Source organism: Panthera leo, chromosome B3, assembly GCF_018350215.1.
Source record: "Panthera leo isolate Ple1 chromosome B3, P.leo_Ple1_pat1.1, whole genome shotgun sequence".
NCBI classification, from domain to species: Eukaryota; Metazoa; Chordata; class Mammalia; order Carnivora; family Felidae; genus Panthera; species Panthera leo.
In genome coordinates, this window is record NC_056684.1 from 120430554 (window position 1) to 120988215 (window position 557662).

At 47.2% G+C, this 557662-nt stretch overlaps 3 protein-coding genes and 1 long non-coding RNA gene across 14 annotated transcripts; all 4 read left to right on the forward strand.

The window, feature by feature from the left end:
• The first annotated feature begins 10677 nt into the window (after positions 1–10677).
• Positions 10678–85563, forward strand: GPATCH2L (G-patch domain containing 2 like). 7 transcript variants are annotated; one of them, XM_042943865.1, is made up of 11 exons: positions 10712–10749; positions 10993–12800; positions 12931–13602; positions 29772–29836; positions 34310–34486; positions 36007–36086; positions 38801–38868; positions 42324–42378; positions 44227–44312; positions 55908–56002; positions 85352–85563. In XM_042943865.1, the coding sequence occupies exons 3-11, from the start codon at positions 12941–12943 to the stop codon at positions 85561–85563; spliced, it is 1500 nt and encodes a 499-aa protein (XP_042799799.1). In that variant the 5' UTR covers positions 10712–10749; positions 10993–12800; positions 12931–12940. The 7 variants fall into 7 exon arrangements, with proteins under 7 accessions (XP_042799797.1, XP_042799803.1, XP_042799802.1 ...); XM_042943863.1 differs by lacking the exon at positions 10993–12800 and having other exon boundaries at positions 10678–10749; XM_042943869.1 differs by lacking the exons at positions 10993–12800; positions 42324–42378; positions 85352–85563 and adding exons at positions 42228–42267; positions 62161–67155 and having other exon boundaries at positions 10678–10749.
• Positions 85564–99670: 14107 nt separating this feature from the next.
• On the forward strand, positions 99671–334242 carry ESRRB (estrogen related receptor beta). 2 transcript variants are annotated; one of them, XM_042943870.1, is made up of 7 exons: positions 99671–99775; positions 276533–276942; positions 294849–294965; positions 315567–315677; positions 316166–316327; positions 324968–325237; positions 331174–334242. In XM_042943870.1, the coding sequence occupies exons 1-7, from the start codon at positions 99678–99680 to the stop codon at positions 331416–331418; spliced, it is 1413 nt and encodes a 470-aa protein (XP_042799804.1). In that variant the 5' UTR covers positions 99671–99677; the 3' UTR covers positions 331419–334242. The 2 variants fall into 2 exon arrangements, with proteins under 2 accessions (XP_042799804.1, XP_042799805.1); XM_042943871.1 differs by lacking the exon at positions 99671–99775 and adding an exon at positions 222758–223062.
• A 52315-nt stretch (positions 334243–386557) lies between these two features.
• On the forward strand, positions 386558–396920 carry LOC122222969. Its single transcript, XR_006203965.1, has 5 exons — positions 386558–386617; positions 388955–389199; positions 389336–389459; positions 393528–393693; positions 396838–396920. It is a non-coding gene; the product is annotated as an uncharacterized LOC122222969 (long non-coding RNA).
• Positions 396921–534515: 137595 nt separating this feature from the next.
• Positions 534516–551299, forward strand: VASH1 (vasohibin 1). Of its 4 annotated transcripts, none has more exons than XM_042943884.1 (8): positions 534516–536082; positions 539055–539177; positions 542095–542183; positions 543292–543351; positions 545198–545272; positions 547940–548321; positions 549879–549991; positions 550875–551299. In XM_042943884.1, exons 1-8 carry the CDS (start codon positions 535780–535782, stop codon positions 550945–550947), a joined length of 1218 nt encoding a protein of 405 aa, XP_042799818.1. In that variant the 5' UTR covers positions 534516–535779; the 3' UTR covers positions 550948–551299. The 4 variants fall into 4 exon arrangements, with proteins under 4 accessions (XP_042799818.1, XP_042799819.1, XP_042799820.1 ...); XM_042943885.1 differs by having other exon boundaries at positions 543295–543351; XM_042943886.1 differs by lacking the exon at positions 539055–539177.
• The last annotated feature ends 6363 nt before the right edge of the window (positions 551300–557662 follow it).

The following is a 557662-nucleotide window of genomic DNA, read 5'->3' on the forward strand; positions in this document are numbered from 1 at the left end:
TTCAGATGAGCCCTTATCAGAGAAACCTATCACAAATAGCAGCAAGTCCCACATCCAGCATTTCCTTTCCCCTCCTTCCTCCTTTTTAGTCTGCACAGCCTTTCCACCACCTAATAGTTCATGTGTTTATCCATTTATTGTTTGTCTTCCTCCCCTGGGGGTGGTGTGGAAAGAATCCCGAAGGCAGGGACTTTTGTTGATTTTGTTTCTGGGTGCTTCTTCAGTATCCAGGACGTGGTAGGCGCCTCATTAAATATATCCTGACTGAATGAATGAATGAATGTCCATGAAACCGATACCTGCCAAATACATCCCACAAGGGGGGGAGAGCACCGTTTGGAGTGAGAAGTCTCGTTCCTATGACAGTCATTTCACACACCAGCCGTGTGACCCTGTTTCACCTCTCGGAACTTCAGTGTCCTCATCTGTGGAAGTCAAGACAAGAGCACCTACATTGGAGGTTTATTCTGAGGATTAATTGAATGATTCCATCAGTAAATAATGGAGACACAAACCTTTTCTTGGGAAATCCACATGTCTAACAATTAATATATATCGTGCGTGTGTGTGTGTGTGTGTGTGTGTGTGTGTTGCTATGTGCCATGCAGCATGCTACACACTCACATTAGAACTTAGTGGTTAAGTACATGGCTCCTAGAGTCACTGTGCCTGGTTATATACTTACCAGCTGTACGGCCTTGGGCAAGCTACTTAACCTTACTGTGCCTTAGTTTCCTCATCTGTGAAATGAAGATAATAATAGTACTTATTTCCTAGGATTCCTTTGAGGAATTTTGGTTGATCCATGTTAATATTTAGATACTGTCTGGTACCTACTGAGTGTTCAATAGATGTTAGCTACTGTTATTTTATCATGCAACTTAATCTTCCATGCATTCTGGGGCAGTTCCTGCCACATTGGTGCTCCATAGATTCTAATTTCCCTTTCTGGCCCCTTCGCAAAGTCTATTTGAATTGCCCTTTTGTCACATTTCCCCGTCAGCCCCTTCCCCACCAAGCTGTAGCTTCGACCGCCTTGAGCCAGCCTTCTGAGCAGTCTAGCCTCTTGCTTCTCTTTCCTTCCGAAGGCTTCCACGTAAGAACAAGCTCAGCCAAGCGTAGGCGGTGAGTAATCTGTGCTTGGTTGCTTCAGCCCCTCGTTACCTGCACAGATGGTCGTGGCTCTATCATTTTCTAGCTGTGTGGGTTTAGGTAAAGTCATTAGCCTCTGAAAACTTTAGTTTCCTCATCTATAAAATGGGGATAACATAATGCTGTGGTAGACAGGATAATGGCCCCCCGGAATCTGTGACTATGTTAGCCTACATGGCAAAAGAGACTTTGTAGTTATGATTAAAGTTAAAGACCTTGAGATGGGATGATTGTCCTGGATTATCCACGTGGGTACATTATGTTAAGCTTGTGGCAATTTGTGATAGCAGCGATAGGAAACTAATATACACGCCTATGATGCTTGGCCCATAGTAAGCCTTCAATACATGCTACCTCAACAAAAGCAACTCTAAGTAGTTGAGAAGGGTACGTGTGAGAGTGTGAAAGGCATGGCATAGGAGGAATTTGGCAGACCTCTACCAGCTGCCTCCTAATGCCCTGTGCCTACCTGCTCTGGACACAGAACAGCCTCTCCCAGTGTCCCCTCACCCGGTATGCTCCATAGGAGTTCTGTGTCTGTTGTCCCCACTCTCCCATCCCAGCCTCCAGAGAGGTTTCTTGTAAGGCAAAGCAGAAGGAGTGTTGGGGCCAGAGAGGAGGGCCGGTTGCTGGGAGTCATTCATTTTTCAAGCAAATGCTGACACTTCCTGCTGTCTGTAGTGGACACTTTCTATTAGTAACATCTCTTGAGTGGCTGTTGGAAAACAATTCTGGAAAGATTCTGGAATGTCTTGGATTGGTTTAGGGACGATTAAAGCCAGGAAAGGGGGAAATGGAAAAGCACTGTGGAGACGAGTGAACAAGGAATTCCTGCCTTCATCGAACTGTTCTAGGTGCCCAGGGTTGAGGAAGGCAAAAAGAGAGATAACGTATCTTTTCTTATGATATTACCTTCTAGTGGGAGGTGACAGAAAATAAGCAAGTATACATCAAATCAATAAGGTAATGTTGGATTATGATACAAGCCACAAGGGAATAAAGAGGATGAGATAGAAAATGGCTAGGGGAGTAGAATTCCTCCAGATGGTGTTAGGAAAGCTCTCTATACGAAGGTGATGTTTTACTTTATTTTTTAATTTTTTTAGGTGCCTCAGCGTAGTAGGTAGCACTTCGGTCTCATTTTTTTTAATGTTTATTTATTTTTGAGAGACAGAGAGAGAGAGAGAGAGCAGGGGAGGGAGCAGAGAGGGAGACACAGAACCCGAAGCAGGCTGCAGGCTCTGAGCTGTCAGCACAGAGCCTGATGTGGGGCTCGAACCCACGAACTGTGAGATCATGACCTGAGCTGAAGTCGGTCGCTTACCTGCCTGAGACACCATGGTCTCCTGAAGGTGACATTTTAGCTAAGGCTTCAAAGATGAGGAGATCCTCCAGCCCATGCCCGCAAAGCCCTGAAGACAGGTATTCATGGTTGCAGAACAGCATTTGCCAAGGCCCGGGGTGGGCGGGGGGGGGGGGGAGGGCAGGGGGACAGTGCTTGGTGGGCAGGTACTGTGAGCATGGGGAAAGGGCTCAAGATGAAGCTGAGACATAGGTAGGGGCCAGATCATAGGCTGTTCAGGCCACGGTGAAGACTGTCAGTTTATTATAACTGCAGGGAATCTAATGAACCAGCAGCAGAGGTGCTTTTGTGATGTGTGTGTGCGTGCGTGCGTGCGTGCGTGTGTGTGTGTGTGTGTGTGTTGTGGGAAGGGCAAACCTATTATTTTTCCTGTCTGTACATCCTTTTCAGCTGGTGATTTGCTCATTCAACCAACAGTTTTCCTCTAATAGTCGATTGAAGGAAAATTGTTGACTAGACTCTCTTTGTCTTCTCAGTAACTACTAATTTTTTGGAGCACTTAACTTGTGCTAGGTTCTATGCTAAATGGCTTGTAGTCATTGTTTCATTTAATCTCCACCAAAGAGATGTATACTTTCTATTATTGTCTCCAGTTCACAGAGGAGGAAGCAAGGGCTCAAAGAAGTGAAGCAGTTAGCTCTGGACACAGCTAGTCAGTTAATGGAGCTTCACCCTTGGCTTCCCTCCTGGTTCCACTGTTATCTGCTGGCAGTCTGCCCAAAACTCCACGTCATCAGGGACTTCAGTTACCAAGTGTGATGGCCTCTCCTTAGAGCTATTCCTCCCTGGGTCGCCTGCGCGGCTCAGTTAGTTGAACATCTGACTCTTGATTTGGGCTCAGGTCACGATCCCAGGGTTGTGGGATTGAGTCCCTCACTGGGTTCCACACTGAGCATGGCGTCTGCTTGAGACTCTCTCTCTCTTTCTCTCTGTCTCTCCCTCTGCCTGTCTCCCCCACTTGCGCAATCAAGAAGAAGAAGAAGGTGGAGGAGGAGGAGGAGGAGGAGGAATAGTAGTAGTATTCCTATTCCACCCAGTTTTTCCTTTTGGCTCTCTTTTTCTTAAATTTCTGGCTTCTATACACTGGTTCTCTTCAAATGTTCTCTGTTCCTTTTGAGCTGTCCCCCTTATCCCCATAGTCTTCTGTTGCCACAATCTTTCTTTGAGTGGTCCTGCTCACGACTACCATCATTACTTGAAGGTGGAGCTTTGATTTAAATTTTCTCTTCCAGCATTTAGTAAGCAAATATTTGTTTTCCTGATTGGCAATAGTTCCTGAGCACCTACCATGTGCAAAGCATCGTGCCAGAAACTGGTGAGAATACAATGACTATGACAGGATATCTGGGGCAATAGAATTGGCTTCATTTTTGTTCACATGCTCTATCTCCAGAGCTTAGTGTAGGGCCAGGTATGTCATAAGGTGCCAGTATATATTTTGTTGAATGAGTCATTTACTTGGGGAGGCAGATTTGCTTATAATTGGCTCTAATTCAAGGTTTAATGAAGAAAATGCCATCGTAAAGATACCAGCAAGTGCTGAGAGAGCCCAATAGAGTAGGCAAGCAAGGGGAAGCCTTCATGGAGGTGACATTGGCATTCAACCTTTCAATCACCCTAAATCTTAGGGGTGTTCAAGAAATATCAAGTGATCTGGTGTGCTCAAGTATGCTCCAGGAGGTAGTAAAAGATGGATGAAGTGAAATTGTGTTTCAGGAATCTTACTCTGGTGCGAGTGTAGAGAATGACTTATTTGGGGAGAGCCCATCCAGAAGAGTGGTTGCCTACCCAGGCCAATGGCACAGAGTGAGCAAAAGAGGGAATGTGGATGAAAGAATATCATAAAAGTAGAATCTATGAGGCTTGGCATTTAACTAGGTGAAGGGGTATAAGGAAGAAGCAGGAACTAATAACGGCTTTGAGGCATCTCAGTTGGGTGACTGTATGATGGTGGTAACATTTCCCAAACAGGGAACAGTGGGGAAGGGGAAGATTTGATAGAGACTACAGAAGAAACTAAGCTTTGTTTTGACATCTTAAATTGGAGATGCTGCTGGAGTAAATCAATGGAGAGAGCTAGCAGAAAAATGCAAATAGAAACTGAATTTCACAGGGGAGCTTTCAGAGGTGATGGGGGCAACTGACATCATGGGAGATGCTATGATTCGGGGGCGAGAACTTTTTTTCATAGTTTTATTTATGAAAACATTTTTTATTTTAATATAGTTGACACACAATGTTATTTTAGGTTCAGGTGTACAACATAGTGATTCAACTTCTTTACGTGTCATGCTGTGCTCATCACAAGTGCAGCTATCATCTGTCACCATACAACACTACCACAATATTATCGTACTCAACATATTGACTATGTTCCCTTTGCTGTACCTTTTATTCCCATGACTTATTCATTCCATAACTGGAAGCCTGTATCTCGCACTTTCTTTCACCCATCTTTCCCCTCTTCCTAGGCAACCATCAGTTTGTCCTCTGTATTCATAGGTCTGATTCTGCTTTTTGATTGTTTATTCATTTGGGTTTTTTTTTAGATTCTACATATGAGTGAAATCATATGGTATTTGTCTTTCTCAGTATGACTTACTTCACTTAGCATAATATTCTCTATGTCTATCCATGTTGTTGTAAATGGCATGATCTCATCCTTTTTTTTTAAATTTTTTTTTAACATTTATTCATTTTAGAGACAGAGAGAGACAGAGCATGAATGGGGGAAGGTCAGAGAGAGAGGGAGACACAGAATCTGAAACAGGCTCCAGGCTCTGAGCTGTCAGCACAGAGCCTGATGCGGGGCTCAAACTCACGGACTGCGAGATCATGACCTGAGCCGAAGTCGGTCACCCAACCGACTGAGCCACCCAGATGCGCCTCATCCTTTTTTTTTTTTTTTAAATGTTTATTTAGAGAGAGAGAGAGAAAAAGAGCATGTGTGAGTGTGAGTGGGGGTGGGGGTGGAGCAGAGAGGGAGGAGATAGCGAATCCCAAGCAGGCTCCGCGTTGACAGCCTGCCTGGTGTGGGGCTCAATCTCATGAACTGTGAGATCATGACCTGAGCCAAAATCAAGTTAGATGCCTAACCTACTGAGCCACCCAGGGTACCCCATGATTTCATGCTTTTTTAAAGGCTGCATGATATTCCCTTTGTGTGTGTGTGTGTGTGTGTGTGTGTGTGTGTGTCCTACATCTTTTTTAAAAATATATTTACTAATGGCACTTAGGTTGCTTGTGGGAGAGAATTTCACTTAAGCAGAAAGGAGGCTGATAGCTGTGGACAACTTTTGAACATTTCTTTCTCTCCTATGGGAGTTACAAATTCAGCATGTCCAAAATGGAATTAATCAATTTCTCACCAAATCTGTTTCTTTTCTTCTCTAGTACTGTGCAAATGGTACTGACCACTCTCTTAGTCATGGTGGCTCAAGACCTCAATCATCCTTGTCTCCTCCCTTAAATTCTGGAAGTCCATAAAAATAACAGATAGGAGATATAGTCATTTATAATGGAACTATTTTAGATGGTGTGTAGTGTATCATTCTGCTTATATTCCTAGGCAAGTATAGATTTAATTTCCTATATACATGAATGCAGCCATACTCTACATTTTTAGAATACCTTTTTAAAAAAAATGTTTATTTATTTATTTTGAGAGAGAGAGCTTTTGGAGTGGAGGGGCAGAGAGAGAGAGAGAGAGAGAGAGAGAGAGAGAAAGAATCCCAAGCAGGCTCTGCACTGCCAGCACAGAGCCCGATGTAGGGCTCGAACTCACAAACTGTGAGATAATGACCTGAGCTGAAGTCAAGAGTCAGATGCTTAACTGACTGAGCCACCCAGGCACCCCTAGAATAACCTTTTTATTGGAGTAAAACAGTCAAGCAGAAATGTACACAATCAGAAGCCAATGACTTTTCATTCATTAAATATTCTTCCACATCAATTTTATTTATTTTATTTTTAAATTTAATTTATTTATTTTTCTCTTAATTTAAATCCAAGTTAGTTAACACATAGTTTAATCATAAATTAAGGAATAGAGTTTGGTGATTCATTACTAAATATAACACCCAGTGCTCATCCTCTACAAGTGTCCTCCTTCATGAGCCTTACCCCTTTAGCCCTTCCCTCCACCCAACACCACACCAGCAAACCCCAGTTCTCTATATTTGAGATTCTCTTATATTTTGTCCCCCTCCCTGTTTTTATATTATTTTTGTTTCCCTTCCTTTATGTTCATCTGTTTTCTATCTTAAATTCCACATGAGTGAAGTCATATGATATTTGTCTTTCTCTAATTTCACTTAGCATAATATAGTCTACTTCCATCCATGTTGTTGCAAATGGCAAGATTTCATTCTTTTTGATTGCCATGTAATATTCCTGTGTGTGTGAGAGAGAGAGAGGGGGGTGGATCTCACATCTTCTTTATCCATTCATCAGTTGATGGACATTTGGGCTTTTGCCTATTGTCGATAGTGCTGCTATACACATTGGGGTGCATGTGCCCCTTTCAAATAGCACACCTGTATCCTTTGGAGAACTACCTAGTAGTGCAATTGCTGGGTTGTAGGGTAGTTCTATTTTCAATTTTTTGAGGAAGCTCCATACTGTTTTCTAGAGTGGCTGCACCAGTTTGCATTCCCACCAGCAGTGCAAAAGGGTTCCCCTTTCTCTGCATCCTCGCTAACATCTGTTGTTGTCTGAGTTGTTAATTTTAGCCATTCTGACTGGCGTGAGGTGGTATCTCATCGTGATTTTGATTTGTATTTCCCTGATGAGTGATGTTGAGCATTTTTTCATGTGTCTGTTAGCCACCTGGATGTCTTCTTTGGAAAAGTGTCTATTCATGTCTTTTGCCCATTTCTTCATTGGATTATTTGTTTTTTGGGTGTTCAGTTTGATAAGTTCTTTATAGATTTTGGATACTAACCCTTTATCTGATATGTCATTTGCAAACATCTTCTCCCATTCTGTTGGTTGCCTTTTAGTTTTGCTGATTGTTTCCCTCACCATGCAGAAGCTTTTAATCCTGATGAGGTCCCAGTAGTTCATTGTTGCTTTTGTTTCCCTTGCCCTCTGGAGACATGTCAAGTATGAAGTTGCTGTGGCTGAGATCAAAGAGGCTGTTTCATTTTTTCTCCTCTAGGATTTGATGGCTTCCTGTCCTATGTTTAGGTCTTTCATCCATTTTGGGTTTATTTTTGTGTATGGTATAAGAAAGTGATCCAGGTTCATTCCTCTGCATGTCGCTGTCCAGTTTTTCCAACACCATTTGCTGAAGAGACTGTCTTTTTTCCATCGGATATTCTTTCCTGCTTTGTCAAAGATTAGTTGGCCATACTAATTTGTGGGTATGGATCCATTTGTAGTTTGTGGGTCCATTTCTGGGTTCTCTATATCTGTTTTTATGCCAGTACTGTACTGTCTTGATGATTACAGCTTTGTAATACAGCTTGAAATCCAGAACTGTGATGTCTCCAGCGTTGGGTTTTTTTCAGGATTGCTTTGGCTTTTCGGGGTCTTTTCTGGTTCCATACAATTTTAGGATTGTTTGTTCTAGCTCTGTGAAAAATGCTGGTGGTAACTTGATAGGGACTGCATTTAATGTGTAGATTGCTTTGGGTAGTATAGACATTTTAACTGTTTGTTCTTCCAGCCCATGAGCATGGAATGTTTTTCCATTTTTTTCTTCTTCAATTTCTTTCATAAGCTTTCTATAGTTTTCAGTGTACAGATTTTCACTTCATTGTTTTGGTTTATTCCTAGTATTTTATGGTTTTTGGTGCAATTGTAAATGGGATCGATTCCTTTATTTCTTTTTCTGCTGCTTCATTATTGTTGTATAGAAATGCAACTGATTCCTGCACATTTATTTTATATCCTGTGACTTTGCTGAATTCATGGATCAGTTCTAGCAGTTTTTGGTGGAGTCTTTTGGGTTTTTCATATAGAGTATCATGTCATCTGCAAAAAGTGAAAGTTTGACTTCCTCCTTGCCATTTTGGATGCCTTTTATTTCTTTGTGTTGTCTGATTGCTGAGGCTATGTTGAATAGCAGTGGTGAGAGAGGACATCCTGGTTGTGTTCCTGACCTTAGGGGAAAGCTCTCAGTTTTTCCCCATTGGGGATAATATTAGTGGTGGGTCTTTCATATATGGCCTTTATGATCTTCAGTTACGACCTTTTTATCCCTACTTTCTTGAAAGTTTTTATCAAGAAAGGGTGCTGTATTTTGTCAAACGCTTTTCAGCATCCATTGAGAGGATCAACTAGTTCTAATCCTTTCTTTTATTAATGTGATGTATCACACTGATTGACTTGCAGATATTGAACTGGTCCTGAATCCCAGAAATAAATCACACTTGATCATGGTGAATAATTCTTTCAATGTACTGTTAGATCTGGTTTGCTAGTATCTTGTTGAGAATTTTTGAATCCAGGTTCATCAGGGAAATTGGTCTATAGTTCTTTTTAGTGGGGTCTTTGTCTGGTTTTGGAATCAAGGTAATGCTGACCTCACAGAATGAGTTTGGAAGTTTTCCTTCCATTTCTATTTTTTTGGAACAGCTTCAAGAGAATAGGTGTTAACTCTTCTTTAAATGTTTGGTAGAATTCCCCTGGAAAGCCTTCTGGCCCTGGACTCTTGTTTGTTGGGAGATTTTCTTCCACATCAATTTTAAAAGGCTTCAAAGGCAGTCTATCCCATAGATGTAACATAATTTAGATAAGTAATCCCTGTTGTAGGATTTTTTTCCCTAGTCTTCTCATCCCTCTCTATACATTTAAAATATTTTTGCACCTATTTCCAATTTTTCTTTAGAATAAAATTCCTTAGAGACAGAATTTCTTGTTCAAAAGCCATGTACATTTAAAAAAATAACCTTTTTATTTTAGATTAGTTTTAGGCTTACAGAAAAATTACAAAGGTATTACAGACTGTTCCTATATACCCCATACCCAGTTTTCTCTATTATTAACATCTTACATTCATATAGAACATTTGTCACAATTAATGAACCAACATTGAGACATTATTAGCCAAAGTCCGTAGTTTATCCAGATTTCTTTAGTTTTTACCTAATGTCCTTTTTCTATTCCAGTCTTTCATTTAGTAGATCACATTACATTTAGTTGTCCCATCTCCTTAAGCTCTTCTTTGTGACAATTTCTAGACTTTCCTTGACTTTTTTGACCTTAACAATTTTGAGGAATTCTAGCCAGGCATTTTGTAGAATGCCCCTCAGTTGGGGTTTGTCTGTTTTTTCTCTTCATTAGACTGAGGTTATGGGGTTTGGAAGGAAAGTACCATAGAGATAAAATGACACTTTCATCATATCTAGCCCACAAACGATCAGCATGATTTATACCCTGTTCATGTTAACCTTGATCACCTAAGTGAGGTAGTGCTTGCCTTGTTTCTCCACTATACTCATTTTCCCTCTTTCCATACTGTACTCTCTAGAAGGAAGTCAGTAGCACAGCCCACATTCAAGGGGGTGGGAGTTATACTTCAGGGTAGATTATCTCAATAAATTATTCAGACTTCTTCTGCACCGGAGATTTGTCTCCTCATCCTTGTTTTATTACTTTATTCATGTCAGTATTCACATCATTAGTTTATTTACATCAATATAGACTCATGGGTATCAATTTTATACTTAAAGTTATAATCCAATAGAACTTTACTGGTTTTGTTGCTGAAGGAATGCGTATTTGTAAGACTCTGAGTAATTCACTACAAAGCTATCGCGCTAACCTAATGGTGGTACCAACTCTCACAGTTAACAATGAGGATCCATTTCCCTTTAATTTCACACACCCTTTTTGAAAGCAGGTGAGCAAACAAGGGCGAGGCCCAGGTCCCTCCCTGCCAATTCCCCGACGCCCCCAAAAACAGACAAGGCCAGGCTGAGGAGGCGTGTTCTTCCCCTAACGGGGACCTTATCCCTTACCCAGCCCACCCTTAACCACCAACACAACAGGCCCGTAACCCCTTCTGCGGGTTTCCCCAAGGCCCCTCCCACCGTGGGGCGGAAGTGGGCGCGGCCACGGACAGGAAGCGTCTAGCCGGGGCGGGCCCTCTCAAGCAGCAGCCCCACCCACTCCGCTCCACCACCGCCCCACCCCTCCGGCCCAGACCGGAAATGAGGTCAGAAAGGGAAACCCCGGCGGGGAGACTCGGCCCCAAAAGCGGCGGCCATTGGAGGTGGCTGCTGCAGCTGGTGAGGGGGAGGAGTGGGTTGAGAGGGTCGGGGGCCAGGGGCCGGCGCCAACGGGAATACCGGCTCCCAGCGGAGTCTGAGGGGCCGTGTGCGCCATGGGGCTGCGAAGGTTGGCGGGAGGGGCGAGGGTGGTTGGGCCTTGTTTTTCAGGGCCCATCGCCCCCATCCCGGGGAATAAGGTTCGGGCGTCTCCGGGACGACACTCACCTCTTCTCCTTTCTTCTTTCTGGCGCTTTCGGGCAGGCGACAGCTTGAGGGCTTGCTGTCCCGAGCCGTGTTCGCCCTAGTCCTCGGAGGCGGGCCGGGGGCTTGGAGGGAGAGTCCTTCGAAACCAGCTTTTTCTTACATATGTGGCCATGTTGCGACCCCTGATCACGGAGGGAGCTTAGTCACCAGGACTTGAATTTTGGCAGTTTCTGCCCGAGCGAGAAGGGCTGAACCGCTGCCCCGGTGAGCCCAAATGAGAAGTTGCTTCCTGCCTCCTGCCTTCCTCCCCCCTCCTCCCCCCAGCTCCTCGCAACCCGGTCTTTCGCTCAGACCATACGCCTGCCTCTTTTTACTTCTATCCGTTTCCCGTGCTTTTCTTTGCGTGACTTAACCTTTCCTCTCCTCGAGTGCTTGCTAGACAAGGGGGTTCTCTCGGACTATGCACCCGAGAGTGAAGGTGTGGGAAGCTCAAGGTTCTTCTGTCACCTGCTGTTGGACTTGCAGTCTTTTAGGAAAGGATTCTGCACAAACGACTGCAAGTTGTTCTGTCACTTTGTTTCACGTTTGTACAGTTCTGCCTGAGTTTTTAAAGCAGTAATTCTTTATTAAGGAAGTAGGTTTAGACGTGCTGTCCTCACTTCTGTTTTGGTCTTACAGGCAATTGCCTCCGAAACCCCAGTCATGGCGTTTTAAACTATTTCGTATTGCTTAAAGGGACGTGGGCATTTTATATTGTGTGGCTTTTGACACTTTGAGACGTTTTGTTTGGTTGGTAGTTTTGGAACTAGGTGTCCCCATTGCTCCCATCCATGTGGCAGATAAGCCAGACTACTGTTTTCTTCCCTTTGAAGTCGTTGGCATGGGGACAGCATGAAAATAGGTTTTAGAAAGTCCCTTGCAGAATGTAAACTGCATGAACGAAAATACCGTCTGAGAGTGGCGCCACACAGTTTTAAATTCTAATTACGGACTTGAAATACTTTGGGCTTAACAAGGGCTAGGGAAAAGTGCTAATTTAATATGTACTTAATAAGGTGTTGTACAAATTATATTAGACATTTCCTTTTAAAGGGGCATTCCAAAAATTGCTCCTACTGCTCTCATCCCTTGGAAGGTTTGCTTTTAAAGTGACTCCTGAAGTATGAGGGTTTGACAATAGGAAAGTTTAGAAAGCAGTTGGCTAGAAATCATAGAGACTCCTCCTGTGCGTTTCATTTCAACCTGTTATATCCTGCTCTCGTGCGATGGGTACTAAAGCACATAATTAGGGTGATCACTTAATTTTTTGAAGGATGGGAGAAGAGCTTAAAAGTTGCTAATTGTTATATGTGTGTGTGTGTGTGTGTGACCTACTCAACAAATGGCCTTCCCTGCTAGCTTCCAGGTGGTAGTTGGGACCATAATGGGTGCAGACTTACTCTGTTTTCTCCATTCAGGGGACAAATGTGGGTCACTACAGTTTCTTGGATCACTAAAAGTACAAGCAGACTTCCTTAAAGTGTGTCAGTGTGTTGTCTTCTCCCTTCCACAAGCATTCTTATTAGTGGCCCCAAACCATAGCACAGTTGTTTATCTATGGTTTTGAAGTTGTGTGTTGTTCTGCTCCTGTCTGGTGAGACATTGTCTAATCTTTTTGGATTTTATTATTATATAATTTAGTGACGAGTTTAATTGGGGAAAAAAGGGGAAAGATTTATTTCCCTGGGTTTGCTGGGTTTTGCTAATATCCTGGTTGTGATCTGGTGAGTGTTGACTTCAGGCACTTAAGGGCCAAACACCTATTTTTAGTGGCTGAGAGGAGCATGAATGGTAGGAACAGAGTCTTAAGTGTAGCCAGATGAAAGGTGAGTTTATTTTCTGTAGATGGGGTGGGCTCTGCACTGCCATGATCTGGTTTATAAAATTATTCTAAAATAACAGATCCTGTTAAGGATTTCTTTTTCTTTTTTCTTTTTCTGGGCTTTCTTTTGGCAGATGTGGCCTCATGGATGAGCTGGTACATGACTTAGCCTCAGCCTTGGAGCAGACATCTGAGCAGAATAAGCTTGGTGAGCTGTGGGAGGAGATGGCCCTGAGCCCTCGGCAGCAGAGGCGGCAGCTTCGCAAGAGGAGAGGCCGGAAGCGCCGCTCGGACTTCACTCACCTGGCCGAGCATACCTGCTGCTACAGTGAGGCCTCTGAGTCAAGTCTCGATGAGGCCATTAAGGATTGTCGAGAAATGGCCCCTGTTGCCAATTTTAGTGACTCCGATGACACGATGGTAGCCAAACGGCACCCGGCTCTCAATGCCATTGTTAAGAGTAAGCAGCACTCTTGGCACGAATCTGACTCCTTTACTGAAAATGCGCCCTGTCGACCGCTCCGGCGCCGGCGGAAAGTGAAGCGAGTGACATCGGAGGTGGCTGCCAGCCTCCAGCAGAAGCTCAAGGTGTCAGATTGGAGCTACGAGAGAGGCTGCAGGTTCAAGTCTGCTAAGAAGCAGCGTCTGTCCCGCTGGAAGGAGAATACTCCCTGGACCTCATCAGGTCATGGGTTGTGTGAATCAGCAGAAAATAGGACTTTCCTAAACAAAACAGGAAGGAAAGAAAGGATGGAGTGTGAAGCAGATGAACAAAAACAGGGCTCTGATGAGAACATGTCAGAATGGTGAGATCTCTCTTACTAAGTCAAAGATTTGCCTGCTTATTTTTACCCCGGGTACAAATTTACAGTCGTGATGAGTTCAACTTTCAGAACTAGCCACTGCAGTGTTGCCTTTGTAGCCCTCCTTTAACCAGTCAGCTAGGGTTTATCTCTAGTTTCTTAGAGTACATTCATGATTCTATTTCCCTAGGTCAAGAAAGCTTTCTGTAATGAAACACATTGTTTCTAAAAATTGTTTAAAATGTGTATCTCACATGCATAACCAAGAATTTTATTTTAAAAACAGTTTACTGCTGTTTATACCATGTAGTTCATACATCAATATTGTTAGAACCAGGGTCTCAGCAGAGGCTGGTGTGTGTGTTTGTGTATGTGAGAAAATGCTGGTACTGGGCATGTGGAGTTTGTGTACGTTTCTGGTAAGCTTCCTTTACCCGTTAAGAGTCTTGACTTCAGATACCGGGCTATAATTCTGTTCTCTGCTACTTACGGTTTGACTCTGTTGAGTTTATTTTTTATGGCTGACATCCAAGTCGTCTGAAAGACATGGTGGGGCTTTGAAAATAACAGTATTGAATCCCATTAGTTTTCAACCGAATGTCATTGAGCCATAAAAATTTGTGTCTATTGGATGCATCTTTAAAATGTCAGTGTAGTTTTTTGGTGACTTTGTTTTTCCATCTCAGATAGTCTTAGGAACATTGATAAGCCCCACCTCGATACTTTAATATTAATGTGTGGTATCTCTTTCTCAAGGAGGATGCTCTTGGTGTTTTTTTGTTTGTTTGCTTTTAATGTTTATTTATTTTGAGAGAGAGTGAGAGTTGGGGAGGGGCAGAGAGAGAGGGAGAGGAGAGAGAGATTCCCAACCAGGCTCCACACTGTCAGCTCTGAGCCCATCTTGGGGCTCAGTCTCACGAACTGTGACATCATGACCTGAGCTGAAATCAAGAGTCAGGCTAATTTAACCTACTGAGGCATCGAGGTGGCCCTCTTGGTGTTTTGAATGGGGGCAGTTCTTTGTGGTGAGGGACCGTCCCATGCTTCACAGGCTATTTGGCATCTCTACATTGTTCCCATCCCCTTCATTGTATCAAACCACATGCCTGTGTGGGTGCTGCCTAGTGGGTTGGTGGTCCCAGGGGAATGTTCAGGACTGTGCCGTATGGCAGGCAGTGCTATTCGTACTTTATAGAAGAAGAGATGGAGGTTAATAGCATTTAGATAGTTTGCCCATGGTCACCCAGTGGCAAAACTAGGAATCAAATCTGATTCCAGAGTTCATACTTAACCACCATGTTTTGCTGCCCTTTGGGTTTGCCTTTTCCACTGCTCTTTCCGTCTCTTCTTACCTTTTACAACTGTAGAATATCTGGCCTTTCTTAGGACTTTGCTTCTGAGGTTTGTCTGAAAAACAAAGACACGAATCTTAGGAACTGTGTCGTGAGGCTGTGTCAGTAATCAGAAAGGCTGCCTAGGTCTTTATATAAGCCCATACCTTTTTTGGGGCGGTTTTTAGTCCAGCTTCAACAATTTTTCTCACTAACTTTATATTCGTGGGTTTGCACAACTGGTTAGGCTTATAATACGGCTTCTCTAATTTTCCTCTAATGTATATCCTAAGACCTATTTACCCAATATATATGTGTAATTTTGGGTTACAAAGTTTTTTGTTTTTTTTTTATCATGCTGTTTTTTTATTTAAAAAATATATTTTTAATGTTTATTTATTTTTGAGAGAGAGGGAGACACAGAGTGCAAGTCAGGGAGGGGCAGAGAGAGAGGGAGACACAGAATCCAAAGCAGGCTTCAGGCTCTGAGCTGTCAGCTCAGAGCCCGACATGGGGCTCAAACTCATGAAGCCATGAGATCATGACCTGAGCTGAATGAAGTCAGACACTTAACCAACTGAGGCACCCAGTTGCCCTTATCATGCTGTTTTTAATCAAACAAATGTTTAGTCAATTTACAGCTGTACACAATATCAAAACCCTCAATTGAGGTGTTCAAGTTTGTGTCAATATCGAACATATATTCCAAATAATTTACTGTTGAAAATCACGATTTGTTTTTTAAATTTGAGAGACAGAGTGAGAGCGTGTGTGAGTGGAGGAGAGGAGCACAGGGAAAGAGAATCTCAAGCAGGTTCCATGCCCAGCGTGGAGCCCGACACGGCTTGATCGCTGTGATCATGACCTGAGCCAAAATCGAAAGTTGATGGCTTTACTGACTGAGCCACCCAGGTGCCTTGAGAATAGTGATTTTTAAAAATTGTTTTTTGCAGTGATAGCTTGTGTATATTTCTTCTCATGACATAATTGTTCACTCTGTCTGCTCTTAAGATAACAGTCTAAGTGTGGTTCCAGATGCAGTCTGTAATCTAGTAGCGAGGCACTTTTAGTTCCTTCCTACCTCAGACACAGCTATTGCACGTATAGTCAGGTTGTGATAATAAACATTCTAGTCACCTGAGAGCCTGGATAAGTTGAAATAGGCAGCAATTCATATGAAATTCTTATTCTTTTCAATTTTTTTTTTTAAATGTTTATTTATTTTTGAGAGAGACAGAGACAGAATGCGAGTGGGTTAGGGGCAGAGAGAGAGGGAGACCCAGAATCCGAAGCAGGCTCCAGGCTCCAGGCTCCGAGCTGTCAGCACAGAGCCCGACTCGGGGCTCGAACTCACGAGCTGTGAGACCATGACCTGAGCCGAAGTCGCACGCTCAACCAACTGAGCCACCCAGACGCCCCTATTCTTATTCTTTTCAAATTGAGAAGACCTTGTTACCCTGTTTGGGCTATCTGCCTGGTACATGACTTCAGAGTTCTTTTAACATTCTTTTTTTTTTTTTTTAATGTTTATTTTGAGAGAGAATATGAGTAGGGGAGAGGCAGGGTGAGAGGGAGAGAGAATCCCAAGCAGGCTCCTCGCTATCTGCACATAGCCCAATGTGGGACTCGATCTCATGAACCATGAGGTCATAACCTGAGCCAAAATCAAGAGTCGGATGCTTAACGGACTGAGCCACCCAGGCGTCCCATCACTCTTGAGTTCTTTTAGTAACATGGATGCCCACGTTCTTGTAGCTATGAGGGAAATTAGGGTGGAATAGTAGCAGACTTAAAATGAGAACAATTCTTCTTTAGAATCTAATTATTTAGGGGTCTTAAATATGCCTTGACTTATATTGTTTCATCTGTAGTTACGAACAGAAGTGCCTTGTATTTTTTCCCCCTAAATCTACTCTGTGGAGAAAGAGGGGTGACTGACTTACTCTTTGACCACAAATTATGTTCAGCCTCTTACCAGTAAGATGGAACTAAAATCTTGCCTCGATTATTAAGCGTACCTTATGAATAGGACTAGCATTAGAGTATGTTTAAGTAGATAATAATTTATGATTTGGATATTATACTATTTTGGTGAATTGATTCTCTCAAAATTTTCCTACCTTTGTTCTACATTAACAAATATTTTTAAGAATCTCCTTGGTTGCTCTTTCATAAATCTGCTTGGACGTGCATCTTTGTTCTCATACAGATCAAGTGTAGAACCTTACATTTTATCAGTGATATTGAAGATTGTCAGTGTGTATGATCCAACTTGTAAAATTATTAGGATGAAGGTGATCATTAAATTTAACTTAGCCTCATCAGTGGATGGAATTCTTTTAAAAAATACGTGTCAGGTGTTTTAGGTTTGAAAGTGTCTCAGCCAGGGAGCTGTATTTCTAATTTCCTTAAATTCACTTTACTAATTAACCATGGAATAGTTTTAAGCTTAACCAATAATTCTTTTTCCTTTTATTTTTCTGTTCTTCCTTCAATTCTGCGCCAACCAATCCCTCAAGAGTTTTGAGGAACTGGAAGTGGTTATGATACAATAGTTTTTTATACCTGCAAAAAGATCAGTTATTATTTTAGTAATTTTCCTGTGTATGTGCGTTCCATTCTAGAATGGAGAAATTCTTTTGTAAAATTCCTTTCTACTGTTTTTATTCATATTGTCTATATCGCAGGTATTAGATGATTCATAGCCTAATTTTACTCTGTTCTTCACTAACTCATCCTTTGTTTGTTCCCCTTAAATATAGTTTAGCTTCTTTGGTTTTTCTAAGTGAATTGGTTTGGTGTTGGCCTGAAGTCTCAGTCAGGAGCTTTCCTAAGGTGATGTATTAGAGGCCGATCTCACAGGAAAGAAAATATTCCCTTCTCTTGGAAGGCAAGTGACAGAGATAGAGTGCTAACCCTCCCCCCTCCTTTTCCAGCCCACGCTGACCTTCTGCGGCCCCTTGGTGCCTCTTGTTTTCTTATTTTTATAGAAAATCAATATCCCTTCTGACACAAACAATAGCTCAGAAGCAAGAATAAATGGGAGAAAGCTGAGATCTCTGTCCATCACCTCTCACTTTACCTCCCCAAACTCTTTAATTATGAGCATGCTTTGCTCCAGGTGTTTGTGACAGTGAAATTGCTAAATGAGGACCATTTTAACCAAAGATTGGGTGATCAGTAACACCCTATAGCAGTAGCTTGTTGGATCAATAGTATTCATTATTTCATGGTTAAGGTAAGTAGCCTCCTTTGCAAGTGGAGGTCATTAATCAGGGAATACTGGAAAGAATGTATGTGGTAGGTTGAGGTTGCCCTGTTTCCTATTCCATAACTGGAGATGCTGACCAAGAGTATATTTACCATTGTTGCAAATGGTACTATTGCATTTGAGAGTTCTGAATAGCTAGCATAGCGTGCGTCCATAGATTTATGCAGAGTTCTGCTAGTATATCCTTGGGAACAATGGAGAAAGACACCTTGGGAGATGGATTTGATACTACTGTATTTGAAAATCTGTCTCTTGAAAGAAGTGTGTTAGGATTATTCTGTGTGACTCCAGAGGATGGAGGTAGGGCTCATAAAAATGGAAAGCACAGAGAGTTAAGACGTTGCCTCATTGTCAAATACAACATTCCAAAAATTCGACCTCTGTAAGAATGAAATGAATTGTTTCACCGGGTAATGAGTTCTAGGTCACTGAAGGGGTTCAAGCCTGGGCTTGGTGACCACTTACTGAGTTATTGTAGAGTTGGCAAGACTGCACTGCATGACCTCTAAGGTCCCTTGTAACACTGAGACTCTGGAACTCTTTCCAGTCACAGCCTCCTTCCAGTGCATCAGTGTAACTTCGTAGTGTAAAAAACATTTGATAAGCAATATCAGCTGCCCATTAAAATGCTTAGGAAGACAGAAAACATTGTAAACTCACATCGCCAGGAACCAGGACTTAGAGTTGGCCTCTCGCCAAGATAGCGACAAACCACAAGGCTGATAGATGTGCAGTTGGAAGCCCACATCGGCAGTGCTGAGCCTACGCTGAAGGTATGTAGTGAGACCCTTCATCCTCTGTCTATAGTCAGGCCTTTGTTCAGAAACGCAAGGTCCATTTTAGTCAGAAAATCAGGCAGCCGCAGTGTGAGCCAGAGTGTTGTTCCGTCCTCTACAGTAGTCCCCTCTTGCCCAGTTTCTTTCTGTGGTTTTAGTTAACCCTCAGTCAGATGTGGTCTGGCAGCAGGTGATGCACCTTCTGACATTCCGTCAGGAGGAGGAGGAGCAGCCTAACAGTACGTCACAGTGCCTGCATGGTTCACCTCACTTCATCTCATTTCCTAGGCATTTTATCCTCTCACATGATCATAAGAAGAAGGGTGAGTAGAAGATATTTTGAGAGAGACACCACATTCACATAACTTTTATTATAGTATATTGTTGTATTATTAGTTATTGCCTCTCTTTTACTGTGCCTAATTTATAAAATTAAACTCAATCATGGATACATATGTATAGGAAAAACACATGGTATATATACGGTTAGGTACTATCTACAGTTTCAGGCATCAGTGAGAGTCTTAGAACTTCTCTGCCGTGCGGAGAAGAGGGGATATTGTACTTCCCAATCTGTATCTTTGAGTTTCTGTTTGGAGGCTCTAACTCCCAGAATATACTTGGATAAGGAATTAGTGTTTTCTGTGTGTGTATTTGTGTTTGGAGTAGGAGGCAGTCACTGCAAATTCAGTCCTGGGAAATACATTCTCCAAGAATAAAGTTTACTGTTGGCATGGGGAGAGAAGAAAAAATCACTCTTAGTGGTGCATTCTAGAAATTGCAGTGTTTTATATATCTTTATATATTGTAGACTCTTGGAATGGGGTCAGAATAAGGCAGTGACAGAAGAAGATCCTGGCTTGGTCCCACATAACTATATGAGGTAAAAGCCTACCAGTGACACTGGGTGTTAGGCCAGGAGCTCTACACATTGTCTTGGCCAGTTGTAGATGTGGGAAGCATGTTACCTATATCCAAGAGAATAGAGAATGGGGAGAATGGGACCAGGGGTCATTTACACACCCTTTCTGTTGGCAAGTAACGAGATCCTAGGTAAACCAGTTTTCAGCAAGAGGCCTTTCAACAAGTTCTGTGGAATAAGGGAAAAGGATCATTATCCTGAAAGTTCAGAGGAAAAACACATATCCAAAAATGATTGCCAGTGGAAACCAGAACATTTTAGAAAGTCTTCTTTAGGATGCGAAAAAGACATAGTCACTTTGGAATAGGAACAGTTAACTCATAAGGAAAGAAAGATGGCTATTTGAAAACCCAGTAGTATGGGAGGAAAAATGTAAGGAAATTGATGTAATTGCAGTGTTAAAACAAGACAATTCATTCTGTGGAAAATTGAGTTGATTTGGAAAACTTTGGAAGCCCTCCCAAGATGCAATGAGAGGAGGTGATAATGAGAGAGAAGTTGATAGATCTGGAGAACAGAAGATAGAGGCCCTGTCTATGAGTATGTAAATATTTCAAAGGAAGAAACTGAAGCATTGGAATAGAATAATGATTTAAAAAATAGAACCGAAGAGAAAAGGCATTCTTGGGTTGAAAAATTATAAAGATTAAAAGGGAAAATGAATGAACAGACACATACTACCTAGACCTATCCTGGCAGAAGTTTGCATTCTGCCTTGGTGCAGGGGTGGAACAGGTATAAAGAACAATTTTTGTTTTTTAATGTTTATTTTGGAGAGAGAGAGAGCGCGCATGAGCATGTGCAGGGGAGGGGCAGAGAGAGAGAGGGAGACAGAGGATCTGAATTGGGTTCTGTGCTGACAGGAGAGAGCCAGACGTGGGGCTTGAACTCATGAACTGTGAGATCATGACCTGAGCTGAAGTTGGACACTTAACCAACAGCCACCCAGGCTCCCTGGGTATAAAGAACAATTTTAAAAGGGATGAAAACAAGGCTGGCATTTATTCCTACAGTACTAAGTGTGAAGGGCTGCAGTTGCCTGTAGAATTTTGGAGCGGGGCGGGGGGGGGGGGGAAGATTGCTCTCCTACTCCCCCCCTGAATTTTATATATAGCCAAGATAGATTTCATATGGAAAAGCAGCAGAAAGTCATTCTTAGACATTCAGGTCTCAGAATATATGTTCTTTAAAAATTTACTCTGCAAAGACATTTCTTCTAACTGAAGATGAATCACTATTAGCTCTAAGAAAAGGTAAGTCGTAAAAGGATGGGTGGGCTTCTGTAAGGCACACCCCCCCAGCTCAGTAGCAGAGTCCTGGGGCAAATCATTAAATCTTTACCCAGTATACCTGATTGCGGGGGCTGCACTAATAAGCCTGTGAAACCAGTGAGGCTGTTTCTTTTGTGGTATCCTCTGAGTGAAACCAGAAAACAAACTCCTTCACTATACATTCTTACAACTTATTAAGTTATTGTGGGAATAACTTTGCAGTTGGTGTGAGATATTTCTCTGAAAAACCTCTCCCTTGGTCATAGTTACTTTTAATCTCTGAAATCTGACTGTATACGGTTATAGATATACCACCTTGACCCAGGAAAAAAATTGAGCAAAGATGTCTTTGGGCTCTGGGTCTAGGAGTGACTTTTCCTTTCTGTTTTTCTGAATTCTAAGACGATTTAAAATTTTTGTTAAGTGCATTATTTAATAAAAAGTTAAAATGAAAACCCCTTATCTTTTAACATGATGGTAGAGGCCATTCTCTCTCTCCTGTTTGTTTCTTTTAAAATTAGATGTAAAAGATCCGTCTTATTCAAGGTACCTGGTTAATAATCCAGGTGTTAACTTATTGATACCGCTGTTTTAATTATAGGTAATAAACGAATTCCTTATTTTAGTTGAGACGGGTATAAACTACTCTTACTCAGTTCTAAATTTATAGTCCTTTGTGGTTAGGAATATGAAAGAACCAGCGAGCTGTTAGGTCAGAGGACAAGGTGTGTTTTTTCTCCCAATTATGAGAATTCAGAGATTTGTCTTATTCAAATTAGGAGCTTGTGTTAGGGCTAGAAAGTAGGGAGTTATTTTCAAAAAAGAATTCACAAAAAATGCTGTATTATTTATTGTGTCAGAAAAAAAAAAAAACAAAACAACTGCCCTGAAACTTAGTAGCTTTAAGTAACATTTACAGTCTCTGAAGTCAAGAATCTGGGAGTAGCTTAGCTGGGTGGGTCTGGTTCCGAGTCTCATATTGTCACAGTCAAATTGTTGACTGGGGCTGTAGTTGTCTCAGGGCATAACTGTGACTGAAGGATCCACTTCCAAGCTCACTCAGGGCTGTTGGCAGATTTCAGTTCCTTGTAGGCTGTTGGACTGTAAGTTCCTTTCCACGGGGGCCCCTCCACAGGGCTGTTCGTATTCTCAAGACATGGCACTTGACTTTCCCTGGGGGTAATGATTTGAGAGAGAGAAAGAGAGAGAGCATACCGGCCCTCACTGAGTGTCCAAGAGGGAAGCCACAGTCTTCTCTAATCTAATCTCAGAAGTGACCTCCCGTTACTTCTTCCTATGCCATTGCTCGTCACACAGACCAACCAGGCTGGGAAATACCAGGATGCTGGGATCATTGGGAGTCATCTGACAGTCTAATTACCACAGATGGCTCTCCATCTTCTGGAATTTTTTCCTGACTTAGTGTGAAGCTAGATTCAGGAATGGTATTTTCAGAGTAATATGTCCCTAGAATTTGGGGGAATGTTTTTACTTTGATTTCAAAGGAAGGGCATTCAGGAACTTTAAGGACAAGCGAAGGTATAGATAACTGAGAGTATATTTTGTTGTAAGTATGTATACTGAAGGTGAATATTTATTTTTAAAATTCAAAATATGGCATTAAGATGGAGAGCTTTTTCCAAAGTGAGTCCCTAGTTTGTTTTCTTGGTGTTCAGCATGTTTGATGCATTTTTAGCTGATATAGAGTCAAAACATAGAGTTTCAGCTGTGTCTGAATGTTTTAACTAGCAAAAAGCAAAGGAACATTCTTTCCCAAGTTCAGTTAATCTGTTAGCATTTTCAGGAGAATGAAAATGAGAAGTGCTGAATTGAAAAGTAGCTCATGAAGAGAGAAACATGGAATTACTTGGTAAATGAATCTGTACACCATCCATGTTTTGGCGGCCATTCAGTAAGCTCATGGACTTTGGAAATACACCGTACTGGCTCTGACGTTTATTTGCTGTGTAATGTCGGGCAACTTGCTTGCCCTCTCGAGGCTTCACTACTTCACTTGTAATGTGAGGTTGACATAGTTACCTCGTAGAGTTTTGCAGTAGAAGAAATGTAATAATGAATGTAAAGCTCTTAGTACTTTGCCCGGCCTGTACTAGAACTCAGTAAATGATATTACTTGAATCAATAATGAATTCTGTATTAATAACTTCTATTAATGATTTGAACTATTATTTTATTATTAATAAACAATTATAAAATTATTGATTAAAATGATTAATATAGAATTGTTCTCTAATTAATACTTTTGTACTATCAATAATTTTCTTATTAATAATTCTTATTAATAATTTTCTGGAACTCCACTCAAGTACCAAACCCCTTCTTGAGACACTTCTAGTTTGGATATCTGCTGAGAGCTGTGTCTCCCTCTCTTGGATGAAGCCCCATATAGAGAACATAGTAGATTTCATAAGCCACATTTATTTTTCCATTCAAAATGAGAACAGATTCGAGTCCCATAGAATGTTGTTTTTTCTTTACTGGAGTATAATTGAGAGTCCTATAGAATTTAGATTACTATTTAATAAAAAGACTGTCAGGGAATTAACACTATCATCTGCTAAAATAATAATATTGGAGACATATGAGAATTAGCACCTTAGAGGTAGCTTCTGAATCTTTCATCCTTTGGCTCTGTATAAGATTCTAGAGTCTACAAAGTGGGTTCACATACCTCATATCATCACATCCTCAGAACAGCCTTGCAGGAAATAGTATTAGAGAAGTGAAGCGATACGGCATGAAGGCCACGGAAGGGGAAGCAGCAGCTGATCTGAAGGAGTTCATTCCATATGTAACATTTGCTGAATGCCTGCTGTGTGCCGGGTGCCGTGCTAGGCATTGGGGAGACTGAAATGAGCAAGATCTTACCCTCTTTCCCAGCCTGGATCTCTCTCTCCTCTCTCTGCCTGGGCTGGGCAGGGAGGAGTGATCTGTACAACTCTTGAGTAGTTTCAGTTCTACCAGTTGGCCTGAAGGTCCAGCTACCTTCTCGTGATTCCTGGGATCCAGAGGCCTCAGGCTCTTTGAGGCCCTGGCAAGAGAATGGCATTGTTGCTACTGTGGGATGTTGACCTCTGTCCTTGAAGGCCGGCTTTATCCAGCAAAAGTGCACAGCCTCCTCTCTGAAGTGGTTTTCCTTAACAAGATGCCCTGCCCGCTTCGTCCTGTGCTTTATCACTACAGACGAGGGTTCTCCCCTTTGGCACTACTGGCATTTTTGAGTCACATAATTACCTGTTGTGAGGGTTGTCCTGTGCATTGTAGGATGCAACGCTCTACCCGGTAGATGCCAGTAGGACACCAACTCCCCCTCCCCTGCTCCAAGTCCTGACAAACAAAAATGTTTCCAGACATTGCCAGATGACCCCGTGGGTGCAAGGTGGGAGTGGGGGTGAGGAGAAGGGGGTAAAATTGCTTTGAGTTGAGAGCTACTGCTGATGTTTCTAGGTGCTGATCTGGGATTTTCACTTGATTGATTTTGCTTTCACCGACAAGCGTAAGTTTCAGATTTAGAGAACTTAGTAAGGCCAAAACATTGATTTCTATAGAATAAAAATACTGTAGTTTTTAAAACTTTGTAACTGAGAGTTTTTGCTAACTTGAAAATATACCCTTTAATTGCTCCTCAAAAGGGCAAACGGTTCATTTTCAGAACTTGGAAGGAAGAGCAATTCAGATGAAAGCATTTTAAAGTTCATACCAAGGTTTACAATATTGAGCTCAGAGTGTTTGCCCTGGAATCAATGATTCAAGTGGATGAGGGGTATCAGTAGTGTTTTATTAGGCTTGATTCCTGTGATAATCTCCTTCTCTGAGAGTGGATGCCAATCACCTGGTCTACCAAGAGTGTCTTGGGTTACCAAGATGCCCAGCAGGGAAGGTTAGAGGGATAGACGTGTGATAAAACAGAAAAAGCAAAATGTTCTTTGCAGTGTGTGACGTGCGGTAGGTGATGTGATGGAGTGTGAGTGGTAACTGGAACTTCTTTCAACCTTTTCATATGTTTCAAAGTGTTCATAATACAGTGTTGGAGGAGGGAAGCCTCTGGAACTGCAGGTTAGTGTGACTTTCTTTACACTTCTGTTTTTTCAGCTCGATGTGGTTTGGTTTCTTTTCTAACATATAATAATAATTAGGTAATACAATTGGTGGTCTAAAACCCAGGCTTTAATTTTATTTGTGTCTTCTTTAAAATGGTGGCTGTGCTGCTGAATTCAGTGTGGGAACATTTTTTAGGGACAACCACTGTAGAGAAGTGTGATGTATTATTACTGTTTTTACTCACATAGAAATACTTTTGAGGTGTTTTCTGATTTCTAAGATGGGGAGATTTCCTCAGTGTTACATGGTTAATTTGTAGGCTTGCACACCCCCTTATTTGCAGAGTATTATTCATTGGAAAGCATTCTTCCTTTTCACATCCTTCTCCCGTGGTTTAGACTAGGTTTCTTATAAAATGTACACCTTTATATTGTTACTGAGACGTTTCTTTGTTAGTTTTAGGACTGGGTAGAGTGGTTTCTGGTGTATGGTAAATAGTCAGTGCTTACTAAGTGAATGAGTAGAAGTTTAGGAGAAATGGGGGAGGGGGCTTTTCCTCCTTTTGCTGTGAGAAACTAATTGCCCTAATTTTTTGAATTTTTTGAATGATGTATAAATTATTTGTAGGGTTAATACATTTTTAGAAATTTTAGAAATATTCTAGGAGGATTTTATTTTTAATGCAAACTATTTATAGGTGAGAACCATGTGAGAACAGGGAGTCCAGAACAGCTCCCAAAGCAAAGACAGGAGGCATTGCTGCCTATAGGAGTTGCTGCCATTTTAGGAAAAGATGAGATTTCACACCTGCTATCTTTGTGGGTTTTGTCTAGTTAGTTTTTCTGAAGATTAACAAAGGCTGAGTTTTTGTCTTCCTGACTAAACTTCAGAGGACCACAAGTAGAGTGGACACTAAAGGTAGGATCACGCTTTTTTCTTATAAAAATCAGGAGCAGAGCTTTTTCTCCTTGCCTAGTAAAAAGGCTCATGGCCAAAAAGTTATAAACACATTTGAAGGTTCTGAGATAGGAAAAACATGTAGGATTCTGTCACCTTTTAACTTTTTGACCTTGTGAACTACAAAGGTGCTAAAAGAAACTTATGTTTATTGAAAGGTAGCTTAGTTTTAATAGACCATTAAACATTCTGTTTAGTTAGCTAAATTAACATTTTCTAAAAGCGTTTATTTTTATTTATTTTGAGAGAGAGAGAGAGAGCAAGTAGGGGAGGGACAGAGAGAGAGGGAGACAGAATCCCAAGCAGGCTCCGCACCATCAGCACAGATGTGGGGCTCGAACTCACGAACTGTGAGATCCTGACCTGAGCCATGAAGAGTCGGATGCTTAACCGGTTGGGCCACCCAGGCACCCCATAAATTAACATTTTATAGTCGACTAAATCGCTATTAAATCTCACTAAGCTGATTTTTTTCGAAGAAGATCTCAGAGCCAGAAGTGAATGAAGTCTTCAGGACTGGACAACTTTGTCTTATAATTTGGAAGGGGAAATATTTGCTTCTACTTTCTAGCTAGCACTACATTTTTGCATGCTGTATCATAGTGTTTATGTGCAGACATGCCACGAAGTTCCCACTTTTGTCTTTTTTCTCATCAAATCATGCTAACAATTTCTTACGTATGATTAGATTTCCACAATGCAAGTTCTTCTGAGGGAATAAATAGAATTAGCAGATGCTATCCAATGTACTGGTTACTTCCAGATACCAGTAGACTGGTGATACTTTTATGTCATAAGCATGCTGTAAGACAAACTTATTTTCTCTGTGAAGAAAATACTTATCTCCCTTGCTCATAGTCTTAAAATCCTGGTGATATTTCTGTAACATCATTGCCATTCCTCGAATTAACTATATACAGAAAGCTTATAGACATGTTTAATCCAGGCTCTTTCAGAAACCGTGAGTCCTCTTAAATGCTGTCGACAAAAATAGAAAAGGTACAGTGACACGAAGGCTTTAGGTTACCAGCACCTTTCTTGATCCAGCAGATTTCTTTGAGCTTACCCCCTTGGTTTAGAATACGGGAGAGAACGGCATCCGTGCAAAAAAGGATCAAGGGAGCACTGTATTTTGTAGTACTTACAGGTGGCTGGAAATGAATGGGGAAAGGAATTGATAGCTTTTGTAATAAAGCAAGCAGTTTAAATTTTATAATGGTAAATACTCAAGAGTAGAACTTGTAGTACATGTAGAGTAGGGATCAGCAAACTTCCTCTGTAAAGAGCCAGATAGTAAATATTTTAGGGATTTGCTTGTGATATGTTCTATGTTGCCACCACTCAGCTTTGAAGTTGTGGTGTGAAAGCAGCCATCGATGATATGTAAATGAATAACTGTGGCTCTGTTCCAATAAAACTTTACTTATGGACACTGAAATTTGAATTTCGTATCATTCCCACGTGTCACAAAATTCTTCTTTTGATTTCTTTTTTTGCTGTAAAAACCATTCTTAGCTCACAGGCTAAAACAGGTGCAGGCTGTCATGTGCTGACCCCTAAATCTCAGTTAGTGATACTGCAAACTAATAAAGTATATATAACGTGCTGATGGGATAGAGTATCTGTTCTATAGCTTAATGTGCTTTTTTTAAGGCCTGCTTACTGCGAAGAGGAGTTAAAATAATATCATATTTGGTCTATCTTTGAGGCCAGATGAGGATAATAAAGTGGTAATATGAGAGACTGTGTAGTAGAACTCAAGGGAGTTAGACCACTGATGTTCTCAGGAATTTGCTAAAAATACAAAAGTAGCACCATTAAGTTCAGCAGGCACAGTTCCTTGAACTCAGAAGTAGGAAGGGTGCAGTGCTCAGGGAGGATGGCCTCTGGTTTTACCCGCAGAGCTCCTTGAAGATTCTAAATCCATCAGAATCCAGTAGTATAGTTTTGTGACACATTTCTTACGACAACACCCGAGAAAGTTCTCACTTATCAGTACAGAAGAAAAGAAAATGAAAGAACGTTTAAATAAATCGAGTTATGTTTTATTGGCTCTTGCTGCAGCAAATTTCTTGGATCTCTTCAGAGATAAACTTAAGCGAGGAAAGAGCACAGCTACTTAATTTAATCAGCAGTTTAAGGATTTCATGTTGGCAAGATATTTGGACATGTTGCAAAAATACAAAATATTTTCACATTTTTGATCCAGAAATGTAGACTGGGATTTTGCCAAGCCTATTGCTTATGCAATATGATAAGAATGTTTCTTCCTTGCTCTGGTTCCTTCCATCTTTTAGAGTAGGTGAAAAAAAATGGCGAGTTTGGAAGGAAACACTCCCAATCAAGGGAATAGCTAAAATTGTAAAGAATAGGGAAATTTTTCCTGAACCAGATCAAATTTAATGGAGATTAGGCCCAAGACATTGCAGCATCGGAAGAGGCAGAATCAATTGTTAGTAATAGCTCAGAAAATGAAGCAAATTGAACAGAATTCTACAGAGCAGAAGTTTTATTTCATTGGCTTCAAATGGAGTTTGTTTATACCTTTTTATTTTACTTTATTTTATTATTTTTTTTTTAATTTTTTTTTAACGTTTATTTATTTTTGAGACAGAGAGAGACAAAGCATGAACGGGGGAGGGTCAGGGAGAGGGAGACACAGAATCTGAAACAGGCTTCAGGCTCTGAGCTGTCAGCACAGAGCCTGACGCGGGGCTCGAACTCACAGACCGCGAGATCATGACCTGAGCCGAAGTCGGCCGCTTAACCGACTGAGCCACCCAGGCGCCCCATATACCTTTTTATTTTTAACCTTCTGTTTTGAGAATGAATTTTGTTGGGTCCACTTCATATTGGGAAGACATTAAATTTAGAAAATGTAACTTTGGTCGTACTGACTCTTTTCCCATTCATGGATTTTTGTTTGCCGCTTTGTAAATGGGAACAAAACTTGAAAGATGCTACATGTCTTAGAGTTGGACAGTTTCATTTGAAACGGAGAGTTAACAGTATTTTAAAAAAAAAAAATCATTGGTAAATTTGTGTTGTTTAATACATCCAAGCAAGTTGAGATTAGTTTTGTGAGCCTTAATAAATAACTTTTTTTTTTAAGTTTGTTTATTTTGAGAGAGTGAGTGGGGGAAGGGCAGAGAAAGAGAGGGGAGAGAGAGTCCCAGGCAGGCTCCGTGCCGTCAGCACTGTCAGCACAAGGCCTGACGTGGGCTCTGTCCCACGAACTGTGAGATCATGATCTGAGCCAAAATCAAGAGTTGGACCTGTAACTGACCGAGCCACCCAGGTGCCCCACTAAATAACTCTCCAGTGCTAACCTAACAAAGTGACTTTTGGTATTTTTTAAGTACTTTGAAATAGAAGTATAAGTTTTGGAGGTTTCCCTAGGTTTTGTTTTACAGGAAAATAAGCTTTCCTCTGTGGCTTAATTATGAAATTTAATTTCTGATTGGCTAATGAGCCAGAGTGAAATTAGGCAAATGGGATGTTTTGATTTGAAAACCTGAAGAATGGATGCTGCTTTGGTTTTGACGGGATCTGATGTGTTCTCTTGTGTTTGTCTCTTTTCAGTGAAACCAGCAGTGTGTGTAGCAGCAGTGACACAGGGCTCTTTACCAATGATGAAGGACGGCAAGGTAATCTTGATCCCAGCTTTGGGATGTTGGTTGAGTATTTCTGGGAAGATTCGAATGATTATAGGAATACGTCACTGAGAATATGGTGGTTGTCTATGGCAGCGGTTCTCAAACTTTAAGGCATATAAGAGCCACCTGGTGAACTGTTAAAACTGCACATTCGGAGGTCCTACAAATCAAATAGATCTAGTTAGATTTGGCTTTTGGAATCTGAATTTTTCACAAGTACCTGCAGTGATTTTCATGCAGGTAGTTTAGACTTTGAGAATCATTGATTAGGGGGATAGCGGATTAGGGGGATAGTGTCAAGGATAGGACTTTTGGAAGTCGCTTTTAATTAGAACCAAAAAATATCCTTCTGTATTAGCTCCTTCATTGGATATTAAGACATTCTTATTTTTACATAGGAAGAGTTTATTTTTATAACCTTGTTTATAAATGATCATAGTGTTCTAGATGAATATATTCTAGAAAACATCTTCTTTCTAATGTTAAGACTTCTGAAATTCAGTATAGAACACTGTGGATAAGACTGGTATAATTTAATTACCAGTTCTTTATTTTTACAACTTAAACAGTCATTTGAGACTTTGTTTTTATCGGGTACACTTGCTTAGGACCATACTAACTATGTTCCAATAAGAGTTTCATATAGCTCCTTTGGACTGTAATTCTCTTCATCTAAATAAGGGATTTGTAGCTCTCTAAAGTCCCTTCTAGCTCTGGGATCCAGTGATTTTTCTTCAAGGGTTAAGTGATCAAAGGACAAAAACACAATGGCTACATGTCTAGGCTGATCCAGAAGAGATCCTGGGACCGTGAGACTCCGGATCCGAGTTCTGATTTTGGAGAGAGATTGCGGGAGGTTATCTCCCCCATACCTCAGAGTTGTGGGCATGGATGGGGTTGCTGAGCTCCTTATTGTAATGGAGGTTATTGTGAATACATTTCTGTCCCTTTCGCATTCTGAGGGAGCTAGGTGTCATTAGAGGCTGTGTGTATATACTCCCAGATTGGGTGCAACTAGGGTCTTGATTCTTTTGTCTTTGCTTGAATGAGCTAGTGTATACAAATTTTGCTCTTTTTCTTTGCTTTTATACTGTTCTGTGAAGTATCATAATGTGTTTCTTAAAGATTATGATATATAATTATACAGAGGTGTAAGAAAGTGTAGACCTGTTATGACAGATTAAGTTTCAGGCCTTCGGAAAACCTTTTTACTAATAAGCATTCCTTGCTTTATCGTGGAAGATTTTAGAATATTCTATAGCCCTAGCTTTCCTCTCTATCTCTGCTTCAACTTCATGCATTCTGGTGATATTTGGATACTTAGAGTTCTCAGCACAAAGCTATGTCATTTCCTGCTTCCATGTCTTTGTTTATGCTGGTGTCTCTGCCAGAAATCTCATCCCCACCTTTTCTTGACCGGTTGGTCATCCACCTAGACAATTTTCGTTTTGCCCCTCCAGGGCATATTTATGGACTGTGTCAGTGCCTTGTTTTTTTTTCCCTCAATTTCTTATTGGATTTGGCCAATAGGAGGCATTAGCAGAAGATTGGAGGGAGGAAGGTGAATGAGACTGAGTGTATTTGTTAAGTTTTTATTACGGTAATACTGTTTAACAGCCCCAGAATTTCAGGGGTTTACCTCATTTATTTCTTGCTATGGGGCTGCGTGTTGGCTCAGGCTCAGCTGATCTAACCTGGACTCAGCTGGTCTCCAGGCTTTAAGTTAGGTTTGTATCTATCTACTCAGTGTATCCTGTCCTGGGACCTCTGTTGGAAGAGCAATGACTGTTCTTGGCAGGGACTTTTCCTGGTGGAAGACGTGAATGCTAAGTGACCAAACCAGAGCTTGGCGACCAAGCCATATTTAAAAAAGCTTTTGCTTGGATCACGTCTGCTAATGTTCTACTACCCCAAGTGAGTTATATGACAAGCCTCATGTCAGTGGGAGGAGGAAGTATGCTCTGCCTGAAGGGGAAGGCTCTGGAATTCTGTGGGTAAAGGCAGAAGGCATGGATGTGTGTTATCACAGGGAGGTAGCGAAGAGTTGGAGACAGTAATACAGTCTGCGACTTTGGATTGTAGCTTTCTCGGGCTCCCTTTCTGTTGGACTGCTGGTTGGCAGTGATGGTGTTCCTCTGCCAAAGGCCACCACCCCTGTTGGCAGTCTTCTGTAACCTAAGCTTTCTCTCTGGTCTCTAGTAACCATTCTCTCTCCTTGCTGCTTCAGGTCTAGGAAAGGTAAAGACTTCCTGCCGGGCTGGCTCCAGGGTGCTTCACCATCCCTTATTGGTTCCTCTTAATACTATCTACTCCTTTGTAAATAGTCACCTTATTGAAGTCTCCATTACTGCATTTAAGTGTGTGCGCATTTCCTGGAGGGAATCTGGCTGGATGTCATAGTCCGTGCAGGCATCATCTCCTAGAACCAACCCTTGCTCTTTCTTTCCCTGTACTTTCTTACCGCTTACCATATGACATTATTCATAGATGTGTGCCTTTTCCATTGAAGCTCTCTCAAGGTACGAATTTTTTTTATTATTTGCAACTATAGTAGGTAACACATTGCCTGGCATATAGTAAGCTCTTAATAAATGGTTATTGTGAAACTCAGAAAAGGGGAAAATTCTCCTCTTTCTCCCTCAAACAGAATTATACATAGAACCTCAGATTATGAAACAGATAACCTGTTTTGGTTAAAGCGTGATTCTAGAGGAGCAGGAATTCTGGAACCTGACCCATCAGCCTCTTCCTTATTCTCCGGCAGTACTCTTCTGGGGAGCTGCTGCATCATGCATCCACAGGAGCCCAGGGTAGGGGACTACTGGTCTAAATGATTTCACAAGGTTTCCTTTGGTTCAGTGAAGCCCTTTTTGTATTGTCAAAAATCTTGAGTGAATGCTTGAGTATCAAAAAAAAAAATGCCATTATGGGATGCCATTTGTCATCAGAAAATATTATCTTAGCTAAATATACTGTTTTAATAAATGGCTTAAGGAGTGTCTATGAATAAGAAAGGAATTAATATATTGACATGCAGAGAAACTAATCATTGTTAATTCTAATGCCTATCTTTAATCCATCTATGCACCTGGTTTAGTAAGATGCTTTTAGAGCAGTAGTTCTCAAAATGTCCTGAAGTCAGCGCAGCATCACTAGGGAACTTGTTAGAAATGCAAATTTTTGATCCTGCTTGGACCAGAATCAGAAACTTTGGGGATAGGACCCAGCAGTCTGTGTTCTAACAACCGTTTTTGGTAGTTCTGATGTACGTTGAAGGTTGAGGGCCACTGTTCTGGAGAAACAGCCATTGATGGTATGTTTTTATAAAGGAACACTTTGAGTAACTTCTTTATGAGCATTTTCATTTTCCCTTTTAGAGATCTCCACAATGAGTTAAGAGTTATCATTACCATGGATATAAGTGGCCTGTGAATCTGATACTTCATGTGCTTAACATGGCCTGAGCAGTTTCCCTGGGATCTGACACACATTAGAGAATGAAGGCATTATGAACACTTTAGATATTCTTGTCATGAATCCCTTCATCCTTGGTATTTTGAAAGGAGTATGGGATGGCAGACATGAAGTTATCAGTCTTACTACTCTTTGTGGGTGGGAACAAGGTCTCTTGCAAACTGAGATGCTGTCATTGTACCCAGTAGAAAGAGGTTTGAACCAAGAGTTTGGCTATATGGGTCTAGTCTTGACTTTGTCACTAATGACGAGTTTGGCCTTGGTTGAATGGTATAACTTCTTGACAGATCTTGGGAGGTTATATTGCTTGTCTCTGTGGTTAGTTTTTTCCTGGTTACTTGGATTGCTAGTGTCAAGATGATTTTCTGTCCCATTAATGTCAGGGTACCAAGGAATAAATGAGGTATGGGCATACATTTTTTGTTAACCTACTATGAGAAATGCAAATGTAATACCTCAGGAGTAGCTAGTTTTGAATTAAGAAACATTTGTGGGCTTTGAACTCCCAAGTTCATTTACACCACAGAATGGTACATAGGAGGCAATTTATTTTTGTGTTAAAGGCTTTGGAGTTAGTCATGCTTTGGGTTCAGATCTTGGCTTCATCATTTACTAACTTGACCTTGCCTTCTCTCGCTTTAGTTGCCTTATTTATAAGTTGGAATTAGTGTAGGGTTTAGAAGAGATAACATGCTTGCAGATTTTTAGCATGGGCCCTCATAGGGTGGTAAGGGTTTAGTAAATGGTAGCTTTATTAGTTTTTTACTATCAAAAGTAGTCCAGTGTAACACAGTGTTTCATTTACGTGAAACTAGTTTGGTACTCTAGTTTCCATCATAATATGGATCAAGAAGAAGGTTCAAAACAGTTTTTTTGTACTTTGACATTATTTAAAAGGTATCATCAAATCTATAGTTCTGAGAAATCATCCTTGCATTTGGTTTTCCATAGAGCATGTTAAAATTCCAACTTATGATCTCTTTACTTTAGGGGATGATGAGCAAAGCGATTGGTTCTATGAGGGAGAATGTGTCCCAGGATTCACTGTCCCTAATCTTCTGCCCAAGTGGGCTCCTGATCGTTGCTCTGAAGTAGAAAGAATGGATTCTGGACTGGATAAACTTTCCGATTCCACATTCCTTTTACCTTCTCGACCAGCTCAAAGAGGTAAGTTCTGAGGAGACCAAACTATACTTCACACTTTTATGGTTCTCTTTGGGGAGAATCGTCCCATGGCAAGCATATTCATGCCTCTAAGCATGTATTAACTATCTGAGTTTTGGAGCTAGTCCAGGGATTTTTCTAGAAGATTCAAGGGTGAGTCTTAAAACTTGAGGTTCTCCATTCATACGTAAATCCAACCCGTGGAGACTCTTGGGATATCTATTAGCAGGGCATTCCTTCAGCTTGCTATTGCCATTTGTGCCAGATTTAGGAAGCCTAGCAGCGTGTCACTGCTGCTTACCTGCTGTGAAACCGATGGGCTATGGAGTGCTCAGTGGGAGCCTGAAGTATTGCATCTTGGAAGAGAACAGATTTCAGTAAGAACATTCACAGACAAGGTATAATGACATTTTTTAATTGGATGATTTAAAAATATTTCCTTAAATTATTTTATTATTGTGGGCTTTCACACAAATACATCCTTTCTCTTTGCTTTTCCTTTACTTCTGATGCAGCAAGATAGAGTGGGAAGAGCCTAGGGAAGGGAGAAGGAACTGTGGTGATAATACTGTCTGGTACTGTCTTCCTAGCTCGGTTACTATGACAGAATCACTTCGTTTCTTTGGGACTTTAGGGTCATTACTTAAAACACTGTGATATTGAACAGACTGTTTCAGAGGTTTCTTTTAGTTCTATAAATTTATGATTCTAAGATTCCCAGGAATCCGTTATCAGGTAATAGTTGGGCATCTGTTGGTGATTAGAATTCTGCTCAGAGCTATAAACTCCTATAGCAATTTGTTAAGATGAATTTGGGTGATTGAAAGTCCTTCTCAAAATAGTGGGCTCTTGGTAAAGATTACTGCCGGGCTTAGGCACACATTGGCTACCTTAACACCTTCCATCAAACATTTCAGTGACCATTGCTGAAAGTTCTTTATGGACCACTTAAAATACACACAAAGAGGAATAAGGAGAACAACTTAAGATGGCCTGTAATTCCATACCCAGAGACGGTGTCAAGATAACATTTTGGTGTGGACTCTTCCAGTTGTGTTTTTTGGGTGTGGAACGCATGCAGTAATTAGAAAAATGAGATTTTACTATACAGGCTATTTTTACTGTTATTTTATGGCATAAAGTGTTTTTGAGATACTAACTGGCATTTAATTTATAATTAGAAATTATGGATAATGTCTTCTATTTGTGTAGTGTTTTTGGTTTATAAAGTACCTTCCGTGTGCCGTTTCATGGAGTCTTCAAATGAGCTCTGTGAGACAGGATTGAGCCAGTGATTATCCCTCCTTTACTGGTGAGGATGCCTAAGTCAGAGGTAAATGACACGCCTAAGATCATACCACAAACACATGGGAATAATAAATCCTTGGAGGATAGCCTAGTGATACGAGCTTTAGGGTCAGTCTAGTAAGATCCTGGGAGGAAGGCCTGTAGTGTGCTAGAAGCACATCATTGCTAATGAATCTTCTGCATTCGGTTTCTGAGGGCTTTCTTCTGTTTTTTAGGATATCATGCTCGCTTGAATCGTCTGCCTGGAGCTGCAGCTCGATGCCTCAGAAAGGGCCGAAGAAGGCTTGTTGGGAAGGTGACAGCTCTCACTGTCTACTGGGCTCACTGGGAGGATAGTATTCCCTACAGGATTTGTGCACCCTGTTGCTAATCAGAGGTGCTGCGGTACTCCCTGGAGTAAATTAAGCCAACTGGAGTCTTCTGCAAGTTCACGAGAGAGAACCTTATGTAGGATGTGAATGGATACACACATAAGAGATGAAGCTTAATTCATACAGAAATTTTGACAGAGCAAACACTGCCATGACAGTTTATCTGTAAATCTATAGGCCTGATCTTGTCTCTTCTCCTCTTTTGATTAATCTTATATTATTATATTATGGAAGTTAAAATAGTCTTGGCTTCTTTATAACTCCTCCTGAATTCATGAATGCTTCTATCCTAACTTTGGTCTTTTATTCTAGAATTCATTAAAAAAAAACCCCAAAAAACCTGAAAGAAAACCTGTTCTCAATTTTTAAAAGCTCCTTGGCCACAAGGAAGGGATATCTACCTTTATTCAGTTCTGCCCTTGCCAGGGACTATACTGGGCACTGGGCACCGAGAAGGTATTGCCTTCTACCTGATACTACCTAGGCAGAAGTGGCAGAATAGAGAATTGAACCCAGCTGTACTTTTGTTTTATCTTTTTAAATTCAAGTTTAAAAAATTTTTTAAATTCATTTTTTACTCTAGCTTTGAGATTGAAAGTAGGTTAAGACTGGGGCTCATACCCTGTTAGAGAAGATGGTGGTGGGCTAAGAGCGAGCAAGTGAGAGGCATTTCAGAGCATTACTGCATTCACTGCATATGCATTTAGAATGCCTACTATGTGTCAGGCTCTGTGCCAGGCCAGGTATATAGTGATCACAGCCATAGCCTGGCTACCCTTAGGGAGCTACTGTTTTGTAGTGGAAATAGGGAGTTGATTTCTGAGATTTTAGCTATGTAAAAGGAATGAAGCTATTTATTTCCAGATGAACTCAGATTTTTTATCTTTAAATTTAATTTCAGATCTCTCATTAGAAAGACATTTGATTATTAGAAGAATTATACCTTCTTCTTTTGGCTCATTTATTTTACAGAAAATAAAACGCTGCTTTTGCTATCCTGGGAGCTTATTCTTACTTAATGGGCCAGCTAACAGGGTAGGAGTACATGAGGTAGAGGGAGGCAGGAGGTTGGGAGTAGGGAACAGAGGGATGGTTTTACTTTTTATTAGTTAGGCTGGAAGGGTAATGTTCTCCTTACTGTCTGCCTTATTTTGTTTCATTTCCTGTAAAATAAGAGCCTTCCTCTTTTGTGGAAGTAAATCATTTCGTCTTGAAGGCTCCCTTTAGTTTGCCTGGAAGGAAACTCCAGGGCCTCTTGGACGTGCCTCCAAGAATTTCAGATGAATAGGATAATATTTACTTGTTTCATTCATCTTCATCACCTTAAAGGGATATTTGTCATTTCTAGCAGAGGTCACTGTTCTGCCCCCCCTCCCCCTCCCCCATCTCTCTTCTCTTTTTCTAAATTATAATCATAAATAATGAGTTTCATTCACCGCTCCCTGCCAGCGAGCTGCTAATTACGCAAAGTACTGCTTGTAATTTACACAGTAATAAACTGTAAATTTAAACATTACGGCACTTTAAGTTAATAATTTTTCTGCAGTAACAAATAGCTCATTTTTCACCCATCTTTTCTGTTGGCCCCACTACTATGGCTGTGTCTGTGACCAGGAGGCACGTGCCTAAGGGAGGAAAAATGTGAAGAATACACTATGTGAAACCTTTTCATTTAGCTCCACTCCCACCCAGAATCTGACCTCAAATTAATTTTTCTAGAGTCAGTTCTGCTAAAATGCGTACCCTAATATTTTAGGCTTAGTCCACACAAATGAACTAGCGATCCACATAAATGAAAAGCGATCATAATGTTTTCCCAGAAACAAATGTGTTTGAATAACAGGCTTCACATTCTTGACAGTCATGCCTGTGACTTATGCGTTCTCATCTTCACACTTACTCATATGTGGGTACCTCTTATTTGTGTATCATTGGTACCCTTCCCCAGGTACTGTGGTGACATTCATTGTAAATATACTCAAGTTAAATGAAGGGTGAGCGCCTTCTGCCATTTTCCAATTTTTTGGAGATGATTAGTTTCTGAATTGCTTTTGGTGTTATGGGTAAGCTTTCATATTACAGTCTTGAGAAACCTAAATTTAAGAACCAATTTATACAAACTATTTTACTTTAAGAGATGATGCTTAACAGACAAAAGGCAGGGTAGCAATTTTTGTAAGTTCTAAAATTCCTTTAACATGTATGCATTAGTCACCAGATTGTAGGTGTTACCAGTGAGGCCTGGGTAGATTTCCCATTATGAAGGCTATTGGGGCTGTAATCATACTTGCCTAGAAGCTTGGTGTGCTAGCCTATTAAAAATTGGCTGCTGTTGGACTTTTTTTTTTAAGTGTTCTATTTCCATATACTTTAATAACTCGCTGTATTAAAACATATAGTAAACATGGTTTATAATGACTTTTTTGGAACACTGGGAAAAATAAGGCTAGGATCACATGTAACACTTTTTAAGATAGATTCCCATAAAAAGAAATAAACTTGCTGTTCGATTTTAAGATTGACATTTGACATGTGCCTTTGAGGTTGCTGGCACAGTTGTGGGAAAGTGTGAGCCTGATGACAGATCATACTTTATTTCTATGGTTAGATGACACTCTTGTCTTCCTTGCCTTTTCAGGAGACCAGCATAAGTACTTTGGGTACTGAGAGGATAGGCCACATTATTAGTGACCCTCGGCAGAAAGAGTAAGTGCTGCTTATATATTTACTTACTATCCCAGCCTGTTCCTTGGAGGAGGTAGAGGGAAGTTTTATGGAGGAACCTAGAAATTGGTCTTTAAAGCTGAACGAGAAGATCTTAAAGATTTGTGCTTTACCACGGTTAACATGGCTAACACTCCAAGCCCATGAGAGTGATTTTTTTCCTTCCGTGACTAGTTTTTCTTTCTTTGCTGTTTGTATGTACAGGTGCTGCATTATAAAAGTAGCTTCCAGTTAGGATGTTGTTTTTTTAAATGAATGAATGAATTAATTTACATTGAGGTAAAGTTGGTATATAGCATTACATAAGTTTCAGGTGTACACCATCATAATTCAGTATTTGTATCTGCTACAAAGTGATCATCACCATAAATCTAGGTACCATTCATCAGCATAAAATAGAGCCCTTTCACCCACCCTGTAACCCCCTTCCCCTTGGTAACTACCAGTCCATTCCCTATATCTATGAATTTGTTTTGTTTCCTTTTTTTCATTCATTTTGTCTTTAGATTCCACATAAAAGTGATATCATACAGTGTTTGTCTTTCTCTGATTTACTCATTTAACCTAATCCCTGAAGGTTCGTCCATGTTGTCACAAATGGCAAGATTTCCTTCCTTTTTATGGCTGAGCAGTACTCCATTGTGTATGTGTGTATTTATGTATACACCACATGTTCTTTATCCGTTCATCCATTGATGAACACTTAGGTTGTTTCCATACCTTGGCCGTTGTAAATAATGCTGCAGTGAACATAGAGGTGTATATATCTTTTCAAGTTAGTGTTCTCATATTCTTTGGATAAATACCCAGAAGGGGAATAGCTGGATCATATGGTAGTTCTATTTTTAGTTTTTGGAGGAATCTCCATACTGTTTTCCACAGTGTCTGTGCCAGTTGACTTCCCACAAACAGTGTACAAGGATTCCCTTTTTTCTACATCCTTTCCAGCACTTGTTATTTGTTTTGTTGATAATAGCCATTCTGACAGGCGAGGTGATACCTCATTGTGGTTTTGATTTTCATTTCTTTGATAGTGAGTGATATTGAGCATCTTTTCATGTGCCTATTGGCCTGTATGTCTTTGGAGAAATGTCTGTTCACCTCCTCTGCCCGTTTTTTTTTTTTTTTTTTCCTTCCTATTTTTATTTTTTATTTAATTTTATTTATTTTGAGAAAAAGAGGGCATGCATGAGTGGGGGAGGGGCAGAGAGAGAGAGGGAGAGAGAGAAAGAGAGTATCCCAAGCAGGCTCCATGCTGTCAGTCCAGAGCCCAATGTGGAGCTTAATCCCGTGAACCGTAAGACCATGACCTGAGCCAAAACCAAGAGTTGGACACTCTCCTCTGCCCATTTTTTAATGGGATTGTTTGCGGTTTTTTTGTTGTTGAGTTATATGAGTTCTTTATATATTTTGGATATTCGTTATTGGATATATGGTTTTCAGTATCTTCTCCCATTCAGTAGGTTGTCTTTTGGTTTTATTGATGGTTTCCTTTGCTGCACAAAAGCTTTTTAGTTTGATGTCGCATGTGTTTATTTTTATTTTTGTTTTCTTTGCCTTTGGACTCAGATCCAAAAAATAAAAAAATAATAATCAGAAGAGACCCATGTCAAGGAGCTTACCACCTATGTTTACTTCTAGGAATTTTATGCTTTCAAGTCCTACATTAAATTCTAAATCCACGTTAAATTAATTTTTCTGTATTGTGTAAGATAGCGGTCTAGTTTTCTTCCTTTGTATGTTGTGGCCAGTTTTCCCAACATCGTTTATTGAGGAGACTGTCTTTTCCCCACTGTATATTTTTGCCTCCTTTGTCATAAATGAATTGACCATCTATATGTGAGTTTATTTCAGTGCTGTTTATTCTGTTCCATTAGTCTATTTGTCTGTTTTTATGCCCCTACCGTACTATTTTGGTCATTATAGCTTTGTAGTATAGTTTGAAATGAAGAAGTGTGATGCCTCCAGTTTCGTTCTTTTTTCTTAAGATTGCTGTGGGTATTCGGGGTCTTTTGTGGTTCCATACAAACTTTAGAATTATTTGTTCTAGTTCAATGAAGTATGCCATTGGAATTTGAATCTGTATGTTGCTGTAGGTAGTATGGACATTTTAAAATGTTAATCCTTCCAGTCCATGAGCACAGAGTATCTTTCCATTTAGTTGTCTTCAGTTTCTTTCCTCAGTGTCTTAGAGTCTTCAGTGTACAGGGCTTTCACCTCCTTGATTAAATTTAGTCCTGGGTATTTTATTCTTTCTGATGTAATTGTAAATGAGACTGTTTTCTCATTTCTCTTTCTGATAGTTCATTATTAGTGTAGAGAAACACAACAGATTTCTGCATATTGATTTTGTATCCTGCAGCTTCTTTGGATTCATTTATTAGTTCTAACAGTTTTTTGGTGGAGTCCTTAGGGTTTTCTGTGTATGGTGTCATGTTATCTGCAAACGGTGGTAGTTCTACTTCTTTCTTTCCAGGATGTTATTTTTTTTTTTAATCTATTTTTTAAATATTTATTTAGTTTTGAGAGGGGGAGAGACAGAGAAAGCAGGGGAGGGGCAGAGAGAGAGGGAGACCGAGAATCCCAGACTCCGTACTATCAGCATAGAGCCTGATGAGGAGCTCAAACTCATGAACCGTGAGATCATGACTTGAGCCGAAACCAAGAGTCAGACGCTCAACTAACTGAGCCACCCAAGCACCCCTCCAAGATGTTACATTTTAACCTCATTTTTCTGTCTCTTAAAATTCTTTTGTTCAAAATGGGTGATTGCCTGTATACTCTCCTATGCTTTTCCCATGTTTAGACCTCTATCTAGAGAAATAGAAATCTCTTTTGTCTTAACTGCTGTGGTAAGTGCAGCTGGAAAGCCTGTGTGCAGCTATAGGAAAATGATTCCTCCCTTTCTTGTGACAACCTGGTCCCCTAACGTGATTGGCTGTTTGTCTCCTACACACTTGAAAGTCAGTGTCTAGTTATGATCCTACACTCATTAGCCTGGTCGAATTCGTAATTAACAAAATAGGCAAGATATGGGTATGGTTTGTGTTCTTGTTGAATTTGGGGATCCTCTTGTCACCACACAGCTGAGATTATGGTGTCACACCATAATCTTGAGTTTGTTTTTAGAGGGTCCAGGATTTCCCATTTGATTACAAGACTTTTTCCTTTGAAGAGTTATTTTTCACAAGAAGTTTGTGCACGTCTGCCATGTCTTTTCTTTTCCCCAGTTCTTTCTGTGTCTTCACTTTGTTATGCCAGAGTCCTTTTTTCTTCTCCTCCTCTATAATTTCCAACCACTTCTTTTATTTTCTTTCCTGTTGTTCTCTCCCTCTCTTTAGTTTCTGGTTACCGTCAGCTGGGAAAAGAGAACGAAACCAGGTAAGATTGCTTTTCTTTGTCATCTTTAGTTTATCATTTGATTTCCTTTTCTTTAGAAAGAATAAAGCATTGGCTTCTGATTTTCCTCACATTTCTGCTTGTGCGCATGAGGTAAGGTTCCCGTTCCCTGCGTTATTCTGATTTCTTATAGAGGACTGTTTTCTAAAATTTTCTGATATTCACTGATAAGAACGATAGCTAATTCCTTTTTAGGTTCAACTGTGCTTTTCAGTTTATTACTTATAATGTATATTTCATAGGAATCCTGTTTTTATTTTAGTTTTGAACTTTGCAGTAAGAAATCAGAATGAACCTCATTTGCGTATGGTTTAGTTCAGCACCAGCATCCTACGCTGAGAAGTACAATGGTGAAGCCTGAACATAGGAGACAGAAGAAGGTAGAGCTGCTGTGAGTGAAGTAGTGGGGTCAAGGCCTTAGAGCCGTGCCCTCGTAGTCGCTTAGTCTTTTCCCCAGCTACCCCTGCGGAGGGCCCTTGGCAAATCTAGGCCTTTGTAAGGGTCATCATTTAAAAATTACTGACAGTGACTATCGATGCGTTCCTTTCACGTTTGAAGCTTTTGATTTTTGGGGGGAAGAGAGGCTGATTTATCTTGATTAGTTATAAAGTAGATAAAGACTGGTAGGTAAAAATCTCAGGCTTACTGTTGCTCAGTGTTTTTTGTTTTGTGTTTTGACCACTTAGGACTTATTAAATTGCTGTGCAGTTTAGACTTGAAACCTTCCTCTTGAGGACACTCTTTCAAAATGAACCAGAGCAGGGGTAGACCTAACTGGTGTGTATTCATGAGATGCTTTTAGATGGTGTGTGGCCATACAATTATTTTAAGTTATCATTTGTAATTGGAAAAAATGTCATCATCATATCAAACTTGTTCCTTAGAAACATAGTAAGGGCAGGCTGAGTAAAAATAATTGATATGAAGAAAATACTAAGTAAATAACAGTGCAGGTTGTGGGCAGAGAAAGAAGTCATTAAGGCGGTGAGAGACTGCAGCTTGGGAGATCCTGAGCCCGAGCTCTGTTTGCAGGGGAGGATCTAAAGGCAGAAGAGGACCTGTGTTGATCACCCAGTCCAGATCTTTTATTTACAAATAAGATTTAAGTGATTTGCCCAAAGTCCTGCTTCTTTCTAAGTTCTTTTGAAATTACCATTCAGAGTTCTTCTGGTCTTAAGATATATTTAGTTTTGAAATTTGGGGGTGGGGGGCATTATTTATTCTGGGGAAAGTCCAAATAAAGCTAGAAAATGGAAAGTAAGGTACTTTTTTTATATATTATATCCAAGTTTGACCCTCACAACCACCTTTTGAGATGATTAGAAGTTTTACAGAAGAGAAACTGGAATTACCGACTGAAAGCAATATTTCATTTATGCCCCCGGTAATCCTGTAAAATAGGTAAGACAGCGGTGCACCCCCTCGTACAAGTGAGGACAGTAAAACTCAAAAGAGATTATGTAATTTTTAATGTATGAAAACTCAGTGATAAACTGAAATTAAGTGTTAGGTATTCTAATTCTTAATCAAGTTCTGTTTCTACTACACTGCAGCTGGTATGTGCTAACCAGTTATTTACTGGAAACATTGGCCATGATAAAGAAAAAGGTAGTTTCATGCTAGTTTTCTTGGGAACAAGGGCCAATAATCAATAGATAAGTTCCTGTTATGTCATATAGAAAGCGCTATCTTCTGCCATTTAAGTAATTACCAGGCATTAGAGGTTTTTGAAAAATTGTTATTTACCAAGGAGTAGCCTTTTTTGGGGTATGTGGGATCAGGTATGCTAGATTTGTGGTTAAAACTTTATTGAGTGGTGTCTGTTATATGGCAAGAGAGTCGAACCGTCAAAGGGGCAAAGTGATCAAACAGAAAGTCACCTTTTAGAATCAGATCTTTTTCATGTGAGCTTTGCTAAAATAATCTCATTTATCCCTGCAGTTTAATCCCCTCTCCCCTCTCTACTCCTTGGATGTTCTGGCTGATGCTTCTCACCGAAGATGTTCACCAGCGCACTGCTCTGCCAGGTAATAGTCTTCTAGTGACGATTTTCTTCCAGACAATACCATTTCCTTTTTTATAATACTTTTCAAATTATAAACTATGTTTGTGTATAGTATCCAATTTGATCTTTACAACAACCTTTAGAGGTCAGTAGATGTTTTACAGATGCAGAAACTGAGGCACAGTATTGAAGTACCTTTCCTGTGATCTCACGGCTAGTATACGATTTATGTCTCAACTGTGACCTAAGTCTTCTGACTTGTATTTCATATTTCTTGTGCTAAAAGCCCCATCTTCAGAGAATGTTATTACCGGTCCTTGCCGTGACCTGCAAAACTCTGCGTAATTTGACTTCTGCCTGCATATCCAGCTTCCTTTCATATACTCCTTTCTCCTCCCTGGGGGAGAGGTCCAGCTGTGCTAGAGAGCTCAGCTCCATTTTGTTCGTCACAAATAGCAACCCTTTTCTGCCTCTGAAGCCTCACGCTTGTCTTGCCTAGACTGCCGTGTTAAGCCTCTTCTTACGGTTGACTACTTCTCATCTCAACTCTGGGAGGACCTCTCAGACCATCCTATGTAAAGGGGCCACCTCCATCACTCTCCACTCATCGATTTCTTTCTGCTAAAGCTTTATCACGGTCTATAATGATTTGCTTGTTGGGTTTCACCCCCCCCCCCAACTTTTTCTCCTGTCTCTTTCACTACAATATAAGCTTCAAAGTGTAGGGACCTTGTTTTATCTTGTTCCCTGATAATATCCTCAGCACCTAACACAGTGTCTGGCACTTACTAGACATTTGGTATGTTTGTCAGAATGAATCCTACGCCTCTCAGTATAAATTCTCTTGAGTTAGGTGACATGGGAAATAAATATGGTTTTAATGGTAGCATCCCCTAGCAGGGTTATTGTGCACAAAAGAGGAGCTAATTGGCTGAACCGTAGAACTTTTATTATTTCTAGTGGCACAAAGAATTCCTTTCCAAGGTTCTGATGTGCTGTTGGTTTGTTTGTTTTTCTTTTTTCTTCCTGATTTGTTCTTAATTGGCTGTGTTCATAAGATTAGGGTACAGGCACAAGAAATTATACTTTCATGGATGCAATGAGAACTTCACTATGGGCTATACTAATAAACTCCGCACCATAACCTACCACCAACTGCGAGACCTTCTACTGGAGAAGTGGCGTTTCAGTGGAAAAAGTCTTTTGAAAAGAGAGACCCTCACAAATGGTGTTACTAGGAATGTGGAAAATTGTGGGACGATTAATAAACTCCTTCCATAAGGCCCTCTCTTCAGTAGCACGCTGTTTGTCCGTCGTCCATTCCTTCGGCACTTGCTGACTGCCTCCTGGGCCCCCGGCCCTTTGTGTAGGCACCACCCTCGGGAGCTTACATTCTCTTGAGAAAGTCAGGTGTGGAGATTGATAGCTACAGCGTGGAACGCCAGGTGTGTAAAGGTGTGTGCCAGAATGCCAGGAAGCACAGAAGAGAGGCTTCTAAGAGGCTGAGGGGGTTTCTTAGAGGTGGTGATCCTCAAGCTTGAAAGACCAAGATTTCAGTCCATAGAAAAGCAGTCCTTCAGCTTTTTGTCTTCATACCAATGGAATCATGGCTGTGTCTACTCTTTGGGAAGACTCTGAGTAGCACCGTATTGTGTCTGATGCAGAAAGCGGATTCTTTGCCGTCCTCCCTCTACGTCTGTTACCTAGACCCCGTGCCGTGCTGTGCTGAGATCGGTATCCATGCATTTATCAGTCAGGTCTCCTGTTGCCTCTGAAGCCTCATCCTGGCTGGAGTGGGTGTCAGTTTTTTGTCTCTTTGTGTATCTCATTATCCACATCGTTGTCTTGGTTCTCTTGCTGGTGGTGCTGGTGGCCAGACTTGGAAACATAAGGCAGTCTGGGCTGTGCTTCCGGTGTAGTCTGCTATAGAGAAATATTGCTTATTGCTTTAGACCATTGCTGAAAACAAGGTGAGAGGGTCTGGACAATGCTAGCTTATCCTTGTCCTTCTAGGTGTCATTCCCAGGACACTGGAAGTAAAGTGAGTTGCATTGTTTGGGGTAGGGGAAGACATTTTTTAAACTTACATTCACTATCTGATCCTTAAAAAAATGGTTTTTTGTTTTAAATTGTACATAGAAGAATCCAGCAGCACATGATTCTGTTTATATGTGTTACATACATAAAGAGTGTTTGTGCAAATCTTTTACTCGTGAGGGTGCCTAGTTCATAAAGTTTGGCAACCATGGCTCTGTGGGAAATGGCTAGCACAAGTGACCTCCAAGCAATTTTTAGAAAATGTGGGTGATGAAATCCTGAGCCCTCAGGGCATCCTCTCACCCCCTTGAAGTTGGGGTGGGGAGGAGTTCCCTGCCCAGCAAGGGGTCAGTTGAGAAGAAGCCATCTAGCTCCAGTGTGGCTGAAGGATGAGATGGGATCCAGAACTGGATGGTCAGCTTTGTACAGCGTGGACACCATTTAATAAAGCCTGGAGTCTAGGAAGGAATGTTAAAAGAGTGTTGGTGGCAGGGAGGAGGCAGGTGAATGACTGTATTAAAAACTGTTTCGAATGGAAATTTTATCTTTTTCTTGTTCCATTTTATTTGTAGTAGGAAAAGATTTCTTTCAAAGCGTCTGGGCAGCCCTGGGAATTTCACACCCATCATTAGAACGATTTGTGTGTGTGTGTGTGGTGACTATGTTATCATTAATGGTATAATTTTATTTTGCGAAGAGAGAAGTGTTTCCTGTTTTATCACAGCTTTCCCCGAGGAGGGCTGGTGTATTAATTTGCTGTATTGCCTCCTGGCTGTTCCCAGGCTGTTTTTCCTCTTCATCATGGAATTTTTAATGGCCCTGGTGCCTCTTGGGAAGCATGTGAGGAAGAGTTCCTCAGGGAGTGCTTCCCTTTTTTCACATGCCTATAATTACTCTCCTTTAAGAGCACAAAGAGTTTGATAATCATGCCTGAACTGTGAAGGTTTCCTCTTGTCGGGTTACTGAGCTGAGGCTGCTTCCTTCCTGGACATTGCCTGTTCCACTCTCCCACACACTCAACTGTGAGAGAGTGAGGACCCCTCAGTCACCCCCTCACTGCTGGCACTATTCAGCTCTGGTTCTCAGAGTGAGGCTTGGGGGCCACTGGGAGGCCATGACCTCAGGTACTCTCTTGTTTAGTATTTCATTGCTATAAACAAGGAAATAATGGGACTGTGATTTTAAGAGAACACTACTGATGTGTCATTTTAATACAGCCCAGATGGCAGGCAGGCACAGTCGTTGGGCAAGGGAGTCTTTGTGGTCTTTGTACCACCTAATAGATCTGTGGGTTATGAGGTTTTCAGAAATACCACCCTAGAAATAATTAAATTTGATGGTTTTCAACCCTGACTGCACTTTTGAATCACCTGAGAAGCTTTAAAAAATATGTCCATGTTGAGCCCCACCCCAGAGATTCTGATTTAACGGATCTGGGGTGAGGTCCAGGCACTGGCATTATTTAAAATTCCCAGGTGACCCTAATCCGTGGCCCGAGTTACAAATTATTGCCCTACCTGCAAATGGTTTTATGACTAGTGCTTTGTAATTTGCGTAACAGGAAATCCCATTTCGTAATTGTGATTTGGTGTTGCGTGCATGATTCCTTAGGGGAGGTAGGACGCTGGACTCGTCTTCCCTTGGAGAACTGCTGAGGTGAAGAACAGGGTGTCAGGGCCTAGCATGGTGCCCAGCACGTTGTGACTCACCGTCGGGGGGGACTTGCTGGGCAGGTGTTCGGCTTGTCGGCAGGGTGCACGGAAGAAATTTGTCAACCCACTTTCTTGGATTGGTTGTTTTGGTCACTGGTACTGGGATGTTGCATTAAAGTAGTGATACTTGTTATCGGTGGTAGGGATTGCTGCAGCTCCAACAGCAGATGGTGTGGTTGGTGTTCTGGTGGAGGCAGCGGTATTGCTGTCAAGGACACGGTTCTAGAATGGTAATAAGGAGCGAGTGCTGGAGGCAGCTTTTCCCAAAATGAGAGATTTATTGATCAGGAAGGATAGCTTTTCTTCCATTATTGCTGTAGAAAACCATAACTAGAACTTATCAGTTGTTAGATCTGTCTGTGTGATGCACAAGTCCTCCGTTGTAGTTTTTGAGTGTCTTGTGACAGTTCTCAGTTTTCTCCAACTGTCCTGACCTTTCCTCTGTTGGGGGTGGCGATTTGGTGATGTATCACCGCTTCCATTTATCCTTCTTTTAAGTTTCTGATCTCGTATTAGTGGGGGTCCTGGCAGTCCCAGGTAAGGGTCTTAGCTTTACCTGGGCAAATGACTTAACCCCCCTCTACCTCAATTTCCTCATCTTTAAAATGGAAATATCAATTTTTATGGGGCTAGTGGGGATCAAAATGAAATAATATATTTGTTTAGCATACTGGTAGCTAATATTATTTTTGTTACATGGTTACTACTCCTCCCCTGTCTTTAGGATAATTGCAGTTTTATAAACTTTGAGTCTGCTTCCAGAGTCATTTGCTAATGAGATGTCGTACAGATTCTTGAGGTGCTTAAATGGCTTAAATGGACTATAAGAGGAGGCATTTGGACACTATTTGGGTAAAAAAGAGACCTTTCTGCCCATTAGAGAGTTGAAATATGATAGGCTCTGCTTATTGTAATTCATTTTATCTGTTTCACAAACGTTACGATCTGCATATCAGAGTTGTGTGCCCAGCTGGCTGTGCCACTTGACAAGGAGTTTCAAAGAGCAAGAAGAAGACTCAATTCACGCTGTTAATTTTGACCTTTGGAGCCACAGTAAACAGCCTCAGGTTTTACCTCAGGGCTTAGGGGAAAGAACCTTTTATTAGCCCTCTATCTGCTAGGGATGCTGTGACGCACAGCGGCCCTTGCCCATCTCTTTAGTGCCTGAGTTGTGGCCAGGTGTGAGGAAATGTTTCTGCTGTGATACTGTCCAGAAAGCTGCCCAGCCCTACTGGAACTTCCCGTCGTAGAGTACACAACTCTTGAATCTTTTGTCCTTCACCAGATGGTCTTGTCGACAGCACCCTCAGCCGGCTGGCATCTTACTGCCTAAGTGGAGTGACGAAAAGCATTTTCCCTCTCTGGCCACTGTAACAGACCCAACTTTCCAATCGATGCACAGCTTTTCTGCTCCTGTGGATGGCATGAAACCACTCCAGGATATGCCAACCTTGGCCCAGGCCGGGGAAGGAGAGTACACGGAATTTTCAGGTGCTAGTGAGCACTTAGTTACGGACTGTCAAGGGTTAGGTTTGAGTGAAAACACTATTGGAAATGCTGGGATCTCATCCTGTTAGAGAAGCCTCTTCTGTGCCCTCTCATTGTGAAGTGGTTTTCTGTCCCTAACTGCTGCTCGTGTCAGGCCCGGACCCTTTCCTGTGCGCAAATCTGAGAAGACGGTTCCTACTGGGTGCTTCGTCAATGTCAGTTCACCCCGAAGATGAAATCACATGTGAGGAAGGGGCTTCTTCATTTCTCTAGATTGGATCCTCTTTTCCTTCCTTTTACCCTAGCACTTTGTTCTTGGATTACAGCTCAGTGTCTGGCATCTGTTCATTCTTTACGCATTGGCCTTCCTCACTGTGTCCTGAGCGCCCGGCGGACGGGCCCTCGGCTCAGTCATCTTGTGTGTACCCTCTCCACATTCAGCAGAGTGCTTTACACAGGGTAGGCCTCCCTCCATAAATTTTTGTTAAAAATAATTGAGGGGAATAGATTAGTAATTAAGGAGAATAATTGGAATATATGATATATATGACCTTTGGTCCTTAGAAATATCAATAATTTTTTTTTCTTGATGTTACTTGTTTGTATGTGTTTAAGAAAAAAATACAGCGAATAAATACCTTTTCACGATAAATCTTATTTTTATTTCCCATATTTAAAAAGTGAACTTTTCAATGATTTTTAAATGAGTGATTTTTGAAGGTGAACTATTTCTTAAATTAACTTGCCATTGGCAGGTAGACTGTTTTCTCTCCTCAGAAGCGACTCTAAACATCTTTGTTCTAAATCTAAAGCAGCCACTTCAGTTATTTTTTGCCAACATTGGTTCTATTAAACATGCATGTATTTCTCAAAGTAATTTTTTTTCCCCTAAAAGTACATTCCTGCCCCAGGGACATAGTGATCTGCCCAGTTTCCTAAGTAACACTGCAGCTTGAACGGCTCACCTGATCTTTCAGTTACCTGCACTAAAAAGTAAAATAGAAATGTTGTGTTTATGTGTGGATATACAGAATGCTCTTTCAATTAATTGCTAATGTTCAGCATTCACCTTCACATTTATGAAATGAATTTAGTTGCTTTTCCTGAAGTAAGGATTTTTAAAGAGTGTGTTTCTTTTCATACTCACCACCCCCCCCTCCCCCATCAGTTCTTTTTGGCAAATGCTGCTGAATGTGATGTTTTTAGGGGAAGTACTCTTGCTGTGGAAGGATCGCGCCCCAAGAATGTGGAGGCCCCGATCAGATGAAACAGAACGGGCATAGCTGGTCTTTTCTTTAGGTTAATTGCTCGTATACTGGGGGACAGCAGTTTTATTTAAATTACTATTCATTTTATCATTCTGTTATTAAGTTAAATTTTTAGATCTCTTTTATTGACTAAGTTGGCTTTGGGAATTTGGCATATATATATATTTTTTTAACTCAGTAATTTTCACAGCAGATAGAAGCTTATCAGAATTACCTGAGGAGAAATTTCAGACTAAGCATATTACGGATTCTTCTCCCACCCCAGCATGGTGGGACATGCATATTTTGTATAAATCTTCTTATGTGATTCTGATAACCATTGCCGTTCCAATGGAGAAGAAGGTTTCAATTTTAACCTGGTAGAAATTTTAGCTTAACTGATACGTATTCTTTTTGCCCCCTGCATAATTGAAAGGTCCCTCCCCTACATACAGTACACGATTTGCAACAAAGAAACACCTGTGTAGTGCTCTTGACAGAGAGTTAAAAAAAATCTAGTTAAATCTCCCACCCTTTCTACCTACAATGGAGGGGGCTCTCTTTCCCTGTCCTTTGAGAGACCTCGATTGTATATGTTGTCTCTTTTCAGTTTCTATCTTGTGAGAGTAGACAGAGAAACTGAGTAACACAAAGAAGCAACACGTTGAAAAGAAAGGGGGCCAGAAAGGAGTTAAATACTCTTAAATGAAAGTGAGTATGGGAGGAAGTCCATTTTTTTTTCTCCCCTTTCCTTGATTCTTTAGGTCTACTGTTTCTGATACGGAATTATTTGGGACGGTTCCAAAATTGGAGCTGCCTCTTCAATAGGAGGCGGTGGCTGCTCATTGCACACCTCCATGCTTGGGTTCCCAAATATAACACAGGGGCCTTCCCAGCCCCCAACGTGGATTGCTCTCCACTCCTGAACAGGGCTGCCCTCGTGTTCGAAATGTGCTAGACAGCGTGGCAGGCTCTGTTTCCTGTCTCTCTTAAATCCTCTTGTGCCGAGCACCCAGCTTCCTCTGTGCTTTCCCCAGGCTCTGGGTTTCCAGGTTCCTGGGTCCTCTTCCCTTTTTGTCCTCCAAGGTTCCTCCCAGGCAGATGGAGCCCTCAAAGGGGAAAATAGAGTTTCCCAAGCTATAAACTCTGCCATTACTAGTGTTCAGTTAAAACTAAAGAGAAGGAAAATGTCTTACTGTCCTTTATAATAATTTGACTGTCTCACTTCTTTCTTTCCCAGACCTTTACCAGGAAGGGACGTAAGGAGAGACATATATCCCTTCTGTACTCAGACCTAAGATGTGATGTTATTCAACTTCTGAAATAGCTCTCCAGCCTGGAAATTGTCTTTAAGAGAAATGTGTTAAGAGGGAGGGAGCATTAAACTGTGTTTTAGGCATGAACATGGCTTCTCTTTATCCCTGCCTCAGTTTCTCTGTTATCTAGTTCTGTAACTAGAAAAGCTGTGTGGCTGGAAGTAGGGCCAGGCTACAAGGTCCTTTAGGGAAGAGACTGCCTCTTTTCACCACCTCAGTAAAAACAGTGAACAATAAAAGAAGCAAAAAAACGCTCCTGAATAGAAAGGAAGTAGTCTGTGTAACAATGCATACTTTTACAACAAAATAAGGTGATTGACTTTATCAACTTTATTACCTGGGTCCCTTAGAAAGCCTTAGGTTCTTTCCTAAGTTACCACAGAGGAATTTACAAAATTTGAAGGATTTAGAATGTTCAAGGTAATAATTAAGAATGGGAATGGGGTGATAGAAGTCGATCATTTACCACAGAGACAAGTAACAGGCTGGAGGCTTAGCAGTAAGGGGGCATTTAATGTAGGGCCAGTTGACCCTAAAGCCCTTACGATCACTGAGCAAGGAAAGAGTGGGGGTCAGAGAACCATGGCCCAGAGGGACAGGGCCTCGTAAGGATCACCTGAGCCTGTGAGGCCACAGCAGCCCCCTAAGGACACTGCAGGATGTAGTGCAATATAATAATCTGTATGCGTAGTAATAGGTAAGTGATATTTATTTTTATTTTACTAAAATAAGCATTTAAAACACCATATTTCTGCTTAAAATGATTAAAAGTATAAATATTTTGGTATATCAGTGATTCCATCTTTTTATTCCCAAATGTGTCAGTTCTTGAAAATGTGAGATAAATGTCACTGACTCGGTCAATAAAGGAGTGATAATATGGGCCCTTACCCATCTTACTGACATATATCAAACATGCAAAGCTGTGAAAATGATGAACGGTGTATATATAAAAGGCAGTACTTATTTAGTTCAGCCCAAGTTGATACTCTGAGAATTAATATCTTTAAACCCTTTTGAGGGGTGCCTGGGTGGCTCAGTCAGTTAAAGCGTCCAACTCTTGATCTCGGCTCAGGTCATGATCTCTTGGTTCATGAGATCGAGCCTGCGTCAGGCTCTGCACTGACAGCGTGGAGCCTGCTTGGGATCTCCTCTCCCCCTCTCCCTGACTCGTGCTCACTCTCTTTCTCTCTCAAAATAAATAAACCTTAAAAAAAAACCAAAAAACCTTTTGAGTACTTACACTTTGCATTTTGCATCTGTCTCATAAAATTCGGCACTTTGTAAACACTGACCTTAAAGAAATAATGTTTTGTGGGTTTTATTTTGTTTGCAAAGGTTTTTAAACTAAGCTTTTTAATGAAGGATAATGAAGTCACATTGAAATAACCTGTATCCGGATCCAGACACGGAACATTACCAAAAAGAACCCCAGAAACTCCTGGTGCTTTGTCTAGTCACTATCCCTCCTTCCCTCCACTCCATAGCTCAGGGGTGACCACTGTCCTGACATCTAACAACATAGCTTAGTTTGAAGAAAGGATGTTAACATCTAATCTAAAAAGTTTTGGAGAGTCTTTAATGAGCTTAAGGTAAAGAAGAAAATATGAATATATACTGTTACTCTTTATTTATGTGACTCGTCTGTCTGAAGTATTTCGGGAGAAGCATGCTTAGATTAGAGCAAAGTGGAAAATTTGAGTCTGGATCTGCATGTACTCAAGTACCTCATCTGTGGAAAAGATGGAAGCCATATTCTGTACATTCCTGTATTTTGATAAAAGACAAAACTTTGTCGGGTCACTCTCTTTTCTGCCTGTGGCTTTGACTTCAAAGGGAATTCCCACCTTTCTCTGTAGATGGAAGGCCAGTCTACCTTTGGTATTCTGCCATCTATGTTTCTTATTATTAATCAACATGCTGATTTATTCCCAGGACTTTGGTGGGGTATGGAAAATGAATTGTTCTCTCTGCTTTACACATTTGTATTCACATTTCACTTTGGGGGCTCTTTAACTCTTCATGGGATACTTAAAAGTTAGCTCTTTTTCCATTTAGAAGAGAGTGATCAATGAAAGGTGACTTAGATGGAGTATTCCAAAATACGGGCTTTATACTATAAATCTCTGCCTGTTGTAGTGTTCTTTGCATTCTGAAAATCTTATGATTTCAGTTAAAGTCTTATCTTTTTTTGTTTATAAATTGAATCGATTCTTAAGCTTTTGCATTTAGAGAAAAGAACGTATATACTTGCATGCTTTTTAAACTGTGGAAGTTGCCAGATTGGGGGCCCTCTGAATAGGAAAATTTGTCCATTCAACAGTTGTCTTGGTACTTTGTTAACTAGGTGCTCTTAGATTTGACAGAGGTTCTAGTCTTAAGACTGATAAAGTATATAAGCCAATTTGACAATAAATTATATTCATAAAAAAAAAAAAAAAAAAAGACTGATAAAGCCGTGAAGGATGCCTGGGTGGCTCAGTCAGTTTAGCGTCTGACCCTTGATTTCTGCTCAGATCATGATCTCCTGGTTCGTGGGATCAGTCTCTGCACTGACAGCATGGGGCTTGCTTGGGATATTCTCTCTCTCTCTCTCTCTCTCTCTCTCTCTCTCTGTCTCTGCCCTTCCCCAGCACATGTGCACACACTCTCAAAATAAATAAACATTAAAAAAAAAAAAAAAAGACTATTAAGCCATGATACTTGATCCCCAGCTGGGACTACCAATTAAGAGTTCATCTGGTATAATTTTACTAGATTCCTTTTTATATGTTATATACTCTGGCTATTTTTTAAAAATTGTGGTAAAACATACATAACAGAATTTGCAGTTTGAACCACTTTTAAGTGTACAATTGACTGGTTTCTAGAACTTTTATTCATTAGTATCAGTTCTAGTCAACATATTTAATGGCCATCAGCTAAGTGCCTTGTGCTGAGGTTAGTAGATCAGTGGAAAATTATGAAAGGAGTATAAATATGGTCCCTGTTCTCAAGGAGATTAAGCCTCATTAGTGAAACAAGATATATGTATACCAGTTAAATAATGATTCATGGTCAGTAAGGCCTCGAATGTTCAAGGAAAGCTTTGTGTAAAGGTGAGAATCAACTTGGTCCTTCATCGGGTAGGGTCTGTCTAGTTTGAGAGGAAGGAGGAAGTGGGCAACTAAAATCTCAGGCCAGCTGTTTCAGCGTTCAATCCATTGTCTTTCATACAATCTTTTGCTTTTTTCCAGCCGTGAAGCACTCACTGTCTTGTTTTTAAGTTAAGCTGACTATTCTGATGAGGGAATATATTATTAGCAAGAAATTAATATTTAAAAAAACCACAGAAATCAAACTTACCTAACTTGTGATACAGACACTTAAAATCCAGAATTATAGTGATAGAAGGGTTAAAATCCCTATTAAAATTCTGTGCAAATATCTGTGTTCATGCAGCATTAAACTTTTCAGTATATTACCACTTGGGAGTAGGTATTTCATTAGTGAGTTTAGAACAATTGCAGTTATAGTTTTTATGAAAAATAATTGTACAAAAATCAGCATGCAATGAAACACATTTATTGAAATTAATCTTGAGTGTCTGCTATTCTGAAATTAGGTAAAAAGTTTAGAATGGGTATAGATTGTGCATAAAAAGTGAGTTATGGTTAATCCTGAATAATCTTGTACTTGACAGTTGATGACACAGGGTGGTACCTGTCTTGTTAGTGTATGTCTGTAATGGGTCAGGGATTTTATCTGGGCCGAACATAATGTTTTACAATAAGAATAACAAAGTGAAAACACTGTTTTTTCTTTCTCACATCTGCAGACAGGCAAACATACACTTGGGACCCCCATGTTCACGTGACATCAAGAGGAAACGGAAACCTGTGGCCACAGCATCTCTGTCTAGCCCAAATGCAGGTAACTGTATGTAGTTATCATTTCTTGAGCACCGGTTGTGTGTCAGGCACTAAATTATGTTTTATATACCTTTTCATCTAACCTTTATAATAAGGTAGGTCCTTTTATTCCCATTTTGTATGGGAAAATGAGAACGCGAGAAAGTAATTTCCCCAAGGTCATGTACATGGTAAGAATTCAAACCCAGCTCTCTCTAACCTAGAAGTCTGTGCTTTTTCGCTGTGTCCTGTGGCTTTCTTGAGTTTGAATCTCAGTATTCCACTGGATCAGCAATCTTTGGTCATCTGTGCTTTTGTTCTAACACAGACAAGGAAGTTAGGTCTGTGTTAATGAAAATCCAGATAGGATGGTGGTTTAGTCAGTAGTCAGGGAGCCACATGGATTTATTTACTTTCTTATTTGGTTCACAGTACAGTGCATTCTCACTGTTCTTATTTGTAGTAGAGTGCTAATACTTTACTATCCGTGGAATTTCTATTTAAAAACTATTTTTAGGGGCACCTGGGTAGGTCAAGTCGGTTGAGCGTCCGGCTCTTGATTTCAGCTCAGGTCATGATCTCACCGTTGTGGAATTGAGCTCCGTGTCCGGTGCAGAGCCTGCTGGGATTCTCTGTCTCCTTCTACCTCTCTCCCCCACTCGAATGCTCTCTCCCGCTCTAAAAAAACAGCTTTCAAGTTAAAACCTGTTCATTTTCGGGGCAAAACCAGTTGATTAGAAACTGAAATACTGGTTCTCTTTGGTGAGCAGTAGTGACCAGGAGAGGACATGAGGAAGTCTTCTAGGAAAGGCTGTATGTCATCAGCTAGGTAGGGTTACATGAATCTATACATATGTAAAACTTCATTGAGCTGTACATTAATGATTTATGTACTTTACGTATGTTGTTCTTAAAAAAGGGGGGATAATTATTATTTATATCAGAGAGAATATCGGATGTTTGTAGGTATTTTTCTTTGGAGTTAAGAGAAAGTAGTTAAACATAGTTGGTAATCAGGAAATTTTTGTGTTATTTCAGTACAGTTTAGGATGAATTGCTCTGGGTAAAAAGGTCATATCTATTTGTAGGATCTGTCAGAAATACCTGCAGTTATTTTCTTGATGATGGTGAATTCACCCTGAGGGAATTGAGTATATCATAGATTATTTTATTTTCTTCAGAAAATACTATATATTATATTAGATCAGAGCAGTTGAAAGCTGAGTAAAGAGTAAGCCTCAGAAAGATGGGGAACTCTGTCCCCCCCCCCCCCCAACTTTGGAAAGTTTCAGTACACATTGAAATTGACTTTCAGCTTCTGTTTGGGGTGGCTACTGGACAATCTTATCACAGATCTGGTAATTATAATAATTTTTTCCAGTGATTTCTACATGGCCATGCCCTGAGCTGATTACTTTCCATACATTATTTCACTTAATCTTTGCAACAGCTTATAAGGTAGATGTGTTTGTATTCCCAATTTACACATGAGCAAATTGAGGCTTACAGGAGTTAAATCACTTCCCCGAGGTCACATGAGTGATAAATTGCAGTGCCAAGGTCAAACTGGTTTCCCTAGGACTCATGAGCTGCCTTCTTACACACTTCAGGTGTTCTGTGTTATATAAGATAGAATTGGTTCCAAACAGTGACTGTATCAAAACCCACCCAGATCCTCATTCACTCTGTGGTATTGAAAACATTAAAACACAATCTCCCCTTTTTATCTTTTTTTCCCTCCTTAATATCTAGCTTCTATTTTTAGGTTTTAATTGTTCATAAGACAAGAACTGTTGAGAAGAGTTTAAAATCCTTGTTCCATACTCAAATCAGGAAAGGTACTGGGAGGTATTAAATAAGACTTGGGGCATTAAACATTTCTCCTACTGAGCTCAACCCCTCCTCTCACTTGTTGACTAAGGTCTGCTTCACTGAACATTTTTTTTTTTTTTTCTATCCACAACCCGAGTGCCCCATGGAGGTGAAGGACATAGCCCGAGCCCGCACCATCAGTCAGTAGAACAAATGGGCTTGCTCTGCCTAACATCGGGCCATCTCGGATTCCACCTCTTTTATAGAAATGAGTGATGAAGAGAGGTGCGTTCCGCTTTGCCGCTGTATTAATACACATCAGGGGCCAGCTCCTGGCACTAAATCACGCTACTGCATACATCTGTTATCGGACTCTTCACCAGTGTGATGAACAAGACTGCAGATAGAGGCTTCCTTGTGTCATTCTTTATAGGATTTTCCTAAAAGAATAAATAGCTCAGATCTCTGCCAACACTCTCCCCTGTCACTGTGATGAATTCAGCTTCTTTCTTAAACATGCAGCCACAAATCTTTTTCTTTTTCCCCTCCCCCACTGGTAGAAAGTTTTGAGTTGAGATTGACTGAATTTAAAGGTATTAATAAGGCTAGAGAGGTGAAGAGCGGAAGGGAGTAGCTTGTCTTGTCTTTATATTAATACTAAGAAAAGCCAGGGGAAAAGGCCTTTTCATTAGGTCGTTAAATAGATCTTGAAAGTGTAGCACCTTTGTTTTCTTCTTTTTATCTCCACTTCCCTTCTGTTTATGACTTTATAACGTACACAGGTGTCTGGCACACAGAGCCACCTTTGGAGTTTAGTGAGAAACTGTGTAAACTGGCTTCTGTTTCGATAGCACCAGAACAGGGAAGACCCAGTAAGTCTGTACCTCATGCTCAAGTGAATTTGCTGGATATGCTCTTAAAGAATGTAACTGGAAAAGAAAAAATGGGTTATTTTCTCTGAGGTTCAAGATCATAAGTAGTTATAAGAAAACGTAAGGAACACAGCTGAAAACCAGGTTTCATTTCTATGAGATGATTTTCTTCATTAGAATGATAGAATGGAGGCTTTGGTGTACAAATCCTATTCCTTCAAAAATTAAACACCTGGCTTCGGGTAAAGGAGAGTTGGGGGGTGGTATGATGCTGTATTCAGAGCCCTGACTGTTTTGGCCGTCCCCAAAGCCTCTTCTGACCTTCCTGTCTCTGGGACCAGATATGTGTCCTTCGAGCATCAGTTGGAAGGGTACTCAGCAGTTCCAAATACCAGGCCATTGATGCTAGAGACACATTTGCAAGGGCAGGAGTTTCTGTCTGGTTTGCTCACTTCTGTACTCCTGGCGTCTAAAATAATACTCTGCCTGGAGAATGATCTCACTAGATAGTTTTCATGTGAATAAGTGAGTACAGTCTTAAAGTTGAAACAGAGTTATTCTGAAAATTACTCTGACCCTGTGACTGGATTCAGTAGTTCCACTGTAAGTTGGCCTTGTCCCAGGAGTCATAGGGCAGATTCTTATTGCCCCTTTTTGTTTGTTTTTTTTCTTACTGCCCCTTTTTAAAGTTTAAATGGTTTTTAAAGTTATAAATGTTTTTTAGTAAATATTGAATGGCTATGAAAGAAGATTTGTAGAAGATCTGTAAGGTGCGAAGGAAAACAATATAGCAAATATCCATGTACCTACCATCCACTTTAAGAAAAAGACCACCACCTTTAAAGTCTTCTTCTCACTGTCCTTGGAGGTCACCATTGTCCTGTTGTGGTTTTTTGTTATATTAATAAGTGTTTTTTAAAAATCATTTGTCATTCTTTGGGGTTTGTTTTCAAATTGCTTTGACAGACATATGCTCTCTAAGCAATATATTGTCTAGTTAGCATGTTTTAGAAGCTTGTGTTAATGGAATGTCCTATTTTATACGTTACAAGTTTCACCCAGTTGTGTTTGAGATTCGCTCACGTTTTGTGCTGCCAAAATCCTTTTATTTTTCTGCCGTATGTATGGTATTCTGTTGTATGAATATGGTGAGTATACTACAATTAAACATTCCTAATGGACATTTAGATTATATCCCATTTTATGCTATTGTGAAAAATACTGCATTGTTCTCTGGGAGAACATGTGCCAAAGTGTTCCCGGGCCACTTCACACTCCTTAGGATGGCTGTGTCAGGGAACAGGGAACAACAAATGTTGGGAAAGATGTAAAGAAATTGGAATATTGTGCATTAACGGAGGGTATGTAAAATAGTGTAGCTACTGTGGAGCCCTGTGGTGGTTCCTCAAAATTGTAAACATAAAACTGCCATGTGATGCAGCAATTCTGCTTCTAAGTGTATACTCAAAGGAATTGAATGCATGGATTCAAACAGATAATTGGACACCCATGTTCATAGCAACATTATGCACAGTAGTCAAAAAGTGGAAACAACCCAAACCGATAAATGTATAAATCGATAAACAACATGTGGTATATACAGACAGTGGAATATTATTTGGCCTTGACAAGGAAGGAAATTCTGACATGCTACCGCATGAATGAAGACATAACGCTAGGAGCGCCTGGGCGGCTCAGTCTGTTAAGCATCCGACTTTGGCTCAGGTCATAACTTCACGGTCTGTGAGTTCGAGCCCCGCACCGAGCTCTGTGCTGACAGCTCGGAGCCTGGAGCCTGCTTCGGATTCTGTGTCTCCCTCTCTCTCTCTGCCCCTCCCCCACTCGCTTGCTCGCTCTCTCAAGAATGAACATTAAAAACAAAAAGACCTAATGCTAAGTGAAATCAGCCAGACATAAAAAGATAAATACTATATGATTTCAGTTATATGAGGTACCTAGCATGGTCGAGTATATAGAAACAAAGTAGAATCATGGTTGCCAAGGACTGGGGAAAGAGGAGAATAGGAGTTACTATGTAATAGGATAGCGTTTCCATTTGGGATAGTGAAGAAGCTCAGGAGTGGGATGGTGGTGATGGTTGTGCAGCATCGTGAACGTACCTGATGCCGCTGAACTGTACACTTGAAATTTGTTAATGTGGGAAATTTTATGTTACGTGTATTTTACCGTAATAAAAAATATGGAGCAAAAAACCAGTTTTCCTAGGATGAGAGGTGTTTTCCCACTGCGGCTGAATACCATATAGTAACATTAGATTAAGTTTCGTGAAATTTATTTTCAGCTAAATATGAGTGAGTGGGCGTGTTTTGTGTGTGCGTGTGCGTGTGCATGTGTGTGTAAGAGAGACAGATTGGGGTTGTGGTGTCAGACGTATTTCTTACTGCTATGGGTGAGGTTCCAAAATGTTTGAAATCGGTGTCATAGAATAATAGCCTGCCGTGAGAAATTCATGTTTGAATATGTATGTGGGTGTGCATGTAAAGCTAAAATAAATTCTTGGGTTCACTCTGATATATGTTACTCCTTTTCGTTAGAAAAAAAAATACCAGTCTTGGCCTACTAAATTGATTTGGTGACCCACAATTTGAAAATTACTGTTCTGGTTACATGCCTAGGCGATGAATTATTGAGTGACAAGGTAAAAACAAACATTTTCTAGATTTGGCTGTATTTTAGTGTATATCCGTTCCCTCTGAACAGAGTGGGTGTGATGGTGGTTTGTACCCCTCTGCTCGGGCATTTGGAAATGTGAGGACACTGTTTGGTCATCACAGTGACTGAGGAGTGCTTTTGGCATTCAGTGGATGAGGTCCAGAGTGGAAGTGCCCTAAAGTATACAGGGCAGCCCTGCACAAGCAACGATTGTCGTGTCCAGAATATCTTCGGTGTCCTTGTCGAAAAACACTGGGCCTGACTGTGTAGTTTTTCTACCATTTTTCTTTTTGTGTGCTATTTATTGGTAACACTGTGTTATTGGAGGCGTGGGCTGTAACAAGCCTAGGGCTTGAAGTCTGGAATCAGAGTTTGAATCTTGCTACTTAACCAGCTCTGTTGTGTCCCTGAACAATGTATCTGCTTGTCTCTCTGCCTCAGTTTTTTGATCCAGAAAATGGAGATGACCATACCTACTTACAAGGGTTTGCCTTAGGAAATAAGATTATGGTTGTAGAGTATTTACAAGCTCATAAGTGCTCAATAAATGATAATTACTACATTATGAATTTGTACTGCTGTATTTATTTGTTCAGTTAAACCCGTTTTCTCAGGTAGAGACCTACTTACCTTACTTAAATCTTGCCTTTATTATTATCATTATTTTTTTTTGGAAAGGAAAAAGAGAAACCTTATGTGGCCACTTGGGTTAATAGAGTATAAAATAAAAGGATTCAGAGAAATTTGCCTTGAAGTGTCTCTTATTCTAATTTGTGTCCCCTTGATCTTTTCTTCCTTATTTTTATTGTAACCACCTTCCCAGTTCACGTGGATGTAGTGGAGCCAACCACACCAGCATCACAGGTCCAGAAATCTCCAAACCCTGAGTGGTTGGTCAGGACCTCTGCCGCAGAGAAAGCTACTGACTCCGCTGCAGCTACGTTTTTTAAAATGCCACCAGAAAAGAGCCCTGGATACAGCTAGAGGGCAGGAGCCCACCCACCGGGAGCCGCTGGGTGTCATGCAACGCATCCTAGACGTGGTGTCGCAGAGCCTTGCATATCGCAGTTGACGTTCCCAGTCCTTTTACCGCCAGGATGACCCCTCTTCAGACAAAGCAGTGGACTCTTTCTCTTAGAAAATCATGTTGTGCAAATCTGGTTTAAAAAAAAAAAAAAATTAGTAAAGTATTGCAGCAGCAGTTTAAAACAGAAAAAAAAAAGTCATCCTCTGCTATTTGTTACATTGCTGTCGTTGTCCCAACAGTTAACCTGCAGCCCCGTTTACAGAGCTGTTGCTTTTTGCAGGTATGTCTCTTTCCTTGAAAAACGAGTAACTGCTTTTGCATACTTTTTGTGTAGAGCTTTTAATATCATTTGAGGAAGTCCCAAATTGGTAGCCAGTTCTAGACAGATTTAAACACTGAGTTAAGACCGGTGTGTGGAATTGCGTTTGCAGAGACAAGGTTTGCCTTTGAGCCTGGTCTTGATTCACTGATGGTGCCAATAAGCTAAATCCATCAAGTTCTCATTTTGGAGCCTCAGAGGAGACCCCAGCGGCCTGGACAGCGGGAACTTCTTCCAGTTTTCTAAATGGCCTAATGGGATCTCCAGCAGATGCATTTGTACTTGGCCTCGTCTCCGAAGTTGGTGTTCTCCTGCGAGAGGATGTCTGTATTCATGATGTAATGAAGAAAATGGTTTAGTTGTTCAACAAACTTCAAATAGTCAGTGGATTGTGTCTTAATACTTCATGTCACAGTGTAAGCCTTTATGTACTAACTGGGAATTTTATTGTTAGTTTATAGGTCAGTAACCTGCAGCAGAAATTCATACTCTGTTATAATAATGGCTTCTTGGGGCCGTACTTTGGGGAGAAAAATGTCTTTTTGACACGCCTTTATACTTGGCGTGTTTATGACGGCTCAGCTGCGTGTGGAGTTATGTATACAGCCATGCCTGGAGTTGGATGCCGCTTTGTCAGAATGAGGAATAAGTGACTGCCTGGAACCGCTGGGGAAAAGCCACCCTTTCTAAAAAAGTATTATCAAGAGTGTCTGTCATTCGGAGGACTGGTTGACAGAGCGTTCTTTTTTGTACGAGTTGAGTACATTTACTCTGAAATGTACAGAAACTGTTTTCAAAGTGCCCACCGCTCTGGAACATTCCAGAGGAACTCCCAGCCCCGCACCTGGATATTTTCCGTGCTTGAATAGGTGCTGAGTGTCAGGACAGAGCCTCCTTTTCGCGAAACGCAGTTGTCCCTTCTCCTCACGCAGAATGTGAGGGTGGACTGCTCTATCACGTTCCCTTTAAAAATGGTAGTCCTCTCCAGTGCCAAGTCCAGGGTTTCCTTGTTGATGGGTGGGTGTGAGTCTAGTTGGAAAGGGGGACTTGAAGGTAATTTACGTAGCACTTCTCTGTAACGGAGAACGGAGAACATGTCAGCTGTAACAAGGGGTATGGTGGAGGGAGGGGCAGGCGGAGATTGTGAGGTGAGGGAGTGGCGTGAATGCCAACCCAGCATCTCTGGGAGCCACCCCTGGTTCTCATGCAGTAGTGAGTGTACTTCCCTTCCCTGGGGCCTATAGCCGTGGCAGTATAAGAGATAAAGTGCCTGTTGAATATGAAATGGCACTACCAAGTTGTTTTAGTGACGAAGGTAGGCTTGATTGTCCTGTGTGCATTCAAACCTAGTGTCCGTCGTGTCCTGAGACAAGTCTCTAATGTAATTAGTTGGATTTAAGGGAGAAATCCATGGACGTAATTTTACTTTCTTGGCACTAAGCTCTGGCTGTTGTAGAGATGGGTCCTGTCATCACAGCCTATTCAGACTTCCACAGTTCAGGGCGAGTCTTATGGCCTAGCAGTTCTCCTTTCTACCTGTGATTACAAATAATTTACATAGACAACTTTATTTACATTTTAAACATCTGTGTGATGTAAGGGCAGGTGACTGCTGCCGTTTTTCAGAGACCAGAAATAAAGTTTAGCACCTTGCCCAGAAATCACATAATCAAGCCAAAACTGAAATCCCAGATTTTTGGACTTCCTCTGCCCTGGGTTATAATCTTTTGTTTTTCATTGATAGACCTGAGTGACTCGGAGACCCATAATTTTGAAACAGTGTGTCATGAACGTTCATCATCTTTCTTGGGCATGCTTTTCTACATATTTTCAGTACATTCAACAGGGATTACCCCCAAATGCCATATCTACCTATAAGTGGGGAAGAAAATTAGTTGCCTAAAAAATAGCCATGAATACTTTGCAACACAGGGTTGTCAGCTGTGCTCCTCATTTTAGGCTGCTGCATGAGCATGCGTACAGAATTATTAACCAACTTACTTTGCTTCTTTTCTGTATGAGTCAATTCCAGAGGAGTAACCTTAGAATGGGGTGTTTTTTGAATCTTAAATTTTAAATTTCTTTTTTATATGGCCAAGTGTATGATGTCATACACCGAGAAAAGTCTGTTACCTTTCAACAAAAGATGTAATTTCAAGATCAGGCTTTGTAGTCTGTTGAAAAAACTCTCATAGCATGACTTCCTTTGGGGATAATCATTGAGCTCACATGCATTTGATCTACTCAAAACTAGTAACTGAAGCTGAGTTGCATAGTTCTTGCTTATTTCAGGGTTCTGATTTATCCTAGCCGGCTATACAGCCTGCCTGTCTGAATCCTAACCTGTATTTTCCACGGTGGGCACAAGTCAAGAGATTATCTACTTGCATGAGCATCATTCATAAAAATTAGTTTTCTTATGAATTTAAGGGAATTGGAGATTATTTTTCATTTTAAGGGAACAGGTTCATTTGCATCAACTCTTGTGTTACTTTTTGGTAAGAACTGTGCAGAATAGGGAATTAGCTGTTTCCGTGGTGCCAAATTTGGGAGGGGCAGGGTGTGGTCTCTATTGAGTGGTGTATGCTTAATAAATAGGGCACATTTAACCTTGAATTCTTTTGAAATCAAATGCAGTTCAAAATATCAGACGACATTGTTTTGCTGGGCTGTGAAACAGGCTGTGAACAAGGCCATTTTGGCAGTAAAGTGACCAAAAGCTGAAATAAAACTTCTTAATCTGTGATGCTTGTGGCATCCTTTGCTAAGTCAAGCTCCACACCGAGGACAGGTAATTAAACTACTTAGGAATCCCACATAGATGGCTCTGATCTGTCCCTGTATTTTGGAATCAGAGACATGGTCTAGACCCACAGCACTGGAGGTTGTCGAGCTGCAGAGGAGCAGAGTCACCACAGAGGTCACTTAAAGTGGAACAGGTTACGGTGTCAGGAGGAAGGAGCTAGGCTGGCAGTGTCATTGCTGGTGTGACGGCTACTCCACTTTGGCTCTAAGGCTCCTGGTGATGTTTGATTTCATTCCTGGTCTTCTCTCTATTTTGACTTCATTCCTCTGGTCAGAGCCACATGCTTTTTGTTTCCTGAGGCGAAGACTATGTAAAAATCTCAGCATTACGAGCCGCATTCAGTGTTCCCTGAGTCTGGTGAAATTCAACAGACTGGCCTACTCCAGCAGCTGTGGATACAGTCTAGCTGGGGGCAGAGTTTACAGGGTGTGTCATGATTCCTGTGGTGGCTGGAAGGATAGTAAAAGCAGTTTGCCCCTGATGTCAGCTGTTACCTTTGTTAATACTTGAGCTGTCTCACTTGTTGGTATTTGCTTATCTCCCGCGCCGGCCACGCCAGCTGGTGGAGTTACTGATGGTGGCGGCAGTCAGGATGGGCTCTTACCCCATCAAGCAACGGTACTGAGGGAGTTGTTGGGTTTTGCCAAAGCACTAAACGCAAGGTGGCCCGGAGAGGCTTTCACCTACATTAAGATCCCAAAAGAGATGAATGTCAAATGCCCGAAAACAGCAATGTGGAATAGACACAAGGAAAATGAATGATGCTGCTGAAGCATATGGATTTGTAAGGTTTTTAGCAAGCCCAGCAAAACAAACTTCTGGCCAAAAGAAATTTTCCCGCCACTGCACATAGGCGTGTTAAGCACTTGGGGAAATTGCCAAGTTTTCGGAACGTAAACTTCTCAAGCACAGTATTGAAGAATGAGGCAGATCCTGAAGATGTTCACCGGGGAAAACAATCTTGGCAAGGTTCAGAAGTAAGAAGGCATGACGAAGAGAAGGAGACATGCTTAGGGCAGAGGTGCTGGGGCCTGTAGACGGACAGCAGCAGCACGTCCTTGCCCCAACCACATATACTGGACCAGAAACGGAGGGTGGGTTGGGCAGTCTTAACAAGCCCTCCGGGGGACTCTGGTGCACGCTGACATTTGTGAACCACAGGCTTTGCATAGTTAAAGGTTTTAAGATGTTGGTGTCCCCCTAAGCTGTAAGGTGCACTTACATTTCTCTCCACAAGTATAGACGTGTTTTGTATATGATTCTTTGCAGAAATTGTTAATGTCTTTATTTCCCATACTTTTTCCCTGAAGCTCCTAAAAGATCTCCTGGAAATATTGGGAAAGGATGATGGGGAGAAAAATGTCATCAAGGCCATATTTAGATGGATGGAAACAACCTTTCACGTGGGTTAAAATATAACAGTGAATTTTCAGTCTGTGCGTGATAGTCATTTTTCACAACAGACAGCAAAACATTTGTGTAACGTACGGCCGCCTATGATTTCATGATACTTGTTCATTGCATCTTAATTTCCTGGGAAAGTGTTATGTCTTTTCCGGCATGATAATGACGAAGTCTTTAGAGTGTGGCTCACAAAAATGAAAATAATTGGCGGAAGAGACCATCCTGAGTACATAGTGTTGTGGAATAAATCCTTGTTGAGCTATTGGTGATCTTTTGCTAGAACTTAATCACACCCTATTGTCTTTGTGTTACATTTCAGTGATTCTGTAGAGGTTGGTGACCAGCAGCAACAGAATGTTGTATATTTTTGTGTTGTCTGACTCAAGGATTCAGCATTTCCGAATACGGTACTCGAGTCCTAAAGCTTTGAAATGAAATTGCGACCATTTCTTTCTTTGGGTTTTATTTGCACGAATAGGGCTAGACTGTAATTTATTACTAAAGCCTGCGAGCCCAAGATTTTTCTGGGAATATGTGTGGCCAACGAGGACTTCTCTGTTATCATGTCCTCAGGTACTCACGTCGTCTTGTGCCCAGGTGTGACTTTATAAAGGTGATTAAGTGAGGGCACAGACAGGCCTGTGTCACCGAAAGAAAAGCTTAATGTTACAGTTCCCCTAGAAACAAGGCATGGCTTGCCCTGCAGGGCCACAGGAGGACAACCGGGTTTGGTCAAGAGGCAGAAGACGGGAGCAAGCAATAGGTTTAGGCCAGAGCCTCTTTTGGGGTTTCCACTATGAAGGCGGGGCAGGGCAGGGGGAACAGTTTGGAAATGGCTAGTTTGAATAATTCTGGGGCCTTTGGACCATAGTATAGACTCTGGTTGCCTGGTACCTGGCCCTGGGGTGATTGCTTCCTGGAGTGGAACAGGCCAGATGGAGGGGGTATGGCTGCATCGTACCTGCTTAGTTTGCACATCAAAAGCGTGCTGCTGGCTGATTCCTTTGCTGTCTTCCTGAGAATCAGCCAGCCCTGGGAGAGGCAGTGTTTCCCTAGCCAGAAAGGGTTTTTAATCTGTTAAAACATTGTAATATACAGAAAATTAAAAAAAAAAAAAAAAAAAACAGGATTAGCACACATGTTTAAGCTGTTAAATTATCCTTTCAATTTTTTCAGTCTTTTAAAACACCATGTGATTTTCCTCTTCGATCTTGAAAACCAGTTAAAAATACCTCTGACCAAAAATGTTGGTGTTACTAGATAGTATCAAGGTATGGGAATATAAAAAGAAGGTTTTCAAGATGTAAATTGTGAGAAGTAATGTTTTCTTTCTCTGGAAGTGAGTTCTGACCCTTGCAGATCCCTCATTCACATGTTTTTAATTGAGAAAGAGGAAACATCAGAGAACTTACAGATGGTCGCGGTGGCTTTGACTTAAATCAACCCCTTTCACTGTGTGTAGACCCTGCATCTTGCCCCTCCCAGTGGGCTGTGTATCCCTTCATGAACAGTTGTCATGATTGTGCGGACTCCTGCTACTCCAAAACCATGGTGACACTTAAAATTGCTCTTGATATTTATCCCACTCCTCTTGTCAGTAGCTATTGCAAAATGCGGCCATTTCAAACTCTGCTTACCCCCACCTTCTCTCAAGTTCAGCGGCCAATCTCCCCCATCCCCTAGCAGGTAACAGGCCATTAGACAGGAGTCCCTGGTCGCACACCCCTTACGTACACCCTTCCTCACCTCCTTCTTGCAAGTGCCTGTCATACCTAAGACAGATTCCTTCTCCTCTGTGCCTTGGTTCCCTCTCCTTTGATCAGACGCCTTGCTCAGTCTAACTATAGCTTCTCACTCCTGGCACGTAGAACTTTGCATTTGAACATGTTTTAAAGATTCCTTCTTCAAACAAAAATACCTTTCTCAGCCCTTTGAACCCCTTGGCTCCCAAAAATACTGCCCTCACTCGCACTTCCTGTTCATTAATTCTCAGTCCACTGAAGCGGTAGATTTTAACCCTGGCTGCACATTAAGACCACCTGGGGAGATTTTTAAAAATCTTAATTCCCCCAACTGAACCACAGAAAAATCACATCAGAATGGGGAGGCGGGACAGGCTTCATTCTTTTTAAAGCAACGGAGCAGGTGGGGCTGAGAGCCACCATACCAAAACCTGGCTGCTACACTCACCGCCATTAAAACTGTTTTTGCTGGGTTCACCAGTGATTTCCAGTTGTCAAAATTCAGTCCTTCAATTGATCATTATGATGTCATACTGTACAGTGACTTCCATTGTGGAATTGTCCCTGTTCTGACCCCGCTTTCTCCTGATTTTTCCCCTACTGCTTTGCTTCCTCAGTCTCCACAGGTGGGAGGATGGGTGGGTGGGTCAGTCCAACACAGACCGGATGTCCCTGTCCTCCCTTCTGATATTTCAGTTAACACCCGTGGGCTCACGCACCCCCTTTGCTATACCACCTAATGCACTGACTTAAAGCACGGACATAGAGTGAAGCATTTCACTAATAATTGGTGTAGACTTACAGGAAAGTGTGCTCAAGGTCTCTGCTCCTTCCTTTGTTTCTCTTTGTCCCTGCTCCAGGCCCACATAGGTAGGAAGGTTGCTAATCACATTTGTCAGGTTCTAAGATTCGTAAGACCCCTATTTACTCTTGGTGTTGCCATTCGTGAAAAGTCAGGCTGGAACTCCGGTCCCTCTTCTGCTTCCTCCTCTCCAGGGTCTTGGACCAGTAAGGAGGCCTGGGCCCACTTCTACATACAAGGAGGCTACCCCCACCTAGTGCTTTCAGTTTTTTTACTTTCTGCTTCTGGTAAGAGTTTAGTTTGGGCATGAGACAGACTCATTTCCTCACCGATGTTTGACTTTCGGTACCACGTTGGATCTTGGGGTTTCAGGCCCTAGCCCTACTCCCAGTAAAGCGGAACTCGATTTTCTACTTTATTGCCATCACTGCATGCTGCCTCGGAAACTATATGTAGGGGTTCCACCCTCACCGGAAGGGATCCTGTGGGTTCCTGGCTTCTTTGAATCACTAGTTTCTGATTCGAAATCTGGGATGAGGGATCTGATTAGTACTCCTGTGCCTATCTGTCCTAGCTGCAGGAAGTGAGAATGAGTTATCTGGAATGTGTAGCTTCTGTTGGGGTTGGATGAATTCCTCAAACAGGAGGGTAGTTCAGATGCTGGACAGCTGATAAGAATAACAAAGGTCTACTCGGGCCATTATCCTATTTACTGATTCAAAAAACATGTATTCAGCGCTCAGTAAGCCAGCCTTCCTCAGGGATCTGGTGGGGAAGATGGCTGCTACAAAGCAGGATAGTCCCAGGTCCTTAGATGTACTCTGCTTGAAACCAGTCTGACCCTTTCCAGAGCCCCTAATAATATGATGATGATGATGGTAATAATGACTATTTACTGAGTGATTATTATATGCCATTTGTCAACAGCATCTCAATCTTTAACAACTCTAAGATAGGTAAATTTATGTCAATTTTAAAGCCATGAAATAATACATGCAGTCATAGATTAACTCGCTCAAAGTCACATAGCTAATATTCAAGCCAGCATTCACACTCCGTCTTTTTGGTGCTAGACTTTCTGTTCCCAGCAACACTCTTTGCTGCCTCTTTTCACAATATAAATGAACTATTGGTGGCCACGTATATGTGAAATAAACTATGTGCCACTGGTCCCAGGGCTGGGTGTCTCATGACACCCTTTTATTCCATTTACCTGTTGCTCCTGGTGAGCTGTTTATCAAAGCAACCGTGAATGGGCTCCTGTGCCTACATCATTGAAAGAAGATAGGCAATTTCTGTGGCATCTTCTTAAAATGACCTATTCTTGTTTTTGGAAGCTACTAGAGCAAAAGTCAATAAAATCTTCCAAACCTATGGCAGGTGTTGTCCTTTGTATGCCAAAGCAAAATGGATCCCTAAGGCGTGAGGACATGTACTTTGAATTGTTAATGGTAGTGACGGACTGTTCTGAACGTTGTGCTAAACGCCTCATAGACCTGCTAGCAATATAGCTGTCTTAACAGTTTGGGCCTTAATAAATGTCCCTTCACTCAGTAGATGTGAATAGAACACATTTTATGCCAAGCACCCTGCTTGCTGCTGAATATACAAAGAGGAAAGGCATTCCTGCTGTCATGATATTCATGGTCTTCTGAGGAAGAGACCAGGAGAGCAAATATTGTGATGTAGAATGATAAATTTTGAGATAAGAATACCAGGGTATCTTGGCAGCAAGGAGGAAGGCACCCGACCTCAAACTGAGTAGAGGGAAGATTTGAAAAATGCTGGACCACGTCCTGAAGGATGAACAGGAAGTTCAGTGAAGACGAGAGAATGAGGCCATCCTGCCTAAAGAGCATGGTTTGTATAGGGCACTGCATGTCTTGTGGTATGGCTGACAGCATAAAGGAGCAGGGAGAGGTAGGCAGGAGGCCAGTGAAGGACCCTGTGTAAACTGGCTTGCTTGTCGATTTGGTGAGCTGAGCTGTTACAGTATTCCTCTGCTGGGCAGTCATGGAAAGCCTACTGCAACTGGCCCATTGTGCAAACAAAGCCGGAACTGAGATGTGACCAGGTTTCCATCTCCTCGATCACCTCCCTGGAAGATATAACCAGATCCATCTATTTGTGGGAGCTACTGACGTGCTTAGGAGTAGAGGAAGCTGAATTGGAAATAACAGTTTGCACCATGGCTGGCTGAATCCTTCGTGTGTTCTATCCTGATGCCAGTCTGAAGTTATTCCTCTTAAACCACCTTATCTTGGTAGAATTTAATGCACACTGCAGTCATCTTAATTCCTAGTACTGTTCTTCAGTAGCAAAGTTGCTATTCTAAACTATGTGTTTGGAGATTTTTTTGTTTCTCAGTGGTGACCATAAATTTGTGTTGATCAACTCACACTCTATATTGGGAAACTCTGCAATCTTTGCAATTTCAAGGCTGCAGAAAGTATCCATAAGATAGAATGAATGCACCTGGCCCATATTAAGCATTGATTTTGGTCTCACTAATTCCATGCTATAAGTAAAGTTAGCTGAACCCTTTGAAATGGTGTAAAATGGAACCAATTAAGTGGTTTTGGCCAACAGTGGTGATGAATGGCCCTTTTTCTGGTGTCCCACAGTAGTTTGACTTAGGGCCTCCTCTCCACATTCTTTGGAGCTCTTGATTCAAACCCTTTTTTTAAACAAAAAATCTTTTAGTTTGAAATAAGTTTAGACCTAGAGGAAAGTTGCAAAAATAGTACAGAAAGTTGCCATCTGCCCTTCTCCCAGCTTCTAGTGTTAACAACTTACATAGCCGTGATACAGTTATTGAAACCAGGAAATTAACATTGACACAATCCAGTTAACTAAACTACCTGCTTAGTTGAATGTCATCAGTTCTCCCTGTTACGTCCTTTCTCTGGTTAAGAATTCAACCCAGGATCCATTTGTATTTGGGTCTGTTTCTGGGCTTTGGGTTCTATTCACTGGTCCGCTTATCTCCTTGTACACAGTAGCACACTGTTTTCAATAATAGACACTTTATAGTATATTTTAATATCTGGTAGAGCTAGTCCCCTGTCATAATTTTTCTTTTCCAGTGTTTTCCTGGCTATTCTTACATGTTTGTTTTTCCACGTAAACTTTAGTATCAACGTGTCTAACTGAGATTGCATTACATTTATTAGTTTACTTAGAGAGAACTGACGTCTTTACAATGTTGAGTTATCCAAATTACCCAAGAACAGGGGATGTATTTCTACTTGTTCAAGTCTATTTTTGTGCCTTTTCAGTACTGTTTTAAAGTTTTACGTATATCTTATTAAGTTTATCCCCTTGTATTCAATTCTTTCTTGCTACTAATGGGGTTTTCTCTGCTATGAGGTCTTCTACTTGGTTATTATTCTTATATATGCCTTTTGATTTTTGTATATTAACTTTATATCCTACTGCCTTCCTGAATTCTTTTGATTTTGGGGTGACTTTTATCACTGGTCCTCAAGGGTCAAAAAAAAATCTTTCTAAATGTATTGAACAGTAGCAAGTAGAAGTCGAGAGTGCTTTGAAAGCTTAACTTTGAGTGGCAAGTGAGATGAAAGCCTCCTTTCACCCTGAAAGTATCTGTGGAGACCTGGTCCCTTGAGTCTCTGTCATGGTGACTGTGATAGGTGCCAGAGGTAAAGCAGGGCCTACTCAAAGCAGAGCGTTTAGCCTGAGATCTCCCACGAAACAGGGACCCTCAAAGTGCTACCCTCACAGTAGAAGCATCAACACTAAGTAAACCCACCAAGCAGAAATAACAGCAAGATAGCATGCCTTTATTGATATTGGCCTTGGGTGGAGGAAAAGTTTGTTTGTTTGTTTGTTTGTACCTTAAAATGTTTAACAAGTTGTCCCTTATAGAGTTTATGGCCTAAGTTCATCCTACTGGTGTGGTCCAAAATACTGCAAATGGGAATTTCATTTACAGTAAACCTAGGTCAGTAGTGACCTCAGAGGACTAGCAAACACAGATTCTCTCAAAAGCAATAAAACTTCAATCAGGGTATCTAAGAACTACCACAGATAAAGTTAGAAAGAATATGAGTAGCTCACAGTTAAAAACCACAAACCAAAGGAGGAATCAAGGTCCCATGAGTGAGAGGCATCAGAAACAACATACAGGAGAGTCAGACTCACAGACATATTAGATATTGTACTTACTGCCACATGATATAAACTAAATGTTTTAAATATATTTCAAGAAATAAAAGAGAGACTTCAAAACACCAGGCAACAGAGGCATGTAATTTTGAAAGGAGGTGATGAGAGAGTTACAGTGTCCTACTGTCTTTCAGTTGTTCAGGAGGAGTTAGAGTCTTACCAATTTGGGGCCTTAGGTATGTAGACATTTTAAAATATTTGGAGTAACCACTCAATAAATATAGAGAATATAGCACTTAAGTTAACATGGGAAGGATGATAAAAAAGAAGCTAGAAAGGTGAGAAAACAAAAAGCATAAAATAAGATGGTAAAAGAATTCAAATATGTCAGTTATAAGTGTTAATGAACTAAACTCTGCAGTTGAAAGATAAAGCCTGTAATACTGGATTTAAATATCTACCTATATGCTATTTATGAGAGGTACTTGGAAAACTTGGTCACAGGGAGATTGAAAATAAAAGGATGAAAAAAATATAAGAGGAAGATATCAGAGAAAGTAATCTGTACGAAATTAGAAACTTCGGCTCCATTACTGATAAATGGTTCAATTTGCCAGACATACTGATTTTCAGCTAAGCTTGATAATAGAGCCTCAGTATATACATAAGCAAAAATTGGCAAAACTAAGTTTAAAATATCTTTTAGTAATTGATACAAGTGGACAGAAATTGTTACCTGCAAAATATACCAAAGCAAAATACAAGTGATAACAGGATAACATATTTGCAGTTTATTTCACACATTAGGGGCTAATATTCCTAATTTATGAACACCTTTTTAAGATAAAGGTTTTGGGGTGCCTGGGTGGCTCAGTCAGTTAATTGTCCAACTTCAGCTCAGGTCATGATCTCATGGTTGAATTTGAGCCCCGTGTCGGGCTCTGTGCTGACAGCTCAGAGCCTGAAGCCTACTTTAGATTCCGTGTGTCTCTCTCTCTGCCTCTCCCCTGCTCATGCTCTGGCTCTGTCTCTCAAAAATAAAATAAAATAAAAAACAATTAAAAATTAAAGTGGTTTGGGGCACCTGGGTGACTCAGTCGGTGGAGCATGTAACTCTTGATCTCATGGTTGTGGGTTCAAGCCCCATGTTGGGTATGGAGATTACTTGAAATCTTAAAAAAAATAAAAATAGAGGAGATCCTATAGAAAAATAGGGAAGAGATATGAACAGTTTATAGGAAAAAAATGCAAATGTCCCTTAAGCTTTTGAAAAGACAACTTAATTATTTGATTTTCACAACAACCTAATGAGGTAGATATTCTTATCTTCCCCATTTTTCAGAGAAGGAAACTGAGTTACAAAGAGGTAAAGCATTCTACCTGAACTCAAATACTAATCAGTTATGGTTCTAGGATTTGAACGCAGTCAGGCTGGCTACATATCAGAGTAATTCACCATGACTAAGTGAGGCTTGTTTCAAGAACACAAGGGTCATTTAATATTAGGACTAGCTGGGTGTTTCCTTAATTTGAGAAAATATATTTATCTCAATCCAAAGCCAGCATCACGCTTAATTGAGAATTAGAGAAACAATTTTTTAAATTAAAGTCAGGAACAAGACAAAGATGTCCACTAATCATCACCATTGTTTAAAACTGTTCTTCAGGACTTAGACAAGACAATTAGGCAAGAGAAAGAAATTAAAGGTAGAGAAATTAGGAAGAGAGGATAAAATTATAATTTGCAGATATGATTGGACTGTCAAGCTAGAAACTAAAAAGGAGTAACCAACTTAGAACAAACTTAGAAATGAAACAAGAATTTAATAAATTAGATGGGTACAAAAGTAATTTTTAGAATCAACAGCCTTTGTATACACAATGTCTGATTACATGCTACAAAAAAAGAAAAGACCTACTTTATAATAGCAGCAGAAAACAAAAGATATAAAATACTTAGGAATAAGCCCAAGAAGTAGAAAAGTTCAAAATGCTAATGAGGGACACAAAACAAGACTTGAACGAATGGGAAGAAATTCCATGTTCTCGCACAAGAACAATGAGCCTTGTAATGACGTCACTCTCCTTAATCTATAACTCTGATATGATATTCAATAAAAGTACCAGGTTTTTAAAAAAAATTTTTAATGTTTACTTTTGAGAGAGACAGAGTGCAAGTGGGAGAGGGGAAGAGAGAGAGGGAGACATAGAATCTGAAGCAGGCCCCAAGCTGTCAGCACAGAGCCCAACATGGAGCTCGAAGCCATGAACCGTTAGATCATGACCTGAGCCCAACGCTTAACTGGCTGAGCCACCCAGATGCCCCCTTTACCAATTAGATTTCTAAAAAAGATTTACACAAACTAATTCTGAAGTTCATATGGAAAACCAAGCAAGGATATGCAAGAAAGAAAGGGATGGTGATAGAAGGAGATTAACTCTATAGATGTTTAAAATTTATAAATCTATAGCAATTAAAACAGTGTGGTAATAATTTGTGAATAGCCAGATCAATAGAAGAGTTCAGAAACAGGTCTAAATACATACGGGAATTGAGTGTATGATAAAGGTGGCTTTTCAATCAGTGAGGAAAAGACTATTGAGAGGGAGATCACTGGGTAGTGTTCTGGAAAAAAATTAAGGTGGATCCACACTTTACTCCTTGTATCAGGACAACTTGCAGGCAGTTCTAAGGCTTTTTTTACACTTAAGTGTAAAAAATAAAACTCTGAATGTACTAGGAAGAAAAAAGAAAATTTTCTTATGACTTGAGAATGGGAAAGGACTTTCTGAGTCTGCCACAAAACCCAACAGCCTTAGAAGAAATGATTGCTAGGTGAGACTTTGTAAAGATAAGAGAGTCTCTTCATGGCAGTAGCATCATAAGCAAATGCAAATGAGAACCTGGGTGAGATATGTGTAACTCCACCAAGATAAGGGCTAATTTGTCTAATTTTATAAAAGGAACCCCTCAAATCAAAAAGAAATAGATCAGCAATCCAATATAAAAATGGTCAAAAGAAATTAACAGATACTTCATAGAAGAGAAAATACAAATGACTCTTAAGCATGTGAAAATATGTGAGCTAAAGCTCACTTGTAATAAAATAGATTTTTCACCTATCAAAAACAATAAAGTTTGATAATACACTATAATGGCAAGCATTGTAAGAAATTACAATGGACATTAGACAGTTATTTTGAACTAAATTACAAAAAAAATTATGACATCAAAACTTGAAGAACAAAGCAAAAGCTGTACTTAAAGGGAAGTACATATAATAAATCTGCATATAATAAAAGGAAAGAAAGGCTAAAAAACAATCTGAAGAGTAGAGTAGGAAATTTAATACTGGAAGAGGCACTTTCACACATTGCATAAATTAGTACAAACTGTGGAGGCTGGCAGTATCTATCAGATGACAGGTACATTACATCTTTTAACCCAACAATCCTAGGAATTTTTCCTACAGATACATTTGTATTATGTGCAAAATGACTTATGGGCATGGCTGATCATTAGAATTCACTACAGGTGAGTTAGTTTCACTGCACACTCAGGGGGAAGACACAGAAATGCTTGAATACAGAAGGTGAGGATCATTTGGGATCGTCTTAAAGAGGCCGCTTACCACATTGATGCATATTTTTAAAAACCGAACTATATGTTGCTTTCAAGGGGCACACTTTTTAAGTGTAAAGACAAAGAAAGATTGAAAGTTAAAGAATGGAAAAAGATACACCAACCAAGAGCTAACCAGAAGGAGGCTGATGTAGCTATACAAATATCAAAGTAAGTCAAGAAGCATTACTAAACATACAGAGGGACAGTTCATAAATAAAAACATAAATCCACCAGGAAGGTATAATAATATAAAAATAACATTATACTTACAAAAAATAAGTATAATATTTGGTGCATGTGTTGATGCACCTAATACTATAGTTTCAAAATATAGAGCAAAATTACAGAACTATAATAAGCTGATAGTAACAGATAGTGGAAAAGTCATTAAGAATATGAAAGATTTCAACATAAGTAATAACTTTAATCTAACTGATGCACATACCATACTACAATCAGTATTGTCAGGATATGTGTTTTTTCCAAGTGTCCATAGAGCATTTACCAAAATTTACCATCTGTTGGTCCTTAAAGCAAATCTCAACAAATTCCAAAGAGTGAAATCATCCAAAATAGGTTCTCTGACCAAAGTGGGATTAAGGTAGAAATTAATAACAAAAAGATAATTAGGGACTCCTCAAATATTTGAAAATTAAGCAATATACTTCTAAATGACCAATAATTCAAAAGAAATTATAATGGACATCAGACAGTTATTTTGAATTGTTACAATAAAAATAATGACATCAAAACTTGAAGAACAAAGCTAAAGCTGTACTTAAAGGGAAGTTTGTTTCTTTAAATCTACATATAATAAAAGGAAAGAAAGGCTAAAAATCAATCTAAAAAGTAGAGTAGGAAATTGAATCTAATTCTAGAAGAGTAAAGAAAATAATAAAGGTAATAAATTAATGAAATAGAAAAAAGTATATAAGAAAGTCAACAAATCTAGAGCTGGGTTTTTTGAAAAGACTAATAAAATTGATAAATTGCTAGCAAGGAAAAAAACCACTGCTAGACTAAGAAAATGAGAAAAAAGGTACAAATTAACAATGCTATTAAGTAGATATTATGAAGAACTTTATACCAATCTGAAAATCTACATGAAATGAAATTTCTATGAAATTACAGTTTACCAACTGAAGAGGAAACAAAGTCTGAATGTTTTATAGCTAAGAAATTGAATCTGTAACTAAAAATTTTCAGGTGTAGATTTCTTTACTAAATTTCTAAGCATTTTAAAGGAATTAAACTGATCTTACACAGACTCTTTCAAATCAGAGAAAGAAAAAAACAATTCCCAGCTCATTTTGAGACCACCATAATTTTAATACCAAAGGGTGACAAGTACATTATAAGAAGTAAAAATTATGGACCAATATCTCTCATGAACATACGTACAAATATCCTAAACAGAATCTTAGTAAGTAGAGTCCAATGATATAATTCTTTTCAGTAATATAATGTTGGCTTAATATTACAAAATCAAGCAGTATTTTCAAGTGGCTCTGGGACAACTGAATATCCACATGCAAGAAGGTAAAGTTGGATTTCTTCATACTCCATATGCAAAAATTAATTCAAAATGGATCAAAAACCTAAATGTAAGAGTTAAAATTTAAAACTATTAGAAGGAAATAAAAGTATAAATCTTCATGATCTTTCATTCGACAGTGATTTCTTACATATGACACCAAAATCACAAGGAACCAAAATAAAAATGGATAAGCTGGACTTCATTAAAAATTTAAACTTTTGTGCTTCAAAAGACAATAACACAAAGAAAATACAACCTACAGAGTAGGAGAAAATATTTGTAGCTCCTATAACTGATAAGTGTCTAGTATCCAGAATAGATGAATTATTCTTACAACTAAACAAAAAGGCCAACAGAACAACTAAAAAAATAGGCAAAAGGATTTGAATAAACATTTTTCCAAAGAAGAGACACAGGTAGCCGATAAGCACATAAAAAAATGTTTAACATCATTACTCATTACAGAAGTGCAAATCAAAATCACAATGAGATACTACCTCACACCTGCAAGGAAGACAATAATAATTTAAAAAAAAAAATGCAGGGATGCTTGGCTGGCTGGGTTGGTGGAGCATGTGACTCTTGATCTCCGGATTGTAAATTTGAGTCCCACACTGGGTGTAGAGATTTCTTTTTTAAAAAATCCTTTAAAAAATACAGATAATAACAAGTGATGATAAGGATGTGGAGAAATTGGAACTTTCATAAATTGCTGGTGGGAATGTAAAATGGTGTAGCCACTTTGGGAAACAGTTTGACAGTTCCTCAAAAAGTTAAGTGCAGTTTACTATATGATCCAGAAATCTTACTCCCTATATTCATAGCAGCATTATTCATAATAGCCAAAAAGTGGAAACAACTCAAATGTCCAACTAATGAATTGGTCAACAAAATGTGTTATATCCATATGACAGTATCATTCAACCGTGAAAAGGAATGAAGTACTGATTCATGCTACATGGATGAACCTTAAGGATATTATGCTAAGTGAAAGAAGTCTGACACTAAAGCATATTGTATGATATGATTCCACTTATATGATTATATGATTCCACTTATAAGTGAAATGTCCAGAATAGGCAAAATTTATGTAGACAGAAAGTGGATTCGTGGCTTCCAGAGACTGGGGAAGAGGGTAATGGGGAGTGACTGCCAATGGATATGGAGTTTCTTTCTGGGAATGATTAAAATGTTCTGGAATTAGATACTGGTGACAGTTGCACAGCTTTATGAATATACTGAAGACCACTGAATTGCACACTTTAAAAGGATGAACATTATGGTATATGAATTATATCTCAATTTAAAATCAGCGTATTTAACCAAATTAGCATCATAAAGGAGAAAAAGAATGAGATCACCTCAATAGAATGATGTAGAAAAAGCATTTAATAAAATCAAATAATTACTCATGATATATACTCAACACACTAGGAATAGAAGGAGATGTTCTTAAACTGGTAAAGATCATCAATAAAATATCATAGTTAGTAGCAAAATGTTGAAAGCTTTCTCCCTGAGATTAGGAATACCTGCTGGGGCACCTCTCTGGCTAAATTGGTGGAGCATGCAACTCTTGATCTCAGGGTCGTAGATTCAAGCCCCATGTTGGATGCAGAGATTACTTAAAAATAATAAAATCTTTAAAAAAAAAAAAGGAATACCTTCTAATAGTACCTGCAATATTGTGCTGGAGATTGTAACTGTTGTAATAAGGCAAGAAAAAAGGTTATAAAGACTGAAAAGGAAGAGATAAACTGTCTATTCACAGATGATATGATTGTTTATGTAGAAAATCCTAAAGAATCTGTGGCTTAGCAGGATTACTACAAATACAGTGGTGCCTAGGTGGCTCAGTCAGTTAAGCATCTATTTTGGCTCAGGTCATGATCTCACGGTTGTGAGATCAAGCCTACATGGGGCATGGAACTTGCTTGGGATTCTCTCTCTCCCTCTCTCTGCTTCTCTCTCTCTCTCTCTCTCTCTCAAATAAATAAATAAACGTAAAAAAATACAAATATATCAAAGTCCCTGGATTCATGGTGTGTGTGTGTGTGTGTGTGTGTGTGTGTATCTCACTATATATGTACTATATTACTATATCCTGTAACTGCTATGAACAGAATATGAGTAAGCAATAAGTAGAAAGTGAAATTTTAAAACACCATTTACAATGACATTAAAGATATAAAATACCTGGGAATATATCCGATGAAAGATGTGCAAGGTCTTTACAGAGAAAACATTATTAAAAGAAAATTTAAAAGACCTACATAAATGGAGAGATTTGCTGTGTTCATGAATTGAAAATCTCAAATGTCGGTTCTTCCCAAATTAGTCTATAGAAGGAATGCAGTCCCGGGGCGCCTGGGTGGCTCAGTCGGTTAAGCGTCCGACTTCAGCTCAGGTCACGATCTCGCGGTCCGTGAGTTCGAGCCCCGCGTCAGGCTCTGGGTTGATGGCTCAGAGCCTGGAGCCTGCTTCCGATTCTGTGTCTCCCTCTCTCTCTGGCCCTCCCCCCGTTCATGCTCTGTCTCTCTCTGTCTCAAAAATAAATAAACGTTAAAAAAAAAATTAAAAAAAAAAAAAAAAAAAAAAGAAGGAATGCAGTCCCAGTAAAAACCACAGCAGTTTGGGTTTTGGGAGGAGGGTAGGGGTTGGAATTAAGTTAATTGTGAAATTTACATGAAAATAGTAAAGACGAGGGTGCCTGGCTGGCTCGGTCTGTAGAGCATGTGACTCTTGATATTGGGGTCATGAGTTCAAGTCCCACGTTGGCCATGGAGATTACTTAAAAAAGAAAAAAGAATATGTTAAAAACCCAAGAATAGAGTAGATGCTCTTGAAGGAGCAAAGCTCCTTCAAAGACTTAACACCACTAGGTATCAAGACTTCTTATAAAGCTATAGTACTATGTGGTATTATTAGTGCACATATTGACAAATACACCAATGGCACAAAATAGACTGGAAGCAGATCCACACACATACAGTCACTTGGCTAAAAACAAAGGTGACTATATTGTGCAGTAAAGAATAGACGACCTTTTCAATAAATAGTGCTTACTCAGTTGGATATTCATTTGTGGTATAAATATGGATCCCTATTTTCACTACTTAAAAACCAATTCCATAAAGATTACATCCTAAAGGTGAAACGGTAAAAACGACAAAACTAACAGGAAAAAAAAAAAAGAAAATATCATATCTCCAATGCCTCGAAGTGGGGTAAGATTTCTTAAAATATAAAAAATATTACCTAGAAAGTTAAAAATTGATGCATTGGATTACATTAAAGTCAAAAGACCCCACTGAGAGTAAAAAAGCCAGCCACAGGGTAGGAGATTATATCTGCAATACAAATATCTGACAAAGGACTTGCATCCAGAACCTTTTTTTAAAAAAAATTATTTAAATTCAAGGTAGTTAACATACAGTGTAGTATTGGTTTTAGGAGTAGAACCCAGTGATTCATCACTTACGTATGACACCTAGCACTCATCCCAACAAGTGCCCTCCTTAATACCCATCACACATCTAGTCCTTTCCCCCACTCCCCTCCCCTCTAGCAACCCTCAGTTTGTTCTCTGTATTTAAGAGTCTCTTATGGTTTGCCTCCCTCTCTGTTTTTATCTTATTTTTCCTTCCCTTCCCCATGGCCATTTATTTCATTTCTTAGATTCCACATATGAATGAAATCACATATTTGTCTTTCTCTGATTGACTTATTTCTCTTAGCATAATATACTCTGGTTCCATCCATGTTGTTACAAGTGGCAAGATTTCATTCTTTTTGATCACGGATAATATTCCACTCATTGTATGTATATAGAATGTAGAATATATTATACACCACATCTTCTTTATCCATTCATCAGTCAGTGGACATTTGGACTCTTTCCATACTTTGGCTATTGATGAGAGTGCTGCTATAAACACTGGGGTGCTTATGTTTCTTTAAATCAGCATTTTTGCATCCTGTGGATAAATAGTAGTGCAATTGCTGGGTCGTAGAGTAATTCTATTTTTAAAAAATTTTTGAGGAATGTCCATACTCTTTTCCAGAGTGGCTGCACCAGTTTGCATTCCCACCAGCTGTGCAAAAGGGTTCCCCTTTCTCTGCATCCTCACCAACATCTGTTGTGTCCTGAGTTACTAATTTTAGCCATTCTGGCAGGTATGAGGTGGTATCTCATTGTGGTTTTGATTTGTATTTCTCTGATGAGTGATGTTGAGCATCTTTTTGTGTGTCTGTTAGCCATGTGGATGTCTTCTTTGGAGAAGTGTCTATTCACGTCTTCTGCCCATTTCTTCACTGGATTATTTGCTTTTTGGGTGTTGAGTTTGATAAGTTCTTTATAGATTTTGGATACTGACCTTTTATCTGATATGTCATCTGCAAATATCTTCTCCCATATGGAGCGTTGCCTGTCAGTTTTGTTGGTTGTTTCCTTCACTGTGCAGAAGCTGTTTGTCTCGATGAGGTCCCAATAGTTCATTTTTGCTTTTGTTTCCCTTGCCGCTGGAGACATGTCTGGTAACAAGTTGCTGCAGCTGAGGTCAAAGAGGTTGTTGTCTGTTTTCTCCTGTAGGATTTTGATGGTTTCCTGTCTCACATTTAGGTCTTTCATCCATTTTGAATTTATTTTTGTGTATGGTGTAAGAAAGCAGCCCAGTTTCATTCTTCTGCATGTCGCTGTCCAGTTTCCCAGCACCATTTGCTGAAGAGACTGTATTTTTTTTCCCATTGGATATCCTTTCCTGCTTTGTTGAAGATTAGTTGGCCATACATTTGTGGGTCTATTTCTGGGTTCTCTATTCTGTTCCATTGATCTAAGTGTCTATTCTTCTGCCAGTATCATACTGTCTTGATGATTACAGCTTTGTAATGCAGCTTGAAGTCTGGAACTGTGATGCCTCCAGCTTTGGTTTTCTTTTTCAACATTACTTCGGCTATATTCAGAGTCTTTTGTGGTTCCATACAAATTTTAGGATTGTTTGTTCTAGCTCTGTGAAGAATGGTGGTGTAATTTTGATGGGGATTGCACTGATTACTTTGGGTTAGTAAAGATTTTTTAACAATATCTGTTTTTCCAATCCATGAGCATGGACTATTTCTCCATTTGTTTGTGTCTTCTTCAATTTCTTTCATAAGCTTTCTACAATTTTTAGCATACAGATCTTTTACCTCTTTGGTTAGATTTATTTCTAGGTATATTATGGTTTTGGGTGCAGTTGTAAATGGGATTGATTCCTTGATTTCTCTTTCTACTGCTTCATTGCTGATGTATAGAAATGCAGCTGATTCTGTACATTGATTTTACATCCTGCAACTTTGCTGAATTCATGGATCAAGTTCTAGCAGGTTTTCGATGGGGTCTTTTGTGTTTTTCAGGTAGCACTTTTAAAAATAGATTCTGTGGTGTTTCATGTTGATTCACATATCACAAATTAACGTGATACACCACAGAATCTATTTTTAAAGCTGCTACAAATCAGTTAAAGCAAACAGATAATCCAACTGAATAATGGGCAAATGACTTGGACAAAGCATCACAAAAGATATCTCAATGGCCAATAAATGTATGAAAATGTACTAAATATCATTAGTCATTCATGAAATGCAAATTAAAACCCCAATGCTATATACCATTACACACTGAACAGAATGGCTGAAATTAAAAAGATTGACAACATTGAGTACTGGTAAGGATGTGGACCAGCAGGCAATCCCCGAAGCCTGGCAAACCGCCTTGGAAAGTTACTTAACAATATCCATTAAAGCTGACCAGATGCAAACCCAACCACTTAGCAATTTAACTTTTAGGTGTATATTCAGTAGACATGTAAACATAAGTGCACCCAAATACATGCACATAGCAGCTGTATTCATAGCAACCCAAACTAAAAATACACAAACGGCCATCAACAGAATGAATTCATAAATTGTGACGTCTTCACACAATGGAATGCTGTATAGAAATGAGGATTAACAAACCACATGCAGCAACATGGATGAATCTCAGAAACATAATGTTGAGCAAATGAGCCAATGCGTGAGAACATATTGTATCATTCCATTTATATGAGGTTAAGAACAAGCAAAATAAAATTCTCTGAGCGACCGACTTCGGCTCGGGTCACGATCTCATGGTTTGTGAGTTTGAGCCCTGCGTCGGGCTCTGTGCTGACAGCTCAGAGCCTGGAGCCTGTTTCGGATTCTGTGTCTCCCTCTCTCTCTGCCCCTCCCCCACTCATGCTCTGCCTCTCTCTGTCTCAGAAATAAATAAACATTAAAAATTTTTTTAAAAATGTATGTGAGCATAGATAGGTAAGTGTTTTTGAGTAGATGAGGGGGATGTATAGAACCCATCTCCCCATCAAGCTCAGGACCTGGGCAGGAAGTACTGGACAGAGGTCCTTGCTCCTGAGCTGTCTGAGGGGTCCTCCCTCCCCGCAGTTTGGAGATCCTTGAGACCTCCGGGCATTTCCTTTCAGAATCAGCCATGGAACCCTATGTATTTTGCCATTGTTTCAAAAGGAACTTCCACAGCCATGCTGGAGTCCTGCCCCTGAGTATTCTGACCAGCATCTGTTCTGATTAGGATAATGTCTCTTCCTACAGGATATCCCTGGTTTGGGACTAAACGACTGCCTGCAGATGTCTTCAGCACCCCTCTCCACAAACTCAAAGGTCCTGAGCACTTGTCCGTATGGACTAGAGCAAACAGCCCAGGCTGCACAGAAGTGATGTCGATGGAGCCCCAGAGTCTAGGGGAAAAGGACTCAGGCACAAGTGACTGTGACCAGCTGAGGGGGGTAGAACCCAAGGCATGAAGCAGATCCCCTGTGGGGAGAAGAATCCAGGGTTGTGTAGAGGAACTGCCTGAAGACTATTCTAGGATGTTCATGTACCACCGTCTGGCTGGTAGCATTGTTTACAGGTCATTTCTGAAATAAGTAACAAAATTAATCATGTCCCTGCTAGGACACAAGCTTTTATTCCAAGGTATTAAAAAAGTAGCTCATGTTTGTAACACATACAATCCTATATATATAGCAATGCATACGAAAAGCATACTGCTGTAACTCTAGTTATCCACATGGTGAAGGTATGCAAAAGATGAGCTGCTCCATTCTTGCTACAAGCAGAAAACAGACCCTCAGTCCTGCCCCTCCAGTCTGCACCACAGGGACCCAACACGGAGTCTGAGAGCTGGAAAGCCCACTGGAGATCAGCCGGTCCGGCCTCTCTCAGGCAGAAGGCTCAGCCCACGATTCTCAGCCCCGGGGAGTAAGGTAGGTGGAAAAAAATCTATTCACTTCTCCTGGGGTAACTCCTACGTGAAGGGGAAAAATAGCAATAGATAATCCTAGAGCTTGCCGGGGGCATCGCTCCTTTGTGGGTCTGTGGGGCTGCATGCAATACTGAGGAGGTTAAATGCTAATCAAATGCCCTTTCTGGAACCAAAAGGTGAATATAGCTCTAGGTACCAGGATATTACTGGTTTGCACCCCCACTTCAAAGACAATAAAGTAGTATTGCTTTAACTTCACCCTGAGACCCCAGAGGGAACCAGAATTCTCCTTTCTGTTAGATCCGAGATCCTCAAGCATTTTGTTTCAAATGTTGGGTTCCTTCTGGGGAGGGAGGAACATAAACACTTTTGGTGTTTGATTTGTGTGTGTGTGTGTGTGTGTGTGTGTGTGTGTGTGTACACAAAGAAAGGTTGCTTCTTGCCTCTCACCTCCCTGCAATACAAGTCTTTGCCTCTTTCTCTGAACTTGTAACTTTCAGCATTGTGCCAGGGGGCATGCAGTTTCTAGGTTGTCGGTTTTCCAAGGTCATCCTTTGAGATTAGCTGACTGCTGGATGCATCAGTAATAAGTCAGACAAGGGTTTCTTAGACTGACTTAGTAGGCTCTTCCCCTCTGATCTGAACCTGCTAAGGAGTCTGTGCATCCTGTAGCCTCTTAGTGACTGTAAATTTCTGAAAGAGAATGAAAGCAGAGTTTAATAATTCCTAGCGCCTGGTCCTTCTCTCCTCTCCTCACCCTCCCTGTCCTTTGGTGAGTGTGAAAGGGTGTGACAATGTCTGGGGGAGTTTGTGGAGAGAGAAACAGTGGCCTGTGGGTTGGCACTCAGAAAAAGAGGTTATCCTAGGATGAAATACAAACCATATCACATTGATTTTCCCTTTGGGGGGCCCGGATATCACATCCTTCCATTTCCCTCTAGTCCCTGCCCGCCATCGACAGGGAAGCATTAACAGGGAATAATCAATGGCGTTCTGTCCTGAAAATAAAAGGCTTGTCATGTCTCTCCATTTGGTGGAATGGATGTGGGACCAGGGGTCATGTGGCCAGCTTCCATCTGTCTCCTGACACAGGCACTGACTCAGACATGCTTTCCATCCAGAGGGCTGCAGCCCACAGCCAGGTGATTGCAAACTCTCCATGGGCATCAAGAAAAACAAGACTTCAGTGTCTTTGAACTCTTGTGTCAGGAGCTTGGCTAACTATCAACATGGCAGCTCAGGGGTGGCTATACTGAACTTTAATTTCTGGGTTACGTCATGGATTGATGTTCCCTAACATGATGGATGCTGTGCTTGCAGGCAAAAAGACTATGTATTTACTCTTTTGCAAAAGAATCCCAGAAATCCAGAATTAACAGGGACTTAAATCTGTGATCCAGTCCCGTTCCCCATCTTATGTGTCAACTTGTCACAATTTTCCTGATAAACTCAAAGGTTGTCTGAATGCTACTGCCTCCCAATATTGTTCATCCGTAGTCGGAAATCTCAACTCTTAGAAAGCATTTTCTTGTGCTAACCAAGATCTGTTTTCTGGTGCTCATGGCCATTACCCCTTGTATCTTTTCCATACGTTCACACTTCTTTCACTTAGACCCGATTTCCACTTGGTTCCCAACTCCTGATTCTTTGCCATTCACAATCCTGTTAAGTCCCTTTAGATTTAACCCTTATATTTGGTTGTTCATCAAAGGCCTTGACTTGGAAGCATGCCAATGGCCTTGCTTTTCAAACTCCTTGGATAGCCTCACTGTCCCTGCCTAATCCCCGACCCTTCACCTCAGAAGTGGGAAATATCCACTTCTATTTTTTATACTTGTGTTCACTTAGCTGAAGACTCAGTTTGCTGGCTTCAGAAGACATCCTTTGGACTTGTTTTAAAATAACACTAATTTAAAATCTCTTTGCATTTTTGATGCCTGCTATAGCTAAAGCCATATTTTTCCATACTGTACGTACACGATTTGGTTTTTTTTTTTTTTTTTTTTTTTTTCAACGTTTTTTATTTATTTTTGGGACAGAGAGAGACAGAGCATGAACGGGGGAGGGGCAGAGAGAGAGGGAGACACAGAACTGGAAACAGGCTCCAGGCTCCGAGCCATCAGCCCAGAGCCTGACGCGGGGCCCGAACTCACAGACCGCGAGATCGTGACCTGGCTGAAGTCGGACGCCCAACCGACTGCGCCACCCAGGCGCCCCATACACGATTTGGTTTTATTTGGACCTACTTGAAGAAAAGTACAAAAACTGCTCTTACATCTAATCTCGTTAGATTAGTTTGTTGTTCCACTTTGCAAAGATCTTTTAAAATCAGATCCTGATGTTACACACATACACCTTCATTCATGGATTTGGTGAATCTGCAGATTTGACAGGCATACCTTTTCTATGTTGGTCTCCATCCCTGGCAAAAATGAGAGGGTGAGATCTAGGACAAAGCCCTTGAATAACCTTTAGAAACTTCTCATTAGATTAATATTCATGAGGCAATCGCATTGGGTATGGTAGTTACTGATCCCCTTAATTAAACTAGCATCTATTTAACTAATTAACTAATTAAACTAGCTGTGTTCTGAATGATGAGGATTATTTATTGAGACTTACTATGTGCCAGACAGTGTTCTGGTGCTTTATGTGCATTGTCTCAATTAATCTGCATAATAACGCAGTGGGGTAGGTACTAACATTATTCCCATTTAACAGATGAGGCACGAAGAGGTTAATTAACTTGCCTGAGACAACAGAGCTATTAAGTGGCAGAGCCCAGATTTGAACCCACGTATTCTGAGTCAGAATCCATACTGTTAACCACTTTGGTATATTTCTATCTCATCCTCCACAGGGTAAAATTCTTTGTCAGGTGCCTGTGTATTCTGGCTCCTTCAAAAGCTGCATGCTTATGAAAACCGACATGAGAACTGGATTAAGCCACTATGAGCAAGAGCGTCCAACCTTGGGGCCTCTTTCCAGCCTGCCTTCCACTGGCCCCGTTTGCCATTGTTAGCTCAGTGCACCCTCTGACTTGACTGTAATTGGATATGGGATAGGTGGATAGATAAGATCATTTTCCTTCCTAGATGGCATCCAACTGAGAGACCCAGTAACCAGAGAGATAGAGACCCAGATGTCAGCTTTCCAACTAAATGGAATGCAGGGCTTTAGAGTTGCCAAGTGGGTTGCATTTCCCTTCTTGAAGGAAGCCGCCTCGAGACAGGGACAGAGTCCACCCCATTAAGTTACTACACATCAGAAAGCAGTGACCCCTGTGAGCAGGCAGCCTTCAAAAGAGAGCCCAGAAGGCACAGGTGGACATGCTCTTTTCCTTCTCAAAATGCACCAGAGAAGTTTTTCCTCCTCCCATCCCATTAATAATAAGAGTAAGCATCTTACCATTACTGAAGCATTTTCCTATTCATTCTGTCGTTCAGTCCTACCCCAACAGTTCTGTGGGAGGAGTGTTTTCTTCCTGAAGTCCCTCCACATGTTAACGTGGGCCCCTGAAACAGATTACCCCTGGGACCCAAACATGGTTCATTCACCTTGTTTCCAGCAACAGGTCTGGTTTGGGGGGTGCAGTGGGGAGGGGGAAATCTCTCCTCCCCTTCCCAAGGGGTGGGCACACTACTAAAGCTCAGCACCAGGACTTACCGTCCCAAACTTCCAATCTCGACTAGATTAATTATCAGGACAGCCTCCAACAACAAGAGACAACACCGCACGTCCACATTCCAGGAGGAGTGCCCTGACAAGACAGTTGTTCTAGCCAGTTAAGTCTTGCCCCTCCTCAGCCTGCCTCTCCACACTCCCGTCAGTTCTGTGAGTTCACCGATAGTTCCCCAGGAAATTCCACTGTTTCCCGTCAATACGTGAAAAGTCTATTGCACATACTAATATAACCGTAAGAGAAATAAGATACAAATTTTGGTAGTTACCAGGCTCTGACCCAGCCTACCCCGACTCAGCTTCCAGCCCCATTAACACAATTTTCCAGGTTTCCTGACTGGCACCTCTTCCAACCTGCTTCTACGATCCTTTAAGGGATAGCCCAAACTTGTGCCCGATAGGAGGTGATTGGGAAATGCTTTGTTGAATTACAGATAGACCTTATCCAAGGATCTAATAATCACAGCAAAGATGGAAATGATGTCAGTTTGTTGCATGTGTGTGTTTTGTGAATGAATCCGTACAACAGCCCAGTGTTTACCACTTTGTTTCCTGAGTGCTTGGAGGTTATTTAGAATTTGAGATTCTTGTTTGGGGGTCAGTGATAAGCCCCTGTATTTTCAAAATGGACCAGAAGTGGGACCTTGGGCAAGCCTATTTGAACCTCAGCGCGTTCGTCTGTAAGATGGATGGAATAATTGTGTCTATCTTATAATTTCAAACCTCTATATGGGACTTTGCAATTTAGCATTTATTCTTTCATTTGATCGAACCATATTATTTATTGGCAAAGAACAAACAAGAATGTGTGTGAAAATGCCTAGTGAAATGTAACGCACTATATCTAGGCTACTAGTTTGTTATAAAAGCTCCAACCTTCATCTTCTAGAATCTTCTACTCGCCTGGTTGCCTGCAAGATCCCTGACAATAATTTAGCAATCCCATTTGCAAGGGTTATCAGCATCCTGGAAAGTAATTCATTGAGGTAAGCGACTTTAATTCATTAGAGTAGCCAGAGAACAGGTGCACTTTTTATAATCTCTTCACTCGGGGATTTAATTCTCTCTTATCAACATTTGTGTTACCCATTTCATGGTAGAAGATGTTATTTGACAGAAAAGATGGAAGCAAATTAAGGGTATAGAAGTTCTGCCTTCTTTCTGATAAAAATCACTGCCATTCATAAACTGTGGCTCGTGTCATCTTTGTTTTTCACCTGGCCCTAAACTTAACTTTAAAAAGCAGAAACGATTTTTGATGCTTTGGGCTCTTTTTGCAAATTTCGACTCATTGCTGGCCTCAGCCTCCTGGCACTCTTTAAACCACAGCCCATCTTGTTTATTCGTTTTTGTTCACATTCCACTCTGCCAAGATTTTGAAGAACAGAAGCCCGTAAGAATAGATTCATTATTTGGGGAAGTGTGTTGAGCACTCGTTCAGGTCAAGTCCCCTTTGTCTCACTCAAAGACTGAAGCCTTAGTGCTAACCTGGAAGTGATCCCAAGGGTTTACCAGGCCATATGAAGTGTCAGAGACTCACATGAACTGTTACCATGAACTTCTGTTTTATAGCACCGCCTGTCACTGTTCTCTGCACTTCCTGCTCCTTGCTCTCTAGGTCCTTGGTTCTGTTTCTTCTTTCCACCCTTTATATTTGTGCTTGTCAGAATGCCGATAGCTGCTTATATTTCCTTTTGTTTCATCTCCCTTTCCTTTCGGTGACATCTTTAGTCACATGGGTTTGAGCTTTTGAGAGGTGCCCAGTCATGAACTACCTTTCTTAAGCTACAGAATCATTGCTAATGTGGCTAAAATTTAGTAACCAAATACACACACATTTCTAATTATCAAAGTAAGTTGTACATAGTGGCATCCTGTACACCATTTGAAAAGTTTAGAGAAGTAGACATTTTTTTTTTAATCTTAGCACCCAAAAGAGCACTCCTTGGCATTTTTGTATAATTCATCTGGACATTATGCTACGTGCCTATAGTAATAATATGCATCAAACATTTTGCATTGGGCATGTTACATAGTCTTTGCCCTATTAATATATAAATTCTTTATAATGCTATATTTAGTGCCTGCATAATACCGTGTACGTGGAATATACAGTGCTGCTATTAATTGAACTATTATTCTGTTGTTCCCAAGAATTTTTTTTCTATTTTGTAAATAACCCATGCAAAATTAGAGGAGGCACAATCCACAAGACTGCCTTCATCTCTGGCACCCAACTGCGAAGTTAGGAGCAGTTTACAAGTTGTAAGTTTGGGAGTTCCCAAGACTGCCCTGAGTTTTGATAACTCACTAGGGGGACTCACAGACCTCACTGGTAGCTATTATATTCATGGCTATAGTCTATTACAACTAAAAGATACAGATGAAAACAGCCATGGGAAGAGATTTCAGGAAAGTTCCAGACATGGATTTGTCCTCTTCCCATGGAGTCATAGACAGCATTACTTTTCCAGCAACCCTGTGTGACAACATGCATGGAATGAGTATTGCCAACCAGGGAAGCTCACCTAAGCCTTGATGTCCAGAGTTTTTTGTTTTGTTTTTTTTTTTAATTTTTTTTTTAACGTTTTTATTTATTTTTGAGACAGAGAGAGACAGAGCATGAATGGGGGAGGGGCAGAGAGAGAGGGAGACACAGAATCAGAAGCAGGCTCCAGGCTCTGAGCCATCAGCCCAGAGCCCAACGCGGGGCTCGAACTCACAGACTGTGAGATCGTGACCTGAGCCGAAGTCGGACGCTTAACCGACTGAGCCACCCAGGCGCCCCAATGTCCAGAGTTTTTATTGGAACTCCATGGTTGACAGCCTGTGTGGCTGATCTTTAGTATCCAGCCCCTCTAGACTGGATGTGTTAGACTGTCCGTTAGCCAAGGCCCCCATGTAAACAAAGACGCTCTTACCAGGCAAAACATTCTAAAGACCTAGGGATCACTTCCCAAAGCCGAGGGCAAAGGCCAGAGTGTTCTTTGGGAAAGGTGAATTCTCTACTATATTCCTGTAGTAAATATCTTTGTGCATAAACTTTGTCCACTTTGTTGTGTTTTTTTTTTAACTTTTTTTTTTTAATTTTTTTTTAACGTTTTATTTTATTTTTGAGACAGAGAGAGACAGAGCATGAACGAGGGAGGGGCAGAGAGAGAGGGAGACACAGAATCGGAAGCAGGCTTCAGGCTCTGAGCCATCAGCCCAGAGGCCGATGCGGGGCTCGAACTCACGGACTGTGAGATCGTGACCTGAGTTGAAGTCAGACGCTTAACCGACTGAGCCACCCAGGCGCCCCAACTTTGTCCACTTTGAAAGCTATTTCTTTCAAGTTTATTTATTTTGAGAGAGAGATTGAATGAGCATGATTGGGGGAGGAGCAGAGACAGGGAGAGAGAATCCCAAGCAAGCTCCATGCTCAGTGCGAAGCTTGACACAGGGCTTGATCCCGGGACCGTGAGATCATGACCTGAGCCAATATCAAGAGTCAGATGCTTAACCAACTGAGCCACCCAGGTGCCCCAATGGCTATTTCTTTAGAGTACATTTCCAGAAATGGAATTATTGGATGAAAGGATATGAACATTTTTAAGACTCTTGATACATATTATCAAAATGCTTTCTGAAGAGTGTACCGATTTATACCCCACCCCTCCCCCATCCTTTCCCAACAATGCATCAGAATATCTGTTTTATCACACCTTTACTTGCAATGGGTAGCATCACCAAAAAAAAAAAAAAAAAAAAATTCTGCCAATTTGATAGACACAAAGTGGTCTCACATGGTTTTCATCTGCATTTCTATGATTACTATTAAGAGTATATACCGATACATTTATTTTTTAAAGCTTTTGTTATGCAGGATTTTGAGCACCCACAAAAGTTGACAGAATAGCTTCATGAGCTCCCATATGCCCATCATCCCAGCCCCGTAACCACCAACCCCTGGAAATTCTGCTTCATCCATATCTCCACCTTCTCTCACACCAGTAGGTTTTTCAAGAAAATCTCTTAGACATACATCATTTTATCTTTACTATTTCAGTAAGAAATTCCAAAAAACTAAGGACTCTATTAAAGAGACAAATACAATCACCATACATTTAAAACTAACAATAATTTCTTAATGTCATCAAATATCCAGTTGAGATTCACATTTCTAATTGTTTCTTAATTATCAGAGATTTTTCTTTTACATTAAAAAAATCAGAATCCAAATGAGGTCCAGAGATTGAAATTTGTAGACACATCTTTTAATCTGGCATATGATCTTTAATTTACAAATAGATCCCGCTCCTTCCTCCTTCCCCCATCCCTCACCACTTCCCTCTTAAGATAGGACTTACTGTTCATTGCTGTAACCCTCCTGGGTGCCTATAACAGAGTCTGGCTCATAATAGATGTAGTGGGCAGTCTCTAAAATGTTCCCATGACCCCTGCCTCCTGGTCTACCCTCTTTGTACAGTCCCCTTCTCTTGACTGTGACTTCCTCCTAACCAATAGAATATGGCAAAGGCAATGAGACATCACATCCATGATTGCATTATCCAAGACTCCCTTGCTAGCAGCCTCTCTCTCCCTCCTCCTCTCCCTCTGCCTCTCTCTTTTGCTGGCTTTGAAGAAGCAGAGTTCCATGAAGTGAGTGACCCTATTGGAGAAGTTCATGTGGCAAGGAACTGTGAGTGAGCGCTCTCTAATTGTTGAGGGTAGACTCCAGCAAGAAACTGAAACCCTCAGTCTGGCAGCTACAGGGAAAATCTGTGGGAGCTTGAAAGCAGATCTTTTCTCAGTTGACCCTCTGAGGAGACTGCAGCCCCAGCCAACACCTAGATTGCAGCCCGATGAGACCCTGAAACAGAGAACTCAGTCAAGCTGTGTGCAGACTTGTAACCGACAGAAACTACAGATTATGAATGTGTGTTGTAAACACACTGCTGAGTTTGTGGTAACTAAGTGGTATAATAACTGAATGCAGCAAGTGTGCGCCATTTCTAGGTTGAACTGATTAAGTGAATACATAAGAAGGCTAGTTAGGCACCGGTCAGAATACTCTGCTTTTAGGTGAGTAGGTCTTCCAGCCATTGACCACACGGTCAAATTCCACCACCACCGCACTGCCTCTTCAGATGGTTTGTGGCCCCCATCTTCATTGCTTGAGTTGATCAGTCCCTCCTTCTAGCCAGGCCAATTATGGTATACTCTAACATCGCCCCATGCCATTCCTGAACCTTCCCTCATCATCTCCTCTCACACTGCTCGCACTGACCTCAGGGTGAGTTTCCAGAGGGTAAACCTCCTCATGAGAGCCCGCCTAAAGGCTTGTATCTTCTCAGTGGACCTCATAGTTCCTTCTGTAATGTGGACGACATTGAGCAGATGGTCTTTGGGTATCCATCTGCATTTTATTTGCCCCACAACTGTTTCTCCCTTTGATAAAATGTCCCTTCTCCTCTAGACACAGCTTCCCCAGTCTGACACCGGATGGTTGAAAATTGCTGCAAACAGCTTTAGAGTGGGACATAACCGTGCGGCCTTTTGCTGTCTCTGTGTGGTCACTATGCCGACAGGCCACCCTGGGAAACTTCCTTGTCCTTCCGCCCAGCAGCGGCCATTCTCCTCTATCTCCACAGCCCAGGGCTCCATAAACCCTCTGTTCTCCTCATGTTATTCCAGCCTGTGTTTTTAAAAGCAATCATTGTCAGAATATGCCATTTAATATGTTTTCACTTTTTACCGTAAAAAGAGAAAGCAAGGGCTGGTGGTAAGATTGCAGCCGAATAATGAAAGAATTTCTCACAGCTGTTCGGGGATATATATTTTTCCTGCAGTGGAGCGAGACGGATTCCCATCACAGCCCAGAGACTTGTTCCATGAAATCCCTCGTCTGTCATGTTCTGAGGGGAAGGGGAAGGTGGAGAAGTGTCATTATGGATGTCACTGGGCTCAGAAGTGACTGGTCAAGGTTGACACTGTAGTCCTGACGGAGCTGTTGATGGGAATTTTCCTGGGAAACCCTGCTGGCTGGTGGGGTGGGCAGCTCCAAACAGCCCCTGCTATGTGGCTGATTCCCGATTCCTTTCCCATCAGCCTGCCTTGAAGCTGACATGAGGTCCTCCAAGGTAGCTACCTAAGAAAAATACCCCTTGATCTGTTCCAAACTAGATAGACAGCAGATCACAACAGTAAGCATTCTCTGAGTTTGGCAATGAGCCTGCACCAGATGCCCGTAATTGTCTCTCCTTTCCTGTCCCCAAACTGCTGGCCTGTCTCCCTGGGACCCTGAGCAGAGTGGAATCAGCGTGGTTTCTATCTGTAGCCTGCGCATTGCACTTAAAGGGAGAGCTGCCTGGCTTCTGGGTGGCCTGCATCAGGTTTGCCAATCCAGTGTGGATGCTGCTTTAATCTTAAAATGAGAAAACTAAGGAAGACAGAAATAGGTCCATCTTGTAAGACAGAGAAGCCAGACCTCAGTATCCTCTCCCCACCCCCTTTCCTAACCTCAGGAAACAACTTGTACAAAGAGCTTTTCTGCCACGAACAGTTCTTCTTCCCCTCTTTTCCCGAAGCTGGTGGTGCCCACCCCGCCGCTGCTGCAGTGGATCAGGGAGGGAAGGCTGTGTTGTGCTGGACCGATGGCTGCGGCTCTGCCTCTCCCCTCAGGTTTTTAGTTTGCTTGGAGAAAGAAACTACGCGCCCCCACCCCGATCCTTTACATGTATTTTCCCATTGCCGGCCTCATTCCTAAAAGGATTTGAAATGTCTGACAAAAATATGAATGGTACAGCAAGGTAGAGAGTAAGAAAGAACACCAGGCAGAGGAAATAAAGGCAGAGAAAATAAGACATCCCAGTGAGGCTCTTATGCTGAAGGCCGATTGATGTCCATTTGCTAAGTTGGCTCCGAGTTTTCTGGAAGAACGAGGCATAGTCAACAACTCCCTTCACAATGTGTACAAGGTAAAAAGCAAACCACAGATATCCCTCAACTTACAGTGGGGTTGCGTCCCAATAAACCCATCCTAAGTTCAAAATATGGTCAATTGAAAATGCATTTAATCCACTCGACCTCCTAAACGTTGTAGTTCAGCCTAGCCTACCTTAAAGGTGCTCCGAACAATTATAGTAGTCTGCAGTTGGGCAAAATCACATAACACAAAGCGTATTTTATAACAAGGTGTTGAATAGGTCACGCGATTTATCAAGCACTGTGGTGCAAGTGAAAAACAGAATGATTGTGTGGTTATAGAATATTGTTAAGTACATTGGTTGTAACGCCGATGCTCCTGTGGCTGATGGGGAGCCATGGCTTGCTGCCACTGTGTTGCTGGCCCAGGAAAAAATCAAAATTCAAAATTTGAAGTAGGGTTTCTATTGAACGCGCATCACTTTCTCACCATTGTCAAAAAATTGTAAGTTGAGCCATCATTAGTTGGGTACCATCTATCTGTAGTTTGGGAGAAAGTTTTGAAGCACCAGACACATCTCTGCTGGATGTTTATTCTTTTAAATATCCGAACAACGCCATTAATAATGCTGAGTTTTATGGGGTATAAAATTATTTAAAATGTTTAACTTTCTGAGGTCGCTGTGAAGAGCACTGGAGTTTGCATTCTGTGATGGTCTGTAGAAAGAATTGATATCTTATGGACTCAAGTTTAAAAATACACATTTTTTCCCCCTCCTTCCCCTCTTCCTCTCCCTTCTCTGTCACCCTTCTTATTCTTCTTGAAAGGACTCTAGACATTTTCTACTTTCTGGAGCCGGGGAGCCCAGGCTCTGTAGCCGACTCAGGAGTTATCTGCATCATTGTGCTGTGTGTGTTCTGATCCCTCTGTGTGTGTTTCTGAGATTGTTTGTTTGTGCATGAACAAGAATAAATGTAAGTATCCAGCCCAGCTACTTTACCAACGTCAACCTTAAATCAAACAAAGAGTAATTTAATTAAACAAAGATGAGTTTATTTGGGAATAGGGGAATTGCAATTCAGGACAAGAAAACTATGGCGAACCATAGACATGTCCAAAGAGGCAAAAGGGAAGCTAGCTTTTCTTTAGGTTCTAGAAGGAGACTGGGGAGGGCTGTTTTGAACATAAGTTCGCTGGAGGAGAATGAGTTTGAGGTGGTGGTGGTTTCTGTCAGCTGCAAGTGATGGGCAGGTGGCTGTTACTGAGGCATGTGGAAACTTCCTCGAGCGGTGTGTGCATGACCCCTCTCCCTTCATGGCCTCCCGACTCCATTTTAAATCAGGTTTCCTTTATTCATTTCTGTACCAAGTTATTATTAAATTAAATGCAGTGAGTTGGGCCTAGGATTTTTCTAAGCGGTTATTTTCAAACTTGAGCAGGCATGAGAATCTCCTAAAAGCCTTGTTAAAACAGCTGGACCCCACCTCCAGGGTTTCTGACTCAGCAGGTTCAGGGTGGGTCTGAGAATCTGTGTTTCTTACAGGTTTCTAGGTGGCGTGCTGCTGTTTGTCCAGGGAGCACATTTTGAAAATCACTGTTTTAAAGAAACTTCCTCTCCTCTCCTCTCCTCTCCTCTCCTCTCCTCTCCTCTCCTCTCCTCTCCTCTCCTCTCCTCTCCTTCCTCTCCTCCCCTCCCCTCTCCTCTCCTCCCCTCCCCTCCCCTCCCCTCTCCTCTCCTCTCCTCTCCTCTCCTCTCCTCTCCTCTCCTCCCCTCCCCTCCCCTCCCCTCCCCTCCCCTCCCCTCCCCTCCCCTCTCCTCTCCTCTCCCCTAAAGAGTCCTAGGTTGAGCAATCAGTGGTGGTCCATGTGGGAGTTCCCAGTCTGATTTTTCATCTCAAGACAGGAAAAAATAGCCTTTGTCTTTTGGCTAGTAATCTGAATAATCTGAACCCAAAGTAGAAATCTGGCTGGGCAAGGTTTACAGCAACTCACTTTGGAGTCAGAACGAAGCAAAAGTTGAGACTGTGAGCATACATATTTTTTCTATTCTGTTCTGTTCTGTTCTGTTCTGTTCTGTTCTGTTCCGTTCCGTTCCATTCCATTCCATTCCATCCTATCCTATTCCATTCCATCCCATCCCATCCCATCCCATCCCATCCCATCCCATTCTGTATCACACTATAACATTCTATACTAAACTATACTATAGTAAATTATACTATACTACACCATACCATACCATATCACTCTATTCTAAACTATACTATACTACACTATACCACACTATTCTATACTGACTACTGACTGTTGAGCTTTTCCACCGTTCTCATTTGGGCAAAGTACCACGTAGTGCCACTCAGATGCTTGAGAATGTCCTGAAAATGAGAGAGAGAACATTATTCGTGTGTGTCAAATATAAGTACTATGTATCAAGACAGGTGGCAGACTAAAAAATCTATTTTGGTGGGTAAAGATTCAGGTTCCTTTCCCAGCACTGTCATCTGAAACTAAAATCACTTGCTAGTCAGAGTCCATTTTGGCCACAGTCTGCCCACTGTCACCAACCAAATAGGGTTTCGGGAGGACAAAGAACAAGCAGGGATAAAATTTCTTAACCTCATAACACCTTGCATTCTTTGGACTACTTGGCCATCTTTGCTGATACATCTTCCAGGGTTCTGCTGCTGGTGCCAGTCAAGTCAAGAGCAAGGAATCAATACCACCCTGTGCCGGTTCTATAATATGTCCACTAAATTCTCTGATACTCCTCCCTTCAGAAAGAGAAGCTTAATTTCCCATTCTTTGGCCGTAGGCTCTAGTTAGTGACTTTCTTATAATGAGCAGAATATGGCAGAAGTAATATTTTACCTGAAACTTGATCACTATTGAAGGTAGGTCATAAAAGCATTGCAGCGTCCTTCCTCCTTCCCCACCTCCTAGGATAGTTCAGTCTGGAGGGAGCCAGCTGCCATGTTGTGAGGACCCTCCAGCAGCCCTGCAGAAAGGCCCATGTGGCAAGGAGCTCAAGCCTCCTGCCAACAGCCCGTGAGTGAGTCACCGTGGAAATGGGCCCTTCAGCCCCAGTCAGACCTTCAAATGACTGCAATTCTGAAAAACGTTTTGACTGCAACCTCATGAGAGACCAGGAGACACCACTGCCCAGGTAAGCCATTCCCAGATTATTGACCCACAGAAACTGTGATATCATAAAAGTTTGTGAATATCTTCCCCCCTTTAGTCGATTGCCTTTCATTTTGTTGATGGTTTCCTTTGCTGTGCAAACGCTTTTTATTTTGGTGTAGTCCCATAGTTTATTTTTGCTTTTGTTTCCCTTGCCCAAAGAGACATACCTAGAAAAATGTTACTAAGGCCAGTGTCTGAGAAATTACTGCCTATGTTTTCTTTTTCTTTTCGTTTTTAAAGTTTTTTTTTAATGTATTTATTTTTGAGAGAGAGAAGTGCACGAGCAAGGGCACATGAGTGGGGAGGGGCAGAGAGAGAGAGAGGGAATTGGAAGCAGGCTCTGCACTGTCAGCATAGAGCCTGACACGGGACTTGAACGCACAAACTCTACGACCATGACCTGAGCCAAAATCAGGAGTCGGACGCTTAACCAACTGAGTCACCCAGGTGCCCCTGCCTATGTTTTCTTCTAGGAGTTTTATGACTTCCTGTCTCAGTTTAGGCCTCTAATCCATTTTGAGTTCATTTTTGTGTGTGGTGTAAGAAAGCGGTCCAGTTTCATTCTTTTTCGCTGTTCAGTTTTCCCAACACTATTTATTGAAGATACTGCCTTTTCCCCATTGTGTATTCTTGCCGCTTTTGTCACAGATTAATTGACCATATAAGCGTGGGTTTGTTTCTGGGCTGTCTGTTCTGTTCCATTGATCTGTGTGTCTATTTTTATGCCGGTACCACACTGTTTTGACCACAACAGCTTTGCAGTAGATATTGAAATCTGGGATTGTGATACTTCCAGTTTGTCCTTCTTTCTCAAGGTTGCTTTGGCTATTTGGAGTCTTTTGTGGTTCCGTACAAATTTTAGCATTATTTGTTCTCGTTCTGTGAAAAATGCTGTTGGTATTTTGATATTGGCATTTTGTATTGAATCTATAGATTGCTCTGGGTAGTATGCAAAAGTTTGTTATTTTAAGGCACTAAGATATGGGATAATTTGTTACACAATAATGTAAAGCTAATACATTACAACAAGACAGACCTTTAAAACACCACTGCTGAAATTCGGATCCTGTCACATTCTTTCAAAGAAACTTTCAGTGACTCTTCATTACCTCACATTACATTCCCACTGCTCAGTTAGGCGAGCAAGACCCTCTACATCGTCTCCCACAACTTTCCTACACAGATTCAACTGAACTATTCGGTGTGCCCCAGATACCCCTCAGACTTTCATACCTTTGCCGACTAGTCTGAAATTATTTCCCAGCTCTCATCTCCACCTTATGTATGTTAACTAACTTGAATTTTAATTAATTAATTAATTGATTGATTTTTAAAAATCCTTGTTATCCTCCAGGTCCTATCCCTAAATCCGCCTTCTTCTTGAAACTATTTCTTAGTCTCTCAACCAGGTATTTCTCTCTTTGTCCAACCCCCCCTTGTATTTTGTGCCTCTGTCTGCTGCCTACCCAGCAGCCTTTCCTCTTGACTCATGCCGGCAGAGCCCTGGTTTGATTTGGGTAATCATTCCTCATTTTGACCAGGGGAAAATTTTGATTAGTTGAAGCCACCCATAGTGGTCCCAGTGCCCTTTGCAGTGATTGGTGCAGGAATGGTCATGTGATACAGTTCTGGCCAATGAATTATGAGGAAATGTCTGCATTCTGGTAAAGGCTTTTTCAAGTAAAGATTAAAATAAATATTTTTAAATAAAAAGATATCATGGGCGAAACAGTTCTGCTGAATATTATCTGCGTGGGGGTGATTTCTAGAATCATGGCAACCATCTTATGAAGGGAGTTAGCCCAAGGATGGATGAACACAAGATAGGAAGAACCTGGGTTCTTTACGATTTTGTCAGACCGTGAATTAGCCAATCATGTTATTGCTCTACCTCTGGGCTTCCTCCTATGTGAAGTCCTTTTTTAGAAATTCTATATTAAGCCAATTAGTTTGGTTTGTTGTTACTTGCAGCTGAAAATGTCCTCAGCACAAAAACCCGATGATGGTACTTTTTAAGACTTAAAATTATCACCATACTCATTTTTCCTTATATTCTGTTATATCTGGAGGGCAGGGATTTTACTTTCATTGAGGTAAGACATACATACAGAAAAAGATAAAAAGGGGCGTCTGGGTCGCTCAGTCGGTTGGGCGACCGACTTCGGCTCAGGTCATGATCTCGCGGTCCGTGAGTTCAAGCCCCGCGTCGGGCTCTGTGCTGACAGCTCAGAGCCTGGAGCCTGTTTCGGATTCTGTGTCTCCCTCTCTCTCTGACCTTCCCCCATTCATGCTCTGCGTCTCTCTGTCTCTAAAATGAATAAACGTTAAAAAAAATTTTTTTTAAATAAAAAAAAAAAAAGAAAAACATAAAAAGCCTCTTGGTAATCCCAGAGAAAATACCTATAGAAGTTACAGAAAAGAAAAAGGGAAAAGAATTGAAAACTATCAACAACAACAATAATAATAATAAAGATTTTGTTTTAAAAGGAAGGCAGCATGAGAGAAAGAGGGACAGAAGAACTATAAGACAAACAAAAAACCTGTTTTAAAAATAGCAATAGTAGGATGTGAGGGAGATCTGGCTACGACATCTGTCACCCCATTGATCACCAGTGTTGATTCAGCTGATCTGGCAGGCTAGGCAGGTGTCTCCTTCCTCCCTTACCGCTCCATGTGCATCCCTCCCAAAGCTGCGAGCTTGGTTGGAGAGGACGACCTTCCCTGATAGAGGAGGACCATTCTTCAGTCAAGAGTGCGTGAGCAGCTGCACTCCCCTGCTAGAACCTCCAAACAAACTATCAAGGTCCATTTGTAGGAGAATATAGGGTAGTCAAGCTTCCAAAGCTCCAGACACATCCAAAGGAGGCCCTGAATGTGGCAGTCTGCCTTTCTTTAAAAAATAAATAAATAAAAATAGCAATAGTAAATCCTTCCCTAATTACTTTAAATGGAAATGGACTAAACTCCTCAATAAAAAGATACAGATGTTTGAATAGATAAAAAACCCAATATCTAACTGTATGCTGTTTATAAGAAACTTCACTTTAGATCTAAAGACCCACATAAACTGAAAGTGAAGGAATATACAGGATATTGCAAGCAATGGTAACCAAAAAAAGCAGGAGTGGCTATATTTATATCAGACAAAGTATAGTTTAAGTCAAAAATTGTCTCTAGAGACAAAGAAAGTCATTACATAATGATAAAGGGATCAATTCAGGAAGATATAAGAATTGTAATATACACACACACACACACACACACACACACACACACACACACACATACGCACACATACACACACACATACACCCGACATCAGAGCACCTAAGTGTATAAAACAAATACTGACAGATCTGGAAAGGGAAATTGACAGCAGTACAATAATACTGAGACTTTAATACCCCCCTTTTAGTAATGCATAGAATATCAAGATAGAAAATAAAGAATGAAACAGTGGACTTGAACAACACTGTAGACCAAATGGACCCAATAGACATATACAGAACTTTTCTCCCAGTAGCAGAATACACATTCCTGCCCCCAACAAAGAAAAGCCCAGGGCCAGATGGCTTCATGGCTGAATTCTACCAAACATTCAAGTAAGAATTAATACTAATCCTTCTTAAACTCTTCCAAAAAATAGGAGTAGAGATAATACTTCCAAACTTATTTTGTGAGGCCAGCATCACTCTAATACCAAAGCCAGACAAAGACACCACAAGAAAAGAGCACAATAGACCACTATCTCTGATGAATAGAGACGCAAAGTCCTCAAGAAAATACTAGCAAATGAAATTTAACAACACATCAAAAATATTATACACATGAACAAATGAGGTTTATCCCTGGGATGCAAGATTTGTTTAACATCAAGCAATGTGATATACCACATTAACAGAATGAAAGATAAATCCACGTGGTCATCTCAATAGATAAAAAGCATTTGACAAAAGTCAACATCCATTTGTGATAAAACTCTCAACAAAATAGATATAGAAGGAAATTTCCTCCACATAAAAAAGGCCACTTATGAAAAGCCCACAGCTAACATTATAAGCAATGGGGAAAACTGAAAGCTTTTCCTCTAAGTTCCAGTATAAGGCAAGGATGCCCACTCTTACCATTTTTACTCAACATAACACTGGAAGTATTACCACGTGCCAATCAAACAAGAAAGAGAAATAAAAGTCATCTAGATCAGAAAGAAAAAAGTAAAGCTGCCTTTATTTGCAGACAACATGACTCTATATATAAAAAACTCTAAAAAGCCCATAAAATACAGCTAGAACTAAAACATAAATTCAGTAAAAATTACAGAATACAACATCAGCATACAAAAATCAGTTGTGTTTATTTACACCAATAATGATCTATCCCAAAGGGAAATCAAGAAAATAATCCCATTTATGATAATATCAAGAGTAAAACAAGAGTAAAATACTTAGCAATAAATTTAACCAAGGTAGTAGAAGATCTGTACACTGAAAACTATAAAACATCGATGAAAGAAATGGAAAGCTATCCTGGGTTCATAGAATGGAAGAATTAATTTTGTTAAAATACCCATGCTACTGAAAGCGATATAAGGATCCAATGCAATCTCTATCAAAATTTTTCATGGAAATAGGAAAACAATTCTAGAATTCGTATAAAATCACAAAAGGCCCTGAATAGCTGAAACAATCTTAAGACAGAAGAACTAAATTGGAGGAATCACACTTCCTGATTTCAAATTATACTACAAGATATAGTAATCCAGACAATATGTTATTGGCATAACACCAGACGTGTAGACTGATGGAACAGACTAGAGAGCCCAGAAATAAACCCAAGTTTTATGGTCAACTAATTTTTGACAAGGACACAACAGGGAAAGGATAGTTTCTTCAACAAATGGTGTTGGGAAGACTGGATACCCACATGCTAAAGGATGAAATTGGACCCTCATCTTACACCATACACAAAAATAAACTCAAAATAGATTAAGGACTTAAATGTAAGACCTGAAACCGTAATACTCCTAGAAGAAAATACAGGGGAAATTTTCCTTGACATTGGCCTTGGTAATGATTTTTGGATATGACACGTAAAGCTCAGGTAACACAGGCAACAATAAACAAGTGGGACTATATCACACTAAAAAGTATCTGCACAGCAAAGGAAACAATCAACAAAATGAAAAGGCAAGCTATAAGTGAAAGAAAATATTTGCAAATCATATATATAATAAGGGTTAATATCTCAAATTTATAAAGAATTCCTACAACTCAATAGCAGAAAAATCAACTTGATTAGAAAATGAGCAAAGGACTTTAATAGACACTTTTCCAAAGAAGACATGCAAATGGTCAGCAGATACATGAAAAGGTTCTCAGCATCACTAATCATCAGGGAAATGCAAATAAAAACCACAATGAAATATCACCTCACATCTGTTAGGAAGGCTGTTAGGGAAAAAAAGATAAAGTACTGGTGAAGATGTGGAGAAAACTAAATGCTTATACACTGTTGGTATGAATGTAAATTGGTAGAGCCATTATGGAAAACAGTATGGAGAGTCCTCAAAAATTAAAAAATAGATCTATGATATGATCAGCAATTCCTCTTCAGAGCATCTACCAAAAGGAAATGAAATCAATACCTTGAAGAGATATCTGCACCCCCGTGTTTATTGCATTATTCACAATAGTCAAGATATGGAAGCAACATAAGTGTCTCTCAACAGATGAGTGGATAAAGAAATTGTGGCATGTATATGTATGTGTATACACACACACACACACACACACACACACACACACACACACACACACAATGGAATATTATTTAGCCTTAAAAAGAAGAGTTTTCTTTTACAACATTTGCAACAACGTGTATGAAACCAGAGGACATTATGCTAATTGAAATAAGCCAGACACAGAAAGACAAATGCCTTATGATCTCACTTCTAAGTGGAATCTTTTGATTCAAATATATTGAAGCAGAGAGTAGAACCATGGTTATTGGGAGTGGGAAGATTGGGGAAATGGGGAGACGTTGATCAAAGGATACAAAGTTTCAGTTATAAAAGATGAATAGGTTTAGAGATCTAAGGTACAGCATGATGACTATACTTAATAATACTGTATTGTATATTGGAGATTTCAGGTACTTTTACTACACATTAAAAAATAGTAACTACGTGAGGAGATGGGTATGTGAATGAGCTTGACTAATAATCATTTCACTGTGTATATGTATATCAAACATCATGTTGTACATCTTAGATGTATACAATATTTATTTTAAGCAGTAAGAAAATAAAGGTTTTAAAAGAGAAAAATACAGGAAATCCAAGTCCTAACTTGATAAATGTTCACAAAGTAACACATCTAAATAACCAGCATCCAGATCAAGAAACAGTATGTTATCAGTGCCCCAGAAGCCATTCTTGTACCTGCTTCAATTTAATCACCCATCCCTTCCTCCCAAGGGTAACCACTGTCATTATTTCTAACAACAATGAACAGTTTTGCCTGTTTTTAAACTTGGCATAAATGGAAACATGTAGCATGTACTCCTTGAGTCTGGTTTCTTTTGCTTATTGTTATGTCCGTGAGATTCATCCAATTTGTTGTATGTATTGGCTCTTCATTCTTACGGAGATACATATTCCATTGAATAAATATCCCACAATGTATGTATTATTATACTGTGATGGACATCTAGGTTGTATTCAGCTTGTGGCTATTACAAATAGTATAGCTATGAATATTCTTGTATATTTCTTTTTTTAGTGAATATATGTACACATATCTAGGGGCTGATTAACGGGTCACAGAGCAGGTGTGTACTCAGTTTTGATGTATATATTGCCAAATGACTTTTCAGCTATTGTCCTTTAAATTCATCTTTGTATCCCCACTCTTTTTTTTTTTTTTTTTTTTTTTTTTTTTGAGAGAGAGGGGCGGGGGCACAAGTGAGCAAGGGGCAGAGAGAGAGAGAGAGAGAGAGAGAGAGAGAGAATCCCATGAGGGGCAGAGAGAGAGGGAGAAGAGAGAAGCAGGGTTCACCTAAAGTGGGGCTCGTGTTTTACCCGAAGCGGGGCTCATGCTCGAGCTCACCCAGAGTGGGCTCGTGTCACCCAATGCGGGGCCCGTGCTCACCCAATGGGGACTTGAACTCACGAACCACAAATCATGACCTGAGCCAAAGTCAGATGCTTAACAACTGAGCCACCCAGGCGCCCCGTATCCCCACTCTTATGCTCACATTCTCTTGTATACTCTCTTGTCCCTGTCCTCTCAGACAACATACTGTGCACATAATGGGTACTTAACAAATAATCATTATATAATTATATGTATATACATACACATATACACTTTTGTGTACGTACATATTTATCTCCATACTTTATATAATAGAATTAAATATAGCAAGCCTACCCTAGCCAGCCAACTGTCAAGCATGCAAGGCTGGGGTCATGAAGGATATGAGGTCAGTTGGAGGTAGCTGGAGATCCCCACTCCCATTTGGAATTTGAATCAGCAATGGATTCATCCATAGGTGTAGTTCAGTTGCCCTTGGTCTGAATTCTGGAAGTTGCTACAACTTCTTTCTTGTGGTAGTTGACAAAATGGAAGTAGGTCTTTGTAAGGAAGAGTCCTTAATAAAGAAAGGTGTTTCTTTTTCCATAGTGCTGGAATGGAAGAAGATGAGCCAGGTTAGGATGCTTGGAGAAGAAAAACAAGATTGTTGGTGTGAGAACAGTCCAGTAAAAGCTGCCAGGCCAAGGCTCTTAGATGTAGTATTGATTTTCTTAGAATCATTTTTGTTGTCAACAAACTACCTTTTCCTCAATGATTTTTCTCATTCAATCTTTAGAAAGAACTTGGTTTGCAAAGTGATATTAATGCTGCTCTTCTGTGAACTGTCTCCCCAAACTAGGAACAAGTTTCAAAATTTCTATAAAGGCAAATATTACACTGTTAGGAAATTTATTTTGTTTGGTTGTTTTTTCAGTATGTATGTATGTATGTATGTATGTATGTATTTATTTATTTATTTATTTATTTATTTATTTATTTTAAGCTAGGTTCCATACCCACTGTGGTACTTGAACTCAAGAGATCAAGAGTCCTGTGTTCCACCAACTGAGGCAGCCAGGTGCCCCAGGGGAGGGTTTTTTTTTTTTAAATCACAGGAGTACACACTAGTGTGTGTATTGCAGTTTGTTTCCATCTTGATTTGTCCTAAGATGGTTACTAGGAGTTACTGAAATTTCATATTCGTAAGGTTCCATTGGCGTATTCCCAGGGTCACTGGGACTTCTAGTCCAGGGTCTGCTAAGCCATCTGGAATCTGCACAGTCCTTGGTCACATTGCAGAGTAACCCTGGACATATATACATAGAGTCAAGATTCCCACAGCTTTTGAAAAGGACAATTTATGATCAGTGTGCCATCAGTCATCAGTGTTATCTTGAGTCGGTCGGCATTTTTAATACTGGTCGTATGAAAAAAATTCTTTGTAGTTACTCATCATTTGCCCTGAAGGACCAAGAAAGGACTCATGCTAGCTAGTTCTTGGCCCATCGATCCCACACAGCCCAACAGTGGGACTATAGTTGCTAAGAAGCAGAGTCCTACACTACTAGAGTAAATAGGAGTGGAAGCCCTAATCCTCTTTGTGCAGATATTTAAATCTTCCTGCAGGCCTTGTGTTACATGGTAAGAGGTAAAGACATGCCCTGAAGGAGCAACCATTGAGCACAGCACTAGCCATGGCCGTGCAGAACTGGGAGTATGAGTAGTGGAGTGAGTTTGGTTGAGACTATCAAGTACCAAGTATGTTGTGGTGGCGGCTAGGTGTGGGTGTTGGAGGTGGCCAAGGTTGGAAAAAGCCCAGGTCAAACCATTGTTTTGTTATTTCTCGTCTTCTCTTTCACTACAGAAAGATTTTCAATCACCTTGTACAGCTTATATATATACACACTTGTCAGATAATTTCCTTAAAAAGTAATCAGTAAGCCAGGAATTGATTTATAGCTGAAGTCAGTTTCTATGAATGTTGCTTGGTTCCAAATATATATTTCAAAGCTCTGTGTGATATTATAGAACCATACAGAGATCAGAAAACATACAAAGATCAGATCTTGTCATTTGTGAATTTGGTGAATTATGCCATTTGAGTCACCACCTGAAAGTATGTTGTCCTACAAATCTTATGCATTTCTCAAAATAAAGGCAGTCTTCAGATAACCCAGGTATCCAGTTGCCTCTTCGTTTTAACTACTTAATATATTTTGTATTAATCTCTACCTTGCCTTTCTTAGTCCTCAATAGCTAAGCATTACTCTAACCAGGGTCCCAGTTGATTATTTTTTAAATAAGTGTGGTTGTGAAGGTTGCTTATAAAGGTAGTTACACATCCTGAACTCCTGCAGGGCATCAAAAGACAGAATTAGACATGAGCCTCCCCTTCTGTGCTCACCATGAAAATATTAAATAGGATAGAGGCATGAGGAAGGCGCAGGAACACACACCTTTGTAGTTGGGTTTTTCCACTGGAACCTGCAGATCAGTCTTCATTTTGTGGAATATTTTTACAAATGTGTTTACTGACTGAGTTTTAGAAAGGTAGGTATACCTGTGGTTTATCCTATGGTAGCTACCAGTAGGTTTAGGATTTCCTGCCTAATGTGTTAACTAGGTGTCATGAACCTGCCATGCCCAGTAAGCAATAAAAGGCCACCAGAACCTGAGGAAATACCTAATGCATAGATCATAATTGACATATCTAGTTTGGTCTTGGATCAAAAGTAGACAAATTTAGAAAGTCCACTTTACTTCTGTGGTTGGTATTCTTTAAACTGCTAAAGAATATTCTACCAAACACAATTTTTAGCATTCCAGCCTGTGGTAGAGGCATTAGAGATTGCCAAATACCACACAAGCATTCTTTCTACTCCTATGAATAGAACTTTTAAACAGAGCCACTTTCCATACTGTCAGGGGGAAATGTGAACTTGACTATAATTACTGCTCTAATATCTTCTACCCTCCTAACTATTTGAGGTCACCCAAAGCTTGACTGAAAGATACACTTGGTGAATGTGAGAGTCTACTGGGAATGACAGGTGGGAATGAGAATGTTTGGAGTTGGAAAAGGAAGACAGAGAATTGAATAGAGGATATAGCTGTCTCAGTGTTGGAGTCAGGTCCTCAGAAAACTGGAGAAAGACTGTAGCTCAGACGAGCAACAATGTACTGAGACATCTTGGGGCAGGGAGGATGCTGGGACTAAAGCCCTTGGTAAAAGCCTTCCCCTTGCATACGTAATTTCACATACCTAATGGCCAGGGTGCCTTTGTGGTGTAAGGAAAGGAGAGATCATCGGGTAAGCAATCAGAGTCATTGTCTCCTCTTCCAAAGGGACATTCATACCAGAAGGAAGATAGCCTTTATGGTTCTTAGAGCTCACTGCTCACAGTTGATTATGGTTGGGAAAGAGGAAGGGAGAGAGTGTCACTGTTTCTATATTCACCCCAAATGTCCTAATACCATCTCTGTTCCCGTCATCGGAGTGACTCCTTTTGTTTTTGTAAAGTGTGTTTGTTTCACGGAAGGTCTTTATCTTCATGCCCCTTGCAGATAGAGCTTTCTACTTGTTTCTAACCACACTTTAGTGGCAAAGAATCCAAGAAAGATGATGAATTAATTAGTGTTATTGACTTCCTAAAAGGATGAGCAGTTCATCTTAGAGTCCAGTAATTTTCTAAAGTGAGAGGAAAGGGTTTATGCACATAGAGATGTGCATATATAATGAACTTTCAGATGTATAGAATGTAACACACACTGGAATCATTCTTAAAAAATTAAACAGATTCTCATTTAGTTTTGTCATATATCCAGTCAAGCCTGGAAAATGGCTGACGTGACTGGTCATTTAGGCAAGCACTCGTCCTGGTTCCAGGGCCAATGTTATGGTGGGCTTCTAGTGTATGTGAGACAAACACACAAACAATCCAGCAACACACATCATTTTAGCTAACACACTGAACCTTTTCTTCTCCCGCCAACCTCCCTAGCCCAGGCAACCTCTCCCAGCTCTTTAATTCAAGGCACTAACAGTAACATTAACACATTTTGGCCTCATTTCCTCTCTCTTTTTCTATCCATTCTTAAATGGATATTCTGGGGAGTAGGCAAACGGTCAAAAACAAAAATATTGTGGGTGATTTTTTGGAGAGAAAAAGATCCTTGGAAGTGTATAAACAGAGTGGGAGTGCCTTTTATATTGGAATTAGTTACATGTACTTAGGAAATATGGGGCCAATCTCTCACCTCCCTCCTTCTCCTTTCTCCCCTAAATCCAATTCCACTCTCTCAACCCCATTCCCAGACTTATTCACTGTTGGTCATCTTAAAGTAGAAATTATGAGTGGGGAGGAGAGAGCGCACCTGCACGCATAACTAGTTTTGACCTTGTTTGCTTATGGTGTATGTGTTAGTGTGTGTGCACCTGTACGTGCGTATTTCTTTATTCTGTTTGCATGTACCTCTAATTGATCTTGAAAAGAAGGGACAGTTAAAGAAGACGTTAAGGTGAAATGAAGCCATAACTGCAGCTGGAGACTTTTATTAAGTGTGGCAAAGTTCCCTGGGCTGCGCTGAAATTGTTTATTGATTTTGGTATGGCTGGGTGCTCGGGAGTAATCGCCCAGAATGCCGCTAGAGAGAGCGTCTTGTTAGCTCACGCTCGGCATCTCCTCAGCACAACGTTCACTCTGGAGCTTGCCTCTTTAACCTGTAAATAAATACCCTGGTTAACTCCTGAGATGCCTCTGCCTGAGACCAGAGCCACTTCTGACCTGAACGTGTGCACCCCCAGCAGCATTTAAAGACCAATGGGGTTTAGTTTTTTCTACTGAAAAGTGTTGTCTTGATGAGCAGGGAAAACAGGATTAGGTTTGATGTTGAAGACACATATCATTTTCCATTTTTATTGTGTATTTGGTTTGTTTCTTCTCATTTGACTTTCAGTATTAAGGTGGGAAATTTGAAGAAACAAAGGAAATTGAGATTTTTCAGCAGTGGCTTCACTGTCCCATCCTCGTGTCTTTCCTTTTGTATTTGTCAGTTTCATGGGCGTTGCCCATGGCTGGGCCTCCCTGTTTTCCCATCAGTAAAACTAAACTTTGCCCAGGGTCTCAATAGGGTAAGCGTGGAAGGACTGTTCTCCAAGCAAGCAGTCCTATGTAGGGCAGCTGTGTGGCAAGAGCAGGGTGTGCACAAGGTCCCATGGTCCATGCCCTCAAGCCAGCGAGGAGGTAGGAAGAGAAGCCTGGTTCCAGGATCATCCAAGGGAGGGATCAAATTGTGGGAGAAGATCAAGGATGTCTGGGAGAGCTGAGAGAGGCCTGGCTTGCCCTGAGGACATCCTGACTCTGAAGATAGGTAAGGTTAGTGTCTCTTGGGGTCCCCAGGTTGACTCTGAACAGAGTCACATTCCCGAAGGTATTTTGCTGCAGAATTAGGGTTGGCGCTGATGGGGAGTTGCATTGGTGGATATTATTCCACATTATCCAATTAAAATACCCCCATAGTTATTCTCTCCTGGCCTTTGCGATCCTTCTGCAATTCCCAGGCACTGTTTTTTACAAGCTCCCATCACATGCTACTTGCAGCATGTACAAATGGCTCCAAAAATAACAGAGCCTACAGAGCACCTGGGACCAGAGACTTATGGTGGAATTCTTTGGAACTAGTAGCTATTCAAAAATTACATGCTGTGCATTGCTCCTTTTCTAGTTATCCTTAAGCACTCTCTCTCAAGATGCTGATGTAATGTCATCTCCTTTGTGATTCCCTCTGTGTTTATCTGCCTCCCCAACCCTGACTTAGTAATTATTTTTTCCTGAAATCAAAGAGTAGCATATTTTCTCATTCTGTTCTGACCACAATGAGTTTTTTCTTCCCTCTGAGTTATCAGTTACCTGTTCTTAGCAATTATCCTATCTATTTCTGTCAGTTATCTGAGAGAACCAGAGGTTCTCTGGAAAGTACCACCTTCTGAATATTTCTAGTTTCCTACCTCCCTCATCCTGAGTATCATGTAATCTGTGCTCTGCTTACAGGGGATGACTCTGCTTATAAGGAAGGGAGTGAGATGAAACACAAAGCATAGAAGACATGGGTTCTACCCTTCAACCACTACTGGTTATGCTTATCACTGCTTTTTCATGCCTCTACCAAGGCCCCTGTAAGAGAGGGTTCGTATTTGTTCCCCATCCACATTGTCAGTGTTGGTCAAGACAAAGGAGGGAGTTGGAGGTTTGAAAATGATATGGACCAAGCACGAACTCAATGACGAGGGCCATCACCCAAAATCTCGGTACAATCCCCAGGTTTCTAAACCTAAGATGATATATCATCCTTAACATCAACAACGACTCCACTGATGACATTCTAGTGATGCAGTGGGGGGTTGAACAATCCTTGGGCCGTATTTGACTTGCATAGATATATGATTTAATTAGATATTTGACTTGCACTGATGGCATTATTCAGAATGAACACAGTATCTTCTTCTCCTAGTACATATCTAGGGGAAGATTTTGTGCATCAAGCAGACTTGTATTTAAATCCCAGAACCATTTTTAAATCTAATCATAAGCAAGTTGTTTAACTCTCAAGAATTAGAATTTACTTATGTAAAATGGAGATGTGAGAATTAACTAAGATCCTAGGCCAGATAGTAAGTATAGCTTTGCAGGCCATATAGTCACTGACTCAACCACTGTAGCAAAACAGTTATAGACAATACCTAAATGAGCAGGTATGACTGTATTCCAGTAAAACTTTATTTACAAAAACAGCCAGTGGTTGGATTTGGTCATAGTTCACTGACCCCTGCTATAGATGAAGCGTTCGGCAGATGATCTGGTATTCACAAATATGAAATGCCTTCCCTTTCACTGATTGTAGAGTATTTGGCTATTACTTAGATTGTAATCAGCAAACGAGTCTGTCCAGTATGAAAAACTAATTTTTAAAAATCTTCTACAAGTTGTACTGAGTGTCCATCATTTGTTGTAATACATTTTATCTTCCTAGTTAATTGTTTCTTTTCTCACTAAGCTTGTATGTCACAGGCCTCATCCGACCCTCCTTCCCCAAAGTCTCCAATTTGGCATTGGGCTACCTTGGTCTTCCGTTACTTCCCTGGCCCACGCCTTTTAGAGAGTTTAGAATTCCTGTTAGAATTCCTCAGTCTGTTGCCTCCATTGGAAAGAGTTATTTTTGACCTACCCTGACCCTGTCTTGAACAACAATAAAATGGGGATTGGGAGAAACGTGACACAAATCAATAGGTTATCCCAACAGACGTGATCTTTGAAGCTGTTTTTTCTCGGACACTTGCAGCAGTAACAAAGATAAATAGCGACTCCCTCACATTGCCATCTGAGCGGTAGGTGGCTCAGCGGATCACGACATGACCTCTAATCTGGGTGAGCAGCAGGTTTGAGCAGGATGAGGGACGGAGAGAACAAAGATGCTGGCCACAAGGAGAGAAGGGGAGACGGCCAAAGGACAGCTGGTACCTCAGTCTCTAGTCACAGTTGTTGGTGCCCATGGTTGCCCCCCCTCTGCTTTTCAGTTTGCTCTACTTACCCATTTCTCATTTATCCTCATTTCCTTATTTTACAGCCATTTGGTACATATTTATTGAGCACCTACTGTGTATAGGACACTGACATGATAACTTGGGTACCATAGTAACTCTAGTGTTTCTTTGCCTGATTCTGAGCAAAGTGAGCTTGAGAATTGATTGCTATGGCTGGTTCCAAGATGTTGTGGGGAAAGAGAGGGGAGAGTAACCCAATGCCTTCCTCTCTCTTTCACCTTCCTGGGTATGCTAGCTGGCTGGAGAGTGGTCATGAGCAGGCAGAAGAGACACAGGAAACTACTGCCTCTTGTGTGGGTTGTGTGCCCCCACTTGAGCTCCTGTGGTACCAGCAGAGGTGCTACTAGCAGCGATGGTAAGAAGTGACAAAAATAGTGACCATTGGCTACATACGAGGTATAGTCTAGCCTTATTACCTCTATTTTCTCATCCAATTCTCACAGCAACCCCACAGGCAAGTATGGTTAGCATTCCCATTTTCTACAAGAGGAAAAGGCTGACAGAGTTGAAGGCACTTGTCATCACATGACTAGGCAGTGGCAGCACTGGGAGGGGAAGCCAGGCAGTCTGGCTTGCCATCACATTTATTTCACTGGCTCATAAGCACCTGTTTGTTTCTGCTTCCCCAATGTGACCATGAGTCTGTTGGTGGTGTGAGCATTAACCTTTAAAAAATTTTTTAAGTTCATTTATTTATTTCAAGATAGCATGAGCAGGGGAGGGGCAGAGAGTAAGGGGGAGAGAGAGAGAGAGAGAGAGAGAGAGAGAGAGAGAGAGAGAGAGAGAGAGAGAATATATCCCAAGCAGGCTCTGCACCATCAGCACAGAAGCCAACGTGGAGCTTGAACCCATAAACTATGAGATCATGACCTGAGCTGAAACCAAGATTCGGACACTTAACCAACTGAGCCACCCAGGTACCCCTAAACTTTTTGTCTCTAATTTATATTGTAAAATGAAGTACATATACAGAAAATTTATGTGTAACATAAAGTGTAAAGCTCAGTAACTATCTGTGAAACACCCATCTGTGTATTCACTGTCCACACATGATCAGCACCCCAAAAACATCCCAGTACCCCTCTTGATCATGACCCCTCCACTTCCCCGCCAAGTAGCAGCTTCCCTGCTCTCTGGCACCACAGTTAATGTCTGTTTCTGAACTAGAGCTGCATGGGACCTTAATGCAGATTCTCTTTTGTGTCTGGCCTCTTTTGCTCAATTTGATGTTGTCATATATAGCTGTAATTTGTTTACATTTTGGTGTAGTACTCCATTGTAGGAACATATCACAGTTGATTTGCGGAGTGCATTGTTGAGGGACATTGGGGTGGTTTCTAGCTTTAGGGTATTATGAAACACCATGTCTTTTGGTGTTCCTGTACACATATTTCTCTTGGATGTTGACCTAAAAGTGAACTTTCTGGGTCAAAGTGTATCCCAATGTTCACTCTGGTTTTTACAAATTTCTCTCCCTCAGGATCCACATAAGAGTGAAAACATATGGTATCTGTCTTTCTCTGTATGACTTATTTCACTTAGTATAACACTCTCCATTTCCATCCATGTTGCTACAAAAGGCCACATTTCATTCTTTCTCACTGCCAAGTAGTATTCCATTGTGTATATAAACCACAATTTCTTTATCCGTTCATCAGTTGATGGACATTTAGGCTCTTTCCATAATTTGGCTGTTGTTGAAAGTGCTGCTATAAACATTGGGGTACAAGACCATGGGGGAGGGGAGGAAAAAAAAAGAGACGGAGGGAGCCAAACCATAGGAGACTCTTAAAAACTGAGAATAAACTGAGGGTTGGTGGGAGGTGGGAGGGAGGGGAAAGTGGATGATGGGCATTGATGAGGGCACCTATTGGGATGAGCACTGGGTGTTGTATGGAAACCAATTTGACAACAAATTTCAGAAGAAAAAAAAACAAATTTCTCTCCCTCAGCAGCACATGAGAGTCCCTATTGCTTCACACCTCGTTAGCACTAAGGATGTCAGGTTTTTAAAGTAGATAGTGGTAACTCATTGTGACCTTAATTCACATCTTCCTGATTTGTAATGAGATGGATATTTCCATATGTTTATTGGCTCTTTTGACTCCTCTTTTTGAATTGCCTGTTCAAGCCTCTTACCCATTTTTCTTTTTCATGTTTGCTTTTTAAAAAAAAAACTGATTTGGGGGTGTTATATATTCTGAATACAAATCTTATGCTGGTTATATGTTTGGCATATAATCTTCTCTTAATCCATTGCTTGCTTTTCACTCTCTTGATGGTGTCTTTTGATGGACTGAGGTTCTTAATTTTAGTGAAGTTAAATATATCGATCTCTTCCTTTGTGGGTAGTGCTTTTTGTCTTGTTATCCTCTACAAGCTTTATTGTCTATTTTCTTTATAGAGCTATAGTCTATTTGGAATTGATTTTTGTGTATGGTATGAGAAAGGGGTTGTCTTTCTTTCTTTTTCTTTTCTTTATTGTTATTGAATTGACCCAGCACCATTTATTCAAATAACCATCTTTCCCCTGCTGCTCTTCGGTGTCACTTTTGTTGTAAATAAAGTGACCCTATATATGTGGGTCTGTTTCTGGGCTCTATTTTGTTCCAAGGGTCCATTTTCCTATCCTTGTACCATACTATCTTAATTACTGTAGCTTCATACCGAGTCTTAATTCAGCAGAGGAACCTCCACTTAGATCTTACCTGAATTATATCTTTGTGTCCCCGGGGCCAGCCACAGTGCTTGGCACATTATAGATGCTCAATAAATCCTCATTGGATGAAAAGGCCTCTGGTGCTAATTTCTGTGGATTTATCATTGTGGAAGGCTGTGGGAGGAGGATGGCTTGACTGTTCTCCCAGGATGGAGGTTGAATTTGGAGGGTCCTTTGGACCCATGGGTGTTTTTTGGGAGTATCAAGACCTCAGTGTCTACATTAGGCATGTTCAAAGAGGCCATGGGGGTTAACAGAACTGGGAATCTCTGACAGAGATTGAGATTAGGGGTGGGGCAGAAATGGTGAGATGGGTTAGCTGGATACCCTTGGTGGTGACAATGGCACCCACCTATGTCCTTGGGGGGAGGCAGAGGCTTATGTGGGAAATGCAGGGAGCATTAGCAAACTGAAACTTCCACCAAATCTAGCCCCAAAGCTTTCTTTCAGCTTCCCTCCCACCCAGTGAGACTGCTCCTTTGACTGGAACTTGACCTTGTCTCAAGCAAATAGATGGGTTGCCTCCTCCTCTCTTCATCTCCCAGTGGGATTCTGGCAGGGATCCATATTTCAGAAATGGTTTTTCTGACTCTGTTCTCTCTCTGTTACCATAGACAGCTAAGCTTCCACAAACACCACCTTCAAGCTGTCACCTCTCTATCCCAAGACCAACAATGAACTGTCATTTGCCACATACATTTCAAACTCCTCAGTTTGGACTTTAAGACCCTCCATAATCTAACCCCAAATACTCAGTCTTCCTTTTCTCTCCCAACCACTCCCTGGTTATTTTACTTGCCTTATTTCCCATAAATAAAATGCTCATTCCCGGCTGAGTCGTTCCTTCTACTTAAATGCCTTTATCTTTTCTTCTATTTTCTTCTAGTGATTCTTTAAAATCCAACCCAGGTTTTATCTTTTCCCTCCTCAAGTTCTTTTCTGACTTTTAGCACCCTATTCTCTCCCATCTCTGAAACTCTTGGTGTATTCATATTCACTATTGAAAGATTGCTGTTTATGGTTCCCTTCATAGATTGCAAGAAAGGAAAGCTGTAGTCAAGATTCTTCTAGTAGCTGTATTAGTTTGGTAGGGCTACTGTATTAATCAGGGTTGTCCAGAGAAACAGAATCAATAGAATAGAATAGAATAGAATAGAATAGAATAGAATAGAATAGAATAGAATAGAATAGAAAGATAGATAAAGAGATCTATTATAGGAATTGGTTCACATTGTAATGGAAGGCAAGAAGTCCCACAGTCTGCCATCTGCAAGCCGTAGAACCAGGAAAGCTGGTGGTAACTCAGTCTAGGTCCACAGGCCTGAGAACCAGGGGAGCTAATGGTGTAACCCCCAGTCCCAAGATACCTAAAGCCCTGGTATCTGAAGTCCTGAAAACCAGGAGCTCTGATGTCTGAGGGCATAAAATGATGGACGTCCCAGCTCAAGAAGACAGAATTTACGTTCTCTTGCCTTTTTGTTTCATTCAGGCCCCCAAAAGATTTGAATGTGCTGCCCACATTGGTGAGGGCAGATCTCTTTACTCAGTCCACTGAATCAAATACTAATCTCTTCCAGAAACACCCTTCCAGACATGCCCAGAAATTATGTTTCACCAACTATCTGAGTGTCCTGTAGGCCAGTCAAGTCAACACATAAAATTAACTATCACAGCTGCCATAACAAAATACCACAGACTGGTGGCTTAAACAACAGAAATTTATTTTCTTATAGTTCTGGCGGCTAGAAGTCTAAGGTCAAGGTGTCGGCAGATTTGGTTCTTCTGAAGCCTTTGTCCTTGACTTGCAGATGATCACCTTTGTTCTCACATGGCCTTTCCTTTGCACATGCCTGTGGCATCTCTCCCTATGGCCAATTTTCTCTTATGAGGATATCAATCATGTTGGATTAGGGCCTATCCTAATGGCTCCATCTTAACTTTATTACCTCTTTAAAAGTCCTTATCTCTAAATCCAGTCATATTCAGAGGAACTGGGGGTTAGGGGTTCAACATATGCATTTAGGAGGGACACATTTCTGTCCATAACAGTGGCCAACTCACAGTGGATAAAGCCAAAGAGAGAATTTATCATCTTCAGTATCTGAAAAGTTGAGGTTGACCAAATCATTAGAGCTGGATCCGGGTACCCCATGTTGTCTAGGACCTTGTGCTCTCTCTCACTCATCTCCATTTTCTTCTGTGTTGAAATCGTTCTCAAACAGGCTTCCTTTCAGTTGTGGCAAGATGGCTGCCATAGCTCTTGGCTGGTTATTATACCAACTCATCAACTCTAGGAAAAAGAAAGCTTCTATTGCAATGATACCAGGAAAAATTCTGGGGCCAATTCTCATTGACCAAGACTCAGTCATGTGCCCATCACTGAACTGATCACTGAAATTCTAATTAGCTGGACCTTGGCCTATAACGCCCCCCACCTCACGGCCCACTCCAGACAAAAGGTAGAGTCAGCTTGATCAACCACATAGACTGAGTGGGGACAATGGTTCCTTATAGAAAAATCAAGGTATTGTTATAGAAGAAGGGGGACAGGATGCAGAGCAAGGAAAATGCCCATTCCAGGTGCTTCCCTATTCATCTTATTTTGGTGCATGTGTTAACCTGTGAGGTAGGTTTTGTTATTTTCATTTCATAATAAAGAAATGGAGGCTCAGAGAGGGTAAATCCATCAAATAGCTAGATTGAGAGCTAAATTTATTTTTAAATTTTTATTTATTTTTGAGAGAGAGAGACAGACAGATGGAACACGAGCAGGGAAGGGGCAGAGAGAGAGGGAGAGAGAGGGAGCCAAAGCAGGCTCCAGGCTCTGAGCTGTCAGCACACAGCCTGATGCGGGCTCAAACTCACAAATGGCAAGGTCATGACCTGAGTAGAAGTCAGACACTCAACCAACTGAGCCACACAGGCGCCCCGAGAGCTGGATTTAAGTACTGATCTATCTATGTGACTCCAAAACCCACATCCTTTCCTCTACTATAGTATCTCCTTCAACTACTTCTAGGCAGGGATTTAACTTCCAGCTTCACCAACGACTGGCTCAGCTGTAAGAAATCATAGGAGCTCAAAAGACGATAGAGGCCAGAGGTTGATTGTAGTTGGTTGCATACTGGACATGCTGCAAAGTATGTTAAGCCTCAGGGGCTGAGGTGGGGGCAGATAGGGCTCGGGGCTTGGTATAGAGGGTGTGTAAACAAGAAACTCTGGAATGAGACAGTAGGAGGAATGGGGAAGAGAGAACTGGGAAGGACATATACATAGCAAGTCGGTAGATGGAGCAGGTACAGTTTACTTCCTACAGTTTTGCCTGTTCTGGGAGACTCCCCTTCTATGTCCCCTTTCTCCCTTCTAAGACTTGAGTTTAGCTGCATCAGTGAGGGTGGGTCTTACTGGGCTCCTTCAGATCTTTCCCTTTGTTCTTTTTCTTTGCAGACACCTTTCCGGAATTCCAAACACAAGAACATTACATTCAGAGATTGCTCAGTTCATTACAGTGGCATGGAGTAAGAGACCAGCCTGGAGGTGGTCTGCCTGACTCTGCCACTTAGGTGTTGTGTGACCTTGAGCAAGTTGTTGAACAAGTTATTTAACTCTCTGGGCTTCAGTTTCTGTATGTGTAAAGATAGGGATAGGAAGAGATTGGCCTTTTAGGGCAGAGGTGATCTACCAAAATTTCTCAGGACCGTGTCCCACTCACTATTGTATGCCCAGAACTAACAGTGTCAGGCATTACTGACTCAAGTCTGAGAAGCCTTGGCAGATGGCGGCTGCTTGGTCCAGAGCAAAGACCCTGAGCAGAGGTGAGCTGGCTCCTTGTTCAGCATGTTACCGCAAACTCAACTCAGAGTTACAGCATCCTTTGGGAGAGAGCTCATAGGCAGGCAGGCAGGCAGGCAGGCAGGGTTACATCTGAGTTTGCTTTCCTTGAAGAAGGCTTAGAATAGACTTCTCAGAAGAAGTGAGTCATAGGAAATGATTTTAAGAAAGGGGAGGTGCTGATGAATGGAGGGGCATGAAACTTCAAAAGCTGACCTCCATAAAAATGTAGCCAGTACAAACAGAGCAATTTTACACCCCCCCATATTAATTGAGGGCCCCTTTGCCATGGAAATCTATATCCACTGATAATCCCAAATGCACCTTGGATTTCAGAATACATTGATATATTTTTTTGGCAGTAGATCTACTTCCTAATCATGTTTATAGCTTGAATTAGTATGGAAATTAACCCTGAAACCCCAGACCATTTCAAAGCAGACCTTGAACTACTTTAAAATAAATGTTGAACATGTGAACTGCATAAAAAATAAAAGCTGATAGTATTAATTTAATTTCGTCTCCATTAAAGATATCACAAATGATTTATTGAGCTTTTAAAAGTAAAAAAGTCACATGCTGTGTTATGGGCATGTGCCACTTGAGATACAGGTTGTTTAAGTGAAAAATAATGCTTTTGCCAGATGCTAGTTTATGGCTGGATCCCAACTAGAAATAAGGTTCTGTAGGTCTCACTGTAATGATAATGTCTAAGAACACATGTCTTTGTGGAGAAACATCTCATATCTTTGGCAATATATAGCTGCATACCAGGTTTTATCATATTCCTGGTTCTGGGGAGAATAAGTTACAAACCATCTTGTGATTATGAATTTTCTCATTCTCAAATACGGATCGAGCACTCACTATGTGCCCTGGACTATGTCATGTGTTTACTGAAAAAAGTGGGTACAGAGAGCAGATGTGGTCTCTGCCTTCATGGAACTAGCAGCCTGGGGACCAGGGAGCCATGAGATAAATGAGCCCAAATGAAAATATGATAATAGTTTGGGATAGGCATGCTTGAGATCAAATATGGGAGGGACATTTTATTTAGTTTGTGAGGTCTGGGAAAGCCTGACATTTAGCCTGAGATGCAAAGGCGAGGACTCTGCCGTTCACACATCACACAGGCCCCATCTACACATGTATGTTGCTAGTTGTCTGTGGAAACACAGCAGGAGGTTTGGAAGGACGCTCAGCATTCCGTGTTAGCTCAGCGTGAGGCTGGGTGGCGACTTCACAGGTAGGAGTCTAAGTGGGCATCATCCCCAGTTCAGAGAGGCTGTCACCTGATCCCAGCCACATTCCTGGGAGGTGGCACAGCTGACATCTGAACTCATGTCTCTGTCTCAAAGCGCGTGTTCTTTTTCTCACAAGACAAGGCCTCTCAGGAGAGAGGAGTCCCTCCCCTTCCCCATAAATTCCAAATGCTTCATCGAGTGTTTCCCTGCGGGCAGGCAGTTGGAATTTCAGCTGCCTTCTTCAGTTTAAATGGAGACAAATGTGTCCTCCCCCCCCCCACCCCCCCCCACCCCCCCCGGAGGGCTGCCGTGGACCAGAAGACCCGAGCTGTGGTTTCACCCTCTGAGGCGGCATCTGTCCTTGAGGTCCGGACGGGCGGGCAGCCTACACGGAAAAATTGTCACCAAAGCCAAGGAGCTCCTTTGGATGTTGAGAGGTTTCCGAGATCAGACGAGATCGGGCGCGTTCAGGGTGGTATAGCTATAGACAGTTGAGAGGTTTCTATAGTCCTGCTCTTCCCAGTTAGAAGCCTGCGGAGATAATTAGACCAGTCAGGGTGATAAGAGTGGAGCCTCAGGAGAACTGGACTTGCCCAAAGGCAGAGAGCAGGCCTGGGGAGCCCCAAGTGTCACCTGTAAGTTGGCCACACCTGTGGGCGAGGGGAAACACGTGACATTCTTAGCCCAAGAGAAGAGCGGCTTTTGGACTTCTTTTTCTTTTCTTTTTAAACTGACATGTACAAAAAAATAACAATCAGTTACAATATATTCATACTACACTGTACAGATCAGGTCAGTTCCAAGATGATAACAATACACATGTGAAATCGCCACCCCAGACAAGGTATAGAATATTTCCATCACCCCAGAAAGGTCCCTTGTCCCCCTTTCCAGTCAGTCTCCTGCTTCTCCCTACCATAGACAACCAGTATTCAGACTTCTATGGTCTGGTCTTGAATCTCACGCAGAATTACACACGGCGTAGTCTTCGGTGGCTGGCTGCTGTTGCTCCCCTGATGGTTCTGGGATTCTGCCACCTGTTGCCCGTATCAGTAGCTTGTCCTTTTTTATTGCCAAGTAAAATTCCATGGTATTGGTGTACCATCATTTGTTTATCCAATTTTGATTGCTGGATATTTGGATTGTTTCTGGTTTGGGGTTGTTATGAGTAAAACTGCCGGGGCACCTGGGTGGCTGACAGCTCGGAGGCTGGAACCTGCTTTGGATCCTGTGTCTCCCTGTCTCTCCACCCCTCCCCTGCTTGTGCTCTCTCTCCCTCTCTCTCTCAAAAATAAACAAACATTTACAAAAATTTAGGGGCACCTGGGTGGCTCAGTCGGTTAAGCGTCCGACTTCAGCTCAGGTCATGATCTCACAGTTTGTGAGTTCAAGCCCCACCTCGGGCTCTGTGCTGACAGCTTACAGCCTGGAGCCTGCTTCGGATTCTGTGTCTCCCTCTCTCTCTGCCCCTCCCCTGCTCGCGCTCTGTCTCCGTCTCTCTCAAAAATAAATAAACATTAAAATTAATTAATTAATTAATTTACAAAAACTGCTATGAACATTTGTGTTGAAATCTTTTTAGAGACATATATTTTTAGTTCTCTTGGGTAATCTAGGAGCGGAGTTGCTGGGTCATAGGGAAGTTGTATTTTATGTGCCTTTACTCTAGCTTACATCGGAAAGAGAAGCAGCAGGAAGATGGGTCTCTTGTGCTCATGGCTTTGCTGTCTTATCTATGGGCACCGCGTATTTATGTCCACCTCCCGCTCGGATGCTGATCAGACAGCCCTGAACAAAAGCCTGTGGACGCTGGTCAGCAGGTGCCGCTGAGCGGAAGGGCTGGCTCTCGCCCTAAACTCGTCTTTCCTTGCCTTAGCTCTCTGTCCACTCTTGGTTCTCTAACCCCAACAGCGAGGCCCACGTCCATGTGCCTGCTCTTCTTGCTCCAGGAAGGCAGTGCTGTATCCCTGGAAAGCTTTGGAGTCAGGTGGATTTGGTCTGTCTCCTGGCTCTGCTACTTGCTGCCTGAGTGAAACGAGTAAGTTACTTAATGTCTCTGGGCCTTGGTTTCCTAGAAATTGTGGAGAACAACTGCTCTGAAGAGTAGTTCTAGGAATTGCATCAAGGCTTCCAGTATGATTATGCAGGTTGCTTTTGCCCAAAGGACCCACCACACGCTCTGCTGCTGAGCCCTGTGCCTGTATACGTGGCTGTGTCAGCATACAGGAAGGGGCATCTTTTATAATTTATCTGCCAGAGGGGGAACCTTTTTCAAATTTTTCCGCCCAGATGGGATGTCTTGTTGCAATTTATACAAAGGCAGCTGTGGTCCTACCACGAGGTGTACAATGTGCCACATTCAGAAAGTACTGAATAAACGGTAGCCATTATAATGCGAATTGTATCAAGCAGGATTCTTAGTTGCAAGCAATAGACATTGGGCTCTGGCTCTCTTACAGATAGAAGAGAATTTTCTAAAGGGATATTGAAAGCTCACAAACTTGTTGGGAGAAAGGAGAGCCAGGCTTGGGAATGTCAGAAACCAGGGGCAGGAGGCTGTTTTGAGAGTTGAGCAGCAGGAACTTCAACCAGAGCCACGTAAGCAGGAGCTGGCTGGTCTGTGCCCTGCAGTGTTTGCTGAGATAAATGTGGCCTCCAACTGTCCTACATCTTTGTCTTACTTGCTGTGGGGAGAGAGTGTCTGATGGGCCAATTCGGACTCCCAGTCTTGCCCAGTGTTGGGGATGGGCTGGAAGAATCAGGATTGAACTCCAGCTTCCTTAATAACAGACAAACCTTCTGTTTCACTACCTTTTGTTTCCCATCACCCCATGGGAAATCCCCATAGGTGCTCCCTACCCCCAAGGTGTCACCCCATGGGTGATTCTCCATAATGGTGTGCAGGCTCTCTCTTTCCCAAGTTGTCACCCCAGGGAGGAGTCTGCCTTGTGGCGGGTGGGAGCTCTCTTTCCCAAGAAGGCACCCCAGGGGGGATTCCCTGTAAATGATAGGAAGATGCTCTGAAGAAGGCACCCAAGGAGGACTTTCCACATTGGGATGGTAATAGGTAGGGGATTATAAGCTGGTCAGCTAACAAAATGATGAATCCACACTTAGGTACGTTTTGAGGAATGGAAGATGTTCTGATTTATTGCCAGGAGTTGTCATCACTCGGTAAACCAAGCCTTAAAAATGCAGGCTCTCGTTAAGCCAAGTCTTCTCCTAAGCTGATGGAAGGACAATGACCCTCAGACAGAACAGGGCACAATGCCTCAGCCTTTCCACTTTCATTTTTGGAAAACATACTCATTCATTGTTATTAAAAAAAAAAAAAAAGGCAGAATCACCTGAAGAGATACCATTTGAGTTCTGGGAGAGATGCCTGCTGACTTCCAGAAGATTTATACCTCACATTAATGACTGTTAGCATAGCAGAGTGAAATGTGCCTGGGAAGCTGTGAAAATAGTAATGATCATGGTGGTGATCAAGGCTGATCAGCGAATGCTCTTGGGGAGAGTTGAAACTTTGATTTATAGCTTCAGCATCAAGGAGTCACAAGTATCACACTGGCACCTGATACTAACCATAGGACAGGGGGGTTCTTGCATCCAGAAGGCTGCAAGATGACTAAGTTTTTGGAAGGGCACAGATGCCAAGGATAATGTATTATACATTCTATGGTGGGGCAACAGTATGGTGGGGTAAGAGGATAAGGGTAGGGTGAGCTTCGTGGTCTCAGTTCCTAGAAAAAGAAAGCCAGCTTTGTGGAGCAGGGGAGGAGAAAGTGCTGGTAATAGTTGGCCATTGTGCCTCACACTTCACCCATGGCAGCTCATTTAATCCTCGCAACAACTGGGTATAGTACGTATTATTATTCCCGTTACACATATGAGGAAACTGAAGCTCGGAGAGGCCATGTAAGTTGCAGAATGGTCTGATTCACATGGAGTAGTATGTGGCTAGAAGTTCTAAAAGAAGTCTTAGAACACTGCCACATGATTTAGATCTGGAATCAGTGGGAGGAAAGGATATTCTAAACTGCCACATCAGCCAGAAGTAAGACACCCTCATCACCTCTGCATTTTGATGACTGTTCATGGTCATTAACATGCCCCAGTGGCCCTGAGCACACAGGTTCTCAGGGCAGATCTCCCTCGATGGCAGGAGAGGGCATAGAGCCTCCTCCCCACCACTGATGGCTGCTTCTACACGGATGGTCCAGCTGCTGCTTGTTAAGGAGAGGCGGAAGACGGAGGAGGGAGGAAAGGTGAGAGCTGATAGGTACTCAAGCCACCGACGCTCTTTTCTCTAAGCAAACAGCCCCAGCAGAGCCACAGAGAGGCTTGGATTTCAGTGGTGCCCCAGGCTGCACTCCTACTCTCATCATAGGTGCTGTGAACTGAAGTGGCTGATCCTTCCACCCCACGCTTCTCATGTCAGAACGTGTGTTCTGAAGAGACACCCCATCCCAATGCTAGGACACCCCCAATAGCTGGAGAGTGGCCGTGATTATTGGGTTAATAACTGCCTCCACTGTTGAACTTCCTGGAACTCGCTTTTGCAGAAACTGTCCAAATAATCATTCATTCCCTCACCCATTCCTTCTTCCCACAAATACTTACTAAGCACCTGCTACATGCCAGATACTGTGCAGCCCCATGAGTATGGCAAGCAGTCCTTGCTCTCAAGAAACTTACAGCCCAGTGGGGAAGACAAACCATTCTCTTCTGGAGCCTCCCCCACCTGTCATCCATGCTGTTCTCTCCCACATACCTCCATGCTTACAGCTCCTGGGTCGCAGGCTAGGCAACAAGATGACAAACTCTGGGCTGCTCATCAAAGACTCTATTGAGAGCTGGTCACCGCATGCAGAAAGCGGCAGTGTTAGTCCTGAACCTGAGCCGGGGAGCACAGCTATTGTCAGTATTGTTTTGACAGCCCTTGACAGCAGGTGTCTGTCAGCCCTCTGTTCCTCCCTCCACCCCCACCCCACCCCGCAGGCTCAAAGTGTCACTTCCATTTGGAAGGCATGGAAGAAGCAAGGTGGAGAGAGGAACTGGTCATCACTCTGCCCACTGACCGGGGACGGAGGGAAGGTGTGGCCAGAGGACAAAGGCAGCTGTGCTGAAACATCCCAGGCGTGTGATACAGCCCTCCACCCTTGAGGATGAAGGCAGCTGGGATCACAGCTGGGGTCAGCCACAGCTCTTTTCTCCGCCTATGCTTTTGAAGAGGGGGTTTTCTTCCATGCGGCTATCATCAGAGTACACCTTCTCTGGGTCTTACCCAGTGGAAATCATATTTCTCTGCATAGAAGGGTGATAAGTGGAAGGGAATGTCCTGGCTAAGGGTTTGAGCTGCCAGAGACTGATTTTAAGGGAAGGGGAACAAAATGAGCATAGGGTAGTAAGTTAAAGCTTTGGGTTCAGACAAACTTAGACTCAAGTCCAAAATATGATCCAGCATTTCCACTCTTAGTTTTCTATCTACCGAAAAGAAATGAAAACATTTGTCCATACAAGAACATGTATGCAAGTATGGATAGCGGCATTATTCACAATAGCCAAAGAGTGGAAATGGTCCAAATGCCCATCAACTGATGAATGGACGCATACAGTTTATACATACATACAGTGGACTATACGATTCAACCACAAACAGTCATGAAGTGCTGACATGCTCTAACACGGGTGAGCCTTTCTGCTAAGCAGAAGAAGCCAGGTGCAAAAGTTCATATGCTGTATGATTTTCTTTCTGTCAAAGGTCCAGAAAAGGCAAATTTCAAGATATAGAAAGTACATGAGTGGCTGCCTGGGGCTGGGGATGGGGGTAGAGGGCAGGCAGGAAGTGACTACAAATGGACACAAAGGTGATCTTTTTGGGGAGGATGGAAGTGTTCTAAAACTAGGTGGGGAGGGTTGCACAACTTGGTAAATTTACTAGAAATCACTGATTTGTATACTTAAAATGGGTAAATCTTCTGGTATGTAAATTATACTTCAAAATCAGCTTTTAAAATCCTAATTATGCCAAGTTACTTAACTACCGAGTGTCCCCACCTGTAAAATGAGGCTAATGATATTTACTTCCCAGGTCCATTGTGAAAGTTAAGGGGCCTGATTCATAGTGCTCAATAAATGATAGCAGCTATTGCTACAACTTCTGTGTTTTTTTTAAAGTGATTTGATTTATAAAAAGAGAAAGAGAGATACCAAGACTCATGGGTAGTAGTGAAATTATATTACAGGGTTTAAGGGCTTGCAAGATGTGACCTCCTCTCCTTGTATGTACTAGGTAGATTTTTTTAAAGGTCTGCCTCCATATGCATTTCTGAATGTTTCTCTGAATGCTGAGGAGTCTGTTTAAAACTGAAGACAAAACCAAACTCATCCCAGCCAGAAGCATAATGGAGATGTAGATCTTATATCAATATTGTCAGCAAGGGAAGTGAATTATGCTGAAGGGACAGAGAAGGCAACCTTTGTGGTTCAAGTGGTATCGGTGCTCCTTTTTATTCCACCTTTTCATTTTTATTTATGAATCCAGCAATGTATTTGGAGTTTACTATAAGCCACAGGTGGGCTGAAAGAACTTTCTGGATCAAGACCCTTCTCACTGGAAATGCAGAAACACAACCCAGACTGGGCATAAATAAATAAATAAATAAATAAATAAATAAATAAATAAATAAATAAGGAGAGAAAGGAAGGAAGGAAAGGGAAGGAAGGGAAGGAAGGAATGGAAGAAAGGAAAGAAGTGAACAAAGGAAGGAAGGGAAGGAAGGAAAGAAGGGATAGAAGGGGAAGGAAAGAAGGAGAGAAAAAGAAAGACAGAAAGAAAGACAGAAAGGAAAGGAAAGAAATAAGGGAAGGAAGGAAAGAAAGAAAGAAAAAGAGGGAGGAAGGAAGGGGGAAGGAAGGAAAGAAGGGAAAGAAAGGAAAGGAAGGAAGGAGGGAAGGATGGAAGGAAGAAATGTAGCCCCTAGATCTAGAAAGAAAGGGCTTTAAGTTTGTTTGAATCTAGGGTCTCAAATGCGGTTGATTCTGGCCCCTCCATCTCTTGGCCCTGCTTTCCTCTGTGTTAAGTTTCATTCCCAGAAAACTGCTCTGCTGGTGGTGACAATAGGGTTTTCAGCAACCCCAGGCTCATGTTCATTCAGCCTAGCAACCCCAGGGAAATGAATTTTTTTCCCAATAGTTTCAGCAAAAATCCCCAGGGTTTACTCATCCTTAAGTGTACCAAGATCTCTCACTTGTTCTGAATCAATCATGGTGGCCTAGAGAACCCGCCATGCCGATTGGCCAGACCTGGGTCACATGTCCATGGGTAGCCGGGGTCAGTCCCACATAACCCACATTGATAGAAAGAGGAGGGGAGGTCCTCAAAGGAAACTTGAGAGTCTTGCCAGAGGAAGAAGGAATAGCCAATGGGCAGATAAAACATAGATGTCCTCCGTGACCATCCAGTGGAGCTTCCACCTCCCTGTGCAGGTTTTGGAGGAATACTAGAACTGTCGTTTGAGGAACACATTGGCTCTGTTTGATGGGTTCCCTTCGTCTGCTGTTTTCCAGAAGCCCCAAAGCTGCCCTTCTGTTCAAGCATGGACTAGTTTAACAACTTTATTTTCATAAAAGAATGTTAATCCCATCTCCCATCTGGCTCATTTTCAAAGCGTGTGTTTCAGTGCTTAACTAGAAACACAATATCTCCATTACACGTTCTTGATAAGGAATATAACATCAAAGATTTTTTTTTGAAGATTTTAAGTAATCTCTGCACCCAACATGGGGCTCGAATTCACAACCCCAAGATCAAGAGTCACATGCTCCACAGACTGAGCCAGCCAGCTTGCCCCTATAACCTCAAAGATTTAACTGGCCAACTGTTATAAAATGTTTGATTTCAAAATGTAAATCTCATGGAGAACTATCTGGAACATCTACAGTCCAGTAGTTTCTCCAAGTATTCCAAACTGTATCTCTGGGTCAAGCCAGAACTTCCTGAGAACTGTGTACTTTGAATGGCCTCGTACTACTCCCTCCCTGCCCCCACCCCCATACAGCCATCTCTTGGGAATGTGCTCTTGTCTTTCACTGCAGAATGCTATAAAAAAACAGCTGTATTAGGATATCCCAGTCCATGATGCAACAACAAATAACCCTAAATTCTTAGGAATTTAACACAGTAAAGCTTAACTTTGTGTTCCCCTCACAGTCTGCTGTGGGTCAGGTGGTTCTCCTCCAAAACAGACTCAGGGATCCAGGCTGCTTCCACCTGGCTCCTCAGCCATCTCTGACTTCTTTTATTCTTGGAGGTGAAGGGGGCTGGGGGGAAGGGAACAAGTGAGCAGAATTCATTGACCTTGCATTCCCATTCCGGAGAACTCAGCTACATGATCCCAAACTACCAGGCAGGCTGCGAAGTCTAGTCTCCTTGTGTGCCCAAGAAGAGAAAACAGGCTGGTGAAGGCACAGCACTGTCTGCCATCTTAGTTTTAGGAAAACACAAGCAAACTTATTATAAGAAGGCTGTCGAGACCCAGGAGTGAGTATAGCAAACTGAAACACATACATTTATTACCAGTCCTTCCCCAAACCTAACTAGATGTGTGGTAAATGGATTTGCAAGAGGCATGGATCCGTAAGGATAAAGAGAATGAGGAGGACATGATAGCAATTAAATATTAGAAGCTGGAAAACAAGTGCACAGTGGATACTGACCACTTCAGGGGAGCCTGAAGCCTAAGTCAAGAGTGATGGTTGAGATAGAGGTTCGAGAGAGGAGCCCAGAGGCAGGTTAGGCAGAGACCCAGAAAAGCTTAAGTATTAGAGGCACCAGGTATTTTGAAAATGAGAAGAGAGGTGATACTAAAAACAGAAGACAGCTTTAAATGTGGAAGAGTAATCTTTAGACCACCCATCTGGATGGGCAGGACAACAGATTACTCTCCCCACACCGGAAAAAGAAGAGAGGACTATTTTCTAGGGAAACTGAGCCAGAAAGGCTCTGAACTCTCTTGTATGGAGCAGGGCCTCCATGTGAACGACAGGAGCGTCACATGCAGATCTGCACACTGAAAGTTAATCCCCATGCCCCCTCCCCATTGGGCTCCCAGGACTCCAGCCGTCAGATCTTATACAAGTCAAGCTGAGAGTAGAAGAGTTCCCTTGGAGGGAACCCATGAAACCAAGGGAAAAGACCCACACGAGCATGATATTTCCTTTACTGCTTGGTGCCCTCGTGGTGGACCTCAGGAGAAATTTCGCTCAAACCCTAGTGGTGCTTCTATTGAACAGTTGAGGAACACCATCTTAGGAACATGGTGAATTTTGTAATGAAGGGGCTTTCCTTCTTCGCTTTGTCTCTAGGACGCTTAACTCCAAATTTTCTACCCAGCTCAAACAGTTGCATATGACATTCTGGTATAGATTTCTGGGCACTAAATTTATTCCAGACTTTACTCTGCCACCAGATCTTAGTTTCATCCTGATTTCCATCCACTGATCCACTGACTCACTCATTCAACAAACATGGGTGAACTGAATGCATTTTGTGTTCCTGACAATAGGCTCGGTGTTGGGGTCTGTGGACTTGCTCTCAAGGACCTTATACACTGGCATTGTATGCATTTGGTAAGTGTTCTCAAATCCATCTTGGAAGTGTGTGTGGGTATATAACCATTATAAATAAGTACATATGTGAAGAATAGAGAATCATTTCTCCATGATTATGTGCCTCCTGGCAGGGGCAAAATTCTGCTGGTGTCTTAATGTATCTGCTGCCATGATGTTTAGGCCTGGAGGGGGCATGGTGTAGAAGGGAAGGTTCTGGGACTAGTATGCCTTCCCATACCTCGAGGAATCTAATAAGAGAGAAACAAAGGAGTGAGCTCTTATTCTTACCTCTTGGGGATACCTGCCAAGAGTCTTCATTCTGGATTTATGCCCCTAGATGCCTGAGTAACCCTGCAAGACCACAACATTGCAGAACATCCCTAGCCAGTTTTAGGAACACCACCTTGGGTCCAGTTACTGCTTCTCTCCATGTTTTGTTTTTTGGGTTTGTTTTGTTTTGTTTTGTTTTGGTTTTTGGTTTTTTTAGAGAGAAAGAGGCTGTAAGAAAGGGAGGGGCAGAGGGAGAGGAAGAGACAGAATTTCAAGCAGGCTCCACACCCAGTGCAGAGCTCGACATGGGGCTTGACCCTATGTCCACGAGAGCATGACCTGAGCTGAAATCAAGACTCAGATGTTTAACTGACTGAGCCACCCAGGCACCCCTCTCCATGTTGATCTCTGCTATGAATGGGGGTCTCACTGCCCAGATCTCCCCCTGCCCCACCACCCTTTTTTGGCTGTGTGAGGCCAGGGTGTGCAGAACCCAGGTGACCTGCCTCCAGGATGCACGTGCTCTGGTCCACACAGGTCTGAAGATCTGTCTCACTTCAGGGCAGTGTTAGGACGGCCCCCCGTGCATGTGCATGCACGCACATGCTCACATGTGTGCACACCCTATAGGGAGGTTAATAGAGATCTACAGCCCTTGTTACCATTTGCTTTCATAAATAAATATATTAAATAGGTAAGCCAAATTTATTTCCGGCAACAGCTTGCTGGCTGCACCTCCCCCTCTTATTCACAGTCCCCGCAGTGACTCCAGCCTCTTCCTCCCCACCCCCAGGCGTGACTTTCTCTCTTAAAATTTTATTTTTAATTTGTTGTGATGAATGAGTGACACCTCTGACAGCCGATTCGCGGAGATTAATAGAAACGACACAATATTTACGTCGGCGCTACGAACAATTATCCCGCCATCTATCTCTGAGATTATCTTCCTGATTGAAAACTACTCATCCGTGTAATCGGAATTATTTGGAATTAGAAGGGAATTTATAGCCCCCCTGGAGCACACTCTCTCCCCTCCTGTCTATACCGAGGTCTCCATCATTCTCTTGTCCCTCCTCTGGGCCTTTGGCCTTCTCTTCCATCTTGGTGATGGGGCAGAGAAAATTCTCTCCTCCAGGAGGGCCGCTTGTCAGGGACCCACCATCCCTTTGGTGTGGTGTGGGGGTTCATGATACGGGGGCTAGACTTAGTGGTCAGTGGGAGGGAGGATCTCAGTGATGTTCGAAGGATGGGGGGTCAGCAGGGCCAGCTCATGAGCTCAAGATAGATGAATATAATCTCAAGAAGGAGGTTTAATGCGAGGGTAGAGAAAAAAGGTGACTTTGGGAAGTGTGTGGAGTCAGATTGTGCCCACTGCGAGAAATCTAAAGGAGCAGAATAAGGTTTTTGGAGCGATGTTGAGATTGCCATTAAGATAGGTGGTGTGAGGGGCTGAGGGGGCTGAGACAGGTCGTACGGATCCGGACCCTAGTAAAGGCCACATTTGGATTGCAGGAGTGGAAGAGGGGAGACGGGTAAGGGCGTGTGCAGATCCAGAGAGGCCACAGAATCTGCTTGTCACACTGAGGAGGCCAGGCCACGGGATTCAAAGCGTGAGGGAATGGAGGTGCTGTGAATGTGTTCTCTGTGCTCTGCTGGCCCCTGCCTATTCACCCAGTGGAAACAAGCATTGAGTCAGACAGACCTCAGTTTGAGCCCTCATTATGCAACTTCAGAGCTGTGCGACCCCGGGCAAGTTTTTTAACCTGTCTGAGCTTCAGTTTGCAATCTCTAAATCCCCAGTTTACGATCCTCCCCCAGAGGAGTTGCACCGTCTGTATACTGAGGGTAGTAAGAGTCCTACTTGACAGGGATGTGGTGAAAATTAAATGAGATAATGCATGCGGGGCACTTTGCACCGTTCTTAGGACCCAGGGATGGCTCAAACTACGTAGATGCCACAGGGGAGGTAAACCTGAACACTGGGCCCATTTAGGAGGCAAAGACCTGGGCTCCAGCAGTAGCCCAGCTTGCCGGGGTCCTCCTCCCCCTCTGCCCCCCATCCTCATCCTGATGACCTATCAACCTGCAGCCCCCCTCCCCTCCCGCTCTGTGCTACCGGAATGCCATCTGCAGCAGCAGCAGAGCAGGTAGGAACCTAGTCTGATGGGTGCACACTAGGATCTCAAGCCCACTCTCTGTTACTTCTCCTGTCCTCTGATACTTGCAGTTGCTGGCAGGTGTTGAGCACATACTCTGCCCAGGCACTGTTCTTCGCTCCTTACCTGCATTCATATACTTAATCCATACACTATCCCTAGAGGCTACGTACTATTAATTCTCAACCTCCCCATTTTACAGCTGGAGAGACTGAGGCACTGAGCAGTTGGATAATTTGCTCAAGTCAAATGACTAGTTGAGTAGGCAGCCTCTGAGATGCCCTCACTGATCTCCACCTCTGGTATTCACGCCTTAGGTGTGGGCTGGGTCTAGTGACTTCTGATGAACAGAATGTGACAAAAGTGATGGGATGTCACTTTAGAAATTAGGTCACAGAAGACTGTAACCTTTGTCATGCTCACTCCTTCCACTTCTCTCTTCCCAGCTCTTCTTGGGTCACTTGCTCTGACAAAGCAAGCTGCCATATTACGAGCTGCCCAATGGAGAAGCCTCAGGGACTTAGGGTGGCCTCTGGCCAACAGCCCACAAGGAACGGAAACCTGCTGACAACCATGTGAGCGAGTTGGGAGGTGAATCACCCCCAGCGGAGACCTGAGATGACCCCTACAGCTGGTTGGACACCTCACCCGCAGGCTTTTGAGTGATGCTGAGCCAGAGGACCCAGCCAGGTGGGTCCCAGATCCATGGAACTAAGAGATAGTGTTGTTTGAAGCTGCTGAGTGTGGGGATAGTCGGTCATGCTGCAACAGATAACCCATGCAGCAAGTAGTAGCTGAGCCAGGATTTGGACCTAGGCGGTTAGACTCCGGAGCCTGTGCCCTTGACCTCTTTGCTAATGGCACCTCAGGGGTCAGCCACTCAAGTTCTTAGTTCATCAAATGAGCTCCCATGGCTTTATCATGTCACCTCAGACAGAGATTCAGACTAAAATTAAAGTTAACATCTTGGTGAAAAGAGATTCGCAAACACCACCTGGAAAATGTCTCTTCCCCCTTAGGAGGAATTTAGCCCTGACCAAGAGAACAATGAGAACTGTATGTTCTTTAGGTCTAGAGGAGCTTTATTCTTTAGGTAGCTGGTACGCAAGGAAAGCAGTGTCATCAAGGGAGTCATGGGTCCTGAGCAGGTGAGAATAGTCTCTGATGGTGTCCTCAGGAAATGCTTCCAAGTCAGGGAAGCCTCACGTGGCCCTGCCTCAAGGACAGGAAAATGATCCAGATTTTACCTCACTAGCACTGGAAATAAGTGGAACCAATCTGGATTTATTAGCATGCTCTTTAAATAGTGGAATTCTTAAGGGGCACCTGGGTGGCTCAGTCGGTTGAATGTTTATCTCTTGATTTCAGCTCGGGTCATGATCCCAGGATTGTGAGGCTGAGCCCTGCACTGGGCTCTGTTCTGAGCATGAAGCCTGCTTAAGATTCTCTCCCTCTCCCTCTGCTCCTCTATCCTGTGCACGCGTGAGTGCACGCTCTCTCTCTCTCTCTCTCTCTCTCTCTCTCAAAAAAAAAAAAAAATAGTGAAATTCTGCCATTTCTCTCCTGGAAGTAGGGATAACATAAATTTGTCGTTAGGAAATTGTTCCTCCCTTTTAATGAATCCTTCCTCCAGCTCTGAAAGAATTGGCAAAATCTCCCAGAGGGAGACCGTGGAACCTTTAGAATTTAGTAGAGTCCAGAGCTCATCCTTGAGAACAATGAAAACCAATGTTAAGGCCAGTGTGGTGCATTTGTTTTATAGGTCGGACCCAGATAGAGTAAAAAAAAGAAGACAAATCCTACATTCAAATACTAGAAAGCACCATTGGAGGGAAGGGCAAGATACCATGATAAATGAGAAGACATTACTATTTTCAAGTTGGGTTTAGATTGTGTTATCCCCCGAATTAATAACTTTTGGGGAGCTATATATGTGTCTACTTTAGTGGGCCAGTAGATGAATCAGCTGCCTTCCCTGCAGCTTATGCTGATTTACCTGCTTAAGAGGGGCTCCATCCAGAAGGACCTGCATCCACCACAGGGCCCAGAGTCCCTTTGTCCTCCCAGTTTGGGTGGATTGCACTTGGGTGGATTCAAGTCCCTCCTGACCATCTTGTCAGTGGTCTACCACTCCAGAATGATAGGCTCAGATGGGGGGGGGGCACTGCACAGGGGCAGGAAGGATGGAGCCAGAGAGAGAGAGGGAACCCCTCCTGTGTGGGCTGTGGTTTCCAAGGGAGGTAGAGAAAATTTCTGAGAAATAGTCTGGGAAGGAAGAGACTCAGGGACATGATAATGGAAGGAGAATGTTAAACTCTAGCCTCCTATTTCATCATTTCCTTCTAAAACTTCTCAATCTCTGAATAAAGAGCATCCCCACCAACCTGGTCTTAGGAGATAAGAGGGGGAGAGGAGGGTTAGACTGTCCAGGCCATCTAATCCTCATGTCCATCATTGTCTGGTTGAAAACAATAGAAACTGAACAAACTCAAGCAAAACTGGAATGTACTGGAAAGATGGGTTGCTCATGGGAAGGGCCAAACCTCAGGCCGAAGGCTAGGGCAGCCAAAGATCTGCATGGTTAGCTGTTTTCAGTCTTTGGGGCACCTGGTCCAAGACTCAGCACCATGGAGAGAGCATCCTGTTGGCTTTAAGTGGCTTAAGTCACGTTACTGACAGTACCAAGGCTGCAACTAATAGGCGTGAGACAGTTCTCCAATGCAACATGGGAGTGCAGTTACCAGAAAAGGGTATGTTGGGCAAGCAAAAACAATAGGTCATTTGCTGCATTACAACACACTCATGTGAAATCTTCATGTTTGTCTAATAAGTTAATACTGGGCAAAGACAGCTTTCTTTCCATTGATCCCAGGCTCATCCAACAGAAAGGAATTCATCACCACTTTGTTGTGGATGACCCTCCTTTCCTTCACAGACACCCATCAACACAAAGTCCCCCTTTCCGCTGCCCTTGTCCAGTGTGCATACTGGGGTCATAAGCAGACAGGGCAGAAGCTACTAGGAAGAAAACACGTGTGAAATAATGTGGATGGTTGCCCCTTTCTTAGGAACCTCTTCGGATGCAAATAGACAATTCTTCAGAGGACCGGGGCAGGGCCTAGGGACAGAAGCTGAACCTTATTTAAAACGACAGTGAGATGTCTGTATTTGTTTGGGAGTGTGGATTGCGGGGGCAGGGGGCACTGCAGTGAGGTGTGTGCTATTCTGATGGGACCTGGGAGCAGAACACACAGGGCCATTGGTGTCTCATCCAGCCTGAGCTGAGGGGCATGAACTTGCCTATCCTTGGGCAGCACCTGGTGCTGGAGGAAAATCAACCCAAAGCAAGTCCTCTGAGAGCAGCCTTTTCATGAGAAGGGCCACCAGGGGCATGTGGAAAAGTCATCAGGGTAACCAGCCTTAATAAAGGTAGAAGATGAGATGCGAGAGGGGTGGGTTGGAGCAGGGGGAGTCAGGGGAAGGAAATGATTGCAGGGAAACAGATGCAATTGAACAAGACTCGTGGAGATGGATTTCCCTGCCTTGGTCCAAACTCAAATCCCTGTGCTCAGATTAATTAGCAAGGAAATATTTTCCTGTCTGCAGAAAAAGGCTGCTGGATTGCCAGTGGGACATGAGGGTGGGCAGTCTATCAAATAACTACTAATTAGGTTACTTCCCACTGCTGTTGACATGCTGGGGACACGTTCCTGGGCCAAAATAAAGCAGGGAGGAGGGGAGAGGAACAGAGATGGAGATAGAGGTACAGGCCAGGATCCTTCCTGCTCATCGCAGAAAATTGTTGGCTGGAATTAGGAAGGAGGCCTGGGTCCAAAGTCCGAGGGGAAAGGACACAAGAGAAGAAACGTGCTGATTAGCAGACAGTCCATGAACAGTGCTCTGAAACATGTATAGTGTGGCCAGTCATGGGTAAGCCCTGGGTGGGACAGAGGTCAGTGGGTAGGAATTTGAGTGGTGGTAATAATGACAAGGAGCACTTTTTGAGTGTTTACCACCTGTCAATAGCACTTCACTCACTCATTCATTCATTCACTCCACAAGTGTGAGACAGGGGCAAGGAGATTAACATACATTTGCCTTATTGATTCTTATAACTTTGGGAAAGGTATTTTAGCCCCCTTTTTTTATGGATAAGGAGATTGGGGCCCAGAGAGGTTTAATCACTTGCCCATAGTCACACAGCAAGTAAAAAGTGGTAAAGCTAAGTTTTGAACCCAAGGTTGGCCTGATTCCAGCTCTGCCTGTCCTTAACCACTGTTAAATGGATAATGCACATTGGACAATATATATTGTCTTCTTGTGTGTTCCTTTGCCTAAGTTCCCTAATTCTGCCCTAAGATTCTCAAGGCATATTCTTCAGTATGTCACATGCAGGAGCTTTAACTATTCTGCAGGAAGGGTACCACCATTTTCCCCGAGATCTGAGACTTTGAGGCTGTCATCTCATTCCCTATCTTAGAGACCCCACAAAGGAAGGTTGGGCAACCCATTCCCCTGGCGGCACCGCTAAGCCATCCACATTGTGCTTGTGTGGCGTTTGCCCACTTCCTTAGGTCTGTCTTCATTAGAGACAGGGCAGTCAATCAGCGGCTGCGTGCAGGGGCTCACGGCCATGCCTCCTCCTGGGCAGACCCACCCACTTCCCTCCACCTTCTCCTGGTAAGCAGAGTTGGACCGCAGGGTGCTCCCTTGCTCTGTGGGAGCCTCCTGCCTGCTGAGGCCTGTTCTTCACTGTTGTTTCTTTCCTCAAAGCTCTTTGTTGTTGCTTTTCCTGCTGTTAAAGTAGTGATTTGTAGCCTGTGTACTAGCTTGTGAGTTTCTTGAGGCCAAGGACCATGTCTTCCTTATCTTTGTGTCCCCTGCCCTTAATAGGGTACCGGGGACCTACTGATGAGTGTTCTATGAATATATGCTGAATGAGGAAATGCATACCCAAACAACTCTCTTTGGCTGGCATCCAGCCTGCCCCTAAATGTTTCTCTAATTTTTAATAGTGCACCAGACACCCCACTAGAGTACTGGGGTATCTAAGTATTCCGTGCTAAGTATGGCAGAAGAATGGCAGTGCCCTCAAGGTGCCATTTTACCCCGCATGTATCCAGGTTCCTTTTTGACATTAAGCAAGTGGAGACTAAAGAAAGTGTTGCTTCTGCTCCAGATGCAGATTGGAGGTCAGGTATTGCTGCTTTCCATCTCACACGCCTTTGAAAGCTGGACAGAGACCTGACGGCCTGGGCGTGGGGATACCAAGGGGTGATATGGGGACATATACCAGAGTGGCTGGGAAGGAAAGAGTGTCCGGGAAGCCTGCTTCCTCCCAGCAAGTCCTGTGCAAGCAGAAGGAATCTATCCACAGAGGGGTGAGATAGCAGAGCAAGTGGGTTACCTAAAAATAGCAGTGCTGATTTCCCACGTTTAGAGATGGGTCCTCTGTGATTCGTCTTGGCTGGTTTGTGCAAGTTTGCTTATTTGTTGAGAGTCAGAGAAAAGGATCAAATCATTTACCCTAAGATGGAAATCTGCAACCCATTCTTCAGTGAGCAAGCAGACAGGTGAGCTGAGTGAGAAGCTCCTGAAACCCCGGAGGCCTGGGGCTGGTTGTGAGGGAGGTAGGTGTGCCTAGCAGCTCGCCCTCAGCTGGTCTCTGCCTTCACGGTACAGTGGATGGTGGACAGAACCTCACCCTGGTCATGGGCGACTTCTGTGGAAAAGGCATGTATTTACATGCAGCTGCACACAGATATTACGAACGTGTATCTCTCTGAGGGAGTAGATGAGGTACATAAATCACCTAGCCCAACACCAGGCACACATAGTAGGTGCTCAATAAATGTTAATTAGGGACTCAATTAGGTGGGAGTTGAAGTAAAGAGATAAGGAGGAGCTTTTGGGGATGACAGAATTGTGGTGGTGGCTGGAGTCCAGCAAACTTTTCTATAAAGGTTCAGAAAAGAAATGTTTTATGATTTGAGGACCTCATAGTCTCTGTTACAACTACTCAATTTTATCACTATAACGTGAAAACAGACATAAATTATATGTATGCAAATGGATGTGGCTGGATTTGGTTCAAGAGCCATAGTTTCCTGACCCCAGTGTAGACTCATCAAACTATACTCTTAAAATGGATGCATTTTATTATACATGAATTTTACCTTAATAATGTTGATAAAAATAACACAAAAATAATATGTAGCTAATTTTGAAGTTGATTTTTTTGAAAGCTATATACAGAAAATGTACAAGGCATATGTATAGAGCTTGATGAATTTTAATTTTAGTCATTCTGGTAGGTGCGGAATAGTATCTCCATTGTGGTTAATTTGTATGTCCTGATGACAACTGATATTAAGCACTTTTTCTACAGTGCCTTTATATATTCTGGATGTAAGTCCCTGTTGGATATGGGTATTGAAAATATGTTCTTCGTTGACTTTACACTCTCTTAATGGTGTCTTTTGATGAACAGAAGCCCTTAACTTTAATGCAGTCTAATTTATCAATATTTTTCTTTATGGTTAGTTCTATGATGTGTTTAAGAAATATTTGCCTACTCCAAGGTTATAAAAATATTCCCCTGTTTTCTTGGAAAATATTTATTATTTTCCCTTTCACATTTAGTTATTCAAGCTGGAAATGCTTTCTGTGAATGGATATCCAATTGACCCAATCCTATATACTGGAAAGGCAACTGTCTCCTACTTCATGGAAGTTACATCATCATAAATCAAGTAACCCCATGTGTGTGGGTCTGTTTCTCTGTACTGTTCCATTGCTCTAGTTTTCTGTCCTTTTACCAATACCATACTGTGCTTGCTTACAATGTCTTTGTCTGATTTTGATATTAGTGTAATGCTGACTTCATAGAATGAATTAGGATGTATTCCCTCTGCTTCTATCTTCTGAAAGAAATTTTAGAGAACTGATGTTATTTCTTCCTTAAATGTTTGGTAAAATTCACCAGTGAACTCATCTGGACCTGGTGTTTTCTGTTTTGGAGAGTTATTAATTATCGATTAGTTTTCCTTAATAGATATAGGCCTATTCGGATTGTCTACTTTTTATTGTGTGAGTTCTGGCAGATTGTGTTTTTTCTAGGAATTGGTGCATGGAGTTAGTTGTTCATAGTATTCCTTGATTATTCTTTTAATGTCCATAGGACCTGTAGTAATGTATCCTTTTTCATTTCTGATATTAGTAATTTGTGTCCTCTCTCTCTCTTTTTTCTTAGTTAGCTTGGCGTATTGATTTTATTGATCTTGTCCAAGAACCAGCTTTTGGTTTTATTGATGTTCTCTTGATATTCTGTTTCCAATGTCATTTATTTCTGCTCTAATTTTTATTATTTCTTTTCTTCTGCTTACTTTGGATTTGATTTGCACTTCTTTGTCTAGCTTCCTAATGTGAAAACTTAGATTATTGATTTTAGATGTTTCTTTTTTTTCTAATATGTGCATTCAATGCTATAAATATCCCTCTGAGCACTGCTTTCATTGCATCCTACAAATTATGATAAGCTGTGTTGTCATTTTCATTTCATTCAACACAGTTTAAAATTTCTTTTGAGATTTCTTCTTTGACCCATGTGTTGTTTTCTTTTTAAAAAAAATTTTTTTTAACGTTTATTCATTTTTGAGACAGAGAGAGACAGAGCATGAATGGGGGAAGGTCAGAGAGAGAGGGAGACACAGAATCTGAAACAGGCTCCAGGCTCTGAGCTGTCAGCACAGAGCCCGACGCGGGGCTCGAACTCACAGACCGTGAGATCATGACCTAAGCTGAAGTCGGACGCCCAACTGACTGAGCCATCCAGGCGCCCCGACCCATGTGTTATTTGGAAGTGTACTTGCTCTCTGGGGCACCTGAGTGACTCAGTCAGTTAAGCGTCCAACTCTTGATTTTGGCTCAGGGCATGATCTCACAGTTTGTGGGACTGAACCCCACTTTGGGCTCTGCACTGATAGCATGGGGCCTGCTTGGGATTCTCTTTCTCCCTCTCTCTCTGCCCCTCCCCCACTCACGTGCATGCACTTTCAAACATTTTTTTAAAAAAGAAGTGTGTGTACAGTCTTAATTACTTGAAATTGATGAAAACTCTTGACACCTGCTTATAAGTCCTCAAGTTTGGTTTTTCTACTTCAGTATTGTTTGGCTTTTATTGAGCCTTTGCATTTCCATATAAATTTTAGAATCAGCTTGTCAATTTCTTTAAAAACCTGCTGGGTATCTGACTGGAATGACACTGAAAATATAGATCACTTCATGAATAATCGACCTCTTTACAATAATGACTCTTTATAATTTATATACATTGTATATCCCTCCATTTATTTGGATTTTATTTTCTCTCAATAACTTTGTGTAATTTTCTATGTAAAGATTTTTTGCACATCTTTTGCTATATTTAGTTTTAGGAATGTAATTTTTTTAACATTTATTAATTTTTTGATAGAGACAGAGCGTGAGTTGGGGAGGGGCAGAGAGAGAGGGAGACACAGAATCCAAAGCAGGCTCCAGGCTCTGAACTGACAGCACAGAGCCCAACAGAGGGCTCGAACTCACAGACTGTGAGATTATGACCTGAGTTGAAGTCAGATGCTCAACCAACTGAGCCACCCAGGTGCCCCAGGAATGTGATTTTTTAAATGCTATTATAAATGATATCTTTTTAAAAAGTACATTTTCTAATTGTTTGGTTCTAATGTAAGAGAGGTACAATTGGTTTATATATTGGCTTTATATCCAGAGATCTTACTAAATTCACTTATTAGTTCTAATAGTTTATTTGTGTGTATGTTTTGTATTTTCTACTTAGAAAGTCATGTTTCCTGCCAGTAGTGGCAATTTTATTTCACTTTTAATTCTTACATTTTCTATTTCTTTTCCATGCCTTACTACTCTGACCAGTACCCCAGTGTAGTTCTGGGTTCGATTGGCTAGTATTTTATTTAAGATTTTGTGTACATGTATTTGTGAGAGATATGGGCCTGTATTTTTATTTTTTATAATTTCCTTATTATATTTTGTATCTGAAATTGTAACTAAAAAGTTGAGCAGTGTTTCCTCTTTTTCTATTCCCTGGGAGAGTTTAGGTAAGATTGGTATTTTATTTCTTCCTTAAATCTTTGATAGCATTCAACAACGAAGCCATTTAGGCCTGGAAATTACAGATTTAAATTCCTTAATACATAAAGAGAATTATTCAGATTTTCCATTTTTGTTGAACTTAAAAATTTTATTTTTAAAGAATTTGTTCATTTCATTTAAATTTTCTACTATATGAGCACAAAGTTATTATAATCTCTCATCTTTTTAAAATCTGTAGGATCTATAACAGTGTTCCTCATTTTATACATGAAATTCATTTTATTCATGAATAAAATAATCTTGTATACAAGATTTATTCATGAATAAAAAATCTTGTATACAAGATTTGTATATATATATATATATATATATATATATATATACACATATATATATATGTTTGTGTGTGTGTGTGTGTGTGTGTGTGTGTGTATCTTGCTAAAATTTATTAGTCTGTTTTGAGAACCAATTTTTAGCTTTGTTGATTTTCTCTTATCCACATTTATTTCCTATTTAAAGAATTTCTACTCTAATCTCCATTATTTCATTCCTCTACTTTCTTAGGACTTAATTTACACTTGATTTTTAAAATCTTGAGATGAATTCTTAGATCATTTGCTTTCAGTCTTTCTTATTTTATAATACATACAATCAAGGATACAAATTTTCCTCTAAACACCTTATAATTTTTCATTTACCACATTTTTATTATCATTTAATTATCAATATTAATATTTTCTAATTTCTATTGCAGATTCTTCTTTCACTTATTGGTTGTTTGTAGTGTTTTACTTAATGTACTTCATTTCTAAACATGTGGGGGTTATCTAGTTATCTTTGTGTTATTGATTTCTGGCTTACAATGTGATCAGAGAAAAGATTCTGATTTATTTTAATCTTATAGAATTTTTTGTGAGTTGCTTTTATAGCTTAGCCTATGGTAATTTTGTAGACACTTCATGGTATTTTAGAAAATGGTATATTCTGAAGTCATTGGATGAAATGTCCAATATATGTCAATTAGTTCAAGTTTGTTCATCATGATGGCAGAGCTTCCATATTCTTATTGATTTTTTTTGTCTGCTTGTTCTATCATAAGTGTTGTTTTTTATATTCAAGTTTTTTAGATTTATCCACCTTTTCCATTTTTAATATTTCTTTCCTTCATTTCTTCTTCCTGAGAAGAGCTGCCTTAAGTATTTTACTGTGGGTCTGATTGCAGTGAAATACTTATTTTCCTAAAAAATCTTTATTTTTCCTTCACCTTGAAGCACATTTTCAAGGAGTATCCTAGGTTGGTTGTTATATTCTTTAAGCACTTTAAAGATGGCATTCCTTGTCTTCTTCCTTCCATCATTTATGTTAAGAAGTCAGCTGTCAGACTTATTGGTGGTCTTTTAAGTATAATGTCTCTTTTTTTACTATGGCTGCTTTTAAGATGTTCTCTTTGTTTTTAACTTTCAGATGTTTGAGTAGAATGTGGTTGGGTGTTATTTCATTTGTATTTATATTGCTTGGGGTTTGTAGTGCTTCTTGAATATTTGGTGTGATATTCACCAATTTTGAAAATTCTAGGCCTTTATTTTTTCAAATAATCCTTCCACTAATTCCCTCTATTCTCAATTTCTGGGACTACAAACCTACACATTTTAGAACTTTTCACCGTGCTCATGACCCTTTGCCTTTTTTTTTTTTTCCTACTTTGCATCTCCACTTTGGCCTATATTCCAGTAAAATAACCCTCTCCTCACTTTCATCCATTATGCTGTTTATTTGACATTATTTTTTCAGTGGTAGAATCTTCAATGTTAGTTATACATTCAAATTCTCTGATGAAATTCTCCATCTTGACAATTATTTTCTTGAACATTTTTATCACGTTTATTTTAAAATCCATGTCTAATAATGCTAATATCTGGCTCATCTGTGGATTTCTTTCTGTTATCTTTGTCCTCTTCCTTTGTGTGCTAGGAAATTTTATTCTGTACCAGATCTGTGTAAGAAAAATTACAGAGGCTCTGGACAAAGTTATCTTCCTGCAGAAAGGTTTTTAGTCTATTCTCTGGAAGGCAGTGAGAGCAGGGCAGATCACCTCAATCCAGTTAGGGACTGAGATGACTCAAAGGTAGCTTGAGACTTTTTAAGTCTTGATCTACCCCTAATGTTCTTACTCTTAGGGTATAGACCCCCAAAAGTTCTAACTAGGAGGTCAAGGTGTTTTCAAGACATCCTCTCAATGTCTGGCTATTTTTGAACCTCTCCAATGCCCTCAACCAGAATATTATATTTTGTCTAGATTTTCTTTTTGGTCTTGTGGGTACACAGATCTGATACAAGCCACTTCATTGAAGGGAGAGGCAGAATGTAGCATATATATATGCATATATATATATATGCATATATATATGCATACATACATATATGCATATGTATGTATATATATATATACGTATATATATATGCATGTATATATATGTATATATATATGCATGTATATATATATATGTATATATATACATATTTTAATAATTTCTAGAACTGTCATTTAGGCTCTGATCTAGAACTATATACATTTTCTGAAAAATATTTATTAAGGATCCACTAATAATTTCAGGCACTTTCTTGGCACTAGAGATATAGCAGTAAACAAAGAGCAAAAATCACTGTATGTGTGGTGCTTATATCTTAGTGGGAAAGATAGAAAATTGGCAAAATGACTAAGTAAAACATATTATGTGTTTAATAATGAAAAGTGTTAGAGAAAATACATGAAGAAAGAGGAATAGAGACTCTTTAGGGGAGAGAGTTATAATTTTGTATAAGATATCCAGCTAAAGTCTCAAAGGGAAAGTGACATATGCATAAAGACGTGAAGGAGGTGAGAGAGCAAGTCGTACAGATATCCAGAGGAAGAGCATTCTAGGTGAATGGAACAGTAAATGCAAAGCCATGAGGCAGAGACACACCCAGTACGTTTAAGGAAGAGGAAGGAGGCCAGTGCAGCTAGAGCAGATGAGTGATGGGAGAATAGTAGAAGATGAGGTCAGAGAGGACATTGGGGGCAGTTTATGAAGGACTTTGGAGGTCATTGTAAGGACTTTAGCTTTTACTCTGAATAAGATGGGTTTAAACAATAAGAGTGACGTGACTGACTTATGATTTACCAGGTTCCCTCTAGTTACTATGTAGTGGATAGATAGAAGAAGGCAATGGAAGAAGCAAAGAGACTTGTTAGAAGACAAGGATCCCAGTAGGAAAGGCTCAGCATGTAAAAGAGGAAGTGCTAAGATGGAGCCCAAAGGATCAGATATGGGGTGAGAAAGAAGGTCAAGGATACTCAAAGGTTTTTGTCCTGAGCAACTGGAAGAATGGGAAACCCATTTACTAAGATGAGAAGAGCAGGTTTGTAGAGGCAGGAAAGGAGGTTGTAGTAGCTCCTTTGAACATGATAATTGGAAATGTTTAGTAGATACTCAAGTGGAATCAGATGGTTGGATACAAAAATATGAAATTCAGGGGAGAAGGCTTGGCTAGAAATGTAAATTTAGGAGGCATGAGCACACTGAAAGTATTTAAAGCTTTGAGGCCTGAGGATCTTCAGGGGAGATACAGGTAGAAAAGAGGTGAGTACTGGGACTGATCCCCAGGATTCTCCAACATTTAGAGGTCCAGGAAATAAAGGAAAACCAGCAAAGGAGACTAGGAAGGAACATCCAAAGATAACAGGAAAATGAGAAGTGAGTGATGTCCAGGAAAGAATGAGTAATTATGTCAGGTGTGCTGCAGAGAGGCCCAATTATACAATGAGGGGCAACTGACCAAGGGATTTAGTGATGTAGAGACCATCAGTGATTCTGCTAAGGGCCTTGGGTGTCATGGTAGGAATGAAAGTCTGTTATATTTGGGTTCAAGAGAGATGGGCAGAAAATAAATTACTTACAGTAAATATGGGCAACTCTTTCAAGGAACATTGCAATAAAGCAGAATAAAAAAGAGGGGCAGAAGCTGCGTTGAGAAGAACAGAGAATATTTTCAAGTTGGAAAAACAATAGCATGTTTGCTGTGATGGTTGAAATAGTCCAGTGGAGGGCAAAAATTGATGATGCAGGACAAAGAGGTATAGAATTACAGGTGCAATGTCTTTGAATGGGTGAGAAGGACTAGGATCCAGTGCACACACTGGGGCTGCCTCATAGTTGCACCAAGAGTTCAACAATAGTTATGTGGTTGGCGTGAGCCAAAGACTGCTTTAAGCCACAGATGTCTAAGAAAAGGCTAAGCTTTCTGACCTGTTCACCCTATGACTTCTATATTTTACATGCACTTCAATACTGGAGAGTTGATTCCTCCAACAAAGATTCAGCAAAAGGGGGAAAGCAGAAGAAGCAGGTTTTTTCCCTCCTACCCATGCCCTTTGGTTCAGGCTATTTCCTAGAAACTGCAGGGCAGCCTGAGCGCAGACCGAAGTCTGTGGTTAGGACCCAGCCCTGAAGGTCAGGCTTTCACTTTGGCCTCACCACAGGAGGGGACACACCATCTCTTCCGTGATTCAGGTTGTCGTCATCCATGAGGGTCCTGGGCCAGAACTTTCACAGCTACCTTGCCTCTTCTCTGTCTCTCACTTCCACCAACTGGTCAATGATTAAATCTTATAGTTGCTATTTTAGCAATGTTTTCCCCAAACCCCCACTCCTCTCCATTTGCTTGGCACTGCCTAAATTGACACCCACATGCTCTTCCTCTTGGCCTGTCTCAAGGCCTTCTACCGGTACCCCAGCCTCTTAGTCCTTCCTCTTCCATCGTTGTATGACCATGAGAGTTATTATCTTACAACACAAAGCTGTATTTGTCACATATGTGTTCAAAAGCCTTTTCTGGCTTGCACATGGCTACAAGCAGGAATTTTGAACCTGTGGTCTATACATTCCCTGAAATCACAGGTATAATTTTATGTGTATCACTATGTGTGCATATTTTCTGGGGAAGGCAGTGGCTCATAGCTTTGTTCAGATTCTCAGACATGTCCATGACCTCAACAGCCTAATTATAGGCTCAAAAGGTAATGTGCAAACTCTCTGCTTGAGAGAGTGCAAGGCTCCCCATTATTTGTCCTCAGCTGTACCTGCTGTCACTCTTCAACATTTAACAGAACATTTGTTGAGCCAGGCATTGTTGTACTAAGTGCTGGGTATTGTTGTGTGTGCTGGAGAAGACAGAGACTAACAAGATATGGAGCTTACCTTTCATTAAGGGATGGGATTAGAGAGGATATGGAGGTAGATAATTAAAAAGAATATTTTTTAATGTTTATTTATTTTTGAGAGAGAGACACACACACAGAATCTGAATCAGGCTCCAGGCTCTGAACTATCCACACAGAGCCCGATGAGGCGCTCAAACCCATGAACCGTGAGATCGTGACCTGAGCCAAAGCCAGACGCTTAACCAACTGAGCCACCCAAGTGCCCCAATAAAAAGAATATAAAAAAAACCAGTAAGTCCCATTTGTAAAATTAAAGTAAGATTATACGAATGCTTTTGGAAGGTCACCCTAAGTGGTGTTGTAAACTGGAGTAGCCAGTTTGGTCAACGACAACTCTTAGGTTCTTTCTAATTGACTACTCCCCATGATTTCACAACAATGTCATAAGAGAGGCAGTTGCAGGCCAAATTACGCCCTCACAGAGATATTCATCAAGTAAACTTCTCCAAGAGGCAAGCACAAAACCAATTCATACACCTATTCTGTAGGCTCAAGGAAATCCCAGCTCTCTGGCCTTTCAAGTGCTCCAACAAACACCAAGATTCCAGGGGTAGGATTCTTACTACCCTGATAGCCCACCAGCAACCAGAATCTTCTAGAATTTACAGCTGGCTGATAGCACCACTTGGGAATTGGCTTAGAGCATCACCCCAATTGGGTAAAGCCTACAGACTCTACTGGTTTCTGCATACAAAGGCAGGTGAATGTTTTCAGTGCATGTTAGGGGGCCAATCTATTGTCTTACCTAGGGGCCCCCCATAAGCAGGCCCCGAGACAAGAGCATGAGTATAACTATGTTATTTCATGGATGAGTTCAGGAAGTATAAGTGAGGGAGTAGGGAAAATGAAACAAGAAAGAAAAAAGACAGCAAAGGGAGACATCAAAAGGTTTGCTAAGGACAGTTATTGCCGTGAGTGGCTGCACCTTAACCCATCTGCAGACCCTCCGAGACACCATGTGAGGCAAACTGCAGAATCTTCCCACCAAAGGATTGGGAGACTGGGGTATTTATCCAATGACTCCCACCTCCTATCAGTTGAAGATCGACCCTGGGGGCGTTAGCTCTCCTCATTGGACCTGCTTTAAGCAGAGCCAGCTACAGTGGTGGCAGAGAAAAGAGACAGAAAAAAGAAAAGACAAGGATGTTTGAGGTGGGAAGTGGCCACACTGTTGGATACTGAGCATCTCAGAAGCAGCTGAACCCCAATGGGCAGAGGGATTTGAGGGTGGGGCAGGCACCGTCTCATGTAGATCTTGAAAATTTCGCAGACCTCATGTCTAATATAACAGTAAAAAGCCACTTCTGACATTTTCTAGGCTACTTAGCCAAGTGTTGCTCACTGATCTAGACACAAATACCGGACGCTCCAGACACAGGCCTCGTGGCTAATTACCAGCCTTCACCCTGCACTGTGCATTCTTGATTGAAATGCTAGCCGCCCCTGGGTTATAGCTTAACCTAAGCCACACACACATAATACCACACTGTTATAGGCTGGGGTCTCTTAAAGTAAGGTACAGACACTCTGACCAATGGGTGGCTACGGAAGGCCTCTCAGAGGAGGTGACCATGGAAGCTCAGGTCTGAACGACGAGAAGGAGCCTGCCAGGCAATGTTGAACATTCTAGGCACAGAAACCAGCCCCTGCCACTCCCTCCCTCTTCCCCCTCCTTCTCCAGGCTTGCCTTTTATGCTTTTTGTTTGTCTACCTGGAACACAACTCTCACCTGCTTCTCTGCCTGCATCCTCCTCTTCAGGCTTCAAAGCCTAGCTCAAATATCTCCTCATAAACTCTCTTCCCACAACTTCACCGGAGTTCTCTGAGCATCCAAGGCACTCAATCCTACCTCTGCTGTGTTGTATTGTATTTTTTCTTTCTGTATTTGCCTTCTTAGGAAGGCTTGTTTATTTCTGTATCCCTGGTCCTTAGCCCAATGCCTGGCTTATAGTAGCTGCTCAATAAACATTTGCTCAACGAATGGTATCGGTGTGCTTGGCAGGGAGAGGCAGTTAGTCAGGATGATGAGCCAGGGTTGGCTCCTCTACCTAAGTCACTTGCTACCAAGTCCTCACATCCCTGCCCAAAGGCTCATCCCCAGTAGTACCAGGAAGGGAAATGTTAATAATGTCTGAAAGGGAGAGGCTTTCTTCTTCCTGCTGAGCACAAAGGCAGGTCTTTGGGGATATGCTGTTCGGCTCTCTCCCATTCTGTGGTTTAATGTGTAACTTGTCACCTTTCCTGAATGTCAATTTCTTTTATTTGCTGGTAACACTTTCACCTTGCCTTGTCTCCTTGGTTACAGTTCCAGTCCCACTGCAGACCTGTCACAACTCAGCCACCTCTGCTCCACACTGACTGACAGGGGCTTTGACACCCTTGTCTCCAGCCCCAGGGGCCTGACCAGGGCTAGACTTCCTAAATCCACCAGACATTCCCCAAACCACCCTCACCCCAGGGCCGGCTATTAGCAGCGTTGGGTTTTCCTTGAGAGTAAGATCCCTGGGGCCAGGACCTGTCACGTGCCTCCCACGGAGCCTTGTCCTTTGGAGATGCTCAGAGAGTATTTGTGGAATTGAACCCAGTTGCTGTACCCTTCCCCTGCTGAGATCCCTTTATTTGAAGACTGTTTTCATTTCCTTAGAAGAGTTCATACTAACGTATAAGCTCTCCCTCCTTCCCCTCCTTCCTCTTCCTTCCCCTCTCTCTTCTACAGATACATATTGGGCACCTAATATATGTCAGGGACAGGGGAGCCCAGGGTAAAAAAGTCTGTTTTACAGAGATGACCTTACAGTGGGGGACAAATCAACAAATCAACAACGTGACTGCAAATTGTGGGAGATATTATAAGGGAAGTAAGCAGAGGCCCCAGAAAGAAAAGGAGAGGGATCTTCTGGGCAAAGGACAGTCAGGGAAAGCACTTCAGAGGAGGTGACAGAGCACGTGATGAGTAGTGTCGATGTCTTGATGTAAAATTTTGTTTCTTGAAAAAAAAATCGGTAGCTAATGATATAAGGTTACCATTTGTTTTGGTGGCAAGAACGTTGGTATTTGTTACCTTTCACACTTCTCTGTATTAAAAATGTTCTCTGGGGCACCTGGGTGGCTCAGTCAGTTAAGTGTCTGACTTATTTTCAGCTCGGGTCATGATCTTGAGGTTCATAGGATCAAGCCCCATGTTGGGCTCTGCACTGATGGTGCAGAGCCTGCTTGGGATTCTCTTTCTCCCACTCTCTCTGCCCCTCCCCTGCTCATGTTCTCTCTCTCTCTCTCTCAAAATAAATAAACATTAAAAATATGTGTATATATAAAATGTTTTCTGCATGAAATCATCTAATTGAAAGCTTCCATTTCAACAATCCATAACTTGTAACGCATGAGCCATAGCTCATATGAATGACGAGTAGCCACCTTGGAGCATCAGTCACTCTCTGGCCCTTGTCTTGTGGCCATCCTTGCCTTTCACCTTGTCTCTTTCTGTCAGACTCTTACTCATCCTTCAAAACCCAGCTTAGATATCACCATCCCGGTGAAGCTTTCCTTTTACTCCTCTTAGGGAGAGTCAGTTATTCCTGATTGTGGTTGCTCAGTACATTGCTGATATATTTCTAGTAAATCTTAGCCTCCTCATAGTTTATTTGTTTGCATATATAGATTCTTCCAAGGCATCCTCTGAATCTTGTTTATCTCTCTATCCTCGGCTTCTAGCACAGAGCGCACAGCAGCACGTTGTAGATTCTCAGTAATGATTCTCCATGATGCTTGTTAGATGAATGAATGAATGTTTAACCTTCAAGCAACAAGCTCTCAAAAGAGTATTAATAGAAGATATTTGTATACAAGGAATATGCTAATTAAAATTAGTTTTATTTATTCATTCACACAAACTCAGCAAGAACTCCATTTGGCTGCTATTAATGTTTAGTGTGATTTACTATAAGTACTAGAAATGTAAAAAATGTGGTTCTTCTAAAAGGAAAGCCACAGTTCCCTCTGGTTTTTCGCTACCCTTCCCCTATTTGTCTGAATTAGTAAGGCTTTACTTTACTTCAGGTCTTTTCCTGGGACTTGCAGGCTGGTTGCACGGTAATTTAATTACTTCTAAATCTACTGAAGGCAAATACCAAGCAATCTATGGGGAAAGATTATGGAGTTGCAGATTATTTATTAAGTAAGCCTCAGGTAGTCCTCATGGCGTTGATGGCCACCCCGCCCTGTCTGTGGATGTTAGTGCTAGGAGGGAAGCCCAATTAGAAAGTTTAGATCTTGGAGTTATCCAGTGGGAGGACCATAGAACCTTATAGAAACAAAAGTCAAGACACAGTGCTGCTTAGCTCCTCCCAAAACTCTGGGGTTCTTCCTGGAGGGACACGGGTTCATAAACATAGAACCACTTTCTTTTCTTTCAGGAAGGAGTTGCCACCATCATTGGGGAATCATTGTTGGGGGAGAAGTGTAGGTCTGGAGTGGGACTGACTTGGGTCATATCCCAGCTCTGCCTCTTTCAAGGTGGGAAGATTCTAGGACCTCCCTCTGCCTCAGTTTCTACATCTGGAAAATGGGGATGAGAAAGACACCTCCACTTCGTGGAGTTGCTGTGAGAATTGGATGACTTAACACACACAGAGTGCTTAGAACAGGGCACATAGTAAGTGCTCAGGTGCACAAGGAGCTCTCCAAGAAAGTCCCTCATGCATCTCAACTGATTTAGAGAAAGAAGGTGATCTTTGCTGTTGCCACATGTCCCTTGGCTGCTTCCTCACCCCTGTCCCATCTGTGTGGGGGCTGCTGTGACTTAACCAATGGAAAATCACTTTGTAAAGTGCTACAAAAATATGGAGGGGGTTTTCTTTTTTTTCTGTCTCAAAGACTTAACTTTTTTGGATGGGGGCGGGGCTTGGATTACAGCTAAAGGGAGACAGTGCCAACTTGTCATATGTAAGAAAGAGAAATGGAATCACCAAAAATACTAAATTGAGTTCACACCATTGACATTTTTCTACCAGTGTTTGCACTTGGACGCAACCTGTGACGTCCCGGGGCTTCCCTACTAATTTACAGAAACTGGCTGGCTCCCAGCTTGTGCTGCCTTCTTTGGCACGACCCCCACCCCCTAATATATCAGTTAGGATGCTTTAGGATGTAAGGAATGGAAACAACTAATAGTGACTTAGGCAATAAAAACACGCATCTTGCATCTTCTCTTACAACAAGAAGCTTATGGCCCTGGCTCCAGGGTCAGTTTCGGTTCAGTAGCTCACCAGTGCCATCGAGGACTCACACCTGTTCCCTGCTTGTGCTCCGCCAGCCTCAGCATACCGGCTTTTCTCCTCCACGCTTCTTTCATCACACTTACCAGGTGGTTTCTGCAGCTCTTTCCCCACCTCTCTCTCTCTCTGTTCATGGAGGACAACATTGCTCAAATGCCCTCTCCCCGCAACAGACTGCCCCCTAAGTCTCACTGTCTGACCGGGACACATGGCAACCTCTAACTGTAAGGAAGGCTGAGAACGAGTGGGGGTTTTCAGCATCTATAGCTTGTGACAGGCCCAGGACACGCAGTGGGGAAAGACTGTAGGATAGACAACCCCGTAATGTCTGCCTAACCTCAAACACCTCTTTTGTACTTCTCATATATGTTCCCTTCTCCCAGGTCCCTTCCAGCTCATAGTAACCTGCTGGAAGAGGCCCTGTGCCTTCGTACACCGACGCATGGTGTCATCCACATGGTTCTAGGGAGTTCCTGGGGAACATGAACCGTTCCTCCTGGCGTTGTGTAGTGCACAACCTTCTTAACCAGCAGCCCTCCGGACCGTTTCTCGCTCACCCTATATGACCACTCTTTACCCTCTCACTTTATATTTCCTAATTTGTTAGCATTCATTAATGAACACTTACTGGTCACCTAAAACATGCCAGGACAGTGACATCCCGGCGATGGAGATCGATATGTGCGCAAATATTGATAATACTGCGTGACATAGCATCCCGCAAGAGTACAGTGGAAATAGGGAAAGGCTTGCAGAGAGGTGACCATGGAATTGGGTCTTGAAGTCCAGATGGTATGTTCCAGGCAGAGGAATGGAAGAGAATGCAATGTTGCCAAGGAAAAGGCTCCGCGTGCCAGGCCATGGGGAGAGGATGTGACCAGGAATATAGGCTAGAGAGGAATTATTAAATATAAGCTAGAGCAAGGCATTGGATTTTATGCCATGGAACATAGGGGGCCGTGCTGGGGGTGTAGCAGAAATGAGCATAGTGAGTAGGAACACAGGCTTTCCATTCAGGCAGACAGATGTGGGTCCAAATCCTGACTCCACCACTTACCCACTACCCAATCTCGGGCAAGTCAGTTTACGTCTCTGACTGCCAGCTTCCTGGCGGACAAATGGGGAAAAATAATCCCTGCCCATAAGGGTAGTGGTAAGGATTAAGTAAAGCAACGTAGATCAGGGCCTTACACGGAGTGTGGCACATGGTAGGTGCTCAGTACAATATGGCCTATTTCCATATTGTTTCCATATGCCATTCCAGTACAGTATGGCCAATGACTGCTCGTTGTAACATGAGGCAAACACCCAGGAGACTTCGGCACGTGACTCAAGACAAAACGGGATGTGTAGGTGACTCACATGAGCTGTTCTGCGGGCAGTGGGGTGAGCTGCAGTCAGGGCCCCTGTGGGCAGGGAGTGCTCAGGTAGGGCATCACACTCAAGTTGGACCGAAGAATGAATAGAAAGTAGGTAAGAGAGAGAGGGCAGGCAGAAGAGCAGGGAATGCACCCAGCAGGGACAGCTGGTTTATGGGATGCTGTGTAGGCTGGTTGGGCAGCATGTGGGGGTCTCTTGGGGTAAAGGGATGAAGACATGAAGCTTGGGCGGCTAGGGCCTTTGATTTGTTGACTTGGCCCCACCTTAGGTCCCCTGTTTTCCCCTGTTCTGGCACCTCCCCTTCCTGTAAGAGAAGTATAGGGGCTCCTGGTTTGGTTGGGGGCGGGGGGAGTTGCAGCATGTGTCACACTGCTGGGTCCGGCAGTTCCTGGCAAACTGAGTTCCTGGTTGGGGGGAGGGTGGTATTTGCTTCAGTGGGAACCCTTGCTTTCAGGCCCAACCACCTAGGATGGGGTTGGACTGCCCCCCCATCTCCTCTTTCACCTGCGAGCTGTGTTACCCCCCTCCCCAATCCCTGTAGAATGCCCTCTGGAGGGAAGAGCCAGTACTATTCCCAGTTCCAGCTGGCCCTTCCATGTAAAGTGGCGCCCATGATGGCCACTCTCAGGTCTCCTGTGTCCTGGCAGATGATTAATGGCCTAGCTGCACTGATGTGTTGTATTTCGGTCTATTCCCAAGCAGATAGATTTTTCTTCCCAGATAAAATGAATGCAGGCCTTTCCTGGGTTGTGTGCGGGTCCCTGCCCACCCCCTCCCAGTTGCAGTCTGTTAGGGAACTCTGAAAGGTGAATGAGTTGATAAGCTGGTGGGGGCAGGGACGGCTGTACCTTCAGTGGCCCTTGTAAACAGTGTAAAGTCACCTTGATGTGCAGGACTAATGACGCCGAAGCAAGCCAAAAGGAGTCCGGTGGCACCAAGCCAACGTAGGAGCCAGTGTCCCTACGGCATGGAAAGGCGTTGTTGGGGCTTCACCTCCCTCTCCCTGTGTCTTTTCCGTGGTGACACTCACTCAGCTGTGTCTCATACTGAGTGTAAGACCTCCTGAACTTTCAGTTGCCTCCTCTATGAAAGGGGATATTATGGATGAATTGTGTCTTCCTCCCCAAATGATGTTGAAATCCTAACCCCCGGTACCTATGAATGTGAACTTATCTGGAAATATGGTCTTTGCAAATGATCAACTTACAAAGCAGTCATTAGGGTAGGTCCTAATCCAATATGACTGTGTTCTTATAAAAAGAAGAAATTTAGACACAAAAGCACACATGTACAGGGAGAATGCCATGTGAAGTTGAAGGGCAGAGAAGTTGAAGGGCTTCTGCAAGCCAAGGGACACCAGTTTTCCTAGAAAATCACCAAAAACTAGGAGAGAGCACGAGAACAGATTCTCCCTCCTTCCCTCAGATGGAAACAGCCCTGACCAACATCTTGAACTTCTAGCTTCCAGAACTGTGAGACAATACATTTCTGTTGTTCTGAGCCACCCAGGTTTTGGTACTTTGTTATGACAGCCCTAGCAAACTAATACAGGGGAATGATGACCCTCCCCAGGGGTTTACAATAAGGATGCAACAAGGAAACCATGTGAAGCAGCTGGCACATCGTGCGTGCTCACAAATTGTCATCAGCTCTTTAGGCTAAGAGGCTCTAGCTCTGGGGGAAGAACCAAAGCCAGTTCCAGTAATGTGGCTAAGGTGGGCGATGGGGGATGGCCCTCAGAATGGGTGCAGGGGCATGCATGGGGCCTGGTATTGCTACCTGGAGTATTTATTAGGACTCTCCATGTCTAGTCTCTGAGCAACCCTTGACATTGAGTCATTTTGTCATCCTGACAGTCTTAGGAGGTAGACCCTTAGAATTTCCACTTTGCAGGTGGGCAAACTGCAGCACAGCGAAGTGAAGGATTTCACTAGTTTCCAAAGAGCCAGTGGAAGAGGCAAGATTCCAGCCCAGGGAGTCCCAGTCCAGAGTGTGTGCTTTAACTGCCAGGGGTGTATGTCTATGTACCTCTGTGCTCCCAGTGGCCCAGGGGGCCTGGCCGTTGAAGATCCTGAAAACAAAGGCCTGTGCTCTTCCAAGATGATGACCAGCATTTCAAGGGAGCCCTGTGTGGTCAGAGGGATGCCCACTGGTTATCAGCTGCCCCCCCTGCGCCACCCCCCCCCGCAGCAGACTCTCAGGGCCATTTAAGAGGGAACAGATACCAAGGCTTAGTTCAGTTGAAAGAACTGTGATTGAAATTCTGGAGTAATTCAGAGATAAGCCTGGAGGTAAAAAGTCAAAGCCAGGGTCCCACCAGGCTCTCTAAGGAGGGTGCCTTCCAGGAGAAGTGGCTTGGGTCAACCCATTCACTGAGCGCTTTCTGCAGATTGGACTCTACACCTCTAGGAGAGGCCGCAGCCATGTGCGATTTCTGTCAGAAATCAGGGAGGGCCAGCTGGAGAATTTGAGGAGAAAGCAAATAATGAAGGGAAGTCCCCAGTGTGCGTCAGAAGTGAAAGGTTTCCCCCCAAAACAGGAGCCTGGTGGTCAATGTGTGCTGAAGTGGCTCTAACTCCAGCCACGACATGGGAATTCTTCAGAGCCCTGCCTCTGGGCAAGGATCTCTGCCTTTTGAGCAGCTAAATGCACCGAGAATCCCATGTGCTGTCAGTCCCCATTGGAGGGAGGCGCTTGGTGGCCACGCTGGCCTGGTACCCAGAGCACAGTGGTTCTCAGATGAAATTATGGGTAAATGAAGTCAGACCACAGCTGGCTGAGGTCCCAGCTCCAATACTTTACCTTCCTAAGGACACTCCCATAAAACAGACATTCTAGAGACAGTGTCCTAGTCCAAAGGAGTAACTTAAGTTGTGGGTATCTTAGGCATCATACATTCATGCACTCATTCATTCATCCATTCAGTCAGTCAATCCATACTCAGGAAGGTCTTATGTCAGGTGTCATGGCAGCACTGGAGAACAGTGGTGACTAAGACAAACACAGGGTCTTACCCCTCTTGGAGCTTATTTTCCGACGGCAGGCTACTCGTGGGAATGATTGAGGTCCTACAATATTAAATGGGCTTTTACTTCAATAGTTTGAGTACTGCCCGTCCTCAGTATCTGTTAACCCGGAGAATAAAGGATCAGATCTCATGTGAAGAGGATATTTAGCTTCATTTTTTTTTTAATGGGGATCAGGAAGTTTCAAGGATTATAAAGTGGGGCACCTGGGTGGCTCAGTCAGTTGGGCGTCCAACTTCGGCTCAGGTCATGATCTCATGGACTGTGAGTTAGAGCCCCGCATCGGGCTCTGTGCTGACAGCTCAGAGCCTGAAGCCTGCTTCAGATTCTGGATTCTGTGTCTCTCTCTCTCTCTCTGCCCCTCCCCTGCTCACACTCTGTCTCTCAAAAATGAATAAACGTTAAAAAAAAAAAAAAGGATTATAAAGTGCCTATTCCTTACCACAACAGCAAGGGGCCTGTCTCATGATCTCTCCAGAAGGGGAATCTCACCTGAAATTTCACCTACATCAGTGTACCCAAGTAAGCAGATCATCCAGGCGGGTGACCCTTGTGTGGCAGGATGGGAGTCCCCAGGTGATCACGAGCTCACCTGGTTAATTGTTGGATGGCTCACACTTCTGTCATTTCTCTGTAACTCTTCTGTCTTCTGGAAACTTTGCTTCAGTGGCCCCGCTCTCCGAGTTGGACTGGCCTGCCCCAGGGAGGCCATCCCATCTTTATGGGACTTTTGCAGAACTTTGTTTCTTAAGAGGTCCTTCTGTATCTCAAAGAGTGGGGTCCATTTCCCCAAGGAGAAACTTTTTCTTTTTCTTTTTTTTTTCATCATTTAATGGTGTTTTATTAATGATGTTTATTTTCAGTGTTTTTAATATGGGTAATTTTTTCACCTCCTCTTTTTTTTTAAAATATAATTTATTGTCAAATTGGCTCACATACAACACCCAGTGCTCATCCCAACAAGAGCCCTCCTCAATGCCCATCAGCCATTTTCCCCTCTCCGCCCCCCCCCATCACCCTCAGTTTGTTCTCTGTATTTAAGAGTCTCTTATGATTTGCCTCCCTCCCTCTCTGTAACTATTTTTTCCCCTTCCCTTCCCCCATGGTCTTCTGTTAAGTTTCTCAAGATCCACATATGAGTGAAACATATGATATCTGTCTTTCGCTGACTGACTTATTTCACTTAGCATAATACCCTCCAGTTCTATCCATGTTGCTGCAAATGGCATGATTTTATTCTTTCTCATTGCCAAGTAGTATTCCATCGTAGGTATAAAACCACATCTTCTTTATCCATTCATCAGTTGATGGACATTTAGGCTCTTTCCATAATTTGGCTATTGTTGAAAGTGCTGCTGTAAACTTTGGGGTCCATGTGCCCCTATGCATCAGCACTCCTGTATCCCTTGGGCAGATTCCTAGCAGTGCTATCGCTGGGTCATAGGGTAGTTCTATTTTTAATTTTTTGAGGAACCTGCATACCGTTTTCCAGAGCGGCTGCACCAGTTTGCATTTCCACCGAGTGCAAGAGGGTTCCCCAAGGGGAAACTTTTTCAAACAAATTTGTTCTTCTAGGAAATCTTTCTGGAAAAAGTAGAGACAACAACATCCCCAAGGCCTTTCAACCTTGGGCAATTCTTCAGTCAGGAATGTGGTCCCCTGGCCTTTTAAAAACCTATTATGTGCTGCAATCTATAATGTGCCAACTAGGCCCAGGTGACTCCTGACTCTGTCCTAACTCCTCTCCAGCACATCTTCCCTCACACTCCAGGAGCCCCCGGGTCCCCCAAGAAGCCAGTCTAGCCCCTGAGCTAGGAAAACTCTGTTCCCTCCTTTCCTCCTGATCTGGCAGCAAGAATGGAAACTTTCGTGGAAAGCACTTGCACTGACGACATCTCCCAAGTCTGGACTTTGACTTGGGCCCTGATAGGGCCCAGGGCTGGGGATGGGGCCTCTCCTTCAGAGGGTCCAGACCTCCCACCGGCTCCTCCCCTTGCTCTCCCTGCCCACCGTCATTCATCAGCTCCCCCCCCCCCACCCCAAGTGACCGCTCCACCCCTAGAGAAGGAACTTTTACACTTGCCCCCTTTGTGTGTCCTCCCCCATTTCCGCCGCCCTTTTACTGTAGATTTTTCTTCGCAGCTTTCCAGCGCCGGTCCGTGTGGCTGTGGAGTCCGCATGGGGCTCGGTGGAGTTGAAAGCCCAGAGCTTTTTGCTGTTTTGTTTAAGACCTGGTTATGGTTGTGGGATTTTTTTTTTTTTTTTTTTTTTTTTTTTTTGTCAGCTGCCTGTTATATCAATCACGGAGTCGGGATCTATTTATAGGTTGGGAGTACTGTGTCCTTAGTCACAAAGAGACACAGACAGGGGACTGTCAGCTGGTGCCGGAGGAGCTGAGCACCGAGTCATCAGCAAGTGGAAACACCTGAGGGGTAGACCGCTCCCCGCCAGCCCCTGTCCTCCGCCCGGCCCCAAGCATGTGAGTACGGGAACTTCTCCCTTCTCTCTGCCCTGCGCTGCCCGGGCGTCCTGTCCTTTCCCCCACACCCCCCTTCTCTCTCTCCTCTCTCCTTCTCTCTCTGTCTCTCTTTTTATGGATAAAAATATCTCCCAGTGCCTGCTCTTTCTTCCTGGTTTTCGGCACTGGAAAGCATCTCTGCCTGGCCGTGGCCGTGGCTTGGCAGGGGCAGGGGGTGGGGGGGGGGGCGGCGGCGGAAAATGTCCCCTCTCGCAGACTGTCACGGGAAGGTCAGAGGGACCGGAACGGCTGGGTGGGCCGGCTCTCCAAACTCATTCGGAATCCGTAGGTTCCCTTTTATTTTTATTTGTTTTCGCTGAGAAAAAGTAAGTAAATCAAAAGGACAAGGGAAAGTTTACATGCGGCTCGGCGGGGTGGTTATGTCTCCCAGCGTGAAAACTTTTATTTGCTGGCAGCTCTGGCGTTGGGTGAGCTGAGAAGGTTACAGAGAAAGAGCCAGTTCACACAGGACAGGTGATGATGGAGGGCTCCGGGGGCTTGGGGGGGGGGGGGACCCAGGGCGGTCCCAGGGACCAGCTTTTCAATAGCACCTGGAAGGAAAATGACTTTTTTTTTCTTTCTTCTTTCTTTCTTTTTTATTTATTTATTTTTGCTCCACGGAGTGAGTTTGCTTTGAGGAGTCGAGATGAGAGCGGATGATTTGTCTTGCCTTACAGGCTTTTGTTGGCTCACACGTTTGGTGGCTTTCCTTCACCCTGAAAGGGGAACTTGGTGGGGGTGGGGAGGAGGAGTCTGGGAAAGGAGGAAGCCAGGTGTGGCTGTGGATGCATTTTGCTCTGCATCCTTCCCGAAAAGGGAGAAACTTAATATCATGACTCTTGTCAGAGCCCTGCTTGCTTTAGACAATCCGGGTGCAAGCTCTGGGAGCACATCAGTGGCTCCCAGGGGTGACAGTCCCCCAGACATTGTCAGGAATCCACAGGGCCCACACACCACAAGCTTCCTGTCGAAAATTGGGGACTTTAGATTTTGGATAATGCAGATTATTAACTAAAAATCCTGCACTTGGGGAAGTTTGCCATATATTATTTACAAAGGAACAGTAGCCCTAAATTTGGTGGGGGGAGGAATGTGATGATGTTTAATGTATATTATATACAACTTTTAAAGTTTCTGGGTTTCTGTTTACTAAAAACAATGGTAACCATACTGTATTGCTAAGGACTACTACTTGATTTGTTTGGGAAAACAGTATCCTAACCAAAAAAATAATAATCCTTTCAACAATTTAAAAACATTAAACAAAACAGATGGGTCTGGGTTATTTTTGATTAAAAATAAAATAGTTTTAACAACAAATCTAAGTTGGCAAAAGTCAAATAATATATACACACGTATGTTTAGAGAGACCACTTGATCTTGTTTTACTTCTGACCTTTCTAAAACTTTTTCTTTGGGTTCTTTACTTTCGACTATTTTATTTAAGGTTATTAATGTCTTTAATCCATTCATTTATTATTTTGGAGGGGAGAGTGGGGATCAGGAAGGAACAAGAAGTTAGAGGGTCAACTTCATGCATTCAGGTAGTAAGAACACACGTATGGGTGGAAAAATTCAGAATAAGGAGTTTGGTATAAAATGGGGGGCTCTGGGGGGGGGGGAGTGTCACTATTTAAAACCTAGTGTGAAAGGTAAAGCCCAAGAAATCAAGAAAACAAGAAAAAAAACAGGAGTTGGATGTACTCTCTATGTGGCAATATTATTTTTTTCTATTCCAAGGACTCCACTTTGCTGAACATACCCTGCTAAGGTCCCCCACGATAATGCTGAAGTGAGAGTCGGTGGGTTATTGTTAAGGAAAGCTCAGATGAGTCCAGTGAGAAAGACACTGTCTTCAGAAATTGCAGCAGTCAGCTGTTTGCAAAAACTGAACTTCTAGCTGAGGACTTTCGGATCTCAAAGGCTTTTTAGAGAAAGTGTGACATTTTTTAATCTTTGAATGCGAGAGCACGCCATTCTCTCCCCGCCTCAACACGCACCCCGAAGCCTGCTGGCCCAGGATTAAATGCAGTAGGAGAGAGCCCCTCATCTCTGAACAAGTGCTATGTTCTCTGAGCATGAAGAGTGGAGAGAAAATGTTTGTTGGAACATTTAGGCAAGAACCACTCCTTCTTTTGGCTACTTGTGGATGCTTTTAGTGGGGGGTGGGGGGGGGGGTGGGAGGAGGATGGGGCTTTGTTTGGCAGTGGGATGGAGGGCCTAGCTTTCACTCTCAAGTTCAGGATGCGGTTTTTCCCTTTGGGCTTATTTCTGGAGAGGCAGTTGGGGGAAACTTCAATGCATTTGCCTAAGGCAGCCTCTGATTACTTAGTTTCTGCTTCAATAACGATTAATTTTATGTGGACCGAGCTCCCGTCAAACTCATTTTTTTTTTCACACTGATTTCTTAAATGCAATTGGTCACGGGGCTGTCTGCGACTTCATGTCTGCAAAATCTAACCCATTCCATCCTTGTCGTTGTTTTATTTCTCTGAATGTGAGCATGCAGTCGCCCGTGTGCATGAACTGTTGTTTTATGAGTGCCCCCTGCCTCCCCTGAGCACATGGAAACCCAGCCGACCTCCTCCTAAATTGGGGACAGTGGGGCCAATGAACAGGTGCTTTGGAATGCAGCAGGCTCAGGTGCAGGACCATCAATCTCCAGGAAGAAGGAATCACAAATACCTGGAAAGCGCTCCCCTAATTCAAACAATTTCACATAGCGGAGGCCTCTCCAAATACCCCGTAAATAAAAGATGGCAGCTGGCAGGATTTTTAAACCAAAGACCATGCACTGCTCTTTCTCCCCATCACTTCATTTCTACAGTGTATCTGTCCATCTTTTTCTTATCTCTATTTTTACATTTCATTACCCTCCTGCTCTCTCTCTCTCTCTCCCTCCCTCCCTCCTCTCTTCCCTCCCCCTTCTCGCCTTCCCTGAAAAACACATTTCTATCTGGCACAGAAAATAAACTCAGATTGTGGGTAGTTATGTTAATCTAATTCAATCCTCAGCGGGTTAAGAGTGAAATTCTAATAGTAGAGCTGTTGAGGGCTTTTTTGTTAATGGCTTGGGGATTACATTGAGTTAAAGGCTCATTTCCTAATCAAACAGAGAGGGAGAGAGTGACTCCGAATATTTATGAGTCTCCCAGTGAGAGTTTAAACATTCAACTCCAAAAGCAGGGTTTCTGCAGGAGGAAAGAGTTAAAACCCCTCAGGGCTGCTGGGGAAAAAAAAATTAAACCAGTTAAGCCATCAGCATTTTTAGGCTGCTGTACAACTTCAGCAAAGTGGAAGATGGGGACAGAGAGAGGAATCGGTCCACAAAGCAAGAATGGAAACTGTGGCAGGGGCTCTCTGAAGCCAGAGTCAGCTGGTGCGTTCAGAAAAAAGTCCCTTGCAGCACAGCAGACGCGAATCCTGCGGATCATGGTGGGTTCACCAAGGGTCTGGAGGGGATGTGTGCCTCCAACTCCCCAAATCAATTCTCCTCCTCTGGTCCAGAGGTGAGAACATGGAGACAGGAGTATGGCTCAATTTCCCAGCAACTGGAGAGTTCCCATGCTGTCTCGTGAAGCAGGTGGAGAGGATTCCCCCCCCCCCCCCCCCCCCCGCCCCACCCGCTTCAGTCCTGTGGCTGAAATGCTGTGGGCTGTCTCCCCTTCTGGAGCCAATTCACATCTCTACCAGCCCCTCTTTTCCCCTTTGCTCTGTGAGTGGGTCCACATCCCTGGTCCCCCTGCCCTGCTGTCTAGATACAAGGACCTCCAAGCCCATCTGGTTCCCTGTGTCCAAGGAGAAAGCAAGTTGAGATCTTTCTGATCTTCGGCCAGAGAAGGCAAAGAGCAACCTGGCCAAGGTCGAGCAATGTCAAGGCAAAGCTGAGGTCAGGAGTCTTAAGTTCTCCACACGCTTTCTGGCCGCTCTCTCCCCTCATTCTCTGGGGTACAGTAGAGGAGAGGGGAAAGTCAGAGCCATATGGCTGCCCAAACATGCCTGACTCTCCTAGAGTGTGGTCTCCTGCTTGGGAAGGAAAGGCAGGAATCCCGATGCAGGAGGATTCTGAATGCTCTGTGACCACTTGCCTTGCTTTTCTGCCACTGACCAAGTGGGCAATTTCTAGTCCTTTCACTTGGGCCTGTTTTCCTGCTTCATGAGATGAACAGAGGCTCCAGACAGCCGACTTGCTATCAGTGGAAACCTCTGGCTTCTTGCCCCCTCTCTGAGCACTATTCTTTCTCTTAATGCTTCATGCTCAGCGGCCCATGAGTCCTCTTGCATTACGTTTATAGCACATCCACATCAGCTTTGCCATGAAGCCTTCCTCGTGTGGGTGGCCTCCCCCACTTTTTGGAGCCCCCAACAGATCTCCCACCAGCGTCGCATTCATCCCTAGGGTGTGATTGTTTTTGGGTCCCCCTCATTGCACCAGACTCTCCCCAAGGGCAGGGACAACATTTCACTCCCCTCTGTACGTCCAGCTCATCATTGATCATTCCTGCCTGTTCTCTACCAGGTGCCTCTCGTGGATGGCGCATGAGCACGCACTCTTAGTAGGCACCCGGGGCTTGAATCCTGGCACCACCTCTTCTCAGCTCTGAGACTTGAGCTAATTAATCCCTGAAGGCCTTTGTTTTCCCCTCTGCTAACTGGGCATAATCATAGAGCCTACCTCACAGGGTTGTTGGGAAGATGAAATGCACGTAAAGTGGAAGCCCTTTCCCCAGTACGTGGTAGCACTTTTGCTCAGCATGGAGCTGTCTCTTCTGTACGCATCATGCCACGCCGCTAAAGACAGGCTCCCATGCCTCCCACTAAGGAGCTATGTCTTAATCAGCTTGGGCTGCTATGACAAACTACCACAGGCCGGGTGACTTTCAACAACAGAAATTTACTTCTCCCGGTTCTGGAGCCTGGAAGTCCAAGATCAAGGTGCTGGGATGGCCTGCTTCGGTGAGGTCCCTCTTCTTCATGTGTTGATGGCCATATTCTCATTGCCTCTTTACATGGAGGAGAGAGCAAGAGCGTTGGCCTCTTCCTCTTTGTAGAAGGGCACTAATCCCATCTTGGGGGCCCCACCCTCATGACTTCATGTAAACCTAATTCCCTCCCAAATGCCCCACCTCCTAATACCATCACACTAGACATTAGAGCTTCAACATACAAATTTTGAGGGAATACAAACATTGCATTTGTAACAGGCTATTTTCCTGAATATTGGCGAGCAGAATCCTGGAGCAGCGAGACTTCTATCCTCATCGTCCAATGAGCTATTCCGTTAGGAAACCAGAGGTCAGGGCCTATCAGGACACCCACCCCCCCAATTTAAAAAGAGCTTAGGGCTTTTAAACTACTGCGGGAGAGCAGAGGTTGGGAACCAGGCTTTGGATAGCAGTCCTAAGTGAGAAGAAGAAGGCCCGATTCTTTTCTGCTCCATACAGAGTTTGGTCAGCTCTCCTGGCCCTTGCTCACATCCCAACAAGCAGTTTTGTTCTTAGGTCCCCAGGCCACTCCTGCCCCACTGCTCTCCACCGTACGTTTGCAGGGGGAAGTTTGGGCTCTACCTACAGAGCAGGCCAAGCCAGGCTGTAAAGCCAGGCTGTGTTCTTAGGGAGGCAGGTGCTGCTCTGTCCTCTCTCTCAATCGCTTGACAAGTGAATCCACAAGCCAAGAGGGCCTCACCACAGTTCCTGAGAGGTGTCGTCTCATGGGATGCCCCTGGTCCCAGCGTCCTCAACACTCCCTCTGTGTCTCTGTGTAGGGCCCTCCTATGCTGCCAGGCAATAAGCCCTACTCCTGTTCTTTCCCCAGGATAAGCCTCTATTTCCTGACTGAAGCAGGGATCTAGAATGTGAATCCTCGTGCCACCCAAACTTACGAAGTGCCCATATTGTCCTCACTGCCCCCTCTCTGCTCTCCCTCCTAGATTTGGGGGGTACCACTACTAAACCCTGGAATCATCCCTGCCTCCCCTTTGCCTCCTCTCTATTCACCTTTGATTTCCACTGTGCCTGGTACAGTGCCTGGCACATAGTGTGTGTTCCATCAACACATGCAAAGTGAGTTGCTTGGAGTCACTTCTCTCAAGGGGGCACCTCTGATCCCTTAATCCTGGGAGGAGTGATTGGAAGTCATGAATGTCCAGCTGCCTTAACTACATCAGCCTGTGACCCATTGATCGTGGTCTTAGCCCTGGGCCCTCTCCCCTCTGTCCCTCCTGCTTTCATGTTCCTCTGTCCGGGAAAAAAAAAAAAGGAGTGTCTTTTATTTAGATGTGCACAAACCTTCCTAGGAATTTTATTCTGTTCTGTAAAGAAGCTTTGTCTAAGCCGATGTCAAATTTAATTGCTAAACTGGTATCTCTCCTGTGACCGTTCCCCTCACTTGTCATGCCCTCTCCTCTCCCCTTTCTGGGCTGTACCTGCCTGCCTCCTCTGACTGCTGACACTCCATGGAGCCCTTGTTCCCTTCCTGCTTTAACCACGCTGGTCCCGGGTGGCACATGTAAGAGGGAGACCTTCCTTCTGAAGCGTTCCAGAGTGTCTGCTTCCATTAGCACAGACAAGGCTTTTGAAAGGTGGCAAGATAGGAACATCGTCTTAGGTACCGGAGTCTCCCCAGAACAGTATTTCTGCTCTCTTTTGGAAGGCAGTGGATAAAAACTCAGGCTGCTGAGGGTTAAGTGATAGCAATGAAAAGTCTAGGCATCTCTGGGGGACTGGTGGCTGGCTGAGACGATTGATTAGCTTGGCTTAGTGATCTTTCCAGCAATGTTCAGGAGTGAAATTATTGCTGATTAGGCCGTGTGTGTGTGTGTGTGTGCTTGTGTGTGTCTGTGTGTGTGTGCGTGTATGTGTGTGCATGCGTGCGTGCGTGTGTGTGTGTGTGTGTGTGTGTGGATTCAGGGAAGTGATGGGGTAGGATAAGATCTGAGAAAGAAATGTCATAGATTGTTTGCTCCTCAGTCGGCCTCAAAACTGACCTGTCACCCCATGTATATCTGCAGTTACATTAGGGCTTTGTGTGTGTACAAGTCAGCCGGGGAGGGGCAACTCCTTGCAAAGCTAGAAGTATTTTGACATAACAAGTTAAAAGACAAAGTCAGTAGTGGGGAGGTCAAACGTTGAAGGCCACTTGCACCTGCAGCATCTATGGACAGAGGGACAGTCAAGTGCCATGGATAGAGGCTGGGGCCAGGTGGCCCAGCCCAATTCCCACCTCAGAGCAGCGAAAATTAAAGTGCACATGCTGTCAGGGCCTCAGTTCCCTGATCATAAAATGGTGGATTGGAGGAGGTCTCTTAGGCCCTCCCATTCTAAAAGTTGACATTTTTTTTTTAAGTTTATTCATTTTGAGAGAGAGCCTGAGTGGGGGAGAGGGAAGGGCAGAGAGAGACGGAGAGGGAGAGAATCCCAAGCATGCTCTAGGCGGTGTGGGGCTCAATGCGGGGCTCGATGCGGGGCTTGAACTCACAGACCGTGAGATCATGACCTGAGCCAAAATTGGGCGCTTAACCCGAATAAGCCACCCAGGCACCCCTCTAGAAGTTGACATTTAGAACTGTTGCTCACAATGGAGAGATACAGTGTGCTCCTAACTTAACTGATAACCACAGGTCAGCCCATCAGTGTCCCTTTACTGCAAGGCCATGGGTCCAAGGCTTTTCTCTGGCTTCATGCCTTTACCGTCCTCACTCAATTCCTATTATCATCGTCCTCAATTTGTTTTTGCTCCTCAGCTCCTCCTCCGTAAGGATGCCTGGGCCGTGAGCAGAAAACTGGCCAGGACTACTTGTTCAAAAACAACCTGTAAATTCTGCATTTTGTTTTTCATTTGTACAGACCATTGTTTCACGCCTCTGCGGTCCTAATATTCTGCCCCCACAATCCTCCGCCGCCGAAGTTGCATCTAGGCTTCCACACGTCTGGAGAAGCCCCGTACCAGGGCACCTGCTCCTCAGGGTTTGCTCAAAGTCCTTTGGCAGCCTCTGAAGAGGGAAGCATGCTTGGGACCTGGAAGAGGGTTCCGAGTCACGGCGGCCTCCGCATGTAGCTCACCCCTCCCTGCCTTTGTTTCTTCACCCGTGGGAAAGGGGGTCGAAACGTGCTCTGAGTGCCTCACAAGATGGGTGTGAAGCTAAAATGTGAGTCAGAGCATCAACATTCCTTTAACATGGGAAGTGCTTACCGGTCTTAGATTAACTTATTCCCCTTTGGGTGATCTCCACAAAGTGGCTTGTGTGGTGACCACACAGGCTTTAGAGCCACACTGGACTCACATCCACCTTGTCCTAGCTGTGACCTTGAGCAAGTTTCCCAGCCCCTCCACTCCACACCCGACTTCCTCATCTGTATAATGGGCATAATGAGAGCATCTCCTCCGTGGAGTTGTGTAGATTAAAGACGACCCACACAGAGGCCCTTGGAGCAGTGGCTCCTAGGTGATAAGCTCTCAGAGCCGTTGTTGGGGATGATGGTGGCATTTCGGCTGTTGTGATCATTTTCTAGGATCCCGTGCCAAAAAGGCCAAGGAGAGGGAAATTTCAAAGTCGCTACGTTCCTCCCCCTGGACGGCTTATAGATACAGCAGAAAGTGCTACTCTAGAGGTGGTTCAGAGACACGCCCTGGTCTCCACAATTCCCCGCACTCTCATATCCCGGGCCCAAGTGAGCGTCTTCCCAGCGCCGGCCTGGGGTCTGGAGAGGTCTGACCAAGCCTTTCAGCCCTCAGGGAAATGTGCTCTCCGTGGCCCAGCACAGTCCAGGCAGGAAAGCTGGAAATGGTGCAGATGGTCTCGTGCGCCTGCAAGTGGTGCAGAGTCACTGGAGTGTATTTTCTGCCCGGGGCTAATTCCTCCTCCTCGTACAGTGTGACTAAGCAGGGATGGCTTATTTGCCCCATAGTTGATGGTGCGTCTTTAGGGAATACTTACCGAGGAGAGAAGAATGGGAGTAGGTAAGGATAATTTCCACCAAGGTGGTCTGATTCGTATATTTCAAGGGACGTGTAGAACCAACATCACTCTTAGGGGGAAATTCCTAATCCAGACTTGTGGCCAGCCTGTGTTTTTGTGCACACGTGTACGTTAAGGGTATCGTGGTCAGCCATCCATGACTCTCTTCCTTCCCCATCTCGGGCTGAGAGTCATCTGGAAGGAACATGTAATTACTGTTTACTCCAGGGCACTCAACTGAGAACACCCTCATGTAATGACTCTTGAGTTAATTCTGTCTTCAGATGCCCATCTGCTATTGCTTCTTTGGAAACCGGTGGGAGCCAAGCACCACTTTTTAGCCCAGGGGAGAAGATCATGAGATGGATATTAGTCCCTGTAAGTTCAGGCTTTACTCTTGGGCAACAGAAATATGGTGGTAGCATCTTTCTCATGCAGAATTTTCACCCAGATTTCTGCGCTTAGTGATAGAAATTTCAAAGCAGAATCAACCGTTAATCTAATGAGCAGTCTTGGTGGATTTGGAACAGTCAGCAACATTGACAAGGGAAGGGAATTCAGAAAGATTCTAGAGGCAGGACGGTAGCATTTATATGAAGTTTTAAAACATGCAGAGATGCTATGTATTGCCTAGGGATCAGACATAGACATGCATGAGAATGAGAGACAGCAACTCCAGGAGAAGAGGGCTACGTGCTTATTCTCGTGTGTTCTCTATACCCGTTTGCCAAGCACACACGTTTGCTTGGGCTTCCTTGGGCTCGTCTTGCTTTCTTTCCCCATTTATTTGGGGGAATGAATTTGTGTGGGGAATGGGAGAGGGAAGGCAAGTGGATGCATTATAATGAAGGCTGTGGACTCTAATTGCTAAAAATATCAGAAATATTACCTTGAAATATGACACTCTACTGATGCAGCTGGACACTGTTGTGGAGGCTACCAAACTGTTTACGGAAACAAAACTGATTTTTATGGCAGCATATTGAGCAAGCCTTTAGATGAACTTCCAGAAGGCCCCCGTTCTAGTCCTAGCTCTGACACTGCCTGATAACTTCATACGAGCCACTTGATGTCTCTCTGCCTCTGTTTCTTTGCTGATAAAAGGAATGGGCATACTAGCTGACCTCTTCCGGATCCTGAACTTCTCCTGTGCCCCACCTGGGCAGTGATCATCTTGCATTGCTACTCTTTGCCTGGTGGTTTCCCCTCCAGAGTTAAGGCTCTCTGGGCAGGGACTGGTGTCCCCATTCCCCAATGCAGCGCCTCGACAGGAGTCACCCAACATGCCTCTGAATGTCCTCAATGCCAGGCCCCCCAACCCAGTATGGACTTGGCTGTTTCAAAACAATGCCACAGGCCTGGCTGGTTATCCTTAATGGCCTCAGTTGCTACCCTCTGTGCCCCCCTCATTGTGTCCCCCTCATGCCTCCATGGTGTGAATTGGAAAACCTTTTCACAATATATAAATTGAGCTGCCTGAAACCAACCCACTGGAAACACCTTTAAGGAGGGACACTATTTCCCAACTGCCACGACTACTGCTTTACTTGACTATTCTACTGTCTGTTTCTGTTCTCTCTTCCCCCCCCCCCATCATATTCTATTAATTTAAAAATATTACATTTGGAGGCTTGCTAAATAAGGAGACCTCGGAGCACTAAGTGTCCTTATCCATTTTCTGGGTCCTCGTGTGCTTCCTTGTAAAGATTTCTTTCTTATTTTTTACTAAATGGCCTTGATTTTTATCATTAATTGCCGCGTGGCCATTCCTTTTACTGCATCTAGCTTATGTCTAAAATATTCTCCCACAAGTCTTTAACTCTGCTTCGATTGATCCTTCAAGCCACTTTTTACTTCTGTCTTTGCCATTTCAGAAACTTAGAAAGTGACTCCTTTGTACGTTGGACCCTTGATCCCGGGCCTTTCCTAGCCCCGCACCAAAATTTCCCAGAAGAATGACTCTTACAGTTGGACTTTCACAGTTCAGGTGGTCCTGGGTCTCTGTTATTTCCATACTGAGCCTGGGGATATGCTTTGTTCTCTACCGCCTAAAACCTCCTGTTCCCTTTAACCAGCACCTTCCACACTGCCGATGAACCACATTATGAATTGAAAGCCTGAAAAATTCTTCAGTACCTCTCTCTTGCGCTCTATTGTGAAAGATTCCACCTTCCTCCCCCCTGACAATAATCTCAACACACATCAAATGCACCATTACCTGGTACCTAAGCATGACATTTCCTCCTCAAGCCATTTCCTCTCTCTTTCTCAGGACTCCATTCCTTTTTATTGTCAAATAATATTCCGTAACATAAACACAAAACATTTTTTGCTTGCAGATTTTAAAAGGTTTGGAAGTATAGTCGACATACGATGTTCTATTCGTTTCAGATGCCCAATGTAGTGATAGGACAATTGTATGCATCGCGCACTGTGTACTGTGACGCACGTTGCTTCCATCTGACACCACGCAGCGTCATTACAATATTATTGACTGTATTCCCTGCGCCGTGCTTTTCGCCTCCTTCGCTTATTTATTTGATAACTGGAAGCTGGTACCTCTTAACCCCCTTCACTGATTTCGCCCATCCCCCACACCCTCCCCTCCGGCAGTCCACCCATTTGCTCTCCGTGTTTAGGAGTCTGCTTCTGTCTTGTTTGTTTGTTCATTTGTTTCGTTTTTTAGATTTGACCTATGAGTGAAATCATTTGGTATTTGCCTTTCTGTCTGACGTATTTCCCCCAGCATAATACCCTCCTCGAGACATTTCTTTACCGTTGCATCTTGCATTGTTATGTAGTGCTTGCCTAGTTTCTTGACGTTTTCCTGCGTCCTACCTCTGCAACTCCTCTTCTGAGTGTGGGAAAAGGAAACAGGCATCTATCGAGGTCGTGTTATGCGCTGGAAACTTGACATAGTTCACCTTCACTGACCCTTTTGATGACCGAAAGATGGGAGTATTCTTCTTCTTCTTCCCATTTTACAGAAAAGGAAACAGAGACACAGAGGTTATGGACCTTGCTGAAGGTCACCCAGGTGGTAGGAAGTATGGTCTGACATCATCTTCCACAGTATATACCACAGAGCAAAATGCAAGAAGGCAGCCAATAAAAACCATACCAGTACCCTTTGGTATCATTTACATAAACATTGAACTTGGCCCACAGTTCCAAAGTTTTAGTGTTCTTATTTACTTTCTTGGAAAAGTGTCAGGTGCCCCCTTCATGGACCGTATGAGAGATGTTACAGCTCTTGCTTCCAACCCCCAGTTCCTGGATCCCTGCATCCTTGTAAATATCACCACACACACACACACACACACACACACACACACACACACACACTTCCATCAAGTGAGACCTCTGTTAATCACCCTTACCTCTCCTTTACCACTGCTAACAGTCTTGCTTCTCCTAAACAAATGTTTAGAATTCTCTCGGGAGGAGCTGGCAACCATATTGGTAAGATGGATATCCCTCTGTGGCTACAATGGGTAGACTTTAAGAGCTCCCGGTGCAGGGTCCTCTTTCAGAAAGCGCGTCCCTGTTTTCTCCTGTGTTGTTAGGGCTCCTTCTTCCCATTCCTTCTTCTGATGTTTAATCCTCCCTTCAGTTAACCCATGGACAGCGTTCTTGTTGCCTTTGTTTCCTACTTTGTCTCTCCCCACCAGCCATAGTCTACTGCATGGTTTTCTTATTGAGGGAGCGAGGGGAGGCAGGAGGGGTCTGTCGCCAATGCCGTCACCTCAGAGCTGGGCTCCTTGCCCAATCTCCTGTGACGTTTGTCTCCTCTTGATTCACCCATCTGGGTTCTTGGGATGCTCATCACATCCCTGAGGACAGTTACAATATTTCCCACCTTGGGCGGAGTCCAGCATGCACTCACTGTTTGGGACAGGGTTTTTGTCATCTCCCTGTCTGTGACCTTCCATGGGGACATGTTCATCAGGCTTCTACCTTTCCTCTGGCTTCCCTTTCTCTTAAGTGGCCCTCATAGCCTGCAGTCTGCCTCCTGAATACAGTGGGTGGAGGCAGCCAGGAGTCACTGGCCTGGCCTTCACAATGAAATGCTAATGGATGTTTGATAGTCACTGATATGATTCCCAATATTTCCTACTTCCCTCTTATCCCTGAGCCCCAGGGTCACATTGACAACCTCTGTTAGGTCACTGAAGTTCCTTACACAATTCAGTGGGGAAGTTTTCTTTTTTCCTTTTTCTTTTTTTAAATGTTTATTTTTGGGGCGCCTGGGTGGCTCAGTCGGTTAAGCGTCCGACTTCGGCTCAGGTCATGATCTCACAGTCCGTGAGTTCAAGCCCCGCGTCAGGCTCTGTGCTGACTGCTCAGAGCCTGGAGCCTGTTTTGGATTCTGTGTCTTCCTCTCTCTCTGACCCTCCCCCATTCATGCTCTGTCTCTCTCTGTCTCAAAAATAAATAAACGTTAAAAAAAAAAAATTAAATGTTTATTTTTGAGAGTGGGGGAGGGAGTGGGGGAGGGGCAGAGAGAGAGGGAGACCCAAAATCCGAAGCAGGCTCCAGGCTCTGAGCTGTCAGCACAGAGCCCGACGCGGGGCTCAAACTCAAGAACCCGAGATCATGACCTGAGCCCAAGTCAGATGCTTAACCGACTGAGCCCCCCCGGGCGCCCCTAGTGCGGAAATTTTCTGTCTCTGAAGTACCCACATTCCTTGGGGACTTTGTTTCCCACTGTGTCTGAGGTTCTTAGGGTCTCCAATTCTTCCATCTCTTTTTTTGTGGGGAGAAGATGGAAGTTCTCTGGAGGGGGAGGGGAAGCTAGTTCGATGTGACTGTGGTTGCTCTCCATGGAGGCCACTGGGTCCGCAGCTGCGTGGGACAGGGTATTAGGGTGGCCTGTAGGATCTGTTGGTTTCCCGCATCATGGTCTTGATCCAGGCTCTGGTTCTCCAGATTGGAGACCAGTGTTCTCCCCTATTCTTGGGGCCTTTGCAGATCAGACAGGCCCCCCAGATGGGGTGAGTCTGTTCCTTAATCTTTGCCTTTTCATCTGACGGGCATGCAAGTGTCTCTGCTAGATGGTTTTGGCATTTCTCCTGTTTGTGTGTTCAGCCGACACCCTGGCTGTTTGGGGGAGACTCCTGAGAGGTGGGGAAGGGAGTGTTCCTGGTCAGTGTCCCTAAAAGCAGAGCCTGAAATGGGGATTCTCTGCAAGAGACGTACTGAGGGAGTGCTGTCTGGAGAAACCTGTAGCAGAGCAAGGGGAGAGAGATTGGGTGGAGGAGGGGCTAAGGAAGGACATGGATTCCCACGAGGAGCTCTGGAGCATAAATGCCACCTGTACCCCCATATCGACCAGTCATTGTCTGCGAACTGCCCTAAGGGGAAGGAGTAACTTCCTAGGCTCTTCTGGAAGAAGAGGGCTCCCACTGGTCAAGGACAACTCTCAGGGGAAGGCTGCAGCCCTCCGCAGCTGGGGATGGGTGCAGAGGGATCTAAGCAGAGCACCACCAGCACCTGCCTCACAGAGCTTACACGAGCCAGGGTCCTGGTGCGGGCTTCTGTCTCTCCGTCTCCATGCGAGCCCCTCTGGAATTTGACGATGAGCTCCCATCACTCTCCAGGCTGAGCCCGGGGAAGAGCCCTGCATATGGACCCTGCAGATGGAAGATGGCAGGTTACAAAGACAGGAGCCCTGAAAATGCCGATGCCAGAGACTGCATTATTGCACCCGAGGGCCACAGCGAACCCCGAGGGTCTTGGGATCTCCGATTTATAGCTGAAGGAACAGAGGCTCCCACATCAGCCTACCTGGGGGCACTGCAGACCTACAAAATGGTAAAGATGAGTTTTGTACTCCAGCCTGATTGATTGCCTGCATAGCTCTATGCCATCTTAGCACAAAACCAGTAAGGCTCGTTCTGGGAACACTGGGGTTGGGTCCCTGAGGGCCTGCCGGCCTGTAAGTCCAGGTTGCCCCCCTCATCCCAGTCCCCGAGGGCTTGAGGCTTCTCCCAAGGTATGCTCCTCACCCCACTGAAGCCCCTTCCCCAGCCCCAAGCCAAACCACATCCTCTCTATGTTATCGTAAGATACTTTCTCCCTGAGGCTGCCCTAGTGATAGGCAGCCCGAGAGTAAAGCACCCCCATTCTGCATGTCAGAGCCCATCGCTGACTCCTGCCAGATGCCCACCTACTGAAGGCACCTAACCACTCACATCCGTGCTCATGGAAATGTGCATTCACTCTCGTGTGCCAGCTGCTCAGACCTTCACGTACTCACTCGGACTGCCCCTCACAAGTCTGGTCCCCTCACCCGATCCGTGCTCTGCACCGTCAACACCAACTAAAAAGCAACGTCAAGACACAAAGCTGTCCCCATGCTGAAGGAGCCTACACGCGCACATAGAAACCTCCTGGCTTGCTGCCAAAGGAAAAAGTTCTGGCTTTGGACTGGGGCAGATCTGTTTCCGGTTCTGGTTCTGCTGCTTCTCCTCTTTATGGTCCCGGGACGTTAATCTGCTCCTTTGCGCTCAGTTTCCTCTCCTGTGCACAGGGGATGATGGTCACATCCAGTCTCCTGGGTTCGTTGTGAGGGGTAAGTGAGGTGAGGCAGGAGGAAGCATGACCTGGGGACTGGGCTCAGGAGCTCTGCTCTCCTTGTGACAAGGTGGCTGAAACTCACGGACAATGAGTGCCATAGAGTTGCTAGGGACACAAATCTGGGCGGTGGGGTTCTCGGGATGAGAATATTAGTCTAATTTAAAACGTTGCTGACTCAAGAATTTTACTGTAGACACGGGAAGAGGGTGGGAATGAGGTTTGCCTTGGAAGAGATTTGGTGCCATACAATTACCCACTCCTTCGCTCCGTTCAGGACCCCAGGACACTCTTGAAAAGCCACACTCCTTTCTTCTCTGGCTGTGCCAAGCACAGAGTGGGGAAGAAAGCACCTTCCTGCCAACAGCTTTTTCCAGTGTCTGGCATGTTTGCTTCCCTGGGTACGGGGAGGCTCTGGGGTGCCCAGGCCACCATCTGCTGGAGCCGCCATGCCTGGGCCCAGCACCAGCCCAGCCTCCAAGAGGACCCCAGCCCCAGCTTTTGGCAGTTGCCTGGGCCAGGGGAGCCCTGGCCCGGGCTGCATGACCTCACAGCTGTGCCTTCCGCCCCTCAGGGGCTTGTGTTTCTGTCTCTCTCAGGGGCCCATCCCGGCTGCTGGGCAGAGGGCCCACTGTCCTTCAATACCAGAGGCTCACGTTGCCTGGCCTGTGCCAGCAGTTGGCAAAGGATTTTCAACCAAGAGGCCCCGTTTCTCTTGCATCCGTGGCTGCCTGCTGTCCCACCAGAGGCATGGACCCCAAGTGGGGGTGGGGCTTTGCCAGCTTTTCCATTTCTCTTTGACAGGTCTGGAAACTCTTTGAAAGATGTCTAGTTTCACATGAGTCGAGGGGGAAAATCATGCAGGTGGCTCTGAAAACAGAAACACTTGTTAAATTGTAGTGAAAAGATACTGACACTAAGCAAGATGTGAGTTTTCTAACCTGACTCTATGGAAGAGTATATGGCTTGTGATGGGGATGGGGATGGGGGTGGGGGTGGGGGTGGGGGTGGGGGTGGTGGATGAGGAGGGGAAATGGGGGAGAGGGAGGAGAGTCAGGAAGAGAAGGGAGGGGGAGGAGGAGGGAAAAGAAAAAGGGAGGAGGAGGGACCAGGAGGAGGGAGGAGAGAGGAGGGAGGAGAGAGGAGGGGGAGGCACCCCCATTATGGAACACACACCATTTAGCAGGTGCCCCGTTTGGTGCCCCACTCCTGTCATTCCTCCTCAACAACCATAGAAAGTGGGTGCTGTGATTTCCCCCATTTTACAGATGAGAAAGATGAGGGTCAGAGAAGTCAAATGATTTGCCTGAGGCCACACAGCTGCCGAGTGGCTGCAGGGGATTTGAACCTGGTCTCTCTCTAACACACATGCTTGCTTTCTTTCTTTCTTTCTTTCTTTCTTTCTTTCTTTTTTTTTTTTTTAACACACTTTTACATACATTTTAATAGTTGAACCACAACAATATATTCAAAAACTTACAGAATCTTTTTAAGTTAAGTGGTTGAGTTTATGTTGCATGTTTTTGTTTGGTTTTGCTTGCCAGGTTTTTCTTTTTATTGTGACAAAATACACACAACACAAAATTCACCATCTTAATTGTTTTTAAGGGTACAGCTCAGAGATGCCAAGTTCATTTATACTGTGCGACGATCATCGCCATCCATCGCCAGGGTACCTCTCGTCTTGTAAAACTGAAACTGTCCCCATTGAACGCTAACTTGCCGTTCTGCCTCACCCCCAGCCTCTGACAACCACCACCGACTGCCTGTCTCTATGAATCTGACTGCTCTAGGGACCTCATGTGAATGGAACCCTACAGCACCTGTCTTCTTACAACTGGCTTATTTCACTTAATATAATGTCCTCAGGTTTCATCCGTGTTATAGCATGTGTCAGAATTGCCTTCTTTTTTAAGGCTGAATAACATTCCATTGTAGGCGTAGACTTCCTTTTGCTCATCAGTTCATCTGCCAATGGATGCTTGAGTTGCTTCTACAGTTTAGCTTTTTGAATAATGCTGCCATGAACATGGGTGTGTAGATGTCTCTTCAAGACCCTGCTCTCAATCCCTTTGGGTCTATACCCACAGTGGAATTGCTGGATTGTATGGTAAATCTATTACTGACTTTTTGAGGAACCACCGTACTGGTCTCCACAGTGGCTGCACCATATTGCGTTCCCACCAGTAGGGCACAAGGGTTCCAATTTCTCCATGTCCTTGCCAACATTCATTATTTTCTGGTTTTTTGATCGTAGCCATCCTGGTGGGTATGAGGTGGTATCTCACTGTGGCTTTGATTTGTATTTCCCTGATCAGTGATGTCGGGCATCTTTCCACGTGTTATTGGCCATTCGTTTATCTTCTTTGGAGAAATGTCTATTTAATTCCTTTTCCCACTTTCTAATCAGGTTGTTTGGTTTCTTAGGCTTTTGAGTTTTAGGAGTTTTCTATATATTCTGGATGTTAATCTCTTACCAGAGGTATGATTTGAAAATAGTTTCTTTCATGCTGTCCATTGACTTTCACTCTGTTGATGGTATCCTTTTATGCACAGAACTTTTTAATTTTTTTGTTTTAACGTTTATTTATTTTTGAGACAGAGAGAGACAGAGCATGAACGGGGGAGGGGCAGAGAGAGAGGGAGACACAGAATCGGAAGCAGGCTCCAGGCTCTGAGCCATCAGCCCAGAGCCCGACGCGGGGCTCGAACCCACGGACTGCGAGATCGTGACCTGAGCTGAAGTCGGACGCTTAACCGACTGAGCCACCCAGGTGCCCCAGAACTTTTTAATTTTTATGAAATCCAACGTGTCTCCTTTTTTATCTTGATGTCTGCCTTTGGTGTTCTTGTCAAGAGGTCATTGCCAAATCCAATATCATGAAGCTTTGCCCTGTTTTCTTTCAAGAGTTCTATCATTTTAGCTCTTACATTTAGGATTTGACACATTTTGAGTTAATTTTTTTGAATGGTGCTAGGTAAGGGTCCAGCTTCATTTTTCAGCATATGGATATCCAGTTTTCCCAACACCATTCGTTGCAAAGACTATACATTCTTTGTTGAATAGTCTCAACACCCTTGTCAAAAATCATCTGACCCTATGTACAAGGGTTTGTTTCTGGCATACCTATACATTTAACCACTTTTTTAAACAAATTTTTTCAAGTTTATTTGAGACAGAGAGAGAGAGCACAAGTGGGGGAGAGAGGGAGAGAGAGAGAATCCCAAGTAGGCTCCGCAGGCAGGCTCCACAGGCTCTCCCAGCACAGAGCCCGAGGCAGGGTTCAGACCCAGGAACTGTGGAATCATGACTTAGATCAAAATCAAGAGTCATACACTTAACTGACTGAGCTACCCAGGAGCCCCTGAACGGCTTTCTTGTACTGCGTCTCAACACTGTGCAATGCTCAGGAGAATTGTGGAATATCAGAGCTGCCGGAGACCCCAAACAAGTCAGGAGCACTTCCCCATTCCGCAGGTGGAAAAACAGGCCGGTGGACAGAGCACTCTCAGTACAGTGCTCATGCCAGTACAGGATACTGTGAGGGTCCTCACCTCCTGGAGCAAACTGAGGGGTTTGTGGGATGCTTTTCTTGCATTTTAGCAAGTGGTCCATTCTGTGGGCAAATGCACTCGTGTGTTTTTGGAAACCTAAAGTGTAGAAGATGGAGGAGAGAGAGGAGGCAACTAGAGTTGGCCCAGGGGTGAGATGTGCTGGTTGGGAGGCCACTTAAATGCCTCGAGTCAGGCTCCAGGACCACCATCTTCTGGGTGGCTCTGGGTGACGCCCCTCCCCCCACCCCTCCCCCCACATGTGCAGCAGGCAGCCTTAAAAAGCATGTGCGTGGGACAAGGAGAACTGCTCCTCCGTGGCCAGGGTCCCCATGGGCCCCCAGCACCTGTCCTATGCTCCCTGCCCACCTTTACCTCTTTCTTGCCTGTCACTATCCTTGAGTCCCATGCTCCTGCTGTGCTGAAACACCCAATTTCCCTGAACAAGGGCCAGGCTGGGTCACACTCCTGTGTCCCTGCTCACATAGATGCCTTTACAACTCTGCTGGGTTGTCCTTCTCAGAGCCGGCTTCACTGTCCCTCCTCTTGTAGAAGTCCCCTCTCCAGCCCTGGTCTATGCATGTACTCTGGGCCCCTTCCACAGTAGCCCCCTAGTTACCACCACATGTCTGTCTTCCCATCAGGACCAGGATCTCTTGAGCCAGAAATTGTGTTGCAAGTATTGAAAAGAATGCCCTGAAGAATGTGTGTGTGTGTGTGTGTGTGTGTGTGTGTGTGTGTGTGTAATCCTCAGTGCACGCAATAGCTGCTCAATACACTTGTGAATCCAGTTCAGAAAGGGAACGGTGGCTAAAAAGCCAGGTGTCAAGAGAGTTGAGCACTTAGCATGGACTGGGGGTGGGGTGGGGTGGGAGAGTGAGGTGCGGGCTCATCAGCCAGTACTTTATGGCAGTTAGGAAAAAGCGACTGGGTATCTTTCTGGCCACCATGCCCCACTAACTTTAGTGTAAAATTAGATTTTCATTCTGGGAAAGGGGCCACCAATGAACTGGTTTTCCCAGGGCTCAGGAAGGAGTGGGGAGAGGGGGTGGTGTCTGGTCCAAGAATAAAATAATCAAGTCCATCTCAGGTTTAATTCCCCTTCTCCCTCATGCCCCTGAGTGTCACTGCCACCAGCTGGTCCAGGTGCCAGCAGGTCAACCCTGTTCCCTATCCTGGGCCCCCGCGGGGAGCTGGAGGCTCTGTGCACCCCAACACTGGCTGGCCCAGCTGGAAGCAGCTGTGCACAGCACAGACGCTACATGTCACAAGCCAGGCACTGACCTATGCAAACACAAGCAGAATTATAGCCACCCATAAACAAATTAGCATCCTTTAAAAGGTGAAAAGCTCCATAAAATGTCTGGGTTTTGTTTACGGCTTGTAGGTGGGGGTGACAGAGCCTTGGATTAAATCGCCGGGGTGCCTGCGCGGCGCTGCCTCTCCTTCCTTCCCCTCGCCTGTCCCCAGCCTTAGGGGCGTGCAGACCGGGGCGCACTCTCCGGCTCACGGGCCCCGCCTTCAGTGGCCACTCAGTCCGTCCTGCCGTTGTTCCTGCCAGCCCGGGTCCCAGCAGGTGTTCCCTAATTAGCAATCTCTTCATTTCCAATCAAAGCACAAAGCGGCCCCAAAAGCCTGTCTTTATGAGGGAGCCAGCAGCGGCTAGGGATGTGCGGGGGGATAATTGTCTTCGCCAGTGGCGGCAGTAAGCGGGCTGGCTAATTCATTATTGTAATAACTTTGCTTGTCCTTGGGGAGGTGGGGGAGGGAAGGGGGAGGGGGGAGGGGACCGAGTGGCTGAGGGTGGGGCGGGGTGAGGGTCTGGGGCAAAGGGGTGGGAAACAGACGAGAGCGAATGAACCGGCACAGGCTGGCTCCCCTTCTCGCCACTGGCTCTGCACCCACTTCCCGCTGCGGGTAAGTGACTCGGCTTGCCAGCCCTCTGCCGCAGCCCCCGAGTGGCCCGGAGGCCGGACTTTGCACGGTCTGGGGAGGAGCCTGGGTGCTGAAGGAGGCTCTGGGAAGCGGCTGCTCAGTCACCACCACCCCCCTGCCGCCACCCCCACGCCAGGGCTGCGATTCCGAAGAAGTCGGGGTCAGGGCTGTGTGGTGGGGTCCCGGGAGCCAGCCCTCTGTCTTACCAAGGGCTCAAGGCCTCCTTACCAAGGGCTCAAGGACTCCTGGACTCTGAGTGTCATCCTGCCTGGGCACGGTGGTGGCCGAGGGTCGCTAATTAGAATGCCTCAAAGGGCTGCCTTACACTTCCGTTGGCAGAACAATATAGGTGACAGACCGAGTCTATGGGGGCTACAGAGGTGGCTGAGTGCATCCGTCAGATAAGGCTGAGGTGGGGCTGGCCCGGCCACCCCCTTACTCTGTCCTGGTGCACTCTCCCTGAACCATTTCTCCCACAGTGAGCGGGGCCTTGTGAGTAAAATGTGGGAGAAGCCCCACATGGCAGCTGTGGGCTGGGTCCTCCCACGTGGCTTTCTGGAGGGTTTGGGACCCCGTCTGAGTCTCCCATCTAAAAATGAAATGCAGGTACAGAGGCAGGCGGGGAGGGTGTCCTAGCGGAGGAAACAGCAGGGGCCAAGGCAGAGGGTGAATTCTGGGATTGGGGTTGAAAGGAGGCAGGTCCTGGGGGGGGGGGGGCAGGCAGGGGTGGGGGGTGTGCCAAGGACTCACAGGAGATTTGGAAATGGAGGGTGAGGTTGGCCCATGGACTGACAGGCAGCCTTTATCTCTTGTGCCCCCAAGTCAAGAGCAGCACAGCCCCTGTTAGAGAGCCCGTGGATGGGCTTGCCCTGCCCTGGAGGGAAGGCATTAGGGAAAACTCTTGGCTTTCCATGGCAGCAGTCATGGGTTAGAAAAGGCCTGGGCGTGGGGCGCTTGACTGGCCCTGTCAGTAGAGCATGGGACTCTTGATCTTGGGGTCGTGAGTTCGAGCCCCATGTTGGACACGGAGTTTACTGAAAAGAAAAGTCCTGGACCTGGCCAGGGACCTTCCAGGGGGCCACAGGGAAAGGAATTCGTTCCCCAGACTCCTCCCTCTCCCCCTGCAGCTGCAGCCTCAAATCCCTGCCCGTGGTACTTGCCATGGGACATTGGAAGTGGATTACTGACCAGCCTGGCGAGGAGCTCGGAGTGTTTCCCCCAGCCGTGGTGCACAGTGGTTAGGGTAGTGGGCTCTAGAATCAGAAAACCTGTGATCGAATCCTGGCTCCTTCAGCTAATTCACCACTTTGTGCCTCGGTGGCTTCTCATCTGTCTGTAAAATGGGGGTGATGTGTTCCTACCGCACAACACTACGGTGCTGGCTCGTAGTGAGGGCTTCTGCTCTTAAAGACATGGGAATGGGGGCGGGGGGAGGGACCGGGGAGGGGGTATTCACTGCTCCTTCTTTCACCTATTGTGTTCCTCATCTGTGAGGTGGGACAGGGAGGCTGAACTTGGACGCTCTGAGGTTCTCAGGTTGAAGAACGCCGGGAGGAGCCACGGCAGGGAGGGCTGTGGGCTAACGAGATCTCTACATCCATCTGGAGGATGAGGCCCAGTCCGGCCCCTGTCTGTGTGGTTCTGGTGGGGAGGCCCTGAGGCTGGCTCCTGGCTCCTGCACCTCTGTGATGGGGGTGGGGGTAGAGGGCTGTCCTCCTGGCCTCGGGCCTGGTCTGGCCCATAAAACAGAGTCTGGGAGGCCCGGTGTCCAGCCCCCAGCCCTCTCAATGGACATTTGCTCTGGCTTTGATCCCTGCCTCACACACTAGCTGCAGAATCCCGAAAACCAAAAAGCCAGCCTTCTTCCCCCGCCCCCAATTTACAGATCATTCTACAATAGCCTTTCAACAGTTATTTTTTAATTTTGTTTAATGTTTATTTATTCTTGAGAGGCAGAAGGGGAACGGGGGAGGGGCAGAGAGAGGGAGACACGGAAGGAATCCGAAGCAGGCTCCAGACTCAGAGCTGTCAGCGCAGAGCCCAACATGGGGCTCGAATCCACAAACCTCAAGATCGTGACCTGAGCCGAAGTCGGATGCTTAACCGACTGAGCCACCCAGGTTGCCCCTTCTTTCAACCATTATTTATGAAGCATCTATTATGTGCTGAGCAGGAGAATCCAATGCTGACAAGTGAACAAGGGAATAGCTGGGGATCCCCTTCTCTCTGGGGATCGAGAAGGCCAGTCTGAAGAGGTGACATTTAAGTTTCAGCCTCAATGATTGGGTCCCAGCCAGCTTAGCATCTGTACAGGCCAGGGTAATGCTGTCTGATGGAAGTATAATGCAAGCCACAAATGGGAGGCATGTGGATAATTTTAAGTTTTCTAGTAGCCACATTTTTAAAAAGCCAAAAGAAACAGGTAAAACTAATTTTAATAATATATTTAATTAACACAATGTATCAAAATATTATTTCAACATGGACTCAATATAAAAATTATTACCGAGATTTTTACATTCTTTTTCTTGTACTGAATCTTTGAACTCTAGTGTCTGTTTTACACTCAGCACTTTTCAACTCAGACAAGCCGCGTTTCAAGTGCTCAGTAGCTCCGTGTGGCTGGTGGCTCCTCTGTTTGACAGCACAAGTCTAGAAGTTAAGAGCACCAATCCGTGCTATGTGACCTTGGGCAAGTTGCTGAACCACTCTGTGCCTTGGTTTCTTTATCTATAAAATGGGGTAGTAATAGAACCTGCCTCTTAGATCTGTTAGGAGAATTAAATAAACTCATAAACATAAAGAGCTAAAGTAGTGCCTGGCAGGCAGAAAGTGCTGTTTAAATGTTAGCTATTAATAAGAAGAATTAGAAAAACGAGAATAATAAATCTCTGAAGAAAGAGCAGCCACGGCAGACAATAGACAGCAGAAAGAAGAGCTGGACGGTGGACGGGGTGGGGGCGGCGCTGGGGCAGAGGTGGCGAAGGGCACAGGGGGAGCCGGCGGGGCGATGCCCATCACACCCAGCCTTGAAAGAGCTTGGTTTTCAGCTCTGTGAGCAGAGTCTGAGAAACCAGAGAAAATTCTAGGGGCCGAGACTGTCTGGCACCTGTTGCCATCTCAAGGGATGGGGTGTGATCCCTGAGTAGGGGGCGGCGGGGGGCGGGAGGTGCTGGTGCACCCCTCGGTCCTCCTCATCCTGCTCTCACTCCAAAACTGTTGCATATCTCGGCCCCCCCCCCCAAAGCCGACTGAGAGGCCGGGGCATCAGCTGGAGGGGGAATATTAATGATTCAATTTTCAACCGGGTTCCACTCCAGGGCCTCGCCTGCGACATGCATTTTTAATCATAACAAAACAGAATGACAAAGGGAGTCATTTGCAGCCAGGCGGCCCCTGCTGGCTGGCCCCCCTGAAGGGTCTGCTTGGGGGGAGGAGGAGCTGGCTTCCCAGCCCACAAGACATTCCTCATTCTGGTGCCCAACTTCAGAGAGGGTCTGGCTGTGGGCCCAGCCTCTGGTCCCGCCATACCATACAAGTCATTCTCTCCGGGCTGTGACTGTCTTCCAGAAGGGAGTTACCGGGTTGGGGGAAGCAGAAACAGTTGGGTGCCCATGGACTAGACTGGCTAAGCTGGAGGTAAGCAGAGACCGACCATCTACCCCAGGGTTCCTGCTGATCCACAGCAGGGTCGAGGAGCCCTGGGGGTGATGAGGGGCCACGTGGATATGGGGGTTGTAGAGGATTCTACCTACTTGTCCTCCAAAGCCTGGAGCCATTCTTCTTTCTCTGAGCTTCTGTGGGGCTTGGGGTTGGATACACCAGGGCCTGCCCGGTACCCTCTGAGCTGACCTCACCTTGGTGCTCGCTAGTGATTGGCTAGCCCCTTCTGTTGGGAGGGGCACTTTAGTTCCCAACCGGATGACATTCTGTGGGCTCCTGGGTCCTGGCCCATCCTGTTCGGGGGTGACTAGCTTTGCACTGAGTCAATCTTTGAGTCTTCCTGATATCCCTGAGGGCCCAGCTGGAACCCCATGTCTGTTGAGCCTTCCCTGACTACCCAGCCACAACAACAGTCTCCACCAACGAATCTCTCCTCTCTAACCCCCTTCCCCACGTCTGCACTACTCTCTTGGTACTTTTGCTGCCCTCTGACCATCACTCTGTCCACTTTTCCAAACTCAGAGCACCCGGTATGTACCTGGGACTGTGCCTGCTCGCTCAGCATAGTGGGAAAGGCAAACGACCCAGAAACCTTTTCATCGTGTGGAAAGTACTGTACCAGGGGGTGTAACGGAGCTACAGGGGCACAGGGCCCAGTACGCTTAAATGTGTCATACTGTTTATTCCACCAACGTTTATGAAGCACTTCCTACGTCCCAGGCACCGAGCTACGTGCTGCAGCTACAGTGGCGAAGAAGGTGCTCTCCACCTTCACAGTTTACAGTTAGGCGGAGGAGAGTAAACAAACCAACAGGTGCCCCATGCTCCTTCTTATATCCTCCCTCGTGTCTTATACACAGCAGGTGCTCAATAAATGCTTGCTGGCTGGCTGGTTCCAAGATGCCTAATTCTCTGACTGTGTTACTTTCTTCCCCCATGATGTATGTTCGTGAGGCTGGTTCCTAGGTTGGGCTTTTACGTATTTCCCACCAGAAAGTCCCTGTCTTGATTTGGTTAGCTCTGCTCTCAGGAGTAATAAGTTATTAATAGCAACCACAGCAACCACCAACATTTATTAGGTGTTTGTTACGTGTCAGGTGCTAAACACTTGACCATTACAGGTAATATAGGTAATACAATCCTTAGTCTTCGCGGCAACCCCGTGGAAGAGGTCCTACAATTTAGTCTCTTTTTACCAAAGAGGAAAATCAGGCGCAGAGAGGTTAAGTCACTTGTCTGAGGTTGCACAGCAAGTTGTGGGCAGAACTGGGATATAAACCTAAGCAGTCTGGCTCCAGAGTCCGCTCTAAACCACACTGTATCATTCTGCAGCTGCCTCCTCTCATATAGAAAACAGGTCAGAAAGACCTATTTTCACCCCGTTTGCAGAAACTTGCTGCCTTTTAGTTGACAGCCATTGCTGAATACATCTAGGCTCCGTACCGCACCCTCCAGGAAATCGTGGCATTGTGATGCTAGGGGGCCCTCAGAGGGGCCTGCATCCTTCTCGTGTTTCAGCCAAGACAGCCAAGGCCCAGAGATGGGGAGGGACTGGTCCAAGGTCTCAAAACCAAGTCTTGTCTGAGCGACTTTCCTGGCCCAGACCATCCACAGCCCTCCGGTCGACTTCCTGAGCATTGTTTTACATGGGTTAATAGAGACTGGGCAGCAGACAGCTGGTCTCATGTGGAGGGGACAGAAAGGCCTATGAGTTGCCCCTGACATCCTGAGCCTGCACCTGCTTCCCAGCAGTCCTTGAAACTCCAGGAAGCCTTATTCCTGGGTTCTCTGGGGCCACTGCCTCCTGCCCTTCTTGTTCTGTGCCATCTACTCCACAGCAGGCCCTCCCCACTCCTTTCTTCCTTTTCCATTGTCGTCACCCTGAGAAGGCAGGACAGCGGCTCCTGTGTTTCAGGAGTGGGAATAGGGCCAGCTGCCTCACAAGGTGAGTCCGCCCCAGGGGATCTCCTCACTCAGCATCCATTCCAGCTTGTAATTTGCTAGCATGTTCTGGGTGTGGGGAACTCAACAGTGAACAAGATAGGCAAAACTTCCTGCCTTCACGGATCTTACATACATTTGTGTGTTTTGGCGGGGGGGTGGGGGGGGGGTGGGCGGCAGGCAGATAAAAGCAAGCCAAAACAAAACCCAGGATGATAAGTGCATTTAGTATATGAGATAGGTAAGTGTCATGGAGAAATAGGAAAGCAGGGAGCAGGGGAGCCTCACTGCAGCCAAGTAAAGACCTGAAGGAGGCGAGGAGGCAAGGAGGAGAGCCCTGCAAAAACCTGGGGGAGAGCCTTTCAGGCACAGGGAACACACAGCAAGTGCAAAGGTCCTGAGGTTAGAAACAGGCTCAGTGTGTCCAAGGCACAGCAAGGAGGCCAGTAGCTGGTGTGGAACAAATGAGGAGAAGCATAGAAAGAAAATGCAGTGAACGTCTAAAGATGGATACCCTCTAATGTCACTAACCAAAGGTGCCAGAGACCAACAGGAATCACTTGCGGTGGCCCAGGCTATGCCTGGGCTGAGGCTTCCTGTCCCAGCAAGAGAGGAAGGCCTCTGGCAGCAAACTCGGTGGAGGCAGAGCGCTTTCCCCATGCAGTCGGTCTCCCTGGGCCGCCCTGGTTGGCTCAGGATGTAGATGAGGGGTTTGTGGAAACCAACCGACAGGGTGAAAGTGCGTGTGGTGGTTGATGTTTCTGTTCTTTCCAAGCCCTGTCTTGTCACCAAGGGAATGTCAGAAAAAAGCTAGTCCACTTACACCCCCCCTCCTCTCACCTTCCTTGGTTCTGCAGGTGGGATCCATAGAACTTTCTAGGACTAGGTGATGGGGGTGGGGTGGGGTGGGGTGGGGGGCAGGTGCTTGGTGTTTCCTCTGGCTGAACTCCATCACCTGGAGTTCTTTACAAGGCACCTTCTCTTTGCTCCAGAAAAGGACTTTGCAAAGCTCTTGTTCCCACAGCTGCTTCCTGAGGAAGGCGGCCTCCGTCAATCCCTGACTTTTCTAGAACTTAGGAAGGTGATCCTGGTCATTGTTCTAAGGTGGGGGGCTGCTGAACGGAGGGGCTCACTCCAGGAACACAGCCTCCTGCTCCCAGCCTTGAATGGCACTTTGGCCCTTAGGGTCTCATGGGGACGGAAGCCACAGGGCTAAGGCTATTTTGCCCATGCAGCCTGAGGCTTTTGCTTTCTTTGCTTATGTTGTCTCCTACTTCCTGCCTCCAGCCGCCTCTCCCTGATTTAAGGGCAGGTTTTATTCCCGAGCCGCCTGAGGGCTCCTCTTTCTGATTGTATTAAAGTCTCCGTAATTCTCCCCTCATTAATGATTGGCATATTTTTACCTCTCACTAAAGGAGCTTCAAGGCGACTCCCGGGGGGCCCTACTCTCCGAATGAAACAATTTCATCCTGCTCCAGAAACGCATTAAAAAGGGTTTGTCAGGATCTTATCACCAGTTAGAGAAAAGCTAATCAAATTACTTCTATTTATTAGCTGGTACAGCAGCGTGTCATTCCATCAAGCCGGGGTCCTGGCTTCAGCCCGGGGAGGGCGTGAACAGAGCGCCCTGCCTGCTGGCGGAGGGGAGGGCAGGGCTGGCCGGCCGGCTGCCCAGCCTCTCTGCGCCCGGCTGGCATCTTCGCAGCGGCCCTGCCCGCCCGCAGAGCAGGACTGAGCTGTGGCTGCGGTTATCTGTTCCTCCTCGTCAGGGACGGCTCCGTACAGGTACCTGCGTGGTCTCCTAGCCAGAGGGCGCATCTCAGCCCCAGCCTGCCTGTCCTTGGCAGAGCCGGGAAGGCAGTCGCGGTGCATTTATAAGAACACACATATTCTCCCCCACTCGGGGAGAAAAGAATAGGGACTATTTTGTTTTCCTTTGAGGCATAGGTTTTTCATCGAATTAAAATTTTTTTTTAGTTTATTTTGGTTTTTAAGTTGAAAGCAAATAGTGTTTTTAAGGAAGAAACTACAGAAAATAGTTAGTATCTACCACCCCAAATTGACAGTTGGTAATATGCTGCTATTTTTGTTTCATGTTTTAATAACGGAATTAATATCGCAGGCGAGCTAGAGACTCCTTGTGCCTGTCCCCCGGGTGCGTTATTTCTCTCCCCTCTCCAGAGACAAGTATCATGAATTGATTATGTATTTTCTAGGCCCTTAAAAATTCTTCTAAATACCATATATATCCCAGGATCGTATAATCAACCGGGCACAGTTGCCCACCTCCACTCTGTAGCATTACAGCTGTCAGCATGGCATCAAACCGCAGGGTGCAGCTCTGTGCCCTTGGGCAAGTAATCTAACTTCCCCACACCTCAGTTTCCCCACCTCCACAATGGGGACAATAACAGCAATACCCCCCTGGGATTTGTTATGAGGATGAAATGAGATTGTCTAAGCCCTTCGCAAAGCGCCTGGCATGGATGATGCTCACACGTGCCACCCCCTGTCCCCCTTCTACCTGTACCTCTTGGGAGGCCCATGCGGCGTCTGGGCTCCGTCTCAAATGTGCACGTTCACACTCACCCAGCCTTAGGCTGCCTAAGGATGTTGGTGTGCAGGGTCCAGACGGGCCCAGCTTGTCAAGGAGTTCTGGAATTCTACAATTCACTGTACGGAGAAAGCAGGCTGGGTGGGAGAATCCTAGCATCCCCTGGGCAGACCCAGGCTGGAGCAGAGGAGTAGCGCCCCCCCCCCCCGCCCCCCCCCCAGCCTGGCCAGCCGGAGGCAAGGGGCTCTTCTAGCTGCACAGCGGCCTTCGTGGCCCTGGGAAAGGTTCAAAAGGCTGTGCCGCATGCCCCATCACGTCGCACAAAAGGACATATTGATTGGTTTGTAGGAGTATTTCCTGGGGTCCTTTATATCTCTCTCCCTTGTTGCCATAATGAAGAGGCTGAGAGCACAGAGGAGGGGATAGGCCAGCACACATCCATCCGGGTGGGATTTCTTCATCTTATCAATCAGGACTTTAATTAGACACGTCCGAGAGGGCAGTTCCATCTTGGGGCGGGCGGCAATCTTTATCAAGCGTGCCACATCTCTAATTACTGTGTACTGACAGATAACAATTGGGGGGCAGGGTGGGGAGCCCAGGAGGCAGAGAAAGGACAGCAGGGCCCAGAGAGTGGCCATTCACCCAAAGAGAGCGTCCTTCCTAAGCAACCTGGAAGGAATCACTCTGGCTCTGATACCCAGGGGCAGGGGATGAGGCCTCAGATAAGAGCCCTCAGAGTGATTGCAGGAATGCGGCGTGGAGAATGGCCGGTTGGGTCGGGTTGGGAGATGGACAGATGTAAGGATCCCCTGCCCCCAGTTCCTGTGCTCCTGACACACAATTCTTTCTTTAGCTCTGAATTTCAGTTTTGCTCAGTGTTGTGAATGACATCGTAGAAAAAGCAAAGAAGTTCTGAGTTTGAATCCTATGGCTTGACACCATGTCAACCCGTCTGTGTGATCTTAGACAAGTAGCTTAACCTCTCTGGGCTCAGTTGCCTTCCTGGTAAATGGGGAGAGTCACTCCTACTCGTAGGATTGCTGTGGCCATGAATGGACACGAGGTGTGTGCAAATATGGAGGTTCTTCTCTGCCTTTCCCTCTGTCCTGTCTGCTGAACAGTTTTATTTAGGGATTTAGGGGACAGTTTAGATAATCAAAGGCTAAAGACAAAGGGCCCTGCCTTTCTGGGGTGAGTTTTCTACTCAGCAGAGCAGACCGATCATCACAGACAGTGGGTCCAGGAGTGGCAAATGAGGCCCAGACCACAGGTTAACAAACTGATTTGGGTGACGTCCACTGGCTTAGAGGTGATGGAAATAACACGTACAGAGGCGTGGGCCTGAATTGGAATGTTCACGCTTTGTTAACTGAATGAGTTCAGTCATCTATTCTCTCTCAGCCTCAGTTCCCTCATGAGCAGAATGGGTGTGATCATCCTTCCTCTCAGGGCCAGCGCACGTGGGAGTGCATGAAGTCCCCAGACCAGGCTCAGCCCTGCACCAGTGGGTTAAGCAAGACTGGGCTGTTTCGGACCCAGTTCTAATGCACACGCTCCAGGCTCCTGCATGTGGAATTTTCCCTTCTCTCTCCAGGGGTTGGCTCTGATCCTGGGCTCCACCCTCCCTGGACCTAGGACCTGCCATTTCTCCAAGAGAGGCCTGCATGGCACGAGCCCTGTCTAGACCCCATCCCAACTCTTTGTGTACCGGCTCTCAGGCAGGGGCCTTGTGTCCTGCTGTCCCCTCCCTAGCCACCCAGCCACTCTGATCTCTTGCAGAGACACCTCAGAAGCACACCCCTTTGGTTGGGCCTCCAATAACCAGTTCCTGTGCTTACTCCCCATGGCCTCCTGTGCCCTGAAGCCTCCTGGTTTCCTTGACACCATCAGAGCCCTTGGTCCCAGGCCCCTGGGTCCAGCATTTCTCTTGAGGGAGAGACTTGGCTTGAAGGCTTTACGTGCTTCTGGCCTTCAGGGTCTCAGCCCAAGTCCCAGGGAGGAATGGATCCTGGGGGTCCCAGGGGCGGAGTGGGGAAACAGACTAAGTGCTAGTTCCATATGAATTGTTGAATCTGTCAAAACAGCCTTGGTAAACAGAGATCCTGATCCCTGCTCAGAGACATAAATCGACAGCCGTAATTCGAACCTAGTTCTAGTGGTCAAGTTGGTGTTCTTTAAACTACTTAGGGAAGTGAGAACATAGGCTCGGGGGTAGCTGAGAATGTCCCTGGATGAGAATCCTTGTGACAAGTTTTGATAAGCCTGTGCTCACACTTCTCCACGCTGACGGCGCACTGTCTGTCGGAGATTGGCGCGAGAACGCGGTGCTCCAGGAGGCGAGGGTTACTGTGCCGCTGAGAGTGCCTCTGAGGCCACTGGCCCTGGACTTGGGCTGATGGAGACCCCAGAGTGGAGGTTCAGAAGGACAGGCTGGTCGGGACATGGGAGGATAGGTGATGGGCGTGGCGACGGGAGCGTACAGAAGGCTGGGGTACAGTCTCACCTTGGAGACCTCAGGATGTGAGTGGGGACACAGAGCTCACACAAGACCCCGCGAGAGAACAACGAAGGGCTCACTGGGTGGCAGAATGAGAGCTCACAGGAAGGAGTGGGCACCTTGGGGTGGGTGTGAGCTACCTTCTCTCCTCTGCCTCTCTAGATCACACACCCTCCAGAAGAGGTGGCATTCTAGCAGGAGAGAAGGAACATGATGAGCACAGTTGGGCGGTCGGCAGCGAACTTGGTGAGAGCACTAGACGAGGCTGTGGGCAAAGCCCCCTGAGCTCCAGGACCTTCCCAGGGAAATCCCGCGGACCACAGTAAAGGTGCTTCTTCACCTGATACGTAACACGTTACATACACTTCCACTTGCAGTCTTCCCCAGGCGCTGGCCGCCTTGAGAGGTAGGTGGTGAGATCAACCCCGTTAATCCCGATGAGGACACCAAGGCAAGTGACGAGGCAGGGGGCGGGGGCACGGGTGGGTAAGAACGTGGTCTATGGGAGCCCAAGAGTTCTGGTTTGAATTTGGTCCACTTGAGCTTTGATCTTCTCTCTAACACGGGAATAGTGATGTTCATGCCACAGAGTGTGTTTCCCGCAACAGAGTTAAAACTCGGTAAACACTAACTGCTTAGGTTTTTCATTCATTCATTCATTTGCTCATTCGTTCATTCATGGCTTCAAGGAGAAAATACTTGTCGGGCAGCTATTCCATGCCAGGCATGGTGCCACATCCTGGGATCACTGCAGTAAATGACAGCCAGGTCCTACTCTTGAGGTACTTATGTGCTAGTGGGGAGATGGGCAATGACCAAATACACAAAGAAGGAGGTAACTACAAAATGGAGTAAGCAGTGATGAAGGAAAAAACAAGGTGGTGGAGAGGGTGGCAGGGGTGGGGGCGATGGGGGAATCTTCTAGACGAGGGAAGGCCTCGCAGAACTTTCTGGCCTCAGGCCTGAAGTATAAGAACGAGTCAGTCATGGGAAGAGCACTCAGGTAGAGGGAAGAACACGAGTGTGACGCCGGGGGTCTTTAGAACATTTGAGGACCAGACATGAGTGAGCCCAGTGAGGTGATCTCAGGGAAGGCGGTCCCTGGAGAAGTTGGACAGACAGACCAGGTAGGGCCTTGTAAGTCATAGTTTATTCTAAGTGCAGTGAGATAGTCCTTGCATGGTTTTGAGTAGGGGAGTGAGGGCATTTTGCAGTGCTTGAGGGCATGGGATCTGAAGCCAGGTTGTCTGGTTTTCAGTCCTGTGGAACCAAACCTGCCTGGAACTTGTGTCTTAAAGCAGCAGAACTCATTAATTTTCCTCACAAATCTGAAATGTGGTATAGGTGGCTCAGTCGGTAGAGCATCTGACTCTTGATTTTGGCTCAGGTCACGATCCCAGGGTCAGGGGATCGAGCCCCTCATCGGGCTTTATGCTGAGCATGGAGCCCACTTAAGATCTTCTCTCCCTCTTCTTCTGCCCCTCTCCCCACTGGTTTTCCCTCTCTCTCTCTCTCTCTCTCTCTCAAACTTTCAAAAACAACAACAACAAACAAGTCTGGAACGTGGGTGGAGCTTGGGGACAGTGGTTCTCCTCTGCCCAGGCTGGCGTGGAGATCCGCCTTGCACGTCTGGCAGGTGGTGCTATGTGACCAGGAGCCCGGGCGAGGGGACTGTCAGCCACGGGCCTCAGTTCCTCTCCAAGTGGGCCGCCTATTTTCTCACAGCATAGTGGCTGGGTTCCAAGAATGAATGTTCCAAGCTGCTCTAGCCTTGGAAATCATACGTCTTCACTTGTGTCTCTATTGATTAAGCTGGTGACTAGGGCCAGCCCAAATTCAAGGGCACAGGAATTAGGCTCCATGTCAAAATAGGAGGAGTGGTCAAGAATTTGTAGCCAGGTACTAAGGAGTTGGGAGAGGTAGGTCAGAGGTTAGGTCAGAGACAGATCAGGCGAAACCTTGTCAGTCATGCTAAGGAGTTTTTACCTTATTCTAAGTGCAGTTTGAAGTCATTGGATGATTTTAAATGGAGGTGATGGCAGGTGTAATGGGTAACAATATGGAGTCTTGAATTAGGCCGCCTGATTTCAATGGTGCCTGTACTATGTAATAGCTGTGTGACTTTGGAATGTTTCATAACGTCTCTGGGCTTGGTCTCCTCATCTGTGAAATGGGATTAGTAACGTACCTGCCACAGATTGTCGTTGTAAGGAAATCAATTTAATTCTTATAAAGGACTGGAACCATGCCTGGCACATGTTAGGCGCTCAAAAGGTTTTCTATTGCTGTGAGACGTTTGCTTTGAAGCACTTGTTCTGGCTGCTGGGTAGAGAAGGCATTGTAGGGCAACTAGACTAGGACCAGGGAGGCTGAATTAAATGGTAGAGGGAAGACCTAAATGCAGACCTTCCCGGCACTCTGCACGCTTTCTTTTGACTAGGTATTTAGATGCTCGTCGGTGTTCGTTTCCTGGGGCCATTCTGACAAATTACCACAGATTGGGTGGGTTAAAACATCAGAAGTTTATTCTCCCACGATTCTGGAGGCTAGAGGCCAAAGTCAAGGTGACTGCCGGGGCCGTGCCCCCTCCGTAGGCTTTAAGGAAGATCAGGTCCGTGTCTCTTCTCTTAGCTTCCGGTGGTTGCCAGAAACCCTTGGCACACCATCAGCTCATCGACGTACTGCTCCAGTCTCTGCCTGTGTGTTCACATGACCTTCTTCTCTGCGTGTCTCTGTCTCTGAGTCCAAATTTCCCTCTTCTTATAAGGACACCAGGGCCCTCCAGCATGGCCTCACCTTACCTGGATGACATCCGCAAAAGCCGTATGCCTAAGAAAAGTCACCTTCACAGGGTGGCCGTGACTTTGGCGGCAGAGTATTCAATCCAGTTCACTGTCAGGGCCATCACTGGGGCTGGGAGGATCCTGCCCTTCAGATGGAGGAGAACTGCTGCATTGGCTGCTGCGACGTCTGCTAGGAAACGATGTGCCCCGACGGGAAAGCGAACGCCCCTAATCCAGCGAGCTGCCCGGAATCTGGCCTTCTCTAAACACCTCAAAGGCCAGACCCTGAGATGACCCTACCCGGCCAGGGCAACACGCTTGGCTTCCTGGGTTCTAAAGCAGGAGACGGAGAGGATGGGAGTGTACAGGCCGCTTCGTCAGCCAGAGGGACTCCTCTGGGGACTAGGCCTCAAGATGCCCGGGGGGCTGGGTGCCGGTTGAGCTGGCCTGAGCCTGGCGGAGCTGGCTGGGGATGCCGGCCACCACGCCCCTCCTTCCCGTTTCCCAGGCAGCCGGCTTTGTCCACGCGCCTCCACTGGGCCTCGGGGGGCGGCCCACTCTCCACACGGCCCCGCGGGGCGTCTGCCCCAGACGCTCCCGGCAAGCTGTCCCCCAGCCAGGCGGAGCCAGGGCCCCTGCAGAATCTGAGGAGTATGCCCGGGATCAACCAGGATTCCGTAATTGGACTGTTGTTCTTTCATTTTGCCACGTCGTAGCGTGCGGATTATAGACACCACACGCTATAGATTTCCTGTCAGACCTCATGAATCAAGCCCCACTGTCTTATTTACTGTTCGCCGGCGGCTGTGAATAACAGCGCCCCAACACACACGCGCACAGGCACGTGCCTGTGCAAACACCATCCGCAGAGCCGGGCCCTGCTGGGTCTGCAGACACCGCTGCTGGGAGGTAGCAGCCGGTGAGGTTCCCCACACTCCCTCCACCCCGGCTCCGGCCTCCCGAGCAAGCCAGAGGCCTGGACGTCCGTCCGGGCTGTCGCTCCACTCCGTAGGGAGAAGGCTTCACGCAGACTCCGTTTCTCTGCGTCCTACTTGGAGTTACTCTCTGTGAGCTTAAGGGGGAGTCCAGACCCTAGACTGGCCTGCCATCGGCTTACACCTATGTGGGCAGTGAGGAAAGATTCCTATTGTGCCCCGGCTCTGGGGCCGGAGAGATGTGGCTCAAATCCCAGCAAGGCTTCTTGATTCCTACCTACGTACCCCTGGGCTGGTCACACGTTCCCTGAGTTTCCTCATCTGTAAAATGAAGTAATAACAGTATTCATCCGTGAATGCGCACACATGTATGTGTGTGTAGGAGGGAGAACAAGGAGATGGGGGGCGAGGGGAGAATAATGAGAACTCGCGGGAGCACCTAGCATGGTGCTAAGTGCATTGTCTGCGCGGGACCCACCATAGGTACTGAGCTAGCTCACCAATCTGCCCTGCGACTGCTGGGGAGGGGGGTGGGGCTGTGGCTCCATTTTGCATATAAAGAGCCCCAGGCTCAGAGGGGTTAAGTAATTTGTTCAAAGTTGCCCAGCTCTGAAGTGACGGAGCCCAGACTCAAATCCAGCTCTGTCTGACCCTAAGGTCCAAGGTCTCTCCGTCAGGCCCACTTTGAGGTCGAAGACTCCAGGCAGACAATTCAGAAGGAGTCTCTTTCCCCGCCCCGCCCGCCCCCCCCACCCCAACCAGTCCAGTTACCCAGTCTTCAGCCCTTTCCTTTCTTTCTGCTGCCCATGCAGGAGCTGCTCTGACGGACATTGTACCCCTTGTGGAGTTTCAGCGCTGTTCCTGTTGCTCAGGGCTGGTGAGGGTCAGGGGTGGAGCTTATGAGACGTGTGTCTGTCTGTATAGAGCATCTCTGTCACTTGTAGCAGGTACACTGACTGAGCTGCTGAGGGTTTGTGCCACATGTGTCCAGGTCTCCCCACGTCTGACAGCTGGACAGGAGGTATCTGGATGGATGGACGAACGGACGGTTGGATGGATGGGTTTGTCCCTCCCAGCTTCATAAGAGAAGTATCTGGGTGCATTTTAAACGAAAGACATGCCACACTTCCCATGGAACCTCTCTTGCCCAGTTTCCTTAATAACAGCTACTTCCAGGTGGCACAAACCTAGGAAAATCATCATTAAAATGCAGATTCCTTTGCCTCAGTTTAAACAGAGATGCTGGCTCCCAGAAGAGGAAACACCAATGACCTTTCCGCCCTGGGTTCAGGGCCAGACCCCAGCCTAGGGGTGGGGGTCCGCGGCTTGATGCAGCGGCCCTCCTCCCCTGAGACTTGTGGCGGGGGGGGGCTGGCCTTGGCAGACAGCAGACCTTTTCCCGCCTGGAAACTGTTCCCTCACAGCCACCATCGCTTGATTTCTTACGTTTCTCTCCTGGCATCTTCAAAATGCAAGTCAGGAAAGGGGACTAAGGCTTCGATCTTTTCTGGGCTGTTCCCCAGCCACCTGTGCAGACCTCAGAAACACTTTTGACTAACTTCATTCTTGAAGGCAGTGTGGTTGCTGGGAAAGTGGGTCACCTCATCTCTCCAAGCTGTGATTTCCTGATCCATAAAATGGGACTAAGGACACCTGTCTCACAGGGACATTATGGAGCTTGGGGTCTTTGAGTCCCCCCCCACCACCCCCCCCCCCCCCCCCCCCCGGCTGCCAAGTCTAGGATGAAGGGCCTTATTTCATTTCTTCTGTGTCTTCACAGGCGCACAGAGTGTGTTAAATGCACGTGTGATCGATCGTCGAGCTTTGGGTTGCCACCTGGAGCTTCAGGGATTCTAAGCTTGAGCGCTTTCCCCAGGGCCTGATGTGACCCATGTTGCTGTGTGCATTAGGCCCCTTTTCTCTGGGAAGGTAGACACAGTGAGCCACACCTGCCCTCAGGGAACCACCAACCTCAAGGCCTGTTGCGTGAGTCATCTCCAAACAGGGCCCCTCGCTGCTCCCCCTAGAAAAGCTTTCACTGGCTTGTTCTGTGCCCAGAGGAAATGCTTCATCCTCAAATGTAATTGTGTCTGAGGAGATGTCCTCTGCGACCATGCGGGTCACGGAGCCCACGAGTGAGTCAGCGCATGCGGGCTGAGTTAATTAAATAAAGTGCAAGGGCTCGGGGTGGGGGGGGGCAGCTGGAGTCCAGAGCGGCCTGGCCGCCGGGCACGAGATGACTCCCATCAGGAAAGGGGTCCGGTGTGGGCCAGAGCTTCTGGCTGGGGCCTGCTGGGCTCCAAAGGATACAGAAGAGGCTGTGGTCATGAGAGGGGTGGTCTGGGTCTAGGCAGGTAGGTGGGAACAAGGAGGGAGCTCCCCAAATTAGCTCAACACTTTGGGTTAATGTTGGCTATTTCCACTTTCCTTTGGATTCTGTATACAGTATTCACAAACCATCGAGAGTTTTCTATGACTTCTCTGTGCCCAGTGAGATGGACTGGCATGGCGGCCGGGGGGTCATTCTCTTAGATTGCTATTCCCCCAGGAAGGCCTGCCCTCATGATGGGTGCCCAAGATGTCCAGAGCCTAGAGTGGTGCCCAGCACATGGTAGGCACTGAACTGACAGCTTTGAATGAATGACTGAGGTTCAGACTCCCCAGGTGGGTTTATCCTGGCTACTAATAGCTGAGTGGGCAGCAGGAGAAGAAAAGAAGAAGTGAGTTGTGAAAAGAGAAAGAGGGAGATGGGTCTACTGGAATGTAGATCCACAAAGGCAGGACTTTGGTCTGTTTTCTCCCTGCTGGGTCCCTGGCACCTAGACTGACACCTGGCTCAAAGGGATGCCCATTAAAGGTTTGTTAAATGATGAGGGGACGGAAGAAAAAGAAAGGGAGGGAGAGAGGATCGAAGCAACTGGGGCAGGCCTAATGAAAACCAGGGAGGTTCAGTGAGAGCAGTACTGTTCTCCATACTGCCCTCCCTTTCTCACCCATTTCATGGGGAAGATAAATATTCTCTTAGTGATACTGGAGGTTTCTTTGCTTCCTCCACACCCTTCCTGCCACCTACCAGCCTGCTCCAATTTCTGAAATATCCACTCCAAAAGAGGTTTCCGTCAAGAGCTGTCTCCAGTCCCAGACGGGACATCTAAATGGAATTTCTGCTTCTTTCCCTCCTTCATAAACTGGGCCGGACAATCCAGAAGGAATCTTTGCTTCTCCCCGAAGGCCTGTCCTCTCTCAAGCCAGCTAGGGCTGTGGATGGGGCAGGCCACATGCCCAGCTTCCTTTGATTGTGCGGGAAGGCTGTGGGCTAGACCCAGGGCTAATTCAGAATAGCCCTGCCCTCTGCAAAGTTCGCTGTCTTCCTGGAGAGACAGGGGATCTGCATAGGAAAGCCTGAGTGCCCAGAAGAATTCCAGTTAGCTGAAGCCGTTATAGAGAGGCTTTCAAGGCTGCCCAGGAGATTCAAAGTGAGCACTGCAGGGCCCCCAACCTCCCAGCATATTACAAGCCAAGCACCATACGAATCCACAGCTTCACAGTGAAGGACTGGGCCATTCCTCAGTTTCCAGTTTTGGCACGGTGTGCATTTCCAAACTAGAATATCCTAAGCCAAGTGAGTCAATATTCTGCCTTCCAGAACGAGCCCTCAGAGGAAACAGGCACGATGGCAGGTGTATCAAGGCACTTTGTGGGGTGACTGTTGCTGAGAGGGACTGGGCCATGCCTGACTCCCCACGGGGCTGATGCCCTCTGTCTGCCACTGTGGTGGGCCACCTGAACACAGCTGGACGGACTAGCATGATGCTCCCTCTCCCTCCGCCCCTCCCCTCTCCTCTCCAGGAACCCACGAGCAGTACATCAGCCACACGGAGCTTTGGCAGTGCTGAGTGAGGCTGGCAGAGGGAAGCTGACAGGTGAGGTACGGGGGCCCGGGCACACCTGCCTGCTGGTTGCCCTGCCGCTGCCAACTGGATGCACCTTTGTCATCCTGCCTGGGAACCACGGGCTAGTTCAGACAGGTAGAGGACAGGGATGCTGAGACCACGGGCTTGGGATGGATGTCACTGTGGCCAGTGAGCTTTGTGCCAGGGCACGGTCACGGCAGTCCCCCTGGCCGTGACCAGTGTGGGGATTGGGTGAGAGAAACAGTAGGTGGACAGGCCTATTAATGGGAAAAAAATGAAAGTTAATGATGGTAGTTTTCCTAGGGTGGCTGTAACAAAGTACCACACACGCTGGGTGGCTTATAATGACAGAAGCTTCTTGTCTCAAAGTTCTGGAGCCTAGAATCCCGATATCAGGGTACCCACAGGACGATGCTCTCTCTGAAACCTGTAGGGGAGAATCCTTCCTTGCTTCTTCCTACCTTCTGATGGTGGATGGCGGTCCTTGGAGCTCCGTGGCTCACAGAGGCAGCTCCTTAATTTCTGCTTCCATTGTCACATGACGTTCTCCGCACGCACGGGTGTGCGTTCTGTTCCTATGAGGAGCTAGTGACAGTGGGTTAGGGCCCACCCTACTCTAATATGACAGCATCTTAACTTGATTACATCTGCAAACACCATAGTTCCAAATGAGGTCACGTTCACAGGTACTAGGGGTTAAGCTTTCACGAATTTGGGGGTACACAATTCTACCCATAGCAACGACCGATGTCTTCTGGGTGGAGATCAGGAATATTCTCTCGTGTACGGAATGATATGCAAACAGCTGGTTTTCCTTTCTGTTCAGTACACATGGCTTCTTCTCATAAGCCATTGAGAAACAAGAATTGGGTTCATGTCAGCAGGGCACTCCCTATAAGCTGATAACGAATGTATGCTAAGAAAGGAAGGGTTTTTGTTTGTCCTGTTGACTGTTGAATCCCCAGCATCTAAGCCTGGCACAAAGGTTTGCTGAAGGAATGAATGAATGAATGGAAGAAAGGAAGAATGAATGAGTTTGGTGGTGGGAGCTCCAGAAGCTGTCAGGTTTTAACGATGTGACCCAAGGAAAATCACTTACCGCCCTGACTTTGTTTCCATACGTAAACTGGAAATCAGAATGGGCACGCATAATTCACACATTATTGGGACTATTGCATGAGAAACTATGTAATACATTAACTCAGTTCCTGGCACATAGCAAGTATTCAGTAAATGCTGATTAAATCAGAATCTGTCGGGGGCCGTGGTTTGGTCTTTGAGTTTTACAGCTGGAGTGATGCCAGCCTGCTGAGGGGAAATGTAGCTACACAACTTCTTTTCTGCAGGGAAGGCTTGAGCTGTTTTAACCAGGGATCTGCTAGTGAGAAAGTGATTAACCTGCAGGTGGAAGGAAGAGAACGGGTCACTAGAGAGGGGTTATCTTATTGTGCTGGATGAAGGCACAGGTCCAGGGGCCTGTCCCTGGGGGTTCAAATTCCAGCTTTGGCTCTTGCCAGTTGTGCGGTCTCTGGGGCACTGAGGCTCAGTTTCTCCGACTGCAAAGTGGGGCAATAATAGCGTCTACCAGGAGGGGTTTTCATGAGGATTGAATTACAGCGTGTGGTACATGCTGACAGATAGGTAAGTTTGGTATTATTAGGATCACTTTTGTGAGTCCTCTGCCCTGACTGCGCGGAGCTGGATCGTTGGAAAACCTACCCCTCGTGTTGCAGGCTGACTCCCGTGAACACCGATTCTCGCTCTACTTTCCGGGCCGCCCAGCGCGCACACGGGGACGTGCACCCTGGTACCCGCGCCCGCGCCCCGAGGAGCTCCGCGCACTCCGGGATTCAGCGCGCCCTCTGGTGGCGCTCGGCCGAGACGCGGCCGCGCCGGGGGCCCCCGTGGCCGGCAGGCCAACAGCAGGGTCCCCCACTGTGCAGTCCCCCGGCCCCGACGCGCATCCCGATCCAAGGCGCCCTTGACTGTGGCATGCGGTCTATAGGAGAAGCTGTCTCTCTCTGCCACCTTCCTTGGGAGTGTGCTGCTGTCCCAGAGAAAGCAGGAGGACAGAGGGCACCGCCTCCTCTGGGGTGTCAGGGTCAGCCCTCCCGGGGCCAGCCCCAAGGAGGGAACAGGGCTGCGGAGCGGCTCTTTCACAGCCCACCCCCAGCTACTTTCTTCCTTAGCTTGATGCCGAAACCGACTGCGCAGCTGTAAGGGCCTGGTGTCCGCAAATTTGCCCATTTTAAGGTTCACACCGTATTATCTTGGGCTCACCAGTTCTTTCCAACTTCTGAAACTAGAGGATGAGGGTTCTGGCTGTGTCCATTCCTGCCAGGACCTATTCTGGCACCTTCAGCAGCAGCGGCAGCTCTAACGTTATCTAGCACTAAGCCAGGGCCAGATGCGATTTTAAGTGCTTGACGTGCACACCTCTTTTTGCTCCGACAGCAGTAGGGCCTATGAGGAAACTGAGGCTCAGAGAGGTTAGTGACTTGTGCAAGACCACGCAGAGTGGGGCACACGGTCAGACCCAGACTGAGCTCTGTGGTCTTGCTCGCCTGTCCTTGTATATGTGTACCCTGACCTCCCCGTCTAGGATGCTCTTCCTCATGCCCAGGACATCTGCTTGGCAGACTCTTCTGTGAGCTCCTCCCTGCCTCTCTGTGGCCTCCAGGACCCCACTCCCACACTGTCTCTCCATGTGCCTGTCACCCATGGTACCTGGTTAGCCTCCACTGCTAGGCTGTGGAGTTGCTGACAGCTGGGGCCACTTGCTAGCTGTCTCTGCTGTCCCCCTGCCTAGCACGGCACCGGGCACGCTCCCTGCTCACTGGACGGAGCCAGGCTCAAGCAGCAGCTGCTTTTTTCCAGGGACATCTCTGACCGTTGCCTTCTGAAGTGGGTAGGAAAAGTACATCAGTCCCATCGTAGAGGTGGAAATGCCAAGGTCAGGGGGGTAAAAGCTTCCTCCAGCTCCACAGAGTGAGCCAAACAGATGTCCTTACACAGTCCCTTGTTCCGTGCTCGGCTGCTCAGGCTAGAGACTTGTGAGGGACACCCCACAAGTGACCCTGGGATCACTGGGATGGAGGAGTAGGGGTGTTTGTACAGGGAGGTCCTGGACTTTATCTGCACAGGCCATGGAGGAGAGAATTTGAAATCAACATTGCTTTTCTCCTCCAGGGTCTCCCCTTGAAAGACCTCATCCCGGGGGTGCATTTTCCTCCCGGGTGTATCTCCTTTCCAGGCAGCTTTCTCTGCAGTCGGGGGAGTGGACACCCTACCCGGGGCAGCCGGGGGCCTAGAACGCACAGTGTGTGCCCTCACCCCTTTTTCCTTAATGACTACGGTGCTTGCCTCGCCCCCCACTCCCACCTGGGGGGTTCCCAGCCTTCAGGGTCCAGTGCAAGCCTTCCATTCCCCTTCTGGTCCACCTCCGCCGCACTCCACTGGGCCAGGTCACTGAGCACTCGCGTCTGCATCCCTGTGGAGCACCGCCAGCATTTCCCAGGCCAGCCCACTTTCTCCTGTGATATTGGGCTCTTAAGGGGAACCATCAGGTCTCCTGTGCTGTCCGCCTCGCCCTCAGTGGCCCGCACAATGGTGGGCACTAGTTGATGCTCAAGAGGGGGCAGTTACTTAGCCTCTCTGAGCCTCAGTCTCCCCCTCTGTAAAATGGGGATAATATATCCACATGTGGGAGACTGTACCTCAGAGTACCTAGCACAGGGTGGAGCACCCAGGAGGCAGTTACTCAGTGATAGTTCCAAATCTTGCCTGTCAACACAGACCCCCTCAGCCCCCCGACTTCCTGCTCTGACCTGGAATGACCCGTAGTGGGTAGCACACATGCTCTCTCCCTCCTCCCCAGACCCAGGTGACTGGTGTTCCGAGGTCCAAGGCCTCCTCCTCTGTAGTGCCCCTCCCCCACCTCGGGGGACCGGCAGCGAGGAGCAGGGGCCTCAGTGGGCTCCACCAAGGCGGAGGTTGGCGCCCCGCTGGAGCCCTGAGGAGCTGGACGTAGACGTCGTGGGCGTGGCTGTCATTGACTTGATCTGTTGCAGGGCCCCTTCTCACCTTCTCCACAGGCAGATCCTTTAACGCGGGAGCAGAGGAGTTGGGGACGGGCCGGCATTTCTGACTGGGCGCTCGCTGTATTTGTGAGTAATGGCACGAGGGCGAGAGCAGACCCTTCTTGCACCTGGCTGTGTCTTCAAGCCGCAGCACTGGTTCCACAGTGTGCGCGGGGGCAGGTTTACTGAATGTGATTTCCCAAGTGTTTTCCTGCAGTAACTCACTTAATCTTCACTATGACCCTATGGGCTATGTACAGTGTTCCCCACAGTTTGCAGATAAAGAAACGGAGAGAAGGTAGCTCTGGAAGCTGTGCCCTCTACCGTTGCTATCCTGTCCCCAGGATGACAGGCAAACATTTTCGCATAAACCCCGCAGCCTGATTTCTTCCAGTCCCAGCCTGCCTTTCTGGCCCCTGTCCAAGTGGGCCTGTCAGTCTCACGTGGCCCATGGGAGTGCTCCCACCTCAGACCTCCCAGCTCTGAGCTCGCTGCTCAGAGCACTGCCCACCTTTCTTTTTTTCTTTTTTTTTAAACTTTTAAAAAATGTTTATTTAAGAGAGAGAGAGAGAGAGAGAGAGACAGAGCGTGAGAAGGGGAGGGACAGAGAGAAACAGAGACACAGAATCAGAGCAGACTCCAGGCTCTGAGCTGTCAGCATAGAGCCTGATGTGGGGCTCAGACTCGGGAGCCGTGAGATCCTGGCCTGAGCCGAAGTCGGACGCTCAACCGACTGAGCCCCCCAGGCACCTTGCCACTGCCTACCTTTCTAGGGGGAAAGGAGATAGAGATGGGGCGGGAGAACAAGCAGCACTTGGATAAGTACCCGCTCCGGTCCTGCCCCATGCCTGGGAACCTGGATTCTTTCTGTGGCTTCGGACTCTGTCTTACTCTTGTCCACCTTTATGCTCCCTCACTGTATTCTTCTGCCATGATTTCCGTCTCTCCTGAGGACACGAGAGGGCTTTGGTGAGCCTTTGGATGGCCACTAAGAGCTTCTTAAGGGGGTCTCCAGGGAGGGTTTACACTCTACTTGAACCACCCCACCCCGGGGGGGAGAGTTGTCCTGACTCCCAGCTCCCGCCTGTTCTCCAGCCACACTGCAGCCGAGCTCATGGGGCTAAGTTACCAGCATTCTCCACTCCTACCCAGTGTCGCCAGAAGTATTTTTCTGAGCTCACAGGAGGACGGGAGAGAAGAGTCTATATTCATAATTCTCAGATGCTGGGAAAACTCAGAAATGTACAAAGTATTATCAGTATGTGATGGGATATGCATTTAAAAAAAAACAGTGTAAATAATAAAATGTTCAGGGCCTTTGACTCCGTAATTTCACTTCTAAGAGCTGATTCTAAGATCATTCCAGAGAGAAAGAAGGAAGCATGAGGTCCAAGGAGGTTCACTGCAGAAGTGAAAAATGAGAAGCAGCCTAAATATGGGGACGTGGTGAAATCAGTGGATGCTCTGGTGCAGTGATGTGATGGGGGGGTCATTTTCAATGATGGTTATGAAGAGAATTAACAACATGGAACACGTGTATGTTGTAACTACATAATCATACGTGTGTCCAAAACTACATAAAATATATGTGTACAAGGGCATGAGGACAATTAAAATAATTTCGGTGACAGTGAGGTGATTAGGAATTTCTCCTTTAAAATAATTTTCCTTGGAGCACCTGGGTGACTCAGTGGGTTGAGTGTCTGACTCTTGAATTCAGTTCGGGTCCTGATCCCTGGGTCAACGGATTGAGCCCCTCATCGGGACCACACACTGGGTGTGGAGCCTGCTTAAGATTCTCTCCCCGCCCCCCCCCCCCCAGTGTGTGCGCTCTCTCTATATAATAAAAAAGATAGGGGCGCCCGGATGTCTCAGTCAGTTGAGCGTCCGGCTTCGACTCAGGTCATGATCTCACAGTTTGTGGGTTCGAGCCCCGTGTTGGGCTCTGTGCTGACAGCTTGGAGCCTGGAGCCTGCTTTGGATTCTGTGTCTCCCTCTCTCTCTGCCCCTCCCCTGCTCATGCTCTATCTCTCTCTCTCCTTCAAAAATAAATTTAAAAAAAATAAAAAAATTAAATAGAAAAGATAATAATAATTTTCCTTGTTTAAAATACTCCTACAATTAAAAAAAATAAATGCATGGGGGCAGGGATAGTGACCAGAAGGGGGACACTGAGTGCTGACATTGTTCATTGTCTTGATCTGGGTACTGGGTACATAGATGTGTTCATTTTATGAAAATTTAGTGAACTGTACCCTTAGATATGTGAACGTTTCTGTTTGTGTACTTCAATGAAAAATTGAAAAAGAAAAGAAAAAAAATGAGATCTTAAAAACAGAAAAGTGATCACCATGTCTTCACTATGAACTGTAGCCTTTATGATTAGTAAAGGTCTTTTCTTTAAAAAAATTTTTTTAACGTTTTATTTATTATTGAGGGACAGACACAGAGTGTGAGTGGGGGAGGGGCAGAGAGAGAGGGAGACACAGAATCCAAAGCAGGCTCCAGGCTCCGAGCTGTCAGCACAGAGCCTGACGTGGGGCTCGAACCCATGAACTGTGAGATCATGACCTGAGCCGAAGTTGGAGGCTTAACCGACTGAGCCACCCAGGCACCTCCAGTGAAGGTCGTTTTTGTCCCTAAAATGTACTCTTATTAAAAATAGTAATGACTATTTTCAAAAGTCCTTTTGTCTGGGCTTGTTTGAAGCTGAAGACGTGGTCTGCAAGAAGGTAGACTTAAGAGCTTAAAATACTTACTGTTCGGGAAACCTTGAACGTAGTAGTTTCCAAACCTGTGCCTGCATCCACATCTTCTGGGTGACTTGGCCACGTGTTCAAGTACAGATTGCTGGGCCCCACCAGGTGGGCCCAAGACTTAGCATTTTTAACAAATTCCCAGGCGATGCCAATGCTGTTGATCTTTGGGACCCGCTTTGAGAACCGCTGCTCTGAAATAACCCTCTAGAATCCCACACATGATGGTAGGGTAGGACCACTGCTGATGAATCTCAAGGCATATTCTTCCTTCTGCAAAACCAAAACAGGTGCTAGGTCTTGCTGATAACAGTCCTATCATCCAAGAAGATGGAAGTGTCTGTGGTCATCTGGCACCCTGCTCTGTGCAGAATGGATTGACTTTGACTGGCCCTGTTGATGCCTTCCAAAAACCATAGCCGAAGCTGGTATTGGTATTGCCAGGTGTGAAAGGGACATAGAGGCAAAATTACTCAAGCGTGGGGAATGTACAAAGCAAAACTCTTGGCATCATACCTATAAACACAAGCGAGTGTTTTGTTTTTAGAGGTGGAAAAGCAATAAACATTTATTGAGCAATTACTCCGGGCCAGGCACTATACTGAGAGCTTTATACACCTTGTCTCGGCTCATCCTCAGAACCACCCTCTGAGGGCCCGGTGCCATCATCATCTCCATGGCCCAGAGACTCAGAGAGTTAAGTCTGTAAAGTCTATTCATACACGGAGGAATCAGGATGGAAGGACCGCTCTAGGCCTGTGGCCCCATCCAGCCAGAGCCCATGGACACACAGTCACTTCCTCCCGGAACCGCCTGCGGAAGTGGCCAGGGAAGGAGGGAGGCCAGGGCTGCCTGCGTGAGCAGACCAGGGAGAGGATGGCTTCTGTGGGAAGACACAGGGGAGGAGGTAGGCTTGGGGGAAGGTAGACATGAGAAGGGAGGAGGAGGAAATAATGTGCAGGGAAAAGATCCAGGAAGCAAGGCAACCTGGGCTGGATATGCCAGTACCCCCGAGGGTAAGAAATGGCGCTCACAGAAGCAGAAGCCCCAAAGGCTCACTTGTGTGCAGATCCTGTCCTCAGGAGTGGCCTGATCCACGGCCATCAGAGCTCCACCTCTCCTTATTTTTGACTTTCTACAAGGGACGTTATAGAAAAAAACAAAGTGGCCAAAAGCGCCCCTGAGGCAGCCGGGAGGCTGGCTTTTGGCCACCTGAGGGTGCTGCTACAGTGTCTGAGCCTCTGGGTGGCACGCATGCGCGCCTGCCAGAGGTTGCTCTTCCTCCCTTCCCTGGGGGAGCGGGCCCTGCCGGCAGCTTGTACCCCCGTTGCACCCTCCATCCCATCGCACTGCTCTGCCTTTGGGCCCTGGTGTGAGGGCGGCAGTCTATCCTGTGCCGTACAGTAGGACTCCTGCTGGAACCTTGGGATTTCCTTCCCGGACCTGCTTGCTTTCCACTCCTGCTCCCTCCCCACGACGCCAAGATGCCCCTTGTCTTTGCAGCAGACCCTGACCTGCTCAGCGGCAGACAGAGCGTCTGGAAGAAGAAAGCGGGAGCAGCTTTGGCCGTAGGAGGCTGGAAGCTCTGAAGATCATGAGAGCAAGAGAGGGTCCTGAGCAGCCTTGCAAACCTTTAACAGGGCACGGCCCTGCCTCTAGCAGAGTGTGCGTGAAGCATGTCTTGGGCGCTGACCGATCAGATTAACAACTCTTCCTTTCTTTCTCGTGGGCAGAGGTAGCAGTGTGGGGCGAGGGGTTGAAAGTCTCCCTTTCTCTTGAGCATATCCCATCTTATTAGTCAGGGCCCCTCCCCAAGCCTCCTGCTCTGCAGACTGCTTTATTGTGAGGCTCTATCATGTTAGTGGGCATTGAGTAGAACAAGACTTAACGGGTTATAACGTTGTGCTCCCGCTCTGTCCCCCTGAGACCAGGCATCTGCCTACCTTCTTGGGCTGTCCCATCTCAGACTCCAAGGACATGTTATTAATCTTCACTATCTTTTCATTCCACGAACTCCCCCCACGAAGAAGGGACCCAGGAGTGTCACGCAGAGGGTGGATTGACTTTATTTATTTCCCCCTTGCCAGATGGAAGGCGCTGTTCTGCCTCTGATTGTGAGCTACCAAGATCCATGGGACAGGATGCAGCAAGGGCTTTGCAACGGCAAGGTGCCTGATGCACATACAGCTTGCACCCTGTTTGGGGGGGATGCCACCTGGCTCCTCCCGCAGAGGTTGGACAGGGAGCCCTCTCACACTATTGGTCCTGGAATCGTGAAAGGACACTTTGAGAAGCCACCCCTGCGTTTTCATTACACTGCACATTCCTCCATTAGAGACGGTCCCAACACATTCCAGATGACCTGGCTGCCGGACAGGTGGGGTCAGAGCTCATCATATGCCTCTCTGCCTGGGCTGTTGCCTGATGCCATTCCAGGTGGCTGCATTGAAAGGTCCCCTGAGATGAGAGGCTGGGGTGTAAAAAGGACCTCAAGGTGGTCGGCTTCCTCTCTGCCACAGCAGTGAGGTGAGGTGAGGTGAGCTCGGCTGTGGGAGATTAAATAGCCCTTATATCTCTATGACTTTGAAAAGGTTCTTTGGGGGAAGAAGTAATCAGTGTTTGTATTTTTACATAGTGATGACTCTTCCTCCAAGATTAAGAAATGGGTGTGGGGCACCTGGGTGGCTCCGTCGGTTAAGTGTCTGACTCTTGATCTCAGCTCAGCTCAGGTCGTCATCTCAGGGTCGTGAGTTCAAGCCCCACGTTGGGCTCCACACTGGGCGTGGAGCCTATTTAAAAAAAAGAAAGAAAGAAATGGTAGTAATATGCACACTTCTGAGGGCTGTTGGGTAACACCTGGCGTTATTAACAGGTGTGTAGAAGGGAGGGTTTCCAAGGGTAGAATGAGCCTGAGGCTCTGAGAGTGACAGTTCTTCTAAGTCCTGTTGAAGAACTCAGATCCCAGTGAGGTGTTAGAGATCAGCATGAGATTCCATGTTTGAATTGTAACAAAGACTCAAAGCACACCCAAGGGCATCTCTAGTGGGTGGTCTTGACTGCGGCCTTGACCCTAATGTTGCACGAGCACCTGCAGCTCACCATGACGGGCCAGGAGTTCAGCACTTGGGTTATGTGGTTGGGGAGCTAATGATGAGGTGGGCAGAAGGTGGCTGGGCTCTAAGGAGCTGTGCTCCAGTTATGACTGAGAAGGTGCTGTTCCACATCCTCGGGGGGTTGGAGATAAGACGGGACAGAGAGGGGGCAGGCAAATAGGACGTATATGGGCTGTCACAGAGAACAGAGTCAGCCACCGGCTAATGCCTCAGTTGTACTCCGCTCCCGGAGACTGAGGGTAATGTGGACGATGGATGTGTTGCAGGGAAGATCGCTGTGAGAAGCAGACCTCCTTTTAGGAAGGGATGGAGTGGAACCAGTGTCTGCCGACCAAATACTATGTGCAAAGTGCTGTATATACACTGCCCTGCGACCAACCATTGTAAAGATTTGAGGAAGCCTGGACAGGGGGGGAAACATGTCCCAGAATCCTAAAGCTAATGACGGGCAGAGTGAGGATTTAGTGCTGGACTTCTCTTCTTTACTCTGGCAGTCCTTCCCAACTGTTTCCCTCAGATACTTGCGACAGGAAACGTTTCCCCGGAGGCACTCTCCCATCAGCACACAGAGTCCTCCTTGTAATTCACAAAGCATTAGTTTGTGTCTTGATTCACCCCTAATGCGCCCACTCAAGAAAGCATGTCCCGTGCAAGTGAGCGGAAGCCACATCACGGAGTGCTACATGAGAAAGAATTGGAGCTCACGAATGTTGGGGCTTTACCAATGTTAGTATTCCTAGCAGCTGTCTTCACACTTGATAGGAAATCCACCCGTGTACATCATGATGCTGAGAACCACCACGCAGCCCTGCCCGTGATGATGAGTTTGGTCCTCGCTCGCAAGGGCACCGCAAGGCCAGCCACCCACATGGGGCTGGCCTCATTCTGAATAGCGAAGGACATTGATGCGAAAAGCTGGAGTGTTTGGGCACGCTGCTCCTTTTTTACCCGTGGCTTCTTCCAACATGGCCTCCTGGCCTCCAAATAGGTGTTGTCCAGAAAACCCTCACAGGTGTGCATGTTACTGCCATTTCTCAATCTTGGAAGGCTGGTCAAGTTGTTCGAGTCGCTGCTGTTTAGAGAACACTGATTTTAGACCCATCCTTTTTACTTTCAAAGTGTGCTCCAGGGGAGCCTAGGGATTCTATAGAGGTAGCTTGTGGACTCCCTGGGGGGTGCGGGTGAAGGACCCACTTGCCTAAACCAGAAAAGCTACTCTTTTCTGTTTCATATAACAAAGTTCTACGTGCAGTTCCACCGAAAGAAAGACTCTTCAGGGCTCTTTTTTTTTTTTTTAAGTTTGAAAACCACTGCTTTAAAATGATGTTTCTGTGATCCCGTAAGTAAAAGGCATGCCTGCTTTGGGTGAGTCTCTCCAGTGGACCGCTTGGTTGGCTGCCACTGAGGAGTTGTTAAGGAACGAAATCTTTGGAAAGACCCATCCTCTGGCCCATCCTTTGATACTGAGGCGAGAAATGAGTCTCCCTTGGTTGAATGGCTAGGATAGCTAGGATCCAAGGAACGAAAGGAAATGTGTATTTGTTGATGTTGGAAGAGACAGGGAAAGAAAACCACCTGTTCCATCTCTCCGTGGCCTTTCAAACCACCAGGAACAGGGAGGGGAAAGCAAACGAGGGAATTAGATCTCCTTCGTTTAGTAGGGAGTTTATTCTACCTCCAGATTTCTTGGGTGTGTCTGCAGAAATCACTGAAGTGCATCCAGCTGGTTTCAAAATTGCTTCCCATTTGAACCTGTTCCAACCAGGCAAATTGTCCCTAATGAGGAAATTTTGCTTGGCAGTAGATTGTCTTCCTTTTCGTCACCTCCTCCTTCTTCCGGCTGCCGTTCACCTTCTCTAAGCCATAGAAAGTTACAATTTCCTCTTTGGCATCACTCCACAAGATCAGTTGGTTTCTCCCCCAACGGTACCCTCCTTCTCACATTCTCCCCCTCCAGTGCTGAGAACACACTCATTCTGATTTGAAAGAACTTCTCTGTTAGGAACGAACATGTCTTGCTCAATAGACGAGCGTGGGGATGGGTCTGGCCCATACTGACTTCCCAGGGGCTATGTTCCTAAAGTCCTCTTACAAATCAGTTGATTGGACCTAAGCACATATTTTCCAGTGACCCGTTGTGCTTAGGTTCCTGGGCTAGCCCATGAGGGCCTCTTCTTTTGTCATAGGATGCAGCGTTGGTATGGACTCCATTAAGGTGACATGGAATGGCCAGAGAGCACAGGTTTCAGGGCGAGCCAGAATTGGGTTCAAATCTCAGCTTGTCTTCTGGTCTTTCTTACCCTCAGAGCTTCGATTTTATCTTCAACAGCGAAAATGAGAGGGATGGTACCCACCACAGGTGTAAAGCAGGCCCTGTGTGAGGGCTAAGTGGCAGAACAACACTAAGTGCCCCGCCTGCCGTGGGTGCCCAGAAAATGTACTTCCCTACCACCCTCTCCAACTCTCGTCGTTGAGTCTGAAGACTCATACTACAGTTGGTATTCTCCATTGAACAATGGAGGGGGGGAGAAAATAAAAATGATACGATACTGGTGATGGAGCAAGACAGAGGATCAACCAGGGAATGATGAACAAGAAATAGGGTTTCTGTCTTCATTGCTGGGGTTTGATACAAGGCAGACTTATTCAACTGGAGGGGAATGGAGTGGATGGGAGCTTGGCGAAGATGCCAAGGGGATTTGGGGGCTCAGGTTTTCATTGGTCTGTTTGGAGATGAGGTCCTTTAAACATATCTTAAGGAAATGTAGGCATTTTCCTTTGTCTGTTTCTCAGGACCACCGGCCCAGCTGGGGGTGGGCCAAGACAAGGGACCAAGCAAAAGGAGGGATGGTGGGCAGACCTTGAATATTTGATACCCAGACCCACGGTCTTCTGTGCAACAAAATTATACTTAGTATAATCATGGAATAGTTAATAGTCAACATTATTTTCCTGATTTGTTGATTAACTTAAAAGCCATCCATAACACTACAGAACAAAGAGTAAATTTCTACATTAAAGATATGATGTAGGAGCACCTGGGTGGCTCAGTCAGTTGAGTGTCTGACTCTTGATTTTGGCTCAGGTCATGGTCCCAGGCTCATGAGATCGAGCCCCATGTTGGGCTCTGCACTGGGCATCATTAAGATTCTCTTTCTCTGTCTCTTTCTCTCTCTCTCCCTCTGCCTCTCTCCCCTCTTGCACTCACTTTCTTTCTAAAAAAAAAAAATCTATTACAAGTCTTTATTAAAAAAAGATATCATGCAAACTTTGAAACTTTTCACGTGGGAACTGTTATTGAACTAACAAATATCACAGCCCAGAGTCCTGCCCCTTCCATTGCTTTAAATTTTAAATGCAAATGAAAACTCCAAGAGGTCACATAGAAGAACAAGACTGAAGCACCTCAAGTGCCTTCCCCATCTTTAGAATCTCTGTGCTGTCACTGTTTATTTTAAATCCACCAACTGAACACAGGATCTACATAGCACCCCAGGGACTCGGACACGCTACACCTTACCTGAGCACGAATTCCGCACCGCTAGGAATCCACTCTTGAGACCCCCCTGTAGCTAAGTAGAGCTAAATTAGTGCGTGTGTGGCTGACTTTGTAATTCCCACGCGGGATGCAATTTGTATTAAAGAATAGGTCATGAAACCATGCTAATTTGGAATTTACGTATGTTATTCAAATTCAACAGCAATCACAACTCGGACCAACAGGAAATTTTCTTGGGGAGAAAATATTTTATCACTGATTACTTTGACTCACTGGAGTAAGGTGGTAACACAAAGCCATGTTCAGTCAGCTTTATTACTGTGTTTCTGTCTGTACAGGTGATGACCCTCTTACTGTTTGCATCCATGGTGGCCAATTGCCACCGTCCTGCTCACCATCCACTCAGACACTGTGGTTCTGATTCAGCACCACCAGGCTTGGCAGAGACCATTGCTAACCCCACAGCCATTCCTGCTTCCTCTTCTAACAGAAGTGGATTCGTTTGTCATTGAATACTAATGTAACTCAGGAAAAGTGAGCCTCCCCTCAGCTTCAGGGAGTCCATGTATTTGAAAGCAATCACAGTGATCCATTTCTCCTCTGAGAGTGATTGGTCTGGGGTGAGCATATGACTGGCCAAGAGATGTGAGGATAAGTCCGCCAGGATAGGGATGGAGAATTCTTAGGGGAGATCTTCCTCTGGATTAAAATTAAATCCAAATCAACAAATGAAAAACAAACTAAAAACATAAAGATTATTATTATTTTTTTTAACGTTTATTTATTTTTGAGACAGAGAGAGACAGAGCATGAACGGGGGAAGGTCAGAGAGAGAGGGAGACACAGAATCTGAAACAGGCTCCAGGCTCTGAGCTGTCAGCACAGAGCCCGATGCGGGGCTCAAACTCACGGACCGTGAGATCATGACCTGAGCTGAAGTCGGCCGCTTAACCAACTGAGCCACCCAGGCGCCCCTAAAAACATAAAGGTGAAACACACACACACACACACACACACACACACACACACACACACAACTAAAGAACACTCCCCAGCGGAAGCACACATATATACACACCCTTCCTGGATTGGAACACAGCTGGGTGAGAAAGTGATACGGACGCCCCAAGAACCATCCTTTAACTGCGAGGGGGCAAGGTGAAGGGGAAAGCCAGTATGCTAAAGATGGCAGGCCAAAAAAGGTGAAACCACCTGCTCCTGGAATCTTACTGTGTAGACCCCTCCTCCTAAAGCCACTAGACTCTCCTGGTGCTGGGAGCCAAAAGTACCTTAGAGTTAGGGGTGTGCATGAGGGGAGAGGATGGTCACCTGAGGAAGTAGCTGAGCTCAGTATGAAGAAAACCGGAGGAGGGAGAGCAAAATCTGTACTGGGCTTCCCAGGTATGGAGGGAGTAGAACGAAAGGCGAATGGGGAAGGAGAAGGAAGTTCCAGATGATACCATGGATCTGAACACTTTGGCTGCTGCGTGGGAACCATAGTGTCTGAGTGGATGTGAGTAGGTGGGTGGCGCGGGGTCCATGTGGGCCTTTGTAAAACAGTGAGTCTGTAACGTGGGTAGTGAAGAGCCACGGCAATCCGTTGATCCTTGTACCCATCATGCTCCCCCTCCTCTAACCAAGGAAGGGGGTAGTAGATAATAAAAGTTTCAACTGAGAGAAAGTGGGTGACCCTAAACCATTTGCTGACTGTCTTTATCTTATAGCCCCAGTCCCCTCGAAAGCAGAGCCTGAGGCAAGCGTTAAGCTGCTGATACTTTCTTTGGGAGGTGTAAGCCCAGGGATAAAAAAGAGGAATTGGGGTGAGGACCGATGCCAAGCCGTGTGACATGATGTGCGGCCCCCATTTCCTACCCAGCCTCAAAGAGACTTAGTGTGCCGCTTGGCATGCGTGTCTTTTCTGGAAGGTTTATGCAAAGAATTACAGTATGAAACAGTGCACAGAGGGCAGGAAAAGGGAGGAAATCGGAGAGCTACCCTCCTGCACCTCTAGGGTGCATTATGCAGCCCCTTAGTAACCCAGGCCTCAGGCACTGGAAGTACAGGGGAGACACCTGAGTGGCCTGCTGACCAAGAGAGAGAAAAGGAGATGGTCAGAGGAGACTGAGACAGTCCCTACAGTGTGTGTGTGTGTGTGTGTGTGTGTGTGTGTGTGTGTGTGTGTGTGAGAGAGAGAGAGACAGAGAGAGAGAGAGACAGAGAGAGACAGAGAGAGAGAGAGAGAGAGACATGGTGTCTGGACCCAAGCATTTGTCCTGCACACAGGGACAACCCATCCCTTCCCGTCCCATGCTTGTCCCTCTCCTTACAGGGCCCAGGCACCCTCCAGGAGGCCTTCAACACCTTCTCCAGCCTTCTCCAAGTCCTTTCCACATCACCTTTCCAGTCTGCCTTCGAAGCAAGTCCCTCAGGGCTGAGCATAAAATTCTATCTGTGCTTCTAGTAAGGGAGAGTAAAGAGAAATTATTGCTGCTCCTTGCTCGGCTGGGTTTTGTAGAATTACCCCAAAGCAGTGTTTGTCATGCCATTGAGCTGGAGGCCCATGCTTAATGTGCTATCTGTTCTGACCCCAGATGTCTCTCTGCATCGCTGCCCTCCCGCCAGCTCTCCTGCGGGCTGGCTCACTCTAGGGTCACTGCTGACAAGTGTGTTACCGGTGTTTATCCATATTAAATCTTGTATCGTTGACTGCCTTTTACCCACTCCCGTAAACTCTATTTAGTTCTTCTGCAGTTTCCCTTCTTGCCTTGTCCTTCTTGGGAAGGCAAACCCTGCTAAGTCAGGAATTCTAGGAAAGCGTCACGTTCCCAACTGTTGATGAAAAATGAAAGTGTTAGAGATGGTCCTGCTACAAAGCTCGAGTCCTGCTCTGGAACTGGTACTGACCCGTTTATAATTGCGTCGTTCAGAGCTGTGGGGAGTTCGCCAATGGGACCAGTGTCATTACAATATACATTTGTGCAGGTAGTGGTTGGGCCGTCCTTTTCTCAGGGAAGGACATGGGTAAAAGCCCTCATCATCTCCATCATGTTTTATATAGGTAGAGCACTTTACAGTTTATTATACACCATGTAAGTTTGATTTTTTTTTCTCAAACCTAAAAGCATTGGCTGTTTTTTTCTCCCCTCTCTGTAAAGCATTTTGTTAGAGCAAAAACAAAATGCATTTTATTCTGAAAAAATAATGAAATCAGGAGCTTCACCTTAATCGAGCCATTAGGAAATGAAAACATGGCTTGAATGTTCCCAGTTTTGAATTTGGTGTCATTAATGCTGGGGAGACCAGCTCAAGCCAACATGTTTTTTTGTTCCCACTTAATAACACTTTATGTGTGTGGTGCTTTAGAATTAATTTTCCAAAAGTTTCATGTATCTTATGATTTCTCTAAGAGAATTACCTGTGAGAAGAGAGAAATGTACATGGCCCCTGGCTAGCTCAGTCGGTAGAGCCTGCGACTCTTGGTCTCAGGGTTGTGAGTTCAAGCCCCACACTGGGGATAGAGATTACATACAAACAAATAAAAAATAAAAATAATAAATAAATAAATAAATAAATAAATAAATAAATAGAAACGTACACACAGGCATAATTTGTGAATTTGCAAAGCAAACTGTTCGTTCTTTCTGTGGCCTGTGTTGACCATGAGTTTTTTTTCAGTTAAAACTGTCATCAACCACAGTTTTCCTTTTCCCAGTGATGACACCTTAGAAACAAACTGTATGTCCTACTATTCGAAACCAACTATGTTTTATACTTAAATTGACGCCAAAGTCACAAGAAATTGGATGATAAATTAATATGTGACACAGACGAAATAAGGTCAGAGTTCTTTGTTATAAGGAAAACCCCACAATCCACTGTAATAGAAAATATTTAATTAGATCGTTCGTTTAATCAATAGCTAGTTATTCAATGCCTCTTAGGTCCCAGGTACTATCAAGGCATATTCTTCTTCTCCCCTCCTCTGCCACCGCCTCCTCCTCCTCCTCCTCCTCCTCCTCCTCCTCCTCCTCCTCTTCCTCCTCTTCCTCCTCTTCCTCCTCCCCCCCCACCCCAGAAATTTGGTAGAGGATAAAGCTATTACATTCCTGATGTGTTCCTATGCTGCTGCCCATTAGAAGGGAAAAAGATCTTTGTTTCTGTGGAGAGACATATCTCACCTTCCTCATCTCACCAGCCCACCTGTTCACTGCAGTTGCCATCTTGCATAGGACCTGCCGGAAGAAGGAATCTTTTTGAAAGACGGAGAACTTTAATATACTATTTAGCCGTGTTAGTGAGGATAGTATCTTGAGGCTCAGAGAAACAAAAAAAAAAACAACCACGGGAACTTTGAAGTATCTGGAAGCTATTCCAAGACCCCCAGTAGGGATTTCTGATAATGAAATGGATGGCGGTCGTAGGCGGGAACCCAAGCATTTACTCACTCAAGACGCCCCTTCATATTTTATCTTTGGTGTCATGGCGGCAGTGCTAATATACACGAGCCTTCTTGCCCCAATAATGGGCCATTACAGCTTCAGGAAAAGCCATCATGTTTCCGCAGCATTTATCTGTCAGCAGGAGACTATTATGGGAGCACAAACTCACATTGTATTAGCGTTATCAGTTAATTATGATCCGTGGGACATGTGCCAGCCAATGGGCTGACAGTCTGCTGACCACCACTCAGGAATATAACTCCACACCCCAAATTCAAGCATGTGAGAAGGGAAGGGACCCAAAGAGGTGTGTGGTTGGGGACATTTTCCCTGGCCAGGAGTCCATGGAGCCCTGGCCCGGTCAGTACTGTCCCCAGAGACGCACAAGTTAGGCTCACCGTCTAGGCCGGGCCCACCTTAGACCTCGTGGATGGTCAATGGATGCACTTCCTGGACTCCCCTCCCCCGGCCCTTACCCTGGGGTGGATCAGAAACAAGCTCGGACTGTGATTCAGACGGTTCCACGGAGTCCTCTCCTCCTTTCCGGGCTGTTGGTAAGAAGTGCTTATGCACCTTGTGTGTTTCCTAAGGCGTCATCCCGCCTGGAAACGCGGGTTCAGGGAATGTGAGGGTGGCGGACAGGGATGGAGTAACCCAGTGTCCCCCATTCACTGGACTTAGGGAGCGTGTGGCAGACTCCAAAACCTCTTGTTGGCTCTTATCTTTTGGTGATGAAGCCATCAAGCCCTCTGCTCCCCCAGGGCCCATGCTGAGTTCACCAGCTCCTGCTAAGTTACCCTGCTTGAAGACGGGAAAAGCAGCCTCTTGTTGTGGGCTCAGAGCAGCACAGCACAGGGAGGGGATTCAAGAACCCGAGAGATACTGCCGGCTGCTGCCTCACGTGTGCAGAGATGACGGGTGTCGGGGGTGGGGGGGCTGCCGCAAGAGCGGGAAGAGACACCCCAAGACTAGGCTCCACCAAAGGTGGGGATTTCCACCAGACCCGTGGCAAGGGGTGCCACGCGGGGGTCAGCTGCAGAGATCACGGCAAGAGATCAAGGTCACTCAGGTGGCCTTTGGGCTCCAGGTGCAGGCATTCGGACGGCCCCTTTTCAGGACTTAGCCAGCCTGGGATGGGTAAGAGTGGCTGGTCAGCGTGGATCCGTGTTCCACTTGGTGCCTTCTGTGCCTGGGGGAACACCGGTTTGAGGAACAGGGTGGCCCAGGCTGTGTCTGGGTACGTTTTCCTACTTAACCTGCCAGCTGGAGCATTTCTCACGGCAGGACAGCAGGTCAGGAAATTGGTGTCCCACCAATCAGTGCTTCCTTTTTCTCCCAGGAAACCAGGTGGGGAAGGGTGTGGACACATCAGCCTGGTCCCCACCACCTACCCGGTGGAGAAGTGTGTGTGGAAGGCGATGCCAGTGGCATTGCTCTGGTTTGGCCTCATATTCCTTAGCGACGAGCTTGGACTCAGGGAAGGAGTAGGGAGAGAAAGTGAAGAGACATGTGAACAAAGGTTTAGGAGTTGAATAAGTAGAAATCCAGGCACCAAAGACGGCATGCTTTGCCCGTTATTCACGGTGTGACCTTGTGTAGGTCACTTCTCCACACAGGGAAATGTCTAAGTTTCCTTATCTGTAAAGTCTGGTGGTGATTCTAAATGATTCTCCAAGTCCCTCTCAGCTGTACGGTTCTGTAAATGTAGTAAATATCTATTTGGAGGAGTTCGTCACCAGAACTAAGTGAGCTGCTGTCCCCTTACACCATCCACAATTACTGTTTCTAATGCCTTCTGTCCCAGAGTCCCCTTTGGCTGACATGCCCATCTGGGGGCGCCAGGATTGGGACACAAGGTAGCGAAGGGGTGGGTGGCTTAGAACTTGGTGCTAGGGATGGATTACAAATTGCACCTGCTCTAGGTGAACGGTGCAAGAATGAAATGATAACTGGTTGAATGAATTTCAGGGTTGATGGAACCCAAGAGCCCTGCCCACTCATTCCACTTCCCCCTGCCCCCCACCTTTGTGTTCTGGAGGAGAGAGACCTTGATACGGTCACATGGAGATGTCAGGAGCAGATCCTGGAGTCTGCTGCACTCTCCAGCACTGCCATCTGTCCAGCTAGAGGCGTGGGACCAGACCCTGGCTTTGGGAGGAAATACCTTCCTCTGTGAGCTGGGTGAGGGCAGAGTGGAGAGAGGCTGGTCCCAGGAACAATGTAGGACCCACCACCAAGTTTGCCTGGAGAACCACAGGAAAAGCTGGACCTGCCAGGCTACATCAGGTCACCGGGGTGTCCTTGCTGGTCTACGGGCTCCCTGGCCTCACCACAGGGCTGTAGGTGAGGTGGCTGGACAGGCAAGGGGGGGGGGGGGAGGAGGAGGAGTAGGAGGAAGCGGGGTCCCCAGGACCTCATTCCCTCCCTGGAGGGCAATCATCCAGTATCCAGAGAGAGGCCTTTAGCTACTTCCTCCTCATACCTTAGATGCAGACAGTGATTGTGCGTGGGCATTAGCCTCACTTTTTCACCAACGAAACTCAGTATTTTCCCTCTTTTGCCCCTGGTGGCTTTGAATCCACTGCCCGGGGCTGTGAAGTTGTCTTTCTTTTCATGTTCTACCAAGTGTGTTCTGTCTCCAGTTGAAATTGGTGTGCCCACACAGAGCAAAGAGCCACTGATCCCACACAACCTAACCCCCCTTCTGGGACAGCCAGCCTGTCCCTCAGCAGGCCCACCCCAAATTGCCATGCTTCGATTTGTTCAACAAAATATTTCTCAAGTAACTTCTCTGCATCAGGCACCATTACTCACTGGGGATTTTCTGGGAAACAAAAACAGACATGGTCCCTACCCTCATAGGGCTTATAATTTAGTGTATGTGTGTGTGTGGGGGGTGGGTATTATACCAATATATATATAATTGCAAACTGAGTAGCAAAGGTTCTGGTGCGGCCCAGAAGGTGGGGAATTCTAGGTAGCAGGTGCAAAGACAGGGCAGTATGGCGCGGGATACGGAGGGGTACAGAGAGACACATAGGAGTCTGTCCTGTGAGGCTTCCTTGTGGGGCCAAGGGAAGGACCGGGACCGGGTGCATTTTCCAGTGAGCTCCCTGGCTGCCGGGCGCTTGGAAAAGGTATTTCAGGGGGCTGGAAAGGACACAGAGAAACCAGTCACTGAGGTCTTGGCAAGAGGTGGTCGTTGTGTAGAGGCCCTGGTTAAGGACAGAGGCTCTACACCCTGCTTCCGTCTCTAATACAACCAAGTACCGACGTGATTAAAAAAAAAATCCGGGGCTGCTGGGGGTTCTGCTGACAGAGCAGACATCTTCATCCATCTCTCTGCGAGATGCCTGCCTGAGCCTGGAGCCCGGAGAATCCCATGCGTTCCTCCACTTCAGCACATATGAAAAATCTCAGCTCTGTTTCCCAGCCTGCACGCGCTTACATTTATCCAAGTCAAGTATCATCTGTGGTCCCCCTGCCCATTCCCCGGCCCCTCCTGGGGTTTCTCACCACCTTCCCTGCTTTTACTCCTGAAGTGCTTGAACACTGCCTGCAGTTACACTCCATTTAGACCTTATTTGGATGATAAAATTATGTCTCCTCCCCCCCAAATTGTCTGCTGTAGAATATAGGAGAATAAGGTGGTGGTCTCTCCTGGGGGCTTCCCCCCCTTTTAAGTAATTCTATACCTATCCCCTCCCACACTCATTTGAATTCTCACATTATTATCTCTCTGTGGCTGGCACATCTCAAAAGATGAAAAGCCCGAGAAGAAGGATTGGGGCATGACTTATAGTTTGTTTTAGTACAGAGGCAGCCCGTAATATTCGGGTTCATGGATGGAGCAGCAGACAGGGATGCAGGTGTGTTCGTAGCTGGGGATTCAGGTGTGTATGCTGAAGCATCTACTTGCGTGCCTCGAAGTACCATGTGGCAGGTAAGTTGGTTGTTCTAACCACAATTGTGTTTTCCTAAGCAGGCAGGGATTTATTTGCTCCCGTCTGCGTCCCAGGTACATTTCTGAGAGTTGCCAATGAAGAGCATCATTTTGTACATCTAGAGAGCATTTTATAGATGCACACCCTGCATCTAGCCATATGAGAGCGGTTCAGAACCAACTGGCCCAGGTGATGAGAGCTGGGAAGGGAATCTGCTTCTCTCCTTCGTGCCTCACCTGCGGACCTGACCCTTTGCACTTTTGTGCACCAAACACAGGTCTTGAGGCTGTGAATTTCTAGGGCCTTGGCCTCTTCTGGGTGTGAGAGTGGGGCACTGTGACTCATTTTTGATTTGTAAAACAGACCCATTCTAAAAGGCTGAGCGAGGTGGAGGGGAGAGTTTGGCTAGGCCTGCCAGTTAAAGGATAGGATGCCGGTGGGGGGGATATATACACAGCACATCTGTCAACCCCCCAATCCCACCAGCCAGTTGGACAATTTTTTTTCTTTAATGGCCAGAGGACAGGCCTTGCCGCTCTACAGCTCAGTCCTCTCACTCCTCAGGAGGTGGGGACCTCGCCTGAGCGTCTGATTTCCATTGAAGTCTCTCTGGCTCACCCCCCTCCCCCCACCCCAGCTCGATTCTGTCACTTTAAGTCCAGCCCCTGAGAGATAGCCAATAGGAGCCAAACCATACATCAGTCTCCCAGCCTTAAAGCTACAGTAGGGTTAGTGGGCTCCAAGTCTCTGGTGCCCGAGCCTCCTCCGCGGCTTCCCGTCCCCTCTGCCCGCTGGAGTGTGTGCACGAGTGGGAGCGCTGGGCTGTGCGCGCACGGCTCTCTGCCTCCCTCTCGCCCCGCCACGGCGCTTCCTCCCACTCTGCCTTCTCCCGCTCACTGTGCCCCTGCCCGGACTCGCACCTCGCCTGTGCCCTTCACTCGCTCTTCCGCGTGATTTCCCCGCCGCCTTTCTCTACCAACTGGGAATGCTAAAACAGGACTGATGGACGTGTCAGAACTCTGCATCCCGGACCCCCTCGGCTACCACAACCAGTAGGTGCTCTGTTTCTCGGTCGGTCGGTCGGTCGATCTGTCTGCCCTTCTGCCAGTCCGGCTGCCTCTGTCCTGGGTGTCGCAGTTCTCCTTCCAAGCATTTTTGAAGTGGCAGGAACCCCGGGGGCGCTTGGGGGACGTCGGAGGGGAAAAGCCGCACACTTCCTGGGTTTCCTTCTGGGGCGGGGGTAAACCGCCTCTAACTTTTCCCGCACCCCCTTTTCCAAACCCTTACTTTTAAGTAAGAGCAGCTCTTTCTTGCTCACTCTTTCTCGCTGATCTTCCCCCGAGGCGAGAAAATATTTGAGTTTCTGTGGATTAGGGAGGAGCAGCCCAGAACAGGTGCGGGAATGTCGCAAGGATGTTCTGGCCCGTCTGAGAAAGCCTCCCCCGGGGGGCCCTTTGACTTTAAGATTTATTTCCGTACTGAAGAGCAGAAATGATCCCGGCAAGGGGGCGAAATCGAACGTGCCCCGCGGGTTTGGGAACTGCTGGCGCCCAGCGCTGCCTTGCCGGGCGGTCCCGGTGGGGCGCCCCGAGGGCGCGCACGGGGCGCGGTGGATCCGGGGCGCTCCAGCGGTGTGGGCGGTGCGGCCCCGGGCTCACTGCGTCCCGCACGCCCTGAGAGGGGGATCCCGCATCCTGCCAGGGGTGGGGACAGCCGGCCCGGGGGTGCCGCGGCGGAGGCAAAGTTGGTTCGCGGCTTTGCGGGAGGCTGCGGGCGATTGAACTGGCGGGCGCGATTTCCGTGCCCCGGGGCGGCTTCGCGCTCGCCTTTCGGGATCCCGGGGTTGTCCGAGCGGCGCGGGCGTGGGCAGCGGAGGGGGCTGCGGGACGGGACTCCCACTGGCCCCGGGCTTGGGCGGTGCGCCAAGCGCGCGGAGTGGGCAGGCGGGGACCTGATCCCCCGGAGCGGCGTGTCCAGCCCGGGTTCTCCGGGGTCCTGCTCTGGCCACCCGCGGTTTCCCTCCGCGGGCCCTCCGCGCACTTGCCCCCACCTGCTCGGTACCCGCCCGGCTCTCCCCTCCCGCGCCCCGCGTCCCGCAGCGCTCGCGGCTGGTGTCCCGGCGTCTGCGTGTGGGCGCGCGCAGAGTGGTCCCTCGGAAGTCTTAAAAGAATAATAAAATGGAAACTCTGGGTTCTTCGCGGACCTGCTTAACTTGGTGCTCCTCTTCCTCTTTTTTCTCTGAAGCGAACTAAACTACCAAAGTCAGTGCCCGCTCCGCCATGCTTTCATTTTTGTACCCCATCCCGAGAACCGCGACATCCCTGAAATAAACACACTGGATAATGTGGGGTTCCAGGAAGTGTGCTTAGACCCCTCTTCGCTGCACAGACCGCCTCCACCCCGGTGGACCACGCGGAAGAGAGGAGGCAACTTCACAGCAGTGTCTCCTGTCGATGACCAGACTGTCCCAGTCTCCACGCTGACCTTTTTGGTTCTAGTTTTAGGATTTCCCTGGGCAGTGGGTCCTTTAGGTGCCGCCAGAGTGTCGGAAGACGATGATTTGGGATGGGAGAGGCGAGCAATCTTTAATTACAATGGATTCAGATTTCCATCTGCTTGAAAAGTGTCTCTTCGTTCTCTTTAAAGGTTACACTGATCCCGGGTTATGAGGCCGGTGGGGTGAGGATGGGGGTAGTGCCCGAAGACGCTCCCTCCTCAAGCAGGGGGTGGGAGCCGTCAAAGAAACCTCTGGGTGGGTAAGTGAGGCTGTGAACAATGTTTGATGCTCGTGGGGCATTTCCTCACATAAAATTACCAAGTACGACAAATATTGGATCTTTAAATTATTTAGGCTCCCTCTCTTCAGAGGTGACTTCTTTAGCTGAGCTGGAAATATCTATGTATTTGTCCCTGGCTCGAGTCATAGCCAGTAAATATGAAAATCCGAACGGGGGAAGTACATCCTTTGATTACGTTGACCAGAAAAGCAAGGAGAAATGGAGGGTTTAGCAGCTGGGTAATTCATCGAGGTGACGGCAACCCTGGCTTGAGTTTGAGGAGAAATATGGGCAAAGAGGGAATGTCAGGGAAGCAGAAAGGGGGGATGAGGAAGCCGAGGTCCTGGGTGTCTGGGACGGGTTTGAAGTGGAAATCATTCATGAAGTAAGCCTGACAGTAGTTTGGGCTCCCTAGCCTTCCTGGTTTCTTTGCAAAGAATTCACTTCTCACTCCATGGGGCACCGGAAAAGCCAGAAACATACCCGGCAACTCCACTGAGGAACTAAGGATCCGTGTGAGATGCCATTTCTCAAAGCCCAGGACGTGCTTGCTGGGTGGCAGCCCGAGCATTGGGGAGCTGGCCCCGTGTACAGATGTGTGCCTCTGGGCGAGCGTTTGCATCTGCTGTGGTGCAGGGGCACGGAATTTCCAAGGTCGAGCTTGTGGAGGTCAGAGGCTGGAGTGTAGGGGAGGCATCTTTCTGACCTCAGGCCCCCCCCCCCCCCCCCCCCAGCCACCGCCACCCGGGCTTCATGTCAAGTAGCTTTAGAGCCACTGGTAGCAAAGTAACAAAACTGGGGACTGCATTGTTTGGTGTGTTGGAAGGACAGTAGGGTGAATCCGTTCATTGCCAATAGTGCTGGTGTTTCTCGGGGAACATATGCGTGAGTGGGTTCGTATGCTCTGTACGTGGTTTCCACCCATGTGGCTTAGTCAACATTCCCGGACTTAAGAAAACCCAAGGGCACAGGGACCACAGTTCAGCGAGAAAGAACTCCCCAGCCCTTCTTCTCACTTGCTAACATACAGAGAGCATTTTTAATGCGTTAGTGTTATTCTCACTTTCCCAGGTGAGAAATTAACACACACACACACACACACACACACACACACACAGATACATCATACCTTCATACCTTTCTCTCCTTCATTTTCATTTTCCTGTAGGTGACTCCATTACCATTTCTAATCAATATTTTATGTACATATATAATCAGCCAGGGTAGGAGTGGGTGTGCTGGCCTGCATGTGCCTGTGTACAAATGTGTCTGTGACCCGACTGGCTGGAGACCCTCGGCTTAGAAACCCAGGGAGCAGAGGTGGGGGCGGGGGGGGGGGGTGTTGGCGGGTTGCCTCACCCACCTTCCAATGACCACTTTGCTGTTGTTAAAGAAACAAAGAACAAACTGTCCTGAAGGTAAAATATGTGGGTTCACACGTAGGAAGAAATGCCACATGGTAATTCAGAATCAGTGACCCAGAGAAAAACAAAGGGGAAATTAATTTTTAATGGTACATTTAAAAATAAATCAGAATGAGGACATTAGTCTTGGTTTTCCAAGGGAGGGGCCTTAGGAAATAAACCTGGATGTGCCCGCCACCCTCCTGGAGGTGTGGGCTGCTGTGGGAGAGGATGATGGGGTGATGGGAGGCTGGACTTGTTCAGGTCTGAAGGCAGTGAATTAGGCGGAAACAGGTTGGTGTGGAGGGCCCCAGTCGCAGGGAAGGCCCTTTCCAGCTCAGTGAGATCCTGACATCAACTGGAAATTTCCTCTTGGAGCTTATGATTTCCCCAACTCCATTTTAGGAACAATCCTCTGTTTTACCAAAATTTAAGGAAAAGATGTTTCTTTAAAAATATATGTATGAAGAAACAACCTGACCCACCAAACAGGAACTTTCCTTTCTGTTGATCTGGAGTAATCAATAAATATTCCATTTAGCTTGAGATAGGAGGGACAGAGGGGACTTTCGGGGAAAGTGCTGCCAGGGAGGTGGCCGTGATAGAGATTTCGAGTCACCTCCCTGCCTTTTCAGGGTGGACCCCGGCCCTTGCAACTTTGCCCTGCATGCAGGATTCATGCTCCTGATAACTACCTCTGGCCAACTCGTTTTTTAAAGATAATCTAAACTCATGGAAAAAAGTTTGTCTCCTTCTTTGGTCCTCTGCAAAATGCCTTGTTTCTTTGGAGCACTTGGAACTGGGAAGATCAGCGCGAGTCTAGAAGGCCAAAGGAACGGTGTGTGTGTGTGTGTGTGAGAGAGAGAGAGAGAGAGACTGGGAATGTGTACATTGGGATGGGCCGTGGAGTTGGCTGTGTGAACGAGCCGATTCAGGAGAGAGAATTCAGAAGACAGGCAAGCAGTTACACAAGACACAGGATGCTTTTGACGCAGTTCTGCAGTGCCCTTCTCTAGAACTTGTCTTCCCAGATGCTTGAAGTGGCTTCCCCAACATGACTGAAATTACTTGTGGTTTGAATTTAAGGGGAAGGAATAGCATTATTTAGACCATAATCCAGTCCTTCAAAGTGATGTCCAACCCACACCCTCAGTACCCCATGCCGATGCCTTCCCACACCTACCGGCCATCATCAGTCTCTGTCCATCTCTCCCCAAGTGAGCCCCTCTGCGTGCTCTTCCAGCTTGAGCAGGAGGCCGGCCCAGAATCTGCCAGAACTCCTCACAGCTCCGCTGGGAGCTTCTGTCTTGGGGTCTGGTGGCTCTTGACTGAATGTTCCTGTGGGAGAGCCCAGCATGGCTTGAGTGCTCAACCTCTAATGTCCTCTGCAGCCGCTGTCGTTCCTAGAGGGAGCGTGGGCCCACGAGAGGGCTTTGAGTAAAGAGTCCACGCACCCTGCCAGGAAGCCATCAAGGGTGCGACTCCCTCGTGTTTGCCCTTGAGGCCATTTGCTGATTTCTAGGGATAATCAAAGATCTTTTTCAGCAGTGCAACTGCTGGTGACCCCGGACTGGGCTTCCACTCTGGTGAGTCTTCCTTTCTTGGTCCCAGCAGTCTCGTACCTCCAGGGAGCTGTCAAATTCATGGCCATTCCTCGGAGGAGGAGCCCCTAGGCTTCTGCCGGGCCTGGCGTCCCCTGGCATGGCTGGGGTGGCCTGGGGTGGGATTACACTGTGGTTACCCCATCGGCTGGTGCGGCCTGGTCCCTGTGCAGGGAGGTTGTGGTGTTTATAATTGCAAATGTAATTAGCAGACCAGCTCTGGGGGACTGGGATGCTCAACTTCGGTGTGCATCACGGTGACCCCTGTGATGGCTGGCCGGGCAGATTAACCCTCACTGGTCTGGCCTGTCCCCTGCTTCTGGTGAGGCCGCCGACCTTTCACTGATGATGGCAGAGCGTCCTAGGTAACTGGTGGCAGGGTCAGACTCCTTCCTCAGAGGGGATGTCAGGGCAGTGCGTGGGAGAGGTCCAAAGTTGGCGGGGTTATTTCTTCCCTAGGCCACTGGGCAAGTGATCCTTGCCTCTTGTGACAGGTGACCCTGCATAGCAGGCTGCTCTGGGACGTTGTCTCCCTCACTTTCCTGACAGCACTAGAAGGATGTGCCCAGAAGACTTTGGGTGCATGCTGGTCTGTGGCTCTGGAGGCCTTGTGGGAAAAAGTAGGGCTCCAGACTGGACACATGATGACTTTCAGCGAGTGCCCCTGGGGCTCAGCAGACAGGGGCAGTGACTGCCTGCTGGCTGTCTGTTTCTGCAGGGTATTCCACACAACTGGACGGCCACAGCCAGTCCCACTCAGGACACGTGGGGAGCAGGCCATAGGAGGGCATGGGTTTTAGTTTGGCCCAGAGACCCCCAACCAGCCATCTGACAAAAGACCTCAGAAAACCAGACAAGAAGGGAAACATAGAGCCCCATGGTCTTTTTGGGTTTTTTTTGGCATCTGTCTACCTAGAGCACCTTTCTGTACGGATCAGGATTAGAATAGAAAGGATCTTAACAGCACCTTTATTTATAAAGCAACGGCTTAAGGAAGTGTTGAGCCCTTTCCGATTGCTGTTAAAGCCCCTCTTCTAGAAGCTAACTCTGAACCCCGAAACGCCAAAGGTCGCCTCCGTTCCTAGGGGAGCTCCTACCGTGTGCACACGTGTAAGAGTGTGTTACAGTGGAATTTCCCTTGAACATGGGAGTAACGGGGGGCAAGGGGCTCTGCTGTTTAAACACAGCCCCTGCTGCCTGCCATACCCCTGGCCTGGGCTGAGGTCAGGCTATGGCCACATTCCAGTGGGGGCTGCTGGGCCTTGGGGTTTTTCCATGGAGCGAAAGGGAACTCCATAGGACCCAAGGGCTGGCTGTCCATACAGACAGAGGAGTTTACTCTTGTTAAGAGCTCTCTTCAGTTTTCTGGCCTGGGTAAGGCTGGGCAGACCCCCGAGAGGATGAAAAGGCAGTGCTGTACTCCCTGGAATAACAGATGGCTACGCTCAAAAGAGCATTTGGGCAATTCTGTTCCAGTTTCCCAATTTCCCCTTCTCTTCCTGGATCTAGCCATTGACAGTTGATAGCCTAATGGGTCAAATGTTTTCCTAAACTGAGGAAAGTCATACCCATTGATCAGCCCATGGTGGGACTTTCAATATGGAGTTGGGCAAGGTGAAAATAAATCTCCTGGCTAAATGTCTTAAATTCAGAGTTATATGAGCTTGAGTTAAAATTAACCCCAAACAAAAGTTTTCCTGCCGATTAGAGGCATAATTTTTTTCATCCTTACTTTGCTGTGCTTTTTAACTATACACATTTTTAGTCCCCGAAGAGCCTCTCCGCCCCCCGCCTTTAAGTTTCTCTCTTCTGTTCCTTAGGACTTTAAAATATTCTATTCAACATTGTCATTCAGTGTCCCCGGGATTGAGCCTTTTCTGGGAATGGTTTTCTGGATAATGTTATTTTATTTTCAATGTCATTTCATCCAGAGGTCAAAAGGCAGTTAAACAAACTCCGACAAGGTTTTGTTTTTATCTTCTGGTTTCAGATGTGATCAATTTTCATTTAAAACTATATCAGGGTCTTCTCCTGCCAGTGACGGCAACAGTCAGCCTCATGCCTGGCTGTCTGTGTTTACTGAGACGCTGCATTGAAAACTGTATGGATGTGAAGTGGCCAATTAGAGTCAAGCTTTTCCTCGCTAAGTGTTATTTTAACTTAGCCCTTTTTTTTTTTATTGAGTTAACTTGAATTCATAAATTATTTTTTGTTTTCTTGTTAAGTTTTAAACTGTTACTGTATTTAGATTCACGTTTTAGGTATTTTCACTGGGTTCCTAGTTTTTTTAAAAAAGATACCTGGAAAAGGGGTTTTGCGAGTCACAGGTCTTTCTGTGTTCTTGGTTTCCGAAGGGCAGAGAACAAGGAAGTACAGAGGGCAATGCTGTAGGGCAGGGTGGAGGGTGTGGAGAGCTGATGTTTTTTAGAGGAGATCTCTCTCGTGTCTTACAGCGGAACATATTCCTTTGTCTTTACTTATTTTTTCCCTCTATTTTCATTCCAACTTGCAGTGCTTTGCCCTCTGCCCTTTTATCTCTCTCCGATCGTATACGTTCCAGGGAAGGAGTGCAGGTTCCACGCGTCTGTCTGTCTCTACCTCCGTGAGCGTGTGCACATGTGCGTCTGTGCGTGCAGGAGTGTGTGGGTGTGTTCGTGCTGTTTTCAGGTGCTAAACATGATTACTCAGGGGATGTCCCAAAGTGGAACACCCTGTTGTCCACCCTGTTCCAATTCGGCCCTCAATACCTTTATCCACTGTCAGTCTTCTGCTCTCATGTTTTGGGAGAGACCGCAAGAAGGGTAAAGACCTCCTGTTCACAGGAAAATTCCAGGGTAGTGGTGTCTATTAACATGGGAAACAAGGCGGTAGGGACTGGAGGTGTGGGTGAGGGTATCGGGAAGCTCTAAACTTTTTTCAGAACCAATTTTTATATCTCTCATCTCCTCTTCCTAGCGCTTTGAGCTCGAGTTTGGGATCTTGGTGATGCAGAGTGAATGAGCTGGTGTATGCTTTTGTTTTTGCCTCCCTAATCGATCAGCAGAAAACATTCCTTTTTGATGGTGAAACATCCCCTCAGCACACACGCAGAGTGCGGCATTTATCCTTTGCCTTTTCTCCTCACTCTTTGTCATCTGTCTCTTGGGTGTGTTGACATTGTCTACCTAAGCAGTCAAGCTAACAAGCTTTGGCAGAAAGAACACTGCTTTTACAGAAATAATAGCAATAACGCGATGGTTGCAATAATTATGACAACGGTAATAACAGCTTGCAGCTTTTTCTTCCCCAAAAGCGCAAAGCAATTCTCATAACGGGTTTTCTCATAGTAACTGGGTGAGGGTTGCTGTGTGTTGCCTCCAAACGTGAAATGTTTTCCTGCAAACAAAAACATGCAAAGGCTTCTGGTTTGCATGTCTACATTGATTCAGGAGCTAAAACTGCCTGGTCTCTGAAATATGAACAGACGGGTAGAGGAGAATACAGTGTTAGGCACATGGTCCCCCTGAGAAATGCTGGGTATGTTGCCTTTGAACTGGGAAGGGAGAAGCATTTTCTTGCAAGGGACGCTGTGTCAGGTCTGACCCCACTGCCACGAGCTTCTGAGGCTCACGCCACCCTCTGCCTCTCGGTCCCCCCACCTTCCTCGGTTCTTCTGGCCGCGACCTCAGGAGGGGTTTTAGACCAAAGGCACACAGAGGCCAAGGGGGTTATGGCTTGGTGCATGTGAATAGATGGGAAGAGAACTGCGTGGAGAGAGGGAGAGTCACCTCGCCACCCTTGATCGCCTTCCTGGCCATTCAGCTTCTCTGAGGCTGTCGTTCCCTGCTCCTGGGCACCTCGACCTGCCCTCTGGAGGCAGAGATTAGAGGGGGAGGGCACCAGGGAACTGACCCTCTGGATCCCTGTGACCCCTCTCGTGACTCCCCATGCCGACTCCCAGACCCAGACCGGCTCATCTGCACACTCTGCTCATCTGTGCATTACTTTTGAAATCGGTGCTGCCTTTGTTATGTCCTCTCTCATTCCTTCTGCTGCTGCTGCCTCTTCTTTTTTATATGTGTGCCTTGGAAATAGAAGGCAGCCTAATATACCTGCCTAATACACCAGCATAGTATAATAGGAAGTGCCTAATAAACCAGGGTCCCACAGCTGTCTCTCTCTCTCTCTCTCGTCCTCTCTCTCTCTCTCTCTCTCTCTCTATATATATATATATATATTTTTTTTTTTTTTACTTTAGTATTCTTACTCATGTTCTTACTCAATTTTTTTTTCTTGGAAAACAAAACAAACTCAAAGCTCTGGGCTTTGGGTTATTAATTGATTATTAACTGATTTAACAAACAAAAAACATCCTACCCCCGAGGAATCCCAGCAAGAGTCTGGCTGTGCCGCTCAGGTCAAGAGCTGCCTTTTCCTCTCAGTCGGTGAGAAACGTTATAGCTTCAATTCCCTCGTTGGACCCTGAGTAAAAAATTAATTCATGAATAATAAAAACCAATCAGTCTTGTTGAGTTTAAGAAGGATTAGGAGAAAGGGTGTTTTTTCTTACAGAGAACATTTGGAATCTGCATGTCATTGTCACGACTGTTCCGAGTAGCTTGAGCGGGCCTTTCTTCACAGCAAATGAGCTATTTATTATCCCAAGGTGTAGCACATCTTTCTCAGTTGTAAGGCCAACTTACTGAAGATTATTAAGGGTTTCCCACCCACTTCTCTCCCACAATCCCATACCCCAAACCCCATGATAATTCATTGGCATTAAGACAGTTTCCTGTGTAAGTGTCATGTAACCAAATAGCAACAGAGCTGGCATTACATTATGAATAAGCCTGTTTGTGGATGCAATGGAGTCCTTCTTGGTTTCCCTCCCCTTTCTCTCCCTGGGGGAAGTAATTGACCAGGAATTTACATGCCTTTGCAGGAACTACAGGCATTAGACTGGTAGATACTCTTTTTAGTTTCCATTAATAGTATCTACCTCCCAGGGTTGTTGTGAAGACTAAACAGGTAATTTACAAGTGTTGGGCACATAGTGGGTGTACTAATTTTGATGTTATCTTTTGGAAGTGGCTTTTCATTCCTTTGACATAACCTCACAGTGATAGTCCTTGGCAGTGAGATTGGGGTGCTTGGACTGATTATTTGTTTGATGCGATCAATGTGGCTTGGGTTTCCATATGTAACACAAGGGGATTAGGGAGGGAATTATGGTATGGAACTGGACGATGAATAGGAAATATTCTCTTAATGAATTTCTGAATCCTCCAACCTGTGGGTAGAATTGCCCAATAAGATATAGGATATCCGGTGAGATTTGGATATTAGATAAACAACAAATAATTTTTTAGCGTAAGTACGGTCCATGCAGTATTTGCTCAATCTGGCAACCCTACCCATGGGTGTTTTTCTTAAATTGGTCGGATTAAAAAATCCATCTCCTTATTTTTTTCCCTTTTGACAAAGGCCAAGAGAACAATTGTATGTTTAGTTTTCTTTCAAATTGTTTTTTAAATGTCTGTCTTTAACATTTTGCCCACATTAACTTGTTAGGTTGGCCACATCACATTAGAAGTTAGTGGGAACAAGTAGTGTCCATCATCCAGATGTATTGATAGAGTTGCAATTAGGTAAGTAAATCTGCAGAATGGGTCTCCTAACATAGCACCCAGAGCTACTGAATTTTGCTTTAAGGAGGAACAGGGTAAGCAGCGTCTTTTTGGAAACCTGCCTCTTCATGTTTCCCCGACAAGCAGGTTGAGGGGCTGGGCTGCTAGAACCTGAGATCCTGGCAACTGGAAGCTATCCTTGCTGCACTTGGATGCCAAAATCTTCAATCTCTCTCTGCCTTCCTACCCAAGGACAGAAGGCTGACCCTTTGAAGGCATCCCCTAGGAGGCTGTGGGGGAAACCACCGGCATCATTGCCAGGCAGTGGAGGAGGGAGGACAAGGGGTTGCACTCAAAACAGCCAACTGGAAGCATGGATGAACTGAGGCGCACCAATGGGGGACCAACGAGCCCCAGCTTCTTTTCACTCCCCTCTCAGAGCAGCACAGTCACGTAGCCTGGGTAAACACACTATTGTTTTAAGCGTAGTACCCTCGCAGCCCAGAGGATGGGAAATGGAAGAGCTCTAGAGCCCCCTACAGGCCCTCAGTGGCACTGCACCTCATGGGTGCCAGTCCCACTACAGAGCCTTCCTTCCCAGGGTGGGAAGGAGTGCGGAGGACCCCAGCGAGTGAGCCTACAGAAACTCAGGATCCAAGAGAAGTGAGCCCCTGACTCCACCTCCAGCAAGCAGCTCTGCTCCGTGCTCTTTAGCACTGCAGCTGCCTCCTAGGGTGGTGTGCCAGCCTCCTCCCAATGCATGCACACATGCACACCTGCACACGCACACATGCATGACACATTCACTGTCTCTGTGGCTTGCCTGACCTCCAGACGGGCTGGAAAAGGGCCAGGCCTCATTCATTCTGAGGAAAGCCCTCTGGCTGGTGGGTATCAGAAGCAACGCGGCTAGCACTGTTTTTTCAGAGCCTGATACTGACATTGAGATTCTCTTCGTGAGCACTTAACTGTGTGCCAGGCCTTGTCCTAAGAAAATTTGATGTATTAACTTACTGCTTCCTCACAACCACCTTGTGAAGGAGGTCCCATTGCCATCCCCATTCCACAGGTAAGGAGACTGAGGAACAGAGATGTTAGGTCACTTGCCCAAGGTCACACAGCTGGCAAAGCTGGGATTTGCTCAGGGGCGCCCTGGCTGCGCGCCTGCACTCGTCACCACTACGTTATGTGTCGCTCATTGTGCAGAATTTTGAGAACACCCCTCTCAGCTATGGGGGTTGGACACGTAGGTAAAGTTTACAGTGGAGGGAGAAGGGGAAAATTGGGCTCCATGTCTTTGTTCCTAAAAAGGCAAATGGAGGAATCACGACGGGATATTAGGTCCCTCTCCCCCCCCCCCCCCCCCACCCCCAGCCTGGCACAGGGAAGGGCTGGAGAAAGGAGCTTTTTGTCTTCCTGACATCATCCTTCCAGGCCCCAGAAGCAGGTAATTACTGACCCCCCGCCTTGTGCCTCCCTCTAAGTGTGTCATAACACATTTTACTGCTGAATCCTCTCTTCTCCGCCTGTGTTTTCTCCCATCTCATGCCCTCCCCTGTTCTGTCACCACCGGCTCTCCGGCCCCTGGGTCTGAATCTCGGTGACGGACTCTCCTGTCCACCTCGGGCTCTCGGGGATACTGCACACCGGCACCTGTAAAAGAGCATCACGGCAGTGGCAGTCAAGCCTGCTTCTCCCCGGGTCCTCCTCCTCTCCCTCCCTCCCTTGACGCAGGGACCCCCAGCCAACATAACGAGCATGGCTTCATTTCTATCCTCTCTTCTCAGTGGCCAATGCCCGCGTCAGATGGACACATTTTACCTAAATATGTCCTTTACTCTGTTCTTTCCTATTCATGCTGGTTACCCGCCAGCCCCCGGCCTGCCCGGCAGACTTCTGTTTATCCTTTCAACCCTGTTCACGTACTCCCCTCTGGGAGAAGCCAGCCCTGACCCCTCCTAGGGGGGAGTTGGCGTCTCTCCTTGCAGCTCCGGACTGACCTGTGCCCTCGACTGGGTTGTAGTCTGTTGGATTTCAATGCATGCTTATCTTGCCCCACTAGACCGTGAGCCTCCAGGGTGTAAGCTTCCCTCTGTGTCCCCAGTACCTGCAGCAGCATGCGGTACAGAGTAGGTGCTTGGTGCATGTTGGTGGCGCTAACCTACGGAGATGGCAGGTGGATAAAGGGGAGTTCTGGGGGCCTGAGAGCGAGGTAGAAGGCCATGGGGAAAGTGGCCGGGAAGGGTCTGGTTCCCCAGGCCTGGGCCCTTGTCGATCACCCGGCAGATCTCGCCGGCTAGCTGGGCATCCGGGCCCACTAGTGGTTGGGAGGGAAAGCTCCGTCTTTTCCTAAATCCTGGCCCCGGGGGTGAGCTGGAACCAGCTCACACTGGCCTGGGAGAGCCAATGGCTTGGGAGAGGTGATTACATTTACAGGAGTTTCGTGAGCTGATTGTTAAGCGTGACTGTTCCAAAAAATCAAATTACGTCAACTTTCAAGTAAATACGTCATATTAAAGACAAAGGTAATAAGTACTCCAAACTCATTTCTCCCTAGTATCCTACCACCTTTTTATGTTCTTGAAGTATATTTGCAAGTAACACATCGGCACAGTGGAGACCTGACGTGATCGTTTGTTCCTGACTGTGTCCTCGCAGCACCCTCCTGGGTGGCCTGCCGCTGGCTACGAGGGGAGTATCTCCACCATGGAGATAGGGAGCTGCTCTAAGGCAGCCCCTTCTTCCAGCCAGGAGTTAAACATCTACCACCACACCCCTGCCTGGCTGCAGGACATCTCCTCTCTGGGCCCCTGGACCACTGACTCCATCTCTCTGTGCCTCAGAGTTCTCATCCGCAGCCATCCCCTTGTTGGGTTGCTGCAAAGATGAAAAATGGACCAACATAAACTGCTCAGAGCAGAGACTGGCACACAGTAAGTGCTCCATGCATTTTGGCTCTTAGTATTTCTCCCTCACTCTTCCAGGCATAGCCCTACCCGGATTCTACTGCAATGGAGAACGTTCGTAGTGGAACGTGAGCTTTATATCTGGAGCGTAAGGGTATTGCTTTTCCCTGCTGGAGTCTTACTCGGGGGTTGACCATGGTAGCTAACGCAGGGAGCAGAAAACACTAGTTTTCTTTCTACGGGGAAAGGCCCTGACGGAGAGGTATGCTCAGTCCTCCAAGGCAGGAGACAAATGGGCCACGGGCCCTGTGAGGAACTGGGTCCATAGCAGCTGCCAGCATGGCCGACGGGTGAGGCAGGCGCAGGCAAGGTCAGGAGAGACAGGGAGCAGATGCCAAGAACAGCCAAGCTTCAGGGTGAAGGGAGGCTCTGCAGGTGGCTGCAGGGGGCCCCTAAGACCACGTGAGGGGCAGCTCCTCTCCCTGGAAATGCTGGAGCGTGCTGCCACGCCCACAAAGGCAAGGGCCCCTGTGGCTTTGGGAGTCGAGGGACTGTCGGGGACCACTCACAGGTTAGTGCGCCGTCTTGTAAACAGCTTGAGTCAAGTTTGCATTGGCTGTGCTGCAGTTTCTGGGGCCACCACAGGAAAGTGGGAAGTTGAGAGCATCTAGTCTGTGGCTCTCAGAACCTCAGAGGCCCAGGAGAGGGCCAGGGTGCACTAGGGCCGTCCTAGATGCCCCCTCTCCCCCCAACATGCAGGTTCCTTGAGTCCCGGAAGAGGTTTTTGCGTGGGCAGTTACCTGCAAGTGTCTTCAGGCTCAGACCTCTAGCATCAGGAGGCTCAGCTCAGTGACTCAGTGACACCCAGCTCCTGGGCCGGCCCCGCCCACTTTCAATGGTAAGTGAACTACAAGCCTTCAGACACTAGCTAGTGGCTAGGTCTGCACAGCTTTATAGGCTAGAAGGCTTGTCTCCTCACTGGGGTCTCATTTCATTCTTTGAATCCCTGGTCTGTAGAGAAATGCCATAGGAAATGGCCTTGCCAAGGAGGAGGCAGCCTTGAGAATTAAACCCTCCTTCGCACCTCTCCGTGAGAGTCTGCCCTTTGTCTTGAGCTGCTCAAGGGCTGGGTCTGATTCATTTGTGAATCTGTAACACGGAGTCACACATGGAGGAACTTTCAGTAAATACAAGGTAAAAGCTTGAGAAAATGTGTGCATCGGCTGAGCTGCTGGTGAGCCGCCTGTACAGTCGTACAGATTATACACTGAACAAGAGTTTGTGGTTAAAGGGTAGGTGAGGTCTGAACCTAGTTTTTCTAATTCCCACCTGGGCACTCATGGCAGGGAGGAAAAGGGGTGAGTATCCAAGGGGTTCAAGACCTAGAAGAAAATGAGGAGTCCTGGGCCCAGACTCACACTGGGGGCAGCACTCCCACCCCTGACTAACAAATGCCCTGGTTCTCTAAAGGCCGCTGTGTTTCTGTCTGCCCGGCACCACCCCTGCAGCCTGAATTGAGAGCTTGATAACTCTTCAGAGGGTTTTTTCTGTTTTGTTTAACTACAGTTCTCAGTGGGACCCCCACAGCTCACAGCAGGCATGAGGCAGGAAGGGGCACCCGGGCCCTGCTCTGGCTGCGGCTGATAATTGAGGATGCCCGTGGGAACAGAGACGTGCTGGGACCCTGTGTTCCCAGACTAATGTGCCAGGTGTGTGTGGGTGTGGAGGGGGACATGCCGGGGGCCCTGGCCGGCAGGGCCATGTTGGAGGGAAAGTGTCAGAGGGGCCCTGGGTTCCAAGGGCTTCCGTGAGTAGATTGTCGGCTGGGCAGGAGCTTAGCAGCTTGGAGGCACGCTAGAGGGGGAGGAGAGCTCCAGGCACGATCAGTTTATAGTAACACTTAAGTAGGGGTCTTATTCCTACCTTATGGAGGAAGAGCCTGAGGTCCAGAAGGGCCGACTGACTTGCCCAAGGTGGCACCGTGGGTCTTCTTAGCCAGGATGCAAATCCAAGTCTGCTTGAAATAGCTCAGAAATCCAGGGACCTGGAGAACCCCCCGTTTTGCTCCTAGACCCCTGTGGTTCGGGACCAGATCTCTGACACGTTTCCTGGCACATTTACGTGGTCCCAGGCGAATCTCTCCACCAACCCTGGGCTCAGGAAGGGGGAGCACAGCTCCTGAGAAGGGCATGTGGCTCATGAGGCTGCCACCAGCTCCTCCTCCCAGGAGAGCTGGGCAAAAGGCAGGGCATCTGGAAATGTCCACGTCTGTGCCGTGTTGAGGGAAGTGCCCTGCCCTTCGCCAGGAAGGAAGGGGACGGAGTGAAGCCCAGGCCCACCCTGTCACTGCTGCCAGGACAGCTGCTCTGGATGGCGTTGACCTTGGTGGAGAGCAGCCGCTTCACAGGGGCCAGCGTGTTTGAGCTGGAACCTGTCTGGGGTCGGCACCTCGGTGGGCCCCTGTGCGGGTCTGTAGGACAGGGAAGCGCCACAGGCCCGTTTGCTGCATGTGGCCTTCGGGGCCCAGTGCAGAGGGAGGCCTGCTTTGGTCTGGGCGGCACTGTGGCCGGTATGTAGCAGGCCTGGCTTTGGGTTTGAGATTTCACCTCCTCTGTGTACCCTGAGCCCCCCAGCTCCACACCTGACCAGCAGAGCGGTCCCCTGAGACCCTGTAGGTTTGACTTGGAGCCAGTAGGGGACCTGCCCTGCCCTCCTACGGACAGGCAGCCCTCAGCAAAAAGGCCGTCGTCACCGTCACCATGGGAAGTGCCTCCCGCCTGGCTCCGTCAGACTTTCCCAGCGTGCTTTCAGCCTGGCTGCCCCTTCCTCCCACCCCAACATCCTGACACTTTGCCAGTTCTTTTCTTGTGGTAAGAGTAATAAGAATAGGTACATGCAGTCCGGCAGTGGACCTCGCTCTGTTTTTTGTGGGTTTTTTTGGTCTATAAATGTATTTTTAACATTTTGCATTTTATGACATTTACATATTGCCTGCGATACCTTTACTGCAAAGAAAAAAGTTCCCCGGGATAAGAGCAGTCCAAGAAAATAGGGATCCCTGGCAGCCCAGCCACACCCCCTGGGGGAGCAGAGGGCAGGCCAGGAGGTGGGTCCCTGGGCAGTGCCCATGTTGGGGGTGTGGCCGGTGTGGGCAGCTGCACGCGGGTGAGTGCACGGCATTTCCGAGCAGGGGTGGGCCGGCAGCCGGTGCCCACGTCCTGCACGCACCTGCAGGATCTGAATCAGAAGCCTGTCCACAGAGGGCAGGAAGAGCTAGGGGTGCCCAGGTAGGCTCAGGCAAGGGATCCATACCTGCAGTCCTACTGGGGGGAACCCTTCAGATGCTGATCTAGGCAGTAATCCCAGCTCCTGGCCACGCAGGTGAGGCCAGAGATCATACCCACAGCAGGTAGGCTTGGCCACGTCAGGCTAATAGAAACCGGTTTCCGTCCGATACTGCACCCCTTTTCTTTCTCTCCGTCATACTTTCTTCCTCGCCCCGTGTTTCTGCCTCTGTCACCCTAGCCAGTTTCCCTGTAGTTTCTTCTTCCTGCTGTCAATGACAGCGGTAGCAATCGCCAACATCTACTACCTGCCTGTTGTGAGCCAGGCACCTGCACAGTGCCTCCTGCAGCTGTCCCCACCTTTCTGTCCTTGCTTTCTGGGACTTGTGTTCTAAAGACTTACCCTGGGAACTGCTGACTGCCCTGCATGGCTGGTAGGTGCGACTTCCTCCTTCCCAAAGGGAGAAGGCAGAATGTGGGGGCTGGGGAAGACCCGTCAGGCTCATTGGCACCTCAGCTCTCAGTGTATAGATGGGGAAATGAGGCCCTGAGTGTGTGAGGCCCTGAACACGGTCTTGCAGCTCATGTGCAGAACTAAGCCCAGGCCCCAGCCTCTTGGCCCGAACCCAGCACGTTGTCCTGCCTTCCTGGCTTTCCGGCTGTACATTCTATTTAACCCTCAGCTCTGTAAGGGCCCCCGTGCGTGGTCATGAGGACATGAACTGTGAGCCTCTGGGCTAAGTAGTATAGACCACCAATTTCACATTCCACTGTCCTACTGTGCACCTGCCGTAGGCCAGGCCAGGCCACGAGACCGCAGAAGCCAGACAGAGAACCGAAGGAGGGCTGGGCAGATGGACACAAACAATTCTGAGTTTTTAAAAAATCAAGGAATTGAGGGGTGCTTGGGTGGCTCGGTCGGTTAAGCGTCCGACTTCAGCTCAGGTCATGATCTTGACAGTTTGTGAGTTTGAGCCCCACGTCGGGCTCTGTGCTGGCAGCTTACAGCCTGGAGCCTGCTTCGGATTCTGTGTCTCCCTCTCTCTCTCTACCCCTCCCCTGCTCGTGCTCCGTCTCTCTCAAAAATAAACGTTAAAAAAGTTTTTTAAAAATCAAGATATTGGAAGAGCTTCAATAGATGGAAACTGGCAGGATGAAAGATGAACTGATTGACTGTTCTGGGCAAGTTGGCCTCGACCCTTGCCCGGTTCCTCCGCCATCTGTCTCCCGACGCAGGTCTGCGGGCCCCTTCACACTTCTCTCCCTGGGCCGTCTCTTTAGGCTGTTCTCTGTGCTTGGTGACCACTGGGAGCTCCTCTCCCAGAGGGTGTGTGTGGAGGAGAGGGTGGGAGACATGAGCCAGGTGACAGTGAAGACCGTGCCTTCTGTGTGGCTCGCACTGGCCTTGGTGATGCCTCACCCCGTGGTTGGATCGAAAGAGGAGGGCACCGCCCTGCTGCCAACCCTGTAGCACTTCCAGGCAGTGTCCCAGGGACTGCAGCCCTCGTCCAAGGTCAGCCCCTAATCCCTGATCCGAGGTCATCATCAGGGTCTGGCAGTATCCTGTGTATATAAACAGCTGACTGAGCTGGCAGGGCTAGAAAAGCCTCCCTGGAGGAGAGAGCGGGAGTCTCCTGAGTCATGACTCACACTAGGTGGACATGTGGGCATAGACGGGCCCTGTGTGCTGTGGGGGAGGGGGCGGGCCTTTGATGTCCTACAGGCCTGGATTCACCTGGCACCTCGGACCCTCTTGCTGTGTGGCATTGGGCCAGCCACCTAACCTCCCTGTGCCGTGCTGGACTCATCTGAACAGTGCAATACTAATCCTTCCCTTACGGGGTTGTGGGAAGATGTGATAAAATAACGGGTGTAGAAATGTTCGCCCAAGGATATTGTCAGGATCTCTCTGAGTCAGTCCTGCCCCAAGCCTCTGTAAACATTGCTGTGGTCATTGAAGGGAAAAATGGAAATTTATGTGAAAGTGTTACTGAATTGTGAGGTTTTCTTTTTTTTTAATTTCTTTTTTTAAGTTTATTTATTTATTTTGAGAGAGAGAGAGAAAGAATGCACGTAGAAGCGGGGAAGGGACGGAGAGAAGGAAAGACAGAATCCCAAGCAGGCTCTGAGCCATCAGCACAGAGCTCGATGTGGGGCTCGAACCCCTGAACCATGAGATCGTGCCCCGAGCCGAGATCAGGAGTCAGCCGCTCAACTGACTGCATCGCCCAGGCACCCCTGAGTTGTGAGTTTATTATGTATTTTTCCAAGTAATGAAGAATAAAGGAACTAAGATGGTGATACAGGGGAATGAACAACGTTTTGGTATTAAAAAGAGACCCTCCTAGGTCTATATGAACTGATAGGAAATACAGGCAGCATGGAGTTAAGTGCCGCGCAGAATATACACTTGACCCTTGAACAACCTTGGATTCAGGGACACTGACCCCTGTGCAGTAGCAAACCCACGTATAACTAACTCCTGACTCCCCCAAAACTTAACTACTAACAGCCTGCTATGGACAGGAAGCCTTACCGATAATGTAAACGGTCACTTTATATATGGTTTTATATACTGTTTTTTTACAACAAAGTAAGCAAAAAACAGGTTATTAAGAAAATCCCAGGCATGAAAAAATACACTTACAGTAGTGTACTGTATTTATTGAAAAACTTCATATATACATGGACCCACACAGTTCAAACCTGTGCTGTTCAAGGGCCAGCGGCAGAGTAAAATCACATGTATGGTTTTTTAAATTCCAAATGCTGGGCAAATGCTTTGAAAACTTCTGGAAGGAGACAGAAAAAGCTGTCATTTGAGTTACCTCTGGGGAATCTGCTTGGAAGTCCTGGAACGAGGAGCGATTTTTACTTTTGACTTTGCCCTTTTGATCGTACACGAGTAGGTATTCTGTAATGAAAACAACATTAATTTAAAAGTTTAGGAAGCCAAGGCATGCAAGCAAACTAACAAGCCCTCCTAAGAGAAACTTGGGAATAAAAGAAGGCCCTTCCACAAGCTCAGAAGCCAGTGCTCAGGGCAGACGAACTTCCAGAACCTGGGTTGCCCTTGCTGGGGCTCCTGCCCACCTGCTCCCCCCTTGTCTCCTGATGTGCACCCCTCACCAAGCCAGGTCATACCTCTGCTAGAAGCAGCGACAGAGACAGACCCGGTGGTGGGGGTCAGCCCGCAGGCTGGGCTCCCCGTGGCGGGGCTGTGTGTTGGCACCGACGGTGGAGCAGGCAGCCCGGGCCCTGCCGGCTTGGCAAGGGTTGGCCTCTCCAGCACATTCTTTCTACACTTCACGCCTCACAGAGCTAGGCTGAGGGAGTCACTGGGGGATCGTGACGGGGCGAGTGGGCGGCTGCTCCCCTGCCTGGGAAGCCATTAATCTCGTGTCTCCTCTGCTGCTTGTCCTCCTACCCCAGCCGCCCTGGCACCGACCGACTCCAGAAAGGACATGAAAGGGGCCCTGGGCTTCTCTCCATGGTGGACCGTGACCCTGGAAAGTGCCATCTGGCTTTTCTGTGTGTCTTCTGACACCAATTCCCCAGATCGGGACACATCAAAGAGAGCTGTGTGTGTCTGGTGACATTTCTCATTGTTATTCCTTTGGCACGGCCTTCAGATTCAAGGTCACAGGTAAACTCAAGCCTCCAGAGGCTGGCTGTGGGGTCTGGTGCCTCCCCTTCCTATGGATGCCTGAGGAGAGGGCTTGCAGAGGGTGACCCAAGACCTCCCAGAGGGCAGGACCCTATTCACCGCACAGGGCAGGCCAGTCCCACGGGGCAAAGTCAGGCAGCATTCTGCGTTTCCTTCCCTGTGGTCTGACTGTTCCCACGCAAAACAGCCAGAGAGCCAGGTACCCAATCTGGGGCGTTAGCAAATGTGTAGAGTTTGACCTTGGCCCTAGGAATCTTGGCTTTAGTCTCAGATCCATATTTTCTTTAAGAAGACAGAGGTTGCCTGTCTTTAAGAAGACACAGGTTGGCTTTAAAATAATTCCCAAACAGAATGATTGGGGCTGAAGTAATTTTGTGCCGAACAGAAGGTCTGTAATAACGTGGATATTCAGTACTTAGAAGGAGTGGACTCTCTGAGCAGTGAGTAGTCCATCGCTAGAGGTATGTAAGTGGAAAGGGGGCCTGTTTGGAATGTTTTAGAGGATACGACATCGAGCAAGGGATTGAGCTTTCTATGGTACAGTTTGCTCTTTAGAATAAGTCCCTGCATGTCATACCAGCGGGGAGCAGATGGTGGGCCTGTGCCTGGCTGCATTGGGAAAATCTCACTTTTTCCCTCCTGACCTTTCCGACGCAGGGCAGTGCCTCCCAAGCTAGCCTGTCCTTGTTAGAAAATTGGCTCAATAACCCTCACAGCTAACGCATATCTACGTGGCTTACGTGCCAGGCACTGCATCACGTGCTTCTACCTATTTTTCTGTCTTTTGAATTCCACCGTACTGCAAAGTAGGCACACACAATTTTCCTCACTTTAATTTTTTTTTTAATGTTTTTATTTGTTTTTGAAGGAAAGAGAGAGACGGAGCATGAACGGGGGAGGGGCAGAGAGAGAGGGAGACAACAGAATCCGAAACAGGCTCCAGGCTCTGAGCCGTCTGTACAGAGCCCAATGCGGGGCTCGAACTCACGAACCGTAAGATCATGACCTGAGCCGAAGTCAGACGCTTCACCGACTGAGCCACCCAGGTGTCCCGGTTTTCCTCATTTTAAAGATGAGCAGACGGGGGTTCAGGGCGGTGGAGTAGCAGCCCCAAAGTCACAGAGCTAATAAGCAAAGGCAGACTTTGAACACAGATCCACCTTCAGAGCCCACTCCTGTATTCTTTCCTCTCTCTGTTGGAATCGTTTGGGTCTTTTTGCCTGCTGATGCCATCAGAGTTCAAAGGCAATCGAGGAACCGGGCGGTCTCCGCTTTGCTGCGTACTGCCTTGGCAGATCCGGTGGGTGGCTGTCGGGGAGAAGGGCTCTGAGGGGCACCGCCCGAGGCAGGAAGGGGGCAGTCATCTGGGGCAGGGAAGGGTGAGCGTCAGCGTCTCATCCAGAGTCCGCCTTTCTCGGCACCCGATACGCGTGCTCACAGAGTCCTGGGAACAGCCTTCCGTGGTGGAGTTCTTCTGCACCTCCTTGTACAGATGTTGAAACTGAGGCCCAGAGAGTCTGCATCATTGTTCAGCTCGTGGACAGTGGAGTCAGAATCCAGTCGGGGTCCATCTGACTCCTCAGTGCAATCTCACCACCTGCATGTTACCGGTTCAGCCTCTGCTGTTTTGTTGAGGGGATGTAGGGGAAACAGAAAGGAGGCAGTTGCGTAAAAATTCTCATTTTCCAGATGGAAGAGCCTAAGGCCACAGAGTGTCTTGTTGACCCAGAAGTTGGAGACCAGGTCCCTTCCATGTCCGGCTCCAGTCTGCCTTCTTTCCAAATGGGCCCCAACAGCAGAAGCTGATCATTTGGGAGGAAATGGTCACGTGGCTGGGTGATCTGGTGGCCGGCTGGTTGGTTTTTTAAACCAGTGCCCATGTGTATCTTCATGGAGTGCTTTGACCAACCCAACAGGAAGCTCTGTATCGTGGAGTCTGAGGCCCTTATGGAGGGCATGGCCCGTCCGGTAGGTCTGTGATCTTAGACCTGCCACTTAACACCCGAGCCTCCATTTTCTCATCTGCATAATGGGGATAATAGCATCCCACCTCACTGGGGACGTGCGGGCGTTAGGTGAGATCAGGTCTCCCGTAAAGGTAGGATCTGACTCCTGGGAGGCAGCCCCTCCATGCCCCACACCCCCTCGTGGGCTGTCCGAGTGTGCATCATCTTCTCTGAACGTGTTCCCTGGGGGTCAGTCTTCTTCCGCTGGGGGTGGATTTAATTTTCATGCAGCCAAGGTCATTTGGAGACAACTGGAGGGAATCAGTTGGGTGACAGAGCTGAGCAAAGCAAGTTTTGATTACAAAGGAAAGTGAGGACGTGACTCCATTTCCCAGATAATCTGGCTCTAAAGGCAGGTCCCCAGAGGAGCTCCAAAAAGCTTTGACCAAAGACAGCATCCCCGGGCATTGGGAAGAGATGCCCAAGGTGACCACATTGAAGGGGACAGCACTCATCAGGGTATATAAATACCAGTTGGTCACAATTGGTCTCCTGACTTGACAGTTACACTCCTCTGCCCCTGACCAGCTGCCCCCACTTCATGGAGCAAACTGGGTGGGAGCTCATGTGGGTATCCCAGGGAACCTGGGTCATCGTGGCAGCAGCCACGGGTCAGGCACAGTCCCTGCTCCACACAGAACAAGTAAGGGCCCAGCAAGATGCCTATAGCTTTCTTGTCTTACTGGCCAGATCTGCACGTTACCCAGCAGAAGCCATGCTGCTGCTTCGGCCAGGAGCACCAAATGAGCCGGAGCTTTTGAGAGTCTAGCTGGAGGCAAAAGGGAGGAGGGACACATACCCCTTCTGATCGCTGGTGCATCGTTTGCTTTTGAGAATTAGCCTGGCGACGGGCACCCCAAGAGTGGGCACTTAATTACCCTTTCTCGTACTCCCATCCTCTAGCATTTGCTTCTGGCAAAACTTTTGGAGACGCTGCTCCAGGTAGAGAGTTAGAAGGGTTTGTTTGTTTGTTTGTTTGTTTGTTTGAATTTGAGAGCGAGGCCATGCACAAGCTGAGAAGAGGGGCAGAGGGAAGAAGAGAGAGGGAGGGAGAATCCCAAGCAGGCTCCACACTCAGCACAGAGCCCGAGGTGGGGCTCAATCCCACGACCCTGGGATCATGACCTGAGGTGAAACCAAGAATTGGAAGCTCAACCAGCTGAGCCACCAGGTGCCTGAGAGTTAGAAGTTTTGAATAAGCGAGTAGCAAAGTGGAGAACATAATGTGGGGAGACAGGCAGAGCCCAGGGGCAGAGAACTCTAAACGGTGGCAGACGGACCTGATATGCCAGCCTGAAGACTGCTAGAGATTAGAACACAGTGAAGAGAGTGAGAGCGGCGTGGGGAACCTTCCAGAAGGACTCACTTCAAGTGGAAGATCGCCCTTTATTCTGAGATCATGTGGGGTGTTCACGTGGCTTTTCTTTTGTGAAATGATAGTTATACTAGGTTCTTTTTTTTTTCTTCCTTTAACATCCTTACTTGACCAAACAGTCAACCTTCTGTTGGTTTGCAGATTCAGTGGTGTTGGGTGGAGTGGGGTTTATCCTGCGAAATAGAAAAATGGTCTAGAACCCAGAGCCCAGGTAGGTGTCCTCAAGCTGGACCACGGGCTCTGTAGGGAACTCGGGGACAGAAAGTGTAGACACAGGAAATAGGCGTTCCCACCTGCTGTCCTTTAAGGGGGAGACGCCCATGAGATGGGGCTTTGTCCACCCAGGACCCCCTCCTCCATGGAGCTCTGCTCTTGGGGCCCTTCAGAGAGCGGCTAATTCAAAGTTGCAGAGAGAGGACATTCACTTCTTCTCCGCTTTGGCCAAGCACTATACACAGCGCTGACCTCACCGGCCCTGAGTTTTGGTGTGGCCTCCTGCAGGGAGCTGCCAACTGCCTGTCTGAGAAGAAAGGCTCCAGGTACCCTTTGTGGTGACAGCCCTTCGGGTCCAGGCCCAACCCTAGATACTCACGGGGGAGGATTTGAGGAGAGGAGAAAAGCACTGTGTCAAAGCAGAAGGGGACAAGAAAGGAAAATCTCAGACATCTGACTGGGAATTTCATTCATGAAAGAACATGCCTTCTTAATCTCCATTCTGGTCTTTTCAGCCTGGAAGATTTCAGATTAAAGAGACCACAAGGAATGGGGACCCCAGTGACACACTGCTAAAGAGGCTGGGGGCAGCCCCGTTTTCTGGGCAGTGGGCGGGGGCAGGGGCCTGCAGCCCTCTTAGATTCTGACCCTCAAGTGCGGTGTCCCCAGAAGCACTCATGAACTTAGTGACTGCAAGGTGTCTTCTGTGGGGAAAGGTTTCTGTGTTTGATTTGTCAGAGTTCCAGAGAAACAGCGAATAGAATGTGCGTGTGTGTATATGTACATGTGCGTGTCTTTATTAGCGCCAGTCCAAAGACCATCCGGCTCAAGACCCAGGAAAAAATGGTGTTTCAGTTTGAGTCCAAAGGCAGGAGAAAGTCAGTGTCCCAATGTGAAGGCAGTCACACAGGAGGAATTCTCTCTTACTTGGGACAGAGTTGGCCTTTTTGTTCTGTGTAGGCCTTCAGCAGATTAGATGAGCCCCACCCACATTTGGGAAAGCAGTCTGCTTTCTTCAGTCTACCAATTTAAATGTTAATGTCATCTGGAAACGCCCTCACAGAAACAGCCAGAACAATGTTTGACTAAATATCAGGGGACCTCATGGCCCAGTCAAGTTGACACATAAAATTAATCATCACAGTGATGAAACGAATTTGGGGAATTCTGTATACATAGCCTGGTCTTAGACCTTCTAGTGCATGCTAGTGTGTTAAAAGGTACTGAGAAGGTCTGCAGTAAAGAAACCTATTTGACTTGTTCACCCAAGTGTTTTCCTTATCTATTTGGCAATGGTACTTTTTTATTATTATTATATTTATTTTTTGTGGAGGGGGTGTAGTGAAGGGGCAAGATAGCGATTAAAATCCCATGGAACTGGATTCTGTGGATCATACGCTGGGAAACACTGCTGTGGAGACATCACTGGTCCTCAGAACTTCCTGTGTCATAACCTCCGTCCCTGCAAATACTTGATTTTGGCTTCTTGGGCCTCTCTTTTCCCTGATATCTTGCTGGCTGCAAGAAGGTGGCCTGCCCATGATTGGGCCTTTTGTGCATTTTGAAGCTGTCATGCACTGTCATGGTCCAGCTGCATCCAAAAGTAAAAGGACTCGAGAGAACTTTCTGAGAGTTCTGAATTAGGCTGCTTTATTGGGTGCTTACTTCCTGCTGGCACGGTGCTGAGTGATGCATATGCATGATCTCATTTAATCTTTCCTATCACCCTTTGAATTAGGAACTGGTACGTCACTTTATAGATAAAAGAAATAAGCACAGAGGGTTTCTGTGACTTTCTAGTGAGTGGGAAGCCAGGATTTGAACCCAGGCCTGTGTTCTTTCCCCATGCCCTTTACCACTGCCATACTGACTCCCTCTGTGTGGCTAGGAAGCCCTCAGGAGCAAAGGAAGGAGAAGCCTCAGCAGGCACAGTTTGAAATTGAGCCGTTTATCTGAAAGCACGTAACATACGATGGCAAAAGGGAATATTGGGAGATGTTATGGAATGGTGGTGGGGGGGGGGGGGGAAGCATAATGCCAGTTAGGGAAGAGAGGCTTTGTGTTTGTAAAATATGGTCACATTTCAGAGGGAAAAGCAGAACACTGGCTTAGAATGTCCTGGGCCATTGTCCCCTTGCAGTGACAATCCCTGCTCAGCTCTGTGCTTCACTTGGTGGTGCATGAATGGCGGGGTGCCCCCTGGAAGTGATCCCTGGGAGCACCAGGCAGGTGGAGGCCGGAACAGGCCCCAAGAATGTGCCGGTCTGGAGCAGGGCTTCTGGTCCAGTAATTGGCATGACTTGGACAAGTCTGGGTGCAAATATCTGGCGTGACGGCCGCCCGTCTGCTGAGTGAGTGAAGGTGCCGTGTCCTGTCGTGCATGAGGATGTTCCATTGAGGAAGAGTGGTATGTGCATGCACATGCGTGTGACCGCATCTAGAGTCCTCAGCAGCCTGTGCTCCTCAGGGTCCCTGCCCCTGCCAGAGGCGAGTACCCGGGAGCAGTGTGTCTGCACATGTGTGGATGTGCATGACAGTGCTTTTAAACTATAATGTATTGCATTGTAATACAATATAATACGGTATAATATAATCTCCTTGTTAATCATCTGTCTCTCTCCCTGGAACAAAAGCTGCCTGGCATCAAGGACCTCATTTTTAATGCCAGACACTGTCCAGAACATTGCAAAACCCAATAAATATTATGAATGACTAAATGAATGGACAGGCTACTAGGTGTGATCTTTTAGGAAGTACCCTGAAATTTACACCTTCATAGAAACTGCACCCCGTCACTAGAGCCCCTCGTCACTAGAGCTCCTCGTCACTAGAGCCCCTCAGGGAAACTGCTGGTGGCTGCTCCAGCCTCCATCCCCTCCCTCTCCTCCTCCCCCCTCCCCCTCCCTTTCTCTTCCTCCCCCCTCCCCCTCCCTTTCTCTTCCTCCCCCCCTCCCCCTCCCTTTTTCTTCCTCCCCTCCTTCCTCTCCCCTCCCTCCTCCTCCTGTTTTCCTTTTTACCCCTCCCCTTCCCCTCCCCTCTCACTCCTCGCTTCCCTCTTCTCCATTCTCCTTCCTCCCCTCCTCCCTCCACCGCCTCCCCCTTCCTCCCCCTCTCCTCTTCTCTTTCCTCCTCCTCCCCCTCCTCCTCTTCCTCTCTCTTCCTCTTCCCCTCAGCTCCCTCTTCCTCTTCCCATCCTTCTCCTCTTCCCCTCCCCCCCCCCCCCCCCCCCCCCCGGCCTCTTTTTCCCTCTCCCCTCTTGCCTCCTCTGTCCTCTTCCCCATCTCCCCTTCTCCTCCCTCCCCTGCACATTTAGTATCCCCTCTGCAGCTTGGTGTTCATAGTCATCTGTGGGTCTGGCCCAGCCTCTTGAATATCCTTAATGATGATTTTGACTTTTTCTTTTCCCCTAAGAAACAGAAGGCATTTGGAACCAAGCATATGAGCTACTTTGTTGGCCAAGTTGGTCAACTAACCCAGAGATGATAAATGAAGTGTAGTAATCAGGCCAATATTTTTAAAATATTTTTTTGAAGGAGGCCCGGTGCCCAGAGGGTGGGGTAGATTGCCTCCTGCGCTTCCTCATGAGGTGCTGTGGGAGGTTCACCTTGGACAGTGATTGACAGGCATGATCACAAGAGGGTGGAATGTGCCCTGCAGTCTCTCTCGGTGAGCTTGGGTCAGGGCGTCAGTGAATCTCTGCAGGCTGGTCCGAGAGGGAAGTGGACAGAGCCTGGAATCTTCAAGCACTTGCTGTGGTCATGTTGGTAAGCCACCCCTAGGGTTTAGCTCTTCTCCTGGGCTAAGCCTTCCCTCTGGCTTCACAGTGTCACTGTGGGACCGTGGCAGGCGTCGCCCCACCACACACAGTGTGATTTCCCCTCTCCTGTGCTCAGGCCCAGCCCTGCCCTTCGGTGGGCGTCTTATTCTACCCTGTGCCAGTTGCCTGCCTGGGAGAGCCGCTACCCTGCCCTCTGCAGGGGCTGGCCTTGCTCCCCTCCCCCCCCACTAGGCATGGAGGTGGAACGCGACAGGGTGGCTGTGCCCCCCCCCTCACAGACCACCCACAGCTGGGCAGGCCCCTCGTCTGTCCACAGCGCTGGCCCCTGGACTACATTGCCACACTCCCTGCCTAAGCTCCAGGGGTGCTGATCCCTGCACACTGGGTGCTGAGCCTGGTTTGGAGGCATTGCCCCTGCTGCTTCTTCATGTTTTAGCACAGAGCCGCTCAGGCTCCCAGCCAAGGCCGTCTTGGGATCCTCACAAATCCATAGCATAGCATATCTATTAAAGGCCTCATATATAAAATTTTTATTGCAAACATTATTGGGAAGGATTAAAAATTATTTGGAATTCTTTGGATGCAAATAACATTGAATTTAAAATAGGTTCTAGTCTCTTGGAAATCATCAAGCCAACTCTTATTAAAAAACTGTAACCTACCAATTATTTTCAGATGGGACCAAATGTTTATGAATATACCATTAGCAAAACAAGTTGACATCGTGTTATGCTTCATGGACGTTTAATTAAACATCCAAGTTGTTTTTTTTTTTGTTTTTTTTTTGCATTATTTCTTTTACGTGTTTGGGGATTAATTTTTTTGCATATTTCATACACGTAAAGGTGAAAACACCTGAAAACTTGAAACAAGTTTGAAAAAATTGAAAAAAAATTCACTAGCCAGAGGCCCTGCGTATATAGAGCCCGGTGGACACACCAACCCTGTTCCAGCCCTGGCGAGTTACAGGGTAGGGGAGGTGCAGGGGAGAGAAGTGGAGAAGAAAGGTGTTGGCTGGAGAAGTCACTGGTCTCTGAGAACCAGCTGGGGTGGTGGATGGAGCTAGGTTCCTGTCTCTTTTCTGATATTTAGTTAACTTAATCTGTAAAAGGGCTGTTGAACCTTGTTCTGTTGCCTGAGGTTCCTGTCCGCGAACTTTTCATAGACCCATTCAGCCCCCTCCCCCTCTTCATTCAAGACTCTACTCAAACAGCATCTTAGTTAAAATGTTTTTCCATCCTTCTGCCATACGTGATGTGGTGTTAAGAAGCCATTAATAGAGGGGGCCAGTGGGGTAAGGAAGGTCCTCTGTCATGTATTAGTTGGTTTCTTTGCACGTGGGCTATCTGGACCCTCTTCCTGAGGGCAGGGATTGTGTTTTGTTCACAGCACCTAGAACAGCGTCTGGTACCCAACTTCACACAATAAATAGCTGTCAGCTCCATGAATGAGCGAATGAACGAATCTTTGCCCCACTGCCTCCGGTGCTGTTGGGAGAATCAGGCAAGAGGAGACGCGCTGTTCAATGGTAACCTAATGTGCCAGTGGCCCCAGGAGTCAGAACACGTTTTCTGTTTGCAAAGGGCCGGCCAGGTGTTCATTGCGTGGCTCACAGAACACCGGTCCTCACACTTCCGTCTTGGTAAGTCGCTTGGAAAGCATGTGAAAGTGCAGGTCGAAGCCTCGCACCCAGAGATTCTGCTTCCGTGGGTCTGGGGCAGAGCCCGGGCACCGGAAGTTACCGCACCCTCTGGGTGTATGATGCTCCTGGTCACCAGACTGTACTGGAAGAAGCCCTCAAGGAGAACTGGCTGTAAATTTGGCTTCGTTTTCCAGATAAAGACACCATCTGGGTGGGCAGCTGGAGGGCCTGGGTGCCTCCAGGAGGGCACGAGGACCGTATTGCCGCCTGGTGATCTTGGAATGGGGCGCAGAGGTGCTGGCACTGGACGCTCAGCAGTGCAAGCTAGGAAGCTGCGTGGGTGGAGGCAGCCAATTTGCTACTTCCCCAAAGCAGGAAAGGTTCTCCCAGTCGGATCTGCTTGTGCCAAGTGGCCTGTGAATTCCTCTGGTGCAGCCCTGGGTGGTGACAGCTGATGCTGGACTGCGGGTCCTGGCTGTCCAGGCTCTGACAGACACGGAGTGGTACACAGCCTGCAGGTCCCACATGGCACCAACAATCCTCCAAGACAGGAGGTAAGGCTAGGGGGACCCTGAGTCACCAGGCAGGTTTGAGGGGCCAGTGGGCCTTGGCCCCCAAAAAGTGCAAAAAACCAGGCTCCTGGTTGCCTTGGGGCATCTGGCCCTACTCACGGATTCGTTCTTTTGTTCATTCCACAAGAATGTAGTAGGCATTTTCTGTGAGGACACAGAGATGAGTAAGACAGCCCCTGTCCTCAAGGAACTTAACTGGATAAAATATGCCCCAAGGCACAAGATGTATATAGAGCAGCAGGCAGCCCGCCCCCCACCACCTTAGGCACGCGTAAATCTCTGTGGAATGGGCAAGGTGAGAGCATAGGGGAGAGAATGAGAAAAGCACCAGGGGAAGGATTCTTTAAGAAGGAAGCGGGGGAGGCATTCCAGGTAAAAGGTGTGAAAGTTGTAGAATAATTGGGGAGTGGCAAGAAATTTTGTGGGAGTGGCAGTGTAGAGAAGAGAAGTAAGAGATAGCTTTTATTGAGCAGTGTGCCAACCAGGCAATGGTAAGCTTTTTTTTTTTTTTTTAATGTTTATTTATTTTTGAGAGAGACAGAGACAGAATGCGAATGGGTTAGGGGCAGAGAGAGAGGGAGACACAATCCTAAGCAGGCTCCAGGCTCAGAGCTGTCAGCACAGAGCCCGTCGCCGCAGGACTCAAACTCACAAGCTGTGAGATCCATGACCTGAGCCGAAGTCGGCGCCCCCCAGGCGCCCCGATATCATTCCCTTTTTATAGCTGCATAGCCTGAGGCCCAAAGAGGTTAAGTTAATGCTCTAGGCCCGTAAGTAGGGCCAGGTGTTAAACCAACAACCTGAGCCTCAGTTTCTTCATCTGCAAAATGGAACACTCAGGCTTCTCTTGTAGATTTCTTGGACAGATTAAGAAAATTGTGCATGAATGCAGATGGAAAATCTGTGAAAAGGTCACAGGATTCTCGAAACACCTGGTAAGCAGCCGTTGCCTTTGGGGAGGCTGTCTAGGGAACCAGGAGAAAGAGTAACCTACCAATCACTGAATCACTTATTGGGGCGTCTAGGGTGGAAAAGTTAAATGCCAAGGAATCTTAAGGGGACGGTGTCTGGGTGGGGGTTCAGTTTGAAAGGAGAAAGAAGTTGAGGCCGGTGTTCCTGGAGAAGGGCTGGCATCTGTCTGTAGTGGACGCTTCCCCTGCGCCCCCACCCCTGTCTCTCTTTGAGGGGAAGGACGCCCTGGCGACAGGCTTCCTCCTTCATACAGTTTGTACATTTTATCTCTGCAGACTTCTTGCAGACTTAGTTTAAAGATCTCAGCTCAATACCATTAGTGTATATCTGCAGAGGGCCCTTTGTAAAATTGATTAGAAAGTGGGCTTTTGCATGTGGGGTGGGGGGTGGGGGTGGGACCTAATCGGATTTGAGCGCGCTAGATGGTATCTAATTCCCCCGCATCTAGCAACTGGCTGGGGGACCTCCCTGGGAGCCAGGGCCCCTAATTTGGTTTGCGAATACATTAGCCACACAAGCACACACACTTCCTCCTTTGGGAAGACGCTTTTTTGGGGGATGGGGCAGGAAGCCGGTGGGAAGGCTGAGGGAAGGAAGAAGGGGGTCTTTCTGCCTAAGGCCTGGAAGATAAACTGTATCTGAGGTTACGGAGGGTGTGCATTTCTGATGGGTTTACCCTGTCCAGGAGAATGAAGCAAACTTTGAAGGAGACTTGTTATTGTATTGCTTGCCATTCAGTGAGCCCCTGTGTATATGTTTTTCTTCATTTTTTTGGTCTTTCTAAAAAAGTAATATTCACATGTATAATTAAAAAACCAGTATGAGAGTACGGGCAATGACTGGTGTGTTATTCTTTCTCCCGTCACCCTTGGTTCCCTATAGTCTCCCCAAGGTAACCGTTGGTACCAAATTTCTGTAAAGTGAACCAGTTTTAATTCCCACTCAACGCATTCATTGAGCACCTGGTATTTGTTTGGCACTTTGTGCTGGGGCACGAAGGTGAATATTAGCCAGCGAGAGGCTAATAATCAGATAGGGAGACTAACCCAGAACAGGGGAATCAACTGGGCTCTAAGCTGTTTGGGGGGATTGGGGAGCGCTGTGGGGTAAAGGGATAGGTTTACTGACTTCCTGCTCCCCACGACCTTAGTTTCCCCTTCTGAGAAGTGGAGCTACTTCTCTTTCTTGTTGTTTTGGTATTTAGAAGATGTCGAACGGCCTGACTGATGTGGTTTCACGTCTTCCAGAGGCCAGCGGGCTGAGCCCCCTTCTTCTTCCCACCACCTCTCCCCAACACCAAGTACTCCATACCCTGCCCCCCAACCTCTGCTGGAAACATTGGGCTGTGGCTCATTTGCAGGGCTGCAGGAGTGCACGGGCTGCGGACCTGAATCCTTCCGCCCCCACTTCTTTCAGCCTGTGAATGTTAACAAGTCCCCCACATGCTCCTGACAACCCACTGCCCCTCGCCCTACAAGCTCCTTATCCCAACCCCAACCTCTCCCCACCGAGGAAGGTTTTGTAGGGCCCACAATACCTCGGCCCCAATGCTGTGCTGTAAAATCTAGAATTATGTAACAGCTGGATTACGGGTGATTATTAGCTTTGCTTAAAGATTTTCCGTTTACACAAGGATTAGCCGCAGGGTTCCTTTAAATAGCTAGCTTTGCTAATGCATTTGTACTGCAAAGAAAGGGTGCATGGGGGGAACGGGGGACAGGACTGTGAAGCCGAAGGCCTGAGTTCTAAGCCATCTGTGTGATGGTCATTTTACCTCTTGGAGCCTCTGTCTCCTTGCTGGTGAAAGTGAGATGCGGCAGCCCTGCCCAGCCTCCGCGTCGCCGGCGGGGACCGCGAACGCGCCGTGTGTAACCCGCTGCCCTGCAGATCCGAGGTGGCCGCTGCCAGGGCGGCGCCTTTACGCATCAGGTGGGGCCGACCCGCGCACGCCTGGTGTGCGATGTGATGCGGTTAGCCCAGCAGACCCTCTAGGATCGCCGCAGTCGGCCCCGCAGGGGTCCCGGTGCCCAAACCCTTTAATCCAGCACTGGGGATTTTCTGGAACTGGCCCCTGCCCACCTCTCCATCCGGATCTCAGATTCGGCTCTGCCCTCACCTGCGGTCTTCCTGGCCCCGCCCTCTGCCACACACCTTGGGGCCAGACTCCCGAGGTACTACTGTTCCCTGGATGTGTACTGCAGCTTTCCATCTCTGCGACTTGGACGAGCCGGTCCAGTCCTGCCCTGATCTGCCTGGGAGGCCATTCCACACCTGCTCCTCTTGGCCTGGCTGACACCTTACTTGTCTTTCAAAACAGCCTAGATGGCTCCTCCTCCAGGAAGCCTTCCCTGACTCCCTTCTTTGCTTTAAGAGTTGCATGAATATGAGTCTGTGACTCTGCCATCACACTTTTGAACACACTGCCCTCATGGTTCACTTTTTGTCCCTACTGTGAGCTTCTGAGCTTAAGGGCAGCATCCCTCTTGTCTTTGACCCAGTAAACATGTGGGAAAAAAATAAATAAGTAGTAACTGCTTTCTGTATGAGGTAGATGGAGAGTGCCTGGCTGGCCCCGTCCATAGAGCATGCGACTCTGGATCTCTGAGGGTCATTAGTTCCAGCCCTGTTGGGGGTAGAGATTACTTTAAAAATGTTTAAAAACATATATACCCATCCCAGGAAGCATACAGCCTGTTCTTAAGGGTAAAACCTTGGTATTAGACAATACGAGTCCCAAATAAATTCTGGCTCTACCCCAACCGTGTGACCAAATTACTTTGCCCCTCAGTTTCCCCATCTGTAAAATGGGATCATAATAGTTCTGACCTCTAAAGGTTGCTTTGAAGACTAAGCAAGTTAATATGTGTGTGTTGCACTTAGAACAGTGCCCGGATGTAGTTCTGTGTTTTCCATGTTTGAGGGTGGATTTGCGTATCTGGAATTCGGCCCCTGTGGGTCCTCCCTAGGCCCCCAGCATCCCCTGGTTGCTGAGCTCGCGGTTTCTCTTTGTTCACTCCGGTGAACTTTCTCACTTCCCCACCCACCCCAACCAGTCAGCACAGAAATAATCCAATTTTACTTGATTATTAGTCATTACTTTCTGCTGCTGTTTTTGTTTATTACTTTTTTAAAAAAAAAAAAAATTCTAGATTTAATTGAGTTGATTGATTAGCACAATCACCAACTGGAAGGAGATACTCTGTAACCCTCTCCTTCCCCTGCCTGTATCTTACCCCAGAGAGGACCAGGGCTGACTGCTGGGGTCCAGGGCTCAGTCTATCTCAGGGCTGCTACCCAGAGGTGCAGTGGCATGGCTTGGTGGGTTGGGAGCCAGGCACCTGACCTTGTCTGGCCGAGTGATCTGGGGTGAGTTTCTTACCCTCTCTGAGCCTCAGGTTCTTCACATCTGTAAAAGGGAGATTGAACTAAAATGAACCTTCTTATCCTTTCTACCCCAAAATTCTAAGGAAACTCTGCATCTAAGCTCCCTGCTCAGACCTGGTCTGCGAATCGTTCATTCATGTGTTCAATGTCAGTAAGGGCCCACCCTGTGCCCAGCCCTTACCCGGGTATGTGGAATCCAGCTGTGAGCAAGGCAAGGGCCTTGCCTTCTAGGTGCAGGTCGGGGGGTGGGGGAGCCCCACATGCAGCAAGTCTGGTGTTTATAACTGTGTCCTGAGTTGAACAGGGTTTCAGAAGGGAGTCTCTAACTCTGGAAAGTTGTAGAGAGGGTGGTATGTGGGTTCAGCCCAAAACAAAAACAAACCGTACAAAACAAAACTGAAGAGACCAGGGGTTGGGGGGGGGACCTTTATGGAGGCCACCTCTGTGAGCCAAGTACTGTGCTAAACACTTTCTTCTCATTTCCTCTTTAATCCTCACAGCAGCCCTCTGAATGAGGGAATTGGATAGCAGTTCTACAGATGAATCCACCTGAAGCTCAGAGAGGCTGAGGGTCCTGCCTGAAGTCACACAGCAAGTGACTGAGAGAAGTAGACCTTGAAATGAGCCCGAATGACATCAAAGAACGTCTTCTTTCTACAGTTTCACACCATGTGGCAATATCCAATAATTTGAGAAAGCTTGACAAAAAGTTCAGCTGATTTCCCCAAATAGCACTTATCTTTTCATTTTTGCACATTATTTTCCACGTATCCCCTTTTTATGTTGCATATGTGTGTAGCCGGTGCAAAGGCCCTGAGGTAGTAATGCCCGTGGAGTATTTGGAGAAGAGTAGGAGGTCCATGTGGCTGGAACATGGGGAGAAGAGTGGAAGGTGAAGTTGGAAAGGGACGCAGGGCTAGCGCTCGGGGGGCTTTGCAGACTAGGGTTGGGATTGGATTTTATTCTCATCATGTTCTGCCATTGACTTCCAGTTCCTGGTGTACCAACAACTCTGCAATTCAAGTCAGTGGCTGTGGCATTATTTATCAACGTTGAGGCTGTTTCCAGTGGTGTTTGTCTGTGTGTGCACGTGTGTGCACACACGCGTGTGTGTGTTTGAAGGAAAGACTACAGGTCACGTTTCGGGCACGTGACCTTGTGCTGCTGCCGAACTGTGTTAGTCTACGTCAGTAGGAATGAGGTAACTGGTTCAGTGTTTGATCATTTGTGTGGCTCGAGGCCAAGAAGGCCCCACTGTGATCGAGAGAAGGACAAGGTGTTCCAGGCAGTGGACTTGTGTGCACAGAGGAGCGGAGCTAAGGAGGAGCGAAGCTTGTCCAGAGGCTGCTGGCCGTGAAGGAGGAGCCGGGGGTCGGAAAACAGGTCAGCATGCGTGGTGCGCCTTCTTTTCAAGAGGCAAAGTTGGAGCTTTCCCTTTTTTTGTCTTCCGCTTTTTAAAAACTTTTTATTAGAATAGTTTTGCATTTGCAGAGAAATCACAAAGGTCGTGCAGAGAGATGGTATATGCCCCCGTGCAGTTTCCCCTCCGCTCTCAGGTCACCATGGTGCGTTCGTCACGATGTAGACACTTGATGTTGGTGCATCGCTATGAACTAAATTCTGTATTTTATCCAGACTTTATTCCCTTTCCCACTGATGTCCTTTCTCTCTTCCAGGATCCAGCCCACGATCCTGCACTGCATTTCGTTGTCCTGGGTCTTTAATCTCCTTTGGTCTGTGACAGTTTCTCAGACCTTCCTTAGTTTTTGTGACCTTGACGGTTTTGAGGCAAGCCGGTCAGATATTTTGCTTTTGCACTTTTAAACTTTTCTGTTTCCATTTGGAATCCTGATGCTGAGAGGCTGTGAAATGTTGAGGTCCAGCTCGGAACTCAGGAGTCCGGGGGCCTGGGTTCAGCCTCGGTCCCCGACCCATGAAGCAACATCTAACAAGGAAACCTTCTGCCCTTACAGTGGGGGTGAGAATACTGTCCTCTGGGGCCCGATGAAGGTTAACTGGGGAGACGAGTAAGTGCTGCTCAACTAGGTTTCATTTTTACTTCCATTAGTGGGTGGGGTACCTGGTGGGACTCGTCCTAAAGACCTCGTTCCCTTCCTCTCCAAGAGCCAGGTTGTGAAATGTCACAGGGTGTGGCAACTTTGTAGGAGGCTGACACTTTGCAAAAGCTTTTGAAAATAAGATCTTAATTTGATCCTTACATTAACTCCCTGAGGCAGCAAAGATGGGTTTTCTCTGCTTTAGAGGTGAAGAAACTAAGGCCCAGAGAAAGCCAAGAACCTGCTGAAGGTCATGGAGGAAGGGGCAGAGCAGAGACTTGAACTGGGATGTGGGAGAACCCAGATCTGGTGCTCCTCCCAGCATAGCCTGGCTGAGCTGGCTAGCAGATGGGCAGGCAGCTCTCGGGTGGATGTGCATGGAGAAGCCCCGCTCTTCTGATTGTGGTCTGGAAGGTACTGTCGTGGGGGCAGGAGGGTTGGCATTTGGTTTGGTAAACGCATCAGGGCAGGAGACTGGAGAGTTATGGATTCCCAGTCTTTATGTGTCATATTGATCTCAGGCCATTGTATTAGAGGCAGTGTTTCATTTTGTAATGTGGATTTTTTTTTCTTTAGGTGATTTCATTTTTAACCCTTGAGTTATCTGTGAAACCAACATGAGCAAAAAGCTCATGACTGGCGTCCAGCTTCCCAGGGAAATCTCAGGGCCCACTGTGTTACCTCCCGTGTCATATGTCGTCCCTCTCTGGCAGATAGCTAAAGCTGTCTCCATTTTCCTGAAAAGGAAACAGAACTGAGCCCAGACAAGGCAAGTAACTGTCCCAAGGACACATAGCCTCAGAGCTGGGACAGAAGCCATACCAGTTAGTCTCCGGGCTTTTTTTTTTTTTTTTTTTTTACAAAGTATAATAAGAACTCAGGAGACCTTTGTGCTATTTATTTAAAAAAAAAAAAAACCAGAAATATAAACTATAAATATGTAGTTCTACTCTTGAGAGGGGTGTGTGTGTGTGTGTGTGTGTGTGTGTGTATTATAAAGAAGAAAATACAAAGCAATTTTGGCACCTAGATCAAAAGGCTGAAATTTACCCTTAATTCCACCAAGGCACACACACATTGGAGAGGTGGCTAGTCTTTTCCAAAAGGGACCCTGGGGCCTGTAGCTGCCATTCATCCCTTTGATATTGGGGGTTCCAGTTCCATCTGCTTTGAACTTTGTATTCAGGGCTCCCAGGCCTCTCCCTGCCCCTCAGAGCTCTGCACAGAGATGACGGGGCGCTGGTAATGCTTCTAGTTCTCGGTGACACCTCTTCTGCCTACTCCCCATCGCCCGGGTTTTCAGGTTTCTGAACAGCGTCGTGTCTCGCTGAGCAGGTGGAGTGTTCACCTGCCCCCTTTCCTTTTGGTCCCAGTGGCTGGCCTTGATCTTCCCTAGGGGTGAGGGCCCCCGGGGTGGCTGAATCCCCAGACGTGGGTGTGAGGGTCGATTAGAGCTCAAGACCTGAGTCCTCGACGTCCCGTAGAAGCTGTGTGCCTCAACATCCTCATGCTTCGACGGGTCTTCCCGTCTGTAAAAGTGGACTAAACATCCAGAGTTATTGCGAGGGTTCAGTAAGCTTGTGTGTGTAGAGCACTTTGCACGTAGTAGGCGTTTAGCACAGAAAGGACATCTAGTCTTCCGGTTCCATTAAATAATACGGCAGCGTTAACGTCCTCTTTTTCTCCAAAGGCCTTCCTTCCGCATCTGTTTTCTCACCGAGTCTTTACAACGACCCAAGCCAAGCAGGGTAGTTTTCTTGGATCCAGTTTACCAGGGCAGCCGCTGAGATGCAGACAAGGGTAGTGGTATGCCAACGCCATCGGACAAAGCGGGGGGCGGGGGGCGCGTCGAGGCCTGACCCTGAGGTCCCAGGGGGCTGCTGGCTCGCTCAGGTATGTCCCAGTCTGGCACACACCTGCAGCCATAAGAGCCTTTCTCACGGGCCTGACGGCAGCACCTGGCCCTCCGGATCCCCGCTCAACAAGGACGTTTCTTTCCATCCTCTCCCCCCTCTCCCCAAGAACAGCTGTGCTCCCCACCCCTGATCAGACTTCCCAGTGGGTTGGGTACTGGTAGGGGGTGGCTCCACCTCTCAAGCCAGTGACGGGGCTGGTGTCATTGCCAGCAGCATCTTGGCGGGATGAAGGTTGCATTAGTGAGCAGTGATTGAAATGCAAAATAACATTTTGATCGAGCCAGCAGGCTGTTTATTTATCAGATCAATAGTCAAAATGCCCCATCTGGAGAAGTCCGTGTGATAAGTGACAGCATTTCCAAGGGCAAGCCTGGTGAATCCACCTGACCCCCAACAGCTCAGCTTAGGGGCGGGCCAAGGAACCTGGGAGTGACCCCCACCTCTGCTTTCCCTTTTCCCCATTTTCTTCTTATATCCAGTTGATAGAGGAGATGACTGAGACCCAAACTGTCAGAACTTTCTTGCTGTGCCCGGAAGGACCTACACCCAAGAGAGCAGAGGAGCTAACAGTAACACCTTGTGTTTACTGAGCACTTTACCGTGAGCAGGTGCTGCGGTGGGTGTTCTACATCGATTGTGTCTTTTACCCCGCAGAGAAACTCTACGAGATAGGTGTCTTTCTATGACCCATTTTGCAGATGAGGAAACTGAGATACGGAGAAGCTAAGTGGCCGGTGGCAGAGCCAGTAAGTGACAAAGCCAGGATCCAAACCCAGATGGTCTGGGCCCAGAATCCTTGCGCCTGGGCCCCGAGGTCGGGGAGTGGCAGTGAACCCTTTCCAGTTGTACAGAGTCAGGGTTCTGAAGTCAAAGCAAGCTTTTTGCAGCCCCAGTTCCTGAAGGCTTTATAAATTACATTGATTTTTTTTTGTATGAAAATACCTTTTTTTGAACAGTTTGAACCCAGATTTCTCAATGAGTGGGTCTGAGATGTTAGCTTCTCTACGTTTCTTCGAAACAGTTCGTATGATTTTGGGTGCTTAAAAAAACAAAAACAAAAACCCCCCAGAAAGTAAGAAAACCCCGTATGTCATTTGTAAACTCTTAAAGCCAGGATCAGCAGAATTCTATGGGAACCGGTGGCGAGGTTGATCTTTTAGGGTCCTTTCATTGGGAATTGTTGGACTTGGGTCTCTGGGCTCTGCTCGTACACTGCCGGCTGGATTCCTCGCTCTGACTGCGGTCCTGTCCCAGGGCTCAGGCCTGGGACCGTCCCATCCTGAAGAGAGTGCAGGCCTTGAGAATTCTTGTTCCACCCAACTCTCAGACCTCCTCATTCATTTGTTCATGAACCAATGTTTATGGAGCCTGTGCTTACAGTGTTCTAGACACAGGAAACAGCGGGAAAGAAAGACACAGCTCTGCCCTCAAGTACAGGGGGCAGAGGCCCCGTGGTCGGAGCATGGGGGGTGTCGTCAAGAAATGGCCAGGAGGCCAGTGTGGCTGGCACAGAGTGACCACGGGGCAGAGTGGGCAGGGGATAGCATCTCTGCTGGTGGGGTCAGACCCTGAGGGCCCTGGCTGCTTTGAGCAGAGGACTATTGTGACTTACTCCCGTTTGTTTTGTAACTCACTCCAGCACTTTCTGGGTGTGACCCCTGCCAAGGTATTTAGCAAAATGGAGGAAACGATAGTACTTATCTCAACAGGTTGTTGCCAGTGACAGGATGCATGTGGCCCTGAGCCCCGCAGGGAGTAAGCCCTTGGCCAGTGGGCACTCTCATTGTCACGACACAGGTGGGAAGCAGGTTCCCAGTTGGCTTCAGAGCCAGGTCCCCACCTGCCCACCTGAGTTAAGATGTTTGTCTTTGTCATCTGCCCAGACCGCCCATTAGCACAGAGACTGAAAACTTGAGTCAGGAAGAGAAAAGCGTGCTGGGAGCCCCAAGCCTCCTGTGTCATCCTCTCTGTGCACAAGATCACACAGGAAGGACCGCTGCCTTGACCGGGTGGTGGATGGAAGCATCGTCCCCCTCACTGGGTCTGCACACTGCCCTGTAGGAACACACAGAAGGAAATGGGACTTAGGCCCAGCAATAGCACACACACAAGAGACCCAGGTGTGTGATTGTACAAGGAGCAGAGGGGAGGTCGGCAGTGTGAGCCACACAGCTTATGTGCTGATTCAGTCTCGGGTCGCATCAACAGAGGTATAGTGTCTAAGGGGGAGAAGGGTGTCAATACTGCTCTGCTCAGCACCTACCCGAACGTACCTGGAAGGCTGTGCTCTGTTCTGATGTTCGTCTTTGTGAGAAGTAAACAGAGCAGATGAGTTATTCTGAAAGAAGGACAAAGTGTGAGGAGGAGCGATGCCAGGACCAGGGGATGCTGATCCTGGTGAGGACAGGGCCACCAGGGAGCAGAAGGCTGCCTTCAGCAATCAAGAGGGCTGTTGTATAGACTTGTTCTGTACGTCCTGAGGGAAAGAATTGTATAAACTATAACTGGAAGTTGCAGAGAGAAGAAGTAGTTTGACTCTTCACAAATAACTTTAAAAAAATTCTTTTTAATGTTTTTATTTTATTTGTGCGAGAGAGAGAGAGACACAGTGAGAGCAGGGGAGAGGCAGAGAGAGATGGAGACAGAATCTGAAGCAGGCTCCAGGCTCTGAGCTGTCAGCGCAGAGCCCGACCTGGGACTTGAACTCACAGACTACAAGATCATGACCTGAGCTAAAGTCGGACGCCCAACTGACTGAGCCACCCAGGCACCCCACAAATAACTTTTTAAAAAAACTACTCTGAGTGGCCGAAGGATGGGAATGGCTGCTTCCTGAACTGGGACTCTCCCCATCCCTGGGGTCTCTAGCAAATGCAGGCAGCCAAGGACAGATCAGAGGCACTTTGAGGTCCTGGCCTGGTCAGAATTCTCTTGCTGGAAGAGGGCCCTGCCTGCCTCTCCCTGCCTCCCTGCTGTTCCTCCAACTCAGCGCTTTTCCCACATGCCTCCCTCCCTCTCTTTCTCCAGGCCTCTGTTGAAATGTCACCTCCTCTGAGAAGCTTTCTTTGGCCACGCTATCTGGCCCTGCTTCATCCTCCCTTATACCCCTTCCCCTGCACTAATCACTAACTGAATGGATATTATTTTGGTCGTTTAATTATTGTATTAGGCTGGATACCACTAGTTATTATTACGTACAACCCCAGAGTTTCAGTGGCTTAACACAACAGAAGTTTCCATCTTGTCCATATGACATTTTGGGGAGGGCGTTCGACAGGTAGCCTTTCGTGAGGTCATTCATGGGCTCAGGCTCCTTCTGGTGTGTGGTTCTACCATTCCCCCAGGGCCCTGGGGCTCTCTCCTGGATCCTCTGCCTGGATCCTGTGTGGCCCACCCGTGGGGGGAGACAGAGAGAGCAGGGGGTGCAGCGTGGGGAGTACCGTGGGAGATTCTTCTGGGCCAGAGAGGAAGTGACTTACATCATTTCGCCCACATTCCATTAGCCAGCACCTCGCTGATGGCCACAGCTCCCCATAAAGGAGGCTGGGAAATGTAGTCTCCCTGATGTCTAGGAAGAAATGAAATTGCTCTTGGTGAACTCCTAGCAGCCTCAGCTAGACTTGTTTATCATATTTCATTAATCTATGTCATCATCTATTGTTCAAGACACCATTCTTCTTGGAACCGCTAATCAGATTAAACTATAGCATGCCATCGATTCAAGATGCATTCCGATTGCCAACATGGTAAAATACGAAAAGATAGTATAGCTTCAGGTCAGTGAGATATGGTATTGTCACTCCTTGAGGGCAGGAAGCTGTCCACCTGGCGTGCCGATCCATCCCCAGGGCTAGAATAGTGGCCGGCACACTGTAGATCTTCAAGGGATGGTGACGGAATGTCTGAGTGAGGGAGGGAGTGGATGAACGAATGAGGAAGGGTGGATGAATGAATGAGTTGCCCTTTTGGTTAAGTATCAGAATGCCCCTTGTGCGAGGTTGTGTCAGGGGGTCAAGCTGTGCTCGCTCACCTGAGCAGAGTGCTCCTGGGTTTCGGAACAGCTTCCAACAATGACTAAGACCCCGGGGACTCTGCCCCTGGCCAGCACCCTTCTCCGTTGCCAGCTGCGAGTTTTTCCTCCCTTGCCTCACACTGATGCAAAGTGTGACCTTGCTCATTTCTTGAGCTGTCCCTCTTCCTGCTTCTGTCCCTGGAGAGGCAGCCCCGACACCACATGTCTCATGGGAGAGACTCACTGGCCCAGCCAGTCGGCTGCACACCCCTGGGTCAATCAGCTGGGCCAGTGGGGTGGAGGTCTGTGAGAATGTGGCAGTTCCCGCGGGACGGAGCTGTGTGTGTGTGTGTGTGTGTGTGTGTGTGTGTGTGTGTGTGCGCGCGCATGCATGAGCATGCATGTGAGAGACGGAGTGTTGGAGTGAGGTGTCAGCTCCCAGGAGAGAGGCTAGTTAGTTCTGACAATTGGTTCCGGTAGTACCTGGATAAGGAGACCCATGGCCTAAAAAGGGACTTTCTTGGTGGAAGTTCCAGCACACTGAGAGGTACACAGATTCGTGATTGAATGGTAGATAGGAAAGTGCCCGGATGGATGAACGCTGGGAGACAGAGAGTAAACAGTCTTGCTTGTGGTGAGATTGATGTTTAAGGGGCACGTGATGGAAGCCATGTCATTACCCAGAAAGGGCTGCTATCATAACCGGCAGCATTTACTTATTGAGCACGTACCGTGTGCCAGGCACTGTTCTAAGCCCTTTTCTGTAGTAACTCGCTAATCCTCAAGACCACCCTCTGAGGTGTGCACTATAATCAGCTCCCCCATTTTGCAGATGAGGAAACTGAAGCACAGAAGGGTTAAATACCCTGGAAGAGGCAGAACTGGAATTCAGACTCAGGCAGTCCAGCTCCAACCACTAAGATCTGTGGCCCAGCACCGTGGCTGCTGTGAGAATCAAGTACCATCTAGAAATTGCCAGGTGTATTCAGTGACAGTAGGTGGGATGTTTATACTGCATCGCGGCTTGATGCAAGGTGAAAATAAGACCAGATTCCACAAGAGTTAAGATCAATTCATAGATGTCAGATCTCCGGTAGCTATTGAAAGGAAGAATCATTGTGGTGTGTTTGGGGGCATATTCTGAATTTTCGATGTTGCCCTTTCTCTAAACACTCCCTTTTGTGGTGTTCAGAGCCCAGAGTTGGCCAAGGGGACTCACGGAAGAGCCACGAGGCACCCCTGGGTCTTGTTTGAGGGGACTCCACTAAGAGGACCCAGGTGAAGGCTGAGGTTTGGGATCAGTGTCTCCAGAGGGGCCCCTTAGTCTAATTTGCGGAGAGCCACGGTAAGAGCCACAGAGGCTGTCCGCTGCAGGCCGGAGCTTGGCTGGTCGATGGACCCTCCGAGCTGTCCCAGGGCACTCCCACTCTGCATCCACTCATCTCCCCCTGCTTTGGCAGAACTTCTCTCTTCTCATTATGATGGATGCGGCCTGGAAAATCATGGATAAAAAGCCCCGATTGAAAGGCACTAATTACCCATCATTATTTTCCATGCCGTAATTTGTGTGGAACGAGATTTCAATCAGTTGTCCGGGACCAGTCTGGTTTTGACTAATCTCTCTAAGACAAGATGCTTAATTACAGATTTTTGCCATAGCTTCAGCACACAGGGGGAGGCAGGCTCTTGCTGAAGCCAGTTTGGTTTTGGGTCATTTTGCAGTCCTCGGTCCCAGAGAGGGCCCCAAGGGGAGAAAGAGGAGTGTTAGGAAAAGTATTCTGAGGGGACCAGATAAAATCAAGCCACCACAAGAGCGGTGCTGTGGTAGCATCCTGGCAATGGAGGGTGGCAGGTGGGGCCCTGCCAGAGTAAGCCCCTTCTCCCGGGGAGGGGGTGGGGGTCACCACTACTCACTATGTCTCTCAACCCCAACCAGCCTGGCTCTCTAGTTAGTAACTTGGAGTGAGTCCCAGCTTCTCGGGGCTTTAGTCCCTCATCTGTAGGTCGCCAGGGTGGACAGCAGAATCTGTAACTTACAGGCCACTGACCCCAGCTGTGCTAATGTGTCTTTCCAGGAAAACAGACCTACTGTTGAAAGATACACATATGTAAGGTTTCAATCACATACAACTGATAAGAACATCACATATTAAAATAGGTGATTTAGACTACTCAGGGGGAAAGTCAATTTGAATTAAATACGTGAGTTTAAGAAAAAATTATATAATTACTGGACCTCATATGTATAGGATTGGATTAATTATAATCCTTGCTTCCTAGTACTTGTCATCATTGGCCACCTCACCCTCTCTCCCTCTCTTCCCTGCTTCCTCCCTTCCTCCTGTGTAGTAAGTGCCCCTGAATTCCTATCCCAACAGGAGGCGGGGACATTATTCACATTTAGCCATGTGGTCCTCTGCATCCCATCCCCTATTAAGGGCTCCTTCTATATTCTTTAATGTTTAAAACAAATTTTTATGTTTGTTTGTTTATTTATTTATTTATTTTGAGGGAGAGAGAGAGAGAGCGAGAGAGCGCAAGCCAGGGAGGGGCAGAGAGAGAGGGAAAGAGAATCCCAAGCAGGCTCCATGCTGTCAGCACAGAGCCTGACTCGGGGCTCCATCCCATGAAATGTGAGATCATGACCTGAGCTGAAACAAAGAATCATACACTTAACCGACTGAGCCACCCAGGCGCCCCTGTATTCTTAAAAAGGGTTTTTTTGTTTACTTATTTTTGAGAGAGAGAGAGAGAGAGAGAGAGCGCGCGCACAGGCAGGGGAGGGGCCGGGAGAGAGGGAGACAGAATTCAAAGTAGGCTTCAGGCTCTGAGCTGTCAGCACAGAGCCTCTCAGAGCCTGATGCGGGGCTCAAACTCATGAGCCGTGAGATCATGACCTGAACTGAAGTCAGACACTCAACTGATTGAGCCACCCAGGCACCCGGAGACTTTTAAAGGAAGTTTAACTGGGCTACTTTAAGGTTCCCTGAGGGGCTGATTCATAACAAATAAAGCTTTGCTGGAGGGTCTGAGGGTCTGCTATAATGAATTACTCTGGTGGCCCCTGGCTAACGAATTAATTATAGAAATGTACATAAGAGTCTCTCAAGTGTTCAGAAACCATTTTTCTTCTGTATAGTGAATTGCCGTTTTTAGGCTTATTTATCCTCTTAATTTGCCTAACCAACCACTTTCCCTCCTGGTAAATGGCAAGTTCCTTGTGGAATCATCCTGCATTCTATATCTGGGGACTTAGTTGAGGGAAGAGCTTTGCTGGGTTTGACCACAGGTGGCCAAATGATGAGTTTTCTGGAAGGGGCTTCCGGGGAGAATCACAACAGTAAGCCAGCGTCTGCAGAGTGCTTGCTGGGCACCAGCTCGGGCTACACATTTTGCATACACTAGTTTATGCTCACGCAGAACAATCCTATGAAGGAGGTGATTGGGCCCATTTTACAGATGGGCACTCTGAGGCTGGCCTCAGAGTCAGCAGCTAATACGTGGCAGAACTGGCTCATCTGATGCCAGCGTGCAGGCTTGTCACCCTTACGTGACAGTTACTGGTTTTGCTCTTACAAGTGTGGCCTCAGCACAGAGCCAAAAGGGGGCTGTGGGCGCAGCCCTCTGCAGGCCTCCCGGATTGCTGTGTTGTGCGCGGTGAGGTGGGCTTTGTCCCACAGAGGAAAGCAAGCCAGGCCCTAGGCTAACCGGGCCAGTTCAAAGCGCTTCCCTCCTTGAGCTGTTCCTCCGGAAGCTTCCCTCCTGCTGTCTGCCCAGCAGGCCGTCCTCAGGGGGCCAGGTCCCTGGGAGTCCAGCGAAAAAGTTTATAGTTGTCTCTTGCTGGCACGCGGGAGTTTCTCTTCCTCGACAGATGTGTGGCAAAATAGCTCAACTGTTTGGGTTTCACTCAGAGTTCCCCAAGATTTTTTGGTCTCCATATGAAGAAAATCTTCAACCCACTCCGTTGTCCAGCAGAAGCAGAGACACCGCGCACCCCGCTCCACCAGTGAGCTCAGGCACCCCTGGAGGCCAGGCCACTCTGAGGCACAAGGCTCCACGCTGGATGTGAAGAGGGCCAGGGGCAGAGAGCACGCTGGGGTGGGAGGGAGGCCATGCTGAATCAGATGGTGGTGAAATTGAGGACAGGGCAGCTCTAGCTGTGCTCCTGTTCCGCATGGATCGCGGGGGGGGGGGGGGGAATGATGCCTCGAGGGCCTGCAGCCACTGACTTCTGCTCTTGCAGAGGCTGCTTCCACGGGGCCTCTGTCCCTCCCATACAGTCAATAGTCATCGACCCAGTCGGGAACTGGGTCCCAGCCAACCACAGATGATGGACTCTGTGTGACCCCCCTCCTCCCCGGATTGAAGCGTCTGCCACGTCCCCTCATCGCGAGGCTGCACCCTCCCTGCACGCCATCGCGGCACCCACCCTGTGGCCACCTCCCCCCACCCGTGCCTTGGCCCGCAGCCTCCACCTCTGACATCTTCCCGGACCCCATCTGCAATCCCCCGACTTTCTCGCTCCTTCCTCTGCTCTCCCTCAGCCTGAAGTCCCGGAGTCCACCCTGTTCCTGGTCCCTCCCCCTGTTTCCTTCCACTTCTGCACTTTCTGCTCTCACCCCCTCTGTCCCAGACCTGCACCATTTATCCATCCAACCTCCCACTGCGGCCCGCCCCGTGCTCCCTCTTTCCTCATACATCTATGGCGGTGGTTCTCATTCTGGGGTGATTTTTTTCCCCAGGGAACATTTGGCAATGTCTCTTCCAGGGTTGGGTTGCCCTGGCTGGGGCATCTAGTGGGTAGAGGCCAGGGATGCTCTTAAACACCCTGCGGTGCACAGGATGGCCCCACAACCAAGAAGTCCTTTGCCCCAGATGTCAGTAACACCCAGGTTGAGAAACCCAGATCTAAGCTGCTGGAGGAGACGGGGCTCCCCCTGCGTTGGTGCCCCTGCAATGTGAGCGAAGGGGCCTGGTGAACCCTGGAGACCCTGATTTCTGCTCTCTCCTCCCACCACCACCCCCCTCCCAGTTTCTATTGCAAACTCTCTTCCTTTTCCTAGACTTCCTGCCCGTAGCCTTCACTCCCTGTGCCTCCCTTCACGGACTGAGTGGAGGGGACAGAGAGGCGAGGGCTCTCAGCTCTCCCCTCTACCACCCACAGACTTCCCCTGTGCACGGCCAACCTCCCCCCCCACCCCCCTTTACTGCTTCAGCTCCTTTCTCTTCCTGCATTCCAGATTCACATCAAACCTCTGCCAGGCCTCCTGGCCACATCATTCTTATGGTACTCAAACCTGATGCCCCTAAAGTCACAACTGGGCTGCTGAAACAAGCCAACCTGAAAATGCAGACTCCTGGGCCCCCCTTGCAGAGATGCATGTACAAATTATGACTGTGGTCGGGCCAGGCCCAGGCAGCCACCTGTTCAGCAAGCACCTCAGTTGACTCTGGTGAAGATTGAACTGGAATTTGGGAAAACGGACATTTTTTACCTTTCATATCTTTAGTCTGTGCATCTTAATCTGTTCTTTACCATCGGCATTGAAGGTAGAGTCACCATGCAATTCATTGCCCACTTTGGGGAGTAAAGCGGGGGCGATGGGTACTTAGCAGGTAAGATCAGGATCGCCCAAGGCAAACTGCAAAGTGTGGATCCCATAATTTTTAAAAACCTTAAGTTCCTTCCATTCTTTTTTAAAAAAAATTAAATATATTTATTTAAATTCAACTTAGTTAACATATAGTGTAGTAATGGTTTCAGGAGTAGAACCTCGTGATTCGTCTCTTAAATCTAATACCCAGTGCTCATCCCAACAAGTGCCCTCCCTAATGCCCACCAGTCATTTAGCTAATCCCCGCCACCTCCCGTCCAGCAACCCCGTTTGTTCTCTGTATTTAAGAGTCTCTTATGGTTTGCCTCCCTCTGTTTTTACCTTATTTTTCCTTCCCTTCACCTATGTTCATCTGTTGTGTTTCTTAAATTCCATGTATCAGTGACATCATATGATTTTTGTCTTTCTCTGATTGACTTATGTCGCTTAGCATAATACACTCTAGTGTTGTTGCAAATGGCAGGATTTCATTCTTTTTGATTGCTGAGTAGTATCCCATTGAATATATACACCACATCTCCTTTATCCTTTCATCCATCGATGGACATTTGGGCTGTTTCCATGCTTTGGCTATGTCGATAGTGCTACTATAAACATTGGGGTGCACGCGCCCCTTTGAAACAGCACACCTGTATCCCTTGGATAAATGCCTCGTGGTATAATTGCTGGATCTTGGGGTAGTTCTATTTTTAATTTTTTGAGGAATCTCCATGCTGTTTTCCAGAGTGGCTGCACCAGTTTGCATTCTCACCAGCGGTGCAGAAGGGTTTACTCCCCTTTCTTCGCATCCTCACCAACATTTGTTGTTTCCTGAGTTAATTTTAGCCATTCTGATGGGTGTGAGGTGGTATCCCATTGTGGTTTTGATTTGTATTTCCCTGATGGTGAATGATGTTGAGCATCTTGTCATATGTCTGTTAGCCATCTGGATGTCTTCTTTGGAAAAGTGTCTGTTCATATCTTCTGCCCATTTCTCCATTGGATTATTTGTTTTTTGGGTGTTGAGCTTGATAAGTTCTTTATAGATTTTAGATACTAACCCTTTATCTGATAATGTCATTTGCAAATATCTTCTCCCATACAGAGGTTTCCTTTTAGTTTTGTTGGTTGTGTTCTTAACACACGCCCCTCCTCATCAAAGAAAACCAACAATTACCCACAATAACAACAAAACATTCTTTATCTGCCCCCATGATCCCAAGTTCAAGGGAATGGTGCTGCCTGAAGGTCTGAAGGTATGCCAGGAGGCACCCCACTCTCACATCCTTTTCTACCCTTTGCAGCCAAACTTCTGGAAAGAATTGTTGCATTCACGACCTCCTCCAGCCACGGTACAGTGGTCTCCATCCCCACTGAGCCTTGACATTCCCTGGCGACATCACCTGCCTCCTCCTGACTGCTCGCTGCAGTGGACGCTTGCCCATTCTGATCTCCGCTGACCTTGTAGCCACATGTGACCTGCTGCCACCCCCTCATTGCATTTCCAACACACACACTCTTTTTAAAGCATGCTTTAAAGAGCAGTTTATTTGTTTTACATGTTTATTTTTGAGAAAGAGGGGGAGGGGGAGGGGAACGGGGCAGAGAGGGAGCTCTGTGCTGACAGCAGAGAGCCTGATATGGGGCTCAAACTCACAAACCATGAGATCATGGCCTGAGCTGAAGTAGGATGCACTTAACCAACTGAGCCATCCAGGCGCCCCTAAAAAGCGTTTTAAAGGATGCTTTTTATAGGGGCTCCAGGGTAGCTCAGTTGGTTGAATGTCTTGACTTTGGCTCAGGTCATGATCTCACGGTTCAAGGGTTCAGGCCCCGCGTTGGGCTTTGTGCTGACAGCTCGGAGCCTGGAGCCTGCTTCAGATTCTGTGTCTCCCTTTATCTCTGCCCCTCCCTTTCTTGCTCTCTCTCTCTCTCTCTCTCTCTCTCAAAAAATAAATAAACGTTAAAAAAAATGCTTTTTATATTCTTCAGCTCCTCCCGCTGGTTCTTCTCCCCCCACCTCCTGGGCTTTTTTCTTTCCCATCCTTTAAATTTTGCTTTGGAATGCATGAACGATGTGCCAGAGGTCAGGAGAGTTGGAGACAAGGTTTTTGTGGAGGGTCTGGCCTCTCCAGCAAATTTTGTCCCTTGCCTGGTGCATCGAGGACCCGGTAGCCTAGAAGGGTTCTGTGCCCCCAGAGAGTTCTCGACTCTCACACTGCAGGTCAAGAAATGGCCGTGAGGAAGGTTCTGGGCTTTGGAGCTCTTCTCTGCAGGTTTTGAGGGATTTAAGCTTGAGGCCCTTGCTGGAGGCAGGTCCTTCAGAGACCTGGTTTGACGAGAGGCAGAGCGCCACAGAAGAAAGAGCTTGCGTCTGTAGTCAGACAGGGCTGGTTCAGGTCCAAGCTTCTCCTGTCCCTCAGGTGACCTGGGACAAGCTTCAAGCTCCAGCTTTTCTCTTCTGTGAAGTGGGGATGATAATGTCTGGCAGACAGGCTGTGAGGACTAAAAGGCTGTGGTAGAAAAGGAAGCATCCAGAGTGTGACCGCCCTTGGTGGATGGCCACTGAACTGGTCTAGGCCAGCCTCTGGGGCAGAGGACAGACCTGGCAACTCCTGAGCTTGAAAAAACAGAAAAGTTTGGAAGGAATCTTCCACACAGAAAAGAAGCTGTGCCCCCCGTGGAGGGGGTGTTCATTCAGTCCGCAAATATGAATGAATGAACAAGTGAATGAATGAAGACTGGTGGGGCCAGCGGCGGGAGCTGGGGGGCGGGGGAAGGGAGCCCCTGTGAGGGTAGTACCCCCTGGCTTTTTCTGGTGCTTTGCACACTTGTGTTTGTTTAGTCTGCTCTTCCTGAGACAGAATGAGCTTTTTTTTTTTTAGATTTTTTTTAGCGTTTATTCATTTTTTTGGTGGAAAGAGACAGAGCGTGAGTGGAGGCGGGGCAGAGAGAGAGGGAGACACAGAATCCCAAGCAGCTCCAGGCTCTGAGCTGTCAGCAGACAGCCCAATGCGGGGCTCGAGCACACGGACTGTGACATAATGACCTGAGCCAAAGTCGGCCGCTTAACCGACTGAGCCACCCAGGCGCCCTGAGAACGAAGTTCTTGAGATTGTGGGCTGTGTGTGTCGTGACCTTTCCTGTCCTCTGGCCAGCACTTGGCACACAGCAGGTGGCTGGAATAGGTGTGGCCTCTCCCTAGATAAGACATCCTGGGCGGGGTGGGGATGGGGTGCCAAAATCCCAGTCGTGGGAAAGAGAAGAGGAATGAAGTCCTCAGACCCTGCCCCTGTCCAAACACACACAACTGGGATGCGGGCAGTAAAGTAGTAGCTGGACTTCTGTGCCGCTCGGAGGCCAGGGTCAAGTTTGCTTCCTTCAGCCCCTGGAGTCTCCGAGGGTGAGATGACAAAAGGCCTACTTTTAGAGAGAGACCAAATGAGGTGAATGACGTCGGCGTTGTGACGTGGTGTTAGGCTTCTGTTGACCTGGTGATACCTCGGGTAACTGACACTGCAGATAAGGGGGTAGGGGGACTACTGCTGTTGCTGTAATTACCATTAATGTCAAGTGTATCTCCCGAAACCTCTGGAGTTCTTTTGAGTTTCAGGGAGGGGTGGGGAGGGAGGGCTGGAGTCTGGGAGCCATCTCCTCGGCAGGATTCGTCACTGTGGGCCTGGGGTGTTCCTGTGACCCGCAGAGCCTAAAGCAGTGGGCAGGAGAGGATTACAGGTGGAAGGACCCCTGCTCAGCTTTCCCTGCCTGCCCTGTGCAGAGACGCTGGGGGAGGTAACCCAAAGGTGCCTACCGGGGCAGATTTTCTGCTTGGATTGTGCCTTGCCAGGCTGATGGCGTTTCCTGTGGACATACCAGGGACCTGCTGGTGGATGGAGGGGCGGCAGGTGGTCATATGGAACCCAGGACGATCACAGCGCACCAGCCAGAGCTATAAAAGGACCCAGAGGAGACCCTCAACTAGGGCACCCTCTGCCGATATAAGGGAAACACGGTGCTTGTGGGAGGGCGTCTCAGGGGACTTGGGAACGTTACATTTGGAACAGAAGAGACCTGAGAGCCTCTATCTTTAGACTCTGCATTCCAGTAGATAAACTTGAGAGTAGTAACCTCACAGGGATCTTTTATCTTTCTATCTGCAGCTCCCGGTTTCTGATTAGAACCACCTGTGGGGCAATGAGTTCCCTGTCCCTGCAGATGTTCAAATGTAGATGGATGGGACAACCCCTCGGGAGGTGTACTAACTATGAAATCATTAGCGACACCAGGGATGGCGGCCCCTCCCATCGTGAGATTGCATTTGGTGGTGTGGGGGTGGGCTTTGTGGGTGCTGCAAAGCAGCCCTTTCCCTGGTGGTGACCAGTCCTTTCCTCAAAGGACCGTTCAGGAAACAGGGGCTCCCTCTGGGCATTATTAGAGGTGGACCATGGCTGCTACCCAGCGGACCCTCCGGTACTGAGACCCCTCCATCTTTCTGCTAATGCGGCCATACCACTGATCGTTCAGCCCTTTTCCTTCTCCAAGATTTTTCTCTCTTTCCTTTCACCTGCTCCACGGGCATAAGCCTTGGCCAGCTCCTTGCCTCCACACAGCCAGGCCAGGTCAAGGACAGGTGGACCCAGCATGGTTCTAGGAGAAGGGACTTTCATTTTAGGTAAACTTTATGACCCTTCACAGTGACCTTGTCATGTTGGTAATGCTCCCTTGCCTCTGTGGGTGAGGTAGGAACGCTCAGAGCTTGAAGTTTAGGGTGAAGAAACTGCTAGGGATGCGAGGACCTAAGGCTGGAAGGGGCCCCCTCATGTCACTTCCTGGAGACACAGTCTCTGGGGCCGGGTGGGGCTGGGAAGCCAGCCTGCTGAAGGGTTAGGGACGGGGAGGGGGAGGGGCCTGGAGCCACCTTCCAGATGTGCCCTGGGCCAGAGGCAAACCCCAGAGAGCAGCTTTTGCCACCAGCCCTGCCTCTTGCCCTGGCCAGGTGCCTTGACGGTGTGTCTGGTCCCAGTCTCCGTGATGGCGGCATGTTGGGGAGGCACCAAGCTTGGACTTACCCAGTGCCTCAGTGGAGCTGGGTGAAATGGGTTATCAGGTCACAGTACTGAGGGGGTCTGGGCCAGGGCCTGGCACGCTCAGACCTCCAGCCATGGCCACCGTGTACTTTTGTTGTGCAGGAAGACTGGCCAGCTATTTTGTCTGTCACCCTTATGCCAGCAATTTGCAGAGAGCTGGGCGCCTAATCTAAAGTTTATCGATCAGACGTAGTTTTTTAAAGGACGCCTGGGTGGTTCAGTGGGTTGAATGTCAGACTCTTGATTGTGGCTCAGGCCATGATCTCAGCGGTCAGGGGATCAAGCCCCGCGTCAGGCTGCACCCTGGGTGTGAAGCCTGCTTGGGATTCTGTCTCCCTCTCCCTCTGCCTCATTTGTACTCTCTCTCTCTCAAAAAAATTAATAATAATAATAATAAATAAAATAAAGTAAAATAAAATAAAACCCTAGTTTTTTCTTTGAGGACTCAGAAGGTTCTGGGGGGTAATGGCAGAAACTTGCTCTGGGCTGTGCAGTGTCCTGACCAATTGACCTTCTGGGCCAGCATTTTATCTCACCAACGCCTTAGCGTTGAGCCCCTCCCAGCCGCCCCGCCCACTCGGTGCCCGGAGCCCAGAGCTAATTCCTGGGTCCGGCGTCACACCCACCGCACCCTCCGCAGAGCTGACTTGTCCGTGCTCTGTGTCCGCAGGCTGCTGAACAGAATGTCCGCGGACGACCGGCACCTGGGCTCCAGCTGCGGCTCCTTCATCAAGACAGAGCCGTCCAGCCCGTCCTCGGGCATCGACGCCCTCAGCCACCACAGCCCCAGCGGCTCGTCCGACGCCAGCGGGGGCTTCGGCCTGGCCCTGGGCGCCCACGCCAACGGTCTGGACTCGCCGCCCATGTTCGCAGGCGCCGGGCTGGGCGGCACCCCGTGCCGCAAGAGCTACGAGGACTGTGCCAGCGGCCTCATGGAGGACTCGGCCATCAAGTGCGAGTACATGCTCAACGCCATCCCCAAGCGCCTGTGCCTCGTGTGCGGGGACATTGCCTCCGGCTACCACTACGGCGTGGCCTCCTGCGAGGCCTGCAAGGCCTTCTTCAAGAGGACCATCCAAGGTGCGTGAAGGCAGGGCAGGCGGCTGGGTGGGCGCGGGCAGGGGCGCCCTTGCCTGCAGGTGCAGCGGGGAAACCCGGTGATTCCCGCCAGCTGCCAGGTGGGTCCCCCCCGCCGCTACAGCAGGGGTTTGGTAGAGCCCCTTTCCCGCCTCTCAGGGTTTCTCATTCGGGATTCCCCACGAGACTCTAACTCCAGCACCGTGGTTGGCACGCAGGCACTCCCCTGTGGTGCCCCAGAAAACCCCGGGAAACCCCACACAAATGCACTGTGCATGCGCCTCTCACTGGTGTGGGGAACACGGTCAAGAGCGTGTCCCTAAGAGCTGCTTTTTGGGGGAGAAAATCATGTTATTTTACCCTGCAGTTCCAGACTCCTTGCTATAGAAAGAGTTGTTGCTTTGATCTTTTAAGGGCACAAATGAAACACAAATATTTTCTCAATTGGGAAAGAGCCAGGCCATCAGAGCAAGGGAAACCCACTCACCCTGTCTGATCGCTGCATGGCCTGTCTTCAAGGGCTGTTACAGTGTGCCTGTGTGGCAGCTGAATCGTGTTCTGATGGCCACAAGCGAGGGTGGCGGCCTCTTTCGGAGGGTATGTGAGTGATTGGTTCCTATGAAGGTGTGCAAGAGCCTTGGTGGGTGGCCTCTGGAACGTCACCCTGAGTTAAATGGGGGATGATGATGCGAACACTCTCCCAGAGCTGTTATCAAGTTCATGGCACAGGGTCCAGCCAGAGGAATGAACCTGGCACATGGTAGCCAAGGGTGTTACTGCAGGAGGCCATGGGCGGAGCACTTGGGCCATTCGTTTCGTCAGGAGTCTACTGAGCACCCACTAAGCGCCAGCCCTTGCTGTAGGTGCTGCTGATTGTGGATGGACAAACAGCCCCCCTCGTGCATGGAACTGAAGTGGGGTGATGCCATTCCACTGGGACAGAAACTGCAGCCAGACTGGACCAAACCCAGGGACACCTGTCCCGTCCCTTGGCCCTGCCTGGCTGTCCTCAGGGTGTCTTCCCTCCCCCCCTTTCCCATTTCATTTTTAGAAGAGTCAGGTTGAGCTTTCCTGGGATGACTCTCCGTGTCTTCGTTCAACAAATATTTGTCTAAATTTCTTGTGACTATTTATTCATTAAATTAGTTGAGGGCCTTAAGATTGGCCATGTTTCCAGTTCTCCCTGTTAGTTGAGACGTTGTGGTGTAGTGGTTGTCCAGCGGGTTCCTGGATCAGACAGCACCATCCGTTACGGCTAGATGCCCCTGGGCATGCTGCCTCGGTTTCCCTCTGGGTTCATTTCCTTCTCGGTAAGGTGCGATGCTCTCATTCCTTCTTCACATAGAGATGTTAAAAGAAAAGTAAGTGAGTTGGTATGTACAAAGCACTTATAATATTGCCTGGTGCTTTGTAAGTGCTAAATAAATGCTTGCAGGTATGATTTTCACTTTTACCATATCACTTACGACAGTGTTATCACTAAGACACAGACGCACACTTTGTTTTATCGTACACGGCGGGCTTTTGTAATTACATATATGTAAGTAAAACGGTATATTTTGATTTAGGATTTAAATTATTTTGGCTATCTTAGTTACAGATAATAGCTATTTTTTTAAATGAACCCTTGGGGCGCCTGGGTGGCTTGGTCGGTTGAGCATCCGACTTCGGCTCGGGTCATGATCTCGCGGTCCGTGAGTTCGAGCCCCGCGTCGGGCTCTGTGCTGACAGCTCAGAGCCTGGAGCCTGCTTCGGATTCTGTGTCTCCCTCTCTCTCTGCCCCTCCCCTGTTTATGCTCTGTCTCAAAAATAAATAAACGTTTAAAAAAATAAATAAATAAATGAACCCTTAAAAAAAATGGTAAAAATTCAACCAGTACCAAAGAGTGAAGCAGTTAAAATTACATTTTCCTAGAACCCCAGACTCGGGTTCTTTACACCTTCCTGAGAAGGAGCCATGATACGTACTGCTTTTAGCGAGCGTTTACGGAGTGTGTTCACATCAGGCACTGTGCTAGACTCTAGCATGGGTGCATGAACACATTTCAGTCCCTGCCAGCTTCACACTCCTGAGTCTGGGAGGACACCCTGGAATCTCGGAGTTTGAAAAGCACTGTGTGATTAATTGGGAGTCTCCGGCCTCAGCCAGGGTTGAAAACCTCCAGTCTGAGAGCCAATCTGTATCATTGGGTATCTGACAAATAAACATGACATGTTTCCACCAGTTTAAGTCACTGAGACGGCAACTGTTTTCTTCCCAGATCAGGAAATGGTCTCGGTAATATTGCCATTATTTTTTAGATTCTTTGAGGTCAGCTTTTGAAAAATTGCTTTTTAGGAGACAATCCCGTTTTCTTCACTCCATGTGGTTCTTCACTGAGGGTTCTGGAGGGTTCTGGATCAGATTTTCTGAAAGTAGAGGCTGGGGCAGACTCAGAAACCCTGCTCTCCCGCCGGCAGAGGCCCGGGTGCTGAGAGTGCCCTCAGCACTTCAAAAGCCCACTTGAAGGATTTGTAAACAGTCTTAATTATTTGCTCCACAAAGAGGATAATGATCTTTTCCTAGAAGTCAGAGGACAAAGAGCAGCATTTCGTGCATTCAGAGCTCAGCTGCTCTTGTCTCTTTGTCACAAGTTCTGATTCTCCTTTAGAACCGGGAAGAGGTTTCTGTTTAGAACCCGGAAAAGTACACTGTAAAGCTGTTGGTTTGCTCTAGTCATTTCATTAAGTCTTTGGTTTTGTTCTAACGTGGATTTTGACTTTGTTGTTTCTGGACATAATGGTTGTAGAAAATGTGGAAACATAGTTAAAGTGTAAAGAGGAAGACCAGTAATTGGACAGCCTCACAAAGACCAGCGGGTACCGTGGGAGTGTTCTGAGAGAGGTACTGGTGGGGGGGCAGGAGAGAAAGACCAGAGCACCTGCCCTCTAAGCGTCTAAAGCTTAGAGCTGAGTGAGTTTGCAGGCCTAGCCTAAGGCTCCAAACCAGGGTACAGTCCCCTAAGCGTCTGTGCATCCTGGGTGGCTCAGTCGGTTAAGCGTCTGACTTCAGCTCAGGTCATGATCTCACAGTTTGTGAGTGAGAACCCTGCGTCAGGCTCCTGGCCGACAGCGCAGAGCCTGGTTGGGATTCTCTCTCTCTTCCTCTCTTTCTGCCCCTCCCCCACTCTGTCTCTCTCTAAATAAACCTGAAAAAAAAAAAAAAGAGGCTATTCAGGCCATGTTTTAAAAGTCTGGTAACTTGGACTGAGGGCCTCTCATCACAGAACGATCCATTCACTAATTGATATAAATGCTTGGACAAAGCTCTAAAGTCATGCTAGCTCATATTCTGTCTCCGTAGATCCCTTCAGTCTCTCAATTCCATGCTTACATCAATATGGAAAGAAGTTTATGGAAACAAGGATGTCATGGTAGACTTGAGGAAAAAACCCTCAGACAGCTGTTCTTTTTTTTTTAAGATTTTATTTTTAACCTCTACACTCAGCGTGGGGCTCGAACCCACGACCCCAAGATCAAGAGTCGCACACTCCACCGACTGAGCCAGCCAGGGACCCCCAGCCATTTCTTTTCCTATAAACATTTATTGAGTACACTCTGCGTGCTTGGCTGTGCTAGGTGGGAGCACTGTGGGGCTGGGGGAAGGGGCCGGGAGAGGTGGGCTGAGAAGAGCCTACAGGCTGAAGCCTGCTTTTGTCAATCAAGTTGGATTAGGACACTGCCACACCTATTCGTTCACGTAGAACCTGGCTGCTTTGGTGCTCCAACAGCAGGCTGCCACAAAGCCTAAAACATTTCCTGTCTGGCCCTTTACAGAAAAAATGTGCGCTCTCCTGCACTACAGCATTGAACAAGATAGGTACAGTCCCTCTGTCCTCCTGGGGCTTAGGATCAAACCCCTAGTAGTGCACGTTCAGTGTTTGGTGCAACTTTGCCTGCCCGATTCTGTGTGAAAGGGAGTTTGTCGTCCATGCTGGAGATGGTGAGGACACCAAGAACAGATGAGCTTAGACGCAAAAAAGGCACCTTCCCAGTGGAAGGTGGCTCCACAGCTAAGGACCCAGTGGCTCCACAGCTAAGGAGATAATCCTCAACCTGACCGAATTTACTAGCATATCTAAGGGGGAAAAAAAATGTGCTCATCAAAGAAGATTGATCAGCCCCCTACCCACCCCCCCCCCCCCCCAGGCGTGGAAAAAGGAGGCAGACTTTGACAAAGGCACCACTCCTACCAAAAGGGAGTCAGCCTGGGGACAGACTGATGTCATTAAACATTCAGTTGATGTGATTAACATCTTTCTGATTATGATCTAGTCACCCCCCCCCGCCCCCCCCCCCCCCAGGTCTTCTGCTTAGAGTGATCTTGTAGGTTAGGCACATCAGTTTCTCTTTGTACTTGAATGTGTATCCCTGGGCTTATATGTCAGGTTTTGGAATTTGGCCAATGTGAGTCTGGCCCTGAGAGATGCAGCTCCTTTCTGGACTATGATACTGACCTCACAGTAATGAAAACCTTTGTAATGAGTACCAAACTGATGAAGTGGCCTTTTAGGGAGCCACCTGGGGGACTTTTCCAAGACGTATCCCCAAACCTTGACCCTGTCACCCTGCCTCCTGTTCCATTGAGAAACTGGAAGCCCTCGATGGGAATGTCCTCAGTTGTTGCCAGCCGATCTACCCACTGCCCCTTGCAAGGGATGGTCTCCTGCCCCAGGCTCTGGGTGAATCCATCCCCACCCCACTTCTGGAGACCCTCCTACCCACTATCTCCTCTCTTTTACCCTCTCACTTCCTAGCCTCCTCCCTTCTGCATTGAAATACTTGTGGTATCTGCAATCTAAGACAAAGAAAACAAAACAATGCCCACACCCTCTCAACTTCCAGCTTCCAGCCCCCCTTTCCCTTCTTCTTCTCAGTTCTTGACCCGCTTTACTGCCCTGTATCTGTATCTGCTCCTGCCTGGGCTTGTGATGAATGAGTCCCAGTTCAGCCTCCCCGTTGCACTCCAGAGCCTTCAGCACCTATAAAACATTTCCACTTGGATGTTCTGGAAGCACCCAAACGCAACAAGTCCTACCTGCCCTTAGACGTCTCTTCTTGTGTCCCAGTTGTCGGTTCCCTGGTGTGCAGGCCAGAAGTGGGTCTCAACCCGGAACTCGACTTCCTGCCCCCCATCCCAGACCAACGTCCCCACAGTCATGTCCAGTTCCGTCTCCTTCCTTCATGTCCCTTGACCTAATGCGTCTCTCTGTTCGCCTTGCTCTGTTCCGGGCCACCACCGACCACTGTGGCTTCTAGTCTGGTCTCCTGGCTGCCAGGATCGCCCCTTCCCAGTCTGTTTTCTTCTGTGCTGCCTGGGAGACCTTTCTGAGCCAATGTCTGAACGTGTCGGTCTCCTGTCTTGCTTATGGGTAAGCCATGGCTCCAGAGCATGATTGAGGATGTCCTCGGGGATTGCCCCACATTGTCCTGGTAACTTTATCCCCTGCCATGCTCCCTAGTGGGCTGCGGGTCCGCCTGACTGCTCTGTTTTCCAGTTCCCAGACCTCATCACACGCCATCACTTTCTAGACTTTGTATACATTCTCCTCCTTACTCTGCCTCCCCCAACCTCCAGGCCCTACTTTTGTCCTTAGGTCTCCAGATAGCTGGCGTTTCCTCTGGGGAAGCCTTTTTCCACTTCCGAGCCCTCTCATCTGACATAGATAGCGCCCCTCCTGGGTGCTCCTGAATACCTTCTGCCAGCACATCGATAACAGTTACCATACTGCATGGTTCTTGCCATGATCTGACTGGGTCCCCAGGGAGATGATAAGTTCCTAGGGAACAGGGGTTACGTTTACTTTGATTTTCACCAAACCCCATGTTCTCCCACAGTGCCTGGTGCCTAGGAAGTTCTCCGTGTGTCCACATGAAAGGTGGTCCCCCAAAGCGATCCCCCGTATTCCCCACAAGGACAAACTAGTTTGGCCAGTTTGCCTATGGAAACTTGCAGGGATCTAGATAAAATAGTCAAATGTCTACTTAAAGCAATGTGTTAATTTTAGTTAAACTTGTATACTTCAAATCACATTATGTAAAAATACCATATTTTTTGAAAAACTTTTTTCTACTCACGTTTTGCTTTTTTAAATATTTTATTATTATTTTTTTAATGTTTATTTTTTATTTTTGAGAGAGACAGCATGAGCAGGGGAGAGGCAGAGAGACAAGGTGATACAGAATCTGAAGCAGGCTCCAGGCTCTGAGCTGTCAGCACAGAGCCCGACACAGCTTGAACTCACGGATGGCGAGATCATGACCTAAGCCTAAGTCGGACGCTTAACTGACTGAGCCACCCAGGTGTCCCTCTTTTCACATTTTGTGAAGCGAAGTTATCAAACTTGTCACACAGACCTTTGACTAAAGTGTCTTTGCCTTTTCTAGGGCCACTTCCTGAGTCATTCAACAGTGTTTCAGAGCACCCTGTCTTTACTCCTGTCTTAGTTACTTAAAACTTTAGGAGTATGTGTGTGCTTCTAAAAATGTCATTTTGGAGCTGTAAGTATAGTTCCTAGACCATCAGAGCAGTTCTTTTCTATTTGTGTCGATGTATAAGCACGATTTCCACAGTGTATGAGGTACTCTACTGCTTTTGACACTCAACATGTGAGGTCAGATTCCCGGGAATAACTAAATTTGTGTGAAGTCTCTTTACCCCCTTGTTACTGATTCAGTTGGACGATGAGCATTGACTGAGGTCTTGGAGCAGTTGGTCGATATAAGGTGGTGGACATAGCACCTCTGTTCTGAGATGTCACAAAGTCTCAGATATTAAGTGACTTCTTTTCTAAAGGACAGTGTTTGGGGGACACGCCTGCCTCACGCTTGAGCTTATGAAGCCGTTACTCAGTTCTTTGTTGAATATTGGTTGAGTCGCAACCACCGTATTGGGAGCTGGGTTGAGAGTGGATCAAGGGCCCCTACCCCGTGGGGTTGCCGTCTGGGGGGAAGACAGACAGAAAACACGATAGCGGGTAAAGATGCATCATGACAGACTTGAGGCAGGTGCTGTGAAAGAGAAGAGCCAATGATGAGACGAGAGGGGTCTAATTTAGACAGAAGATCGGGAAGGCCATGCTGAGAAGATGACTTCTAAGATAAGGCAAAGCATGTGGAAGAATCCTGGGGCCAATGCTCCAGGTGGAGGAAACAGCTGATGTGCTTCAGGACCAGAAAGAGGGCCAGTGTGGCTGGTGTGAGTGAGGGAGACAGGGAAGGAGATGGGGCTGGGGAGGCTGGCCAAGTCCCAGGTCTGGGTGGTGGGGGGAGGCTTGGTGCATGCTGTACTTGGATTTTCTTCTAGGAGTGGAAGCCACTGATAAATAAATGAACGCACATTGCTGAGGGAAGGGTAAAGCCACCCTGTAGCCCTCCCTACGTCCCCAGGGCATGAGGCCAACTTAGCAGGTCACCAGGAGGCCCCTGGAGCAGCTCCTGGGTCTGTGACTTCAGATGAGAGCAAGTAAGAAAGAAGGCCTGGCAGGCGCTGCTTCTGTTTGTTCACCAGGGGCCCAGATGCAGACTTGGAAGGAAACTCCCCAAGGAAGGGGCAGGGAGATGATTGATGGGTTATCCTGCCTTGGACCACCTCCAGGCCTTTTGTCCTGGAGAATGAGGCCGGGGATCCCACGGGACACGAGGCAAGGGGGGCTGCAGAGACAGAGCTAGGAGTGAGTGGGGGTCGGGACCAGGTCGCTATCCCAGCCCGGCTACTGACCAGCCGGCTGACCTTGGGCAGGGACTTGTGTCGTCTGGTCTCAGTTTCCTCATCTGTACGAAAAGAGTCAATGAAACCTGCAAACAGTTTGCTGTCTGCAGGGCACTGGGGGAAATGAGAGAAAGACCACATCACAGCCAGAGTGCAAGTCAGGTGAGACAGAGCCTGGGGCGGGTGGGTTGAGGGCATCTCCGAGGAATTCCATGCAAACAGGAGGGAAAGGTGAGCATGCCTGGCAGAAAGAACAGGAGTCAGGGGCCCAGAGGAGCAGATGTGCTCTGCTGAGGGGTGGGGGGGGGGGGGGGGTGGGGCTCGGTGGCAGAGGACGGGCTGGTGGGGAAAGCAGCGGGAGGCTGGATGGCACAGGCTTCGGAGGCTTTGTGAAGGAAGAGTATAGAGTAACACCAAGATTCGAGGGTGTGTGACCTGTCTTAGAATCCCAATTTGACAATTTCTTTCTTGGTCAGCTTGGTAAAGTTACATAGTTTCTCTGGGCTTTAATTTCCCAGTCAATGAAATGGGACTAATGGGGCTGATAAGCAGTTTCTGGTGCTGGAACGTCATTGCAGATTGCAGACATCAAATGAGTCATGGACGTGAAGTTTTTAGTTTAGTGCCTGGCATATAACTCTTAAATAGATAATAATTGTTTTTGCTGCTTGTGCTTGGCAACAGGAAGCCAGTGAAGGTTTTTGAGCAGAGAATTAATGAGATCTCATTTTAGCAAGTTAATTCTGGCAAGGTAATTCGGGGAAGATGGTCTGGACATGGGAGAGTCTAGGGGCAGGCAGTCCGGTTAGGAAGCGGATTCTCATAGCCCATCCATTTGGAGGCATCCAAGCCAGCAGTGGCAGAAGGGTTAAAAGGAGAGGTTGGACTTGAGAAACTTCTGGAAGTGGATTCAGTATAAAATGAACAGTGGCTGGGTTGAGACTGCCCCTTAGGTTTCAAATGTAGGCTGCTAGGGGGCTGGCGAGGTTATTTGACAGCAAGGAAACCAAGAAAGAAGAATATTCCTAGTGGGAGAAGGATAGGCCAGGAGCAAGGGGTTGGGGCAATGGACAAAGTTTGGGACATGTTGAGTTTGATCAGTTCACAGGTTTCACTCTGGAGAGTTGGAACTCGGGGCCTAGGGCTCCAGAGTGTTAGCTGAGTGGGGTTTGGGGATCTAATGAGATCCTCTAGAGCAGTGGTTCGCAAAGTGTGGTCCCCAGAGGAGAAGCACCTGGGAACCTGTTGGAAATACAAATTTCCAGCCCCACCCAGGTTGCTAATCTGAGACTGTGGGGGGTGGGGCAAAGCCATCTGATGCAACATGCCCTCCAGGAGAGTTTTTTCTAGAGAAAGCTTTTCTGAAGGAGAGGGGCCAGGGGTGGGGGTGGGGGGTGGGGGGCAAGAGGAAGGACCTAGTGAAGGGAAAGGAAGTAAGAGCCTTGGAAGGAGACTGAGAAGTACCATCTTGCGTCAGTTTCAACATGCACTGCCCACCCCCCCACCTCTCTGAATTGGGCTATGTGCTGGTTACTCCATGTGGTTGACCCTGCCCTCACATGCACATCAGAACCTGCAGAAAGGGGCCAGTGACCTGGGAGGTAACCCCCGAGATGATAATGGACATTCTTCAGAAGCACAGCATGGTTGGCTCCCTTATTGGCAGAGAGGACGATTCTGTGGGAAAACACAAAAACAATGACTTTGATCAAGAATCTTTCAGGAGAATTGCACTTGGAGAAGTTTTAGCGACCCTTTTGATTTGTTTTTCTTCTATTTTCTCTTCCGTGTATGCACAAGGATGCTGTACGATCATATCTCTAAGTAAATCTCAAAGAGATCTTTTAATGCGAACACACACGGAAATGCTAGTGGCAAGGAAGCACAGTTGTAGTTTGATTGGCAGAATTGCTTCCTTTCTTGATGCTACATAGAATAATGATGCACTCTTACCACCGGAAGCACCTTGGCGTCAATGTGGTGAATAGAGAACTGATCCGAGACCTTGTGAGAGTCCCTGCAGAGGGAAGGGAGAGGAAATCTTAAGAGCTAGGTGTTCTCTGCATTGGGAAGGACCAGGATAGGGGGCCTGGAACAGGCTGTTGGATTTGACAACTGACAGATCACTGCTGAGTTCTAGGATTCTCTAAGTGGAGGTTTTGCTTTCAATTTATTTGCTTTTTTTTTTTTTTTTTAAGTTTCTTTATTCATTTTGGGAGAGAGAGAGAGAGCACACTCGTGCACTGGAGGGGCAGAGAGAGAGAGGGAGAAGGAGAGAGAGGATCCCAAGCAGGCTTTGCATCAGCAAGGAGCCTGACGCAGGGCTTGAACCCACAAACCAGAAGATCACAACCTGAGCCGAAATCAAGAGTTGGATGCTCAACCACCTGAGCCACCTGGGCACCCCATCGATTTATTTGCTTTGTACTTGAGATACAAAAGTGAGAGAGACCCAGTAACCTCTATCCCCAGGAAGCACGTAGCTCAGAAGGAGGACAACACACGAAATCCTGATTCTGCAACACCCAGCTGGCTGCTTCAAGTGGAAGGTGGTGGGTGTGACCTATGGGGGCAAACAGGAAGGAGCTTGTGAACCTACCCAGGGCAGAAGGGAAGACGGTATCATGAGCTGAGGTTCAAGGTTGTGGGAGAATTTACCAGGAAGGGTTTCAGGTGGAGGGAGGTAGGAGAGGGATCGGAGGCCCCAAAGGTATTAGTGGAACCTACCACCTTAGGGCCCAGGTTGAGGAAAATGAGGACGGACAGGTCAGAGTTGGCCAGATCATAACGAGCCTGGTAGGCTTTGCCCTGGAGGTTAGATTTCATTCTTTATGTGATAAGGAGCTGTTGGACAATTTCTTAAACTTAATTCTTAAGGTAACTTTTAGCTTTTTATCCAAGCAATGTGTGCACGCAGTTTAAAAAAGTATGATAGAAATGTAAGTAAGTCTCCTAATGAAAAGTGACAGTCCTTGGCCCTTCACATATATTCTCTTTCCTCCCTTCATGATCCAAAGTTAGCCCTTTAAGAAAAACTTCTAGCGTTCATCTTCTTAGTTGTTAATGTGATTTTACAGCTATGTTTACTGAGTTGGCAATTTGGGCATTATTTCTTGACTTCCTGTTATGGACAATGAAGAATTTGTTCCAATTATACAACCCATCCAACCACACACATTTCCAGTCTTCCCATTGTCAGAATACGGTTACCTCACAATTTTTGGTTAAATGTCTTTGCTTCCTGCTAGTCCTTTCTCCACTTGTCCTTGACTCTTCTCCTGGGTTGGATCCCCTGTTTTCTGGATTCTGCCTCTTCCTCTTTTTGCTTCCTCCATTTTGGGGGGAGCACGTGCTGGAAAGGCGCAGGGGAGGTAAAATTGTTGACGCCTTGGAAGCAGGGAAATATCCTTACTCATTCCTTCACCTCACCCCCGAGATTTCTATCTTGGCTTGGTTTAAAATTCTGGCTTTAAGTGATTCTATCCCACCACCCCTGCCCCCCCCCCCGCCATGACACCGCTGCTCCTTTTCTTAGTTTCTGGTGCTGTCGGCAAGAAGTTGGAGTCATCATTTAGAGACTGTATATAGAGACCTCATACTCCCGCACACGGTTCTGGGTGCTGGGGAAACTTCAGTGAACAAAGCAGATAAAGAAATGAAGTCACATGATGAGTGCCAAAGCGAAAAAAAGTGGCGATGCACACAGGTGTGTGTGTGTGTGTGTGTGTGTGTGTGTGTGTGTGTGTGTCGGACTTTTTCCCCTTATGGTTTCAGATATGGTGGCCGGTCTTATTCTCCATCCTCCATATTTGACTTGTTTTTTGTTACTCTCCCGGAAAAATTTTAGAATCTTTTCTTTCTTTGCCCTCTCTGGTTGAAATTTTACGACGCAAGCCTCTGTTCTGTGTTGTAGGTCTTTTTATTATTTATTTTTTCGTGTTTTTGTTTTGAGATCATTGAAGAGTCACACCCAGTTTTAAGAAATGATGCAGAGAGATCCCGAATACCTTTCACCCAGTTTGCCCCGAAGGTAACATCTTGCGTAACTACAGTACAGTATCACAATCAGCAATTGCCATTGATGGAATCTGCCCACCTTATTCAGATTTTACCGGTTGTACACACTCTGGGTGTGTGTGTGTGTGTGTGTGTAGTTTATGCAGTTGTATCACTTCATGGACTCCTGTGACCATCCCACAGTCAAGATACAGAAGAGCTTTGGCTTTACCCTTTTATACCATAACCACCGCCCGTGCTCTCCTCTCCCTGATCCCTGGCAGCTACTAATTTGTTTTCCACCTCTGTAATTTTATCCAGATCTTTATTCACTTATTCTGCTGGGCTTTCAGCAGGACTTTTTGTCTGTAAACTCATATTCTTCAGGTCTTAGAAATTTCCACCCTCCACCCCCTCCCTCCCTTCTTCAGTTTCTGCCTTCATGACGACCTCCTGTCCCACCTTTTTCTCTTTTAAAAACTTGTGATGGTTGATGCGGAGCTTCTAGGATCCGTTGTCTAATTCTTACATCTTTTCTAGTGTCTCGTCCATTTCTTGGATTTTTTTGTTCTGTTCTGGAGTAGCAGCTCCTCAGCTCTTCTGAATCTTTTGTGACTTTCATATTTTTAATTTCTAGGAGCTCCATTTTATACATTTTAAACTTTTTATTGCATGCTGTTCTTGTTTCATGAATGCAGTGTGGTTTTTTTTCTTCTCAAGTTGATAGTATGTTGATTATTGCTTTGTGAGGTTTAAAAATGTATTGGTAATCCTCGGCTGTCTGTCTTAAATGCAAATAAGGATAAAGAGGGTAGAAGGAGCATTCCCTTGGTTGATCTTCATCTGCTGGACTTCTTTCTGATGCTGTGCATTCTCCCAGAGAAGAACCCTACAAATTCCTATCTTGGGGTGGGGTGTGGAGTGTGCAGACTGCTAGGATTCAGGGAGTGGGCTTGGGGTGGGCTGGGTGGTCCCACTGTTCAGGCATCCTAGTTTTAGCTTCAGCTTCCCTTCTGCCTGAAGTAGAGTGGGTCCTTGAGTCCAGAACTTAACTTGCTCACAGCCTCCAGAGATGAAGCTGGCTTCTCTTGGGTGGGTTGTGGAGGACTTCTAGATGGCCACGTGGAATGGTAGCCAAGTCCTCCCCGCAAATTCCCCAGTTTGTGGCCCCAAAGCCCACCACATCTTCTGCCGTATCTCAAGCCTTCGGTGCCTGAGGCTTTCTGAGGCTCTGCAGTACAAATGGCTTGTCATCTAGATACTACACTTGATCTTAGCCCAAAGGCAGAGAAGCGATGGCTTGTCATCTTTGGCTATTTTGGGTTTTACTTTGTTCATTCTCCTGTGGCAGTTCCCGCCCCTTGCTGCCATTTATCGGGCTGTGGGATGTGTGTGCAGACAGGGGATGTGCCATGATGGAGTTTTGCACAGAAAGATTATTAACGTCCCTCCAGGGGCAGTGTGGGGGTCAGACTGGAAAGGGAACTAGAGACAGAGGAGGCTAGTGCCTGGAGGTGAGTGTGGGGACTGATGAGCGGTGGCCATAGGGGAAGGAGGGACAAAATGTGAATGAAGTAGGATGAGAAGGACCTTAAAGGAATAAAGGAGAGGGAAGAATCCAGGCTGCGCCTCAGTTTCTGATCTAGGTGGGGATGGGGGTAGGGGCGGTTTAGTGATCGTTTTGCTGAGACAAGGAGCACAATGAGAGGAGTCGGCTGGGTAAGGATGGGTTCAGCTGAGGAGGTGTGAGGAACCGTAGGGACTTGCAGGTGAAAATACCCAGCAGGCAGATGGATGAAAGGGTGTGAGCACAGGCCCTGCCTCTTGCTGCTCATCCTTACCAAGTACGTGATAGCCCAGGCCAGTGGCACGAATGTGATCATGGAGCTAGGAGGTAAGGAAGAGGGAAGGGTGGACAGTTGAGGACAGTGGGCCCCACAGAAGGAGATAGTCTGTGTCCCCCAGAAGTGAGATAGATAGGGAAGTGGAGCCAAGTGACTACTGGCCCAGCCCTTCCACGGCAGTGACCTAAAATGGCGGCCATTCGGGCTCCGATGTTAGCCAGCCGCCTCTGAGACATGCGTCCCCCAGGAGCCCCCTGTCTAAGCTCTGCGGCCCCAGCCCTGAGCCCCTGAGCCCCGGGAGAGGACTGCCCACTCCCTGCAGCTGTTCAGAGACAGCTGATGGTGACGCCCTTGGGGTTTCCTTCCTGGGGCACAGGATCAAAGGAGTTGATGGTGGGGATTTCCCCTCTGCCTCGAGGCCAGAGGTCACGCAGAAGTCCAGGTCAGGCTCTGAGCATTCCTTCCTCCCTTCCCTACCACAGGTGCGGACGCACCAACTCGGAGGTCGCCAGTCTTAGTGTTCTTAAATGTCAGAATGGGTGGCTGGCCTCACGTCAAAGACTTACCCGGAGTCTTCTGCTGAATTTACCCTGGCAGCACTGCCTGCGTGTAAAAATAGGCACCGCAGCCTTGAGTCCTTGCTTGCCCACACATTGACTCTGCTGAGCCCTGTGCGTGCTTTCTGACCCTGTATCACGCAACTTTGTAAGACGGGCATGTGCTATATGCCCATTTTACAGATGAGGAAGTGGGCCCAGAGAAGTTAGGTGACCTGAAGTACTGTCTCCCTGTGTCTGTCCTGGGCACACTCCTGTGTTAGAACTCTGAGTTGATGCTAGCCATTGGCTAGGTCCTTGTCCTATGAGGGCCCACCTCCAAACCTGCCAGGCTTCAGCTGGTGGTGAGTGTGTGTGTGTGTATGTGTGTGTGTTCCACAGATGCCCCTCCCTGCTCCTGAGCTCTCCTAGACTGCCCTCCAGAGACCACAGAAATTCTGATGAATTAATCTCATCACTTTATCGAGGAGGCACTTACAGAAATTACAAGGCAAGGCCAGCAGCCTGGCTTTCTGGCGGCCAGCCGCTAGGGCCATAAAACAAATTGAAAGGAACAAAAATAAATAAATAAAATCAGAACTCTCTCTCTTGCACGCGCACGCGCACACGCACACGCAGGGTCAGGAACATCGTTCTATCCTTGTTGTTAATGCTCAACCCTCTTGTCCTGGGAGAGCACCAGTGCCAAATCGCAGGCATTCCTTGACCCCCCGCTGGAGCGACAGCCCCTCCAAACCTGGGATCGGTCCTCCTTCAAGGGATGACAGGTTGGCTGTGCAGCCGAGACCAGTGAAGGTGAACGGCTAGCAGCATGCAAGTGGCGTCCCGAGGCTGCGTGAGTTGCCTTGCCAGGTGAACGCAGGGCCGCCACGGGCCCTGTGAGCTCACTGCACAGTGGTTCCGAGCAAGACTGGAGCCAGACCATCTGGGTTCAAGTCCTTGCTCTGACTCATCCTGGACTCTGCTCTCATCTATAAGGTGGAGGAAAAGATGTTTACCTCCCAGAGTTGTTGGGAAAATTAAAGGTGCAGTATGTGAAAAGCACACCAATAGCTGCTTCATGGGAAGCACCTGTTAGTGTTGGCTCTCGGCGTGTACTGAGAGCCACACTCCTGTGTGTGCCGAGCGCCTGGACTCCAGAGGAGCTGGTCTAGGAGTCAGGTGACGGTGAGGAGTAGCACCTGTATCCATGGGACCTGGAGGTGTAGACGGGCCAGGTGAGGTGTTGGAGGGAGCTTACTGGGGTTGTTCTAAGCAGCTGGAACAAAGGCCGGGAAGCCTGTGTTATCACTGAGTTCCAGGAACTGATGATTATGCGGGACAGTGGGGGGGGGTGGGGAGGGATATTGAGGCTGGAGAGAGAGGGGTGGGGGTGGGATGGTGGCAGGGACCAAACTCTACAGAGCCTCCTAAGCCAAGATAGACTTGGATGAATTAATTCATATTTGTGTTTTTCTCCTGTTTACTGTGCTTCTGGAAATACTGAAATTATTTGCCAAGAAGCCACACAAGCCAGAGTGACCTAAGAAATGGTTAGGGCTGGATAAGAGGGGAGGGGCTCACAGAATCCTTATCCCTTCCCCTTCCTGCCCTCTCCCACCCTGCTGCACCGAGGGGGACTTTTAGACCCTCCTCCCCGCCCTGCAAGAAATGGGAGGGAGAAAGGTGATAAGGTGATGGCGGCTGGAATTCAGAAAGAGGTGGGTAGAGAGATGGAGATCTAAGGTGCCCCAGGCAAGTCATGTCTCCTCCCCAGTACTAAATGAGGCTGAGAATACTCTAAAAGCTCTTGTGAGCCCTCACCTTGTAATCGGGGGCGCTACAATTTTATGACTTCAGAGCCCTTTGTCAGGGGCACAGCTTGGTTCCTGCTGGCTCTCAGAAAATCCAACGGTCAGTATTTTCCATAGGCCACAGGGGGAGGCTGAGGCACAGGGATTCTGGAAGACAGCACCCTCCCGACTTCCTCCAGACCACCTCAGCTGCTGGGGTGGCAACAGGGAGGGGCCTGTCTGGTTTCCCCAAGCTTCTTGTGGAGTGCAGGGGTGGCACAGGGGCTCTGTGTGGCCTTCAGTAACTCATTTCAGCACCCCCTAGTCTCAGTTGCTGGGCCTGTGAAATGGGGCACTGGTGGGCCCACCTCCGAGGGGCCTTGTGAGGAGTGACCACCCGTGCGGATCATGCACGGGAGCAGGTGCGCAGTAAAGGCAGCTGTTGGAACTGCTAATGTGGATGGGGCTGGGGGGAGAGGGGGGATTCGGAGGCCAGGCAGGTCTGGAACTAACCTTTCAAGCTCTATCTCAGGCCAGGAGTGACCTTTCAGAGGGTGCTCCATGCTGGGCAGTGTCCTTGCTAGGCGAGGTGGGCCCACAAGCACCCCTGCTTCGGAGGAATGTCCCTGGGCCTGAGGAGAGGGTTAGGATGGCAGCCTTCTCCCTGCTCCCTCAGGTGGGCATCTGATGGGGGTGGGCAAGGGGAGTTTGCACTAGTCCAGAGTCTGTTCTCAAAACCACAGGCTCTGGCAGGCCTCCCAGAGTTGGGACAGGGGCTGAGAAGACCAGATAAAAACAGAACAGCACTGGGTCACTGTTGCATTTTACCTTCCAATTGCCTTTCTCTCTTCTACTCCACTGGACCTCCCTTTCCTTCCCATTGCCTTTCTCTTCACATTTATAGCTACACAACGCCTATTTGTTAAGTAATTATAGGCAGGTAAGAGGACGTGGGAGAGACGCTATGCCCTGTGTTAGAAAGGCAGCCACAGCCTTTCCTGTAAAATGGGGTCAGTGTCAATACCGACCTCGCGTGATTGCCATGAGGATTCTGTCGGTGACTCATTCCGCAAGTTTTTCTTGCATGGCTTCTGCATGGCAGGGGCTGATCTCGGTGTATCCGGGAGACTGAGTGGTGAACAGCACAAGCGTTTGCCTTCGTGGGGCTGACAGCCTCCTGGGAGCATGGGTCAGGTTCATGGTAGCCATTATTAGAATACATTCAAGGGGCGAGACAAGAAAACGGTCACCACTTCCCTCTGTAGTAGGGCTGTGGTTATGTAATCGGCTCACGTTGAGTAGTGCTTTACTTTTTTTTTTTTTTTAAAGTAAGCTCTGTGCCCAACAAGGGGCCTGAACCCAACCACCGTGAGATCAGGGGTCCCGTGCTCTGGCAGCTGAGCCAGCCAGGCGCCCTAGTGCTTTAGCATTTTTAATGCCCTTGCTCCTGCTTTCACGTGGGAGATCCTACACACCGCTTTGCAGACGAGGAGACTGAGACTCAGAGGAAAGTGATTTCTCTCAAGGTCAGCAAGCGGTGGCCCGGGTGTGCAGAGAGGGACACGGAACACAGGCCCTGGGCCCGGGGGGGCCAGAGCTTCCAGGAGGCTTTGCCCGTGCTTTGGGGCCCCCGGCTGGAGGGCATAGGGGCCGGTGGCCTGCACTGACATTCTGGTCAGCGCAAGGAGGTGTTCTGTGCCTGGGGTAAAATGCCAGCTCAGTGGTGCCTTCAAAGCGGTGGGCTCCCCTTCTTCAAAGCTGTGGCTGCCTGGCCCACCCCGCCCTCCGGGTCTGGGATCTAAGCATTTAAGAGGGTCGTGAACATCGTGGCAGGGACGTCCGAGCACCCACCGTGGGAGCCACTGCCCTACGGAAACCTCGGGATGAGGGGCAGTCGTAGGTCCCGCCGGTCCATCTCCATCCGGCCTTTGGGCTGGTGGGCGGGGCTCCGGGTAGGGCACGTGGCTAGCCTGTCTGTGTCTGGTTACAGGAAACATCGAGTACAGCTGCCCGGCCACCAATGAGTGTGAGATCACGAAACGGAGGCGCAAGTCCTGCCAGGCCTGCCGCTTCATGAAATGCCTCAAAGTGGGGATGCTGAAGGAAGGTAAGAGGCCCGCACGGCCACGCCGTGCTCCGACCGAGGCCCGGGGTCCCTTCTCACTGGGCGTCTCGGACCCCTGTGTCCCTGCCCCCCGGGGCAGCACAGACCGGAAAGTCTCTGCACGCATCCCAGGTGGGGCCCCTGCTCCCTGGGGCGCCCCCCTTTCCTCTCTCACACGCACCCTGCACGCGGGTTTACGGCCGCCTCACAGCCCCACTGCTGAGGGGGACACGGGGCAGGCATCAGAAGTTCCGCATTAAGGATCCTCTGGAAAATCCTGACCCCACTTGGGCCCTAGAAAGCTGGCTTGGCCCTCTGGGGAAGGCCCTCCTGTTGGGGGCGAGGCCCCTGGTCCACCCTGGGAGGGGTAGGCTTCTCATTATTTGGGCAACACTTCTCTGGGCTCTCCTTCATCCCCTTCCTTCTTGATCTGCTCAGATTGATGACCCTTGCCCAGGTCCATCTTGGGGGACGTGTGTGTGTGTGTGTGTGTGTGTGTGTGTGTGTGTTTGTTTCTCCCCTTCTGCAACTTTCGAGGGAGCTGGTGGAAGTTCTTACATATCCTCTTTTATGGTTCTGGGCCCTGGAACCTTTCCAGAAGGGGGAGGAGGCAGGAAAAGAGGTGCGTGTTGAAGATTGTGTGATGGGGGAGGGGCTGGGAGTGAAAAGGAATGGGCTGGTCTCGAATGTAGTCCCTCCCTGAGAGGGGGCTTCTGGAAGCCCAGCGCTCCTCTCATCCTCCTCTCCCTGCATCCCTGGGGAAGAAGGCGCTAATTTAATTGATGCTTTGTCAGTAGGACAACTTGGACCTTGCTGTGTTGGGGAAATAAGAGACCTCTGGTCTCCGTCACGTGCACCACCCCAGCTGGCCCAGTGTGCCCACCTCTAAACATGCTCCTGAAGCAGTTCCTCAGCTACCCCGGTGTCTACATAGCATGTTGCCCTTTAAACCACATTTCTCGTTGGCCTCTTCATTTAACACCTTTGAGATGGCAAAGCCGCTCAGTTATTTAGAAACATGCCAACTGCTTCGTTGGGGGGGGAGGGGTGGTCAAGTAAGAACAGTCTTCTTTCTAGACTAAAAGTAGGCTGTGTTAGACCTCCTGAAAGATGGTGAGTTCATTTTGATTCTACACGATTTGAGTCATACCCTTGTGTAGGGTGTGACCCAAGTTAGTGACTGACCAGGGTCCCCTGATTGCTACACCAGGCTCTTTCTGTTCCTCCAGAGCATCCTGGGGTTCACAGATGAGGAAACTGAGGCACAGAGGTCCTCAGCAGTATGCTTCAGTGCTGGCCTCTAGACTTCCTCCTCCGAGGGCTGCTGGAAGCCAGCCTAAGGGTTTCTAAGTCTTAGAGAAGCTAGCTCATAAATCCTGGGGATGGGGGCTACTGCCTTGTTCTGGAAGCTGGGCGTGAGGGCACTGGGTCAGGCCGGGGGCCAGCTGTGCAGTGGCCTTTTCTAGTTGTAGTTTGTGGACTCTCATTGCTTACTTCACAGCATCTGGGGGACTTGGAGCAGAGGGGAGCTGCCGTGCTATTAGTATGCTCCTGAATTTTAACGATGACAGAATTGAGTCCTGTAGGGCTTGGGGCTCAAGGTCTTTCCCACCCTCAGTCTCTGCCGATGTGTGGGGAGCTGGGCCCAGAGCCTGTGTCTGCCCCAACCCCAGGCCACCCCACCCCCACCCCGGGATTGTGAGCTGAAGAGCGTGGGAAGGAGAAGGAGAGATGAGGAAAAAGGGAGGGACCACCACTTGAAACCCCTGCATGGTCTCTCTCTAGGGTGGCAGCAAGGGGCATCTGACACCCCTTGGGCCCAGCCTGGAGAGGCCCTTCCTGGAGCTCTGCCTGGAGGAGGAGGGGCTGTCCGCAGAGCCCTCCCCTCCGCCACGCCGCCCCAGTGCTGGCAGTTCTAAATCCAGAGGGGACAGGATGACACAAAGGCTCCTGGAGCGGACAAAGCCGAGTGCCTCCATTTAGTTTCTGTCCCCTGCAGTGCAGAGCCTTGGCGGGATCCTGCCATCAGAAGCTCCACGGGGACCAGCCCCCTGAGGAGGAGCGTGCCTCATTGAGGAGCCTGGGCCCCTGCCAGGTGGGGGCTCTTGGCAGCTGCCCCGGCTCCTGCTTTTGTTTGGTTGTCCCCCCACCACCTCGTGAGCAGGAGCCTAGGCCCCTGGGGCGGGCACAGGCTCCCTGCCCTCCCTCTGCTTTCCCCAGACTCTGGCCCGACTCTGAGAGGCAGGCTGCAGCCTCCCTGGGAGCCGCTTCTCCTGAAGGATCTGGGGTGGGCCTCGCTTGGAGGAACCAGGGGCCGGGGTCCCGGGTCTTGGGTCTTGTGCAGAGGTGTGGGGGTGGCAGGAGGCTGGAAAAGGGATGCGAATGTCCACTCCCCCTCCTCTCTACCTCACCTGCACATCTGAAGGCTGTTTCCTATCTTCTGTCCAGCAGTTCTAGAGAGCGTGTGTGTGGTGGGGGGGCGGGAGGGCCAGAGAGAAAGGGAGACGGAATCCAAAACAGGCTGTCAGCACAGAACCGGCCACGGGGCTTGAACCCACAGACCGAGATATCGTGACCTGAGCCAAAGTCAGATGCTTAACCCACTGAGCCACCTAGGCGCCCCTGTCTTTTACAGTTTTTCTTTTCGCAAGTAAAACACCTTAGACACTGCTTCGTAATTTGGGGGCCAGCACCTGTGGGGGTGGGGGAGAGAGGGGAAACTCTGGTGATGGGACTTCTTGCGACTCAGCCTCCCCCCTGCCTTGGGGCCGCCGTCGGCTCTGGAATCATCATCATCGACTGTTCCACGTAGGCAGTACCCAGGTCTGTCTCACTTTAAGCAAATCCAGGGTGTGAAAGTCTGCTTTTTCAGAGAAAAAAAGTGACTTTTCTCTTCATAAGAAATCGGACACAAAATCCACACTGGGTTGAGGGTTGGGGCCTGCGCCCTCGCTCCTGGCTCTGAGGGAATCCTGCCGTGTGGGTTCTCTCTCTGGCTCACACTCCTGGGCCTCCATTTCTTCACCTGGGGAGCAGGGGTGTTGACACCTGCAGGTCAAGTGGGGCGGGGGGACCACGTGGAATGACTCCTTGGTGAAATCCACCGTGGGATTGCTTTAAGCCGTCACCTTTCTGGGCGTGTTATTAGAGTAGTTGGTTCAAAGGCGGTCTCGTGTGAGGTTAGACATACTGGCCGCCCTGATCTTCCTCCTGGATTCGCTGGTGGGCATCTCAGGGGTGACCTCCGTCTGGGGCTGGCCCCCTGTCTGGGGTCTAAAGTCAGGATGAGAGGTCCCCTCGGGACAGCAGTGGAGCGGCTCTCCCCCGATAGTTGGGCTTCCCCGCCTGGCTGGGGTGTGGCCTGCCAGCCTCTGAGCCGAAGAACCTGGAAAACCATTTGCTGCCTTTCACAGGAAGCCCGCACGCTTCAGCACAGCTCTGGGCTTTCAGCAGCTCTCCCTGGAAGGCCTGTCCTGCGAACTTCACCTTCTCCTCACCTCACTTCACCTGCCTCGGGCCAGCAGAACTCCCTGTCCCGCTCCACTTCCTCCTCCCCTCAGCCCTTGCCTGCCTTTTCCCCAAGTGTTTTCTAAAAGATATTTGATTTCAGTGAAAGCTGGGACGACATCCATGCAATATGCTCTCACTCTCTTTGTGCTTGTTGGGAGGGCGGAGGGCTCCTCCAGGGATTCTGGGTAATTGGGTTAGTGGCCAGCTCATGTCAGGAAATTAAAAGGAGGCTCCGATCAGGTTCCCGCTGCATGGGATTTAATGGCTTTGTATTTATAGAGTATTCTGCCTCTAGCCCCTGCCAGAAATACCACTTTTCTGGCCCTGTGAATGAAGAAAGAGGATGAGAGATGGCTTGCCTTTAAAAATTCTTTCTCTTTTCCAAAATGCATTAGTGCTCTGAGACAAACCAACTCTCCAGCACTTCGGAGAATAGTTCTGAACTAGAGCCCAAGAATGCCGATATGTATCCGTATCTCCCTCGGACCGCTTTCCGTCTCACACGCGTGCACACAGATGCATACGCACGCACACGTCTGACGGTTCACGAGATCTTCCCATGTGGCCTGAAGCGTCTGGGCCACTCAGGCACGATGACCCGATGACCTCTGGCTGGGGAAATGTTGACTGAGTGAAGTCATAGAGGATGATCTTGTCTGTGCCAAATCTTACTACTGTTCATTCAGGACTTTGGGTGTGCCAGAGCATTAAATAATTGGTTCAGTGGCCATACAGACCCGGTGAGTCCCCAGTGTCACTGCTAATCAGCTCCTTGGGTGCCTTACTTAAACCTCTGTAAGACTGCTTTTCTCCTCTGGAAAATGGGAATCATAATCATAGCCATTTTCATCATGCTCTGTACTCTTCAGGGAAGGCCCTGGAGTGGTACCACAAAGTAGGATTGGAGATAGATATTCTGCATCATGTGATATAATTGATTTTCTTCTGTGATCCAGAAGGGAGTTTTGAATCTCTTCCCAGTCCTTGGCTGATGACCTTGCTTTCCATTTTCTCGAAAAAGTAGAAACAAGCAAGTGGGGGAGTTTCTTATCCACCTGCTGCTGGATCCACAAATCTACCTGTTGTTTTCTGTCTTCACCCCTGTGAGAGCGATCTCGGCTCCTGTCAAAAGCCAGTCTCCTGGGGCGCCTGGGTGGCGCAGTCGGTTGAGCATCCATCCGACTTCAGCTCAGGTCACGATCTCGCAGTTCGTGAGTTCGAGCCCCGCGTCGGGCTCTGGGCTGATGGCTCAGAGCCTGGAGCCTGCTTCCGATTCTGTGTCTCCCTCTCTCTCTGCCCGTCCCCCGTTCATGCTCTGTCTCTCTCTGTCTCAAAAATAAATAAACATTAAAAAAATTTTTTTTTTAAATAAAAAGCCAGTCTCCTGACCTGTGCTCTGACTCTTTCTCCTTCTTTATCAGGGACTTCAGTCCTGGAGTATCATGTCTGCTTCTAGCATCATCAGTCGCTTCCTCACTACTGGATCATTTTCATCGCACACACCAAACATACTTTGTTCTCCCTTTATAAAAATAAAATAAAATTTTAAAAAATCCACAACTATATATTGACCCTTCACTGCTACTTTTCCGTGCTCCCCTTTTCAACAAAATTTCCCCACTTATTACATCCACTTCTTTACCCCACCTGCTTAAAAAAATTTTCTTTTTTCCTTAAAAAGTAAACGTCGGGGCACCTGGATGGCTCAGCCGGTTAGGCGTCTGACTTGGGCTCAGGTCATGATGTCACGGTTCACGAGCCCCATGTCAGGCTCTGTGCCGACGGCTCAGAGCCTGGAACCTGCTTCCGATTCTGTGTCATCCTCTCTCTCTGCCCCTCCCCTGCTCCCACTCTGTCTCTCTCTGTCTTAAAAATAAATGTGTTTTTTTTTTTAAAAACAAACATCAAGTAGATTCACAAAAATATTTAGAGTATATTAGTTAGGCTAAGGCTAAGCTTCTATAAAAAAAAAAAAAAAAAGATTCTCTTCCCCTCTCAAAACAAACAAAAACCAGAAGCTTAAGCAGGATGGAAGTGTACTCCTCTCTCATCTCTCATGTAACAGTCCAGAGGTCAAAGGTGATCTGGGACTGGTTGGCAGCTTGGCCATTCTTACAGAAGGTGGACCCAGTTATCAGCATCTTTTCAGGCAGCCAGGAGGAAGTGTAGCCTAGCCAGATCATTGGAAAGATGGGACCCAGAAATGGAACCTGTTCCTCCCATTCACAGCCCATTGGTGGAATCTGGTCATATGGCGACACCTGTACAAGGAAGTCTGGGAATTGTAGTCTTTAGCTGGGATGCCATTTGTCCAGCTAAAACTCTACTGGTATGGAAAAATGAAAAAAATGCATTTAAGTGGGCAGACACTGTTACATGCCAAAAATATACGTAAAGTATAAAGAATACTGGTACCTTCCATCCAATGTAAGGAAAAAAAAAACTATCCTTTTCAGGTTCTGTTTGTGCTCTCAGAGGTAACTTTACCCTCAGAGGTAACTTACTCTGGTTTCACGTTATTTTGCCTTTGCTTTTTTCAAATAGCTTTTTTTTTTTTTATGTAGTACTGTTGTTTTTTTTTAAAGTTTATTTATTTATTTTGAGAGAGCAAGTGGGGGGGGGGAGGGGCATAGAGAGAAGGAGAGGAAGAGCGAATCCCAAGCAGGCTCTGCGATGTCAGCGCTGAGCCAGACGTGGGGCAGAGCATGACCTGAGCTGAAGTCAAGAGCTGGACGCTTAACCGAGCCACCCAGGTGCCCCTAATAGTTTTATCATGTGTTTATATCTCTGTGAATATCTTGGTGGGGGGGGGGGGTTGTTGTTTTAAATGAAATTATACTGTGTATATTTATTGCTGAAATGAGGGGCATCTGAGTGGCTCAGTTGGTTAAGCATCCGACACTTGATCTCAGCTCAGGTCCTGATCTCAGGGTCGTGGGTTCAGGCCCCGTGTTGGGCTCCATGTTGGGCATGGAACCTACTTAAAAAAATTATTTTTCTGAGGTGAATGCTCTTGTTGCACGGTGCTGTAATCCATTCATTTCCATTTCTTTATAGCAGGAGTCCACCAGAAAATAAATATTTTAGGCTCTGGGAGCCGAACGGCTCTGTTGCAGCTGTGTAACTCACACCACTGTAGGAAAGCAGCCACAGACAATATAGAAATGTAGGAACAGGGCTGTGTTCTGATGAACAGACAAAGGACTGGGTTTAGCCCACAGCCCTTAGTTTGCAAACTCCTGAACTAGAGTATCACTGGATGAGTTTGGGAGAGTCTGTTTTCCTTTCTAGTGCTGAGGGAACAGTGCTGCCTTGAGTCCCAGTGCACATGCATAAGGGGTTTCAGGCCGGTGGTAGAAGGGCCACAGGTATGTGCGTCTTCAGCTTTATGAGATGATAGGAGGTTGTTTTTTATTTCGTTGTACTGACTCACTACTGGTGTTCGGATGTTCTGGTTGTCCCATATCCTCACCAACACTTTTTTTTTTTTTTTATATTTTTGAGAGAGAGAGAGAGAGAGAGAGCAGGGTGAGGGGCAGAGAGAGGAGAGAGAGAATCCCAAGCAGGTTCTGTGCTTTCAACACAGAGCCTGAGGCGAGGCTCAATCTCACGAACCGTGGAGATCATGACCTGAGCCAAAATCAAGAGCAGGATGCTCAACCAGCTGAGCCACCCAGCTGCCCCATCCTTGCCAACACTTATTTAGTGTGTGTAAACTAGTGTTTTCTTATCGCTTTGGTATGTATTCTCTTCGCTGTCAGATAAGCATATTCCATATGTGGTCTAGCCACTTGGGATTCCTTTCCTGTGAGATGCTTGTCTGAGTCTTTTCCCTGTTTTTCTACTTTATTTTTTTCTTATTGGTTGTAGAAACCTGTATATGTTCTGGTCATTTTATTAGTCACTTTTCAGTTGTTGGTGTTGTAGAAAGCTCCCCATTTGTGGCTTCCTTCTCTTGATGGAGTCTTTTGATGATCAGAAGTTAGTAATTTTTTTTTTAATTTTTTTTTTTAACGTTTATTTATTTTTGAGACAGAGAGAGACAGAGCATGAACGGGGGAGGGTCAGAGAGAGGGAGACACAGAATCTGAAACAGGCTCCAGGCTCTGAGCTGTCAGCACAGAGCCCGACGCGGGGCTCGAACTCATGGACCGCGAGATCGTGACCTGAGCCGAAGTCGGCCGCTTAACCGACTGAGCCACCCAGGCGCCCCCAGAAGTTAGTAATTTTAATAAATTGAATTTATCTGTTTTTTCCTTTGTGGTTTGCACTTTTACGTTATTCAGAAAGTTATTTTCCTGGCCTGCTTTCTTAAAGATGCTTTCCTCATCTGCCTTACCTGTTAGATCTCAGACCCTGCTGGAACCAATTTTTTTAAAATTTTCTTTTTAATATTTATTCATTTTTGAGAGAGAGATAGAGAGAGAGAGACCCAGAACCCAAAGCAGGCTCCAAGCTCTGAGCTGTCAGCACAGAGCCTGATGTGGGGCTCGAACCCACATAGCATGAGATCATGATCTGGGCAGAAGTCAGACCCTTAACCGACTGAGCCACCCAGGCGCCCCTGGAATCAATTTTTGAGTATGATGAGCTTTTTACCCTCAGTCTGCCCTGGTCACACCGCACCCCTGACCACAGCCCTGAGCCTGCCCCCATACCCCCTGGGTAGCCGAACCTGGTACTCCCGTCTTCCCTGACTCAGCTTCTCGGTGATATTCCAAACACGTGGCCAGCCTTTGTGCCCTTTTCTCTTGGCTTCTCTGCCCTCCTGTTTGCCTGGTTTTCTCCTTACCTCTCTCACTGTGCTGTTTATCTAGTCTTCTTTGCAAATGCTTCTCTTTCCTGCTCTTTACATGTTGGTGTTATTTGGGACTTGGAACCAAGGTCTTCTTCACCTGCACCCTGCAGGCGATCCCTTCTAGGTCCAAGACTTGATACAGATGACTCTCGGTCTTAGACCTCCAGTTCCACCTCCTGCCGTGCATTCCGATGCTAGTGCCTAACTGCCCTGCTGGCCTGCCCACTTGCGTGCTTATGAGGCATCTCAGACTCTACACACCCAGAGGGTACATCTAGCTGTGCCCCGCCCCTCCCCCAAAACCCTAGTCTTCCCCATCTCAGGAACGGCACCCCTATTTACTCCTTGCTCAAGCAAAACCTAGAAGTCATCCTGGACTCCTTTGGAGTCAGTGTCCAAACTGTATTTGAGATCCTCCCCCTTTTCTTCATCTCCATGGCCATGACCCTGATCCAGGGAAGTGCCATCTTCTTCCTGGACCATCGCAACACTTTCCTAACTGGACTTCCGATTCCACTTCGTATTGAATCCAATCCCCATAGCAGCCAGAGTGATCTTTTTAAAGCACTAATATGATTCTGTCACTTTGCTTCACGTCATTCAAAGACTTTCCATTGTACTTAGAATAAAGTCTAAGCACTGTAGTCTGATCTTCAAGATCCTTCCTGCGTGGTCTAGCCCCTCCCTACCTTTTCAGTGTCATCTGGTCCCCTTCCTTTCCTGCCCCCTCACTCCTGCCCACTCTACTCTAGCCTCACTGGCTAACTTTCGATCCTCAAGCATGATGGGCTCTTGCTTATCCTAGGAGCTCTGAACTGTTCCTCCTGCCTGGAACGCTGTCCCCTCATATTTGCAGATCTAACTGAAATGTCATCTCAGAAAGACCTCTCTTCCCACTTCGTTTCTATCATACGCCTTTGTTTACTTCCTCACCGAACTTCTCCCGATCTGAAATTATCTTATTTAGTCATTCGTTTGCATGATGTTTACTGTGACAGCCTCTAACCCAATGGTTATTGACTTAGGGGCTCATGAATTCTTCTGAAAATCCGGTGGGAATTCTACCATAAAACATACACAAGTACTTGCACATAAAATTTTGCAGACAATTTTAGGAGCTTCGCAGGACCCCTGAAGCCCACCTCAGAGGTTCCCGGAGTCAGATTAAGACCTGTTATTACAGAATCAGAGTTTTAGAGGTAGAAAGAACCTGAGAAACAATTCAGTCTCCCGGATGGTAAATTGCCTTTACCATTAGACTGACAGCTGTGGCGGGGGGAGTGGCCACCTAGATATGTCATCCAAAGGCTTAGGCACAGTTGGGATCAGTAGGCAAGAGGGCTGTGACCTATTAGCAATGTCTGCCACAGACTAGGAAACGGAAGGCAGCGGCACAGCCAACAGCTATTTGCCATGCCTGATACGGTGCAACTGAGTTTAATTTGTCCGAGGCCACGCAGCTAGTAAATAACAGAGCTGGGTGGTATTTAGTCTCCTTGGTTGTGTGCGAATTCCTTGTAAGAAGCCCATCCCAACTCAAAATTGATGGTTTGGCCAGTAGCAGAGCCTGTAGCTTTTCCTCAAAGGGAAAAAGAAAGGGAAAGGAAAGAGAGAGAGACTGGGTCTAAATAGCCTGGCCCTGTCACATGTACGGTGTTGGAGACTTTTTGGTGGCTCGGAATGCAGGACCAACCCAGGCTTGCTGAAATGTCCTTGGGCCCATGATGGCCCGAGTGAGAAGGGTCCAGGGGAGAGAGCAGCAGGAGATGAATACTTTAATAGACAGGAGGCCGGGGCTCCTCACTCAGTGCCATGGTACCCACCAGGGACCGTTGGCACAAATCCCAGAATATTAGGTAGCGCGTGGGTTTACCCACTCACGAGGCTCTCTTGACTTTTAGTGAGTCAGGCGTGAGGCTGTCACCATTGTGATCTGGCACCAGGGTAAGAGGCAGCCCCAAATAGCCATCCCGTCCTAGGCAGCAAGGTGAGCTCACCCATCACCCAGAACTCCCCGCAGGACAGGTAGCTAAAGGAAGCCCCCCATGTGCAAGGGATGTAGACGGGTGCTTAGGGTACTCGTCTGCTCTGCTGGGGTACCGTCAGCATGCCCCCATGACCTGCAGCTTCTGGATACCCACATCACCTTCTGGGTGGTTTTCCCTGTTAGAGATGAGTCAGCTGTCATTTTGTAGAACTTGTAGGCAGAGTCAACCCTTAAGTCCCCAAGGAAGAATATTGGTCAGATCAAGTATTGACTAAAACAGGTTTAGTGTAGTGCTCCCAGACCTGGAAAGTCATCAGAACCACTGGAGGAACATTGAAAAATTACCCATTCCTGGACATCATGCCAGACCTACTGACTCAGAACCTCAAAGGAGTAATTAGTCAAAGTCTGTATTGTTCCAGGGCTTTCCAGGGCATCCCAGTGATCCCACAGACTGGTGGCCTCAAGGTCAAAGCAAAGGAGATAGGATTTGGAGGTCAAGATTCAGATCCTCCCTCCAAAATTTCCTGGCTGTGTGACCCTGAGCAAGTTACCTGTCCTTTCTGAGCCTCAGTTTTCACATGGGAATAATAATCATAATAATATTCCACATAATAATTCTCCCCCCTCAATATTGTTATGCAGAGTTAATGAGATTTGGAAATAGCTTTGTCAACTGTGAAGCATTGCACAAATGTGCACCTGTTTACATCATTCATAAACCAGGGACACTGAGTTGAGGTGGGGTGGGCTGGGAGGGTGGGATTTCTGGGTAAGGCGAGGGGAAGGGTCCTGACCATGAAAAACTTGGCCATGTCAGGAGAGATCCTGCCCTTAGACATGGATAGCACCTCTGCAGAGGAGGCCAGAGGACACGGGCTCGGGGGCCTTTCTCTCTTCAGCCTGGTGTGAGCCTTTCTTGTGGGAGGAGAAATGTGACAGGGGCATTGCCTGGGCCAGGCTCTGGGCCAGGTGCAGAGGGCCACACTTTTCAGAGCTTCAGCTGGTTATTTTTAGTGCCTGGCTAGAAAAGAAGGAAACTTGAACTGTCCCCGGCTGCTGTGCCCCCTGCACACGTGGCTATTTTTACTTCCGAAAGACTGGGATCTTGTCCAGCTTAGGGAGGGAAAATGAGAAGAAAGGAGGGAGGTGGAGGGAAGCAGGAATTATTTTACTTCCATTAAGAAAAAAGCCAGAAGGCTGATCTTACCAAGTCATCAAGTGGACATCTGATCCAGGACGTGGCAGCCGCTGCCTCTGGACGCTGATGCACCTGCGGTGGGTGGGAGAGGTCAGCAGATGGGCATGGGATCAGGAGGTCTGGGGGCCTGCCATCCCTCCTTGCAAGGACTTTAGGCCCCAGAGTGGCCCTGCGGCTTCTTTAATATTTCCTGTGCCCTGAGTTGGGAAGTAATGGGACACGGCGGGTGGAGGGATCCCAGCCTGGTGACGAGCCTGGTGGGGGCTGGGAGCTGTACAGCTGCAGCCAAGGCAGAACCTGTGTCCCGGGTTGGACAGAGGCAGCGCTCCACCCTGTGGGCATATTCAAGAGAGAACGCGTGGAGCTGTGTGCCCCTGGGCACATTATTCAACCTCTCTGAACCTTAAGGGTTCCTTAAGTTCCTTAAGGGTTTTGTTTAACGAACCTGATTCATGTTATAACTAAGGGGGTGTGTTTCTCTCTCTTTCCAAGAAGGCAGTCAGTTCCTGCCAGACCCTACCACCTTCCATAGGCAGAAGAAAGGAAAGAAATTATGAAGCTCCTACTGTGTACCAAGCACTTTGTTACTTTCACGCATTTTACGTTACTTAATTCTACTCACCTGAGAAGGGAGAAGTATTTTAAAAAATTTTAATAACTTAGTTGAGATACAGTTCACTGCTTATTAAAGTGCATTGCCGTTTTGAAGACCATTTTTAAGTACACAGTTCAGTGGCACTAAGCACATTCACAGCGATTCCATTTCCCAGACTTCTTCATCATCCCAATCAGAAAACCCTGTACTCATTAAACGGTAACCCCCAGTCTCTCCACCCCGTCCCCCACCCAGGCCCCGGTAACCTCCAGTCGGCTCTCTGTCTATTCTAGATATTTCTTATAAGTGGAATCCTACAACATCTCTCGTTTTGTGTCTGGCTTCCTTCACTTAGTGTAATGTATTCAGGTTTCCTCCATCCTGTAGCAGGTGTCGAGAGTTCATTCCTTTTTATTACGACTGAGTAATATTCCTTTATATGTTTGACCCCGCATTTTGCTTATCCATTCGTCTGTCGATAGATCGTTGGGTTGCTTCCACCTTTTGGCTGTTGTGAGTATTACTGCCATGAGCACTGAAATACAAATAACCTGTTAGAGTTTCCTGATTTCAGTTCTTTTGGGGATATACCTAGGAATGAAGTTGCTGGATCGTAAGACACGGCTGATAATTCAGTTTAACTTTTGGAGGAACTGCCCAGCTGTTCTCTACAACAGCAGCACCATTTCGTATCTCCGCAAGCAGCTAAAAATTTTTTTTAATTAATCTTTTTATTTTTGAGATAATTGTAGATTCACATGTAGTTGTCAGAAGTAATACCGTTTCTCCCAGTGGTAGCAGCTTGGAAAACTGGTGCGGTATCACAGCCAGGATGTTGATATTGATACAGTCACGATAGGGAACAGTTTCAAGGGCGAAGTATTTTTAATAATAGCAATATTAACTGACACTTAATGGTCACTTACTAGGTGCCATTTACAATATTTTAAGTGCTTTATTATCTTTTTTTTTTTTTAGTTTTTTAGTTAAACATTTTTTTTTAATGTTTATTTACTTTTGAGAGAGCGGGAGAGAGTGCATGAGCAGGGGAGGGGCAGACAGAGAGGGGAACAGAGGGCGTGAAGGGGTGTCTGTGCTGACAGCAGCAAGTCTGAGGCGGGGCTCAAACTCATGAACAGGGAGGTCATGACTTGAGCCAAAGTCAGTCACTTAACCGACGAGCCGCCCAGGCACCACCTTCGGTGCTGTACGTGTATTAACTCATTCAATCCTGAACGACAATCCTATGAGGTGCCACACTGTTATTTTAGTACAGGTGTAGAAACTGAGGCCCAGAAGGGTGAAGAAACTTGTTCCAGGTCATTCAGGTACTAGGGGGGGTTAGAATCAGGGATTCCATCCAGGTCTGACCCTGAGGCAAGGGCTTCTTTCTTCTGCTTTAGAGGCACAGACCTCTGTGCACCCCCATACAGTTGCTTCCCTCCAAACAGAGTCACCAGGCATGCCCGGCAAGCTGCAGCCAGGAAGGTTCTGGGTCTTTGCTTTCAGGCCTTGTGATGAAGCATCTCAGCATGGACTTGGCTCCTCCTCCCGTTCACACTCCCTTTCCCCCTGTTCCTTGCAAGCGTGACTGAGCACATCTCACCTCCCCATTGTCTTGGTCAGGGCTGGGCAGGAGCCGATGTCCCCTCACAGGCCACCAAAGAGGATTTAATGAAGGCACTATTTACAGAGGGGTGAGTGCGATCGTGGGAACCAGTCAGAAGTGGTGATGGACCCCAGGACTAGCAACAGTGGGGAGGCTTTAACAGTGCCAGCCTGAAAAGATCTGGCAGGAATTGCCTGAACGGGAAGGTGAGAATTGTAGCTGTTCTCAGAGGTCAAAGTCAGACTGCATTCCTACCTGTGTGGTCTCGGCAAGTTACACACCCTCACTTCGCCTCAATTTCTCCATCTGTAAAACGGGCTAATAGAATCTCCCTCTAGGGTTGTTGCAGTCCCTACGTGAAATGCTCAGAGCAGAGGGCAGCGCCAAGTAACGGCTGCTCGGTAGATGTGACCTTCTCCTTACCTTCTTGTCTACAAGATTTAGGGGTGTTGTCGTGTTGGCTCCCTGTCTAGTCCTGAGGTCAACTACAGGACTCAGTCTACACAGGAACATCCTGCACAGGATTCCAGGGATTATTGATCTTTTTGTATTCTTAGCAAATTTGTGAATGCTTAAATTTTGGCCTGCACGTGTTAAGGGATTAACGGTGTTGAACGGTGGTTCAGCAAAGGGTGTGTATTCATTACGGTATTTAGACCTCTGGAATAGCTCACGTGTAAGTGTTATGAATGCTTTAAATTCGGAAAGTATCAATAAGATGATGGAATCTAATAATCCCAGACAGCGATTATAAGTTAATTAGTATTTTAATATACTCCCTGAGCCTACTTTTTTAGATAGTTTGCTAAAACTCTGAGAACACAAACAATAAGCCAACTCTTACTTCAAGTTCAAGTTGCCTTCTCTCTCTTTTTTTTTTTCCCCATTTGGTGTTTGTAAGACTTAAGCATCCTAATTTAAAAAGTAATTGTCCGTTTTATTAGTTAAAATTGCTTTCTGCTGCAAGTTACGGAGAACTTGACTGCTAGTAGCTTAAGCATCGATAAAGGAGATTGATTTCCCTACCTACCAGGGATTCTGGAGATCGGCAGTTGCTGGCATTTCCCGGGCTCTTTCTGTCTTTTTTTGGTGTTCTTTGATGTCCTCACTTGGCTGCCACAGCTCTAACCTTCACCTTCCAGGTCAGGGCAGGAGAAAGGCAACAGAGTTGCACCAAACATATCTGTCTCTGGTACCAGAAAGGCAAAACCACTCCCGGAAGCCCCCAACATGGACTTCCCCTTACAGCCCATTGGCTGGAACCAGGTCATATGACCAGCACTTGCTACCACAGAAACTGGGAAAGTAGGAACCAGGATTGGTAGGACTGTAGTGCTAGGGGTAGGATGTTTCTATAAACAAAACCCAGGTTCTGTTAGCATGAAAGAAAGGGAATGAAAAGATAGTTGGGTACACAACTAATAATGTCTGCCAGACCCAACCGTTACAATCTGGTGATTTGTTTTTAAAGGATTCATGATACAGCATCTTGCTGCAGCGCTCAGGATGAGAACCCAGTCCATGCCATTATCTCATTTACTAAAATTGTGAGCAGTGTACTCTAGATACAGTATAAAAACACATTGGCAGATAATACGTACAAACACAGTTGACCAGCGTCTGTTTAGACAGAGGGCAGAGGAATTCAGACCTCTGTCCACTGTCTCTGTGTTGAAGAAGCTGACCATTCTCAGTTCAGAGCAGACCACATCAATAAAGACAAATGCGTAGAAGGCAGGGAGGTGATTGGCCTGAAAACACTGTACGAATATAGAAAATAAGGAGTGCTTGGCCACAGAAGGAGGGTGCCCAAGGATGTTAAAGTCCATAAGGGGTTGTCTTGTGAAAGGGGGTAGTCTCATTGGATGGGATGGAAGGTAGGTAGAAAGTGGCCTAGAGACAGAATTTAGCTCAATACAAGGGGAAACTTTGATGAGGAATGGGCTGTCCTAAGGGAGTGAATTTCTAGAGGCTGGGGGGAACAGATGAAAGCTGGGAAAAGGATAAGACCCTGAGAGTCTTTTGTTTCCTAAGCCTGCAGGGCTTCATTTGAACTGGTGCATCATTTCACTCAGACACTTGACTGCCTACCACGGGCTGGGTGAAAATGGAGCTGACTTGGGCCCTTTCCCTTAGGAGCCCGTTGAACTGAAAATGGATAGGAACAGAGGGAAACAAGCGCAAGGTGGCACACAGAGTGCAGTGAATGCTGCCGTGTGGGGCAGTGGCAGTGATGGCCTCCCTTGGCCTGTTGAACCACTGCCAACTTACCAAGCCTTTCCCCGCTGTTGTGTCATTCTGGTGTCACAAGAGCCATATTCTGTGAGCAGAGTTGATATTACCATTGCCTCCTTCCCCATACCTGGTGATGACGAGACCAAGGCTATGAGAGCCAACTGGGCCAAGGCCGTTGAGACGGGTCTGGGACCTTGACCAGTGGATCCCATGGGGTGGAGCCCTTATGGGCTTGTGGCTGGGGGAAGATCTGGGAAAGCAGGCAAGAAGCCAGGATGCAAACCTGGCTCATACCAGACATCAATTGAGGCATAATCGAACCCAGCAGTCTACTTTTCTTAAGAAAACAGAATAAGCTGATAACTGATGCATGTATTGATTGGAGCCATTGACCATCCTGCTGTGAAGATCTGAAGGAGAAAATTTAGAGGAGAGATTACACCCGCCGGGCCCAGGGGAGCTGTACCCTGGAGTAGCAGAGAGCGTAGGTACTGGCTCTTTTACTGGGCAGATTACTCAGTCACCCGAGCCTCGGTTGTTCTCATTTGTAAAATGGGGATAATTGTGCCTGCTTTATATGCTGTAGATTACAAAGGGCAACACACAGAGAAAGTCCTCCACAATTTAGGCTGTTCTCATGTTTGTTATTACTGTGACTTACCAGACAATTATATATACTTGTTGGGGAAAAATGGTAATAATAATGGTGATGATGATGATGATAGTAAAAGCTGCAGCTTTTTTTTTTTAATGTTAATTTTTGAGGGGGTTGGGGGGGGGCAGAGAGAGGGAGACAAAAGATCTGAAGCAGTCTCCACGCTGTTAGGGCAGAGCCTGATGTGGGGCTTGAACCCATGAACTGTGAGATCATGACCTGAGCTGAAGTCAGATGCTCAACCAACTGAGCCACCCAGGCGCCCCCAGCTCTGGCTTTCTAAGCATCCATTGGGCATTGGGCACCATGACAGACCCTGTAATGGGACGGGGAGCAGCCCCTGGTTGTAGAGGTGCTGTTGGAGCTTGGATCTCTGGAAGAAGCACCCAGCCCCCAAGGGAAGGAGGCCCAGCCGTTCCTATATGCATCAAGGCTTTCTTGAACAGCCACTACAGGCCAGGCCCTATATCAGGACAAAGAACATTCTAGATGGAGGTTGTGACAGAAGTGGCAACTGCTCATCTCCTTGCCTTGCTAAGGGACCCATGCCTCTTTCAGGGTTTTGTTGAGCAGTTCCCACTCCTGCTACACCACCCGGGGTGGGTGTAGGGGAGAGCTTGTGAGACTGGCCTCAGGAGAGAAAGTCAGTGAAGTGGGGAAGGGCTCATCCTGGACCTTGGTCAGACCCCGGCACACAGTAGGTGCGCAGGAAATGGGCCCCCTCCTCATCCTGTGTGAATGAAGTCGGGCATTCTCACTTTTAGTCTTACCAGCTTTCTAAGACAAAGCAGAGCCTGGTGGAGGGTTTGGCTCACGACGTCCGGTGTCTGTGTTGTAGGCGGGGTGCGGGGGGGAGCTGCTTTGTAGCTGTATCACTGGAGGGTGTCAGGAAAACAGGACTTTCCCCACAAAACCTTCAAAGGAGGAGCCATCCTTCCTGCCTTTGTGTGCCTGCTCCTTCTGCCCTCACTGAGGGGGCCAGAAGGGAGGGGTTGGCGTTTGGGAGCCAGAGCCCCACCAGCATGCGGGTTTAGCTCCTGCACCGGATGGGCCTCCTCTGTCCCCTTCAAGGTCCGGGCCGCTGCCGGTCTGTAGGATGCTGTATTGCAGCCCTTTCCAAACACCGTTGTGCCTCCGAGTCACCTTGTTGAAGTGCTGACTCCCGTTCCTAAGGGGCAGCCTGACATATTTGCATTTCAGACAAGCTCCCGGATGATGCCTGGCCCGGACCACCCTTTGAGAAGGAGGGCAGTGGCCGGTGTCCCACCTGCCTTCACTCCGCGCTCTGTCACATGCATGCTGACTGAACTGCCTCCTGGTGACCGCAGCTGTGCCCAGGGCTTGCTTTGGGCCCCACAGCCCGCCCAGCCCCGGTCCGGGAAGGGCTGGTGACTGCCAGGAGGGGCAGTTGGATGCCCCAAGGCCCTCATCTGCAGCAGGGTAACTGGGGAGTGTCCTGCCCTGTCTCCCAGGGTCTTCAGGGAGGCTGAGCCTCAGCTGGCAACGGCAGTAACCTGCTCACCTACTCAGGAACACACTCGTGATTGGCTTTCTTCCTGGGTTCACCTTCCAGATAAACTCTCCTTATCACAGGGTCTGGTCCAAGGCAACCCAACTGTAGGCGTGGTCAGTTGCAATCCGCTCTGCCCCTCAAAGCAGCAGGGGAGTTCACTGGAAGCTTCTCAGGAGGCTCAAGGACCACACTCAGAAGCCAGACAAGGACCAAGGGAAGCTCCAGAAAGCCTAGGCACTAGAGATGCAGTAGCCAGGAGAGTGTGGCCCAGGGTGCCCACACCCCCGCTGCTGACCACCGCTGCAGCCGTGAGCAGCTCTCCCCCTCCGTTTTGGTGCTATTTGATCAAAGCTTCCCGTTAGCTGTTCCTGAGTCACCAGCCCATGCTTCAGCCTCCAGAGGGTCGAGTTAGATACCCAGAGTTGGAGTGGGCACAGGCCCCCCCCGCTGCGAGATGACCCACAATAGGGGAATTACCTTTAAGCGGGAAGCAGGGGTGGGATGCTGGGTAGACCGTCTCCCCCCAGAAAAGTTTACTGCAGCCATGTTCAGCATCAAGTACAGGAATGTCAGACCGGGGGGTGAAAAGGACGCCGCTGATGAAAATGCAGAGCAGTGACTGGCCCCACATAGAGTCCCCCTGGGCCATCTGTCTTGGTGGCTCACAACATCCTCCCTGCCCTCTGCCCTGAAGGAGGAAGAGGTCTGAGCCCTTGACTGGGAGCACGTGGGCACGGTACCATGCCAGTTCCCCACGCCAGTTCCCTTAGGGCAACTAGCAGTTGAAAGGCTGGTCCCTCTTATTCAGCAAACAAAGTGATTTCACTTTCTATGGCTCTCATTGCCCCGGAAACTTCCTCTCGCACCCCAGGGACTTAACCGTAGTAGCTGTACCTCCTCAGAAACAGCCAGCAAATCACCCCTGGCCTGAATGGGATCTAAATCGTCGTTCCATTCGGTCACCCATATTGCTGCCTTCTGGCCTCTCCCCAGGAAGGGCCTGAGCTACCGCCACTGCCAAGCTAGGAGGACAGGCAGGAGGAGGTGGCAGCGGGAAAGTGCCCTGAAGATCAACTACTAGGACTCTGAGGGTGATGCTGTTGACCCTTGGGGAAAGGAACAGGAAGTTGAACTTGACCTGTCACCTCAGAGGCTAAGGTGGCCACTGAGCTCTCTTCCTCTCAGGACTCTGTCTCTTACTTTTTTACTTTTATTTTTTATTTTAAAAAATTTTTTTATGTTTACTTATTTTTGAGAGAGAGAGACAGAGTGTGAGCAGGGGAGGGGAAGAGAGAGAGGGAGACACAGAGTCCGAAGCAGGCTCCAGGCTCTGAGCTGTCAGCACAGAGTCGGACGCAGGGCTCGAACCCACGAGCTGTGAGATCATGACCTAAGCCGAAGTCGGAGGCTTAACCAACTGAGCCACCCAGCCGCCCCACTTTCTCTCACTTTTTATGCGTTTTAATCAAGGCCCGTTTCATGGTAAGCTTAAGGGAGCCGCTCTGTTTCCTGTAATAGTTCATACTTTGGAGCTAATTTGTTGGATCCCACCCGTTTTTCAGGGCAGGCCACATAGGTTGGTGTCCAGTCTGTGGCTGTGTGCCTTTGGATGAGGAACCTATTTGAGGTCCTGTCCACCCTGCAGGCTGGTGAGGGATGTCAAATGGTGTGAACATGTCTGTCTGGACAGCAGTTGCTGAGGGTGGGGTGGGTTCCTGGGAGGCCGTATCGACCCAGGGAAATAGCAGATCTCTGTAGGATCGGGCCTCATCCTGGGAAGGGATGTCAGTGTGGAGTGGCCACACCTGCTTTTGCACCTGCTGCTGGGAGACTTTGAGGCGTTCATTTTCCAGGTGTGGCCAGGACCACCTGCGTCCCCATCCAGGAGAGTCTGGTCCACGGCTACCCACGCCCCTGCTACTGAGGGTACTACCACTGCCCGGACCAGTCCTCACACTCCCTTTAGTCTAGAAGACAGACCGTAGAACTCCATCCTACGGTCTCTGAAAGTGGGACCCAGAAATTGACATTTGTAATGAACCCCCATTCAGATGCTGCTTACGTGAAAAGGCTGAACATTCTTGTTCTTGTTCTTTGGAGGTGCCTGCCAGTGGCAGAGAGTTCCTTTCCCGTCTTGCAAGCCACCTCAGCCCTCCCTGGATTCACAGCAGATGTAAAATAACGAGTCTTCCTTCCCTAACGTCTAGAGGAGTGCTTACGTTGTGCTTTCCCTTTGGAGACGAAAGACTCAAGCTGTGGGTTGCTCAGGATAGATGTCAGGAGGATGCTGAACCCAGAGGCAGGGCCGGGCCCGGGGCAGCTGGGATGGGTCATTACCGTTAGTTGTTTTAGGATTGCAGGACTCCCTGGTTGAGCTGGCCATGGGGCAGCTGGAAAGCCATCTAGTCGTGGGGGCCGAAGCCAGTGTTGCGATTCCAGAGTTAGTGCTAACACCCCTGATGCTGAATAGCCTGACACTTTGCCCCTTTCTTCCCCAACAGGTGTGCGCCTTGACCGAGTGCGTGGAGGCCGCCAGAAATACAAGCGACGGCTGGACTCTGAGAGCAGCCCATACCTGAGCTTACAGATTTCTCCACCCGCTAAAAAGCCATGTGAGTGTCAGGGCAGTCCATGCTCCTTCTGCCAGCATGGTTACCTGGGACATCTGGCCCCCATGGGGAGATGCCACCTTCCCGCTGCTGGCTAGAGACAGTATGGATCCTGGGGAGGTGGCATTGGTGGCCGGCTGGGTGTCGGGTGCTTCAGGCTTCATTCGGAAGGCATTTCCATGTGGGATTTACAGAATGTGGTTCCAAAGGAAGCATGATCCTAAGAAGGCATGGGCCCCAGCATCCGGAACGTGTCGCCCTCACCTGCCACTCAAAGCAGGTTCCTCTCAAGAGAAGTCACCAGCAACTTCTCTTGGAGGGCTATTTTTTAATAGCCAAAATCAACACGGCCAGCAAGTTTGTGGAGTGAGAAGGGGAGGGGGAAGGGAGAGACTCCTCAGAACCCAACTTTTCTTTCCGAGCCACTGCAGGCTCCACCCCGGCCCCTCCTCCTCCCCCAACGTTCACATTCCTCCTCTGGTTGTTGGCAGTGACCAAGATTGTCTCCTACCTGCTGGTGGCCGAGCCGGACAAGCTCTATGCCATGCCTCCCCCTGGCATGCCGGAGGGCGACATCAAGGCCCTGACCACTCTCTGTGACCTGGCAGACAGGGAGCTCGTGGTCATCATTGGCTGGGCCAAGCACATCCCAGGTGAGTCCCGTAGGACTGGGCGGGGGTGGTATAGCCAGGGACTCTCAGCCACTGTCCCCACCACCGTGGTTCTGATGCATGGGAGCCCCGGGACCCAGGAGCTGTGTTTTCTTCTGGGCTCCTTTTCTCTTTGTGGGATTGGAGGTAAGCAGGTGTTGGGAGGTCCAGTAACGTTCCTGAACTGCTGGGAGCTCTTCAGAATCAGTGATCACTCTCGAGGGTTGCTGATTGCTTCTTACAATAGGTGAGATTCAAAGAGCAAGTTCTCTGAGTCCTTCAAGGCCAAAGGGTTTTCTTGTAGACCTTATTGGAAATGTGCTGGGAAAATGCAGCAGAGAATTTGAGTCTCTTGCTTCCTTTAGCGGCCGGTGGACTGGATGGTTAAGAACATGGGCTGGGGAGTCAAAGTCTGGGATTCAAAGGATTCAATATCTGGGTCTGCGGCTCACTAGCTGTGTCACCCTGGGTGGGTCACCCGGCCCCTCTGTGAACAGGGAATAATAGCAGTACCTCCTTCGTGGGCTTTGCCGTGGGGATGAAATGCAAGGATGAGTGTGATGTGTGGTCCATGTTCACGTTCACTGCCGGCTCACTGTTGCCACTTGCCTGATCTTACGGGAGGCCCATCTCTTAATAGGTGGCGTGGAAGGTGCATGTAATAAATACGTTTCAGGTGATAATGGACTCCGGATACGGCTGTTTGCTGCGTGTGGCCCACACCCTTCCTTCAGCATCCTCCGTCTGGACAGACGGTGGAAGCTGGTTTTTAATTTTATTTTTGTAGACGCCGATACCCACGTGTTTTGCATTACACACGTGTTGGGGAGCTTTCGAAAGCCTGTGCCGTTCATGCCTCGTAAGGTTTCTACAGCTTGTCTCATAGTGTGGTGGGGACATCCTGTTTTCCTCTGGCAGTCATCCACCACGGACTCGGATTCTTACTAGCGATGTGACATGGGGCAGTTTATCTTCCTGTCTGTAGGTCCTCTTTGTGTGTGTCGCCGGCCCTGAAAAATGAATGTAGCATGCACGGTGGTGTAGCAAAGGTGTCTGAGACTTTAGATGCCAAGGCCCGCAGTTGACTGGGGGGAGTCAGAATGTTTTTATAGAAGACACGCGTGTGTGCACAACCTATATGAAGGAGTCTTCCTGCGGACGAGGGCCCGGGAGCTGATGCTGGTATCACTTAGCTGGCAGGAAGCGTAGCATTCCTTGCGCAGATGGCCCCTGGCGTTCCGACTCGGGGAGGGCCTCCCCGGGGGTCTGAGCTGGACGCCCTTACTAAGGAGCTCAGCCTCTTGGGATTACACACTCAGTAATTTTGAATCTGGCCTGTGCTGATTCAGCACAGACGTGGGGTCAGGCCACTGCGTAAGACACCTCAGCCCGGATTGCTCCACTGACCCGGGGCCGAAGCCGGTACAGCTCCCCCTGCCCCTCACATCCTGCCCTCCCCGCCATCACACGCTCCTCTTCCATCGCATCCCAGCGATGGCTCAGGGGTGGCGCCTGGCGGTCCCCCAGGTCACCGCTTCCTTCTCCTGCCACCTCTACGGGGAGGCGTAGAACCAGGAGGCGCTGTCTCCCTTGCACCCGTTCCTCTCTCCTGTCTCCCCTCCCTCCAGCGCCATCTCCCATCTGTGCCCGACCAAGAGGGAGGTGGGCCGAGCAGAGTGGCTGTTAGGGGCCCAGGCTTTGGATCCAGACAGACCCGAGCCCTGATCCAAGTTCTGTCCTTACTGGCCTTGTGAAGAGATCTCATTTTTCTGAGCTTCGGTGTCCTTGCCTGTGAATTAGGAATCGTAATAGATGGTACAGGGCCGTCAGCCCAGCCCCCGCACACAGTGGGTGCTTGATAAGTGGCAGGGACCATGACTGTGTCATTGTCTTTGCTAATAGTATTAAAAGCTTCCTTTCACATCTTCCTTTTCCCTTGTCCAGAGCTGGATTCTTTTTGATTAAAAAATAAAATAAACATAGGGGCTCATTTGTCTGTCTGAAACACTAATTTGCCTATTTTGCATAAATTTGCATGCTGAATTATTTGGGCCTGACCTTCTAGTGTTTAAGGTAAAATTAATTAATAGCGTCTCCTGCCACTGCATGTAAACCTCATATTAGGGGCGATGACATATCAAGTGCCTGATATGTTTAAACTAATCGACTTAATCCCATCTCAGATTAGACAGAAAACTCCCCTGAAGACCTGCTCACTGGCCTTTAGAGAGAGAGAGAGAGAGAGAGAGAGAGAGAGAGAGCCAGAAAGAGACCAGGTTTCTTAGCAGGGTAGATGCAATCCAGGGCCCCACCCTGGGACTGACGTCAGCTCCTGTCCATCCTGGTTCCTGGACAGCAGAAGGTTCCTTAAGACCGCTCAGGTTAGCACTCTGAAGCAGAGCCCAGCCCACTTTCCTTAAGCACAGGAGACCACGTCTCATGACTCAGTACGAGCTAACCTCTCAGTATCTGTCCATAGCCTGGCATACAGAGGGCACTTCATACTTGCCTTTGCATGCATTTATTGAGTAAGGTCTCTTGCTAGGAGTTGTGGCTGATACAAAGAAGTAGATTAATTTCTGCCCCAAGGATCTCATTTATAAATAAGGTGGATAATTTTGTTTTTAGTAAAATACTTGTTTTTAATTTTTTTTTAATGTTTGTGTGTGTGTGTGTGTGTGTGTGTGTGTGTGTGAGAGAGAGAGAGAGGGAGCACAAGTGGGGGGGGGGGGTGGGGCAGAGACAGAGAGGGAGACACAGAATTCGAAACAGGCTCCAGGCTCTGAGCTGTCAGCACAGAGCCCGACGCGGGGCTCGAACTCGGAACAGTGAGATCATGACCTGAGCCGAAGTCGGATGCTTAACTGACAGAGCCACCAGGCACCCCAATACTTTTTCCTTAAAAAGAATTTTTTTTAACGTTTATTTATTTTTGAGAGAGAGAGACAGAGACAGAACATGAGCAGGGCAGGGAGGGGCAGAGAGAGGGGGAGACACAGAATCGGAAGCAGGCTCCAGGCTCTGAGCTGTCAGCACAGAGCCCGACATGGGGCTTGAACTCACAAACCGTGAGATCGTGACCTGAGCCGAAGTCGGACTCTTCAGCTGCTGAGCCACCCAGGCGCCCCCAACGAAATACTTTCTCATGAGAAATTCTAAACATACAAAAATAGACCAGACCTCCATGAGGAACCTCCATGACACTTGCTTCAGTATTACCACCCCACTGCCTGTTTCCCTTTACCTCTACCCTGTTTCCCATCTCCTGCACACTTAGGAGGCAGCAAGGAGAACCACGGGACAGAGGGATGCCATGGGCTGCGGGGGCAGAGGGCAGACGCTGAGCTAGGCCTTCAGGACTGATGGGCAGTGGCCATGGAGGAAAAGCCCAGAAGGGCAGCAGGGCGCCACGAACACAAGTTTTCAGGCTGCAGGCCAGAAGCTAACATATGTACACAGGCGCTGAGTGACCCGCTCGGCCAGGAGGAAGGATCGTTTGAGCGCAAAACTCATTTCTCAGCAGCCCCCCTCTCCCCCCCCCCCCCCCCCCCCCCCCAGCTTTCACTCACATGTTTGAACACACAGGACACTTTCACACGGGTGAGCTCCCTAGGGAGCTCGGGCTGATTGCGGCTCACTCAGAATAGCAGCCATTCCTTTGTTTCAGTCCGTCTGCAGTGGCCTTACCCCGCACACATGCAGGCTTTTACCTGGAGTTGAACTTTCCAAGTCCTGGGCTGCCCAGAGGATAAGCCCGAGTCTTTAGAGCGCCCACCCCTCGTTCCCCGGGAGCGACAGGTTCGAGCAAGGGGCAGCAGCCTTTAAGAGGCAGTGGGTATCGCTTGATGAATTGTCCTGTCACCCCAGGTGGCCTGGAGGCTCTGCCAGCCAGGGGAGCCCTCCCAGGCCAGGGTGACACGTGCACACCTCTGCGGGGGGGACCCCCCAGAGGCCTCCTCAGGGAGGGCTCCTCAGAGGCCCTGCTCCCAGGTAGCCACCGTCTGGTTCTCGCTGGGGAGAGAAGAATGCCAGCGGCCGATGAAATATGGGCTGCCGAGTGACAGCAGCTGTGTCTGGAGTGGCCTCAGATCCTATAATTACATCTCCCTTTATTACCTCTGCTAATGGCCCTCCAGGTCGACAGAAACGATAATAAATTAACAGATTATGAACTCCACTTGCCACAAATTATGTGCTCTTTTTTTTTTTTTTTTTCCTTAAATTCTAGGAGCTCATGCTGTCAAACCACTGGGGGATGGGGGCTTGGGAAGATCCTGACTGTTATCAGATCAGTTGGTGCAGATAAAGCAACTTTGTGGGGGTGGGCAGCAGGGCCCCAGGAGGGGAGGCGGGCAGGGACAGCCAGCTGGGGCAGGGCAGGACCTCCAGCGGGCAGTGCTCTCGCCCGGGGGCCTGGGCCACACCAGCCTCTCCCAGAAGCCACCCTCTTCCAGAATTGCTAATTGCTCGATGGAGGAGGAGACCCAGCCCAGCACAGAAAAGCAGACGTGGAGGGTGCTTGGCCGAAGGACAGGGAGGAGTGCTTCAGCCCTTGGTCTGGGTTTAAATAAAAGAAAGAGTATGTGCTTTTACCAAAGATGACAGCAGGGACAGAGGGCTGGAAATTAGGAGTTCCAGATCCCTCATCTTTCTTAAACATCCTTCTGGGAATTTCCTGTGCACGTACAGCCACTGTGTGCGTACGTGTGTGTGTATGTTCTCTCCCCACCGTGAGACCATTCTAGAACAACTGCTCTATGTCTTGCTTTTTTTCCATTGAATTCTATAACATGGTAGCACTTCCCTTGTGCTAGGCAGTGTACCGAGTACTCTGCCCGTTAGCTCATTCAATCCACGCAGTCCCATTAGGGAAGTATTATTCCCATTTTACAGATGAGGAAACTGAGGCACACAGGAGTGGACATACCCAGCGTCACAGCCAGTGGTCAGCAGAGCTAGGATTCTAGGGTCTGGTCGTGGCATCTGTGTCCTTAATAGTTAAGTCCTCCTTACATTCATGGGTGTCTTTCCACACCCACAAAAATAGTTCTACCTCATTCTTTCTGGTGGCTTCTAACGTGCCATTCGTTTAGCTAATAATTCTGTTTATGTAGTAATTACACGAATCACATTAGTTACATTTAGGTTGTTTCCTGCTTGAGGCCATTACAGACTGATGGAACAAAACACCCTTTCACATTTATCTCTGTGTATTTGTGCATCCTTTTCTTTCTGGGAGAAATTCCTAGCAGTGGAATTTCCAGGTTGAAGGAAGCATGCCTTTTGTTTTATGCTTGATTTAGTTTTATTTTGGGACATCTTAAATATGGACAGGTTCAAAGACCAAAACTAGGTAGAAGTGTGCACACAGAGCCTTCCCCTCCAGCCCTGTCGCCTCCCCTCCTTCCTCCTAGGGCTGTTTTTATATTTCGTTCTTCCTTCTAGTGTGTCTTTTTTTGAAGTACTAGAAAGTATTTGAACTTTTTAAAATATTAGGACATACCACATATTCCCCCCCCTACCTTGCATAAAGAGAAGCAGCCTCTATATACCATTCAGCACTTTGGAGAGTACATTTGGATTTTCAAAGCCCCTTCCAGCTCCTTTCGGAGCCACTCAAGGAGAAGGAGAGAGGTCAGGGGCCGAGGGCCAAGTCCACTGCAGAGAGGTCCGCACACAGGCCTAGGTCTATCCTCAGATGGTGGCCCAAACTCTCAAAGGCGCTGTCCTCTTTCTCCCACCACCTGCTCCCCTCCTCCCAGAGGGTAGGCCTGTGTCTCTGGCTTCTGCACGATGGGAAAAGGTGCCGAAATTCAAACTCGTGGCTGAAGGACTGAGAGGGTCTCAGCGAGTTCTTTGGGACCATTTTCTTGTCACCTAGGAGTCAGGGTCCAATGGCATTTGTTGTGCTCTGTGCTGGGAATATGCACTGCTCATCTCCCTTGTCCCAGCCGGCACTTGGCAGTGGGGGTGGGGAGAGGGACAGCAGCTCATTCCCGCACCCTGGGGTGTGCTCGCCAGTGGGGCCCTCGCCACTCTCTTTAGAGCCCCTCCTACCCTGCAGGGTTCAGCCCCAAGTCTCCTTCTGCAAAGCCTTCGGCAGGTTCTTGTTTGGGCCAAGTTCTCAGAGCCCTCCACCCCCCTTGTTCTTCTCACTGCCCCAATTTCAGGGTCACGGCAGAGCTCGGTGCTCGGGGCATGCCTTTCCCTCCTGACCGTGAGCGCTTGCACTCAGGGATCCCTTCTGGTTGGAGCTCACCGTTCTGCCCACAGGGCCTGGCATTTAGCAGGTGCCCAGTGAGGAGGTGCTGGATGAAGGAAGAGACCGAAGATGCTGTTAACGTGCCTCTGGTGATGGTACCTTCGTGATGGGCGTCACAGGGGTCCCTTCTCTTTCGTTTCCAGAAGTCTCGCTCTTACCTCACCTCCCTTTTTGCAATTGTCTGTTAATTTTGCCCCGTCCACCTCCTACATCTTCCCTCCCGGTCTGTCTGCTTCCAGTGCAGCCCCCACGTCCCTGCGTGCACACACCCTCATGAGCTGGCTGATTGGGATCTGTTAATTAATGTCGCCCAAGCCCTCTCCCGCTCAGAGGCCCGATAAGGGAAATTGGATGTCCGTTCTATCTGCCTTTTATTACCTCCCGGCTCTCCCTGCCACCACAGGCTGCCACACACCCCCTCTCACGCTGGGATCCAGACAGCACGCATACACCTGACCCCTCTCCCCAAGGAGGTATGTCAATCCAGGCCTGCCCCGTCCATCAGTGTCATTGCTCAGCTCTTTTGATGGGTGCCAGCAGCCAGGTGGTGAGCCAGGAGCCCCAGGAGTGCCCCCTAAGGTCGAACATTCGCGCACTGGTTGGAAAATGGAGAGGGACCGTGGGTTTTAGACTCGGGGGACGGCAGGTGAGGGGTGGGACAGACTCCACGGAAACCCAGAGCGATGGGCCTGTCGAGAAGCTCAGGACCACCCCGGGCCTCCAGCTGTGCCCAGAAGGAAGAAGAGAGTCATTCCAGTAGTGTGCTAATAACAACAAAAATAGTAACGACAGCCACAGGCATCACCCCTCGGTCAGGCTCGCCGGGCACCGCCGGTGTAGGGAACAGAGGGGGCCTGTCTGAAAACCACCTCTTCACCCTCGAAGCCCCCGCATCAGCGCCGCACCCACACTGGGTGAGGTGCCAGGGGGCCAATGCAGCGGAGACCCACGTGGGCAAACTCAGACCCGGCCGCCCAGGATGCATGGTACATACAGATGGCTGTATGGATACTCTTCCTTCTTTCCGTCAGTCTGGCGGCATCTGTGTGGGAGCCAATCTTGGAATTTCTGGCCGAAGTTACCACCTTGTGTTTAGTGACCGAGAAGTTTAAAAATCAACTTCTTCCCTCCCTCCCTTCTCCTTCCTCCTCCTCCTCCTCCTCCTCCTCCTTCTCCTCCTCCTCCTCCTGCTGCTTCTTCTCTACCCTCCTCTCAGATCAAAATGTTAATTGTTCCGGGATGCCTGGCTCCGTTGGTTAAGCATCTGCTTCTTGGTTTTTGGTCAGGTCATCATCTCACAGTTTGTGAGTTGGAGCCCTGCAATGGGCAAGAGTTTAAAAAAGAAACAATGTTCATTGTTCCATGCCTGAGTTAAGTACATGTATAAAGCAATTCCAGACACTTCTCATTTTGCACATGAAGACTTTTCATCTCATCATTAATAGCCATAGTATGAGCTCAGTGAACATGTTGTATGTCCCATAATCGTTGTCTTATTTAGACCTCGTGGAGAGTCTGAAGCAGGTGTTAACAGTTATACCCATTTCACAGAAGGGGATGCTGAGGTTTGGGGCAGTTACAACTTTCACACGGTCAGCCTGCAGCTAGGAAATGGGGAGTCAGGGTTCAGGCCCAGGCAATCTCCCGAACACATTGGACAAGACCATGTCATAAATCAGGAGCCATCCCCATCCCGACCTCCTTTTGCTCTGGGGTCAGCCTCCTTACTAGCAGGGAGGGGGAAACTCCCATGATTCTAAGCTCTCGGAATGCGGGACGGCTTGGGTCATCGTTAGGTGGAGAGTGATGGCCAGGACAGCAGGGGTCTGACCCCTGGAGGAGAGGCTGCTCTGTGAGAAAGTGCCCCCTGACCCTGGGGGCTCTTGAGCTCTTAGCAGCCCGGGCTGTGGTCACTAGGGGGTCACTGGCTGGGAACAGCTGAGTCCTCTCTCCTAGTTGGGCCCCTGGGTCGGCACACACAGCTGAGACTCAGCAACGTTAAAACGCCAAAATGTCCCTTGGTTGAGCAGAGAGAGGGATCTGGAAAGTCCCCAGAGGGAAGGGGACCCAGTACTGCCGCCTTTTGATCCTATGAATTTAAAAACCCCTTCAATTACAAACACATTTAATTAACCAAAAAAAACCTCTCCAGACATTTGAAAATAGCACAGAACTAACAACAAGAGTGATAATAACAATTGTCAACATTGACCGAGCTCTCATTACATAAGTCTTTTCCGTGAATTCCCCGTCTGACTCACTGGCCAAGGGAAGGACGAGTTCAGTAGGTACGGAGGGAGGGGCAGGATCGGGGCCCGGGACCACCTCCTCCAGCCAGCCCTCCTGACTGCTGCTGCCCTCCTTGCCCCCTGTTCCCGCAGGCTTCTCGAACCTCTCTCTCGGGGACCAGATGAGCCTGCTGCAGAGCGCCTGGATGGAGATCCTCATCCTGGGCATCGTGTACCGCTCGCTGCCCTACGAGGACAAGCTGGTGTATGCTGAGGACTACATCATGGACGAGGAACACTCCCGCCTCGCGGGGCTGCTGGAGCTCTACCGGGCCATCCTGCAGCTGGTGCGCAGGTACAAGAAGCTCAAGGTGGAGAAGGAGGAGTTTGTGACACTCAAGGCCCTGGCTCTGGCCAACTCAGGTAAGGGCGGGCAGGGGCCCCACAGTGGGACCTTCCAGAGGTCTTCTTGGGCCCCGGGGGGCACAGCCCTGGAGCTCGTGAGCGGGGCCACCGTGAGAGGCAGGGTGGCGTGAAGATGCCCGAGGTTCTTGTCACCAAAGGTTGTGCAAGGGGTTGGCCTGGAGCTAAAAGAAAAGGGTGGTGACCAAGGCCCGCGATAGGTGCTTCCTGAGCCCTTGATTTGCAGGGCGTTCTACGAACTGAGCCTCTGCTATCTAGCCCAGCACACCAGTTAAGGACAGAGGCTCTATGGTCGCTGAGAGTCAAATCCTGCTTCTGCTACTTGGGCAAGTCGCTTCCCTCTGTGCCTCCTATTCTTTATCAGTAAAAGGGGAACAATACAGAGTCCCTCCCCCACCAGTCAGTGGAAGGGGTTTATTTGTACATCATTATGTTACACTCACAACACGCTGGGCTTAGAGTAAGCGTTGAACCTGCTAAATAAATTAGCTGTGAACTTACTTAATTCTTAACAACCCCGTGAGCAAGGGTCTCATGATTTTTACCCCATTTTATAGACGGGGGAACTGAGGCTTGGAGAAAATTGCCCAGGGCCACACTGTCAAAGGGTGTCAGAGCTAGGACCCCAACCAAGGCCCTCTCGTTGCAAAATCAACCCCCCGCTCATAGCCACTCCTTGAATCTGCCAGTCAGATCGCTCAGGCACAAGAGAGAGAAAACCTTCCCAGCTGAGTGGTCTGGTCTGTCGTTAAGAAGGAGGGCTTCACGTCCCACTCTTGATTTTGGCTCGGGTCAATGATCTCAGGGTCGTGAGATCGAGCCCCGTGTCAGGCTCCGCACTGGGCAGGGGGCCTGCTTTGGGATTCCCTCTCTCCCTCTCCTTCTACCCCTCCTCAGCTTGTGCACGCTCGCTCGCTCTCAAAAATAAAAAATAAATAAAAGTAAAATAAAACTCTTTAAAAAGGAGGCTTCGCCTCCCTTCCTTCAGCCCCTTGCAGCTCCTGGCTGGAATCTCTGGGGACAGGGGCTGGGCGCTCGTGATGCAGGTGAGCGAGCTGGACTGTCATCTGTGTCCACACTTGGGGAGCACCCACCGTATGCGGGGTACTGTGCCAGGCAGGGGGTGGAGAATGCAGGAGAAAATCAGGCTCCCTGTCCTAAAGAGAGACTGTCAGGCAGGCACACACGGTTCCCCAGGGCAGTGCGTGTGCCTTGGTCAAGTCTGGTCAGGTGGACCCAAGTTCAAATTTTAGCTCTGACACTTAGTAGCAGTGTGGCCTGGGCAGGTTGGCAACCTTCCTTAGCCCTGTCCTTGTGTGTACAATGGGGACATTCCAGTACCTTCTCCAAGCACTTTGGTCTTGAATGACTGACTGAAGATACAGCACTTAGACCAGTGCCTGTCCTAGAGCAAATGTTCAATAAATATTAATTATTATCATTATTATTAATATTAGAGGAAACAAAGTGTTATCCGCACAGGGAAGAGGGACAGCTGGTTCCCAGGCGGAGACGGTACAAACAGGGTAAGCGACCGGTTTGCAGGGTACGGTTCGGCTTTTAGTAAGTCCCGTGTCCCAGGAAACCTCAGTCCCTGGCGAACCGAGACCGTGGTCCCCTAACAAATGTTTTCAGAGAGAACGCAGGGGTGCTGCCGCTGCCCTGCTCAGCCCCCCTTTACTGGGCTCGTGCTCCCCTGCCCCAGCTGTTGAGTTGTGCTGCTGATAGCTCACAGCTGCCCCCTCGGCCAAGATCTGCCCTCACCTGCCGTGCCCGGAGAGTCAGGCACCTTGGCACCATCAACTAATGGCGACCCACACAGGGGAACAAAAGGCTGGACTCTTGGCAGGGCGAGGTCAGAGCCCTACGTGGATCAGGCCAAAGCAGAGGCCACGTCCTCACCTTGCTTGTTCCCACCCTCACCCTGTCCTGCCTCCCTCCCTCCCTTTCTCCTGAGAGCACACCCTCCAGAAAATCTGTGCACCCAGACCCTGGTCTTGGGCTCTGCTTTTGGGGGATCCTGATCTAGTGTAGAGAGGGAAGCATTTTCTTTAGTGCAACTCCCTTTTATTAATAAACAAATGCAAGAGAATGATTAAACTTTTACACGCTTCTATACATAACCCTATACATCTTTTAAAAATTTGTTTTTAATATTTATTTTGAGAGAGAGAATAGGCAAGTGGGGGCGGGGACGGGCAGAGAGAGAGAGAGAGAGAGGTGAGAGAGAATCCCAAGCAGGCTCCGTGCTGTCCGAGCAGAGTCTGACTCAGGGCTCGATCCCGTGAACCGTGAGCTCATGACCTCAGCCGAAAACAAGAGTCGGACGCTTAACCGGCTGAGCCACCCAGGCGCCCAGACCGTTTACGTATTAAGATTCCAAAATGGTAGTGTGTTCTTTGTTAGAGAATGCTGGGGCTGTTGGGTTTTTTAAAAGTAGTTTTCAATTTCCAGAACGACTGAGCAGGTGGCTCTACGGTGTGGCACCCATCCCACCCTCATCCCCCACCCCCGCACGGGTTCCTCTGTCGTTCACATCTTGTATTGGTGTGGCAATTTGTTACAATTAATGAGCCAATATTGATACATTATTATTAACAAAAGTCCCTGGTTGCCATCCAGGTTTTACTCTTTGTGTTGTGTGGGTCTATAGATTTGACAAATGGGCAGTGACAGCCCCCGCCCTCCCTCCCCCCCCCCCCCCCCCCGCCGGTCCCTACTGTACACAGTGGCCCCACCCCTCGTGAGTCTGTGCCACCTACTGAGAGGGAAGCACCTCAGCCAGCCGTTGCAGGGGGCTGGGGGTCTGTGTGGGCGGAGGGAACTCGGTGAACGCAGAGGACACAGCGTGGGGACAGTGAGGCCCGCAAGGCTGCCGGGCCTTGGAGGGCACGTCTTTGCTTTTAGACCCTCCTGACACTTCATCCCTGACCTCGAGCTCGGGCTGGCCCATGCGGGGAGGAGGAGGGTGAAGAGGTGGGGTGCCGCTGTCGCGTCTATGCCACCCCTCAACGTCAGGCCGTGACGGCGTTCAGATGGCTCCATAGCTCGGCTCTCGTCCTGATCTCACAGGCACGTGCGTGCACACACACAGGCGCAGAGACATACACGTGCGTGTGAAGACAGGCATGCATGCAAATACAGGCACCTACACGTGCGCACACACATAGACACACAGGTATGCATGCTCACAGACACCTACACGTGCACACACACATACGTGCACACACACATGCATACACTCATGCACACATACGTGTGCGTGCAAATACAGATGCATGCACGTGCACACACACATGCACACATACATATATGGACACACGTGCACACACAGACATACACACAGGCTTAGGTACACATACATGCACATACAGTTACACACACACGAACACACATGCATGCATACAGACACATGCACCCATACACATGTTCACAAATACGACACACATACACGCGTGCACACACATGCAGATGTGTACACGCAGGCACACACATAAGCACACATGCACACACAGCACCTGGGGACTGACAGTGGTTTAGTGACACGAGCCCATCAGGAGATTCAGCTGGATCAAGCTTCGCCTGAGTACGCACTGTCACGTCATGGGAGACGAAGTTCCAGGAACCTGCGCTTCTGGCCCGGTGGCACCTGCCAGGCCATCCTGTGGCTTACGTGCCGGTCCAAGTAGTTCAGAACAGAGAAGGAGGAGTTTGTGACGCTCACAGCCCTGGCTGCATAGTCGAGCAGTCAGCTGTGGGCAGGAAATGGGGGAAAGCATAGGCCTGCTATGAGTAAGGCCAGAAAAGTAGGTTGGGGTCAGACCAGAGGCTCTAGGGCTAGGCAGGGGGTAGGAAGGGATTGGGTTGCAATAGGGTCGGTCCAGGGAGCCATGAAAGGTTGTACAGCAAGGTAGGAAAATCCCCCAAACTGTGTTAGCTGGAGGAGAGACAGGTGCCAGGAGGTGGCTGGAGTGGTCCTGGTGGTGGCCCACGGTGCCACTGCTCAGGCTGAGGGCATGGGATGGGACCACTCACATGGGGCTCGGGGGCTGGCTCCAGGCAGAAGAGTGACGCACATCAGAGACAGGCCGGGGCCCTCAAACCACAGCCCCTCGGGAGCCTGCCGGCCATCTTTCACCCCAAGTCCCATCTCCAAGGCTCCTTGACAGCAGAAAAAATTCATAGCCATTGATTTTGTAATTAACAGTTTATCAATGCCATCGATACAGACTCACTGATGGATTGCAGAGAAATTAATCTTGCAATGTTATTTTATTTCATTTTTGGTCGAAGGCAGCTGCCAATTTTGGCCTCCTTGGGGAGGGTGGGGGGATGGGGAGAGGAAGCTGGCGGGAGGCAGGGAGTCTGGATGGCCACGTCCCAGCCTTACAGGGACCAGCGCATCTCGAGTGCACATTCTGGAAGCAGCTGAGAGTGTAGGAATGGAGCCATGCTCCATTTCCAAGTGGAGAAGGAGTCCTCGCTGCTCCAACAAGGTGGAGGGTATGGGGCCAGTAACGCCCCAGCGCACTAAAGGCACTTGCCCCCCAGCTGAGTCCTCACCGTGATGACGGTATTACATTTATTAGGTGGTTTCTAAGTGCCTGGTAATGTGCTATCTCTTTTAACCCTCACCACGACCCTATGAGGTAGGAGGTATTTGCTCCATTTTACAGATGAAGAAACAGTCTCAGAGAGCCTAAGTAACTTGGCCCAAATAACACAGCATCTAGGACTTGAGACTCTCGCCTTCCTCATTCTGCTTTTCTCCCAAGAGAAGGCAGGACCCTGGAGGCATGGGCTGAGTGTGGATCCAGAAGGTCAGAAGGAGTCACTGGGGTCAGCCAGTTGGAACAGCTGCCCTTGGCAGTCTGGTACCTAAACTAACCCAGCACGCACAGGAATCGCCCTGCTCTCTTGAGGAACTGTGGGGCCTCGCCCCGTCTTCCTGGCAGCCTCCCCAGAGGCTTCGGCTCACTTGACCCAGATGCACCCTTACCTTCCCGCCTCTGGCAGGCATCAGACACTGCGGTTCAGTGTGGTGGCTCGAGATCTTTAAGGGGTGTCTGAAGAAGGCTGGGTGTTTTCCCCGAGGCTGGGGAATAGTTCCAGTACATTGCCTTTGCCTCAGCCCCGACCCCGCTGTAACCCAGCTGTCAGCACCTGCCCTGCTGGGATTTAGGTAACTTTCGTTTGAACCCCCAGTGCCTGCCTGAATCCAAAGCCCTCCTCAGGATTTTTGGAGAGCTCCCCACGGCACCCTCCGTCACTGCACCCCATGCGTCCGTCCAGGCCATCTCGGTCCCCCAGCACAGGGCACCTCCACGCAGAGCCCAGCCCCTTTCTCTGTGTGTGATTCCGTACCCGGCATTCTGTCAGGTTAGTGATGTCCCTGAAGACATCAGCTGGGATGATGCCCTCAGCTGGGCATTTCCTTCGGGACAGGAACTGTTTTCAGCCCTTGACCTGTATTAAGTCATTCAACCTCTTGAGGTAGGTATGGCTGTTACGTCATTTAACGAATGAGAAAAACAGGGCACAGAGAAGTTAAATGACTTGCCTAAAGTCACACAGCTTGGCAAGTGACGGACGCAGGATTCCAACCCACCAGGCTGGCTCCAGAATCCTCCTGGCACCTCCAGGGCAGTGACAGGTCGGCTCACATTCAAGTCCTTCAGGGTCTCCGCCGCCACCTCCTGGTGGTTTCTCGAGAGATGACCTTCCTAGATACAGATCGCTCCCGGGGTCCAAGCCTCCGCTGTGTCATTGGCCTCTGTGACCTCGGGCTGGCCGCTTATCCTCTGTGAGCCTCAAGTCTCCTTCTTTGTAGAGTGAGGATTTGGAAGGCCACCCCGCAGAGGCCCAGGGGCCCCAGGGTGGAGCCCATCCCCCGGGGCGTCCGGCCACACCCGCTGACGCGAGCCCTGTGCCCACAGATTCCATGTACATCGAGGATCTGGAGGCAGTGCAGAAGCTCCAGGACCTGCTGCACGAGGCTCTGCAGGACTACGAGCTGAGCCAGCGCCACGAGGAGCCGCGGAGGACGGGCAAGCTGCTGCTGACGCTGCCCCTGCTGCGGCAGACGGCTGCCAAGGCCGTGCAGCACTTCTACAGCATCAAACTGCAGGGCAAGGTGCCCATGCACAAACTCTTCCTGGAGATGCTGGAGGCCAAGGTCTGATGGCCCGGCACATGGACCGACTCCCACCCGCGGACAGACCGACCGACCCGACGCGGAGACCTCCACAGCCACCAGCCTCGACCTTCAAGCCCTGTATCATGGCCACGAGCAGTCCCCGAGGAAGGGGCTTCTCGCCTCCCGGCTGCGTGCAGAGTCCTGGGTGCAGCGGGGCCGGGGAACAGGGATGGGAGGGCAGGGCGTGGGCTCACCTGTGACTGGCTTTTTCTCTGGTATGTTTTTCCTTCTCCACGGGCAGTGCTGACGCCCGGGCCAAGGGCTGACTCCCTTGAGACTAGAGACCGTGGAGGAAGCCCCGCCTTTCCCACCAAACCACCAAGAGACAGCAGCGTATTTCCTACCCACCCCCCACCCCCCCTCCCCACCTCGTGGACTGGGCGGCCGGTGCTCAGTGCCTAGGACTCCCCCGGCCCAGGCTAGGCGCCACCTGGAAGTTTTCCCTCCCCAGACGGCAGGTGCTTTCTTCCAGAGGCTCCGCCTACTCTGAGGTTCTCTGGGGCCCCTCAGGAGGCTGCGTACCTTCCCCGGTCCAGACCCAGACGGCTCCCACCCTCCGTCCTTCCTCTCAGTTTGGCACACTCTGCTCCCGTTAGGGACTCGCCATGGAGGGAGCAGCTGGCAGAGCTCGTGCGTTTTCCCAGGCACACGCCCTTGTGTGCTCCCACCTGCCTGTCCCCGCTGTGCTGGGGCCCACCTGCCCTCCTCCCCTCCTGTCCCGGGAAATCCCTGCTACTTCCTGCCCCTACCTCAGAGCTCACTCAGTGGGTTCAGCCAGCCAAGGTGACTTCCGGGTCCGCAGCTGGGAACAGCACTGGCTCAGAAAAGAGCAGGGTCCAGGCGATACTCCCCAGAGCTCCTGCTTCTTGCCTGCTTCTCACCTCCCGCCCTTTCAGCCTTCAGGGCAGATCTGGAGCAGGTGGGCCTGTGGCAAGGCAGGGAGTGTAGGGACCTGGCCCCATCTGAGGGCACCCTGGGCACTGATTTCAGGCTGGCGGTCCTGGGAGGATTGGGGGCAAGATGGGGGAGGCTCGAACCAACCTTTGCTGAACACAGAAAGGCCTAGAAATAAGCAGGCAGGGGATCCCCAAAGACAGGGAGCTCAGGGGAGGTTGCCAGCCTGCCTGCTACGTCCTGGCTTCTGGGGACAGTGGACACCAGGACTCCCCGTTCCCTGCATTCCAAAGGGTTGGGCGAATCAGTGCCACAGGAGGGGTGCTCCTGTCACCCTGGACTAAGGTGTGACGTAGCTCCCTAGGGACACTAAGAAGGCCCAGCTCTCTGGCGGGAGCCCCCGGTCTTCCTGGCTGCTGTGTAGGAGCCCCCGGTCTTCCTGGCTGCTGTGTACACTGACCAACCACCCCGGTTGGCCCTGAACATTCCTGGTTTTAGCACTGAAGGCCGTGTCCTGGGAAACCCCTCAGTCCCAGGCAGATGGGGACGGTCTGTCTTCTGATTTCTGTGAGTGGCCTCAAAAGTTGGTTGTAACCCGCTCAGGGCAGCCCTGAGCATTAGCGGGTGGCTGCTCAGAGGATCCCCCAAGGATGGAGTGGGGGGAGGGGTTCAGCGTGATGGGAAAAGCCCCTCCTACGCAGCTGCCTTGTGAAGCAGGGTTCGGGGCAGCCCTACCGGGGACACTTGTGGGGAACGCACACGTGCACAGGCAGGCGGGGCGGCTCACCCATCACTGGGACACCGGGGGGGCCGGGTGCTCGCTCCCAAGCCCCGCAGCTCTCTGCATAAGGCGGCTTCGGCTGATGTCATCTTGCCACCTTCTCCACCCCAGACGCTCCTGAATTTCTGTGCTGGGACCTGCTGAGGTCACCCCAGGCGGGAGGGCTGGCCGAGACCCAGCAGCTGCAGAGTGGCTGTCTGATGTCCTCACGTAGAAAATACCATGGGTTCCAGGAGGCCTCATGGCCCAGTGATGTGCGCTCCTCTCCTGTTAGCCGGTGGGGAATCCAAGGCCAAAGCCACGGGACAGTCAGCCTTGTAATTGTCGTCCGAGATGCTTCATCCCTAGGTCTCTGGGAAGTCCCGATCTGGGTGGACACACCCGCACCTCAGCATCAAGGGACCCGGGCAAAGACCCAAGTCTGACAACCACACCCTAAGGTCCGAACCCGAGGGACCTCACGGTGAGAGAAGTTGGGGTCTGCTCCGTGGGTGCCTCCCCTCGCCTTTCATCGTGCTGTGTGCTTGAGGAGGTGGGGCTGAGGGTGGCATCTCGTCACCGGGGTGTCCCTTCCTTTTTAGGGGTTTGCAGCCCATCCTTTTTAGGGGGAAGGATCTCAGCCAACAGTACAACTGGTTTGGGGTGGGTGGGTGTGGGATGGCTCTGGTGCCCCTGCAAGGGTCCTGCCTCTAGAGCCTCACTCTAGCAGCGAGGGGAGCTGGTGATCCCGGGGGCTCTGTGTCGGCGAGGTGTGCACTGCTCTCACACTTGAGCCCCAGTGGTGACAGGAAGTGGTCCGACGGGAACTCGTCCGGTGGGAAAGGCCCTGGTGTGTACCAACATGCATTCAGAGAAAAAGTCTAGGCCAGCTTCTTAACTGGAGGCCTTGCCAGCTTTGGGGCCTCCATGGGAGGTGGTGGGGGGGGGGGCCCTGACTTGGTGGGGGATGGTGAAGTGAGGAGAGTTTAGGATGCCCCGTACCCCAGACGGGGTACTTGATGGAACTCAAGTTTGCCCCCAAATCTGCTGTTCCTGGAAAATCTGTAAAGAGGAAATCGCCCTTCCCACTTGTATTCTCATGATACAGGTCATTGAAATGAACCAAGAAATAAAATGTGAAAATCCAACCACGGAGAAGGTGGTATTGGCTGGGTTTTGTTTGGTCCCCGTGTCCTGACCCTTTTAAAGCTTCTAGACTGTTTTTTGTCACGATGTGAACCTTGGTAGTGGCACCCAGGTTTTGCACACGGGAAACTTGGATTGTTTCCCAGGCCACAATTGAAGAAACCAAGTAGGAAGATCTCGAGACCAGAGGGGGCATCGGTTGGGAGGCCAGGCAGGGCTTTAGGACCCAGAATCTGCACCCGCCTCTGTGTCAGGGGCCACCCTTCCCTCCTCCAGATTCTCCCCTCCTCCAGACTCGCCCCTCCCCTGTGCAGATGGGAGAAGTCAAGGGTGGGGGGGAGCAGTGACAAACTGGTGACAAGAAGACAGAGGGGCCCATGCCCACGGAACAGCACCAAAGAAAAGCACTATGTGGAAAGAATGTTTTATTTTCGAATAATGATTAAAAGGCTGGAATGGCTTCAGATGTATATATTTTTTAAAATGGTAGTCCCTCATGGCATTGTCCACCTGTACGCATTTCCGCCTCTGTACGTGTTCTCCCCCAAGCCCCCACCCACCCCATGTAAATCAAATGCGCTAGGATTCTTCCGTCCTGGTCCCATGTATCTGGAATCTAATAAATAAGGAACAGCCCATTGGAGAGTTTCTTCACGTTACCTTTCCGGGCTTGCTGTCCCCCGGACAGCATTGCCCTCAGGCCGATGGCCGATGGCTAAGCCTGGCTGTCGGGAGCACCAGCCCAGCCTCAGAGTTTTCTGGGCGTTCAAGTAGTCATTTTAGCATGTTCAGCAGCAAAACTTCAGGAAGGCAACTTGAGAAGTAGGATACAGCTCTGAGAAGCCCCCTGCTACTTTTTATACTTTTGACATTAATGTGAAGCACTCTAATCTTCACCGATGCCAGAGAAATGGAACATCACATGTATGGGAACCAAAAACCGTTCACTGCCTTAGGATCCTGAAATGCAGGCGCATAGTGCTGACCGCACAGAGGGCCCATGTGTCATCCACACTCAGGACCAGTGAGAAGCAGAGGGGATGGCCCGAAAAAAAGAACACCTTATCAGGGTGCCTTTCATTGCAAGTAAAAGCCCAGTCTATATCAGCTTAATGGATTGTCTTGGATTTATGTGAGGTCTAGAAGTGGGGCAAGCATCAGGTAAGGTTTCATCCAGAGGTTCACGAAGTCAATAGGGCCATGGCTCTGCTCCTCTTAGTTCTGCCCTCTGCTGTCTGCTTTGTCCTCAGCCTCTTGCATAGTAGCAAGAAGGCTGCCAGCTTTTTATCTTCACATTGTAGGGAGAGAAGGAACATCTCTTCTTACAGCCATGGAAAATAGCTTCGTTCTAGACCCCAATGGCTTTTTGCTTATCCCTAAAAGGGACCACTGTGACCATCGGGGGAGGGGGGACTAGTCCCATGTAACTGTCCAGCTGCTATACAGAAAGGGTTGGCTTGGAAGACTGGACTACAACCAACCAACCATGGCGCCCACAGAATTCACGTACATGGACAGCCCAGGCTCTGGTCAACTTTCACTGAGCTATTTATAAGTTTTCCTGAAGCTCTTGAAAGATCACATTCACAGAGCAGTCTTTGAACTCCATACTTAGCAAGCCTTCACGAAACGTATTAGGGGGATGTTTTGTGGGAATGAAACTACCCAGTTTGTAGATTATTTTTAGGTAATTTCCCAATTTACCCTCATTACCTCTGGCACGTGTATACGTGCGTGTGCACACACACACACAGCTGCCACCTTAATAATCAGGAAAGAGAATCAACCATAACATCAGGTAACGTAATCGAAACAGAAAGACTTACCGGACATCTGTACTTTAGGATTTTCTGTACTGCTAGTTTGTACAGGTAATTGTGATCAGACTAGCTAATAGCTCATTTTCAAAAAGACTTAAACCTCATTGATAGCTTTCTGTCTCTTCATCCACTCTCCGAATATTCTCCCCTTTTTGTTACCAAAAAAGTGAAAGGGGGAAACACAACTAAAGGTCATTCACTCATTCATTCATTCATTCGTTCAACAAAGATCTAATGAGGGTCTGGCCTGTGCCAGGCACTGTTCTAGGCACACAGTCTAGTGGGAGGAAGAGAGAGAATGAGCACAATAAATCAAATTACATAGGTAAGTTCTAGGAGGGGAAAAGCAGGGTTTGGGGGATCAGGGATGGGGAGGTAGGATATAATTTTAAAAGGAATGGTCAGAGAAGCCTCAGAGAGAATGTTACATTTATTGAAAGTGAGGGCCAATGTGGGTGTCTGGAGAAAAAGCTCTCCGAGCAGCAGGACCACATGTGCAAAGGCCCTGAGGTAGCAGTGTGCCAGGTGTGTTCAGCGAACATCAAGGAAACAAGTGTGGCTGAAGTGGAGCGAGTGGGGCAAGTCATGTAGGGTACGTGAGGCCATAGGAAGTGAGGCTTTCACCCTAAGTGGAAGATTTTGAATAAAGGGACACACGATTGCACGTCTCAACAGGAGCCTTTGCCTGCTGTATTGACAAGCTGTAGGAGGGCCAGGGTGCAAGACTAACTCGGAGACCACTGAGGAGGTGACTGGTTTGGACCAGAGTCAGAGGAGAACAGGTATTAAGCCCTCGGGTCCTGGCCCTATTGGAGGCCACTAGGATTCACTGACATTGGAAGTGGGATGTGAAAGAATGAGAAGACGCCTGAGCAATCTCAAAGATTCTGGCCCGAGCAGCTGGAAGAGAAGGGTTGTCATCCGCTGAGGTGGAAGACCCAGAGAAGGCCCCAGAAGGCCAGAGTCTGGGGGCCGGGTGGGAGAACCAACCACACTAAGTTTGAGATGCTACTGAATGTCCAAGGGGAGATGCCAAGAAGGCGACAGGCCATAGGGTCAGCCAGGTAGGGATCGGGGAATGAACTTCGTTGGTAATAGATGTTCACCCTGAGGACCTTTACCAGCCGTGAATTCCTTCTCATACCCAGCCAACCCCCTCTGTTGCTTTCTAGCCTCAGAGGCGGTAAAACTCAGCTTGGAGACAGGCTTTTGGAGCAGAAGGGGCTCAGTGGTCACCTTTTTACGTTATCATTTGACAGTTGAGAGAAATGAGCCTAGACTCTAACCTTGCCCTCGATTCTCAAGAACAGTGTGGGGCGCTAGCCTGGAAGGTGCACAGGTGCTTTCTTGGTTTGGACCGCCGGTTCTCAAATGGGGTGACTGTGCCCCCCAGGGCACACTTGGCAGTGTCTGGAGATGTCCCACTGGGGGTGCTCCTGGCATCTAGTGGGTGGAAGCCAGGGACGCTCCACAGGGCACAGGACGGCCCTCACAACGAAGGACTGAGGCTGAGAAATCCTGATTTACACACATTCTGGGCATCAAGATAAAAACACTCAGGGTTCCACAGAACAGAATTCGGGCGTTTCCACTCATATTACTAAGCTCTTCCTGCTCCCAGATGCCATCTCTGTCCCGCCTGGTCTCCCTCTGACCCCAGCACATGCATCCAGGGCAAACATCCATGCCCTCCATGAGTGGCTCCTGTTCAGATCCAAGCGAGCCCAAGAGGGGAGCGCCCGCTCCTACCGTCCCTCAGCGGTCATGTCACAATCCGTTTCCTTTTACAGAGAAACTTGAGGTTTGGGGAAGCACCTGTGGCTTCCCGGGGACCCCTCTGGCAGACCTGCGTGCTCCCCGTTTAGGGGTGCTAAGAACAAAGGTGACTCCGCATTCACCTCCTCCTCGTCCCCCGTGGCCCACGCCCACGACTGTCCCCACATTCTGCTTCTGTGCATTTTCTCATTACTTCCTTTCCTAGCCCGGCTGGGCTGGAGGGCCCAGGGCTCAGTTACTCAGACCCCAGGGTCTGGTGGTCAGAAGCCAGCCTTCCTCTCTAGGGGGGAGGAGTCTTTAGAGACCTTTTCTCCTAGTTTTTCTGGGAAATTGGTCTCACTTCTGCAGACATTCCCTCCGTTGTCAGCCAAACACCCAGCCCATCTGTGCAGAGATCCCTTTGGCGGCTGTCACAAGGCAAAGGGAAGGCACTGGGCCTCTCACTTGGATGCTGAAGAGTCTCTCCCCAACCCCCCTGTGGAGAACAGGGACAGCCAAACCCTCCCGTCCACTCTTCCCACAGGCAGACATGATCAAGCTTGGAGCGAGGCCAGTAGAGGGCAGAAGGGGGGGTGGGGGCGGCCAGGCTCCCAGGAAGACTTGAGAAGGACCCGGTGGCCACATGGACTGCCCTTCCAACCCGGGCCCATTCCCAAGGCCCCCCATTAAATGCAAGTCCTGGACAGAGCCCCAGCGCCCGGTCACTGCCAAAGAAACAGCACAGCAAGCCACAAAATAACCAGAATGGAGCCACATTTTTACCTTCAGCGTTGTCCACGCCATCCGCAGGGTGTCACATTAGTAACGCATCGCGACACTTCCCCAGACACCTCTTTCTCCCCTCTCCTCTCCCATGCAGAGCCGCCCCCGCAAAGCTCTCTTGCGCACCTCGGAATCGCCCCAGCCTCCCCAGCTCAGCCTCCCAGACACCCCTTCTCAGCCCTCCTCTCCTGGGTTCTTCTCTTCACTACCTAGGCTGGCCCTGCCAAGCCTCTCCAGCTTCCTTCCACTCTTCTGCACAAGCTAGAGAGGAGCCAAAAGCGGATCCAAGAGGCGAAATCTCCTCTCTCGCGCAGGGGTGGGGTGGGGGCCGCGGAGGAAGACGGAAAACCCCGCCACCTCGGATATTGTCTTCTGTCTCCGTTACAGATTCACTTAGCTCTCCAAGAACAGAAGCTCCCGGAATCCCAGGGAGCCGTCCTTCCCCTGCCCTCAGGCTCTGCCAGGCACATGGCAGTTCCACAGAATCAGGACGTGCCCTTGTGGGGACCCACCGCCAGGCTCACAGGCTGGCAGTGGCCGTGAAGTCTTATTTCAGCAGACGCCGAGAGGCGACTCTTCCCCGACCCAGGGTGTGCTGCCCTCGTTTTTCCTGAAGGATTCCGGAATCCGGTCCCTTCGGCTGGCTCTCTTTGTTCGTTCATCACCTGGCAGGGGGGCGAGATCTGGGGAGCGTGGCGAGGGCTCCTGCTTTCGTGGAGAAGATAAACTTTGAACTAGCGGCTTACACAGGAGACTTGCAGCAACTTATGGGAGTGGGAGTCGGTAACAGGGAAGTGACGCGGCCTTTTGATGGGGGAGGGTTGGCCACGGCAGTCGTCCTGCAGAAGCAGGTGGAGGCTGAGATCTGAAGAAACGGAGGGAGCCAGGGGAGGCCGTGGGGGGTGTTTCAGGGAGAGAAGAAGCTGTCCGGGCCCAGGCCCAGACAGAAAGAGACAGAGGGGCTTGCTCAAGAGACGGGAAGAAAAGACCGTCCGATTGGTTGGTGGGTGGCAGAGGAGAGGCAGAGGGACCCGACTGCACTGGGCTTGGTCAGCCTTATTCAGGACATTGCTCTCTGTCTCCGAACAAAGGGGAAACTCTGGCAGCGTTGTAAGTAAGGGAGGAACGTCGTCAGGTCTGTCTCCCACTGAGACGCAGTGGTTCAAGCTTTCTGTCCTCAGCGGATTGGCTACCTGGCCAAGCATGAGCTTTGGAGTCAGACTGGCCTCGGCTCAGAAGTCCCTGCTCTGCCCTCACTGACAGCGCGGGCCTGGGCCCGCCACCTCCCTTCCCATCTGCACAGTGGGGCCGATCACACCCCGCAAAAGAGGCTAAAAGGTTACCACATTAGCGGGATGCTAGCTATATCCCTGACGCTTAACACATATCGTCCCGTTCATTCGCAAGTGTTTGACATAAACACTGTGGTCTTCATTTTATGGGAGCCTAAAGCTTCAGAAAGCTTAACCACCATGCCCCAAGTCATAGAGCTCAGATTCGAATCCAGACCTGTACAGGCTCAAAGTCCCCTCTCTTAACTGCCATGCCGTATCTCAGACCAGCCATCTAAAGGGCCCGACACACAGTGTCCGTTGATACTCAACACGTGTCCATTCCTTTCCCTCCCCTCCCCCCACCCGAACCCCACGGCCTCACAGGGCCATCTCCAGCCCCAGATGTCCGCCTTCACCCCTGCCGAGGACAGCCTGTTGTCCATCCAGGTCAGCTCGCTAATACTTGCTGCTGAACGGGAAGGGAAGGAGGGAACACGAGCAGGCGTGTGTGGTGGGATTCTCATGTGCGCTGCTGCTTAAATGCGCCATGGCAGGGAGCCCTGGGGGTTAGACTTCACCCCAGCTCATGCCCCTTGTAAGTGACTGAGCTGGCATGACGCTGCTGGCCCTCAGACCATGTTACTGGGGACAAGATTCCAGGGACTTCCTGCCTTACTCTTTCCTGCTTGTCTTTGGAGGAAAAAAAAAAAAAAATTCAGCCTCACATTGTGGACCGATATTATGGTGACGTTTTTATCATCCACATTAAAGGTCTCTGGGGGAGAAGGCTTAGACTCCTTGAGAGGAAAGGTCTCAGCTGTAGGGTATCAGAGGTCAGAGCTTCGAGAAGGAATCCTGTGTCCCCAGACAGAACACTGAGGGCATTAGGGGCGACCCTTAGCTTGCATCTTGGGAGGAGGAGGTGGACAGGGGCGGAGGGGGTGGGGAGAGGCGGAGCAGGTATTTTGTGTCTTTCAAATCATGTTGCACAGGTGGTTGGTCCTGGCTAAGGTTACTCTCCAAGAGTCCCAGGTCTCCTGCAGGGTGGGCCTGGCGGGGCGGGGTGGGGGGGGGGGGCGGAGTGCCGGTGTCAGGCACAGAAGAGGGGGCCAGGCGATGTCTGTTTGGCCCTGGCCGGGGACCTACGTCCTTCTTCATCCTATGGAACGTGCAACCCCTACCCCCTGTTCCACACTGGGGTCACTACTGTGGGGGTGGGGTGGGGTGGGGTGGGATGCCGGGAATGAGCAGGAGGCCAGTAGGAGAGGGACCGAGCCGGGACAGATGTGGAAAGTGCCGGCCAAAAGGAAAGAGAATTTGGCTCAGAGGAAATGTTCCTGGAAGGAGACAAAGCTCCCCCAGCTTCCTCTGGAAATTGCTTTGTTTAAAATGCAAAGTGCAGATGTGTTTAGATGACATCTCTGCATCCATCACCCTATGCAAATGCCGACCCTGGGGAGAAGGAGCCCCTGTAAGTCACTCGATCCCATCCCCTAATCGAGTGTGTGTGATGATGGCAGGCCGAGGGAGCAGCGCAGGGGCGGGTGACAGCTCGCCACCCAGGAGAGGGGCTTGGTGAGGGGCAGTGGGGGCAGGAGCCCAGCCCCGGGGTCGGGTCAGTGGGTCCCCATCTGCACCCAGACCAGCGGTAGGGATGAGCTCGGCCACCTGAACCACCCCTCCCCCCTCCCCAGGCTGCTCATGGATGCGGGATGCGGGGTGTGGGGTGTGGGATGCAGGCCACTGAAAGACAGAGCTCTCAACAAGGAGCTGCCAGGCCCAGGGACAGAGAATTCAATCCTCTCGGGGAGCCAGGAGGACGCTCCTTGCCTGAACATTCCGCCCCAGGGAGACTGCAGAAATTGCCGGCTGGGGGGGGGGGGCTCTTAAACCCAAGCCCACCCACCAGACCAGAGCCTTCTGTGTGGTGTTCCAGACTCGGCTTGGACACCTTCAGTGACAGAAACTTATCATCCTGGTAGGAGTCCCAGAAAAAAAATCTAAGATGGCCACTTAAATCTGAATGTCAGATAAACAAGGAACGATCTCATAGTATAAGCACGTCCCAAATATTACATGGGATAATTTGTTGTCGAAATTTGAACTTCGCCGGGTGCCCTGTATTTTTATTTGCAAAATGTGGCCCGCCCGCATCCTGAACAACCCATTCTATTCTCTGCAAACATCGAATCCCTGACTCATGAGTTGAGCCTACCTCCGCTTTCCTTTTGTTTCTACCCAGTTCTCCACCCCCCCCCCACTCCCCCCCTCCCCAACTCCATGCCGATTCACCTTCTGGGCCACAAGCTATGATTTTGTCTCTTTTATCTTTCACAGATCACCCCCTACCTCTCACCACCAATAAGTTTCTTGCACTCCCAAATCTCCTTAGCTTCTGCCTGCAGACTTCCACCCTGGGGAGCCCCCCTCAGCCTGGCTGTTAGCTCCTTTAGCAAACACACGTTCTTTGGTATTCATTCCTGAGTCCCTGCTATGTGTCTGGCCCATGGCTAGACACTGAGGATACAGTAGTGAACCAGACAGGTGTGGTCTCTGCTCCCCTGGGGCTTACGTACAAGTCGTACAAGTCGGGTGAGACATATTTAAGAAAAAGCAGCAGCAGCTAATAAATTACAAGCGTGAGCGCTAGAAAGGGATAAAGGAACCGAGATGGAGAAGAATGGGGTGGGGAAGGCCACTCTGAAGAGGCAACCTTAAAGCCAAGATCTGAAAGATGAGACCATGCTAACCGTGTAAAGAATGGCTGGCAGCACGCTCCCAGTAGAGGAAACAGCATGTGCAAAGGCCCAGGGGGTGAAAATGAATCTCTGCAGCAGCCCTAATGTTAAACAGCTCTTTTATTCCTCAAAATTTCTATTTTATATTTTCATCTACATTTTTATTTTATCCTCAGCGGATAGTCCAGCTTCCAGCACTCTTAACGCCTCAAACCAAGCCCATCCTTAGAAGGTGACATCACCTCCTGATTCATTACGAAGATGCAGCCACTACTTTCTTCCTTCTACCACCAAGTTGCCCCCCCCCCCCGTCCTCCCCCGCCATGGTCACATACCAATTCTTCCTTTCCTTTGCCCTTGAAATAAGATGTTTTCTTATTTCTTGAAATCGGGTGTTTCCCTCCGTGGCCAGCCTGTCTTGGCCCTGCCTCACCAGCCGCTTTTGGGCCTTTGCACCATCAGGTATTTCCTCTCTCTCGGATCCTCAACCTTGCGCATTCATTCCACCGGTTCCTCCTCCCCGACCTTCAAACCAGCTCACATAGGACAGTTCCTCTTCTGGCTGGGACTTCATCTCTTCTTTGGGTTCTCAGCCATCTTTTCCCAAAGATATTCGATGCATTTGCTGCTTTCTTCCCCACTCAGTCTCTATCCCTGCCTTCCGTCTTCCAACATCCTCCACCCAGCTGCCTCTGCTCTTTGAAAGGCTCTTGGTGCTGCCTTTCCCAGACTTCCCAGACGTGTGGCTCTCCTCCCTCACTCCCTGTGCATGCCGGGGACTTCATCGTGATTTCCTTACTGGAATGCGAGGTGCCTGAAGTCAGGGACTTGTCTTTCACCATCGAAGGCCCATTACAGTGCTCACAGGAATTGCTCAGCAAATGTTTGAGTTGAATTCAATTGGGGGTGTCTCTTGGGCTTCTAGGAACCAATACGGGAGCGTTCTCCCCGGGGTAAATGCGAGAGGGCTCCCCTCAGTGGCAGGGGGTCCGGGCAGAATGGGGAGATTGGATTGGAGGTGGGGGTTGGGAGAGAGTAAGAAGGAAGAGGGGACAGGTGGAGGGTGCCAGCTTTTACAAAAGGATGATAAATGATAACAGCGCTGGGAACAAAACCAAACATCCTTCATGCTGTCAGAGCAATGAAGCCAGCACATTCCAAGATGCAGGCACCAGGCAGTGCCTTGCTTTTGGAAGAGGCACAGGCTCCTGGTCTCCTTCTGCTCAGTCAACAGCCCAATTCATCTTCCTTGGGGTGTCTTCCGCAGCTGGGGGAGATGGGTATCCTGGGGTTAGCGAGAAGGCAGGAAGTCAACCTGAGCCATCTGTCCTCCTCAGTGTCCCCTTCCTAGGGCAGTAGTGGTCTCATGTGACCCTATTGGACTCTTCCATGCCTGGGGTCAACTAGACGGTGTTGCCCTCCATTTACGTTGTGGGGCATTTGTCCTGCCCTCTTTTATAGAGCGCTAAATATTAAAGTAACGGCGCTCTAAGAATGAGCAGACGGAAACATACCTGCTGAGGGTGATACGATCTCAGAGACTTAACTGCCACACATTTTCTGTCTTTGTCCACACAGTGTGAAGTAGAAGCCTTGCACTGAAAGTCTGGATTTGGGGCCCAGTTTGCCACGGAAAGAGCCAGGGACCCCGAGCAAGTTATGTAACCTCTCTGGGTCTAGATTTCCTAATTTCCAACTTGTTGGATTGAGTAAATGAGCCTTAAGTCACCTTCCAGTTTTCTCATTCTGTTGTACCTCATGCAACTTGGAAATGGACATCTGGATTTTCTCAATTTAGCATTCCTTTTTTCTCTTTATAATTACAGCACCCCACTTCTCTGTTCCCTTTCCACGGGGTCCCCTCAACCATGCTGTCCTCCCCCCACAAGGGGCAGGACCAGGATCTGAGCTCAGCCAATCAGACTCTGAGACAGGGTCACATGACGGCAGCACCCTAAGGAACCTGCTGTGGTTCCCGCTACCTATCTGCTCAGGTTCCTGCCCCACCTGAAGTCGCATTGCCCATCTCCTTCCTAGTTCTGCAAACTCTCCAGTGTTGCTGTAATAAAATCCCTTTTCTCCAGGATTAGTGCCTGGAGCTTGCAATGATAGATTGTTAGAATCCTGAATCCAGGATCAGAAAGAGACTGCAGAGGACACAGGTCAACTTGTCAGTGAAGCTGCCTCTTGACTCCTAAGGAGTCTTTTTTTTTTTTTATGTTTATTTTATTTTTGAGAGGGAGAGAGGCAGAGTGTGAGCGGGGGAGGAGCAGAGAGAGAGAGAGAGAGACACAGGATCTGAAGCATGTTCTAGGCTCTGAACTATCAGCACCAGAGCCCCACGCGAGGACTCGAACCCACGAGTTGAGAAATCATGACCTGAATGGAAGTCAGACGCCCAACTGAGCCACCCAGGCGCCCTCTAAGGAGCCTTTTAATAGAGAAATAGGGCATAACCTCGCTGAGCTTCACTGCCTGCCTCCTGAGAGAAAAAGGCACATGTCCCACAATTGGGAAGCTCTCGGAGAACAGAACTTCGAGGCCCGCCAAGAGCATGCCATATAGGTCAGTGACTCCTGGCACTTCACGCCAAGTGAATTCCTCCAGGCCCACGCCCAAACGTGGGTACCCCTGCGACCTGAATGATGCACCCTCAGCATGGGGCCAGGTAAATCAGCAGGGCGCAAAACGTCAGCAACTGCCCTTGACTGAATACTGTCCAAGAGCATTTAATGAGTCAACAAAGCAGCAGCCATCGGTGCCCTCCTTGGGCTTGCAGAGTGGGCCTTGCCCCCAGGAAGCCCTTAGCACCTGCATTGTTGAATGTCTGCAGCCTTGGGCAGCTGGACAGAACTTGAGCTAGGGCTAGGCCAGGGACTGCATCTTTGCCGAAACGATTTGAGTATAACAATGCTGAAGGGATTCATCTGGCCACGTAGGGAGTAAGTCTGGGAAAAAAAAAAAAAATCACCACTGTGGACTTATCTAGGCCCTTCCTTATAGGACAGTGTTTCTCAAGGTATGGTTGCAAGATGTTTTCTGGTGGCACTTGGACATTTAAACATTTTTACTTTTTTTTTTTTTAATTTTTTTTTAACGTTTATTTATTTTTGAGACAGAGAGAGAGACAGAGTATGAACGGGGGAGGGGCAGAGAGAGAGGGAGACACAGAATCAGAAGCAGGCTCCAGGCTCTGGGCCATCAGCCCAGAGCCTGACGCAGGGCTCGAACTCACGGACCGCGAGATCGTGACCTGAGCTGAAGTCGGACGCTTAACCGACTGAGCCACCCAGGCGCCCCTAAACATTTTTACTTTTAAATTCCATTTTGTTTTATTTCAATGTATGTTAGATGATATGTCACTGATGTATCCAAATAGATGATCTACAGGTATTTTGCTTGGGAAGAAACTAAAGTAGATGCATAGGTCTAGAAGAGCGAGTTGCCTTCCACGAAGACATTAGGGAAATAACAGTATAAGTGGGACGTGGGTTTGGGGAACTTTGTGAAGGTGGATCTGGGATAAATGAAGTTGGACAGCACCTGTGCAAGGAAGTCTAGAACCTGCCCCCGACAACTGCTGCAGGCTAGCCCTGTCCCTGCGCAGCATGGCTGCGTGAGGACCTGTCGCGAGGCAGTGAGGTTCTCCAGGCGCAGAGAATGTCTAGGGCACCGCCAGCGAATAGGAAGTCCTGGCAGATTAAATAATAATTTTATCCCCTGCCTTGTTCTAGAAAATAAAGCAGACAACACAGAGCAGACCTGCACAAAAAGAGTTGGGGCCCTTCTTTCACAACGGGCTTACCCTGTGCCACTGGTCAACCAATCCTACCCACTTGACAGGTAGCTTAAAGCTACCCATTTCTGTCTCCCGTCGCACATCGCCATTGCTACTGCCTGGGTCAGGCCATCAGTATCTCTCACCTGACCTACTGTCCGCCGTCATCTCCTAACTGTTCTCCCTGACTCTGGTCTCGTCCCAGCTAAGTGATGTTTTTTTTTTTTCACGTAACAGCCAAAGGGCTCTCCAAAATGCAGTTCCATGTCTGATGTCTTCTGGCTGTACACAGAGTGAAGTCCGCAGTCCAGAATGGCAGAAAAGTACTTTCATGACTTGGCCTCTGCCTGCCTCTCCAACATCATCTCTTACCAATTATATTCCATACCCTACATGCCAGCCATATTTTATTCTTTTCCCGAAAGCCTCTTGCCTCTGGGCTTTTGCACATACCATACCTGCTGCTTGAAATGCCTTTCCCTTTCTTCTTCTGTCTCCCTCCTCCTTAATCCTCAGGATCTTCAAGCGTCATCTCCTTCAAGAAGCCAGCCCTGACTTCTCAGTCTAGGTCTTATGTTCCCACAGCACCTGCCTTTACTTATCATAGCATTTACAATAATGGGTCCCAGTTGTTAGTTTACCTGTCTACCTGCCAAATCTGTCCTTATGGTCTTTGAAGGCAGAGGCCATACTTACTCACCTTTGTAGCCCCAGAACCCCAGCCCAGTGTTGGAATGAGAATAGGCCCTCAGCAAACATTTAATGACTGAGTAGCTGATGGCCACAGGTCTGGGAAACTGTATGACCAATGGGCTTGGGACCACGGGCCTCTTCAACTCATTAGTGCTGTTCTTTGCGTATTTCTGACTTCCCACCTGCTTGGCACACAGTAGGTTTGCACTTCCTGGCCTCCTTGTGGTTGGGTAAGGACCATGTGATCATTCTGGTCAATGAGTTATGAACAGAATTACCACGTGTCATTTTTAAGCTGAAGCATCTAATTGCCAGAGTTCTCTCTCCCTCTGCTTTGACAACCTGCAATAATCCAGATGGCAGCTTCTCTATCAACTGGGGTCCTGGAGTGACGACAACACTGAGTAGAGCCCCCAGCTGACCTGTGAATAATATGTAAGATAAATGAGAATAAGCCTTTGTTATAGTCAGCTCCTGAATTTTTTCATCTGACATAATTTAAGCCATCTGAATGCATGCAGCCCCTCAGGGCTTGAAAGACCGCGCCTAAACTATATTCTACCCTTCTGTCGTCATTCTGGCCTGGTTCTTGGCCTATGTTGCCCTTAGTCTGAACAGTCCCCTTTTCACCCAGAAAGGAAGGAAGGAAGTGGAGGGGAGAGGGGAAAGGAGGGAGGAGGGGAGGGGAGGGAAGGAAGGAAGGAGGGGGAGGAAGGAAGGAGGGGGAGGAAGGAAGGAGGGGGAGGAAGGACAGAAGGAGGGGAAGGAAGGAACGAAGGAACAAAGGAAGGAACGAAGGAAGGAACGAAGGAACGAAGGAACGAAGGAACGAAGGGAGGGAGAGAGGGAAGACAGAGAGAAGGAAGGAAGACCATCATACTAGTAACCAGGAATCCAGCTGAACAGCTCTCAGACATGGCCTCAAAAACTGTGAAGTCCATGGTGAGTTCATCATCATGAAAGCAGACCAGCACTACCTCAGATAGCAAAGGGAGGGCTGAGTAGTTTTCCCCTCTGTCTTCTATGTAGCCAGTTATTTGGGGATCCTTAAAACTCCTAGGGCATTTACCTATTGAATACGACCCTTGCCCCATTCCTAGCTCATATGTATCCTGAGATACCCTTTATAGGTAGGTATACACATCTCATGGGGGGAAAGGGTCACAACTCACACAATATCACACCTGTGCCTCCTGTCTGTTGCCTTCTACAGCAAGAGTCCATACTACTAACGGCTCACAAAATGTCCCTCTGCTAGTCACCTGCCAAGGACTGTTTATTCTTTGACATACTGAGTAAACGTGGCTCCCTGGATACCAATCCTGTCAACCACACCCCTTATAAGTTATGGTTGGATACCTGCTGGCCCAGGTTGCTTCCTGCTCTAGTCTCTGAGCCCTGGGGCCCTGATATGGGGTCCTTGTGCTTCCCTGCTGGGGGCTGAGGAGAGTGGTACATATACCGCGTAAAACTATATATGTTCCAGGCTTTTTCTCCCACCCATTATTCTTCATTAAGCCTAATTAGAATGCCAACGAATACTCATATTATTCTAATGCACCATGTAATGATTAAGAATAATGAATATTTCCATTTCTCTTCCCATCTCTCCCCCTACTTTTTTTTTCTGTCTTCCCACAGAAAAGCTACATGTTTGCTTCTTTATGGTGTTTTCCTTGACTATTTCTTCCATTAGGGACTGGGAAGATGTTTGGCTTGGTAAGACTATGATGGTCATCCCATCCTGGCATTTTTGTCACTGGATTCTTAGTGCCAGTTATGGAACATGTCATCAAATTTGCCAATGGAGATGGGCATCAAACAGACAGGAGAAGAGTAACCGTGATGGGATGTACACATTGGAGGATGCTCTCCTGGATGTTTGTTCACTTAGTTTTCATGACAACAATGCAGGCTAAATAATGACGACTACCATGGAAGGACTGTCCAAGCTAGAGAGCATGGGACCTACAAGGTCAAGGTGGGTGTAGGAGGGCAAAGCAGAAGGAGAGAAAAGGCAGAAGAATGGACTGGGCTGGCCTTCCCCGTACCCTGCCCCCATGGCATTGCACAGAACATCACCATGTGTAGAAAGCTCCTCCCCAAGCCCTAATCACTTGTTTACACAGACTTATCCAAATTTTCTGGATGGAAGTGGTAAACTCTTGAGATCTAAAAGTTTGAATCTCCCTCTCTTCAAATAGAGAGGCTCTTGACTTCAAAATGTCCATCCTGAATTCAGCCTTGGAACAGAAGGATCCTGGAAGTTCCACTGTCAATCTAAGATACACCTCCTTGATATAGGGTAAAGGGCATGGACTCTGGAATCAGAGAGATCCAGGCAAGTCTCTTAGTGTCGTTGAGCCTCCATTTTCCCATGTATAAAATGGGAATTATGATCCTTCCTCATAAGACTGTGATGGTTCAGATAGCATGCCTAGCCTATAGAAGGCACTTAATAAGATATTTACCGGAAGTAAACTCAGTCTTTAATCATGTGAAAATGAATTACTTAACTTGAGCTCTGAAAAGATAGTTTCACTGCGTATAGATTTTAGGTTGACATATTGAAGATAAAACATCACTGTGTTCTAGCTTCCATTATTGCTACTGATAAGTGAACCATCACAGTTGCTGTTCCTCTGTAAGTGATGCCTTCTTGCTGACCCTTTTTAAAAATCTCTTTTTTGCTGATGTTTTGCAATCTTATTGTGATGCATTTGGTATGAATTTTTCTTTAATTGAAAATCAAGTTAGTTAACATACAGTGTAGTCTTGGATTTAGGAGTAGAACCCAGTGATTCATCTCTTACATATGAATTTTTTTAACTTGTTTTATTTTTCATTTTTTTAAATTTACATCCAAATTAGTTAGCATATAGTGCAACAATAATTTCTGGAGTAGATTCCTTAGTGCCCCTCACCCATTTAGCCCATCCCCCCTCCCACAACCCCTCCAGTAACCCTCAGTTTTGTTCTCCATATTTATGAGTCTCTTCTGTTTCGTCCCCCTTCTTGTTTTTATATTATTTTTGTTTTCCTTCCCTTATGTTCATCTGTTTTGTCTCTTAAAGTCCTCATATGAGTGAAGTCATATGATTTTTGTCTTTCTCTCACTAATTTCACTTAGCATAATACCCTCCAGTTGCATCCATGTAGTTGCAAATGGCAAGATTTCATTCTTTTTGATTGCTGAGTAATACTCCACTGTATACATATACCACATCTTCTTTATCCATTCATCCATCGATGGACATTTGGGCTCTTTCCATACTTTGGCTATTGTTGATAGTGCTGCTATAAACATGGGGGTGCATGTGTCCACTGGTATCCCTTGGATAAATGCCTCGTAGTACAATTGCTGGGTTGTAGGGTAGTTCTATTTTTAGTTTTTTGAGGAACCTCCATACTGTTTTCCAGAGTGGCTGCACCAGCTTGCATTCCCATATATGAATTTTTTTAAATTTATCATACTTAGAGTTTATTGGGCCTCCAGGATATAGGCTTGATGCCTTGTAACAACTCTGGGAAATCTTCAGGCATGATCTCTTCAAACATTGCCTCTTCCCCTTCCCCCTTCTCTCCTTTTTGACTCCAAGTAAGGTTTATTTCAGACCCTCTCACTCTGCTCTCTGTGCTTCTGTAACATCTCTTTCATATTTTCTGTCTTTGTCTGTTTGAGCTAAATTTGACTCTGGAAATATTTGACTCTGTCTTTCCTATTATTAATATTTTTCTCCTCAGTTGCATCTAATCTTTTGTTTAATCCTTCCATTGAGACTTTAATTATAATGCTTTCTATTTTTACAACTTCCATTTGTTTTCTCTTCATCCACTTAATTGTTCTTTATGCTCTCATATTCTTTGGTCTTATTTTATTATTATTATTTTTTTAAAGAAAGGTAGACTGCCACATGCAGCACCTCATTTGGATGTGTCCAGAGCCTTGGAAGTTTGACTACCCTACATTCTCCTACCAATGGACCCTGAGAGCTTGTTTGGTTCTAGCAGGAGAGCACAGCTACTCATATACCCTTGACCCAAGAATGGTCCTCTGTCAGGGAAGGTCATCCTCTTCGATGGAGGACGCACATAGAGTGGTGAGGAAGGAAGGGGACACCTGCTTAAGCCAGCCTGATCAGCTGAATCAACACTGGTGATCAACGGGGTGATAGATGTCACATCCAGATGGCCTTCACTTCCTCCTTGGTCTTATTTTAAAACTTTGACTTCTTTAAATATATTTGTGCAGGCAGAATAATTCTTCCCAAAGGTGTCTATGTCCTAAACCCTGGCACCTAGAATATGTTAGATTACATAACAAAAGGGAATTAAGGTTGGGTGTGTTTGTGGGAGTTCTATTTATGTTTTTTTTAAATTCTTTTATGTTGACCTAGGTTTCTATCGTTCTGCCATTTCCACAGTTTTGATTACTATAGAATTGGTGTTAATTCTTCTTTAAACATTTGGTAGAATTCTCTAGTTAAGCTATCTGGGCCTGGAGAGTTCTATTTTGGGAGTTTTTATTTATTTCTTTTTTAAAGTTTATTTATTTATTTATTTTGAGAGAGACAGAGAGAGTGTGAGCAGAGAAGGGCAGAGAAAGAGGGAGAATCTCCAGCAGACTCCCTGCTATCAGTGCAGAGCCCATGTGGGGCTCAGACTCACGAAACTGAGATAATGACCTGAGCCAAAATCAAGAGTTGGACGCTTAACCGACTGAGCCATCCAGATGCCCCTATTTTTGGAGTTTTTAAATTACAATGTCAATTTCCTCATAAGTTATAGGACTATTCATATCTTGGCTATTGTAAATAATGCTGCAATAAACATATGGGTGTATATATCTTTTTGAATTAGTGTTTTTGTTTTCTTTGGGTAAAGACCCAGTAATGGAATTACTAGATAATATGTCAATTCTATTTTTAATTTTGCCATTTGCAGCAACATGTATGGACCTAGAGAGTATTATGCTAAGTAAAATAAGTCAGAAAGAAAAGACAAATACCATATGATCTCACTCATATAAGGAATTTAAGAAACGAAACAAAGGGAAAGAAGACAAAACAACAAACACTTAAATACAAATAACTCAGTGGGTTAAGCACCTGACTCTTGAATTCGGCTCAGGTCACTATCTCATGGTTCCTGGGATTGAGCCCTACATCAGCTCTGCACTGACAGCTTGGAGCCTGCTTAGGATTCTCTCTCTCCCTCCCTCTCTTTATTCTCCTCCCCTGCTCACAGTCTCTCTCTCTCTCTCTCTCTCTCTCTCAAAATAAATAAAACTTAAAAAAAAATACAGAGAACAAACAGGTAGTTGCCAGAGGGGAGGTGGGTGGAGGGATGGGTGAAATAAAAGGAATTAAGAGTACACTGAATAAATGTATAAAATTGTTGCATCATTATATTGTACATCTGAAACTAATATAACACCGCGTATTAATTATACCTCAAAAAAAAAAAAAAAAGAAAACGGTCTAGAGCTTTTCAAATGATTTCATATTGGGTGATTTGTGGTGGTTTGTGTTTTTTAAAAGAATGGGTTCATCTCATCTAAGTTGTCAAATTTATGTGTGTAGAGTTGTTTGTTGTATTCTCATTATGCTGTTGACATCTGCAGCATCCACAGTGATATTTCTTGTTTTATTCCTGTATTGGTACTTTGCATTTTCTCTCTCTTTTTCCTTGCCAGTCTTGCTAGATATTTGTCAACTTTATTGATATTTTCAAAGAATTAGCTTGTTTCCAATGATTAAAAAAATTTTTGTCTGTTTTCAATTTCACTAATTTCTGTTCTTATCTTTCTGATTTCCTTCTTTATGCTTGCTTTGAATTAATTTTGATCTTATTTTTCTAAGATCTTGAGGTAGGAACTTAGATGATGGATTTAAGACTTTCCTCTTTTCTAATGTAACCATTAATGCTACACATTTCCCTCTTGGCATGGCTTTAGCTACAAAACCGCAAATTTTAATATACTATTTTTTTCATTTTAATTCAGTTCCATATATATATTTTAATATTTATTTATTTTTGAGACAGTGTGAGCGGGGGAAGGGCAGAGAGAGAGGGAGACAGAGGATCCGAAGCAGACTCTGCGCTGACAGCAGTGTGCCAGATGTGGGGCTTAAATGAGGAACCGTGAGCTCATGACTTGAGCCGAAGTCAGCCACCCAGGTGCCCAGTTCCATATATTTTTTACATTCCCTTGAAATTTTCTTTTTTGACCCATAGATCACGTAGAAGTATATTGTTTAGTTTCCAAATTGTTGGAGATTTTTTGTCGTTATGTTTGTTTTTATTTCTAGCTTGATTCCATTTTCATCAGGTACCTTCTGAATGATCCCAACTCTTCTCAATTTGTTAAGATTCATTTTATGGTCCAGGATGATGTCTCTTGGTATATGTTCCATGGGCACTTGAGAAGAATGTGTATTCTGCTTTGTGGAGTGTTCTATAAATGTTGGTTAGATTCTGTTTGCTTGGGTTTCTGTTTACTTGTTCTATCAATTGTTGAGAGAGGGGTGTTGAAGTCTCCAAGCAGATTATGAATTTTCCTGTTCTCTGCTCATTTTTGTCTGATTTTGCTTTATGCATTTTGTAGCCCTGTTGTTTGGTCCTTACACATTTAGGATTGCCATGTCGTAGTAGATTAACATTGTCATTTTGTAATGTGCCACTTTTGTCTGGTAATTTTCTTTGCTTTCAAATCTAATTTATCTGATATTAATATAGATACTTCTGTTTTCTTCAGATTAATATTTGTAAGGCACATCTTTTCCACCCTTTTATTTTCAACCTCCCTATACTGTTATATAGAAGGCCAATTTCTTGTAGATAGCACATAGTTGGCGATAGGGACTGAATGTATGTGTCCCCTCCCAAATTCATATGTTGAAATCCTAATTCCAATGTGATGGTATTTGGAGGTGGGGCCTTTAGGAGGTAATTAGGTTATGAGGGTGGAACCCTCATGAATTTGATTAGTATCCTTAGAGGAAGAAGCCAGAGAGTGAGCTGACTCTGTTTCCACCATGTGGAAATATAAACAGTCAGCTGTCCACAACTCAGAAGAGGGGCTTCGCTAGAACAGGACCATGCTGGCACCTGATCTGACTTCCTACCTCCAGAACTGTGAGGAATACATTTCTATTGTCTAAGCTGCCAGGTTTATGGCATTTTGTTATAGTAACCTGAAATAAGATAGTTGGGTCATTTTAAAAAATCTACTCGGTCTTTTAAATGGTGCTGTGGACCATTTAATGTTATTATTGATGTGTGAGGGCTTAAGTTTTTGTTTTCTTTGCTCTCTCTGGGTTTTGTTTCTCTGTTCTCCTTTTCCTGCCCTCCTGTGGGTTACTTGAACAAATTTTTCATTTTTATTTCTCTATAATTTTTTTAAGTGTATCTCTTAGTATAGCTTTGTTAGTGGTTGCTCTAGTTATATTATATATACATAACTTATCACAGTTTACTGGTGTCATCATTTTATCAGTTCAAACAAAGTGTAAAAACTTTACCTCCCTTTCTGTTCCTTTACCCTCTTTTATTTATAATTTATAATTGTCTTAAATGAGCCACATCAGAGCATGTTATAAATTTTGTTTCAAATATCAAACATAATTTAGAAAACCCAAGAGGAGAAGCAAAGTCCGTGCTATTGACCCACAATTCTGCATACTGTGTTCTTTCTTCCTGATGTTCCAGAATTCCTTCTTTTATTCTTTTCCGTTTAAAGAACTTTTCTTAGCCATTCTTGTAGGATAGGTCTAATGGCAAAAAGATATCTCAGCATTCCTTCATCTTCAAGTGTCTTGACTTCCCCTTTTATTTTTGCTGGAACTAGGATTCTATATCAATGGTTCTTTTCCTTGAGCACTTGAAAACTGTTGTATCACCTCCTTTGGCCCCAGGGTTTCTGATGAGAAATCTGCTGTCATTTAAACTGTTTTTCCCCTATTAAGGTGCTATTTCTCTATCCTTGGTTGCAAGATTTTTTTCTTTGTCTTTAGTTTTCAGAAGTTGACTGTGTTGTATTGATATGAATTTCTTTGGGTTCATCCTGTTTGTGGTTTGGTCAACTTTTGAATCTGTAGGTTTATGTCTTTTGCCACATTTGGGGAGCTTTCACTCCTTATTTCTCCAAGTACTTTCTCAGCCCCACTCCCTTCATCTCTTCTTCTAGAACTCTATTGACACAAATGTCAACTCTTTTGTTATAGTCCCCAAAGTCCTTGAGGCTGTTCATTTTTTTTTTAGGACAATTGTTCAGACTGGGTGATTTTCATTGTTTTATCCTCAGGTTTATTGGTTCTTTTGTCTGTCCCCTTCCTTCTGTTGAGTGGTTTGTTGTTGCTGCTGTTATTGTACCTTTGGGTTCTAAAATTTCTACTTTGTTTTCCTTGCTATTTTTACTAAGACTTTATTGAGACTTTCTATTTTTTTTTTTTAGCCGAGACCTTCTCCTTCATTTCTTTCTTTCTTCCCCCCCTCCCCCATTTGTTTCAAGAAGGTTTGTTGCTTGTTGAGGTGGTTTTTTTTTTATGATGGCTCCTTTAAAATCTTTGTCAGCTAATTCTAACATCTCTGTCATTTTGGTGTTGGCATCTATTGATTGTTTTGTTTTTTTCTTTTCAGTTTGAGATCTTCCTGGATCTTGGTATGATAATTTTTTATTGAAACCTGGACATTGTTGGTATTATAAGACTCTGGATCTTATTTATCTCTTTTAGCTACTTTTTTCTGACTCTACTCTGGCAGGGGGAGAGGAGATGCTGCCTTATACTGCCAAATGTGGGTGGGAGATGGTGCTCTCCCTTACAACTGAGTGGGGATGGGAGCTTGGCATCCCACAAGCCTCCACCGGTCCCTCCCTGGCCAGGAGGGTAGGAGTACCTCACTACTGCTCTTCAGGTTGACTCCACTGACACTATGGATGAGGGGTCTCATTACTGACCGGTGGGGATGAAAGTCCCCGATCCCTATGTGGCCTTCTCTGACACCGCCCTTGTGGAGGGATTAGGGTGCCTTGTCATAACCTGGCAAGGATGGAAACCTAGGCTCCCCACTGGGTCTTCGCTGCTGGGGGTGTGCAGCCTCAGTTTTTTCCTGTAGCATTCGGCTAGATTAGAGCAGTTATAGTCTAAAAGCTTTCTGTCTTGCAAGGCTCCTCTTTCCTGATCCTTCAGCTGGAAAGAGCAGTCTTTTCTTTGGGCTTTTTGAAATCTGTGCCCATTGGTGTTTCCAGGTTGCCAGCTGCATCAGCTTCAAGTGTGGTGCATATGAAGCAAAAAGAAAACTCACTGAACTCACCACTATGTCATTCTTAGGGTCTAAACATCCCTCCCTGGTGACTTCTTCCACATTTCAGAATCTTTTTTGTTTTGTGTATAATGTCCAGAGTTTCTAGTTATTCTTAGTGGAAGTGCTAGGGGAATGTATGTCTAGTCAATCTTCCCAGAAGCAAACTAGGAAAAAAGTGAGAATGTATATGGTTGTGTGAGTGTGTGTGTGTGTGTGTGTGTGTGTGTGTATGTGTTTGGGAGCATTGAGATATAGGCATGTTGTGGGGAGCCTGGGTGACTCAGTGGGTTAAGCATCCAACTTTGGCTCAGGTCATGATCTCATGGTTTGTGAGTTCAAGCCCCACATTGGGCTCTGTGCTGCCAGCACGGAGCCTGCTTGGGATTCTCTCTCTCTCCCTCTCTCTCTCTCTCTCTGCCCTTCCCCACTCGTGCTTTTTCTCTCTCTCAAAATAAATAAACTTAAAAAAAAAGATATAGGCACATCATGGCTGTCAGCCTTTTGGTTACACTGTACTGGAAGTGTAGACACAAAACAAAATAAGGCACAAATCCAGCCCTGGGAAGTTCACCCTGGAGAGAGAAAGCAGGCAGGTAGGTAAATAGTGCAATTATACTTATTTTACCTGTTAATGCTTGTTGTGCTACACTTGGTCAGATGCTCCTGGAGCCCAGCTTCGTGGAGGAGGAGAGGAGTCCACTGGAGTTCCCAACGCATCCCCAGAAAAGGCCCTTTTTTAGCACGTCAAGGTGAGGACATCAAGGCGGTAGGAATGGAGAGCAGAAGAGAGTAGCTATAGCTTGGTGGTTTAGAGCATCACTTCTTAAACTTTACTGTACACAAGAATCACCTGGGTCTCTTGTTAAAAATGTGGGCTTAATTCAGTAGGTCTGAGCTGGAGCTCAAGATTCTGTAGGTCCAACAAGCTCCCGGGTGACGCCCATGATGCGTCTAGTCTGTGGACCACACTCTGAGTAGCAAGAGTAGGGTATGGACTTTGGAGTGAGACAGTGTTCAAATCCCAGCTCAGGGACCAACTAGATGGGAAAGTCACTTGACCACCCTTAGTTTCTACATTCGTAAAATGAAGACAATAGTAGTTCCTGCCTCCCCACCCCCACCCCCACCGGGCAGGGTATAGAGAGGACAGAAGAGGCCATGTATGAACAACACCCAGCACACAGTCAGCACACGGTGGGGTCATGCCTCTGCCTTTCTCCCGCTGCTCCCTGGCCCTGATCACTGACTGCACGTGGCTGCAAGGACCGTATGGGCCTGGTGATGGCACATGCAGGGTTAATGCTCCTGCTCTTGCCCAGAGACAAATGTTTTGTGTTGAGAAGTTGCTGCTGGGAAGGAAAAGGAGGGGGAAGAAGGCCCCTTTTTTATTATTCTGAGGTGCATTTTAATTTGCACAAGCGACGTTGTGTCTGTGATGGATGACACAGAGGGAAAAATTACAGCCCAGGAAGCCCAGCAAAGGGGGAAAAAAATAAAAGAGATCTAGCAAGGATTAAAAACAGCCCATTGTGATGCTGCATCCTGGTCAGGCGCTGGGGGTGGGGAGGCTGGGGAGGCTGGGGAGGCTGGGAAGGAAGGGGCCCCGCAGAGCCAGTCTTAGCCAGTCTTTGGCAAACACAATTTGTGGGAAGTTTGCTCTTGGATCTGGCTTCCTCTTTCTGCATTTCTCTCCTCCATGGCATCACCACCATCTCTGGGTCATCTCACTGGGAACCTTTTTGGGAACTCCTGTGATCTCTTCTCCCATTAACAAAACTCAGGAAGCTTGGAGCTCCCGCTCTCCTGGGGCTTCCTACGTGATAGCAATCACACAAGGCAGAATCAGAGCAGCTGAGTTCGGGATCTGAATGAGGAAGCTCATGCCCTGATTGCTCATGAGCAGACCACTGAAGCCCCCCAAGGGCATTGCAGACACTCTTTTCTTTGGCTACTGGTTAGCTGTGGGTTCTGGCACTGGATGTACAGACCAGGGTTTGCAGCCCGACTTTTCTACTTAATAGCTGTGTGACCTTGGGCAAGTTATTTAACTTCTCTGTGTTTCCGTTCCTGTAACTCTGGAATGGGGAAAAGACAGTACCCACCTCATGAGGGCTATTGTAAAGACCAAGTAAAATAGTGAGATTCTTCTGCCCTGAAAGAAAACAGGCCAGGCAAGATTCGGGAGGATGGGTAGAGGTAGGAAGGGTGATGACCCCCCAATATAACTGGCTGTCCCCAGTGGGGGTAGGCGACCTCCATGCTCATCTTCAAGACTCTCAGGGAAGGATGCTTCAAAGCACACCCGACAGATCACTAACCTAAGTCCTGTCGTCAGCTCAGGGCAGTTTCCTCTTGAGGAATTCTTGGAGGTGGGGGGCAGGGGTCGCTGGCTGTTGTCTTCTGTCCCAGGAGCCCAGCTGAACTAAAGGAGTCTGCCCACACTCCCCCCTTTCGGGAGTGACATGTAAGTAAGTCTAAAACTTCTGTATGCAGGACACTCACTCCCCAGCCTGGCATCTCTCACCCACAGCTGGGTAGGAGAACTGTGGTGACATGGTGAGTCCGCTCACCAAGTGTTGATGGCACAGGAATAAAGACAAGACGAGTCTTAAGTGGCCTCTCCTCTAGAGCGTTTGTTAATCATCCAGATAGCTAACATTTATGGAATACTTCCTGTGTGCCAGTTTTAAGCACTTTATTCATATTCATTGAATTCTCAAAACAATCCGAGAGCTAGGTACCATTACCGTCTGCCTTTTACAGATGAGGAAACAAAGGCGCAAGGGAGGCTAAGAATCTTGCCCAAGATCATAAAACTTGGGAGCCCAGAGCCAGGACTCATCCTCAGAGAGCCTGGCCTCAGATGCGGCTGTCCTCTGAACGTTGACATTGGAGAACTGAGGTGAGCTAACTGGGTGGTTGGAGAACTGAGTTGAGCTAACTGGGTGGTTTGATCTAGGGTAGGCACAGCATGCCAGCATGAGTGCCCAGAGGTGCACCTGTTACCCAGAAAGATCCCGTCTTCTGGGACATGTGGGAACTTTGCCTTATGTGTATAGAAGTGGACACAGAGAGGCAAAAATGCTCGACCAGGTGACTGCAAAATCAATAATTGGATGCGTTTAGAGACTCTGTGAGACATATGTTCTCCTGTTTTCCTCATGACTGGGTGGCCATTATTACTAATAGTGTTCTGTTAGTAATAGGGGCTCCTGGGGGCCCCAAGCTTTCCTCCTACCCTGCCCCTTACCATTCTGACGGCAGCCCTGGGTGGGGTCTGGATTTAGGGGAAGGCTTAGGCCATGGGAAAAGTCTTGAAGGAATGCACCCTGAGTTGGAGGGATCAAGTCCCATCGCCAGGCACTTTTTGGCCAGTTTCTTTTGTCACATGTGGGACAGCAACAGAGGAATCTCGCTGCAGTCAGGTAAGTGGGGTTAGAGTCTGGCTCTGCTGTGTGACCACTGTGAGCCTCAGTTTTCTCTTCTTTAAAGTGAGACGATACTTATTCATCCATCCTGCCTTACAGATTATTGATTAAAAGATCCAGGGGTGCCTGGGTGGCTCAGTCGGTTAAGCGGCCGACTTCGGCTCAGGTCATGATCTCGCGGTCCGTGAGTTTGAGCCCTGCATCGGGCTCTGTGCTGACAGCTCAGAGCCTGGAGCCTGTTTCGGATTCTGTGTCTCCCTCTCTCTGACCCTCCCCAGTTCATGCTCTGTCTCTCTCTGTCTCAAAAATAAATAAACGTTACAAAAAAAGAAAAAATTAAAAAAAAAATCCAAAGTTGGTAATGACCCTTATATGTGATTAGTCATCGAGGATGACTGACTCACTGTGGGGCGCCAAAGCCAGGTAAGGTGCCTCTTCCCAAGGACCTCTACCCTGGGAACAACTCTCGTGGAGCCTGAAATTCTACCGTTAGTGATTAGCGATTGGTGTTCGGATCTATCATCGATCTTCATTAGGGTGAATCCTTCAGTTTTCTCTGGCGATGCCTTAGAGAAATGGTTTTTAATATTTCCAGAATTAAGATCCAATCTTGTCTGGGAGTCCAGTGAAACTTAGACATGTTCTGTCCAGAAACATGCATGAATTTGGGGGGGTGGCATCCGAAGTCATCTTCCCTGTCTTGCCCAGGGTGCATTCCGTCAGGAGCTTGGCTACAGAAGATGTCGGCTCTCTCTGCCTGCCCTGCATTCCCGTCCTCTGCGGCGGTAACAGCCTCACATTGTCCCTTGGGGACTGTCCACAGCAGAAGCCTGTCAACAGCCTGCCCATTTCCCCCTGCACTCACAGTCTCCAAGCACGTCAGTGACTTCCTACTGTGAACACCTGCCAGAAGGCTCTCTCTCCGGCCACAGAAGCGTGCCCAGTCCCTGGCACATCACGAGTCTTTAATACATGGTAGCTATCACTATCACTATCATTATTTTCACTGCCCCCCTTGGCTCAGGTCCTGTTCATTCTTACGTGGACTTTGGCAACCGCCTTCTAGATTTATCTTGTCACCTGTATTCCCTCTGCTTCACAAGCAAACTGTACTGGAGAGTCCTTGTTTCTTGCTGGCTGGCCGGGCCCTGTCCTTCCTTTCCATTCCAGGGAATGGTTCCCTCATTCCCTGCCACGCCTTTCCCAGAACAGCCTGTCTCCACGTCTCTCGCTCACGCAGCTCTGCCTGCCTGGACCGTCTCTCTCATCTTCCTGTCCAAATTCTGCCAGTCCTTCCAGGTAACGCAGTGATCTCCCCCTCTGCATCAGTCAGGGAGGCCTCAGTAACAACCAGCCCCCGGGGCTCAGCGGTACCCAGGTACAGAGGAAGGGATCCTTTCTCACTCACGTTGCGTGTTTGCCACAGAAGCTGGTGGTCTCCTGCCCCACCTCACTCTCACAGGAGATGCAGGCTGTGAGGCTCGGCTTCCTAGAAGGTAGCCACAGGCTGCCACCCCATTTCACCCAGGAGGTGAGTGGAAGCCCCACGGTAGCATCTCCACCCCCTCGTCCATGATGGATTCAGGGGCAACGCGGGGCTAAGGTTAGCCAATGAGAGGTGACGAGAGGCTTGCCGGGCACTTATGGGAAAGTACATTCTTCACTCTTACCAGAGAGCTGCACAGCGCTAGTCTGCCTGAGCCCGAGAAAGCACACAGCTTCCTAGCACGCCTTGTATTCATTTCCTGAAACTTCTGTAGCAAATTACCACAAACTGGTGGGCTAAAAGAACAGAAGTGTATTCTCTTACAGTTCGGAGGCCCAAAGTCCGAATCAAGGTGCTGGCAGGGTTACCCTCTCTCCGAAGGCTCGAGGAGAGGACCCCTCCCTCCTTCTGGTGGCTCCAGGCGCTCCTCAAATTGTGGCCGCGTGACTCCAAGCTCTGCCTCTGTCTTTGCGTGGTCTCCTCCTCCACACCTATGCCTTCTTTTCTGTCATAAGGACGGTTGTCATTGGATTTAGGGCCTACCCAGCCAATCCAGGATGATCTCATCTCAAGATCCTTAGCTTAATTACATCTGAAAAGACCCTCTTTCCCAAATAAGATTATATTCACAGGTACCAGGGCATGAACGTATCTTTTTGGGAAGCACCACTCACCTCGCAGAGTCTTGAACAAAGCCAGCCTGAGGATAACACTAACATGAGGGCAGAGTCAGAAAATGGCAAAGAAACTAAGTCAGAGCCTTGATCATCCTGTGCCTGAAGCTGACACCATGTCTCTAATTCCTACATGCGAGATAAATTTCTTTGTTGCTCAAGGCAGATTTTCTGTGACTTGCACCCCCTTCCAGCTTTGACCACTTGTGTGTGTCCTCACCCCTTGGGGATCTTGCTAGAAACTTACCTGGATGCAGATTTCTCCTGCAAGGTGGGCCTTGGGTCTTCAGGTCTCAGGTACCTGCTACATGGCACACATTTGTTTCCTGGGAATAATTCTGTCCTTCTCATGTCTCTCAGTAACCCCCCCCCCACCCCCCCAGCTGCCAATGCCCCGTTTGTGTCACCCTGGTTAAATTATACATGCAGATTTAATTGATCAGTCATTAACCTCATCTTCAGGGAGACCATCAGCGTGATGGGGTACCTGCTTCTGCTCCACTCATGCTGCCAACAGTGGCTGGGCCCGCCCCTTCGCCCCTTCAGTTTGTGACTCCCATTCATCACACCTTTGTTTATAGCCTTTCAGCCGAACCCCATCCCTGAGACGGTCCCTGTCCATGCCAATTTAAATTAATTTTGCCAGTCAGATTTCATGAGACACTGAATCAAAGGCTTTTCTAAAAATCAAAAAGCACTAAATCTTCAGTGGACCCTCTTCCCACTAATATTACAAATTAGTTAGAATAAAACAGCGTTATGGTTTCCCGGCATGACTTCTGCGTAAACCTGCCAGTTCAGTTTATGGCTCAGGCCTCTGTTGCCCTCCAGCCGCTTACTGGATTTTCTACTCATAAGATTTATCGTAAATTTTTAATCATAAAATTTGTTCTATGGCTTGCCTACAAACGGAACTTATGGCTTCCCTGGGGGGAAATTGCTGGAATCGGCTTTCTTCCTGTTTTTCAAGTACAGTCCCACGTTTTTCTTCTCTGTTTCTTCTCTGTGCCGCCCCCCGTGGTTCACCCTCACTTCTGAAAGTAGACGTCAAGGGTCCCTCAAGTTCATTAGCTAATTCTGGCCAGACCTTTCGGTTTGCATGCCACAGGACCCCTTGATTTATGTATCTCCCTAGCATTTAATTTTTCTAAGTGACCCTTTACCTGTTTTTTATTATGACTTACTAATTGCACCCATTTCCTAACTTTATTTTTCTTATTAAAGACAGGTTTTAATAGGTAGTTCATTTCTCTGCCACTTAAGGACCCTGATTAATGTCACTCACTTCCTAGTCATTCAGGAATGGATCACCTTTCTCGCTAATATTTCTTTGTCTCTGACCTGACGGGTCTGGAGTTTGTACTTGAGAGGCAGGTGAATGCCTGGTTAAATGCACGGGCTTTGGTTCAAATCCTGCCTCCACCACTTTCTAGTTGCAGGACGTTTCTTAAATTCCCTGTGCCTCAGTTTCCTCATCTAGAAGGAGGACGATAGAATCTATCCTAACACCGCATGGTGGGACTCAGTGAGACAGTGCAAGTAGACGAGGTCCAGCAAGTGCTTAGGAAACATTTACTGTGCTTCGTAAGCACTATGCTTGGGGAAAGGCTCTTTTCCATCCAAATGCTCTCATGCTACCGATTATTTTCTGAGCAACTTTTATGTGCATAGCACGGAGCCAGGTCAAAGGGGATGGTTACAGGGCTGAGTACTATTATCTGGTCCCCGCCTCATGGAACTCTCATCTTGGGGAGAGCCAGCAAGCAACATATAGGCAGCACGTGCCTATAATTCCAGGCAGAATGAAAGCAAATGCTAGAACGGATAAAAGCAAAGTGCTGGGGGACTCCGTGGGAAGAATATTTCATCCTCGGGAGAAGGTGGAGAGCAAGTCATGGAGAAGACTGAGCTTTGCAAGGTGAGGGACTGGCGTTGGCAGAGACTTGGAGGGGTGAGCATGTGTGGGGGTGCTGGGGGAACTGTCCAGCCTGGTGTGGCTGGAGAATAGGGTGCTTTGGGGACTGGGAGATGGGGAGTCAGGGACAGGGCTGGAAGAGCAGTTGGGGTCAGATCGTTAAGGGCCCTAAAGTGGTGGTTTGAGCCCCATTCTGCAGGGTGGTGGTTTTCAAGGTGGGGTCCCTGCACCAGCAGCATCAGCATCACCTGGGGGCTTTGTTAGAAATGCAGTGCAAATCCCCAGGCCCTGTGCCAGTCCTACTGAATCAGAATCTCTCGGGGTGGAGCCCGGCAACCAAGTTTCTTGTAAGCCTTCCAGGTGATTCTGATGCATGCTCAAGTTTAAGGACACTGCTGTTGGTAATATTGAGACTGACCATTGGGGCACCTGGGGGGCTCAGTCAGTTAATGTCCGACTCTTGATGTCATCTCAGGTCATGATCTCAGGTCATGGGTCCAAGCCCCACATCAGGCTCTGCTCTGACAGTGTGGAGCCTGCTTGCGATTCTCTCTCTCCCTCTCTCTGCCCCTCCCGCACTGGTTCTCTCTCTCTCTCTCTCTCTCTCTCTCTCAAAATAAATAAATAAACTTAAAATAATAAAAGACTGACCATTAAGGGGAGCCTATAAGCATGCATGATTCTCTGTGTTTATTAGGTATGGCGTTTGGCTGCGTAATAACAGAAGCCCAAATGCAATTGCTCAGCCAGTTCAGGCTTTTATCTTCCTCTTGTAACAAGAAGTTCAGAGAAGGGTTGTCAGGGCTAGCTAGTGCACCTACCAAGGACATCACCAAAACCCAGGCTCCAATTCTCTTGACATGTGACTTTCATCCTCATGGTTGTAAAATGGCTGCTGCACCTCCAGATTTCTCTACCATGTTCCAGGCAGAAAGAACAAAGGCATGAAGGCTTGTGCCAGCTGACTCTGTTCCCATTTAGTCTTGCCGGGCATCTTTTTGGATGGAAATAGTCTCCCTCAAAGCCCTATTCTGCAGCTTACTTCTCACTACTTAGAACCTGGTCACGTGATCGCTCTAGCTGCAAAGAAATCTGGGAAAATGAGTATTTTTAATGTGATAAGTTGCAGTCCTCAATGAAATCAGGGCTTTAGTGGCCAGGATGAAATGGAGACTAGATACCAGGTGGACAGCTATTAGCGTCTGCTACAGCCCTGTGCCAAGTGCTCTGCCTGGCAGAAATGAATGGGTGGTTGAAGGAGGTTTAGTTGAGTGGTTAACAACTAAGCTCCAAAGCCAGAGAGTCTGCACTGGAATCTCTGCTCTACCCAGCTGTGAAATCCTGGGCAGTTATTTAATCTCTCTGTGCCTCAGTTTCCTTCTCTGTAAAATGGGCATAATAACAGTGCTTACGCACAAAGGTTTTGTAAGGATTAAGCACATTAATACACGTAAAGCCAATAGAACAAACCAGGCTTGTGGTGAACTCAAATAGCACAGAGATGATACTCACAGGAAGACTACAAATAGGTCATTCAATGAATGACAAGAGCCTGAACTTGACATCCGTAATGGGAATGGAAAGAAGGGGGCAGGGAGTGTAAGGCTTCCCTAACATTTCCCTTGGAAAAGCATTTGGAAACATCGATGACCTGACTCTTCCCCCAGGTTCCACTTCTTTGAGCACAAGTGGCCTGTGTGAGGGGCTGAGCCTCCCAATTCCCCATCCATGCCCGGAGCACCCCTTGAACCCGCAGGACACCTGTGGCTTTCCTGTCCATTTCTGGTTTGCCTTCCATCTCTGAGGAAGAGCATTTCCCTCCCAGATCACCCAAGACCCAATACCTCCATCCTTTCCCAGCCACCATTTACACCTGCCAGGTTCAGAATGATTGTCACCAGCTCTAATGAACTGTCATGATTTGGTAATTTGTATCCATATCTTATGGTCTATTTTTGCAAGGGTTTTTGGGAAATGCCAAGGACACAATATGGAAGAGTCAAGGAGAGCTCCTGGTGGGGTTTGAGCAGACTCTTTAAAATGGCAGGAATCGATTGGAAGAAGAGGTAGGAAGCAGTGGGTGGGGTGGGAAGGCATATCATGTGGCTGAGATACCCCAAACGAAGGAATAGAGATGGGAAGGGCATGGAATGAGCCAAGAACCCCAGGAAGTCTGACTTCCCAAGGCAGATGGTGGGAGAGGTGGACGTGGGCCTTGGGAGCCACGGAAAAGAGCTGGGCTCACGGTCACTGCACATCTTCATGGCTCCGTCAGGCTCTGCAGCATGGAGGAGGCTTGGAGTGGGTGTTGCTGGGGCCTTGGTCAGGTAAGGCGAGGTCGGCAGCAGGACTGTCTTTCGTAGCAGCAGCTGACCACCTGAGCTGTGGGCCCCTGACATTGGCCCTGCCCAGAGACAGTCTTGGTACCACCAGAGCCCAGGGCACAGCTAAGTGGCCCCGTGGGGGTGGGGCAGCCAGGGGCGCAGTCACACAGGGAGCACTTTAGGCATGGGAGGCTGAATCCCTTCACAGGGGCATCAGTTGTGTTAAAGAAGAGGACAGGTTTGACCCCCAACCTCACATCAGTTTGGGCTCACGCTGGCCTCCTGGGGAAAGGAGAGAGAGAGAGAGAGCAGGAGAGGGAAGGGTTGAGTCGGGCTCAAGGTAAGCCTGCTAAGACATGTGTTGCTTCACCCCAAACTAACCTAACAAGTGTGGTGGGCAAACTGAACCAAGGTTACAGTGTCATATTCTCCTTCTGCAAATGCTCCCAAGGGCACAGGCTCTTGGCTGGGTTCCTGATGCCATTGCGCTAGGGTCTTGTCTTGCCTTTATTGACAGACTAGAGCTTTATCGAAAACCCTAGTTTGGCAGCTCTGGAGTCCATTCCTGGTCACTGTGTCTTCCGGGTGCTGACAGCCCTCTTCCTGCATCTCAGGATGCAGACAGACCCTGGCACTGGGATCCCCATCCGCGGAGATCCCCAGATCCCTCCCACTGGGATCCCTATCCCCGGAGGGGACATCCCAATGGTCCCTTTGCTACATCTTCCTCTTCCTGCCAGGATGCACATTTTCATACACTGCTTGTTGCTTGGTCTTGTCTCCAACCCTCACCATGCCAAGGACTGAGTCTAGTTTCCAGGGGACCCCTTCGCCCCTGAACCCTTCTACCACCACAGGACAGAGGCAAGTCTACCTTCCTCTCGTCCTTTTAGGTAGCCTCTTCCCTACTTGTAACATCACCATTCAGTTTTCTCCTTTTCCCTGACCTTGTGGGTCATAGCAGAATCCCCTACATTCATGATTCCCTTTGGCCACTTCCCATTTTTTAAAAACCGTCTTCTGGGTGCGCCTGGGTGGCGTAGTCGGTTAAGCGTCCGACGTCAGCTCAGGTCATGATCTCACAGCTTGTGAGTTCGAGCTCCACGTCAGGCTCTGTGCTGACAGCTCAGAACCTGGAGCTTGTTTCAGATTCTGTATCTCCCTCTCTCTGCCCCTCCCTTGCTCACACTCTCTCTCTCTTAAAAATAAGTAAACACTAAAAAAATTAAAAAAGAAAAACATGCCTTCTGTTTAATGAGTTACAACTCCACCAACAGTCACTGCCCTTCGTGTTTTATGAACAGCAGTGGAAGCAGGTCACAGTCAGGCTGGGAGAGACCACACAGCTAATCTTTGGTGTATGTTGGTTTTCAAAAGGCTCCAAAGTCTTTCTAATTCCAGATTCTTTTCTTGATAGCACTCTACCTCCCTGCTCCCAGTACCTAATTTTCAACCTTCAAGCTGAGAAGAATTTCAGAGCAAAGTGACACTTGGAAGTCTTGAGACCCTGGGATAGCCTACCCCCATCCTGTCATCGAGGGTCACCAATCCGAGGTGAAGTCTAGGGTCCTCTGACCTCTAAGCCAGGGCTTTTCAACCTTGGCTGCACTCTAGAATCACCTGGGGAACTTAAAATCTCCCAGGGCCTGGCTACATCCCTTACCCTGGGGTAGGACACAGGCACTGGTATTTCTTAAAGCTTCCCAGGTGATGTGGTGCTCAGCCACAGTTGAAAACGACTGACTTAACCCAGTTAATCCTCACATGGCTGGGCTGCACCCCAGTTTCCTCAGCAGGTCTGGGGATGGGGCCCGAGGCTTACGTATCTGATGAGCTCCCAGGTCCTGCTGCTCGAACATACTTTGAGAACCGCTGCCCTAGGCAGCTTCCCTCAAGCCTCACCTCATCATGCAGACGCTCCAGGATACCTGGATCCTCTGTGTCTCTCCTCACCCCTCCCTCGTGGGAGCTCTCCCCACACAGCCCTACGCGACCCCAAACATGCAGGAAGAGAGGACGTGAATAAAACAGGGGACGTGAAGAAACTCTGCCTTCTATAAGCCAAGGTTGATTATGAAATAAAAGGGCAGGGGGCTGAACGGTTAATTAGCCATGTCTGTGTCACTTATTTAATACGTCCCTTCAGTAGGAAGAGGTGATTTTCCTCCTGTGACCGGAGGCTTTGGCCTCGTACAAGGAGCAGCTGAGGGACACAGTGTAGAAGGAGCCACTTTGGGAAAACCTGCTCTCCATCCTACCTGCCACTTCTGACCGTGGGATGGTGGCCAAGTTGCTTGATGGCTCCGTTTCCCATTCTCACGGGGTTATAATAATGCCCATGGTGTAGCTGTTGAGGATTCGATTCAGTAACATTTGGAAGCGCCTGCTCAATAAATGGTGGCCATTATCATTGCTACGTTATTATTTTTGGCTTTGCTGCTGTCAGTGCCCCCTGTGTGGAGAGGCTCAGCAACAAATTATGCTTATGGTTTAGTGTAGAGAAAGCATCTCTCATCCGATTAGCGGGGGTGCTCTTGCTGGTTAACAGGAGCCGCCATATTTGCCAGGGAAGCTCAGGGTTGACTTCTGTCGTCTGCTGACAATCATCTTCAGCCTGAGTTTTCCGGAGTAAGTCTCTCTACCATTGATTATACATGAGACACTTCTTTCTTTACTTTCTTCGGTCTCATTTATTATCACCAGCTAATTTGGTCCCCCAACTGGTTTCTCGGGTCCCCAAAAAGAAGCTCTGAATTCCCTGCTGCATCTGTGTGCACGTGCTTATTCAGTCGTGTTCCATGTGTGGACAGATGTGAGACGTCTAAACGAGCACCAGTGATCTAAAGCCCTATAGGGCAATGAGTGATTTAAAAGTGATCAATTATTGGGGCACCTGAGTGGCTCAGTCAGTTAAGTGTCTGGTTCTTGGCTTCGGCTCAGGTCACAATCTCACGGTTGGTGGGTTCGAGCCCAGCACCGGGCTTAGTGCTGACAGCACGGAGCCTGCTTGGGATTCTCTCTCTCTCTCCCTCTCTCTCTCTGTCCCTCCCCTATTTATGCTCTCTGTCTCAAAATAAATAAATAAACTTAAAAAGAACTGATCAATTATTAAATGCATAGAAGACATGAGTGGTCTGTGTCTCATCAGACTCATTTGTGAGGTGGAATCAATCCCATTTTAACTAACACTGGGTGAGAAAGGCAAAGTAGAAAGAACGCAGGTAGTTCTGAATTCAAATTCCAGATCTATCGGTTCCTTCCTTCCTTTCTTTTTCCTGGGCAGGTTCCTCCACCTCGCTAAGCCTTGAGGTCCTCAGGTGTAAGATGAAATTAATGATGTCCCCACTCTGGGCCCTGAGAGAGCAAAGGAGATGACATGTGTGGACACACCTGGCATAGTGCCTTTTCCCATGGATGTTCAGTTAGTTGTAGGCTCTTTCTCTTGACTTCACCCTGCCTTGCAAGGACTCAGGTCCAGCAACACCATGACTTCTGCAGAGCCAGCCCTAGGGGGAGGCAGGCAGACAACCAGAGGACCGCATTTAAGGAGGCCCTCACTCCCAGGTTTGTGCAAGAGCAGGGTCAGCCCCTGAGAGTAGGTGCCTCTTTGAATGTCGCTCATTAGATACTTTGATTGTAGCACTCTGCTGCCCACCTTGGGCCTCTGGGTGATTTTTCATATCTCCATACCCCATACCCAATTATACTTAAATGACCACCATGAAACTGGCATGGAATCCACTTTTGGGGTCCTCAAACCTCCAAGAATCTGTAGTTTTCAAAGCCAATCAAAACAGATGTCAAAGTGGGGATATAAGGCCAGCACACAGAAGTCCATGGCAGGTGGCACTGAGTCCCTGTCCCCATGCAGCTGCTGCAGGAAGCAAGCCGTGCCTCCCTGTCCCGCCTGAACAGAACTGGGCACCTTGCAAAATCCATCCTGTATTTGGTTTGTCAGGTTTGGGTCTTCTCTGACCTCTGTAAGGTAGGAAGGACAGCTAGGGTTCTCCCAGCTTAAGCAATGAGGATATGGAGAAAGAAGTGATTTTCCTAAGGCCACAAAGCAAATTAGGCTTGAAGTACAGGCTAGACCAGTATTTCTAAAAGCAGGGGCAGAGGCCCCCAGGGGCACTTTTCCCACTCCAGATTTCTGGGCCTGTGCCCTGCCTCCTGATTCAGTCTCTGGAGGTGGGCCCGGAATGGGCAGTGACATTCTCCAAGGTCTGAGCTGCTTTGACTTCTGTGTCTTCGTCCCGTGTCAGCCATCATGGCACGTATCTGAGCATACAGGAGAGAATGAAGCTTTAACAACGCGTTATGTGCGTGCACCGGGTGCTGCTTGGTATGGCCACGTTCGTTGGTTAGTAGCTAAGCATTTACTTTCATAGGTCCTGGGGAAAATAGACCTATCCCTTCATACACATGAGCTTGTGAATTTTTGCTCAGGTCAAAGTTAAGTTTCAAAATCAATTGACAGTTGATTTTAAGAAACACGAGCCATGTGGCACTGGAGTATGGCCAAGAACGTGAAAGCGACACAGTCGTAATGAGGCCTGGGAATCCCAGGGCTGGGCGGTTCTGGGTCAGGAGCGCAAGGTGGGGCAGAAGGCAGAACTCAGGTCATGAGATCAAGCCCCATGTAGGGCTCCACACTGTCAGAGCAGGGCCCACTTGGGATTCTCTGTCTCCCTTTCTCTCTGCCCCTCCCCTGCTCATGCTCTCTGTCTCTCAAAATAAATAAATCAACTTTATTTAAAAAAAGGAACAAGAAGGCAGAGTTTCTTCTAAGGGACCTCAGCCCTGCAGACTCTACCTCTGTTGCTCCAACATAGCCAGGAGCCAATACAAATTGCAGTACATATTTACAGAGACCATTGTCATCATGCCAGGTGCCTGGGGGAGTGTAAAGCTCCCCACGATAGCTGGAGAGTCCCCACGATGGAAGGACGATCCATCGATAGCCCTTTCCAACAGGTTGTCAGAACTGTAGACTCAGACTCCATCAGGGTCTGCAGACCAAGAAGCAGGCCGGGATGGGCGTGACATGTCCCCTTCCCACGCCTTGTCCCAGGCCTTCCTGGGACCACCGCTACCCAAGGTGGCTTTCCCTCCCTTCCCGGGGGACCACTGCAGATGGCCAGGAGGGCTGGGGCCCGGGGAGGAGGAGGGGTCTTGTGCAAAGAAGAGATGACAGAGGAGAGGGAGAGGAGGAGAGAGGGAGAGAACGGAAGGCTGGGGGAGGGGAGAGACTGGAGGAGAAAGAGGAAAGAAAAGGTAGGGAAAAAAGGCATTTGTAAAATTAAAAGGCAAGGCCCCATCAGATGGTGTTGGGCAAGGAAAGCGTGTTACAGGCAGGAGTAATTGGTAATCGGAGCTGATGTGAAGAAGGGATGATTTATGGGAGCATGCAGACAGGGGTGGAATAATTTTTGGAGCAGAACGGGGAACTTACTGAACGCCTGAAACTCAGCTACTTATCCACTCGTTCTTGTGATGAATTAGCTCTTGTTTAAAGTAACCGCGGCTCCATTTTTCATTCTGATTACTACACTTGATATCTTTCTCTCCCTCTGTTTCCCTCTGACCACTGCCCCCTTACCAGGATCTGGGTGCAGAGGCACTGGGTTTGTAGGAACTCGTCACCCCTCCTCGACCCCCCCCCTCCACCCCCCCCAGCAACATTAACTCTAACTAGCCAAGTCTAAAGCCCAGCTGCTTGAAATATTGCCAAGATTAGGAATGTGCAGAATTAGTGAAGACTGTGGATGCAAGACCAGCCTGCTTATGCATCCAGAGTGGTTGCAATTCATTTGCCAATCTGATGAGGGATCTCCCTCTCCAAGCCAGTCTGTGCATTCTTAAAGGTGGGAAGTGGGGAACTCACTTTCTACCTGGCTGTAGCACTCCTTCTGGAGATGGAAAGATTTTTGAGGACCCTGGCAAGCCCCAATGAGAGGCAAATTCAAGAGAAATGATGTCCTACACCAGGCACCCCTCCTTACCAACATTAAAAAAAAAAAATCAGTTTTAAATTTACATCGTGCAGAGAGGGAGCAGTAGCTATACTATTACCACATCCTTTTATTACCTTTGATTTTTTTTTTTCTTGATTTCAAAAACAGCCCTTAAAAATTCAAGCTCCGGTGTGATCTAGTCTCAACACAAATTTCCATTTAAAAAAAAAAAAAACAGTCTGACAAAAAAGTGATCAATACAAGTTAAAGATTTATAACAGTTACTTGTGAAAATAACAAAGGGAAAATATTTGTCTGACACTCAGGAAAGACCTCTGAGATGCTCTGGACATCGTCGTCCTTCCCTAACTTTCAAGTCTAAACCAAGAAGCCCTCCAAGCCCGGGAGCAAGGCTCAGGTTGCTGCACAGACCCCAGCCCGCCACCCCGGGCTCACCACTCCTGTGACTGCCACCCATCCCACAAACGTGGCTGCCTCCATGGTTTCTCCTCTTAGTAACTAGGACACTTGCCTCCTTTCACCACGGAGCCTCACGGCCCCCAAATCTCTGCCTATGCCTATTGCCGACACCTTTTTTTCTTTGGTGGTTCTAACTCAAGCCTGTTGAGATCTTTCCTGCCTCAGCAAACCCTTGGGTCTGCCATATTCTGTTCCAAAGTGTCCTCAATATGCAAGCCTCATGGCCACTGCCTTCATGGATTTCTTGAACCCTGACCTACCTGGGCCCTCCTGTCGCTGTATACTCCCTACCTCCAGCTGCTCTTCTGGCTTGACTCTGGCTTTTGTCCCTCAAACCAGCTTTCTGGAGCTCCCAGACACTCCAGGCAGTGCCCAGCTCTCCTGGCGTTGGGTTCTCTCTGTCTTTATGACCCCCCTCAGTCTTGAAGGGACAGGAGACAGGAAGGGAGAGCCAATCCTAGTGAACGGTGTGGCACAGTAGAGGAAAGCTTTGGATTTGGAATTAGGGTACTCAGAATTCAGTCCCTGCTCTGCCAGATTCCAGGCAATGGGTTTCCCTCTCTAGAGAGTAAGGAAATAAAGTTTCTCTGTGTAAGAGATGGGGCGGCTGGTCACGAAGATCCTTTCTAGAGTAATGGTTAAGAGCATGCGGTCTAGAATGCTCCAACCTCGTTTCTGCCCCTCACTGTTGATCCCTCTGAGCCCCTGGAACCAACTTCCTGGGTTTTTATGAAGACTAAATGAGAGATTGCACACAAAATCCTTATTACAGGGCCTGGCGTGTAGTGTGTACTCAGTGTTCGCTGCTATTATGATCATGATGATGACGATAATCACGATAACGATCACTCTATCATTGGGCTTATCTTGGAAGGTGTTTCTTTCCATTTCACTTTACATACTCTTGTCTTTAGAGCAGCCTCTCAGCCTTTATTCTGCCTCATCGCACTTGTTGAATAAGACCCACTCTCAGCAGTAGCCAGCGGTGACTCACAGTTTGGCCAGCAGGGTACATTGCGTGGGGAAGAAGGGAAAACAACTCGCAACTGTGGCTGGGAATCACCATTTCAGACTCGTGGTTTGCCTAATAAGAAAACACCTGTCGAGAAGAAGGTGGTTCAGCCTGACAACCAAATCCCCAAAGAAGCCAAACAGGTGTGCGCATTCTTGGCGATGCCCAAGTGCATCCACCATCGGGGTCCAGGCATCCTTCCTATATTTTGAGAAGCACGGCTGGGTGTAGGGGTGGGGCTGGAGGGATGGAATTGGGAGACTGGAAGGACAGCCAGCAAGGCCGAAGCCAAAACTGAGAAGCTGTCAGATGGTCCCACCCAAGTTCAAGAGGGTGGGCTAGGGGGGCACCTGGGTGGCTCAGTAGGTTAAGCAGCCGACTTCGGCTCAGGTCATGATCTCACGGTCCGTGAGTTCGAGCCCCGCGTCGGGCTCTGTGCTGATGGCTCAGAGCCTGGAGCCTGTTTCAGATTCTGTGTCTCCCTCTAGAGAGGCACTGGCCAGGCTGGCAGAGCAAGCCAGTGGGCTACACCTTGCGCCAGGCCTCCTCCAGCACCCACCTGTCCTGCACACAGGGCCACCTCCCAGGATGAGTGGGAAGTGGGGCCCAGAGGGTGTGTGTGTGCTGGGGTGACCTTTCCCTACTCCTCTGGTGTGTTGGTGGGTACCTTGGATGTCTGGTCCCCAGGCAGAAATTCCAGAAAGAAGACAATCACCCTTGTTCCCCCTGCAGCAGTAGGGACTTGAGTGCGTAGCTTACACCCAACAACAATGGGCAATTTCCTTTTTGCTGGAGGTTGTCTTACCTGCCTGGGGCTCGGAGATGGCCAGTTCCCCTGAGCGGAGCTGGCAGCCTTTGTTTGCTAGAAAGCAGAGCTGTCTGTACATCTCTGGCCCAGTGAGTCTCAGCAGGCTACAGCTGTCCACCTGGGACTCGACATTGGCCTTCTCAGCCATCCATTCATCTGTTCCAAAGATGGTTATTGAGCACTGATTGTGTGCCAAGCACTTGACGGAGCTAACAGACCCAAGGCTGGAAGTCCAGCGAGCCAGCTTATCCCTTGGGGACAAAATCATCCCGGGCACCTGCTTTTCCCCTCTGGAGAACAGCAGGCCAATTCCGGGAGATGCCAACAACTGGACACCAAGGGCTGGGTCTGTTATGTTCATTCTGGTCCAGTCAGCACTTAGCACAGTGCCTAGAAAACAGAAGGCACTTGGCAGTGGTTTCTAGAACAAATGCTTTTTCCAAAAGGGAATGTGGGTAGATGACCCCTGAGTGCCCCAAACCAAACGGTCCACATAGTTAGCTATTACTCTCCATGGCATGGCGTCCACCACGTATGTCAACCCACAACTTCACACACACCACCCACTAGGCCCCCTACACTGACATCCTGCCAGTCCCGACATGACCTTTTACAATGGCAACCCAGAGAAGTCGGCATTAGTGTTACACTCCTACGATAGCCGGGGACATGGAAACTCAGAAAGTTTGAATGACTAGACTACAATCAAAGCAGGTTCCAAAGGCTGTCTTCCTTGAACTGTTAGCATGGAGGGCACAATGAAGGAGTTTGGGGTGAGGGTGTGGAGGCTGGCAAGGGGAAGGAAGGGCAGGAGGAGCAGATATTACCAGTTTGGGAGCTCCACAACAGGAGGCAGTGGCTTCTCAGGATGTACCTCTGGTGTGCGAGTTTTGGGAGGAGGCTTGCAGGTGAAGACTTCCAAGCCTCTGTCCCTTCACAGAGCCAACAGGATCAGCAACTCTGATCAGTTGCCTGCTGTCAGAATGGGTGGGGAGGGCCTGGGGGTGGAGGTGGTTTCCTCCCAGGTAAGGTGCCGGCCCGGCATAGGGATGGGCCTAGAGTCAGGTTTACTAGGTGGGATCAGGATGGGTCGAGACCAGGCTGTGATCGTTCAGTAACCAACTTCCCTCTTTCCCAGGAGCCCCTGCCCCTTTTCAGGTGAACTGCATATCTCTAGTTAATAATTAACTTGTCACGAGCCCACCAATACCCCACGGAGGGAGAGACAGAGGGAGAGGGAGGAGAGGTAGGGGAGGGAAAGGGGGTCCAGCCCACACCCCTGCCCACACCCCAGCTGGCCACAGTCCCATGCTCACCTGGCCCATAATAAATAAGATGAAAGGCACTCCTGATAAATGCCCGTGTCAGGGAGAGATTTTACCTTCACTCAGAAACAATGTAATATCTCGGCTATTACCCAAAATAATTTATCAATGTGTAATAGCTTTGTGCAGACCTCAGATAGGAGGGGAGCTGCGCTATCAGAGATGGATGTAGCCTACCTTCGGCTTTTAATTTTTAATGTTCGCAGCCAGCTTTGCATTAAAGGCCAGGTGTCATATAAAGACTTAATGTAAGAGGGGAGTTCATGAATTCTAATCAAGGGAGGAGCGCTCCCTGGCTGGCGGCTGTCACCCCCTGATGGTCCTTATTGATCTTTTGTTTTCTCCCCTCCTGTTCTTCCAGCTCTACTGGGCTCTACTGTCTCCTCTCCACCCCTCCACCTCACTCCACCCCATCCCACCGCCACCCTCCAGCCCAGCCCAACCCTTCCCCTCCCCCACCCTGGGCTCTCCCCTTCCCTCGGTACCTCCTTTCCTTCCACCAGAAGAGGGAGGGCCAGGATGACACAAGCAAAGACTCTGTGACATCTGGGCTTGATGCCCAAATTCAAGACAGCAGGACAGCAGGACTCTTTCTATTTCACTCATTCATTCCTTCATTCCATTTTTGTTTATTTATTAATTTCTTTTTCATCCGTCCCTCCAGAAAGTATTTTTAAATACTCATGAAGGGCTCACCTCTGTCCTAGGTCTCGTGGACAATGTTAGAGACAAGCAAGACAGTTTCTGCCCCTAGCAAAGTTTATGGTTTTGTTGGCAAAAAAAGTCACTTATACAAACATACGCGCGTAAATGTGACTTGAGACAATTACGTGAGATTTCAAAGAGGATCCCTCCCGGACAGCCTTTTAAAATTCGTGCATGTGTGGCACATGAAAAGATGCTCCACGTCGCTCCTCATCAGGGAAATACAAATCAAAACCACACTCAGATATCACCTCACACCAGTCAAAGTGGCCAAAATGAACAAATCAGGAGACTATAGATGCTGGAGAGGATGTGGAGAAACGGGAACCCTCTTGCACTGTTGGTGGGAATGCAAATTGGTGCAGCCGCTCTGGAAAACAGTGTGGAGGTTCCTCAAAAAATTAAAAATAGACCTACCCTATGACCCAGCAATAGCACTGCTAGGAATTTACCCAAGGGATACAGGAGTGCTGATGCAGAGGGGCACTTGTATCCCAATGTTTATAGCAGCACTCTCAACAATAGCCAAATTATGGAAAGAGCCTAAATGTCCACCAACTGGTGAATGGATAAAAAAATTGTGGTTGATATACACAATGGAGTACTATGTGGCAGTGAGAAAGAATGAAATATGGCCCTTTGTAGCAACGTGGATGGAACTGGAGAGTGTGATGCTAAGTGAAATAAGCCGTACAGAGAAAGACAGATACCATATGTTTTCACTCTTAGGTGGATCCTGAGAAACTTAACAGAAACCCATGGGGGAGGGGAAGAAAAAAAAAAAAAAGAGGTTAGAGTGGGAGAGAGCCAAAGCATAAGAGACTTAAAAACTGAGAACAAACTGAGGGTTGATGGGGGGTGGGAGGGAGGGGAGGGTGGGTGATGGGTATTGAGGAGGGCACCTTTTGGGCTGAGCACTGGGTGTTGTATGGAAACCAATTTGGCAATAAACTTCATATATTGAAAAAAAAATAAAATTCGTGCATGTGCAAAAAAATAATAAATTAAAAATTAAAAATTAAAAAAAAAGGGGGGGCACCTGGGTGGCTCAGTCGGTTGAGCATCCGACTTTGGCTCAGGTCATCATCTCACAGTTCATGAGTTTGAGCCCCGCGTTGGGCTCTGTGCTGGCAACTCAGAGCCTGGAGCCTGCTTCAGATTCTGTGTCTCCCTCTCTCTCTGCCCCTTTCCCGCTCATGCTCTGTCTCCCGCTGTCTCTCAAAAATGAATAAACGGTAAAAAAAAATTTTTTAATTCATGCATGCGCAGACATCCAACATGCACTGTCACCTTTGGTGCTGTGCTTTCCCACAGTGTACTTATCACCTGTTATACTATGTAAACTGTCTGTTTATTTTGCTTATGATCTGTCTCCTTCGAGAATGTAGGCATCATGAGGGCAGGAATTTTGGTATACTTTGTTCCCTTGTGTGGTCTTAGCACATAGAACAATCCTCAATAGATACTTCCTGACCGAATTAAGCAACCAACAGTCAAGCTGAGAGGACAAGAACAGAGGTATTATGGTACAGTGGGACGGGAAGGGACGATTGTGGCTTCCGGTGGCAGGTCACTCCAACTCTTCTGCCCATTGTCCTTGCTCTGGAGGACAGAGCTCTAAATGCCCTTGCTCTAAAATGCCCATGTAGCTCCCTCAGCAATCCATACTGTCTCCACCTGGCCCCCGTCCGCCTCTCTTTGCTAGACTCCTCCCAGCTTCCTCTACCTGCCTTTCCACCCACCTGACTTGCATCACAGGTCGCCACCAGTGGGGAGGACCGGGGCTGTGCACCTGGCCGTGAGCTCCTCCAGGATGGGGCAGGGCCTCACGCTTCTCTGGAACCCTGAGCAGGTGCTCGCTTCCCAGCAGGCCAGTTTTTACGTGAGAGGTGCATTCAGGACTAATTTTCCTACAGAAATAGACATAAAGTAGGATCTGCATTATTTCAAATTTTGGACAAACAAGACTTCGTTCACATTGTTTGTATTACCCAGTTGCTTGAAAATGCAGCTGTGCTGTGTAGCTGTGGCAAATGTTGAGTCAACAGGGGGCAAGTTCCCTCCCGTCCTTTCTGGACCTGCTGTCTCTTCTCTCTGCTAAGGGATCTCCTTCTACTGTTGGTGCAGTCAAGAATGTATGTCTTCTGGGGCCCCCCGGGTGGCTCAGTTGGTTAATCGTCCAACTCTTGCTTTTGGCCCAGGTCATGACCTCGAGGTTCAAGGGTTTGAGCCCCACATCAGGTTCTGCGCTGACAGTGCAGACTGCTTGGGATTCTCTCTCTCTCCCTCTCTCTCTACCCTTCCCCCGTTCATGCTCTCTCTCTTTCTCTCTCTCTCTCTTTCAAAATAAATAAACTAAAAAAAAAAAGTGATATTCTTAAAAAAAAAAAAAAAGTGCACGGTTTCCTCCCTATGGTTCCCTTCTCCTCCTTTAAGACCCAAAAAGTCAGCCTCCTCCTTGAAGCCCTCAGGCACAGTAGGTCCCTCCCTCCTCTGTGCTCAAAGACTTGTGCTTGTACTTTTGTCACATTAGCAGTTGAATTGCTAATGAGTTGCTAGTGGGTCTGCCTTCCTTACTACATCTTGAGTCCTTGAAGGTGGACTCTGTGTCTAACTCATCTCTTTATTTTTTATTTTTATTTTTTTAATGTTTATTTTGAGAGGGAGAGAGAGTGGGGGAGGGGCAGAGAGAGAGGGAGCCATAGAATCTGAAGCAGGGTCCAGGCTCTGAGCTGCCGGCACAGAGCCTGACATGGGGCTCAAACTCGCGAACCATGAGATCATGACCTGAGCTGAAGTCGGACGCTTAACCGACTAACCACCCAGGAAACCCAGACTCCTCTCTTTAATCCTAGCACCTTGAATATGAATGAATGAATGAATGAATGAGTGCCCAGGAAATTCCCACAGGTATCTCTGCGCTGTCAGCGCAGAGCCTGATGCGGGGCATGAACCCATGAACCATGAGATCGTGACCTGAAGTTGGACGCTCAACTGACTGAGCCACCCAGGTGCCCTTCTCAGTACTATTTTAAAATTGAATACAGACACAACTTTTTACTATTTTCCAGTGGAAACATATTTAATTGTTTTTCCTGAAAAATATAATTGTAGTATAAAGTTAAAACAATACAGACTGAAGCATCTGACTGGCTCAGTCAGTAGAGCATGTGACTTGATCTCAGGGTCGTGAGTTCGAGTCCCATGCTGGGTACAGAGTTTAATTTAAAAAAAAAAAAACAATGAAAGTGAAAGTTTCCCCTATACATTCTTCTCTCCGATCATAAGGCCACACAAATAAGTAAGGGTTCCCCAGGCAGAGAAAGAATTAACACGGGTTATGCTGACAATCTTTAAGTACACATTTAACCCTGATTTAGTGCAAGCAGAGAGCAGCTGGTACTTACTACCGAACAAAATTATACACCTCTATTCTGAAATAAATCATTTACTGAAAAGGAGAAAGATTCTTTGTTTTCAGCTGCAAAAGATTTGAAACATATGGAAAATTGTAGAAAACAATATAAACAAATTCTTTTTTTTTTTTAACATTTATTTTTGAGACAGAGAGAGAGCATGAACAGGGGAGGGTCAGAGAGAGAGGGAGACACAGAATCTGAAACAGGCTCCAGGCTCTGAGCTGTCAGCACAGAGCCCAACGCGGGGCTCGAACTCATGGACTGTGAGATCATGACCTGAGCCGAAGTTGGATGCTCGACCGACTGAGCCACCCAGGCACCCCGAATTCTTATGTACCTTAGCTCATTTGCTTTAGAACTTTGAGTTTTTAAGAAATGTTATAACGTTATATAGTCTAAGCCTCACTCTCTCATCTTTTTCTCTCTCACTTGTACTCAGAGGAATCTTTATCTTGAAAGTGATGTAAATCATCCCCGTGCATTTTTTTTTTAAGTAGGCTCCATGCCCAACATAGGGCTCGAACTCACAACCCCAAGATCAAGAGTCACGTGCTCCACTGACTGAGCCAGTCAGATGCCCCCCCATGCATATTTTTTAATACATGTAAATTTTAATACATTAAAATAAATTTATATGACATTATATCACTGGACAGTTCCTCCATTCTCTTGCCAAAAAACAGGTTCTTTCCAGTTTTCCCACTATTTCAAGCAATGCCATGTGAACTTCCTTATATACTTTTCCTTGTAAGAGTGATTTCTAAAGCAGCACCTCTCAACTTTTTTGTCTCAGAACTCCTTTATAGTCTTAACAACTACGGAGGACCTCAAAGAGCTTTCGTTTCAGGGAATTATATCTATCAATAGGGTATCATAGTTAACATTTTATAGATTAAAATGAATTTTTAAAATAATTATTTATTAATTAATTTAAAATAATTACAAACCCATTATATCAATATAAATACCATATTTTTATAGAAAATAAGTGCAGTAAGATAAATATAGTAAGATGAATGACATTCTTCATTTTTATAAATCTACAAAAACTATATTGTTTGTGTGGAAATTTTGGAGGATAACTTGGCCTCATATAAATACATAATTGGAAAAGGGGGTGGTAACGTTCAGATAATTGTGGATATTCCCTGATAATGAACCAAAACTCAACAAGTGACTATTTCTTAAAGATCAGCTGCAATGTGAAATCCGAAACCATCTCAGTGAACTTTGTGTACCCTTACATTAAGATGCATTGATCTCGGGGTGCCTGGGTGGCTCAGGCGGTTAAGCATCTGACTCTTGGTTTTGGCTCAGGTCATGATCTCACGGTTCATGGGATGGAGCCCTGAGCTGAGCTCCGTGCTGACAGCGTGGAGCCTGCTTGGGAGTCTCTCTCTCCCTCTGCCTCTGCCCCTCCCCTGCTCTCACTCTCTCTCTCTCTCAAAATAAATAAACTTAAAAAAAAAAAAAGATGCATCGCTCTATCTTGTACTTTGCATACATCTTTAGCTCGTGATTTTTGTAACACCATACACTAGTCATTTGGAAAATATTGGTTCACCGAGCCCTGTAGATCTTCCAGATGTTAGCACACTTCATTAGACAATCTCAGAATTTTTCACTTGTTAATATCACCTCTGATCTTCAAACGCCTGAGTATTAGGAAGCTGTCGTGCTCACAGTGGCAGACCTAAGGGTCCTAAAATTGGAAAGTTCAGATGTCATTATTGGCAACAAATATTATTGGTTGTTTCTCCTTGACGTGACAGGCTCACTTCAGTTTTGAGAAAATATCTGCCAAATATCCAAAAACCCAAATAACCATAGTTTGTTGGCAGTTCTTTTTTTTTTTTTTTAAACGTTTTTATTTATTTTTGAGACAGAGAGAGACAGAGCATGAACGGGGGAGGCTCACAGAGAGAGGGAGACACAGAATCTGAAACAGGCTCCAGGCTCTGAGCTGTCAGCACAGAGCCCGACGCGGGGCTTGAACTCACGGACCGTGAGATCATGACCTGAGGCGAAATCGGACACTCAACCGACTGAGCCACCCAGGCGTCCCTGTTGGCAGTTCTTTCAAGGAATAACAGTGCTCCGTGGAACAAGTGGCCAGTTCATCCTTGAGCTCAGTCACATACGTGCTTTCCCTGGGGACCGCTGTGCTTGAGGATTCAGCAGAAGGGCTTTATGTGCAATTTCCATTTCATCACGGGGAGTATTATAAAGACAGAGACTCTGGGTCAAGATTTTTAAAAATTAAAAATTTTACTGCTCCATCAAGAATGCTCCTCAGTAAAACGGTTTTCCTCCCTACAAAGTGCATGGCAGCACAGAGTACAAGCAGGGCTGGTATGGTTTAGGGACACTGCCTTGATTCGCACCAGAGTTTTAGCCACCATTGCTTTTACACCACCAATGCAAATGTGAACACAGCAGAAAAGACAAGTGACTTCTCTTTTTAAAAAATTTTTTTAAATGTTTATTTATTTTTGAGAGAGAGAGAGCATGAACGGGAGAGGGGCAGAGAGACAGGGAGGGATCCACAGAATCGGAAGCAGGATCCAGGCTCTGAGCTGTCAGCACAGACCCCGACACAGGGCTCGAAGCCACGAACGTGAGATCATGATCTGAGCCGAAGTCGGACGCTTATCCAACTGAGCCACCCAAGCGCCCCGACGAATGACTTCTTAGTATTATTCTGAAGACATTTTTGACCTTGCAGGTCCCCTGAAGCACCTCAAAAGATCCCCAGGAGTCTGGGATTACACTTGGAGCACCGCTGCTCTGGGGTGTCTACCCACAAGACAACCTGCTGGGTGGCCGGGCAGGCACGTTTTACCTTTACTAGTCACTCCCGAATCGCTCTTCTGAGTGTTTATTAACTTTAATCCCACCAGCAATGTATAAGCATTCTCAAGTCCCCAAATCCTGGTCATCATTTATAATCCAACTTGTATTTTGCCAACCCAATGGGTATGAAATAGTGCCTCGTCACTGTATTCATCAGGGCATAGAGTTTCAAACGTATTTGCAATGGTCTTCCAAATCCGTTCTCTAATCACTCATAGTGAGATGGTGTTTATTACTCTCACTAATAATTGAGGTAATTTACAGAGATACAGATATAAAAGACAGTCTCTTTCAACATATGTTTAAGAGGGCTTTTTTTTTCTCTAGCTTTCATGTTGGCAAAACATTTTCCACTTCTCTTCAATTTCCTTTTGCAATTTTCCAAATGAGAGAGCTTCTGGGGAATGCTATTCTAGGGTTTTTAATCATTTATTCCCTGTAAACACTGCCAGCCCATATGTGATTTGGTTTCAGAATTGCAGCTGATTACGCTGCAGATTTGATCCTTCTGGTCTTGGGGCTGGTGAAAACTGCCTAGTGCAGTTCCACGCACCTCGGCGTATACATTGTTGAAATGCTCCAAGCAGATTTGTAGATGCTGGTAACACTGTCTGTGCAGGCCTTTGTGAGCAAGAGTTGATCAGTCTCCAACATGGCAACTTCCAGGAGACTTGCCAGGGTGGGTTGGGCTGTGTGTGATTTTCTCTTTACAAGTTGACTTCACAAGCTGTCCCGTCCCCCAGCTACTAAGAAGCAACGCTGTTCTAAGTAGTCGCATGTGGGAGCTGGAATTAATAGGCATTAGTTCCTCTTCCTATTGGTTTGGATCCTCAGCATCTGTTCATCTGGACTGGGGGTTTGCCAACTTTTTTGGTAATAATCCAGATAGTAAATATTTTAGACTTTGTGGGCTGCAAAGTCTGTCATAACTACTCTACTCTGGAATAGGGCAAAAGTGGCCATAGATAATAGGTAGCCTGACAAGTATGGCTGTGTTGCAATAAAACTTTATTTACAAAAACAGGAGTAGTTTGTAGTTTGCTGACCTCTGGTTTAGATTGCTTCTTCATTTGGTTCTCTGGAGGAAGACTGCTAATCCTTCAATGTCTATTCTTGTAGTATGATAGTCTATAGTTTACATTTCATATCACTGTATGTGTGTGTGTGTGTGTGTGTGTGTGTGTGTGTGTGTGTATGTTTGAATCTTTAATGAAAAAAAGTAAATATGAGAAGTCAGAAATGACAATAATTTGGTTAATAAATAAGATTATTATTATTATTACTACATATTATTAAAACACAAATACTCTGAGAGAGCTTAATACAACACTTGCCAACTGGATCACGGTGGCAATGACATATACATGGCCGTTGTTCCTTTGAGGCCCTCCACTGCTCTCTAGATAAGTGAACTCTAATTGGGCCTGGAAGGCTCCTTGGTGAAAAATCTGATTCCAGCTCTGGAACAAGGAAAGGACAAGAGGAGCCCAAAACACCTCATTGTGCCAGACAATAATATGTGCCAAAGAATAATGGAGACACAGAAACCATCTTGAAGGGATGGCAAAATCTGGGACAATTTGATCATCAAAATTAATAATAATAGTAATCAATTGTAGCTCAATAAATAAAATAAGAACCCCCCCAATCCATATTGATTTAAATTGATAAACAAGTAAATGAGAAAGAAGGGATAATTTTTCCTTATAGTAGAATGCCAAGTAATAAACACAGAAGGGATGATGGAGTTAGAAAATCATCACTAAATGCTAGAACGATACTGAAATGATGGTGAAACGATGGTGAAAGTCTGAGGAGGAGCAGGATATTTTCATAACCTTGAAGTATCTTCCCATAAATGACTTCTTCATTTCAGAGGGAACTGTGGTGACTTTACAATAGAGAAGCCTAGTGGACATCTTCTTACCAAATGATCAAAGTTGATACCACTAATATTGGGGCAAATCAACATCATGTGCCTCCTGATATGATGCACTGAAAAGAACACAACATTGTTTCTGTGAAATTCCTGTCCAAATGCATCCATTCCATCTAATCATGAAAAAAAAAACACATCAGACAAACCCAGAATGAAGGACTACAAAATAACTGGTCTGCTCTCTTAAAAAATAATGTCAAGATCAAGAAATGTAAGGAAAGGCTAAAGAAATATTACAGATCAAAGGAGATGGAAAGAAACATGACAGTTAGATGCACTCTGTAATCCTGTAGTCCTGAGTCCTGGACAGAGGAGGAAAGACAGCTAGAAAGGATACTAAAGGGACCATTGATGTAATGTGAATATCAACTGTGAATTCAAGGATGGTGTTGTATCAATGTTAAATGATTTGATAATTATGATGTTACACGATTTTAATAATTATGCTAAGGTTATGTGAGAGAATGTCTTTGTTCTTAGGGAAAAAACACTACAGTATTTAGGATGAAAGAAAAAAACTGCTCCTGGTAAGATGAGGAAATACCTCATGAACCAAAGTTGGGCTTTAAAATCAAACACTTCATAAGGCTGATCTAAGGTGATGGTACCTGGGAGTGTGGGGGTGGTTTCTGGCTAATATCATGCCTTGGATTACTAGACCCCACAGATATTATAGACCATTTACTATAATTACTATATATTTTATAATCGGGGGAAAAGTAATTTTTTTTAAAGCTTGGGAGGGTATTCCAGGTAGAAGGAAAGAAACTGAGCAAATTTATAGTGGTGAGATATGCAAGTGGTTTGAGGTTCAAAATATGTCAAGGCTGTAGCAGATACATAGTGGAAAAATAAGACTACAAAGTCTTATAAAAATAAGACTGAAAAGTTACAGTCAGATTACAAGGGATCTTAAATGTCATAGTAAGGAGTGTTAATTTTCTTCAAGGGCAAAGGGAAGCCATTGAGATCTATCAAACAGAAAACGGACAAAGAGCTGAACTTTGGGACAATGACTCTGGTTGCATGTTCAGGTGGGATTAGAAGGTGTAGAACCTGGATTTGGAGAGATTTTTGCAAAAGGTGGGTGACAATACACTTATTTTGTCAATCTGGGAGCAGGGAAACAGGAGGAGATGGGCATAGAGTCATCTGCCTTGAGTTGCTCTTTGAGGCTAGAGAGCAATGGGCTTATCCAATGGACTGAATGTTTGTATTCCGAGCCAAACTCGCATGTTGAAGTCCTAATCCCCAAAGCAATGGTATGTGCAAGTGGAACCTCGGGGAGGCAATTAGGGTCAGATAAGGTCATGAGAGAACAGCCCTCAGGATGGGATTGATGTCCTTATAAGAAGAGGAAAATCCCCCTCTCTCTGCACATGGGAGGACACAGCAAGAAGGCGGCCATCTACAAACCAGGAAGAGAACCCTCACCAGATGTGGAATCTGCCGTCAACTTGATCCTGGACTTCCAGCCTCCAGAACTGTGAGAAATAAATGTTGCTTGTTAAAGCCCCAAGTCTACGTTCTTTGTTACAGCAGCCCCGGCAGACGGAGACAATTCGTCAGGGGGAAGAAGTGGACATGGCAGGAAACAAAGAACTTCAAGAAGTACCTGAATCTAGGGGGCGGGAGGGGAAAGAAGAGCCAGTGAAGGAGATGTGAGTGATTAGGGATGAAGGAGGAGAGCCAGGAGGGGGCAAGGTCATAGACCTATGAGATGAAGTGTCACAAAGGATGAGCAAGAGGTGGCCAGCAGGTGTGAGTGCTGCTGGGCAGCTGGGGGTGGTGGTTGTGTTGTTGCTGATGCTGTAGCATCCTGTTCAGCGGAGCAGGAGAGGAGAAGGAGAAGAGTTGCCGGGTGAAGGCTACTGAAGAAGTTTGAAAAAGTTCGGTGGCGTAATGAAAGAGGAAGGTGAGAAAGTAAAACTTGAGGAAAACGGGGTTGAGGGATGTTTTGATTCCCTTTTGGGGCTGGAGCAGACCCCCCTCCCTGCGGCTCTGTAAGACTCTCAGAGGGCAGGCACACCTCCTTGGGTCAGGGAGACCCCCGGGTGGGCACAGCCACCTCATTCTGCCTGAGGGAATGACGGAGTGGCGTCACGGTCATAGCCAATGTCCCCTTGTACTTGGTTACCAATATGGATATTCTAAATCACCAGAGGTCTCAATTACGGACAAAGACAGGATACCTCTACAAGAAGACATTAACGAAGAAGAAAATAACAGGTGTACCAAGCAGAAAAACAGTGACAAATGCACATCATACATAGGCAGTGACAAGAAACAAATTCAGTGTTCCCATCTCCTCACACAGGAGTCTATTGGTCAAGGATGTCTTTTCATTGTCTACAATTCTATGTTCCTTTAAAAATTTCACTACCTAATTGTGATAATAATGATAATGGTAGGGGCACCTGGGTGGCTTAGTTGGTTAAGTGTCCAACTTCGGCTCAGGTCATGATCTCATGGTTTGTGGCTTCGAGCCCCACATCCAGCTCTGTGCTGACAGCTTGGAGCCTGGAGCCTGCTTCGGATTCTGTGTCTCCCTCTCTATCTCTGCCCTTCCTTCACTCATGCTGTCTCTCTCTCTCTCTCAAAAATAAACATTTAATTTTTTTTTAATGAAAACAGAAAGAATCCTAACACATGGAGGGAGTGGGGGGCTCCTGTCTTTCCCCGGTGCCCTAGGGTTTCCCTGAGCTGACCCGGGAAGACTGCCTCCTTGAAGAGACCTGGCCACACTCCAGCCCAATGAGTCCATCAAAGGTCCTGTTTGCAGAGAGAGAGAAAGAGAGAGAGAGAGGACAAGGCCTCACCATCCCTCTCAGCTCCTAGCATTCCTGCCTCTGCTCTGGCTGTGTGCCAGCCAGGGTCCTCCTCCCCTGGGGGTGGGTGGTACAGCTCTAGACAGTTGACAAGCGGCATGGCCCTGAGCTCACTGAAGGTCCTTGGTGTCCCTCTGGTCCCCTTCCCAGGTCAGGGCCACAGGGGTGACACCTCCCAGGTACCTGCAGGTGCCCGATGGTCCCGGCTTCTCTAATCGGGGTCTCTGGCTGTCGAGTCTGTTGCTAACACAGTGACTCTAACTGCCGTGTACTACAAATTAATTCATTCCTTTAGGCCTTGCTGTTCGGTAACTGGCTGTCACAGCGATCGCCCCAGGAGCTAATTGAGAGTTGCGATCCGTGGCAGTATTTCCATTAGCAGCATAATGACAGCAGCCACCGCACACACGCAAATACACATGGAAGCAAAAACACATAGGTACATGTATACACACACACACACACACACACACACACACACACACAAGCTAAACATATACACACACACAGGTGCCAGGCACACTAACACATATTCATCTGATTAGCCCCAGTGTGTTAGCACAGAGACAACTGGAAGGTCATGCTGCCAGGGCTGCCCGTAGTTTGGGAGCCACCATAAGAGGATGTGGACATGACACCCTGGGGGTGGGCCTGTGGGCCACTGCCAAGAGCGCAGGAGCTCACGCTGCTGAGCCTGCTGCCCAGGTGCTGGGGACCTGGCTTCCTCAGTTGACCTCCTTTGATCAGGGGGAGGAACCGGGTGGTGACCACGCAGAGACCCCGAGTGTGTGTGCACAGGCACAGAGGCTGGGATGGATAAGGAACAGGATCAACGGTTCTCGTTCCAACCAAAGTTCACTGGGCCGTCTCCTCGTGCTGCAGATGCAGGAGTTGGTGACCCTCAAAAGCCATTTGGCTCTAGGTCAGGCACCGTTATGGGCACCCAGCTGCCCTCGGCTGGATCCCCCCCAGGCAGAGGCAGAGATGGGATGAGAGTGTGCTGGTTGGCTGGGATATGACCAGCAGCTCCAGGACGGGAGAGGGCTATTGGAAGTGGGGAGGGAGGTGAGGCAATGCGTGTGTGTGTGTGTGTGTGTGTGTGTGTGTGTGTACATGTACCTATGGGGGAGTGTGTGCGCCAGTCTCCACTTCTGGAGGCAGAACAGGTGGGGTATTTGCCCTCCATTCCCAGCGGTTATTAAGGAGGGTCAAGGGTTGCTCCTAGGGGAGTCAGCTCCCTGGTGCTTCCAGCCTAATGCTGTACAGACCTAAACATGCTTCCTCAGCCAACAGGTCCTCAGCGAGTACCTGCAGGGTGAGTGCACAGAGGGTGCAGAGAGGAGGGGTGAGCACACAGAGGGTAGGCCACACCAGCAGCCTTTTCCTCAGTGGTGCACAAGACAGACCCAGTCTCTTTCTCTAAGAAGCTTATTTCAGATGAACCAGACCAGGGCATCAAGTTCAGGAGTCAGGACAGCAGTGGTTCAGAGCCAAGCCCTGGCATCCAGTGAAGCAGGGTAGAGGATGGCTTTGGCCATGAACCCCTCCGCCTACTGGTGCTCCACCAGGCCCCGACCCAAGGCCTCCGTGTCTCGTTCTATACCATCTCCAGCCACTCCCCTGCACCTCCAGCTTCAGCGGCATCTGTAGACAAGAGACCCCCACTCAGGTAACTCTAGCCCAGCCTCCCCTCCAAGCCCTAGTTTGTGTGTCCGACTCCCTATCTGACACCCCCACTTGGAAGTTGTGAAGGCATAAGACACTAACATAGTCAAAACCAAACTCACCGGTCCCCTCCTCCCCAGACACCTGGTCCTCTGTAATGTGTCCCATCTCAGGACGTGGCAGCCATTCCATTCTCAAGCTGGAAGCCTAGGACCCAGCCAGGACACCTCCTTTCCCATGTCACTGATGGCCCATCTCTACCAGGTTTTGTTGATTTTACCTCCCTCTTGTATCTCCACTGCCACCAGTCTAATCTAAGCCCCTTCCCAGGCAAATACAAGACAGGCACTCAAAAAATATCTGATGAGGCGCCTGGGTGGCTCAGTCGATTAAGCATCAGGCTCTTGATTTTGGCTCAGATCATGATCTCACAGTTTGTGAGTTCAAACCCCAAATAGGGCTCTGTGCTGAAGTGTGGAGCCTGCTTGGGATTCTCCTCTCTCTTTCTCTGCCCCTCCTCTCTCTCTCCAAATAAATAAATAAACTTAAAAAATATATATCTGATGAAGGCTCTACTCTACTCTACCAGGGGCCTGCAATGACACTCCACAGGGGCATGCCATCCACTTCTTAATCTGGGTTGTTCCATAGATAAACAAAAAGAAGCATTCCAACCAAACAAATTATAAAGCCCAGTCTGGTGGATCCATTCTAAGTGAATTATAATTAATAAACTTTCTATCTAGTGATAGAAACTATGACTCAAACTCATGGCTCAAGCAAAGTAAGGAAGAGAGGTAGTGGTAATTTAATGACTCAGATAACTAAAAAGACCAATAGTAGAGCTTCAGGCAAGGCTTGATCTAGGGGCTACTGAGAACATCAAACCCCAGTTTCTCTCTGTTGATCTTTTGATTCCACTTTTTCTCTGTGAGTTCCACTCTCTGGGAAGTTCTGACCTCACAACGGCAAAGTGGCTGCTAGAAGTCCAAACCGCAGGGTTGCAGGTTCAAAACTAGAAGAAAGAATTCTCCTTTTCTGTACAAGTTCAGAGAAACACTGTGATTGCATTAATTTGAAACATGTGCCCATCCACTTTGTGACCAGGGGGATTGAATATGTTTATTGACCAGGCTCGGAAGCCTTGGATGGGGCCCTATATAATCTAAGAGTAAGGAGGACAGGTCTCCAAAAGGGGATCCAAGAGCTATGTACTCAGAGAAGGGAACTGGAAGCCCAGGGCAGAGACCACAGACAACAAATACTCACTATTAAAACATACTGCAAACAAGAGGATGCTTTGCCTGGGACCAGCAGGACCCTTGGATGGAAGGCCATGGGAGCTGGTTAGTGCAAGCCATTAACTGTGCAGCAGTCATCTGAAAAGAGCTCTGGGCATGAATCACCTGCTCCAAAGTCCACTACACAGGTGCGAGGCCACACCCCGCATGCATGTGATGCAAGGATGGGGGTGGGGGAAGGGCCTGGGGTCGTTCTGCTTTCCCCAGGATTCCACTTAGGGATCATAGTGCCTCTCATTTCGTGAACTGGGCTGAATAGCGTGCCTCCCAAAAGTGCATGTCCGCCTGGAACCTCAGAATATGAACTTATTTGGAAATCGGGTCTTTCCAGGTGTAATTAGTCAAAATAAAGTCATACCGGATTGGGGGTACCCTAGATCCTATACAACTGATGTCCCTGTAAGAAGAGGAGAGGACCCACAGGGACACAGACATGCAGAGAAGAAAGCCATATGGTGACAGAAACAGATCAGAGTACCTTTCAGCCAAGGAGTGCCAAGGGTTGCCAGCAGCCACCAGAAATGAAGAGCTGGGAGGGAAAGATTCTTCCCTAGAGCCTTCAGAAAGAGCATGGCTCTGCTGACACCTTGACTAGGGACCCCTGTCCTCCACAGCTGTGAGAGAATAAATTTCTGTTGTTTAAGCCCCCTCATTTGTGGCAGCCTCAGGAACCGAACACACTCAGGCTGGCCTTGCTGTCCAGCTCCATTTCCTAAATAGCCACCCTCTCAACCACTGCAGACACAGGCAGGCATTTTGGTGCGTAGCAAACATTTTTGGAAGTTTGGAGGAGTTTTATTTGGTCACATCAGCAACCCGATGTGACCCTCATGACACTCTGGTGCCCTTTTCTCCCATCTGTCTTTCCTCCCAAGTTCCCTCAGAAACTCAACTCCCTCAATTTATTTTGCTGGATGATCTAGGCCCCTGGTTGTCCTTGCTCTGGGCTCACCTGACCCTCTGAAGCCCTCTGCTGGGCTCTGCAAAGACCAGTTAGTTACTACAGGCCTCACTGCTCAGCCACAGAAAACACTTTGGACCTTTCTGTCTTTCTCCTCTTCCTCTCACAGGTCTTAGCTAGAGGAAGAAAGGAATAGAGAGCTTTATTTCCTTACTCATTTGAATGATTCTTTCCTCCCTAGAAAGCAGAAACAGTTATACTCTGTTTGGTTTTAAGTAGCTTTTTTTTAAGAAAAAAACAAAAACAAAAAACCTCACCAAGCCTAGCAAGGCCATGTCTTCTGCCATGAGGTGCAGGGCCACGACTGATCTTTAATTAGCTTTGGCGACCCTTTATCCACGTGGATCCATCTTGGCTCCAAATAGTGCCCCATTCCCAACTGCCACAGAGAGATAGGCCATCTTCCCAGCTCCTGCTGGAGGACCTCGCTCCCCGATCTGTGGCCCTTTCGATGGTCAGAGCAGAGGGACATCTGCTCTGGGATCTCAGAGTCCATCGAGTGAGGAAACGGAGGCTCAAGAGGAGAGGGACTTGACTGGGGCCGCCCAGCAGGTGGCGAGGCAGCTGAGACCAGAACAGGGTCTCTTGTCTCTTTCAGCCTAGTCTGCTGCAGACAACGTGCTGTCCAGCTGTTTTAAAGCACTCTCCTTGCCTGTTTGCTAAGGTTTTCTCAAATTTCCCCATTTAAACTTGATCTCAGATTGTCTCCATAGGGCTTTGGTTAACATGTTAAATTCTGGGGCACCGGGGTGGCTCAGTTGGTTAAGCGTCTGACTTCAGCTCAGGTCATGATCTCGCGGTTGGTGAGTTCGTGCCCCACATTGGGCTCTGTGCTGACAGCTCAGAGCCTGGAGCCCGCTTCAGATTCTGTGTCTCCCACTCTCTCTGCCCCTTCCCCACTCAGGCCCCATTTTAAAAAAATGTTCACGCACTGCCTCAAAGGTAGCATATTGTCAGCATTTGGCACTATGGTAATAGTAATTCATTACAAGGATGATAGCTCACGCATTTAGCCTTACAGAGTGCTTTTCCATCTAACTCAACCAGCAACTATTTTGTCCCCCAGAGGATATCTGGCAATGCCTAAAACCAGTTTTGATTGTCACAACTGGGAGTTGCTACTGGCATCTAGTGGGTAGAAACCGGAGACACCGTGAAACATTCTACCAAGTACAGAACAATACCCACGACAAAGAGTTATCTAGCTTAAAACGTTAGTGGTGTAGTTGTTAAGAAACACTGCCATAGATCATGTCATTTAGTCCTCCTACAACCTTCCAAAGTGGAACTTTCCAACCAGGGTGCCAGGGGCGCCAATGGGTTACATACACACAGTGAAACCTCCCCTTCACTCTGGAGGCAGACAGGTAGGGCCCAGGAGCACCCCAGGCCCACTTGCATCTGGCTATTTACAGACTCCTGCACTTGCAAAAGTGGCCAGAGCTGAGGAGGAAAGTGCTTAGCAAGTATTCTTCAGTCTCTCGCTTGGAGTGAAATCCTTATTCCAAAGGGAAGTCAACTGAGACCCAGGAGGCCTGTCAGTTACAAAGTCACACAATTAAGTGCTGGTTCCAGGACTAGGGAAAAACCAAAGCAGAATTTTTTGATGCTCACCATGTAATATAAAGAATGAATGACAATTGCTATTTTATGAATAAAGAAATTATTGCTGAGATTAATTTAACCAGGGTCATATAGGTCATAAGTAGAGAAAATGGATTCAAACTCAACACCTGTCCTATTCCAAAGCTTGTGCCTCTTTCCCAACATATAATAGGTGTTGGGTCTTACTCCCCTCGTGGCTGAGCTCAGCATAACACGCGGTACACAAAAGGCACTCGATAAATACTTGTAAAGTGAACACAGCCATCGCTCTTTCCATCCTTGGCTTAGGTATCCAGATTGAGGAATACTGGATACCTCTGAGTGAACTGGCATTTCCCATAGCAACTCTTGCTAGAACTCTGTCTCCACCAACCTTGCCCCTCCTTTCCAAGGTAGTAGGTAGGATGGAAAGAAGATGAGGCTACATGCCAGGAGGCCTCATTGGACTTCTGTCTCTTTTTCTAGAATGTTAAGAAAGTTGAAAAGATCATAAGACCCCTTCTGAGGTTGGCCGAATAATGGTACCCAAAGACGTCCTGTTGTAATCTCCAAGGGATGACTAATTTCTCTAACAGCTACCTATTGGACACCTACCAAGGCTGGCACTGATATAGACCCAAGAGGAGCAGTGGTAAGCAACGTAAGATAAGCCCCTACTCTCAGGGAGCTTGTCCCCCAGTGTGGAGGTGCCACTGGGGCTGCTGACAACAATCCAAATATGTGCACAAGGCTTTATGGTCTTTGGCATTCCTCAGTAGCCACATGTATGCTGAGGTCCGGGCAGGGAAGCCACCAATTCCCTCACTGGAACCTGTGAGTCAGGTCCCCCTCTGGAGGGACACATGCTCACCATGTAATATAAATCGATCCAATTGATAGAGGATTTCCACACATAAAATGTAACTAAAGATAAGCTCACAATCCAAAATTACAAAACTCACAAGGAAATAATACACTATGAGAGAATGATGGCAGATATAAGAGATGATAAGTTCAGATCCCCAAGAAATTCAGGTAAAGAGACTATAGGCACAACCCTGTGAATATCCTAAAATCTACCCAATTGTACTCTTTAAAAAGGTGAATTTCATGGCATGTGAATTATATCTCAATAAAGCTGTTATTCAAGAAAAAGGCCACAGTGTGGAGACTATCATATACATAGGTTTAAAATGACTAAAATCACATTATCTTCCTGTGGGGATTATTTAAGAATTAGAGAAAATGTATAATTGGCACAAAATAAGCACCCAGTAAGTAGTATCAGTTATGATTATTCAGTGCTTATGAATTTATCCTCATTTCCACATTTCCTAAGCTCCTTATCATCTATCAAAATGTACCTGTGCAGTGTCCCCATTCTTTTAGAGCCTTAGCACCACATTCTCTCAATTCGAAGACACCAACAATTGTAACACGTGCCATCAATTCCATAAAAGTTTTCTTAACTAAAGTAATATATCAAATGCACTTATCTCTTCTAAGTTGCATTCTAATTCTGGAAATATTAAGATGAGAAAAACACATTTAAATTTATAGTACTTGATAAAGTTATTTGTGGTAATGTGATAATGGATGCCACTGAGCAGCTGACATAATGTTTTTTGGCTCTAAATCCTACATCATCGAAAGGCTGGCAGCCAGAGGCTGGCAATGTTAGAGGCTGGAGCATGAGATGAGTGTCGCGGCCGTGATGTTTGTCCCAAAGGCAGTGGAGCCCACAGGCCTGAAGCAGAAAGGGAGACAACTCAACAAGGGAAATTGTTTTTGTAGCACGTAGGCTGCATTGGCTCAGTCTTCATCTTCCTATCAAGGACGTGATACTTACTCAGTGTTTGGTGTCATCGCCTACATGGGGCCTCTCCTGCCTCCTGGGTCTCAGTTTCCCAAGCTACATGACTCTATTAAGGAACAGGACTCTATTTTCCAATGGACCACAACAAGTAGAGGCTTATTCGGCTCAAAGCTCAGCAGGATTGAGTTCTCTTTCTTCCTCACCCCTCTTTGTTCTTCCCCGTGAGAGGGGATGAAGTCTTCAACAGAGAGTATTGTGGCCAAGGACAGTGCCCAATCTGAAGGTTTCAAGGATCCACTACTGGCCAGGACCACAAAGCTGGGACCTGTAAGGAGGGAAGAAGGGAAAAGAAGTAAAGGGGCAGGGAGACAAGGAAAGAAAGGATTTGCAGGTGCCCATACATGGCTGATTTTGACCACCCCGAAAGATCATATAATGGTGGCGATTTAACAATGGGATTTAATGATGCATAAAATGCTATCACAGAAGTAAATGTGAAATTCAACCTCCCTTCACCCACGATGATGGAGCAAGAAAGCTTGGGTCATCAAGACAAAGGGTCTCATATATATGCCAATGTCTCTTAAACTTTGGCATATACGTGAATCACCTGAGGAGTTTGTCAAAAGGCAGATTCCGATTCAGGAGGTCTGGGGTGGCACTTGAGATTCTGCATTCCTAACAAGTGCCCAGGTGATGCCAATGCTACTGGTCTCTGAACCATACTTTAGTTGGCCAATATTCTACCATATTGGACTGGACCAATATTCATTCATTCAGTCAGTTATTCAACAAATACTTGTTGAGCACCTACTACAGGCCACACAAGGAATGTTCCAAGTGCTGGACATACCAAATAGGAAAGACCAAACAGAACACAGAGCTTACATTCTAAATGACAATATGGGATTGAATTAATGATGGAAGTTTGTGTGTGGTGCGATGTAGAAATGAAGATGTAACAAAACCACATTTCTCATGTGACAATTTATCTTGCCAACCCAAACTCTAATCTTTGTTCATTGAAGGAGAGGGCAGGAAGCGGTGGGAGAAGAGAGGGGATCCTGGCCACTCAGGAGTGTTTCTTAAACTCTCTGGTCTTCAGGTTCTTTTAAAGAGGAGCTTACGCTAACTTTACACTATCATCGTGAGGCCCTTGATATATGGCGGCTGCTATCATTTTATTATTACCGGCCAAAGTGTGAAAATGCAGCTGCCGGAGTCTGTGTCTCCCCTGCACCCCCACCTGGAGTTCTCCATCCTCCCCCACCACCCTTGCCTCCTGGAGCCACAAGGCTACCCTGATGAGCTGTGCAGCTTACTGTGAAATGCGTTGCATTTTCTCCCCAGCTGCCTCCTGATTGCAGTATTTACTTTTAATCTCCTGTGCCTCAATGCCCGATAAAAACTTTGTCACATTAGATGGTGACAGATGGGGGAAAGAAGGGGGGTAGCCCTGCGAGGGAGCATCGGGGGCTGCGCAACAATCCTTCACCACGCCAATTACGTCCTTCGGTGCTCCCCGGCATGGGCACCCATGTCAACGCAGAGGGAAATGGAAAAGCATAAATAAAGACAAAACCAGGCTCGGCGAGGCTTTAATCTGCAGAATAACATTTCTCATTTGTGTGAAATATCACTGGATCCTCTCCCTATGCTCCGGGAGGCACACATGATTGCACACGCACACACCCTGAGGGAGACAGGGGTTCCCAGCCCCCTGTGGGGAGTGTTAACTATGTGCCACAAGGCTTGGAGCTGGGTTAACCCATCCCATGTTCCCAACTGGGCTGCCAGGAATGCTTGCTCCTTCCAGTAGGCATTCGAGGGGAGGAAGGGAGACAGAAACTGGCAGAGAGGGGAATGTAAATGGTTAAGAAATTATCAGGCTGGTGATCAGAATGGGTTCTGTTTTCACAATAGTGGGATGATTCTTAACTGTGATTGTGCTTAACACTTTCCAAACCTCTTCTTTCACAGGTAAACTTCTTGATCCTCAACAATGCTGTGAAGCAATTAAAAACACACCCTCCTAAGTTTTCAAAACATGTCTGTTTTCTCTCTCTCTCTGTGTGGAGGTGTGGACTAACTTCCTGGTTGCCCTAGGGCTGGGGGTGAGAAACAGAGGGTTCCTCCTGGGCCCCTCTTTGTTCTTCATAACCTGGTGTGTGCGTGAGAAGGGAGAGACAGAGACAGAGACAGAGACAGAGATGACAGCCCGGCTGACTATTTAGCTAGGAGACAAGGCCTCAAGTAAATTGGGGGGAGTCCATAATATTATTCTTAATGAACTACATATTTCTATGCTTAACAAAACTACCCACAGTTTCCTCTCATGTAGGCTCAAGTTTTCTCAGATAATCCTTTTCTTGCCTTCATAAGATCCTGAGTTCAAAGGCCCCTCCAGGATTGGGACTTGAGTCCACATGTATGGGGTCCACATGGAGATTCCAGGTAAACAACACCCATGCGGTGTTTCTCAAAGTGTGACTGGAAGATGTGCAACACAAGAAGCTGGGGTACTTGCTCAAAATTCAGGTTCCTGCGGCTTCTGTGAGAAGCGTTCCTCTTTCTCAATGGTGGTCTTCCCACCAAAGTCCAAGAACTGGGTCCCACTGGTTCCAGTTTTTCTGGCTTGAGTCCTGTGCTGCCCAGAACCAGCCGTATGGCCAGAGGTGGGGGCAGGGCTGGAACCCTCTGTCAGGTGAGACAACTGGACAAGGGTCTTTTCCAAGAGAAACTGACAGCCATGAGAGACAGATTTTGAGTCCACAAAGGAAGCTTTTTCCAAAATGACGGCTGACCAGTATCTGATGAGCTCTGTGCTAAAGAGTGAGCTCCTGGTTCCTGGGAGTCCTCGAGCAGACACCGACTGACCAGGAATCAGGTTTGCTGCAGGGAGCTAAGGAGCTGGAATAAATGAGGGCCCTGCACTAGTCCTGTATGGCTGCTATAACCAGTGACCACAAGCTTTGTGGCATCGAACAACACGGACATATTATTTTACAGTTCCGTAGGTTAGAGATCTAATGTGAGATGCACCAGCCTAAAATCCAAGTGTCAGCAGACTGTGGTCCTTTCTGGAGGCTCCGGGGAGAATCTGCTGCCTCGCTTTCCCCCTTATTGAGGCCACTTGAATCCCTTGACCTGTGGTCCCCTCCCTCCATCTCCAAAGACGGCATGGCCAGCTGAGTCCATTCCCCGTCACCTCTCTCTGACCTTCTCTTCTGCCTCCGGCTTCCACGTGGAAGGATCCTTGTGATCATATTGGGCCATTCTGGATAATCCAGGACAATCTTCCTATTTTAAGGTCAGCGACCTTCATTTCATCTACAGCTTTAGTTCCATTTTGCAACGTACTGTAACAGAGTCCCAGGTTCAGGGGATGAGGATGCGGACATCTTTGAGGGGCGTTATTCTGTTTACCCTTGGACTTCCACTCCCTTCCTGGCCAGGGATTCAGTGGTCCTATAACTGATTGGATCACTGGGTCTTTTCGAGCAGGGCAGAGCCTGCGACCCAACGGGGTACAACAGTAACACCCTTCAGATGTGCCCCCGGCCCCCCAGAGCACAGCACATGTGATTGTTTGCTTTGAAACCAGAAGGCAGGTTACACAGTAATTACCTCTTTGTCTATTAGCAGCAATTACACTCAAGTCAGTAGGAGGTCCAGGATGACTGTGGACGCGAGCTCTTTCTCAGGAAATGCTATTAAGTGTAACTAAAAAGTTGTTATACAGCACTTGAAATTATAGTGTCACCTGCCTTAAAAGATCCCTGCCATGTCCCAGAGAGGGGAGAGACAGTGAGGCAGCAGGTGGGTCGTGGGGAAGAGCCTTCTCCCCCTGAATCCTCACGATCCCGTGAAAGTTGGAACAATCTGGGCCTTGGTAGTGGCCAAAGGTGGCGATCTGTAAGAATAGCTATTCGTTGCTCCTTCCTGGGTGACAGGCATAGAGCTGGGGCTTTATGCACCCCAGAGCCAAGTTCCTGAGTGACGCTCACTCCTCACGGCCTTCCAAGGCTGAGAGGAACACCGAATCCGTGTTTCAAGGATGGAGGTGCTGAGGCCTCCAGGGATGGGGCTAAGCGGTCCAAGTGGGAGCTGGGAAAGGTGTTCTGGCCTCAGCCTGCCAGAACCGTCCCAAGCCAGCCTCATGTCCTTGGCAAATGCACGGAGTGAGAAACAGCACTGAGCAGGGGAACTGCCAGAGAGAAGCTTGTTTCTAAAGCATGCAGTTTGGAGAAGAGGGAGGCTGGCTGGTGGCCGCAGCCAGGGTGTGGAGGGGCTTCGCCTCTTATGTTTAAGAGTTCACTCTGTCGTCATCAGGAACCAGTGAAGGGATGGGTAGGGACATGGTTTTACTTTTTAGACAGATCTTTCTGTTGGCTGTATAGATAAGGGGCCAGCAAACTTTTCTGGGAAAGGACTAGATAGTAAATATTTTAGGCTTTGCCGGCCATCTGCTCTCTGTCACAATCACAGAACTCTACTGTTGTGTAAAAATAGCCAAGACCCGGGGCGCCTGGGTGGCTCAGTCGGTTGAGCGTCCAACTTCAGCTCAGGTCACGATCTCGCGGTCCGTGAGTTCGAGCCCCGCGTCGGGCTCTGTGCTGATGGCTCAGAGCCTGGAGCCTGTTTCCGATTCTGTGTCTCCCTCTCTCTCTGTCCCTCCCCCATTCATGCTCTGTCTCTCTCTGTCCCCAAAATAAATAACCGTTAAAAAAAAAAAATAAAAAAAAAAAAAACAGCCAAGACCCGATGTAACTGAAGGAGCATGGCTCTGTTCTGATAAAACTTTATTTACAAAAGCAGGCCGTGGGCCAGATTTTCCCCACAGGCCATGGTTTGTCAACCCCTGGTCTAGATGATGGATTTGAAGAGCATGTGTATTCTATGTTCCTGTAACTCATGTGGATTCCCATCCATTGCTCTTTTATTCATTGGCATATTTAAATGGATCATTGGACTGGTGCAAATGACAATTAACAGTGATAGCAATTTATCATATTAATATAAGTTTCATAGTTTGCAGAGTTCTTTCATATAAGCTATTTCACATGATCTGTCCATAATTTGGGCACATAAAGACTCAGAGATGTTAAGTGACTTGCTCAGAGTTGCACAGCTCATAAGCAGTTTGTTTCTGTTTAAGAGCAGTTTTGCCAAGGGTAGCATATCCCAGCTCCATGTTTTCCTTTCATTAGTAAGAAAATGTGACACTTGATTGAGCAGTTCATTCTTTGGAGATGTCGTAGGATGGCAGGAAGTCCTACCCAGTTTCTAAATTCCGGAAAGCAGACTTGAGAGCAAGGGTGGGTCTCAGGCATGGGGCTGGGCTACACAGTGGGGAAGGTCTTCGGGATTGTGGCTAGGCCTCCTCTCTCTCTCTCTCTCTCTCTCTCTCTCTGCACCAAGCCAAGAGGATGATTGCTCTCAGGAGGATGACAGATGTATCCAGAAATTCAGCTCCTGGAACGTGGCTTCAGAAAGATGATGTTGATTGACATGGGCCAGGCTAATGGAATATAGAGTCGAATAAACATACAGAGGAGGGGGTTGCAAACCATTTCCTGGAGTGGCAGGAAGCCTGGCATTTCAGGCCCAAATTCAAGACAATTAATATTAAATGAATCCCCTTTCTCCTGCCCCTCTGCATGTTAGGAACCCAGTTCATGATAATGGCTCTTTGTGTATGAGGGGTAAGTGTTGGTTATTCCAGTGACCGGGTTTCCACATTGACATTTAGTGGGTGTGTCCAGGGAGACTGGCATCCAAAAACACACAGGGTAACCCTGCACAACAAAGACTGTCTCCTGTCCCATGTGAATTTTGGACATTCCACTAGATATCCATGTACACGAAAAACCTGATTTGAGTGATTTGAGTCTGGACCTAATGGTGTCTTACATGTAACACATAAAGCAATTTTTTGCAAAGTTTTAATATCACCAAATTTTCCAGCAGTTCATTTCTTGTGTATCAAGGTGAAACTAGACTTTGTTTTGTTCAGGACCTTGCCAAGAATTGCTCACCGTTTCAGAAAATGAAATCACAAAATGGGGACACCACTCATAGCATTTTGCTTGTCTGGAAGGATGTATCTGTCTGTATTTGAAGCTGTCAAATTCACAGTGAATCTACAAATAGGTGCAAGCATCCAACTTCTTTTTAAAACTTTTAGCTCATATTTTGAAATATGTATGGACTCAAAATAAGCTGCAAAAATAGTACAGAGAAATGTCATATACCCATCACCCAGCCTCCCCCAATGGAAACATCTTACCTAACTATATAGTTCATTATCAAAATCAGAAAACTGATTGGCACAATATGATTAGACTACAGACCTGACTCAGATATCTCCAACTGACTCTTCCTTTATGTTGGCTTATGCCACTGATTAGGTTAAATATAAATGGTTTTGTTATAAATTATTTGCATTTTATTTTTTCTTTATATTACACCTAAAGTCACTTTATTTTTTACATAAGTCACATATTTTTTTACATAAATGACTTTTATTTCTTCCTTACATTACACTTGGACTCATGATGTTATAGTTTAATTATGCATTTAAGTAGGTTATATTATTTATGGATTTCCTGTTAGAGTGGTAAAGGAAGCAGTAAAATATTTGGTAGAAGACAGGGGTAGGGGGTGAAGAACTTATCGGGTGAATGTCAAAACTGGCACCCTAACCATCCCCGTGCTCTTGCCTTACGCTGCTGGGTCCCTGCTTGGGTGGTAGGCATCTTTGTCCAAAAGTATTTTAAGACCTTTGCTTCTACCTTTCTTTTTTTTTTTTAACGTGTATTTATTTTTGAGATAGAGAGACAGAGAGCGAGCAGGGGAAGGACAGAGAGAGAGGGAGACACAGAACCTGAAGCAGGCTCCAGGCTCTGAGCTGTCAGCACAGAGCCCAATGTGGGGCTTGAACTCATGAACCGTGAGATCATGATTTGAGCCAAAGTCAGACGCTTAACTGACTGAGCCACCCACATGCCCCTGCCACTCCCTTTCTGCCTAAGTCAGCTCAGGCTGCTGGAACAAATACCATAGGTTGGGTGGCTTAAATGACAGATATTTATTTCTCACAGTTCTGGAAGCTGGAAGTCCAAATTCCGGGTGCTGGTTCGGGTTCCGATGAGGGCCCTCTTCCTGGCCTCCTCACTGTGTCTTCACGTGGAGACAAGCAAGAGCTCTGGTCTCTTCCTTTTCTTATAAGGACACTAATCCCATTATGGGGCCTCACTCTCATGATCTCATCTAAACCTAATTAATTACCCCTAGAGGCCCCGCCTCCAAATACCATCATACTGGGGATTAGGGCTTCAACATATGAGTTTGGGGAGGGACAAAAACATTCAGTCCATAGCACATTCATACCTTGGCTTAACCTGTTCAGGAAGCAGAAGAGCCACATTAATTGTAAGACAATGTGGCAGGTCTTGTGGAGAACACAGAAACGGATGAAGTATGGCTCCTGTCCTCCAGGAATTCACATCCTTGCTGGCATGTGCAAAGACCTGCTCCCTCCCATCCTCAGAATCCGGAGATCAAAATGCAGTAGCATTACCAGCAACGGGTAGCACTTCTCTGGCTCTCCTCTCCACCCATTGTTGGCCAAAGTCCATTCTGGAGGTTTCTGGGAGTTCCTAGTAGGTATGTCTTATGGTCTCATCAACAAACCCTCTAGCCAGCAGGGAACACCTTTCCGCCCCTCGCACCCCCCCCACCCCGGCCTGATACATCCCAGGTACTGTGGAAGCACTCACCCTCACATCGCTGCCCCTGTGGCTGCTAGGAGGGCACCACGTGGGCATAGAACCCACCTTTACAGAGCTGGCTTTGGTGGCAGGCAACACCCAAGCCTCCAAAGCACCCTTCCTGCATCAGGAGCTCCCACAACTGCTATTGCCGACACATCCTGCACCAGAGGTCCCTTCCTGCTGTGGGCGCTGCTGACACACTGCCCTGGGGACTCCCACGTGCTGGAGCCCCCCCCCCCCCCCCCCCCCGCTGCACAGAGAAGGAGGAAGAATTCCCTTCTTAGCTTCCACCCAGCCCACCCGACCCCCAACAGTGCTGGCCCGTGCTCCCAATCATTCAAGGAGATTTGGAGTAAAAACAGCTAGAGTCAGAACACCTGCTTTCAGGTCCCAGCTCTGGTATTTACTCTGTGACCTTGGGCAAGAAAGTTAAGTTCTGAGCCTCAGTTTACATGTGAGCAGCACAAAGTAAGACAATAATAACTATCTCATAGGCTTCTTAAAAAGACGAATACCCGTCAGACTGCAACAAGCACTATTCTAAGAGATTTCATCCTCACAACCGCTATTATCATCCCCTTTTCACAGATGGGGAAACTAAGGCACCCAGTAACTAACTTCAACTGCCAGAGGCCACATAGCTAATAAATGGCACAGCCAGGCCTCCTAGCTCCAGAGGACACGTGCTTAACCTCTGTGCCACATCGGCCCTCACAGGGAGCCCTGTTCTAAGTACCTTGCTTGAAAGAACTCACTTCATCCTCACATAATCCTAGGACCTAAGAACTCTTAGTATACCCATTTTACAGAGGCAGCAAATGAGGCAAAGAGAGAGTCAGCAAGGAGGACGTGTGAGACAGTGCACTTCAAGTGTGTGGCACTAATCACATGTTAGCTTACTGTTCCCAGAATTCGAATATGCGAGTGTGGTCAGTACGTCAGGAGTGACTTGGAACACCATCAAGTTTTTATTTATTGACATTTTTCAGGGTCCCATGGAGTCAAAATGCCTTTGTGTGAAGCCCAGTCTTCACCAAGTGCTGCCAGGAGCATGACCTTTTTGCAATTCCATTTCCACATCAATTATGTAGGTAAAGCAATGCCTTGCAGCTCAAAGTGTGGTCTATGGACCAGCGATGGCATCACCTGAAAGCTGGAGGGAGATGAAGAATCTCACTCCTCAGAACTGCTGAGTGGCTTGCCTTTTAGTTTTCTCTTTGCTGTGCAGAAGCTTTTTATCTTGATGAGGTCCCGTAGTTCAGTTTGCTTTTATTTCCCTTGCCTTCGGAGACGTGTCAGGTAAGAAGAACGACCCAGCAATGGCACTACTAGGAATTTATCCAAAGGACACAGGAGTGCTGATTCATGGGGGCACCTGCGCCCCAATGTTTATGGCAGTGCTTTCAACAACAGCCAAAGTATGGAAAGAGTCCAAATGTCCATCAAGTGATGAATGGATAAAGAAGATGTGGTTTATGTGTACAATGGAACACTACTTGGCAACGAGAAAGAATGAAATCCTGCCATTTGCAACGACATGGATGGAACTGGAGGGGATTATGCTAAGTGAAGTAAGTCAGTCAGAGAAAGACAGATATCATACGTTTTCACTCATATGTGGAAGTTGAGAAACTTAACAGAAGACCACAGGGGAAGGGAAATAAAATAAAATAATTACAAACAGAGAGGGGGGCAAACCATAAGAGCCTCTTAAATATAGCGAACAAACTAAGGGTTGATGAGGGGGTGGGGGAGAGGGGGAAATGGGTGATGGGCATGGAGGAGGGCACTTGCTGGGATGAGCACCGGGTGTTGTATGTAAGTGATGAATCACAGGAATCTACTCCCGAAGTCAAGAGCACATTGTATACACTGTATATAAAAGAACCACTAATTGGGCAACTTATTTTACCAAGAGTCCCGGGGATCCGTGTGCATTGTCACACTAGTCCCATTGCGCTTAGGAGGGTGGTGATAATGATGAATCTCAAATATTTAGATGGGGTACCAGATGCTTAACAGAAAATAATAACTGACTTTGTCTATGCACTCACCATGTGCTAAACCCTTAATGTGTTATCCCATATAATTTGTATAATGTCTTATGAGATGGTTTTTATGATCTCTTTTTTTGCAAATTAGGCAACCAAGGCACAGGAAGGTTATGTGGTTGGAACAAAGTGATAGGTAGAAACAGGTGCCTCCTGAGTCTGCAATATCAACCACAAGTCTGGATGTTTCCAAAGCATTGTCATTAGGTCTCCTAATAATGCTGCCATGAACGCAATAATAATCCCTTCTACTAATTGAATCCCTTCTAGGTGTCAGAGAGTGGGCTCTGTGCATTACACATGTTATCTATCTCTCAACAGTCCTAAGAAGAAACAATTTCTATCCCTACCATAAAACCAAACCACGGAGACCAGAGAGGTTAAGTAACTTGCCCATAGTTGCACAGCCAGAAAGTGGTTGAGTCAGGTTTCCAACCAAGCAGTCCCACTTCAAAGCCCAGGGACTCCACCCACACATCACGCTGTCTCAACTGCCCTTCCCATTTCAGATTGTGTTTTCATCAGATTCTCCTAAGATCCGCCCCCACACCCAGGCAACAGGGTCCCTTATCCCTCACGCTGTGACTCTTCTCCAGCCGTGCTCCTCCCTATGGGACAAGGAGTCCTGGAGCCAAGCCCGTACCCCTCAGTAGACCATATTCTGCATCCTCCCAATTCCTGGTCACTTGGAATTCTGCCTAAGTGGCTTCCTGTGTCTATATGGGCCCCCTTCGTGGGTCCACGCCCGGGGTGGGGGTGGGGGGGTCGAGCTACCACCGTGCTCACGCTGGCCTGCTGCAAGGTCAAGAGGCAGCTGTGTGGCACAGAGGGTCACAGCGCCGGGCGGAGGCTGGGATGTCCTGTAGGAAAAGGAGTGGGAGAGCCACAGGTTGGGGACCGCCCACCGTCCACTCTTGTTCCAGCCCACGCAGGTGAGGGGTGGGCCTCGTCTTAGCTTGGCCTCCAGGTGTGCCTGCTTCTAGGTCTATCTACACTTTGGTCTGAAGTTCCTGGTTTAGGAGCACTTGGACTTAAACTCCTCTTGGCCGCCACCCCCAGGGCCCACACCAGGTGCTCTGCCCTCTGTAAGCACGTTGAGCCAACAAGGAGCCAGCCGAGGGGTCTTGTTGATTTAGCTCTGGCTTCAATCCCAGCGGATGGGCCAATGGGCAGAGACCCACTGAGGCCTGTTGTCAGCCCTCCGGGGGCCCTGCCTAGGCGGGAGTGGGGGGGGGGGGACAGCTTGTCAGGACGCATGAACAATGCGGGGGGGCGGGCGTCGGGTGGGGGGGGCGCTCAGAAAGATTATCTCACAGTTCAAACTCGTTAATGAAAGAAATAAATTAACCAAGCTCATTTTTCAGGGAATTCTTGTGTAAACTGGAAATTTTCCAGTCTGTGAGCCCTGTGCCAGGGCCTCCCATAAATCAGAGCAAGCAGGCTGTCTGCGTGGCAGACGGGGAACGGGCCGAGGGGGAGAGCAGCCAAACGGAGGGGAAGCAAGCCACTGGCCGGGCAGCTGGGCCGGGAGGACCATGCTCTCGGGGCGCCTTCTCCCTCCACAAAGCACCAGGAAAGGAAAAAGGGAAGGAAAGAGCAGCATGCCCCCAACCTGGGAGAGGCCCCTGAAACAGGTCATTTTTTAATTGAATACGATATTAATTACCGCGTGCACCATTAACGGTTTGTGGGATTTGACTAATTAATGTAATAGTTTTTGAGTCACGCTCATTAAATATGAAAATTACGCTGGTGAAAGGTATTGGTTTCATTATTAATCTTGTATGGACAGGATGGGGGCAGGGGCCGGCAGAAGGGACAGACCCCTGCCTGTCTCTTCTGGCCGGGAAGAGCTGTATTGGGGTTCGGCAGTTGAGGGGAGCGTGCGAGGGGGCAGGGTGAGAGGAGGAAGGGAAGAGGGGTCTGAGGGAACGTGGCAAGTAAACTCATCGGGCATAAGCCAGTGCGACCACCAGGACTCTGGACACCAGATCTCCAATTTCCTTTCTATCCTGGACCTGTCCCGGTGGGAACTCTCTTAGATTCATCATTCACTCACTCATTCATTCATTCACGTACAGTGCAGCAGGCACTCGTGACTGGCTATCTGATACAACGCCTATCTGTAGCCCCTCATTCCTAGCCTGACGCCACCTCTGAGGCTGACAAAAAGGGAAACACGTAGATTCCCAACCTCCTTTGCAGCTAAGAATGGTCCTGTGACACCGTTGTGCCAATAAGATTTAGGGGGCAAGACTGAGAAGACAGTTCCTGCTAATGGCACTGTGGTAGCTGTTTGTAGAACATGAGGGGAAAGCCAAGGGTTGTGCAAAATGCTGATGCTGTGGAGACACTGAAACTCCCTCCTTCCCATCATCTCCCAGACTCCTTGATTTGGGGGGATGGGGATAACCCTTTATGTCTCTAAAACATGGAAAGTTGTTTTTTCTTTTATTTGCATCTAAAAGCATCCCCCCCCCACACACCCCGGGCACCTGAGTGGCTCAGTTGGTTAAGCATCCCAACTCTTGCTCAGGTCCTGATCTCACAGGTTTGTGAGTTCAAGCCCCGCCTCGGGCTCTGTGCTGACAGCTCAGAGCCTGGAGCCTGCTTCAGATTCTGTGTCTCCCTCTCTCTCTGCCCCTCCCTCCTCCACTCATGTTCTGTCTGTCTGTCTCTCTCTCAAAAATAAAACATTTCAAAAACTTAAAAATTAAAAGGGTCCCTAATAAACACACATGATAAAGGCATTAAGCCAGGTGCTGTGAGAAATTCATACAAGCTTACAATTTAGTCACAGGGAAACAGCAAAAAGCTGGAAAATTTTAAAACACCTACCATCTAAGGCAGCCAATGCTAAGTACCGGCCGGGTGGCTTCCAAGGGTTGCTCTTCAGCTGGAGGAGTCCCATAGAGGCTTATGGTTACAGCTGGGGAGCATCCTGACCCACCGGTGCCCGTGACATGCTATTCTCAAATATTTCGATCATCACCCATGGATACAGCAGCCTGAGGTGTTCAAAGAAAGATCCACGGGGTTGTCCAGGAAGGCTTTGTGGTCACAGGGGTGGAGGCGGTGGGGGGGGAGTAGCTGACTTGAGATTAATAGGATGGACGGGATTTCCAAAGGCAGAAATGGGAGAGGGGAGGAGAGGAAGTATCTCCGTGGGTAGGTAAGGAAGTGGCAGCAAGCCAGGCCCAGGGGTGAGAACGGGAAGGTCTGTTTCCAGAGATTAAAAGTAGCCCCAGTAGGTTACAGCGGAGGGAAGAGAGTGGGGTCCCTGCTGTTTTCCCTGCTGCGCCCCCTCCCTACCCGTGTGGGTAGGCTGCATTATTGTGATTAAGTTACAGAAACGCCAGTGGTTAAAGACAACCTTGGGCACAGGGTGACTGATAAACTGTGTTCTTCCTGCTTAGCACAGGATTTAACACAAAAATAACCAGCACTCAATAAATATTAATGGGATAATCAGGCAGAAATCAGGGTAGTAGAAATAAAAACAATTACCATTTAATGAGAACCTGCTATGTGTCAGCCACTGTTTTAGCTACTTTATGTGTGTTGTTTCCTTTGATTTAACCAGAGATTTGAGTTCCAAATTTAACTGTGTCCTCCCTAACTCTGTAGTCTCAAGCAAGTTTGTTGACCCCTTCGAACATCAGTTCCCTCAATAGCAAAATGGTGAGAATAACACCCAATCAATATATTTACTGTGGTGAGTAATAATAATACCACCGAGAATAGTGATATTTATTGAGCATGTGCTGTATGTCTGATACTGTGCTCAGCATTTATTGCCCACTATCTCATTTATTCCTTATGATAGACCTATGAGGTAGGCCTAATCTGCCTATTATAGACAAATAACATCAGGCTCAGAGAGGTTAAGTAACTTGTCCAAGGCCACACAGCTGGTCACAGGAGAGTGCCAGAAAAGCTGATTCGTGCAGTGGGTGCTGTGGGGAGATACAAGGAAAGAGAAGACGTGGTTCCTTTCCCTGAGATGCTTAGCAGGTGGCCAGTGAACCTCAAAGGTAGCAGCAGCCAACAAACAGGGTCAACAATCTGGAGGGCCAGCTGTACAGTGCCTCAGAGGACATGGCCAGGGAATGATGGGCCACCCCTGGGTGGGGCAGGCGCAGAACCCAAGCCAGGCAGGACCGGAACAGGCCTAGAGCAGTGCCGTCTGCAACACCTGCTCCACTCCCTCCTTTCGCACAGCCGCACTGAACTGCCAGGGCATCAACTCCTTCCCCAGTGAATGTTAGTTGTGCTTTGGGCTGCGGGTGCCTGAAAAAAACCCTGAACTTACAGTGGCTGTGTTCATTTCCTGTGACTGTGGTCACAAACTACCACAAGCTTAGTGGCTTACAGTAGCAGTCCCAAATGGGTCTTATCACACTGGACTCAAGGGGTCACAAGGCCATGTTGCCGTCTGAAGGTTCTAGAAGAGAGCCCATTTCTTGCCTTTTTCAGCTGCTAGAGGCTGCCTGCATTCCCTGAGCACATTCCTTGGGAGGTCTCACGGCCCCTTTCTTTCCCTCTTTAAAGCCGGCAACAGCCAGTCACGTCTTTATCACATAGAATCACGCTGACACTCACTCTTCTGCCTCTCTTCTACAGTTTAAGGAACCTGGTGATTACCGATGGCTAATTTTATGTGCCAGCTTGACCAGGCTATGATGCCCATTCTTTGGTCAAACACCAGTGTAGATGTTGCTGGGAAGTACTTTTTAGATGTGATTAACATTTAAATCAATAGACTGAGTAAAGCAGATTACTCTCCATAATGTGGGTGGGCCTCATCCAATCAGTTGAAGGCATTAAGAGCAAAGACTGAGATTTCTCAAAGAAGCAGCAAATTCTGCCTCAAGATCACAACATGGAGCCCTGCCTGAGTTTATAGCCTGCAGATTCTGCATTCAAGACTGCAGTATCTACTTTTCCCAGAATTTCCAGCCAACTGGCCTACTCAATACATTTCAAACTTGTCAGCACCCACAGTCCCATGAGCCAGTTCCATATATATATCTCCTATATGGTTCTGTTTCTCTGAAGAATACTGACTGACACAATTACATTGGGTCCACCCAGATAATGCACAATAATCTCCCCATTTTAAAGTCAGCGATTAGCAGCCTTAATTCCACCTGCTACCTTTAGTCCCTATTGTTATGTGATTTAGCATATTCACAGGTTCTGGGGATTAAGACACAAACCTCTTTGGGGTGGGGGGCATTATTCTGCCTATGGTAACAACATAAAGAAATAGAGGCTTATTCTCCTACCATAATAAGGAGCCTGGAGGTGAGAGTTGGGGCTTGGGGGGCAGTGCTTCATGATTCAGGCTCCTCATATCCTTCAATATATTGTTCTTGATCCTAAAGGTTGGCACCTCATGCCCCCAAAATGGCTGCCTTGGCTCCCAACATTATATCCTAATACCACCGTGCCAAGCAGGAAAGAAGAGAATAGGCAGAAAAGCCCTTCCTTTTAATACAACAAGACAACAAAACTTCCTTGGAGCTTTCTACAAATTTCTCTTGTGTGCACCTGTGGGACCTGAGTTACATGGCCACCCTAGCTGGAAAAGACGCTGGGAGTGTGGGTATGTGGCTTTCTGTCCTGCTTTGGGTAGCCAGATTGCAGCGTCTGCCACACACATTCACACAGCTTTGCTGGGAAGAGCTGGGACTGAACACACTCCTGCCTCAGGCTGGGGGCCACTCCTGTTATCCCTGGTCCTGCTGAAAGAAGCAGATCCTCTGGACAAAGCAGGGCAGCCTTGAGATAGAAGCGCGGCTCTCACTACCGTTTGAACTTGGGCACTGCCTTACCCGTGAAGAGGGGCTGCTCTGAGGATGAATAAAATTAAGCTGCAACTTACCTGCAACTGGCAGAGAAAGGTACTTTTCCACCGAAATCTCGGCCTCAGTGGTGTTGGAGAGGAGTCGCAGGGGGAGACAGGAGACCCAGCCCTGGGGCTCCAGCCCCACATCCCAGAACCGGCAGCCCTCCATTCCCCAAATGCAGTCTCCACCCTGCAAGGTCTTTATTGGTTCTATTGATTATTCTAGTTAATTAATTAGTGTTTGCTGAGTGAAGGAGAGAGACCCATTTGGGCCAAATACTCTTTCAAGCTGCCAGCGGGCCTGGAGCAGGGCAGGGGGATCACAGTAGCAACACGGAAGGCAAAGCTCCCTCTGAGGAAAATCAAAGTCCCCTTCACTCTGGGCTCTCTCCTCCCAAGCACCGTGAAGGGAGCTGGGGACGAGGGCCTGTTAGCCACAGTGAGTGACTGCCGGCCCTGGGGAGGGGGCCGTGCCAGCTCCATTATGTTTATGGCCCTAGCTTGGCGGCTATGGCTCTGGGCTTGCTCCCTGGGTGAGCTCCGGGTGGCTGTGTGCCAGGTGGGGGCTGTCAGAGGCAGTGTCTGTAGGGGGGATGAGGGGAGAGAGGAGGGAGGAGAGAGGAGAGGGAGCAGGGCAGTGGGAGTGCATAAAAACTAAGCCCTGGCTGCAAGACTGCTTCTTTCATTTTAGAGAAAGGATTAAGGATTATTTTAAAGAAAGGAAGTTGTTGGAACAGAAGTAGAGGGGGAAACAGTACAATAGAAAGAGGGACAGGGGAAGACAGGAGGGACAGGATAGGAAACCAGGAAGTAACAAGGCTGGCCATGGCATAAGAAGGGGCAGCGAGCCTCAGAGGTGGGGGAACTCGCGCAGATCTCCAAGAGCGGCTTTAGACTTGGCCTCTCTGACCCCAAAGAGCAAGCTCTTGCACCAGGCCACAGGCTGTGGAGGTGGGAGTTAAAGACGGGGTTTCTGGGGACCTGAAATAAAGCAGGTCACACTGACTGGCTCATACTGAGGGAAAGGGGCCCAGGCAGAAAACCTGACTGGGCGGGGGGATGGGGGGGGTGGGGGTACTTGGTGCCCTGTTCTCTGATCTTGTGGCAGCACATGTCCTATCTTGGGGAACTGGGCTGCCTCCCCTGCATCCCTGAGTTGTGGCATTGCCTAGAGGCTAAGCATTAACCTCTTCCTTAAATCCTAATGCTTCAATTTCCTCTTATGGAAAATAAGGGTAATAATGGTTTTCATCTTACAGAGTTGCTCTGAGTATCCCACAAGGTGATGTATGTAAAGTGCTTAGAACCAGTGTCAGTGCTCCATGAGGGTTAGCTGTTCGATAATTCTTTACTAACAAAATCCTCATATTGTTGAGGAGGGCCATGTGCCCAGTTTAAATACTACAGTTCCTAGCTTCCCTTGCAGTTGGGACAGCCCATGAGACAGATGTTAGAAAAAGTCATTGTGTGGGGTTTCCAGGACATCTCTTGGAAAGGGGCTGACTCTTCTTGAAAACTCATCCTTTCCCGCCTTCTTTAAGCCAGAAAGGTGGGCATGATGATCTGAGCTGCAGCAGCCATTCTGCAGCCCTGAGGTCCCTTGAGGATGGAAACCATGCTCTAAGGGTGGTGGAGCAGAAAGTTAAGGGAGCCAAGGACATTGACCACATCCAGGGGCTGGTCCTCCTATCTCCACGAGCTCTTTGCCTGAGAGAAAAATAAACCCCTTACTTGTTTAAACTACTGCTGCTTCACGTTTCTGCTGATTACTGCCGAACAAACCCTACCTGACATGGATAAAAAAGTTAAATGGAGGGGCGCCTGGGTGGCGCAGTCGGTTAAGCGTCCGACTTCAGCCAGGTCACGATCTCACGGTCCGTGAGTTCGAGCCCCGCGTCAGGCTCTGGGCTGATGGCTCAGAGCCTGGAGCCTGTTTCCGATTCTGTGTCTCCCTCTCTCTCTGTCCCTCCCCCGTTCATGCTGTCTCTCTCTGTCCCACAAATAAATAAAAAAACGTTGAAAAAAAAAAAAAATAAAAAAAAAAAAAAAGTTAAATGGATTCCAGGAGAGTTAGAGACATGTGTACTATTAGATCCAAATCAGGTGACTGAGGAAGGTGGGGTACGGTGGGGGCACGTTTGAGGGATGTCAAGTAACCTGACGGGTCCCATGACCTGTCCCCTGGACTAGATTGTCTGTGAATCCAAGTCAGGTAGTGATTGTCTTAGTACTGTTCTCATCAAAGCAATGAGGACGAAGACCTCCTAGAAACCAGGGCAGGATGTGGGCTCCTGGACATCGGCATCCCATTGTCAGGAAGGGCGGGAAGTCCCCAGAAGATGCGTTTATCAGCATAGGGTCACACGGGCAGACACTGACGTCAGTCATCTGCCTGGCTCAATTCATGCTTCTGAGGATGGCAGATGTTTCTGGCCCACACAGGAACCCTCCAGAAAGCCTCAAAAGATCACTATCGGGTTGGGATGGGGTTGAAGGAGGGCCCTGGGATGACTCCTAGCTGCAGTTCTCCCCTGAGTCCGTGTCCAGCGGGGGCTCCAGGCCAGGAAGGAATAATGACCTTTGGGCTGCGGCCACCTTGCAGTGCAGTTCAGAGCAAGATCAGGGTTCTTGGCTCCTCCTGTGCTGGTCCTTCAGTTGGATAGTGGCTGCTTCTTGCAGGCAATGAGGAAGGACTATTTTCTTCTCGGGAGCAGAAGTGGGCTGCTTCCTGCGTGGTTCTCCCAATCCCAGCTCTTTGAAATGGATGCGCGGAGAAGGGGCCAAGAGGCTGTTCCCTGCGAGGACTCGAGGACTCGATGGAGGTGCACTGAGAAGCTGCCACGCCCAGGTGTTTCAAGGAAGGACACTGGTTAGAAAGAAGGTAGCACTGAGGTTCCTACTGATGGGCTGGGGCCTGAGGCCGAGGCGTAAGGAGAGGCGAACCCTGGGTGGTGGGCAGCAGGTCTCGCCTCCAGACCAGACACCGAGACTGGAGGCTCCAGCTCCAGGTGAGCGTGCTCGGAGGCTTGGCGGGCCTTCGGCTTCCATTGTGTTCTGCAGATCTCTGGTCTATGCCCACGCTTTCTCGTCAGTGAGCTTCTTCATTGACGTTGAGTCAAGGGTGCTTGCAGATCCAGAACAAGTCTCCGATTCTCAAGTGGAGCTCCGGAGCTAAGGGGAGAGTGGGAACCCACCTCACAGAACCTGGGGCCCTCGGGATAAGGAATTCGCCTATGAAAGCAAAGCAACGACGGTGCACGCCTGCAGAGAGCACGGAGGAGGGATCAAAACCAAGGAGGCTCAGGATACAGCTCTAGACCAAACTTTGTCACAGGTATAGGATTGGGGGGTACAGAGGGGTCAATGCCCAGAGGAGCCCCCGTGAGGCTATTATTACACAGAAGAGCAACCTGTGAACTGTGAGAGCAGCTGTGACCTGTAGGGTGGCTACAGCCGCATGCAGCACAGTCAAGGTTTGCCTCCTCACCAACACATGCTCCCCAAGTCTTTCACTCATTCATTTAGTCCTTCCTTTATTCAGTCCACAGTATCTTTGCTGCACTGGGCACATAATAAATATTTCACTTTAAGCCATATCTGTTGCTTCCTCCAGTGCTCAATTCTAGATTCACTGTCTCCCTCCTATTGCTGGGAGACACTTCTTCGGCTCGTTGGGGATCACTGATTTTCTACTCAGGGATCTGAATGCGGGAGGCCCAAGGGCAGCAAAGAACTAGCTAGAGCTGGCCATCCACATGGCTTCAAAGTCACAGATGCCACCCTGCCCTGGCCACCAAATCATCATTGCATAAGAGGTCCATTTCTGCCATTTTTGTACAGGGTCCCAGAATTTCTGCTACACTGTCAGGATCTACTCAACTGTCTAAAGTTGATCCAGTGCTGTTAAGAGTCTTCATTCATTTAATATGTATTTTTTAAGTGCTACTCTCATACCAAGCACTTTACTGCCTGTAGCTTTCCCTCCTGGGACACAAGCACCAGAAAGACCACAAGAATGGCTGTACTCCTAAGATATACACACACGGGCAAGGTCTGCAAAAGAAAAACAGAATGATGGCACCAAGATCAGCCTAGGCTCGCATCTCCCTGAACTCTCCCAGAGAAACAGATGGGGGAGCAAGGATAGAAAGACAAAAGATCCATAGGCAACATCTACAACAAAATTGGTGAAGAGAAATCCCATGAATCCCCAAATATGAGTGGGTGAGCCCAAGCCTCCAGCAACAGTAAGTCCTGCGAGGCAACAGAGACAAGGCCAAAATACTTCTGCCGGCCATGAGAATTAGACACCCTCCAAGCCACTGGCAGGTGCTGGCCTGAGTGACAGGCCAATGGGAAAAGAGCAGCCAGGCTGGATGTAATCTTGACGGGCTCCAGAATGCCGGTGAGGGCGTGCTGGAGAGGTCTGAACCTCATAACTGTTGAAACTAACACATGGGAGCTCCGTTCCAGATCAGAACCCCACACAGAGGGACCGCTGGTTGGATACTTTCAACTGAGGAGGCCTGGGACAGTAGGGGCAAAGGAGAAGGAAGATCTAGAATCCTGTGCTGGCCAGTGTGGGAGCCCCTAGCCACATGTGGCTTCTGGCACTGAAGCTAATTAAAATTAAATTTTAATATTCAATTATTTTCTGGTATTCGTCACATTCCAAATTCTTGATGCATGTGGCTAGCGATTTCCCATTGTATGGCTACTGTATTGGACAGTGTAGCCACAGAACTTATCCATCACCCTAGAGAGTTCTATAGGACAATGCTAGAGGTAAAGGTGTGGGAGGGAAGCAAAGAGCTTGGAAAGAAAATGGTCATGTTTTTTATCATTTTGATAAAACAATAACAGACGAGATCTTGAACAGAAAGCTAGAAAGCTCTCTTGCCTGTGTCCCCTTCCCAATAGTACAGGACACAAATCTCCCTTAAATGAGAGCCAAGAGGAAAGGATTAGAGTCACGACAGCAAAAGGCCAAGTCATTTACAAAGGAGAGAAAATCAAATTGTCATCAGACTTTCAACAGAAATGCCTTGTGCCCCCCCCCCATATAAAGAATAGATCAGTATATTAAAGCAATTCCAGGAAAGTAAAAGTAACTGAAGGATGTTATATCCATACAAACTTATAGCCAAGTACAGAAGTTGCAGACAAACTTGTGAACTGTCATGAAATCCCCACGAACCCCTCCTAAAGACTACCAAAAATGGACTAAGACAATTAAAACGATTGGAACAACACTGACCAAGACTAGAGAGGAGCATTAGAAATGTAAATGTAGGGCCACCTGGGTGGCTCAGTTGGTTAAGCGTCCAACTTCGGCTCGGGTCATGATCTCTCAGTTCGTGAGTTCAAGCCCCGAGTCGGGCTCTGTGCTGACAGCTCGGAGCCTGGAGCCTGCTTCAGATTCTGTGTCTCCCTCTCTCTCTGCCCCTTCCCTGCTCATGCTCTCTCTCTGTCTCTCAAAAATAAACGTAAGAAAAAAAAATTAGGAACGTAAATGTATGTAATATGTAATACATAAACATATATATTTAATATAGAAATGTATTTTTATGTTTATATGAATATACACATACACACAGACATATGTATATAATTCCAATTATATATATATAATTCCAATTATATATATATACACACACACACATATATATATATAATCCCAATTATGTATATATAATCCCAATTATATATATATAATACCCAAAAAGGAGAGAATTTATGAAGAGTTATTTGAAATCCAAAATAGGCTTTCAGATTGCCTGATAGGTGTTAATCAGGAGTAAAAGGTTATTGTAAAGAATGAATAGTGGGTCAGTCTGCCTGCCTATATGTGACCTTGGCCATGTAACTTCTCTGATGCTCAATTATCCCAGCTTGGAGATGGGGGAATAAAACCTTCTTGTCTATCCTATAGGATATGAAGAAATGGCCAGCATTCCATAAACATCAAATTGTAGTATTCTGAGACCTGGTAAAAACACTCCATTCTAGAGGTGAGGAGCCTGGGGGCGAGGGGTGGCAGGGTTAGCCAAGGTGTGTGAACGCAAGAAGGTGGGGACACAGTGGAACTACTTAAGTCTTTTGCTTCTCTCTGGAAGAGGTGAGCTGTGGCCTCTCCCTAGGTGCCGGTGGGAAGCAGGAGGTAACCAGATTGCACCAGAAATTCAGGGCCACGTGTTAGGGAAGTGAGCCCCCGCCCCTTTCAGGGACCTCCAAGGAAGTGTGTTGCTCTCGAAGAACAGGAAAGAAGGCAACGGGGGCCAGGGAGAGGGAGAGGAGAAAGGCAAAGTTGGAGGGCTGGAGACCAAGCCAGCAGGCTTTACAGCAGAGGCTAGAAAAGCTTGGCTGCAAGGGGAAAAAATCCAACAGAGGGGTAGTCCTTTGTTGAAGGGCATATTTAGGAGTTACAAGGTCAAGTAGCCCCCACAGGGACAGAGGAGCCAATTTAGCTTTGTGCTGATCTCAAAGAGACACCCCTTTTGCTTTCCTAGCAGGAAGGGACAGATGACCCTCATATGCAGTTAGCCACATCACATCCGTAGAATGCACACCCAAGCCCTCCAGAGAAGGTTGGAAGCTGGGTTCCCACCCTCGGGGACCTGGCATATTCTGGAAACCTCTGGGGCTGAGCTGGTCCCTGACACTTGGTCAAATAAAGTTTGCCCATGGTCCCATCACTACTGCTGTGTCCCTGACTCCCTCTCCAAGGAACCCTGCTCTCCATTTGTCAATTTTAAGTGATAATTTCTATTCAATCTGATACATATTATAAGAATATAAACAAATGCCTCTCCCCCTATCGGCGCCATAATCACTTTCTTTTATAGCTATCATTTATTACGGGATGACAGATGGCCAGTTCGCAGAATTCCAAAGAGGCTACCCGCCGGCCAGTCACCTGGGAACACGGGCACATTTACATTTCTCCAAAACAGATGGGAAAGGGAGGGGAGAAGGAGGCAGATTCCTGTCAAAACTTTGGCGCTTTCCAAAATATGTTTCTTTTGCTTCTCCCTCTATCCCTTTGCTTTTCTCACAGATGGCATTCCTGTCCTGTCGCCCCTTCCAAACCTCCTCATACCCCCATTCATCCATTTCCCATCAGTGGCAACTGATACCACCAATATGGCGGCCTTGATAGGTGGAGACTGGTGGGCCCTTGGCAGGCCACCTTCTGGGGATTTTCAGGGCCTGCAGTTCAGTATTCCAGCATCCCCTCCTGGCTTGTTATTTGAGGCTGAAGTAGGAAGCCAGAAGACGGCGAGATGCGAGTCTGCTTCACCGAGGGCAGATGCTGGATATTGCCGTTTTCACAAAACTACAGAGCAGTGGGTCTCAGACCTGACAGTACATGAGATCATTTTTTAAAAAACATTAATGCCAGGGTTCCTACCCAGAATGATTAAGTCGGAAAGCCTGGGGGAGGGACCCGGCAAGGTGTGCAGCTATGGCTGAGAACCCATTGCTGCAGAGTCAAAGGCAAAAGAGATTGTAGGAAATCAGGAAATGAAGAGGCCCTAGGGAGGAGAGGCTAATGTGTGCCCAGCATTACGAAAGTTGCAAAGTTAGAACTGGGTGATAGAAGATCCCTGTTTGTGGGGTGAATGCAAGTTGCTGATCACTACAATGGAGGAGAAGAGCCGTGGAAGAGGTGACATGGGAGAAAACCCACCAGTGAGGGCCTCAGGAACATCTTCCTATAAGAAGATGGCATCCCTAATGAAGAAAATAAAGGAAATAAGAGAATATCAAAAGCCCCTAACGTAGAGAATGATTTCTTATGACACAGGAGTGTAAACCATAAAGGAAATTATTGTTACATTTGCTTACATTAAGATCAAGATTTTTTTGTTCACCGAAGGATACCATAATGAGAATGGAAAGATAAGAAGGCATTTGTAACACAGGTAATTGATAGAGGGTTAATATCCAGAATACAAAAAGAAGGTATATAAATCAATAGGGAAAGAAACAAAAACAATAAAAATTGTCAACAGACGTGAAAAGGAAATACCCACTAAAGGAAATAAGGAATAGTCTATAAGCATAAGAGGGGGGAAAAAACCTTTAGATCATTAGTAATCTGCAACATGTAAATTATAACCATACTGAGATACCATTTCACACATCCTAGATTGGCAAAAATCTGACTGTAACAACAGCAAGGATCATGAGGATGCTAGTGGGGGTGTGAACTGGCACAGCCACTGTGGAAAAGCCACTCAGCAATAACCACGAAGGCTGAACACACACACACTGTATACGCAGCCTTCTATTCTCAGTACCTATCGTAAGCAACTTGTTCATGTGCCCTAGAGATGCACACAGAAAGAATCTGTATAGCAATGCTGATCATAACAGCAAAAATTGCAAACAATCCAAATATCCTTTGACAGCAATAGGGTAAGTAAATGTGGGTGTGATCAGGCAACGGAAAACCACACAACCGTGAAGCTGGAGAAACTGTAGCTACACACACCGACATGGACAACACCCGAAAGCATAATGTGCAGTGAAAACAGCAGATTGTGGAAGAATACATCGAACACGGTTCTGTATATATTTACCTACGTGTATACAGCTGAAAACACATATATCTAAACAACATATTGTTCAGGGATATAGATAGATGTAACAAAACCGCAGATAAAGGCAAGAAATTGTCAACACAAACTTCTACAAGTCGGATGCCATAGACTGAAGGTATCCCTCTCCCAGCAAATGCTGTGTTGAAATCCTAACCCCCAATGTGATGCCATTAGGAGGCCTTGGGGAGGGGGTCAGTTCATGAGGATGGAGGCCTCCTGAATGGGATTAGTGCTTTATAAAAGGGATCTCAGAAAGATGTCTCAACCCCTTCCACCAAATCTCCCAGGGCCTTGATCTAGGACTTCCCAAATTCCCAAACTGGGCGAAAACAATTTCTGTTGTTTAGAAGCCACCCAGTTTATTTATTTTTTATTAAGTTTATTTATTTATTTGGGGGCGGGGAGAGTACATGCAAGTGGAGGGGGGCAAAGAGAGAGGGAGAGAGAGAGAATCCCAAGCAGGCTCCTCACTGTCAACACAGAGCCCAGTGCAGGGCTTGAACCCACGAACCGCGAGATCATGACCTGAGCTGAAATCAAGAGCCAGATGCTCAACCAACTGAGCCACCCAGGCGCCCCTAGAAGCCACCCAGTTTATTATATTTTGTTATAGCAGCCAGAATGCACTAAGACAGTGGGAGTGCTCAGATGGCATTGGGAATGTCACACACACACACACACACACACACACACACACACACACACACATACACACACACACAGATTTCAAAGATAACGGTGATTCTATATTTTACACTGAGTAATGGGTACAGAGAAGTTCATTTTATTACTAGTCTTTAAATACTTTTATATGTATGATATAGGAAGAAAATTCTAATGAAAACAAAGTGGGTATCGCCACGAAAAGCTCGTATTATAAATGGTATTCCTTATCCCAAAGTTTATCCAAGAAAGTGGCCCAGTCTGGCCTATTTTTCTTCCATGGGAAACAGCCTTTCCTCCTTAGCATATTGGAAGAGCTTACTGGACCCATATCAAACACTAAGTGGACAGTTTCCAGCTGAGAAGCAGGGCTCAGGGGTTTGGAAATGGCCCGTGTCCTACAGGCCCCTCAATACCATTTCTGCATCGGTCAGAGAGTCAACAAGCACCCATCCTCTGAAAATCCCTAGACTAGGCCCCAGGGAGAATTGATGGCCAGCCCTTGTCCCAGTGCGTATTGCCATCTAATGATGAGGCAGGACAAATGACCAGTCAAAATAGCCATTAAAGTAAACTCTAATGAGTGACAAACATATGGTACTCCGCTCATGTCAGGACGTGCGGTGGGGGTGGGGAGTGGAGGTGTGTACATGGGCTGATGGTCTGGAAGCTAGAAGAGGTCCTGGAGTCCTGGGATGATGACTCTGGCATTACGAACAACACTCTTATTTCCCTGGGCCTCAGCTTCCTCATTTGTCAAGTAAACACAATGCCCCTTCCAATTCTAGGCTTTTTTATCCTATGTATATTTGGGGCTAAATTCCCCCAAATACGTATTAGCAAATTATCCATTTATACCTAGGCTGACAATTCGGTTCTCAAATTAATTGCATGCTTATTTGCATGACTTTGAGCACACAGAAAGTAAGGAGAGAGTCAGTGTGCCCCCATCTGTCCTTGTCTGAGACAGGTATCGGTCAGGACTAGGACTCTGGCCTTGGTCAGCGTCTGAGCAAAGATGAGATTGTGGGGGTGGTAGTGTCTGAGGGGATGTGGCAGGATGAAGATTCAAGAGATGGCCTGTGAAGCACCACAAATGTCGGAAGACTGGAGGAAAAGCGGGATGTGGGTGTCCTTGCTGACATTAGGGTGTGAAGAAGGTTTGCCAAGGTGGAGGCAGTTCAGTGTTTGTAAACAGAAACCTCCTTGGGGCACCTGGGTGGCTCAGTCGGTTAAGGGACCGACTTTGGCTCAGGTCACGATCTCGCGGTTTGTGGGTTCGAGCCCCACGTCAGGCTCTGTGCTGACGGCTCGGAGCCTGGAGCCTGCTTCCGATTCTGTGTCTCCCTCTCTCTGCCCCTCCCCCACTCATGCTCTGTCTCTTTCTCTCTCTCGCAAAAATAAACAAACATTAAAAAAAATTTTTTTTTAAAGAAACCTCCTTAACCAAGGGGTCCCTCACACTCCTGAGAAGCATTTCCATTCCAGGGGTCCTGATCCACAAGTCACCAGAGGACTAGTGAGACAGGAGGTGGTGTTTTGAGGAAGGGGATTCCTGACGGCAAGAGCAGAGGACAGAGCTAGATAGGGAAGGTGGGGAACATGGGAGCTGCAACAGAGGCCGGCAGGGGCCACTGGTGGGGGGCAACGGTGGGAAGGTGGCTGATCCAAGAGCCACCACAAAGTGGACCTCTGGGGACACAGACTGGCTCTGTTTGCCACCACACACACTCCCCAAAGCCTGGCGTGTGGTCAGTGCTCAACAAGTAGTTACTGAATGAATGGATAATGATAATGGCTAACGTGTTTCAGGAGTTTACTCCTAGACACCGGGCTAAGCCCGTGGCACACTTCACCCTTCAGTGGTCTAAGAGTCTGGTGCTATTCTTATAACCATTCTGCAGGGCGGCTGTTGAAGTGCGCAGCGGGGGTTGGAGGCAGAACTGGATGTGACCTTGTGGTCTGACTCCGGAACCTGCTTGCTCACCCTGCTCTCTTCTTGTCAGAATGCCCGTAACGACTCTGGAGGGTCACTGCCACATGAGAACATAGTCTTTTTTTTTTTTCTAATATTTACTTATTTATTTTGAGAGAGAGAGAGAGAGAGCAAGTAGGGGAGCAGCAGAGAGAGAGAGAGAGAGAGAGAGAGAGAGAGAGAGAGAATCCCAAGCAGGCTCCCTGCTGTCGGCATGGCCCAAAGTGGGGCTTGATCTCACAAACCACGAGATCACGTCCTAAAAATCAAGGGTCGGGTGCTTGACTGACTGAGACACACAGGCGCCCTGAGAACATATTCTAATTACAATTTGATAGACAAAAAAAGCTGAGGGCCACACCGCTAGTTAATGACAGAGGGGAGGATGACCCACAAGACTTTGACTCCTCTTTTCTTGTTCCACTGGGGTGCTGCGATACCACGTGAGCCTGGGCATTTGGCCGGCACGCCGGGAGACACCTCATACAAGGTCACTGCCCTGATGGCATCTACAGTGACAGAGAGAAGGGCGTGGAACCAGCTGGCAGTTCCTGCTCTGTGCTCCCCAGTGGGTGAGGCCCTGCACCTCTCATCTGACACCTGCAATAGCTCTAGAATGACATATTCTCACCTCCACTTACAGAGGAAGAACCTGCGGCAGAGAGAGGCGTGCACCTGGCTTGGGCGCCAGCAGCCGGGTCGGACTCGAGCCCGCATGGCCCATGGCACCAAGGCTCCTTCTTCTGCTGCTTCAGACTCGGCGTGGAAGGCGGGGCTGGGGAGACAGTAAGCTTGTGGACCTGCCACATCCGTTTGTCTCCTCTGTTTCACATGGTGCATTTAATTCTAGACAAGCATGATTTGCAGAGGGGCTGGCAGGAAGAAGGCAGAACATCTGGATGCACGCATCCCAGTCCAGTGGTGTAGACTTGAGGGAAGCCTGGCTGTGTACCCTCTTGGTCCACACCCTCAGACAGTACCCAGAGGGCGGAAGGTAAAAGATGAGGCCACTGTTCCGGGAGTCACTCGACACAAGGAACAGAGGCCGGGAGGTAGCACAGCTTGGCAAAACTGAGTTCCCTGAAAACTTTCCTCCAATTTTCGATCCCTGTTTCCGGGCCTGTTTCCTTCTTCTGGCCCCGTCTCTCTCTCATCCCTTCCTACCAAGCTCAGGTCTGTCCTGCTTCAGGGGTCTCAGCCCCATCCTGGGAAATGACGAGGATTAATCTCCACATTGGTACGATGAGGGGCTCTGGGCCCCGCCTGGATCTGACCTGTTAGGCCCTAGGGGCCCAGGAACTGTGGGCTGGAGCCAGAGAACCAGATCGAAATGCCCGCTTTGGCCCTGACAGGCTGCATGGCCCAGGATGACTTCCATTCCCAACCTCCAGCTTACCAGATGTAAGATGCAAATAATAGCAGCAGTTTCCTCTGTGAGTGTGAGGGTCAGTGACACACAGGACACCACGTGCTCGCCCAGGGTTGGCAGAGCCTAAGTGTTCTCTAAATGCTGGTCTGTGCTAAGTAACAGCCTTCCCGCTAAAGGGTGAGGCCCAAGGACTGACTTCGTCCAGAGCTATTTAGGCCCAAAGACTGAATTTCGATCTGTGGAATTTCAGGCATCAGTAAGCAGGCAACTAAGAGGAAAGAAGAACTTTTTGGTGACATTCAGCTTCACATTCCTTAGCAACCCAGGCCGGGAGACTCATAGCTGTAAATACTAACACTGGTTAGCACTTTAGAAGCATATCCTATTTGCCAAGACAGGGCTCAGCAAACTTCAGCCCAGGGGCAAATGGGGCCCACCGCCTGCTTTTTTGTAACCCAGGCTTTACTGGAACATGGCCACTCTTACTTGTTTCCGTCCTGTCTGTGGCTGCTTTCCCGTTACCCTGGCAGAGTGAAGTTGCTGTGAGACAGGCTGTCTGGGCTGCAAAGTCTAAATTGTCATGATCTGCCCCTTCCCAGAAAAAGTTCGCCAGTCCGTGTTCTAAGTATTTGGTGCGCTTAATTTAGTTTAATCCTATAATATTCCTAGAAATAGGTAGTGTTGCTGTCCCCATTTAATAGATGAAAAAATGGAGGTCAAAGAGGTGAAATTAATAGCAATTCAGTTCTGAATGTAGGTGATGCAGAACCTGAATCTGGGATCATAACCATTCCACTAGGTAGGGAGTTCTTTCCCTGGTAGGGTTGTCAAACTTAATAGATAAAAATACAGGACACCAGTTAAATTTGAATTTCAGATAAGCAACAAAGATTTTTTTTAGATTTAAAATAATTTTTTTTTTTTTTAAGGAGGCTTCATGCCCAGCACAGAGTCCGATGTGGGATTTGAACTCACGATCCTGAGATCAAGACCTGGGCTGAGATCAAAAGTTGGATGCTGAACCGACCAAGCCACCCAGGTGCCTCACAAATAATTTTTTAAATACAATTATGTCCATGAGATATTTGGGACATACTTATACTTTAAAAGGGTTCATTGTTTACCAAAAATTCCAAATAACTGGATGCTCTATATTTTAACTGGCAATCCTGCTGAGGACCCGAGGAAGAAAGAACTCAGCCAGGCAAGTGGTCACACAGCAGGCGTGTGTTCCTGGAGCCTGGTCCCAGGAAGATTCCCTTCTTGAAGCCAAATCTCGTCCTGGGAGGCTCAGGGATGGGTCATCCTATGCCTCTCAAGCTCTTTGTCCCACTAAGGTGACTTTCACGAGGTTCTTTGGGAACCATTGCCATATCGCTTCAGACCTAAGCAGTCAGGAGCAGAGAGAAAGGCTCCAGGGGGAAGCACGTAGCTCCCACCTCCCTTCCCCTTAGCACCTCTGTACCCTCCTCTCCTTCTCTCTCCTGTCCCCCTGGGCAAAGGCCCCCGCCAGACCCTCTCTCCAGATCGCATAGGAGTTTAAGAAAGAGGAAAAAATAGGGCAAGCCAGAATGACAGCAATCCAGGACCAGAGCAGGGCGGGGGAATGGGAGCAGAGAGAGGGAGAGAGAGACAGAGAGAGAAAGAAAGAGAGAGAGAGAGAGAGAGAGAGAGAGAGAGAGAGAGAGAGAAAGGAGAGGTGGGGGATGGGAGAGGGCCGTCTAATTTTTAATAGACTGAGACATAAATGCAACATGATTCACTTTGAGCAGGCCACCTGGATTAGATGGAAGTTAATTAAAACAATCCCTCATTTCTCAGCGCTTAAAACTTCTTAAGTCTCACTTGGGGAAGGGTGCGGCAGGACTTTTTATTACTCTTAGATGGTGTTCAGAAGGCCCATAAATACATCTCCTCTTCCTGTGATCCCATTAATCTTGCCGCCTCTCCTGCTCCTCTCTGCCAACAATCAGATCCCAGTAAACAACCTCAAGTGAAATTTGCAACTGTCAGATAAACATTAAAAATGCTTCTCTTGTCCTTTCCCATTGATAGTCCCATTAATATTGTAATGGAACAAAAAGTTATGAAAATGAATGCATGCTGGTTTTGGAAATGAATGATGCCGACCGCTGCTGGGATACAGACACACATGCATATGGATGGGCTCAGAAGATAGCGGACGCTGCCTACACCGACAGCAGGGCTGTGCGCCGACGGCCTGGCGGTGTGCATGCCGGGGACCAAGGACAGCAGCACACAGCGCTGGGCACACGCGTGTCCACACATGTCACGGTGGGGAGGGCTTGGAAATGGAATAAAGGAATTCCGCCTCAGAAACTACTGTAGACACTCAACGGAGTAAAATATTACAACATTTCCTATTTTATCATTGTTTCTCTCCTCCCTTATCTGTTTGCAGTCAGGGGTTGGGATTCTCTCGAAAAGATACTAAGATAACCCACTGGATAAGGCTCTCTTGACATTTCTTCCTCATTTATTTTCCATGCAGTGGCCTTTTTAATACACATGCATGCTCTTGTGTGTGTGTTTATCTATCTGACGAATGAGGCCTTAAAATCTGAAGTGGAAAATGTGGCGACTTTATAAGAAGAAACTTCTTAAGGAGTATTTTAGGTCAAAGAACCACATCTGATGTAAGAGGTGGGCTCAGGTTTTACGTATATTTTAAGTTCACTAGGAGAGTACACAATAAAACAACAAAACAACCAAATGAACAAAAAACCCGTGCACTGAAATCTTTTGTAGAGGGATGAGAATAACCATCTCATCAAGGCCTGGCCATGGGCTCCCGGTGGACAAGGACCCCTTTTGCTTTGGCCCATCATGTAACCCAGTCCCTAGCACAGGACCTGGCACTTAGTAGAAGCCCCAGAAAGATGAGGGAGAAGAGAGGAAAGAGAAAGGAAGGAAGAGGGGACAAATGTCCACTGAGCTCTACCTCTGTAGGGAAGCCTAGCAAACTGGAGGCAGGAGGTGGGTTTTAGCATTTTCACATCCGGGGAGGTCAACCCACAGGTGGAGTTGAGGGCATCAGGACCTGGCCCGTCTCTGAGCACGTGAAAAAGGACACACTATTTGACTGGCCTCTCCCTGTGTCTTTGGTTTCACACTTTTTCTTCTAACCTTTCTTTTTCATGATCTTAACAGGTCACGTCAATGTATCTCCTAAAAATTAGAAAAGTGTCATTGAGTACAAAGCTTCCACAGACCTCCCTCATGACTACTCTAGCAATGCTTTGACCCTCACACTCTGGTTTAGTGAATGTTTCCCCCTACTTCAGGTCCACTCTGGAAAGCCCCTTTGGCCCCTCAGCTGGGGTTAAGTCACCCCACTATGACTTCCCAGACCACCCTTCTTACGCTTTGCCAAAAGCCAACACGGGTTTCCTCCAGGCTATGAGCTCCCCCATGGCAGGAGCCTGGCTCAAAGCAGAAGCAATGCTGTTGATGGACTGATAGAGTAATGATTTTGAACGGAGTCCTACAAACCTTCTACCCTAACCTGTGAACACCTGACTTACACCATTTGCAATGTGGCAGTAGAGTGGCCGTTAGCACCTGAGTCCAGAGACCAAATCCTCCCATGCCCCTGATTCCCAGTGAAGTCTAAGGCAGTTCGTTCGTGCTTTCTGTGCCTCAGTTTCTTTATCTGGGTTAGTAAAATGACCTCACAGAATGTAACTGCAAAGCAGACAAAACCAAGCGAGATACCCAAAATACGTGACATTCAATTTGGTATTACATTCATATAGAAGAGTTGTGTGTATATTTAAAAGATAGAAAAGATATAAAAAGAAGGCAGAATTTCATTCAGTTCCTGCCTAGGAAAGAAGACATATAAATCTCAGGAGGGGGGCGGAAAAGGAAGACGCAATCCTATAACACCTAATTGGAAGTTGCGGGCTTTCTGGAATGTACATAATGTGGATATATGGGTAACGTACTTCACCACTACCCACTTTGAGTTGTGGAGACGTCAACATTATGGCATCCATAAATAGTATTTAGTGCATCCCAAAAGAGGCATGGGCTGGAATCCAGGTAGAATCCTGGTAAAATCTCAATCATCAGTAACCTCAGTTGACTGGTGTCATTGCTTTCTAAGGGCCATCCATCATTCAACCCAGGAAAATGTATAATCTAGGAAATATAATTAAAGAAATCAAAATTATATGTTAATACTTTACATTAGGGAATCTTTAACAATGTGACATCCTCTATACTTGCAAAGGATTTTGGCCTTGAGAGTAATAACTTTCTACTCCAGTTTAAAATGTATAATTACATAATTGATTTAAGACTTGAGATTTTACATTGTATGTGTTGGAACATTTAAGAGAAACTTATACTCACTTTATTAGCTTAATTTTAAATTTTCTTATTTTATTTTAGAGAGCGTGCAAATAGGAGAGAGGGGCTCCTCTCTATTCAAGAGAGAGAGAGAGAGAGAGAGAGAGAGAGAGAGAGAATCTTAAGCAGGTCCCACACTCAGCACAGAGCCCAATGTGGGGCTCGATCCCTCAACACTGGGATCATGACCTGAGCAAAAATCAAGAGTTGAATGCTCAATTGATTGAGCCACCCAGGTGCCCCTATTAGCTTACTTTTATAGATTATTTTTAAAAATTTTTTAATGTTTATTTATTCTTGAGAGAGGGATGGGGGGGAGAGAGAAAGAGAGAGAGAGAGAGAGAGAGAGAGAGAGAGAGAGAGAGAGAACAAGTAGGGGAGGGGCAGAGCGACAGAGGGACACAGAATCTGAAGCAGGCTCCAGGCTCCGAGCTGTCAGCACAGAGCCCCATGTGGCGCTCGAACTCACGAGCCATGAAATCATGACCTGAGCCGAAGTGGACGCTTAACCAACTGGGCCACCCAGGTGCCCCTTAATTTTATAGATTCTTGATAATTATTTGAGTTCTTGGAGAGACATTTTTAAGTAAGGAAATGGAAGTACTTAAGAAGGAAATAAAGTATATTTACAAATGCAGTTTTAAATTCTCAAAATTATTTAATGAACTAGGTTTTAAAATGGGGCAGAATTAGAATTCAAGGGCCCCTTAAAATGACTGCTGAAGTAAGAATAACAAGATTTGTAAACTGACTTATAAATTGAATAATAAGATTGCATAAGGTGATCTTAAAAACCTGTAGAGAAATCTCGTCACCTGCAACAACATGGATCAACCTTGAGGATATCATGTGAAGTGAAATATGCCAGTTGCGAAAAGACAAAAATTGTATGATTCCTCTTATATGGGGCCCCTGGAGTAGTCAAATTCCTAGAAGCAGAAAGCAGAATGTGATGTCCTGGGGCTGGGGGAGATCAGAAAGAGGAGTTTAATGGGTACAGGGTTTCAGATTTGCAAGATGAGAAAGTCTGGAGCCCCGTTTTACACCAGCGTGAATATACTTAATACTAATGAACTGTACCCTTTAATATGATTCAGAGGGTAAATTTTATGTTATGTGTGGGGCTTTTTAATCACAATAAAAACAATGGGTGGGGGGAAGCCTATGGAAGAATTTGGGCTTTTAATGTATAATTTTGGTTTATTGCACATTAATGTTTAAACACCTAAATAACTACTTCCTTCATACAAAGGCCACCTCAAAGGCATAAAAACACCTCCCATCAACAATTATATAATGGGGATAATCACGCATGGCAAAATTGACATGAGGCCTGACAGAGATACTGTTCAGAACACAAGACAAGGGAGGTTCATTTTTTAGAGGTTCCTACAAACCAAGCCAAACAGAAATGAGTCTCTTGGGTGAACCTGAGTCACATGCCTATCCCTGAGCCAGTGGTGCCATGGTCAGCGACCTGATGCACCTGACCTTATGACAATGCCGTTCTCTATCCCTCTCATACTCAGCCTTTAAAACACGGCTTCATCAGACCTCCCAGAGCAACCTCCCTCATATCTTGCAGTAATTCCTGCTTTTCTTCCCCACTGGAACCCTCTCCCACTTCACACACGAAAAAGCGAATGAAAAGGTGTGTTTGTCTGGGAGTGAACACCTACAAAACACCTCCAGGATCGGCAGCCACCTGAGCTTCAGCTCATAGACTGTTAATTTACCACATTCACTATCAGTGGAAAAAGACCAATATTCTGAGCATAGGGGAGATCCCAAGTCCAACTGAGAAAATATTCCCATATCCAAACATTTTTGTTGATAAATATATACTTATGGCCTATTTGAACGATTGGCCAAATGAAAGACTGGAGTCCGGGGAAAGGAAATGCTCTTTATCGGAACACATCGGGGCATGGAGGGAGGGAGATGCACTCAGGCAATTCTAGAAGTTATTAGGGGGACTATAGTGGGAGCTGCTGGCCAACACTTGCTATGGGCCAGTTATTATTCTCAGTGCTTTGCACGTAGTAATCAGCTTAATCCTCACAATCACCCTCTGAGTTTTATTATCCCCATTTTACAGGTGAGGAAACCCAATCTCAGAGTGGTTAAGGGATCTGTCTGGTTACATGGCTTACCAGTGGCAAAGCAGCCTGTTCCAGGATTCACATACGCTCTCACCTACCAGACTAGACAACTGCCATGACCCTCTATTTGCTACAGAAAGTACAGCTAGGAGAGACTAAGTGAGTTGACTGGGCTACACAGCAGACATATGAAAAGACTGAGATTTCAGCTGGGGTTCCCTCGTGCTAAGCTCTTGGCAAGAATGCAAACCCAGGAGTACTGGGTCCTTCAGAGAGGACCAGCCATAAAAATGCCTTCTTTCCACTCACTCATTTGAGTGACAAGTCTTTCCACTCCATTCGTGAACCCACATTTTGCCACTATGGTTCAGCTGTGGCTGATTTTTAGAACCCACAGTGACAAAAAGGAAACCATACTACATTTTGTGCAGTGGTTCTTGGCAATGGCTACAATTAGAATCACCTGGGGTGCTTTATAAACTATTGATGCTGAGGCTCCATCTCAGGCCAATAAATCAGAATATCTGGGGAGCATCAGTATTTCATAAAAGCTATCCAGGTGAATTTAATGTATAGTCAGTGCTGAGAACTACTGACTTAGCCAACCCCAAACACATATGAGACCCACAGGATTTCTTCACTTTCCCCAGCAGCTTTCCTTTCCTCCCACACAAACTCTGCCCTAGATGGGCCCCTGGGAGTCTCTTACGCCTGGTTTTGTCTTTGCTCTCTTCTCTTACCCACCTCACCTCATCACTTCCCACCAGAGTTCCCGGCTTCCTCCCGGGAGGCAAAAGTGGATCCCCACAGAAGGAGATGAATTCACCTTTTAAAGTCTTCATTGTGAAGTGCTGGAAGGCAGAAAAGCCTTTCCCTTGCTAATCCTGGCAGGTGAGGATGGGCAGGGAGGCAGAGGGTAAAAGAGGCACAGAACACCATCATTCTACAACTATGGACTGAGAAGGGCTGTGAAGGAAAAGTGGATAACATCATGAGCAATGACAACAGAGCAAAGGCTTCAGCTCTCCTCTGAGTTCTTATTTCTACCTATTAAACCAGACTGCAACACCTAGTCATGTATCATAACTTTATGGCACCACTGAAGTCACTGAAAATTTCATCAGTTCCTTTTTCTGTGCCCCATCTTGTGAACCAGCTCTTCCTTCACCATGTGTTGATGCTGGTTCTTTCCCCTACTGCAGCAAATTTTCCATACTGTCCATAAAAGGATATTACTTAGGGGAAAAGTTTCAGAACACAGTCATCTTTAAGATAAACTAGGTAAGAAGTACACCACAAGGGTGGGACCTTTGGGAGAGATGTCAAAAATAATTCAATATGCATTTTCTAAGCTTTTACTTGGGCTCGGGCCTTATGATGGAAAGAAGACACTGGAACTGGATCTGTGCTTCAGAATGTATCTCATATAGTAACAATTCTCAAATACTGCCTGAGGGGCTGCCAGTGATCCAGGAGTGTCTTCCAGATAGAACAGTTCCCTGATGTTGCAAGGACTATGAAATGATAGTACCTATACTTCGTTGCTGGTGTGGATGACAACGCAGCACTTCATGGGAAACAGTGCTTTTCTTCCATCTCTCCGTCTAAGTTCCTTTAGCAGCAACTAGAAATATGAACACAGTAGGCAGATGGGCCATATAGTCTCTTATCAACTAAAGTAGTATGGGCCCTAAAGAAATTGGAGATCATTTTTGCATTATATCCTCAAGCTAGGACCTGTCTTCACAGGTCCTCTTGAACCTATAGTGGTTTCTGCCAGTTGCCAGTCTCTCATTTCTAATCCTTCAAGAGATGAAGTTGGAGAAGACGCAGTGCTGACTTGGACTTCAGGGAGTCAGGAGGTTAGATAAGGAGCATTCATGTTACAATTGTTCATAAGGAGGGTTCTAGAATCACAACAAGGCTCTGCCATATGACAGATGGCAAAGGCAGGCTCGATGACCTTAATGGCCATGAGAAATAACTTACATACAACTGTCCTCTGCTAAAATACAACTAAAAAACTAAAAAATATGTGAAACAGCTGATTCAGACTTTGGACAACAGGTGTCACAGGACTGAGAAAGTTTTATGCCTAGAGGTATTTTCCAAACCTCAGTTCAAATAAGGAGAACCCAAGCAGAGAACAATAATTTGTCAAATTGAGGAAGCTGAGATTGTAACTGAAGGAAGTTGGAGTGGCTGGAATTTGAAGGGTAGGGCACCATAGATAAAGGAACTGTACAGAGAAAGATCCCAGATATCTTCTCGAGGACCTGCCTTAAGACTGTTGGTCACAAAGGGCAGGAAGATGTTAGCTGAACACCAGGGACATTGAGTAAAGATCCTAGAAGGGTGATACCTAGGGGCACCTGCGTGGCTCAGTCGTTTGAGTGTCCAACTTCGGCTCAGGTCATGATCTCGCGGTTTGTGAGTTCGAGCCCCGCATCAGGCTCTGTGCTGACAGCTCGGAGACTGGAGCCTGCTTCTGATTCTGTGTCTCCCTATCTCTCTGCTCCTCCCCTGTTCACACTCTGTTTCTCTCTCTCTCTCTCTCAAAAATAAATAAACATTAAAAAAATTTAGAAGGGTAATACCTAAATAATATGTCTAAGATGGCCCTAGAGTAAAGTCTACTTTAGACTCATCCTAGCAAGACTTAAAAACAAGCCTAAAAAGCATCAGGTTGATCTACAAGTAACTTGACAACCTACCAGAACAAATTTCTCTTCTCTTTAAAGGAAGACAACAAAATCTAGACACCCAATAATGTAAAATCTATAATGTCCAGCAGCCATTCAGAAATTACTAGGCATTCCGGAGCACTTGAGTGGCTCAGTCGGTTAAGTGTCTGACTCTTGATCTTGCCTCAGGTCATGACCTCACAGTTCATGGGATTGAGCCTCACATTGGGCTCTGCACTGACAGCATGGAGCCTGCTTTAGATTCTCTCTTTGCCTCTCTCTCTGCCCCTTTCCCACTTGTGTACACACACTCTCTCTCTCTCAAAATAAATAAATAAGCATTTAAGAAAATAATTTTTAAGTGTTTTCATTTACTTTTGGAGAGAGCATGAGAAGGGAAGGGGCAGAGAGCTATAGGGACAGAGGATCTGAAGTAGGCTCTGCACTGACAGCAGTGAGCCTGATGCAGGGCTCAAACTCACAAACTGTGAGATCATGACCTGATCTCATGAGTCAAAGTCAGACACTCAACTGACTGAGCCACCTAGGCACCCCCAAAAATAGTAATTTAAAATTAATAAAAGAAATTACTTGGCATTCAAAGAACCAAGAATGAGACCCATAACCAAGAGAAAGGAAAAAGCCAATAGAAACAGATATAGAAATGACGAGATGATGAATTAACAAAAACTTTATGATCACTATTATAAAAATTATAAATATCCTCAAATATTAAAAAAACATGAATGTAATGGAGAGAGAAATGTAAGATATGAAAAAGAACTAAATGGAACTTCTAAAATTAAACAATATAATATTAAATATAATTTTTAAAATAAAAAATCCATTGGGTGGTTTATTTAGTAGATGAGACACTTCAGAAGAAAAAAACATTAAAAGATATAGTAATTAGGGGTGCCTGAGTAGCTTAGTCGGTTAGGTGTCTGACTTCAGCTCAGGTCATGATCTCATGGTTTGTGTTCAAGCCTTGCTTCGGGTTCTGTGCTCACAGCTTAGAGCCAGGATCCTGCTTCAGATTCTGTGTTTCCCTCTCTCTCTGCCCCTCTCCCCCTCATGCACTCTCTCTCTCTCAAAAATAAATAAATATTTTTAAAAAGTAAAAAAGTATATAGTAATTAAAGAATTAAAGATAGAGCAATAGAAGCTATACAATAGCACAGAAAGAATAAAGTTTCCAAATATATCTCTCTATATACAGAGCCACTATGGGAAAATATCAGTTGCAGTTTAATACATATGTAATTGAAATCATAGAGGCGTGGAGAAGGAGAAAATAAATATATTTGAAGAGATAGTGTTCAAAAATTTCCTATACTTGATGGAAATTATACACCCACAAATTCAAGAAGTTCAGTATAGTAGCTTGGGCTTCTCTAACAAAATACCATAGAGTGGGTGGTTTAAACAACACTTAATTCTCCCTGTTCCAAAGGCTGATAAGACCAAAATCAAGGTTCTGGCAGATTTAATTCTTGGTGAGGGCTTACTTCCTCGCTTGAAGACAGTTGCCATCTTGCTATGTGCTCACATGTCCTTTCCTTGGTGTGTGTGTGTATGGAGAGAGAAGCTCTGGTGTTTCTTCCTCCTCTTAAAAGGGCACTAATTCCATCATGGGGACTCCCTCCTCATGAACTCATCTAAACTTAATTACCTCCCAAATGTCCCATTCCCTAGCATCACAATGGGGGTTAAAGTTTCAACATACAGATTTTTGAGGAAACACAAACATTCTGCTCATAACACTCAGTAAACCCCAAGCAGGATAAACACAATGAATAGCACACTAAGACACATCATAATCAAATATCTGAAAACCTGTTATAAAGAGAAAATCTTAAAACAGTCAGACAAAAAGGATTTATTACATACAGGGGTATAGAAATAAGAATGACTATAGACTTCTTGTCAGAAACACTGAAAGTCAGAAGGCAATGGTGTTGAAAGAAAAAAAAATTTGTTAATCTAGAATTTGAATTCTACATCCAGTGAAAATATCCTTCAAAAGTGAAGAACTACATTTTCATCCAAATAAAATCTGATCTGTACTATAGGAAAAGTCAAAGGAATTTGTACAGGCTGAAGGAAAATGATACTAGATAAATTCAGAACTACATAGAAAAATGAAGATTGCTGGAGATGGTAAGTATTTATGTAAATATAAACTCTGTTTTATCTATTTATTTAAAATATATTTCATTGTTTACAGGAAGAATAACCCCTCTTGGAAAATAAAGAAAATGAGAAAGATTGTAAACATTGTTAATGATCTCTTTTATTCTTGTCACATTACTTTCTGCTTACCATAGCCTAGTAGGTAGTACCCTTCTTTGTCCCTACCTATCCACCATGGATGTGGCCAACAGACTACCTTCCTAAAGCCCAACCCTAGCATGACACTCCAACCCCAAGCACTATTCAATCTTTACAGCCTCCCATTCAGTGGTAAAATCTATAGTCCTTAACCTAGCATTCAAAACCTATAATGTGGACCCAAACTGCCCACCCTTGTCTACTGCTTTCGCCCTGCACAAATAATGTGAGTGCTTCTAACTTTCCATTCACCAGATACACCTCCCAGATTCTTATTTCTAAGCCTCTACTCACTTTCTTTTCTCAGTGGCATTTTCCCTATGTGCTTCTTCCCCGACAAACACACTTATCCTTCCTTCAAGACCAGGCTTAAGTCTGACATCCCTTCTCACCTCCTCTTAGCCTGGAAGTGATCTTTCTCTTTTGTCTACAGAAAGACCATGGACTCTGGAGTCCTGACTCCACTGCTAAATGAGTGAGGAACGTTGGGGAATGGTGTAACTTCCATTTCCCCATCTGTAAACCAAGGGGTGATTGTCTTAGATTATGGAGTTGTCAGGATTAAAACGAAATGGTGGCTGTTAAGTGTCAAACTTTTCATTCATACCCACCCTTCTCTTTTAAAATGTGGGGTTTAGAAATGAATATGGCATTCCAGGGACAAGTTGCACAGTAGATCGAATGACTCTTGTTCCCTTTATCCTGGATGCTATTTCTGTTAGTGCAAGTTAAGATCCCAGTGGCTTCCTCCTGACTTGGGAGCTACCTGCAGCCCTTAACTCTTTTTCACATGTTCTGTTGCTAAGTCATAGTTTCTCCAGTTCTGTTTGCTCCATTAGCTTTATTGCTGCTGACTAAATTGTTCCCAAGTTTACTTCATCCACAGAGCTCCCACATGTGTCTATCCTTCATTCTGAGTACAGACAAAGGAGGCTGACTACTGATTCAGAGGGTTCATCACCCAGCTGGTAAAGGCACTGTGTTGTCTGGGTGTGATTGAAGGCCTTTGTCATGTCTTTGCTCTGTGATTCCCAGATATCTCTCCACCTCTCTGCCCAAATGACTACTATCTTCTTGGAGTTCTAACCACTGGAGACTTGGGTGTTAGTTGAGACACTCACTCTTCAGTCTGCTTTTCAGATGCAGAGTTTTGAAGTTAGATGGAAAGAACCACAGAAGTTATATAGCTAAGCCTTTTCATTTTATACACGAGCAAACTGACACCAGTCAAGTGCATGGTCCAAGTAGTGGCATTTCTGATTCCAGGTGAGTGATTTTCTCCCTGGGTCAGGATGACCCAAAAGTTTATTCCAGGCTATAGGACTGTCTGTGTTGTTCACTAGTGTATACCCAAGCACCAAGCTTGGCACTAACAGGCACTCTGTAAACATTTACTGAATGAACAAATAAATATTAAAGTGCCAGCTCTGCTCAGATGGAGCCCTGGATTCTCACAGGCATAGCAGAAAAGTATGTTACGACCTCTTAATGATGTCTGTCATGGTGCAGCAGGGGGAAGGGGTGAGATCCCTGTATCAGACTCTGCAAATCCTCATATGTAAAGGGAGATTCAGGGAGCCACCGACACTCTAGTAAGAATTAGTTTGCAAGCCATAAAGAATTCACTTACATTCCAAGTGTCTGAGAGAAAAGCACTTAGAACAGGTACACTGGAATTACTGGCCCAGGAAAAGACTCAGGTTTGGGGACCAGGTGTTTCAGCAGTCATGGTGAGGGCTGCCCCAGGCAAGCTTGGATCAAAGTTACACTCGGCATTAGCTGCATTTGCCCTGTGTGACCCCAAGAAGTGCCACACATCACACCCTCCTTGCAATTATCTGCAAAGAACAGATGGCAGCCTGAAGAACATTTTCTGTAATTTAACAGGGATCAAGATCTTAAGCTAAGGAAACATCAGCCAGCAAGTAAAAATCCAGTCAAGACTTTTGCCGGTGAATTCGTTTCCTGGGCTGTCATAACAAATTACCACAAACTGGGTGGTTTAAAACATCATAAATTTATTCTCTTGGAGTTCTGGAGGCTAGAAGTCCAAAGTCAAGGTGTCAGCAAGGCCATGCTCCCTCTGAAGGCTCTAGAGGAGAATCCTTCCTCGTCCCATCCAGCTTCCTGTAGCCCCAAGTATTCTTTGGCCTATGGCAGCATCACCCCAATTTCTTCTCACCCACCCCCCTCACCTAGCCTTCTTCCCTAAGTGTTTGGGTCCTTTCTCTTCTCCTACGAGCACACCAAGCATTGGATTAGAGCCTACCCTAGTTCAGGATGACCTTAGCTTAATAACATCTGCAAAGACCCTATCTCCAAATGAGGTCACATTCACAGTTTCTGGGGCTGGAACTTCAATCTGTCTTTCTGGGGGACACACCTCAATCCATAACACCAGGCCTCCTGGCCCCAGAACAACTTGGAAGACAGTGATTTCCATATCCGCCTATGTCTGCCTCCATCCACTTCTGTTTTCTCCAAAGGAAGGTCCTTTCCAATGGGGCCTGGGCCAGGAGGCCACAGCTCCTCCCTAGAACCAAAGTCACCGTCATCAGACAGAGGTGGCCCTGATCCTAATGCTTTCTCCCTGGAGCTGTAGAATTAAATTGTGAGTAAAGTGACTCGTTCTCCTCACAAACCTCCCTGGCACAGGAGTCAGGGGCCTGGTCGGAATCCTGGGTCGGAAGCTCTCAAGCTGTGAAACCTCAGACAAGTTTCACATCTCTGAAACATCAGGTTGAGGCCCCAGACCCATCCATTTGCTTCTACATCAACAGATCCAGAGAGCCCAGAAATGGAAAAGCCCTTTGAGGTGATATGTCCAATTTCATCCCCACCACTAGGGGGACAAAAGGAAGACAAATAAAATGGCCATTTTAACTTATATCTTCTGCATTAATTTTCACAGTTAACTGCTGAACTGAATAAATTCTTTTCTTTTCTTAAGGACCTTTATAAATTCCATCATTAATAAAATCAGACATTCAATTAGCAGGGAACTCTGATTGGTAACTGATCGTTTCCTTGATACCTTTCTCTCCACTCTCTCTGTGCAGACTCCCTGGCTTGTCCTGGGCTTGGCCCAGCCGGCGTTCCATTCCCAAGTCCTCCTCTTCTTCCCCCCGCTGCCTGTCAGGGCCCCCAACAAAAGCCAGAGAAGAACACGGGCTGATTCCATTAACCTCTGTCATCGCCTAACTCTCTCTCTTAATTAACATGAGTTAATATGATTAATCAAAATAATGAGACAAACCTATTAAATTAGGGGGGTTTAAATGACAGAACTTGGCAGGGAAAGTAAAAGAGGCATCAGAAGGGCCAGGTGGGGGGCAGTGAGTCCAGAGGTGAGGAGGGCAGGGAGCCAGTGGCCAGGCCAGTCCAGCCCAGTCCCACCCAGTCCAGCTTGGGGCTCAGGGGAGGGGAAGGTGGAAGACAGGGACAGCGGCCTTTGGGACATGTTCAGCGTCTGCACCAATCTCAGCTAATTATTACCAGTCCCCATACTTCTCTGGGGCCTTTCTGGCTCCTTCGTAGTCTTCCCCAGCTTCAGGATTCTTGGTGTCCCTACTGGGGTGTTCACGCTGCCTGACATCTATATCCTCTCCCTCTGGAGGCCAGGATGACCGGCAGAATGAATGACACCCCAGCTTTGCCCCTCACAGGGCATGAGACTGGAAAGACTTACTTTAGCTCTCTGAGGCCCAGAGGACCCATGTACCAGGATGGGAATAATACTCCTGAGCTGGAATAACTGTAAGGATTCAGAAAGAGGCTACGTGGAAATGCCTGGTGTATCAGGCCCACAGCAGGCCTCCCGTGAAAGTTCTTTCCTTCCTCCCTCCCCTGGTTTGACTATGATAATACCTTTAGATTCTACAGTGCTTTGTAATTCTAAATAGATTTCCATTTATATTGTCCCAAGAAAAACCTAGGAGATAAGCAAGACAGGCATGGTTTTGCAGATCAGTGAGGTTTTTGTCAGCACTACCGAGCACCTGTTCGGTGTCAGTCCCTGTGAAAAGTCACTCAGAGCCAGCAAGGTGAAGTGACCTATCTGGACTTATTCTAGAGCTGGGTCTCCTAACCCCTAGGGCCAATGGGGCTTGCCATTGCCCCTAATGCAAGTGACCAGGAGTGTCCACACTGCCCCCAGGAGTTCCTTTTTCCTCCTCGTGATCCCTGAGTTGTGCCAGGGTCTCTCACAGGCCTATGGCTCTGTGGCCACCAGCTGCTGGGTTGCTTAGCAGAAAGTCTATTCAAAGAGAACAGCGGCTCTCCAAACCAGGACATGTGGCAGATGGCTTGGGCTCATTATTAGAATTTCTCATTCCAATGAAACCAGGCCCCTGGAGCCTCTTCTGCACTCCCTTCAGTGGCCACCCAGGCAGCAGAGGTGGCCCACAGCCCTAGACCTCCATAGACACATCACTTGGATAGCAAAGCCCTTATGAAAATCCTGAGGCATAACCTCACTTGGGGCCTGAAACACCCCCGACAGCCCCACGGAAGGTCTTTCCTTTTCTTTGGAAGCATACTTCATGGGTCTCACCAAGATCCATGGGTATCTTCCCAGAGATGGACTGAATATCTACAACAAAGGAGAAAATATAGTGCCTGAAAATCCCCTGCTAAAAGTTCTGCTTTCTGTAGGATTCATATTTACTTCTTTTTATGCTTCTATAAAAGAATAGATAGAAAACTTCCCCTCCACATCCCAAGTGAGGTAAGATCCAGGATTGGATGTCACTATAAGCTCCCAACTCTGCCCTGAAAACACACACACACACACACACACACACACACAGGATCAGAACACCCACAGCTCCCCACCCTCCCAGACCCGACACTTCGCAGTTTCTGATGGTTCTCCAAGGAAGTAGATGTGCCTCTTCCACCTTGTCAGTCAATGAGCAGCCTGGCTCTGGGTCCAGGAGTGTCCAGACAACTGAATGACCCACCTTCAGACTCAGGACTACAAACACTACTAGTAATTCTGAAGCAGCAGCAGTTGGCATTGCACTTCATGGGGAATAAGTGGCAAGTAGCTGTTATAGATACAAGTGTCCCTCCAAAATTCACAGGTTGAAACCCTAACCCTCAATATTACTATAATTATTTAGGGAGAGCCTTTCAGGGGGGAATTCAGGTTAAGTGAGGCCATAAGGGCAAGCCCCTAACTGCATAGGATTGGTGCCCTTACAAGAAGAGGAAGAGACACCTGAGTGCTCTCTCTCACCAGTCATGTGCAGAGGAAAGGCCATGTGAAGACACAGCAAGAAGGTGGCCGTGTGCAAGCCAGGAAGAGAGACCTCACCAGAAACCAACCCTGACCGCACCTGGATCACGGATTTCCAGCCTCCAGAACTGTGAGAAAATACATTTCTGTTGTTTAAGCCACCCAGTGAGTGGTATTTTGTTACGGCTGCCTTAGCAAACTAACCTAGTGGGTGAGACTGGAACTGGGTCCTGTCTCCTGGTATCCTGCGACACCCATTTCACTATGAGTAAGAATAATAACAATAACACATTTAAAATAACAACAATAGGGGCGCCTGGGTGGCACAGTCGGTTAAGCGTCCGACTTCAGCCAGGTCACGATCTCGCGGTCCGTGAGTTCAAGCCCCGCGTCAGGCTCTGGGCTGATGGCTCGGAGCCTGGAGCCTGTTTCTGATTCTGTGTCTCCCTCTCTCTCTGCCCCTCCCCGTTCATGCTCTGTCTCTCTCTGTCCCAAAAATAAATAAAAAACGTTGAAAAAAAAATTAAAAAAAAAAATAAAGTAACAACAATAATAATAAATATATCACCTCATGCAGGGATCATAGGCAGCCTTGTTTTTTTTTTTTAATGTTTCTTTATTTTGAGAGACAGAGAGAGAGAGAGCAAGCAGGGGAAGGGCAGAGAGAGATGGGGAGAGAGAATCCCAAGTAGGCTCCGCACTGTCAGTGCAGTACCTGATGCGGGACTTGAACTCATGAACTGTGACATCATGACCTGAGCTGAAACCAAGAGTGGGATGTTGAACCCACGGAGCCACCCAGGTGCCCCTTAAGAGCCTTAATTTTGACAACCCTAACACGACTGCCCAGTTTCCACGCTCTGATATGTGCTTCAGTCTTCCTCAGGCCTCCACCAACTTCCTCCTCACATGGCCAAGCAAGGCTCTCTCTCTCATACAGTTCCTAACACCTTCTACTTTGTCTCCATAGCGGTTGGTTGTCAGTCATCTGGCTGACGATGTAGCCCAAGTGCCCAGTGCCATGCCTGGAACAGAGGATGTACTCACTACCTATTAGTCAAACATGTGAAGACACTGGATGCTGCTTCCCAAATGCGGTCAGTCCTCATGATTCAAATACAGAAACTACACATAAGACAAGGAAGTCTTCCATGAAGAATCCAGACACTTAGTGCAATGCAGTGATGTGCGGGTAAACTAGCTAAGTCCTTCAAAGGCAGGGGCCGTGTGTGTGTGTGTCCTTCCTTGGTCCTCCCTTCGCCCAGAGCATTTATTATATGTTCTGTGCCAGTAAGTGCTACCCAAACACTAGTGACTAGAACCGTGAGTAGTTAGTTGCCTTGGCCAGATTCTCAAGCTTGGGTCCCTCGGTGCTGAGGATTCCACAGATGTACCCATAAAGGTCCTACAAATTTCACTGGGATTGTCTTCACCGGCATTCAAAAGTCATTTCCATGCTTCCACTATGATCTTCTTGCTGCCTTCCACTATAGCATCTGGAGAGGCAGGCACTATATTTCCCAACCTCTCTGGTAGTTAGAGGCCATGTGATCAAGTTTGGACTATGGAAATGGTGAACTGCTAGAAGGCTCTTAGACAAACTAACTTTCTTAATCAGAGATAGGTGAGTCTGGAGCTGCTTCTTCCTTCTTGTTTTTGATGTGAATGACCACACAATGCCTGGAGCCACAGTAGCAGTTTTATGACTCTTAGGCCATACACATCAAGCTTAAAAAAAAGCTAACACTCCTGGATGGTTGATAAAGATAGAAGAACCTAGATCCTTGATGTCATTTTGGCATTGCAGACCAATCTGAAGTCTGTCTACCTCAGGACTTCTTAGTAAGTAAACAACAAATATCTAAAGTTTAAGCCACTCTTGGGGCACCTGGGTGGCTCAGTCCATTAAGGGTCCAACTCGTGACTTTGGCTCAGGTCATGATCTCACAGTTCATGAGTTCGAGCCCTGAGCTGGGCTCTGTGCTGGCAGCGGGGAGTCTGCTTGGGATTCTGTCTCCCTCTCTCTCTGTCCCTCCCCCAACTTGCTCCCTATCTCTCTCTCAAAATAAATTATTTAAAAAAAAACCCTTAAACTTTAAGCCACTCTTGGATGGGTTTTCAACTACCTGCAGCTGAAGCATTTCTGACAGATACAACTTCTTAAATTTGTGCTTTAACTTCAATGATTATCTAAAAATTAATGTAAGCATATCGTGAATCATCTGGAAGCCCCTCTGCCTTACATAACTGAATGCTATCTTGATATTTCAGTAGTCATGTTGACATAAGTCAACAACTGTTTTTATGCCAAAGAGTACTGCAGGTATCCTTCGCTATCTAAATATCTGCTATCTGAACTCAGGAACTAAATAAAATCCATATTAAAAAAAATAGGGTTGATATGCCTTGCTATCTGAACTCTCAGGATTTGTTACCAAAACTGGGGAACAAAATTGCTTTGGATAATTTGGCACGCCTTGCCATGTGAAATCTCACCATATTGATTTTGCAACTGAATAGATTTAAATAGCAAGGAATACCTGCATTTTGTCTTCAAGGAAAAAAGAATCGTGACTACTTTAATACATAAATGATAGATTCGTCAAAGCAAAGAACAAATTATGTTACATCACTGTGCCCAAACGAACACAGGCTTTATAGGAACTGGAACAGAATACGGAGGGGACAACGGAGTTACTTAGTACAGCACACAGAAAAACAGGCACAGGGAATTCAGAAGAAGTCGCAAAGCAATGATGTGCTGGAAGCAGCGTGTTCTGGCTCACAAGAGTGAAGGGTCAGATTTTCAGGCATTGTGAGAGCCTGTTGTTAAAACGCAGCGAGTATGATGGGAGCCATGGTAAGAGTATTTACACCATGGAAATCAGCAAACACTATGACACAGGCTTTCTTTTTTCTGGAAAGGCAATTTACCAGCACATCACTCTCAGTAACAGCCAACACCATATTTGCCTCTGAGAGGCCATTTACTTTCAGCAAACATCATCATCTGGTCCACAACATTAATGTGGAATTTTATTAGTTTTATCTCATTTTGTATTTAATTGGTAAATTAGGTTTGATTTTATGATTCATATAAGAGATATAAGCATAAGGAGTTTTATATCTGTATATATTGAGGTATTATTATATTAACAATATATCTGTATATATTTAGGTATTATATCTATATATATTGAGGTATTCTTATATTGATAATAATTTTAATTCAAAACTGGTGTTAATAAGAAGTTTTTTATTTACTCAAGTTGGAGAAACACTGATCAAAGCCCATCAAAGTTAATAACCCCAGCCTGGCACATCAGGTTTTCTAGGATCTGATTCCAGCCTGACTTTCCCCACCCAGTGAACTATCTGCTGCAGCCAAAGAGGTCTGTCCCTGTGGCTTCAACACATTCCTCAGGGATTTAAACGAGATAACAGAAATGGAAGCACAGTGTGGACACTCTACCCCGCCACCCCCGACACTAAGTTCATTCATCCTTGGAGGACTGACCCAGAATCCTCCTCCCCGATGGAGATTCCCCTCATGACACCAGCGGGAGGCGGTCCTTCTCTTCTCTGCACACCACCCCCTGCCTGACCCTGGGGTGTTGGATTTTATCAACTGATGCCACTCACCTCCTTGACTAGAGGGGAAGCACTTGCAGGCAGGAAAGTTCTAAGCGTCCTTACAGATCCTTCTGTCAACTTGTCTCCACCTCCCAATTCACTCATTTGCTCATACCACTTTCCCTTCTGTACCACGAGGAAGGACTTTGCCTGTTTCCTCCCAAGTCAGCTCCTCCACCAGCGGTCTTGCACACAATCATTGCCATCCAACCGCCTCCCCCATCAACCCCCTTCTCCTCTGTTTTGTGTCTTTAATTTCTTTCTCATCTCTGAACTTTCTCCTTTGACCCTGAGTACCCTCCATCCTGAAAATAAAATAAAATCCATGGATATTCATCAATGATGCTTTCAGCTGCACTTAACAGAAAACTCAACTAACATGGTTTAAACAATCATAAAATGTATTATTTCATGTTAAGGAGAAAGCTGGGTGTAGGGCAGTCTCCAGACACCATTCAGATCAAGGTCCAGCTCTCTGTCCTCAGACTGGCTTCTCTCCTGGTGGTTATCTAGTGGCCAGTAGCAGCCATGGCCACACTTGATTAGGTCTGATTGGACCACAAGGCCAAGTGCCCATCCCTGGAGAATAAATAACAGTTGCCAGAGGAATGCTCTGCACTGATGGACTTAATGCTCATGTTCTTGAGTCCATCAATGGCAAAGAGAAATGGGATTACCATGACTGACTTAGATTAATCGGTATCCATCCATGTGACTCTGAGTCAAAAGGGTTTCATCAGGGTAGGGTGGAGGTGTTAACAAAATTGGGATTCTGTTAGGAAGCAAGAAGTGGGGGACAGAGCTTGGAAGATAACCAGCAGGTTCACTTGACCACCTTCCCCTCTCCCATCTACCATTCTCTCTCCTTTTCTTAGCCCCTAATCTCCTCTAAGTGGACACTACATTTATTTGCTGCCTTCGCTAACTCAGTGTGCTGCAATTCGGTTTCCCACCCTGTCACTCTAAACAAATCGTCTTGCTAAAGTCGCTGGAGTCCTCCTTTGGCTTCTCTTCAGGCTTTGACACCTCCACGAACTCCCTTCTTTAACCTCATCCACCCGTCACCCGATTCATAACCCTCAGATAATCAATCCATCCTCTCCCAAACATGATCCTCATCACTCAGGAATGTGTATTCCACAAACATTTTTTGAGCACCTACCATATGCCAATTCAGTATATCCAACACATAACACTTTGCAAATTATCCCTGAATGCATGGTTTAGTCTCATCATTTTTCACCTCCACCACTGCAATAACTTCCCAACTGGTCCCTGTGCCACTAGTCTCTACCCATCAGCAATCTGTCTTTCTCGCTCACAAATGTGATCTTACCAAATGCAAGTCTAATCATTACATTCCCCTGCCTCCATCTCTCCTGCAGGAGAAAGCCCGAAATCCCCAACAAGGCATGCGGGGCCATGGCAACCAGACCCCACTGACCTCTCCTAGTCTGGAGCCCATTCCTCTCCCTCTTCTATTTTAAGCTCTGGGCATAATGAACTACTATTTCACAAACACATCATGAGCTTTCTTACTTTGGAGTTTTGCTCATATTCTTTTTTTAACTAAAATGCCCTTTCCTGTTTTTTCTGCTAAAAAAAAAAAAAAAAGCCCTAGTCATTTTTCAGGACGTAGGCTCCATGTCACCTACTCAGTGGAGTCTTCTCTGGGGCCAAATCAAGCACACCCTCTGTGGTCCCAGAGCACTTTGTGCATAGTAGTAATAAGCCATTCTCAGAGTGTATTACAGTTAGGTTTATGCTCACAAATTCTTGCAGGGGGAGGACTGCATTTAAATCATCCTTCTGTACCAAGCACAAACACCTGGCAATGCATGCTCAATATATCTTTGAAGAATTAAATTGAACTCATTATTTTATCCTCCTCATTTAACAGATGGGGAAACTGAGGGCTAGAGAGAAAGTCACTGACAATGGTCATTCTATGTATTTAATCAGCGTTCTTTCGCTGCATGCAGGAAGAAAAAAGGATTTGTTTATTTATTTATTTATTTATCTATCTATCTATTTATTTATTTTTAGCTCACCAAATTGAAAACTCTCTCTTCAAGCACATGTTTTGTCAAGGATCCAAAAAGTATCATCAAGAGTTGATTTTTTAGCTCTGCTTCACTCTCTGTTGGCTTCATTCTCTGGTCCTATGTCAGAACTAAATGGCTGCCAACAGCCACATGTTGCTACATGTTGCTGCTATAAGCCAAGGAATGCCAGGAGCCACCAGAAGCTGGAAGCAGCAAGGAAAGAGTCTCTCCTAGAGGCTTCAGAGAACTGGATCCTGCTGACACCTTGATTTCAGACTTCTGGCCTCCAAAACTATGAGAGTAAATTCTGTTGTTTTAAGCCACCAAGTGTGTAGTTTGTTCCAGCAGCCCCCAGGGACTAATGCAACAAGGGATCCACGTGGTGCTGGAACTCCTCTCTATCTGACTGTCAAGGTCGATACCCTGGTTGTGATATTGTACTGTCATTTTTCAAGATGTTACTGTTGGGGGAAACTTGGGGAAAGGTGCATGGGATCCCTCTATATTATTTCCTACAACAGGAATGAGTATATGAGTTCACAGTTATCTCAAAGTAAAGTTTAATTATGAAAATGTCCCTCTGAATGATGTGGTAAACAAATTGGAGGGTGGCTAGAGAGGAGGCTGAGAGATTTGTTGGGTGCTGTTGAAACTGTTCGGCAGAGAGGTGATGGCACGTAGACCAAGTGGTGACCAGGGAGATGGAGAGAAGGGGATGGGTGGGGGAGAAAATTGGGAGGTAAACACGACAGCAGTCGGGGATTTATTGTGGATAGGAGTTGAGGAGTAGTGGTGTCCACGATGACTCTGGCTTGTTTGACTAAGAGAATGGACACGGCTTTACCAGGGGCCTCTTGGGAAAAGAGCAGATCTGGAGAAAAAAGAATGGAGAGCATAGCATGCTTGGGACAGAACAACTCAAGGACAAGGTTGCCAGCTCTTTCTCAGAAGTGACAACTCATCGGTTCCTAACCCCGCCTCTGTCTGCATTTCGCACCCTTACTCCCCAAGAGAGATTTGGACCGGATCAGTTTGTCACAATCCAACACAAAGCATCCCTACTGGGCAGTCATGTACCAAGCTCCTCATGGGCCTTCCCTGTAATCACTGTACACTGAGCATCTCCCTTGGGCACTGCTTCCTGCTCACAAGGCACAAGACAGGGCCACTTTGTTCAGACAGATTGGGACTGTGGTACAGCAAGAACTTAGGGTTTCGGGTGTCTCCAGGACAGCCACTGGAGCTAAGCAGAGATGGCTAAGAATGAGAGAATCTCTGCTTTCAGAGATTCAAGTCATTGATCAGGCAAAGAATGAGAAGCAGAACCCTCCACAGCCACTCCAGCATTGTTTCCAGATGAGAAGGAAAGAAAGTCCTGCAGAAGAACAAAGGTGGAGGACTATATCTAATTTCAAGGCTCACCATAAACTACAGTAATCAAAACAGTGTGATATTGGCATCAATATGGACAAACAGATCAATGAAACAGAACAGAGAATCCATAAATAGATCCGCACCCATGAATACCTGATGTTTGAAAAGGGTATAAATACAATCAGTGGTGAGAACATAGTCTTTCCAACAAATGGCACTAGAACAATTGAATATTCATATGGAAAACAATTGAACTTCAATCCATACCTCACATCATATACAAAAATTAACTCAAAATAGATCATAGACCTAAACGTAAAACCTAAATCTATAAAACTTCTAAAGGAAAATGTAGATGAAATATGTTTAGGATCTTGGCTTTGCAAAGATTTTTTAGAAAGATGCCAAAAGCATGATCCATCAAAACAATGGTCAGTTGGACTCTGTCAAAATTAAAAGTGCCAGTTTTTGAAAGATGCTATTTTTAAAACTTTTAAATGTTTATTAATTTTTGAAAGAGAGAGAGAGAGAGACAGAGCACAGGCAGCAGAGGGGCAGAGAGAGAGGGAGACACAGAATCTGAAGCAGGTTCCAGGTTCTAAGCTGTCAGCACAGAGCCTGATGCAGGGCTCGAACCCACAAGCCGTGAGATCATGACCTGAAGTTGGACCCTTAGCCAACTGAGCCATGCAGGCGCCCCTGAAAGACGCTGTTAAGAGGGGAAAAAAAGCAAGCCACAGACTGGGAGGAATTATTTGTAATCGTATACCCAATAAAGGACATGTATGCAGGATAAAGACCTTTCAAAACAATGAGAAAATGAGCAAAATATTTGAACAGACACTTCAGCAAAGAAGATATACAGATGGCAAGTAAGCACATGAAAAGCTGTTCAATTATTTTTAGTTGGAAACTAAACTATCATTATTCATTAATGGTAATTAATGAAGCCTAAGCTCTCATTAGTCATTAGGAAAATGTAAGTTAAAACCACACACCTATTAGAATATCTAAATTTAAAGGAACAGCTGTATCAAATGTTGGGGAAAATGTGGAGCAAATGGCATTTTCAACTAGTTTGGGAAACAGTTTGGCAGTTTGTAAAATAAAAAACAAACAAAAAACCAAAAAGCAGCATGCCTAGTATATAATCCAGCCATTCTCCTCCTAGATATTTATACAAGAGAAATGAAAACATATGTTCTTACAAAGGCTTGTACATGAATGTTCCTAGAAGCTTTATTTATAATACCCCCAAACTGGAAACAAACCAAATTTCAACAACAAGTGCATGAATAAATGAATTGGTATATCTATATGATGGAATACTACTTGGTAATGAAAAGGAATGGACTTTTCATGCATAGTACAATAAATTATAAAATAATTATGCTGAGTGAAGGAATCAGACAGAAAAGAATATGTACTGTATGTTTCCATTTATACAGAATTCTAGAAAATGCAAACTAATCTATAGTGACAAAAGGGGATCAGTGGTTGCCTGGATATAGGGTGAGGCAGAGAAGGGCAGAAGGTGGGTAGTTAGAAAGGGCATAAGGAAACTTTGGTGGAGGGGACAATTGATACGTTAATTATCTTGATTGTGGTGGTGGTTTCACTGGTGTATAAATATCTCAGAACATCAAATTGTACACTTTAAGTATGCACCATTTAGTATGTCAATTCTACCTTAATAAAACTTTTTAAAAGAAGAATCTAGGAAATATAACAAAACAGCACTTTTCTCCCCTGTGTGCTTGCTGTCACTCCCCTCATCCATCATAGAGCTTATTTGTTACTGAAAAGTGGGGGCCATGTTTTCTTCCCCCACAAGCCAGGCATTTATAATTAAAGAGCAGTCTTGTGGGGGTTAAGCCTGGGTGCAGGAGAAAGAAGACAGGCAAACGATTCTTTATCAAAGTCAAGGCAATTCCTTAGCAAAGTCCCTGGAACAAATAGATGTGGGTATAAACTATGACTCCATGACTTAGCAGTTTTTTAATTCCTAAGCTCTCTAAATCTCTGTTTCTCTACCTGCCAAATGGGATCAAAATGCCACACAAAGGATGCCGGGAAGATTAAGTGAGATTCTATTTACAAAGAGACCTACATCAGACCTGACACAGAGTAAACGCTTCCTCCATCCAGAGTGGCAGCATCTAGAACGGGGACGGACCCAGAGTTCGAAACTGAAAAATGTGGGTTTTAGTTCTAACTCTGCTGCCAACCCCTTACATGACCTTGCTGCTGGTTTGTGAAACCTTCCACAGTGGACGAAACATAACAGATCTCGACTCTGGTAAGTTCTCGAAACTATAGCCCTTGGGCCAAATCCAGCCCACAACTGTTTTTATATAGCCTACAAGCTAAAGATGCTTTTAATATGTTAAGGGATTGAAAAGAATTTTTAGACAATAATATTTTGTAACATGTGAAAATATACAAAATTTAAAATTTCACTGTCCATGAATAAAGTTTATTGAAATATCACCACTCCCATTTTACATGTCTGTCACTGCTTCAAGATACAAAGTCAGAATAGCAGTGGCAGCTGAGACCATATGGCCCGCAAAGCCTAACTCTTCGCTACAGATCCCTTTAACAGAATAAGTTTGCAAACTCCTGAGTAAGAGCTTCAGAAACAGCATGTTTGTCTTGCTGCTGGCTCACCTCCCCAAAGAAAAGCATTCAACGTGTTGAGACTTAATGTTATGCCCTTAATTTTTATAGGGTTCATAAGAAACATCCATTTGAATGGAACTTCTGGTCTTTTGCAATGAATATTTCCTTGAATTTTACGCCAAGAAAGAAGTTTGTCTTCAATTGACCTTACATATGTCATTGTATTACCCTAGTGTAGCTGGTGCATTTTAAGTGGCAGACAGAATAGCTTCAGATTATTTTAAATTATATTGGCAGACAATTCCTTATTTTCATGATTATGCATTTATGTATGTGTTTATCCTCTATTTGTGGTAAGTGATGGTGGTCTTCAAGCTATGAAAATATCAAGTTTTCTTTTCAATTTAATTAAGTGAAATAATTGTATTGATTTAAAAAAAAAAGCAAGTGCGTAAAAATTTGGGTAGATCCACAGGAAAGGCAAAAAACACTCAATGGCTGTTGAAGAATGATGGAAGTTTGGGAATACCATATTGGACAACAGGAACATGTTTTCCTTTTTACCAAGGTTTCCAGGAAGCTCAGGATTAAAGATAGTGCTCATTTGCAGAAATAACCAGAGTTGTGTAATCTATCTCATTCTACTTCTTTCCATCTGACTTTATTAGAGCATTGACCACAACATATAGCTTTTGTTGGCTCAGCATGTCTGTCTTCCAAGCAGAATGGGAGCTTGGTATCCTACCATGTCCATACACTCAATTCTAGAACATATTAAACAGAAAGAGGTGTAAGGTTAATAAAGGAACAAAGAGATGAAAGAATGCATGAATGGTAATGTTTATTTCCCTATTCTTTTCAACAACTAACTGGGAAGGATTCCAGACAGCAGGATTCCAGAAAGGGTGAAATATTCAGCCAGCCCTGGGGAGAGGAGCATTGTGGTGTTCCGGCTGCTTGTTTTCCTCTGAACTCTCATGAGTGGGTCCTCCAAATGTCTGAAAGAGGGGGGGAGGGGATGTGGGTGTGGATAGTGGCTAACGAGTGCCTTCCTGTGCCTTCCTGTGCCTTCTACTGTGCCTTCCTGCAGGACCTCAATCTACACAACAATTCTGTGCAAGTACCCAATGTTATTATCCCCATTTGGTGTCACAATCCAGCCTAGAAACTTGGATTTCATGGCTCAATAAGATACCCCCAAATCGGGCAGGGACCCATATGGATGTTACAAACATCCATTTTCTTAAGTAAGGTCAGTAGAAAAAACTACCATCTACCCTTACCCTTATTTCATAAAAGAATGCACATCTTAACGATTAAATGAAGGGAGAGAGGAAATGACCTCAAAGAAAGAACAATTCTTTATATTAAAAAGAAAAGTTAGGGGCGCCTGGGTGGCTCAGTCGGTTAAGCGGCCAACTTCGGCTCAGGTCATGATCTCGCGGTCCGTGAGTTCGAGCCCCGTGTCGGGCTCTGTGCTGACAGCTCAGAGCCTGGAGCCTATTTCAGATTCTGTGTCTCCCTCTCTCTCTGACCCTCCCCCGTTCATGCTCTATCTTTCTCTGTCTCAAAAATAAATAAACGTTAAAAAAAAAATTTAAAAAAAAAAGTTAGCTTTAAAAGAAACTATCACATTGTCCTTAATGTCCTCATTTCCCCCGCGATCAAAGAAAATGTTGACATGAGACAGGGTAGGATGAGTTTAGTGAGCGCCCGTGGAGACTATAGTAAGATGAACTTAGGTGTGCGGGGCAGAGCCTCAGGGTGGGGCAGAGGCTGGTGTGCCCACTTTGGGGGGGGTGCCCTTGGTACACACCTCAGCAGGCACTCAGGACACAGCCTGGGCACACCCCTAAACAAAACATTGGAGTGGAAGATGCTTGTGTCCACGCAAGTCATCTGCCCCAGCATCCCACAGAAATAGGAGCTCAAACCTGGAATACACCTGTGAGTCCATCCCGTCCAACCCCTGACATTGCAGAGAGGGAAATTCAGTCTCAGAGAGGTTAAAGTGCCTCACAGAACCACCAGGCTGTCAGGCACAGAGCCAGGATTCCCAGTCTCCATCATTTCCCACCATGCCACTGGTACCAGCCAGAGCACAGAAACTCTGCAGAAAGGATGCTAACTATGAGGGCACCTACTTCTAGAGGTGTGATATGGTTGTTTGCCATCTCCAAGGTACAGGAAGGACACACTTCCTGGGAAAGGATGCCCCTCTCCTCCCCCGTCTTCCACACATGTACCAACAATCACTAGATCTTGAAAATGCTGAGGACCCACATGGTGAGAAGAACACCCACCACACACACACCAAGAAGCCCCCAGGTGAGTTGACCCAGCACTGGGAGTAGTCTGTGGGGTCGGGGCCCTAGGCTGGGAGAGACTGTGCATTCCCCAAGCTCTGCCTCTGAGAAGAGCACTCACTGGGCTTGCTGGCCAGAGCGTGGGGACAGTGAGCCGACCTGTTCCATTTCCTGACTCCCATTCCTGTCAAATCCATTGACATCTGATGCCCACTGCTTTCCTAAATCTACTCCCACAAACGTCGTTAATTACCTCTGAATGGCCAAATGCAAAGACGTCCCTTTCAGTCCTCAACCCATGGGACCTCTGCTCAACACGGCACTATGTTCACACATGTTCTTACGTATCGTAAGCTAATGACATCCCCGTCCACCCAAGAGCACGAGTCAACGGTTCAGTTATTCTTGACTCCTTGTTTGGCCCCACCTTCCTGTCCAAGCTCTTGTCCAGTCTATCCTTTATTCCACCTCTTAATATTCTAGCCCCCACCCCTCGGAAGCTCTACAAGCCCTAACTCAGACATTCTCCTCGCTCCCCCGGATATGGTATTGGCTTTGCTCTCCTCACTTCTGCCCGTCCCAGTTCTTCTCCACTCAGCTGATGGGTAACTGTTTAAAACAGGAGCCGGCAGGCTATGCTCAGACTACGGTAGGTCAAGTCCACCCACCACCTGTTTTTGTATTTTTATTTTTTTAAGTTTATATATTTTGGGGGGAGGGGGGTAGGGGCAGAGAGAGAGGGAGAGAGAATCCCAAGTAGGCCCCATGCTGTCAGCACAGAGCCTGATGCAGGGCTCAATCTCAAAAACCATGAGACCATGACCTGAGCTGAAATCAAGAGTTGGACACTTGGGGGCCTGGGTGGCTCCGTTGGTTAAGCGTCCGACTTCGGCTCAGGTCATGATCTCGTGGTCTGTGAGTTCGAGCCCCACGTCAGGCTCTGTGCTGACAGCTCAGAGCCCGGAGCCTGTTTCAGATTCTGTGTCTCCCTCTCTCTGACCCTCCCCTGTTCATGCTCTGTCTCTCTCTGTCTCAAAAATAAAGGTTAAAAAAAAAAAAAAAAAAAAAAAAGAGTTGGACACTTAACCAACTGAGCCACCCAGCTGCCCCTAGTTTTTAAATGGTTATCAGTACCTACATAGTGTCCTCAATTTTCCTCTTAGCCCACAAAGCCTGAAATATTTACTCTGTGGCCCTTTCCAGAAGAAGTTTGCCGACCTCTGTTATAAGCCCAGAACTGGTCCCTGCTCTGCTTCTCCTCACCTGTGCCAAACTTCAGTACAGATCAGAGTGTCCTGAGGCACTAGCTGAAATGCAGATTTCCAGGTCCCGATTCCTAAAGATTCTGGTTCAGTGGGACTGGCATGGAGCCTGGAATCTGCATTCTAACAAACTGGCTGCACACAGCCCAGGTGGTTCTCATGTAGGTTCTAATTATAGAACCAAGACCACACTTGTGAACTTCTACTCCACCTATAGAGACAACCCAAAGTTCCTAAGGCACTCCGGGCATCTTCGGGCCATCTCTCACAGTTCTGTCTGCCTGGAAAGCTTGGCAAACATCTTTCTCTTTCAGGGCTCCACACAAAGGCCACATCTTCCCAGACCCTCACCCCTCCCCCCTACAGTCACTGTCACCCGCACCTCTGCCTTGCTCCATAAAGCACCTGACCCTCTGCAATCCAGATGATGTGCTTATGTGTCTGTCACAGTTACCACGTGTGAGCCCTTCATGTGAGACATCACTTCACCGGGCCCCCAGCCCTTGAAGAGGAGGCACTTGATCAATATTCAAGGAATCAATGAATGAGTAAATGGACCTGGTCCAAATTGCCACAGGACGCAGTGCAAAGTCAGGACTGGAGTCTGAACAACGCCCCCCCCACCCCACTTGGGTGACCTTCGTGCCCGTCCATCAGCTGCTAGAGCAGACGGTTCAGAGCATGGGCTGGCCTGGGTGTGAATCCAGCTCCGTACCTTGCTAGCTCTGTGACCTTGGGCAACTTGTGCAAGCTCACTGAGCCTCATTACATCATCCCTAAAAGGAGAAAGATGATACTAATAGCACTTACCTCATAGAGTTGCTCTGAGGTTTCAGTGAAATAATCCACAGAAAGCTCTTCAGCGTGTGCAAAGCATTCAGTGGCCATTCATCATGGTTGTTATTTCATCATCTTCCTTTGTCCATGCCAGGCATTTGCCCAAGGGGAGCCCAACAGGAAGCCTTGGCTTTCTCTAGAGAGGGAACAACAGGGACCATTCAGGCGGGTCCCAGGGTCAGCCAACCCTATCCCTCTTGTCACTGAAATCATCATTCAGGGGAAGCCTGGTCAAAGTGACCCAGAACCCTAGGAATATGCAGACCCCAGAGCTCCTAGAGCTCATGAAGCCCAGCCCCCAGACCATCTCGAGAAATGCACCCTACAAATACCCTATTCCCTGGAGGGTTAAGGCAGAGTCATTTCTGGAGACACAGGCCACTCAGCAGGCCAGAGGAAGCGGCAAGGGCAGGGATACGCAGACGATGCTGGCAGCGTGCCCGCCCGGGGCAGCAGTCTGCAACATCAAGTTTGTTGAGCTCCATCAGTGAGCACACACGGGGACAGATGCCGCCAACCCCAGGGAGAGGGCTTGATGGCAATGCAGCAGGAGCCCCAGCTACCCACAGCGTGGGCCCGCCACGCACAGAGAGCAACGTGGCGCATCCTGTGTGGCAAATCCGGGAGAGGGACTTCCCACGGCAGGGTGGTCTCTGGGATGCAGAGACCAGATTACAGGCCCACCTGCAGCCACGGCCACTGCCACAGAGCCCACACAGCTGCAGAATCAGAAAGACTTGCGTCACGTTTGGCCTAGTACACTCTTGATCAACCATTCTTCAGTTGCACAAACCAGAAATCTACGAGTTGACCTTGATGCTTCTCTCTCCCTTAACCTCCCAGCCTCCATCACAGAAGGCTGTCATTTTTTAAAAATGTTTATTTATTTTGAGAGAGAGAGAAAGAAAGAGCACACATGTGCACATGAAGGGCGAGGGGCAGAGAGAGAGGGAGAGGGAGAATCCCAAGCAGGCTCCAGCCTAACAGCACAGAGCCTGAAGACGAGTGGGGCTCAATCCCATGAACTGGGAGGCCATGACTAAGCCAAAATCGAGAGTCAAATGCTTGACTGACTGAGCCACCCAGGAGCCCCATAATGCTGTCATTTTTACCTCCTAAGGATCTCTGCCATCAACTACCCCCATTCCCAACTCACTTACTCTGTTCAACTTATTTTTCTTTTTGCATTGCACATAATGCTTCCCAACATCTCAGCTCCCTCACTTATTATGTTTACTGTTCATCTCCCCCCTCACTAAAACATCAGCTCTATGAGGATAGAGTTCTTTGCCTATTTGGTTCACTGAAAAGCACCTGGCATATAGTGGGTGTTCAAAAAATACTCATGGACCAATCCTCCATGACCATCTCCTATCTGAACCACTACTCTAACCTCCAGTGTGGCCCACGGCCGCCCTCTTTGGTCCATTTCCAAGCCACTCCCCAGTGTAGCATCTTCTCCAAATGCAAAGCCATCGCATGCTGCTGTATGCTGCTCACAACCGCACTCAAAGACTCAGACACATCTATGGTTTCCCATGGCTCTCAAGATTAAGCCCAGCCCCGTCACACCACGGGCCGCTGGGTGGCCTGTTCCTGGCCTCTGCACTCCCCAACCTCCCTGTTCCAGCCCCACTGGCCCCCCCTTCATCTCTACCTGTTTACCACAGGGCTGGAGTCCCAGGAGATTCCGTGCTTGGAAAAATTCTCCCTCCCTTCTTCACCCTTGTTCATTCTTCAGCTTCCAACTCTGGGTGGTCTTCTCTACACGTTATGCAACCCTGTACTAGGTTAGACCCTCCATCATCAGGATCTCATACCCCATCAGGGACTTCCCCTCCATGACAGCACTTGTCATGGTCACATTTCAATACGTCTCCATGCACTGTTTGGTAACATCCTTATTCTTGACTATACTGTAAGCTCCGGGAGGGCAGGAATGCCTTCATTGCTCACCATTCTACCGCCGGTGCCTAGTAGTGAGCCAGGCACCTAGTAGGCACTCAATAAACATCTGCCAAATGAATGAATGAAGTAAAGGAAACCAAGGCCCAAAGAACAGACATGACTTGCTCACACTGAAACAGCCTGAAGATGACTATACCAGGCTGGGAACACAGATGTCAAGACTCTGTCCAAAAGTCATTCCACTTCTCTTCGGCAGTGACAAGGGGCCCCCAGCCAGTAGGGAACACAGCTGGCCAGCACAACCAGACAGGGGAATGGAGCTCAGGCCTGCCTGAAGCCCTTTCTGGAACAACAGCTCCAGGCAGCCAAGACAGAAGGTCAACGTTTTAGAGAACAGTCCACAGTAAATTCTCCTTTTGGAGATTACAATTCACATTTGCATATTGCAAACTCTGAAAAATCTACAGGTCAAAAAGCAAAGGTTTACAATAAGCAGAGGGTTTTCTTTGTGCAAAGCAAACATTTCTGCACACAACCAGTCAACAGGTCCTGGAAGCAGGTCCCCGAGAAGGTCAGCTCCAGGCACAACCAAAGTGGACCTTCGTTGTTTCAAAGAAAATTTATCCAAGCCCTACCGGTTTCAGGCTCCAGGAAAACAAACAAGACCCCTAACCTCCAGGAGCTTACATTCTAGGAGGGAAAATGCCGAACACAAAACCAATGAAATGATGAAAGAAACCAACTGGCCACGGACAGAAATCACAGCAAGTGATGAAGAAACAGGACAGGCCGCGGCTGACTGTCAGGCAGAGCCCCGAGGAGGGGACCACACAGCTGACAGCTTGGGGCACTGGGCCAGTTTGACAGGAAGGCCAGGCCCAGACACTCCAAGCTCCTAGGAATCCCATCCTCTTGCTGCGAATTGGCTTGAGACAAATTCTAGTCGCCTGAGACGTACTTCCATATGCCTCCCCACCACCACCCAAGCGAGAAACCACAGGTCTCTCCAGGTTAGGACTTTGGGAGAGTGACGCGGGGGCTCCGTGTTGTCACATTTCAAACTCATCATTCCTGAGTGAACAACCACAGACAGAAAGGAATGTGCCTCTTCCTAGGCATAATCTTGAAAACCAAGCAAGATTAACGTATGATATCCCACCGAATGCACTAAAACGCTTCTGGCGAGCAAAGGAATTGCTTAAATGGAAAATAATTGTTGAGGAGCCATTATTACTAATTCAAGATGTGTCAAATGACATTGAGGTGTTCTACTTAATGTACTGTCATTACTACCATCTTTTAGAGAATATAAAAATAAGCGTTCGCTTGATGTCCTGAATGCCCATACCTATTTTCCTCATAATATCTTATGACCATTCACCCGGAATTCTCCAACCTTGGGAGTTGTCAAGAACATAGCCCTCACCGCGGAGGAGGGGAATGCCAGCAACATCCGGGTCCTAGATGGGCCCGAGGCTATTGGAATGTTAGGTACCTTTCCCAGTGGCTTGGCAGAGACAGCTGTACAAACAGACGTGCTCGCCTAGCATGCAATCCTTCTGTTTTGCAGGAGGCAGCAAGGAGGGGAAATTGGCTGCCGGGTCTGGGATCCCAGCCCCACAGCCTGCCCTGGTTGACCCTTACAGCGGAGTGCCCAAGTGGTTTCCCCCTGACATTGAAAGGACTCCTGGGTGCTGCAGGGAACTAGCAGCGGAAAAATAAGGCTTGCCTGACCCCTTGTGGTGTGTGGCTCGCAAAGTCCACTGTTGGCTGTCCAGAGAGGACGGCCAGAGACTGGGTTCAGTCTGAATGTGTGCCTGCAGTGGATTGAATATGGACCCCAGAAAGGTATTTACGAGAAAGGTTCTCCCAACGTGACCCTATTTGGATAAATGGTCTTTTCAGATGAATTAGATGATGGTTTTAAAAAATGAAATCATTTTGGATTCCTCAAGTGCCCTTAAGACACATAGACACACAGAGAAGGGCAAGCGGAGATGGAGGCAGAAATTGGAATTCTATGGCTCTAAGCCAGTGAATGCCAAGGATTGCATCCTGCAGCCAGAAGCTAGGAGAGAGGCATGGGATGGATTGTGCCCCCGAGCCTCCAGAAAGAAACAGCCTTGCTGAGAACACGTTGATTTTGGACTTCTAGCTTCCAGAACTGTGAGAGATTAAATTTCTGTTGTTTGGAGCCACCCAGTTTGGGGTGATTTGTCAAGCGTTCCTGGGAAACACATCCAGCGCCCTGTAAATTCAAGATGGGGTTAAGGGACAGGAAGACTCAAAGCCAGTGGTTTTCAAATGCTGGTCTGTGGAGACAGTGCATCAGGACCCCTTAGGGCACTTGTTAAAACAGAGTCCTGATTCTGGATCAGATTCCAGGGATAGGGGCTCTGAAATCTGTACGTTGAACAAGGCTGTCCTCAATCAGTTCTCCCACACAACCAGTTCTGGGAGCTGCTGCCCCGAATAACTCAGGGATAAGCTTTGTGGTCATTATTAAGTGCTCGTCACTGAATTATTATTCAGTGCTCGTCACTGAATATTTATAGCTCCTCACCTTGCAAGCACAGGATACGATTGCACTTTGGGCCCCCAAGCCCCATGCTCGGGTGGCATCTGGTGACTAGCTTGGACCAAATGAATTGTGAGTCAAAGTGTGGTATGTCGCTTCCGGTGCAAGGCCTTCCGGAGCTCTTTCCCTGCAATGTTTGGGGTGTAGTGGCCCCAGCAGCCCAGACTCCTGAGTGACAGAGCAGAGCCCCCCACCCACCTGCGACGGCCCTGTACCTCTGGGGTTTTACAGCCATTCAAATGTCAGGTTGTCTACGACCGCAGCATAACTTAGCCTATCCTAACTGATTTAAATACAGGATGTTTTATTTTACCTTCAAGTCGAGTTCCCTAAGGCATAACTTGGATACAGATACACTTTTTTTTGAGCTTTCCAAACAATTTGCTTAACATGCCTCAGGCTCATCATCGGGGACACTTCTATTATGGGGGACAATGAACCGAACTGAGTATTAACTCCCAAACAAATTCCACAACTTGTTTTTCTTGCTATTTTCTTAACTCATTAACACTCTTCTGTTCCTAGCCAGTGTCAGACCTTACTAGGTCTTGTCAAAATACTATTAAAATAGCCAAAATAGTATTAAAGGTCAGTAGTCTACGAGGAGTTCCACTCTGTAGTCCCAACAAACTCTCAGGTGATGCCAGTTCATCCGTGGACCACTCTCTGATAGCAAGGCTTCAGGTAATGTTTTCGCACAAAATTAATTACTGAGTTAACAGTTACATTAATTTCATAACATCCATAATTATAATAGTGAATCGCTGTAACGCTATCACACGTGTTCGGTTTTAGCCTCATCGTGGCCCCATCAGTGAGAGAGACCAGGCAGATATTCTTACACAGAGGGAGATGAAGAGACTTCCTCAGGATCATCTAGCTAGGAAATGCCGAATGCCAGACTCGGGCACAAGCCATGTTTCTTCTCTAGCAATGTCTGAGTAACAGTCCCCAAGATTTCATCAGTGTCTGAGAGCCGAGCAAGATTCTAAACGCGGCGTGCGTGTATGGGACTGGGAACCTCTTCAGATTCAAGTTCTTTGGTCACTCCAAGACAGCCTCTCAGTTACACTGTGCACCTGCTGTGAGATGAACTCTTCCGCGGGGAGAGCACTGCCCTCTGGCGGACTTCCAGAGCATTAACGTTAGGACACAGTCTGGGTCACATTCTTCCAACTTGGGCTACGTGGCTCCAGCTCTTTGAATCAACCCAAGGGCTAGACGCTGAGTAAGAGATCCAGACACGGCACAAGTCATGGTCCTTAACCTTGTAGGGCCTCTTGAGGCAGGTGCAGCAACATAGCATTTTTCATGAAACGATCTGTTCTTAGCACAAAGCTTGTGATCAGAAGACACGCATACATTTTAACCTTTATTGGCTGTGTGGCCTCGAGCAAGGCACTTGACCTCTCTGATCCTCAGTTTCCTCACCTATGAAAAGAGGGTACGAATAGGCTTGCCTAGCTGGGTCACTGGAATGAAGATGAGAGATGTGTCTTAAAAACCAGCAGGACTTGGGGCGCCTGGGGGGGCTCAGTCAGTTAAGCGTCCGACTTCAGCTCACGTCATGATTTCATGATTCGTAAGTTCGAGTTCCATGTTGGGCTCTGTGCTGACAGTTCAGAGCCAGGAGCCTGCTTCAGACTGTCTCCCTCTCTCTCTGTCCCTCTGCTGCTTGTTCTCTCTCTCTCTCTCTCTCTCTCTCAAAAATAAATAAAACATTAAAAAAAAAAGCGGGACTTGAGAAAAAAGATGTTGTAGGGAATGGAGGAAAAGGTTATGACTCCATGGCGGCACAAACACATCGAGCCTGGTTCACAGGGGAGATCAGTGGATGGCCAGTTTGTGTGGGGAGAGGAGATGACATTTGCCTGCATATCTGGAAAGACACCAGGACTCTGGGTGGCAATATCCAAGACCGTGGGAAAGAGATGTGGGGTGAAGGTGCAGATTGGAAAAGGCAGGGGAATGCAGGGGCAGGTGCACAGGTCTGGAGCCCGGCACCTGGCCTTAACTCTCAACTCCCACTACTCCCTAGCCGGGACCTCAGCAAGTTTTCTAGCCTCTCAGTGTCTCAGACCGTGCCCGGAGACACTGAAAATAGCAGTGGTTGGTGTGAAAATAAAATGCATCAGTGCAGGCACATCGGTTGTAACACCTATTGACCGATTTCTGTTCACTGGAATATTGCCTCCATCAGGGCAGGAGGGTTTTGATTGTTTGTTTCTCTGTCTCCTGGTATAGAGTATAGAGTATTCAAGAAATAGTCATTGAGCAAACGAGTGAATGAATGGAGGAAGTCACAGGACTGATGAACTGAGAAGCTTTTGCAGGGAGAGGCTAAAAGGGAAGCCAGAAGACTGAGGCTCGGATGCTGCCAGGGTTTGGGGCCGAGGGTCGCCCTCCGACCATGCTCTTTGTAGAAGCATGAGATGGAGGTTCTTCCCATGGAAAGGAAATGTCAACTGGGGCTACATCTGGAGGGGAGACACTTTTGGGTTTTGCAGTTGGGAAGTTGCTGCTGGCATCTAGTAGGGAGAGTCAGGGATGCTGCTCGAAATCCTACTATGCACGGGACAGTCCCCCTGATGAAGAATCATCTATTCCCAAATGGCAACAGTCCGAGGCTGAGATACCCTAGACGAGACTTAGCTGCCCAAAGGATCCTAATCCCCACTGTGTTTCTCACTAGCTCTGTGGCCTCAGCGGTCAAATCCTTGCTCTGAGTTTGCCTCTTTATGCGTAAGATGGGAATATTAATACCAGTGAGGGTTGTGGGGAGGCACAGAACAGCGTGTTCGCAGCATCTGCAACGTGGTGGACTCGTGTTAAGTCCTCTCATTACTCCCAGTTATTACTCTGATGCGAAGGGATGCATCATACAGATGAAGCCTCATCTCCTGTGCAAATGACTGAGTCTGAATCCTGCTTACGGAGCTTGATACGCGTCATCTGAAGAGGTCAAATTCACTCCCTCTCAGCTGCCACCGTCCCACACACAAATGCCATCAGACTGATATTGGCCTGGGTCCTCCCTTCATCCTGACTGAGGACGTGGAAGGTGGTGCAAAGCCTGGAATGACTCTGGACTGGCCACCAGAGCAAACACGGGCTGAGGCTCCTCTGCTTAGAGTCAGCTCACAATGCCTCATAACCTTGACCCAAGCAAAAGTGAGCTGGCCTGAGTCCCCCCCTTTGAAGCCGTCCCGGCCGCTGGAGCATGCCTTGAATATCACTGAAGTTATAAAACTCCACTAAAAGCTTATGAAAGACCTGCCTCCACAGCAAAGAAAAAAAAGACATCCGGGTAAATTCTGGTGACGGTGACGTTTACTTACACATTAGTGTTAATGAGCGTGCAGCTGGATGCCCCAGTGTGCACGTTACGTACGCTGAGCTCCCTGCTTGCTGGACACACACACATAACCCTCCCTAACACTGGGGGGCCAGACCCTGGCTGGTCTTTCTCTGGCCTGCTCCAGCTGCGGCTACAGATGACTCTGGCCTGACTGACGGCACCTTTATTTCGTGAGGACAGAGACTCAAACATCAGTTCTTTCCTCTGCCCTGAATGTCTCCTGGAGAACGGACAGGGGGCCGGCGGCGGGGGGGGGGGGGGGGTGGGTGGGGGTGAGGGGTGGGGGGTGGGGGGAGGGAGGGAGGGCAGGAAATGGAAAAAGAGAGAGGGGGCAAGAAATAAGGAATAGGGAAGAAATAGATTCCTGAGCCCCTCAAGGGGTAATAATGGCTAACAGTTTCTGAGCACTGACTTTCGATCAGACACTGTGCTACCTTCGTGTTCAGTATTCAATTCTTCAACACAACTGTGAGCTCAGTTTAAGGACGTCCATTTTACAGAGGTCAAGTAAAGTGTGCTCCAAGAATGATGTTGCCTCAGCTCGGCTCATTCTTAGTCGAATCAATAATCATGACCCTGGGGTAGAATGCAAAGTGGTCTAAAAGGAAGACCCTCCCACGCAGCACTTGTGTGAGTGTGTGTGGGGGGGTGGGGGTGGGGGGCAAGGAGGGCATTCTTTCCCCATTCAGATAGCCAGTTAGTCACTATGCCTAGGGGAGAGGGGAACGCCCCTGGTATTTAGTTGGGGAAGACAGAGATGGAAACACCTTAGGTTGTAAAGAATAACACTCTGGTTGGGAAACACTGCATCCTCTGACCCTCAGCCCCCCCCCCTCCCCCCCCTGTAGTGTGGACCACACCACCGGCATTATCAGGTTATAATGAATGACATGTCGTCTGGAAGGCATCAGCTCCCACGGTGCAGCAGACCTTGTCAGAGCCCCAGCTGTACCCTTGGGCTGTGTACCATTTCTGGGCAGGCTGACCTCACCTCTACCTAAAGGCATCTGCATCTTTTTCCAAGAGCTTCTGTGGCTGTGAACGCTTGCTGTGGCCTCCCAGGACAAGGCAAGCTTGAGGCATGCCATGCCCTCCACTGAGGCTGGTGGAGGCTGGCGTTTAAGAGGCTTGTGAGCCGCACTGTTTCCAGAACTCTCCAGTAGGACGAACCTCCAGTGTCCTTGGGTGGTAACAAGCTTCCTTCCCTTCTCTGTGTCACTGCCTCCCTCCTTCTCGTGCTGCCTGGGATCCCCTTCCAACTAAACCATTTGCTTCCAGACCTTGTCTCGGGGTTGCTTCTTGGGAGACCCCATTTAAGACACACACTAAACAGTTAAATGTTGATCCTCTTTCCTCCGTGCCCTTGTTGGTTTATATGTTTTTTCAACCTAAAGCTCCTATCATGAAAGCCTGTGTGTCTTCACACAGGGGTCCTGCAACTTTCACTAACTGTGAACGGTGAATTCGTTAGTTCCTCTCTGAAGCTTCAGGGAGGCGAGCAGCCCTGCCCTCGAGAAAAGAGCCAAAGCTCTGGCTAAAGGGACAGCCAAACATCGATGGCATCCGGAGCCCAGCAGATCTCCATGAGCTCCAAGCAGGCGGCCTCATTATGGAAGGGCTGGCTTTGAAGCTGGTCCCCTGCCCCTTGAATCAGCTTGAATTCACTTTCATTCCCTCCTCAGGACGATTCTATTCCTTCCAAGTTTATGTCCCTTTCGGGGAAGCGAAGTCATGCCCAAACGGCTTGGGAAATGTCCTGAAGACATACACGTTGGCCACCTTATCTGTTTTTCTCAAATGCTGATGGCAAGGCCACTGTCACGCCAAAGCCCTCCCTGGGGACCTCTCAGCCCTGGTTGCCTGTGATGTGTGATGCACCACCCAGGGCGACGGCTGAGGGACAGACCTGGTCGTCCCACATCGATATGTCTTGCTACGTAACCATCAGGAGCTTTGGTCTCGCCCAGCACTCGCCCACTAGGCCTCCCTGAGCAAGGCCTTCACCCATTTGTCCCAGATTCCACAACTACAGAGGTGATGTGTAATAACAAGCGTTTAAGAGTTTTGAGAATTACGTGAGATGGTGCACATCAGGAGCCCACAAGAGTTTCCGATGTGGAATACCCAATTCGTAAACCTTAGCTAGGAGTAAGAAATAGTGATAGCAGCCGCAGAATGGGCAGAGGGGTGGAGGGCTCAGGGTGGACTTGTTTCTCGTGTCCTCCCTAGCAGTAGGCACAAAACACTGCCCATAGACCACGCCTGATAAATACTGGCATGGAAGAATGAGCAAACCATGCCAGGCTGAAGACACTGTTTAAAGTGGCAATTTAAGGGGCTCCTGGGTGGCTCAGTCGGTTAAGCGGCCGACTTCAGCTCAGGTCACGATCTTGCGGTCCGTGAGTTCGAGCCCCGCGTCGGGCTCTGTGCTGATGACTCAGAGCCTGGAGCCTGTTTCAGATTCTGTGTCTCCCTCTCTCTGACCCTCCCCCGTTCATGCTCTGTCTCTCTCTGTCTCAAAAATAAATAAACGTTAAAATAAATAAATAAATAAAATAAAGTGGCAATTTACTGCGCGTTTACCAGATCCCGGTTCCTGTGCCAACCATGTCACATAGATCTCCTGATTTTGTGTTTAGGTCATTCCCTACTGTTGAGGTTTCTTCCACAGGGAGTGAGGTCTACCCGCTAAAACACCCCTGGGTCTCTCTCTCTCTCTCTCTCTCCTTTAGGGAGCGACTCATCTGATTGGTGAGTTGGGAGGAAGAACTGAGTATGTGCAGCAGAACCTCTGCCTACCAGCCAGCCTCTTTGGGGGAACTAACCCTTGGGCTCCCCATCCCCGTGAGTGTTCCTGGGGTGCAGGTTCAGGGCTGCTGGGGAGCAGGTAGGTCTGTCAGTTCTGGGGCTCAGTATCAGGAAATCCTGTCAATACGAGTCACATGTTATGACCTTTATCAATAATAATGGTGATGTGGGGCCTCCATATGAGGACTCCTATTTATTTCAGGAATTGGTTCAGGCCCTGGTGGGAAAGGGCAGTATTATTTTTTTTTTTTACTCCCTACTTAACATTAACATAATCTCTGCACCAACCCCATGATGTAGATGTCAGTAGCATCCTTTTTTTTTTTTTTTTTTAAGCATAGAGACATTAAGGGACTTGCCCAAGGTCACACAGGTGAGCTAGGATTCAGACTTGGGTGTTTTTGACTCCAAAGAATGGTTCTTACCTATGCTCTACACCTCATGGAAAGTTTCTGTCCCCACCATGCACTAGAGAGCATTTCAGTTTTAGGAGAAGACACCTTCAGGATCACCTGCTCAGGGACGCTGGCCTGGGCCTGCCCCACATACCTCCCAGGGAAAAACCCTGGCAATCATCATCTTGGGGCCCCTTCCACCAGCCGGGCCTTCCTTGGAGCCTTCGTCTCTCAGAAGAGCCCCTCTACCTGCGCGTTTTCTTCTCTCTACTCTTCACCACTTGGCAAAAATATCCCAAGCCCTGAAGGACATGAAACTCCAGCATATCCCTCCGTGAGCACGTTCAAGTTTCTCCCTGTTGGCTCTTCTTATAATTTCTTTTATTTATTCCTGGAGGCTCTCAGGACAACCCCACTAGTGTCTCAAATGACTTGTTGGTGCTGTCGTGTGGCACCGTGGTCAGGGACAGAGCACACCCTCACGTCTTTCCTATGCGATCTCGCCTTCAGGGCATTGGCAACACTCTTCGTGTGCCCGTTCTGCTGGCTGTTTACAGAGGCAAAGAACGTAGAGTCTGGAAGGGACTCTGCCTCCTCCTCATTTTCCTCTCCCTCCTCTTCTTCCTCCTTCACTTCTTTCTCAAATAACAACCTAGTTTTCTGCATCTGAAATAAACTGACTTGTTGTAAACTCCAAGGATTTGGAGCTGAAGGGGCCTCTACTTTTTTAATATTATAGATGAAGAATGAAGGCACAGAGAGGTTAAGGGATCTGCCTGAGGTCCCACAGCAAATGAGTAGCCGAGCCAGACTAACTTGCAATCTCTTGACTCTCAGTCCAGTGCTCATCCCAGAATGCTGTGTGGTGAAACTGGTTCACTGGGTTTAGAGTCTTGACTTAAGGAGTGCATAACTGAGTGAGGCAATCACATTCCATTCCTCACGCTACAGAAGTCAAGTTCTGTTGGATCTGTTCCATCAGGGTCAGACCCCATCTCCTCCCATCCTGCCCCTTGCTCACTGTTCTCACTGTTGTGCAAAGTCAGTTCCTGTTCCAGGGCCTTGACATTGGCTGTCCCCTCAGACCAAACTTCCTTCTCGGGTCTTTCAGTAGCTCCCTCATTGTTCAGATCTCTGCCCAGATGTCCCCATCTTCCTGGTATTGTCTCTTCTTTCCTGTCACTTTCTATGGCTCCCACCATGCCTTATGTTTTAGAGCACCGACTACCTCTCTGAAACATCATTCATACTTGTTCTCTTATTTTTGTCTGCCTCTGGGTAGAAATGTGAACTCCATGAAGGGAGGGACTTTGCCCTGCTCTCCCCTGTGCCCTGCTGTCCCCAGTGCCTAGCACTCAGTAGATGATGAGTAAATGACGAATTTGTCTACTCTGAGTATGCTATTGATCAGTAGTTGTTAGGACTGAAGTAGTTTATAGCACCGAGCATAGGGCAGCAGGCTCTCCAGATGGCCGCCTTGAGACCCATAAGGAATTAAACGCCCTGGGTCCAGCCATGGCGAGCTGTCCTCATAAGTGTAACTGGATTCAAAAGCTCTTTGGAGCACAGCACATCTGACTCATGTAGGAGGAAGAGCCTCCACAGGACAATGGGGACACATCGCCTCAAATACCGGGTTGATGGACAAAAACACAGGAACCTGTACGGACCTTCGAGCAGCCCAGGCAGGATCAAGGCATTCTCTCCAGCACCCTGTTCTTACCAGATAACAGACTGTCTCCATGATGAGATGCCTCCTGCCCAGGGCTCCACTTCCTCGCTGGAGCCCCACACTCCATCAGACCACCTTAGGAATGCATGTTGTTGGTGGTCACCCCATCTCCCACCTGCAAAGATAAGGAAGTGGATGTTAAGATAAGAACGCAGGCTGGCTGAGCCAGAAGTCAGCAATGAATGATCTGTTTTCTGATCATGGAATTTGGGATATCAGTGGTGAGTGGGAGTCAGGGGGGTGTATTTTCAGGTCCAGTGGTCCCCCTTCTGTGACCCCCGGCATCAAAAATCACCGGAGCCCAGAAACCCTTCTCCTGCCCCATGAACCCCTCAGTCAAGGGAGGACAGAGTCACCACACCAAGACAGCCTCGTGTTCATCTCTCCTACACTGGTGCTGAGATGTTCAGATGGCAACCTGGTTCCATTTCCTGCCCTCAGACCAAGCCAGGAACAGCTCTGTCTGTGAAGACAGGAGAAGCCAGCCATGTACTGGGGTTGCACTGCCTTTATTCTACAGGGGAACATGAGAATGCTAAAATGCCCTTGAGGCTGCCCAGTGCTGCCCATCCCTAAAGATGGCTTCAGTATGTATGCTTCATTATACATTACTTATTGTTTTATTATTGTTATTATTTGAATAAATGTCCAGGATTAATAATATTATGTGCTAAGCACTGTCCTAAATATATTCCTTGTATAAATTAATTCTCAAAATAGGACCTTATGAGATAAATACTGTTATTACATCCATTTTCAGATGTGGAAAACTGAGGCACGAAGTGGTAACTTTGAACAAGATTATGAAGCTAGTGGATGGTAGAAAAGGGATTTTAACCAGGCTATTTGTACTGTATGTTGTTGAAGCTATGAATTTTCCTCTTAGTGTAGCTTTAGCTATAGCCTTGAGTTTGCTGTTTGTACGGTTTTCATTGTAATGACTGTGTAAATATTCTAAAGCTTCAGTATTTATTTCACTATTGAAGTAAGAGTTGTTTAAAAGAGAGTGTTGAAATTTTCAAGTGGTTTGAAGTGTGTTCTTTTTGTTCATTTGCTTGTTTGTTTTTATGAGTTAGAACTCTCTGATTATAAGGAAAGTATCTCCATCTGACTTAAGTAAAAGAGGAGATAAGGATATAAGGATATAAGAGCTTTGTGAACTTCAAGGGCAAGAGTGAAGGGGAGACTCTTACACAGTCACATATCAGTGACTGGGAAGTCATCAGGAGCTTCCCTCAGGATCTAATCTCTGTTCCTTCCTATGTATATATATCATTCTCTCTCTCTCTCTCTCTCTCTCTCTTCCCCAACATATTTCTTCTATCTATCTGTTCATATGGCAGATGGTGATCACTGATGGTTCTCAATTTTGTGTACTGAACATCCATCCATCTGAGAGAAGATATTCCTCTCTCTGTGTCTTGATTCCAAATTCCCAGGGAAGGAATTCTGGCCCATCTGGCTCAAGTGTCCAATCATCAATCAATCAGTCAAAGCCAGGAAGGTTAGGTCAAATTGTACTATATGGCTTCTGGAATCCCAAAGCAGGGAGACACAGTTATGCATAGTTATGTGACTCAACTGGGCACACAAAAAATAATGCTGCTTATTTTTTTATTATGCTATTTATCTGTCAGTTTACTACATTATGAACACAAAGTGTACTCTGTTTTGTTTTTGCCTTTAGGAACTTATAGAGATTTCCTCAATTAGGTTTTTTTTTTTTTCCTCATTTGCTTTCATACAAAGAAAGATGTGGTAAAGTCTCCTGCCTCTACAGTTTCTGTCCATTTTTTACTGTATTTTCGTGCTATCTTGTTTGGCACATAAAGTTTCAAGTATATTGCATTCAGTTTAAAAATTATATTCTTGTTCTCTGGGATGTTTGGTAAAATCATAGAGTCTAGAGGTTAGAGGAGATCTTAAAGTCATTTAGTTCAACCCCTTCAGAAACTTGACTGCCTTTTCCAACATTTCCCCAAGTGGTCATTCAGCCATGTTTGTACTCTTCCAGTGATGGTGAACATGTGTCTTTCCTCCTATCTGGGAAGCCCGCTCCATTATTAGACTGCTATGACAACCAGAAAGTTCATTCTCAATGAACTGGATGGGCTCTGCCTTCCTGTCACTTCTCCATCTTGGTTCTCACATTGAGCACCTTCTCTCCTTCACATTTTTCAGATCACTTCCTAGAAACTGATCTGAAACACAAAACCAGAGCTTCTCTTTCTGGACCCCTTTTCTAGTGGCTTCTGATGTAACAAATGTATCATAAACTCTGAAATTCCAGTTGGGAAAGAGCTACTTTAATCCAAAAGTCTTCCTGTTTCTGCTCCTCAATTTATGAGGGATTCTTTTATTTTTTTAAAAAGTTTACCTATTTATTTTGAGAAAGAGTGTGAGTGTGTGAGAGGGGCAGAGAGAGAGAGAGAGAGAGAGAGAGAGAGAGAGAGAAAGAGAGAAAGAGGGAGAGGGAGAGGGAGAGGGAGAGAGAAAATCCCAAGCAGGGGCTTGGTGCAGAGCTCAAACCCATGAACCATGAAATCATGACCTGAGCCAAAATCAAGATCTGACACTTAACTGACTGAGCTACCCAGGTTCTCTTAGAAGGGATTCTTTTAAATTTAAAAAAAATTTTTTTAACGTTTATTTATTTTTGAGACAGAGAGAGACAGAGCATGAACAGGGACGGAGCAGAGAGAGAGGGAGACACAGAATCTGAAACAGGCTCCAGGCTCTGAGCTGTCAGCACAGAGCCTGACGCGGGGCTCAAACTCACGGACCGTGAGATCATGACCTGAGCCAAAGTCAGACGCCTAACCGACCAAGCCACCCAGGCGCCCCGAAGGGATTCTTTTAAAAGTTAAGGCTGTGTTTTCTTTGCCTCCATTTCCCCTAATTTCATCACATGTCCTAGAAACAAGTTTACAAATAGCAATTCTGCATGGGGCAGGGTAAGAGACAGAGAAGCAAGAAAGAGAGACAAAGCAAGAGAGAAAAAGAGAGAAGAGTGCAGTGTTTATGTGGTGGAGGATGCCTTCAGAGCCCTGGTGGGCAGGCAGTGTTTTGGAAAACAGAGCCACTTGGAGAGACTGATGACCATGGGTGGAAAATTGCTTACAGCTTGTCAGTGAATAAAGCTTTTGGAGTGAGAAGTAGATGTCACAGGGAGCACTGCCACTGTCCAGGTTGCCCATCTGAGCATCGCCATTGGAGGTGGGCATTCATTTTGTTTGTGTGTGTATGTCTCCTCCAACTAGGATGTAAGCTCCATGTAACCAGGGATTCCCCCCCCACCCATCTTATTCACTGCTGCACCCTCAGCGCCTAGAACAGCACCTGGCACACAGGAGGCACTCAATAAATACCTGTTGAATAAATGAATGAATCCACACAGCTCAGCTTTCTTAAATATTCTGCTCCCTCCTCCCCACCAAATCATCTGTTCTTTCTCTTCCCTTAGATGCAAGAGAAGAACCCACTTTCACCACCCATTCCCCCTGGATTCTTCTTTTGGCCACACCATCAGGCTTTGTCAGTGGCTTCACAGAGGGAGAGCACTATTTACAGAGAAATAATGGAAACAGAATTGGAGAATATTGAGCTTCCTTGGTTCCACCCTTTAAAAAAATGTAACTTTCTGATCCCTAAAATTCCCACGTCACTAACATCTTTGGCTAAAAACATTTGTATTAGTTTCCTATGGCTGATGTAACAAATCATCACAAACTTGGTGGCTTAAAACAACAGAAATTAATTTTTCTCACAGTTCTGGAGACCAGAAGTCCAAAATCAAGGCATTGGTGGGCTCATACTCTCTCCAGGGACTCTATGAGAGAATCCAGATTCTGACGGCTGCCAGCATCGCTTAGCTGGTGGGCACATCATGCCATCACTTAAAGGACAGCATCTTGAAATTTCTCTCTGCTGTCTTCACATAGCCTTTTCCTCTGTATAGTCAGTTTTCCCTCTTCTCCTCTTGTGAGGATACACTTGAGTGAGTGCCTTTAGGGCCAACTAGATAATTCAGGATAATCTCCCCATTTCTTTAACTTAATCTTTAAGTTAATCTTTAACTTAATCATGTCTGCAAAGACTGTTTTCTTTTATGAGGCAACACCTACAGGCTCTAGGGATTAGGACCTGACATCTTTGGGGGCCATTATTCAGCCTCCTAGGACACCGAAGGCCACTACTTAAATATGCGTTCAATTGACAAACATTCTTTCGGTATCTACCCTATGCCGGACTCTGGGGCGGACACTAGCAAACAAGGCTGATGTGAGTGCTCCTCAAACCCACACTCTGGTGAAAGATACAGCACAACAAGCAAGCCCATAGGCCCTGAGTGCTAATCAGCTAGTCAGTCACCTAGCAAGGTCTTGCCTCTGTAGATTCCAGGACAAGTATGTTTTGACAGGTCAAGAGGACCGATGTGTTAGGGAATTTTGAAGGAAGCGGAGGAGGGGAAGCCTCAATCATAATTACCATCTACTTAGGACTTACTATGCCTTAGGCCCTATGCCAAAAGCTGTAACACATTTCTAATCCAGTCCTTACAGTAAGCCCAGGATATAGGTCTGATTATCCCCAGTTTACAGATTGGGAAACTGGGGCTTGGAGTTGAAATGGTTTGTCTAGGGTCTCACAACCAGTAAATGACCAAGCTGAAGTTTGAACACAGGTCTGTCACACTTCAGTGTTGTTAAGCAGTCATGATTCCACCTAAGTCATCTGACGAGACAGGGCACCAGTTAGGTTGTGGGTACTGAGAGAGGAGGGGCGGCAGTATTGGGTGGTGGAAAGAGCTGCATTCTGGTCCTAATTGCTCAGTCATCAGTTTGCGTGTCCTTGAGTAAGTCACTTTACCACTCCAGCCTCAGCTTCCCCATGCATCACATGAAGGAATGGGGCTAGATGAACTCAAAGGCCCCATTTAACTCCCATTCTCTGCATCCAGCATGGAGGGCCAATATAAAAACTCCGGTATCCTCACTCTTTGGCCTTGGACAGGAGCTCACATCAAGCCCCCAGGATCCCCCAAAGCTGAACACAGTAGAAGACAGTGGGCCATAGAGCCACTAGAGTAGAATTACATCATGATTTAGCCATCACACAAAACCAATGGCCCAGGGAACTCCAGTGGGGGATTTGGAACTGACTCTGCAGGCCATTCACTTGAGCCCAGCCTAGGTTCTGAGCACACAGAAACCCTATGGCTTCTCTACCCACCTCTCAGGGGAGGAGGGCGGGGGTTGGTGAGCGTCCTCAAGGGGAGAATTCCATGAGATATTCCAGAACCCAAGGGAGACCCAGACTCTTAGCTCTAATCTCCACCGATTGCAGGGTGTGGACTAGTGGTCTGACCCTTACAGAGGGTCATCGATCTCTTTGACAATTTGATTAAAACTTAGAATGCTCTCCCCAGAAATATTCTCACAACTATATATACAAGTATGTATTCTGTAAAGCCCATTCATGGTCACCAGGTGGAGAATCCTTGGTGTAGAGGATGAACCTTCTGATTGGACTTGTTCCAGGAATAAATGGAGGGCTGAGGAAGTGACTTTATTTTCAGAGCATCTCATGTGATTCAAAAGCTAATATCTTTGTTTGGAAGGAAGGACTCTGAGAGAAAGAGAGCAGAGTGACGTTTATAGCACATCTGTAGGGCGCCTGGGTGGCTCAGTTGGTTAAGCATCCGACTTCAGCTCAGGTCATGATCTTGCGGTTCCTGAGTTTAAGCCCCACATTGGGCTCTGTGCTGACAGCTCTGAGCCTGGAGCCTGTTTCAGATTCTGTGTCTCCCTCTCTCTCTACCCCTGTCCCTCTTTTGCTCACGCTCTGTCTCTCTTTCTCTCTCAAAAATAAATAAACATTAAAAACAATTTTTTTAAATCCACTGCTAAAAAAAACCCATATCTCATACAATTCTGAACCAACTGCTTTATTTTCTTTACATCTGTCTTGGGATTTGGAAAATCCAACTGTATTTCTATTTCCTTGGTGATCTGGAATTTCATCCAGAAAAACAGATCCTAGGAATGATACTAGTCGGCAAGTAGCTAGGACAGTCCCTCTCTCCTATGATGGTTTTTTCTTGCCTTTCAGCAGTCCTGGGTTGTCCCTTCCTCCATCCTATAACACACTTTCTGATCCACATAAACGGAGATAAACTATCTATCTGGAATCAGAGCCAGCCAGAGTTTTGAAAGTCTCTGGGCAAGGTACCCTACCTAGCACTGCAGTGCTAAGTTTGGGTATCACAGGATGCATCTCAGAGAAATCTGAAATTTTTTTCCCAATCTTTTGGGGCTCACTAATGCTTCTGAGAATCTGATAAAGCTACACACCCCTCATTAAAAAATGTGCTCTGAAACAGACCTTTACAACCACAAGGTTCACAACCTCCCTAAAGCTCTAGAGCTGTTCCATCCAAGATGGTATATAACCACAAACCACATGTGGACCCCTTGAAATGAGGCCAGTCACAACTGAGATATGCTGTAAGTATAAAATACACACTGATCTTCAAAGACGTAGTATGAGAAAGAGAATGTAAACTATCTCAGTAAGAATCATTCTGTGATTACAAGTTGAAATGACAATATTTGGCTATATTGAATTAAATAAAGTACAATATTAAAATTAATTTCACTTATTTCATAAGCCTTAGGAAACCGTGGATTTACAAATTACAAGTGTGTGCTTTAGATCCAACTCCCCACTGGCTACTTCCTGATGCAGTCAAGGTGGCAGTGCTAGGGAGCACTCCCCACGATATACCTCTCTGCCTTCTCTTCCCTGGCAACCACTCAGGGCTGAAAAGAGGCTTGGGACCAGGGAGAAACCTGCCTAAGGAAAAAGGCCCCTAGTCAGGTGCTAGGAAGATGTGACAGCCCCTTAGCAGAGACAGAGCACAGAGCCTTCAGATGCTGTCAGGGAGCCCTCAGCATGAGAATGCCCCAGGGTGAGTTTTTGCACTTCCTGCTGGTCTGCCAGCCTCACGCAGAGATCTCCAGGCCCAAGGTCTGGGGTCTGCAGCTCCTAAGGACCTGGCCTCAGCTGGCCACACAAAGAGGGATGCTCCCACATGCCCAAGGAAACATGAGGACCACGTGGTGGTTTCCACCATTGCTCCCCAGGTATATTCTAGTTCCAGGCAACAACAGCTAAAAGGACCCAGAAATGACATCGAGTCTAACCCCTCATCTTAAAGATGGAGGAACTGAGATTCAGATGGGTCAAGTGACTTGCCAGGCCACACAGCTGCTTAGTAATATCACCAGGGTCTGGCACAAAGCCTGGGGCTCAGTAAACATATGCAGCATTAATGAGAAAACAGTTGACCCAAGGAAGGAATGCAGATCTCTCCTGGCAAAGACCAGTGCCCCTCTTGCTACGCTCACAGACATCCTATCCTCACTCCTCCTTCAAAAAGTGGGGATTTTTACTCTATTGATGACTACAGGGAAGGATGTGAGAGAAAAACAAGGAGCAGAACAGGATCTGAAAGGAGAGATTTGACTTGAGAGCCATCATTAACTGTCATCATCCCTCCTTCCCCCATGGGGATTTTAGGATCTCCACAAACCCCAGGTTCTCTCACTTCTGGAGACCCCATCGCACTGCTTATCTAACCCTACAGCCTACATTAAATAGAATTTATCCCTATTTGAGAGTTGATTTGAAATTAGCTGCTAACATGTTAGGATTTGCAGATACAGTAAAACCTTGGTTTGCGAGCATAATTCGTTCTGGAAACACACTTGTAACCCAAAGAATTTGTCTGTCAAAGCAAATTTCAAGAACCATTGACTCGGTTGTGATCACGTGACATTCGGCATCATGTACTACTCATATTACAAGACATCGCTCCTTTATCAAGTTGCAATTTATTAGAAATGTTTGTTCGTCTTGCAGAACACTCACAGAACAAGGTACTCGCAATCTGAGGTTTCGCTGTATTTAATTAAAACATTATTAACTTTAATATTTGGCTTTTTCGTCATTGTTGTTAAGCCTCAGGCATTGTCACAGGACTTTGCAAACTCGGAACCCAAAGACAGGGCAGATACTCAGCTGGTGCATTCCAGTACGGCTGAGTACTGTTTGCTTCTCCTGCCCACTCCATTGGACAATGCCCATGCCCTCCAGATGTGAAGGCTTTGAACATTACCCCTGCCCGTGGGATACGATGGCCCTGTCTTCCGTAGGCTTGCTTTGTCATGGATGAGCAACAACCTTAATTAACACTCTCCATTTCTTCTCTTGCAGAAGGAAGGAACAAGTTATAGGGGGTAAAAATCAGAGGTCCACTCGGGCCCCATCCTCACAGGGGATGGCTCACATGGCAGGAGCAGGGTCCCACAGCCACTGACCACACAGATGTTGACACTGCTCACTACAAATGATAACCAGGGGACGCACACACAGCACTGGAGAGCACGTTCACACTCGTGTTTCCTAACAGGGGAATGGAGAACGTGAGGGTGCATCTGCTGTCGCCTGCCTCTCCAGAAACCTGAGTCCTGGGGTAAACATCTGGGCCCCTCATCAGGTGCAGGGAAGACCACATAGTCCCTCCCCTATGAGGTGCACACATCTGGCTCGTGGCAGGCAAGGGGCTGTGGAAGGGAGATGTGCCCTGAGACCCCATGGAGGCCCCACCCCCATCAGAACGTCACACTGCTGGGCGTGTCCAGCTGGTACCATAAAGTCCTCCAGGGGTTTGGGGAGGAGCGTAGGCTGTGGAGTCAGATGCTCCTGAGTTTGAGCCTTGGCTCGGTCACTTGCTAACTGTGGGAGAGGTTACCAGATCTCTCTTCCTTCTCTTTATCTCTAAAACGGGGGGACACCTTGTACCCTTAAAGGGTTGTTGTGAGGATGAAGGGGGGTGTTGCTTATAAAGCACCAATGCCATGAAGCCAATCAAATCACCTGCTTTCCTGTTCCAGGTCACATGCTCCTTTGAATACTCCCAGTCCAGCCCAGGGGAAAAGTTACACAGCCAAGGGGTTCAGACCCTGGAGTCAGGGGGCCTGGATCTGAATCCGTGCCCTGCCACTTACTACCTGTGTGACTTTGGGCCAGTAACTTCAACACTCTAGGCCTCCTCATGGGTAAAAAGAAATAAAAATACCACATACATCTAAGCGTTGTTGGGAAGATTAAATGACTTAATAGACTAAAGTGTTTGAAACAGCACCAGGACCGTAGGAAACCCTCACTACCTCCCAACTGTTGATGCTATTATAGCAGGTTCTCAGTAAAAGCTAACCAAATTCAAGCTTATCTACAAGATGTCCTGGGGAAGAGATGAAACCTCCTTTCTACTTTCCCAAGTACCCATGCTTTCCTACTAGAAAACCCACAAGAGGGTGGGCACCACAGCCCTGCCTGGCTTGTGCTGAGCTGGACACTTTGGAGGTGCTTTCCTCATTTTTATTTCTTTTCTTTTCTCCAGTGTCCCTGAAAGGAACGTGAAAGGTGGTGTGGCAGAGGAGAAACTGACATCAAAACAAGAAGCAAAGGGCGCCTGGGTGGCTCAGTCGCTTGAGTGTCCAACTTTGGCTCAGGTCATGATCTCGTGGTTGGTGAGTTTGAGCCCCACATCGGGCTCTGTGCTGACAGCTCAGAGCCTGGAACCTGCTTCAGATTCTGTGTCTCCCTCTCTCTCTGCCCCACCCCGTTCACACTCTGTCTCTCTCTCTCCCCAAAATAAATAAACATTAAAAAATTTTAAAAAAAACAAAAAAACACCAAGAAGCAATCCTCTTTACCTTTCATATGTCTTGTCCACTCAGCTTTCATCCACATCGTACTCAGGAAGAAGCACCCACACGGGATAAAGGGAGAGGCCTGGAGGGCCCTGGAGGAGGGTGACCACATCAGGGCATCTCGGTCTAGAAGAGGTTCACTGTTCAAAGGGTGGGCCGTGGGCCAGCAAGCAGCATGAGCACCAGAGAGAGCTCATCAGAAATGCAGAATCCCAGCCCCACCCCCACGAAGATGTAGTGAATCAGAACCTGCACTTTAACCAGTTGCCCAGGTGATTCATTTACATTGTAAAGTTTTGAGAAGCATCTTCACCTGAACCCCTAAGAGCACGTATAATGCCCCTCTCGATCTGTTAGGAGGATTACTGGAGCATGTGTATGGAATTGCTTTTGTGGAAGAGCCAAGAGGGCTCCAGCCTATTCCCTTTTTACTGGGAGGGTAGGAGAGTACATCCCAACGCGAGCCCGCTCACACTGAAATGATGGTGGCCGCCCCCAGAGCTGCTCCTGCTTGGACAAGGTCCCTGTCGCTTTTCCCCAGCGCGCCTCTGTGACTACCTAAGACCCCAAAGCCTCGGTGTGAAGGGAGTCCTAGCCGCCCGCATGATTTCTAGGAGACCTGCCAGACTAACATTTATTAAGCCATAAAGAGGGCCACCCTGGAATAGTGCAAAGAACATGGCTTCAGAGACGAACAGGGCTTTAAATCCTGGCTCTTCCCCCTCCTAGCTGTGATTCTGAACAAGTCAGCTCAGCTTTTCTGAGCCTCAATTTCTGCATCTGCACAATGGAGACGCTCACACAGACTTTTTCAGACCTCTGTGAGATGAGGTACGTAAAGTATCTAATACAGCACCTGGCTCACAGGTGCTCAGTAGATGATGCTAATGGCATTAGTTACTGTTATAACCAGTAAGAATTATTACAATGTCCATGATAGATGTCTGGTTTCCCAGTGAGCATGAGGAGCCTGAGCTAGGCAAAAATTTTGGACCTACAATAGCTCAAGGGAAAAAACCAGCCACTGACTCATTATTCAAGCATTTATTAATCTCCAACTGTATGCAAAGGAGCTTTGTGTAGCAGAAACAGCAGAGACTCTGCTGTCAGAAGAGCCAGGTTTGGGGTGGCTGGGTGGCTCAGTCAATTAATCGTCTGACTCTTGATTTCGGCTCAGGTCATGACTTCACAGTTTGTGAGATCGAGCCCTACATTGGGATCCACACTGACAGTATAGAGCCTGCTTCAGATTCTCTCTCTCCCTCTCCCCCTCCCCTGCACATGCATGTGCTCTCTCTCTCTCTCTTTCAAAATAAATAAATAAACTTAAAAAAAAAAAAAAAGAGCTAGCTTTGAATCTCCAAGGCTCTTCCTTGATCTAGGATTCCAGAACGTGTTGGCTTTCAGTGGAGTGAGGGAGACAAAAGTACCCTAGAGCAGGATCAGTCTGAGTGTCACCAAATCAGGGAGGATTGTTTCTTTGCCGAGGGAAAAGGATATGACTGGGGACAAAAGGGATGAAACTAGAGAGTACAGCATGGAATCCCGCCCCGCCCCGCCCCCATTACAGGGAGTCAGGGACAATCTCGCCTTCAAACCAGACTAACGTTTGATTTTCTATTCCTTAAGGAAGTTACGATACTCCTTTAGAGCCACAATCCTCAAACTCCCTTGTGCGTCAGTGTCACCCAGAGAGCTTGTTAACTCTGCAGATTACTGAGCTCCAGCACCTAGAACCAAATTCAGTAGGTCTTAGAATGCACATATTGAACAGATGTTTCTGGTACGGGGAAGAGGCATTCTGCCTTAGGAACAGAAACCCACTTCTGACTCCAAACTCTGTTCTTTCTCTATCACACTAAGGTCTCCTGGAAGGATGGATGGACACAAGGAGGTGGGTAGATGATGGGATAAATGGACGGGTGGATGGTCAGACAAAATGAATGACGGCTTCCCTCACCTGTGTCCCTAAGGCTGTGGACAGGTAATAGAAGCTGGGGCCCTGTTCTAGTTTGCCTCTGCTGTCTCCTTACCACCGTTCCTGGGAAGGAGTTGAGCTCTGGAGTGCTGGCCCTATGATTCCGGGACACTGATCAATGCCCGCTTAGGAGGGTGGAAAGGGTATGAGCTCTGGAATTAGAATATATGTGTTCAAGTCTAAGCTCTGCTACTCCCTGGTTATATAATCACATGGAATTCACACCTTTGCTGAGCCTTGAGTTTCTCCTTTGTAGAAAGAGGACACAAACACCCAACCCACAAGATTGCTGATGACTAAAGTGTAATGAGCGCTAGCTCATTTCCCCAGATAAGAACACAATTGCCAGCCAGCCCGCGTTGCCTTTTCCCTCCTGATCTGAAATCCTTAAGGACGATCGAGTAACGTCTCACATTTGCACACACCTCGCTTTCAGGGACATAGGTCCCGTCTGAGTCTCGCAACAGTGTGTTGCCTCTGGTGACGCAGGTGGGGGTTACAATTCCCAGTTGACAGGTTGCTGAGGGGATGAGAAAGCAGCAAAGTAAAGCCACTTTTCCCAGATCACCCTGACAGTGGAGGAGCTACAGATCTCAAGGGCATCTTTTGATTCTAAGTCCGGGGGGGGCCTCTTAACTTCTCCCCACTGCCCCTTCCTGAAGAGGGCGATCTCACATTAAACCCTAAAATCGCCTTTGCCGTAGCTTGGGAGGGGGGAGGATCACAGCTAAAATTAAACTGGTCCCTTAAATGTCACGAGATTGCAATTGGAAGCATTGGAATGTTCAACTCCTACGCATCCACATCTTGCTGTTTAAGACTGGTCCCGCTGAAGGCACTCCTGGAAACTCTTGGAATCGTTTCTTCAAGTCTGTTTCGTGGACTCTTTACCCTTCTGGCCTTCAGAAGGCATTTGCATCCTGGTTTCTGATAGAGGAGGCTCTGTGAGCGGACAGAGTCTATTTATTCTAACTTGCTCTGTCGCCTCTAATGTACTGTCACACAAGTGACTTGCTGTGCGATGCTAGAAAGGAAACAATAAAATGCACGATTAAGAGTGTGGCTAATGCCTCCCAGGGAATCGGGTTCTCTGGAGGTCACATTTCCCCGTGAATTCATTGCCTATGGAAGGCTTTCCCATGGCCTTCACGGGAGGCTCTGTTGTTGGTCTCTGTGGAGATCTGTGTTGCCCTTTTCTACATGGAGTTGAGGATTAGGTGGGAAGCGGGAAGTGGAGAATAGACAAGGCAGGCAGGGCCAACTTCCCCCACTGACCCTCCAAGGTGAGAAGGGACCCGCCTTCTGTAGGAGTTGTCTCTCTTCACCCCTGAGTCCAACCCTTGCTTGAAAGAGCCTGTCCAGCTCTGGCTTTTATGACTCAAATGACCTAGAACAAACAGATCCCACTGTGCTATTATTTCTCTGATTTTTTTTTTAATTTTTTTTTCAACGTTTTTTATTTATTTTTGGGACAGAGAGAGACAGAGCATGAACGGGGGAGGGGCAGAGAGAGAGGGAGACACAGAATCGGAAACAGGCTCCAGGCTCCGAGCCATCAGCCCAGAGCCTGACGCGGGGCTCGAACTCACGGACCGCGAGATCGTGACCTGGCTGAAGTCGGACGCTTAACCGACTGCGCCATCCAGGCGCCCCAATTTCTCTGATTTTTTTAAGTAAGTCCAAGTCTTCCCAGTTCTCTCCTTTTGGAAGAGACTAAAGGCTTACGGTCTTCCTTGGATTCTTTTAACAAAGACAATTGATAAGAAAGACACCTCCCTCCAGCCACACGGGCGCAGTTATTGGGGCAATATTACCTCCATATTTTCAGTAGATGGAAGTTGCAGGGATCTAAGAAAAAGCCACAAGAAGGGAACCAATATGAATGACATATAATCACGTGCTGGGCCTTTATGTGGCCACCTCCAACCTCACACGGCCAGGCATAGTAGATCTCTGGTCTGGCTAACTCTAAGGCAATATTCTTCCTTGGACGATCCTACATGTGGCAGTCTCTCAGGAGACCCATGAGGTAAGAGAGAGTCTAAAAGCATCATTGACAACAAGAGTATGTGACACAGCCCTGCTGGGGACTGTAGCAGGGAAATTAGGTCTCACTCAAGAAGCTGCATCCAAGTACCTGCCCAGTGGTCCTTGACCCCACTCTTGGGGGAAACCATACACAGAAGGCCACGATAAGGGCACACTAGGAAGAAGAAGGCACTGGGTAAATTGTGAAGTAGAAAACTTGGGTTTTAGTTCTTTTGTTCTCTCAAGCCTGGGAGTCTCATGCTCCCCCCTGCCCAGCTTGCACCCTGTTAACATGCCTGTCCTTTTCTTCAAGATACCAGGATAGGTGTCACCTGATAGGACCAGGTGTCACATGGTCCGTCTGATAAATTCATCTGAGTTCCTGGAGGTCAGCAAGAGAGCCAGGGAAGCAGCAGTATCTGCAGCCTTCTGACGCCAGAATCAGCACCTGGCATGCAACCAACCCTCAGCGACTTCCACCTAGAAACTTCACGCCAACAGGGATGACGACCAGCCCGTAGGGAGAAGGGGCCATTTGACATCCTTCGAATCACATTCTGGTAGGATGGGGAACGACACCTCAGGCTCCTGTGACTCTAACCTGCTGGCCTATGTCCTAACAGAACCCCCTTACCATCTCTCGCTCTCCGACACAGGCTCCTTGGAGCTTTAACAGAGGTCTGATGTCTGTATGTTCTCCATGCATTCCAGTGCAAGGTGCCGGGAAAACTGCCTCCAAGACTTTGCCTCTTCTCTGCAGCCTCCCCTTCTGTCTTATCCCCAGCCGTTGCTACTACCACTATATCCAGCCCTGGGGGTCGGGGGATGAAAATTCAGCCCCCCTCCTGCCCTCCCAGCCAAGGAAGATCTCCAGGAGCTAGCTGGCGCCTATCCTTCAATGCCACATTATAAAGGGGATCCATTCCAGGGTGAGGGGGGCGGTTGCTGATGAGTGGAGCTTGTGGGACAGAAGAGGCTGGGGTCTCAGGGTAAAAAGAGTTCCAGCAGAGCAGCTGCTCAGCCTCGAGCTAGAGAAGTGACTGGAAGGAGAGCCAGGGTTTCAGAAGAGGGGCATAATCTGCATGGACATCGCAGGTATCCCTTGCTTTGAGAGAGAGAGAGAGCAATTAGGGGCTGTCTTATGCATAACACAAGGAACCTGCACTTGATTTAAAAAATAGTGAGAGTGACCACAGGGTTCTCTGCCTAGCGACCACACCCACCCTTGCCGGACCCCCACCCACTGAAAGCATACTCGAGTTTGGGGTCACCTCCGCGGGAATCAGTGCACCCATACTGCACTGTCCCAGGAATCCGAGGACACCAAGAAGGCTTCAGAGTGGTCCAGGCTGGGTGGATCTCAAGACACGGGCTCTGCTAAACAAACCCGAAGGCTCTTTCCGGAAGTGACAGCCAAAGTGCCACGATGCAAATGGTGACAAATCAGAGCAGCTAGTGTAGGACTGGGCAGAGCACATTGCCCTTCTCTTTGTGTGTTTAATTTGGGGGCATCTCAGGCAGCCCAGGATGGGTTGGAGCTGCCAGCGGGGCAGGGGAGACCCACTGCGCGCTCCCAGCAGAAGGCAGATTGGCCAGTGAAAGGAGCTGGAGGAGAGGCAGCCAGGGGAGGACAAAAACCAGGGGCTCCGTGGGTGGGACACGCCGCTCCAGAGCTGAAACTTACAGATTCGCCAAAGCTGACTTTAAGCCGACCTTCACCAGCGCTCCTTAGCAATGTACACCGGGCAATCGCTGGTAAATCTTTATTAATTTTAATTGGCGGCACCCATTTATAAGAACCATTAAAAAGGATAAATTGAGCCCATCCGGCGTAATGTCTTTTGTTAATTAGTTTGTCAGCACTGTTTTAATATCCCCTAATGACTTCATATTTCAGACCTGACATCAAAGGAGACGCTGTGAGAAAGGAAATGGTCTTATCACAGTGTACGGTAACGTTTTTCTTTTTTGAACAAAAAGTGTCCTTCCAAACGCTGACCAAGGTTAGATGTCATTTAATTCTCAAAGGTGGGTGCCCGAGGACTTCTGAGACCCCCTTTTCTGTACCCAAGTCCTGTCACCCCATCATTTCTCAACTTGCCTTTCTTCCAACCATCTTGGGCATCCCCCAAACACTCATTCATTTCTTCCCTCCTTCCTTCCTTCATTTATTCCACAAACACTGAGCTCCTCAGAATCAGGGAAGTAGGTTGGGATGAAGTCAAGCAAGATACAGACACTTTCTAGAAAAAAAGACCTAAAAGCTTCTCATTCGTTGACCCACAGAAGGGCTTTCCTCACAAATTCAAGGCCATCGGTCTTGTCTGGGCAGGACACAAAATACGGAAGGGAAGAGAAGGAAAGACAAACAGTTAAGATGGGTCTTGACTACTGATCCCAACCAGTTATGTCCTAAAATCAAGGGAAGAGCAAAACTGGCCCCGAGGTGGTCTCCCATGGAAAGAGCACAGGTTTTGGAGAGAGACAGACAGACAGAGAAACACATTTGGATCTCGGCACTCTGCTTAACCAACCTCTGCCTCATGGGGCTCAGAGGAGAGGGGACAAGATGAAACACTGGGATTCTGGAAGCTTTTAGAACTATTTACGTAAGCACTTCTAAAATCTCAACAAAAGAAGGAAATTAAGCTTTCCACTGTGTGATGAAAGGTTTTGCGCCCTCCCCCTGCCCTGGCCTGTGTGTCTGGGTAGGGGAGGGGCACTGTGAGGGGTGAGGGAGGAAAGTCAGCAGTGGGCGGTTAGCTCTCTGCCTGTTGTCCACCACAGCTTACCTTTGCCTCATGCAGTGAACTCACAGGTAATATCACTGGGGTTGAGCTGAATTACTCTCACAAGAGCACAATTAGAAATTGTAGCTTAAACCACAAGCTGACATGAAAAATGACAGCTGAAACTTCTCCCAATCCTGATACAAGCTCTTTGTCAACCATATGATGAGGTAAAAATAATGTTGATCTAATCACATCTGACAAGCAATTGGCCAAAAAAAAAAAAGTATGAAAAATTATCAAGAAGACTATATGAAATGTGGATTTACATCCACTATTATTCACAATAAACTGCTCTAGGCATATTCTGTGCCTAGAGATATTAACTAATGAGCATGGGACTAATTTATGCTTTATGGATAAATAAACGAACATAAACGGAGGTGCATGCGTGTTCCAAAACCTTCTTACTGCTCGGGTTTGCGGCCATAAAAGTCTGGAGACCACCCAAGTGTGGGACTCTTGGCAAGTAATTAGCCCCCCGGATCCTCAGTTTTCTCATCTGTAAAATGGCAGTAATTCTTGGTAGGCTTGTTCTAACGACTAGAAATGAAGCATTTAAAGCCTCCATCACAGAGCCTGACGCTGGATGTAGGCACATCGCAGGAGAAGCTGTTACCCTCCTCGTCAACATCCTCAACCTCACACCAGTGAGCAATACTTTCTACACAGTCTGCAGCAACCATTGAATCACTGGAGATTTTGCAAAAGCAAAGAAAACCCAAGTCCCGTTGAAAGAGGCAATAAGAGTTTCTTACAGGGCTTGATTCTCTGGAGGCACTGTCTCAGAACTTTCTGCTCTCCTACATTTTATGGATGCCCAGAGAGGGCTCCGGCAACCCCAACAGACAGATGATGCATATGAATGAAAGGAGCTTCGCGTGGGCCACTGTCTAAAGGGCTGAATGCTGTGGGGGCGCCTGGGTGGCTCAGTCAGTTAAGCACCCAACTCCGGCTCAGGTCACGATCTCGCGGTTCGTGGGTTCGAGCCCCGTGTTGGGCTCTGTGCTGACAGCTCCGAGCCTGGAGCCTGGTTCGGATTCTGTGCCTCCCTCTCTCTCTGTCCCTCCCTTGCTCATGTCCCGTCTCTCTCTGTCTCTCAAAAAGATAAGTAAACACTAAAAAAATTAAAAATAATAAACAAACCAATAAATAAATAACTGGTCCTCTGGGATGACTGACATACACGTGTGCTGCTCCCCACCCAACACATAAACACACTCAGGTAGCACACAATATACCACTTACTACTGAATAACGGAGCTTCTGCTATAAATAATAGCTGTCCTTGGGGTAAACAGGGCTTGGAAAGTGGGACAAGGATATGTGACCTAACGTGGGGACCCTTGAAGATGCAGAGAAGTGGGAACCATTGAGATTCGGCCCTGGTGACAACACCCAGTTTCTAGGGACACCAGGTGACTACGCCTGCAGCCCCATGACCATGTCTGATGGTGAGGCCAGGCAAACAGGGTGTTGGGTGTTTAACAGAAGTGGTGACAGCTGTGTCATCATCAGGCTCATCTGGGGTACCACTCCTGGGTGCCTCATGTCTGTATCTGCCCAAACTGATTCCCCAGCCTTCTCCGAGAGGTGGGGGCTTCTCAATATTCTTTCCAAAGAGCTACTTCACGTAGCTTGGAACTAAAATCTCAGATGACAATACATTCCTTCCCTAAATCGGGCCAACAAAACTGTGATGTAAACCTGAGGCTGAGTGAGTGAATTTGAGGGAACTAAAAACCCTTAAAGTAACTGTCATCACCACCGATTAACGGTTGTTTTCCATGAGCCGTGCATTGTTGTAAGCAATGCATTACACCAGAAAGAATTATTTTTTTAAAAGTGTAACCTGCTTTTTCAGAAGAAAAAAAAAAGGTACAAGAGTGAAGGCTTAGGGAGACAAAAGCCAGGAGACCAAAGCAAAAACTGAAATGTAATTTATGAGCTGAGTACATAAAGGCACAGAAAAACAGTCTTCAAAGATACTGCAAAAAACAAAAAAGAATAAAGGGAAATGTTTCTCCTTTATTAGATGGGAACAGAGAGGAATGAGTAGCAGATGATAGAAAAAATACTAAATAACATTTTGAGCTGGTTTGATCTTGATCAATATAAAAAAAATGATAAGGTGCAGAAAAGTCTAGTTAACACATGGAGAAAGGAAGGACAAAGCTGCAGACAGCTTGAATCCAGGTTAGAAGCAAAGAAAATTCATTTGAATGAGTTGAGGTCCTGCAGATATGGATCTTAGGAAACTGAGAGGAGTCGTCACCGGCAGCTGCACACTCAACAAACACGTGTGGGACAGTATTGTGTTCACGGTGCTGGTGATTTCAGATATCCCACTATCTCTGCACAACTGTGCTTTCCAGTAAGAATTCTTATCCTTATTCTGTAAGTAAAGAGGCTGGGTCCAAAAGTCATGTAATAGGAGTGGCAGAGTTGGGGCTGAAACGTCCAGCCTGAGTGCCTCCTTCCCATGGCTACCTTCCTAGATGGGGAGATGGAGAGATGGGGAAAGAGAGCAAGGTCCCAGGACCAAATTCAGGGTAGCAGGTGCTGGATGGTAACTAGTGTGCTAACTGCTGGCAGAGACAGAGAAGCCAAAAAGTACACTGGGCCACAGATCAGAACTAGGTCCTGCCCCAACTCTGCAGCCTCCTAGCTGTGTGACCTTGGGAAAGTTAGTTTCCTGCTCTGGACCTCAGTTTCCTAGTAAAATGAGATTGGTCCAGATGACGTTTGCTATTGCTTCAAATTCTAAGTCTATGATCCTGGGTATGATGTGAAAATTCACACAGGGACTCTGAGAAAACTCATGAAATCTGAGAAAGACTATAGTTTTCCATTCACAGAGCAAATATATATCTATCTGGATTTCCGTTTTCTGCTTTGCCCAACATCCCTTTCATCATCTTTCTGAGGATAGCACCCTATACCCATCTCCTGGTTTTTCCTTTGATGCATTATCCTTCCTACATTCTTCTTCTTTTTTTTTTTAATGTTTATTTTGGAGAGAGAGAGAGAAGAGAGAGAGGGAGCAGGGGAGGGGAAGAGAGAAAGGGAGACACAGAATCCGAAGCAGGCTCCAGGCTCTGAGCTTGTCAGCACAGAGCACAACACGGGGCTCAAACTCACGAACCTTGAGATCATGACCTGAGCGGAAGTCGAATGCCTAACCCACTGAGCCACCCAGGTACCCCTATCCTTCCCCGATTCTATGGGATTCTGGTGAGGCTGCCAATCACAGTACAGAGCCCCACCCCTGGCCTCCACAACTGGCCCAAAGGTTGGGCACCCTAGCCCAAGAAGACCAATCAGAATCTTTCTCTGAATGTATGTGGACTTAGGGAGAAAAGAAAAGTACTCACTCCTGGGGATATAAGACTGATATAAACCTAGATATATCCTCTCCCCACCCTCATCCTGACCACCACCACCCTGCCATAAAGATATTGCCTCACTTTTCATCTCATAGACAAAGCTTATCTAGGGTAGAAAAGAGAAGCAGAGGCAGGGGATGCAGGGAAGAAGGCAGGACAGGCACTGTGGAACCATATTTCTTGAGCACCTCTGATGTCAGCTCCATTCACAGCTTCCCAGCATGTGAACCCGCAAAATCCACATATTTGGGGAGGGTATCAGTTTCCTGTGGCTGTTATGAGAAAGTACCACAAACTTGATGGCTTAACATAACAGAAATATATTCTCTGGCAGTTATGGAGGCCAGAAGTCTGATGTCAGTATCCTGGGGCCAGGATAAAGGTGTCCACAGGGCAGTGCTCCTCACTGAGGTTCATGGGAGACCCTGTTCCTGGTTCTTCTGGTTTCTGGTGGCTGCCAGCATCCATGGGCTGGTGGTCACATCACTCTAGTCTGCCTCTGTGCTCTCATTGCCCCCTCTTCTGTCCACATTGAATCTCCCATCCCCCTCTTCGTAAGACACATGTGATGACATTTAGGGCCCGCCTGGATACTCCAGGATAATCACCCCATCACACAAGGTCCTTAATTTAATCACACCTGCAAAGGCCCTTTTCCCAAATATATTCACAGGTTCCAGGGATTAGGGCCCTAGCTCTTTGGATGGTCATGAGTCAATCCATCATGAGGTATAAACTACCTTCAGTTCCACTTCTATTATTTGCTACAGAATGAGTTGTAACACGTTTATTGCTCAAAATTAGGGAAACACCAGATATAAAGAAGAACACAAAATCCAGCCGCACTCCACAATTCAACTAATGAATGTCTACTGTGGGACAGGGCCTCGACTTCCGCCCACTCCCTGGCCTCACAGTATGATGAAAGACAGGAAAAACAAGTAAACAAGGAAATAGAAATGACTCTGAATAAAAATGTCTTCATGCTTTCCATTCTTTTTCTATGCACATTTTTTACCATTGACATATGTCCTGTTTTGTTCCACTTTCCTCACTGGATTTTATATAATTAGCATTTCTCATGTCATTAGACATTCTGCAAAAGCAAGATTTTTATTTATTTTTAAATTTTTTTAAATTTTTATTTTTTAACTTTGTTTGTTTGTTTATTTATTTATTTATTTATTTATTTATTTATTTAGAGAGAGGGAGAGTGCTCCAGGGAGGGACAGAGAGAAAGGGAGAGAGAATCCTGAACAGGTGCCACACTGTCAGCACAGAGTCTGATGTGGGGCTCAATCTGACGAACAGAGAGATCATGACCTGAGCTGAAAACAAGAGTTGGACGCTTAACTGACTGAACCACTCAGGCATCCCAAAAGTGAGATTTTTATATTGTGAATATTCCTCTATATGGATGTGCTATGATATATTTAGTCATTCTCTGATATTGTTTTCTTTTTTTTTTTTAACGTTTATTTATTTCGAGAGGGAGGGGCAAAGAGAGACAGAGAGAATCCCAAGAAAGCTCTATGCTCAGCACAGAGCTTGACGTGGGGCTTGATCCCACAACTGTTGAGATCATGACCTGAGCCAAAATCAAGAGTTGGGCGCTTAACCGACCGAGCCACCCAGGCGCCCCTCTGATACTGTTTTCAATCTTTTTACCATCATAAACAATATGATGAACGTCTTCACTTGACTGGCAAATCACTTCCTTAGGAAAGACTCCGAGGCATGAAGGGAGTTACTAGATCGGAAACCTTTTTTAAAAGGCTCTGGATGAATGCTACCAGGCGTCTTTCCAGAAAGAACACCAGTTCACATTCCTACAAAATCATCTCAGAGTGCCTCTCCCACTGCACACCTCGTGTTTTATTTAAAACTTTTGAACATTTGATGAACAAAATCGTATCTTTCTTTTCCAATATGCATTTTTCCGATGATTAGGGCTGATTTTTTTATCTTAACAACCATCTTTATTTCTTCTATTTATTATTTTTTCATGTTCTTTGCTGTTTTTCTCATTAGATTTTAGTGTTTTTCTCATGGATTGGGAACCACACTGTCATGTTTGTGGCAAATGGTTTCCTGGTTTTGCTATTTGCCTTTTTATCCTGTTTAGGATACTGATTCCACACTTCCAACATCCAGAAGTATGACAGGCTACCAAGTTCGTGGCAATTTGTTACAACAGTCATTGGACACAAATACTTCCCTATGGGACTCCCAAATGGGAACTCTTTAGCTTTGCCTCTGAATTTGCTTTAGAGCCTGAAGCAGTGATCTTATTGGGAGGAGAGGACTGGCCCTCCAGCGGTCCCGAATCAGCTTCACAAAACACAAAACAAATGTAATAATGCTCTTTTTGTAAAAAAAACTGAAAAAAGTTCTCTAACCTGGACTTCACCTCCATTTTATGATTTTTTTTTTTGTATATACATAAGGTTAATTCTCTAGATTTTCACGGTCTGAAAACCAGTGTTTAAGAAAACTAATTCCCAAATACAAATCAAACCACGATGAGATACCACCTCACCCCTGTCAGAATGGCTAAAATTAACAACACAAGAAACAACAGGTGTTGGTGAAGATGTAGAGAAAGGGGAACCCTCTTGTACCGTTGGTGGGAATGCAAACTGGTACAGCCACTCTGGAAAACAGTATGGAGGTTCCTCACAAAGTTAAAAATAGAACTACCCTACAATCCAGCAATTGCACTACAAGGTATTTATGCAAAGGATACAAAAATACAGATTCAAAGGGGTACATGCACCCCGATGTTTATAGCAGTATTATCAACAATAGCCAAACTATGCAGAGAGCCCATATGTCCCCTGACTGAAAAATGGATAAAGAAGATGTGGTCTATATATACAATGGAATATTACTCAGCCATCAAAAAGAATGAAATCTTGCCATTTGCAACAACATGGATGGAGCTACAGCATATTATGCTAAGCGAAATAAGTCAACCAGAGAAAGACAAATACCATATGATTTCGCCCACGTGTGGAATTTAAGAAACAAAACAGATGAACATATGGGAGGGGGAAACAAAAGAGAGAGAGGGAATCAAACCGTAAGAGACTCTTAAAGATAGAGATCAAACTGGGCGTTGATAGAGGGAGGTAGGTGAGGGATGGGCTAGATGGCTGATGGGCATTAAGGAGAGCCCTTGTGACGAGCACTGGGTGTCGTATGTAAGTGATGAATCACTGAATTCTACTCCTGAAACCAATATTGTACTGTAGGTGAACTAACTTGAATTTAAATAAAAATTTGAAGAAACAAAAAAGAAAACCAATTCCCAGAAATATACGTAAATTCTCTAAATTGACACATGTCCAACAAACTTACCCCATGTGGAAGGAAGGTCTTGCAAGGCCCAGCTGGGAGCATGCAGAGATGTATGAGAATATGTCACCACTCCCCAGCCCCACCCCTGGAAGAGCCTGCAGGTTTTATTGTCACTACTCTTGTTCATTGGGTTTTTTCTATGTTTTGGTAAATCATTTTATATGCCACGTGCCTGAGTATACAAAGATGGTCCCTAACCTCCATCCTAAAGTGCTGGGGCCAGCTAACAGTCTGGCTTCTGATTTAGCAGGCTGAGGACCAGAGTTCGACTGCTCAGGGGAAGAAGAAAGATTTTAGAGACCATAAAGTCAGAAAGAAAAAAGACAGAGGAAACGGTTTCCTGGTACCTGAAGGGAAAGTGAGGAAGGAATGGAGATGTTTAAAGGAGATTTTATGAGTTTTATCTTGAGGAAGGTGACGCAATCCTTCTTTCTAATCTCTTGATGAAAACTTGGGGGGAATATACACGCCCCCACAGGTGCACTGGAATTGAGCCATCAGGTGAGATGAAATGGTGAGAACAGCCTCAAGTTGGATGCCGGGTGAGTACCAAGGTGAAGGGTAAAGGGCCAGCCAAGTCCAGATTACAGAGGCATGGGGCACTCACTGGCAGAGGGACGGTCACTCCCTGTGATGTGGCCGAGGCGAAGGCAGCAGCACTCTGGTTCAGTGGCCCACAGTGGGCTGGCGGCCCAATGACACTCTGTCCCTCTTGTGGCTACACTGACCAGAGTGAGCTCTTGCCTTCACTACTTCTCACCTAGAACATTCCAACAGCTTCTTGCTCGTCCTTCCCCCAGCCACCAGTGTGATCTAACTCACAAATCTGCAGCATTTCCCCTTGATTATAACCTTTGATGGCTCCCACTCGCCATCACCACTTTCTTGTGCGTGCGAGGGCTGGAGACACGGCCCCATGCAAGTCCCCATCCTTATCACTTCTTCCCTGCACGCAGAGCCACTCCTTCACCATACCGCTCTCTCTCTAGCTTCATGTAGAGAACAGCATGGGAACAGCATGTCATTTACCCTCGTAGCAGGCACCCAACAGTGGCCAGCCCGCTCATAGTAGGTGCTCAGGAAATGGACAGAAATGTGTCAGATGTCTAGAACTTATCAATGACTTTGAACAATTTTCTTCTGCTTCAGGCTCAGCTGGTAAATAGTTTTCAGGGGACATCAGTGTTGGGGGCAGGTCAGAGAGAGTCACCTTGGCACAGCTGTCGCCTTGTTCCACACCCACACTGCCCCACTTTACCCCCCCCCTTCAGACACCATTCTGAGTTGGGCGGAACCAGGTGGCTGGGGTCAACTAGCAGAGTAGCTCCCCAGGATACCTCTACGGGATTCCCACATTTCCCAGCCATGCCTGAGCAATGCGGGCCTCCCAAGAAGACTCCAAGAGTGAAGGCAGGGGCCTTGGCAAACACTGGTTCAATCCCCTGGGTTTCAGATGAGGGAGAAGAGTCCCATCCAAGTTGATTTGTGTACGTTCTTATAAAAGAAGGAAATTAGCTCTTTGGCCACCATATATTTGAAGTGTATTTTCTCAGCTTATCCCTGGTCTTTGAACTATGTTTACAGTATGTTTTCCCACGGTGATTTTTAAAAAAATTTCCATGTAGTCATGTAGTATCAATCTCTTCCTTTATAGTTTTGGAAATGTATGCCCTACTGAGAATGGCTCCCCACTTCTTAATTTCTTCTAGAACTTATAAAATTGTTTTGAGTGTGAAGAGTGTCTTAGGGATCCAACCTCTCTTTCCCCAGATTAGACCCAGACAGGAGAAATAACCCCTCCAAAGTCACAGAGTTGGTCTGAGGTCAGCTGGGATTAGAGGGTCTCATCCTCTAGATACAGCTCATCTAGATACAGCTCATCTAGATACAGCTCATGCTGTCACTACCTCCAACTTGTATAAAGATCTCTTCTTTAACCAGCCTCCTTAGAAGGCTGCAAAAGAAAAACTCGTTTTCCCTACTTGTTTTCATTGCATTCTGTCCTGAATTATATCATTTGTGAGACTGGCTTTCCTCATATTCATTTCCTGACTACATTCTGTTCATCTTTGTGGCTCCCATCCACCCACAATACCTTGCCCAATCTTCTGCACACAGTAAATATTTGGGAATTAAACTGAGTAATATGTTCCAACTGGCTGTGCGAAGTGAAGACCCTTGGATTTCCTAAATGCAGAAATAAAGGGATTCGGTGGGCTAACTGACCTGAAGGCCTTTCTGCCCCCAAGACCTCATGACCATGGGAGGATTTGCCAAAGAGACAGAGGTATGCAAGTGTGCCCTCTGTCTTGCCCTTTCATGTGCCTTGCTTGGGAGCCTTCAAGCCAGAGGGCTCTGGAGCAGTTGCTGGGTTCACAGCGTCAACGGGGTTGATCGATGGAGAAACACACAGAAGGGATTAGACAGGAAGGGAGATTGCAGCTCCTGTGACTGATCTCGTGTCGTCTCACCACCCTACCTCTCTGACCTGAGTATTTCTTAGACCACAAGGACCAGAATGGCAGAAACTAAAGAATAAATGAAAGCTGATTAGGGAAGAGGACACTCTCCATTTCTTGAGGCTTCAGAAACAAGAACTTCCCAGTGTCCTCTGGGGTTACCATATCCCACCTATCAAGGCCAATACCCAATACTTTAGGATACTTGGGGAATGCAGTGTCCTGACCAATCGACAACCTTATGCACAGGGTCGCCACTATTAGTACAGGTGCCTGGTTCCCTTATCCACTCAACAGCTACAGAATGCCTTCTGCATGCCTGACTCCGTGCGATATTCTAGGTGCCAAGAAAAAAACGAGTAAAATGGGAGAGAATTGCTGTTCTCGTGGAATTTACTTTCTGTCTGAGGAAGTCAGATAGCAGAAAATTGACCCAGAATGCACAAAAAATCAGATATTGATAAAAGCTACTGAGAAAATACAAGCGATGTGTGCCAGGGAGTATGTCATAGTCAGGAAAGGAGGGGACATTTTCCCTGAGACCCGAGTGATGAGGAGGACGTACCTACCCCATGAAGACAGGGAGGAAGAGCGTTTCAGGCAGGGGCACAGCTGGGGCAAAGATTCTGAGGCAGGACCAAGTGAACAGATAGGAGACCAGCTGGAACATAGGGAGAGGGAAGGAGAGGAGACAACATGTAAAGTATTAGAAAACAGTGCACTCATGACGGCTGAACTTGTCGAGAGTAATTGTGAAAGATGTTTGTGACCTATTCCCAGAGGGGCTTCTATGTCATAGATGAGAGGATCTCCAGCCACCCTCTGGTCCAGTGTGTCTCAAACTGAGGCACTCCCTCTGGCAGAGAAAAACAAAAGCATATCCCCAGAGTTTCTAGAAGTATCTACCAAATTGTTTTTTGAAGACTTGTGCTTCATTTTTAAAACAAAAGCAAATTTTGCATTCTATTCCCCAAGATAAACATATTTGCTTTTATATTAAGAATGATGTTCCAGGGGCACCTGGGTGGCCCAGTTGGTTAAGCATCTGACTCTTGATTTCGGCTCAGGTCATGATCTCAGGGTCCGTGAGATCCAGTCCTGAGTCGGACTCCCTGCTGACAGCACAGTCTGCTTGGGATTCATTCTCTCTCTCTCTCTCTCTCTCTGCCTCTCCCCCACTCATGCTCGCTCTCGCTCTCTCTCTCAAAATAAGTAAATAAGCATTAAAAAAAAAGAATGATGTTCCAAATAATCAGAGGTTGGCCACATATGTGCTGTGGGCCTTGCCAATCCCTGACATACCACCAGGCACCGCCAGTTACTTGCCAGATAAGAGGACAAAAGCCCAGAAAGATAGGATGGGGTGATTTTCCCAAGTCCATCCAAATTGTTGTAGAAATACAACGTGCTAACGGTTGATACTTTCTGAGCATTAGGATTCTAAAGGACAGCTGTTTCCTGTGCATTTGGGTATATTTTGAGGGCATGTTTTGTACCCGCCTGACAGGCCCCTCCCTTCCTCAGACAGCCCTGCTGATTTCATCCTAATCACTGCAGTGTTCTTTCAGGCTGTGGGAGATGAAGGGCCTGCCAACCCCGTGAAGGGGGCGCCGGGGGACCGAGGACACGGTGCAAAGTCGCCCCCCTGCCCCCAGGACCAGCTTTCCCCACAGACCAAGTGAAGCATCTGCAAAACTCTTCTGGGTCCCCTGCCCACAAGGTGAGAGAAGCCATCTCTCCAGCAAAGAGAACTACTTCCCATGGCTTTAAAATCCCTGCGTCTGTACGCGAGATCATTGGGCCAAGATTTAGAACGTGACTTATAAGGAAGTTGGGATGAAGGGGAGAAACGTACGTCCTAATGTCAGTTAGAGAAACAAGTGGCAAAATTTAACTTGCAGGGTGAGCTCAACTACATTAGTGGAGGGGGTGGGGGAGAGAATGCATAAAGAAAAGACTAGAAACAATGAGACTAAAAGGTTAATAGTAGTCCTAGGAAAGTGGAGCTGTGGGTTATATGGGGATGGAGAGGTTGAGGGTAACCTGGGGATCGGGGGTTGTTGCTAATGTGGGGATGAGAGATAGTGGGGAATGTGGGGATGTGGGGTGGTGGACTATTTTTGTTTTTTACATTTTCTAAATTTCCTGTGCGTGTGATCCAATGAGAGGCATGAAAGAGAAGGTGTCTTTTTCTCAAATTCCCAATTCAGGAAAACACCAGTGTGAACATAGAATGTTTTTGAACTCCAAAGATGAGTATTTTATTTTATTTTATTTTATTTAACGTTTATTCATTTTTAAGAGACAGACATAGAGCGCGAGCTGGGGAGGGGTGGAGAAAGAGGGAGACACAGAATCCGAAGCAGGCTCCAGGCTCTGAGCTGTCAGCACAGAGCCCCATGCGGGGCTCAACCCCAAGGACCACGAGATCATGACCTGAGCTGAAGTCGGACGCTCAACTGACTGAGCCACCCAGGCACCCCATCGAAGATGAGTATTTAACGTGTTTATAGAGAAAGCCGTGTGGAACTTTCTAGGTCATTGTAGCTGCCAATTACTTAATAGTGATAAAAATAGATAAGAATAATTTATAATCAGCAAGTTGATTGTTTTCAAAATAGTGATTCTAAATTTTTTAAACTACTTTCCAATGGACTAATAGTTCCCTGTTTATATTCCTTATCATTTTGGGGACACCTCTGATTGTTTGTTTGTTTGAGAGAGAGAGAGAGAGAGAGAGAGAGAGAGAGAGAGTTCAAGCCAGGGAGGGTCAGAGAGAGAGAGCAAGAGAGAAAACCCAAGCAGCCTCTTTGCTCTCAGTGCAGAGGCCAATGTGGGACCTGAACTCAACAAACCATGAGATCGTGACCTGAGCCGAAACCAAGACTTGGATGCTTAACTGACTGAGCCACCCAGGGGCCCCACGTTCCTTTGACAGTTTGAAAGTCAGCTTGACCTTTACCTACGTTATCACAAATTCATTGAATCCATGTACTAGGATTGATTCCATCCTGCCTGCAACAGAGGGGAGACTGCCTGAAGGAAATGGCCAGGAGGCGCTCATCCCAGCTGTTCCCCATCCCTGGAACCCTAGGTGGGTCAGTCCCTCGTTCACCTTCAGGACTCAGTTTTATGTCATATGGGGAGCATGCTCACACATACTGACGGTCTCTCCAAGCCATTCATCGACATTCACTTCTCTTTCTTGAGCACCCACAGGTGCACAGGCATGGCTGTAGGCACTGGGGACAGCACTGAATGAAACAAAACCCTGGTTTTCTTGGCATTTCATCTTCTTACCATGCCTATGAAGCTCTGAGCTTCTCTACCACCTGTTACAGAAAGGGCTCCTTTCTGTACTTATTCATACACTGCCTTGTAGCATGCAAGTTTAACCAACCTGCTAACTCAATTCTAAACATGAGGGAGCAGAGGCCAGGATTTCTTCTACTGTATTCCCAAAGCTCTTAACATAACCCTGGGCATCCTCATTTTTCAATTAGGAAAAGCACAGTATCTGCACATAGTAAAGACTTGATAAATGTTTGTTGGATGGGTACAGATCATACAACATGTTGGATATTTACAGACCTTTTCTCCAATAGTCCTCGCAAAAGCCCTAAGAGATAGCAATTTGTTGATGGAGCTTAGGTGTTTAAGTGACTTGCTTAAGACACTTAGTAAGTGGTGATCTGGGGTGAAGGCTCTATATTCATGAAATAAAATATAATGTGAAACAAGACTGTTTCTCAGCTATAGCACATGCACATTGGGGACGATAAGTTCTTTAGAGAAGGGAGGGATTTGTGCCGGCAGAGTAGGCAGGGAAGAAATTATAGCAGAAGCAGGGCTTCAGCTGGACTTTGGAGGATGGAGGAGGGAAAAAAGGGTAACAAAAATGACAACACATGAATCCATGAAGCTCAGTCCCCAAGCAGCAGTGACTGGGATTGGGATCAGCAGACTCAGGGCACCTTAGCCAACCAATGAGTCTGATGCATGTTTCTCTAACAGCTGGAAAGCAATGGGAAAATAATTGTTCAATATGTGCAAAAGATCACTAGCCTAACTAAGCATGTGGATTAGCTTGAAATGAAGCCTGATGACCTCCCTGCTGTGAACTCCAGACAGCAGGGCAGAGCCCTTGGTGCAGGAGGGCCTGCCCCTGAGCAAAGCACCGGGGGATGGGGGAACAGGTGCTCCCATGGGTCTTAAGTGAGGTAAGGGGGACCCTTCGTGTACTGCTTCTGCAAAGCCTTGACCCCTTCCCTATGCACGCTAACCTACTGGCCTCCCCCAAAATAGGTTATTTCACACCCACAGGACGTACCACAGACCTCCCAGGATGATACAGGGAAAGCGTCCTGGACTTTGATCCTGGTGACCAGGGTTCTAGACCCAGCTCTGCCACTAATGGATCTGTGACTTTGAACATGACACCACATGTGGTCTCTGCATGGTACTATAGAATGGTATAGTGCCTTCCTCAAGTAGGGCAGCATCCTCATATGAGTTGAGGTCAATTTAGTACATCATGACCAGGACTTATTGGAAAGGTATGAAATGGAATAGCATGGAAATTGCATCACATGTGTGATGAAACTTGTATTTCTGTCGTTTATGCATAATGAGTGATCATGTTGAAATGAATTCTCATTGTGCACCATACTCAGAAGAGTTTGAAAACCCCTGCCATAGTGTCCAAGGGTCAGAGATGCAGAGTCGGACAGTCTGAGTTTGAACCCAGCTCAGGCACTCGTGAGCTGTGTAACTTTGGACAAACTGTTTCACCTCTTTGAGCCTTGGTTTTAATATTTATAAAATCAAGACGATAATATTTCTAACTTCATAAGGTTGTTGAAAGAATTAAATCCTTCAATCAACAAATTAATATAAGGTCCTTAGGACAGTGGTTGGCATTCAGTAAGGGAACATTAGCTGCTACTGTCTCTGTGTTTGTCATTGAGGCATCTGGACCAGAAAACAACTAAGGTCCCTCGGCTCTAACCATAGGCCCTGCTTTTTGAGATGAGAAAGGCCCAAAGAGGTCCTGACACTGACCCAAGATCACTTGGCTATCACTCAGTCCCAAGAGCCTCATTTCACTTTGCTGAAGCCTCAGCCCTCGTCCAGGCAGGCCCAAAGGGTAAAGTCATGTGGCACAACATTGAGATGGCTTAGGGTTCCTTTGCCCAGGCCCTGAGGTTTCCAGAGCTGCCCTTTACTCAGAGGTAAGAAGCACTGGAACGTTCTGACAAAGGATGTGTCCTAAAGCATCAAAAGGGACTAACTAAACTGTAATAGAAACTGGAAGAGTGTCAGTGGACTACACCTCCCAGGGACCTGAGACCCAGTATTGGTAAAAAGATGTGTAGCCGGCAACCTTGTGTTTTGTTTTTGCTTATTTGTTCCTCCAAAGTAAGTCATGAATTCCACAAAACATAAAAAATACAGATCACATTTATCAATAGCCTCACAGAATGAATTAAACATTGTTAAATTGTTCTACTGATATACAATGTACACAGTATTATAAATATACCTATTTGTACATATGTGATATAAAGAGTAATTTGCAAATATCGTGAGTAAACATGTTTCCTCATAGCTTCACCAGCATTGAATTTTCCTTTTTTTTTTTTTTTTTTGAGAGAGAGAGTGAGAGAGAGAGAGAGAGAGAGAGAGAATGGGTAAGGGGCAGAAGGAGGGAGAAAGAGAATCCCAAGCAGGCTTCCACACCCAGCACTGAACCCGATGTGGGCCTTGATCTCACAACCATGAGATCATGACCTGAGCCAAAATCAAGAGTTGAACACTTAACTCACTGAGCCACCCAGGTACCCCTAATTTTACCCTTTTATATTTGCAAATTTAATAAGCATGTAGGGATACCTATTCTAATTTACCTATCTTTTTTTTTCTAATTTATTTATTTTTAAATAAAGTATAATGAGGCAACCTTTTTTCCCCCAGGTATTTACTTCCCACTATCCTTTTTTTCCCCAACATGTAACCCCTCCCAATCTTTCAGTAAGCAATGCTTCCTGTGTAACCAATAAGGATTGAGTTTTATATTAGGTACTAGAAGAGGAATGTTTATCAAAGTAATTACAGATACATTTCCTGTTCTAAGAAGCTTACAATCTAACAGAGTTAAACCCAACTGTTGTCTTTAAAAAATTGAATATGGGGCACCTGGGTGGCTCAGTTGGTTAAGTGTCCAACTTCGGCTCAGGTCATGATCTCACGGTTCGTGGGTTTGAGCCCCACATTGGGCTCTGTGCTGACAGCTCAGAGCCTGGAGCCTGCTTCAGATTCTGTGTCTCCCTCTCTCTGCCCCTCCCCCACTTATGCTCTGTCTCTCTATCTTTCAAAAAACAAATAAACCCTTTAAAAAATTGTTTTAATTGAATATATTTGCATTGTGGGTAAAGTGAGCGAATCTTGAACTCCTAGAAAACAATATCCCACAATGCTGGGAAATCTATGATCAGGATAGCTAGATGCCTTCTCATTATCATGTTAGTTCACCTGGCAGTGACACGTTCTGGATCTGTGGTAAGTCCAAGTCCAGACTCTAGAGAATGTATGGCAAGGTCTGACTTGGATGGGGTAGAGACCCTCCTCAGAGGATTGTTCCCTACACCCCTCTCCCCACAGATCCTGCTCAACACATATTATCAGCAGGCTTGTTCATGAACCCCAGAACCACAACTCAAGGCCATGAACACCCTAACCCAAGCAACCTAGAAACAGGAGTACCCGGGGACTCTGAGCTAATGCCGTGCCTTTTCTCTCCAGTGGTCATCCAGTCAGATCAGCTTGTCATCAGATGACTCCTATTAACTAGACTGTGTCCCCTCAAAATTCATATGTTGAAGCCCTAATCCCTAATACTTTACACTATGATTATATTTGGAAATAAGGCCCTTAAGAGGTAATTAATATTAAATGAGTTCCTATGGGTGGGACCCAAGCTAATATGACTGTTGTCCTTATAAGAAGAAGAGACACCAGGGATGCACACACACAGAGGAAAAGCTGTGTGCAGATAGCCAGAAAGCAGCCATCTGCAAGCCAAAGACAGAGGCCTCAGAGAAATGAAACCTACTGACACCTTGATCTGGACTTCCAGTACCCAGAACTGCAAGAAAATAAATTTTTGTTGTTTAAGCTACTCAGTCTGTGGTATTTAGTTAGGTAGCCTAAGCAGACTAATACAATGACCCAACGAAAGCCCAGGGTTTGGGAACCCCAAAGAATGGGCACCCTTAAAATAAAACTTTGAGGTTTCCCCTCTCCAAGTTGTATCCATCCAAGATAGAGAGGTCACTGGTCAGCTTCCTTCCTTCCATCATTCCCTCCCCAACACCTGTAGAACATTTGCTTTGGGCCAGCACTGTCTCTGTAGCTATGCGCAATGTCTACAAATCCTCAGGCTGTTCCTTTCACACCCCCGGGGTTCTGTGCCCACGGAGGCATCACCAACCTCAGCCAGCCTTTTGTTCTCCATACCACCCCATCTAACAGTAGAAGCTGGGGAAGGACCTCTCCCTGGAACTAGGCCAGAAGGCACTGGATTAGAGCATTATACCTTCTTCCCCCATCATCCTTAGCCAAAGGATGACCAAATTAAAACAGCTCGGGGCTGTCATTTCCACAGGCTTGTTAATTCAAGGAAATGGCTCTGAAACGGTCATGACAAGAACCAGCTTTACTATAATATCAACTCCCACAACATGTGCCAGGCGAATGTCACTTCAAACAGGGTCCAAGCCAGCCTATTGCCAACGGCAACTCTTAACAATTATCTTGCCTTCAGTTCTTCCTTCTATGAAGATGATCTCTCTGTCAATGAAGACATCTCTATCAATGACACAGGCCTCTGGGCCATATATGAAACTGAGGAATCCAGAGGTAATATCATCTTGGTCAAAATCAGCAAGACCACCTTCCAACCATCCTTGTTCTGGGAAAACAGGCTGTTTTGCCCTACAGCCAGCAATGCCTTCATGGCATGTGGCGTGCTGGATGTAACCAAGATGGTGTCCACAAAACTGAAGAAATATTCTACGTGTATGACACCCAAACCCAAAAGGAACCCACCTGCACAACAGCCCAACTGCCCGAAAATTCTACATATACAATGATGGCTACTAAATCTACCACAATGTTTATTGTTATCACAATATGTGAGGAAGACAACCAAAGTCAGGCCATGCCACAGGATAAGATTCCTTGGAACTATTAATAGAAAAAGTAAACACACTTGTATTTGTTTGTTTGCTCTGTGTGTGTTTCTTGTGTCTTTCTTACACAGGAGGCTTTCCTCAGATGTTCGGAAACCTTGACTATCTGTTCATATCTAGGAGTAAGACATCAGAAGTCGATTGGTACCCGGGGGCACCTGGATGGTTCACTCAGTTGAGCACCGACTTCGGCTCAGGTCATGATCTCGTGGTTGGTGGGTTCCAGCTGTGCATTGCACTCTGTGCTGACAGCTCTGAGCCTGGAGTCTGCTTCGGACTCTGTGTCTCCCTCTTTCTCTCTGCTCCTCCCCTGCTCACGCTCTGTGTCTCTCTCTCGCTCTCAAAAATAAATAAGCATTAAAAATTATTAAAAAAATAAAATTAAATTAGGGGCGTCTGGGTGGCTCAGTCCGTTGAGCATCCAACTTTGGCTCAGGTCATGATCTCACAATTTGTGAGTTCAAGCCCCATGTCAGGCTCAGTGCTGACAGCTCAGATCCTGGAGCCTGCTTCGGATTCTGTGTCTCCCACTCTCTCTCTCTACCCCTCCCCTGTTCATGCTCTGTCTCTCTCACTCTCAAAAATAAATAAACATCAAGAAAAATTTTTTAATAATAAAATTAAATTAAATTTTCAAAAAAGTTGATTGGTACCTGCAATCTAGAAATACATACATACATACATGTATATGTATGAATACAAATTCATACAACATGAATTTGTATGCATGTTGCAGGCATGCATACAAATGCACACCAAAAGATACAGGGAAGAATACCATAGCAAATCTATTTGCAGTAACCCCAAACTCAAAACTACCCAGAAGTCCTCAATAGTTGAAAGGATGGATAAATTGTGGTATATACCCATGGGATAAAACACCTCAATGAGAATAGGCAATCTATAATGCCATGCAACAATATGGTTGAATCTAACAAACATTATACTAGATCGAAGAAACCAGAACCAAAAGCACACATGTTATGTGATTCCATTAATTTAAGGACAAAATAGGCAAAATTATTCATCTATGGTATCACTCAGAGGGAAAGATAGTGATTACCTTTGGATGGGAATGGTGAACCCTCCATCTATAGAAAGCAGAAAAGCAAAGACAAATAGAAATGCACTACAGGGAGAGTTTAACACGCCATTCTCAGTACAAGACAGATCAAAAGGACAGAATATAAGCCAAGACAGAAATCTAAACAACCTCATCAACAAGGCAGGCCTTTAAGATAATTTAATCCTGATTTAGGTACGTACATGTGCACACAAACACGCACCCTTGGGATTCTGACTAGAAGAGCATTAAATGTATACATTAACTTCAGAAGGATTTATATTTTTATAAGTTGTCTCATCCATGAATACGAAATGTCTATTTGTTAGTATAGAGAAAGGCTATTGATTTTTGTCTACTTATCTTGCATATAGCCACCTTTCAAAATTCCATTATTAATTTTAATAGTTATTAATTTTAATTACTTGTTATCAGGCTGGGTTTGCAAGCCAACCTGAGAAAAAAGATAATTTTCCCTTCTTCAGTAACATTCATACAGACTATCTCATTTCTTTTCTTACTTCATTAGTGAGAACCTCCAAAATATGTTTGACATTAGCAATAACAACAGACAGCCCTGTCTTATTGATATTAAATGGACAACTCTCTCAGGCATTGCTCAGAATCAAGAGGGTCCTGTGTCCCTTGGCCCCCATGCTCAGAAGTTACCGTGGTCCTGACTATCATCGCCCTTTACTGCAAAAGCCTACAAATCCTGGACCTGTGGTCCCTGGGCAAGCCTGGCAACCCCAGTTCTCTCTCCACTCCTTTCTCTTCTCTCTCCTGAGCTCAGGCCGCCATCCCCTGGCTCTGGAGTTATTACAGCCGCCTCCCAACCGGCTTTCCTTTGTCTCCTCCTGTTCCCTCCTGTCCCCTCCTGTGTTCTCGTGCAATGTGGCCAGCACACTGCAGCCAGAGTGAGCTTTCAAAACGCAAATCTGATCACAACCCTCTTCCTTTTTCCCATTCTGTGAGGATAAAGGTGGGACACGGCCATATGAGTTGGTCCCTGCCTGGCTCCCCAGCTCCCTCTCATCCACTCTTCCACACTGCGAGGGAGAACCCACTGCCTTTCAGTTCTCTGGACGTACCTTGCCCCTTCTCGCCTCAGCATTTTTACACCTGCCTTTATGACTGCCCCGAACACCCCACACACATGCACATCTGTGTGCACACACACCCCCTACACACATGCACGTACACGCACCCTCACACACTCTCTCTCTGTCTCTCCCTAACTCCCAAGTATCACCAGAGTCATTGACTCCCCAAGCATATACTATATAACTATTTGTTCAGTGTCTTCATCTCTAGACAGTACATCCCACCAGGGTAGGGACTATGCATTTCTGCCACCCTTAACCCTGGCACCCGGCACAGGGCCTGGCCCAATAATTATTTTAAATTAATAATTAGTAGGCCAGCAACTATCAGCCTTTTAGAGTTCACAACCCACCAACTTCTGTTTTATCCCTGTAAGAAGTAGGTGGACATGAAGGTGCCTTTTATTCTTATTTTTAAAAATGTTTTTGGCTGGCCTCATAGTATTACAGGTTGGTTTCTTTCTAGTTTCAAGGCTGGGCACCACTTGGTCACGTCATGCAGTTTCCTATCCTCTTTGCCAGCCAGGAATGGGATGTGTGTTGACATTATTGTCGTTCCCTGATTCACCACAGCGGGGAAGGGGGGAGCATGAAGGAGATAGAACTCTCAGGAACCCACAGAATGCCCGTGTTGCTTCTCCAGTCTGCACACACTTGCCCCAGCACCCAGCCTCTTCTTCCATTGAAACCCAGCCCTCAGTGCTGCTACCTAACTCTGACCCGCCCTTGCCCGGAGCCTCCGCTCAGGGTTTTGTTCTTTTTTGTGTCTCCTCTCATGAGTAAACACTCAAGGGTCAACTGGCTGGGGGGAGGCAAAAAAAAAAAAAAAAAAACCTTTTAATGATAACGCTCTAAGAAAGAACTCAAGCTGGTGTCCCTCCCCGGACCCTGAAGAGACAGGATCTTATGGATACCTATCAATTTACCCTTCCTGTTAGCCTGTCCAAAGTGCATGTTGAGGGCATGGCAAAGCCTACAGGCAGAATTTCAGAGCAATTAACTACAAATCCAAGAGGCTTCCCCTCTCAGGTGTGAGCCAAACCACAAGCGGATTCCCTTCACTTGTTATAATCTAGCTAAGACAGTTAACTATTGTAACTGTGGCACAACTAAACCCCCTGTAATTAAGGAAGATGCGGATGAGGAGAAAAGGCCTCTGGTTCTAGAAGCTCAGCCCCAACGTTGAGCAAAAGAGCAATGTATATATTCACCACTAGATGGCAGGCTTCCTGCTTTATTCCCTAATCAGCTCAATTTTAAATTGACAAACGATTCCAAACCAGCAGCACTTCAACAATCCAATCCTCCAAAGTACCCAAACACACTCAGACTCATAGAATGATAGGGGTGGACAAAAATTTGGTTACATTGGGGTTTTTTTTTTCAGCTAAACTTCCCATTTCCAGAAGAAGAAAAGTGAGAGCCCAAGAGGTCACTAGACCCCCGAGTTTACAATTCTTCCAGGCCAGCTTGCTTTTCTATTATTCTACCCTGCCTCTTCATAAAAGCCATCCAAAAATCATCCTAAGAAGAGATACAATGCAGGTGTGGTCAGTTTCTTTAGAGCAGTGTTATGTGCACTTTTCTGTGTATATGTCATACTGACAGAGAGCAAACAGGCCTTCCACAGAGTGGGATATTTTACTATTTTGGGTCTTACAAATATTTGTGAACTTCACTAGTCCTTGACTAGTGAGGAACTTGAAGTCTGGGATCCCTATGCAGCTCTGTGTTCCCACAAGCCTTATACAACACCTGTCAACAGGACAGGTGGCATCAGAGGTGGTTGGAGTAAATTAGAGTGGAGTCCCTGAAACCAGCTGGGTGACTTTATCTAAGGGACTAGCTTCTCAGGATCTTGACTTCAAAAAAGAGGATGTTAAATTTATACTCATCTAAATCTCTAAGTGAAAAAATATGAGAAATGCTTAGTAGAGTGCCAAGAAGTTTGCAGGCAAATGGTTCTCAAAGCGTGGTCCAAGGACCCCTAAGGGTTCCCCTTCCCTTTTCTAAGCACATGTCTGTATGAGGGCAGGTTTTCTTTAGAAACTTCAGTCAAACAATGAATCACAGGAGCACCTGGGTGGTTCAGTCAGTTAAGCATCTGACTCTTGATCTCAGCTCAGGTCTTGATCTTAGAGTCATGAGTTCAAGCCACATATTGAGCTCCATGCTGGGTGTGGAGCCTACTTAAAAAAAAAAAAAAAAAATATATATATATATATATAAAAAGATTGAATACATATATATACATATAGATGTACATCTATATACAGATGTACATCTATATACGTATAGATGTACATCTATATACGTATAGATGTACATCTATATACGTACATCTATATACGTACATCTATATACATATAGATGTACATCTATATACGTATAGATGTACATCTATATACAGATGTACATCTATATACGTATAGATGTACATATATATATATATATATATATATATATATATAAAAGATTGAATACACAAGTGGATGTGAGAATCTATAAAGTAAACATTAAAGGGACTTGTAAAAATGCCATTCTCATATATTTCTTTGTTTTGGAAAATATAGTTACTGTTTGTAAAAATAGTAATTCACATTAACATGTGCTGGGTTTTTATAGTTATTTTAAAATACATTAAAATTAAGTATTTTAAATTTCTCAGTTATAATTTCTAATATAGTAAGGCAAACATCTCATAGAAAGAAAAGCTCTTTCAGGCTCTCAAAAGAAATGTACGGGGTCCTGACCCAAAAAGTTTAAGAACACCTTTATTAGTTCTCTGTTATTTATCTTTCATTCTTCAAAAACAGAAAGCTCAATACCTAATGATGTTAATTTCAGGATTATCTACAATAATAAACAAAGAAAAAAAAGGCTTAAATGTCTAATATCAGGGGAAAGGTTTAAAAATAATAAATATGCTCCACTAACCCAGTGGAATTAAATATTATAGTATGGTATAATAATAAAATGATTACATGACATAACATTAAGAGTGAAAAGACATAATTCAGGATTGCCACTGATTATAAAAATGTGAGATTGGAATCTAATACATAAAAATGAAAACACTAAACACCTGTTACATTATGTTTGGATACGAGATTATAGATGTTTCTGTTTAATTAAACTAGTGACTGTTACCATTTTACTATAGATTATTTTTTTTTTTTAATTTTTTTAAACGTTTATTTCTTTATTTTGAGAAACAAAATACACACACACACACACACACACACACACACACACACAAGTGGGGGAGGGGCTGAGAGAGAGGGAGAGAGAGACTCAAAAGCAGACTCTGTGCTTGATGTCAAGAACTTCGAGACTATGACCTGAGCTGAAATCAAGAGTCTGACATTTAACCTTGACTGAACCACCCAGGCGCCCCTAAAACAGCATTTTTAAGTTAGCATTTTTAAGACCTGGCTCCCCCAGGTCTCTTACACTAGCAGCAAAGAGGCCATTGTCTTTTTCCATTTAACAAGACAAAAAGCTTCCCAATTTTGAAAGCCGAGTTCCTCCAGCAGACTCCAACAGATGTCATTGTCTGAATAATTCCTGACAAATGGCAAATCTGTACAAACACACAGCTGCCCCGGGCCGCAGGGACACCTAAGAGAGCAGGCACTGAATGGAAAGTGGTGTTTCCAGGCTGTCAGCAATGGAACAAAACTGAACCTCCCCCTCACCGGGAGCTTCTCCTGCACCCCCTCCTCTCCTGCACTGCCACCCACCCCTGCCTACACACACACGCACAGTGTGGATTTATGTTTTGCTTCCCAGAGTATTAATAAACTCCCCCTTAAGTGAACTGCTTCTGAAGTTTTGAAGTGAAACACATTGCCAGGAGGAGCATGCATGCTTCGAGGAATCCTGCCTTTTACTCCATTAACTGGGTCCTGTTCACATCTTTCCCAAGACCATGTAGGGTAATTCTCCTTTTCAACTCCAAATACGCATATGGCACTATTTCAGACTCCCCAGACAGGCAGCCCAGTGTGAAAAAATTGCACCAGAGGAGACGACTTTATTCAGGCTGTTGCAATAGGGAGGACATTCATGAACACAGAGGAACATCTCAGAGGAAAGGAAGGAGGGCCTGGGGCTTTACAGAGGCAAGAGAGTGGGGAGGAGAGTGGATGACAAGTCCTATAGGGGTGGGGGCAAGAGGGGGTGGGGAATGCTGAATCCATGAAGGCAGAAAGGTCCTCTGCAATTTGTTTCTCATCATAGCTCTCTGGGAGCCCAGGGCTCACATAAACTTCAGCATGGTCAACAGGTTACCAAAAATCTGGCCTCTCTTGTAGCCTAGAGAGGAGGGAAAAAAACAGTGAGACTGCAGTCCCAGATGCCTCCTGGTGGTGAGGGGACCACAGGTAGAGAACAGCGAGTGGACGTATCTTCAGGTGTTCTGTTGGCAGCTGAAATTTTGCTCCTTAAATTCAGAAATCTTCTTCTCCCATCCTAATCTTGGCAGGTGGATGTGGATATTGTTGAATGAAAACCAGTTCAATCACTGTTAATTCCTCTAAACACACACACACACACACACACACACACACACACACGCACACACGCACACACACACACACACAAAGGGCGTCCCGTTCCCACCTCCTGGAAGAAAGCTGGTCATCGCCGGAAGATTCCAGCCAAATATTTGGGGTTCCCGAACGATGTCTTTTGAAGAGAAAAAAAAAAGTTGACATGGTTGAATCACTCCAGTCACCATCTGAAATTCTAATTTTCCTTGAGAGCAACAAAAGCCTTTTCCTTAACATCTTCTGTGGTAAAGGCAGGCCCTCCCCAGCTTCTCTGCCCCAACACCCCTTGTTTCAACGAGTCCAGCCAGATGTGTTCATGTTTTCCATTCACACAGCACAGGGTTTAAGGATGGAAGAAAAGATGAGTTGTTCCCCCATTAGTGGATCTTTCCGCCCCTGCTGAGACAGTTTGTGCAGGGTCTGTGCTATTGGCTGCAGATAAAACAATGGGGGTGGGAGCTGCTTTGGAAATAGGGGGAGGGATGGAGATTTTTCCATCTGGAATCACACGGCTCTTGGTGGCAGGGCCAGATGGAGCCACAGTCTGTCTGTGGAGACAAAGCTTCTCTTTAAACTGGTCGTGCAAACAAGAATATGAGGCTTTTGACAACACAATGGCCGAGAGATAGAAAGCTGAGTGTGGTTATGAAATGCCAAGGGCAGATCGCTCCAACTTTGGTGGATTAAGCCCTGAATGTCATTCAGCAAGGAGCTTCCTTGAACTGATGAACACGAGACTGTAAAGTTTTTCATTCAAACAGACGTTTAGAAAAACAACTCTCTGTCAGCCAGTCTCTTTTCTCTGAACTTAAGTCATCTTTCAGCTGGGAGCGAACATGCATCCTTAATGCACCGGAACGGTGCTGGGACTTAAATTACCGTAAAGAATTTTATGAATGCTGAGTGTCCCTGTCCACACTATTAATGAACATCCCCTAAGCTGCACTTAAGCCAAAGTCCAGGGTATAATTAGGGATATAGAACAATGATACAATGTAGATTGCAAGTTTGCTTGAAGCTCCCAACATCCGATTAGAGGCACAGTAGCAGATTTCCCAGAGCATGGGAGAGGGAGATGAAAACCATCTGTCACAGCCTGCCTCCTGAGCCCTTCCTTCCAGGAAAGCTCTTTGTGTCACTGAATAATGCCAAAAGGAAGGCCTTCTTGGCCCTCAAACCCATCTTCCAAGCAGAGATCCCTTATCACACTGTGTGCCCTAGAGAAAGTCACTTCCCCCTCCGAACCTTCATTTTCTCTCCCATAACATGCAGCGACTGGGCATGTTTCGGGGTTTTCAAACTTTTTTAGAGCTACGGAACATTTGTCCCCAAAAGAAAACTTTAGGATGGAACTCTGTAAATATCCTACGTCACTTGGAGGACTCATCAGCATGCCGCAGATCAGACTGGTGGAGGGAAATAGCTCATCACTTTGTGCCTAAAACCCCCAAGCAGGGGCGCCTGGGTGGCGCAGTCAGGTTAAGCGTCCGACTTCAGCCAGGTCACGATCTCGCGGTCCGTGAGTTCGAGCCCCGCGTCAGGCTCTGGGCTGATGGCTCGGAGCCTGGAGCCTGTTTCCAATTCTGTGTCTCCCTCTCTCTCTGCCCCTCCCCCGTTCATGCTCTGTCTCTCTCTGTCCCAAAAATAAAAAAAATTTAAAACGTTGAAAAAAAAAATTAAAAAAAAAAATAAAAAAAATAAAAAAAATAAAACCCCCAAGCAGACTCTCGGTTCCAACATATTGGATCACTTCCCGCAAACCTTGAGCGCTTTATAAATGTTGTAGGGGGAAAAGACGCGTGCTTCAGTGGGAAACTAGGCATCATTTGGAACACACTCTTCCAAGTTATCTCACTAAGATGCAAGGGGACCCTTTCACTGCCTTTGGACTATTTTACAACTCTGTAAAGTGTAGACAACTGATAGCAATGCAAATAATTCTTCTTTACAGATGTACAAATGAATTCTGGCCTGTAGAGCTTTCATTGACTTCCCTCCCTAACCCCCAAGAGAAAACCAATGTCTTTCTATGTCAACATTCTTTTACTCCATGTAAATTTGTGCTTCTCTGACTTCTCATTTGAAATGGTTGTAACATCTTACCTGCACTCTATAATAATGAGCTAAGTAAGGGGCGCCTGGGCGGCTCAATCAGTTGAGCATCAGACTGTTGATTTTGACTCAGGTCATGATCTCGCTGTCATGGGATCAAGCCCCGAGTCGGACTCCGTGCTGAGCATGGAGTCTGCTTAAGATTCTCTCCCTCTCTCTGCCCCTCCCCCCTCATGCTCTCTCTCTTTCTCTTTCTCTAAAAAAGAACTTAAAAAAATAATGAGCTCAATAAAGTCTTTAACGTGTGTTCATTTATATCTATATGTGGGTCATGGTTTTAGCTTTCTGTGAAAACCATCTTATTTTGAAATTTTATTAATAAAAAATTAACATTTGGTTAGTTGTTTTTTTTTTTTTTTTTTTTTTTTTTTAGTTCACCACTGATCTCCAATAGCATTTATACTCTCCACGCAATTTTTATGGAAATGCCCTTAGAAAAGTGACAAGTGGGGCTCCTGGGTGGCTCAGTCGGTTGGGTGTCCGACTTCAGCTCAGGTCATGATCTCACAGCTTGTGGGTTCAAGCCCCGCGTTGGGCTCTGTGCTGATAGCTTGGAGCCTTGAGCCTGCTTTGGATTCTGTGTTTCCCTCTCTCTACCCCTCCTCTGCTCATGCTCTGTCTCTCTCTGTCTCAAAAATAAATAAACATTAAAAAAAAAAAAAAAGAAAGAAAAGTGATAACTGATCATTGGGAATAAGAAATAAAAGGAAAAGCCATATGGCAATAGTAGCTGGGATCCTGTAGGCCAGACAGCGCAAACACAAACAGAAGGGGCAGTTCGGCCAATTGGAGAGGGAAGAAGGGGACTGAGAAGGTCACCTGTCACCTAACGGGAGCTGGGAGCCCAAATAGCAGGAAGCACCCAACTCGACAGAAATGAGTATTCTGACCCCTCTATCCTCCCCTCTCCCCGTGGCCAGGGCCAACTGGAAGCAAGAACGTAAGAGGGAAGAGATACAGACACGCGCGTCGGCCTCCGGGGTTCACGGCAGGATGGAGGGGACACCCCTGTCATGCAGACAGCTAACAAAGGCAGTTTGGGATGAGAACCAAACCACCCACAGCTTGTCTATACCAACATGACCTTACTGTCCCAGTGTCTTCATCAACATAACTTTACTATTATTCCAGAAGATTCTTGCCCAGGAAGATAAAAGTTGCAAGTGACTTTCCTATTCCTGAAAGACAGATCATCTCTGGCACAGGAAGCATCAAAAGAAAACTTATACCCCAAGGCTCCTTGAAGTCCTCAGCTGGAAATCTACACTTCACTGTATTCACCAAATCCAACTCGTTATTACATCACGATCCTTACCAGTCCTAGTCAAACATGCTACGTCCGTCTTGAAAGAGCCACCTTAAACCAGGCTTCAAAGTCTCAGTAAAGACCCCAACTCTGTCCTCCCCTGGGAGAGACCCTGAGGAGCGGAGTTCTCCTCCACCACGGTGAGCAGTAGCTCAGCTCAGCCTTCCCTGATCATCACACTGCCTGGGGGTGTGGGGGAGATGGCATTCAACAGAAGGGAAAAATATTTGGAGGCAACTGTGTATGTGAGCCTGAATTATTCAGGAAGGTTTCTTCTCTGCTCAAGTTCCGTGGGATGATGGCATAAATATCCTTTTTCTTTGTCCTCTGTGGATATAAAATCTAGAGTTTGGGGGCTGGCAGGAGTTCAGGAGATGATCTGATCCCTTCCTTCCTTTATGGATGTGGTCCCTGGGATGCACAGGGGCAGTCAGCCAGGCCAGAGTCTGAATCCAAGTCTGGAAGCTCTAGGCCAGGCACCCTGCATGCACACCTTCTCTCGCTCACTCGTTGGGTTTGAACAGTCACTTATATAGCATGTTGCGCTCTGTGCCTTGGGACAAGTGCTCAGAGGTGGGGTCACAGTTTCAGATATCTGCCCCCTTTGCTGTCTGCCCCTGTTAAGCAGATCCTGAGCTCCACATTCTTTTCCTCAAGAAAGCAGTGAAAGGGCAGAAAGTTGAGACCAGTCTGAGAACGGCCAGCTTCCAATACCTGATGTCTCAACACTTGGGAAGAACACAGAAGCCTGTAGGTGACAACCAAAACATGTAGCAGAGGCTTTGTCTGGACTGGTGTTGGAGGGGAGAGAATGAGAACAAAATAGGACATGGGTCCCAAGAGCGGCAAAGCCCCAGGGATGCAGACCCCCAAGAGGGAGTGCCTGTGTGCACAGAGCCCTAGAGGGGCTCCAAGGTCTCTGTGCCACAGAGTAGCAGAAAGCCTCCACACCTCCCCGGGGCCACACGGACAAGACTGAGGGACAGCTCAGGAGTGAGTTGGGGGACCAATAACCTAGACCAAAACCCCTGGCACAATTAGGGTCCTGGCACAATTAAGACCCTGAAACTTAAAAAAAGAAAAGAAAGAAGGAGGGGGGAAGAGAAGAGAAGAGAAGAGAAGAGAAGAGAAGGAAAGAGAAAAGAAAAGAAGAGAAAAGAAAAAAGAAGAGAAGAGAAAAGAAAAGAAAAGAAAAGAAAAGAAAAGAAAAGAAAAGAAAAGAAAGGAAAGGAAAAAAAGAAAAAACAACCATGGGAAGTTGGTGCTGTAGGTAGAGGGACACTCAGACACTCAGAGCTGATGAGGCTCCAGGATTCCTCCCCAGAACTGGGTCAAGAGGACAGTGTCTCCTTCCTCTCAGTCCAGACTAATCAAGCTCCCGACCAGCACTGACGGTGGCCACAGCATAGGTGGCTTCCTTCACAGGGGCTGTGAGGAACCCTTCCACAAAGAGCAGCCCTGAACAAATGATGCAGGATGACAGATGCCTTTGTTGCTTTTTTTTTTTTTTTAACGTTTATTTATTTTTGAGACAGAGCATGAACGGGGGAGGGTCAGAGAGAGGGAGACACAGAATCTGAAACAGGCTCCAGGCTCTGAGCTGTCAGCACAGAGCCCGATGTGGGGCTCGAACTCACGGACCGCGAGATCATGACCTGAGCCGAAGTCGTCCGCTTTAACCGACTGAGCCACCCAGGCGCCCCCCTTTGTTGCTTTTAAAATAAGCCCCGATCTTCCCAGCAAATAGAGGGGTTAAAGGAGGGGGGGGGTCTTTTGGAGGGAGTGGGACAGGGAGCACAAGCAGCCTCACTTCCTCTCTCCCTGGGGAAGCAGATGTGACCCTGGGCTGACCCCACAGGTGCTCCCTGTCCCTTGCTGGCTGCTGGCCAGATCTCCAATTCCAGTCTTTTCCACTGCCCAGACTTTCAAAGGGGGGAAGGAAAGAAAGGATCTAAGAGAATGGAGAGCGGAGGCTGGGGTTCTGGGGGAGAAAGGAAAGCCCAAGGAGAGGAAACACAATGAGTACCTAATTATGAACTTGTGGCACCTGAGGCCTCAGTGCTTGAGGTCAGCTCTTGCCCAGTTGGGCCTACCACAGGGGCTCAGGAGGGCCGCGTGCTCCATCTCCTCAAATTTAGGTTTTCAGGGCATCTGGGTGGCTCAGCTGATTAAGCATCTGACTCTTGATTGCGGCCCAGGGCATTATTTCATGGTCCATGGGTTCCAGCCCCGCGTCAGACTCAGTGCTGACAGCACGGAGCCTGCTTGGAATTCTCTCTCTCCCTCTCTCCCTGTCCCTCCCTGGCTCACACTCTCTCTCTCTCTCTCTCAAAATAAATAAATAAACTTGAAAAAAAAAAAAAGTTTTTCAAAGAGCTCCAAATGAAATACTGAAAGGCACAGGCCTGTGTCTTAAGAAGACGATGTTCGGGGCGCCTGGGTGGCTCAGTCGGTTGAGCATCCGACTTCGGCTCAGGTCATGATCTCACGGTCCGTGAGTTCAAGCCCCGCGTCGGGCTCTGTGCTGACAGCTCAGAGCCCGGAGCCTGTTTCAGATTCTGTGTCTCCCTCTCTCTCTGACCCTCCCCTGTTCATGCTCTGTCTCTCTCTGTCTCAAAAATAAATAAATGTTAAAAAAAAAATTAAAAAAAAAAAAAAAAAAAAAGAAGACGATGTTCAACCTTGAGCTTGAAGCCTGTCCCCATCCTCGACGACTCCAGCCAAAATGCACTGAAACCCGTACTGTTCACAAATTCACAAATGACTGTGGCCAGTTTTACCGCAAGGTTTCCTTAGGGTTTAACAGGCTAATCTGTTAAAGGCAAATATTTAAAATAAATCACAAAGTCTATAATGCTGTTCGGGTTCTGCTCTTTGTTTTTTAATTTACAGGGAACCTTTAAAAAGTGGAGGGGACCCAAGTCTCCCTCAAATCCCTGAGGGGCCCTGACACCACTTCCTGCAGCCCCAGGCCTCATGCCCTGGAGGACACCCACACGGACAAGGAAGGCCCCACCAAATGTTCAGGAAGGCAGTCGCACCAGAACTGCTCAAGAAAAAAATTATTCTGATACTTGTTAAAACGGTAAGGAAGAGTTTATTTAAGGCTATTGCCATAGCTATCAAAACTGTTACAACAGGGGAGGGAGATGGGGCTCGACTCCAAAAGCAGAACAGGTGGGGATTTGCAGTCAAGGAGCATGTTGGAGGGTGGGCATTTCTAGGAGGCAACAGCAAGGCCAGGGAGTTCCTATCCGGCCCACTGCACAGGACTCTTGCTGAAGGCAGCCAGGGTTATGGAATCGAGGGATTCTCTCTACTGGAATATCAGAGGCCCAGTTCTTGCTACTGTAACTGGGCTATGCAGGCCCAGCAAGGATGGGGCCGAGGTCAAGGCCTGGTTCAGAGGAGGGCTCAGAGGAGCCTGACTCAAATGTGGTCACAAGACAGCCTCTGTCCCTCACAGCCACTTTGTCGCAGAGGGTCCCCGAGCTACTGTGACACCACAAGAACTCATTTCCCTTCATGAGAGACTACAAGGAGGGGAGAAAGGAGACCATCTGGATCCCAACTCGGGCAATATTTTCAGTCCTGGCACTGTACCCCCATTTGTTGGTGGCACACCCAACAGGCCGGCCCTGACTCCATCCTCCCATGAGCCTACCTTTCACCGGAGGGGACAAAATGCCAAAGACTCACCTTCCCAGCCTCCGTTGCAGCTGGAAGCAGGCTCGTGACCCAGTTCTAGCCACCAAAAGAGAAGGACAATTCTCCCGAGTGGCTTTTAGGAAACGCTTTCCTGGCTGGATGAGGGGAGGGAAGATACCAGCCTGCTACTCAGGCTGTCATCCCCACCCCCACTCCCCGCCAGGAGGTGGAAACCTGAGGGCAGGAAGCACGCTGACAGTGGAAAGAGAGGAGCCTGGTCTTTGGTGACATCGCTGAGCTGCTCCACCACCCTCCCGAACGGTCCAAGCCCAGACTTCTTAATGAGGTGAGATAATTAAGCGGCTTTTTGATACAAGCTACTCTTTCACAGGTGCTCTATGCCTTGCAGCCCAAAGCATTCTTTTTATTTTTTTTAAGTTTATTTATTTATTTTGAGAGAAAGAGAGAGAGAGAGAGTGAGTACGAGAGTGGGAGGGGAGGGGCAGAGAGAGAGGGAGACAGAGAATCCCAAACAGGCTCCGTGCTGCCAGCACAGAGCCTGACGCAGGGCTTGGACTCACAGACTGTGAGATCATGACCTAAACTGAAATCAAGAGTCAGACCCTTAACGGACTGAGCCACCCAGGCACCCTCCAAAGGCGCCCTTCTGATACCCCAGCTGTGCTGGAATTTGTAGAGGATACAGAGACATCTAAACCTTGGTCTTGTCCTTCTATTCTCAAAGTTTACAGTCAAGGTGGGAAAACTAGCCATATATACATGTGTTCAATGTCCTTCCAAATTAAACAATTTAGCATATAGACAAGTTTTAAACTAAAAGTAACAGCAATTCCACTCCTGGGTATTTTTCCTCAGGAAATCCAAAGATACCTACTGAATTATATCACATGATACATAAAATGTAGTCATATCCTAAATGTTCAACAATGGGGGTTGAAGTTACAGCCCATATATACATACTGTGAAGTCAATCAACATGATGCTGCTGACCTACATTTAATGAAGAGGTTCTCTAGGCGACAATCAGAATAAAACAGATTATTATCTTGGTATTGCATAAATTCCCTCTTATGCATGCATAAAAGCATCTCTGAGTATAGGTTACATGTGAAGCTAGCTGTCAGCAGTGATTATCACTATATGGTTGGATTATGATTAATTTTTATTTTCTTTATACTTTTCTGTAACTTTTGTATTTGATTCAATGGACACATATTTCTTTTATAATGGTTCCACTAAGAATGTTTAGCAATGCAACTGATTAGTTAGCGTATATATCTAATAGAACACAGGGGAGAGCTTTTAAAAATCTACCATTTGCAGAACAGTATGGTATGAGGAGGTAGGATGAAGAATACCAAAAATACATCCACAGTCCCACACGCAGCTCATGGCTTCAAAGACCAAATGCCTACTTGGGGAACTAAGACATACACAAATGAAATGGCCCCATCCAGCTATAGAATGATTGTGATATTCCCATCCTCCCCAGTGATATGATATATATTTTTTTATTATTTTTAATGTTTATTTATATTTGAGAGAGAGAGAGAGAGAGAGAGGAACATGAGCGGGGGAGGGGCAGAGAGAGAGGGAGACAGAGAATCCCAAGCAGACTCTGCACTATCAGCACAGAGCCTGAGTGGGGCTCAAACTCATGAACCATGAGATCATGACCGAGCTGATATCAAGAATTGGATGCTTAACTGACTGAGCCACCCATATATATATATAATATGTTGTAATATATAATGTATATACAATGTATATACAATGTATATACAATGTATATATTATATATAAATGCATTATATATAATGTATATAATATATATTATATATGTTTATATATATAAATATTGTATATATATAATATATATTTATTTGTATAGATATATAAATATTATATATATGTGTATATGTGTGTGTGTATATATATATATATATGTATATATATATATTTAATGTTTATTCATTTATTTCGAGAGTCAGAGAGCATGATCAGAGGAGGGGCAGAGAGAGAAGGAGTGAGAGAATCCCAAGCAGGTTCTGCCCTGTCAGCATGGAGCCTGACACAGGGCTCCATCTCACAAACTGTGAGATCATGACCTGGGCCGAAATCAAGAGTCAGTACTTCTTAACCGACTAAGCCACCCAGGCTCCCTGATAGGATACATATTGAAGCAAAACTGAATTTTAAGTACTTACCTTTTATGAAAGAAACTCTACACAAAATTTTTTGTATTAGATCTGGTGTAGACAGAGAAAGTAATTCAGGCATTATTGTATTTTTTTTTTTTTTATGTTTATTCACTTTTGAGATACAGAGACAGAGTACGAGGGGGGGAAGGGCAGAGAGAAAGGGAGATGTGGAATCTGAAGCAGGCTTCAGGCTCTGAGATGTCAGCACAGAGCCTGTGCAGGGCTCGAACTCATGAACTGTGAGATCATGACCTGAGCCGAAATCGGACGTTTAATGGACTGAGCCACCCAGGTGCCTCTATAATTCAGGCCTTGTAAATAGCTTCTAAAAAATGCTTTCAGGCCTTTTAAGTTTTGCCTAGGAATTGTTTGCAAAGTCTGATTTAACACTTGGCCTGTAATATAGAACCTAATTCACACCAAAGCCCTTTGTATTTCTGCAGCATAAATACATCAGAGGGTCTCTCAATTTCTAGAATACTTCCAAATCATAAATACTGTTATCAGCTGAAACTCTCTGATTCTCTGATCAGCTCATCACTTACTTGGTGTGAGTCTGATGGTCCCAGCAGCACGGCTTAATTCCTGAATTTAACTCTCTTTGTCTGTTTCCCAGAATATTCTCGCAAAATAGGTAGCGTTCCAGCATCCCTTCGACTGGAACAGCATTAAGAAAAACTAAGGTTACATTTAACATTTGAGTACAGAAGAAGATGGTGAAGTCTGGCAGAAGATGTCACCCTAAAATATGCCACTTTGGCATAAGGACTATTTTGAGCTAAAGACACCGTAAGAACAACAGATGCAGAAAGGTCAATGTGACCTCCCCTTTTTTCCTGAAGGCAGAAGTTAATGCTTCTATGTGAAGGATGCCCTCCCTACCCCAGGCGGAAAGAAACATTAACATCACCAGAGACAGAGGGTGGAAGCAGAGAGAAATCTGTACAAACAGACCTTGTTAAAATAACTCTTAGCCTCCTTTAGTCTCCCTATATATTTTACTTACTTTTCCACAATTGCTACTCTTTGTTCAATCTAGTCTATAAGCAGTTGGTCCGACCTGCCCTTGGGGCTTCATTTTCCTATGGAAGCTCCCACACACATGCAGAACTCTGTATGCTTGTCTCCTGTTGATCTGTCTTACATCCATTTAGCTCTCAGAAGCAGCCAGAAACCCTGAGAAGGTAAAGTTATGCCTCCCCTTCTGTGCCCTATGCTTATTTACTAAAACTGTTGGTTGGATGTACTGAGCCACCCAAGATCCGGATAAGATCGATTCATCTCACATTCCTATGGTCGCCCCTGACTCTGAACTGCTTCTGCTGAATTATTCAACTTTAGGAATCATTCTGCCATCCTGCTCATGTGGCCAGTGCTCCACACACCAAACCAGGCATTGGCCTCAAACCATTTCCCCAATGTGCAGAGGGGCAGGTGTGTGCTTGTATGTGTGTGTGCACATGTGTGGGTGCCTGTGTGTGTTAAAGGCTCTACTAAAAATCGGTGTATGGCCCTCTCACCTCTTTCCTCCCACCCCCAAAGGTGGGAACTGGGTTCTCTGTTTCGTTGCTTAGGTACATGTTGGCCAGTGCCTTGACATCTCAACTTTTTTATTCATTCAGTCAGCAAATATTTGTTGAAGACCTACTACGTGCCAGGACCTGTGCTACGTGGTAGGGAGGAAAAACAGTCATGGTCCCTAACTTAGGAGCTCACAAGGTTTGTCAAAGACAAACCTTATTCAGGGGCACCTAGGTGGCCTCAGTCGGTTGAGTGTCCGATTCTTGATTTCAGCTCAGGTCATGATCCCTGGGTTGTGGGATCAAGCCCCGTGTCAGGCTCCATGCTTGGAGCCTGCTTAAGATTCTCTCTCTCTACCCCACTCCCCCACTCCCACATACTGTCTCTCTAAAAAAATAAATAAATAAACATTGGAAAGATAAACCTTATTCGAAGAATGACACCATCAAATATAGTTCCTCTAAGTGCTTTTTCCTAACTTCTTATTTTAAAATATTTTAGACTCACATAAATTCCACAGAATTCCTGTATACTCTTTGCCCAACTTCCTTCAATGGTAACATCCTACATAATTATGGCACAATGATCAAAACTAGGAAATTTACATGGATACTATACTATTAACTAAGCTATGGCCCTTACTAAATTTCTCTAAGTGCTTTTTATTACATTAATTCTTCAGTCAGTTGAGCCTCGGACTTCAGCTCAGGTCATGATCTCAAGGTTCGTGGGTTCAAGCCCTGCATTGGGCTCTGTGCTGACAGCTCAGAGTGGAGCCTGCTTCGGATTCTGTGTCTCCCTCTTTCTCTGCCCTTCCCCAGTTCACACTCTGTCTCTCTCTCCCTCAAAAATAAATAGGGTGCCTTGGTGGCTTAGTTGGTTAAGCTACTTACTTTGGTTTGGGTCATGATTTCACGGTTCATGAGTACGAGCCCCACATCAGGCTCTGAGCCTGCTTCAGATTCTTTGTCTCCCCCTCTCACTCTGCTCCTCCCTCCTACTTTGTCTCTCTCTCTCTCTCTCTCTCTCTCTCTCTCTCTCTCTCTCCCCCCCCTCTCAAAAATAAATTTTAAAAAATCTAAAATTTTATTATATTAATTCTTCAATAACAATCATAGGAAGTAAATACTATCATCATTCATTGTATAGATGCAGAAACTGAGATTCGGTACAGTTATAGTTGGCTGAAGATCCCAGTTTGCAAGAGGCAGAGTGAAGGATGCAAACCCAGCAGCACGGCTGTAAGGGATCTACTCCTGGTCCCTGAACTGTACCACCTATTAATGTGAGCCCAGCTAGCCAAAGCAGGAGTTCTTGTCCAAACCTGAAGAAACTTACTATCCTAGCACTACAAGAAAATGGCTAAGGAGGTAGTAGAACTTGTAAGGCTTGGATGCCATCTTTAGAGCCAAAACATTGGCTTCCAACATCAAAGTTTGCTTCCATAGCAAAGGCTTCCCAAAGGAAATTACTGTTGCAAGGACTGCGGATGAAACAATGTTCTTTGGGATAACAAAGGCTGACTTTCAAACATTTCCCTCCGGTGGAAAATAACTTCAGTGGATACATTTTGACTCTCCAAAGGAAGTTTCTTTGTTAAGAAACTGTAAGAAATGCAGGTGCAGTTAAGGCACAGCCAAAACAAAGGCTTCAGAAAACACGGACTTCCTCTCAAAATCAATCCCTTCCCAATAGTCTCACTCCCACATAACTCAAACCCAAATGAAATATGCCTTCATGAGTCCCTCTACAGTGGAATCATTTGAGATTAGGTTGGGTGTGCTCTCCTCTGTAAGTGTCCTTCCTCTGATTACAAGCAGATAGCCTGCCCCTTTGGAACAGCTTACTTTCTGGATTTTGCAAAGCAGAAGGCAAAAGAGCTTCTAGTCAATGCCTTCTTGGCTATTTGGGGGTGAGGGTGGGGGGCAAGAACTAAGGAAATGTAGGGAAGAGCCGTGTTCTACCTACATCGGGAGGGGAACGTGAGTAGCCAAGGGCAGAAGAGAATCCCCCAGACTGCGATGGGAGAATGACACCTCTTTCTGGCAAGATCTGAAGGGAGAGATGGCTGTCTGGTACACCTAGGGGTTCTGAGCCCCAGGCACCAAGGTTTCTCAAGTGTCCCTTACCCCAGATGTGACATAGGGGCAGAGGCCTAAAGGGAACATGTAACTGAGACACAGGGGTCTCAGAGTGGCCAGTGGGATGGAGACTGGCAGAGTATTTCAGATGAGGTTTTAGTGTTAAGGTTTTAAGGTCTTTGTATAACCTGGAGAAGGCGGGGTGTTGTGGGGAAGACACAATAACCACTGACATTTGGGGCACCTGGGTGGCTCAGTCAGCTAAGCATCAGACTCTTAATTTTGGCTCAGGTCATGATCTCATGGTTATGAGATTGAGCCCCACGTCGGGGAGCCTACTTGAGATTCTCTTCCTCTCTCTCTGCCCCTCCCCCCACAAAATAGTAATTAATTAATTAGTTAATTAAAACAACCACTGAAATCTAACTTCCCTGAGTAGGGGAAGGGTTAACATTAGCCAGGGAGACATAAAGGACCTTCAGGGAGAGAGGATACAGCTACAAGCGGCTGCAGAGTTTGGGAAAAAAGAAAATAAGGTAAACATGTTTCAGACCTGCCTGGGCTACACGCCATGCGTGGAGTTTCACAAACTTTCTGATAAGGTCCCAATAAAAAGCCAGGGGCAAAAATCCTCAGCGGTGACCCAGTCGGGACCCCTCTCTCTTGAGAGCTTTATACTTTCCCTCAATAAACTCTATCGCTTTGCTCAATCTCTGTTGTCCATGAAATTCATTCTTTGGCTCCGTGAGACAAGGACCAGCGTCTCCCCTCCTCTCCTGTAACACCACCAATTCAACAGGTGGGATGAACCCAGGTTGACTCTAAGAATACAAAGAAATGTAACATTCTGGAACATCTGAGTTTGTGGACTACCATTCACACCAACCAGATCCATCCATCCATTTGCTCATCTGCCAAATAGTTACAGAGCTTCCACTGTGTGCCATACACAGAGACGGGGACATGGTGGTTCCCAGACTTCCAGGGCTCCTGCACTCGGAGATGTCCACCCCAAACCAAGGAGAGGCCGCTACAGTGTCGCTGATGGTAAGAGATGGCACCAGGACGTGGTACAGGCATCATAAATGACCCATACAGCACTCGTATTCTTTCACTGTTAAGTTATGCATAATGGATCAAGTTTCAAAATTATGCACCTAGGGATTTATTCCAATGAAATTACCATGGGCGGACGCCATGACTTTGCTAGAATAACGTTTGTCTTACTGTTATAATAGCAAACCCCTAAAAACAGAAAAAATAGGTTAAATATATAATGATACATCTACTCTTTGGAACACTATAAAAATTATACAGCTCTGAGCAAATATGATCATGTTTTTGTAATAATGACATAAATGTATATGTGTAAACATGTGTTGCATGTATAGGACGGGAGCACCGGGAGGATATATGACAGTATATCAAAAGTAGATATTTCTGGGGTGCCTGGGTGGCTCAGTTGGTTGAGCATCTGACTTTGGCTCAGGTCATGATCTCACAGTTTGTGGGTTTGAGCCCCACGTCGGGTTCTGTGCTGACAGCTCAGAACCTGGAGCCTGCTTTGGATTCTGTGTGTCTCTCTCTGCCCCTCCCCGCTCATGCTCTGTTTCTGTCTCAAAAATAAATATAAACATTAAAAAAAAAAGTAGATATTTCTTCCAGGGTTGCATATGACCTTTATGGGCCTTAGGCACTTTTGCCTTCATAGACTTCTTCCCCCATAAAAAAAGTTAAAAATTATATTTCATAATAGCATTAGTATTAAGATGAATATGGTCCAGGCTGGATTCATTGTTATATGTTCATTATTATTATATTCATGTTTTCTTCTCATTTTAAGAGAAATAAAACTGAAAATATTCATAGGCCCCAGGTTCTGTGCCCCCAGGGGCTATCAGATGCATTGACCCTCATTTCTGAGTAATGGGATTATCTGACTTTTCTTTCCTATTTGCCTACCTGCATTTTCTGAATTTTCAATACCTAAGATTTATTCTTTTATTATAAAAAAAAAATTTGAACAAGACATGGTAAACATAAATAAATGGCCCATTGTGTGTAATGCTAGCATACAAAACTCAGAGCAAATGCAGCTTCTGGGGTCAACACCCTCCGGGACTTGAAAGGATCGCACTGGATGCAGCTTGGATCCATGGTGCTGATGTAGCCCATAGAATGACTTCCCGCTAGAACCAACCCACGGGACAAAACCTCTGGTGTTCAGAACGAAGCAGCTCCCTGGCTTGCCCAAGAGAATGGGCCCACACCTTGTCCTTTACACACAAAGATGATGCCACCAACCCACATTGGCTCTATGTCTCCAGGGGCGGAGATGGTTTGTCGTGTTCCAGCCACACTCTCTGGCCCAGTCTGACAAGCATTTAGACAAGAGGGCAGGCTCAGTAACTGTGCAAAGGCACTAGCCGGCCCTTCTACAGTCTCATTCACGGCACCAATGCATCATAAACTTGCCAAACTATGACATTTGCCAAAACTTAATAGGTTTGATTTTATTATGTGAGCCTTTCAAGCATGGATTTTTAATTTATACACTCGTTTATTTATTCATGTGTTCAGTGAATATTGATTAACCATCCACTCTGTGCCAGGCACAATTCTCAGAGCAGGCGACACAGCGGTGAGCCAGACAGACACAGTCCCTGTTCTCATGTTGCTGGAAAGAGGGATACTGAACAAGGTACAGAGATGCTTGAAAAGAGAGAAGCAATGGCTGTGTTGAGAATGTGTGTAGCAAGGGGACTGCACCCAGTCTAAGGAGTTGAGGATCCAGCCTTCCGAAGGAATGGAAGTTTAAACTCAGACATAGAAGGTAAGTAGGAGTGCGCCAAGCAGGGAAACGGGAGGGGCAGGAGGAGGAACAATGTACCAGACGAATGCCCAGAATGTAAGACTAGCGTCTGTGAGTCCTAAGGAGTTGAAGACATCCAAAAGGGTTGATGAGTGTGGCAGAAGATTGGGTTAGCGCGGCAGACGGGCCAGATGTGAAGGACCATTTTATTTAGGTCCAGTTTGGGAGCTGGAACTACATACTTACTCCAATGGGAAGCCATCTCAGAGCCTTAAGCAAAGGAGTGCTTTGGTGTCGTGAGTGGCCCTTGCGTCCCTGGTGATGGCTGTTTTATCACATGAACCCTAGGATCAGACTTACTCCAGCCTAAACAACTGAAAGAAACAGAGATGTGCACTGGACCTCTGTGCTTCCCACACTCTCCATCCCAGTGTTTAGAACCATACAAACAAGGAAAACTTAAAATAAAATGGGACTGTGGGAGGAATCCCTCACTGCCCTACATACTAGAGCTTTGTAATTCTTGACTCTTCCAGCACACATCTTCCAACTTTTTCTTCTTTTAGATGATCTTAACTCCTCTTAGCTATTTGAATTTCCATATGCATTTTAGAATCAGCTTGCCCATTTCCACAAAATAAAACCTGCTAGTATTCTTATTGGGGTTACACTGAATCTAAAGATTGATTTGGAGAGAAATGACATCTTTGAAGTGCTGAGTCTTCCTATCTATGAACATGGTCTAGCCCTCCAAGTACTCGGGGTTTTTTTTCATTTCTTTCAATAATGTTATGCTGTTTGCAGTGAAGAAGTCGTGCACGTGTTTTGTTAAATCTGTTCCTGGATATGCAATGTTTTTAGGGGATTATAATGGGGAAATACTAAAAATATATTAATTAAAGGAAATAATGTCTGAGAAAAATACTTTGCAAAATGTAAAACTTTATACAAACTTGAGACCTTCTTTCTCACCAACATTACTGAACACATCGTTGTGGAAAGCCAGCCTACGTCCCCCTGTAAGGCATTTTTCCCAGTATCTATTGATTAACCGAGATGCTGAGGCTATACAACCCAAACAGCCAAAAAAAGTGACATCAGAGGCCAAGAGGAGAGTTACTGGCCTAGAATAAACTCAGAAAAAACAAAACAAAACAAAACAACGAGTTCTCAATCTGAATTTTAATTTTACTCAACAGCCACCAGATGGCCTAGGAAGGGGGGGCAGTTTTTCAAAAAGCACATCATTCATTTCAAAACTCAGCAACTGGATACACTCCGTACAAGATGTCACTCAATCTATGAGCTCCTGATACTGTTGCTGAAAATTAGTCTAGACCAGTGATCAGTGGGAGCTAACGTCCTACTTCCATCTTCAGAGAAATTCTCATCTGCAGAACAGACGAAGGCCAAGCCTGGCCTCTTCCTGGGAACAGTCCCTGGCAATGCCAATGTCCTCACTTTCGGTGCCTCTAGTGACACTCACACCCCCTTCTCTGAGCCCAGCCTCCACCTGCCAAGCCCTGCCTGTCACTGACACAGCTCTGCTTCTCACCACTTTCCACTAACCTGGAGGAGGAAACAGACAGGAATCAAGTTTTGGGGACATTAAGACTGTCTCTAAAACACACAAAAAAGAGAAAGACTTTGCTGTTATTTACCCCCACACCATTCCATCGCAGGGTGTTGGATCCCCCCTCCCTTGATCAATGTAGCAATAATTAATATTCATTGAATCAACAAATATTTATTGAGCACCTACCATGTTCCGGGCAGTACTTTAAGCACCAGAGATACAGCAATGAACAGCACAACAGAAGGCCCTGCCTTCTTGCAACTTACATTATTTGGGTTGGGGGGGGTGCAAGAGGGGTGTCTGTACCCCTTGGGATGGGGAAAAACAACAGGGAACAGGACCATCAGCTGCAAATCAAAAGGATTTTAAAAGCCTGAAGTCTTAGTTTGGGTTCCCCCAAAAGCGGGCCCTAAGATAAGGATTTGAGAGTGGGTTGCTTATTGAGGAAGTGATCCCGGAAAGCATAGGTGAGTAAACGGGGAAGTGACAGCGAAGAAGGAAAGCCATAAATAGTTTGTTAATAAGACAGTTACCACTGTGGGCAACTGAGGCTCAGCCCTGGAGGACCCTCGTAGAGACTGTATAGAACATGCCTCAAAAGTATCCCACTGAGGGGCAAGGAAGCTCAGGGGTTTGCCCACTCACTCCATTCTCATGAGTCAAGGGTACTGCTCAGGGTCTTAACTCCCTGGCACCTCCCGCAGAGACAGAAGGAGGCCATGTAGAATCATAGAACTGCCCACAGGTGACCTCTGAAATGAGGGACGGGGATGCAGGTATAGCACTGGGAGCATATGCTGCCCCCAACCATCCTGTTCCCTATTATAAGCCTAGAACCCAGTGGGGTTTCAGGTACATAGTAGGCACTCAACAAATATTAGTTGAGTAATTGGGTGTTTTATTATCTGGATATGTCTTTAAAGCTATTCCAACGTCAGCAGGAGAGAGGGCCCCAGATGTGAACCTGGAACTAGTGGGCTCAAAGCACATGAAGCCGTGTGACCTTGGGTGCGTCCCTTCCTCTTCCTGATCAGTCTTCACAGTCATAAAACAGAGACTAACACCTGCCTTGCCTGCCTGGTCAGATTGCGATGAGAAGCCAACCAGAGAAACGCCGTCAAAGAGCTTGGGAGAATCAGACTAGGTTAGAACTATTTTTCTTGTGCAAAGAGCCTGGACTATGGAATGAGATCTGCAAAAGGAGATTTTGGTCAAGTAAGTTCTCTGAGTCTGTTTCCTCACTTATAAAAGAGGCACAGTGATAACCAGACCACAACATGTCTCAGAGTGCTGTTCTGAGGCTCAAAAGGCAGGATAAGGGCTGCAGCGGGCTCCATTCCCTTCTGCATGTACACGAAAATGACAATGAAGGGATGTGGATTGTTAAGGGGGAGGAGGGTCATAAACCCATGATGACAAAGCAACAGAAAAGGAAATGATATCAACCAAATTTCTGGAATCAGGAAAGTAGATGGCCCATTAGCAAATGGCTTAGCTAGTAGGGAAAATCGAGTACTAAAATAATGCTGGGGAAAGCTAAGAAGGAACGTAGCTTGCCCCAACATGAGGCATCAGCCACCTCTGGAAGGGAGGGTGGAGATGAACAACGACAGGAAGACTGGCTGAAAGGCTATATGAGAAGGCAGGGCGCTAAGCCCCTGCCCAACCCTGGCAGAAACTCTGGGGGTGGGTGTAGCCATTTGGGCTGTGAGCCCCCGGTGCTCAGACACATGCTCAAGTTTGAGAATACTGCTGTGGCACATCCATCAAATGCTATCAAGATGCTGTGTTGTTCCTGACTGTTGAAGCCTTGGAACCTGACCACTTCATGTGGTCTCTCCCACAGCCTGTCTGTGACAGATGAGAACAGGCCAGGCCACCCCTCTCTCTCATCTCCAGGGATGCCTCAACTGTCCCATCATTCACTTCCTGTCTCTCCCTGCAGCACAAAGGGATGGAACAAGAGTCCCTTGTGAACCAGAAAGAACATGAATGTCGAGATATCCTTAAAGGGTTTCATCTAGAGTCTGTTTGCACCTGCTGGGCTGACTCTGTGGCAGCTAAAATGCCCAAGCTGCAGAACTAATGGTCCCAGAGGGACCATGACCCCCAAGAGAAGGGAGGACAGGGCTAAAATCTCAGAACCCAGCCCCAAATATGGTGTTTACTTATTCTCTGCCTCCTGCAATAATAGAGTGTTATTTCATTGCAGGCAGATGCAACATAATGAGTCCATTGTGTGCTGATCTGAAGCACATATGTCACCCATTCGTCTTGCTGCCTGACTGGGCGCTCTGCCCTGTTCACAGGAAACCTTCCTGTTAGCCAAGCACCGTGTAAGCCTGATCATTGCCCTTCACCAGGGGAGGATCCACCAGAACCACCAGAAGCACTGCCTTCCCTTCCTCCACACCATGGGACAGCAAGGGCATTCTAGCTACTCCTCACTCCCATGGCCTTCACGGCCCTAACCAGCCCCCCAAAGCACCACCAAGCCCACTGTGGCCAGCTGCTGCCCATTGTTCCCCTGGGAACTCATCCCAAGGGTACATACAGCCCAGTGGGCAGCCCAATGGGGCAAGGGCACTCTTGGGAGGTAGTAGCACCCAGGGGTTAAGAGAAGAGACTCAGCAAGGCCTGGGTTCAAATCCTGCCTCTGCCACTTGGCACAGGTATGAACTTGGGCATGTTGGTTCCCCTCTTCTGGCTGCCATTTCCCCCCATACAATGGGGGTGCTAAGAACAACCTTCCTCTAGGGGCGCTGTGAGGACAAAATCAGTTCACAATTATAAAGCCCTTAACACAGAGCCACAGGCCAAATGAGGGCTGGATGAGTGTTTGTACTTGGTGGAGGTGGTGGTGGTGGTTGATGAGGAAACAGATTCCCTAAAAGCTCCCTGGAAAGCAACTAAGGGCGGAAGATGAAAAGCAGGCATTAACTGCAGGCTGAACAGAGGCCAGGAAGGCCCTGGTCACAGAGAAAGCTTGCAATCCGTGAGGGGCCCCATCACACACTGCGGTCCCAGGGCAACTTCATGTGGCCGCTTGCTTTGTATGCTGACACAAGCAAGCCACAGGGCCAGTGGGAAGACCAAAGTGGAAAATCTAAGCGGAAACTCTTTGTCAAGCGGAAAAACACTAAACAAACGGATGCTTTCCTCCTTCCTTCGGTTGCCAACATCCTTGTCCTATCTACAAGATTCTCATAGGCCCACGTGGAAGACCACTTCTTTCCCAAAACCTGTGATTCTACACCAGGCATCACAACGGGGGACTTGTAACACGGATCTGGTGGGTAGAGGCTCCAGATGCTGTTAAACATCCTACCGAGCACAGGGGAGGTCCCACAACGAGGAATTATGCAGCCCCAAATACCAATAGTGCATAAAGCCAAACATTGTTGCCCCAATTAAAACAAACCTCTCCCTTCTCTATGCTCTTCAAAAACCTTGTTTGAGCTTGTGTTGGGGCATTGGCCTGACTCTGCCAGGTACTCTAGTTACATCTGGTGGCCTCCTGCTACAGCAGAGAGGACATGGGCTCTGCCTCCTGGCTCAGCCACCCCCGGCTAGAGCCCAGAAACAGTCACTCAGCTTCTCCGAGACCATTTCCTCATTCGAAAAATGGAAATTAGAATCCATATTTGCAAGCGTATGGGAAGGATTACATAGAATTCTGTGTAGAACCCCTGACACATGGTAAGTTCTCAACAAGTTACAGGGATGTGTCTGTCTCACTAGATACAACCCGGAAGGCCAAGTTATGTCCTGCAGATATGCCCGCTTCACCTGCAGCATCTTAGGCTCTGCCACACACACAGTAGGCGCTCAGAAATAGTGGAACGAAAGTGAAGTCTTCCCTGGAAGCTAACGATTAAGAAATAAACCCGGCCCATCTCACGGACCGACTTCCCCAAACGTTACACGATTTTGATTGAGTCTTCAGGATACACAAACATCTCAGGCTCTTGTTTCTCCCTGTCACCAAGTCTCAGGCCCTTGGTGAGCAGGCAGGCTGAAACTGGCCTTTTGATTCTTTCTGGGACCAGAGTCTTGGCCACTGCGTGGGAATGGCTACGGCAGCCCCGCTCTTCCTAACTGACCAACTCCATAACTTGCCACTAGCCAAACACCTGCTATAGCTCGTGGAGAACAAAGTCAAAGGAAAGGCCAGTTTCCTAACAGGAGGGGTGCAAGTCTGGAGGAGTATGATTTGCCTGGAAAATGAGAGAAGTCATCCTCCAGTCCTTCAGATCCACACCCAGTCCCCACCCAGCTACTGACACACACCGGCCCCGCCCGCTCGGCCACACCCTGAGGCAAACGTGAAAATACCCTCTCTACCTCCTGCCACTGCAAAGTTTTCAGACGCTCCTCTACGACCCCATTTCCCCTGATAGAGAAGACATCAGGAAAGGTATATGGGGCCAGGAGGGAGACCTGACTGCAAATGCAATCCCTACCTCTAACTGGCTGTAATTCAAAGTCCTGCTGGCTCCCTAAGCCTCAGTTTCCCATCTGTGAAATGAAACCCGGAAAGCTCTCTAAGGGGCTTTCTGACTGTGATATTCTGTGCTCTTTCTACGGCCAGTCATGGCATGTCTCCCACAGAGACCCACTGAATGCCATGCAGACATGTCCTGAGCCATCGCAAGTGCAGCCCTTACTGTTCTCCCAGGCCAGGCTCTCCTATAACTACAGGAGGTAGCCCGCAGAAAATGGCAGGGGAGACACAGCTCCCCCACTGTTGAAGTCCTTTGCAATGGACACAATGAATCCTGTCCCTTCACAGCCCCCCGAGGCCAGGCCAGGCTGCCCAGGAAGTATCAGGCAGGGACTCAGATGCAAAGATAACATGGTAACACAGACACTCTGCCAGCTCACAGGGATCCAGGCCAAAAATAGATAATGCTTATACCAAGCATATATCACGACTGCTAGGAGTCTAAGAGCTGACTGTCCCAGGTACAACACTGTTCTTAGCTGCTTCCTCCACATCCCTTAGTAAAAGGAAACTAGATACAACCATTAAGTGAAAGAGAACTCCGCTCCAAATCCCCTCGTCTGTTTTATCCCTGAATCCCCCTTCCCTCCAGACGCCCAGTACTCTCACTGTTCGGGTCCTATCAGCTCCGGGGTGTCCTCTGACACACAGAGCACCTCATGTCACCTCCACTCACCTCCACAGAGCTTTCTTCACTATGTAGATGGAGCACAATGCCACCGCCTGCCAGCTTCCCTGCACTCTGGGCTACGGGGTAGGTGCTGGGCGGCGAAGGGGAAAGAATATGAGATCTGGACTTGGAGTCCCAGCTGTACTGACTTGGACAAATTATAATCCTTAACCTCCTTGCATCTCAGCGTGCTCGTCAATAAACTGGTGTCAGCAAAACTCACTCCGTAAGGGTGTCCTGGGGATTAAATGAAACGGCATGTGAAGTGCCTGACCTACACTAGGTGCTCAGAACAGGCACTCTTTCTACAGGGAATTCACCAACTTGCTGAATAACGCAGTTCCAGGCACGAAACAAGCACAGTTTGAGAAAGAGGTGATTTAAAACCAGAAGTTCTCTTGGCACTTTCCTTGAAGTGAATTGGCTTCTCTTTGGATTAAGGAAGAGCTAGCTGACTTGCTCTTCTCTAAGAATTTTGCATTTGATCGGATGGATGCCGCGTCCATGGAGAGTTCTGCTGTTGTCACGAGAACCCCGAGGGCAGACACACCCAGATTCGGTTTTTGGGTTGTCTGAAGCAAATCACTTCCCTAGCCAGACCAGACTGTACTGGTTTGCAGGTCCAGCTATACCTGAGAACCACCTGGGGAGCTTTTCCATCTTATGGTCTGCCAGCCCCTTCCCAGACCCCTGTCACCAGAGTCTCTGCTGGGTGGAGCCCGGATATCAGTACTTCTAAGAGCTCTCTGGATGATTCTAATGTGAGACCCCTAGACCAGGAGATCTCCAAGGTCCCTCTCTGGCATCCTGGTGCCAACAACAACGTATGATTCAGAGGAGACGCTCAGTACACAGTTGATGAATAAGTTAGTGAAAATTCGGATTCACCTTTTTTTGCTATGTCCCTATTTACAATGTATGAGGTAAAAGAAAAAAAAAAAACAGTTGAACTGCAAATAAGAATTCTAGAACAGTGCTCTCCAATAGAGAGTTCTGCAATGCTGGAAATGTTCTATAATCTGTGCTGTTCAGCACAGTAGCCACAAGTCCCATATGGCTATCGAGCACTTGAAATGTGGCTAGTGCGATGGAGAAACTGAATTTTTTTGTTATGTAATGTTAAGTAAATAGCCATGTGTGACCTCTAGCCACCATATTGGGCAGTGCAGACATGCATACATACAGTCTGCCTTTCAGAAACATACCTATAGTGTGCCCCTCTATGCCCTTCTTCTGATAACAGTGCCCTATTTTCATTTAGGGCATTCCTCTGCCCCCACTGCCTGAGGTCTTTTGGGAGCAGCTAATGAAGTTGCTCTGGCCTTTTCCAGCCAAAGGGTGGGCCCAGAACCCAAGCTCAGTCAACCAGACTCTCCTCTCCAGGAATTTGACTCTAGCTTCAGTGTCGCAAGAAAATGAATTGGAGCAGATTGATACCAACGTTGATTCCCCAAGACACTGCATATTAGTTTCCAGAACATTAATCCCAAGAGTGACAATAACAAGTGAGATATGATGTGACCTAGGTGTCATTATCATCATCATCATCCCTGTCATCATCCAAGTACATCATCAGTAGCTAGCAGCCCTGACATGCCAGCCCCTAAACTAGGTAGGTAAGTTGCCCAGCCTCCCTGTGCATCATTTCTTCCTGTGTAAAATGGAAATTAACTCATTCTTAATTTCTTCCAGAAATTGTCTTTGTGAAGACAGCAAAAGAGATATTAGTCAGAAGAGCTTTGAGCCAAATGAGGAGTGACCCAAGTGTCATTAGAGATGTTGTTCCCTGGGTATAGGTATGCAGGATTGTGGGAGGGTTTGATCCCCTCCCCCTGTGGGAGGGGACCCAAGATCTGCACCCCAGTTCACAAATTCTGTGACCCTAGTGCTTTTGGCTAAAATGAGATTGAGTAAGACACATCCCTTTCTGGTTTCACCATTTTCTAATCTATCTGTATGCCCTTCCACCCTGCCTGACACCTGTCCCCTCCCCCTTCTACGAATATATCCCAGAAACCTCTCTCGGCTAGACCATGCTGGCCTTGTGCTCAACTCATTTCCTCCTTCCCCAGCAACCCACTTACCTGACCAAGTTGCCCTAAGTATGCACTCCCATAGCTTCCTGGTCTAAGACTCTGGCAAAGCACTTTATTAGAATCATGTTTAACCATCTCCTCCAGTAGTACACCATAAGCCTTACCAGGGCAAAGACCATGTTCCTCTTGTTCACCACTGTATCCCCAGTGCCTAGTACAGAGCCAGGCTCATAGAAGGTGCTCAATAACTACTCACTGTTGGCATGTTTGAATAAACACCCCAAATCCACTGTATTATTTGTCATTTCAGGAAATGTCATTTCACAGAATTAATTATCTAATGCCACATAACAAAGTACCCCAAAACTTACTGGCTTAAAACAATAATGATTGCTTCTTATCTCTCAGTTTCTGTGGGAGAGAAATTCAGACAGGGCACGGCAAGGTTGGCTTGTCTCTGCTCCACGTCTGGGACTTTGGCTAGAAGACTCAGAGGCTGGCAGCTGGGATGATGTCAGTTCATCACCTGAGTGATGCTGGTTGTGAACCGAGAGCCCTAACTGGAGACGTCAGCCAGAATGGGTCACGTCATCTCTCCGCAGGGCTTCGGCTTCCTCACAGCATGGTGGCTGGTTTCAAGCGTGCCTGTCCTGAGAAAGCAAGAAAGAGACAAGAGAAATGTCTCCTTTCTAGGACTTAGGCTTAAGAGCTATATAGCATCACCCCCACCATGTTGTGTTCATTAGAAGCCGGTTGCCAAGTCCAGCCAGCAGTCAAGGGGAGAGGAAGTAAGACAACATCTTTTGGGTTTTTTTTTAATGTTTATTCATTTTTTGAGAGAGAGAGAGAGAGAGCGGGGTGGTGCATACAGGGAGGGGGCCAGAGGATCCGAAGTGCTCTCCTCGCTGACAGCAGCGAGCCTGATGCAGGGCTTGAATCCACGAACCCTGAGATCATGACCTAAGCCGAAGTTGGACGCTCAACGGACTGAACCACCCAGGTGCCCCTAGACAACATCTGTTGAAAGGAGAAGCAGTAAAGAACTTGGCAAACATTTTTAAACTACCACAACTTAGCTAGCAGGAGAGGCAAAGTGCAGGGCGAATGGTAAGTGTCTGAAGAAGTGAAGCGTCCGTTGCAATTGTTAGCTGTGTGGGTTTGAGGAAGTCACTCTCTGAGACTCAATCTCCCCATCTAGAGGATGAGTAGGTTGCAGGTGCCGGTCCCTGGTGGTTTCACATGCTTGGGGTCTTCCAGCCTCTGTAAGCTAAGAGGAACTCCCATTTACGGGCTTTCTCAAAGTCCTGTGACCCTTCCCATCACTCATCACCCTTGGTTGCTGACCCTGGAGGCAGCAAGAGGGAGCTACAGGAGGGGACCTAGGAAATTCAGACACCGGGGCTTTAGAGAAAACAGACGGGGAACCACTGACCACCTCCGCGGTCCCCAAGGCCTTCTCTGTCCCAGCCCAGGTGTGGAAACTTCAGCTTGGCGGAAAGGGGCACGGTGAGAAATGCAGCAGACTCGGAGACCTAAGCAATCTGAATCTGCGGGCAGGCGGGCCAGGGCCCAGGAAGCTGCTTTGCCATTCATACTAACTCCTGGTGGGAGACAGGAGAGAAGTCTTAAAGCACACATGGCTGTCTTTCAGTGAATTCTTTCCTTCTGCTCCCCCTTTGCGTCTTTTCCTTTCCGCGCTGCTGCTTTGTTGGGGGGCGCCCGGGGGGGGGGGGGGGGGAGAGAGAAGCGTGCCTTGGGTCTCCACCGTCCTGGGCCCGCACACAGCAATGGGCTGTGGTGTCCCCTTCTTCTGGGCCGGCAGGACCCTACCGACTGTCAACTCACTCCATGCATGGGTCGCCTTCCCAAGACCCGGGCCGGGGCAACCCTCCTGCAGGGGGGCGCAGGGGAGCCCATCGCCAGGTCCGGGGAGGTCGACGAGGGGGCGAACCCCGCGCACCCCCCTCCCACTGATGCAGGTCTTGGGGTGCAACAGGGTGGCTTTTAACCCTTTCGCTTCCAGAAGTCGTGACACTAACCCCCAGATGGCCTCCGTTAAGGAACCCGCACGCCAGGGCTCTGCGCTCACCCGGTGTGACGAGCTCGGCTGCCAGATGGGGAAACTGAGGCCCACGGAGGGAAGAGACCTGTAGGATGTCCCGCAGGAAATGAGACCCGGTCCTCCAGGCCAGAACTCTCGCTTCTACCTCCTGAGGGGCCCTGCGAGGTGCTTCCTTTCGGAAATTCCCGACCGCGGGCCTCCCGAGGCCGGAATCTCCACGCAGTTTGAGCTCCGTGTGGCACGTTGTGAGCTTCCTCCGCAGCTCGTCGCCGGCTTCGCAGCGCCCTGAGAGAGAGGTGAGAGCGGCGCGGACGACACCCTGCATCCTAGAGATAACTTGGGGCGCAGGGCTGGCGGCGGAAGGCGGATGGCCCGCCGGGAACGCGCTGGCCCTTTAAGGGGGGGACGGAGCGCATGCGCGGCGCGGGCCGGAGTCGAGCGGGGTGGGCGGCGGGCGGGCAGGGGACGCGCGCGGCTGGCAGCAGCTGGGCCCTGGGGCGGCGGAGGCGGCGGCCTGAGCCTCGCGGAGCAGCTCAGCGTGGACCTCCCGCTCGGCGGGACTAGCGCAGCCCGCGCTTGCCGAGGCTTTGCCACTCGCCTCCAGCTCCCTCCGCGGGCTGTGGCCGCGCGAGCCTCCGAGCTCTCCCTCCCCGTCCGGCGGTCCTTCCTCCTCCCACTCAGCCCGGGCAGCCGGAGCGCGAGAGGACCGCCGCGGAGCATCCTTCGCCCGGCCCGGCCGCGCCACCGCCCATGCCGCAGCCACTCGGAGGCTGCGACCGCGCGGCCGGAGCCCGCCGCTCGGTGACCTCAGCCTGGCCCCTGCGCGCCGCCCGAGTCGGCCCCGCTGAGCCCCCGGCCCCGGAGCGGGACCCGCGCCCCGCGATGGCTCGGCTGGCGCTGCGCGGCGCCGGGTCCCCGCTGTCCGCCCGCTGAGACGCGCCCGGCTCGGGACCGGCTGGGCCTTGGCGCCCCCCGCCGCGCCCTTCCCCCTTCTGGGAGCTGAGCTGCTGCTTCCCGGGGACGAGGGGACGGGGGGCGAGACAAAGCCCACTTTGTGCGGAGAGTTGGCCGCGGGCGTGGAATGAGCGCGTCGGCGTGCGCCCCCTCCCCGCGCCCAGCCAGCTGTGAGTCTTGGCTCCCAGGCTCGTCGCGTCAGAGAAATCGCGCCCCCTCGTCACCCTCTTGTCCGGGGGTCCCGGCTCCGAGCTGATGCGGCGCGGAGTCCTCTCGGTACCCCCCGGAGCGCGCGCTGCTGTGAGTGTGCGAGATTTTGGAGACGAAATTGTTCTCCGAAACTACGACTTGGGGCACCCGGTTGGCCTGGACCCGGTGCCTTGACCCTCTGTGGCCGCAGGTGTGAGCTGTCTGGCCTCAGTTTCCCTCCGACTTTACTCTGCAAGCCCAGACTGCTGCCCGTCATTGTTCTCGCTGTCAAATGGGGGAGCTTTGTGATGGCTGCCAAGTTGGGGTGTGTTCTCTTTATCCCGTTTTACAAAAAGAACAAAGCCTCTAAGGCTGACCCCGGACCGCCACCTCTCTACCCCCTACTTCACGTTGAGGCACTGATTTTTTTTTTCTTATTGAGTAGTATTTTGTACAGGAGCCACGCCCTGGTTTCTTAAAGGCGCCTTGCACTCTGTTTGGCCATGTGTTATCTCTGCAGCTGGTGTGTGGGAGGCCTCCTGTGAGCCACCTATTTTTTTCCTGCCTCCTGATACATACTCCTACCCCCATCAAGGATTCGGGGATGCCAGGGGGGAAGAAGGTGGTCGGGGGTGGCAGCAGCGGTGCTGCCCCCACTGCCGCTGCAGCCCCCTCTGGGGTCAGACGCCTGGAGACCAGTGAAGGGGCCTCAGCCCAGAGAGATGATGAGCCAGAGGAGGAAGGGGAAGAGGACCTGCGAGACGGAGGCGTCCCCTTCTTTGTCAACCGGGGTGGGCTGCCTGTGGACGAGGCCACCTGGGAAAGGATGTGGAAGCACGTGGCCAAGATCCACCCCGATGGAGAGAAGGTGGCCCAGCGGATCCGAGGGGCCACAGACCTGCCCAAGGTAAGCATTGTGTAGGTGTGTTGGGGGGAGTGGTATATCAGGTTTTAGCGATCTTGGGGCTGGGAGAGCCAAATCACACTTTTCCTTGGTGGGGTAGGGGACCACTGGCATAGTAGCACTTTAAAAATACAAACAGGTTGTGCCTGTCCAGAAGAACTTTCTCTCAACTGCCTTTGAGGTTTTGTGAGATCCACATGCCCTGTTTCCAGGAGGCTTTCTTCCATCCCTTTTTTTTTTTTTTTTTTTTTTTTACTTTTAAAAAGTATTTATTTATTGAGAGAGCATGAGCAAGGAGGGCCGGGCATAGAGAGAGGGAGAGAGAGAATCCCAAGCAGCCTCCATGCTGTCAGTGCAGAGATGACACAGGGCTCGATCTCACAAACTGTGAGATCATGACCTGAGCCAAAATCCAGAGTCAGACACTTAACCGACTGAGCCACCCAGGCACCTCTTCCATCCCTTTTTAAATACCCATGTTTTGTGGGCAGGGCAGCAGATTAACAAGTACACTAATGTGGCTTTACATCTTATTTGCTAAGCCGGTGAACTGTGGGCAGGCACGTAATAAATGACTAGGAGGACACAGGGCTTCAGATGTTGAGAAAATATTTTCATGCCCTATCCCACTGAGTTCTCCAACAGCCTTGTGAAACAAGTGTGGTTTGGGGCCCCATTTTACAGACGGAAAAACTGAAAACTCAGGATCCCACAGCTAGTAAGTGGCAGAGCCAGGACTCAGTCTCAGGTTTTGAAGTTCCATGCCCTCTGCTCTGCTGGACACTAGATTCAGGGAAGTTAGAAAAAGGTCTGTGGAAACGAGTGAAGTGAGATAATCTTTCGGTGGAGGGCTGGCTCCATGATGGCTGCCCTTCAGCTGCATCACCCATGAAGACTGAGGCTGTGTCTCATTCATCTTTGTCTTTCCAGGGCTTTCTGTGTGCCTGGCACAACACAGTCGCTTGCGTATGTTTGCTAAATGAAAGAGTGCTTGAGACTTACAGGCGCACGATTTTTGGTTTTATAATATTACGGTTAAGACTAAAGAAACACTCTCAGATGCAGAGACCTGAAATGTCCAAAGAAAAGCCCTTTGGGCAAAGGTCAGAGCCCAGTGCTTAGTCGTGCCGGCTCAGTTGGAAAGTAAGGGGGCTCGGGAGAGTGGCAGTTAATGTGGAGTAGACATGGAGATGGCCTGTTTTGTTTCATTTCTACCAAGTTATTGGTAGAGCCATCAGAAATTGTCTTCTTGGAAAAGAGAATTCAGAGGTTGAAGGCTGAACAACAGCCCAGTATTTCCAAGGGAAATAAGATGGCTATGTAATTGCCCTATGTATAAACTTGAAATTTATTAAGCTAGTCCCCCATGATTGGACATGGTATCTAATATTTTATTCTTAAGATGAACACTGTGGTGAAAATTCTAAAACATAAATTTGGGGGTCCACCCTTGGTTATTTCCTTGGGATAAATTCCTGGAAAGGAAGCACCGTGCCAAAGAATATGGATGTTGGTTTTGATCGCCCACCTGTCTGTGTGAACTCAAGCAGGCCCTCAGCCCATTTGAGCCAGTTTTCTCATCTGTACAATGGAGGAGATTGTGGTCAAAGTTAAATGAGAGACTATGCGTTAAAGCATTTCACCAACGGTAAAGTCTCAAGCCAGTAGTTGTTACTGGATGTCCATTCCCTCTTTTTTCAAATCTTTCCTCCGGAAGCCGGGAGGCTAGACTTCACTCGGCATCTGTAGCCCTAGGGCCAGAGCCACACGCCTCTCCCACAGCAGCAAGCTGGTGATTAGCAGACAGTCTCCCGCCACCTTGCTTATATTTAAATCAGGCTGTGCGAGAGCGTGAAGGGTTCCCTGCAAAACTGTTACCACTCCTGAAGACTAAAATAAGTCAACGGATTCATGAGCCACCGGTCTGTAATGTCATCTTGTCATCTTTAGCCATCACATGTAGGAAAGACACCCATGAAGAAATGAAGCCAGTATCTGGGTGGTGGGGGTTTGGAGATGTCAAGACTGACAGGAGTGTGGTGGGAGTGGAAGGAGTCTTGAGAGCAGACTGGAAAAATTCTAAACTGGCCCTCAAACCACGGGACTGATGTCACAGGCAGAGGACCTACATGTCTGTACGAGGTTCCTTTTGGACCTCAGCCCAGAGTAGAAAAGTGGAGTCTGGGAGGCACCGGTGGCTGGATCCCAGAGTGTCAGCGGCAGGGAGGACGACCACTAGGCTGGCCCCTCCCCGCGTGGCCATGCCCTTGGCATTCTCCGCAAAGGTCACATCATGGTGGGCCCAAGAGCTGTTTTGTTGGGAGAGCGTAATGTTTTAAAAGATCACTCGAGCCAAAATGTATAATTGGGAGATTTCACATAAAGATCCAGATTTTGGGCATCTTTTCAGAAAATGAGAAGATCTGGGAACAGAATCTATGATCCCACATAGCAGCTGGCAGCTGGAGCTGAGGAGGGGTCCCCCCTCCTCCAATTGGCCACAGTCCCCACCACCACCTCGCCGCCTGCCTTCCCCTGTGTGCTGCTTGCCCCTGCCCCTGCCCCTGCGGGCAGTTCAGTCTGGGAGCCCTGCAGTGTCGTGTGATAAAAAGAGCTTGGCAGAAAAATCCAACACATTTAAATCCTAGTTCTCGCATAGCTGTTTTTGTGAGGAAGTCATGTGACCTCCTTGTGCCTCAGTTTCCTCGGCTGTAAAATGGGGATAATAGCAATACCGGTGTCTGAGGGACTTGGGGAGGAGGTGATGAAGCCAGGCACGTGAAACAGGTGAGCATGTCATGTGTACCCAGCCAATGGAGCAAGGACTGAGGTGCAGCGGTCACCCCACAGGTGCTTTAGGGGAACATCCTTTAAGAGGATGATACAGTTTGTTGAAGGACAGCCATTTCTAAAAGGATCTCAGGTCCAGGAATAGTTTGTGTTCTTTCATAAGAATCTCTCCTTGATGTTCCAAGCTGTCACCACCCTTAAAAGCTCAGTGGCCACTCATCCCAGACCCAGCTGCTGAAGGTCTTCTGACTGTGGCTCTGGCCACGGAGCTCCTGCAGAATGGGAATTTGGACACCTCCTCCAAAAAGGTAACCCTGCCGGCGGCCTCGGCCTGTGCTGACCAATCGCTTTGGCACACACCGTAACGACACCGAGCAGGAATTGAGCCTTCGCTGCGCGCCAGCCCCTGTTCTAAGGCCTCAGCACACAGCATCTCATTTATGCTATGAAATTGTTTCTCTTAACGCTGCCCATTTCACAAACGAGGCGTCTGAGGCACAGAGGGATGTTAAGGAACTAGATGCCAGACAGCGGATGGCAGAGCTGGGATTTGGATAGTGATGGTCTGGTTCCAGAGCCGGCTCCATCGACCTCCAGGCTGTCCTGCCTCTTGCCCCCACATCCATCTGCGGGCTGTCGCACCTCCCCCAAGCATTCTCATTGCGCAGGGCTGACATGGCCTCCACCAGAAAGAATGTCTTATAGAATCCAGGACTTTAGGGATAATCCTTGGCCTTGGTAGTGGGGAAGGAGTTGTCCCCGGAGAGATCTGGGTAGTAGATCTCACTCACTGCCATGTAGCCCACTTAATCCCACCCCTTGACCCCTCCTGGCTCCCGGTTTGTAGGTGGGGCCGGGGGGGGGGGCAAATCCGGGCTCCCAGTCCTAAAGCGGACCTGGTCGTTTGGATGTACAGAATCCTGCTTATTCGTTTTGAGCGAATGAGTGTGTGCGTGAACATTCAGAAGGATGGGGTCTGCACTGATGCACACAAGTTAACGTGAGTCATGCAGCTGGCCAGACGGCTCCTTCCAGCTAAGCCTCAGTGGTGGCAGTCTTTGAGGCCCTGCTTGTGAATCCCACATCTTTTTCTTTGCCTCTCTTGGAGTCATTTCCTTGTCCCAGAGTGACAAGTCCCTAGGTTCTCCGTCAGGATGGCAGGTGATACTCTGACCCAGGGCCGGCTCTGGTGAACGTAGCTCCCTCCTTGTTTGGAGTGTCCCAAGGGAGGGCGTATTTTCCGTCTCTATCCAGAGCTCTTGCAAGTCCCCACATGGCCTCACTTGAGAAGGGGATGACCCGTTTGCCTCTCAGGGACCTTCCACCTGAGGAGGTCAGGCGCCATGCTGTTCACAGCACAGTGTGAAGGAATTTTTCCAGTTCCTCTTCCACCTCCCCGCTAACCCGTATGCTGACACGGGGGGAGGCTGGGCTAGGCCCTCAGAGAGTTCTGGAGCTCATCTGGCAGAGTGGTCAGGAAGAGGGAGAGCCCCCCCCACCGCCGCCCCGTCCTGGGGCTTTTATCCCCCTGGTGACTGTAAGCGGTGGCATCGGTTTGGGCAGCAGTGTAATGTGAAAAGGGGAAATAGCTTCCTCCAGAGAGAGGGGTCAGCTGCTCGGGACTGCCCAGACAGGAAGAAGGGGACCGGCAAGGAAGGGACAGGAAGTTCATGCAGAACTGTGCTCCGGACATGCCCAGCCGGGCCTTCCCCCCTGCATCTTTACCCTTTAGAGCCAGTAGGGGTCTGTCATAGCTTGTCCTGTGTCCCAGTCATCAGTGGCACCCCAGACGTGAGTGTGCGGTGGTCACTGGTGTGTCGCCTCCCTCCACATGAGGGCCCCAGACATTGTAGCCCCGTCGTCGTTTAAAAGGCTGTGCCCTGTGGGCTCAGCTTCTCACTGCAGGGAGAACCTCCCCCACCCCAGCCCTGCCCCAAGTTCACACAGGGCGCCTGCTTTGCCCTTTCCCTCGCACATAACCCCTATCCATGCAGACTGACACCCTCAGCGGCCCCAGCCTGACGGGTGGGCTCCATGTGAACTGAGGGCGCCGCTGGGCGGAAGCCTCAGGGGGTGCAAGAGAGACCTCTCTGTGAGGAGACTGAGGCCACCTCCCAGCAGGATATCCTGGTGGCCAAGGGGGAGCCCCGACAGGTGGGCCTTATTCCTGGAAGTCTGCTGCTTCCGCCTGGAGGAGTTCTGTAGCCCCAGAGGGCCCCCAGCTGGTGCCTGTCTGGGCCACCTCAGCCTCACTGGCTTGATGCGGCCAAACTGCAGGTTCCCTGGGCCTAAGAAGGGGGCCTGGGGCCTGGGGCACACAGCTGTGCAGTGCCTCTTTCCTGGAGACTGCCGGCTGCGGGTCTGCGGCTCCTGACCTGAGTCCTGGCAGCCGGGCAGCCCACGGGTTCTGGCCATCAGGAGGTGCCTGCCTGGCACCCCCCCCCCCATCTCCCCGCTTCCTGGGCCAGGCACTGGAAAGTCTATTCTGGTGAGGAGGAGAGCCCAGTTACCTGGTTGCTCATGTTGCTTGCAGACGTGGAGCTGGCAGGAAGCAGGGTGTGGAAGGGGGAACATGGCCAAAGCAGCCAGGCCATGGCAAGCAGATCCATGGCAAGACCTGTCCCGAAACATGTCCCTCCTGCCGGGCAGCGCTGACCTCCTCAGCAGTCCAGCTCGCAGCTGGAGGGCCTGTGCCTTCCCATGTGCTCTGATCCTGGGGCACACTCACCCCCCCCCACGGGAGGGGCACCCCAGCCCAGGCAGGGCAGGGAAGGAAGGGGACACCAGGTAAATTAGTTTTGATCCAGCACTTGAACCAGAGCAAATCCCGAATGCAAGTGAACTTAACCCCAATATTGACATTCTTGTTAAGCCTTGAAGTTGATGAATTCAAATTGTTAACAACTTGAAGTTGTTACAATTCAAAACAGCTGGTGAGGCAACCTATGTTTTTCTAAAATTATTACAGAAGCATAAAATTCAAACCTCGACAGAAGCTCCAAATGAGGAATGCCGTCAAGTGCCAGGAAGGAGAGAAATGGCCATGATGGGGGCCTGACCGGAGTCTCTGGCAGGAGTTGCCAAGGACAGAGGCTCGGGATAGGACAGAAGGGGGAGGCCATCTTTGGGTGGTGGCTTCTCTGGGGGCTAATCCTGGGTGTCGGGTGGCTGGAAGCTCCGGGGTGAGCCTCCCTGTAATGACCAGCGCTCTTTCTCGGTCCCTAGATTCCCATACCGAGTGTGCCTACGTTCCAGCCCTCCACGCCCGTCCCTGAGCGCCTGGAAGCTGTGCAGCGCTACATCAGGGAGCTGCAGTATCCTCCCTGGTTCAGGGTCATGGCCACCATCTGGCTGGCATGCTGGTCCAAACACCCAAGTGGGGCTTTTTTCAGACAGGGCTGGAGAGGCATCAGCAGAGCAGCCGGATCCCACAGCTCCCAAGAGTGCCACTCACAGGTGACCTCTGTGTCCATCTCGTGGTGCCAGCACAGCCTGACTGCTGGAGGGTTTTATCTGATGAATGCCAGACCCACTCGGGCCTCCCTACTCACCCACCCCCCCCCCCACTCCTCCTCCTCTGCATGACAGGGCAATGTCTTCTGAGCGACCCGCTGGTGGGATGGCCGTGTCTCGGGCCGCCAGCACAGACCCTCCTCTGCTGTCCATCCAGACCCAGTAGGAGAACGGAGCAGCTCCCGCGGGGCTGTTTAAAAACTGTTTCATAAGCAATAAGTGGGGGGCAGATGGGGGAGAACAAGGATTTGACACTCCAGGAGGTAACTTCCACATCTTGGAACATTCTCCTAGTCCTTTGCCTTTCTCTCCCCTGGTAGGAGGCCGGCTGCCTAGCATGGGAAGACCTGGCCCCTCTGAGCCTGGTTCCCCGGGGTCCCTGCTCTGGGCCTCTCCATCCCCCTGTGCCTGCTCAGAGCTGTGTGTCCTCAGTCCTCTCCCTAGGCCCTTCTAGCTGCACATGTGACAGGGATGGAAGGACCAGGCATGGGTCCTGAGCAGGAGAAAAGACAAGCTCGTTAATGGAAATTGGGTCCGGTCCTTCCATTTCCCAGTGGGGAAGCTGTGGTCCAAAGAGGGGACGCCTTTGGCTCAGGAGCACCGCCCAGCACTTTGGTTGCGTTGGACCCCTGCTCCAGCCCGCTCTCTGTTCACGCTGCTTCTCAGCTGGATGGAAAATGGGAGTGTGCTGCAGAGGGCTGTCCACTGCTCAGTCTCCCCTCAGGTGCTCTCCTCTGCTCTCAGATGTTCCAGTCTTCAGCATCCTCCAAGGTACCTTGTGGAAGCACTTTGTGGGGTTCTTACCCAGCCTGCACCCCAGGACTGCTGGGCCCCAGAACTTGGGGATGGGTGGGGACAGAAGGGCACAGCTCTTCCAGAACAAGCTAGGAAGCCCTTAACTGGCACCTGCAGGTACAATCACACAGGGACACAGTTCTTTGAAATTAAGAAGAGCAGACCTCTGACAGGGTAAGTTTGGGGAACACCCTGTCCCTCTGCATCCAGGCTACTAGTGCCCCCAGGTGGGCTGGAGCACCTGGGGAGAGCCTCTGGGCGGAAGCTTATGAGGCAGGGAGGGACACCTCCCAGGGGAGCCAGCCAGTAGGGGCAAGTACCACTGTGGGGCTCTAAGGTTGTCGTACAGAGGGACCCTCTGGCCGAGATGGATATCCAGGGCCTCCTTGATGGAAACCCCAACATCTGTGCTGAGCTTTGTGGGGTGATGGGCAGCCCCCCCCCCCCAGTTTTCCTTGGTGATGACAGAGGGTGGTCCCAGGTAGATGTCCGGACGTGAGCCGCCTTTTTTTGTTTGTTTTAATTTTTTTTTTAAACGTTTATTTATTTTTTTGAGACAGAGAGAGACAGAGCATGAACGGGGGAGGGTCAGAGAGAGAGGGAGACACAGAATCTGAAACAGGCTCCAGGCTCTGAGCAGTCAGCACAGAGCCCGACACGGGGCTCGAACTCACATACTGCGAGATCTGACCTGAGCCGAAGTCGGACGCTTAACCGACTGAGCCACCCAGGCGCCCCCTTTTTTTTTTCTTTAATAAGAATTGAGCCTGGCAGGAGAGAGCCAGCCCTCCCGTTCTCTCCTTTCTCTGCAACTGCCTGCATCCTCCCCGTTGCAGGGCACCTGTATGTTGCCCCACTTGCCTTGCTGGACTCCATCCTAGTCATTTAGTACAAGGTCCAGGGTCTGAGAAGCAGGGACCCCTGGGAGAGAAGCTTGCATCTCTCTGTTGCCTTTCCTTCACCCCATGCAGACCTCTAGCTGGTTTCACCCCAGAGAAGCCCCAAGGGCAGAGCAGAGTGAAGAGCGAACACCACAGCTGGGTCTGGGGGCTCAGTCGAAAGCTGCGTGCAGGCTTAAAATCCTGTGTTTCAGAAATTAACTTGAATTTTACATCTTCACATATAGTCTGTCCATGTTTGCTTTCTTACGAAAACTACTTAAAATGGTTTGTTTGCTAAACTGTTTCGTTACCCTCTCTCCAAACCCCTGGGTAGAATCCAGCCTCCCTAACACAGAAGCTTTGCTCTTGTTGTCCCGTGGTTGCCGTGTGCTGGGAGCCCAGCTCCAGCCTCGGTGGGATGGTGGGATGTAGGAATCCAACACCCTCCTGAGCAAAGCCAGTGGCCGGGCTGCATTCCCAGGCCTGGGAGCAGCATTTGGCGAGGAGGAAGGAAACAGCCTCAGGGATAGGCTGTCTTGAAGTGGCCTGAATTGCAAGTTCAGGAGCAGACCAGGGAGTCGCTGGGCAGTTAACTGCCTGAGATCCTGTGTCTCTGCCCTGGGCAGCTGGCCAGCTGTGGGGGAGCAGTTGTAATCAATTACAAGCTCTTTGGAGAAGCCATGGTTGAGTCAGGGGTGTTCACTGTGCTCCGGAAGGGACAAGAGCAATGCCAACGTCCCCAGCATCCTTGGTATGCTTTCCCACCAGCCCCTGCAACACCGTCTTCATAAAAGGCTCCCAGCCTGGTGGGTGTCAATGATCTGCCTACCAAGGCACAACCCCCATTCATGCTCCCCTCTCCCAGAAGTCTTTGGAGCCGGAGTCTGGGGTGGGAGGAGGAAGTGAAAGGAGGGGAGGGGAGGAGAGAAGGAAGGGGACTCCTTCTTTATTTTCAGTGGCTGCCTCTTTTCTCCCCCCTTAGGCTCAGGACAGACTTGGAGGGGTGGGCAGGTGCTGGGCCCGAGCTGGAAGGGAGGGAGCTGTCGGTCCTGTCACACTTCTAGACTTGCTTCCTCCTTCTGACCACCCCCTACCAGACTGGAGAATCTGTCCTCAGTGTTCTGCCTCCCTCCCCCCAGGCTGATGGACCTGGCCAAGGAGATGACCAAAGAGGCTCTGCCAATCAAATGCCTGGAAGCCGTGATCCTGGGAATGTATCCTTCCTTGGCCCTTGGAGACTAGGGGCAGGTGGGCTTAGCCCTTCTGAGCCTCAGCTTCCTCCTCTGGAAGAGGAGGGCTGGATGAGCTTCAGAGCCCTCCCAGCAGTCATGAACTTGGTCCCAAAGTGAAGGAGCTCGAGGGGGAGCTCAGTCCCCAACGACTCAGTTGCTAACTTTCCAGGCCCACCGGGCAGCTCTTTTCTGAGTCCTCTGGACACCATTACTGTGTTCTCTGAACCCCAAATCAAGGCACACTGTCTCACAAAGGCTCTTGTGCCATTTCTGAGAACCAGACAGTCTGGGAGAAGCCATTTGAATGCCCAAATGTTGGCATTTGCAGGACATGTTGATTTGTAGAGATGTTAGATGGGGTCTTTGAAATAGAACTGGCTTAAAAAAAAAAAAAAAGTTTCTTGGTCACCCCCATCCAAAGGGCAGAACTGAGGCCTATAGCTGGGTCATCGGGTATCTAGGTGGGACAGACAAGCCCCTGATCAGAGCAGGAGGGAGACTGGTGTTCGTGGCCAGTTCTGTGTTCTAGGAGTCCATGCCTCAGCTCTAGCCTTTTGTTTTGTTTTATTACAGAAAAATTTAAGCTTGTACAAACAGAACAATATAATGAATCCCATGTGCCCAATCACTCAGTCTTACCAGTTCAAGGCTTATGTTGATTCGCCTCTGCCCACCCCTCCCATCTCCCCCTATCCATAGTACCTACCCGCTCTTAAACATTCTGTCTGCCTCCCCACCGTCCCCGGGCCCCGATGTAGGTGCCTGGCTTAGTGCTACAGAGAGGGCAGCGGGGAAGCTGCCTAACAGAACAAGGGGTCCACTCCCAGAGACAGATCGAGGAGGAAGGAGAACACGGTGGTCAGGCCAGGAACACAGCTCCCCTGAGGAGGATTGTCATCTGAGGGAGGCATTCCCCCCACCCCTCATGGACATACCTACCTTAAGTTGTACAAAGGAACTACAGGCCCACCTCCTCAGTCCCCTCCCGCAGAGGCCCCAGGAGCTCACTCCTGACAAGCTTTGCCCTGTCCGAAGGGTTCTTTGTCGGGATGTGCCTGAGAACTGATTCAGGCCACACTGCCAGTGCCTCCGTCATGCCCCCACATCCTCTTCTTCAGGGGCCACGCACACCAAAGTGGAGACGAGACGGAGAGAGACGGCTTCCTCCCCACAGTGCTCACGGAAAGCTGGTCCAGGCAGGATTATGTGGTCCCAGAGGCCTCTCAGAGGTTTCCTCGTGGCTCTTGGACAGGAAGATGACAAGAGCAGCTCCCATCTGGACTGGAGCCCCTCAGCATCCCCACAGAACTGCCACTGTCTCCTCGTTTGTTGTGCACACGGTGGACGCTATACTGAGTTTGTTCCCGTGTCTCTTCCTCGCTGCTCCCTGAGCCTGTTGTGCCTTGTTCATCTATGCGTCCTCAGACACTTGCAAGGAGTTGGGCTCAGGAAGCACGGTAGTGACTGACAGCATAGACTTTAGGGTCAGGCCGACCTGGACGTGAACCCTAGCTCCGCAGCTTCACCGTGTGACCCCAAGCTCATTCCTTAACGTCTCTGAGCCTTGGAGCCCCCTCTGCAAAAGGGCACGACGGTAGTGTCTGTCTCACAAAGTTGTTAGGACAACTGAACAAGTCACTGCGAATAGGACCCTTGGCACAGTGTCTGTTTGGGGTATCTGCTCCAAGCTTTTATCCGTTCATCTTCTTCTACTCATGTGTTCAAGAAGAGTTTATTGAGTAACTGTTAGGTGCCTGGCTCCATGCTGGTCCCCAGACAGGCATCAGGGAACATGGTCACACAAGGTCTCAGCTCTCAGAAGTTTGCATTCCGGCAGGGGAGACAAACACAAGCAAGCAAACAAAGAAGCCAAATCATTACCGAGTGTGGGGGTGTGTCCCGGAGAAAAGAAACAGGAGAGCTGACTTGGATTAGAAGGGGAGGTCAGCCACGACAGCTAAGCCTGAGGTGTGACAGGAGCAGGCCAAGGCACACGGGGAACAGCCCTGCGGTGGAAGGGAGGAGCTGGTGCAGAAGGTGCTCAGTGGGAAATCCAGGTGGATGGAGCGACTGCACGGTCAGGGCAGGCGGGGTACGAGGTCGGAGTGGGCAGCTGGTCCGGGCGGTGCCGGCCTCCTAGGCCAGGCCGACGGGGGTTTTGGTGGGCAGGCATGTGTGTCCTTTGGCAGGGCGTGGGGGCAGCGAGGGAAAGAGAAGTGTCTGCGTCTGGAGGGATGTATGTGTGACAGAGAAAACGGGAGAGTGTGTCTGAGAGCGAATGTAGGGGCCGGCGAGGGGAAATGTGTGTGACTGGTGGAAGGAGGGTGCGGGTGGGGGGCCCCTCTCGTTCCTCCTTCGGCCACGGGGACCCTGGAGAGCCCTGCAGTCTGGAGTTAGCTATTCATACTTTGTGAGCCCCGCTTGACATCATGACAGCGGCCACTAATCGCTGGGCGCCTTGCCCAGCCGGTGACTTTATTGGGCACCTACTGCATGCTCGGCTCCAGGCGGGGTGCAGGGGGCGGGGGCGGGCAGTGGAGTCGGGCCAGACACGGGGTGTCCCCCAGGAGCCAGGGTGGAGGGGCCCCGCGGGGTGCGCCGACCCCGCGCCTCTCGCCGCTGTTTCCTTAGCCGGGCTGGCGGGCGCAGTTACCTCACCAACAGCATGCCCACCCTGGAGCGCTTCCCCATCAGCTTCAAGACCTACTTCTCAGGGAACTACTTCCGCCACATCGTGCTGGGGGTGAACTTCGGCGGCCGCTACGGGGCGCTGGGCATGAGCCGGCGCGAGGACCTGATGTACAAGCCGCCGGCCTTCCGCACGCTCAGCGAGCTCGTGCTGGACTACGAGGCCGCCTACGGCCGCTGCTGGCACGTGCTCAAGAAGGTGAAGCTGGGCCAGTGCGTGTCCCACGACCCGCACAGCGTGGAGCAGATCGAGTGGAAGCACTCCGTGCTGGACGTGGACAGGCTGGGCCGCGAGGACTTCCGCAAGGAGCTGGAGCGCCACGCCCGCGACATGCGGCTCAAGGTCAGTGCCGGCGCCCACCCTCCGCCCGGCTGTGGGAGTGGAAGGGCCGCCGCCGCTTCTCCAGGGAATGCCACCAATCCCCTCACCCCGGCCCCCACCCCAGCAGAGGTGGCGTGAGGCTTCAGGGCGCGATAGGGGTGAACCGGCTACCGTTGCTCCTTGTTGACACCGGGCCGGGGAGGGCCCTGGAAGGAGGCAACGGGTGAGCTGGCTGTGGGCAGAGGGCAAGTCCAGAACCTGGGGAGAAGGGCAGGGGTAAGACCCTCCGTGGAGCCGTTGGTTGGGAAGCCATGGGCTGTCGGGAGGGAAAGTAGGGCCAGGTGCAAGCAGCCTCCATCAGTCTTGTGTCCTGACTCTTGAGTACCCAACCCCCACATTCAATAAAGGACTGGGAAGAAGTCAGAAAAAGGAAGAAGTCATGCCATGGGAAGACGATGAGGATGTTCCTTCTCCCTCTTTCCTACCTGCAATGAACGGGGGTGGGGGGGGGGGGTAGTACCCCAGCAGGTGGGCCAAGCTGCTGAGAAGCTTGCCCCCACCCAGCCTTACAGTGAACAGATGGTGGTCTCTTTTTGGGTCCCCCTGGACCAGGGTACCTCCCCTGGAGCCTGCCTGGGCTCTCCTGGGTTCAGCCCCTCCCCATTGCTTGTTCACTATTGAACCCAGGAGGCCGGCTGGTGGCAGGTGGGAGCTGTTTTCAGGGCACGAAACTGAAGTGCACGTCGCCCAGTAGCTTCCTCACAGGTGGTGAGGAGGTGGGACAGGAGCTCAGTCTAGAAATAGGAAATGCAGGCATGTCCACAGGTGCCCCGGCAGGGCGTGTCAGAGCTCAGCTGGCCCCGCCTTGCCAGGCCTCAGGCCTGACCTTGTGCGGTGACCACACCTTTCCCCAGGGTAGAAGCCAGCTGCGGTGACCTTGCTTGGCTCTCGGGGGCTGGCCCTCCCCTGCATATCACCAGTTGCCCAGCACCCTGGCTTCTGCTGCTGGAGTAGTACTGGGCTTCAAAGCGGGCTGGACCTAGAGTTGGAGCCAAGAGTTCCCTATGCTTTAGCACTGTGATTCCCAATCTATTTGGCGCTCAGGATTCCCCAAGTTATTTGTCCCCCTCTAGCACCCCCACGCTGTGTTTTGAGAATTCCGGTCAAGCTGACCATGCTGTGTAAAAGGGGATTCGGTCGCTTTTCTCATTTTTTCCTTTATCGTACATAGCCGCCAGTCTGAGCTTCTGCTCGTCCTGAGATAGCCAACGTTCCCCTTGGGGCTGGTAGATCCCGCCCAGAGCTCGGACATAGGCTGCTTCCCCAGCTATCACGTTTGTCTGGCATGGGTAAATGGCCCTTTTCCTGAGGGCTTCTTACAACAGCACAAAGCTCGGTGACTTGCCCGTAAGTGCAGGCTGTCCTGCAGAGGAAGCTCTGCCTGGCAGCTTTAGTTCCTGGGAAACAGGTTCGGGATGACCCTGCAGACAGGGCAGTCTCAGGGCTTTTGGCTTGGACAAGGCAGGAGAGGCTCTAGGGAAGCCTTAGGTGAGACTTTGTTTCTTCCTCCACACCAAGATTGGCAAAGGGACTGGCCCTCCCTCCCCCACCAAGGACCGGAAGAAGGACGTTTCCTCCCCACAGAGGGGCCAGTCCAGCCCCCACCGCAGGAACAGCCGCAGCGAAAGGCGGTGAGGGATGGGGTTGTGCCTGGGGGGTGGGGGGATGCTGGTGAGGGACCTGGGGGAGCCTGAAGAAGGCTTTTCTCTCTCATCTTCTAGATCCCCACGTTTTCTCACCCTTTTCCCACCCTTCCTTTTTTGGCCCCCGCCAGAGGCAGGCGATGTAGGTTTGGTGGGTTTAGGCGTTTGTGTTGCTACCTCCTGGTAGAAGTGCTGTCCCGTTTCCCCGGAGAAAATGCCACTCACTGGCCCACTGGCTACTCCATGCTCTGGCCAGAGCCAGAGGACCCACACAGAGGGTCTAAGATAGCTCGTGTGGGAGGGAGGGTGGGAGGGGTGGGCCCCTGTCAGGGAACTCTCCCAGTGGTTGGGAGAGGTTGACATCAGATTGCGGCTAGCAGGCCACGTTGACTGTGACTTTGCCCCTGCGAGAAACATCCCATTAAAATACCAGGCTGCCTCCTCTGGTGTGTCCCCTACATGTGGGTCTGGCTCTTGATTTAGTATCGTCATTCAGGAGCCACAGCTCGGGGATGATTAAGGGGCACAAGCAGGCCTCTGATATGCAGTGTCATTCGCTTGGACCTAGGCAGCTTTTGTAGAGAACAGATTCCCCACGCAGAGAGGCACACAGTTCAGCTGTTACAGCCAACCGCGGATTAGGGGACCCCCAGAAAAGAGCAAGAGCCTGCAAGAGAGTGGAGGGACCACACTCAGGACAGCACAGGCAGGACAGGGTTCCAGAAACACACTTCCACGTGGACTTTACTGCTGCATTTGGGGCACCTTGAAGAAGGGAGGGGGAGTGACCAGGAGCAGCCACTGCTTGTTCCCTCCTCCCCCACCTCCCTGCCAAGCCCCTCACCCTTTCTCCATTCTCTTTTCCTTGCAGGCCATCGGGTGAGAAGAAGCCTTCTGAGCCCAAAGCCATGCCGGACCTCAACGGGTACCAGATTCGGGTGTGAGGCACGTGGCAGTGCCCAGCCTCACCACTTCTGGCTGGGATCCATCTGCCAGAACCAGCCTCATTCGTGGGGAGGGAGGGGCTGGTGACCGGGCAGGGTGGGAGGCAGCAGGAAGAGCCTGTCCCAGCTCAGCCACCCAAGCTGCTGCTCCTCCCGCTGGGCCAAGCCCCCTAACTTTGGGCCAAGAAGCAGTTAGTATTTTCTTTGGAGTTTTTAACCCAGTAACTGAAGTTTAAGGGATTTGGGGAAAACAAAACTAATGGATCTGCCGGTGGCTGGAAGGCCAGTGCTTAGGACATCTAAGTGCCACAAGGCTGAGCAAGGAGGGGGTTGCTGGCTCTGCTGGTATCCCTCTGGGATTTGAGTCCATCTTACCTGTGGGAAATTTCCCAGCCCCCTAAGCCTGTGGCAGGATGGGGGTGGGGAAGGGGGAGGGACGGAGGTGTTCCTCCAGTTCTGTCTGCCCTGGCAGAATCTTGAGCCAGGGAACGGGAAGCAGGGTAGAAATCATCCTGGGAAAGGTCTGTGTGGCCAATATCAGGAGCTTGGCACAAGGCCACATCTGCCCCAAGAGCAGAGTCCATGGCCCAGGACAGCCCTGTGCACTTGTGGCCCATGGACAGTGCTGTGTGGGCTGTAGGAGAGCCCAGGAGAGACCACTGGGGGAGGAAATCCCAGGCCCAGCTCCTACCTAGTCTCCTTACTTAGCCCAGCTCTGCCTGTTGCTGAAGCCCGGGGGGCTCCCTGCAGAGGGGCTGAGCCTTGCCAAAGGCCCAGAGTTGCCCTGGGCTCAGCATGACTGTAGGGACTGAGCAGACCCAGTGGGTCCAGGAAGCATGGCTGGAGACAGAGTAAGACACTTGGGCCTGGGGCTATCCCCTGGCAGTCCTGTCCCCAAGGGTGGGGGCGAGAGGCACTGCTACTCCCCCCTTTCTATTACCTCAGTCCTTGCTGTGAAAACAAAGACCAGATCAGGAAGCTTGTGCCTCATGCCTGTCTCCCCTCATTTAGCAACCTGTATAGCTTTGGGGGTACCAGTGATGATCAGATTTGTTGCATGTGGCTTGTCAGGGAAGAATCTGAATAGCTGGAGACTACACAGTCTGCCTGGCAAGTGTGAGATACCTGGCAGGCAAGTGAGAGGTGGAAGGAAGTTGGCAGGGTTGGGGGAAGGTTCTGGAGGCTCAAACAACAAGGAGGCGGTAGGGCAAGGGTGCGGCTGACACCACAGAGGAGTAGAGACTGAGAAATGAGGAGCGTAAGTGAGAAAAGGATGTGGGGGAGAGTTCAGAATCGGGCTGCTTGGGGAATAGTGAGTTCTCTGTTGCTGGAAGTATCCAAGCAAAGTCTGGATGGCTACTTGTCAGAAAGCTGTAGAGAGGGTTCAGGTTATGGAAGGGGTAGCAGGATGAGAGGACCATCAAGGTTTCATTTCACTGAAATGGCTGGGGTTCAGCCAGGGGCTAGGCCCTGGAAAAGGGAGGACCAGAACCTCAGATGCCGACAGGGCCAGAAGGGGGATTAAAAGGGCAGCAGGGCTGGGTGGCCACTGTGGCAAACAAGAGAGGGCATATCCCTTTCAAGCAGCAACTATTGCTCAGCTATTCTCAGAATGTGGGCCCTGCATTACCAGATTGTCTGATTTTTTTTCCAGAAGCCAGGACTCTGAATTTTTTATGTGAAATATCCTGATTTTTAAATGGCAATCAGTTCAGAAAATGTAAAAACCCAACATGAAAGAGAATGCCAGTTTGTAATCTCTGAGGTAGAGTTTGCGCTGGGGAGAAGTCCAGTGAGATGCTTTGAGGTGGAAAATCAGAACAGTTCGAGGCTTCCCAGAGCAAGCTGGGCCAGGGCAGCGTCCTTGCCGCTGAAGCTTCTCCCGGGGAGGGCAACTGGCCCAGGTTTGTCCTCTTCACGCTCCTTGCCGACCAGAGACCCACCAGGGTCACCAGTGGGGGTGGAGTAGAGATGGCACAGTTCCCAGCCTGCCAGGGAGATGGATGGGGCTTGAGAAGCAGAGAAAGAGGGAGGGAGGGAGACAGGATGCCTTTGCTGATGCGAGTGCCGTCAGGGAAGCCCCAGGGGCTGGCAGCTCTCCACACCAGCAGCTTCTGGCCCAGAGCCAGGCCCAGCAGGAGGGCCAGCTGGGCAGTCCCTTGGGTTATTCAGGGGTCACTGGGCCCTGGGGAGGGACCTCACCTGCCCCTGGACTGTAGTCCCCAGCCAGACCAATTCAAGGGCCGTCATGACCCCTGACTCACCATCCCATCCCAACCCTGTTTTTAGGGAGTGGGGTGGTGGTCCCCATGTTTCCACATCGACCTGAGGCAGGGATGGCTCACTCTGGGAGGCGTGCAGCCGAAAATGAATGAGGCCTTTTCTAGGTCTATGTGTGGGTGCCTCCTGCAAGCCACTTAGCAGCAGGGGAGGGACTCAGGACCTGTGGACCTGTGGACCCCAGGGCTTGAGAGAAGAGAGGGGAGAGGGGAGAGGGGATTAGGGTCAGGGAGATGGGGGTGGGGGTGGGGAGTTGCTCAATCCACAGGCTCCTTCCCCAGAGCCCTCTGGGGAGACAGAGTGAAATGAGGCCCACCCCTGTTGCTGCCCGCAAGAGGGAGCTGATCACCCTGAGCTGATAACCCCCAGGAGCCCCCTTCCTCGCTGAGACCCTGGGCCTGTGGAGGCCACCACAGGATACAGCGGTGCTTTTTAATTTATTTTTAACATTTTCTCATATGTAGCAACCCCTCCTCCCCTCCTGAGCATGTTTACACAGGCTCTGCTCCCTGGGGCTGGCCTGACTGCAGTTTCTGGGGAGGCAGAGGCAGGGACTTTGGGGCCTTAGTCACCATCCTTGGTTTCACCTCATCTCCTTCCTGTGAGGAAGAGGGGCCTGGCTCCTGACTCAGGACTGCCTTCCATCACCCATTGGGGGCTCCTCTGCCCCTAGGGGTGGGGGCTGCTGGCTGAGGAGGGCCCAAGGTGAGGTCAGAGAAAGCTGCTTAATGAAGGTGGGTCGGGGTGGCGATGACCGCTCCCCAAAGCCCGGCTCCTTGTGCTCAGTGCCAGCTCAGAACACTGGGAAACAGTGTTTAGAGCACCTTCCTGCCCACCTAGCTGCCAGTCCTCTCCCTCCCATGGCCTCAACACAGTCATGTTCCCCTCACCCATCATGCCAGACCCCATCCTTCCTGGCTGTGGCCAACTGGGGAGGGTAGCAGCCCCCCAGCCCAGGTACCATGAAGCCTAGGGCCAGGGTTCCAAGGAGCAGCAGGGGCCCAGAGGTTGGCTGTGTCTGATTTCTGACCCTGTCTGCCAGCACATGCCCCATTCCTTCCATCTTGGACTTGACCTCCTGGCTCCGAGCTAGGGTCCAGTTCTGGTCAGCAGCGTGCCCAGAGGCCCATGTATCTGTGTGCACCCTGGGTCCCCTGCCTGAGTAGCTTTTTGGCTTTGATGTAACAACATCCCCAGGCCCACCCTCTGGCCTCGAAGTACGGGAAGGTGCAAAGCTGGGCTGGTACACTGACTGCATTCTTTGTGCCAGAGCACCCTGTGCTGCTCTACTTGTTCCTGCTGAGAAACCAGCTGAAGGGTGGGAGGGCCTCTGGAGTGTGGGGCTGGAGGGGTCCTGCCCCAGGCTGCACAGGGCTGCTGTGCTAGCTGCACGCTCAACAGTGTTGGCCTCCGTGCCACATCCTGGTGTTCCTGGGTCCCAAGTTCCCCTTTTCTCTGGTGTGCTTGGCCTCAGGGACCTGGTGATGGGAGATACCCCTCCCTTAAGCTTTGTGTTGGGCTGCCTGTGGGAACAGACTTTGTCCTTCCTGCTCTTCCCGCGTCAGTATTGTTCTCTCCCCTCTCACTTTTACACCCCTCTCATTGCTGTGCTCAATTTTTTCCTGAAATGAATAAAGGCTCCCAGCTCCGGTTGCACGGGCTGGGCAGAAACCACATGAAAGCCTTGTCTCCTTTCCCCTGGGAGCTGGGCCTGGAGCCTGGCCACCCACCAGTGTCAGCCTCGGTGGTTCCAAAAAAAAAACCTGACCAGAGGTGAGGGGAGCCCGAAACTAGCCAACAGGAACCCTTAAGGCCTCTGAAGTCAGGGTGACTCCTGAGGTCCCAGACTGTCACCCTCAGCCTGCTGAAGCCGCTCCACTCTTGTTGATCCTACCCTGGGAGATCTTTCCCACTGGCTGTAAATGAACCCTTCTCCCTCACACAGCCCGCTTGAGCCCCGCAGGCCAGCACATGCTCCTCCCATCCCAGTCCCTAACAGGTCCCCAGCAGTTCCCTGGAAACAGAGGAGGAAGGATGAGTATTCCCCTAGGAGGGAAGGTTATTTCAGGAAACCACAGCAACAGGGATCTGAAGTCCCTTCTCAGCACCATCGCCCACAATTTTGCTGCAGAATCGATGGCGGCTAAAGCCACAGCCTTGGAAAACACCTCTGGTTCCACTCATCGTCCCTGCTCCCTCCAGCTCTGGGCCCCTTCCCAACAGTTGCAACCAGACTTGCACAGAAATAGCTTTAGACTCCACAGCCTTACTTTTCACCTGTACCCTTCCTCTCCCTACCCTCTCATTCAGCTGAGAGTAAAGCCTGGACTTGAAAGAAGAGGTAGGGCATTTATCCCTCCTCATCCCAGCCAATCCCCATCAAGTCTTAGCTAGAAGTGTAGTTTAGCACAACAGGGCTCCCTCACTTTCAGTGGCATGGTGGTGAGGCGTGGCACCTGGGAAGAGAAGAAGCAGTCTGCTCAATCCATGAACATCTTAGACTGTAGACCATCCAATAGAGGCTATTTTGTTACTTACAGGTTCATTTAAGTCCAATTTAAAGGATACCAAAAAAAGACCTTTCAAAAGAGGTAACCAGAATCTGTGAATAACATGGATTGTACACCTTTACCCAAAGGCAACATTATAATGTACACGTTCATGTCCACCTAAGATACCAAGTAAAGGACCTGTGGATAGACTTCAGCGACACGGGCTAATACACAGAGAGCCCCTGGATTGCTCATGTACAAATGAGGGCTGGGTCAGTGCTGTGGCCAGTCCGTCATGAGTCCAACAGGCTCACTGTGGACACTGCTTAGAATTGACACAGAGGTAAATGTCATCGTGGACTTCCAGGAGGATCAGGGCCCAGCTTACAGGGGCTGGGGGGTTACCTCATTTCCTACTGCCCTGTTTCTTTCAGGCTCTCAGCAGGTCCCAGCCTTATTTAGGCACATGACTAATTTGTGTTGGACTTTTGGATGCAGGTGGCACTTCTTGGAGCCCTGAACACGAAGAGGTTGAAAGCCCTGTCATCCCCATCTACCAGGATCTGACCTCTTGACTGCTACTGTGGAGGGCAATGGTGACAAGAGGTGATCATACCAAGGCCCAAGCCAACTGGCCCAGATAGTCTTCAGTGTTTGCCAAGTGGGTTAGGGGACCCACTGCTGAGGCTTGGCAGGTGGTGGAGATGGGCCACCTCAGGTCGGCTGAAGGAACAGTTCTCTGGGGGTGTGCACTTCCTCTAAGTCCCAACAAGAAAGGGCTTGGTCATGGGAAAGACAACCTCCCAGAATTTAAATTTAAGTGTAGAGATGCCACTCTTCTCTCCACAGCTGTGTGAGGCCTCGGGGGCAGAGGAACTGAGGAGGGATGGGGCAGGAGGCAGAATCCCCTTAGAAACACATTCAGTTCCCATTCTCCTAAGTGGGGCTACATCTACACCCTACCAGGCTCTCTTGTCTGGCTGGTCCTTGCCTGGAACAATTTTGTTTTCATGCATTTGCTCAGGAGGGAAGAAACAGAGGGGAAAGGCACACCAGGATGAGTCTGGAAGTGTTGGGGCCGCAGGTCCACTCTCCTTGGGTGGAAGCTAGAGGAGGTGGGCCCCTCCAACTCCTAGGAAAAGGGAGGCCACACTACACATTACATAACCAATCAAAAGTAACCCTTCAATTAGTTGCTACACCAGGAGAAGAACTGGAGAGAAGAAGTTTAAAGACAAAAACCAGCAGCAGCAGCAGCAGCAGCAGCAGCAGGCTGGTCAGTCATTTCTCCTTCACCCCCATGTGTCCGCCTTACAAGATAACCTGTCTCTCCTACCCCAGGAAAGGCTGTGGTTCTGAGGAGTTTGGGGAGTCAAGGAATTTGGGAATTCCGTTTCCTCAGATGTAAATAAGGTAACGTAGGAACAGCTGCACCTGCCACCGCGTGGTCCTATCGCCTGTGGACAGTGGGTGTGGAAGCACTGCTTAAACTTACTGAAAGTCTGTGCAAATGTTACGCGACTCAGGAAACCCTCCAGGCTGGAAAGGGTCTCTGGGCATGCACCTCAAAGCCTGGAGCGGTGAAAGAACTCGCCTCTGGGCAAACCACGCAGCCAGACCGGGGAGAACTACCCACCCTCAGCTCAGCCAGTGACACTCTGCAAGTCTTAGTCCCTTGCTTGCCAAAGCCCAACACCACTATTCCAGAGCCGACAATTCCTCACAAGCTTCCGAGGATTATTACTTTAATTCCCATTTCACCAAGATTTTGAAACACAAGGGCTTGACTTACCCACAGTCACCAAATGATCAGGCCAACGTGACAAGTAGTGTTCCTTATCCCTGGCTGTTTTCTTTCAACTGGATCCCAACCCGGGTGGTTCAACAGAAGCACCAGGTAACTTTAAATAATTCAGAGGCTCAGAGGCTGATTCAGAGGTGTG

Coding starts and splice junctions, on each gene's coding strand:
- GPATCH2L (XM_042943863.1), top strand. CDS start 12,941: ATGGATGAGCTGGTACATGACTTAGCCTCAGCCTTGGAGCAGACATCT. Junction 34,487..36,006: donor TTCTCGACCAGCTCAAAGAG/GTAAGTTCTGAG, acceptor TCTGTTTTTTAG/GATATCATGCTCGCTTGAAT. Junction 56,003..85,351: donor TCTGTCTAGCCCAAATGCAG/GTAACTGTATGT, acceptor CTCTTCCTACAG/GATATCCCTGGTTTGGGACT.
- ESRRB (XM_042943870.1), top strand. CDS start 99,678: ATGGGCCCTTCAGCCCCAGTCAGACCTTCAAATGACTGCAATTCTGAA. Junction 99,776..276,532: donor CAGGAGACACCACTGCCCAG/GTAAGCCATTCC, acceptor CTGTGTCCGCAG/GCTGCTGAACAGAATGTCCG. Junction 315,678..316,165: donor TCCACCCGCTAAAAAGCCAT/GTGAGTGTCAGG, acceptor GGTTGTTGGCAG/TGACCAAGATTGTCTCCTAC.
- VASH1 (XM_042943884.1), top strand. CDS start 535,780: ATGCCAGGGGGGAAGAAGGTGGTCGGGGGTGGCAGCAGCGGTGCTGCC. Junction 539,178..542,094: donor TGGACACCTCCTCCAAAAAG/GTAACCCTGCCG, acceptor CTCGGTCCCTAG/ATTCCCATACCGAGTGTGCC. Junction 542,184..543,291: donor CGCTACATCAGGGAGCTGCA/GTATCCTCCCTG, acceptor AACTGGCACCTG/CAGGTACAATCACACAGGGA.